At 39.1% G+C, this 510,071-nt stretch overlaps 4 protein-coding genes, 2 long non-coding RNA genes and 1 pseudogene across 87 annotated transcripts, besides 22 other annotated features; 2 read left to right on the top strand and 5 right to left on the bottom strand.

Annotated features, from left to right (window-relative positions):
* Positions 1 to 26,216: 26,216 nt before the first annotated feature.
* TAL2 (TAL bHLH transcription factor 2) lies at positions 26,217 to 26,884 on the bottom strand. The gene has a single exon (NM_005421.3). The coding sequence runs from the start codon at positions 26,842 to 26,844 to the stop codon at positions 26,518 to 26,520; it is 327 nt and encodes a 108-aa protein (NP_005412.1). The 5' UTR covers positions 26,845 to 26,884; the 3' UTR covers positions 26,217 to 26,517.
* Positions 26,768 to 26,857: an enhancer, noted in NCBI's record as "active region_28746". NCBI's record gives its function as "activates an Ori minimal core promoter by ATAC-STARR-seq in GM12878 lymphoblastoid cells {active_cell/tissue: GM12878}" and the evidence as "EXISTENCE:reporter gene assay evidence [ECO:0000049][PMID:35858748]".
* Positions 32,948 to 33,027: an enhancer, noted in NCBI's record as "active region_28745". NCBI's record gives its function as "activates an Ori minimal core promoter by ATAC-STARR-seq in GM12878 lymphoblastoid cells {active_cell/tissue: GM12878}" and the evidence as "EXISTENCE:reporter gene assay evidence [ECO:0000049][PMID:35858748]".
* Positions 37,080 to 37,642: an enhancer, noted in NCBI's record as "OCT4-NANOG hESC enhancer chr9:108413980-108414542 (GRCh37/hg19 assembly coordinates)". NCBI's record gives its function as "activates a minimal SCP1, AML or CMV promoter by ChIP-STARR-seq in naive H9 embryonic stem cells {active_cell/tissue: H9 hESC(naive)}" and the evidence as "EXISTENCE:reporter gene assay evidence [ECO:0000049][PMID:30033119]".
* Positions 41,568 to 41,712: an enhancer, noted in NCBI's record as "145 bp enhancer 228 fragment used in the MPRA reporter construct; PK_construct_4071". NCBI's record gives its function as "activates an SV40 promoter by MPRA in K562 cells {active_cell/tissue: K562}" and the evidence as "EXISTENCE:reporter gene assay evidence [ECO:0000049][PMID:23512712]".
* Positions 41,632 to 41,649: a transcriptional cis regulatory region, noted in NCBI's record as "GATA motif; enhancer activity is reduced when this motif is scrambled". NCBI's record gives its function as "necessary for full MPRA enhancer 228 activity {active_cell/tissue: K562}" and the evidence as "EXISTENCE:site-directed mutagenesis evidence [ECO:0005528][PMID:23512712]".
* On the bottom strand, positions 48,223 to 131,211 carry FKTN (fukutin). Of its 57 annotated transcripts, none has more exons than NM_001351502.2 (14): positions 131,176 to 131,210; positions 118,444 to 118,590; positions 115,595 to 115,686; positions 115,063 to 115,143; positions 114,204 to 114,396; positions 92,684 to 92,743; positions 87,993 to 88,196; positions 85,525 to 85,642; positions 84,849 to 85,126; positions 81,390 to 81,522; positions 73,934 to 74,063; positions 71,249 to 71,382; positions 69,280 to 69,407; positions 48,223 to 54,290 (listed from the first exon to the last, which is right to left on the bottom strand). In NM_001351502.2, the coding sequence occupies exons 9-14, from the start codon at positions 85,097 to 85,099 to the stop codon at positions 54,077 to 54,079; spliced, it is 990 nt and encodes a 329-aa protein (NP_001338431.1). In that variant the 5' UTR covers positions 85,100 to 85,126; positions 85,525 to 85,642; positions 87,993 to 88,196; positions 92,684 to 92,743; positions 114,204 to 114,396; positions 115,063 to 115,143; positions 115,595 to 115,686; positions 118,444 to 118,590; positions 131,176 to 131,210; the 3' UTR covers positions 48,223 to 54,076. The 57 variants fall into 57 exon arrangements, 55 of the variants coding, with proteins under 55 accessions (NP_001338431.1, XP_047278935.1, XP_047278930.1 ...); XM_017014462.2 differs by lacking the exons at positions 48,223 to 54,290; positions 85,525 to 85,642 and adding exons at positions 64,941 to 65,059; positions 66,120 to 66,291 and having other exon boundaries at positions 69,249 to 69,407; positions 115,009 to 115,143; positions 131,176 to 131,211; XM_047422969.1 differs by lacking the exons at positions 48,223 to 54,290; positions 85,525 to 85,642 and adding exons at positions 64,941 to 65,059; positions 66,120 to 66,291 and having other exon boundaries at positions 69,249 to 69,407; positions 131,176 to 131,211.
* Positions 95,697 to 96,236: an enhancer, noted in NCBI's record as "NANOG hESC enhancer chr9:108355386-108355925 (GRCh37/hg19 assembly coordinates)". NCBI's record gives its function as "activates a minimal SCP1, AML or CMV promoter by ChIP-STARR-seq in naive H9 embryonic stem cells {active_cell/tissue: H9 hESC(naive)}" and the evidence as "EXISTENCE:reporter gene assay evidence [ECO:0000049][PMID:30033119]".
* Positions 130,950 to 131,139: an enhancer, noted in NCBI's record as "active region_28744". NCBI's record gives its function as "activates an Ori minimal core promoter by ATAC-STARR-seq in GM12878 lymphoblastoid cells {active_cell/tissue: GM12878}" and the evidence as "EXISTENCE:reporter gene assay evidence [ECO:0000049][PMID:35858748]".
* On the top strand, positions 131,035 to 135,306 carry FKTN-AS1 (FKTN antisense RNA 1). The gene is made up of 3 exons (NR_184141.1): positions 131,035 to 131,571; positions 132,166 to 132,227; positions 134,998 to 135,306. It is a non-coding gene; the product is annotated as an FKTN antisense RNA 1 (long non-coding RNA).
* Positions 131,300 to 131,349: an enhancer, noted in NCBI's record as "active region_28743". NCBI's record gives its function as "activates an Ori minimal core promoter by ATAC-STARR-seq in GM12878 lymphoblastoid cells {active_cell/tissue: GM12878}" and the evidence as "EXISTENCE:reporter gene assay evidence [ECO:0000049][PMID:35858748]".
* On the bottom strand, positions 136,908 to 247,164 carry FSD1L (fibronectin type III and SPRY domain containing 1 like). 17 transcript variants are annotated; one of them, XM_011519077.3, is made up of 16 exons: positions 247,051 to 247,084; positions 244,990 to 245,058; positions 227,726 to 227,821; positions 225,010 to 225,105; positions 221,017 to 221,148; positions 217,336 to 217,437; positions 209,965 to 209,987; positions 204,839 to 204,960; positions 182,733 to 182,942; positions 180,626 to 180,724; positions 176,405 to 176,534; positions 175,710 to 175,742; positions 154,748 to 154,848; positions 154,023 to 154,274; positions 149,990 to 150,078; positions 136,908 to 142,983 (listed from the first exon to the last, which is right to left on the bottom strand). In XM_011519077.3, the coding sequence occupies exons 2-16, from the start codon at positions 245,020 to 245,022 to the stop codon at positions 142,858 to 142,860; spliced, it is 1,644 nt and encodes a 547-aa protein (XP_011517379.1). In that variant the 5' UTR covers positions 245,023 to 245,058; positions 247,051 to 247,084; the 3' UTR covers positions 136,908 to 142,857. The 17 variants fall into 17 exon arrangements, with proteins under 17 accessions (XP_011517379.1, XP_005252311.1, XP_011517381.2 ...); XM_005252254.3 differs by lacking the exons at positions 244,990 to 245,058; positions 247,051 to 247,084 and adding an exon at positions 241,106 to 241,307; XM_011519079.3 differs by lacking the exons at positions 175,710 to 175,742; positions 244,990 to 245,058 and having other exon boundaries at positions 154,748 to 154,845; positions 247,051 to 247,157.
* Positions 162,022 to 169,517, bottom strand: RALGAPA1P1 (RALGAPA1 pseudogene 1; annotated as a pseudogene). The gene has a single exon (NR_104269.1). The product of NR_104269.1 is annotated as an RALGAPA1 pseudogene 1 (transcript).
* Positions 165,885 to 165,994: an enhancer, noted in NCBI's record as "active region_28742". NCBI's record gives its function as "activates an Ori minimal core promoter by ATAC-STARR-seq in GM12878 lymphoblastoid cells {active_cell/tissue: GM12878}" and the evidence as "EXISTENCE:reporter gene assay evidence [ECO:0000049][PMID:35858748]".
* Positions 166,005 to 166,104: an enhancer, noted in NCBI's record as "active region_28741". NCBI's record gives its function as "activates an Ori minimal core promoter by ATAC-STARR-seq in GM12878 lymphoblastoid cells {active_cell/tissue: GM12878}" and the evidence as "EXISTENCE:reporter gene assay evidence [ECO:0000049][PMID:35858748]".
* Positions 188,625 to 188,674: an enhancer, noted in NCBI's record as "active region_28740". NCBI's record gives its function as "activates an Ori minimal core promoter by ATAC-STARR-seq in GM12878 lymphoblastoid cells {active_cell/tissue: GM12878}" and the evidence as "EXISTENCE:reporter gene assay evidence [ECO:0000049][PMID:35858748]".
* Positions 188,685 to 188,804: an enhancer, noted in NCBI's record as "active region_28739". NCBI's record gives its function as "activates an Ori minimal core promoter by ATAC-STARR-seq in GM12878 lymphoblastoid cells {active_cell/tissue: GM12878}" and the evidence as "EXISTENCE:reporter gene assay evidence [ECO:0000049][PMID:35858748]".
* Positions 240,817 to 241,426: a silencer, noted in NCBI's record as "silent region_20153". NCBI's record gives its function as "represses an Ori minimal core promoter by ATAC-STARR-seq in GM12878 lymphoblastoid cells {active_cell/tissue: GM12878}" and the evidence as "EXISTENCE:reporter gene assay evidence [ECO:0000049][PMID:35858748]".
* A 3,672-nt stretch (positions 247,165 to 250,836) lies between the features above and the next one.
* Positions 250,837 to 444,690, bottom strand: SLC44A1 (solute carrier family 44 member 1). 8 transcript variants are annotated; one of them, NM_001330731.2, is made up of 16 exons: positions 444,437 to 444,690; positions 390,032 to 390,121; positions 379,475 to 379,617; positions 353,642 to 353,778; positions 340,890 to 340,983; positions 332,960 to 333,129; positions 330,908 to 330,997; positions 328,011 to 328,150; positions 326,334 to 326,520; positions 324,621 to 324,786; positions 323,702 to 323,858; positions 322,912 to 322,995; positions 314,606 to 314,743; positions 305,982 to 306,218; positions 303,839 to 303,919; positions 250,837 to 251,060 (listed from the first exon to the last, which is right to left on the bottom strand). In NM_001330731.2, exons 1-16 carry the CDS (start codon positions 444,470 to 444,472, stop codon positions 251,046 to 251,048), a joined length of 1,965 nt encoding a protein of 654 aa, NP_001317660.1. In that variant the 5' UTR covers positions 444,473 to 444,690; the 3' UTR covers positions 250,837 to 251,045. The 8 variants fall into 8 exon arrangements, with proteins under 8 accessions (NP_001317660.1, XP_006717092.1, NP_536856.2 ...); XM_006717029.4 differs by lacking the exon at positions 444,437 to 444,690 and adding an exon at positions 415,708 to 415,839; NM_080546.5 differs by lacking the exon at positions 250,837 to 251,060 and adding an exon at positions 291,995 to 300,308.
* Positions 283,667 to 283,867: a silencer, noted in NCBI's record as "peak7314 fragment used in MPRA reporter construct". NCBI's record gives its function as "represses an SCP1 promoter by STARR-seq MPRAs in K562 erythroleukemia cells {active_cell/tissue: K562}" and the evidence as "EXISTENCE:reporter gene assay evidence [ECO:0000049][PMID:32103011]".
* Positions 347,226 to 347,335: an enhancer, noted in NCBI's record as "active region_28738". NCBI's record gives its function as "activates an Ori minimal core promoter by ATAC-STARR-seq in GM12878 lymphoblastoid cells {active_cell/tissue: GM12878}" and the evidence as "EXISTENCE:reporter gene assay evidence [ECO:0000049][PMID:35858748]".
* Positions 389,166 to 390,365: an enhancer, noted in NCBI's record as "CDK7 strongly-dependent group 2 enhancer chr9:108061257-108062456 (GRCh37/hg19 assembly coordinates)". NCBI's record gives its function as "activates an origin of replication core promoter dependent on BRD2, BRD4, P300/CBP, MED14 and CDK7 cofactors, with strong dependence on CDK7, by STARR-seq in HCT116 cells {active_cell/tissue: HCT116}" and the evidence as "EXISTENCE:reporter gene assay evidence [ECO:0000049][PMID:35650434]".
* Positions 412,367 to 412,567: a silencer, noted in NCBI's record as "peak7312 fragment used in MPRA reporter construct". NCBI's record gives its function as "represses an SCP1 promoter by STARR-seq MPRAs in K562 erythroleukemia cells {active_cell/tissue: K562}" and the evidence as "EXISTENCE:reporter gene assay evidence [ECO:0000049][PMID:32103011]".
* Positions 443,240 to 444,143: an enhancer, noted in NCBI's record as "NANOG-H3K27ac-H3K4me1 hESC enhancer chr9:108007479-108008382 (GRCh37/hg19 assembly coordinates)". NCBI's record gives its function as "activates a minimal SCP1, AML or CMV promoter by ChIP-STARR-seq in primed H9 embryonic stem cells {active_cell/tissue: H9 hESC(primed)}" and the evidence as "EXISTENCE:reporter gene assay evidence [ECO:0000049][PMID:30033119]".
* Positions 443,748 to 443,827: a silencer, noted in NCBI's record as "silent region_20152". NCBI's record gives its function as "represses an Ori minimal core promoter by ATAC-STARR-seq in GM12878 lymphoblastoid cells {active_cell/tissue: GM12878}" and the evidence as "EXISTENCE:reporter gene assay evidence [ECO:0000049][PMID:35858748]".
* On the top strand, positions 443,748 to 494,093 carry LOC112268038 (uncharacterized). 2 transcript variants are annotated; one of them, XR_002956866.2, is made up of 3 exons: positions 443,748 to 444,322; positions 462,688 to 462,744; positions 489,983 to 494,093. It is a non-coding gene; the product is annotated as an uncharacterized LOC112268038 (long non-coding RNA). The 2 variants fall into 2 exon arrangements; XR_002956867.2 differs by lacking the exon at positions 489,983 to 494,093 and adding an exon at positions 463,020 to 465,436.
* Positions 444,144 to 445,048: an enhancer, noted in NCBI's record as "NANOG-H3K27ac-H3K4me1 hESC enhancer chr9:108006574-108007478 (GRCh37/hg19 assembly coordinates)". NCBI's record gives its function as "activates a minimal SCP1, AML or CMV promoter by ChIP-STARR-seq in primed H9 embryonic stem cells {active_cell/tissue: H9 hESC(primed)}" and the evidence as "EXISTENCE:reporter gene assay evidence [ECO:0000049][PMID:30033119]".
* Positions 444,168 to 444,307: a silencer, noted in NCBI's record as "silent region_20151". NCBI's record gives its function as "represses an Ori minimal core promoter by ATAC-STARR-seq in GM12878 lymphoblastoid cells {active_cell/tissue: GM12878}" and the evidence as "EXISTENCE:reporter gene assay evidence [ECO:0000049][PMID:35858748]".
* Positions 444,318 to 444,917: a silencer, noted in NCBI's record as "silent region_20150". NCBI's record gives its function as "represses an Ori minimal core promoter by ATAC-STARR-seq in GM12878 lymphoblastoid cells {active_cell/tissue: GM12878}" and the evidence as "EXISTENCE:reporter gene assay evidence [ECO:0000049][PMID:35858748]".
* Positions 494,094 to 510,071: the final 15,978 nt, after the last annotated feature.

Below are 510,071 nucleotides of genomic sequence, written 5' to 3'. Positions count from 1 at the left end.
TTCTTTAACCTGTTTATTTTATTTTATTTATTTTTTAATTTATTTATTTTTCTTTTTTTGAGGGTGAGTCTTGCTCTGTTGCCCAGGCTGAAGTGCAGTGGCGCGATCTCAGCTCACTGTAACCTCTGCCTCCCAGGTTCAAGCGATTCCATCCTCCTGAGCAGCTGGGATTACAGGCACCTGCCATCACGCCCGGCTAATTTTTGTATTTTTAGTAGAGATGGGGTTTCACCATGTTGTCCAGGCTGGTCTCCAACTCCTGACCTCAAGTGATCTGCCTGCCTCAGCCTCCCAAAGCACTAGGATTACAGGCGTGAGCCACAGCGCTCGGCCAACCCATTTATTTTAAAGTAGGAAACTAAGTGCTAGAGAGGTCACCATGGGCAGTGACAGACCAAAATTTGTTACTATTCTGTTACAATCAGTCTTCCCTATGTACTCCTACTAGGTTTTCTCCTGTCTAACAGAACCCAAATACTTCTTTTGAAGTTTTCCTTTACAGAGAGATTCAGCATCCCTACAGCAATGAAAAGGCCACCCACCAGATAAGGGCCAGGAAGACCAATTAGTAATCATTAGTAACCCCATCCCATTCTTTGACATTATCTCAGCAGATCCCATTGCTTTGTTGTCATTTAAGATTTCTTTTTCTTTTTCTTTTTCTTTTTTTTAAGACAGAGTATCGCTCTATTGCCCTGGCTGGAGTACAGTGGTAGGATCTTGGCTCACTGCAACCTCCACCTCCCAGGTTCAAGTGATTCTCTTGCCTCAGCCTCCCAAATAGCTGGTATTATAGGTGCCTGCTGCCATTCCCAGCTAACTTAAGATATTTTTTAAATAAAATAAAAAGTCCAGTCCAGTTAAAACATCCATCTTACATGCAATATAGAACTTCTTTCCTCCCATTTGCTCAGGACTGCCTGTCTCAGAGACTTTGATGGGGCAATGGGCATGGTGGAGTCCTCCAGCCTTTCTTCATCTTCTGCTCCTTTCATCTGCTATGTCTTCTAGGGTTAGGGCAGTGAGGAGGGAAATTAGAGAAAAGGAACAGAAGACTTTCTAGTTGGCAAATGTTGGTCATAGTTTTTGTTTTTTGGTTTCTTTGTCTTGGTTTGCTTTTGGCTATTGATATTCTTCTCTATGGCAGGCTGTCAATGCAGACTCATTCATGGGGTTTATTTGTGGGTTCCCCAATGATGCCATGGAGCTCACACAGCAAGATCTCCTAACCTCTACAGTTAAGGCAGACACCACTGGTTGAATAACCCAGCACACATATTCAACTCTGTGTATCCGGTTAAAACATTAGATATAGTTTGTTCAGCCTCTCAGCAAGGTGTGAACTTGTGTTAGGATACTGGCAAATAAAACTTCAGGGGACCTAGGTTGACATGCTTCTGAAAACAAAGTAAGGAAAAACAAAGTTGAAGGACTGACACTGTCCAGCCTCAAGATTTACTATAAAGCTACGGTGATAATCAAGACGTACGATATTGGTGAAAAAATAGAAAAATAGATCAATGAAAATATGTGGCTTCTCTGATAAAAGGGACTATGCCCTTGACATTGGCCCTTCTCCTTGTCTTTCTGCCTAGAGCTAGGGCAGCCATGTTGTGACCATGAGAGAAAATAGCAGATCATTGAAGTTATCAACTGTCCTTCTCAGACTTCCTGTTACGTGAAAAAATAATTTCTTATCTGCTTAAATAGAGTCTGAATTGGCTTGGGGGAAGTTAGCACCTCTTTCTTCACAGGGAGAGGAGTAGGAAGGCAAAGCCTCTAGCCCTCTGAATTCCCTTCCATGAATTTCCCTTCAAATTCTTGACCTCTTGGATTGTTGAAAGTGAAGTTCACTAGGCCAGCTGTTATATTTTATTAAGTCCTGCATAGACAGGGCTTAATTGTCTTTTCAGAATGTAGAAGTAGCATCTTTTGTCTTAGGGGATCTAATGGAATTTCACGATAAATTAGCATCTTGTTATACTAGATGACAGGCAAAGGAAGGAGATTAGAAAATGGGGTGGATGACGCCAGGTGTGGTAGTTGATACTTACAATCCCAGCACTTTGGGAGGCCAAGGTGGGAGGATTTCTTGAGGCTAGAAGTTTGAGACCAGCCTGGGCAACATAGTGAGACCCCATCTCTACAAAATGTTTAAAAAATAGCCAGGAGTGGTGAGGTGCACCTGGTCCCAGCTACTCGGGAGGCTTAGGTGGAAGGATCACTTGAGCCCAGGAGTTTGAGGCTACAGTAAGATATGATCGTACCACAGCACACCAGCCTGGGCAGCAGAGCAAGACCCTGTCACAAAAAAGAATAAGATGGATGGGTGAGGTTTGAAAGAAAATGCACATGGCTGTGGCTGGGAACCCACAAAGTGTCGGTTATCTGTATAGATGGGTTGATCAAACCGAAACACTAGCAGTGAGAACACATGTACTTGATATATGGGCAAATAAAAAGAATCGTACCTAGGGATTTATAAATGTGTCCAAATACCAGAGCATGCATGGTCAGGAGGGTCCGTAGACACAGAGAGGGAAAATGCAGTTGCAGGTGGATTAACAATCACCAAGCGAAATTATTCCAACGTAAGCTGTTTCCATGCGACAATTGACAATAAATACAGACTTCCTTGGTTGAGTCCAAACTTGTCTAGCTTTCATACAGAATGGGTCTACATCACATATATTTTCAGGACTATTGTTAAAGATAATGGTCAATTAGTGGAATCGTATATGTATGGATAGAATGTATAGTCCAAGGAATGTTTCAATCACTGTATGTGCCTTAAATAACTATAAATAATGTAAGATATAAAATCTGTAAAATGTAAAAATCTACTAGTATTCTATTTTTTATCCATGAAGCTGGATATTCTTATGGTTTTGCATACAAAAATTGGTAATGCTTCCTCAATCCAAAAAAAGCTAAGGAGAATATTTTTACTATTAATAACAGCAGAACTTTTCATAGGCATTATGATTATCTAAGAAGGGGATAATATCCCCCAGTAATTTAACCTTGGAAAGAATTTTTTCCTTGCAAGTAGTTCATAAAACTGGAAATCCATCTTGGAGAACCCCATGTAAAATCTTTCCGATCTCTGCTGTTTCAACTGGACTATCAGGTTATTTACAGTGTTTATTCACTTGGTAAATATGTATCCCATCTTTCAGACAGGAACCATCCGATTATGATAGCAAAGGCATTCTTCCACTTCTTTTCTTTTTTCTTTTTATTTTACCTTAAGTTCTGGAATACATGTGCAGAACATGCAGGTTTGTTACATAGGCATACATGTGCCATGGTGGTTTGCTGCACCTATCAACCCACCATCCAGGTTTTAAGCCCCGCTTGCATTAGGTATTTGTCCTAATGCTCTCTCCCTCCCCTAGCCCCCCACCCCCGACAGGCCCTGGTGTGTGATGTTCCCCTCCCTGTGTCTATGTGTTCTCATTGTTCAACTCCCACTTATGAGTGAGAACATGCGGTGTTTGGTTTTCTGTTCCTGTGTTAGTTTGCTGAGAATGATGGCTTCCAGTTTCATCCATGTCCCTGCAAAGGACATGAACTCATTCTTTTTTATGGCTGCATCTTCCACCTCTTTAGCTACTTTTCTGTTAGGCTTAACTAGCCACTAGCAGCATATCAAATTACATCCTTGACTACATCTTGAGTTCATTTGAGAAATAGTCTCATCTTGGGAGGCAGTGTAGTATGGTGGTAGCATAAAACATACAGGCCTGAAAGTCAGACACTCCACTCATTGTGTAACCTCATAGAAAATAGTTGCTAGGCCGGGCGTGGTGGCTGGCTGGGCACAGTGGCTCACGCCTGTAATCCCAGCACTTTCGGAGGCCGAGGCAGGAGGATCACAGGGTCAAGAGATCAAGACCATCCTGGCCAAAAAGATGAAACCCCATCTCTACTAAAAATACAAAAATTAGCTGGGCGTGGTGGCACGTGCCTATAATACCAGCTATTTGGGAGGCTGAGGCAGGAGAATCGCTTGAACCCGGGAGGCAGAGGTTGCAGTAAGCTGAGATCACACCACTGCAGTCTAGCCTGGCAACAGAACGAGACTCCATCTCAAAAAAAAAAAAAAAAAAAAGTTGCTAAATCTCTATAAGCCTGTGTCTTCGTCTTTAACATAAGAATAACAGTACTTACTTCACAGTGTTGTTTTCAAAATTAAGAGATCAGGTATATAAATTGCTTTCACAAGTGCCTGCCACAAGGCAAATGCTTGATAAACCTTAACTGTTACTCTTGTTCTAGACTATCCAGATCTCCAGATCTCTTAGTAGGAATTTGGAAGTTCCTTTCCTACTGCTTTCTTAACTGCTAATATTGTATAGATTATATTGATTTTAGAGGCTCAGTGATTAAGACTGCAGGTGATGAGGCTAGACATCCTCAGTCAAAGCCCGGCCCTGCCAGCTGCTAGTTGAAGTATTTTAGACAAGTTTCTTTGTAACTGTTTTCTCATTCCCAGGATGACAAAAATAAAAATCTGGACTTCATGAGTTTTTTTGTAAATATTAAATATATCGACACATGTAAAAAACAGTGCCCAGCACGCAGAAATCCCTCGATACAGGTTGGTTATTATTATTCAAAATTTATTTTCCAAATATTGTAATGACTTTTTGAATAATTTTCTCTTGTCATGAATAGAATTTAATTTGGACCTAATTTCATAAAAATTACCAACTGCATAAAAGCAGTCAAATTTGTGTTCTAGTGTATTGACCTGTTTTACCTAATTGAAATGATGAACAGAATTATCAGTGTGCAATAAAAAAGGATGCTTAGGTTACAGACTTCAGGAAGTTAAGAAAAATTGTAACATTCCACGGAAAAAGTTTGGGAATTTTTTCTTTTTTTCTCCCTTTTGGTTTGTGTTTTGTTTTTTAGTTTTATATCCTTTTTTCAGTGTTATACATGTGTAATAACATATGCCCAAGTAGAAATAACAGTAATGCTTCCTTTAATACACAAAGATGATGATATTGCTTTGACTAAAGCCATGTTCTTGAGTTTTTCTAGTTCTGTTTTCACATGCTCCCAGCTACAAGTCCTCTATATTGAAATATACTAGTTCATTTTGGAAAAGTCTTCAATAGGGCCTCTCTGGTCCTCTAAATTCACCTAAGCTTGAGATGCCAAAATAAAAAAGTGTTAGCCAGGACATAGTCTAAATAAAGGCTGGGAATGTTCCCTACTAGACTGAGGTTAGGACAACTGGGCTGACAGCTGCTGCAAATCCATAATCAGAAGAGAGGCTGAAGATAAATTTAGATAAAAGGAGATTGAGACTGGCTAATTAGACTGGGTGGTTGGCAAGTTTGGTCAGTCAGATCATAGTTCAGACTAAGAAATCCAACCTAAGGATAGATGAGGTGTAGTCAGCTGGCATCAATGTTACCAGAGCAAAAAGGTTAGGTGAGAAAAATTCAATGAAGTAAGAAGACACGTCAGGGACAGTGTGGATGACCAGCCATATAAAACTACTGATGCCAGCACTGGCAGAGGCCAAACAAGGATTTCTCCCAGGCAGGTGAAGAGTTGCACCAAAAAAGATTTGCCATCCAAAAGACACCTTCTCACAAAAAGCCCTAATCAGAGAAGAAAAAATTGATAAATAAGATTACATTAACATTGAAAACTTCCAGTTACCAAAAGACACTTTAAGAGAGTAAAAAGGGGCCTGGCGCGGTGGCTCCCTCCTGTAATCCCAGCACTTTGGGAGGCCGAGGCAGGCGGATCCCTTGAGCCCAGGAGTTTGAGACCAGCCTAAGCAACATGGCAAATCCTGGTCTCTACAAAAAATAAAAAAAATTAGCCAGGCACGGTGGTGCTTGCCTGTAATCCCAGCTACTGGGAAAGCTGAGGTGGGAGGATCGCTTGAGCCCAGGCTGTCAAAGTTGCAGTGAGCCGAGATCACGCCACTGTACTCCAGCCTGGGTGACAGAGTGAGACCGTATCTCAAAAAAAAAAAAAAAAAAGTAAAAAGGCAAGAAAAGAAGATACTTGTTATATGCACATACACATACCCAAACACACACATATATGTATTTCCAACAATAGACTCTTACCAGAAACTTTAAAGAACTTGCATAAGTCAATAAATGAAAGACAACTAATTTTTTAAGAAAGCTCAATACAAAAATAGTCAAAAGCCTTTACAGGTAATTCAGGAAAGAGGATATCTAATAATCAGTAAACTTCTGAAGAGGTGCTTGATTTCAATAGTCATCACGGAAATACTAATGAAAATGTTAAATAAACTACAGTAAGATATGCTTATCAAAATGGCTAAAATGAAAAAAAAAAAAGAGGTAATAACCAAGTGCTGGTGAGGATGCTAGGCAACTTGAACTCTCTCACACTGTTGGTGAGAATATAAATTGGTACAACCACTTTGGAAAACTAGTGATATATGCTAATAGTGAACATATACATGTCCTCGGACCCAGCAATTCCACTTCTAAAGGGGGCATATGTTCACCAAAAACATCTACACAAGTGTTCATAGCAGCAATGCTTATAACAGCCCCAACCCAAATGTTCATTAAAAGTAGTACAAATGAGTAAATCTTGGTATAGACTTGCAATATATATACAATATTGTATACAGCAATTAGAATGAATAAAATAATGCTACCTGCATCAAAATCAATAAATCGGACAAACATAGTATTAAAAGAAGCCAGAGACTTAAAAAAATACATTTTGCATGATTCCATTTATATAGAGTTCGAAAACAGGCAAAACCAATTTATGAAATTAGAAGTCCATATCATGTTTTTTGTTGGATGCAGGAAGGGAGTTCTGGAGTTTGGGTTCTGTTTTATGGGCTTGGGGTGTTCACTTTGTGAAAATTCATAGAGCTGCATTTTTATGGTTTGTGTACTTTTCTGTATGTATTTCATACTTCAAAAAATTTCAATAGGCCTGGCTGGTGGCTCATGCCTGTAATCCCAGCACTCTGGGAGGCGGAGGCAGGCAGATCACATGAGGCCAGGAGTTCGGGACCAGCCTGGGCAATATAGCAAAACCCTGTATCTACTAAAAATACAAAAAATTAGCTGGATGTGGTGGCACACACCTGTAATCCCAGCTACTCGGGAGGCTGAGGTGGGAGAATCATCTGAGCCCAGGAGGTTGAGGCTGCAGTGAGCACAGGTCGTGCCACAGCACTCCAGCCTGGGCGACAGAGTGAGACAGTCTTAAAAAAAAAAAAAAAAAAAGATTCAATAAAGTGGGTAAAATGACATCTTCTAACAAACATGCAAGGCAACTTGGGACCTAGTAAGCAGTCTGGCTCTGATTAGGTTTTCTGTCTCTCCAGAGAGACCTGGGAGTAGCATGGTGAACTAAGGGATAAGAGCCTATCCTATCTTATCCTATCCTTACTCACTTAAGTGTTTGTCAGAGGCATTGCTGTGTCATCAGCTCAGTCAGAGGTTCCTTCTGGAACCCTGAGTCATAACAGCTAAATTGTATACAATTTCCTTAATCCCATGCTTCCCTGAAGTTTGTTTCTCAAAGAATTACTTCCAGAGCAGATGAAGTTAATAACTCCAGGTTAATCATCAAAGATCATCTTTGGGCGCTAGTAATCTAAGGCCTTAAAAATGATTGGCTTTGCATGTCATTTACTTCTTTTTTTTTTAATTTCTATTTTTTTTTTTTTTTTACATTCAGGGGCAGAGATGCTTAAAAAGCAGATAGGGTGGCAGACTCCAAGTCTACTATGGGGCTCAATTATATGCTTCTGCATAGTACAAGGGCCCTCCTCTCCTTCCCGAAAGGGAAGTAATTTCACCTAAGTAGGGGTAAGATTCTTGTCTTGTGTTATTGCTTGAACAAACATATAATTTGGGCTCCAGACACATGCAAATTTTATGAGGCTCTTGGAGGTGCCTGGCCAGGAACTAATAATACATGTCATCCCCCCAGGACTCAGAGCTCAGTGGCGAAGGTACCTGAAATCAGCCTTGAAATTCATTAAGCAGCTGTTCTCTACTGGCTGCTAGATCCTGAGAGTCAGTGAGGATAGAGATGAGAATTCATCAATTCCCCTAAAGACCGCCATTCAGGAGAAGTGGAATGGTGAGTGCTTCAATAGTTATTTGAAAAAATGACCACAACCATCACTGCCTACGTTGGACTCTTGGAAGATATTTATGATGAAATTCCCAAAGGCTGGTCATGCATCTAATCAATTTTATGTCCAGATACAGAACATCTCCAGGCTTTCAGGAAGCTTCACTTTAATAGTACACAAACAAATGAACAAAGATTGTATGGCATGATAAATGCTATAACAGCAGGAAACACAAGGTATTGTGACAGCTCTTGGAGGTTGAGCTGCTAACTCAAACTAGAGAGGTTAAGAAAGTCTGGGAACCAGCTAGCTGTCAAATGCTCTAGAATCATAACCTCATTTTATATACCATAGTGTTTTGTCTGCCTCCCTGAATTTAAAACAAGGAATTTCTTTCAGAAGGGTTCTAGCCAATCACATGGCAGCAAATTAGGCCACTAAATAGCGGACATTCTCCCAGATCTTGAGTCACAGTGTGCCCAGCTTGAAAGTTGACTAGGACTCTGGTCTCCAAGTTTGGGATCCAAGGAGAACCCCTGAAGCTTTGCTGAAAATCACTGACATGAGGCAGAAAGCAAGTTAGAGTAATATTTTTAGGGTTTATGGCTAGCTTTGGGGAAAAGGGGTTCTGATTACTACTAATTTAACCCATCTTGGGGAAGAAGGAGTCTATTAGATTGATGCAAAAGTAATTGTGGTTTTTGCCATTACTTGTAATACCTTCTATGGCTAGCCTCAGGGGAGAATGGGACTGAAAGACAGGACAGCAGGAAAAGATCAAAGAAAAACTTTTGCTCTTAAGGCTGATTCTGAGGCCTTCATTTTGGGGTATTGTTTTCTGAGCCCCAACATCCACAATAGCTGCCTCCTAGAAGCCCAAATCCAAGTCCATGAACTGACGCAAAAATTTCTGTATTAAGTAGGTGGAAGAACAGGTGTCGTGCAGGCAAGGTGGCCACCATATGATGGACTATTCCATAGAACAGTCTCCTTCTCTTGTTTCTGTTTATATATCTAACCACAAAACCATGGGCTCAAGCACCCCAAACATCCCCTCCTCCAGCATCATATTGGGAATCTCTGAGGCCCACCGCTATATTCATTGGTATATTGGCCCCTGATCCATGGCATATGCATCTACCAAAGACTAGGCTCAGAAAGCAGATAAATTTTTATATTCTTCAGAATGATGAAGAAAGAGCTCAAGGACTCCCTCTGGCATCAGAGCAACTGCAGTGTTTAGTGGGTGGGGATCGGGAGCTGGGGAAAAGGTAAATGAGTGAAACTGAAAAGTTGCCCCCCACTTCTGCGATACCTCAAACATATGGCATCTTTCCACAGCCACCTTCCGGCAAAGTCCAAAGACCAGCACTACTCTGACTAGACACCTAGTACAAAGTTGGGGGAAAGAATGCCATAGTGGGAAGCTACTGACACACAAGTCCAGAGAGCTGTGTCGTTATAAATAATGAAGGACAGTCACAGAGATGATACAACATGTCTTTATAAGAAGCCCAAATAAACCAAACCAGGGGATCTGATAACCGTCTGGTCTTTTCTGTTTGTTGACTTTCTCTGGCTTTAATCCCAGAGGTGACAGTGGACTTTGATTCTTATGTTGCATTTGCATGTGGGAATTCCCATTGTGCTACCCTAGAAACTGATCCTAGGCAAAACACCCAAAGCTATTTGGACTTGGTTTTTGGCATCCTGCCTATTCTAACCTGACATATAACTCCTTTCCGTTCTTCGTTTTGTCTGTATTACACTAACAGTAGCAGCAGCTCTTAGAGACTGCACTCAACTGTATAACTGGGGTTCGGAGGATAGTTGACATAGTATTCTACATCAGGGATCAGTTAGACTCTGCCTATGGAGAATCCTGGAATCTAAACAACACAAAAGGGAAAAAACTGTCAGAATAGATTCAGTAATACAATTTCTAGCATAATAATAATGTTTATTAGTAGGTCTTACCTAACCTTATACAATACAAAGATTTCCTATTCATCAGGGATTTTTTTAAATGTTAGCCAGATTTTTTTAATTCCTCTAGGTTAAAAATATCTATATCACTACAGTTTTCACAAACAAATCATCTTATTCACAGAGTGATTTCTATGATAATTAATTTGAAAGTGGTCAAGGTAAATAGTTTGGTAAATCATCTACACTGCAGCCCACATCCACCCTAACCCTTAGTCGTTAGTCCATTATGATAATTTGACAAAAGAATGTGGATGGAGCACAAAAATCCAACAGGGCAGCATTACATCAGCAAAAGAAAGCCATCCACAGCAAAATTAACACCAAGGTTAAGGTGTTTAAATATTCATTATTGTTTAGATGGCTAGTAGTAAAAGAAAGTCTGAAATTGATCTGTAATAATTAACCATCTAAGAAAATTGAGTTAAAACTATTAGTGGAAACTTTCCAGACAAAAAGCTATCCTAAGGCAATTGTGAGTTGAATAAGGATATTTTGGTGTTAAGAAATCATTTATTTAAATTTATCTGAAATCTTCCACCTCCGACCCTCTGCCCTTCCACTCCTCATCCCAAACCAGCATCTGAGGCTATGAGAATTCATAAGGATGTTCTTTAGCTTTAAAAGGGAGAGGGGGCAGGAATGAAAACAGATGAAAAGTGCCCTCCTTTTCTTCTGTTGACAGAAACTAATCATTGCTGCATATTTGTTGCAGTCTGTTTAAGCTATTTCAGGGGTGGTGGAAAGGAAGATGTGGCAAAATGAGCATCTGACTGAGAAGGCCTCAGTAATTCATTAATTTCAGGGTAGTAAATCTTTTCAGCTGTGTAAATGGACTGTGAATTACAAGAGTCTCTCAGATCAGAAGCAGGAACTCAGTGAGAGATCCAGAGGGAATGAGTCCTCTGGATAAGAGAAAGGCGCATTCCACTGCCAGCTGTGACAGAGACAGGTGTGTGGCAGACAATCTCCAGGGAAGATGTCTCCAACTGCTTGGGCTTCATCATCCAAAGGAATAGCCTGCTTAGAAACTAATAAGCAAAAGTACTGAGTGTCAACCACCCAGGACATCAAGAACCTCATGGGAAAGAGGGTCAGTTCTCCAATTTCACAATGCGTGAAGACTTTTTAAAGGCTATTAGTGTAAAATTTTTAAAGTTTTGTGTACAATCCTACTCATATGCATGAGAACTGACTTGCTGACCTCGTAAGGTCCCCTCCAGCCTTATGTGAGGTAGCATGCTGAGAGGACAGGGAACACTAGCTCTGGAATCAGAAGTCTAATTGGTAACTGGAGGATTTCTCTTGGTGGAGCCACTTAATATCTCAAAATCTCAGTTTCAAGACTTCAAAATGGGGTTGAAAATACCAGTTTTATTTATCTCATAGTCTATTATGAAAATTACACTATATACTTATATATTTTGATAAAATATAAAGCTTTGTATGAACATACATTGTCTTTAAAAACTATCTGTGATGCTGGGTGCAGTGGCTCACACCTGTAATCCCAGCACTTCAGGAGGCCAAGGCGGGAGGATTCCTTGAGCCCAGAAGTTTGAGACCAGCCTGGGCAACACAGCAAGACCCTGTCTCTACAAAAAATAAAAATAAATTAGGTGCACCAGGTGGCACACACTTATAGCCCCAGCTATTAGGAAGGCTGAGGCAGGAGGATTGCTTGAGCCCAGGAATTTGAGGCTGCAGTGAGCCATGATTGTGCCACTGCACTCCAGCCTGGGTGGCAGAGTGAGACCTTGTCTCAAAAAAAAAACAAAACAAAAAACTAAAAATAATGATCAAAACCATCTGTGGGAGATTATGGAAAATGACTAGCAGAGTCAGCCAACATGAGGCAGAAAGAACTGTACCTAGAATATCTTTCCTTATCAAAGTATAAATTCTGAAGGGCAAGAACCAAGTCTTAGACAACTTTGTGCACCCCATAGCACCGAGCGTAGTCCTTGACAGGTAGTAGATGCCAATAAATATTTGTTGAATTGTACCACCTGACTTCAGCTTCCAAATTTACAAATTGATTAGCCAAGAGGTGAAAGTAAGTAAACTGGGAAGAGGAAGAAGTGGGGCCTTACTTTTTCACAGGGAGAAACAGCCTTGCCATTGTGGTCTTTATTGTGCCTTCACTGTGCCGCCTTTTCTGTTCTGAACATAGACCGCTCCTGAGCACTCTAAATTGTCAAGAGCTCTGTAGGCTTCCCAGAGGAGCAGCTTTGTGTGGCTAAACACAGGACATACATTCTTTTTGCACTTTTTTGTGGGTAGGTTTACTGACAAAGTCATTGTCCCTCTCTTCCTGGCCTTAGCCCTCTGCAGATCTAGTTATGCTGTTTAGGTTCATGAAGTACAAATTAGCATAATCCGATTAGATTAGCTGCTGAGGGGCGTCTTTGGTCTGAAAAGCAGAGAAAAGAAAAAAGTGTCTCACAAAGAGGGGAGCCTGGAGGATGGAAGGGGAGGGAGGGCAATTGCTCCTGTGCTGCTGGCCTGAAAGCCTGCACCTGCACAAGCCCTCTTGTAAATAAGGACTCTTAGATGGTATTAAACAGGGGACTGAGGAGTCCAGGGGAGCTCAGGGAGGTAAGCATGGGGAAGAGAAAGGCAAGACAGCAGCTCTGCATCCCATTAATTGATTTATCTGGATTGGCAAAGCAGGGGTTGCTGACAGAAAAGAATGTCCGTTTGATTCCTACTCAGCATGGAGAGTGGGTCAGCCCCATAATCTGGTCTATCGAGATAACGTTTTAGAATCTCTGCAAGAGACTGATAAGGGGTTTCCTTGCAGGGAATAATGTCCATTGGATGTTTGATTTCAGTACTTTCTGAATTGGACTTCCGTATCTTTCCTTTATTTCTGGAAAAGAAAAAGCCAGGCGACGGTAGTTGTCTTAGGCCTTTGGGTAAGGCGTACTCAAAACCACCAAAGAAAAACCCAACAATCCGCTTGTTAGAATAGGTAACACAGGAACATTTTTGACTGGGTACTATAGACAGTTTATGGGTTTGATTGAAGTTTTCATGATAAGAAAGGGACTGTATTTGAGAAGTAAATGTTGCATTTCAAGCAAGTAATTTCTTTTACCATTCTTAGTTGAAAAAAGACTTTTTCCCCCAACCACCCCCTGCCCCCTCAAAAAATATGAAGGAGCCCTGAGACACAGAAGTCTCTGCACTTTCTGAGGACTGAGAATGTTTCCATGATTCTCAGGGAATATAAAATATGTTTAACTCTATGGGACTGAAAGGAAGCCATAGGTTAGGCCTGATCTATGACATGATTTACCTCTAAGGTCAGGTGCAGAAGAAAAGGAAACACCTCCAGCTAGAGAAGGCTTGTTTCTGTTGAGATATCTTCCTAAGTGTCATTCAACGTAATTTAAATGCTGAGAGCAACAGACATCCCCATCACTTATTTTGGATAATTTTTTCTTTACCAAAGAATTCTTCTGGACAGAAAACTCAGACCATCAACCAAATTAATCCATGCATGTTTTTTTCTTTATTTCAATCATTGCCTGCCTGCAGTGAGCATTTCTTTCACAGGAAGTTTCTTTCTTAAAGGTAAAAGAACATATTAAAAGAAATTTGGCCTTTGCTGAAGGCAGACATGGGCTCAGAGCCTGCCTTGCTGTTGGCTGTGTGATCTGAAGTTTGCCTCTTAAAACTATTTTAAGCCCCAATTTCCCAAACTGTAAGCTGGAGCAAATACCTCCATTAAATTGTTGTTAGAAGGATTAAAGATAGCTTTTATAAACTACCTGTAATAGGCATGCAATGAATATGAAACACTTCCTTGAAGTGTTTATATTTTGACTCTTTCCCCAAATAAAACTTGCCATACTCAGATACATCCTTCTCATACTCATCCATCCTTCTCAACTTCCGTGATGGGGCATCTTTACCCCTGGAGCCTAGAGCCATAAAGCCTCTTAGAGAGGGATGAAGGAGACACTGCAAGGTTGTTTTCAGAAACTCTGAAGCCTGGGGAAGAAATTTAGTCTGGGAAGGCAGGTAGGAAAATACTTTCTTTTTTCTTGTTGTTTTTATTTTTATTTTTTTAGATGGAGTTTCGCTCTTGTTGCCCAGGCTGGAATGCAATGGCACAATCTCGGCTCACCGCAACCTCTGCCTCCCAGGTTCAAGCGATTCTCCTGCCTCAGCCTCCCAAGCAGCTGGGACTACAGGCGTGCGCCATCATGCCCAGCTAATTTTTGTATTTTTCGTAGAGATGGGGTTTCACTGTGTTGGCCAGGATGGTTTCCTATCTGCTAGAAGCCAAGGTAAGCATTCAGAACACCTTAAGTGAGAGATGGGGATCTGGAGGCCTCATATCCAGAGGGAACGGTAAGAAGCAGGTAAGGGGAAGGCCTAGGAAGCTCATTGACTCTGACAGCCCATATCTCTCTCAGGCTGCAGGTGGACACATGGTGTTTCATGCATCCTCTTACAGAGACAGAGTGGTGGAATGGCAATGGCATAAAAGCAAGTGGACAAGGTATCCTTAGTCAGACATGGTCCTCTGCTTATATAAATTATTTTTGTGCTTTTCCATATAGATTTTAGTAAAGGTTCATTGTGGGAACATTTGACTTTTTCAGAAATATTTTATTATCATGGTTAAGATATAGATGAGGAAGATAATTTGACTGCATATGAAAATAAAATTATACTATGGCCAAGTAAGATTTATCCAAAATGCAAGAAAATATTATATATCATATCCATCTCAATAGCTATCAGAAGAAGATCTTTCATTAAAATTTATTACCCATCGGATAGAATGACCTTCAGCAAAAAAGAAAAAAAAATTATTATCTGGTTCTTTTTGCAGGGAGAGGGTAGTGAAGACGCTCTGCCTGCTCTATGCCCCAGGAGGCTGACCTATACACACCTCAGCCTCCATCACTCTGGCCTCCCTGCCCTCTGGTTGGGTTCTGGTTGGTTTTGGCCAATGGAATGCGGTGGCAGAACAGCAGGTGGGAGGAGAGAAACAGGTCAAGGTATTTATCCCCCTTCCCATATCTACAACCATAGCTGCTTTCAGACAGCCCCTCCCCCTCCCATGGCCACACCTTCCCTGGGTTCCAGTTACCCTGGGGACTAGCAGTGGGTAGCAGGAGACCCGGGCCTCACCTTTACCCAGCCATCTCACTCTGGGGCCCCACTTGCCAAGCAGTTGTTGTCAACTGAAACTTTATTTTATTGTTGTTTCCTTCCTCTTTTGGATTTTCTTTTTGTTCCAGTCCAAGGGTATGTGTCCTCTTAGCTCAGCCAGCTAAGGGTCAATGTACAGGGTACTAATCTATCAAGACCTAGTGGACCCAGGGTCCTCTCTCTTCCTTGTGTCAGAGTTCTAGGGAGCATGTTTTTGAAACTCCTTTTTTTAGAGCCAAATTTAGAATGTGGTGAGGGAGCAATTTTTTTTTTCAATTGGAATTTACTTTAAATACGTAATTTTAAGTTCATAAGTAGTCTTTATTAAAAGAGAGAGAATATTCAGCATCCCCTAGCCCCCTATTTCTTTCATCAGAAGCCTCAAAGATAGGACCTCACAGCAAGATTTTAAACTGAATCCAGAAAGTCAAAAACCTCAGAGTAAAGGAAGACTTTCTAACTACGACTCAAAATCCAGGACCATCAAATTGATTAATTGTACTACATTAAAATAAAATTTGAATATCTGGCACATACCATAAACAAAGTCATAAGACAAATGAAATATTGGGGGAAAATATCTGTAGCCCACATCACAGAAAAAGAGTTGATCTCCTTCATATATAAAGAGCTTTTAGAAATTGGGGAAGAAAAAAAGACCAACCGTCCAGCAGAAACAAAGGGCAAAGGACGTTTAAGAGAGTCCACAGAAACAGAAATACAAACAACTCACAAACATGTTAAATCAAGTTTAGCGTAATGCTGCCTCCTTACATATTTTAAGTTCAGACTAAAGGTTTCTCTGTACATCGTGAACCCATAACAAGTAAACCCACCATAGTCTACACTTGTGCCAATCACCAAGTTTTGGCCATTCAAATGTAGCCAACTGTTCAAACCACGTTCAAATAAGGCAAATGCCCACCTGTAACCAATCCAGCTATTTCTGTACCTCACTTCCCTTTTATGTATGTCACTTCCCTTTTATGTATGTCACTTTCCTTTTTCTGTCCATAAATCTTTCACCACATTGGCTGTGCTGGAGCCTCAGAGCCTGCTCTGGCTCGGAAGGCTGCCTGATTTGCAAATTGTTCATTGCTCAATTAAGCTCCTTTAAATTTTATTTGGCTGAAGTTTTTCTTTCATCACATACGATGTCAGCCTCATCATAAAAAGAAAAAGGCAAACTAAAACCACATTGAGATAACATTTTCACCTATCAGATTGGCAAGTATCCCAGCAATTGTCAACATAACATGAAGGTGAATTTGTGCAGAAACAAGAACACCCATACATGCTGCTAAGACTGCATTCATTCTACAGGTGTACCTGCACCCTTGGGAAATCACATGTTACAGGTTATTCATTGCAGCAGCATTAGTATCAGCAAAAGACTGGAAACAACACAAATGGACATGATGTAATACATGCAGATATTAAAAAGAATGAGAAAGTCCTCTATGATTTGGGAAGATCTTTAGGTTATAGTGTTACCAGAGAAAAGCAGGCCAGGCATGGTGGCTCAGCACTTTGGGAGGCTGAGGTGGGTATATCACTTGAGTCCAGGAGTTAGGAGTTAGAGACCAGCCTAGCCAACATGGCGAAACCCCATCTCTACTAAAAATACAAAAATTACCTGGGTATGGTTGTGCGCACCTGTAATCCCAGCTACTTGGGAGGCTGAGGCAGGAGAATCACTTGAGCCTGGGAGGCAGAGGTTGCAGTGAGCCGAGATCGCACCACTGCACTCCAGTCTCGTCAACAGAGTGAGACTCTGTCTCAAAAAAAAAAAAAAAAAAAAAGAAAAAAAGAAAAAGCAGCAAGATGGTGTGAATAAGAGGAAGACATGAGAATATATAGTTATGCAGATACTCCTCAATTTAGGATTACATCCTAATAACCCCACTGTAAACTGAAAATATTCTAAGTTGAAAATGCATTTAATGCACTTAACCTACCAAACACCATAACTAACCTAGTCTGCCTAAAACATACTCAGGATGCTTACAATAGTGTTGGGCAAAAATCATCTAACACAAAGCCTATTATATAATAAAGTGTTGACTATTTATTGAATACTGTACTGAAAGTACATGTAATTTACTTTACTATGTAATTTACTGAATACTGTACTGAAAGTAAAAAACAGAAATGTTATATGGGTCCTCAAAGTACTGTTTCTACTGAATGCATTTCACTTTCTCACCATCTTAAAGTTGAAAAATCCCAATTCAAACCACTGTAAATTGGGAACCAACTGTATTTGCATAATGAACTACTAAATGATAATTAAACTCTGAAAAGGGATGGGAGATAGGGTTGATAGATACAAGGTAGAAATAAGACTTTTCAATATTTCTCTTTTAGTATAATTTTGATTCTTATACCATATAAGTAAATTATCTACTCAAAAATACTTTCCAAAAGAAAAAATGCTCCTGTTATTAATCCCACTCTTACCTTTTTTTTTCCTTTAAAAATAGCTTTAGAAAATGACTTTTCAATAACCATCTTTTGGGCATATTATCATTTTTCTCTATCTTAATTGTATCTTAAACTTGACTTCTAAAATATTCAAATTATAGACCTTAAAACACCATCAACTTATAAAAGATTGCAGTTGAATTGAGGCCATTTTAATTTAATATAATTATAACCCACACATGATAATATGTACAGATTTTTACATTTTTACACAGTTAGCTCATCTACTTAAACCTGACCAGGTCACACTTATTTTTTTAAACAGGAATACTTAAGGGAAAAAATTATGTTTACACCTTGAAAATCTGGTGTTTTTAAAGTTTTGCTTAAAAAGACCCCATTTCATACCTAATGTAGATGATGGATTGATAGGTGCAGCAAATCACTATGGCACGTGTATACCTATGTAACAAACCTGCACATTCTGCACATGTATCCGAGAACTTGAAGTATAATAATAATTTTAAACAGACCCCATTTTAAATATAAATGTGACTGTATTCTGAAAACAAATTTTTGCACCTGAGTATTTCACAATCTATTTGCCCAGATTAGGGATCCAAGGTAAAAACTGATTTTTAGAGGCCTCCTGTCGCAGTTTGGCAAACACATTGTTTGTTCATTTGTTTACTTGATTGTTTTGTCCTCGGTTGCCCTCTCTCTTCTTCCTTTTAAAATCTATTCATCCAGGGATAATTAGAGCATTTTTGGCTCTCCTCCCACATACTGCTTAAAAACTGAGCATGGAACCAGTTTTTGCAGGGAAGGTCACTAATCCTCAGTCTAACAGGAGCTGAGGAGGGGGTGTCTCTAGGGTAATATTCCATTTGTAATATTACCATACCAAGTGACGAGATTGGGAACATTCCCAGAACACCTAGGTTACAGCCCTTGCTCCAGGCTCCTCCTCCCGGTGGGATTTAGCTCATTATGTAGATCTTCTATGCCCTCCACCTCTTTGGCTAGAATGTTAAAGAAAACCCAAGACCCTAGGTCTTAGGCCAGCTGAGCCTCATCTCTTACCTTCTCTAGTCATTCACTAGTCCAAACTGAAAGGAGTAAGGGGAATGCCGGTAGATTTCACTGTTATGACATCCCCTACTTCCTTTTACAGACCAAACGATCTCATGTAACAGACTATCCAGTCCTTCCCAGGCATTTTTCAGTCACCACTGTCTTACTATCAACATCTCTTTCAAAATCCATACTCTGTGTATTGCCTATATGAGGTGTGAGAGGCACAATTGTACCATCTCAGGTGTACTATAGTCAGCGGAAAGAGAACAGGTGCACACACACAAACATATGTGTATATACACATATCCACATGCCATAAGGTAAAATCAAATCTTGATTTATTTAGTGAAAGGTTCAAAAAATATGCTTAAGTGATCTGGCTACTGGTGCAGACGCCAGGTATTTCAGCACAACGTTCCACTTCCTCCAAAGTGGGAAGAGGATCTCAGTGGCTATGAGACTATGTGCAAGGTACAGTCTTGTTGAATCCAAGAGGCTGTTGTATGCTGTTCTTCAGTCTTTTTAAACCAGGTACTTGTATATCAATAGTTAAAAAGAACTGATGCAAAAAGTCTTAAAAATATATGAAGACAGCAAGAATGCTATTCCATATCTAGTGAACAAAACACTTTGTCCGTTTCCTTAAACCCTCCTTCCTCCCCAACTCCAGAGGAGCTAAAAGCAAAAGGGGGACAGCAGAAGATGTGGAGGAGTGGATCTCCCACCCTGGGAGTGTGCACCTCCCCTGCAAACACACACTTGAGGCATAGGTCAAGCTTGAGCCAGGGTGGAGTTGGAGGCAGGAAGGAGATGAGATGGACTTTCAAATTGGCCCAAACTAGCCCAACCTGTCATGACTGGATGGGAAAGGAAGATTAAGCAGAGCCCCGTTAAAGGCAGTGACAGGAAAACAACAAAATCATGTCATGTTGGCACGTCACCACGTCCAGACCATGGAACTAACAAGTTGTACCTGCAGGTATCACATTCAAGCCTGCCTCAGTATGATGGTCTTTTCATGGTGTCTCATCGTGGTGTTAACTCCAGCCTGGTGCTCCCAAATAGGAAGCTTTTTTTTTTTTCCAGGGGTTGTGTTTGTTTACCCAATATCATTATTGGGTAATATACCTAGTTCACGAGGTTCCATTAAGGTGGTTAGGATCAAAAAGAATTAAAGCTATCTGTGAAAAGCAACCCTGACTTTACAGAATGCAGTGATTTTGAGTAAAAACAACTGAGGGTCAAATTCTGGCTCTGCAGTGGAAATTTGGGCAAGTTAGATAACCTTCTACACTTCAGTTTCTTTATCTGCAAAATGGGAACAGTGATATTAATATAATATAGTCATGTAATTAATATAACATAGCTCATATTATATTAATAATATAATATTGTTACAAAGATTAGATGAGCTGATACACAGGAAGCTGTTGGCATAGTGCTGGTATGTAGAAAGCACTCAGCCAACCAGGTGTGGTGGCTCATGCCTATAATCCCGACAGTTTGGGAGGCCAAGGCAGGAGGATCACTTGAGGCCAGGAGTTCAAGACCAGCCTGGGCAACATAGTGAGACCCTGTTTCCAAGAACAAATAACAAGTAAAAATAAAATAAAAAAGGAAGCACTCGGCTAATCTTGACTTTACCTCTTAATATTATAATTTTATGAATGTTGTAAATAGTTGTGAAATAGATACTTATGTACATAATTCTTTGATCATAATTCCAATTTTTGTTGTTGTTGTTGTTGTTGTTGAGATGGAGTCTCACTCTGTCACTAGGTTGGAGTGCAGTGGCCCAATCTCGGTTCACTGCAACTTCTGCCTCCCAGGTTTAAGCGATTCTCCTGTCTCAGCCTCCCGAGTGGCTGGGACTACAGGCGCACACCACCACGCCCAGCTAATTTTTGTATTTTTAGTAGAGACAGGGTTTCACCATGTTGGCCAAGATGGTCTCGATCTCTTGACCTCATGATCCGCCCACCTCGGCCTCCCAAAGTGCTGGGATTACAGGCGTGAGCCACCACACCCAGCCCAATTATGTTTTTTGATAGGTTCCTCGAAGGATAATGACTTAGGTTCAAGTGTATGAGCATATTGACTACATTCTTTTTTAAAAGTTTACTAATAAAGACAATTCAATAGTTTGCTTCATTGGACTATCAGGGAATTCTTGGCTCTGGAAATTAAATTCTTAGAATAAATGCTAGCTGGTAGATTACAAACATAAAGCTTATCTATAAATCTAGTGCTCTTCAAAATCTCTTTGTGCTAAGCCATTAGCAATAAAGAGAAAATAAAATGGAGCATTTCTCTGTTTACAGTAAACTCTAAACAGCGGAGAAGTGCAAGTGTGGTTCAGGAGACCTTGTCCCTGCTTTCTGTAATCCCTTAACTGCATTCATTCCTTGGCATTCCCTTCCTAACACCTGCCCTTTAAATCCTTCACTTTGCATTGCCATTGGACTTTTAGATTTCCTCCTTATCTTTGACCTTTTTATTTAACGATGTGACTTTTGACTAACCTTTGGCCTGTGGGTCAGCAGTTAAGCTGTTCATTCTCCCAGGCTCTTTCATCTTTTGCCTTTTTAGGGACAAAGCCAGTCGTGCATAACTTATACTTATTTTGGCCGTCTCAAGCCATTCTTAGGTGATGAAACCTCATAAGGCAGGTGCTGCCAGGGGTATCCTTGAATAGGAATAATGAGAAGCTAACTTTTCAGAAGAGTATTAGACTTTGGGTTTCTCAGAAAAATTCAGCCTGTTCAAGTTTCATTTCAATGTCATCTTTTAGAGAAAGCTAAAAGAGTACTCTTAACAGAGCCAGTCTTGACATAAGTTTTCACATTTTGAAAGTGGGGGTCATTTGCAGTGCTGCTGTAGAGATTAAATATTAGAAACTCTTCCTGAACTCAAGCAAATTTTAGCTTTTTAGGGGAAACAGAATACACACAGTTATCTATAACAGAAGGTAGGAGAAGTAAGGATCATAAAGCATATAAGGGGATTCTAAGGAAAGAGAGGTTAGATTAAGTAGTAGAAATCTAGGAGGACTTCATGTAAGAGATGGTGTTTAAGATCCCATGGGCTGGTGCAGTGGCTCATGCCTGTAGTCCCAGCACTTTGGGAGGTTGAGGCAGGAGGATTGCTTGAGCCCAAGAGGTTGAGACCAGCCTGAGCAAGATGGCAAGACCATTTCTACAAAAAAAATAAAAAATAAAAAAATTTTTAGCCGAGTGTGGTGACATGCACCTGTAGTCCCAGCTACTCAGGAGGCTGAGGCAGGAGGATCCCTTGAGCCCAGGAGTTTGAGGCTGTAGTGATGGTGCCACTGCACTCCAACCAGAAGAAAAAAGATCAGCCATGTGGAATTTGGCACAGGTGGAGGGGCGAGTAGAACAAGTGAGAATGGGAGCATTAATCCAAGCCTTTGGCATCACAGGAGTAAAGTCAGGAGTAAAAAAGAGTGGGCATGTTTGGGGATCTTTAACTAAAGTAGTTTCATTGGCATGTACCATACGTATAGGCATTGTGGAGGGTGAAGGGAAGGACACACTGGGGCCAGGATGCAGAGGGCCTGGTTTGCTAGGGTATGGCATTTGTCTCAATCTGGTAGACAAGATACTGAAGGTTTTGTAGCAGAGAAGTGATATGACTACAGCCGTGATTTGAGAAGGACCATTAGGGAGCTGTGAGAAAAGTGACATGAAGAGGAAGAAGACTGATTTCAGGTGACGCTGGGTTTTTTTCTATACTAAAGACCACGGGGGAGCTGGTGGGGGGTGGGGGGACATGTCAAAGCCAGGATAGTGGCTGTGAAGATGAGAGAAGGGGTGAATGTGCTTAGTAAATTTATGAAATTTTTCTTTAAATGAACAATTTGTTTTCTTAAATAATTTATTTGCAATAAATTAACAGTTAAATAACAAATTATAGTCAATGGTTAAAAACTCACAAAACATCAACAAATAAAATCTTTGGTTGATATATCTAATCACATTTTACAAAGTACAATAATTTAATTTCAGTAAAAAGACATATGAAGAAGATTACTGAATGCTATTGAAAAGAGACAAGCATAATGATAAGGTGCTTTTTCATTTTCAATCCTAAAATACTTGGTGGCTGAACAGGGCCGTAGAAAGGCTAAACACAGTGTCTGCAGACCTAGATCTGGGTCCTGGGTTTCCACTAACTGCGCATGTGGCCTCTGGACAGTCACTTCAAATCCCTCTAGAACCATTTTCTCCTCTGTAAAATGAGGGACCGGCATTAGACCATCAAATGATCTATATGAATCAATGGACCTGTTTATACCTGGTTTCTAGAAGTTTCTAGTGGTGTCCATAGCAGACTAAACACTTTTTTTTTTTTTTTTTGAGACAGAGTCTTGCTGTCTCCTGGAGTGCAGTGGTGCGATCTCAGCTCACTGCAAACACCACCTCTCAGGTTTAAGCGATTCTTTCTCCTCAGCCTCCTGAGTAGCTGGGATTACAGGCGCCCGCCACCACACCCAGCTAATTGTTTTAGAGATGGGGTTTCAACATGCTGGCTGGGCTGGTCTCGAACTCCTGGCCTCAGGTGATCCTCCCGCCTCAGCCTCCCAAAGTGCTGGGATTACAGGTGTGAACCACGGTGCCCACCGCCAAACACTTTTGTTTAAGTTACAGAGTAGCATAGGTTATATAATCTGTTCAAACTATTCTGTTGGGCTCAAATGATCTATAAACAGATGTACCATCCAGTGAACCGTAATGTTTTTGAATCATAAATTCTTGCTACTGCCATCACCAAGCCTTAAGTATAGGACACCAGAGAAGACTCTAGAATGATTTTTGAGTTAGCTTCCAGTCTCATGGATACCTTGTCAAGGTTTTGGTCCACAATTGACTATATTTTCTTTTTGGCAGACACCTTCTTTTTTTTCTCTTTCCTTCTTTCTTTTCTTTGAGACAGGTATCACTATGTTGCTCAGGCTGGCCTCAAACTCCTAATATCAAGCAGTCCTCCCGCCTCAGCCTCCCGAGTAGCTGGGAGTACAGGCACATGCCAACACACCTGACGTAACAGTCACTTTAACCAAACATGACTTGGTGTACAAAAATGCAAGCAGGCAAAAGAAATCATTTAGGAGGTGAAATACATAAATTAATGATTTAAAGTTTCATTTATTAATTATAGGATTATTTGCAAATTTCTTTAAATAATTTCCCCCTCACATAGTTTAATGAGAACTTGATCTCCTCATGACTTTTCAGGAGCACTCTGTTACATTTCAGCGGAAAGGCCCTCTTTGTCGAAGATCATGGCCCCCTTTGACACAGATCATGGCCCCAGCAGCAGAAAAGTGGACTCATCCTGGGTAGAGGGGCAAAATCCTATATCTAGGCAAAGAGATACTCTGTGCTTTCCTTGGCAACATGTTGAAACAAAGCTAATATAAAAATACCGTCAAAAGTGTTATTTTGATTTAATTTCAGATGAGAGAGTAAGTGATGTTAATTGACAACTGTCATCAAAACTTTGAAATGTACTATCACCTGGTAATTTGGGGGTAAGCTTGTGTCCACATAAGCTAGTGAGAAAAAAAAAAATGCACATTCAGGAAAACCATTTTGATCTCTTTTCTTATGTGTTTCCCTGGACTATGCTGGGTCCGTGGGGAAGTTTACCAAATACAGTTTAAATAAAGGGCCTAGAAGGAAATCTTACTGGTTCAAATAAATGCATTGTGTTACAAGTGTGAATGCTGTATAGAATTTAATGACATAATGACCTTTCTATTTCGGGAGAATGAGATTGTAAGAGTTTCATCCAGCTTTCTTCCAATCACCAGACCAAGGAGGCTCATTTCAACCTTTCACAAGTAAAACACCTTATTTCTGAGTGGCAGGAAATTTAAATTCCTCTGTTGTGTATATACTGGAAATCCCTAATCTCAAATCCATCAGTTTCCTACGTATGGTTTAGAAGGTTTTAAAACCAATGTACTGTCAAGAACTTTGGGGAAGGAAAATGTCCCAGAGATAATCAAATAACATTATTTGTATTCCAGGTTCAACTATAGGATTTATCTTTGACTCCAAGTATCATCAGGGTGGCATATGGTGATGGATTCTGCCAGATCCGTGCTATTTCACTGACTTGTTGGGTACCAGGCCTCCAAGCCTAAGACTAAGCTTGATCACCCTTGATCAAATACATCTCATTTTTCAAAACCAACTTTAAAATCTGTTCTGAGGGAAGCATATGCTACTCATTCATCTGAGATCTATTATGAGAAACTTTTTTCTTTTTGAGAAGGCTAATGTGCCATAGCAAAGAAGACAAATTACAAATTCATTAGTTCATTAGCGTCTGGTATTACATTTCTATTGTTTACTCTAAATGTTTTGTTTAAACTAAGCTCTCTGTTAAATGAGTCATTAAATGGTAATGTTTGGATTTTCATAATTATAATTGAATTTTACAGGTCTTGAATCAGCAGGAGTTCAGGCTGAGTGAAACGTTTTAATGCATGACATGTGAAGTGAAGGCTTTAGCTAACTTATTTCAGCTAACTGTTTTTCGTAAGAAAACTACGAGCCCTAACACATAAATTATCCAGTTGTTTCGTCTCACAGATATAATCCACTATTTGCCTTTAGAAGTCACATATGTACAAATGGCTCAGCACAAGTAGCACCTCACACTTCTACAGAGTTGAAAGGACACAGAACTGTTCCACATATCTCTGCTGCATTCCTGTAATCCCCACACCTTAGTGGGCGGGGGGCGGGGGGTGTCTTTTCTCCACAGATTTTTCCCGCAAGTCTCCCAGGTTGGTTTCTGCAGGGGTTATCTTTCTATTCATCAATCTTAAGATTTATTTTGTTCACCTTTGATCAAATGCATCTCATTTTTCAAAACCATCTTTAAAATCTGTTCTGAGGGAAGCATATGCTGCTACTCATTCATCTGAGATCCATTATGAGAAAACTTTTTTTGTTATTGTTGTTTTTGAGAGCGAGTCTTGCTCCGTTGCCCAGGCTGGAGTGCAGTGGCATGATCTTGGGTCACTGCAACCTCCCCCTCCCGGGTTCAAGCGATTCTCGTGCCTCAGCCTCCTGAGTATCTGGGATTACAGGTGCGCACTACCACACCTGGCTCATTTTTGTATTTGTAGTAGAGACGGAGTTTCACCATGTTGGCCAGGCTGGTCTCAAACTCCTGACCTCAGGTGATCTGCCCATCTCAGCCTCCCAAAGTGCTGGGATTACAGGCGTGAGCCACCGTGCCCGGCCCATCAATCTTAAGATTTATTTTGTTCACCCTTGATCAAATCTCATTTTTCAAAACAAACTTTAAAATATGTTCTGAAGGAAGCATATTCTACTTATTCATCTGAGATCCATTATGAGAAAACTTCTTTCTTATAACTGAAGACATTGAGTATAAACAGTGATTTTCAGCCTTTTTTTTTTTTTATTTAGAATTTTTTCTCCAAAAGTCTTATGCAGAACCTGGATTTAAAATAGGCAGAGGTAGGCCGCTCTACCTGACATCCCTGGGGGGTGGCGGCCCACAAGTGACATTCCTCATGGCTTCTTTCAGCTCCCTGCAGCTGTCTCTGAGCCACCTCCCAGGAAGCTAGAATTCATGCTTCACGAGTTATCATCAGGTCAACTCTGGAACATGCAAAAGTCTGTCCACAGGCAGTGATTTCTGGGCAAGTGCTGCCCTGGGAGATGACAGCCAGAGCCACACTAAGGAATGTGGTGGCTTGGACCAGGTGAAGGAACCTGGTAGTTCTCAAGCAGAGTTCTGTCCTCCAGGCCTGGCAGGTGGGGTCCTTGAGGGAAGAGCCCCAGAATGTTCCCCTGAGCAGCCACTCCCGTTTGTTGCAGGCTTTGCTCCCCCAAGACCTTGACCAAGAAGTTGATATACCTCATTGCCAGGCGAAGCGTTTCATTTTTGCTCAGCTTTTTGTCTGGAGGGTGAGTGGGGATGAGCTTCCTCAGCTTGGCAAAGGCGCTGTTGACATTCTGCTGCCTCCACCGCTCCCTGGTATTTGTGAAGATCTTCCTGGTCATGTTTGAGTTCCTGAGATGGAAAGAGAAAGGGCCCTCAGGGCCAATATCTTATAAGAGGCCTGATTGGTATCACATGTCCTGCCAAGAACCTGAGATGTTAGATTTTCTCGACTCAGAGCTTACGAGATTCATTTCCTCATTTTCAGGTTTTTAAAAAAGAAAACAACCCCACAGGGACACAAACATATGCCTCTCACCTTTCGAGGCATCAGTGACGCTATGAATTATGCATAATTTCTTTTTTTAACTTAAAAACAACAGGGGAAGGTAAGAACAACACCCTTCAGCTTTTTCTCTCTGGCTGTTTTGAAGCCTCCAGTTGAAAGATTGCTTTGTCCCAATACTCCTGTTTCTTCCTTTATAACCAACTCTTCCTAATTGTTCAGAATCAGGTACAATATTGATTGAGTTTATGTATAAATGCAACATATGTTTGGCCAATAGAAAGTTTGTTTTTTGTTTTTTGTTTTTTTCTTTTTTTGAGATGGAGTCTCACTCTGTCACCCAGACTGGAGTGCCATGGCACCATCTCAGCTCACTGCAACCTCCAGCTCCCGGGTTTGAGCGATTCTCCTGCCTCAGTCTCCGGAGTAGCTGGGACTATAGGCGCCTGCCACCACGCCTGGCTAGTTTTTATATTTTTAGTAGAGATGGGGTTTCACCATGTTGGCCAGCCTGGTCTTAAACTCCTGATCTCAGGTGATCCACCCGCCTCGGCCTCCCAAAGTGCTGGGATTGCAAGCGTGAGTCACGATGCCCGGCCACCAACAGAGAGTTGAATATGAATCAACAATGTATTATCAGAATGAAGTAAAAAAAGAAAATGATTGTAGGTTTCGTTAATAAAATAAAATTTGGAATAGAGAAGACAATACAGCTCTCTTGTTAGCTGGCAGACCTCACCTGGAGGATTCAGCCCCTCTCTGTAAGAACTAAAATATCCAGACTGGACTATATTTAGAGGAGCAGGAACAGAATGATGAAGGGTCTTGAAACCCTGGTGTATGAAGAACAGAAGTGGGGGTATTTAGTCTCGCAAAAATGAAAAGACAAGGGGCAGGTGGGAGTGGTGATTTGGCGTGGATTCTGTAGAAGATACTTGGGCCTCTTTGGGGCTGCATTGGATGACCTTTCCAAGTCTAGGAGAGTGGTTTATCATCACATACTGCCGAGCATTATGCAGGCATTTTTCACTCTTAGAGGCAAGAGTCCCTTTTTTCAAGTGGCTTGGATTAACATGTGCTAATAGGAACACTTGGGAGGCACTGGCAAACAAGCCCAAGTCTAGCCCCAGGCAGTTTGATGTTCTTGGCTTACTGCTATTGGTCTGCTGCCTGCTCCACGCTCAGCTCCTCTGGGCACTGGGCCCTTTCTAGTTCCTCCGAAGACTCATGAATATTCCCAACTCTACACTTTCGCACATTGTCATTTTCTGTTCCTTGAATTTCCTCCCCACTCTCTACTTACCTATTTCTTTAAACAGCAGGTGAGATCTTCCCTTTCCAAGCCCTGACTCTACAGGAGTCTTCACGTAACTCAGCCATCAGTGGAACCATATGCATGGTGGTCAAGAGCACAGGCTCCAAGGCCAGAACCCCGGTTTGGCTGTTGGTTATACTCACCCTAGCTGTGTGACGAGCAATCTACTTAACCTCTCTGTGTTTCAAATGCCTCATAAGTAAAGATCAGTACAGGAGTACTGCATCATTGTGAGGACACATGAAATGATACACATAAAGCACCTTAGCTCAGTGTCTAGTGCATATTAAAGGCTCAATAAATATTTAATGATTGGCGGGACTCAGTGGCTCACACCCGTAATCCCAGCGCTTTGGGAGGCCAAGTCGGGGGGGGGGGGGGTGGCAGATCACCTGAGGTCAGGAGTTCACGACCAGCCTGGCCAACACGGTGAAATTCCATCTCTACTAAAAATGCAAAAATTAGCAGGGCGTGGTGGCGCACGCCTGTAGTCAGAGCCAATCAGGAGGTTGAGACAGAAGAATCACTTGAACCCAGGAGGTGGAGGTTGCAGTGAGTCGAGATCGCGTCATTGCACTCCAGCCTGGGCGACAGAGCGAGACTGTCTCAAAAAAAAAAAGAAAATTAATGATTGCAATTATTATCTTTAAAAATAAAACAGTGAAAAATAAATGTTGTAATTTATCATTTTCTTCCTAATGAAGAAGTTATATGCATTAGAGAAGGTCTTAGCTTTGTTTATGTGCTCTTTTGATTCACTTTACAGGAATATATGGGTGTGTGTGTGTGTGTGTGTGTGTGTGTGTGTGTGTGTGTGTGTGTAGAGCAAAAACCTGGAAGGATTCAGGCCAAACTGTCAACAGTGGTTCATTGGGAGAGGACAGTAGATTGGGAGAAGAGAAAAAAAGGAGACTTGTGGTGTTTTATTCTTTTTTTGGTATTGTTTTATGTGTACATATATAAAATCTTTTTTTTTTTTTTTTTTGAGACAGAGTTTCGCTCTGTCGCCAGGCTGGAGTGCAGTGGCACGATCTCAGCTCGCTGCAACCTCTGCCTCCTGGGTTCAAGTGATTCTCCTGCCTCAGCCTCCCTAGTAGCTGGGACTATAGGCACACGCCACTGGGCCCAGCTAATTTTTTTGTATTTTTAGTAGAGAAGGGTTTTCACCATGTTGGCCAGGATGGTTTCAATCTCCTGACCTCATGATCTGCCCGCCTCAGTCTCCCAAAGGGCTGGGATTACAGGCGAACCACTGCACCAACTGCATTTTTCAATCATCTCTATGCCCCCCGGGACATTTCCCCATCCTAGTTCCTTTCTTGTTGCCTTTCCTGCTTGTGTCTGGGTTGGGGAGTCCAGTGCTGTGCTAAGAATTCATGGTGAACTGGAAGCACCGCAGCCCGAGGTCACCACATGGCTTCCGGCTCCCCGCACTGTCCTCTTGCACCCACATCCTCTCTCCGTGGAGACATTCCTAGTTGGACCCATGGACCAATTACAATACTATGCACTCCAAGCTTTGGGACCAACATTTACTGACACTACGAGCCAGGTATTGTGCTTGCTGCTGAGTGTTGAGGAGCTGGCTGATTGTATTAACGTGTGAGGGAAGCATTGCGACTGCAGGAGCAGAGAAGCAGCAGCTAGCCAGGCATTCTAGCGGGTTCCCAGGCAGGCCAGGTCTCCTTCCAAAACTGAAAGGGGTGGGCCAGGTGATCCCCAGGACCTCATTCAACTCAGAAATGCTACAATGCCCCACCCATTTCCATTTTTTTTTTTTTTGACGGAGTTTTGCTCCTGTCACCCAGGCTGGAGTGCAGTGGCCAATCTTGGTGCCCACTGCAACCTTGGCCTCCCGTGGCACAGTCTCGGCTCACTGCAACTTCGTCACACAGGTTCAAGTGATTCTCCTGCCTCAGCCTCCCAAGTAGCTGGGATTGCAGGTGCCCGCCACCACAGCCAGCTAATTTTTGTATTTTTAGTAGAGATGAGTTTTCACCATGTTGGCCAGGCTGGACTCAAACTCCTGACCTCAGGCGATCCACCTGCATTGGGCTCCCAAAGTGCTGGGATTACAGGCGTGAGCCACCATGCCAGGCCACATTGCCTTTTATCTAACCTAAGTCATTTCTGAATAATCTGACCTTTGGTTCTACAATGAAAATTTGAGTGTTGTCAGAACTATACCCAAGTATATACCTAAAATATAAAAGTTTAAACCTGAATCAAGGGGATTTTAAGGTAGAAAACTATCCAGTTTTGTCCACACTGACACTGGCTGGGATTGCAGGAGCAAAGTTACATTCATGCTTCTCTTATCACAACAGGGTTTAGCTCATTCACTAAGTCAACCATAGTCCCATGGGGGGGTCTTTTTCAAGCTGGGAGGAAAAAAGATTAGGCAGGATAAACTAACGATGGTGTTCTTTTCTAAGAGGGCTCTATCCTATTGTACTAGAAACAGACAGGAAAAAAAACAAACAAACAAAACAAAAAACAGAGAACACTAGCTTCTGAAATGTAGTCTGCCATCCTAGGAGGTGCTTAATCATTCCTTGTTGATTTATCCTCAAGTGTGTTCCTCTCCTTCTCCACAGGGGAAATAGAAATCAGTGGTTTAACAAGCTGGAAAAGCACTGCATTTAGTGTTTTTCCAGTCGCAAGGAGTGATTGCTGCTAATCGTGATCTCAGAGTAATGTAAGAGCTAAAAAAAAAAATACACTAGATGCCACAGAATCAGAGAACATTTGATAGATGGCAAAACAGACGTGAAGCATTTAGGCCACACAGGGAATCAGTGGTACAGCCTGTGTCCCAGGCCTGGATATTGATGCATTTATGTCACCATTGAGGACTCCTGCCGGGTCAGGGTTCATAACCTTTTTTGTACCATGGACCTTTTAGCAGTCTGGGGAAGCCTAGGGACAGATTTGTTTTCAGAACAATGATTTTAAATATATAAAGTAAAAAGGCTTTGGTTCTCATTTCAGAATAATTATTTTAAGTCCATAAATTAAAATACATAGACACAGAAAACAACCAACTATATTTAGTAGTTATTAAAATAACTTAAAATACAATATAGCAATACATGTGCTTCATATTTAACACATTAAATAACTAGACTTATTACGATAATCTCTAAAAAGTGGTATGTAAATGATGTTTTCAAAAGATCTGCAACATCTGTGACATGAAATGCATGCATCTATGATTTCTATTGGTGACAAATTCACCACCACGGCTAATACTACTACAGTTTATTACCCACATTCATAAATAAAGGAAACGCTATGCTTAGATGAAAGGTTAGTGGAAGTAAAGATGTAATTTTTCTCCATCCAAATTCATAGCACCCCTGAATTCTATCTCTATATTCCTGGGTGGATGGGGGTTGTGTATCCCAGGCTAAGAATGACTAGGTTGGAGGAAAGTCAGGTAGAAACGCCAGGAACATGGATATGCATAAATTCTCTGTTTATATTGTCGCTACTGAAGGTAACACATTAGCAGAGAAAAGAAGGACACACTCCCCCAAGGAGGTGACCAATGCCCCTAACAGGAGCTGCTACTTTTTGTGCCAGGGGTTCCTGGACACGAAGACCGGGTTCACCAGAGAGGGTGCAGCACAGGCTCACAGCTAACACTGGGGGGCCTGTCCCAGGCATTCACTCACATACAGCTCTTTCTTCATTCCACTTTAAATTTATCTTCCTGGCATTTGGTCCGGTGCATTTGTCTCTTCTTTCACCTTTCTCTTGAAAGTAAGTGAAAATACTCGCCATGAAGGGTGGTTTATATAGTTAGATTGGGGAACAGTGCTTAACCTGCAATATGAGGCACAACTCTGCCTTTTGAAGTTATTTATAGAAGTAATACAAGCTCATTTAAGAAAAAAAATATCAAGCATACATATGTGCCTCAAGTAAAGAATAAAAGGCTACCTACCTGTCTAGCTACTCAGTCTCACTCCCCAGCCGCAGCCAGTTTGGTGTGTGTATCACACATACACACACACACCCTTTAAAATCACCATATATATTATGCAAGTCGCTTTTCTCACTTACACAACTCTGCATGTTGATATATTAAATCAGCAGCACACAGTATGAATACTGCTCTTCAGCGCCGTTCACAGTAGCCTCACGCTGGGGGAGCCACCTGTTCTAAGATGCACCCGACCCCTGCACCGTGCAGCCTGGACGCATCTCGAATACTCTGCCCAAGCTTCTTCCCTTGCCCGCTTCGCTTCCAGGCCTTTCCCTTTTTCTTTTTATAACTTTTGCTCCCCCTTGCAAACCATTGCCTTGCCTAATGATTAAGTATTTAGGGAGTCCAGGAAAGCATCTAGTGGCTGAAGTTTCGAATCTGCCAGGTGTCCGGGAGTCGCTCGGGGACGCGCGAGCTCCTTGAAGGGCTCTGGGAGATGCGCCGCCGAGAGCGGTACAAGGGGGTCCCCGGCATCACGCATAAAAGCGACGCGGGCCCGCCAACACGCTAGAGAGTCGGCCTAGCACCCCCGGAGCTGAGCCACCGCCCCTGCCCCGCGGAAAGTCCCCCGGTCTTCCCACCGAATTGGCTCGGTGGCCGCTACCAAGTCTCCGCCGCATTCCTGCTCTCCCGGGTGAGTATGGCTCAGCGAGAGACCCGCAGGCCCACGAGCCCGGCCCTGGTTGCGCCCATGTCCCCCCGGAGTCCACGCACCTCCTCGCAAAGAGCCCGCGTCGTCGCCGTAGCCGTCGCCCTCGCCGGCCGTGTGCGCCCTCGCCTGGACACCGCGCCGCCGCCGCCGCCGCCTTTATAGGACACCGCCCTTTGTCTCGCGGGGCCCGGGGGCCCCTTCCCGACGGGGACTCCCACCGTTTCCTCCCCACTCTCCGCGCCCTGGCTTCCGGAGACCAACTCTCTCTTGTGCCCTGGAAAGGGAGCAAGGGAGGAAGGAGAGCCCCGCCTCGTGTGATACTTGGGGGCGGTAAGGGGGTCCTGCCACCCACCTGGGCTGGGGGAGCCGCTTACCAACCTCCTTCTCCAACACATTCAACCCTGGGAAAGTCCGTATCCGTTGTTAATTCATCAGATGTTTATGAAGCCCCAGTGAGCCTCCACCTGGAGTTCAGCAACAACTTGCTTCAGAATCACAGGTGGGGAAGGAGGATCCCAACACCCACAACCCAGACCCAGGAAACTAGGATTTTTCAGGATGGGGGGTGTGGTCTGAAATCTGCATTTTTAAAACCTAAGTATTTCAGGAGATTAAGATGCACAGCAGAATTTAACATTCACTGTACTGGGCAGGTTCCCGAATTTATCCATTTCAGTTTCCACAATGCCCAGCACTAATATTGGTTATTTCAGTGAGGGAAGGGACTCCTAATTGGTCTTCCTGCTTCTGGACTTGCCTCCTTCTGTCTGTTCTCCAACATCATCCAGAATGATGCTATGAAAACACAAGTCAGATTCTGGTCACTTCTCTGCTCAAAACCCCTCAGTGGCTCTCCATTTCACTGAGTTAAGCTGAAGCCTTTAAAATGGGCCCAGAGATACCTTCTATCCCCCTGAGCTGTCTGTCTCTTCTCTTCCTGGGGCTCACTCAGCTCTAGCCACTCTGGTCTCTTTGTTGTTTCAGGAACTCACCAGATACTCTCCTTCCTCAGAGCCTTTTCACTGACTGTTTCCTGGGCCTTAAACACTCTTCCCCCAAGTTATCCACGATTCCCTCCCTAACCTCCTTTCATTCGTTCAACACATTATTACTGAGAGCTTACAATGAGCCAGGCCCTGTTCTAGTTGCTGGGGACACAACTTCAAACAAAACAGATACAAGTCCTTGCCCTCAAGGAGCTGACATTCTTTAGGTCTTTACTCAAATGGCACCTTCTCAGTGAAGTCTGTGACCACAATATCTAAAATTGCACCATCTGTCTGGCGTGGTAGTGAGCCTGTAATCTCACCTACTCCAGAGGCTGAGGCAAGAGGATAGCTTGAGGCCAGGAGTCTGAGGCTGCAGTGCACTATGATCGCACCTGTGAATAGCCACAACACTCCAGCCTGGTCAACATAGTGAAACCTTGTCTCTTAAAAAAAAAAAAACTAAAATTGCTCACACACACACACACACACACACACACACACACACACACACAGAGTCTTCATCCTTCTGTTTGCTTTATTCTTCTTAACACTCATCCCCACTTGAGTATTATTTACTTATTTATCTTCTCTGCCTCTTCCCTACCCCATCTACTCCCAGTGAACAGGTGTTCATCAGATGTTGATTAATGAATGAATAAGTAATGAATTCCCAGGTACCACTCTCTCTGAAAGATCTGGTATAGGACCTGGCACAATAAATTCACAAACAAATTGCAGCTTAGTGGATAAGAGCAAAGGGCTCTGGAGTTACATTACCCAGGTGGAAATTCCTTGTCTATTCACTTATGTGATCCTAGGCAAATTATAGAATTTATGCTTGCCTTAGTCCCTATCTGTAAAATGGGGACAATGACAGAATTGTCAGGACTAAATGAGAAAAAAGTAGGTAAAGCATTTAGCAGTATGCCTAGCACATAGTCGGTATATTGTAAATTTTATTGTGGTCCATTGTATTATTGTTAATAACTATTGGCTCCCTTCCCTTGGAGAGGATTATATAGCCCCACTCACTGCCGTGTGATTGGCAGTGCCTCCCTGTAAGTGGAGGAACTATACTTCCCTGCCCCATTGCCAGGCTTGACCATACAACTTGCATCAGCCAATAGAATGCGAGCAGCCCTAACATTGATCATGATGGAGCAGAAGCTTTACAAGGGATTGCTGGACCGGCTGCAGTGGCTCATGCCTGTAATCCCAACACTTTGGGACGCCAAGGCGGGCAGATCACTTGAGTTCAGGAGTTCGAGACCAGCCTGGCCAACATAGTAAAACCCCATCTCTACTAAAAAAAAATTAAAAATTTGCCGGGCATGGTGGCACACGACTGTAATCCCAGCTACTCAGGAGGCTGAAGCAGGAGAATCGCTTGAACTTGGGAAGCAGGGGTTGCAGTGAGCCGAGATTGCAACACTGCACTCCAGCCTGGGGATAGAGCAAGACTCCAGTTGGGATTGCTGGATGGGCTCAGCCATGAGAAAGTTATGTTTGGGGTTGCTCGTGCAGCCTGGATGCCATGGAGCAAAACCACAACCAACCATATAACATGAGTAGAAATAAATCTTTATTGTTGTAAGTCACTGAGACTTTGGGGTTGTTTGTCACACCGCCACCCACCTTACCCACCTCCAAAACAAACAATACAGTTTTATTATAAATTTAAAAGGTGTTGCATAAATTGCTAGGTTATGGTGGTAGGAGGGGAGTGGGGTAGGATGGGGAGGTAGGCATGAAGGTGAGGAAAGCTCTGTATCTATTTTCAAGGCACTAACAGCTATTGGAAGGGAGAAGACATGACAACATGACTAATATAAGACAGACAGTCCTGAATGCGAGAGAGTGTGAAATTAGAGTTAGGGACAGAAAGGTAGAAGATTCTAGCTGGGGGATCAGAGGTTACCCATGGGACAGATGGCATTTAAACTAGGCCTTGAAGCAAGGGTGGCTCTGACATTTGTGGGGGCCATGATAAGGGTACAAATGGAGACTCCATCCCCGTCCCCATTCTTTTCCCACCCGCTAGCTCTGTCTTTTTCTGTGAAGGGCCTTGTGAAAATGATGCGAACTCCCAGCCCACATGGACCTAGGGAATAGCCCTATCCAGGCCCTGGAAAAGGGTTCATGGTCATTTGAACAGAAATTCAGGGGTCCCAGGTTCCCAGAATATGTTCTAGAAGGTGGGACATAGGAGTTGGGTGAGCACTGGAGGAGGGCCAGAGAGGGGCCATCTAAAAGCACAGTGTCCAGGGGAGGGGCTCTGACTGCTGGGTGCCTGGTGGAAGGGTGGTAAAGACTGGGTAGGAATTATAATACAAGTGCAAGGGTGGAGGAGAGGGCAGCCCAGACAAATACAACTGTGTGCTTTGAACATGGGAATAGTATGTTTAGTCACAGGTCGCAAGACTCATTCTGGTGGCAGTATAGAGGAGAGATTGGAGGGTGGATTGGGGAAAATTAGTTGGTAAAAAGGGATCTTTAGAAACATAACCTAAGGCCAGGTGCGGTGGCTCATGCTTGTAATCTCAGTACTTTGGGAGGCCGAGGTGGGTGGATCACCTGAGGTCAGGGGCTTGAGACCAACCTGGCCAACATGGTGAAACCCCATCTCTACTAAAAATACAAAAAGTAGCTAGGTGTGGTGGCGCACACCTGTAATTCCAGCTACTTGGGAGGTTGAGGCATGAGAATCGCTTCGCTTGAGGCAGAGGTTGCAGTGAGCCAAGATCATGCCACTGCACTCCAACCTGGGCAACAGAGACTCCATCTAGAAAAACAAACAACTACAAAAACTAATATTTGCAGTAAGCTTCTCTGATTTGCTCCTCTTTCTGCTCCTCTGTTTTCCCCATATGGCAATTATAATACAGCAAATGTTACATTTTGAAGCAATAACCTGTATTAATCTTCACCTCAGCCAAAAACTGTAAGGTGATATATTTTTTTGAATGGCATATTTTACAGCTGAGAAAAAGAATTGTGGTAACAGGGTAGCAAGATTGGAAATGGATGATGCTAAACGAAACAATAAGCTGTCAAATAGGATCTGTGTGCGAGTGGACAAGGACTCAGAGAAAGGACAAGGGCTACAGAGAAAGGAGCCCGATTGTGTTGACATCCTGGGACCAGGGTTGATGGTTTTTTCTTTTCAAAACATTCTTAAATGTTATTGTTGGTTTTATACTTTCAGAAGCAGGGGAAACAATCTTTGGCGCATCATTTCACTAGCAGTGATCCTTCAGAGTGATGGGTCTTCTCCCATGCCAGTCTCCCAATGTAGAGAATTTTGGGGCTAGGACCTGCAGGGGAAGGGGTTGAAGTAGGAATTTACATAAGCCGATTATTGGGGGATTAGATTTGGGCAGCTAAACGCCTCTGTGTGCTTGAGCTAAAACCCTTACTATTCATGGCTCTCACTGCCCCCTGGAGAGACTGCACCTGCGAGCTCCTGGGGAGGAAACAGAGGGCTGGGGAGGGAAGGGCAGGTCACTAGGAGAGCTTGGGCACTGTCAGGCTTTCTGGTTCTCCTGGTTTAATTGATCTGTCTGGATTAGCCTGTGAATACTGGCCTTCTAGTCCTGTATGCAGGGGTTGTCAGTTTCAGGAAAGACCAAACCTGGGATTTTTGTTTTTTATTTTATTCATAAAAGTAGAGACGGGATCTCGCCATCTTGCCCAAGCTGATCTTGAACTCTTGGGGTCAAACAATCCTCCGGACTTGGCTTCCCAAAGTGTTGGGATTACAGGAGTCAGCCACCGCCAGGGCCCAAACCTGGGACTTTTGGAAGGGATTTCTGCCAGGCCAAGTGGGTGTGGGCCAAGATTGTTTTGGCTGGAGGTCAAGCATCAGCCTTAGCCACTCTTAAAACTCTCTTCTTCCCTCCTCCATCCTTAGCCCCTTTACCAATCTCCAATTCTATGTATCGAGGCCCCTATTCATCCATCCATCTCTCCATTTATCCAGTCATTTATTCATCACTTTTTCCATCCACCATTAATTTATTAAACAGATGAGTTAGCTGGTTCTTGATATTTAATACAATTTACTAGTAAATCCTTCTAGGTAGGTTTTGTTCCTTCCCCTGTTCTCTCTCTCCTTAATGTTGGTACTTTGACATATAAATTTGGACCTTTTCAGATTCATTAGTAGAGTGTTATATACAGTTATTCAGTTACTTTTTAACATCTCTATTTTTTTAATCCCCTTTCTCATGCCTCATGTTATGTGTTTATGATTTCTCTCTCTCTCTTCTTGATCAGTGTTGCAAAAGTCTGTTCATTTTATTGCTCCTAAAAAACTAGCTCTGGGATTCGCTTATCATTTTTATGATTTTCAAATACACTTTCTACTATATCTTTATTAAATCTGTTCTTTTGTTTACGTTTATTTCCTCTCCACTCTATCACTCTTGGATTGAATGCTTATTTATTTTTACTCTTTCTTGTTTAGTAAGAAAAGCACTCCGGGCTGTGAACTTTCTTCTGATAGACCTTTGGGGATATCCTGTTTCCATTTGTAGTATCATTGTCATTGGTTTCTAATGTCTGTTGCTTATTTTTCTTTTATAAAGTGTTTTTAAATTTTCTTGTTGTTGTATTTTTTTGGCAACCATTTGCTATTAGTTTCTAATTTTATTGCAGTATAGTGAAATATATGCCCTGTATGTTTTTTGCTTTGGGATATTTATTGAGAATTTTCTCTTTGATAAAACATATATTCAACTTTTATAAATGTTTCACAGGTACTAGAAAAGGAGGTATATTCTCTGTTTGAATGGTAAAATGTCTTTTTACACATCCATTAAATAAATCTGTATTCTTGGAAGTTTTTGTCTATTTGATCTATTCAAGAGAGCACTGTGTGAAAATCTCCCTTTACTATTTTGTTTCTGTTCTTTTTGTTTTTCCGGGAGTGTTTGCTTTAGATCTTTACATTTTTTGCTGCATTGCTTTTGAAGCATAAAGACTCAAGGAAGTTTTTTTATTGACTTAGAGGATTGTAGCCTATATCAATATAAAAATCTTGCTTTTTACCATGAATTTCATTTTATTATATTAATATTACAACCCCTGCTTTTAAATTTGCATTTTCCAAAGTAAACTGTGCCCATTCTTTATACTTAATTTGGGGTGCGTGGGAGTGACTCTTGGTCATAAGAAACTCTTTTTGATAAATTTCAATTATTTTAACTCTCTCTTTTTTTTCTTTAAAGGAGACCCCACCTTCATGTTGAATTCTGCAAAACAAATCTCATTCTAGTTTACTTGCTACATTATAAACTTCATGAGGACAAAGACTTAGTTTCCTTCATCACTAGACCCCAGGAATTGTGCTCACTGCCCATAAAAGCTGCTTGATCAGATATTTGTTGAATGAATGCAAGAAAGCTCTTATTTCTTCAGACAGCTGCCTCCAGCCTGCCCTGCCTTCTGTCAGCAGACACATAGCTTGCTTCTGTGAGGTAAATGTTTCCAAGGCCATAGAATGGTTTTTTTTTTTTTTTTTTTTTTTAAGATGGAGTCTCACTCTGTCACCCAGGCTGGAGTGCAGTGGTGCGATCTTGGCTCACTGCAAGCTCCACCTCCCAGGTTCACACCATTCTCCTGCCTCAGCCTCCCGAGTAGCTGGGACTACAGGCGCCCGCCACCACGCCCGGCTAATTTTTTGTATTTTTAGTAGAGATGGGTTTTCACCGTGTTAGTCAGGATGGTCTCGATCTCCTGACCTCGTGATCTGCCCGCCTCGGCCTCCCAAAGTGCTGGGATTACAGGCGTGAGCCACGGCGCCCAACCTGGTTGTTTTTTAAGAAGGAGAGAATATTCTGTCTGCTACATGGAGAGGGGCAAGAGAAGAGGTGGGGTGGGGGGACTAGTTAGGATGCCGTGAAAGCAATGCAGGCAAGAGGAGATGATGGCTTGACCTGAGGAGGGGTTGACATTAAGCATCAACTCTGGCCCAGGAACTTAATCCTCTGCCCCAATTATTCAACCTTAAGTGCCAAGTGTCATGCTAGGCATTTCACCAAGGTTTTCTTATTCAATATGAACAATTATAAATATTAATTATAAAGTTACATAACAAGTTATCCTAAACAAAAAATGTATTTCTCCCAAAGAAGTCAAATACTAAAACATATACTTAAAGAAACAAGCATATGGCTGACTCAGTTTTACTAGCGGTTTTTAGACAGGCATCTTTCCAGAGCCTGCAGAAGCTGCAGATTCTCATGGATGTTCATACTACTCCATTCACAGGGCCCACAGAGCAACTTAGTGAACAGCTCACATCCTCCCAGGCTCTTCCTGCCTCCCTCATTCCAACCTCCCTCAACTAAGAAAATTATCAAGCAAGTAGCAGCAGGTGAAAGCAGGTGACACAGGAAACCAGGGCACCTGGAAGGGAGAAACGCACTGATGTGGCCCACATCTCTGCCTGAGCAGTGGGCAATGCACCAGCAGGGCGAGACCTTTAGGAGAGATGCTAGACTCTGTGGACCAGAGTCTCTGATATACACTGGTTTTGTGGCCCTGGACAGGTAGTGGTATCCTGCTAAGCCTGTTTCCAATAACGTGGGAATAATAAATACTCATTGATTGGCCATGGACTGAGATAAGATATTGAAAAATGCCAAATAGCAGGCAGTTTAGTGTGGCAGCTAAGAGAAGACCTTTGACTTGGCTTTGGAGGCAGACTGGCTGGTGTTTGCATCCTTGCTTTGATGCTATTATAGTTGTCATCCTGAGCAAGTTACTTAACTTATCCCAGACTCAGTTTTCTCAGCTATAACTCAGAAATATCATCTCATGGGTTATTGTGAAGATTCAGTGAGCTAATGTATAAAAAGTTAGTGCTTTGGAATAAATACTAAAAAATGGTGCTAAGTCATCTAATGAAACCAAAGTTACTCAATACAGAGATTTCATTTTATTTTTACTACCAAAAAACTCTGTCTAAAAGCTAGATGGTGAACCTAAACACATGACTCTAATTTCTGCCAAAGGGCACTTTCAGTTTTTTCCTTTCATCTGCCCAATCCAGCATTCTGGCTCCCACCTCTCTCCTTCAAGTTACTTACTTTCTGTGCTGCTAAGAAGCTTTTATTTTTTTCTAATATTTGAAACAGAGCCCAGGACTGGATGAGGGAGAAGCCAGAGGGGAAAGAAAAACTTCTCTTGCGCATCAGGCCTTTCTCTTACATGTAACTTCCACTCTCCAGCACCCCAGACCCAGGACCCCTTGGTAACGCCCACACACCCACATTTTATCTCCAAGACACCTGGCGTTAAAGCCGTGAGGGTATTTCTGTCCAGAGCAAATGTTGACTGTTGCAGCATAAAGCGGTGCACACAACTACTTCAAGTGAGCTTCCCATAGTTACCAGTTAGAGGGACATACAGCCCTGGGTGTGCCCAGCTGTCGACCTCTCAAGACCAGGCTGGCTTGGCCTTGACTCCGTAGGCCTGGAGCTGCGAGTGCTTCTGTTTTCAGCCAATAAACCCAAACGCAGTGGGGAAAGCGAGGGGAGGTGTTGGGGTGGGCAGGACCAGGTACTGGAGAAAAGAAAGGGGTGGATGGAATTCCCCTTTCCTTCTTTATTCTCTGGTCTTTGTGTAAGGGACGTGACTCATCGATGGGTCTCCTAGATGAGGATTTAGATGCTCTGTGGGCAGCAGATAAGAGTGCAGCCTACTTGCAGAAAGTAAATTCATTGAATACTCCCCATAAAGTCAATACTGTCAGGCTTATCAGCTGTCCTCATTTCCCACTCTGCTCCCTGGGGACCAGACTTGAAATAAAAGGCCCCAGCTCCAGGCGCTTAGAGTGAAGGTGCAGGGCTGAGCTGGGGAGGGGCCTCTGCCCCCTAGGCTGCTTTTCAGGCAAGTGGGGGAAATCTGCCAGGTCAAGCTGCCCAGAGCCCTCAGCTACCCAGCCTGACAAATCCCAAACCAAATACACACACCCGGAGGATGAGGGAAGCATCCCCTTACTCCTCAAATCCAGCAGATGTTTCCAGGAGGCCCCACTGTGCTTAGGAAAATTAGAGGATGTCACCTCAAATGCAACCAATAAAAAAACACACAGAGGAAACCTTAATTTCCCACAACTGTTGTTACCTTTGCTTTTCATAACAGATACTTCTGCACTACCCAGGAGCACATGCATCTTTTTAGCTGGCGGGGATATGGTTTCTTTACACGCTGCCTGAACTAACTAGGTTACCAGCTGGGGTTTCAGATCTGTTTCTGAGACTTACACTGTAGCTGATGCAGACTGGTTTAATAAGATACAACCTGTGACTGGCTCCCCTCCCACTCATTGTCCCTGTGCTCTCTGCTGGGATTATAGGCTTGCCCAGGCCTCGTCAGCCAGCGGTCCCTGCCTGAGCTGTCTTATCCAGGCAGCAGAATCTGTCTGGGTGGAAACGAGGAAGAGTGAAGACAAAATGGCCTTGTTTTTATTATGGTCCAGAAAGCCACTGGAGTCCCAAGCCTTCTCGTAGAGGTAAATGTAGGGTAGAAGGTCAGTTGTTAGCACAAACTACTCTCCTAGTACAACTAGAGCAATTACTTTTTACGCCTTGGAGCCCATAGTCTCCAGAGGTGAACAGCCAATAGGGAGATGAGGACTAAGTTAAGACCCAGAATTTAAAATCCTCACTAAGCTTATCTCCCTTCCTGGCTTCTGTTCTCCCTAGCTTTCAGTTATGCCCTGTGGCATCATCATGTGAAAAGTCTATCCTGTCCTAGTTTCTAACTGAAGCGACAGGTATAGAAATGGCTCCAGCCTCTTTCCCACATCCCTCACATTGCCTGTATTGTGGTGCCCAGGTCTAGCACTGACCATTGGTCTCCATTCCTCTGCTGTCTTCCAAAAATTGCCTTCATGTCTTCTCCACAGCCTAGAATCTCACTGGCTCTCCTGGCCCAATTCATCAAAATGAGCTTTTGTCATGGCTCTCAAAGGCCTATTCTAATTCCCTGGAACCCTCTGGATAAGACCCTGCCTTGTCCTATCACACTCCCTTTCTGTGGCTTGCAATGCTGCTCTTGAGCTCCACTTCCCAGACCATCACCAAACTGTCCCCTGCTCACTTGGTCTCAAGCGCTTCCTGACTCTGGACTGCTTGTGCCCATGTCTAGCACTGACTGATAATTCCTAGGAGTGACCTTACTTAAACCACTAGGGTCCTATGCCCATCTGGCTAAGTTTCTATCCTCTGTCCCTGCAACTATCAGGGTTCTAGGGTCTCTAGGATCAGTCTCGGTGAATCTGAATTCTCCTAAATCCCTGCTCTATCCTTGAAGGGGTTTCCTGAATGTTTGTCGAACCTCACCCTTAGGACAGATCCGGTGAGTAGTAACCAGGCCAGAAGTGTTTATTGAAGGCATGATGCTCCTATTCAAAACTTTTCTCTCTCATATCCAAACTTCATAGCAGAATATTCAGTCCCCTCATTTCCTGCAGTCTGTTCCTTGCCCACTTTTCCAGTTGTATCTTTCACTATTTATCCATATGGCAGATGGTCTTATTCACTGTCCCATAAAGCCTATTCTGTGAATTTACTGACTCCTCTTACTCAGAAATGTTTTCTTTCTTCATTTATTCAAATTTTCTGTTCTACAAGTCCTAAGACTCAGCTGAACCTCATTACCCAGTCCCTGTCCTCCTTCCTGGAGCTTTTTCTAGACTCGGGTGCTCAGACAGCCATCTACAAAGTCTAGGACTTTTGTCTCTTTGCCTAAGCCTGGTCCTTGAGACTCAATTCCATTAAGTGTTATGTTTTAACCCCACATACTCTCTCCCCAAAGAACAGGCCTTGTACCTGTGCTCTTGAGGCCAGGGTCGCTTCTTAACACCAGTGCTCAGGATAGGGCCTCTACCCAGGAGGGATCTGAAATACCAATCTTACAGAAAAATTGTGACATGAGATTATCAGGAAAATACAAGCTGATAGGATTTATGCCAAAGGCAGATGTAAAACCATGTGAACATAATATTAACAATAGTTATCATTCACTGACCATCTACCATGTACTGTACATCTACCATGTACTGAGCAGTGTGCCAGACACTGCAGATTTCTTACAATTTCTTACAATTCTTTTAATAACCTTTAAAGGTAGGTATTAATTTAGCCCCATTAGTTGAAAAAAAATTCAGAACTCAGAAGTTGAATAGCTAGCCCAAGATCACCGAACTAGGCTGTGGAGGGCTCTGGATTCCAGTCGACAAATCCAAAACCCTTGCTGATCCCATAAAACCCTATAGATCTGCAATATGCTAGCTACTAGTTTTAAATTAATTAAAATTAGAGTAAATATTTAGTTATTCAGTTACACTTGCCACATTTCAAATATTCAGTAGTCATGTGGCTAGTGGCTACAGATACATCATTTGCAGCATCACACCATGCTCTAGATAATTCTCTGGTCTTCCACTAAGACATGGGGAAAAAGATGGCTCCTTCCACTAAGACATGGGGAAATAGATGGTAAGAGAAGACATCATCCTAAAAGGAGAGCTTTTCCCTTGTTTATGAGGTCACATGCCAGAAATTTGCTTTTTCTGCTAAGCAGGATCTGGCTGGATTAGACGGTTGCCCAGTTTGGGCTCCAAAGCAAACTCTTCCACTCTCCAACTATGAGACTGTCATCTTCTAAGTCATCTGAAAGACATTTGGTAGTATAGCATTTTCAGAACATTGGCCACTCAATTAACTTTCCTGCAAAATTCACTAGAAAACATCCTCCAAATTATTGAGATTAACGGAAGAAAAAATTTGAATTTAGAAGTTTTAGGTTGTAAAAGCCCTACTGATAAAGTTGCAGAGAACTATGAACAATAGTACTAGCTGCTAAAGGGCTTTACTGATAAATCTAATTAAAGAAAACTCGAAGAACACAAAGGAATAATAAAGAGAAAATAAATCATAAAAAGAGGGTTATTAAAATGACAAAGTAAATCAACAAAGAATTGGAGGAAAGGCAAAAACAAAAACCTAAAAACCTGTCTTCCAAAAATTCAGACAAGGTTATTCCTTTTTATTATGAAGAGTGTTACCTATTACGAATGTTTGTAAAATGTTTAAGGACACTCTTTAGTAAAATCACAGTAAAAACAACGGTGCACAGTACACATTAAAAAAGAAAATCATAAAAGAAACAACTAGCAGATTTGGTGTTATCATTATTTTTAATTTTAGCCATTCTAATAGGTATGCAATGATATCTCATGTGGTTGTAATTTGCATTTCCCTGGCTAATGATGTTGAACATCTTTTTCATGTGCTTCTTAGCCATCTGTATATCCTCTTCAATGAAATGTCTGTCTATGTCTTTGCCCATTTTCTAATTGAATTTTTCAAAAAACTGCTGAGTGTTCAGGTTCTTTATATATTCCAGGTACTAGTCCTTTGTCAAGATACACAGTTTGCAAATATTTTCCTCCTAGTCTGTAGCTGGACTTTTCAGCCCCTACATGTGGGCTTTTGCAGAGCAGCAATTTTTAATTTTGATGAAGTCCAATTTATCCATTTTTCTTTTATACATTGTGTTTTTTGTGTCAAGTCAAAGAAAGAATGCTTTGCATAACCCTAGATCATGAAGATTTTCTCCTATTTTTTTCCCAAAAGGGTTTACAGTTTTATATTTTACATTTAAGCATGTGATCCATTTTAAGTACATTTTTGTACAAAGTGTGAGGTTCATTCAAGTTGAGTTTGTTTTTGCCTATGAATGTCCAATTGCTCTAGCACCATTTGTTGAAAGGTCTATCTTGGCTGGGTGTGGAGGCTCATGCCTGCAATCTCAGCACTTTGGGAGGCCTAGGTGGAGGACAGCTTGGGGCCAGGAGTTTGAGAGCAGCCTAGGCAACATAATGAGACTCCGTGTCAACAACAAAATAAAATAAAATAATAGCGGGGTGTGGTGGCATACACCTGTAGTCCTGGCTACTTGGGAGGCTGAAGCGGGAGGACTGCTTGAGCCCATGGAGCTCGAGGTGATAGTGAACAATGATTGTGCCACAGCACTCCAGCCTGGGTGACACAGTGAGACCCTGTCTATAAAAGAAAAAATAAAAAAAAACAGACTGTCTTTCCTCCACTGAATTGCTTTTGCACTTTTGTAAAAAATCAGTTGGACATACTCATATGGGTCAATTTCTGGTTTATTTTGTTTCACTGATCTATGTGCGTATCCTTTTACCAATACCATACTGTCTTGACTACTGCATTAGATTGCTAGGGCTGCTATAACAAAGTACCACAGCTGAGTGGTTTCAACAATAGAAATCTATTTTCTCACAGTTCAGGAAACTAGAAGTCCAAGGCTAAGGTGTTGGCAGGGCTGGTTTCTTCTGAGGGATCCTCTCCTTGGCTTGTAGGTGACCATCTTCTCTCTATGTCTCTACATGGTCCTCCTTCTGTGCCTCTCCTTGTCCTAAGCTCTTCTAAGGACTCTAGTCACCAGTGAATTGGGAATCACCCATATGACCTCATTTTACCTTAATTAGCTGTTTAAAGGCTCTATCTCCAAACACAGTCACATTCTGAGATACTAGGGGTCAGGACTGAAACATATGAATTTTGAGGGATATAAGGGAACACAATTCAGCCCATAACAATTACTATAGCTATATAATAAACCTTAATATTGGGTAGAGTGATCCTTCTCACTTTCAGTATCAGAGGCTGGTTTTAAGTAATAATTAAAAAAAAATTTTTTTTTTCAGATCAACAGTTAAGTAGAATTGGCAGAGTGAGTAGCCACTGGATTTCAAGTCAGAAAACAAGGATTTAAGATCTGTGTTACCTCTAAATTGCAGCTTCCTCATCTGCAAAACAAGGGGAAATAACATCTACCTTATAAGATCAGATGTGGTATCTATTGAAGTGCAAGAATGAACTTAGGTCTTCTGATACCAAATCTTTCTGCTACTTTTTCCTTATAAAGATTACTTGAGATATTCTAGAGAAATAAACTTATCACATACATTTTAAAATAAGTTTGTCTATGTCTATTAAAAACCTTGCTGAGATTTTGATAGGAATTGCATTAAACCTATTGATCAAGTTGAGTAGAACTGACATCTTTACTGTGTTGTTTTCCAATCCATGAACATGGTATGCATCTCCATTTATTGAGGTCTTTGATTTCATCAGCATTTTTAACATACAAATCTTGTATATAATTTGTTAATTTTATACCTAAGTACTTCATTTTCTTCAGGGTGACTTTAAATAGTACTGTGTTTTTGTTCTCATGTTTGCTGTTAGAATATAGAAATGCAATTGATTTGGGGGTATTGGTCTTGATCTTGTATACTGTGACTGCACTAAAACTCACTTATTAGCTCCAGGTGTTTGCTTGTTTTAAAATACATTCCTTGGTATTATCTATGTAAACAATCATGTCATCTGCAAATGAAAAGTTTTTAAAAATTTCTTTGCAATCTGCATGTCTTTTATTTATTTATTTATTTATTTATTTTTTGCCTTACTTCAGTGACTAGCACTTCTAGTATTAGGCTGAATAAGAGTGATGAAAGCAGACATCCTTGCCTTGTTCCTAATCTTAGAGGAAAAACATTCAGTTTTTTGCTATTAAAACATACAGGTTTTTGTTTGTTGGTTTTAGATGTTCTTCATCAAGTTGAGGTAATTATCTTCTATTTTTAACTTACTGAGTTTTTCTCATGAATGAGGGTTAGATTTTGTCAGACTCTTTTTGTGTCTATTGATATGATTTTCTTTACTTTGTTGATACAGTGCATTACATTGACTGTTTTAAGGCTGAACTAGCCATGTACACCTGAAATGAATCCTACTGGTCATGGCACTGTTGGATTCAGACAAACTAGAACTTTTTACTCCATGTCCTGTGTTATTTCCACTCCACCACAGTTACTTTTAACAATTTTGACATCAGCTCAAAGCCTATAAAAGACCTTTCTAGTTCCTTCTCCCTGAAATATGTTATGATTCCCCATGGTGGCTGTTTCCTCTTACTACAACAAGCTAATAAACCTAACTTTGTTTGATTACAGGTGTGTTCCTGGTGGTCTTTGGCTGGCAGGTTTTATCTCTGAGAACTTTTGGATACCCAGGTATATGTGTGCAGACTACTAGGGTCCCCATAGTTGAATTTTAGAAATACTGTACTGGTGGCAAGATTACTATTTTATCAGATTGTCTGTGAATGTTAGTGTCTGTTATTTCTACTGCAAGTCTCAAAAATAAATACAAGATATCTCAAGAGATTAGAAAAATTTTATTCATCATCCCAAACTGGATTATATATTACAAATTCTGATGAAAATAATATTAAAGGTATTTTCAAGTAGTACCACAAACTATCTGTACCTGAAGATAAAACCACACAGTAAACTGGTAAGTACACATTGAATCAATTCATCTTTAAAATATCACTTTGTTTAGAAATTCATATATATGTTTTTGTAGTTATGAAGTGGGAGGGACACACAAATAGCTACATAAGATTTTCATTTAACAAACATATGAACTATTCCCCATGCTTTGAATGAATCATCAGAAGGCTGTAAAATCCTGTTATTTTTTTCAAAGGTGCATGAAACAATATTTCATTTCCAATAGCAAAAATACAGTACTTCTAATTTTCCTTATATTCTCTTTCAACCCTACTGTGAGAGCTGCTTATAATTATATAGGAGCTTGTTAATGGGTCCCTACAAAATCTCTGTATTAGGTTGGGTTAGAAGGTGCCAGGGGGTATTCTAGGGTAGAAGTTTTGATAGTACGGAAGCAGAGATTTCTTTCTTTCCTTTTTTTTTTTTTCTGAGACAGAGTCTTGCTCTATCGCCCAGGCTGAAGTGCAATGCCGCGATCTTGGCTCACTGCAGACTCTGCTTCCCGGGTTCAAGTGATTCTCCTGCCTCAGCCTCCTGTGTAGCTGGGACTATAGGCGTGCACCACCATGCCCAGCTAATTTTTTTGTATTTTTAGAAGAGACGGGGTTTCACTATGTTGGCCAGGCTGGTCTCGAACTCCTGGCCTCAAGTGATCCACCTGCCTTAGCTTCTCAAACTGCTGGTATTACAGGTGTGAGCCACTGCACCCAAAAGAAGCAGGGATTTCTTATTAGAAAATTTATACTTGCCTCCTTTAAGCACAGGACCTATACAAAAGGTATTGCCATTGAATTAGTCTGTTTCACTTATGAACTGTAATTAGGATTTCAGTCTGATGTGAAGCAGCTTAAAATGGCATCATGCACCCTGCTGATTCTTGCCTAGTTGAGATAGAAACAGAAATTTGAGGGCAGAAAGTAGAAATGAGTATTTTCAATTCTCCTTTATTAACAATGATACAGGCATTCATCAGCATAGATAATTAAATGAAATTAAGTATTCCAGATTTCTTCCCTCTCCAAATCATGGCTTATATCTAATTTCACTAACAAGGAGGTAAAGATTTACATCTAGGAAAGGCTAGAATATTGAAAAAGAAGTCCAGGGGAGAGCAGGTACCAAATCTAGTGAAGTACAGTAAACTGCTTGGGACCAGCAAACTAGGTAGCATATGGGATAATATTAGGAGACAACTGCTTAACCAAGAAAATGAAAATACAAGTTCTATTGAGAGAAGGAGGCAAACTGGTAATGTCTCTGAATTCACAAACCATATATTGTATTAATGTAATATAATTAATGTATAATTGTATTAATGACTTGATACAATTTTTTTTTTCTTAAGCAAATTCAGTCATGCAATCTTTTGAGTAAAGGAATATGTTCTGACCCATGGTTTCTATAATTCCATTTGAAGATTAGAAAAGAAACATGGAACTAGAAAATTGCACATTTCTTGAGTACTTACTTAATCCTAGGCCTGAGGCTAAGAACTGTATACTTCATTTAATCCCCCTAAAAACCCTTAGAAGTATGTATCATTTCCCCAGTTCACTAATGTGGAAATTGAGACTGAAAGGGCCCCCACCATAAATCCCACATGATTAAGCTGAAATTCAAATTCAGGCCTAACTCAAAAGCTTGTGGTCTTTTTATGGCAACACATTGCCTTCCCTGAGTGAGATGTTAGAGGTGATCTAGCCCAGGTCTTAATGATAGTGGAAGACAAGGAGGAAAGAGGGAACGTTGCTGGGATTTTTCTTGAGAAATTCTCTTGACTGGTCAGTAACTGAAGTTTTTCCATGCATTAAAGCTATTACAACTAATAATTACCTGTTAGAAGGTGGGAATGTGGCACTTTCTTGACTAGGTTTTGAGGGAATATTTCTCCTAAGGATTTATAACATTTAGGATTTAAAAAACTGTTCACTTTCCAGAAAGTGAAACTAGGGGGGAAACTTAGAAAAATATGTAGCCATAAGTTTGGGTGAGATTTTAGACTGAAGTGTGGAAGCTCATTCCAAATGTGTTTTCCAGATTTAGCTCTGGTACCCAATGTATAAATTCCTGCTTACCTATGTAATATCCTGCCTATCTATGTGCCATTTGAAGTACTGTAGTCGTGTAAGAATAAAAACAATGGTTTGAGGTCACAAACTCAAAAAGGAATGAGTACAATCTATTCTTAACTACCTGCATTTATCAGAGAGTATCAATATAAATAATTAAAAGTAGTTTAAATACTAAAAACTAGATACTCTAGTCTCCTTTCCAGCCAAGCAGATAAAAAAAAAATCTTGAAAACTGCAAAGTGACTCCAGTTACATCTATTATTCTTTTTTGTGAATGAGACCACTACTACCAGGGAAAGGTCCCTTAGGAAGGAAAGAGCCTCATAAAAGGTCACTTCAGGAAGGGGAGAGACTTCAAATACAGGCATTTAGCAGGTTGGTGCTGATGGTTCCCTTGGGAAATAGAATGGTAAAGTGGCAATGGGATGCATCTTGAGCTTAGAGAATTAGGTACCAAAGGCTGATGTCTCCAGATGTGAACTGTCTTATTGTCTGGAGAGAAGGCATTTTCCAGATAAAGGTATGAAGGTTGCCTAAGAATTCTGAATTCTGAACTAGAAAATACTTCCCCTTGACCTCTCTGTCGCCTTAGGTTCTCAATCTGAACAAAAAGATACTAAGCGGCAGAAACACCCTGAGACTTAGCCTCAATGAAGCACTGGATGCCTTCTCTGTTAAGCATCTCAAGCACTGTTAAAGATACTGTGTTGTGATGCGAAACAGACATTGGACTAGGAGTCACGGCAGTCTTGGGTTTTAGCCTCAGCTGTTCTTGTTCAGATCATTCTTTTCTGTGATTATTTATTTAGTTATAAAATAAGAGGGTTTAAAAAGAATATTACATTATGGTTTTTCTAGCTTTTAAGATTCAAAAGCAGAATGATTTTCACTTAAGTTTTAACTTGTTTTGTGGGGATACTGGCAAACATTCTGTCACCTAGTGGTCAATTTCAGGTTTTGCAGCTAGGGAATCAAAGAAATCAGCTGTCCCACCAAGCAGCTACTCTTAGGGATGCTCAATTTTAGGAACTATGGTTTTATTCCAGGGGCCAGATATCAGTAGCTGCAGCAGAGGAGAGAAGGACAAGTGCTCCCTGCTTAGAGAGGACTGGGTGACTACCTGGTTGTCCTGGTTATCAATTAAGAGGAATCTTGCCTCTCAGGATGTCTCTGGAGACATTCATGGGTGCCTAACTACCAACAAGTTGTCAACTTCCCCAGGTAAGCCAGGTAAACTAAACCTGAAAGTGGTCAGATTAGGAGAATGACTGCTAGAATACTCAAGTGATGAAAGAAAAGTGATCCAATGAGGTACTGAAGATGGATATACCTAACCCAAGGTCTCTGGACACTCCACAGAACCCAACTGTTAAAATACATAAGATGAAGTATGGATGAATCAGAATCAGAGGTAAGCCTGGCCTTCAGATTCTAGAGAAGGCTTTTGTTTCCCCAAGTTAGGGTGGAACCCATGAGCTGAAGCCTGTGAAACCAGAAGACAAGAAAAGTATTTCAGCAGCCAGTGGTCTATGTAGGGAAGAATATAGAACCTGTGTCAATTGGGCCAAGATGTCTTGGATTTCAGACACTCTTAAGACTTTGTACTTCAGGAAAGGATAAAAGATTAATCTGAAAAGGGATGGGTAAGATCTCCTGGCAAAGAATGGGAGTCCCAATTGGAAATGGGGAGAAATGTGGAGTGTATGCATTTCTAAATACTGAGCACAAGCAAATGGTCCTCATCAAGTAGGGTGGATTTTGCCCAAAAATAGTATTATTATTTGTTCTATTATTTTTAAGCATGAAAAATGAATTTAGGGTCAGCTATTTAGAATTTGGGAATGCACTCTATGGGCTGATTTTCTAGCAAAGAGAAAATGGATTATGATGATGTGCCATTTTGGGACAAGTTTGCTGACAATCTTAAATGTCTCCAGAAACCACTCATGTTATTTATGAAAGACCCAATAATTCTGCATTGAGAATGCAAATTAGGACAGAAGACTGTTGGTTATCATTTATCAAAGGTTTTCATGTTGCTTTACAAATCCGGAATGGGTGGTTGTAAGTTACTTTCTCTAATTTGTTTTCGAAAAAGTCTACCAGCCCATTCCCTCAGACATTCAGGTTTCCATTCTTGAGACTACTATTGTTCTCTGGTGTCAGAGGAAAATCTGCCAAGCTCCAGAAAGTAGTCCTAAATAGCATAGATAAGATATAAGATTCAGCTTCCTTTCCTAGACAAAGAGAAAAATAGCAGTGCTTATTGTGCCTACATTTTCCTTTACCTCTCACTTACAATATATCATTCAAGTGATATAAGAGAGAGATGGGGTAAACAGCATCCTAGCTGACTCAGACATCTTGAGGGGAAAAGGAAACTAAAGCATTCCAGAGTGTGTGGTACTTGGTAAAGTAGAAGTCTGAGTTCTTGCCCCATCGACATTCAACAGACTGAAAAACTGGGGAGGGACACAAACTTTACAAACTCTATGATCTGAGGTAGGGTGAATAGTTGTCAAGTCCACCATTTAGCTTCCATTTTGGAGATCTGATATATTAGAAGAGGAGAAGAAACAGGCAGGTTTACATGCCATTTAAATTGGTATATAGACCATAAATTAGAGATACGAAGCTGTAATTGATAAATGAAGATAATAAAGAGTATGTTTTAAAAATTAGAGTATATTTAAAAAATTCTATTAATATTTTAGTGTCATTAAAATTGGGAGTGCACAGATTATAAATTCAGAAAATATAAAATGTACATGAATTTCTCATATTTTTACCTAACAGACTGTCTGAGAATAAAATAAAAATGAGTTTTGTGAAATCATGGCCTCTTTCAAGATCATGTCTAGTAACATGGTCTCACTTGAATGATTTGTCAACAAGTGCCATCAGAGGTCAGTGAAAATATTCTCACAATGGATGGAAATTTAAGCATTAAACAAGCATAAAGTTTCTTCTCACTTCACATATGAAAACAGTACATGTACAGAAATTTACTTATCCTGACAAGTAATAAGCTCTGATACAAATAAGCTCTCACCTTCCCTAAAAGAATAATGCCTTGTTCTCTAATTCAATTCCACATAAGATTAGTTGAAAAATGAACCTGATATCATCTTTTCTTGATGTCACTCAAAGTCTGATCACTTGAATATTAACTCAGACTCCACAATCTTAAAAGTAGCACTAACATACCAGCTTAAATGCCCAGAAGAGGAGTGGGTTATTCTTTTCAACTAGTATATCCTTCCTTAGCTTTGCCTGGTGAGCTCATCTTCCAGTTCAAACATTACTTCACGTTTTAAAAACCTGTACAGAACTTGAACTCTTCAAAGGGTGGGGGAGGGTTCCCTCAAAGGAAAATTGAGTTGTTTACCAAAAGGAGGAATAAAAGAAGTAGGTATTTGTCTCATTCATCTAGGCTTCTCCACTGTAACCTAGCATTGTATGTGGCACATGAAAATTCCTCAGTACTAAGTGAGAGAATTACATCAGATGACTCTTTCTGTGTCTTCAAACTTGTCACATTTTTTCTTTGGTTCCCACTTATGTTTGACAAATAGACATGTATTTTTTAAACAGTTATCTACCTTTTTTTCCAAAAGAGAAATTCTCCCATTTCAACCTACTATCTCAATATAACTGGATAACCTCATCCCACTCAGAAATAGGCCAGATTCCATTGGGTTGCACATTGGGAGGAGAGCGCTTCCAGTCCCACGTCTTTACAGGAATCTTCCAGGTCTTACCATAGTTGGCTTCAATGTATTCGAGGGTTTCACAGGGTACATGGACCTTCATGTCTACAAACTCAGTCCAGCACAGTGTAAACTTCGGAAACAGGTATCTGCAGCAAAACAGAGGGATTAGGCTTCAACAGTGGAAGAAGGTCTAGCTAAGGAATCTAGCTGCTAGTGCATTATTGGCTGAAGGACAGTGCTCTCCCATTACACAGCTTTGGGAAGAGAGTGGATATTTAATTATTTTTGACTGTCCAGAATCCCTTTCCTCTTCTCCAATTTTCCTTTCCTGTTCCAAGCTCATAGGATTGAGGAGAGGCTGACCCCATCACTAAGACTCAGGCCAGTAAGTTAATGATTGAGGCAGGGATGGGAACATACCCAAGTCAGGCAAATCAAAGTCAGCCTTGGGCTTTCTGTTGGAACTGTAGAGGAAAGAAGTGTCAAAGTAGAAAGCTGTCAAAAGATGGATGAAAATGATCTTTTTCTTTTCTTTCACAATCTGGATTTTCCAAGGATACAGAGTAAGCAGGACTCCAAGTTGCATTTCCAGGCTTTTCCTTTGGTTCCATAGCTTACATGATCCTACCTGTGGTTTCTGCCTTTCATCTCAAATGCTAAAGAACATCTTTAAACCAGCCCAAGGAATACTAGTTATAATGATTGTAACTATATTTATTGCAGAACTAAGTCGATTAGTAGGTAAGTTTTAGAAATTAAACCAGGCCGGTCGTGGTGGCTCCCGCCTGTAATCCCAGCTCTTTGGGAGGCTGAGGCAGGTAGATCACTTGAGGCCAGAAGTTCGAGACCAGCCCGGCCAACATGACGAAACCCCATCTCTACTAAAAATACAAAGAAATTAGCTGGGTGTGGTGGCACACTCCTGTCGTCCCAGCTACTCAGGAGGCTGAGGCAGGAGAATCACTTGAACCCTGGAGGTGGAGGTTGCAGTGAGCCAAGATCACGCCACTGCACTCCAGCCCGGGTGACACAGTGAGACCCTGTCTCAAAAAAAAAAACAAAACAAACAGAAATTAAACCAAAACATGTTTCTTAAAGATCCTTTGGATCAAGTAAACTAAATTATGTATACTAGAAAAGAAAGCTAAAACTAGCAGGTCTGTTTAAGTTTATATTATAGCTCTGCTCTATATTCTGCATTTTTTTTCTGAGAAGTGTTTCAGTGTGGGAAGAACTTTCAGTAATGAGGTTTAAAGTGGCAATAGCAGAGATTACAGGAATTTAAAATATCAGAGGATTAAAGAAAGAACAGGGAAAAGCCAGATTTCAAAGTGTAATCATATTGTGGAAATGGGATCTAACTGGGATGTTCTCCAAGAAAAGGTCAGTTCTCATATATTCTGCCTTTGAATATCGTGTTTTACTACCAAATGAACATAAAGCCATACATGAAAAGGAGAGGCTGAACAAATTCTAAAGAAAGCAACAACTCCCTTTTACTCAAACCCAGTTAATGGACAATCCCAGCTGGCTACTGTGAAAAGGTGGCCACGGAAAATCTCATAGCTGAGAAATAAGATACAGCTTAGCCCCACCATCTGCTGGTCCCAATTTTACTCTGCACACTCATGTTAACGGAATTGCTTATTTTGTCATCACACCTAACAATCCATCACCAGCCTCCACCCTCTCTAATCAGATGCTGGTTAGCAGAATGTCCACCTGTCTTATCCTATCAAGTTGACACAATGAAGTTGAATTGAGGCAGAACTCATGGTCTATCTTGTAATACAGGCCAGGAAACTCCTCTAAGTATTATCCTTTGTGGTCTCATCAAAAAGCTGAAAGAGGGAAAAATAATAATAGATACAGGATAGATAAGGTGAAAGGGAATACTACAAATTTTACAAAAGCAATGTTTTGAACAATGAAGAATTTATGAGCAAAGCCAAAACATTTTAAATATATAAATAATGTGAAAATAATTCGAAGACAATTTAACTCAAATGTTAATTTTTGTACTTAACAGAAACCTCTCTAAACTCTTTGTGGTTTCCTTTTCCCCAATTATTTTTCAATCCATTCAGCAAAAAGAAAATCCCAGCTTCCTAAGAGGAAAGATAAACAAACAATAAAATGTAAAAACTGATTATAAAATAGGATTGTAGGGAGGAAGTGAAGGAGAGTGAATGACACAGAACAGCACATGCCATGCACTCTGTCCAGGCTACCAGTAAATAATGACTAAGACTAAAATACACCATGGGTCTGCAATGTTACCTTGGCTTTTAAAGCTAAGACTAAGTTCGGCTAAGCAGTTTGTACTTTAAGGCCCTGGGATTGGATCCAGCATGTGAACAGGTTTAAATGCAGACTAAGGCAACCCTAAATCAGAATATAAGTTTAAGAGATATTATTACCACAAAAAAATCCTTCCATCCATTTTCTATTTCATACCACTTTTATTTCATATTATTTTTACATAAAACAGTAGTTCAATAATTGGAATAGACCATTTTTTTCCCTCACAGATATCCTTAAAATCTATACAACTACTTGGTGGTAGTTGGATAATTTCATCAGTTTAATTACAATCAGTTTAAGCACAACCTATGAATACAACTGCTAAATGAAAAGGAAGTTCTTCCACTATCCCAGAACCAACAGTGTTTTATTATTACTAGGCTCAGAGAGATAGAGACAACATCAACTATAACTGAACCTGGCTTTTTTATTTATTTTATTTTTTATTTTTATATATATATATATTTTTTTTTATTATACTTTTAAGTTTTAGGGTACATGTGCACATTGTGCAGGTTAGTTACATATGTATACATGTGCCATGCTGGTGCACTGCACCCACTAACTCGTCATCTAGCATTAGGTATATCTCCCGATGCTATCCCTCCCGCCTCCCACCACCCCACAACAGTCCCCAGAGTGTGATATTCCCCTTCCTGTGTCCATGTGATCTCATTGTTCAGTTCCCACCTATGAGTGAGAATATGCGGTGTTTGGTTTTTTGTTCTTGCGATAGTTTACTGAGAATGATGATTTCCAGTTTCATCCATGTCCCTACAAAGGACATGAACTCATCCTTTTTTATGGCTGCATAGTATTCCATGGTGTATATGTGCCACATTTTCTTAATCCAGTCTATCATTGTTGGACATTTGGGTTGGTTCCAAGTCTTTGCTATTGTGAATAATGCCGCAATAAACATACGGGTGCATGTGTCTTTATAGCAGCATGATTTATAGTCCTTTGGGTATATACCCAGTAATGGGATGGCTGGGTCAAATGGTATTTCCAGTTCTAGATCCCTGAGGAGTCGCCACACTGACTTCCACAATGGTTGAACTAGTTTACAGTCCCACCAACAGTGTAAAAGTGTTCCTATTTCTCCACATCCTCTCCAGCACCTGTTGTTTCCTGACTTTTTAATGATTGCCATTCTAACTGGTGTGAGATGGTATCTCATTGTGGTTTTGATTTGCATTTCTCTGATGGCCAGTGATGATGAGCATTTTTTCATGTGTTTTTTGGCTGCATAAATGTCTTTTTTTGAGAAGTGTCTGTTCATGTCCTTCACCCACTTTTTGATGGGGTTGTTTGTTTTTTTCTTGTAAATTTGTTTGAGTTCATTGTAGATTGTGGATATTAGCCCTTTGTCAGATGAGTAGGTTGCAAAAATTTTCTCCCATTTTGTAGGTTGCCTGTTCCCGAACCTGGCTTTTTTAAACTTAAGTTTTACATTAACTCTAGAATTGGAGCAGTAGAGCCATTCTTGACAAGAATTTCCTACAAAACATAAATGGTTTATTCTCACTACCAATTTTTTCTCTTCTTTTAACTTTTAATTTCTTCTCATGTTATTCCAGTGCCTAAGCCCTCTAGCATATTGTTTAATAGAAGCAGGGCTAGCACACATTCCTAACGTTTTTCTGATTTTAATGGAAGGGCTTCTAAAGTTTTATCATTAAACATGATTGCTCACTCTAGGTTTTTGTTATATTCTCTTTATTAGGTAAAAGAAATTTCAGATTTTTTTGTTTGTTTGTTTGAGACAGTCTCGCTTTGTCACCCAGGCTGGAGTACAGTGGTGCGACCTCAGCTCACTGCAACCTCCACCTCTCGGGTTCAAGCAATTCTCCTGCCTCAGCCTCTGGAGTGGCTGGGATTACAGGCGCACACCACCACACCTGGCTAATTTTTCTATTTTTAGTAGAGTTGGGGTATCACCATGTTGGCCAGTCTGGTCTTGACCTCCTGCCTCAAGTGATCCACCTGCCTCGGCCTCCCTAAATGTTGAGATTACAGATGTGAGCCACCATGCCCAGCCTAGATTCCTTTTAATCCAAATTTGCTAAGAGGTCTCTCTCCTTTTGGTTAATTATAAAATTTATCAAAAAATGTTAATGTCATCTATTAAAACAATCATAGTGTTTTTGTTCCTTTAATCTTTTAATCCTTTAATACAGAGAATTACATTAATATGTACACACTACAAAATTCTATTCATTTAGTATTTTTTCACTGTATTCACTGAGACAGTAATTTCCCTTAAAAAATTTTTTTTGGTATTGTTCATGTCCACTTTTGCTATCACTCTCATAAAATAGTTATTTAGTTTTCTCTTTTTCTATTGCCTGAAATAAGCTGTACAATACAGGGATAATCTGTTCTGTGAAGGCACAGTGAAACTTTGCAGCAAACTTTCTAGGTTTTAGTATACTCTGGTAGGGAAAAGAGGGAGAAAGGAGGATTTCGGATTACTAATTCACTGTCTCGAATGAATATAGGTTATCTAGATCTTTTTGAGTTGATTTTGGTATTTATTTTTCTAGAAAATTTTATCATTTTCACATTTTAACTAATGATCACATTTATTGACCTAGTTATCTACCGCATTTTGTTTTGAGAGAGTTAATGTAACACAGCTGAGTATAAACTAAAGCCAGCCATCCCAGATTTTTCTTTTTTCTTTTTTTTAATTATACTTGAAGTTCTAGGGTACATGTGCACAACGTGCCAGTTTGTTACATATGTATACATGTGCCATGTTGGTGTGCTGCACCCATTAACTCGTCCTTTACATTAGGTATATCTCCTAATGCTATCCCTCCCCTCTCCCCCTACCCCACGACAGGCCCCAGTGTGTGATTGTGTGATGTTCCCCACCCTGTGTCCAAGTGTTCTCATTGTTCAATTCCCACCTATAAGTGAGAACATGCAGTGTTTGGTTTTCTGTCCTTGCGATAGTTTGCTGAGAATGATGGTTTCCAGCTTCATCCATGTCCCTACAAAGGACATGAACTTGTCCTTTTTTATGGCTGCATAGTATTCCATGGTGTATATGTGCCACATTTTCTTAATCCATTCTATCATTGATGGACATTTGGGTTGGTTCCAAGTCTTTGCTATTGTGAATAGTGCCACAATAAACATATGTGTGCATGTGTCTTTAGAGCAGCATGTATATATACATACACATAATGACTACATTAAAAACTATCAATTTAAAACAAGTACTAAAGTTTTCCTCAATGCCAGAGGACAAAGCCTTGGGACATAACTACATAACTTCCAAAAACTCTATAGCTCTACATAACCACATAACTTCCCAGAACTAGATCTAATAGCACTTCAACAACCAGTTAGACTCCAGTTGTGCTTGCTTTCCTTCAGACTTTTACAGGATTTCTCCTTGTATATAATGGATAATTTTTAAAAGAATTAAATTATAGTTTCAATTTTCATACTCAATACAAAAGGCTTTACTATCAGATTACACAATTTGTTTAATCATATGTGAAAGTCTCAAAGTTTATCATTGCAATTAGGTCTGCCCTGACCAAATTCATTGCTTTTGGTCCCATATATCCCTCTGTTTCAACCTGTGATCTCAGACCCTTTTTCTCTTAGCATCAGTTTTCTAAGTCACAAACTGTTTTTTATCTTTTTAACCTTTTTTAAGTTTAGTTTTTATTTTTTTGTAGACATGGGGTCTCCCTATGTTGCCCAGGCTTATCTTGAACTCCTGGGCTCAAGTGATCCTCTCACCGGGTCTTCCCCAAATGCTGATGGGTTACTGTGCCCAGTCTTAAACTTTTAAGGTAACTTCTTTTGAGGTATAAGTTAAGTATAATGAAATGCATCTATCTTAAGTGATGAGTTTTGATAAATGTATATACCTGTGTAACCACAATAATCAAGATATAGAACATTTCTACCAACCCCTCGTCCAAAGTTCCCTGTGCCCCTTGTCAGTCAAGCAATCAACCCACCCTGGTCCTAGGCAACCACTAATCTTATTACACTGTTGGTTGGTTTTTCCTGTGCAATTTCAAATAACAGCAAGTACACAGTATATACTCTTCCTATCTGACTTCTTTCACTTAGCATCATGTTTTAGAAATTCATCCATGTTATTGCATTTATCAGTAGTTCATTGCTATTCATTGTTCAGTGGTAGTCCATTGTTTGAATATATCATAATTTTATAACTAGTCACCAGAAGATGGGCATTTGGGTTGCTTCCATTTCTTGCTAGTATGAGTAAGACTGCTATAAACATCTGTGTACAAGTCTTTTACTGAAAATATGCTTTTATTTCTCTTAGAATACTATCCTATATAATATCTTATAGAATTATGTTCAAACAACAAACTATTCGACAGTTTTAAAAAACATAACTTACTTCACATAAATGAAAGATTTACTGCTTATTCATCTGGAGGCAATCTTCTCTTAAAAAAATAAACAAAGCTTGCTATATAAATAACTGCTACTTCTACATATTGTATAAGTATACAATTCCCATATAACATGCATTCAAAGTTCTTCCCTCAATTCCTCAATTTTGCACCTGCTACTTACTAGCGGTTTGGAGGTATAATTAAGGAGACCTAAGACATAATCTGTATGTTGTAAAATATAAACGCATAAACAGAGCAGAAAATACGAGATCATTCATAGAAAAGTCAATGTTTTAAATACACTCATTTAAAGAAATTATTCAAATTTGCCTTTAGCTTCACAGCTGTAAGTACTAAAAAGACAAATGTGTTTCTTGGAGTTACAACTGTAGGAGCACAGTATCAATCTGTGAAGCTGAGAGAGACAATGAGTGAGGATTCAACAAATACCTCTAGTCTTTTAACTTCTTGTGAAGCAGAATGATTGAAAACAACTAGGCTAACTTAATTCTATAGTTTTAATTCTCCAACCACGTTAGGTTGGATCAAGTCATCAACCCAGTGTCACCTTATCATCTTAACAAAACAGTGTAGACTACACTTAAGAGGATCTGACTTAGTTTCATGTAGGGCTCAGGTCTCACTTAGCCAAACATGTACCAGGCCTGATTTTATCTATCACATAGAAAGGACAGACAAATCAGCAAAAGTACTCCAATAAAGCATGAGAGAGGGAAAGAAAAAGAAAATCTATAGAAATGCAGAGGAAGAGAAGATTATTTCCAGATCAAGGTACCAAGAAGCTAGTTCAAACAGACAGCAACGTAAGGCCCTTGAATGAGCAGAAGTGGGACATGCAGTGATGTATGATAATCTAGTATTACTAGTGACAAGCTTAAAATCTTGGACCAAAATAAAGTTTCAAAAGGTAGAGTGTCTAAATGCAATGTGGTATCCTGGATTAGATCTTAGAACAGAAAAAGCACATTGGTAGAAAAGCTAGTGAATCCAAATAAAGTATAGAGTCTAAATTTGATCTTTACTTCATATTACATATAGAACAATAAAGTTTCTAGAAGGTAGTACAAGAGGAATAGCTTCATTATCTTGGGATAGGGAAAGATTTCTTAAACAGGACACGATAATACTACCCATAATAGATAAACTGAACTACATTAAAATAACTTTTTATTCACCAAAAATCACTATTAAGAGAGTAAAGAAGGGCTGGCATGGCAGCTCATGCCTGTATTCCAATCACTTTAGGAGGCCGAGGAGGGCAGATTACTTGAGGTCAGGGGTTTGAGACTAGCCTGGGCAACATGGTGAAACCCCATCTCTACTAAAAATACAAAAATAGCTGGGTATGATGGAATGTGCCTGTAATTCCAGCTACTTAGGAGGCTGAGGCATGAGAACTGCTTGAACCTGGGAGGTGGAGGTTGCAGTGAGCCAAGATCACACCACTGCACTCCAGCCTGGGTGACAACTCTGTCTCAAAAAAAAAAAAAAAAGAATAAAGAAGAAAGGCACAAATTGGGAGAAGATATTTTCAAGTAAGAAAAAGACAGACAACTCAGAAAAAAACCCTGACAAGATACTCAGCCAGTAACTCACAAAAGAGGATATCCAAATGGTCAGTAAACATGAACTTGCCTTCATTAAGTCAAGGAAAAAGAAATCTAAACTACAATTTGGTAACACTACACACCTACCAAAATGGTTACAAATTAAGAAGTCTGACAATGCCAAGCGTTGGTAAAAATGTGGGGCAATGGAAAGTTCTATAACATACTGGAATATAACTTGGAATAACTTTGGAAAACTATTTGTAAACAATATGCTGAAATTGAACACAAGAATACCCTACGACCAAGCAATCCCAAACTTTATGTGTAAACCCAATAGAAAAACATTGCTGTGGTTTGAATGTTTATGTCTCCTCAAAATTCATATGCTGAAATCCTAACCTCCAAGGTGACGGTATTAAGAGGTAAGACCTTTGGGAGGTGATTAGGTCATGAGGGTGAAACACTCAGGAATGGAAACTTTATAAAAAAGGCCTAAGGGAGCTTGATTGCTCCTTTCACCATGTGAGGAGAAATCAGCAGTCTACAACCAGGAGGAGGGCCTTCACCAGAACCTGACCATGCTGGTACCTTTATCTTGGACTTCCCATCATCCAGAAACCTGAGAAATAAATTTCTGTTTATGAGCCACCCAGTTTATGGTATTTTGTTATAGCAGCCTGAGCAAACTAAGATAAGCATGTACCAGGGCACTAAAAGACACGTACAGAAATGTTCACTACAGCATCACCTATAATAGCCCCAAATTGAAAACAACCCAAATATCCAACTACTATTTGGGTTAGTGGACTTAATAAATATTTGTGATATATTCATACAATTAACTACTACACAGCAAAGAAAATGAAGAGCCACAACATGTAAAAATATGGATGGTTCTCACAAATACAATGTTGAATGAAAAGAAGCCAGCAACATACCATCTAGTTTATATAAAATAAAAAAACAGGTAAAACTAAACTGTAATACCAGAAGTTAGCATCGCTGTTACCTTGTGGGAAACAGGAGCTATGATCGTGAGGGAAAATGATATGGGTTTCTGGGGTGCTGACAAATACTTTTTTTTTTTTACTGGGGTGCTGGTTACACATTTGTTCATTTGATAATTCTTGGAGCCATACATTTGCTTTGTATAGTTTTCTGTATGTATGTTACACTTCAATTAAAAACATAATAATCCACTATTTCCTAATTTTTCTCTAGCTCTAAGATTATAAACTTATATGTTATTTTGGACACTTAGTTTTCTTGGACTCCCCTTGTTCACAGCCAGGCATGGTGCTAAGTTCTTTTACCATTTCTTCCGGTCACCTCCTGTTTAGCATAGGTCCTCAACCACCCAAGTCTTCCTCACTATACCAGCTTTCCATGCCTACACACACTAGCAAGAACAATATTCCTCAACAGGACTTGTGTCTTACTACATTCTCCACCAAAAGCCTTATGAGAGAGATTCTTTATTACATCCAGTCAAAAACCCCACCAAACAACAAGACTTTCTGGCAATTAACCAGTTTACCAGCATTGCCAAATATCATCTTTACATGGCCCTAAGTCTCTTTTCCTAGAGGCAACCAAATCTAACTTAATAGCAATTCCCCATTCAACAATATTCATTCAAATTGTGCTGACTCAACCCTCACTTTCAGAGAAAACTTCCAAAGAATCAGTACTCTTTACACGTTTTTTTCCTATAAACTATATCTCTCTGCAGTTATATGTAATACAAGTTTATATTCATCTCTGTAACATTTGGTAGGCTTTAATTCACTACCATGTGATTTTTTTTCTAATTGCTACCTAGCAATGAATCTTCCTAATCAGACTTCTATGCTCTGCCTGCCTAATTTAGAATTAGCAAACAGTTGTGAATCTATTACGTGCCAAGCACTGAATCAGGTAACTACACAGTATTTAATCGAAGCATTATACCCTGTGAAGTACGCAGTGTTATTCCCATTTTAAGAGGAGAAATCTGAAGCTCAGAAGGTTATATGACACAAAAAAATAGAACTCAGATTTGAATTCAGGTCTTCTAATTCCTGGGCTCACTCAGCTAAAATCACACTTGTATAAAGCTTAAATATAAAAGTCTCTATATAATAAGTGTCTAACAAACACCTATAACAAGACATTCAAAATGCACTGTAATATTTTAAAGCTGGATTTTGAAAGGGAGACTGGGACGACAGGGAGGGGGTTAGATGTATACTAAAAGCCAGTTGATGTTAGGAATAGTTAAGAGAAAAGTAATGATTCTTTTTCTTTTTTTTTTTTTTTTTTGGTTTTGCTCTGTCACCTAGGCTGGAGTACAGTGGTGCAAATGTGGCTCACTGCAGCCTAGATTTCCTGGGCTCAGGTGATCCTACCGTCTCAGCCTCCCATGTAGTTGGGACCACAGACACATGCCACCATGCCTGGGTAATTTTTAAAAAATTTTTATATAAAGCCAGGGTTTATTCTGTTGCCCAAGCTGGTCTCAAACTCCCGTGCTCAAGCAGTTCTCTCACCTTGGCCTCCCGAAGTGCTGGGATTAAAGGCATGAGCCACTGTGCCTGGCCAGAAAGGTAATAATTGTTGGTAACTTGCTACTAATGACTGACCTGGTTTTATGATAGAAGATACCTTGGGATAATAAGAAGAAAGTGAAAAGAAAAGTTACTCAAAGAAACTATCAGGGGAGTCATGAATGACTGTGAGTACAATGCAACACTCAGTATGATATAGCAAACTAAGCATGCTCATTTATGTTGGTGACTGTATAAAATTTTGCATAACTTTTTAGGAATGCAACCTGGCAATATGTATCAAAACTCTTTAAAAGGCTCATATCTTTTGACTTAATAATTCTACCTTTGGGTATCTATTGAAGGAAACAACCCCTTAAAGTTTTTACTTTACGTATACAGATGCCCACAGAATTTTTTAAATTAAAAAATAGAAATAAACTAATTTAAAAATCATTAAATAAATCTATTTTTAGGACTTTTCCCACATTTCTCCTAAGTCTACCTAACAAATTTCTCTACTTGTAAGCCACACTTCTTTGCCATTGTTTCTAGATATGGCTGATTTGGTACTTCAACTATAGATTATACATATTTGATTACAGTACTGCTATCAGAGTACTTTAACATGTCTCATGGTCTAGATCATGAGATCCTTAAGAGCAGAAACTAAGTTACAGTCACATCAGTATCCTTAGCACATAGCAGTTGGTAAATACATTTTACAGAAATGAAGTGATAAATTACACAGGATCCACACCTGGATGGGAGTGTGGTCCACAGAGGATGAATCTGAATTTTCTGAAGATCTATCCAATAATCAGAAGCTGCAACTGTCAGAAGGTATAAGGAACCCACTACTAGCCCAAGGAGTAGATTTCCTATTAGAGGATGTAGCAGTAGTTGTATTACCCTGATAATGTTTTCATGGAAGGGGTATTAACAACATGATAGAGATCATGGTGACACTAACTTAGTAAGAACATGGGCTCTGAAGTGATACACACCTAGGTCTGACTCAGGTCTGCCTTAATTTGCTCATCCATAAAATAAAGGTGATGATGATAAAATCTCCTTTATAAACTTATTGTGAGGATTAAATAAGATAACACATATAAAAGCTTGGCATATTGATTGGCTTATAGTAAGTATTCAATAAAGTTAACTATTATTATTACCTTTCAAACTTCTGGCTTCTACCCATACCAGTTGATTCAAAATGGGAAGGAAAGAAGCAAACCAAATAAATCTAGGCAGCATCTTTAGGAAATGTGAAGTTGAATTAAGAACTTCACATTCTGGAGGCATAGTTATTATATTCATCACTTTTATTACTGGCAGATTTGGATGCTGGAGAAAAACAGAATAAAGAATCCAGTCAATATTTTTAAATGGAATTTGGATTTCAGGTAAAAGAAGGGCTTCCTATAAAGAAGTGAAAGACTGAGAACTAAAGACGGAATGAGTATCATGAGACGGAGGAAGAAAATATGCCTGCCTAGAAAATTACTAATCCAATTTACCACTGTGCTGAAAGTACCATACCTTATGCCAGTGCAGCATGGTAATTATAATAACAGTAACAGTAATAATAATAATACAGTACTGACAGTAGCTACTACTTACACAATACTTACAATGTGCCAGGTACTGTTCTAAATGCATTAGATGTACTAACTCACTTAACCTATTAACTCTAAGAAGAAAGCATTTAGGCTTAGGGGTCAAACAGGTCTGGCATTAAATCTTGATCTTGCCATTAACAGTCAAAAGCCTCGAGTAAGTTACTTCACTCTGAGCTTTAGTTTCCTAATGTCTAACTGGAGGTGAGAATACCGAACCCACAGGGATAGTATGAGGATTAACCAGATTATATATATAAATATATATATGAACTACCTATCACAGTGCCTGATAGGTAGCAGATATCCTGGAAGCTTTATCTTTTTTATTACTCTTAATATACTGTTAAATCTTAGGACCAAAGATATCATTCTATAGTCCTGCAGAGTAGTTTAGAAAGAAAATCTTTTTTCTTCCTTCTTGAGTTCCTCTTCTGCCTTTTAAAAAATAGTAAGCATTCTATATTATTAAGCTTTTCTCAGAATGAACTATATATAAAATAAAAAATAGGTTATTATAAAGACAAAAAGACCTTTGGAGAAGGTGAGATGATACATTATACTGACTAGTTTGAACAGTAATTCTAATGTGCTCCCAATTATATTTGGTGTATGGTAGATTTAGTTACTGATTACAAGTAATTGATAAGTTACTGATTAGTGGCAAATATTGAGCAAGTTTACCTCTCTTTACAGATAGTGCACTTTTAAAAAATAAACCCATATTCTCAAACCATGTGGTTGAGAATATAAATTGGGGAAACATCTTTGGAGGGCAATTTGGCAATATCTATCAAAATTGAAATATGCTTATATTCCCTTTAGCCCCAAAATTTGAGTCTAATACTTTATCCTGCACAGGGTTTCACACGTGTGCATAAAGACATATGGACAGAGATAGTGACTGCAGAACTGAGGGTCACAGTAAACTACTGGAAACAGCCTAAATATTCATCAATAGGGAATTGGTTGAATAAATTATGGTATTGCCATACAATGGAATAAAATGCAGCTATTTCTATACATACTCATTTGGAACATTTTCCAAGATACATAGCTATGTGAGGAAAAGAACATACAGACAGTGTGTAATATGCCATAATACTATTTGTGTAAAGGGGGAGAGATGAACGTAAATACTATATGTATACGAGCATATGTTTGTCTCGGAAAGGATACATAAGAAATGAGTAATCATGGTTATCTCTGTAAAGGGCAACTAGAAACGGGAAAATGAGGGGCAGAGGATGGAGAAAGGTTAACTTTTCATACACATCCTTTATATTCTTTGAATATTTTAACTATGTAATGTATAATCTATTCAAAAATTTAAAATACATTAAAAAGACCCTTGAACTAGCTTTAAACATTTTGTTTTTCTTCATCCCCAAGGAATAGTAGTGTTAAAAATACTACATTTTCTTAAAGTAAATAGTGCCGAAAAGAATAAAAATGGCATATGGCTGGGGGAATCTTCCAAAGAAACTACTCTACTCAGCCATCTCCTGTTCTTTTCTCTGCCTTTTAAGGTCACAGTAACATGATAGAAAATCTGGGACTCACACCATCTGTCCAGACAGTTCTATCACTGCTCATTTCTCTTGTTAAATAATCAGAACACTTCACACTTCCCAAACACTGCTACTATAAAGAGCTGTTAAAGCAGAATGAAAGAAGCTTTTTCTCTCCAGAAATGTAGTAGTTGGAAATGAACAGTTCTTTTGAGGTTTGCAGGTTTCGGATCATGTCAGTGAGAGAAAAAATTCAAGCCTTAGAAAGTAATTTAAGAATAACAGGACTCTAATACTGGCTCTAGAAATTATCTTTCTTAGAAAAAAGGTGACACTCTTACAGAAGTTCTCTAAGAATAGATGTAACAGTTTAATATTGAGATAATTATACATGTCTCTAATCTGTAAATTTCTCATGAGAATAAGAAGAGAAATAGTTTTCTTTACTACTACTACTACTACTACTACTACTACTACTACTACTACTACTATAGTAGTATTAGTAACAGCAGGTAATAATTACTTAGCACCCAGGACCTCCTGACACACCTCAAAGCTCTTTTTGTGTATTAATTCTTTTAATCCTTAAAACCACTCTATGTGGCAATTTCTACTATAATTTCCATTTTACAGCTGAGGAAACTTAGGCAGAGAGGTTAAATAACTTGCTCAAGGTAATATAGCTGGTAAAATAAAGAGCTGAGATTCAACAGCAATCACACTGGCTTCAGAATATCTACCTCTGAAGGTTATTTTGAGGACTAGATGGGTTAATATATGTAAAACGTTCAGAATAGTGCCTGACACACAGTAGTATTACTCAATGTAATGGATAAAATGATTACGTTCAGAAAATCTAAAGGCCACAAATTAGGGTGGAGCTAAGGTTTCCCAGGTCAGCCTGACTCTAAAACCCATGCTCTTCAGGTTCTCATTCTCATTCTCTCTCTCAGAACTGAGAATAGACCAGCTGTATCATCAACTTGGACTGACAAACCCAGGGACACTTCCTCCTCACAAACCGTCCTTACAGGTATTCTTACTTCACAGGCATAACTGGACTCTATGGGTAAGCTAAGAAAGTGTTAGCTAATAATGGAGTCTTGAAAGAGATTTTTGGTTTTCTTTTCAGTTACTTCTTTATTTCTACCTCCTGAAATTATTTCTGTAGTACCTTTATAAATAAGTACTTATTTGATTCATACTTGAATTTTTTTCCTGTTTTGGCCTGAGTGCCTCCATTCCACATGTGATCAGTTTCTTCATAGAAGAAAAAAACATCAAGTTTTACATCATCTTTTCCCTGGAAGGATAGTTCCAAGCTGTCTTCTACCTATGGGGAAGATGAAAACCTTCACACACTGAAACAAAGGAAATACATTTTTAAAAACCTTTTTTTAAAAAATAAAAATAAAGAAACAGATTCTTAAGTTTTACATACATAGAGTATTCATTCTAAGATGCACATTTTTTCAAGTTAAGGCACCTCTGAAATTGGGATGCATCAGTAACATATCATTTAATTTCTTAACTGCATCTAAAATAATGTTTCTTACAATTGATGATAACTCAGAGTAAATGACTTATGGTAATTATCACTGCAGAAAAAAAATAGAAATATCCTATTCCAGAGCAGCTTTCTGACTAAAAAAGGAAAAGAACCAAAGAAATATTATTTCCTTTAATAATCCAAATAAAACTATCAGGAAATAAGTCTCTCATAACAATCAATAAGTACTTAAGTAAAGTGGCATTCCTCATAGCCACATACATAAATAGTCTAGCTCATTATACTACACACATGGAAAAAAGAAAAAAATAAAAGTTAAGGTAAAAAAATAAATAATTCTGAGAACATTTCCCTAAAGAAAACTTATCATACAAATAATTACGTTCCCATTGGACTTGGTACATCTGTCCGCCACAGCACTCATCACAGAATTATTTATGCAGCCTTTCCCCCTCCCAATTAGACAGTGAGCTTCTCAAGGGTAAGAACTATCATTTATTCATCTTTGTCTCCCAGGTGCAGAGGACAGTGCCATACTTATAGTGAATGTTTGGTAAATGTTTGCTGAATAACTAGAGCTCTGTTATTTGACTTTGACCTCAGTAAAATATTTTATTTATATTTTTTAGTAACATAAAATAACTATTTATGATGGAAAAAATAATTTTCTGGTGACTAAACTTTTTTTTTTTTTTTTTAAGACGGAGTCTTGCTCTGTCGCCCAGGCTGGAGTGCAGTGGCGCGATCTCAGCTCACTGCAAGCTCCGCCTCCCAGGTTCACGCCATTCTCCTGCCTCAGCCTCCCCAGTAGCTGGGACTACAGGCGCCCGCCACCGCGCCCGGCTAATTTTTTTTGTATTTTTAGTAGAGATGGGGTTTCACTGTGGTCTCGATCTCCTGACCTCATGATCCACCCGCCTCGGCCTCCCATAGTGCTGGGATTACAGGCGTGAGCCACCGCGCCCAGCCGACTAAACATATTTTTACTTGCTTGTAGGGTAACACCTCCGAGGGGACAAGCAAATTAAGAACAAGATGATTGCAAGAGATCATGGGCTTAGGGCATAGGAATCAAATTGTCTAGAGGGAGATTTCATCTAGGCCCCAATGACCTATCCCTAGTTGATGTCTGAGCAAACTGCTATAGCCTAGGACATATAAGATAAACAAGAAATTGAAGTACTTATTTGAAATGATTCTATATTTCTATCCCTTAGCAATCAATGGAATATTTTATGTTGATAATGACATCTGTAAATTAAATGACTCATGAGAAACAATCAGGTACGGCGGGTGGGATTCTTACTTATTAATTGTATATTATACATTATATTGATTTTATATTACATTGTTGCCTAATATAATAGCAATACATTCACCTATAAGAGTTCAAGATCCTTCTTTTCTTATCATTATTGGTGCAAAAGTAATGGCAAAAACCACAATTACTTTTGCACCAACCCAGTAGAAAGCCAGATTTTCTTGCTTTTGCCTAGACAGTGCAGAAATTACAAGTGGTAACAGGCTTCTGCTGAACTCATCCTAGTCAATACTGAGTGATAAAATTATGTATGTAGCATTCTTAACCATATCTGAGTTGCTTAATGTAAACTTTACAAGTGAGATATGTTACTTATGAAATGAAGCCGACTTTTGTTACTGACCTTCCCAAATTTGTGTTTGAGCGGAAGTCCTGCATCCTGAAATGCTAAAATAATATCAGATTTGTAATCTTGTATAAAAATTCCTAGGTCAACATCTTTGCTATAAGGAATAATGTTGCATTGTCGATACCATCCTAAAAAGAAGATTAAATTTTTTTAACAAAATTTAGGTTTGGAAAAAATTAGTTATTATAACAAATTATATTTGTAACAAGGATTTTTTTTCTTTTTTTTTAAAGAGACAGAGTCTCACTATATTGCCCAGGCTGTACGCAAACTCCTGGCTCAAGTGATCCTCCTGCCTTGGCCTCTTGAGTGGCTGGGGCTATAGAATGGATTTTATTTCACAGGATTAGACTTAAGATGCTTCACCAAAATTATTTTTAAAAATTAAACCTCAAACTAAATGACTTTGTTTGAGCAGTCACCTGAACCTTCTATCTATCTATGTATCTATTTTTACTGTCTGAGCACTCTCAGCTTCCTCAAAAACTTTCATGATATATTTTAGTTTCTGAATAAACCATTAGCTTTAATAACACTAAGTTGCTGATAAGAATGTTTAATCATTAATCTCTAGTGATAGAGGGGGCTGTTAAGATATGCAAAAAATATTTAATTCTTTTGCTTAACCAATATATTTTTCTTGAGCAATAATTTGTAGAACCTAACAGCTCTCAACAGTGACCACCTGATGGGCCGTATGAAAAAGAAAAGCAGTAGCAGCTTCAATGTTCAACACACTGCCAAATGATATTTCTAAGTGTTTACCACGTATGTGCTCTAATTCATTGCTATAGCACTGTTCTGAAGAAATAAAACATGTACCTTAATATTATTAAGGACTCCTGGGTCTCCCCTATGATCTTTCTAATCATTTCATTCCAATTATTTCAAAAGTAAATAAATGACTGCGATTATCCTTATAGGCATTGCTGTTGGATAATATTGTTTGGAATTCTAAAATAATTCTATTAAAGAATTATAAACAATTAAAAATAAAAGTTTTCTTAAATATCATCTAATACAACTCCCTCATAAGTGCCCTTAAATCAGACAGAAAACCATGGGACTGAAAACTCAAAACAAATCATGTCAAATGACTATGAAGTGTCTTTGATGACACACATTATAAAACAATCTTGTTTCTAAAAAATTAAACCTTAAAGCAAATATCACATAAATGTGTGAGATGTACTTTTTTTTTTTTTTTGGCTTATTCTAGTAGTAAGCTCCTTGGCAGGAAGAACCATGTAAATTTTCAACAAAGGCTAATAGATAGGATAACCGTATATCCCAGTTTATGCCTGTTGTACCAACATAATTATTAATGGTGCTTCCTTTCACTCTCAAGTCTCTTGAATTGAACAATAAATTGGATGGCAACCCTATCCCTATAAAGGCAGGAGTTGAATTAACTTTTGTACAGATATGGTTACTATAAAGAAAAAGCAAATACAGCTATAATTAACTATCATGATAATCAAGAGACAACAAATAAACACAAAACAAAATTTAAGATTCTAAATAATTCTAAATTCCAAAGAAGTTTGATTTAATGGACAGTGGACAGAGACCCAGAAATCACTCACAGATTCTAATAGCAACCTGCTTAAGGACTGTAGAAAAGTCTGTATGTCCATGTCAGATGAACAGTGATGTCTAGTTAGTGATACTACCAATGACCTAGGAAAGGCTGATGGAAGACCTTATGACACTGTCTTTAATGTTCCTCTCAGTAGAAACATTTGGTGCAATGCAAGCTGTTTGAATGGTATATAAGTAAAGAAATAGAGGGTTTTTTATAATTATAAAAAAAGGCAATAACAATCTTTGGGATAGAAATAATAAAATGCTAATTTAAGGATTATCTGAGAATCAACTATAGTAGTCCTGCCATATCCGTGGTTTTGCTTTTAGCAGTTTCAGTTACCTGTGGACAACCACGATCTGAAGATATTAAATGGTAAATTCCAGAAATAAACAATTCAGAAGTGTTAAATCAAATCTTTCAGGGCTCAGATTTAGCCTCTGTGACACATTCCTTGATTTTCCCAGGAAATTTTCAATAGTAGACTAACACTACATCACAATGCCTACATCCTTCATCTCCCTTCATCTCATCATGTAGGCATTTTATCATCTCACACCATCGTAAGAAGAATAACAGTGAGTACAGTAAAATAAGATACTCTGAGAGACAGAGATCACACACAACTTTTATTATAGTATTGTTAAAATTGTTCCATTTTATTATTTATTGTTGTTCATCTCTTACTGTGCCTAATTTATAAATTAAACATCATATGTATGTATAGGGAAAGAGCAGCGTATATAGGGTTCAGTACTATCGGAGATTTCAGGCATCCACTGGTGGTCTTGGAATGTATTGTCCATGGATAAGGGGGGACTATTGTATAGTCTACATGTTCTGATATACATTTTATACATATTATTTATAATTATGAGTAAACACAACCATGGCCTTTCTAACATTCTTTTTTATAATTCTCAAATTAATTTCTTTAAGGAAATCAATAGATCCTTGCTGCATGCACTCATGTTTATTCTGTCTATACACATGACACTTCAAATGTCACTGATATTTTGTCATCTCAAGCAGTAATCCCTAAAGCCAGAGGACAAAATGACAGAAAGACAAATGGAAAGTCGTAAGAATTTTACCTAGACAAGTTCCACTGCTCAGCCAGAATGGTACTCCCAATTTGTTTAATGTTTTCGCTGCTAGTTGCAGTAATTCCTTTGCACTCTTCCGAAAGGCCACAGCTTCCACAGTGTTATCATCAAGGTACTGCTACAGATATAATAAATAGTCAGCTATTACAGCCATTTCTAAATTGCTAGGAACCTTTCTGTGGCATCTGAATTAAATTTGAAAATTAACCCCAGGCTGGGCACAGTGGCTCACGCCTGTAACCCCAGAACTTTGGGAAGCCAAGGCAGGTGGATCACTTGGGGTCAGGAGTTCAAAACTGGCCTGGCCCACATGGCAAAACCCCATCTCTACTAAAAACATAAAAATTAGCTGAGAGTGGTGGCCCGCGCCTATAGTTCCAGCTACTCGAGAGGTTGAGGCAAGAGAATCACTTGAACCCGGGAGGTGGAGGTTGCAGTAAGCAAAGATCACACCACTATACTCCAGCCTGGGCGACAGAATGAGACTGTCTCAAAAAAGAAAAAAAAAAAAGAAAGAAAGGAGAAAAAAAAGAAAACTAACCCCATATAATCTTTTTATATTATAAAAACCACATTTTACAGTTACTTGTTTGTCCCACATTAAAATGAACACTTAAGAGCAGATTCTTGGAGAGATAAATTAAAAGGGAAAGAATAGAACCAGGATTCCCAAAGGATGAGACATCCTTTTATCAGCTCCCTCCTTTACATCACAATTTAGTAGCTGGACAATCAGGATAAAATAAAGCTAATTATGAGAGCTACAAACATAGCTGAAACAAAAAGAATTTAATAATGTTTTCACCATTCAGTGATTCTATTGGTCTTTAGAGACTGTGTAGTATAGTAGAAAAAGCCTGAGATTTTGAATCAGATTATCAAATCTAGTGCACTTCTTTTTAGCTTTGACCATGTACATATCATCCTCACTTTCTATGAGGAAAGTGCATTCATTTTATCATTATATCTCCAGTGGGTAGAGTAGTGCCTGAGTATTTGCTGAATGAATGAAAGAATGTAATAAACAAATCTCTCTTGTATCTACTTTTCTCATTTGTAGTTTAAAGATAATTATTATACTTCACAGGACTGCTGTGAAGATTGAAGGAGAAAAATGTCTTGCAAATTGTCAGGTCATATATATCATTTAGTCATCTTGGTTTTCTGATTCTCTTCGTTTTTAGAGTGTTCTGGAGCTGAGGAAAGCACTATAAATTCTATAGTGTTGCTTCGCTACCTGTGGGACAAAATCTAAACTTCTTGTCCTGGTGGACATAAACACTGTGTTCTGGTTCCTGACTACTGGGGTCCAGCCTCATCTGCATCTCCTCACACTTCATCTTATAACTTGTAAACCCCCAAATATACCACAATAACTTGTAACTCCTCAAATACACCACAACTTTTCAAGCCTCCGCACTTGTTTCCTTTGTCTGATATGGCCCTGATCAATAAAATCTTTCAAGTCTCAGCTCCAACCTCTGCAAAACATTCCCCAGTTTTCCCAGGAAGACATATGTATTTATTCTTCCAATGTTCCTATTCAGGAAGTGTTTCTATTCAACATTTATAGAGCAAAGAATTATGTTTGGTTCTAGATATACAAAGACAAATGAATTATCTTTTTCCTTAACAAGCTTATAATAGTTACCACTTGTAAATACTTTTACTATAATTCATATCATATTTATTCCTAATCATCAATTTTATATTCCCTCCACTAGACTGTAAAGATAGTTCCCTGAGGGCAAGTACTACATCTCTTCATCACTGTATCTACAGGTTTAGAATGGTGCCTGGCACATAATATCTGAAAAACACATACTGATGAATGGGCAAATGAATAAATGATTGACTAAGCCCCTCCCAGGCCTGCAACATCCTAAAATATCCTGTAATTCTTTTACAATATAGTAGGAAAGAATATAGATCCTGGATGGACTATATGAATCTTAAGCAAAAAGTACCCTACCTTCAGTAAGAAGAATTTCTTGCAGATAAGTCACTGTCTACAGAATATACAAATTACACAGGATCCCTTCAATTTGAATACATCCCTTTCCTCAAAGCCATAAGTGCTCTTACAATAAATGACTGGAATGAGAGATACATGTTATAATGCTTGTTGTAGTAGGAAAAGCCTGGAGTTAAGAGGTGGAGACCTAGGATTTAGTCCATGCTCAACCAATGATGACCATGTAACTGACATCTTGAAACATCAATTTTCTTACCTGTTAAAAGAATCCTTGCCTTATTACACAGAGTGACTGAAAGGACTAAACAGCAAATATGAAAAATTTGTGCTCTACAAAAACATCAGGTCTGATAGTTACCTGCTGCTGGTACTGCTCCCATATGGACATATTCCCACCCCAATCTACTTTTCTTAACATGACACTCTCAGAAATTCCATTTCTTTTTTTTTTTGGAGACAAAGTCTCCTCTCTCTGTTGCCCAGGCTGGAATTTAGGGGCATGATCTTGGCTCACTGCAACCTCCACCTCCTGGGTTCAAGTGATTCTTCTACCTCAGCCTTCCAAGTAGCTGGGATTACAAGTGCACACCACCATGTCCAGCTAATTTTTGTGTGTTTTGTAGAGCCGGGGTTTCGCCATGTTGCCCAGGCTGGTCTCAAACTCCTGAGCTCAGGCAATCCACCCGCCTTGGCCTCCCAAAGTGCTAGGATTACAGGCGTGAGCCATGGCGCCCAGCCAGAAATTCCATTTCTCAGAACTGATCCTTGTATGTGTTAAAGTGCATACATGCATAGAGCTATATACCTTAAACATCTGCTATAAATTTTAAAAATTATAGTATACATACTTTTTTCATTTAAAAATATCCTGTACAAGATAGATTAAAGACTTAAATGTAAAACCCAAAACTATAAAACCCTGGAAGATAACCCAGGCAATACCATTTAGGACACAGGCACAGGCAAAAATTTCATGAAGATGCCAAAAGAAATTGCAACAAAAGCAAAAACTGACAAATAGGATCTAATTAAAATAAAGAGCTTCTGCACAGCAAAAGAAACTATCAACAGAGTAAACATATAACCTATGGAATGGGAGAGCATTTTTGCAAACTATGGTTTGCAAACCTTAACTATTAGGTCTAATATCCAGCATCTATCAGGAACTTAAACAAATTTTCAAGGAAAAAACCAAACAACCCCATTAAAAAGTGGGTGAAGGACACGAACAGACACTTTTCAAAAGACATACATGTGGCCAACAATCATATGAAAAAAGTTCAACATCACTGATCATTAGAAAATGCAATAAAAAACAATACGATACTATCTAATACCAGTCAGAGTGGCTACTATAACAAGTAAAAAAAAACTAATAAAATAAAATAAAATAAAATAAAATAAACCCCAGATATTGGTGAGGTTGTGGAGAAAAAGGAACACTTATACACGGTTGGTGGGAGTGTAAATTAGTTCAACCATTGTGGAAGACAGTGTGGTGATTCCTCAATGACCTAAAGACAGAAATACTGTTTGACCCAGCAATTCCATTATCAGGTATATACTGAAAGGAATATAAATCATTCATTCTCTTATAAAGACACATACATGTGTGTGTTCCCTGCAGCACTATTCACAATAGCAAAGGCATGGAATCAATCTAAATGCTCATCAATGATAGACTGGATAAATAAAATGTAGTATATATACACCATGGAATACTATGCAGCCATAAAAAAGAACAAGATCATGTTCTTTGCAGGGACATGGATGGAGCTGAAGGCCATTATCTTTAGCAAACTAACACAGGAACAGAAAACCTAATACTTCATGTTTTTATAAGTGGGAGCTAAATGATGAGAACACATGGACGCATAGAGGGGAACAACACACAATGGGTTCTTTTGGAGGGTGGGAGGAGAAAGAGGACCAGGAAAAATAACTAATAGGTACTAGGCTTAATACTTGGGTGGTGAAATAATCTGTACAACAAACCCCCACAACACAAGTTTACCTATGTAACAAACTTGCACTTGTACCCCTGAACTTACAAGTTAAAAATAAAATAAATAAGTAAACAAATAAAAATAAATCCCAAGTACAAATCTCAGGATTACTATACCTCTAAAAAAAGACAAAATTAATATCCTACTTTAAATATCATGTTTATTTAATTTTTCCTGTTCAGCCAATGAACGGGGACACAAAGCCCAAGAAGAATCGTGGAATCCAAAAGCACAAACCTTATATCAAAGAATAAGATGACAGAAGGTACCAACTCTTATTGTAGATGAGGAAACCAAGGCTCAGAAATTTGCCCAAAATCTTAGAGCAAATTAGTAGAAATAAAATAAAAATATTGTTATCTAGATATTCCTAGGCCAGGTGTACAGGTATTTCCAACTTTCCTTTTGGTTTTTCACTGATATTCAACAGCCTGGAGCTCATTAATTATCTTGTGATGGTTTTTGCTAAAACAAAATCAAATTCAGGAAAAGGTATATTATTCTAGTTTTTGAACTTCATGGTAGATTGAGAAAATAATTAAAAGTAAATAAAGTCTCCCGCCCTTCCTGAACTATTCGATACTAAAACCATTAGATGGGGCAGAGCAAGAAAGGTTTTTGTGCAAAGGGATTGCCTGATACGGGGTATCAGAGCCTAGGCAGGTAATGAGGACATCCACATGAAGAGAGTAGGAGAGTGTCCAGTGTGGGGAGTCAGAGCCCAAGCAGGGTGAGGAAAGCCTCTCTGCAGAACAGCAGCCAGGTGTGGGAAGTCAGAGCCTGAACAGGGTAAGAAGAATGCCTCTACGTGTGTGCAGCCCAGCAGAGGATAGCAGTGCCCAGGTAGGGTGAGAAGAACAGGGGGTAGGGAGGGGAGGACATGTGTTGGAAGATAGGTTACATACAGGGAGACTGAACAACTAAGTAAACATTAAGGTCAATGGGAGTCAGATTTCTCACGATTTGAAAAGGGAGTCGCAAATATGGAAATGAACTCTGTTGTTTAATTGGAACTTTTAACCGGACTGGAGATGTCAATGTGAATTCAGAGGTTTCAATAGATAGATACAGAAATAAATACACACAGACATATACACCCTACCCCTGTTCACTGAGAGAAACTCTCTGCAGCAAAACCCAAATAGCAATGGGTACACCTGGCATCCAGGTCTTGGCTTCTAAAAGGAAACAGGACTTAAAGAAATGGCTGATCCCAGGGTGGAGGTATGAAAATTGTAAGATGAACCCAGAATATTTTATAGTGCCAAAAAGTACTAAAGTGTTCAAAAAACAACGGAGACAAGTCAAAAGGACACAGAAAGCATTATGAAGGAGTTTCTACTGGCCAAATATGGAACAATCTGAAGATCAAAATAAATAATGAAAATAATTGACTATAACCCATAGGGTAAAATAGGAAACCATGAATTTATTTATATTGATATGAACAAATAAATTGAAAATGTAATGAGGAAAACAATATTTACATAGTTTTAAAGTAACTTCTTGCCAGATGCTTATTATTATAAAGGGAAAAACAGAAACTTCATAGTGGTAAAGATACGAAGTTTCAGACAGCACTTTAATCAGGTGAACAATGTGAATATCAACAGTAATGGGATAAATCAAAATTATGCAGTGCCCAGTGAGATGTAATGAGAACACAGCACCACTTCTATACCTTCTAAAGAAGTATAACCTAAATCTAACATGAGGAACCCCCGGACAAACCCCAAATGAGGGACACTGCACAAAACATCTGGCTTGTAATCTTCCAAAGTATTAGTCATGAAAGTAATAAAAGAACTGAGAAACTGTCCCAGACTGAAGAAGACTAAAGAGACAGGAAAATTAAGACAACATGTGATTCTGAATCGAATCTTTTTATTACAAAGGTTATTATTGGGACAACTGACAAAAATTGAATAGGGATTAAATGGTAAAAATGTATGTGCTAATTTCCTAACTTTCATATTAGGACATGTAGAGAATGTTCCTATTTTTAAAAAAATACTAAATTTTTTGAAGTTGTGGTCAACATCTTACTCCCAAGTGGTTCAGAAAAAAAAAAGTTATCGGTACTGTACTTGCAGCTTTTATGTATTTAAAATTGCTTTTTAAAAATTATTTTAAAAAAAGAAAGGCGGCTGCTTGATGAGGTCTATTAGATTAATTTATTGCTTTACACCAAGCATTACATTTAAGACTGTTTGGCGCCATCAAGTGTTCAAATACATGTATGTTCACTTTAATTTGAAAACTGACCCTACTGGATCTTTTCTTTATGCCAGGTACAGTAGATACTGGGCCAACACAGGTAAATAAAAGAACACTCCTGTTATCAAGAAGTTCATAAAATTTGATAAGAGGACAAGACAGATATTCATAATTCACTGTGATAATTGCTATAATAGAGATGACAACCACAGCAAACTCCCTTAGGACAGGAAGAGCGGTCAAGTTTAAGCACAAAACTCCATCTCTTCTACTTCCTGTTATTATGTGGTAGGCATATGTCAGGCAGCACTTTTCTACTAGAGTAGGCCCATCCACACATGTGGTTTTTCAGCTTTTTATTCATGAGGCTGGCTGCATAAATTTCACAGCTCCACAATGACTTAAGGAAATAGGGCTACGAAGGCCCACTTGGGCTGTCAGGCCTCAGCTTTAGGTGCCAGTACACTGTATTAGAGAAACCTCAGATTTGTGGGTCTTGGGCACTTGACAGTTATATACTTCATTTTCGTATCCCTCGTGGACACAGCTTTCTTGGCAGGGAACCCCAGAAAATAAAGGGCAAGTGAAAGAATTCAGGTACCAAAACCCCACTGTAAATTTGCCTGTTTTCACTGTATCTCTGTGTTTCATGTCATCTCTTAGAGCTGAACTTTCATGCCTTTCAAAATCATCTTTATATCCCCAGGGCCAGAAGCCTGCGGAACACAATAAATGTGTATTGAATTGAAAGCTGCAGCAAGAGAATAAAGTTTTAAAAGCACCTGGTCTTTGTGTAGCATTTATCTTCAAAAACCTTCATAAATGCAAAAAAAATTATATTCAATGCCAACTCTGAAACAAACTGTATTTTCATGAAGTCTTTTCTAAATCTACATGGTCCATCTTCTATAGTGGCTTTATCCTACTTGGACTGAGAATACACCACCTTTCACAAAGTTAATGGGCTATCTTAAGGCAGAAGCCAGTGCTAAATCTATTAAAGTTATTCAAATAAAACAATAAATAAATATCAACCTATTGACTTAGAAAATAGTTTCTTAAGGTTAATTTTTAATCTACTTCTAAAAAAAACTGAAAGAAAACAATCTAGAAGAAAAGAGACATATCAAAAAAGGATGTTTACTTTTCTATTTTCCATAAGCCCCTTCATCTTACCACCCTCAAATATTAAAAATAATCCCAACATTTTCTTTAATTTAAAAGTACACATTTGGTTGTCTCTAACCTGAAAGAATGCTCGAGCTTCTTTATACCTACACTCAATAAACCTAGAGTGTGGTACTTCTTCTACAAAGTGCATTGGATCCTTTGGAATGAGAACTTCCAGTCCATCAACAGTAACTTGCTGTAACTCTGGCCTGAAAACAAAAGTTAAGATTTATTAATGAGGGGTGGGGGAAACAGGGAGGGAGAACATTAGGACAAATACCTAATGCGTGCAGAGCTTAAAACCTAGATAACAGGTTGATAGGTGCAGCAAACTACCATGGCACATGTATACCTATGTAACAAACCTGCACGTTCAGTACATGTGTCCCACTACTTAAAGTAAAATTTAAAAATAATAATAATAATAATAAAAGATTTATTAAAAGGATTTAACCCAGAATACTGGCAGCCTCTTACAAATATCAAACATTAGCAAAATACCTAAACATCAAGCATAGTTTCATCAATTATGTCAGATATCAATTAGCAATTTTAATAAGACCTTGAAAAATCTGACATCAAACAGTTGAGTTTTAATTATTTTGGTTAATGTATTTATATATTAATATATTTGTACTTGTTCATACACACTTGGCATTTTAAGCAGAAACAAAAATTTTGTGACATAATTTTTAATTATCAGTTTACTTTTAGAGAAGTAAATGTTTTTAACACTTAAGACACACAAGTTAATTACAATGGCCTGAGAATCTCATTAATGGGTAAAATGCTAATCTGCAAATCTATCTTATGTATTTTGGATCCCATACTCTAAAAATATTATTTGAGAGTTTTCCATTCCTACTCATATAAAATTTTACAATGTAGAGATAGCTTTTATCTATTGTCACATGTTTATGTTTAATAAGTAACTCACAATTTTGAACTTTACTAAGTTATTAAATTTTGAAATAAATTCACAAAGCTTTAAAAAACTAAAAGATAATGTCTCCCTAAAGAAGGTCATTTGAAATACAGAATAAGAAAAAAACAGGCAAAAAAGTGGTAAGAGAACAGTGAGTATTAAGATTTTTGATTAAAATAAGAGAAGCCAATAATAAAAACAAAGTATTGTTCTCCATCTCTACTCATTTTTTTTGGTCATTTTGAAAATATGGCTTGGTTCAGAAAAGTTCCGACTTTTCATACACAAAAAATATAGAAGACTTCAGTTTCGAATACCTTTTTCAGTCATTCTCAAATATGTGACTTTAAGTACTAATAAGAAGGCAATCTCACATGATTCCAGATAGAGAGAAAACATATATATATAATATATATATATATTTTTAAAAGAAGGCAAGAATAAACATACTCTTACACTTCTCAAGTGTAACAGATAAGAATTATCTCACTGGAAGTTACTAAGAAGGAGTTTTTAATGTGAAAATCCTTACAAATATTTACTGCTACCTTTACATCAGATTCTGCTATTCAAAGTAGACTGTAACATCATTATCGCTGATTTCAAAAGGAGAATAAAAGGAACAATTCTAGGTTAGAAACTTCATACTCCAAGTATAACTTCAAGAATGTTTTTAATCCTGTAATTGTTAATATTATAAACTATAGCTAATCAAATTTTACATGAGTTCCTTCAAATAACTGTTTCTCACAAGAAATATTTTTATTATTGAGATAGCCAAAGATAAATTTTTGCACATGGTTTTAAAAAATATATAGGAAAGTGCATAACATAAAGGCACAAAATAATGAATTATAAAGTAAACACCAAAGTCTCCACCACAGAAATAAAATTCTTCCAGTTTCCCTGTAGTTCTCTGTGTCCTCTATCTAGTCTTTTTTGGTACGTCTTGCTTAGCCTTCTTAATACTTTTACTATAAGGGTATACATCCATGAACATAATTTAGCATGTGTTTGAACTTTTTATAAAAGTAATAATAGAATTTACTTTCACTTTTGTATTTTCAATTTTTGTAGGTACATAGTAGGTGTGTATACTTATGGGTTACATGCAATATTTTGATACAAGCATGCAATGCATAATAATCACATCAGAGTAAATGGGGTATCTATCACCTCAAGCATTTATCCTTTGTATTAAACAATCCAAGTATACTTTTAGTTATTTTAAAATGTACAATTATTTTTTACTATAGTCACCTTGTTGTCCTAGCAAATACTCAGTCTTATTCATTATTTCTAACTATTTTTTTGTACCCATTAACCATCCCCCTCTTCCCCTCTTTCTCCCACTATGCTTCCTAGCCTCTGATAACCATCATTCTACTCTCTATCTCCATGAGTTCAGTTATTTTCATTTTTCACTCCCACAAATAAGTGAGAACATGGAAAGTTTGTCTTTCTGTGCCTGGCTTATTTCACTTAATATAATGATCTCCAGTTCTATCCATGTTGTTGCAAATGACAGGATCTCATTCTTTTTTATGGCTGAATAGTACTCCATTGTGTGTATGTACCACATTTTCTTTTGGCTATATTGTTAGTTATCAACAGTGGTTATATTATTCCTAATATTAACTTAAATACAGTTTCCAAACTTACTGATTTTGAAATGCTGAAGTAATACGGTATTTTAAAGATTAGTTCATAATTTATCTAAATGTTTCTAGAGAGGTTTAATTTCAAAGTGGGAAAATAAATTAGTCTTACCACACAATTTGTTCTTTATATTAAAATAAAGACAGCAAAAATCAATATACTGTCTTATAATCCATATTATTTCTGTTCAAAAAGTTATGGTCTCAGCCTTTAAAGGATAGTTCACTTAAACTTTTTTGGTATGATTATGAAGCTGTGTATACATATATATCATTGTTTATTAATGAATAAAAGAAACTTTTGAATGGAAAAAAATAATAATAATAATAGAATTTAGATTCTTTTGTGCCTTGTGTCATTCAGCATTGTAGGATTCATCCACAATGTGCACAGACCCCTAGTTTATTTTTCCCTGCTGTGTAATACTTCATTGTATGAACACATATATCAAAAATTATTTATTCCTTTACAGTTTTTTTTTTTTTTTTGAGACAAAGTCCTGCTCTGTTGCCCAGCCTAGAGTGTGGTATCACAATCTCGGCTCACTACAACCTCCACCTCCAGGGCTCAAGCAATTCTCCTTCCTCAGCCTCCCCAGTAGCTGGGATTACAGGCACCCACCACAATGCATGGATAATTTTTGTATTTTTTTGTAGAGACGAGGTTTCACCATGTTGGCCAGGCTGGTCTCGAACTCCTGACCTCAGGTGATCTGCCCACCTCGGCCTCCCAAAGTGCTGGGATTACATGCATGAGCCACAGTGCCCAGCCAATCCTTTTATTGTTGAAGGACATTTGGGTGGCTTCTAATTTGGAGTCATTAAGAATAATGTTACTGTAAATACTTATATAAATTATATATTAGATTTCAATACTCAAATGTAAAAACACTGCAAGAATTATGACTGAACAACACTCATTTCACATTTCACGTTTTGACTCTGAACTTACCTGTCAAAAGCTCCTGGATAACGACCAAACTGTAACTTTCGGAAGGGAACAAATTTCCTGTCAATGTGTTCTTTAAGTCTCAAGTGGCCGTGCCAGAGGTAGTTGCCACTCCTCTCATGAAAGACTACCAAGTGGATCGCATGAGTGGCCAGTTTGCAGATATAGTGCAGGGGGATTTCAGTTCCAGAGAGTGAGTCTATCCCGTCTAGCCGGGGATCTTTACTCTCAATCTTTAGGCACTGAAATCCCATATTCTCAGCTATCCGAAACCAGCCTTCCTAGAACCAAAGAAGCATCAAACATCAAGAAACAACACTTAAACATTGAATATTTAAAGCCAAATACTAGTAGCAAAACTAAAGTGATTCTTATATTGAACTTGAGCCATATTTTTGTGCTAATCTGCTCTGTAAGAACATTTTTTAATGAGGGTGATGGGCAGAAGGTAGTGGTGGGAGAATAAAGGAAAGCAGCAAAAATACAAAGTATGTAGCAGGAAAGATATAGCCAAAGACTCTCTTTATAGGTTGGGCACCATAGCTCACCCCTGTAATCCCAGCGCTTTGGGAGGCTGAGGCAGGTGGATCACTTGAGCTCAGGAGTTTGAGACCAGCCTGGGCAACCTGTCTCTACAAAAAATACAAACAAAAATTTGCCAAGGTGTGGTGGCATGTACCTGTAGTCCCAGCTACTTGGGGGTCTGAGCCAGGAGGATCACTTGAACCTGAGAGATCAAGGCTGCAGTGAGCCAAGATTGTGCCACTGCACTCAAGCCTGGGTGACAAAGTGAGACCCTGTCTCAAAAAAAAAAAACAAAAAAAACTCTATGAAAATTAATACAAATCCCTTCCTTGGAATGAGAATGCTCATGTTAGTGTTTTCCAGTTAGTTTCTATAAAGTAAATGTTGATTTAAGGACAGCACTTAAAATTAAACTTGTAATTCTTAATTTAACTTTTAATAACCTTTATCTTCAAAAGTACTTCAAAAAAGTAGTTCTTTCATCTCATAGTTTACATCCCAACATCTTAAAATACTACCATAATAGAACACCATCATAATGCAAATCATTAGAAATTAACAAACATACTGTAAGACAAGGTTCATTTTCCAACATCATTTGTTTCATTATCAACTGTAACATTCCCTTCTTCCCTTTTCTTTCTTGGTACACCTTAGAAGTAGAAAGCACTGACTGAGGGGGAGGGTAGCCAATTCAGAGAAAGACACTACTGAATAGAATAAAAGAAAGGCATTATCAGCTGACAAATTCAGGAAATATTTAAAAGGCCGGCCAGAACTTGAGAAGAACGTGACCTTGGGTTATAGGAGGAAAGACTGACAGACAAAATAGGCAGAATTATGATATGGTTTGCTTTCTTATAACCATCAACAAGAGAAGTAAAGAACAAAATAGTTGCTCTGATCAATTGGTGTAAAGGCCTAGGTCAAGGTTTTGCTAGAAAAGTCCACTCCCAGTAGCCTTGGCAGAGGTTTGCTCACTTTATGGTAATGGCATTAATAAAGAAAAATCACATGCAAATGGAGTCTTTCATTATTAGATCTAACAATCTGATTAGCTCCACATTGGGGGATGTTTTAGGGGGGACTATCCAAGGGCTCTTGAATCTCTTGAATAGTAGGATGTCATATGTACAAAAGGAGAAACTTTTGGGAGGCTGAGGCAGGTGGATCATTTGAGGTCAGGAGTTCAAGACCAGCCTGGCCAATATGGTGAAACCCCGTCCCTACTAAAAAAAAATACAAAAATCAGTCACACGTGGTGGCACACGCCTGTAATCCCAGCTACTCAGGAGGCTGAGGCAGGAGAATCCCTTGAGCCTGGGAGGCGGAGATTGCAGTGAACAGAGATTGCACCACTGCACTCCAGCCTGGGTGACACAGCGAGACTCCGTCTCAAAAAACAAAAACAAAAACAAAAAACCCAACACAAACAAACAAAAACAAACGAAGAATAAACTTGAACCCATGTGCTGATTCTGGGTATGGCTGAGCTTTTGCTTCTTCCTCTTGACTATGGTAGTATCAGTTTTGCCAATGGTGGCATACTCCCCTTCTTCTAAAATAGTGGTTCTCAAGGCAAGTGGGACTGTACCCAACAGATACTTCAGAAATTTGGGGGGATATTTTTGGTTTATCATAATGACAAACTGGCATTTAGAGTCCTAGGCCAAGAACATTAGATATCCTACAATCCAAAATATGAAAATCTATCCTGTGTACTATGTAATTTCAAATGTCCTGTCACATAATCACATAGTGAAAAACTTGTTTATAATTGTCTGAGCTTTTATTTCTCAGGAATACAATAGTCATGTCAATGAAGAGACAATTTTACTTTTTTTGTTGTTGGAAACTTGCTCACTATTTTGGAAAATCATATTGCCAACAACAATATCATTCATAGTATGGGTTTATATTTGTAGCTACCACATTCTGTGATCCTACTTCTAAATACAAGCATCTGAATTACTTTATTATGTCTTCCAGTGTAGTCATTCTGGAGCATCTGCACACAGCAATACATATCATTTCCTTTTATTTCTAGGTTATATTATAGTTAATACATTATATTGATTTGGGGAATTATGTATATAGGAGGGTTATAATTTCTATGAACTTCATTTGGGGAATATAAAGGGACATTATAAAATATTCTTTGTAAAAATAAGCCTTGTAGGCTTTTTCTATGAGATATCAAACAGTTCAACAGAAATGACCTAAAAATACCGATATTGAGAAGTTTCCCCCAGCAAAAAAGCAGAATCTTTCCTCTCATCTTCCTGTTGTGAACATGGATGTGATATGTGGAGCTACGACAGCTATCCTGTGATAATGAGGTAAATGAATAAAGAATTTCAGAGACACAAGTCCTGACATCAGTGGCTAGCTAAACTAATATCAATAGCCACTAACCTTTTAACCTCTCATTATATAAGAAAAAGAAATCCCCTATTTGCCTTAGTGATTAGTTGTATTGTTATTTATAGCTGAAAATATTCCTGATACAATTTATAAAGTGTTTCAGGAAAAATTTTTAATGTTTTACATTTTAAACTAGCCTAAACCTATACTATTTTGTAAAAAGAGACACATTCCATTATCTGAAAGCAAGTCACTTACCTCATTCTTCCATAGGTGATACTGCAGTGCAAATGCAGTAAAGTCTCTTGGAACACAGAAAAACTTGCATTGTGAAGTAGAGCCATGAGAAGTATTTTTGACTTGTTCAAAGTTCTTATTAATCAATTCCAGTATCAAAGGATCAATAAGAAACACTGGTACATTTTGGTTGGATGTTAACATAATAAATTTTTTAACTGCACGCTGTTTGAGAGAAAAAGAATTCTCGTAATTCCAGTAAGCCAACACAACAGTCTATTTTATAACATTTTAATTCATTAATTGTATAAGAATGCAGAGTAGTTACCCAATAGATACCATGCTTATCATTGTGCTAAAAAATACAAATGATTAAATAGCACATATGGTCTCTGCTCTCAATAAGCAGTCTTCTAAGAAAGATGAACATTTTCAATATAAGGTGAAATATGCTACAAGAAAAACATATACAACATATTATAAAAGTACAGACCAGTAAGCTACAAATTTACCATACATCAAAAGGATAAGAAATTTCACAGAGGAAGTGGTATCTGACATGAAAATGTGGTGCTTAAAAAATTATTCTCTTAGTATTAGCTAAATCTTTTCAAGCAAAATTGAGAGAACTATCCGTCAGCTTTTAAAAATCAGTCTTGTTAATCTTTCAAAAACAAAATTCAGTTGTTTGTACCATTTTTCTTCATATCTGTAATGCTGCTTAATAATCTTTCTAAGCAAAAGACTCAGACCAAAATACACTGCCTGCTTGATGACTGCCATATATAATGTGCTTTTCTAATACTGCAATATTTCAAAATATAACTCTGCTGGGTAGTAAGTAGGGTCCCCTACTGAAAAAAACAAAAATTCAACAGTAGAATGAAAATGGACTAAATCACACTTAGGAATAAGTAATATCTAAGAACAGCAAGGATAAACAGAATATCTGGCATACACTATTGCTTAAAAGCCTACTTCAATGAAAGCAAGACTTATAGGAATGTTTGCCTATCAAAAAGGTGCTTCATGAAATTAAGAATAAATTCTTATTCAGAAAATCTGAAGGAACTCATAAAAATATATACAAGATAAATAAATAGACAAAATATCAATTGTAAGGATAAAGGATGAGATAAAGCTAAGAATCAGTCTCATTATTTGTTTTTAGTGTAGAGTATTATGCAAATGCCAAGAATACAATAATCTCTGCCTTATAGGGGTTTATTACCTCAGTGTGAGAAACAGCTAAGTAAAAAGTTAGGATAAACAATGTTACACCAAAAAATTCAACTTAGATGACACAAATTTCTTTAAAAATACAATTTAACAAAACTGCCACAAGATGAAACAAAATCTGAATTGCCCTATACCTATTAAAGAAACTGAATTTGTTAGGAAAAAAAAAAACTGCCCTCAAAACAACAAGGAAAAACTTCAGACTTAGACAGTTCACTGGTGAATTCTATCATTTTTAAGGAAGAATACCAATTCTACAAAAACTTTCTGAGAAAATGGAGCAGGAGAAAATACTTCCTATCTGATTTTAAGAGGCCAGTGCCATACTCAACAGCAAAACTTCTCACGCCTGTAATCCCAGCACTGTGGGAGGTCAAGGCAGGTGGATCACCTGAGGTCAGGAGTTCAGGACCAGCCTGGCCAACATGGTGAAACCCTGTCTCTACTAAAAATACAAAAATTAGCCGGGCGTGGTGGTGTGTGCCTGTAGTCCCAGCAACTCAGGAGGCTGAGGCAGGAGAATCACTTGAACCCGGGAGGTGGAGGTTGCAGTGAGCCGAGATCACAAGGTGGAGGTTGCAGTGAGCCGAGATCACATGGCTGCACTCCAGCCTGGGCGACAGAGAGACTTCATCTCAAAAAAAAAAAAAAAAAAGCAAAACCTGACAAAGACCTTACAAAAAAAAGTATAGTCCACCATCCCTCATGAACACAGATGCAAAAATACTTAATAAAATATTAGAAAATCAATTCCAGTAACTAAAAAAAGATAAAAAAGGAAAGTAAATATCATGACCAAGTAGTATTTATCCTAGGAATGAAAGCTTACTTTAGCATTTGAAAATCAATCAATAAAATTTGACAAATCAACAGAAAAAAGTGAAAAACTATGATAATTTCAATATAGAAAAAAGCATTTGACAAAATTCAGTATCTATTCATGATTTAAAACTTTCAGCAAACCAGGAATAAAATACATCCTCAACTTGATGAAAGGCATGAACAAAAAATCTATTACTGAGTCGTGTGGGAGTTCTTCATATATCTTTGATACCATTCCTTTGTGAGATACATGTTTTACAAATATTTGCTACTCTGTGGCATGCTTATTCATTTTCTTAATAGTGTTTTTTGATGACTAGAAGTTTAAAATTTTAATAGTCCAATTTAGCTATTTTGTGTGTGTGTGTGTGTGTGTCTTTTAGGGTTATTACTTTCTGTGCTTTATACTAGGAAAAAAACAAGAAAGAAATGGTTTTGGAAGAAAGATGAGATAACAGAACTACTACATAAAAGGTACTTTAATGTTTGTTGAATGGATCTCAGGTTGGTGTTAAATACAAATATGATGAACACACTTATAGCTTCATTACCATTATTAATATAAATACAGATTAGGTCAGGGTCAAGCAGAGATTCTATAACTCACCTTCTAAACACATCCTCCAAGTTGTTATCAATACAATCATTAACGCTCCTTGGAAACGTGTCCAGTTGATTCTAAATCCAATTAATTCTAAATCACTATTATCATCTGACCTTCAGTAACTCATTTTGTTTATAAGACTGAAAAACATCTTGTTGAAAAGAGATTATGCTGAGACCATAATAGCCCATTCATCTGCCTGTGTATTAAAATTTTATTAAAACCTAAAAAGTCTTGGCAGGACTTGTTCTTAGTAAAAGCCTAGTTCCTAATTATGATCATTTTCTTTTCTAAGTGCTCCCAAGTCATCTGTTTAATAACTCCATAAACATTGAGCCCTAGAATTTTACCAGGGCTCAATATCACACTATTGATGAGATTTCACCTTTTATTCCTTCTAAAAGTTTAGAAGTATGTTAGTACTTCTCCTTTCCTGTGATTTTGCAAATATAGTCATTCAGTGACCACATTTACAATTTTTTTTAGTCCCCTCAATGTAAAAGAGTATAAAGAGAACTCACTGAATGTGGTAAGCTGCTCTTCAACTTTTTGCTTGCGTACCGTGGAAGTAAAGACTTTGAAAAAAATCCATTATTTTCTCCCACCTCAAGGATCATTTCTTGAATGAAAAGGATAGAGTCACGCTACTTTTTTCTATTATTTTAAGCTTTAAATTTTTCACAAATTCCATTTTAAAATGTATCAGTGAACCTGTACTTTCTCTGACTGCTCTCTCTATTTACTAAAAGGTTTGGGAATGTTGTCAGAATGTTGTTGGTTAATACCGATAAAGGAAAACCTTTTATCCAACTGAAGCTACTACGGCTTTAAATTTTTTGCTGAAATTGCTTTACAGTGTACAGATGAAGACTCCTAATAAATGGCAAATCTGAAAAATATATGTTTCTCTAAGTATCATCACATCTTATAATGTTAAAATGTATGAAAGATCACCCCTGTTGCCTTTGGCTGTTAAAATACTGAATTTTAAATCTCAGCAAATTACTTCAACCACAAGATGATAAATCAGGTCCAAGTATTAGGTGTATGTGTTTCCTAAGGGTGGGATGGAGGTAGAGAAGTGTTACAGAGAAGCATACAAAATACCTCTTTTTAATTTAATCTAAAATCTTTATAACTGTGACTGGGTAGTATAACTTCCAAGTATATCATGCTTACCTTTATCCTCAGAATACCCTAAATTCACAGAGCAAAACAATTGCTATTTTTAATAAATTAAAAGTTTACATTGACACTTATAGACTAGAGAGCTGGGGAGCCTGATAATAGGATATCCCAGACTTTACTTTTAAACAGTAGTTCAAAATCTACTTGGTGTTAGCAATGATCTAAAATGACCACTGCTTGGTGATCTGAAAATCCACTTCTAATTTAAAGTGTTCCACATCTCTAGTTATAGAGAAGCCAAAGATTGAAGTGTATCAAGAAATATCTGGTCATTCCCATAATGTATGCTAACAGAATAAATGTTGTGTTTTATTAGTAACCCAGCAATGTTTTTCTTTCTAAATTTAGTTTTAAAACATAGGAAAATATATTTTATCAATGTGTAGGTTCTGAAATTTCTAAAACAAAACAAGGATATATTGTATATATTGCTGGTTTCCCCTCATCTTATAAAGGAATAGGTTGAATAGATTTTTATTCCTGATCATTACTTTTCCCTTATTCAAATAAATCTGATTCATATATTCATTCATTTAGGGAAACACCATAGCTCAGTGAATGTGGGTTTTAGAGGCAGACAGAATCTGGTCTTACCAAATTATCAGCCAACTAAGTTTAATCTCTCTAAGTGAATTGAGAGTAACAATATTTACTCACTTCTTAAACTTTCTATAGGGACTAAATAAGACATTGCATAAAGCACTTGGTAAAGGGCCTGTCCCTTACCTGCCACTACCAACCGGCCACCCACCACACAAGGTAGCTATTATTATTGCCATCATTCAACAAATACTTACGGAGTAAATGAATGAACTAAATGAACATTATAATTGAGAAATTTCTTGTTTATTCTACATACCCACTGTGTGCTATCAAATCCAATTCGGCTTCCTTTGGATTTTGACAAACCAGCTCCATTCTAGGAAGACAACAAAAGAACTTTTTAGTAAATTCAAAGTCCAGCATGCAACATTACATTTCAGTTAGGCATGAGATTCAAAATATAATTAGCTTATAATCATTAAAAAGCATTATCAAATATCTATTTTTCATATAGTCATGAGCTAAGAATTCTACATTTTTATGATATAAAAATCCAAGATGGAAAACATCGATAGATTTGTAGTAAGTTAATTAAGTTATTAAATAATAAGGTAGACATGGTCAACATCTCTGAACCAATTAATTTCCATCAATGAATGGCAAACTCTTTGGAATTAGGGTTTGTCTGTTAAGGTCTATGTCTATATCTGCAATCTCAACATATTGCCATATATAAAATTAGTGTTTGTAGACTTTGGCAAAGTGATAAAGTATACTAATGTTTATTGAAGAGCTCGTGTGTTTGACACTTCCATATATCAATTATGTATACTCATTGATCCCTCACAACAATCCTGCAAGGTAAACATTATTATTTGTTTTGCAGATAGCACCAGTATGCACGCTTTGCCTAACATACATCGTAATTTTGAATGTTGAAGTTTTTATAAAAGATATTTCAGGTCTAGAGCATCAGAAGAAAATTATTATGAGTTTTCATCTGGTAGCCCCAAAATACTTTAGAGTAAGAGGAGAAAGAATGTCTGATGTTCTAGAGACAAAAGGAAGAATGTTTCAAGCGTAATGAAGATCCAAATAAGTTTCTTATGCCTTGAGTGCATACGTTATCTATAAGCTATAGATGGGAGGATGCTGAAGAACGATTAGAGTAGTCTCACCCTAAAAATGAAATGTGCTCCAAGTTCCTAAACCTCATTTCCCCATTAAACCTCACATTCAAGGGGAGGGACAAAGTCCAATCCATCTTTGTATAACCAGTAGCACCTAGGATAGTGCTTGATGATTTTTATAGCTTAGTAAAGGTTTGTTAATTGGAAGGGGAGAGGAAGGGATGGAGAGATGAAGATACTAAGTAATTAAGACTGAGCCAGAATTGGTCTCTCCTCACAAGCTCTGCAACTTAGCCAATAACATTTTAATACTAAGGGATGTCTGAGAAAAAAACAACTGTAATCTTGAAACCTGAAAAGAGACTGCAAACATTGTAATACAGCTACTTGTTCACCTTAGTCCTACATTAGTTGATTACAAATACAGCTCAGCTATATTTCTGAGCTGTTCAATTTGTTGAGTTTGGGATAAGCAAATTTCTAGTGAGCTAGCATGTTATTTTTATATAGCTTTATTGAGATATAATTCACATACCATAAAATCTGCCTTTCTAAAGTGATTTTTAGTATGTTTAGAGTTGTGCAACTATTACCACTATCTAATTCCAGAATATTTTAATCACTCCAAAAAGAAACTATGTTCCTATTAACAGCCACTCCCCTTTCCTCCTCCACTCAGCCCCAATCATAACACTAATTATCTTCTCTGTGGATTTGCCCATTATGGACACTACATAAAAATGGAATCATATATGTGGCCTTTTACATCTGGTTTTTCACTAAGCATGATGTTTTCAAAGTTCATTCATGCTGTGGCATGTATCAGTACTTCATTTCCTTTTATGGCTAATATTCCATTGTATATTCATTCATTAGTTGATGAACATTTAGGTTATTTCCAGCTTTTGGCTATTATGAAAAATGCAATCGGAAATATTCATGTTTCACAATCATTCTCTTGTATACACTGACAACTTTCCTCCATCTGACTTCATTTTATTTGCTCAGCAAAGGCCAACTTTCTACTTATTCTGCACCTGCAACTGTGCAGCTAATGTGGCTGCTGACTGATATCACTTTATTATTATTACTATTATTAATGAGACAGGGGTCTCTGTTGCCCAGGCTGGAGTGCAGTGGCGTGATCACGGCTCACTGCAGCCTCAACCTCCCAGACTCAAGTGATACTCCTACCTCAGTCTTCCTAGCAGCTGAAACTATAGAGGCATGCACTACCACACCTGGCTAATTTTTGTATTTTTCATAAAGACAGGTTGTCACCATATTGCCTAGGCTGATCTCAAGTGATCCACTTGCTTCCGCCTCCCAAAGTGCTGGGATTCCAGGTGTGAGACACCATATCTGGCTGATGTCAATTTAAATTCATGACTACTAATCCCAAGTGGGGCTTTAATTCTGCCCAGAAATCATACTACATTCCCCTTGTGTATTAACTGTCTCATTCTCCTAGATGACTTTTCCCCCTTTTTTCTAACACCTCCCTATCCTATCTTTCAACTTATGGCATTGCTTTCTATTTCACTGAGAAAAAAGAAATTTGAAAATAATTTTCAAAAACCCCCACCACATCTTCCCACCTACTGTACAAGAATTATATCCATATAATACACCTTCCCTTCTGTCATAACAGATGAATTGTCTATGTTCCTATCTAAGGCCAGCCTCTCCACTTATGCACTAAATCCCATCCCCCCTTGACTGGACAAAGACATTGCTCCAGCAATTTTTCTTTCTCTGATGGATCATTCCCATCAGTATACAAACATGACTATTATTTATTCCATCTTAAAACACTAATAATTAAAACAAAACACAAAAACTTCTCAACTCCTCTTTTCCCAAAGAACAACTTTCTGTCCCCCATTACAGCAAAACTCCTAATGGGTTGTCTCTTCTCATTGCCTCCAATTCCTCTCCTCCCATGAACTCACTTCATTTTAAATTCACTCTGCTGAGCATCATCAAGATCACCAATGACCTGAACATTGCTAAATCCAACGGTCAATTATCAATACTTATCTTATTTGATATACCAAGAATTGTTGACAACCTCTGCCTCACTGAAACACTTCATTCACTTAGCTCTCTGTATCACCATATTTCTGTTTTTTCTCTGTTTCTCTCTGGCTGCTTCTTTAACTTGTCAGTTCTTCCTACTTCCCTGATGTGTTGGAGGGTCCCAAACCTCAGATGTTGGCACTTTCTTTCTCCCCCTTTAAAAATCTATATTCACTTCCTTAGTATCTCATCTAGTCATATGGCTTTAGACACCATCTATATGCTTACAACACTCCATTTGTACTCCCAACCCACTCTACCCAGACTTATATAGCCAATTGTCTATTCACCTTCTTCATTTGAATGTCAAATAGGCACCTGATGTGCTTTGGATCTGTGCCCCACCAAATCTCATACTGAATTGTAATCCCCAGTGTTGGAGGCAGTACCTGGTGGGAGGTGACTGTATCATGTAAACAGTTTCTCGTGACGGATTTAGCACCATCCCTTTGGTGCTGTTCTTGTGATAATGAGTGAGTGAGTTATCCTGAGATCTAACTGTTTAAAAGACTGTAGCACCTCCTCCCTCTCTCTCTTCTTCCTGCTCCAGCCATATGAAGTGCTGGTTCCGCCTTCACCTTCTGCCATGATTCTAAGTTTCCTGAGGCCTCCACAGAAGCCAAGCAGATGCCAGTATCATGCTTCCTGTACAGCCTCTAGAACAATGAGACAATTAAACTTTCCTTTATAAATTACCCAGTCTTAGGTGTTTCTTTATAGCAATTCGAGAACAGACTAACTACAGAAAATTGGTACCAGGAAAGCAGTGTTGCTGTAAGGTGTCTGAAAATGTGGAAGTAACTTTGGAACTGGGTAATAGGCAAAGGGAAAGTTTGGAGGGCTCAGAAGAAGACAGGAAGATGAGGGAAAATTTGAAACTTCCTAGAGACTTGTTGAATGGTTGTGATCAAGATGCTTATAGTGATATGGACAATGAAGCCCAGGCTAAGGAAGTCTCAGATGGAAATCAGGAATGTATTGGGAGGTGAAGCAAAAAGTCACTTTTGTTATGCCTTAGCAAACAACCTGGCTGCATTGTGCCCTGGCCCTAGAGATCTGTGAAACTCTGAACTCGAGAGTGATAGTTTAGGGTACCTGGAAGAAGAAATTTCTTTTTTTCTTTTTTTTGAGACAGAGTTCACTCTTGTTGCCCAAGCTGGATTGCAGTGGTATGATCGTGGCTCACTGCAACCTCTGCTATCCAGTTTCAAGCAATTTTCCTGCCTCAGCCTTCTGAGTAGCTAGGATTACAGGCACCCATCACCACACCCAGCTAATTTTTGTATTTTTAGTAGAGACAGGGTTTCACCATATTGGCCAGGCTGATCTCGAACTCCTGACCTTGTGATCCACCCAACTCGGCCTACCAAAGTGCTGAGATTATAGGCATGAGCCACCATGCCCAACCCAGAAGAAATTTCTAAGCAGCAAAGAGTTCAAGATCTGGCCTGGCTGCTTCTAACAACCTATGCTCATATGTGTGAGCAAAGAAATGACATAAAATTGGAACATATTTAATAGGGAAGCAGGGCATACATGTTTGGAAAATTTGCAGCCTGGCCATGTGATAGAAAAGAAAAGTCTATTTTCAGGGGAGGAATTCAAGCAGGCTGCAGAAATTTGCATTCGCCAAGAAAATGGGGACAAGGCTTTGAAGGCATTTCAAAGACCTTGGAGGTAGCCCCTCCCATCACAGGCCTGGAGACGTAGGAGGGAAGAATAGTTTGGTGGGCTACGCCCAGTGCCTGCCACCCTGAGTAGCCTCAAGACACTGCTCCCTGCATTCCAGCTGCTCTAGTTCCAGCCATGGCTCAAGGGGGCACAGGTATAGCTGAGGCTGCTTCAGAGGGTGCAAGCTGTAAGCAGGTGCACACAGTGCAAGAGTTGAGGCTTAAGAGCCTCTGCCTAGATTTCAGAGGATGTATGGAAAAGCCTGGATGTCCAGGCAGAAGCTTGCTGCTAATGGAGCCCTCATGGAGAACTCTACTAGAATAGTGTGGAAGGGAAATGCAGGGTTGAAGCTCCCACAGAGAGCCCCCACTGGGGCACTGCCTACTGGAGCTGTGAGAAGAGGGCCACAGTCCTCCAGACCCCAAAGTGGTAGATCCACCAGTAACCTGCATGGTACACCAGGAAAAGCTGCAGGCACTCAATGTCAGCCCATGAGAGCAGTTGTGGGGGCTGAACCCTGCAAAGCCACAGGGTCTGAGCTGCCCAAGGCCTTGGGAGCCCACCCCCGTGTGCCCTGGACATGAGACATGGAGTCAAATTTTGGGGTTTTAAGACTTAATGAGTAACCTGCTGGGTTTGGGGCTTGCATGGGGCCTGTAGCCCCTTTCTTTTGGCCAATTTCTCCCTTTTGGAACAGGAGTATTTACCCAATGACTATACCCCCATCGAATCTTGGGAGTAACTAACTAATTTTTTATTTTACAGGCTCATAGGTGGAAGGGGCTTGCCTTGTCTCAGATGAGACTTTGAACTATTGAGTTAATGTTGGAATAAGTTAAGACTTTGAAGGACTGTTGGGAAGGCATGATTGTATTTTGCAATGTGAAAGGATCATGAGGTGTGAGGGGCCAGGGGCAGAATAATATGGTTTAGATCTGTGTCCCCACCAAATCTCATGTCAAATTGTAATCCCCAGTGTTGGAAATGGGGCCTGGTGGGAGGTAATTGGATTGTGGGGACAGTTTGTCATGAATGGTTTAGCACCATCCTCTTGGTGCTATTCTTGTGATAGGGAGTGAGTGAGTTCCCCTAAGATCTGGTTGTTTAAAAGTGTGTAGCATCTCCCCACTCTCTCTTTTCCTCCTGCTCTGGCCATGTGAGGTGCGGGCTCCCCCTTCACCTGCTGCCACGATTGTAAGTTTCCTGAGGCCTCCCCAGAAGTTGAGCAGATGCTAGCATCATGCTTCCTCTACAGCCTGCAGAACCATGAGCCAATTAAACCTCTTTTCTTTATAAATTACCCTGCCTCAGATATTTCTTTACAGCAATGAAAGAACAGATTAACATAGCACCTTAAACTTAACACGTACAAAAAAACTCCTGATTTTCACCATTCCTCAAACTTGCTCTTCCCAGTCTCATCCATCTCAGTAAACAGCAATTTGCCATTGCAATTACTTAGGACAAAAATACTAGAGTTATCCTTGACTCGCTTCTGTCACTCTAATACCCTACATCGAATCCATCAACAAATCCTGAATACTGTACTTTCCATTTCTCACCAACTCTACCATCAACTCTCTTGTCCAAATCATTATCATCTCTTGTGTAAATTACTAGAATAGCCTTCTAACTGGTCTCTCTGTGTATTAGTCCATTTTCACGTTGCTGATAAAGACATACCTGAGACTGGGCAACTTACAAAAGAAGTTTAATGAACTCACAGTTCCAAGTAGCTGGGGAGGCCTCACAATCATGGCAGAAGGTGAAAGGTATATCTTACATGGCAGCAGACAAGAGAAAATCAGAATCAAGCAAAAGGAGAAATCATCAGATCTCCCCTTATAAAATCATCAGCTCTCATGAGACTTATTTGCTACCACAAGAACAGTATGGGGGAAGCCACCCCCATGATTCAATTATCTCCCACCAGGTCCCCCCCCAGCACATGGGAATTATGGGAGCTACAATTAAAGATGAGATTTGGGTGGCAACACAGCCAATCTATTCTCATCAAAGTGGCCAGGCTACTTGTTTTAAAACAATAGTCAGATCATGTCCACATAGCTCAAAACCTTCCTGTTTCCCAGTCTCACTCAGGATAAAAGGTCAAAGTCCTTACAACGGCTTACAAGACCCTAAGTAACAGGAAACTCTAACCTTACCTACTATTCTCCCCATCACTCATTTGTCTACAGCCACATTGATCTCTATGCTGTTCTCAAAACTGACAGACATATTCCTGCCGCAGGACTTTTGTATTTTCTTTGTTTTCTACCTAGTATGCTTCACTGTAGACATCAAAATACTCATTCCCTTTGAACAGGCTGTGTCTTCTATTTGTAATGACCTTTCTATCCTTCTTCACCTGAAGAACTCCTCATCCTACAACACCAACTCAAATTATTATTTCATCCATGAAATATTCATTAATAGCCTTCCCAAGTATGTTATTCAGTAGTCTCTCTTCCCTGTAAACCTTATACTTACCTAAGCTTGAAGGGTCAAGGTTAAGGACATTGGAGGGTCCAGTTTTATAGGGCCTGAAGATTATACCATTTTGTTAGTACCCGCCCCCCCCAGTTTTTTTTTGAGATGGAGTCTCATTCTGTCACCCAGGCTGGAGTGCACTGGCGTGATTTTGGCTCACTGCAACCTCCGCCTCCTGGGTTCAAGCGATTCTCGTGCCTCAGCTTCCTGAATAGCTGGGATTACAGGCAGGCATATGCCACAACACCCAGCTAATTTTGGTATTTGGGGTAGAGACAGGGTTTCACCATGTTAGCCAGGCTGGTCTCGAACTCCTGACCTCAGGTGATCCACCCACCTCGGCCTCCAAAAATGCTGGGATTACAAGCATAAGCCACTGTGCCCAGCCGTCGGCCCTTCTTCAGAAAGAATGTAAAAATAACTTTTGCAAATGTTACAAAAATAAATAGCTTTGTAAACAGATTCCTAAGGCCTCTGCAAGTCCCCTGCAAGTGAGGGGCCCTGAAGTTTAAATTTCATTATCTTAACGTTTAATCCGTCTCTGGAGAGCAAGAGTTATTGGCACTCAGTGGCAGCTACAGTGGCTGCAACTGTAGCTATACAGGAAGATGCAGTCACTGTCAACCAATGACCCTACAAGTAGAGAACCAAGAGAATAAATAATCTGACCTCTCTTTCTTTCCAGTTTGCAATCTCCAGCCGTATCCCATTGGCTAAACCCAACAGGAAACCAAAGGGCAAGGGAGCTCAGCTAATATAATCCATAAAGGTCTGCCTCCCCAAGAACAGAGTATGGTAAAGAGAGAATTTGGAGAGCAAACAGTATATCCAGCATGCTATGCTAAGAAGTTTGGTTCTTATTCCATAGGTATACTATGCAGAGAATAACTTGGATCAGATCTGCATCTAAGAAAAATATCTCTGACAACAGTACAGAAGAAAGATTACAAAGGCTAGATACTAGAGAACAGAAAAGTTATGAAGTGTGCTTTGAAAAAAGAGGTAACATGTATTGTTATTGTTTGCTTATATGTCTCTTTATGTTTCTTAACCTCTCTCCCCTTCATCCCCCAAATTTCCCAATTTGTGAGTTCCTAGACATAAGGATTGAACTTCACTGATCATTTGTTTCATAGCCTATTACTGTGCTTGGCACACAGTAAGCTTTCAACAAATACTTGACAAATGAATGGCAGAATGTTCTGAAAGAAATGCCATGTAAAGTCAACTGGTTAAAAAAAAATATTCTGACACACTGCCTATGGGATATTTGGAGTAAAAATTTACGGGAAATGAATAAATGAGTAAACAGATGGAATCAGATGCCAACAACAACTGGTAGGAAAAGTCTGGTAGCAACTGAACTCTAGTGATAACTGGGTCAAATAAAGATATATTATCAAAGAAAAAGCATCCAGAAAGTAGGAGGTGAAGATTTAAGAAAAAATTCTATCATTTTTGAAATGCAGTATCCAACAGTGTTTCTTATAGAAACCCTCAAACCAAATTCCTAATTCAGCATGATCATTAATTATGCTCATATAGAATCAAACAGTAGTACTTTCAGAAAAAATTAAGTCTTCAATAACTGTCTTTTTCAATTGCTTATAAGCTTGCAAACCTAAGGATCAGAAACACTGACCATTGCCAATTCCACAACCCTCCAGATAGCCTTCCACTTCTGCCTCTCAGTGTTTCTCTTTCCAGTAGAAACATTTCTCTTATATTTACTCCCAAGCCACTGCAGTTCTTAGATTTATTAGTGAATCACTCATAAATGTGACCTTAAATGGTAGAAAAGCTGTGATTCTTAATAATCAAAACTGGCCAGAAAACCTACAAACCTACACAGCCTAATGTTTGAGAATAAATGAAAAAATGGAAAGACTATAAAAACACCCTTCAATTCTAATGAAAGAAATTATATCACATTTCTCCTGGATAATAGCAGGAGTGAGAGGGTGATAGAAGAAGTGGGGCAGTAGTATTTATTAAAGTTTACCACATTGGATCAAGCTATCAAATATAATATTCTTCCTCCAGAAATGACCTATATGTTATCCTTGAAGGCAAAATGGAAGAAGCCCAAAAGTGAAAAAAGATAAAGGGAAAATCATATTTCTTGCATAATTTTAGCAAGTAACTAACCAACTAAAAATATTCAAAAGCCTTTGTTGCACATGATCTAAATGGCTACAAGACTGATTTCCATTTCTAATAATGGCATATAAAATTGCTCACTGTGAATGACTACTGCCAAACTTGAAATCCAAACTCCCCTTTCAACTCCCTCCTCCCTCCTTCTAACCAAACATACATAGGCTACTAAATAGAATGCAAAATAAGATATCTCAGCACCCAATTCTATAAGTGGGCTCCTAGATAATACAAACAGCTGATTACTGCAGGCACTGGTGCTGCTCATTGGACTAAGTCAAGAACAATAAAAAGGCTTGGATCACTCAGTGCCTAATACAAACATAGTTCATTGGCTTTGTCTTCCCTCCACATAGGCATCAATATTTGACGATTTTCTGTTGTGCTACGGCATTCCTTAAAGCCATCTCATTTCATATCTTATCACTCATTTCTTTTGAACAAATTTATATTTACATGTTGGAATAGCTGTATGAATAAATACAAGTTTTAGGACCTGATTGGCAATCTTGAACTTAAGAAACTTAACATATCTGGACCCCAGTTAACTTGGTTTATGAAAAAGTAAAAAATATAAGCTTATAGGGACACTATAAGAATTTAATACAATTTTACTTGTCAAACTGCAATGTAAACCTTAAAAGTACTAGAAAATGTAAGCTACTGATAGTTATCATCTACCATGTATCAGACACTAAGTGAGACATATCACATACATTATCTCAACCAGCAATGTTGCCATTAGACCCATTTAAAGAAACTGGTGCTCAAAGTGACTTGCTGAAAGCCAAACAATTGCATGAGGACTATGTAGTGCCCAAACTCAAAAATTATTGATGCTGCCATGTCTATCAAATTATGAGTTTCATGAGTAGGGCCTGTGTTCTATTTATCTCTGTATTCCTAAGTACACTGTGTAAGACGAGTGATCAATAAATACGGATTAAATGAACACACACAATTATCATACTATCCTGTTGGTTGCATAAAAACAGTGAACAATGAAAATTCTCTTCAGGGTCCTAGAAACATGTCCTTTCCATTCTGGTGTGAGCTGCAAGCCAACTACTTGAAAGTTGGCGCCCACAGACAATGCTCACAAGGACACTACACTAAAGGAGTTTGTATATCCAAGACCTGAAGGGTTGTTCTGGAATCTGAAGAGTCAATTCTACCCGTCTATGAAATTTTAGTAGACCCAATAAATATAATATACTAGTTCTTTATCTTCAATGCTAACATGATAACTGGATTATTCAGATCCCATTTGGAGGATCATAGAAAAGCTAGGCTTGTCTAACCAGCTAGGACCAAGAGTAGTTCTGTGCTAAGGCCCTCAAAATGGTCAAAAGTAAGTCTCCTTAAACTCCAAGGTAGCCAGTACTAGAGTGTTCTTTCCTGAAAAGCCTGAAAGCTTTGCAGTCCTTCTTACCATGGTGCTGCAGGCATTTACTGCTACTAAATTTGGGTTGGAATAAAAGATAAAATCAATTTTTCATCCCTATCTCTAACACATAATCTCAAGGGTCTCTGAAAATTACCTTGAAGTTCAAGGATGACTTAGAATCTTGGTTTTTATGTTGATGACGCTAACCTATAATTTCACACTGATCAAGACTATGATTCCATACTCTTTGGCTACCAAATCAAACATTTAATTGAACTATAAGTAATTTTTACATGAATTTATTTATCTAAGCATATCCCACAAAACACTGCTCATTGAACAACAGAGGAATGCAATTCAGATGTAATCGGTAAACAAAGTTAACAATAGTTCAGGTTCTCTTCCTATGTCAGAAGAAAACCATTAGAAAACTGAGGATGCATCTATACTTCACTAAACTTTGAGTTCAAAAACGCTGCGTGTAAGTGAGATTTATAAGTTTAACAAAAACCCAAAAGCTTCAAAATTTTCCACAATGACACTGAAATAAATTTAAAAGTTGGTATCTTTAGCATCTAATTAGTCTAACTATCCTTACTATTTTTATTTTACATATGTACATATTTATTTATTTATTTTTTGAGACAGGGTCTCCCTCTCTTGTCCATCCTGGAGTGCAGATCTTAGCTCACTGTAAACTCAAACTCCTGGGCTCAGAGGGATTCTCTCACCTCAGTGTCCCAAGTAGCTAGGACTACAGGCGTGCACCACCACAACCAGCTAATTTTCTTATTTTTAGCAGAGATGAGATCTTACTATGTTGCCCAGGCTGGTCTTGAATTCCTGGGCTCAAGCGATCCTCTCGCCTAAGCCTCCCAAAGTGCTGGGATTACAGGCAGGCACCTGGTCTCCTTACTATTTTTAAATAAAGCATTTTTTTTTCCTACTGGCATAGAGAAACTGCTTGTATTCCTTACAGACAGTATCCTGTTTTCACACTATAACATACAGGAAGCATCTATACTCTCATCAGCATCTGTCCCAAATTAAATTATAAATATTGGGCAGGAAGAAACCACCTCATTGTTTCTATTGCCTTGGCAAAATACTCTACAAATTGTGACTTTTAAATAACAGTTTCTGAACTCATGAGTAAATTTAAAAATTCCATTTTAAAGGATACAATTACTGGGCTACAAACGGTTTAATATAATTTCCATATGTTAAAAAAAAAAAATTTTAAGACACGATCTCCCCGTCACCCAGGCTGGAGTGCAGTGGCGCAATGACAGCTCACTGCAGCCTTGAATCTCCCAAGCTCAAGTGATCCTCTCACCTCAGCCTCTTGAATAGCTGGGACTACAGGCACACGCCACCATGCTGGGCTAATATTTGTATTTTTTGTAGAAATGGGGTTTTGCCATGGTGCCATGGCTGGTTTCAAACTCTTGGGCTCAAGCAATCTGCACACCTCAGTGTCCCCAAATTCTGGGACTACAGGTGTGAGCCACTGCACCCACTCCATATATTTCAATAAAATAAAAATAATCTGTGATATTTTAGAACTTAGATGTTATAATGTCTACCTATTATCAAAAGTAAACATAAAAAACAAGAATCTAGTATGAATAATGAACTTTACAAAATTAATGGTATATAAAGGTTACCTGAACTTTAATTACATACCACTTCTGTTCAAAGATTATATTTTCTTTAATGAATAAGGCATTATTACTAAGGCAGTTTGTATGGTATGGACACAATACAACAAATACTATTTTTCATTATAAAATTAAAAAATAATAATAATAGCCAATTTTTACTGGTTTCTTTCTGTATAACATGCATTGTTCCAAATAGTTTATGTATATCAATTCATTTAAGCTTCACAAGTCTATGAGGTGGTACTGTTATTGCCTCCCATTTTGTAGATAAGGAAACAAAGGCATTTAGAAGTCAAGTAATTAACTCAAGATCCCACAGCTAATAAGCAGTATAGATGAGGTTTAATCTCAAACTGATGTTCATGCTCTCAACAACTATGTTACACTGCCACCAAGGGAAAAGGGTTGAGACAGCAGTTCTTTATTAGAATTTAATATATAATTAAGATGGGATTTTTAAAGTAATGGGTAATTCAATAAGGGATATTGGGACAATTGGTTAATCATTGTGGAAAAATGTAAGTTAGATGTCTAATTCATACCTCATACTAAAATAAATTCATTTTAGTGAAAAAATTTAAACATTAAATAGACAAAAATACAGTTAAATATTCCCATAATCTTGGGCTACTTATAACATAAAAAACAGATGCCCTAAGGAAAACAGATTTTGACATCTGTCTATTTATACATTAAGTACTAATTTATTGAGGGAGTACATCATGAATATAAAGTTAAAAGGCAAATTACAAGTCAGGAAAAATATTTGAAATATATATGATGAAGGTTTAATATTCTTCAAACTATAAAGAACAGCTACAGAAAAAGACAACATCATCAGGAACATATATGAAAGACACAAATAAGAAGAAGTAAGAATACAACTAAAAAGAACCAATATACATATGGAAAGATGTTTAACCCCACTAGTAATCAAAGAAACGACCTCTAATGGAGTTGAATAGCTTTCAGTTTCTGAATATTACGAACACTAAAAATTAATGAATGAGGTTTTGGGGTAGACTCCTCAGGTTCATCTCCCCCACTTAATAACTATGTGATATTGGGAAAATTAGTAAGTCTCTCAAAACCTCAATGTTTTTGCTGGAAAAACAGGAAGAACAAGATCTACTCAACTTGTTTTAAGAATTAAATGTTGGTAAAGTGCTTCGCATAGGGCCTGCTCAATCAAGCACATCAAAAAATGTTAGCTGCTATGGCAGGCACTATAGGTAAGCTGACCTGACACCCATTCCCAAACCCCTTCTCTTTTGCAATCTCTATTATAGAGGCTAGAAAAGCTAAATAACAATAGTAAAACCTTACTTCCCCAGATTCTCTTATATTTGGGAATCTGCTGGCCACTGTCACAAAACTAGAAGCCTGCTAGATCACACTATTATTCCTTCTAGCCTTGACTGTAACACAGGAAATACCAAGAGAATTTTAGAGGCTCTAGACTTATAGATATGGACAGATAATTCCTCTATTTGTTTAAGCTACTATTAGCCAGCCATCTCTAACTGAAACAGATGCCATTATTATTGTTATTCCTATTTATGAAAAGATATGAGAAATCAGGTATACTGCTTATCCTTATGAAGGATAACTTTGTAATATATAACAAAAATCTAAAATGTGCATATTAGATCTAGAATTTCTACTCTAGGACTTTATCCTAAGAAAATAATGAGGAAAGGGTTGAAGATGTCACAGAAAGACATTCATTGGATAAACAGCCAAGATCAAAAGTAGAATCAGTATAGTCTGTTATTTTTAAAATTATATAGCCTGGAAAAAATGGAGCTAGGGACATTAGAGGTCAGCTATACACATTAGATATTGGGTGGTTTGTATGGGTAAATTATTTCACATCTCTGTTAACAATTTTGGTTTTCCAGGCCAGTTGCAGTAGCCCATACTTGTAATCCCAGCACTTTGGGAGCCTGAGGTGACAGAACTGCCTGAGGCCAGGAGTTCAAGACCAGCCTGGGCAACACAGCGAGACCCCGTCTCTACAAAAAATTTTTTTTAATTAGTCAGGCGTGATGGCATGTGCCTGTAGTCCTCCTAACAACTCAGGAGATTGAGGCAGGAGTACTGCTTGAGCCCCAGATTCAAGGTTACAGTGAGCTATGATTATGCCACTGTACTTCAGCCTGGGTGACGAAGCGAGATCCTCTCTTAAAAAAAGAAAAGTTTCGGGTAGGAGCCAAGATGGCCGAATAGGAACAGCTCCGGTCTACAGCTCCCAGCATGAGCGACGCAGAAGACGGGTGATTTCTGCATTTCCATCTGAGGTACCGGGTTCATCTCACTAGGGAGTGCCAGACAGTGGGCGCAGGCTAGTGGGTGCGCGCACCGTGCGCGAGCCGAAGCAGGGCGAGGCATTGCCTCACCTGGGAAGCGCAAGGTGTCAGGGAGTTCCCTTTCTGAGTCAAAGAAAGGGGTGACGGACACACCTGGAAAATCGGGTCACTCCCACCCGAATATTGCGCTTTTCAGACCGGCTTAAAAAACAGTGCACCACGAGACTATATCCCACACCTGGCTCGGAGGGTCCTACGCCCACGGAATCTCGCTGATTGCTAGCCCAGCAGTCTGAGATCAAACTGCAAGGCGGCAGCGAGGCTGGGGGAGGGGCGCCCGCCATTGCCCAGGCTTGCTTAGGTAAACAAAGCAGCCGGGAAGCTCGAACTGCATGGAGCCCACCACAGTTCAAGGAGGCCTGCCTGCCTCTGTAGGCTCCACCTCTGGGGGCAGGGCACAGACAAACAAAAAGACAGCAGTAACCTCTGCAGACTTCAATGTCCCTGTCTGACAGCTTTGAAGAGAGCAGTGGTTCTCCCAGCACGCAGCTGGAGATCTGAGAACCGGCAGACTGCCTCCTCAAGTGGGTCCCTGACCCCTGACCCCCGAGCAGCCTAACTGGGAGGCACCCCGCAGCAGGGGCACACTGACACCTCACAAGGCAGGGTACTCCAACAGACCTGCAGCTGAGGGTCCTGTCTGTTAGAAGGAAAACTAACAAACAGAAAGGACATCCACACCGAAAACCCATCTGTACATCACCATCATCAAAGACCAAAAGTAGATAAAACCACAAAGATGGGGAAAAAACAGAACAGAAAAACTGGAAACTCTAAAACGCAGAGCGCCTCTCCTCCTACAAAGGAACGCAGTTCCTCACCAGCAACGGAACAAAGCTGGATGGAGAATGACTTTGACGAGCTGAGAGAAGAAGGCTTCAGACGATCAAATTACTCTGAGCTACGGGAGGACATTCAAACCAAAGGCAAAGAAGTTAAAAACTTTGAAAAAAATTGAGAAGAATGTATAACTAGAATAACCAATACAGAGAAGTACTTAAAGGAGCTGATGGAGCTGAAAACCAAGGCTCGAGAACTACGTGAAGAATGCAGAAGCCTCAGGAGCCGATGCGATCAACTGGAAGAAAGGGTATCAGCAATGGAAGATGAAATGAATGAAATGAAGCGAGAAGGGAAGTTTAGAGAAAAAAGAATAAAAAGAAATGAGCAAAGCCTCCAAGAAATATGGGACTATGTGAAAAGACCAAATCTACGTCTGATTGGTGTACCTGAAAGTGATGGGGAGAATGGAACCAAGTTGGAAAACACTCTGCAGGATATTATCCAGGAGAACTTCCCCAATCTAGCAAGGCAGGCCAACGTTCAGATTCAGGAAATACAGAGAACGCCACAAAGATACTCCTCGAGAAGAGCAACTCCAAGACACATAATTGTCAGATTCACCAAAGTTGAAATGAAGGAAAAAATGTTAAGGGCAGCCAGAGAGAAAGGTCGGGTTACCCTCAAAGGGAAGCCCATCAGACTAACAGCGGATCTCTTGGCAGAAACCCTACAAGCCAGAAGAGAGTGGGGGCCAATATTCAACATTCTTAAAGAAAAGAATTTTCAACCCAGAATTTCATATCCAGCCAAACTAAGCTTCATAAGTGAAGGAGAAATTAAATACTTTACAGACAAGCAAATGCTGAGAGATTTTGTCACCACCAGGCCTGCCCTAAAAGAGCTCCTGAAGGAAGCACTAAACATGGAAAGGAACAACCGGTACCAGCTGCTGCAAAATCATGCCAAAATGTAAAGACCGTCGAGACTAGGAAGAAACTGCGTCAACTAACGAGGAAAATCAGCAGCTAACATCATAATGACAGGATCAAATTCACACATAACAATATTAACTTTAAATGTAAATGGACTAAATTCTCCAATTAAAAGACACAGACTGGCAAATTGGATAAAGAGTCAAGACCCACCAGTATGCTGTATTCAGGAAACCCATCTCACGTGCAGAGACACACATAGGCTCAAAATAAAAGGATGGAGGAAGATCTACCAAGCAAATGGAAAACAAAAAAAGGCAGGGGTTGCAATCCTAGTTTCTGATAAAACAGACTTTAAACCAACAAAGATCAAAAGAGACAAAGAAGGCCATTACATAATGGTAAAGGGATCAATTCAACAAGAAGAGCTAACTAGCCTAAATATATATGCACCCAATACAGGAGCACCCAGATTCATAAAGCAAGTCCTGTGTGACCTACAAAGAGACTTAGACTCCCACACATTAATAATGGGAGACTTTAACACCCCACTGTCAACATTAGACAGATCAACGAGACAGAAAGTCAACAAGGATACCCAGGAATTGAACTCAGCTCTGCACCAAGCGGACCTAATAGACATCTACAGAACTCTCCACCCCAAATCAACAGAATATACATTTTTTTCAGCACCACACCACACCTATTCCAAAATTGACCACATACTTGGAAGTAAAGCTCTCCTCAGCAAATGTAAAAGAACACAAATTATAACAAACTATCTCTCAGACCACAGTGCAATCAAACTAGAACTCAGGATTAAGAAACTCACTCAAAGCCGCTCAACTACATGGAAACTGAACAACCTGCTCCTGAATGACTACTGGGTACATAACGAAATGAAGGCAGAAATAAAGATGTTCTTTGAAACCAACGAGAACAAAGACACGACATACCAGAATCTCTGGGACATGTTTAAAGCAATGTGTAGAGGGAAATTTATAGCACTAAATGCCCACAAGAGAAAGCAGGAAAGATCTAAAATTGACACCCTAACATCACAATTAAGAGAACTAGAGAAGCAAGAGCAAACACATTCAAAAGCTAACAGAAGGCAAGAAATAACTAAGATCAGAGCAGAACTGCAGGAGATACAGACACAAAAAACCATTCAAAAAATCAATGAATCCAGGAGCTGGTTTTTTGAAAAGGTCAACAAAATTGATAGACCACTAGCAAGACTAATAAAGAAGAAAAGAGAGAAGAATGAAATAGACGCAATAAAAAACGATAAAGGGGATATCACCACCGATCCCACTGAAATACAAACTACCATCAGAGAATAAACACCTCTACACAAATAAACTAGAAAATCTAGAAGAAATGGATAAATTCCTTGACACATACACTCTCCCAAGACTAAACCAGGAAGAAGTTGAATCTCTGAATAGACCAATAACAGGCTCTGAAATTGAGGCAATAATTAATAGCTTACCAACCAAAAAAAGTCCAGGACCAGATGGATTCACAGCCGAATTCTACCAGAGGTACAAGGAGGAGCTGGTACCATTCCTTCTGAAACTATTCCAATCAATAGAAAAAGAGGGAATCCTCCCTAACTCATTTTATGAGGCCAGCATCATTCTGATACCAAAGCCGGGCAGAGACTCAACAAAAAAAGAGAATTTTAGACCAATATTCTTGATGAACATTGATGCAAAAATCCTCAATAAAATACTGGCAAACCGAATCCAGCAGCACATCAAAAAGCTTATCCACCATGATCAAGTGGGCTTCATCCCTGGGATGCAAGGCTGGTTCAATATACGCAAATCAATAAATGTAATCCAGCATATAAACAGAGCCAAAGACAAAAACCACATGATTATCTCAATAGATGCAGAAAAAGCCTTTGACAAAATTCAACAACCCTTCATGCTAAAAACTCTCAATAAATTAGGTATTGATGGGACGTATTTCAAAATGATAAGAGCTATCTATGACAAACCCACAGCCAATATCATACTGAATGGGCAAAAACTGGAAGCATTCCCTTTGAAAACTGGCACAAGACAGGGATGTCCTCTCTCACCACTCCTATTCAACATAGTGTTGGAAGTTCTGGCCAGGGCAATTAGGCAGGAGAAGGAAATAAAGGGTATTCAATTAGGAAAAGAGGAAGTCAAACTGTCCCTGTTTGCAGACGACATGATTGTATATCTAGAAAACCCCATTGTCTCAGCCTAAAATCTCCTTAAGCTGATAAGCAACTTCAGCAAAGTCTCAAGATACAAAATCAATGTGCAAAAATCACAAGCATTCTTATACACCAACAACACACAAACAGAGAGCCAAATCATAAGTGAACTCCTATTCATAATTGCTTCAAAGAGAATAAAATACCTAGGAATCCAACTTACAAGGGATGTGAAGGACCTCTTCAAGGAGAACTACAAACCACTGCTCAAGGAAATAAAAGAGGATACAAACAAATGGAAGAACATTCCATGCTCATGGGTAGGAAGAATCAATATTGTGAAAATGGCCATACTGCCCAAGGTAATTTACAGATTCAATGCCATCCCCATCAAGCTACCAATGACTTTCTTCACAGAATTCGAAAAAACTACTTTAAAGTTCATAGGGAACCAAAAAAGAGCCCGCATCGCCAAGTCAATCCTAAGCCAAAAGAACAAAGCTGGAGGCATCACGCTACCTGACTTCAAACTATACTACAAGGCTACAGTAACCAAAACAGCATGGTACTGGTACCAAAACAGAGATATAGATCAATGGAACAGAACAGAGCCCTCAGAAATAATGCCGCATACCTACAACTATCTGATCTTTGACAAACCTGAGAAAAACAAGAAATGGGGAAAGGATTCCCTATTTAATAAATGGTGCTGGGAAAACTGGCTAGCCATATGTAGAAAGCTGAAACTGGATCCCTTCCTTACACCTTATACAAAAATCAATTCAAGATGGATTAAAGATTTAAACGTTAGACCTAAAACCATAAAAACCCTAGAAGAAAACCTAGGCATTACCATTCAGGACATAGGCATGGGCAAGGACTTCATGTCCAAAACACCAAAAGCAATAGCAACAAAAGACAAAATTGACAAATGGGATCTAATTAAAATAAAGAGCTTCTGCACAGCAAAAGAAACTACCATCAGAGTGAACAGGCAACCTACAAAATGGGAGAAAATTTTTGCAACCTACTCATCTGACAAAGGGCTAATATCCAGAATCTACAATGAACTCAAACAAATTTACAAGAAAAAAACAAACCACCCCATCAAAAAGTGGGCGAAGGACATGAACAGACACTTCTCAAAAGAAGACATTTATGCAGCCAAAAGACACATGAAAAAATGCTCATCATCACTGGCCATCAGAGAAATGCAAATCAAAACCACAATGAGATACCATCTCACACCAGTTAGAATGGCAATCATTAAAAAGTCAGGAAACAACAGGTGCTGGAGAGGATGTGGAGAAACAGGAACACTTTTACACTGTTGGTGGGACTGTAAACTAGTTCAACCATTGTGGAAGTCAGTGTGGCGATTCCTCAGGGATCTAGAACTAGAAATACCATTTGACCCAGCCATCCCATTACTGGGTATATACCCAAATGACTATAAATCATGCTGCTATAAAGACACATGCACACGTATGTTTATTGCGGCATTATTCACAATAGCAAAGACTTGGAACCAACCCAAATGTCCAACAATGATAGACTGGATTAAGAAAATGTGGCACATATACACCATGGAATACTATGCAGCCATAAAAAATGATGAGTTCACGTCCTTTGTAGGGACATGGATGAAATTGGAAATCATCATTCTCAGTAAACTATCGTAAGAACAAAAAACCAAACACCGCATATTCTCACTCATAGGTGGGAAATGAACAATGAGATCACATGGACACAGGAAGGGGAATATCACACTCTGGGGACTGTTGTGGGGTGGTGGGAGTGGGGAGGGATAGCATTGGGAGATATACCTAATGCTAGATGACGAGTTAGTGGGTGCAGCACACCAGCACGGCAAATGTATACATATGTAACTAACCTGCACAATGTGCAAATGTACCCTAAAACTTAAAGTATAATAAAAAAAATAAATTAATTAAAAAAAAAAAAAAAAGAAAAGTTTCAGTTTTCTTATCTGTCAAAATTAGGTCTAATAACTCCATGTAACAATGCTGCATAATAAACTTCCCCCAGTCTTATGGCTTATAAGCATCTATTTCCTCCCTCACAAATCTGTGAGTCAGCTGGGCAGCTATGCTTTGGTCTGCTCCATACATTTTTCTCTTCTCCTATAGGTCAGGGGAGCATAAAAACTAAGTCAAATCACAACAGCCTATTCAAAGCTTCTGCACATGTCTGTTAACATTCTACTGGTCAAGCCCAACATAAAAAAGGCAGGGAAGTATACTCCATTCTAGTTGAGGAGGGGCGCAAAGTGATTAATTCTGATGAATAGTTCTAATTAAGACATGAGGATAAAAACATAAAAACAAAAAAAATTTTTTTTCTTCCCCATGATTGTTTTTAGGACTAAACTGAGCATGGAAAGCATCTAGTACAATTATCAGTGATGGTAGTAATTATTATAATACACCCCAGAGGGAGTGTTTGGCAACTTTTCACAATGTAACAACACCATCTCAACTTTGGAATTCCTTATCTGGTATATTCTACGGAATCTTCAGAAGCTATTGATTTCCACATCATTGTCTCTACTTTATTCCTATACATACAGATAAAGGTAAGTCATACCATTATACTTCCCCAGTAGGTACTAAATTAAAATATATGCTGTACTAAAATAAACTAATTTTGACATTTTATCAAAATTATTTATCATTGAGTTCATTTAAATGAAGGATAATCTGTTTAACAAAATAATAATTTTTAAATAACTAGCTCAGGAAATTCCAATAGATTAAACATCCTTGAAACTTAGCACCTGTCTTTAGTGTGCTATTACAAGTATATTTAACTGAATTTTTAATTGTTTGCCACACCTCGCAAAGATGCAAGAATTTGAATACCCATGATTAATATTATGTATTGCAAAGAGAAGTGTGATCAGAAAATATACAATGATAAGAAAGGAGGAATGATAAGAAAGAAGGAATAAAATTACCTTTGTTGATAAATAGTGCTTGTAGTAGTACAACTGAAACAGCAGAAATGCAGAACTTGTCAGCGTTAAAAGGGCCAAAACCACGTTCTTATTGATTCTACTCATTAGTCTGTGCTGCTCACTTGGTTGTCTTTTGAAAGTATCTCAGTCGTTTTCATCTTTTTGGATTTGGAAAGGAAGATAATTTTGTTTTCTGTGAACAAAAAAGATATTTTTAAAGAAACAAAAACCTCTTTAATTTTGTACCTGTAATAACCAACAATAGAACAAAGAAAAAATTAAATTTCCACAGGCATTCTTTGATCTGGTCATTGTCTATGCTAAAGAAATAATCAAATATGAGACCAATGATGAAAAAACAAAAATGTTTATTATCACTTTTTTTTATAACTGTAAATAACTGAAAACATAAATAGGATATTTATAAAAACTGACCAACAAGGTTGAGAGGTGCTTTTCTCCTCCAGTTTCTGATTCAGTAAATCCGGTATGAGACCTCAGAATTTTCATTTCTGACAAGTTCCCAAATGATGCTGGTGCTGCTGACAATGCTGAGAACCACTTCCAAAGGAGAAACTGAGACCGTTTTTAGTCAAGGAACATGGCCTGTAAGACAGCTCTTTGTTGCTTTTCAAGTTTGTGTGTGATCTAGGATGTGGTCAGTTTTTATTTATACTCCATGTATGTTTTCAGTTTTTTCAACTGTAAAGAATGCCACAATAAACATTTTGTTCTTTCATCTTAGGTCTCATCTCTGATTATTCCTTTAGGATAAGAAATTTAATACAGTTCTACTTCTTCCTACCTTGTCTCCACTGTTTGATTTTGGTTAAACACATTTAGTTCTTCAAATGCTTACATTTATTCCTTCAATCCTTCAAATATACTGACACCTCTCTTATGCTTGATATCTAAGGTTTATATGTCTTTTGTTCTCCAGCTATAAAATAAGAAGAAACCAACAAATTTATACTACATTCTGTCTTCTCTCCTCTTTCAATCTTGACTTTTATTAATTATTTCTACATGTTACAGTTCTATTGTATTCTATAACTACAAATCTCATAGTTATTTTGGTCTTATTCCTACAATGTTCCCTGCCAATCCATTTGCTATATCATCTCTGTTCATCTACTGTATGACTGATATTCATCTTCTTGCAGTTTATCAAAAAGAACTTAGGGGTACCACTTACCTTGAGCTTTTGCCTTGTTCAAAAATAGTTGTCAATTTGGCTTTGAGGTTACACTGTCTTTCCCCAATGACTTACACACTTTGTACCATTGTCCTGTAGTGCTAAATATTCCCTTGACAATATCTGATTTCCCAAACCAACTCCTGATAGGTAATTTAATCTTTTTATTGGGATGAGCAAAGAATGCATTCCTTACCTTTGAAATCCAATTTTTTTAAAAACTAGGTTATACAAGGATGTTGATGACCGTATGTTAGTTTTTCCTCATTCAGTGTGTTTCCTTTCAATCTGTAGAATAAAGATTTTTTTTTTTTTGAGACAGGGTCTCACTTTGTCGTCCAGGCTGAAGTATAATGGTGCAATCATAGCTCATTGTAACCCGAAACTCCCACACTTAAGTGATCTTCCTATCTCAGCCTCCTGAGTAGCCATGAGTAAAAGTATGTGCCACCATGCCCAGCTAATTTTTTAAAAATTTATTTGTAAAGACAGGGTCTTGCTATGTTGCCCAAGCTGGTCTTAAACTCCCAGCCTCAAGAGAACCTCCTGCCTTAGCCTCCCAAAGTGCTGGAATTACAGGTGTGAGCTACTACTGAGCCTGACCTAAAGATGTCTTTTCTTTGCAGAAGGTTTTCTTAAATATTTTTTCTGTTATAACATTGAATTCTCTATTTTCAGAACTACAATTAAGCATTTTTTTTTTTGAGACAGAGTCTCCCTCTGTCACTCAGGCTGGATGGAGTGCAGTGGCACGATCTCAGTTCACTGCAACCTTCACCTCCTGGGTTCAAGCAATTCTCCTATCTCAGCCTCCCGAGTAACTGGGATTACAGGTGCCTGCCACCACACTCGGCTAATTTTTGTATATTTAGTTTAGACGGGGTTTTTCTGTGGTGGTCAGGCTGGTCACGAACTCCTCACCTCAAGCAACCCACCTGCCTCAGCCTCCCAAAGTGCTGGGATTACAGGCATGAGCCACGGCACCCAGTCCTCATCTACTTTTCTAAACGGGAATATAATTTACGCCTTAACTATGGAAGAAAGAAATAAGGGTGTATTCTAGACTAGAGGGTAGTCTCTGGTATACAAGAAAACTCTTTCTGACAGAGTATTTTGTACATGTGTATATGTGAGAAAGGCAGAGAATGTGTATGAGAACAAGTGGGAAAAGCATTTAAACATTACTTCTTCCAGATGTCAGAGACAGGCAGCAAAGGGCCACTCACTATCTCTCCTCTACTTTGCCTCAGCAAGAGAGTGCTTCCTGCAAAGATGGGGTATCTGTGCACTTCCTCATTCACTCTTCCTTTCTTGCTAGTTCATGTTGCCAAACAATCCAAGGAAATTCCCATTGCCTTTCTATGCATCCTGATCCCACTGCAAACAGAAGAGGACTCTTTGCTCTGCCAGCTCTATCTGAGATCTCTTTCTACCAGCATTCTCTTTTAACCTCTTCCTGCTTACATGTGGCTGCCATTTCTCAAATATTTCAGTTTGGAGTTACAGGTCTTCTAGTCTCAGCAAAGATGTAATTACATCTCTTTCTCTCAGTTTCCTTGTTGTTTCATGGTAATTTCAGATAGAATAGGGCACAAATGTCTTTACCATCTTAAAATCAAGTCTTGGTTTGGGGTTTTAAAACAATCCAAATGAGCTGCCAGAGCTGATGACTATATAAAGCAAACACTAAAATATATATATATATATATATACAGTCTCAAGAAACTACTTAAGAGAAATAATACCAATAGTGATGTGAACAATTCACCTGATCAGTAATGTATATTAAGCAAAGATAACCTAATAAATCATAATTATTTTGTATCTCCCAAAACTGTGAAAACAATATCAATCAACATTGATGATGGTATTAGTTTTTGTATTCAGTTAAAACCCATGGAAATACAATTATCAAATAGAGGTTTAGTATCCCTTATCCAAAATGCTTGGGACCAAAAGTATTTTGGACTTCTTAGGATTCCAGAATATTTGGATTACACTTACCAGTTGAACATCCCTAATCCAAAATTCTGAAATGCTCCAATGAACATTCCTTTCAGCATCATATTAGCACGCAAAAGTTGCAGATTTTGGAGCATTTCAGATTTTGAATTTTCAGATTTGGGATGCTCAACCTATACTCTGATGAGGGCAGCTCACAAGATTAACAAGGAGACTGCCCTTCATTTTCAAGATTTCAACTCAAGTTCTTGTACTTGTATTAAACAGTGCATTAATGTATTCTATGCTGATTCCTAGTGAAATCTAAAGTGGCACTCAGAGTAGGCCATAACTCAGCTTCTTCTAAGCCCAAATTAATAAATGGGAAAGAACACATAATAGGCCTGCCTATATAAGCTACTACAGGCATAAAATCTAAATTAATATCTTGTTCTTTCTTCTCTAGTTTACAACTAATTCTTATAAAATAAACCTCCAAACCATAATATCAAAAACTTAATTACATTTTTATTATCAAGATGATATCCAATTAACTTCATTATTTATTTTCTATAAATGCCAAGGCAATTCAGTCACAAAAGAGAAAGATTCGCCTATCAAAATGTTCCTTTTCACTAGCACTACCGCTTCATTAGGAATATTCAGTAACCACTTAAAAATGAATAATGTGACACTGAAAAAAAGAAGCCATAGTATGTTGATTTTACCTTTAAAATACCTCTTGCATCAATTCCTTCCTTCTTCACTGTCATTCTAAACTCTAATTGTACCTAATGTCCTAATTTTAACTGATGTCCCTGTCTCCACTTTCTCTGTATCCACAATCTTACCTATACACTGACAGATGTATCAAGTTGCTGACAGATAAATCAAGTTACACCACAATCAAAACTTTTCAATAGTTCCCTACCACCTACAAATAGTTCAAATTACATATAATGGTATAAAGGGGTATTCACAATCTGACTGAATACAGGCAAATTTACTATAAGCTTTCTCACACTTCACATAGTCTATGGTTTTTGCATGAGTATTCCTGGAATACATCCTACACTTTCCTGCCTCTGTGTTTTTGCCCATTACCTCTTGTCTGCAATGTTCTCATTTACTTCCATAAAACCAGTTTACTTTCTTTTCATAGCTCCTCTCAAATGACACTTCTTCAAGGAAGTCTTCAATATTCTTCCAGGTTAGAAGTGCTCCCTCCACCTCCAACCTAGTTTTACCTTCCTGCAACAAATAAACAGTTACTGTCTACCTTAATGGGCACAGATGCCAAAAAAAAATGCTAAGCACTAGAGATAAAATGACAAATAAGATACACTTCCCTAATTTTGAAGGGCTTAAAGGTGAGTACAGGAGTTTTCAAAAGAAGAAGGGCAGTAGTGATAGTGGTGGAGAGAGTGATGTACCTGAAAAAGAATATGAGAAGATGTTTTCCAAAATGCGCAAGCCCCATTCCTTACCACCCCCACATCAATTAAGAACCACTGTTCTAGTTTATGATGGACTCTATCAGAGATAAATATAGAGGCAATAACAATACAGTATAGTTGCAATGAAGGAATAAGCACGGGTTACTATGGAAGCACAAGGAGAGGCAACTAACCTTGAGGCTTTTACTAGTTTCTATTTTGCATTATAACTGTTAGTGTACATGAATCATCTTCCCCACCAGCCTAAAATTGGCTGAATTAACATCAAGTAATAGTAAGTATGCTAAGTATACTAAAAATACACTGCACAATGCTCAAGAAAACAGAAAACTATTTAAATAAAACTTTTCTGTTCTGCAGGAACTTTTACAATAAAACAGAATTTGAAATATAAAAAAAAAAGATTTTTAAAAGAGTTTAAAGCCCCTTAAACTCACATATCTGGTTCCAACCTTCAAAAAATAAACGTTTAAAAATATAAAAAATAACCTATAGAGAGATATGGCATAGAACTAAAACAAAAATATTGTTTCTATATACACTTCTTTTTATATGTTACATTTTAGCTATCATAATAAAAACACTAGGGAGGATAGCATTCATTTCCTTACTTACACTTAGGTAAAGTTTCCTAAAGAAGACAGCATATCATCTCTAATGGAAAAGAAAAGAAAAAGTATTGCAGAGATAGTAAATTAAAATGAGGCAGTGGTTGGGAGAGAAATGACAAATGTTTTCAGGGAAAAAAAAGATGTAACGAGGGGAGTTACGAAGTTTAAGTAGCCCAATAATCTTAAAGTTCTAATGCAAATATGAGAAGATTAATATATAATTATGGTATATTGCGACACAGAATTATTCTTAGATGAAGTGGAAGCAGGGCATAACTAGTGCATGAACTGAGATCTGGCAATGAAGAAGAAAGAAATGGGCAGATCTGCTTACCAACTAAATCATGAATGGGTTATAGGTGTCAGAGTTAACAATCCTCTCAGTCTTTGGGGCAGCTAGACCCCAAGAGTAGGTCATCTCCAGCCAAGAACACATTCTTTTATGTTTCCTTTCATCTTTTCTTGGTCAAATTTACTATGTGTCAAGATGTGAAAAGGCTTGGAAAAAAACTAGTAGTAGATAAAACCCATACACAACTGTGATGAAAAAAGGTACAGGATTTGGAGTTCAAGATAATTCTCAGGCTCTTTCTACAGTGAAGAGCAGCACTGCATATTCTTTTTTATTTACTTATTTTTTTTATTATTATATTTTAAGCTCTAGGGTACATGTGCACAACATGCAGGTTTGTTACATATGTATACATGTGCCATGTTGGTGTGCTGTACCCATTAACTCATCATTTACATTAGGTATATCTACCAATGCTACGCCTCCCCCTTGCTCCCATCCCACAACAGGCCCCGGTGTGTGATGTCCCCCTTCCTGTGACCAAGTGTTCTCATTGTTCAGTTCCCACCTATGAGTGAGAACATGCGATGTTTGGTTTTCTGTCCTTGAGATAGTTTGCTGAGAATGATGGTTTCCAGCTTCATCCATGTCCCTACAAAGGACATGAACTCATCCTTTTTTATGGCTGCATAATATTTCATGGTGTATATGTGCCACATTTTCTTAATCCGGTCTATCACTGATGGACATCTGGGTTGGTTCCAGGTCTTTGCTATTGTGAATAGTGCCACAATAAACATACATGTGCATGTGTCTTTATAGCAGCATGACTTATAATCCTTTGGGTATATACCCAGTAATGGGATCACTGGGTCAAATGGTATTTCTAGTTCTAGATCCCAGAGGAATCGCCACACTGTCTTCCACAATGGTTGAACCAGTTTACTGTCCCACCAACAGTGTAAAAGTGTTCCTATTTCTCCACATCCTCTCCAGCACCTGTTGTTTCCTGACTTTTTAATGATCGCCATTCTAACTGGTGTGAGATGGTATCTTATCATGGTTTTGATTTGCATTTCTCTGATGGCCAGTGATGATGAGCATTTTTTCATGTGTCTGTTGGCTGCATAAATGTCTTCTTTTGAGAAGTGTCTGTTCATATCCTTTGCCCACTTGTTGATGGGGTTGTTTTTTTCTTGTAAATTTGTTTGAGTTCTTTGTAGATTCTGGGTATTAGCCCTTTGTCAGATGAGTAGATTGCAAAAATTTTCTCCCATTCTGTAGGTTGCCTGTTCACTCTGATGGTAGTTTCTTTTGCTATGCAGAAGCTCTTCAGTTTAATTAGCTCCCTTTTGTCAATTTTGTCTTTTGTTGCCATTGCTTTTGGTGTTTCAGACATGAAGTCCTTGCCCATGCCTATGTCCTGAATGGTATTGCCTTGGTTTTCTTCTAGGGTTTTTATGGTTTTAGGTCTAACATTTAAGTCTTTAATCCATCTTGAATTAATTTTTGTATAAGGTGTAAGGAAGGGATCCAGTTTCAGCTTTCTACATATGGCTAGCCAGTTTTCCCAGCACCATTTGTTAAATAGGGAATCCTTTCCCCATTTCTTGTTTTTATCAGTTTTGTCAAAGATCAGATAGTTGTAGATGTGTGGTATTACTTCTGAGGGCTCCGTTCTGTTCCATTGTTCTATATCTCTGTTTTGGTACCAGTACCATGCTGTTTTGGTTACTGTAGCCTTGTAGTATAGTTTGAAGTCAGGTAGCGTGATGCCTCCAGCTTTGTTCTTTTAGCTTAGGATTGACTTGGCAAGGCGGGCTCTTTTTTGCTTCCATATGAACTCTAAAGTAGTTTTTTCCAATTCTGTGAAGAAAGTCATTGGTAGCTTGATGGGGATGGCACTGAATCTATAAATTACCTTGGGCAGTATGGCCATTTTCAAGATATCGATTCTTCCTATCCATGAGCATAGAATGTTCTTCCATTTGTTTGTGTCCTCTTTTATTTCGTTGAGCAGTGGTTTGTACTTCTCCTTAAAGAGGTCCTTCACATCCCTTGTAAGTTGGATTCCTAGGTATTTTATTCTCTTTGAAGCAATTGTGAATGGGAGTTCACTCATGATTTGGCTCTCTGTTATTTGGTGTATAAGAATGCTTGTGATTTTTGCACATTGATTTTGTATCCTGAGACTTTGCTGAAGTTGCTTATCAGCTTAAGGAGATTTTGGGCTGAGACAATGGGGTTTTCTAGATATACAATCATGTCATCTGCAAACAGGGACAATTTGACTTCCTCTTTTCCTAACTAAATATCTTTTATTTCTTTCTCCTGCCTGATTGCCCTGGCCAGAACCTCCAACACCATGCTGAATAGGAGTGGTGAGAGAGGGCATCCCTGTCTTGTGCCAGTTTTCAAAGGGAATGCTTCCAGTTTTTGCCCATTCAGTATGATATTGGCTGTGGGTTTGTCATAAACGGCTCTTATTATTTTGAGATACGTCCCATCAATACCTAATTTATTGAGACTTTTTAGCATGAAGAGTTGTTGAATTTTGTCAAAGGCCTTTTCTGCATCTATTGAGATAATCTTATGTGGCTTTTGTTGTTGGTTCTGTTTATATGTTGGATTACATTTACTGATTTATGTATGTTGAACCAGCCTTGCATCCTGGGGATGAAGCCCACTTGATCATGGTGGATAAGCTTTTTGATGTGCTTCTGGACTCGGTTTGCCAGTATTTTATTGAGGATTTTTGCATCGATGTTCATCAGGGATATTGATCTAAAATTCTCTTTTTTTGTTATGTCTCTGCCAGGCTTTGGTATCAGGATGATGCTGGCCTCATAAAATGAGTTAGGGAGGATTCCCTCTTTTTCTGTTGATTGGAATAATTTCAGAAGGAATGGTACCAGCTCCTCCTTGTACCTCTGGTAGAATTCGGCTGTGAATCCATCTGGTCCTGGACTTTTTTTGGTTGGTAAGCTATTAATTATTGCCTCAATTTCAGAGCCTGTTATTGGTCTATTCAGAGATTCAACTTCTTCCTGGTTTAGTCTTGGGAGAGTGTGTGTGTCAAGGAATTTATCCATTTCTTCTAGATTTTCTAGTTTATTTGTGTAGAGGTGTTTATTCTCTGATGGTAGTTTGTATTTCGGTGGGATCGGTGGTGATATCCCCTTTATCGTTTTTTATTGCGTCTATTTCATTCTTCTCTCTTTTCTTCTTTATTAGTCTTGCTAGTGGTCTATCAATTTTGTTGACCTTTTCAAAAAACCAGCTCCTGAATTCATTGATTTTTTGAAGGGTTTTTTGTGTCTGTATCTCCTGCAGTTCCGCTCTGATCTTAGTTATTTCTTGCCTTCTGTTAGCTTTTGAATGTGTTTGCTCTTGCTTCTCTAGTTCTTTTAATTGTGATGTTAGGGTGTCAATTTTAGATCTTTCCTGCTTTCTCTTGTGGGCATTTAGTGCTATAAATTTCCCTCTACACATTGCTTTAAACATGTCCCAGAGATTCTGGTATGTTGTGTCTTTGTTCTCCTTGGTTTCAAAGCACATCTTTATTTCTGCCTTCATTTTGTTATGTACCCAGTAGTCATTCAGGAGCAGGTTGTTCAGTTTCCATGTATTTGAGCGGTTTTGAGTGAGTTTCTTAATCCTGAGTTCTAGTTTGATTGCACTGTGGTCTGAGAGACAGTTTGTTATAATTTCTGTTCTTTTGCATTTGCTGAGGAGTGCTTTACTTCCATATATGTGGTCAACTTTGGAGTAAGTGTGGTGTGGTGCTGAGAAGAATGTATATTCTGTTGATTTGGGGTGGAGAGTTCTATAGATGTCTATTAGGTCCACTTGCTGCAGAGTTGAGTTCAATTCCTGGATATCCTTGTTAACTTTCTGTCTCGTTGATCTGTCTAATGTTGACAGTAGGGTGTTAAAGTCTCCCATTATTATTGTATGGGAGTCTAAGTCTCTTTGTAGGTCACACAGGACTTGCTTTATGAATCTGGGTGCTCCTGTATTGGGTGCATATATATTTAAGACAGTTAGCTCTTCTTGTTGAATTGATCCCTTTACCATTATGTAATGGCCTTCTTTGTCTCTTTTGATCTTTGTTGGTTTAAAGTCTGTTTTATCAGAGACTAGGATTGCAACCCCTACCTTTTTTTGTTTTCCATTTGCTTGGTAGATCTTCCTCCATCCCTTTATTTTGAGCCTATGTGTGTCTTTGCATGTGAGATGGGTTTCCTGAATACAGCACACTGGTGGGTCTTGACTCTTTATCCAATTTGCCAGTCTGTGTCTTTTACTTGGGGCATTTAGCCCATTTACATTTAAGGTTAACATTGTTATGTGTGAATTTGATCCTGTCATTATGATGTTAGCTGCTGATTTTCCTCGTTAGTTGATGCAGTTTCTGCCTAGCATCCATGGTCTTTAGAATCTGGCATGTTTTTGCAGAGGCTGGTATCGGCTGTTCCTTTCCATGTTTAGTGCTCCCTTCAGGAGCTCTTTTAGGGCAGGCCTGGTGGTGACAAAATCTCTCAGCATTTGCTTGTCTGTAAAGGATTTTATTTCTCCTTCACTTATGAAGCTTAGTTTGGCTGGATATGAAATTCTGGGTTGAAGATTCTTTTCTTTAAGAATGTTGAATATTGGCCCACACTCTCTTCTGGCTTGTAGAGTTCCTGCCGAGAGATCAGCTGTTAGTCTGATGGGCTTCCCTTTGTGGGTAACCCGACCTTTCTCTCTGGCTGCCCTTAACATTTTTTCCTTCATTTCAACTTTGGTGAATCTGACAATTACGTGTTTTGGAGTTGCTCTTCTCGAGGAGTATCTTTGTGGCATTCTCTGTACTTCCTGAATTTGAATGTTGGCCTGCCTTGCTAGGTTGGGGAAGTTCTCCTGGATAATATCCTGCAAAGTACTTTCCAACTTGGTTCCATTCTCCCTGTCACTTTCAGGTACACCAATCGGACGCAGATTTGGTCTTTTCACATAGTCCCATATTTCTTGGAGGCTTTGTTCATTTCGGTTTATTCTTTTTTCTCTAAACTTCTCTTCTGGCTTCATTTCATTCATTTGATCTTCCATCACTGATACCCTTTCTTCCAGTTGATCAAATCGGCTACTGAAGCTTGTGCATTCTTCATGTAGTTCTCGTGCTATGGTTTTCAGCTCCATCAGGTCCTTTAAGGACTTCTCTGCATTGGTTATTCTAGTTAGCCATTCGTCTAATCTTTTTTCAAGGTTTTTAACTTCTTTGTGTTGGGTTTGAACTTCCTCCTTTAGCTCGGAGAAGTTTGATCGTCTGAAGCCTTCTTCTCTCAACTTGTCGAAGTCATTCTCCATCCAGCTTTGTTCCATTGCTGGTGAGGAGCTGCGTTCCTTTGGAGGAGGAGAGGTGCTCTGATTTTTAGAATTTTCAGTTTTTCTGCTCTGTTTTTTCCCCATCTTTGTGGTTTTATCTACTTTTGGTCTTTGATGATGTTGATGTACAAATGGGTTTTGATGTGGATGTCCTTTCTGTTTGTTAGTTTTCCTTCTAACAGTCAGGACCCTCAGATGCAGGTCTGTTGGAGTTTGCTGGAGGTCCACTCCAGATCCTGTTTGCCTGGGTATCAGCAGAGGCTGCAGAACAGCGAATATTGCTGAACAGCAAATGTTGCTGCCTGATCGTTCCTCTGGAAGTTTCGTCTCAGAGGGGTACCCGGCTGTGTGAGGTGTCAGTCTGCCCCTACTGTGGGGTGCCTCCCAGTTAGGCTACTTGAGGGTCAGGGACCCACTTGAGGAGGCAGTCTGTCCGTTCTCAGATCTCAAGCTCCATGCTGGGAGAACCACTACTCTCTTCCAAGCTGTCAGACAGGAACATTTAAGTCTGCAGAGGTTTCTGCTGCCTTTTGTTTGGCTATGCCCTGCCCCCAGAGGTGAAGTCTACAGAGGCAGGCAGGCCTCCTTGAGCTGTGGTGGGCTCCACCCAGTTCGAGCTTCCCGGCCCCTCTGTTTATCTACTCAAGCCTCAGCAATGGCGGGTGCCCCCCCCCCCAGCCTCGCTGCCACGTTGCAGTTCAATCTCAGACTGCTGTGCTACAAATGAGTGAGGCTCCGTGGGCATAGGACCCTCCGAGCCAGGCGTGGGATATAATCTCCTGGTGTGCTGTTTGCTAAGACTGTCGGAAAAGCACAGTATTAGGGTGGGAGTGACCCGATTTTCCAGGTGCCATTTGTCCCCCCTTCCCTTGGCTAGGAAAGGGAATTCCCTGACCCCTTGCACTTCCCGGGTGAGGTGATGCCTTGCCCTGCTTCGGCTCACGCTCGGTGCGCTGCACCCACTGTCCTGCACCCACTGTCCGATAATCCCCAGTGAGATGAACTCAGTATCTCAGTTAGAAATGCAGAAATCACCCGTCTTCTGCGTCGCTCACGCTGGGAGCTGTAGACTGGAGCTGTTCCTATTCGGCCATCTTGGAACCCCACTGCATATTCTTTCAGCTTCCTTTTTACATTTGCATTTGTCCTTTGAAGGTATTAGTATGAAAGACTTTTGGTAACTGGTTTACCCTGACACCTCCTCCAGCCCCAGACCCCACTCTTTTGAGAATCACCTAGGTAGGGGTCTGTTTGAATGAATGAATGAATGAATGATATATCAAGAGAGATGATCCAGAAGGCAGGAGTGGGGGGAAGTGGAATCAAAAACCTTCCCTGACACCTAACTTAGGTTCATAAGATGATATGTGAGAGCCTAGCCATATCCTTATGCTGTGGGATCCCCGACTTATTTGGGGATATTGGGGAGTAAGAGTGAGGCATAGATAGTATGAATCAGAGAGTGAAACTGCCTTTGCAAAATTATGACAGCTAAGAGAAATCTCATAGTTGATTCCATCTTGTTTCTGACCTCCAATCTGTCCTTGGTCATTTCTGGGTGCAGGCCAAGCTAACTTTGAAAGGAATTTAGTTTACAGTTTAACCTAAAGCAAGGATGATAGTAACCTTTTCCAAAACTAAACTGCCTTTATAAAGGTAATGAAAGACTACAAGATTAGGATTATGAGAGGGACCTGAATTCTGGTAACATGTAGTTAAATGATAACCAGTCTTTTTTCCAGAGGACACAGGATTTATATTTTCCCTGGCTACAGAACCTAAGATTGGTCTTTTGAGATATTTTTCAGACCTTTGCATTCTGGACCAACTGACACTACCTAGAGGTGAACTAGTGACTCATGACCCAACCAGTCACGTGGCTCCCCACCCAGAGGTGGACTCAGCACACAAGGACCATTTTTCACACCCTTATCATCACATCCCCAGCCAACCAGCAGCCCTCATTCCCTAGTCCCCTGCCACCAAACTAAAAACTATCCTTGAAAAACTAACCACCAAGTCTTTGGCGAGACTGATTTGAGTAATAACTCCTTTGCACAGCCAGCATCATTGTTAAGTAAGCTGTTTCTTTACTGCAGTAGCACAGTCTCAGTGAACTGGTTTCGTTTGTGCAGCGCACAGGAAGAATCCTTCAGGCAATTCATTAAAACAGAACTGACATTCAAATATGCTCTGAACAAAATAAAACAGGAGGCTGAACTACAGAGGAAAGAGAGTAGTGTAATTAGGAAAAGGTATAGTTAGAGAGATGATGTAGCAGATTGGCAGGCATAAAGAGAAAATGCGTCTGAAAATGAATTCAGAGGTCAGACCAAAAAAAAAAAAAAATCGACATTTTTCAGCTGTTCTCAAAAGCCAAAAATATCCCAGTAGCAACAGCTACTATCAAATCTTCCCTAAATACTGTTGGTCTTTCTTATTGTCCATTTCTTTTCCTTTGACTGCTAACTTTTCACAACTGTCAGCAGCTTGGAAGTAAACATTAGACTGCAAAGGGTTAAGAAGTTTCTTTACCTGCTTACCATTCATGCACTTAATCCTTTGCAATATAACTTCTACCTACACATGCTGTTACTTGAAGATAAAAAGCTAATGAAATTTAGTTTCTCCAGTAGATGCTCCAGAAAAATCATAAATACATAGTTACTCCTTTCTGAATGACTATGGTGTAAGAGGGTTTTGGAAAGATAGTGGCTGAAATGAAAGATATAGATAAGACAGGTTAGCAGGAAGGAAGGTGAAGACAGCAAGGATTGTCTTTGGGTTGGGAGGAGTGTAGGTGCTTTTATTTTTTTTCCTTATTTATCTTACGTGAACATCAATTGATTTTGTAGTAAGAAAAAAACTAAGTTTTTTTTAAAACTTTAAAAATTCTCCTCTCATCCTAAATGAAATGACAAATATTCATTTACTAGAGCCCACATGTAATTATGTTAATGTCTCCCCATTTTTGAAGTAACACAAGTTTTTATTTTTTTAAGAAATGGAGTCTTGCTCTGTCACCCAGGCTGGAGTGCAGTGTCACAATCATAGCTCACTGCTGCCTCAAACTGCTAGGCACAAGCAATCCTCCCACCTCAGCCTCTTGGGCACCTGGAATGATTATAGGCATGAGACACTGTCCGGCTCCCAAAGTTTGTTTTTTGTTTTGTTTTTTTTTTTGTTTTTTGAGACGGATTCTTGCTCTGTTGCCAGGCTGGAGTGCAGTGGCACAATCTCAGCTCACTGCAACCTCCGCTCCCAGGTTCAAGTGATTCTCCTACCTCAGCCTCCCGAGTAGCTGGGACTACAGGCATGTGCCACCAAGCCTAGCTAATTTTTGTATTTTCAGTAGAGACAGGGTTTCATCAGGCTGGCCAGGATGGTCTTGATCTCTTGACCTCGTGATCCATCCACCTTGGCCTCCCAAAGTGCTGAGATTACAGACGTGAGCCACCGTGCCTGGCCCCCAAATTATTTTTAAGTGGCTCCCTCAAGAATGCAAGTACTTAATTGCTTGGTTCTGGACACTTGGGTATTTATCTTAATAAAATCATACAGCAAATAGAATCAAACACAGGGCTTAGAGTGTGACATGTACTTAGTGCAACACTTAAATTGTGAATGTATGTACATATGTAAAATCTGGATGAATGTTCCCAAAAATATTAATAATGGTTATCTCTGGGTAGGGAGAATTAGGAGTGATTTTTACATGGTTCTTTACACTTTTCTATATTGTTCCAATATTTGTATAAGCATATATTATTTTCATAAGAAGTAAAATTATTTTATCCTAGGAGAAACAGATGATGGGTAGTGGTAGTGGCTTAATAACGGCCATATTTGCTAAACAGGATCTAGATTCTTGTCACTTAAAAGTATGGTCCTAAGAACATCAGTATCACATTGGAGCTTGTTAGTAATACAGAATTTTCAGCCCCCACCTACTGATTCATAATCTACATTTTAATAAAATCCTCAGATGATTCATATGTACATTAAAATTTGAAAAGCACTGATGTAGATGCTAAGGGCTTTACATGCAGGGAGGATAAGAACAATGTCTACCTTGCTCGTCGTTATATCCCTAGAACCAGCAGTGCTTGAAACATATAAATATTTGTTGAATAAATAAATATGTAAATGATACCACTTCTGGGTAGACAATTAGGCAGTGGAGATTATATCTATTTGAATTATTTATTTTCTGCCAGAATTCCCAGAAGTAGGTGCTTATTATTTGCTGTAAATGCTGTTAAATTAGCTTAATAACAACACTGGGCCCCTGAGAATCTACAACTATATGTAACTTTTTTAAAAAGAACTCCTTCCTTGCTCTTAGCTCTGAGATCCACATGCCTCCTTCAATAATTTCTCCAACCTCCTCTCTGTGGGTATGGCCTATAGTTACTCTCTCTACAATCTCTCCCTGAAACCAAATCCATTCTCAAGATTTTAACTACCACCTGTGAGAGAAAACACTATTTAAATTACAGTCCATGCACTCTATCTGCCTATATTTTCAACTCTATTTCCTGCACCTCACCTCAAATTTAACATGTTCAAAATTAACTTTTTTTTTTTTTTGAGACAGAGTTTCGCTCTTGTTGCCCAGGCCGGAGTGCAGTGGCCTGATCTTGGCTCACTGCAACCTCTGCCTCCCAAGTTCAAGCGATTCTCCTGCCTCAGCCTCAGGAGTAGCTGGGATTACAGGCGCCCGCCACCACACCCGGCTAATTTGTTGTATTTTTAGTAGAGATAGGGTTTCACCATGTTGGCCAGGCTGGTTTCGAACTCCTTGGCCTCAGGTGATCCACCCGCCTCAGCCTCCCAAAGTGCTGGGATTACAGGCGTGAGCCACCGCGTCCAGCCCCAAAATTAACAATTTTATTCTCTGTCAACTATCGTCCTCTCCCAGTCCAGAAGAAAGTAACTAGCTCTCCATCCTCACAGTCTCTAGTTTTACAGGCTTTAGAGAAGAGAGATCAGCTGGCCCAACATCACCTTATGGAGAATAGGCTCTAGAAGAATTAAATGACAGCCAAGAGGCTAGTTATTGGCAACCTCAGCACTCTACGATCTAAATCACTTTATTCCCAGTACACTATTGCATGCTGGAATTCAACAGAATTCCCATTTTTGCCAACAGCACTTAAACTTACTTTTTAGAAACGCAGGTTAAAAATATCATCACCCAGATCCAAGAAATCAAGTCCTGCGTATTGTTCTTTCGGCATTTCCCCGGTTCCTTTCTTCTTCCTTGTCAGAACACCCTGCACTTCCTTTCCACTAAGAGTTCTTTCACCGTTCAATGCCAGCCTTCCCAAATCCTCTACCCTCACTAAACTTATGTCCACAAATAGAATCGCTAAAATATAAATGCTTATTCCTGCATTTGATATCTTTGTCCATGGCCCAACAGAGATGGTTTCCAATCGTTCAAACCCTATTTATCCTCAGAGTCTAGCTCAAACACAGCCTTTTCTACTGGGCTTCCATCTGCCCAATTTCTAATATACTGCTCTATCATTCACTTTGTCATTTGTTCACAGCTTGATTTTTACCGACTGGAAACGTGCTATCTTCAAAAGCATAAAGAATCTGATATATCATCTAGGTCCTTTTTTTTTTTTTTCCACATCTGACAAAACTGAAGCCAAGAGAAATGTGGCTTACCTCATGTTAAATGAGAAATTGTAAATTTCAGGCCGGGCGCGGTGGCTCACGGCTGTAATCTCAGCACTTTGAGAGGCCAACGCGGGCGGATAACCTGAGGTCAGGGGTCACTACCCTAACCCGGCTACTACAAGAGTCTCGATCGTCCTCCAACCTTTCATCTGTCCCAGGATTAAGATTTCACCTGATGACACGCCCAGAAGTGCGGGAAGGACTGGCCAAGTGGAAGTCTACCACGCGATGCTCGTGGACTGACTGAGGAGTACCCAGCCCGGAGCGCGCTCAGCCTGTGGCCGGCCTCCTCACCAAGGGGTAGGCAGGTGCCCAGAATGCTGGAGGATGCCCGGTAAGGGCACCCGAGTCGCCAGCGGTACCTGTCTGAAGGCGCCCACCCATCCCCGGGTACCGACCTGAGCCTCCCGTACCTTACCTCACTCAACAGCAGGCTGCAGCCGCTCCGCTTTACGGCACTCACAGCAACCGCCGCAAAAGCCGCCGTCAAGTGCTGAGCGGCGGAGGCTGGCTTGGTTCCTGCTGGGACGTTCCCACGGTCCAGCCCCAGCCTCGGCTTTCCTGTGACTCTTGTCGCATCCTCACCGCCAGAAGTTCACTGAGCCCTGGCGATTCCTCGCTTTTATAATCTAGCCACTTAGCCAAAGCCCTTTTTTATCTCTTGCCTAATTGACAACTACAGCAGCGCACTGAGGCAATCTGAGAGTTTAAGTTCTGAAACGCTTTCGACAGCGGAAGATGAACTGGAGGCAGCAGCTGAGCCGTTTTCCAAGCCCGTTAAATGTGAACTTCTGATAAACGAGTGGTTTTTTTAGTGCGTGTGCTTTGCTAGAGGGATTCAGCATAACTCCCTGAAGTTTGGTTTGGATACAATTAGTAGAGCTAGGGGATAGAGTGGAAAATAGCAGCTGCGTTCACTATTCCTCATGAAGTTGAGGTGCCTTTATGACATTCAAGATTTAGCGACCTGTTGCCCTCCAGTTTAAGGCTGGATACAATTTTGTACCTGATTAACTTTTTTCTTTTCTTTTTTTGTAGAGACGTTGGGGGCTAGCAGGGCGGGGTGTGGCGGGGGTGGGGGGGAGGGCGTCCTCACCATCTTGCCCAGGCTGGTCTCGAACTCTTGGCCTCAAGCGATCCTCTCACTTTGGTTCTTTTAACGGTGTAATCCAAAAGGTGGTTGTTAAGGCTCAGATATTAATCTTCTTATAAATTTTTGAAAACCATAATTCACTAAACCAGTTACTGTAATTATAATTTATTTCTACAAAACGGAAAATACTCCCATCATATATTTGTTTTCTAAGCTTTGTTTTTAATTCTATCAGTACAGAAAGAAAAGGAAGAAAAAATCTTCCTCACTTCCTACAGGTTATGACATTTACCAACTTTTTGTTTTTCCTTCCAGAAATTTCCTATGCACATACAAGCTTACTGTTGAAGTCCTCTCATCCAATGCACTCAGAACGGGTAGGTACTCAGTAGGTTAATAAAAAAAAGTGGAAGGTTACACCAAGAGGAAGTAAGTTATCAAAGCTTAATGGCATCATTAACACAGGTGCTAACGTGATGGGACATGGGAAAACTTGAGCATCACATACTTGCTATTGATTGAAACACATCAAATATAAAAATTCTTGAGTTTATAATGACTCCTTAAAAAATAAAATTCAGTCGTGATTGAAGATTGCCAAGTTGAAGATTAAATATTCTAAAACTTGATAAGGGAAAACATCAAGCATTTATCCTGCCTTTCTTGTATGAATTGAATTTTAGTGTAACCAAAGTACTTATAAGAGTTCCAGCTAATAAATGGAGGATGATAAAACAATCACGATTTTGTAACTCCTAATAAAATAATCGAAAGGGCAACATCAATAGATGATAAAATTAAGGTGAAAGGTTGATGGGGAACTTTATAATAGACTGGCATCACCTAAACCCACTGATCTTAATCTCACTAAATTTGGGACAAGCATATATTATGTACTTCCTGATGTGATAGAAAGTACACAGCCACACCTGTGAAGGATTCTTGCCTAAAAATTGAACCTGCATTTACTCAAACTCTAGATCTAATACAGGATATAGAGAAGCAACTAAATTCAGAAAACGGGACATTCTACCAGACAAATTCCTCAGTTTTTTTCATAAATGGCATTTAAAAGCAGAGGGAACTATTGTAAAATCAAATATTTAAGAGATGTAACGGAGTACAATGTGTGGACCCTGTCTAGATCTTGATTTGAACAAGATAACTGTAAAAAGATACTTCTGAGACAACTGAAATTTTAGTATGGACTGATCCATTAGATAATAGTACAGAATTACTGTTAATTTTGCTAAGAATGTTAACAGAATGTGGCTGTTTTTAAAAGCCATCATGGATGCATATAGCATACTTACAGGTGACATTTTAAAACAAAATAGATAGCACAAACATGGCAAAATGTTAACAATTGATTAGGTGATGAGCACAAAGCACTGGCTTTCTACTTTTCTGTATATTTGGAAATTATAATTAAAAGTAACAGGAAAAGGGAAAAATTATCAGGTTCTTAGAAATAAATACTTTCCAAGTGTATAACAAATCTAGTTCTGAATAAACCTTCTCAAAAAGGCAGTTTCAGTAGAGGGTTACAATGGCCAATCTTCTGTTTTGAACTAAGTTCATTTTAAGCATGGACCAGCTGATTAGAGTATCTCACTGTTTTTCTTACAAAACCATAGACATAATGCATCATCCATCATTTGTAGTTTCTGTTTCTGTAAAATGGACCAGGAACTTAAAGATACAAGTGAAGGAATATAAATTTGGAGTCCTGGAATTTATTTTTAAAAATCTTCCCCTATCACTCACAATTACTTTGGCCACAACTAACTTTGCAACTTTTTAAACTCTTCATCTCTAATGGTTCTCGTACTTTTCTTATAAGTACCTTTTCATACTCATTTCATATTTATTTTGGTTTATATATTTATATAATTGGTTTACATACTTACATGACTACAACAGTGACTACCACCTACATAAGCAGGTTTGGGAACAAACATAACTGAAGGTAAATATACAACTAAACTGGTGGCAGTGTTACTTATCAAGCATACTGAAAGGTCAAATGTGAGCCCTCAGCTCATGGCAAACGTCAAGTCAGTATGCTTTAATCTGGATAGCAAATACAGCTGAAAGAGTGGGTACAAGGATGCATAAAAACAGCCTCTCTTACAAGTAAATATTCATGTTCTATAAACCACTCAGCTGTGCACACATGTAAGGATCCTGGCCGACTCCTAACATTTGTAGGGTCTGGGCCAAGAATACAAATGAAAGCCAACCCTGACATATTTTCAGTGTCTAAATAGCTGAGCGTTAACCAACAAATAAAATGTTATACTCTTCTACTTTAACATGTATTCTCAAGGAACAGAAATCTAGGTTCAAATATGCGATTCGCAGATTCTTCAGAAGTGTACTAGAAAGTGATACTAGGTTGGCCTGCCCTTCCCTGATCCCCTGGGTCTCTTTTTACTTCTAGCTTAAGCCTGCCACAGGGGCCTATCATGCATGCATGTGGACAACTCAGTCTGCACATCCAAGCTTCATCTGTACTTCCCACAAACTGCCAGCCATAGGGGTATATACATCTGTAGTAGTCTTTTTTCAGGATGGATTTGGACAAAAGGCCTGCACATATCCTGGAAGCAAGCTTCAGGCTGATGAGGCAAGGAATCCTGGGGTTCTGGCTGATAACATAGTATAGAATTCTGTGGGTAAAGGAACATGGATTCCAAGTAGGCATAGTCCCTTGGCTCCTCAATTTTTCATCCCATGAAGAGAGGCACAGCAAGAGTGTGGGGATCCGGTTAGTTAGCTTACCTTAGGTAGGTAACAAGAGAAGGGTCCTGGAGAGCCCCTGGCTCATGAGTCAGTGCCTTATCCCCAGATAATATAAAAAGCAGCCTGGGAAAAAAGCTGCAGGCACCAATAAGGGAACTAGCACAGGGTGTTGTGCCTGGAGACATGCCCATGACTGCACAGATGGAAAAACCTACGGCCCATTTGGATAAAAACTTGCACAAACCTCCAGCTCACTCAGATAAGGGAACAAGGCCTGGCATAGAAATGCCTTGGTCCTTTGTATTGTCAGCAGGTTCCCAGGAAAAGTTTATTCCCCTTTTGTAGGCATGGGCACAGTGGGCTCTGGTAAGTTCCTATGGGCGCTCTACTTTCCTTTGTTAGGACTGTAAGTCCAGCTGCTGTGTATCATCACCTCAGCCCGATTGGTCCTCGGCCACACTTCACTTCAGCTTCTGATAGGTCCTGGGCCAAGCTAAGCAGCATCTATGAATCATTTCACCTCCTGACTGGTCCCGGGCCAAGCCGAGTCACGCATTCGCCAAGACAGCCCCCAGACTAAGCACATTCCTTCCCCTTCCGTCCATAAAAACCTGGACCCCAGCCTCATGATGGGCACTCCCGTTCGGGACCCCCTCTCTGCTGGCAGAGAGCTTTCTTCTTTCACCTTATTAAACTTTCACTCTAACCTCACCTTTGTGTCCGTGCTCCATAATCGTCTTGGAGGTGGGACAAGAACTCCAGGTGTTATCTCAGACAACGAAAGACTGTTTCAATAATGTAGTATATAAGTGGACAAGAACTCCAGGTGTTATCTCAGACAACGAAAGACTGTTTCAATAATATAGTATATAAGTGGGTAATGAAACATGCATTCCAAGTAGGCATAATCCCTTGGCTCCTCAATTTTTCATCCCATGAAGAGAAGCACAGCAAGACTGTGTGGTGATCAGGTCAGGGTCCCCTCTTACCCAAGTATACATGCATGCACACACCCGTTGTATCGTACTGTATATATTGCTGGATGACTTTTTTGTTTAATATCATGAATACACTTCCATTAACAGCATATCCTTTAACAGCTGTGTAGGATCACATGGAAATACCAAAATCTAACCATCTGCTCTTGTGCTGACCTTGTGCAAAAATAAATAAATACAAATACACCATGCAGTGTAAGTGTAAAATGGGGTTTAGTAGAAAAGTAGAGTGCACATAATATCCTGAGCTCTTATGCCACAGAACTCCCAGCCAGGCACAAATGAACTGGTATACCAAGGAAAAGGCTCTAATTAAGCCAATTGTCATAATGGTCTATATAACATTTATTGGGGAGGGGAATGTGCAGAATATATAATATCTAGACCACTACTTATATGGTAGTTTGCTGGTGCAGCAAGTTAGAAAAGGGGAGCCTTCAAAATTCTGTTATCACATTCTTTTGTTGAGGCAACTTGGGCCTTTTGAACCAGTTCTGTGCCTTGCTACCAAAAAAGGAAAAGGAATTTACCTCCAAGTCCATCCAAATTTGTAGGTCTTCAATTAATAATTAGGTTGCTACTATTAGCTATGGTAATGCTGCAAGGAACATTGGCTTTTTTGTGAGTATATATGTAAGAGAAATACTTATAAAGGAAATTAAGGAGCATGTGCATTTAAAAATCTTAATATTGCTAAAATTGTTCTCCAGAAATGCTGCACCCATTCACTCTCCATCTTCTATAGTGGTTTATCAATCTTTGTCCATTCTTCTTCCTGTGACTCAAGACTATCCAGTCTCCTTTCATTCTTCTTACATAACTTCTTAGTTACAGGCGCTCCAGTCTCACTGATTTTTTTTCTTTTAAACTGTTTTCAAGTTAGAGCAAGAATTTTAAAAATGTTTAGGTTCTGATTCTGACTCTTAGTTACCATCTACCAAAATGTAACCCAACATGTAGCAAGATCCAAAGAAACCAAATTCATAAGTAATATTATAGTTACTAACATAGCATGTTTCATTTTCCATCTGTAGGTACACTGTTCAAAACAGTGGCTATTAGCAATATGCAACTCTATGTAGCCACATATAAAGTGCTCAGTAGCTGCCTATGGCCAGTCACTACTGTATTGGACTGCACAAATAACTTTTCATAATTGCATAAAATTCTGTTGAACAGTAGTGCTCTAAAATGTTAAGCTTTTTAGGCAAAGGAACTATGACTTTTTTTATATTCTCATCCCCAACAGCATATTGTATTTATACTTAAATAAAAGTTAATAAAATCAAACAATGAAGCAAAAGAGAGCAGGAAAAGAGTTTTTAAATTTTTAATGAGATATTCCAGGTGCTTCTGTAAAATCTTAACTGGGACATTCTATATAGAACACAAAATCATTTCAAAATACACGTTACTCCACTTTGAATACCCTATTTTAAAGTGAAAAAAAAACATTTTAAAAAGGCTTTGTCTTGTTTCTAAGGAAAATGAGGCCATGTGCTTCTTAAAACACTATTGTATGGCACTGAGTGCATCATAAGTATCATTAAAGGTCTTCAGCCATAACTTAAAAGGCCAAACCTGAGGAATTAGAATTTTTATTATCACAACTGCATAGCAAAATCATGTCCAGATAATAGACATACTAAATCTGTAGATTCAGATAACCTGTAAACCATTTAATCCAATTTAAAGCAAAACAAATATGTCAGGAGAGATACCAAGAGATAACCAGGTTAACAAGATTTTGAAATGCTTCATCTTTTTTTAAAAATGATAATGCAACAAAGTTGTCAAATGTTCAGTGGTTACATTTTATATCATTTATCCGTGACAACAAGCTGCCCAGCCATTTGGTTGTTTGGAAAGAACTGTTTAGACCAAATACACTCTTTGCATGTGGCACTGGGCAGCCCTAACTTCAAAGTGCAAATGCCTGCATGGAAATGTAGCTTAATTCATTTATTTATGCCACTATTCTACACTGACACAACAATGCTGTGCAAGAGCTTTTACAGCTCTAGAGTAATAGGCTTGAGAAAATACAAAAAGGCCACAAGTCATGCACAAATTAAATGAATATTAAAGAACATTTTAATTGGGGTTTTATTTTTTTAAAATCATGTTAGAAATCACTGGTGATACCACTTTAAGCACACGCTTTATCAAAGTAAATGCATCTACAATTATCCAAACACTTAAATCCATTATTAGCTAAAAACAACACTTTACATTTACGTAGCACTTTGCTGTTGCTGAAGCAATTTCACATACTCCATTTCATTTTATTTCCTCACAACAGCCCTGTGAGGCAGGCTGAACAACTTACACTTATTTTATAAAGAAGGCAATAGAGACCCAAAGATGATAAACAATTTGTGTAGCGGTCACAGATCTAGTATATGGTAGAGCTAAGGTGATTAATTTTAAATACTTCAAAAAAGAAGCCAAAATCCTTTTTATGTCATATCCAGGGATTTTTAAGACTTGCGGCTTTTAATATAAATTATTCCAAAACTTTAGCTATTATCTGTCTTATAGTATGAATTAGTTATAAAGTTGATTTTAAAGAGTCTCCCTTAATAGGTAAATTAGACTCAGTGCTTTGGTACCTTAGATATATAGGAAATGTTAAAAAATATATATATGCATTCTCATAGCCCTTATGTTCTCCAGAAAGTTCCAATACTAACAAAAATGTGTTTTACCACTTACTATTTGACTTATTTTAACCGTAGTCAAAACTTAATAAGCTCCAAGCCAAAGCAAACACATTCACGTGCCTTCTGCTCTACATACTGTGAAATCCTCTTCATGTCCATTCCCATGGACCAGCTTACATTGAATGGGTACCACTAAGAAAAGATACCAGTTTAAACTCACATAGCTTAAGTGATTATGCATCAGAAGTCAGTACCTTATATTGACCCAGAAATAAGAAATATTCTTTTATTTAATAATTGAGTCATCTGAAGAGAAAAGTGTACTCTGGTAAATTCTGGTATTTATTTATAAGTCAATGCTAACTCTGATGTGGCATATCCAACAATATCTTTTCAATGAAGACAATATACACCAAATGTAATCCATTTAAACTCCAACTAATTCAAAATGCTTAAACTGTTTAGGTTAATCAAATACTCCAGGTAACAAAGCTATTATATGTGACATATCAGGATCACAAATAATTTCAGAACATGCATACTGTAAGATACACACAAAACTAAACTATACTGAACGTGAGGTAATCTTGCCATGATAATTAAGGAAACATTCATGATCTCTTATAATACTCCAGTGCCAACATTATGAAATGTATATTTTGGTTAAAAATAACAACTTTGTGGTTATCTGTATACTGAGTAAATATATGTTGACCATACACTTCCCTAAAAGAATGTATCTAGAGTAACTACATAATCAAAGAAGAAACTTTTTCAGGCCCATTACATGTGACTATATAAAAGTGAACCATTTTATATGCAGTTAATTTGATTTTTTTTTAGCAAACTATAACACATTTTAAACTTCTGACTTATTAGCAAAACAATTTTAAGAGGCAAACTCTGTCACACTACTCAAAAGCTGCAAAACTCTATGCACAGTCCATCAAACTTCACTGGTTTTGGTTAATGTACATACAAAGTAATCACATTTTTACTGCCATATCACAAACACTCAAATATTTGCTGTATGGATTAGCCAATGAATGGAGACTCATCTTTTAAAAACAAATTACGTTTTTAAAAAAATAATTATTTTAAAATATAATCAATTTCTTAAGCCTGGAATCACATATTTTACAGTAAGAAGTCTACACTTCCCTCTTTAAATAAATATTCTTTGAAATAATCATTTTCCATATACTTTTCCAATTGTTTCCATAAGAAACAATAAAATTACATAAACAATTATAATTTTATGGACAAAGTATATAGATAAAAATCATTCTACATAAGTTATGAAATAGCATATCTTAGCCTAATTAAAAGATTCCATTACATTTACTTTTATCATTTATACTGCCAAGGATCAGTCACAAAAAATTCAAATTATACATATTATTCATGCTTTAATTTCATAAATAAGTAAATTAAAGCAAGCCAATATGTCTCTCTTCATAACATAGGGAAAAATTACTGTTTGCATAACAGAGTAAATAGGCAAAGTCTAGCCATACAGCAGCAGTTCACGATTTGTCAAGATGATACAGATACCATCAATGAAACCCATGTATAGACAGGCATGTCCTTAATACTTTCAGTTAGTTTACGTACACCTGGAACATTCAAAGAATTGCTGTATATTAAATTTCTGTGTGCATTAGTTATTAATGCTTGGTATCTACATATTTACCAAAATTTAAAGACATAATGACATGGTCAGCCATGAGAGTCAAAATGAATTGTAAAAAAATTCTTTTTCTAAAGTGCTTAAGGCAGCTCCTTCATTTCGATATCCAGCTTAATAAAACTCGTTGGGAATTCAGTTGCTAAAAGAGAATGCCATACTAAATGCATGTTTTTAGAAAACAACTGTTTTATACCTGTGACATATCCATTATAGTCAACCTCTCAAGCATTTCTTTTATAGAAAGCAATCATGTTTGACCTGTAGAAACAAAAACTAAATAAGCAACAAAAGATGTTTCAAAGGATTTAATACTTTTTACAATGTATTAAATTGTAATCAAGAGCTCAATATTTTTAAATTCAAATGTAATTGAGAATATTATATAGTATAATCAAGTTAATAGTTACCTTATTTTGAGACTAAATAGGCACTATATTTGATTAGTTTTCAGTTTGAAAATGAGGATGACAAACTTTCTCCAGTTTAACTTAACAACAAATAAACTAAAAACGTCTTAAACAAAAAACCACATCTTGTTCTTTAATTTTAGAGACCTTTAAGAACGCCAGTAAGAAGAAATCCTCAGACTCTTATTTTGAAGTAATAATTGAAAATTTAGTATCAAATAATACATGTGATGAGAATTTGGACTGGATTTACTGAACTTACACTATTATTACAAAACCTCTCAGAGATGAAACCTCTCCAGTGGAGAGGTTTTCCAAATGAATATTAGAAAATTTTATGTGAAGAGTTTCAAATGACAACATGAACACAAGAATCATGTATACTCCTCCAGCCCCTGATTAATATATGCATTTCCCCATGCCCCTGCAACAGAGGGCCCTCACCACTACAACAATGCTCTGTAGCTTAAACATCAGTTGACACTGCATGGGGCATGGACCAAGAGTATGCTTAGAGGAAAAAGGCACTGAATTAATGAGAAGAAAGAATTATATAAGACACACTAGTAAAAAATTTTATACAACAGCATCTGACCTTTTCTGTGTCATATTTGTTAAAATTCACTTAAAGCAACTCAACTACTAAAAATTTCTGCTTTCAGGTTTGAGTCTATGAAAGGAATTATAAATTCCCATTCATTTAGATCCTGGAATAGGCCCTCTATAGGGAACAGAACATCTGAAAATTTCTTTCAAACTCTCTCTGAGGAACAAAAACCAAAATTATATTTCTTTGGAGAATCAAAAGAGTATCTATTGGTTTACTTCATTCTCTAAACTGCCTTGCAGTCTTTAAAATTACCAACATGTCATCAGATAATAGTGCAGATATGAATGTCCTCTAGAAAAACAATATTCCAATTCAAATAAAATTCCTCATTTACATTTGTTTTATCAAGGAAACAAAACATCCTATCAGTGGGCAGTAAATTTTTAGAGAGAATGAGCTACTATTAATACTATTATACAAGTCTCTATGTAGAAAGCAACGCAAATGTAGGCAGTAATGGTCACTCCTTGGAAGAAGGTTGGTTATCATAGCACAATATATTTTAAATGAGAATGAAAAAAAGTCAACAAATGTAAAGTTTCAAAAATGAAGAAAAATACAAATTCAGACCTCTTAAAAATGCCCAAAGAATTATTAAATACTGTAATTTTAATTTAGTTTAGCTCAAAGGATGTGAGTTACAAATTATAATTGACTTTTTAAGAACAGTTATGTTCCACATAACCATGGGTTTTACCCCAAGTTTGGGAAAGATATCTATGTCAATTTTTGTAATAATTAACATTTCTTTGAAAAGAAAGTGAATGTAGCAAAAGGACTGAGAGAAAACAAACCTCTGAATGAATGGCTGCTTGAAAAAGTCATGTGCCAATTAAGTCAAAGATACGCAGATTTTTTTCAAAACAATTGCTTAAAGCATTCCATATGTTATGAAAAAGAATATATACATTATTTGAGTATTTAGGTACCTCCCTTTATAACCTATCCTTCTTAGATAAAAATTGAGTGATATACATTTTTCAATCCTCTATGTAACTTTAATAAACTTTGATTCCTATAAGAGATGCTAAAAATCAGCATAATTATTATCAGTGTCACATTCAAGTGGGAATTTTACCAAACACAACTATTAAAGGTAGGATTAAACTAGACAACAAAATCAAAAAATATAAGGCTTTCAAAAATCTTACCCATCACCTAAAGTGATGGAATGAAAAGAACTGTAGTTAAACAAGGCAACATATAAAGAATACCCCCCTTGCCATTGTTAGTGCAGTAGGTAAAGAACTGAAATTTGGGTGATTTTAAGCTGTTGTGTCTAGAAATTTCTTATCACAATATTTTGGAAAAAAGAAAATTATATACAATCTAGTCAATAAACAAAAGAGGAAAATTTTGTAAAACTTATTTATAAAAGAGGAAAAATAAACCATTTGAAAACCTTTTTACCATTCCCAACATATGATTTCAATTTTTAGAAAACCTTGGATGACTATGTATTTTTAAAGCTTCTGTGTTAGAACTAAATAATAGATAGTAATGAGATTTTAAAAAGACAAAGTACAGAAGAAAGAAGGCAAGATTTAAAAGCTTTTCTCCCCAGGCCTTAGGGTTACCATATGTAATTAAACATTAGAATAGTCAAAGTAATCCAAGAAATACAAAAATGAGTTTTTATGTTAATTAAACACTGCCTTTTCCCCCATTTACTCTTCAATCATCAGTTTTTTGCTTGGTATCTGCTTGCTTCTATGATACTGCACAGTAGGTTCCTGCAAATGCTTCGTACTAGGTGTTTAATGATAAAAGATTCCAGGCCTCAAAGCAGAACACAGCAAACCTGATTTTCACTACTACCAAATTCCTGTGATTAGTAACTGCACAGAAAAGGCCACCTAATCAAGACGGAGGGTAAACGTATTCTGAGTAGACACTATTGAGTAACAACATTGTTCAGGCTGCTAGCTGAACCAGTCATTCCATTTTCACTTTTCTGAAGTGTTCTCACAGCACTTGGAACCTGCATCCCAGTACTCAAAGAAAGTCCACCACACCATACCTAAGAAAAGACAAAAAAACCTGTCAGATTGCAAATCAAACTAGAATTTCAGTGATTTTTAAATTTCCATTTCAAAGGCAAAATGCCACACATATGAACATCAATCATTCTCAAACACATTAACTGTCATATTTCAGCTGAGGGGAAATGGAAAGACTAAATCAGAATTATTTTAGAACCACAGAGGCCAGAGGAGGTCTTGGTGGTAGCAGAACCAACTGAAGCTGCACCCAAGAGAAGGAACTCAGGGGTGCAGAAATTGAGAAACTTCATTGGCTTAATCTAGGCAAAAGGTATTACCTATCATTACTGATGCTAATTTTCACAACCAAGGGAAGCATACAAAGCACCAACTTACTTCCCACTTATGCTTTTGGTTTTGATAATGAGATATGGCCTGAGACTATAAAAATCTAACACCCCTCAGTTAACAGTAAAATCCACTGTTTTCTTCCTTACCGTGTTAACTATAAGAACTCTTATATAATTATTTAAGAAGGACTCCTGACAAAAATGCAAATCCCAATATCCAGATGTACTTCCCATGTTCTATTACTTATCATAAATGTGAATGACTTTGTGAAAGATAAAACTGCTTTGCTTAGGCTGGTTCAACATACGCAAACCAATAAACGTAATCCAGCATATAAACAGAACCAAAGACAAAAACCACATGATTATCTCAATAGATGCAGAAAAGGCCTTTACCAAAATTCGACAGCCCTTCATGCTAAAAACTCTCAATAAATTAGGTATTGACGGTACATATCTCAAAATAATAAGAGCTATTTATGACAAACCCACAGCCAATATCATACTGAATGGGCAAAAACTGGAAGCATTCACTTTGAAAACTGGCACAAGACAGGGATGCCCTCTCTCACCACTCCTATTCAACATAGTGTTGGAAGTTCTGGCCAGAGCAATCAGGCAGGAGAAAGAAATAAAGGGTATTCAGTTAGGAAAAGAGGAAGTCAAATTGTCCCTGTTTGCAGATGACATGATTGTATATCTAGAAAACCCCATTGTCTCAGCCCAAAATCTCCTTAAGCTGATAAGCAACTTCAGCAAAGTCTCAGGATACAAAATCAATGTGCAAAAATCACAAGCATTCCTATACACCAATAACAAACAGAGAGCCAAATCATGAGTGAACTCCCATTCACAATTGCTTCAAAGAGAATAAAATACCTAGGAATCCAACTTACACGGGATGTGAAAGACCTCTTCAAGGAGAACTACAAACCACTGCTCAATGAAATAAAAGAGGACACAAACAAATGGAAGAACATTCCATGCTCATGGATAGGAAGAATCAATATCGTGAAAATGGTCATACTGCCCAAGGTAATTTATAGATTTAATGCCATCCCCATCAAGCTACCACTGACTTTCTTCACAGAATGGGAAAAAACTACTTTAAAGTTAATATGGAACCAAAAAAGAGCCCACATTGCCAAGACAATCCTAAGGAAAAAGAACAAAGCTGGAGGCATCACGCTACCTGACTTCAAACTATACTACAAGGCTACAGGAACCAAAACAGCATGGTACTGGTACCAAAACAGAGATATAGACCAATGGAACAGAACAGAGCCCTCAGAAATAATACCACACATCAACAACCATCTGATCTTTGACAAACCTGACAAAAACAAGAAATGGGGAAAGGATTCCCTATTTAACAAATGGTGCTGGGAAAACTGGCTAGCCATATGTAGAAAGCTGAAACTGGATCCCTTCCTTACACCTTATACAAAAATTAATTCAAGATGGATTAAAGACTTAAATGTTAGACCTAAAACCATAAAAACCCTAGAAGAAAACCAAGGCAATACCATTCAGGACATAGGCATGGGCAAGGACTTCATGTCTGAAACACCAAAAGCAATGGCAACAAAAGACAAAATTGACAAATGGGAGCTAATTAAACTGAAGAGCTTCTGCATAGCAAAAGAAACTACCATCAGAGTGAACAGGCAACCTACAGAATGGGAGAAAAATTTTGCAATCTACTCATCTGACAAAGGGCTAATATCCAGAATCTACAAAGAACTCAAACAAATTTACAAGAAAAAAACAACCCCATCAAAAAGTGGGCAAAGGATATGGACAGACACTTCTCAAAAGACATTTATGCAGCCAACAGACACATGAAAAAATGCTCATCATCACTGGCCATCAGAGAAATGTAAATCAAAACTACAATGAGATACCATCTCACACCAGTTAGAATGGCGATCATTAAAAAGTCAGGAAACAACAGGTGCTGGAGAGGATGTGGAGAAACAGGAACACTTTTACACTGTTGGTGGGAGAGTAAACTGGTTCAACCATTGTGGAAGACAGTGTGGCGATTCCTCAGGGATCTAGAACTAGAAATACCATTTGACCCAGCCATCCCATTACTGGGTGTATACCCAAAGGATTATAAGTCATGCTGCTATAAAGACACATGCACATGTATGTTTATTGCGGCACTATTCACAATAGCAAAGACTTGGAACCAACCCAAATGTCCATCAATGATAGACTGGATTAAGAAAATGTGGCACATATACACCAGGGAATACTATGCAGCCATAAAAAAGGATGAGTTCATGTCCTTTGTAGGGACATGGATGAAGCTGGAAACCATCATTCTCAGCAAACTATCGCAGGGACAAAAACCAAACACCACATGTTCTCACTCATAGGTGGGAACTGAACAATGAAAACACATGGACACAGGAAGGGGAACATCACACACCGGGGCCTGTTGTGGGGTTGGGGGAGGGGAGAGGGATAGCATTAGGAGATATACCTAAGGTAAATGACGAGTTAATGGGTGCAGCACACCAACATGGCACATGTATACATATATAACAAACCTGCACGTTGTGCACATGTACCCTAGAACTTAAAGTATAATAAAAATAAAAACAAAAAATAAAATAAAATTAAAACTGCTTGTGAACAGAGCAGCTATAATTCAATAAAGTGAGACATAAGATTTGGGACACAGTCAAAAGAATTAAAATATGAAAATACAGATCATTGACACTATCATCAACTACCGTATATATTAATAGTAGACACAAGCTTAAAGCAAGGGAAATTCTAGAAGTTGTTTAAGTATCATCACCTTCAATTATACCCTTAAGTGTTCAATATCTACTAAGTAACTAGATTATTATACCAAAGAATCTACTGAACTGTGAAATTTGTAATTATATAATTAACATTATAAATTTTCAAAACTAACAGGCTCAGTAATGATAACTCCCAAAATACAAAAGCAACTTTCTGATTATAAAACTACTATATTATTTTTTGGAAATTATTTAAATGATTTAGAAAAATATTTACTCAAAATATCTAACATGAAGATGCAAAGGGAAATCAAGAAGAAAACATAAAACCTTTGTGACCTTGAGTTAAGCAAAGCATTACCCATAATAGGGAAAAAAATTACCAAATTGGACTTCATAACAAAATGAAAAACTTCTCTCTGAAATGTTCAGAAAATGAAAATGCAAACCATAACCAGGAGAAAATATTTGCAAAGCATATATCTGACAAAGGATTCACATCCAAACTTATAAAGAACTCTTAAAAACAGGAAAACCAGGCAGTGGCTCATGCCTGTAATCCCAGGATTTTGGGGGGCCAAGGCTGGTGGATCATTTGAGCCCAGGACTTTGAGACCAGCCTGGGCAATATAGCAAAACTCCATCTGTACAAGAAACATTTTTTAAATAGCCGGGTATGGTGGTGGGCACCTGTAATCCCAGCTACTCGGGAGGCTAAGGTGGGAGGATCACTTGAGCCCAGGCAGTTGTGACTGCAGTGAGCTGTGATCGCACCACTGTACTCTAGCCTGGGTGACAGAGCGAGACCCTGTCTTAAAAATAAAGTAAAATAAAAAAATAAGAAAACAATTAAGTCCTAAAAAGTAAGCAAATAATTTTAACAGATACTTGAAATAAATTATATGAATGGCAAATAAGGACATGAAACATCATTTGTCATTAGGAAACTACAAATAAAAACACAATGACATACCACTACACACCTATTAAAATGGCTTAACAACAACAAAAAATCTGGTAATATCAAATAATGGCAAGGATATGACCAACTCTCATATCACTGATAGGAAGGCAAAAAATGGTACAGCCACTTTGGAAAACATTTTGGTAGTTCCCCATGAAGTTAAACATACACTTTCAATGTGATACAGCTACTCTATTACTGCTCTTAGGTATTTACCCAAGGGAAAATCCCATATGTAAATGCTTATAGTGATTTTATTCATAACTGCCCCAAACTGGGAAAAACCCAAGTGTCTTTCAACTGGTGAATGAATGAATAAACTGTGATACATACATATATGAAACACTACTCAGCAATGAAAAAAAGGAGAATACTGACACCACAACAACATGGATGAATTTCAAATGCAGCATGGTACGGAATCGAAAGGCTACATACCATACAATTCTATTTATACGATGTTCTGGAAAAGGTACAACTATAGGGCCTACGAACTGGTTACTGATAGCTAGGGCTGGTTGTGTGGAACGGTCCACTATAAAAGAACACAAAGGAATTTTCTAGGGTGATGGAAATGTTCTATATCTTGATTATGGTGGTGGTTATACAACTGCAGGCATTTGCTAAAAACCACAGAACTGCACCATACTATAAATTCAATAAAACTGACTTAAAAATTAATCTTGTACACAAAACATTTAATAGGCATTAACGTACTTAATAAAAGCAAGCCTTCAATGAAGGAAAAAAAATTTTAACAAGCTTAAAATAATTTCTTGCAGTATCTTATGACATATACTAATATAATTAGAGTATTATTTGGAATGAAAAACAATAAACTCAGTACATACATACATGAGATAGATTCAAATTAAAAGTAAATCTACTATTTATAAAAGCACACCTAAGTCTTGGAAAAAATTTTTCTGCATTCCACATGGTAAACAACTCATCCTTGATGGACCAGTTTGGAAAAATAGCCAAAAATGCGTAATATGGCAGAGGTTTGTACAAAGTTAAAAAAAAAAAAAAAAGGAAAAAGAAACAACCCTCCCTTCCAGTATCTTTATGTTTCCATGAGCAATAACTTTAGTCACTAATCACTTACTTTTAATGTAAAAATAGGTGTCCTGGTTATTAGCATTGTTTTAAACTTAAGAGATTAAAGTATCTGGAATAAATAATTACTATGGATAATGAGATTTAAAAGCACTGTATTTTCAACCCACTCTTACTCTGAAAACTTTCTCCTTATAGTTGAGAAGTTACAGTTAGGGGTGATGACAGAAGAATATACATGCAAAATATTCCATTTGAAATATACCATCTTGACTTATAGAGGTAGCCTCCAAATTTAAGAAAAGCTCTAGCCAAAGTAATGGTAACTTTAACTGGATCCCACAACTCCCCACGGGAACCTAACCTATGAAAAGATGCAGAAGGTTATGAGTTGGAAAAAGCAATAACATTTGCTTAAATAAATTCAAAACCATGTTTTATTTTGTGCAGAGAAACAAATTTTTCTTTTCAGCCTGAAATTGAGTAGACCTGCAATTACACAGGATGTAATTGCTATGTGGTGTGCATACATATATTCAGCATAGCACACAAAGACAGTCATCTAATATTTTGTACAAAGATGACACTGCACTATGATCTTGTCAATAAATGGTCCTGGAATAACTGGATATCCATGGGGAATTAAAGAACGTATCTAGATCCTTACTTCATACCAAACACATCAATTCTACATTGTACTTGCATTGTAAATGCAGTCTATATCTAAATGTACAAGGTAAAGCTTTTAGAAGAATATTTTCATGACCTTGGGGGTGCATACTGATTTCTTAAACAGAACACAAAAAGTGCTAACTGTAAATGAAAAAATTGATAAACTGAACAAAATTAACTTTTGTTTATCAAACAATACCAATAAGGAAAAAGGAAAGCCAGAGTGAAGAAGAGCCTACAAATTAACCCATAAGAAACACGAAGACAACCTAATAGAAATACAAGCAAAAGATCTGAATAGCCAGTTCACAAAAGCATATACCCAAATAGTCAACAAATATATAAAAAGGTGCTCAACAGCACTAGTAATCAAGGAAATGCAAATTAAAACCAAAATGTAATATATCATCCACTAGAAGGACAAAAAATTTTTTAAAAGATAATACTAAGTGTTGACAAGGATTTGAAGGAACTCAAATTCTTACATACTGCTAGTTGTAAATTAGCATAACCAACCATTTCAGAAAACCGGCAATTTTACAGTTGATTATACATATACGATATGATCTAGCAACCCCAATCATAGGTATATACTCAATGGAAATATACACATACATTTATCAAAAGATATGAACAAAAGTATTCATAGCAGTTCTATTTGTATAGCCCCCAAATGGAAACCACCCACATATCCAACTAAATTAAAATTTATAAATCAATTGATATAGTCACAGAATGGAAAACTATACAGCTATGAGAATGAATGAACTATAACCACATAGAATATGGATTAATCTCACAAGCATAATGTTGAGTCAAAAAGATACTGTATGATTCTGTTTATATAAAACTGAAAAGGAAGTAAATTTAGGGTATTAAAAGTCAATACAGTGCTAACACTGGAGAAGGGCCATTAGGGACTGGAAATGGGCACTAGAGGGGGCTTCTGAGGTTCTCGTAATGTTCTAAGTGCTAGTTACACATGAGTGCAGTCCTATAAAAACTCATCAAACTACATGATTTGTGTACTTCATGTATTAACATAAACTTCAATAAAATATACCAAAAATATATAAAAACAATCACAGATTTGGGAGAGGGTGAATTGGGGAAATGGAGGAGAATATGAAGAAAAAACAAAATATTCTCCTTCTCCAAATATACAGTATAGAATATTCTCCTTAAAGTTGCCAACCAAGTAAAATATGTTAGGTATATATAAGATATAAAACATACTAACCATGAAACCAGGTAGTACTGGCTGAGTAAATTTTGTCTTAAAGGAATATAGCAACTGTTTAGAATTTGCATCATAGAATGAAAGTTGACCTAAAAAAGAAGGAAAAAAAGCCTAATTTATTATACAAAAAATTGTAACATTTAATTAATTCTAACGCATAATCATGCAAAAAGTAATAATATATAAGTTGGCATTAATTTTTGTATGAGGACTGGATTAATTATTCTCACTTGAAAATCAGAAGGACAAATGCTTAAGGAAAAGCCCAATCCAATTTTCTTCCCCTGGTTTTCAAGACCTCTATAATACCTCTATAATCTAGCACGATTCGACTTATTTAATACAAACTATTTCCTTATTTGATCATTATTTAACAAATGGTTTCATTAGCCCAGTGTAAACCAAGGCCATTTCTTCCTCCTTATTTTTCCTATAACCAGCCTCTCTGCCCAAATTCTAATCACCATTTAAGGTTTACTCTATTAAACCTTGTCTTCTATCTACCTGATGCGATACTGATACTCCAGTCTCTAAAATCACAATATATCTATCACTGCTTCAATTTTGTTAATTTTTTTAACAGAGGCGGGGTCTTGCTATTTTGTATAAGCTGGGCTTGAACTCCTGAGCTCAAGCAATCCTCCACCTCAGTCTCCCAAAGTGCTAGGATTACAAGCATGAGCCACTATGCCTGACCTGCTTTGTTAATTTTTAAAATCACCTCACAGTATATCCTTCAATAGGATCATGCCCTAAAAAAAACTGTCTGTCTGACCTCCTAAACTGGCCAACCAAATGGCCTCCTTACAGCTGTTATCACTTCTTGAAACTCTTCTCTGATGACCATTCCCTTGGTTTGTATCATAACCCTGGGGATAACTTCACCATCTCCTCCTTTTCTTCCTGTTCTAAATGTAGCCACTTTGTCCATGCTCTCTTTTCTTTATATAATGCTTCCTTAATAAATCAACTGCCACCAAAGAGGAAGATAAAATAAACTAATATTTATGCACATTATTATGTAGATTGTTTAATATTTTGAGGTAATGTATGTAAAGTACCCAGTACTTTGATCTCGAAGTTGGTAAACAGCATAACGGTACATATGATCACAAAGTTAGTAAACAGCAGAATAGTAATGCTTAAATATATTGTCCTGTACAATCTTCCATAGCAATTCTGTAATGCTGTCTCAAATATTTAATGTCAGCTCTACTTAACTGCTGAATTCTAGCACTGAATTTCAAAATGCTTGCTAAACATGCCACATGATTATCCTGCTGGCATTTCATTTCCCCCCAAAACTCTATGTTCCCTATCCTGTTGACACTGTCATCCTCTTGATCACACTGGCTGGAACCTCAAAGTCATCTTCAACTGTCTGTCCTCAGCTGATCTGTATTTAGTTACTAAGTCCTATGAATTCTACTTCTACACTGTCAAATCCATTCTTAATTCTCCACTGCTCAGATGCTTGTTGCCAGTTACTCAACACTTATTAAGGGCTTTCTATGTGAAAAGCACTAGCCAGGCAATAAGGGCTTAATAGCTAACAAGAGACTCAGTCCTGCTCTACACCACTTGAAGACTGCTTCCCGAAAAGTCTTATGCTTGCTATGCTTTCGATCTCTTCCATCTTTAACCACTGACTCTCTAATATTTCTAAAACTCAATTATCTTATGACTATAGTGTTCTAAAACATGCAGAACCACCCCTCCCCACTACTGAAGACCAGTCCATTATTATTTTTCAAGGCTCTCAGAATCTGATCCTATTCCACAGTACAACTTCCCCTTGCCATACGTTATGTTCTAGACTAAAAACTGTATCTCACTACTACCTTTATGGACTCACAGAGTATGGGAAAGGAGAGAGAAGAAGCAAATGTTGTCTTGGTAGTTGAAAAAAAAATGTGTGCTAATAAATTTGCCATTTATCCTGAGGAAAATGATTTAACTGATTCAAGGTGAATAAGTTAAAAAACAAAAAACACAGCAAAGCTAACATGTCATCACTAAAAATAAATCAAGCCAAAATTACTTTTTCTCCTTTTTTGAGTAAATTAACTGACAGCTCACGGAATTATTTGGGCACAATATTACTAAAATAATAAAATTTGGTATTAGCTTAAGTGTCAACTTGGAGAAAAAACATCTAGGGAATTACTTTAGTTCAATATTATGTCATCTTCAAAATTATTATACATTAGATGACTGTAGAGAATATGCTTATGAAATAACTAATTCAATGAGCTTTAAAATTTTTTCAAAATATAAATATCAAGTAAATTTTTAGATAATTTTAAGACGGGAAATTTGGGCCAAATCTATTAAGATGAAACTAAAAAAGGGTAAATGTAATAGTCTTCATTTGCATTACATATAACATTGAGTTATTTTTAAAAACCATAAACTGGCTGGGTGTGGTGGCTCATGGCAGTAATCCCTGCACTTTGGGAGGCCCAGCCAGGTGGATCACTTGAGGTCAGGAGTTTGAGACCAGCCTGGCCAGCATGGTGAAACCCCGTCTCTACTAAAAATACAAAAATTAGCCAGGCGTGGTGGCATGCACCTGTAATCCCAGCTAACTCAGGAGGCTGAGGCAGGAGAGTCGCTTGAACATGGGAGGCAGAGGTTGCAGTGAGCTGAGACTGAGCCACTGCACTCCAGCCTGGACAACAGAGTAAGACTCTGTCTCAAAAACAAAACAAAACAAAACAAAAAAAACCAAAACCATAAACTGCCTAACAAAAGAAAAAGACAATTTGACATAATGCCGTGAAAAAAGATCTAATGGATTAGGGTAGCTACAAGCTCAATATTGATCAGCAGTGCTAAGTCATACTATTAGAAATAGCATAGCCAAATTACTGTCCTTTGCTGGTCAGAGGTCATGTGTTCCACTCTAAGACCAACCTTTAAGAAAAACACTGACATACTAGACAGCCATAGGAGATTATAAAGACTTGGAAAAATTAAATTTTAACAGGGGCAGCTAATAACAGAATATATGGTCTGGAAAAACAGGGCAAGAAAGTTTTTAATAAAGGATTATCGTGTGAACATGAGTGAGGAAACGTAATTCTGTGTTTATTCAGATGGGAAAATTTAAGGGAAACAATGTGAGTCAACTTAAGAAAAATCTTCTAACCAAGAGCTGTCCAACAATGAAACAGGCTGCTTTCTAAGACAGTAAACTTCACATTAAAAGTTCTTCAGGCACATAAGTGGCAACTACCTGCAGAGATAGTGTACTAAGAACTGTATACTGTGTGGCAGATGGAGTAATTTCTTTTCTTTTTTGGATTAGACTACACTGTGTTAATAATTTTGTAAGTAAAGAAATTCTGATATTGAGGGGAAACCCCTTTGGCCCCTCTAAAGATATCATGAGTCATTCTGAAGAATATTTTTAAAGACAGCAACTTGAAAATTAAGAACATTCCATTCGTTTCAAGTGTGATGCGGTTTGGCACAGTAAATATTTGCTGTATAGCTTATGTTTACTAGGATAGTAGAAAATATGGCTCTGGTATCTTCTTGAATTTTTTTTTAATTTTTGTAGGTACATAGTAGGTGTGTATGTTTACGCAGTATATGAGATGCTTTCATATAGGCATGCAATGTGTAATAATCACATCATGTAAAATGGGGTATTCATCCTGGGTTGGGTAATTTCTAAGATCTACTTCAACTAGAAAATTTTGACTATCACTCTTTAGAGGTAGGTAATAAAACATGGTAAGGAAGGAATTAAAATGGACAGAAGAAATGTTAGTGCTGAAGACTAAAATTAGCAAAATCTTTCAGACTTAGTATATTATAAATGAGTGCTTTTATAGGGCTCCAGGCAGACATCACATATACCATTCCAGTCAATTCTAGAATTGAGATTATGATTGCAATCAAAAGCCTACCTGATCAAAATGTCCTTCCCACAATACTAATGGAAATCCTGTATAGATGATTACCAGTGAAAGGTACTGAAATGCAAGCAACTATGATGAAATAACCTACGAGAAAATAAACTTACCCCCATCAAAATCACAAAATACACCTATTTTTTCAGGAACAGTAACATCCAAAGCTTTGACTTTATTATTATGCTTTGCTGCAAATGTGTTTTGTAGCCAGTTGTTGACATGGATACACCAACTAGTGTTTGTCTTTCCCAATTGGTCAAATTTCCCCAACGTTTTGTATGCTACTCCCACACTGTAGGATTTACAATCCTTCTGGGCCTTGACCTCCCAATAATGTTGTCCACTTTCAATAGCAGTGTCTCCTACAAAAGATCAGAAAGGTAGATTTGACTCATCTCTTCCTTATGAGTCACACAGTTTTACCTACCACTCGTCCCAAAAAAAGACACAAAAATTTTTATTCAAGTACTTTTCCTATAAGAATAATCATGTTAACACACAGACATTAAATGCTGAGTACCTGCTCTAACTTTACCTTTACGTTTAGTACTATTCTTGAATATAAAACGCTTCAGAGGTTTTCTTCCTTACTATCCCCCCTCCCGGCTTATATATAAAGATGTGGGAACACTACGTAAGCTGAAGTAGAGTTTTAAAAGTATCAATAATAATAAGACAATCTGAAAACTCCCCAAAGTAATTAGGCTTCAATTGGGAGAAATTTCTTGCAAAGATTTATTCAATATACAGGCAGTCACTTTGAGTGGAAAGTCCACCAGTGTGATTGTGATGCCTTTAATCTGAGATAATGAAAAACAATTATGTTTTGTCCTACCCAGCACTGTGTATGATTCTCCAGTAAAACGATCTCTACTGCCTCTTACTGCTGGTGGCCTGGAGCCTACAGATGTTCGTTTTGGGGATGGTGTACCACTTCTATATAAACAAAAAGAAAAAAGAAAAACAAATATTTTATACTGTAAATGTTTCATAAACTAAAACTAGAAATCATGGAAGGAACCTCTGAAAAGATTTCTAATTATGTTATAGAAATAACACCATTCAATTTGATCTGAACTAGTTAATTAAAGAGCGCTGTCAATTATAAACACTGAAATGTAAGAAGCTATCAATACAAAGCAGGCTGAAAACACTAATGGCATGCAGACTGAGCAAGGCTTATACAAAGAATACACGGCTGAAATAAGAAACAATGCTAAAATGTGACAAGATTTACTAAAGAAAAAAAAGAACTCAAGAAAGATAATGAGTTACAGCTTACATTTTTTTGCAGTTAAATGAAGGCAAAAATAGGTTTCTTCTTATAATCCTGACTAAATAACTCTTTTTATAAGCAGTGAGTATTTTTGCTCTGAATCTTACCTTCTTAAAAATAGAAATGGCGGCCAGGCACGGTGGCTCACACCTGTAATCCCAGCACTTTGGGAGGCGCCAAGGCAGGAGGATCACCTGAGGTCGGGAGTTCGAGACGAGCCTGACTAACGTGGAGAAACCCCATCTCTACTAAAAATACAAAATTAGTAGGGCGTGGTGGCACATGCCTGTAATCCCAGCTACTCGGGAGGCTGAGGCAGGAGAATCGCTTGAACCCAGGAGTCAGAGGTTGCGGGTGAGCCATGATTGCACCATTGCACTCCAGCCTAGGCAACAAGAGCAAAACTCTGTCTTAAAAAAAAAGGGACGGGGGGGCTGCACGCGGTGGCTCATGCTTCTAATCTCAGCAATTTGAGAGGCCAAGACAGGCGGATCTCGAAGTCTGGAGTTCGAGACCAGCCTGGGCAACACAGTGAAACCCCGTTTCTACTAAAAATACAAAAATTAGCTGGGTGTGGTTGTGGGTGCCTGTAATCCCAGCTACTCGGGAGGCTGAGGCAGGAGAATTGCCTGAACCCAGGAAGCAGAGGTTGTAGTGAGCCGAGATGGCGCCACTGCACTCCAGCCTGGGCAACAGGGCTAGACGCCATCTCAAAAAAAAAAAAAAAAAAAAAAAAGATGGAAATGGCAATTATCCAAATCCTTGCACAGGATAATATCAAGTATTATCAAGCATTTCTCCTACTCAAATAGACAAGATCCACCTTGACTTCCTCTTATATCAAATTATATGATATATGGAAAACTGGAGTATTGGGATGTTTACTAACATTCAAAAACTCAAAACAGATTCAGTCCCAAAGATGTTTTCAAAAACATTTTAATTATATTGAATTACTGCATTTAACAAAAGATTTTTTGGTCAAGATTATCCTAAAAGTATTTGGGGGATATGGGGATAACTATATTCTCACCACTAGTTAGAAATAAAAACACTTTTTTCTAACATAGCACTAGAAATTTTCTTCCTAAGAAAAGATCAACTGAGTAGATTTTAATATAAGCTACCAATACTAGACTAGAAATCCCTGATGGCAAAGCAAGAATACAGATAAAACTTAAAGTCATTTCATATGATTCATTTCATATGACTCAGTGACTTCATTCTGCATTATTTAAATGTCTTGCTGTCAGAAATCAGACTTATTAGACAATTTCAAAGAACTCAGGACCACTTCAACTGTCTCCTTTTTAGTGTATAATATTAAGTAGCAAAAGTGTAAGTCTAGAACTACAACACTCACATGACTTAGTTTAATTCTTCCCAAGGGATTTCAAAGGTCCTTTGTGTAAAGATGTTTCTTTAAAAAGACAACTAAAAACTGACTATAAGTTCTGTTTGAACAGATAGCATGAGCAAAGCTGAATGTGGATAGGTAGATTAAAATTTCTGTGAAACTTGTGCTAAGGTAGGCAGTAGTTTCTTGCTATTGGGTACGGGGACAGCAAAACAGAACGTGAGGGGGGAAAATTCCAGAATAGTTGTTGAGATCTCCAAAATGAAGGATAGAAACAAATAAAAATTATTAAACATTTATACTTTTTATTCTGAATACCAAAAATATATGTTTTCACTTCTTCAAGGTTTGAGATGAACATGTATTCTAAGCTGATCTTATACAATACTTGTAAGAGTCATTAACTAGTATAGTAAGAAAGTAAAACTGCAAACATTGTCAACTGATAACTCAGGAAAAAAGAACTGTATCATAATTTTCTTTCTGATTCATTTTATACAAGCTGATAGAGAATGTTAAAAGCCCGATCACAAAAGGTCTGTATGTTTTCAAAAGCTTTATCTTAAGCTCAGGAGAAAAGATAACATTACATTTGCCTCAAAGTTTAAAAAAATAGTACATGCAGCTCTATTTTCCTGATCTTGTGAGGGGCAAAGACTCTTGAAATCAATGGTGTTTAAACCATGTGCTGAACTCAAGGGAATCCACAGATGCCACAGAGGTACTCTGGGAAGAAGCCAGATTTAGGGCTTCCTCCCTCCTTTAACCAGCTATACTTTTCTCTTTTTGGATCAGGCTTCTGGAAACATTTCATGAAAGAAACCATGCTGTTGCTTTTCTTAAAAAGAGGTGTGAAAAAACAATGTTTTAGATGCAACATTAAAAGAAGACATGAAAAGGAAGAGGGCGAAAGTAAAATTGTTTCAACACGGTATATAAATTATAACAAAAAAGCTTTTAGGTCTCCAGAACACCTATATAATAAAAGAACTTCCTGTGGTTGACAGTTATTCTCCAAAAGTTCATGTGACATTATCTGAAATGAAAGTACATTCTCCCAGAAAAAATGAGTGCAGAGGTCACCAAATATTACCCAATTCATCAAGTCACCAATTCATAAATTGACTGCACATTAATCTTCCTCCACCCAAGTTATTCAACAGCAAATATTGGTAACTATACAAAAATGAACACAGTTTTAATTAATCACGTCAGTATTTGTAAAAATTACTTTTGTAACTAGAGAAGGAAGATGGGATACAATAACCTGAGAACACTAGCTCTTCATTATATCTAACTTCACTTTAAGCCCCAGTGCTTTTTAGTATTGCTAGTACTATCTTACCATTAACAATCATGACTATGGTTGCTATTCAGCTAAGAAACAGAGCAAAGAAAGTCAACAAGATTTTGTTTTGGGTAACTAGGTAAGAATGAAATGAAAGGAGAGGAGAGGTTAAAGTAAATGTGTAATCAGGAGTGAGGAGGAATTAAATGAACCAAACCAGTGGTTCTTCAACCCAGCTGCACATCAGAATCACTTGGGGACCTTTTAAAAATGCAAATTACCAGGACTTACCATAAACTACTAAATCAGATACTGGAGGGTAGGCTTGAGAAACACATGTCTGGTTTTTAAATTAAGAATTTCAGGATTTTGCTGTTCATCTGGGCTAGGAGCCACTGAGGTAAAACAAAGCAAAACTCCTCTATCAAGGAGTAGGGATTAAAAGGGTGATGAAAAGACAGGTTTTACAAATCTATCATACGGCATGCTTAGCGCTTATTGGTTACGGCAAGTGAGGAACTTGGCTATGGAGTAGCTGAGGGAAGGGAACTAACTGTTGCTAGGAACCACATCTCATCTCTGTATCCTCAGTACAGAGTAGGTGTACAATATCTGACTAGAATGAGCTCAGCTGAGTAGAGTATGTGATACTATCAATTAAGGAACACCTGTATCTTCCTGAGCCAAAGTACTAAATTGAAAAAACAAAGGCCTTTGGCATTTTGTAATAAATCAATGATTGTCAACTGAAAAGGCACAGCAGATTCAGAAACAATCAGGAAACTTTTTCAAAATACACTGATAGTTTGCCTCCCCAACTGGTGGTCAGAGTGTCTGCTGAGAGGAAACATGCATTCTGAAAAATATTTCCCAAGTAACTCAGGGCAACAAATAGAAAGTGAACGTCATACAAATAAAGAGAAAAATTTCACTTAGCACTGCTTCAAAATGTATTAAGAGCTCTTTTGATAACAGAAAAACAATTTTTAAAAATTTGTAACTTACCAGTAGTAAAGAAATAAAGGGAAGCATGGAGAAAAGAAAAACAGACATAACTATTGACATTGGCAGTTTAATTTCAGAGAAAAGTTAAGTAAGGAAAACTCTTCCATTGCAGCATTCCAGACTTCCAATCCTAAGTCACTTTTGCAAGAAACAACTTATAATAAGTTTTATGTCAAGCATGATCTCCTCCCATCCCCTCCCTCACCCCACTTCCCTAAAGGACACCCTGACCACTTAACTATCTGAATTTAAGTAAGCCTCTTCAGCTACCTCTAGTCTGGACTGTTTTACCAGCTTCCCAAATAATTTCTTTACTGTCCAATTCATCTTTTTCATTATTACAAGATAAAGCTTACTCTGATTCCTCTATTTAAAAATCATCATTTACTTCTATACTACTTACAAACGACTTAGCATGACATTCTGGTTCTTGATTTAGTCCTAATCTGCCTTTCTAGCCTTCTAACTCCTAGAGAGCACTATATAGCTAAATATACCAGTCAAAATGTTGTTTAAACTCACACCATCTGCTTCAGTGCCTTTGCTATGGCTGTTCCGCCTTTCACTGCAAGTCTAACAACCATACATTTTCCCACTTGCTCAAGAACCGGCCTAAATACCACTTCTTTAATGAAAGTCCCCCAAATTCTAACAGGTTAAATAACCTGTCTCAGGACTCTTGCTCCAGACCCAAATCCTGTGTGTGATTTTTTTTCTCTTTTTTTTTTAATATTATTATACTTAAAGTTCTGGGGTACATGTGCAGAATGTGCAGTTTTGTTACATAGGTATACATGTGTCATGGTGGTTTGCTGCACTCATCAACCGGTCACCTACCTTAGGAATTTCTCCTAATGCTATTCCACCTCTAGACCCCCACCCCGACAGGCCCCATGTGTGATGTTCCCCTCTCTGTGTCCACGCGTTCTCATTGTTCAACTCCCACTTATGAGTGAGAACACGTGGCGTTTGGTTTTCTGTTCTTGTCATAGTTTCTGAGAATGATGGTTTCCAGCTTCATCAGTGTCCCTGCAAAGGACATGAACTCATCCTTTTTTATGGCTGTGTAGTATTCCATGGTGTATATGTGCCACATTTTCTTTATCCAGTCTATCATTGATGGACATCTGAATTGGTTCCAAGGCTTTCTGTTGTGAATAGTGACCCGATAAACATATGTGTGCATGTGACTTTATAGTAGAAGGATTTATAAATCCTTTGGGTATATACCCAGTAATGGGATTGCTGGGTCAAATGATATTTCTAGTTCTAGATCCTTGAGGAATCGCCACACTGTCTTCAACAATGGTTGAACTAATTAATTTACACTCCCACCAACAGTGTAGAACAGTTCCTATTTCTCCACATCCTCTCCAGCATCTGTTGTTTCCTGACTTTTTCATGATCGCCATTCTAACTGGCGTGAGATGGTATCTCATGGTGGTTTTGATTTGCATTTCTCTAATGACCAGTGATGATGAGCATTTTTTTTAATATCTTTGTTAGCATATGTTTGATAAGTGTCTGTTCATATCCTTTGCCCACTTTTCGATGGGGTTGTTTTTTTCTTGTAAATTTGGTTAAGTTCTTTGTAGATTCTGGATATTAGCCCTTTGTCAGATGGATAGATTGCAAAAATTTTCTCCCATTCTGTAGGTTGCCTGTTCACTCTGATGACAGTTTCTTTTGCTGTGCAGAAGCTCTTTAGTTTAATTAGATTCCATTTGTCAATTCTGGCTTTTGTTGCCATTGCTTTTGGTATTTTAGACATGAAGTCTTTGCCCATGCTTATGTCCTGAATGGTATTGCCTAGGATTTCTTCCAGGATTTTTATGGTTTTAGGTCTTATCTTTAAGTCTTTAATCCATCTTGAGTTGATTTTTGTGTAAGGTGTAAGGAAGGGGTCCAGTTTCAGTTTTCTGCATAGCTAGCCAGTTCTCCCAACACCATTTATTAAATAGGGAATCTTTTCCCCATTGCTTGTTTGTGTCAGGTTTGTCAAAGATGAGATGGTTGTAGATGTGTGGTTTTATTTCTTAGGTCTCTGTTCTCTTCCATTGGTCTATGTATCTGTTTTGGTACCAGTGCCATGCTGTTTTGGTTACTGTAGCCTTGTAGTATAGTTTGAAGTCAGGTAGCATGATGCCTCTAGCTTTGTTCTTTTTGCTTAAGATTGTCTTCTCTATGCGGGCGGTTCCATATGAAGTTTAAAGTAGCTTTTTCCAATTCTGTGAAGAAAGTCAATGGTAGCTTGATGGGAATAGCGTTGAATCTATAAATTACTTTGAGCAGTATGGCCATTTTCACGATATTGATTATTCCTATCCATGAGCATGGAATGTTTTTCCATTTGTTTGTGTCCTCCCTTATTTCCTTGAGTAGTGGTTTGTAGTTCTCCTTGAAGATGTCCTTCACATCCCTTGTAAGTTGTATTCCTACGTATTCTCTTTGTAGCAATTGTGAATAAGAGTTCACTCATGATTTGGCTCTCTGTTTGCCTGTCATTGGGGTATAGGAATGTTTGTGATTTTTGCATATTGATTTTGTATCCTGAGACTTTGCTGAAGTTGCTTATAAGCTTAAGGAGATTTTGGGCTGAAAAGATGGGGTTTTCTAAATATACAATCATGTCATCTGCAAACAGAGACAATTTGACTTCCTCTCTTCCTATTTGAATACGCTTTATTTCTTTCTCTTGCCTGATTGCCCTGGTCAGAACTTTCAATACTATGTTGAGTAGGAGTGGTGAGAGAGGGCATCCTTGTCTTGTGCTGGTTTTCTTTTCTTTTTTTTTTTTGATAAGAATATTTTTATTGTATTATTAAATACCATGTCATCTTTTCCCCCCACTGTTACAAATTATAGATACTACGTGAATGATACATAATTTATATTTTACGGCTTGCCAGTATGATGTATTTACACATGCAGTTAGTACCAATATCATGCTACATTTCCTCAGGAGATGCCCATTCAAAACAAAATGTGAGCAGCTTATCTACTGTAAGAAAATACTTCTAGAGGGTGGAATGTATACCAACCTGGACCTGCAAGTTCAGTATTAACAATATTAGATTTAACTTAGACTCCTGGGTTAGGTTCCTTTTTCTTTTTTAAATAGTACTCATAATTTGAACAACATATTTATATCAGAAAATTTTCCTTCTTTTCTTCCCCATCTTCTTTTTGGTGCTTAAAAAAGAACATAGAAACACCAGGATCTAGCAGCCAATAATAAAAGGCCACAATCTGAAAACAAATGGCATTTAACAGTGATACCACTTGAAATGCAAAACATTAGAAAAATACTTGGAAGCTAAACATAAAAGTTCAGCACAGTGATTTTTCTAGTTATTGGATATAACATGGCATCACCTGCACAGCCAAGAAATGAGACATTGCTTTGGGAAGAAGAGTTAATACTAAAATGATTTCAGTTGGAATTTGAGATGCTAAAGACCATTTATTTTGAGTGTTTTATTGTCATAACAAATAATCTGTACACATTCTGTGTATTAACAGGTACATCTTTTGCTGTAACTTTACAAATGCTTAAATGTAAAATTTTACATTTGTAAAAAATTATATATTTATTGAACCATAAAGTTGCAATGGAGCACAATAAATAATGAGACTAATTGTCCAATTGTATTTTGGCTCACAGTTAACCATGAAATTAAAGATAAAACTACTTAGACATAATTATCTAGGAAGGTAAAGGGTGTAGAATAAAACTCCCCCTGCCCTCAAAATATGGCAGCTTGGATTGTGGGAAAAAAATGAAACAATAAATAACTTAAATCTTTAATATTAAGCTACAAATTATTTAAAATTATTTAAATCCAGTGTTTTCTCAAATAAATGTACAGGAAGAAACATGCATGTTATGGCAGACATGAAGGCCTGAAAGGGTTAACCCTATGTTCATGCTAAGGTGGCTACTGCTGATCACTGCTGGGCTGCTTGTCTCCTTAGGATTTATTGGCTGAGCCAGAGGAACGACGCAGCTTCATGGACATGCGGCTTTTGCTAGTTCGAGGAGACATTGGAGAGGCCAGGTCAGCCCCATCTACCTGCGCTGCTGTGGGAGTTTCACTGGGTAGAATCTCTGGGTAGGAGCCTTCAGATAAACAGAACTGATATTTAATGATCGGCATCAGATGGTAAATGGTGGTAGGGAGCTGGAGAAAAAACCTGTGCTGCAAAATCTTCAAATGTTGTTGGTTCTAAGTGGTGCTGGACAATTGTTTGCAGGTATCGTGCTCTCTCCTCATAGAAGTTTTGATACAATGGAATCAGAGATTTCAGAGCACGGCTTGCATTTATAGCTGTTGCTCTAACCATAATGGGTAGAACCTTTCCATTCACAATAGCACCATCAAAAAGGGGACCAAAGAAGGGAACCTCTGGTTTTCTCATTATCTGAATACTGAACATGTGATTTTTCATTGGATATATTACAATAAGGACATCACCAAATTCTGTGGGAATAATTCCTCTCCTGTAGTCTCTAGTATGCTCTGACCAAACAATGTGCACTTCATCATTTCCCAAATGTCTCAATTTTTTGGTCAAAGAATCATCAGAATCAGAAGGCATTCTTGTTGACATGTGAAATATTACTTCTACTGTAGAGGTAGCAAAATATGGAGTGGTCAATCCAGTGCTTTTGTTTTTTTGTAGTCCTCCCATAAAACCACAATGGTTTGTAAGATTTACCTCCAAACCAAGACCAGCTACAAAATCTTCATATGCTTGACTTCCTCCTGTATTGGTGAGAATGGAGTGTTTGTCTTCTTGTCCTTCAGCAACATAAAATACTGCAATCTTGTGTGTCTCTCGGCACTGCCTTGAATCCAAGTTCCTAAGTTCTCTAAGTAGCTTTTCATTTTTCTTCAGGAGATGAAAGCTCCTCCGTTTGTCCCAGGAATTCATTCCCAATATACTAAGAAGCAATCTGCAATAATAAAATGCTGACTGAGGTTTTTGAGGTATTGGTTCATCTTGTTCCACAGCTTTCATGTTTAAGTCATTAAAGTGCTTCTCAACAAATTCTTTTTCTTCTGTATGTTGCTTAAGGATAGCATTAATAACATCACTTTCTTGTTTTTCAGAAATGCACACAGGTTGTGGAGCAGGAATATTAAGTGAGATTCCAGTTCTCTGTAAGCATTCAGGACTAGTAACACCCAAATACTGCAAGAGTTCATCAAGAGCATCTTCTTCATCTCTTATTGTATCCCAAGTTGGTACAGTTTCTCTAAATCTTTTAAACTGGAAAGTCCATCTTTTACGGTTATATCTTCTAAGCATTCATTAGATGTCGGAGGCTCTTCTGGCTTCTCTTGGTGAGACAATGAAAGCATGAAAGATGTAGGTTCTGACAAGCCACTTACAGGAGGTGGGCCATACAGTATAGCAGAATCCCATGAATATTTTCCAGAGAGATCACGTACTATGATTCTGACATTTGAATTGGCTGATGCAAGGCCAGCAGATAAACCTCCTCCAGGCATATTCTCTTCTGATCTGATCTGGATACAGGACACTAAGGTTGTATTATTAACACAAAGAACTGGATATTTGGACTCTCAAAGAGTTCAGGAGAAAGTTCAGTACTTTCACTGTAATGATTGTCGTGATTTTCACACACCTGACTTGTTAGCATAGCAGGACCACCGCTCATTGGATAATGGCCCAGGTGATTTACCAGATGTGTAATAACAGTGCGGGCTGCTATAGAGATTAATCCATGCTGCATTTGAGTTTTCACTTCTGTTACTGGCTGGAGTTTAGAAGATCGTTCTGAGTCAGGAGAGCGCAGAGGCTCAGGCTCTTTCAGACTTTCCAAATGCATAAAAGGATCATAATCTACAGATGCCAAATCAGAGAGGCTCATGGGAAAATACCTTGGATTGCTAAAACACTGAGCTCCATAAACACACCCATGTAAAACCTTATAAATGCAATTGAGAACAGATTTTTCTGTTTTATCGCTTTCTGCTCCCGTAGCATGAAATGGTTGGAGCAGTGTCTTTAGAGGTAAGGCCATGATCCAGTCCAGAAGGCAGAGAAGTAAAGATACTACCAACCTCTTGTCCATTTCATAAGATGAAGCCTCTGTACTTGGTAAAAGATGGGTGATGGTAGCTATTAGGATCTGAATAATTTTCAAGGGAGAATCAGGCTGGTAAATCTGAAGTCTAGGTACATAATGAACCAGCATGTGAAGCATGTTACAAGCTACGTGGGCTACTGTTTTATTAGTAAACTTTAAGGAAACACAAATCACATTCAGAGCTTCCTTAATTTGAGGATGATGAGACTCATGGACTAGTTCTTCACAAATCCAAATACCTAAACTACAAAGTGCTACACATCGTGCAGGACCAGAGGGCTCATCTCTTGCCGAGCTTAATACAGTTTTGATTATAAGTTCCTTAACATCTGTAAACTGAGACACAGCAACATCAGGAATGTTGGGATGAAGAGAAGGCAGTTCACAATATAAGTTGGGAAAGCAAACCAAAGATCCCAGAAGAACTTGTGCTTCTACTCTTGGTGCATTGAGAAAAGCTGAAGAAGCCACTCTACCAGCTGCTACAATAAAATCCATAATAAGCATTGTGGCACCAGGCAAACCAAGTGAAAAAAATTGAGGTGAGCAGTGTTTGATGATTGTATTGACAATATCCTGGTCAATATGAAGTAATCCACAATGCATTATATTGTAGAAATGTGTTAGAAAATCTCTATTTGGAGAAACATCTTGTCTTCTTTTCATTGTATTACCAATAAGTTTATATGCATGTAATTTACCTTGTTTATATTTATCAGTCAACATGGTTGCCTTAAAAAGCCAAGGTGTAAGAATTCTCAGTGGAGGAATTAAAACTGGTGGAGAAGGGGAGGTCAGGTTATCAGCTGAAATGCCGAGGTTATCTCTAATCTTAGCTAGATTCTGCCAAAGTTCACAGAGGTAATCAAAAACTTGAGCATGTATTTCAGGATCCATGATTGAATTTACATCTCCCAAAATGCCTAGCATTCTTCGCCACATTACAGTAGCAACATCAGCATGCCATCCAGTCAGAGTACCTCCTGCCATCACACTACAACATTCTGATGGAAATTCACTAATTTCTAGATCATCTGGTGTCTGAAGAACAGCGTGGTGGAGCTTCTCATCGAGCTGCAGATCCTTCTGTTCCATGTGATCTATATTCAATGTAGAAGGGGAAGGAGTCTGTGACCTGGAGCACAGAGGTGAGTGGACTGGGGAAGCACTTTCTGAACCAGTAATAGTTGCAACTTCAGCAGAGAAAGCTTGCTGATTAAGACTGCTTGTTTCAGAATCTATATGAAGAGTAGTTAGACTAGCCACTTCCTGCTCTTCAGCACTCTGATGATGGCCAGAACCTGAATCCACATCAGCAGAGGACGTAACCCCAGTGTCGGCTCCAAAGCCAAAATTGTCAAATTTTTGGCCATCATATTGGAAAGCGCTGAAAGAATCCGAATGACTATCTGAGCTGATAAGATCACTGCTCCCTGCACTGGCAGGAGAAGTCCATTCTGAGGGCACACCTGGGTCATCAATAGGGCGCATCTGGTTCTGCTTGTTTAGAATATCAGGGAGGTCTTTGGGAATTTCCAGGCTGCCTGGACTACTTCCTCTTCTTGTCATAGTCGAGGCATTACCACTTCGAAGTCATTCTGCTATAAACTCATCCATCAGATCAGGAACATTAGCACTGCTGCTGCCAATATCACTATTAAGAGGAGGCAGTTTTTGGCTCATGTCCTCTTTATTGACTTTGGCTCGTTCAACAGTGAATGGTTCCAAGATGTCAGAAGTGCTGCTACTTCAAGGCAATGGCTGCTCCTCATTCAAAGCACCAAAAACTTCATTTCCAGTTTCTTCACTTTGTGAAAAATGTCTGACTCTAGTTGAGCGGGGAAGTATTTGAGCATCATCAATATCGACAGTTTTTTGCCGTACTATACTCCTCGCCTTTTCGGTTCCTGGAGAACCAGTGGTTGTTGCACTCCTCTGTCTCATTGGGGCTTGGCCAGGCTGATCACGACTCCATCCTCTAGAAAATGACTTGTCAACTGAAACTTTCTGAAATTCATGTCCAACTCCTTTCCCTTTGTGCTTTTTTTGTTTCTGTTCACTCAGCTTATCCAATGGTAAATCACTGAGATCCAAACTATATAAATTCCTAGCTAAAACTTTAGTTAATGTCTCCATAGTCAGTGACCACTCAGTGGCCAACTCTTCCCAATAGGTCAACGATGACAATACTGACAGTAAGTCATCCCAAAGTTCTCGGGAGATGTACACATTTAGGTTTGCTTTGATCCAGGCAACTATAAGGGTCTGGAAAAGTGGTCCTGCAAGTCGACCTGCCAAGGTCATATTTTTTTTCCCTTGGAACTGTAGAAAAGCTTGTGATGGCATCTTCAGTACAGATTCCGTGACTCTGAGCAACACAAGCAGCATGTGTTCCCAAGTCTTTTTGTCCATTGATACTTGTACAACCATGTACCGATAAATGTTAAGAATGCGTTTACACATATCTGTGTGTTCATCCAGAAGATTTTTTATTTCATTTGCAGGTTCAAGAAGAAATATATTTGATGAGTTTATAATAAACACCTGCAAAACTGCCTGGGTACCAGCTCGTATGTTTTGTTCTGTGGCTTCTTCAGAGGTGTTATGAAGAGCACCTTGGTAGGAGCCGTTTTTTGCCCAACTGGAATTTCGAACATGATCAGCAGTATTGGTCCCATTTTCCTCTTCTCTTTTTTCTCCTTCTTCCATTGAAATATCATGGTCTGTGACATTTTCAATGCAAGGGAGGTCTGAAGAAGTGATCACAATTTCTTCAGGCTCTTGCATGAACAAAGGTTTTTCCTCTTGTTGGATCCATTCTTGATATACTTTTACCACTTTTCTCATAGCTGCTGCTTCACAAATTGGTAATAAAAATGCCTGACGAAATATCTCTGTCACAAAGTTTACATTACTCCTTTTAGAAGAAAAAACTCTGCGAACTATTTCAATGTCTGTGAGATGTTCTTCATCAATACTACAGAGACTAGATGAGCTAGGTTCTCGCTCCGTGAGAGTGCTTGTATTGGAATGAGACTGTTCGGGTTCTGTAGTTCTGTCTGCTTTATCAGCATTATCATTTTTGCTTTCTTCTCTGGATACTAAACTAGCAGCTGCTCTCTGAATATTCTTTGGCAAGACTTCACCTTCCATCCCAGGAATATGAGGTCCTGTATGTGGTTTTGGCTCCAGCCAGAAAGAAACCAGCCAACGAATGACAATAACACGAGCCTTAATGAAAGGCTCCTTTGTACAATAGATTGCTTCATTGGTTTCAGCATCTTTCTTTATCATGACATAATGTGGCTTTGGTCTCATCTGCGGGATGTCAAGTATAGGATGATATAAACTGTTTTCCTTACAGATGTTTGGAAAAATATAAGGCAAGTAATATTTCTTAAAATGTGAAAACAAAAATGAAAATCCCCTTTCTTGGTTTTCTTTGTTCTTCCATTCTAAACTTTTTACCTGAATGACTATGTATTTTAGAAGTGCTTCAAGAAAATAGCTTGTGAGATCTTCTTGCCCTTTATCTCCTGATTGTGGGGGGACAAGAGGAGTGATTTCTTCTATAGTGACTTGAGTTTCTTAAAGGTTGAGTGGAGGATTAATGAGATTATCTAAAGTTCGAGGTCCATGTTCAGACTGTGGTGCTGAAAATCCAGGGATTAAGCATGAAAACATCCAGAGCTGTTCTTTGCTACAGTTATTCTGAAGAGCTTGCAACCATAGTAAGAAAAGACGAACACCTTCCCGCCTAATCTTTAAGGAGTCTCCTGTGTGAAGTAGCTTCTTTAAATCAATCCAATATTATGAAACTGCCATGGCTGATGAATTCTTTCTGGAAGAAGTTGTAAAATTTTCTCAAAAATAAAAAGTATAGCATCCAGTTCCTCTCTTTGAGACTTGTGACCTTTCTGTTTAAGACTAGCTTCGATAGTCACAAAATTTTCAAAGAACACATAGTATATATGTAAAAAATGTTGTCGAAAAACTGTTTAAGATCAATAGATTCTGCATTCTTTTTTTCACTAAATAAACATCACTTTCCAAAACAAATACGCATCAGGAAGACAGCTCGAGATAAACTCTGAACTAGGATTCAGGCATCTGGATGAATGCATCTTCTTCAGCCAGTTCCACCATTAACTCGATGACGATGCGCAGGTGCTTGAGGCGAGTCAGTGCGTCCTTCTTGGTGTCTAGCACCTTCTGGGTGGACTTCTTCACGTCCCCGTGCGGCTTCTTGGAGAACATCCTGCCGCTGCCACTGCCACTGCCACTGCCACTGCCACAGCCGGCTCCCAGCGGCAGAAAGTGGAGGGAGTGGACGGGGAGGAGACTAGCCAGAGAGGCTCATTAGCTCCCCAGCCTTGCGGGCCAGGGCAGAGCCGACTCCTCCCCGATCCAGGCCAGGGCCGCCACCTCCACCCGCCTCGCGCCGCGGCTCCAAGGCACCTTCGGCCCCAGCTCCAATATGGCGGATCCCTCTCCCGGCCCTGCACGGAGCGAGGTAGACCCGGGCTGGCCGCCTGCCGCCGCCGCTCGTCTCCAGCGGCCGCCGCTCGCCGCCACAGGCCGGGGCCCCGGATCCAGAGCCACGAAGGTGGAGCTCTCGGAGGCAGCAGCACAACTCTCTCCCTCTGTGCTGGTTTTCAAAGTGAATGCTTCCAGTTTTTGCCCATTCAGTATGATACTGGCTGTGGGTTTGCATAAACAGCTCTTATTATTTTGAGATACATTCCATCGATACCTAGTTTATTGAGAGTTTTTAGCATGAAGGGGAGTTGAATTTTGTCAAAGGCCTTTTCTGCATCTATTGAGATAATCATGTGGTTTTTGTCATTGGATCTGTTTATGTGATGGATTATATTTATTGATTTCTATATGTTGAACCAGCCTTGCATCCTAAGGATGAAGCCGACTTGATTGTGGTGGATAGCTTTTTGATGTGCTGCTGGGTTCGGTTTGCCAGTATTTTATTGAGGATTTTCGCATCAATGTTCATCAGGGATATTGGCCTGAAATTTTTTTTTGTTGTGTCTCTGCCAGGTTTTGGTATCAGGATGATGCTGGCCTGATAAAATGAGTTAGGGAGGAGTTTGTCTTTTTTTATTGTTTGGAATAGTTTCAGAAGGAATGACACCAGCTCCTCTTTGTACCTCTGGTAGAATTTGGCTGTGAGTCTGTCTGGTCCTGGACTTTTTTTGGTTGCTAGGCTATTAATTACTGCCTCAATTTCAGAATTTGTTATTGGTCTATTCAGGGATTCGACTTCTTCCTGGTTTAGACTTGGGAGGGTGTATGTGTCCAGGAATTGATCCATTCTAGATTTTCTAGTTTATTTGCATAGAGGTGTTTATAATATTCTCTGATGGTAGTTTGTATTTCTGTGGGATCAATGGTGATATCCCCTATATCATTTTTTATTGCATCTATTTGATTCTTCTCTCTTTTTTTCTTTATTAGTCGGGCTAGTGGTCTATTTTGTTGATCTTTTCAAAAAACCAGCTCCTGGATTCACTGATTTTTTTAAAGGTTTTTAGTGTCTCTATCTCCTTCAGTTCTGCTCTGATCTTAGTTATTTCTTGTCTTCTGCTAGCTTTTGAATTTGTTTGCTGTTGCTTCTCTAGTTCTTTTCATTTTCATGTCAGTATGTCAATTTTAGATCTTTCCTGCTTTCTCTTGTGGGCATTTAGTGCTATAAATTTCCCTCTACACACTGCTTTGAATGTGTCCCAGAGATTCTAGTACATTGTGTCTTTGTTCTCATTGGTTTCAAAGAACATCTTTATTTCTGCCTTCATTTCGTTATTTACCCAGTAGTCATTCAGGAGCAGGTTGTTCAGTTTCCACATAGTTGTGTGGTTTTAAGTGAGTTTCTTAATCTTCAGTTCTAATTTGATTGCACTGTGGTCTGAGAGACTGACTGTTATGATTTCCATTCTTTTGCATTTGCTGAGGAGTGTTTTACTTCCAATTATGTGGTCAATTTTAGAATAAGTGTGACGAGGTGCTGAGAAGAATGTATATTCTGTTGATTTCGGGTGGAGAGTTCTATAGATGTCTATTACGTCCGCTTGATCCAGAGCTGAGTTCAAGTCCTGAATATCCTTGTTAATTTTCTGTCTCATTGATCTGTCTAATATTGACAGTGGGATGTTAAAGTCTCCCACTATTACTGTATGGGAGTCTAATTCTCTTTGTTGGTCTCTAAGAACTTGCTTTATGAATCTGGGTGCTCCTGTGTTGGGTGCATATATATTTAGGATAGTTAGCTCTTCTTGATGCATTGATCCCTTTACCATTATGTAATGCCCTTCTTTGTCTCTTTTGATCTTTGTTGGTTTAAAGTCTGTTTTATCAAAGATTAGGGTTGCAACTCCTGCTTTTTTCTGCTTTCCATTTGCTTCGTAAATATTCCTCCATCCCTTTATTTTGAGCCTATGTTTGTCTTTGCATGTGAGATGGGTCTCCTGAATATAGCATACTGATGGGTCTTGACTCTTTATCCAGTTTGCCAGTCTGTGTCTTTTAATTGGGGCACTTAGCCCGTTTACATTTAAGGTTAATATTGTTGTGTGTGAACTTGATCCTGTCATTATAATGCTAGCTGGTTATTTTGCCTATTAGTTGATGCAGTTTCGTCATAGTGTCGATAGTCTTTACAATTTGGTATGTTTTTGCAGTGGCTGGTACCAATGGTTCTTTCCATGTTTAGTGCTTCCTTCATGAGCTCTTGTAAGGCAGGCCTGGTGCTGACAAAATCTCTCAGCATTTGCTTGTCTGTAAAGGATTTTATTTTTCCTTCACTTATGAAGCTTAGTTTGGCTGGATATGAAATTCTGGGTTGAAAATTCTTTTCTTTAAGAATGTTAAATATTGGCCCCCACTCTCTTCTGGCTTGTGGGGTTTCTGCAGAGAGATCTGCTGTTAGTCTGATGGGCTTCCCTTTGTGGGTAATCCAACCTTTCTCTCTGGCTGCCCTTCATTTCAACCTAGGTGGATCTGACAATTAGGTTTCTTGGGGTTGCTCTTCTTGAGGAGTATGTTTGTGGTGCTCTCTGTATTTCTTGAATTTGAATGTTGGCCTGTCTTGCTAGGTTGGGGAAGTTCTCCTCGATAATACCCTGAAGAGTGTTTCCAACTTGGTTCCATTCTCCCCATCACTTTCAGGTACACCAATCAAATGTAGATTTGGTCTTTTCACATAGTCCCATATTTCTTGGAGCCTTTGTTCATTCCCTATTATTCTTTTTTCTCTAATCTTGTCTTCTCGCTTTATTTCATTAAGTTGATCTTCAATGTCTGATATCCTTTCTTCCACTTGATTGATACAGCTATTGATACTTTTGTTTGCTTCACGAAGTTCTCGTGCTGTGTTTTTCAGCTCCATCGGGTCATTTATATTCTTCTCTAAACTGGTTATTCTAGTTAGCAATTCATCTAACCTTTTTTCAAGGTTCTTAGCTTCCTTGCATTAGGTTAGAACATGCTCCTTTAGTTTGGAGGAGTTTGTTATTACCCACCTTCTGAAGCCTACTTCTGTCAATTCGTCAAACTCATTCTCCATCCAGGTTTGTTCCCTTGCTGGCAAGGAGCTGTGATCCTTTGGAGGACAACAGGCATTCTGGCTTTTGGAATTTTCAGCCTTTTTGCGCTGGTTTCTCCCCATCTTTGTGGATGTGTCTACCTTCTGTATTTGATGTTGGTGACCTTCGGATGGGGTCTTTGAGTGGATGTGCTATTCCTTTCTGTTTGTTAGTTTTCCTTCTAACAGTCAGGCCCCTCTGCTGCAGGTCTGCTGGAGTTTGCTGGAGGTCCACTCCAGACCCTGTTGGCCTGGGTATCACCAGCGGAGGCTGCACAACAGCAAAGACTGCTGCCTGTTCTTTCCTCTGGAAGCTTCGTCCCAGAGGGGCAACTGCCAGATGCTAGCCAGAGCTTTCCTGTATGAGGTATCTATCGGCACCTACTGGGAGGTGTCTCCTAGTCAGGATTCACGGGGGTCAAGGACCCACTTGAGGAGGCAGTCTGACCCTTAGCAGAGCTTGAACTCTGTGCTTGGAGGTCCGCTGCTTTCTTCAGAGCTGTCAGGCAGGAACGTTTAAGTCGCTAAAGCTGCACCCACAGTTGCCCCTTCCCCCAGGGGCTCTGTCCCAGGGAGATAGGGGTTTTATCTATAAGTCCCTGACTGACGCTGGTGCCTTTTTTTCAGAGATGGCCTGCTCAGAGAGGAGAAATCTGGCAGTCTGGCCACAGTGGCCTTGCTGAGCTGCAGTGGGCTCTACCTAGTTCGAACTTCCCAGCAGCTTTGTTTACACTATGAGGGGAAAACCACCTACTCAAGCCTCAGCAATGGCAGACGCCCCTCCCCCGACCAAGCTATAGCGTCCCAGGTCAGTCTCAGACTGCTGCTGTGCTGGCAGCAAGAATTTCAAGCCAGTGGATTTTAGTTTGCTGGGTTCCATGGGGGTGGGACCCGCCCAGCCAGACCACTTGGCTCCCTGGTTTCAGCATCCCTTTCCAAAGGTGTGAATGGTTCTGTCTCACTGGTGTTCCAGGCGCCACTGGAGTATGGAAAAAAAAAAAAAAACCTTCTGCAGCTAGTTTGGTGTCTGCCTAAACGGCCACCCAGTTTTGTGCCTGAAACCCAGGGCCCTGGTGGGGTAGGCACCAGAAGGGATCTCCTCATCTGCAGGTTGTAAAGACTGTGGGAAAAGTGCAGTATCTGAACCGGAGTGCACCGTTCCTCAGGCTCTGTCCCTCATGGCTTCCCTTGGGTAGGGGAGAAAATTCCCTGACCCCTTGCACTTCCTGGGTGAGACAACACTCTACCCTGCTTCAGCTCGCCCTCCATGGGCTGCACCCACTGTCCAACCAGTCCCAATGAGATGAACCGGGTACCCCAGTTGGAAATGCAGAAATCACCTGCCTTCTGCGTCTATCTTGCTGGGAGCTGCAGACTGGAGCTGTTCCTATTTAGCCATCTTAAAGATCAAATCTGGCACATCTTTCTTCCTAAGAATGCCTGGCGCGTTTTCTTAATTTGGCAAACTACGGTCAGCTCCACATTAGCCACAAACTTCCAGCCAGCAGTCCTTGGGAAATTCTCCTGGAAAGAAGACAGCCGTGCCATCTAGTGACGCGCATGTGCCCTGTATGTGATCTTTCAGGCCCAAGCGTAGGCGGGCGTTGATGAGGCAGGGTGGGGGCACAGGGTAGGGTGAGCTGCCCTTCTCGCACCAGACTTGGTGCACAGCTAGTGCACTGTAGTTTCGAGAGAGAGTTGCAATTCCACTCTTCTCCCCATCATGATCATATACCGTATCTGCAATCCTACCCTAGGCACCTCTATTCAGAGGTCCCCTTACTGGAGGGAGGCCCTAGGCTGAGTTGCTTTTCAGGTGTCTCTGCGTAAAACTGCTTTAGGGCAGAGGTCAGGGGAGGAGTGATGGTCTGAAAACACTTTTCTCCACTCTGTTTTAGTATCTTTCCCATTTTAGCCCCTCACTCCCCACCTTCTTGACTCTCAGGCCCATAAACTGGCAGGAACCTTTTTGTTTGGGGCTTGCTGGCAGTGAGAAGATCCACTACTTGTGATCTGTGTTGATTTACATGACCTTCACCCAGTGCCATTCTGTTGGGAAAAATTGAACACTGGGGTAGTGGATACTCTTTCCTTTGTGGCCTCTTGCTTATACTATCACAGCAAATCAATAAAGGCTTGATTATTACCTTTAGTTTGGCTATCCTACCTAACCACCTCAACATCTGGCAGCTCTGGGCATCTTTCTTCCTCTGAATACCTTTATTCACACTTACAATTCTACATATGTCTACCTTGCATTATTGCTACTTGTACATACATCTCATCTACATAAGTTAGGGCAAATTTCTTGAAAGCAGAGACAGTGTTTATCCCTATAAATCCTATAACATCCAGCAGACATCCTACAGCAAACAAATATTTATGGAAAGAATATATAAATGCATATAACATTCGACAAGTAGCCTATACGTAAAATACTCTTAAAAAGTAGGAAGGGAGAAATAATATAACCTTAAATCATAAATATGTAGTCTACTCATAGACTATTAAATTCAGCATTTTCCAATTTATAATACACTATAAAATCACTTTTACCAATAACAAGTACATAAACTGAAAATAAGAGGAAGATAATTTTGAAAAGAGAACACATTCTGGTTTCCAGTAAAGATATGTAGTATCTTCAAATAAGCACATTATTACTCATGCAAATTGAAACCATTCATCTTTCTGGAACTGTCTTGATAATTTTAGCAATGGCCTTTATTTTTTATCCTTGTTGCTCCTGAAACTGCCTAATTATTATAAAACAGAGAACTCTTCAAACCTGCTGTGTGTCAAATACAAATAAAAGCGAAGCTATAATGTTAGACTAACGAATATTATTCAGTACAACAAGAAAGATGCCAGGTATGAGTAAAAGCAGAAAAATAAATCAGATAAGGGAAAAAAATTCAAGAAAGACTTTAAAGCAGAGCTTATTTTGTTACCATATACAATATAATCCAAATAATATGCAGCACACTACAATGTAAATTCAAAACATAAGCTACCAATACAGTCTACACAGAGCAGTATTTTAGCTTATGAAGGCTGCCGCAATGGCTTCTGCTTATTGGTTAAAAGATAAAATTAAAGTTTTTTTAATCAGCCAAGCTAGATTTTACTAAGTCCTAGAACTAGACAGACATAGATCATCACCTTGTATGTTTCTTCAGTGAAGTAACATGGACACTGTCAGATAAAAACAGGCAACTGTTAAGAAACTGTTTTACAACTTAAATTTAACAGCTTATAATGAAATCAGATTAAAGGCCTGCTGAGGAATTTTTGGGGATTCATTACTGTAACTCACAATGGCATTTATCTTCAGTTTGAGCAAAAATTTCTTCTATTAAAAAAGAAAGAGGATCCCATGTTTTGACTTTATTTAAATAAGTTAGTTATGACAGTAACAAAAGGTCCTTGAACCTGCCTCTTAGGTTCATTGTGTTGCTGATCAGAGGCAAGACCCTAGGGTTGTACCTATTAAACGCTGTCATTTAGTGCAGACCAGACCTGCAGGTAAGATAGGTGATCTATAAGTCTAAAATTCAGGAATTATACTAGAAACTTCTTCTAAGCAATTCAAGTTGCTGTATATATAACTTTAAAGAAATGGAATACTGAAATGAAAATGTGTAAGAGGATTAGGGATGAAACTAAAAAAAAGTAATAAAAAATGTTAATGACCTATTAAACTACTGACAAATAGTATTATATTCTTCACTTTGGTGCTACTAATATACTGTAACTCTCATAGGTATATTGACTAAGAATTTCAATAAAAGTTATTGTTAAATAAGAACCAGTGTACAAGCATTTGTCCATATGGCAGATTTAATGGTCTAGCTTACCTGCCCTTGTTCTCTTTTCCTTTAATTTTACTTTCTTGACCTTTTCCTCCAGTAGGATCCCACTCTACACATGTATCTTCAACTTTCAGGTTCAAATGGGATGAGGAGTTATCCAAATTGAAGTTAAGTGCTATTCAAGATAATATTTAAATATATTTTTAAAATATAGCATATCTCCACTTTCTGAAACACAGCTATCACCACATTATTTTCCTACTCAATCAATTCAATACTGAATACAGAAAATAAAGTTCAAATTCATAATCCTAGCACTTAAAGTTCTCAATAATCAGGCTATAATTTATAATTCTTATCTGATTTCCCATTATTCTTCTCTATATATCCTATACACCAACCAAATACAATGTACTTGCATGGTCACTGACATTTCTCCTGTTCATTCTACTAAAATCTCAATGAGTACACAGTAACCTAAATTTCCTGTTATTAGGATATCAGTTGACTGTTATGACTAAATAGGAAGGGGAACTGGAAGAATTAAGGAGAAGGATAAAATTACATAGTGTAAAAAATTATAGAACCTGGCATACACATTTTCTCTGATACTCTAATATTTAATAATTTCATACCTACACTGTCAGTTTCAAAGTAAGGCAAACATAGAGAAACTGAGGCCGTGATGGCAGAACAAGGAAACTGGCCCAGCTGATAGATAATTTACATGACGAAGAGTACAGAGGGAAAAGAACCACATAAATTTAAAAAAAAACCATAAAACTATGACTTCCAGATTATTTAATATTTTGAGGAATTAACTATACTTTTCACAAGACTTACTCAGAACTGCTTTAGGAATTTAGGAAATCAGTGAAGCAAGGTATAAGCTTCTTTCCTTGGAAACTGAGGGTAAATCATTAGAATGTACTGATTCATGGCTAATCACACCATTCCTTTTATCTTAAAATATAACTCTCGGAATCTCTATCTTGCAAGGTATCAGCTATTACACAGTTACTAACTAATCTGCCTGTTAGTTCTATTTCCCTCCAAAGGTTCAAACTTCTAGTATATATTAAGAAATACAGTATCCCTTTACAGAACCCTATTTCACTTATGGATATTACTTAATTTAGCTAAGGCTTCAGTGTGTCTGTGAACTATGACTCTCTATAGGTTTATTTTGTTTGATGATACATAACTGTTTACCTAATGAATCAATAATCCTTTTATCCCCTACTGTTCTGTAAAGAGCACTTTAATTTCAACTATGCATTGGAGCTATTGTTCATTGTTTTTTATTTATGAAACAACATTCTGAATACAAATCTACTGACCACAGAGCTTCCAGTAAATGTCATACAGTACAAGGAAGTTCACAGCTTTCAACATCTGCATTTAAACAGAAATGAACTTACAGAAAAAAGAGATAATGCAGCAATCATGCAGCTTTTTAGTAAAAACAGAAATAGAATTCCTTAATAGACAGGTTACCAAAAGGTTAGGATTAAGTAAAACTTATACCCTGCATTTCCAAGAATGAACTGCCTTAATAAAGTTAACATCTATATGTGAGCTACTAGGTAATGCATGTGAGAGCTTCTACATTTTTGAGAAAGAATATTGGATTTAACTCTAAGGTGCCACCAATTCTCAACTGCTTGCTAAAATCCTAAGGCTGTTTTTTTAAAAAAGGAAGAAATCCTAAGGCTGTCCCCTAATGTTTGTTATGCTGGAGAGAAGGGCCACCAGCAATACTGGTGTCAAAGGTGGCAAAAAAAAAAAATAGATAGTACCATTGAAAACCACTTAAGACCATACTTATTAAATACTGCAGCATCCAAACAAAAAGGCATGGATTTCAAGCCTAAGGAGTGTCATTTTCGTATCTCTCTTTCTTTGTGGACACTACCCCTTATGGACCTCAGTTAAGTTATAGAGCTCCTCTAATGTAACAGAGATAATACTCTATAGTTAAAAAAAAAAAAAAGACTAGCCTCAAAAGTGAGGTCCTATCTCTTGTATAAGTCCTATAATATAACTAGATACTGGTTCCCGTATCTTTAATAGTCTGTGAAAACAAAGTACCAAAAATCAGAGTACAGATATGTTTCATATGTTTAACTTGTGCGAGTGGCTGCTTTCTTGGTACTATAAAATTATATCATAGCTGCTATCAATTAAAGTTGGAGAATAATTTGTGATTTAGTAATTTAATATCATTTACCTTCACAAGAAAATAACTAATAATATACTCTAAATATTCTGGTGATAAGAACTTATATTACTCATGACTTCTGAGAATTTCAATGCCAGAAGAAATAGTGCTTCATATGTTGGAGGGCAGAAGTAAACAATGTTCACTATTTTCCATATCAAGAACCTTAAGTGGAAGTATATGAAATTTTGGTAGGCTCAACTACTCAATCTCCACCTTTCTTCCTTTCTCTCCAGTTTTTTGTCCATACCCTAATTTCTACTGGTTGGTTGAAAAAGGCTGCAACAAGCCAAATAAATTGGTAAACAACTGTTCAGTGTGTCATTGGTAAAAATGTGGACTTTTCCTCTGCAGCTCTTACTCTCATTAGTAGCCCCACTAATGCTATGGAATAACCCTAGAAAATCTGTGACTCATGGCCATGTAGGAGTCTAACTTTATTCTGGAACTCCCTGAAGGTCAGAATCACTGTTTTGTGGGTCTCAGAGTTGAGTTTCAGTCTATTCCTACCGCAGAGGGTTTACTCAACAGTGAAGAAGTGCTGAAAAGGCCTAGAATCAACTTAGTTTCTCTCTACAAACCCCATGATTAAGAGTTTGACCAGTAACATCCAATCACTGCTAATAGGAGCAGCCAGCCCAGCTGGAAGAAAACCACAAGCCAGTGATTCATTTTCCTGTATCTATGAAATTTGCATAGAAATTATAATTCACCACATTTAGGTCCAACTTTGGTCATTAAATATGAACAGTAAATGAAAAGAAACAAAAGAAATTTTAAAAATATGATGCTCTTGAGGAAGAATAATAGTAATGAATTTTACTTGATGGGCTAAAAACAGTTCAAGTTATATAGAAAAGATTATCTGCCTACATATGACTATTATTTTAAAATGGTAAAAACCTCTACAGAAACCACAATAACATCTCAGTTTGATAACATGTAATACAGAGTTAACTGCATTCCTTGGCTAAGTTACCTATAGTTCTCAAATAGAAACATCTGCTAATCCAAACAAATTACTTCAAGATAGACTTTATTTCAGACCTTTGTGATGCAAACATTTTTCTGAGTTTGTCTCATCAATAACTTATAGGCCTTATATTTTGTTTTATTATATGATTTTTTTTGTCATCCTCCAAATCCAATCAAATTTCTGGCAGGTAAACCTATTCAAATGCTATATGAACTAGAGGTCAGTGGAATGCCTTAAGTCCCAAGTGCCTACAAGAATGTGTAGAGTCTGGTTCTGGAATTAAACCCAGTCAATAACCATCTCACAACTAGGAAAGTCTCCAGCATTATAACCTTCAAATTGGTAAATATCTAAAAAATCCTCTGTATTCAAGTCTGCTACTCTAGGGAGTTTTCATTAAACCCCAATTGCTTTCAGAGACTAGAAGAACCTAGGTTCCAGGCTCATAGTAAGGGCTGGCACAAAACTCAGAAGTGGATTCTTATTCACACCTTTCCAAACTAGGTCTAGGGATCATGGGAAAGTCATTTAATATATGAAAACTCTATTTTTTCATCTGCAATATGGGTATCAATAATATCTAGCATATTGATCTCTCAAGATGACTTTAATTATCTAATAAAGAATTGAAAGTGTTTTGTAACCATTAATAAACTATATAAACGTTAACTGTTGCAATAAGATACAGGAAAACAGAGAGGACCTGAACTAAACAGATACTTCCCCAATATTGATTCATAATCCATTCTATGGGAAAACTCTGGGCAAATCTCAGTGATACTTACCTATTTATAACAAGATTGAAATTTATAAATTAAGCATCTCCCAGAGAATACAATACCATCATCTCAGTCTATTTTATCTGTATAAATAAAATCATATAAGAAAACCCAATGAAAACCACTACTGTAGTCCTATTTTCCCTTAAAATTCTTACTGTTGAGAAAGCTAGGCTAGGAGAAGTAGAGAAGTAATTCAACATCACATGAAGTGCTTCCTGTTACAAAGTTATGAATAACTTCAGATGTTAAGCTTTGTTTTATGCTGTATAAAGAGCTACTGATCTCACCTTTGGTCTCTAGAGTCACTGGATCAGAATACTCTCCAGCCACAGCCTTGTTACAAGCTCGCACTCTGAAATTCATATACTTTGAATCAAATTTTAAGCCTGAAGAAACGAAAACATGGTTTTCAGACATGTACAGTAAAGGATTCTATTCCCAAAAGTAAGAGTATGAGCCTTCAGGCATTAAGAACCGTGTCTCTGTATTCAGGAAGAGTATGAATTTGTTAAAAGAGTGGTATGTGGGCCAGGCGCAGTGGCTCACACCTGTAATCCCAGCACTTTGGAAGGCCCAGGTGGGCGGATCACAAGGTCAGGAGATACAGACCACCCTGACTAACACGGTGAAACCCGGTCTCTACTAAAAATACAAAAAATTAGCCAGGCGTGGTGGCGGGCGCCTGTAGTCCCAGCTACTCGGGAGGCTGAGGCAGGAGAATGGAGTGAACCGGGGAGGCGGAGCTTGCAGTTAGCTGAGATCGCGCCACTGCACACCAGTCTGGGCGACAGAGCAGGACTCTGTCTCAAAAAAAAAAAAAAAAAAAAAGAGTGATATGTGGTCGGGCGCAGTGGCTCACGCCTGTAATCCCAGCACTTTGGGAGGCCAACTCCCGAACCTGAGGTCAGGAGTTTGAGACCTGCCTGACCAACATGGAGAAACCCCGTCTCTACTAAAAATACAAAATTAGCCGGGCGTGGCTACTCAAGAGGCTGAGACAGGAGAATCACTTGGACCTGGGAGGCAGAGGTTGCCGTGAGCCGAGATCGTGCAATTGCACTCCAGCCTGGACAACAAGAGTGAAACTCTGTCTCAAAAAAAAAAAAAAAAAAAGAAGAGTGATATGCTCAAAATAAGAGGAATCATGATTTAATTATTATTTTATTCAAAAGAAACACATATAGTTTATCAACTGTTATTTTAACCCAGTGATTAAAAAGTACCCTTTCAGGCCTCATTAAAAGTAGTATTTCACTCAGAGAGAGATGGTACAATTTACAATAACATATTCAATTTAAAGTGAACACCCTAAATAATTTTTATATTTATGAAACGTTTTTTATGTGAAAATGAATTTAAAGAGGAAGTAAAGCAGAGATTACTAACAAACATTTTGAAGTACAGTCTGGATTACTAAATCTCAGTTTTGAAATTACTAGCTATGGGACCGTCAACAACTTGACCGAGCCTGTTTTCTAGCTGTAGAACAGAAATAATAAAGCCAACTTCATAATTGTTGTAAAGATAAATGAGATGTATTATGCTGATTAAATGAGATGTACTATATGTAATACACTTGAGCCCATCTCCTGATAAATGGTAACTGCTCAATAATGGTGCTCCTAATATTACTCCTCATGCGTAATAAGCATTGGACAACTCAGGCAATATTTTGCCATTTCAAATATCCAAAGTCCACTATATACTGAGACATTCTTATAAAGGCTTTCAAAAGGTCAACACAAATTTCTATTGTTATACCAAGTCACAGGTCTTTGTTAATTATTAACATGAAGGTAATCTTGAAACAGTAAAAGCTACAGTATTTACATTATCAGTGAAATGGGTAATGAGAACATCTAAAAAACCAACAGCTTTTTAAGAGTCAGAAAACCAAGGTAAAAATTAAATGTTATTCTGAAATACTATTTTCAGAATATCCCTTCATATATATTTTACATATATTCTGTTTCACTATGTTACAAATGTCCAAAAGTAATAAAGACAAAGGTTTCCAGCCTGGTCAACATAGTGAAACCCTGTCTCTACCAACAAATACAAAAATTAGCTAAGTGTGGTGGCGTGTGCCTATAGTCCCAGCTTGTCAGGAAGCTGAGGTGGGAGAATTACTTGAACCCAGGAGGCGGAGGTTGCAGTGGGCCAAGGTCCCGCCACTGCACTCCAGCCTGGGAGATAATAGAACAAGATCCTGTCTTAAAAAAAAAAAAAGGGTTTCCTTGATGTTTCAAGAGAAAATCACTTCCATACTGAGTATCTAAAAACTCAGTGTGACTAAAGAAACTTTAAAACTTTATTCTTTAAAGTAACTCAAAATATTTTTCAACAATACATTTATCTTCTGAGAATGAGAGTCCTAAAATGCAGTCATGTTACCTGATAGTGTATATTCAGTACCCTTAATATTATCAATTATCTCCCAGCATCGCTCATCCTTTACACGTGGAAGTCCATCAAAATTAGTCTTCCTATGTTCCAGTATAAAATGGTCAATCTTATTATCTTCTTCTGGCATTCTCCAAGCCACTGTTACAGAGTTATCTGCCACCAAACACTCTACTGGATCTATCTCTGGAGCTTTGGGGACTGCAAAGAAGAAAAAAAAAAAAGACTCATTCATTCCTCATTTATTACAACACTAATCAAATATTGATATCACATTTATATCATTCAAACTGCTTTTTCATTATGCTTTTAAACTGTTCAAAAGTAGATCAGATTAAGCAAAAGGAAAGCCCATAAATGTAAAATAACTATTTTCAAAGTACACACACTAAGGATAAGGAATCGAGAATAACTTGCTACTTCTGAACACATTATATTTTTAATTGATATTTCAAATAGCTGTAGAATATAAATTAAATCAATATTAACAAATAGAATAAATTGCTTTGAATATAATGACTGAAATAATTCAAGAGTGTATTTTCCCTCTTGAATGTATTTTAAAATCTTGTTTCCCAACCCTGCAAAATACTTAAGGATTTTTAAATGTTTCTCCCAAGAGTTCTACAGTTCATTAAAATAAACTGAAGTAAATGAGCCACATTTAAAATGTATGAACATTAATTTCTTTTCCATGAAAGACATATTTCATAGCTTTTTAACATTAACACATGATCCACTGACATAACAAATGTAGAACATGTTCCTCCAGTGATACGGACTTGTCTGAACTGGGTGAAACTATGCAGTCCAGCAGCTACCAGATTTAAACATTTTACTGCTAAAGAAAAGAATTCAAAAGATTTATTCCTGGTATGCAAGGCTAGTTAAACATTTGAAATCAATTAATGTATTCTATCACATCAATTGCAGAAAAATTATATAATGATATCAATGAAACAAGAAAAATACCAATTATAAAGTAAAAAATAAAACTCTTTGTGGATGACATTACTGCCTATGTAGAAAATTCAAAAAACAGGCCAGGCGCAGTGGCTCACACCTGTAATCCCAGCACTTTGGGAGGCCAAGGCAGGCAGATCACGAGGTCAGGAGTTCGAGACCAGCCTGACCAACATAGTGAAACCCCGTCTCTACTAAAAACACAAAAATTAGCCAGGTGTGGTGGCATGCGCCAGTAATCCCAGCTACTCATGAGGCTGAGGCAGAAGAATTGCTTGAACCCAGGAGGCAGAGATTGCAGTGAGCCGAGATCGTGCCACTACACTCCAGCCTGGGCAACAGAGCGAGACTCCGTCTCAAAAAGAACAAAACAACAACAACAAAAAAACAACAAAGAATAAAATTCCTGGAACTAACAAGTGATCACAGAAGGGTTGCAGGATATAAGAGATGAATAAGCGGAACAGAAAGGAACTTTAGGGCAGTGAAATTATTCTATATGGTAATATAATGGTAGATATAAGACACTATACATTTATCAGAACCCACAGAACTGTTTAACACAAAGAGTAAATGCTAATATAAAATATGAACTTTAGCTAATAATGTATCACTGTTGATTCATCAGTTATATCAAATGTACCCCACTAATGCAGAATAGTAATAACAGGGGAAATTGTATATGGAGGAGGTAGTGGGTTTATGGTAACTTTCTGTATTATCATGCTCAATTCTCCACAAATATAACCCTGTTCTAAAAAACAAAGCAAAGTTGGCCCTCTGTATCCACGGATTCAATCAGCCTTGGATCAAAAAATATTCGGAAAAAATAAAAATAACAATACAACAATAAAAAAGTTTAAAACTACAGTATAACAACTATTGACATAGTGGTTACATTGTATTAGGTATTATAAGTAATCTAGAGATGACTTAAAGTATATGGGAGGATGTGCATAGGTTACATGCAAATAACCATTTTTTAGGGACTTGAGCATCTGTGGATTTTGGTAATTCAACGAAGGTGCTAGAACCAGTCCCCCACAAATACTGAGAGATGACTCTTGCTAATTTTTTTCAAAACCACAACAACAAAAGAATTACATATTAAAGTTAAGATGCAAAGCAACATGAGAGCTAACAAATAATAAACCCAGTAAAATAACACCAAGATGGAAAAATTTGACTTAGAAAGGATGATCCATTTCCACTAACTAGAGTCTTCCCAAAGTTAAATTCTACATGTGTAATTGTACAATAAATACTTAGAATTGGATATAACTTATTAGTAAGACAACTGACAACCAAAAAAGCATTTATTATTTGTCATAACCATGAGTTTCCTTCATCTGTCTTGTAGGATTTCTGTCCTTATAATACATATTTGGTAGTGTCTACTACTGAAACATAAGAATTGTAGACTATTCACTGCCAAGAGAATAAAGAGACTATAGGCATTCATGAATTTAATATGCTCTGCTATGCCTACATGTAAGGAAATGTAAAGGCCTATGGCCTGTAGCAATGTGAAAATTTTGCTGAGTCATAAATCTGCAACTGAAAGTCCTGAGAGGTTGGTATAAAAAAAGTCACTTAATTGGTGAGTAGGACTAGTTAGCACCCTGCTATCTACATCTCAATTCAGCTGCCATTCTAGTAAGACTGCACTGGCAGGCAGATTCTTCTTTCTTGTGAATAATGGTCCCCAAAAGAAAGTCAAGTGACAAAATGGAAACTGAGGTTAAAAAGAAAAAAAATAAGAAAGTGGTGACACGTGGGAGGGACAAAGATATTTAGATAATTTAAGAGTGGTATGTCAAATTTAGGTTGACTTGGAGCTAACGTGGGAAGTTCACTCTAGATTCTATATAGAAGTAAGAAAACAATTCATCAAATACGGCATACAAATTCAGGGGAAGATGAAAGATAGTGTACTTATAACATATAAATATTACTTAGGCAAGGCAGAAGTCTTTGGAAGGAAAGCAATCCACACATCTACCTACATACTTCCATAAAGCAACAGTGATGAACTAGCAATAGTGTAGAAATTAGTTGAAGAATTTGCTAAATGTTTTCTCTGCACCTGAATGTAAAAGGTAAGTGGCATCAGCATTGCCAGACTTATTTTCTTAGCTCCAGAAAGGAGAAAGGATATAAAGTCAAAATTTCAATGCATAAGAAATGGCTAAGAGTAGATAATGACTTTGTAATTGTCATTGATCATCGTCACTTCCACTGTTAAGACTCAGGTATGTCCATAACTAATATTACTACATATAATGTACTATAGGATACATTATAGTGGCATTTATGGAATTAATAGATATTTCTTCATTTTATAAGTTAATTTGATTCCATCTTATAGAAAATTTTTATGCTACAGAATATTAAAAATTAGAGATTTAAATGCATCCTTCATGAATTTTTAAAACCTACTACATTTTTCTGCTGGGCATAGTGGCTCATGCCTGTAATCCTAGTACTTTAAGAAGCTGAGGCAGGAGGATCACTTGAGCCCAGGAGTTTGAGACCACCCTGGGCAACAAAGTGAGACCCCATCTCACTTTGACAAAAAAATCAGAAAAATTTAGTTGGGTATGGCGGTGCATGCCTGTGTGGTCCCAGCTACTCAGGAGGCTGAGGCAGGAGGGTTGCTTAAGCCCAGGAGGTTGAGGCTGCAGTGGTTGTGCCACTGTACTCCAGCCTGGGCAACACAGCAAGACCTTGTCTCAAAAAAAAAAAAAAAAAATCTTATTACAGTTTTCCTTCTGGACGAAACTCCTCCAGAAAAAGGTTTCTTTTTTTTTTTAATCATACCTCATTTTACCAAAAAGGGAAATCCTAACTGTTCATGCAATCTATTTGACTGTACAATAAGCATGGTCTTGGTCTGTTAAGCCATTGTTGAAAGCCCAAAAGAAGGGAAGAAGTAAGGTTGAGAAGACGGCGTTTTAAATCATTTTTTTTTATCAAAGTAGTAGTAATATCTATGTGTATGTGCACTCTCTGTCAGAATGCAGAAGTGATGGGAAACCTAGATAAAGAAAATGAAGATGTATACACTGGATTTTAGGGGAGAAAAGTTCTACTTACAACAGAAAACATTATGGGGGAAAAATGTTATCATTGGTATCAGTCATTCACATGAGAAAACTGAGAAGGGGATAGAAAACAGTTAAAGCCTCAACTGCTATAAATCAACACGTAAATTCTCCAAGTATGAGTAAAAAAGTGAACCTAAGATAAATACAAAGTAAAATATACAATTTCAAAGGCAACAATCAAAGTTTTCTTCCTAAGTTAAATAGAAAAGTAAAAACGAATAATGGTAGTAACAACAATAGCTATCATTTATTGAGTGCTTTCCATATTAATCCTTACCATTACAATACCATAAACTTTATATTATCATTATCTTTATTAGGGGCTCAAAGATGTCAAAGTAACTTGCTCAAGATTGCACAGCTAGACAATTAAAGAAGAAACAGGATTTAAACATAAGCAGTTTGACTTAGAGACAACAGCCTTTACTATTCTTAAAGAAAGGCACTCTAAGCTAAGGCCATATATGTTAGTATATAAAAATATATAAAATCGAAGAGCAGTAACATGCAGAAAGATATCTGAATAATGATAAAAAGAAAAAAATATACATGAAAGTTAAACTATCTGGCCAGGTGGAAATGAGTGATCTACAAAACTAACACAAAGGGATGAATGATAGGAACCTAACTGACCTGGAAAACTAAAGGAACCTAAAGGCAGAATCTCTGAAAAGTTCTGAATTTGCCTTATTGATAATTTAATAACCTGGAAAGTACAGTCTGTGTTTGGTAAACTAACTTTTTTGGACCTAAGTATGACCAATAAGAAGAACACAGATGTAAACGCGGAAATGATGGCTGGGTGCAGTGGTTCACACCTATAATCCCAGCACTTTGGGAGACTATGGCTAGAGGATGGCTTGAGGCCAGGAGTTTGAGACCAGCCTGAGCAACACAGTGAGATCTCTATCTCTGCAAAAAAAAAAAAAAAAATTAAAAATTAGCTGGGTGTGGTGGCATGCACCTGTAGTCCTAGCAACTCAGGAGGCTGATGCAGAAAGACCGCTTGAGCCAGGAGTTAGAGGCTACAGTGAACTATGATGATGCCACTGCACTCCAGCCTGGGTGATAGAGAAATACCCTGTCTCAAACAATAAAAAACTGTAAACGATGGGAACTTTAGAAATAAGCAACAGTGTCACCTTAAAGAATTCATGAAAGCCAGAGCAAGAGGACACAATCTGAAAAAAACTTCAAAAATTTCAAATAGAAAAGAAGAGGACTCATATACTATCATAGACTGCTATAACTATCATATAACTACCATACTCTGGAGGGATCCTATGATAGCAAAAAAAAAAATCCCGCATAAAACAATTTTATTGTGTTATATTGCTGAGCTTTTATAAATAAGGCAGTGCTTCTCACCTTGAATGTGTGCAAAAATAAGCCTAAGTTACTTCAAGTCCAACACTAAGACTCTTGAATCAGAATCTGCAGTTGATTTGCATGCACTTTAAAGTTTGAGAAGCACTGGTCAATATCTTCTGATGAATGGATTCCCTTTACAACACTGGCTTCAAGTTATTGTCAAGCTTCTTACCGAATTATTTTAGTGATGGGAAGAGTTACTATTTCCTAAAATTGATCTTGTCATAGTTAGTCAGTTGTGGCTATTAGAAAAGCCTTTCTGATATTATTAAGCTGAGTTTTCTCCATAAAACTACTCCATTTGGAAATGAAAGGGAAATAAACTATCTCAAATGCTTGAGATTATAATCCCTTGGCAAAATTTTTATTTAAATTTTAATTGAAATTGTACTTACTTAAGGAATACAGCAGAATGTCTGAGAGTCCAGCTCCAAGGAGACCCAGTCATAGGAGTGTCCCCACACATTTGTGAGTTTTACCTCCAGGAGCTTACCAGGTTCTCACCATGAATAACTAACAGAGAAAAATCCCCTTATGCTTCCACAGCAGGGGGAGGAGAAAAGGAAGTATTTTGAAATACATCAGAGTTTCTGTTCCCTTAAGAGAAACTATTTAATCATAGTCTAATCTGTTGGGGTTTTAACAGAGACTAAGTGACCTGGGGAAAGGGAAATATCCAACTCCAATGAGCTACTCCATGTGGGCAAAGGGAAATACCCAGACCAACCCCAGCCCACTCCAGCCATCCTGTTCCACCGAAAAATCCAGGAATAAGGAGTGGGGAAAACTGAGAAGTCCCTTGCAAAGTTCACGGTCCAGAGGCACAGGCTCACCAAAAGACTGAGACCTAATTATGGTGCTACAGAATGCTGCCCCTCCCACACACCTTACTACCACATTAATAAAGGCCAGTTTACATCAGTTTCTTTAACCCAATACATGTCTGGTCATCAAGAAAAAATTACAAGACTCAGATATGGCAGAAATGCTGGAATTATCAGACCAATAATTAAAAACAGCTATAATATTCTGAGGGCTCTCATGGAGAAAGCAGAGAGCATAAAATGGAGAAAGTAGACAGCATAAAAGAACAGATGGGCAATACAAGTGGAGCGCTAGAAATTCTAAGAAAAAACCGCAAAGAAAGGCTAAAGATAAAAAGCACTGTACCATAAATTAAGAATAATTTAATGGACTTAATAGCTGACTGGAAAGAATCTTTTGAGTTTGAAGATCTCTCAATAGAAACCTGCAAGATGAAACAGCAAAGACAAAAAAGATTGGAAGAAACCCCACAGAACAGAATATCCAAAATTTACTGTGGAAGTACGAAAGGAGTAAATATGTATAATGGAAATTACAGAAGAAGAAGACAGAAAGGAACAGAAGATATATTTGAAACAATAATGACTGAGAAAATCCCAAACTAATATCAGACACCAAACTACAGATCTAGGATGCTCAGGGAACATCAACCAAAATAAATGCTCCCTGCCATACACACATAAACAAAAACTGTATCTAGGCATATATTCAGACCACAGAAAATCAAAGACAAGGAAAACACTTGAAAGAAGCCAGGTGGGGGCGGAGGAGGGGACCTTACCTATAGAGGAGCAATTCTGTATACCTTGAAATTATCCTTCAGTAGTGAAGGAGAAATAAAAACTCTCTCAGACAAATAAAAATTGAGGAAATCTGTTGCCAATAGACATGCTATGAAGAAATGTTTTTAAAAAGTTCTTTAAAGACAAAGAAACAAAGAGCAATGGAGAAGGATAAGTGAAGGTAAAATAAAAACTTATTTTTCTTATTCTTGACTGATCTAACCAGTAACAGTTAATTCAAAACAATAAGGGCAACTATTTATTTGAATGTGTGTGGTGTATCTGTGCTTACACATACTGCTGCATAAGTGAAATAAATGACAACAATGATACAAGTGATGGGAGAGAGGCAGAAAATCACTAAGTACATGGTTGAACTCAACAACTCCATCAATCAACTGCATGTAATTGATATCTACAGACTACTTCAACCAACAATGGCAGAATATACATCCTTCTCAAGCTCCTATAGAACATTTGCCAAGACAAAGACTACATTCTGGGCTGTAAAACACACATTAACAAATTCAAAAGCATAGAAATCATGCAATGATTAAATTAGAAATCACTTAACAGAAAAAGATATATAGCTGCAAAGTCCCAAAATACTTTGAGATTAAACAACCCACTTCTAGCATGGGCGCGGTGGCTCATGCCTGTAATCTTTGCACTTTGGGAGGGGGGCGGATCACTTGAGATGAGGAGTTCAAGACCAGCTTGGCCAACATGGCGAAACCCCATCTCTACTAAAAATATAAAAACCACACTTCTAAACAACACATAGTCAAAGAATAAATCTCAAGAGAAATTTTAAAATATTTTGAACTAAATGAAAATGAAAACACAACTTATCAAAATTTGTTGAATGCAACGAAAATAGTGCTTAGAGGGAAATTATAACACTGAATGCACATATGGTCATGAGCCATAAGCCATATAACAACATTTTGGTCAATGACAGACCACATATACAAAAGTGGTCCCATAAAATTACAATACCATATTTTGACTGTATTTTTTTCTAAGTTTAGATATGTTTAGATACACAAATTATTATCATTGTGTTACAACTGCTTACAGTATTCAGTACAGTAACATGCTGTACAGGTTTGTAGCCTAGGAACAATCTGCTATATAATATAGCCTAGATGTGTAGGAGACTATACCATCTTGGTTTGTGTAAATACACTCTATGATGTTTGCACAATGACAAAATTGCCAAACATCACATTTCTTAGAATGTATCCCCACCACTGACAAATGATTATATTAGAAAAGAAGATCTAAAACAAGTAATTTAAGCTTTCGCCTTGGTAAACTAAAAACAATAATAATAATAATAATAATAATAATAATAATAAAGCCAAAGCAAGCAGAAAAGAAATAATGAAAATTAGAACAAAAATCAGGTTGGGTGTGGTAGTCACACCTGTAGTCCCAGTGCTTTAGAAGGCTGAGGTGGGAAGATCACTTGAGGCCAGGGGTTTGAGACCAGTCTAGGCAACACAGTAAGACCCCATCTCTACAAAAAAAGATTTAAATTAGCTGGGCATGGTAGCACATGCCTGTAGTCCTAACTACTGAGAAGGCTGTGGCAGGAAGATCCCTTGAGCCCAGGAGTTCAAGGCTGCAGTGAGCTATGATTATATAACTACATTCCAGACTGGGCAACTGAGCAAGACTCTATCTCTAAAAACAAACAAACAAAAAACAAGAACAGAAATCAATGAAACTGAAAAGAGGGAAATCAATGGAAAAAAATCCTGAAAGCAAAACCTGGTTCTTTGACAGATCAATGGAATCAATAAATAACTAGTATCAAATAACTAGTATCAAAAATGAAAGAGGGGGCATCAACAAAGATCCCATGGACATTAAAAAGCTAATCAAGGAATTCTGTGAATAACTCTATGTCCACAAATTTGATAACCCAAAAGGACCAATTCTATGACAGACACAATCTGCCAAAACCCACAAGGAAAACAGACAATCTGAATAGGCCTCTATCTATTTTAAAAATTGAATCGATACTAATAACTTTCCAAAACAGAAAGCACCAGGCACAAAAGTGTTCACTGGTGAATTCTACCATACTTTTCAGGACAAAAGTACACTAACTCTCTACAATCTCTTGCAGAAGAGAAAAATAGAGAGAATACTTCCTAACTCTTTCTATGAGGCCAGCATTACCCTAATACCAAAACTGACAAAGATATTACTCCAAAAGAAAACTACAAACCAGTATGTCTCATAAATTAGATGTGAAAAATCCTCAACAAAATATAGCAAATCAAATCCAACAATTAACAAAAAGAATTATACCCTTGACCAACTGGTATTTATTCCAAGTATGCAGGCTGGTTCGACATTTGAAAAATCAATGTAACCCATCACATCAACAGGCTTAAAAAGAAAAATCTCACAATCATAAAAATAGATGCCAAAAAATGCATTTCACAAATTCCAACACTCATTCAAAATAAAAACTCTCAGTGAAATAGGAACAGAAAGGAACTTCCTCAACTCAACTTGTTAAGAAATAGCTACAAAAAAAATTACAGCTAACACCATACTTAATGGAGAGAAACTCAAAATGTTTCCACTAAGTTCAGGAACAAGGCAAGGATCCCCCTCTTTCTACTGCTTCCAACATAGTACTGGAAGTCCTAGGTAATGCAGTACGACAATACAAGGTATTCAGGTTGGGAAGAAAGAAATAAAACTGTCTTTGTTAACAAACAACATGATCATCTAGGTAGAAAATCCAAAAGAATCAACAAAAAACTCCTGAAACTAGTAAGTGATTGCAGCAAGGCTGCAGGATACAAGGCCTACCACTTTCCTGTATACCAGAAATGAACAAGTGAAATTTGAAATTAAAACACAATACCATTTACATCAGCACCCCCAAAATGAAATCTTTTGATACAAATCTAACAAAATATGTTCCATGTTTATATGAGGAAAACTACAAAACTCTAATGAAAGAAATCAAAGAACTAAATCAATGTAGAGACATTCCAATGTTTATGGATAGAAATACTCAATGTTCTTAAGATGTCAGTTCTTCCCAATTTGACCTACAGATTGATTGCAATCCCAATCATAATCCCAGTAAGCTATTTTGTGGATATCAATAAGATGACTCTAAAGTTTATATGGAAAGGCAAAGGATCCAGATAAAGGCAACACAGTATTGAAAAAGAAGATCAAAGTTGGAAGACTGAAACTAGTCAACTCTCAGACATAGTACGGGAGGCGGAGCTTGCAGTGAGCAGAGAGATTGTGCCACTGCACTCCAGCCTGGGCGACACAGCGAGATTCCGACACAAAAAAAAAAAAAAAAAAAGCTACAGTCATCAAGACCTGGTACTGGTGAAAGAAGAGACAAATAGATCAAAGGAACCAAAGGCAAGCTTCATGAAAGAAACAGTAAGATAGGCTAAACATTATTAGAATTAAAAATCTTGCTCTGTAAAAGACATCGTCAAGGGGAAAAAAAGCCAGACAGGGAGACAATATTTGCAAAAGAAACATCTGATAAGGACTACACAGAATTCCTTTTCTTTTTTTTTTTTTTTTAGATGGAGTCTCACTCTGCTGCCAGGCTGCAGTGCAGTGGTGCAATCTCGGCTCACTGCAAGCTCCGCCTCCCGGGTTCATGCCATTCTGCCTCAGCCTCCCGAGGAGCTGGGACTACATGCGCCCATCACTACGCCCAGCTAATTTTTGTATTTTTAGTACAGAGGAGGTTTCACCATGTTAGCCAGGATGGTCTCGATCTCCTGACCTTGTGATCTGCCCGCCTCGGGCTCCCAAAATGCTGGGGTTACAGGCGTGAGCCACCGCGCCCGGCCCAAAGAACTCTTAATATTCAACAATAAGAAAAGAAACAACCCGAGCTGGAGCCAAGATGGCCGAATAGGAACAGCTCCGGTCTACAGCTCCCAGCGTGAGCTACGCAGAAGACAGGTGATTTCTGCATTTCCATCTGAGGTACCGGGTTCATCTCACTAGGGAGTGCCAGACAGTGGGCGCAGGACAGTGGGTGCAGCGCACCCTGCACGAGCCGAAGCAGGGCGAGGCATTGCCTCACTCGGGAAGAGCAAGGGGTCAGGGAGTTCCCTATCCTAGTCAAAGAAAGGGGTGACAGACGGCACCTGGAAAATCAGGTCATTCCCACCCCAATACTGCACTTTTCCGACGGGCTTTAAAAACAGCGCACCAGGAGATTATATCCCGCACCTGGCTCCGAGGGTCCTACACCCACGGAGTCTCGCTGATTGCTAGCACAGCAGTCTGAGATCAAACTGCAAGGTGGCAGCGAGGCTAGGGGAGGGGCACCCGCCATTGCCCAGGCTTGCTTAGGTCAACAAAGCAGCCGGGAAGCTCAAACTGGGTGGAGCCCACCACAGCTCAAGGAGGCCTGCCTGCCTCTGTAGGCTCCACCTCTGGGGGCAGGGCACAGACGAACAAAAAGACAGCAGTAACCTCTGCAGACTTCAATGTCCCTGACAGCTTTGAAGAGAGCAGTGGCTCTCCCAGCATGCAGCTGGAGATCTGAGAACAGGCAGACAGCCTCCTCAAGTGGGTCCGTGACCCCTGACCCCCGAGCAGCCTAACTGGGAGGCACCCCCTCCATAGGGGCAGACTGACACCTCACACGGCCGGGTACTCCTCTGAGACAAAACTTCCAGGGGAACGATAAGACAGCAGCATTTGCGGTTCACGAAAATCCACTGTTCTGCAGCCACCGCTGCTGGTACCCAGGCAAACAGGGTCTGGAGTGCACCTCTAGCAAACTTCAAAAGACCTGCAGCTGAGGTCCTGTCTGTTAGAAGGAAAACTAACAAGCAGAAAGGACATCCACGCCAAAAACCCATCTGTACATCACCATCATCAAAGACCAAAAGTAGATAAAACCACAAAGATGGGGAAAAAACAGAACAGAAAAACTGGAAACTCTAAAAACCAGAGCGCCTCTCCTCCTCCAAAGGAACGCAGCTCCTCACCAGAAATGGAGCAAAGCTGAATGGAGAATGACTTTGACGAGTTGAGAGAAGAAGGCCTCAGACGATCAAACTACTCCAAGCTACAGGAGGAAATTCAAACCAAAGGCAAAGAAGTTGAAAACTTTGAAAAAAATTTAGACGAATGTATAACTAGAATAACCAATACAGAGAAGTGCTTAAAGGAGCTGATGGAGCTGAAAGCCAAGGCTCGAGAACTACGTGAAGAATGCAGAAGCCTCAGGAGCCGATGCAATCAACTGGAAGAAAGGGTATCAGCAATGGAAGATGAAATGAATGAAATGAAGCGAGAAGGGAAGTTTAGAGAAAAAAGAATAAAAAGAAATGAACAAAGCCTCCAAGAAATATGGGACTATGTGAAAAGACCAAATCTATGTCTGATTGGTGTACCTGAAAGTGACGGGGAGAATGGAACCAAGTTGGAAAACACTCTGCAGGATATTATCCAGGAGAACTTCCTCAATCTAGCAAGGCAGGCCAACATTCAGATTAAGGAAATACAGAGAATGACACAAAGATACTCCTCAAGAAGAGCAACTCCAAGACACATAATTGTCAGATTCACCAAGGTTGAAATGAAGGAAAAAATGTTAAGGGCAGCCAGAGAGAAAGGTCGGGTTATCCACAAAGGGAAGCCCATCAGACTAACAGCGGATCTCTCGGCAGAAACTCTACAAACCAGAAGAGAGTGGGGGCCAATATTCAACATTCTTAAAGAAAAGAATTTTCAACCCAGAATTTCATATCCAGCCAAACTAAGCTTCATAAGTGAAGGAGAAATAAAATACTTTACAGACAAGCAAATGCTGAGAGATTTTGTCACCACCAGGCCTGCCCTAAAAGAGCTCCTGAAGGAAGCAGTAAACATGGAAAGGAAAAACCAGTACCAGCCACTGCAAAATCAGGCCAAATTGTAAAGACCATCGAGGCTAGGAAGAAACTGCATCAACTAACGAGCAAAATCACCAGCTAACATCATAATGACAGGATCAAATTCACACATAACAATATTAACCTTAAATGTAAATGGACTAAATGCTCCAATTAAAAGACACAGACTGGCAAATTGGATAAAGAGTCAAGACCCATCAGTGTGCTGTATTCAGGAAACCCATCTCACGTGCAGAGACACACATAGGCTCAAAATAAAAGGATGGAGGAAGATGTACCAAGCAAATGGAAAACTAAAAAAGGCAGGGGTTGCAATCCTAGTTTCTGATAAAACAGACTTTAAACCAACAAAGATCAAAAGAGACAAAGAAGGCCATTACATAATGGTAAAGGGATCAATTCAACAAGAAGAGCTAACTAGCCTAAATATATATGCACCCAATACAGGAGCACCCAGATTCATAAAGCAAGTCCTGAGTGACCTACAAAGAGACTTAGACTCCCACACAATAATAATGGGAGACTTTAAAACCCCACTGTCAACATTAGACAGATCAACGAGACAGAAAGTTAACAAGGATATCCAGGAATTCAACTCAGCTCTGCACCAAGTGGACCTAATAGACATCTACAGAACTCTCCACCCCAAATCAACAGAATATACATTTTTTTCAGCACCACACCACACCTATTCCAAAATTGACCACATACTTGGAAGTAAAGCTCTCCTCAGCAAATGTAAAATATCAGAAATTATAACAAACTGTCTCTCAGACCACAGTGCAATCAAACTAGAATTCAGGATTAAGAAACTCACTCAAAACCATTCAACTACATGGAAACTGAACAACCTGCTCCTGAATGACTACTGGGTACATAACAAAATGACGGCAGAAATAAAGATGTTCTTTGAAACCAATGAGAACAAAGACAAAACATACCAGAATCTCTGGGACACATTCAAAGCAGTGTGTAGAGGGAAATTTATAACACTAAATGCCCACAAGAGAAAGCAGAAAAGATCCAAAATTCACACCCTAACATCACAATTAAAAGAACTAGAAAAGCAAGAGCAAACACATTCAAAAGCTACCAGAAGGCAAGAAATAACTAAAATCAAAGCAGAACTGAAGGAAATAGAGACACAAAAAAACCCTTCAAAAAATTAATGAATCCAGGACCTGGTTTTTTGAAAGGATGAACAAAATTGATAGACTCCTAGCAAGACTAATAAAGAAGAAAAGAGAGAAGAATCAAATAGACACAATAAAAAATGATAAAGGGGATCTCACCACTGATGCCACAGAAATACAAACTACCATCAGAGAATACTACAAACACCTCTACGCAAATAAACTGGAAAATATAGAAGAAATGGATAAATTCCTCGACACATACACCCTCCCAAGACTAAACCAGGAAGAAGTTGATTCTCTGAATAGACCAATAACAGGCTCTGAAATTGAGGCAATAATCAATAGCTTACCAACCAAAAAGAGTCCAGGACCAGATGGATTCACAGCCGAATTCTACCAGAGGTACAAGGAGGAACTGGTACCATTCCTTCTGAAACTATTCCAATCAATAAAAAAGAAGGAATCCTCCCTAACTCATTTTACGAGGCCAGCATCATCCTGATACCAAAGCCGGGCAGAGACACAACCAAAAAAGAGAATTTTAGACCAATATCCTTGATGAACATTGATGCAAAAATCCTCAATAAGATAATGGCAAACCGAATCCAGCAGCACATCAAAAAGCTTATCCACCATGATCAAGTGGGCTTCATCCCTGGGATGCAAGGCTGGTTCAATATACGCAAATCAATAAATGTAATCCAGCATACAAACAGAACCAAAGACAAAAACCACATGATTATCTCAATAGATGCAGAAAAGGCCTTTGACAAAATTCAACAACCCTTCATGCTAAAAACTCTCAATAAATTAGGTATTGATGGGACGTATCTCAAAATAATAAGAGCTATCTATGACAAACCCACAGCCAATATCATACTGAATGGGCAAAAACTGGAAGCATTCCCTTTGAAAACTGGCACAAGACAGGGATGCCCTCTCTCACCACTCCTATTCAACATAGTGTTGGAAGTTCTGATCAGGGCAATTGGGCAGGAGAAGGAAATAAAGGGTATTCAGTTAGGAAAAGAGGAAGTCAAATTGTCCCTGTTTGCAGACGACATGATTGTATATCTAGGAAACCCCATTGTCTCAGCCCAAAATCTCCTTAAGCTGATAAGCACCTTCAGCAAAGTCTCAGGATACAAAATCAATGTACAAAAATCACAAGCATTCTTATACACCAACAACAGAGAGCCAAATCATGAGTGAACTCCCATTCACAATTGCTTCAAAGAGAATAAAATACCTAGAAATCCAACTTACAAGGGATGTGAAGGACCTCTTCAAGGAGAACTACAAATCACTGCTCAATGAAATAAAAGAGGATACAAACAAATGGAAGAACATTCCATGCTCATGGGTAGGAAGAATCAATATCATGAAAATGGCCATACTGCCCAAGGTAATTTACAGGTTTAATGCCATCCCCATCAAGCTACCAATGACTTTCTTCACAGAATTCGAAAAAACTACTTTAAAGTTCATATGGAACCAAAAAAGAGCCCACATCGCCAAGTCAATCCTAAGCCAAAAGAACAAAGCTGGAGGCATCACGCTACCTGACTTCAAACTATACTACAAGGCTACAGTAACCAAAACAGCATGGTACTGGTACCAAAACAGAGATATAGATCAATGGAACAGAACAGAGCCCTCAGAAATAACGCTGCATATCTACAACTATCTGATCTTTGACAAACCTGAGAAAAACAAGAAATGGGGAAAGGATTCCCTATTTAATAAATGGTGCTGGGAAAACTGGCTAGCCATATGTAGAAAGCTGAAACTGGATCCCTTCCTTACACCTTATACAAAAATCAATTCAAGATGGATTAAAGACTTAAACGTTAGACCTAAAACCATAAAAACCCTAGAAGAAAACCTAGGCATTACCATTCAGGACATAGGCATGGGCAAGGACTTCATGTCTAAAACACCAAAAGCAATGGCAACAAAAGCCAAAATTGACAACTGGGATCTAATTAAACTAAAGAGCTTCTGCACAGCAAAAGAAACTACCATCAGAGTGAACAGGCAACCTACAAAATGGGAGAAAATATTCGCAACCTACTCATCTGACAAAGGGCAGGTATCCAGAATCTACAATGAACTCAAACAAATTTACAAGAAAAAAACAAACAACTCCATCAAAAAGTGGGCGAAGGACATGAACAGACACTTCTCAAAAGAAGACATTTATGCAGCCAACAGACACATGAAAAAATGCTCACCATCACTGGCCATCAGAGAAATGTAAATCAAAACCACAATGAGATACCATCTCACACCAGTTAGAATGGCAATCATTAAAAAGTCAGGAAACAACAGGTGCTGGAGAGGATGTGGAGAAATAGGAACGCTTTTACACTGTTGGTGGGACTGTAAACTAGTTCATCCCTTGTGGAAGTCAGTGTGGTGATTCCTCAGGGATCTAGAACTAGAAATACCATTTGACCCAGCCATCCCATTACTGGGTATATACCCAAAGGACTATAAATCATGCTGCTATAAAGACACATGCACACGTATGTTTATTGCAGCACTATTCACAATAGCAAAGACTTGGAACCAACCCAAATGTCCAACAATGATAGACTGGATTAAGAAAACGTAGCACATATACACCATGGAATACTACGCAGCCATAAAAATGATGAGTTCATGTCCTTTGTAGGGACGTGGATGAAACTGGAAATCATCATTCTCAGTAAACTATCACAAGAACAAAAAACCTAACACCGCATATTCTCACTCATAGGTGGGAATTGAACAATGAGAACACATGGACACATGAAGGGGAACATCACACTCTGGGGACTGTTGTGGGGTGAGGGGAGTGGGGAGGGATAGCTTTAGGAGATATACCTAATGCTAAATGACGAGTTAATGTGTGCAGCACACCAGCATGGCACATGTATACATATGTAACTAACCTGCACATTGTACAAATGTACCCTAAAACTTAGAAGTATAATAATAATAAAATAAAAAAACATAAAACTGCAAAGAATTCAGCAGGCTGAGGTGAATTTACAGACTATTTTATTTTGCTTTCTTTTGTTTATTTTTAGCTCTTCCAAACATTTCTTTAAATATAATTTGTATTATTTGAGATATGCATGCTGTTTCAGTAATTAACTCTACATACAAAGACCTTGTCACAAACAGTGATTAGAAATTTTTACTCAGAACTCCAAAGCAATATTTACAAAAGTTTCTTATCGTAGATCAGTGGGCCCCAAAAAAGGCATATGTAGGCTTCACCATGCATTTTACCTAATAGGTGGGAGGATTGGCTATATTTGTATACCTGGTGCATTTCAGCCAGTTTTAAGATTATGAATACTCTACATCTATGTCAGTAAACACATTTTCCTTAGTTTCTGAGAGTCTATTTATAATAGTCAGCTGATATAGTCATTGTCATCTTAATCTTAATGCTTTTCTCAATTGACAGATAACAATTATAACTTAAAAAAATTGTACATGTGGAATTGTAAATTTCTCTGGCTGTAAGAAGGTTTAGAATAAAATGATGAGTAATTCATAGTATAATATTTGCCATCACCTCACGGTTTGTGTTAGCAGTATCAGTACTTATGAAGAACTTGATTTCCAACTTTATATCATGCCTTAATAAAAACATAAGTAGTACCAAAAAAAAAAAAAAAACCCAATGTAAAAAAAATAGGCCAAAGACCTTACAGACATCTCACCAAAAAAGACATACAGACAGTAAGTATATAAAAAGATCCTTCACATAATATGTCATTAGGGAAATTGAAATTTTAAAAAACAATAAAATACCACAATACCACCAATTGGTGAAAATGTGAAGCAACAGAACTCTATTCATTGCTTGTGGGAATGCAAAATCATACAGACACTTAGGAAGACAGTTTGGTAGTCTTCTATAAAATTTAACACACTTTTACCATACTATTCAGTAATCGGCATTTATCCAAAGGAGTTGAAAACTTATGTCTACACAAAAATGTGCATACAGATGTTTATAGTAGCCTTATTCATAACTGCCCAAAGTTGGAAGTAATCAACATGTGTTTCAGTGTATAAATGAATAAACCATGGCGCATCTAGACAATGGACTATTATTCCATACTAAAAAGAAATGAGCTATCAGGTCATCAATATACATGGAGGAAACTTAAATGCATATTACTAAGTAAAAGAAAGCAATGTGAAAAGGCTACTTACTATATGATTCCAACTATACAAGATTCTGGAAAAGGCAAAACTATGGAGAGAGTAAATAGATCAGTGGTTGCCATTGACTGGGAGTAAGGAACGATGAAAATATGGGGCACAGCGGATTTTTCGGGCAGTGAAAATACTCCGTATGGTAATACAATGGCAGATACATGCCAGTATACATCTGCCCAAACCCATAAAATGTACAATACCAGGAGGGAACCCCCAATGTAAACTATAGACTTTTCAGTGATAATGATGTGTCAGTGTAGGTTCATCAATTGTAATAAATATACCACTCTGGTGGGAGACATTGATAGTGAAGAAGGCTATGCATGTGTGAAGGTATATGAGAAATCTCCATACCTTTCATTCAACTTTACTGTAAACTTAAAACTGCTCTAAAACTACAGTTTATTTTTAAAAAGCTACAAATGTAAGAAAATATGTGTATTTTTACAATCTTGCAATAGTGAAGTCTTTCTAAGTAAGACCTTTATAAAATCTAAGAGTCACAAAAGAAAATTGTGATGTATTTGACTGCACTAAAATTAAAAATTTTGCTAGGAAAAAAAATCACCATAAATTCAACAGGCAAATGATCAAGGTGAGCAAGGATATACACCACATAGGACAAAGGTTGACTTCCTTAATACATTAAAAGGTCCTACCCTACATATCATTAATAAAAAGACTAACAATCCCATGAAAATTTGACAAAATTCATAAATAGGGAGCTCATTTTTAAAGTGGCTTATGAAAATATGACAAAAGCACAAACTCATTCATACTTAAAGAAATGAAAATTAAAACAATCATAACACATTTGTCACCTATTAGAATAGGAAAAAAAAAAAACCTGACAGCAGTGTTTGCAGCAGTATAACAATACAGGCATTCAAATATTTTCCAGTACATATAAACTGTGAAATCTCTTTGACAACTTAAAATCTACCCAAATTTAAAATAAAAATGTACTTCCACTTCCAGGAATTTGTCCTCAAGAGATAGTGGCACCTCTCTGCAAATATATACAAGTATTTGATCATTTCAGCATTGTTTCTAATGAAAAGACTATAAACCTAAATACTCATCAAGAACTAATTACATTCATACTATCTAGTCATGAAAAAAAATAAAGTGATGTACAGTGATCTGGAATGAACTCCTACATACTGTTAAGTGGCAAAGCAAAATTATATAACAATGTATATGTATGCTTCCTTTTTTTGAGTTCTTGCTGTACTATATGCTTCCATCTTTTTAAAGGAGGTGAATTATATGTTAGGTTTAATCACATGATATCGCCAAAAATTACCAATTACATGATTCTGTCTATATGATGACACTTTTACAGGCATAGACTGTTTCTAGAAAGATAAGCACATGCTAGTTAATGTTGGTAGCTCCTAGGGAAGAAAATTGGAAGTCTGAGATGAGAGGGCTACTTTATACTCTTTTGTACTACTTTAACTGTTTACCACATGCATATATTTTTTTCCAACAAAAATACTAAAGTAACTTTAATATGTAAACAGATAAGCAGGAAAGGACAACTTTCCTCTCTAAGTTGCTGAAATTTTTCTTTGCTCTCCACTCAGATGGAAATTATATTAGGAATGTTCTACATCTGATAGCTATATGAAGAAGGGTGAAATTCTGAAGTTTTAGGGTCATACTGGTGGTAAGTAGAGACATATGGTTAATGTGACTTCTAAACATATTTCCTATTTTCCTTTCTTAAGTAAGAAAGTTCACATTTGGAGATATATTCCCCAGTCTGAAATTTAAGTCCCTATCTCCCAAGAGTGAACATGAAAGTGTTCTACTTAAAAGTAAAACATCAGTTAACTGGTAACCTGTGCCACCTCAAATTTTCAAAACTAAAATAAAATCCAGCTTCTTACCAATGAAATTCTACATGTCAGATTGAAAAGAACAAACCATTTTAAATTATACGGTAATCAAAATAAAACTTTTAAAAATATTTATTCCTGCTTTAATATCAGTTTTACTCTTAAGTAGAGCCCTGTGAATGAAAATATAGAAATTCTGAAAGGCCAATGTTTAGGTAAACAGCCAATGACAAGTACACTTTCTTCCTCTACAACTACAGTTCCTTCTCTCATCTTTTCATTTTATGAACTCCTCTAGAGCTTCTAATCTATATCACACAAATTAGTATTTCACTTGTGCTACCCCCTTCCTAGGTTCCATTACAGTGTGAGAACTACTAACTTGTTTTTCCAATCGTATTTTAAAGTCACTGACCATATATTCAAGGAAAAAAGGAATGGTTCCATATAATCAACATTCTCTATTCAAAAACAGACTCCAAAAAAAAAAGTACTTGTGCTCACGCCTGTAATCCCAGCACTTTGGGAGGCCGAGGCGGGCGGATCACGAGGTCAGGAGATCGAAACCATCCAGGCTAACATGGTGAAACCCCGTCTCTACTAAAAATACAGAAAATTAGCCAGGCTTGGTGACGGCTGCCTGTAGTCCCAGCTACTTGGGAGGCTGAGGCAGGAGAATGGCGCAAACCCAGGAGGCAGAGCTTGCAGTGAGCCGAGATCGTGCCACTGCAGTCCAGCCTGGGTGACAGAGCAAGACTCCGTCTCAAAAAAAAAAAAAGTACTTGTAAGGAAAACATGTCACTTTCAAGAAATTCCTTGATCCCTCAAATCACCATATCTAAATAGTTTTAGTTATCAGCAACATGATGCAAAAAAAAAAAAAAAAAAAAAAACACCTAACCAAAAGGTTGTTAAGTCATATTCCTGACTTGTCCCCAGCAAACTCATGTTGAAGTTTGGTCACCAATATGGCAGTGTTGGGAAGTGGTGCCTTTAAGAGGTGATTAGGTCATTACAATGGATTAATGTCTTTCTCAAAAGACTGGGTTAGTTCTTGTGAAAGAAGGTTCTTACAAAGTGAGGTTAACTCTCTTGTTTTGCCTTTTTTGCATGTGTCTGGTTCCCCTTCTATGCTCCATCATGTTTTGACATAGCATGAGGCTATCACCAGAAGCTGCCAGATATTGCTGCCCAGTCTTGAACTTCTCAGCCTAGAGAACCTCTTTTCTTTATATAAATTACCCAGTCTCAGGCCTTCTGTTATGGCAACACAAAACAGACTAAGATTGGTTCTTAATTGGCTCTTTTACATATGTGAATAATTTAGGACTCAATCACAAATGGTTTTGGCTACTGCAATATCCTCATGTTAATACTTTAATAAAATAATGTTAACATATTACTGAAGATAAAGTTCCATCTGAGCCAACAACCACAATAATAATAATGATAACACCTAACATTCACTGAATTTTAACTATGTGCAGGTACTATTATAAATATTTTAGAGGTATCAATTTATTTAATCCTTATAAACACCCTAGAAGAATAACATCGCATTTTAAAGATGTTAAAAATGAAGCAAGTTAAGTAAATTGTTCAAGATTACATAGCAAGTAAGCAATAGGATTCAAACCTAAGAAGTCTGGCCTTGAGACCCACTGCTAACCATCACACCATACTGCTTCCCTCTGCCAAGCTAACAATAAGAGATCCCTTGATAGGATTCTGAAAATGCAATTTTTACTACCAATAAAATCTCTAAAAATAAAAAAAAACTAGCAAATTTAATTATTCCTTAGCTGAATGAAAAAAAAATCACACTATACTTCCTTAATATTTACAAACCAATGTTCACTGCAAAAAAATCTTGTAGAAAAAAAAAAGTTTTATACAAAACTTTACATGTAATACATGTATTTACCTGGCAAAAACTTCAAAGTTTGCAGCATCTGTCTTTCCTGTGAGAAATCCACCATTAAATGAGTCATGTTGTCACTGACCTTTGGTTTCAAAGAAAGGCGAAAGGCTGAAGCCATTGTGACTCTACGGTAAACACAAACATACTTTTTAAAATAAAGAAATAGGAAGTATCAAATCATATTTAATTTATAAAATGAAAAGACAAATTATATCACTAATAATTTCAGAGACTATAATAAAAGTTAAAAGTGAAATAGAAATTTAATCTTAGTCTTCAAAATTAACTAAATAAAAAACTACAAAATGTCTTTTTAAAGACATTTAAGACAACTGGTTAGCAACTTTCCTCCCAGCCAATTTTTATTAAATTGCATATATATGAATAACAACAAATATCCAATAAAAATAATCCTTACCAGACTCAACATTCATCTGAACCTCTGTACACTCAATCTTACTGACTTCCTGATGCCAGCCTTACTCCTTTTCATATGCCAGATAATGAACTTAAATTCATTTATATTCATTTGAATCACACCTTGATTCAAATATTCTCCCTAGTAATAAGAGCTATCCCATGTACCCTCAAATAAGAGTAGAGGTAGATTGACCTAATATTGTATAGTTTGGTAGTTGCTAAAGATAGGCCATGGATAAGAAAAGAGAGAAGTGAAATCACTATCAATGAATACCACACTAGGTGTCACTCTGATCTATCAACATCAGCTATAGGGAAGCCTACTGTAAGAAACAGCCCTGTGAAAAAGTATATGCCATGGAAGTAACAGGAATTCAATAAACATTTACTAGATGAATGTGGAGGGAAAAACAAAAAAAGAATGAAGCCACTTTATCCAAAGTACAGAGAATCTGTAGTCCATTAAAACTGAAGATTAAAAGAAATCCTCTTATTCTATTAATTTTTAATTTTATCTCAAATTTCAATTTTTCATATTCCAATAAATTTCCACAAGTATCACAAAGTAAGCCCCTTACTATCTTTGGTTCAAGAATGATCAGAAGTACTACAGGTGAACACTGTCCTCCTAGTACACAATTTGGAAGGGGAAGGAAACAGAGCTGGTGGGACAAGGGGAATACTAGGCCTAGTCAATTGTATCTGCCAAATCAATTGGATCTGCCAAATCTACCCAAGAAGTCAATGAAATGAAAGATGTCAAACTTGCTATATTCACTTATTTTAGGATGAAAAATGTCAAGCTATTTCTGTATTTAGTTATTTTACTTCATTTTAAAACTAGTAATAATTTAATAGTAACAATGAGTAAACAACAGTTGATGTGTTTATCAAGAAGAAAGTGCTATACTGAAATATAATTTACAGCAAAGGGAATTCACACTGACTGCTTACTATATGCCAAGTATAATGCTGAGTATTTCATGCATACTACACTAACCCGTCTCTCAAATAATACAATTTCAATAAAAAGGAACAAATACTAAGTCCTACATATGTTATTCTTTACAGCCCCAAGTATCTTTTGATTCGAGGACATCTGAAAGAGCTATAGTCAGATACGTACTTACTAAATGCTCACTGAATCAGTGCATAGGTTAGAACCTACTTGGTTTATTCAAAACCTGACTAGATATTTAAATGTTTACTGAGAAATGTTGAGAAAAAAAATCCGAAAGTATTTTAGAGAATTTTAAACCTTAAACCTGTAAGATTTGATTCAATCACCATGACATCAAAGAAAAAGAATATGCCCCATAAATGCATTAGAAAGGCTTATCAAAGCTTTAAAAAAAACAAGAACAACTCTTATTTTTTAGTCAATGAAAACTTAAGTTTCCATGAATCAATTTAGATGGGCAACAATGCTACAATCTTTCAGAAGACTGAACTTTAATTTTTAACTTCATGTATTTAGACATGTGCCTCAAAGCCCAAACTAAACATCTAAAATTCATTAGATAATTCTCTACACTACAGGATCCAGAAGGCTAGGTATGCTTTAATTCCCCTTGATTTTCTTAGTTCATTTCTACCAGCACAAGGTAAATTCAAGGATCCTTCGCTCCTGATTTTTGCAAAGAGAAAATAACTACAAAACATAGTTTTCATTTCCTCAAACTACCTAATTAACTTGACTCTTTCATAACCCCTCTCTTTCAAGAACCAATAACTCCTGCAATATACCTCAACTAATCATATTCCAATATTATTAAGTCCCCAGAAGTACATGCCAGTAATTCTATAAAGTTATAGAGATGTGCTATTATCTTATTTCTATCTTGAGTTTTCTCTCTTAATCCTGCTGTTCCTCTGTGTAACTTCTACCATAGCAAATGATAAATGATGAGTTTTCACAGACATTTTCATTTTTTATATTTGATTTCTTGCTCAGATATGTTACACATTCTCCCTTAAAATCCATCTATGCCCTTATAAAAAGATAATCCTAGGGCGGACATGGTGGCTCATATCTGTAACCCCAGCACTTCGGAAGGCTGACGCGAGAGGACAGCTTGAGCCCAGGAGTTTGAGACCAGCCTAGGCAACATGGCGAAACCCCATCTCTACAAAAGATACAAAAAAATTAACGGGGCATGGTGGCACGTGCCTGCAGTCCCAGCTGCTCAGGCGGCAGAGGTGGAAGGGCCCCTTAAGCCAGGGAGGTCCAGGCTGCAGTAAGCTGTGATTGTGCCACTGCACTCCAGCCTGGGTGATGGAGCAAGACCCTGACCCAAAAAAAAAAAAAATCCTTTCTTTGCTTGGTGAAAATAGCTACAGTAATTATTTTATTATGACTACGTTTAAATTATTTTTATATTTTAAATGACAATAATGGAATTCTAAAAGCTCACTTTTGGCGAGTACCAAAAACTACATCAGAGAAACCTGAACATTATAAAGCTAAACATCAAATTTTAAAAATTAAGTTGAAGGGCCGGGCACAGTGGCTCACACCTGTAATCCCAGCACTTTGGGAGGCCGAAGTGGGCAGATCACTTGAGGTCAGGGGTTCGAGACGAGCCTGGCCAACATGGTGAAACCCCATCTCTACAAAACACACACACACACAAATTAGCTGGGTGTGGTGGCAGGTGCCTGTAATCCCAGCTACTTGGGAGGCTGAGGCAGGAGAATCGCTTGAACCCGGGAGGCAGAGGCTGCAGTGAGCCAAGATTGCACCACTGCACTCCAGCCTGGGCAACTGAGCAAGACTCTGTCTCAAAAAAAAAAAAATTAAGTTGAGAATCAGAAATGTTCCTCGGGCAGGAAGTAAAAATTCTGCAGGGGATCACAAAAATGCTATAGGGTTTGAACAAGCAAAAAAAAAAAAAAAAAAAAAGAACCACACACACACACACACACACACACACACACACACACAGAGTTTGCCTGAACCCTAATTCCTGAGATCACCTGGATACTTATGAAATCAAGCCAAGAGGCTGGCTTAGAAGACGCAAAAAACCCAAGCTTCAGTGAAGAATACAGCCATTGAAATTGGTCATGAAATTAAATTCTGATAAACAAATCTGGGCAAAGACAAAGAGTTTAAGGATACAGACAAGATTCTGTGATGCAAAGAGCCATATAGAATCTTGAAAAAAGGACAGATTTTGCAAGGTCATGATTAGGAAGTAACTTCTAATTCAGAAAATTAGGAACTAGAGCAGGATGCAGTGGGATAGGTAGCTAAACAGTAAGTATAATATACCCAGGGAGGAAGATGGATGACTCATAGCAATTTCCAGACACAACCCAAATCTACCTTATCCACAAAACTGACCTATCTAGCATCCATTCCTCACACAGCTAATATTTTTCACCTTCAAACTTTCACAATCATCTTTCTAGATCCAGGATTTATAAGAATGATCCATGTCTTTAGCTACTGCCTGATGTAAAATATACAAAAAATATAAAAATTAATACAGGACCAGGCACAATGGCTCACACCTGTAATCCCAGCACTTTGGGAGGCCAAGTTGGGCGGATAGCTTGAGCTTAGGCATTCCAGACCAGCCTGGGCAAAATAGCAAGACCCTGTTTCTACAAAAAATACAAAAATTAGCTGGGTGTGGTGGCACATGCCTGTAGTCCCACCTATTCAGGAGGATGAGGTGGAGGATCACTTGAGCCCATGAGGCAGAGGTTGCAGTGTGACAAGATCGCACCACTGCACTCCAGCCTGGGTGCTAGAGCAAGACTCTGCCTCAAAAAAAAAAAAAAAAGAGAAACCCAGAAGTAAAACTGTCAGCCAAGATTAACAATAGAGGCACTGTTTTTCACATAATCTATAATGAAAATTTTTGTGAATTATCTGATGAAGAATAATTTAATCTAGGATTTGGAGTGGCACTTTGAAGAGCTGTGCCTTTCAGAGAATCTCATGACCCTCAGATGAAAAAACTTGCTATAATCTCAATACAGACAATACTCAGTGACTAGACAGGCAGATCCAAACTGTTCCTTCTGTGTTAATGCAATCCAAATGTTGCCAGCAACTCCTTTAGCAATCTATGTTCATTACAAGTACTAAATTCCTTTTCTTAAGCCTGGCTCTACCAATAAGAAAGAACTTTTAAACCAAAACCTTTAATAATTTTCTTTAATTTTCTCTTCCCACAGAATATTAACTAGATAGTGGTGGCATTAGAAATAGAAAGAGATGGCACCAGGAACAGGATGGAATGAGAATACAAGGTGTTAAACAGGAGGGCAGTGAAATAGGAGCGCTTTAGTTCTTGAGGACTACTTAAAATGAGTGAGTTCAAAGAAAATAAGACCCACTTACATTTAAATTTAACAACAAAAAACACATTCCAGAAATATATATTTTTAAGTTATTCAAAATAGTTCCCTTTTCATTAGTACAACTAATTAAGAACTGTTCTAAAACTAAAACTAACTATATTTCTACACCAGAAATGAAATTCTTCTGAAGCACATAATTATCCACAACTATGCTTTTAAAAAATTTTATTGATACAATGGTTATTCCAAGAAAATACACAGAGGACATTTTATTTTGTACTTGGTCATTGGGTACTTTTATCTTAACTAACACAATTTTAATTAAAAAACTATTTCTGAATTTCATTTCTGACTTCAATATTTATACTTAAGTAAAAATGTGTTTTATACCATACCTATCCTTGATCTGTCTGGCAGCCTTGGAGCCAATCAGGGAGAAGAGAAAGAAGGCAAGTTAGTGCTTTTCATGCAAGTTTCAATGGCAGTGACATGCAAGAAAAGTTAGGATATAAACCCTGCAACAGATTAGTTCATATTCACCAAAACACAAACTATAGAAAATTTATGTGTATAGTTCACATAAGCTTTCATGTGATGTTAGAATTATAGTAGAAAATCCAGACCCCACAAAAATCACCTTTTAGGAGGAAAATTTAACACTTCGAACAAATTCCAGGTGACTATAAATGTTTTATTCTTACCTTAAGATTATCAAAACACACCTCCACTTTCATTCAGTCTGATACTCATCAACTAGAGCAACCAATCTCCTTCATGGGACAACTTCCTTCATGGTTTTCTTGTACATGTCAAATTTACTCTCTAATTTTTCTTCAGAGATCTCTTTCACTACTTCATAATCGTTGTTCCAAGTTTTCTCTATATGCCTCTATAGGGCAAGGAATTCTCAGAGTTTGCCTGCTAACAAATACAACTAGGCTGCAATTCTATAAACCTTTACTCCAAAGAAAGTTGTAATGGCAGAAATTCAGACACAAAGAGACCAGAGAAATACTTCTAGCAATGGGGTCTTTCTCCATGATGATTTCATACATGCTACCAACTTAAACCTATATATAAGGTATCTCTTTTGTCTTTTTTTTTTATGCAAGCACAAGTTTAGAAAGGGAACTCAGCTATTTACTTGGGGCTGCATGGTCACACAAAATAATAAAAAACAAGTAAAAACTGTTGTCCCTTTTATATTTACATACAATATATCCAACAAAAGTTTTTTTCTCCACAGTAACCAGTACAGTTAACAATATATCAGACATAGACAAGGCTGTTTTGCTCAACACTGTATCCCCAGTGCCTAGCAAAAATGCTTAGGACATAGTAATACTTAATAATTATTAAACTTATTTGAATGTTAATTAGATATATGTAGCAATGCTTCTGTGGCCTCTCTTCTTCAGTTCTAACGTTGTTCCTATTCATTATTGGTCATTTTTATATCCACCCTAAAACATTCTGGTCTGAGGACTCTTTCTACTCAAAAACACAGAACTCAGATTTTTTCTTTTTGAGACAGAGTCTTGTTCTGTCGCCCAGGCTGGAGTGCAGTGGCACGATCTTGGCTCACTGCAAGCTCTGCCTCCCGGGTTCATGCCATTCTCCTGCCTCAGCCTCCCAAGTAGCTGGGACTACAGGGACCCGCCACCACGCCCGGCAAATTTTTTTGTATTTTTATTAGAGACGGGGTTTCACCATGTTAGACAAGACAGTCTTGATCTCCTGACCTCGTGATCCGCCTGCCTCAGCCTCCCAAAGTGCTGGGATTACAGGCATGAGCCAGCACACCCAGGCAACACAGAACTGAGATTTAAGAGATCAGCATATTATACAGTCTCAGCATTACTATTAATCAGTTGAGACCTTGTATATTAATCATTCTATTTCTTTTCTAAGGAATTTTGTTTCTTAATGTTTCCGAAAATCATTCCCACGTGCTACACAAACAAACAAATTCTGTGGAATCTGTATCTTAAGTCATGAAACTACTGTAGTACCAGAGATAGAAAATGTTTAAAAAGTTAATTTAATTGATTTTTTAATTACTATCATTAAAGCTGGAATTACAAAACAAAGATTTTAATGTAAGTGTTAAAGGAAGGAAAGAAAGGACTCTTCTCTGTACCTGATATGAAACAAGTACTACCAGGATTACTCTTTGCCTCTCCATTCCCTTATTTCTCCTAGGAAAATGATATGACTTATCTGATAATGGGTTTGAAAGGAGAAACTAGACTTTCTGCTTTTTCTCACAGCTTGCTTGCCCACAGATAACATATATTCTGTTCTTTCCCTCTGTACCATAACTTTCACTGAAAGAGGCTCCCCCTGCCCATCACCTGAGGCAGCCCCTGCTGATCATGCCTGGGTGAATTTGTCTGTCTAATTCTAGGTATTTAGTATTGGGAAACTTGCCCAATAACAAAAGCCATCTTTTCCAATATGCTTTTATCATTATTTGGCCTCTTATCAGTTTTTTTTTGTCTTATTTCCTAACTGGTTTCAAACTTAGAGAAATATTACCAATCACCCTTGCATAACCCAATGATATGAAGACGATTACCGTTTTTTAAACTGACCACAATGATTCAATTTTGTGTCAAGTGTTACTAAATTTAATAAGGTAAAAATTTTTAGTGTGTGTGTGCACATATGCATGCATGCAAAGCTTTTATGGTATCACTTCATGTACCATGCTGTTTGTGAAAAACCAGGAAAGGAATAAATGAAAAGCCAGATAATCTAGGAAAAACTGTTGTCCATGCATTTACATAGAATATACCCAGCTAGTAAAACTGAAAACTCCCATGGCTCCACTTTCATTTAGGTTCAAATTTTACTGCATATATATTGTATAAATGCAAGAGAGGTTTAAGAAGTTATTCTGAGCAATGATTAGAAGGCAGAGTTTCAAATTCTGAAGATATTTCTTTGAAAGGGCCCAATTTCAAGAAATGTCTTAAATTGGAAAATAATTTTTTTTTCTAGAATTCTCTCAAAACAGAAAGGTATCCAAAAGATACACAATACTATACAGCTTCTAAGTTTCTATTCCTCTATTTCAAGAACGGTGACTTTTGTCAATTACAAAATTGGCAGAAAGGATTTCAATAGAAGATCTAAAGAGTGATGTTGAGTAAAGTAATATAACTAAGCTTCTTGGAAGCTTTTCAATAATATACAGTACCATAACCTAAAAATAAATCTAAACATTCATTGCAGCTTCTTCATAACTCACTACATGGAATTATGTAGGCTCAAATAAATGTGTTGGCAACAGAGCAGTGGTAAATCTTGGAATCAGCTGGTACTAATTAAACAGATGTTTGACAAAATTCAGCATTACAATTCTACTTAAGGAAGTTTGGTCTCAGGTGACACTTCTATGACTGATTAAAGAAATGGAATTGTAAGATTTAGTTTAAAAACAATTAACTAAGAGATGGAGGGAGGCAATGAGGGAAGAGAGAGAGAGAGGGAGAAAGGAAGGCACCATCTCTGATATGAATGCAGAGAAACTGTAATACGAGTAAAGAAGAAGTAATCGCAAACCAATCTTCATAACTGCCAATTAAATTTAAAGACGTTAAACCAGATATTTTCCCAGTCACATAGAAAAAAGTTAACAGATCTTTTCCCAATCTCTTTTGTTCTTAATCTGTAATGGGTGAATATAGAAACTATTTTCTTCTGTGAATTTATCAAGCACTTTGAAGATAAAGTATCTTATTGTTTCTATCTTTTTTTAATATCATCATTTCTCTTTTTATAGAAAGGGAGAGGGAAAAAGAGCCTCAAAGCCTTATTTTCCTTTAGGCAAAAATATGTCTTTGGAAAAAAAAAGATTGCACACCAGTTGATTCCATACATTAGAAGTTTTGTATTTGGTAGACATATATTTATCTGTTCATAAAAGGAACTATTTTTCAAAAAGCATGATCATTTGAAAGAATCTGTCACAAAAGCCCCAGTGAATAACTTGAAATACACTTTGAAATACAGTACTGTCCGCAACTGTTTTATGATTAGGCATATTTGTACAATAGGAGATTGCATTTCTGTAAGACATAAACACCAAGAAATGAAATTAAGGTGAAAACTACAATTTGACCTGTGCTTAACAAATATTTAGATCTGTTTTTTTATATTGTCCTCAAAACTGAAACATTCACGCTTTTGTTGAAGGTCCTCTCCTCTCTCCTAACATTCTTAACTTCAGCCTACAGAGGGAGCTTCTGGCAGTATTTCTGCTTACTTGATGAAAGTACTGAGTGAGCTTCTACCCACTCCTCTTCTTATTCACTCCTTCCAGTGGTCAGAGCCTAACACTCAATGGACAATATTCTACAGGCGAATCATTCATTACAAGTGAGATGTGGGAAATACACTAAACCCATTCTCCCTCTTCAGCTGTGATCAAATGCAGAAGACACTGTTCCCCTTTCACCCAACTGTACTTTTTATTCCATTATAGGGACCCCATGGATAGGAAACTATTTTCTCCCTTCTACTCTGACAACCGGAGCATGTGTGGCATGATTGTGATGGCAATTTAGTTACACTGACTTGGAAATTGTTCCACTGACCCAGCTCTTTCTATAGAGAGAAGTCAAGGTCTAAAGTCAGGGTGGGAATAGAAATACTAATTTTGGTAAAGGATCCAAGCAGTGTTCTGCAGGCCAGCTATTAGCAGAGAATGCACATTTGGTGGGATGTTGCCAATTTATTAAGTCCAGGAATAAAGCTAATGATCTGGATCCCATTTGCTGGTGATCCGTCTGCATAAATTTACTACCAACCAAACTTCTAGCAGTTAAAAAAAATTAGTGAAGGTATGTTCTAAAATCTTTTTGCATTTGTGCTATTTGTATTTGTTTACTTTCAGAAAGTAAAATGCCAGTAAATAGCATAACTTCACATTCAGTTCTCATGCTGAGACACTGCAATGTGATAATTTAAATATTAGAACTTGAAATATTCTTTTTGAAGATAATGAAGTATGAAAAGACACACTGCCTCAATTTTTAGCCTATGCTATTTTTTTGTCCTCATGGGCCATTCATATTAATCTCATTTAAGCACTTTAATGTGGGATATTCACAAATAGTATACCTTAAATGAATTTCTTTTTCCAGACATCTAACAATATACTGCTAGACTAGTAATAATCTCCAAAGTCATCTCTCCCTATTCAGTCAGCAAGTAGGTGTTTGAGGCAGGCCTGTAGTCCATGTAGCTGGCTAGGAAAGTGAACTTAGTTTTTTACTTGAAATCAAATTATTATCTGGATACTATTTGGACATATGAAGAAAATAATTGCAAGCAGCTCTCAGTTAAGCATTTTTCCTAAATGATAAACCCAGATTTCTGGCTAGGAAACACTGACAGATACAGTAATGTGCCACATAACTACGTTTCAGTCAATAATGGACTGCATATACAATGGTGCTCCCATAAAATTATAATACTGTATTTTTACTATACCCTTTCTATGTTGAGATACACAAATACCACTGTATTGCAATTGCCTACAGGATTCAGTACAGTAACATGCTACACAGGTTTGCAGCATAGAAGCAACAGACTATACAATACAACTGAGGTATGTAGTAGGCTATACTGTCTAGGTTTGTGCCATTACACTCTAATGTTCCCACAATGATGAAACTGCCTAATGATACATTTCTTAGAAGACATCCTCGTTAAGCGACACATGGTTGTAATTCATTTCACCACATCTCCAAATGGTTTAAGCTACTAAACAGTACTATAAACTGCTGCAAGACAAGACCCAAATAGTAAGAATAAGCGAAGTGGCATATTAAACCACAATGTGACTTATTTTATCAGAACCTTTCTAATTTATAATCTGTCAGGAACAAATTATAACAGAAACAAAGCTGGAAAGAATAAAGGACAGTGAAACAGAAAAGGGTAGCATTTGGGAGAAAGAAGACAGAAGAACTCTAAAAATGTCAATAGAAAGAGAAACGTGGGAGAAATAAACTTTTATCATAGTTTTTCCAAGTATCAGTCTCTCCTTAAATCAACTGGATTCAAGGCATTTTTGAGTATTAGTGTCCACATTCTATAGTTTTCCTGTCTTCTTCCTCACTCTTAGGCTGTCAGTTGGTAATTCTTGCTACTATGACTATGCCTGTCATTAACAACTGCCCTACTCCACTAAAAGGGGAATTTGTTAACAAGTAGAAAACAGAAAGAAAAATACTGAAAATAGTAGCAGTATCAAGTACAACAGTCAACAGATTCTGAGAAATGATCTTGAATAGAGGACATTAACTCTTGTCCATGAACTCTATGATGTTGATTTTGATGACTAAGACATCTTTTGCTTTCTGCATGTTTCTTAGCTATGTTCCAGACACTTAAGGTTATCACATGAATGCCCTCTAAATAAGTGATATAGTGCTTTTTTTGTTTTGTTTTGTTTGAGATAGGGTCTCGCTCTGTTGCCCAGGCTAGAGTGCAGCAGTGTAATCACAGCTCGGTGCAGCCTCAACTTCCTAGGCTCAGGCAATCCTCCCATCTCAGCCTTCGAGTAGCTGGGACTACAGGTGCACATCACCATGCCCGGCTAATTTTTTTGTGTATTTTGTACAGGCAGGATCTCATCATGTTGCCCAAGCTGGCCTCAAACTCCTGGGCTCAAGCAAACCACCCACCTTGGCTTCCCATAGTGCTGGGATTACAGGCATGAGCCACCATACCTGGCCAACATATCATACTTTTAAAGTACTTTTAAATATAGTACATTTCCCTTGTAATTCCTTTATATAATAAGTCCACCTATGTGCATTAGTAAGCTTCTTTACAACTCACCTCCAAATTTAAAGAATTAATTCATGCATTGGCTTACAGCAAAAGAACTTTTGTTTTGATTCATGTGTTTAAAAGAAGAAATCAATTAAAGTTCAATTTTAATATCCAAAGATGTAAGGTGGCAAATGTTACCTTCTCAAGGAAGTTTTTTCTACCTTCAAGTTCACAGAAAATCATAAAATGAAAACAATCACTAGGCATAAATCAGTTATAAAGCTACCTTTCTAACACAATGCAGCTCACTACATACTCCACAAAGGTGAAGTAAATAACATCAAACTCAAATTTTATCTTGATAACTACACAGTAATTTTTGCTAATTATATAGCTTAATTTCCAAATCTTTTCACATCATTTTAAAATATATTCTACATTTCTGAGTTTTGATTTGACAAAATGGTAATCATTTAAAATGACCCTACTTAAAAAAAAAATTACAATTTACAATTTACAATCACTTAAACACCAGGATCTAAGTTAAAACATTAGCAGGCTTCTTGCTCTACTTTTTACATTTTTATACTAAACATATCCCTTAAGTAAGGATCTACATTTCCATGTTGTAATAAAACATTCAGTTACTTAAATTAAGCAGTGGGGGCATTTATCTGCAATAAGAAGTTACACAATTACAGTGCTCATGTGCATAAAGTGATGATGCTTTCCCAAGCAGCTCATAGACAGAAACACAGAAACACTTTTTAAACATATTTGTTGATGACCCTAAAGACACACACTTCTAAGTGTTTGCTTTGGAATAAATGAACAGCCAGCATTTTACTTATCAAGAAACCCCAAGGCTTTATTAGTATTAGAAATCAGTAAAGAAATCCAAAACTAAAGAAAAACAAAAACGCCTTTTTAAAAATACAACTTCCCTTGTTAAGTGTATTAATGCAGTTTTTGTGTACCTTTGAAAATTCTTCAGGTTCCTTTATATCTAATGACCTTGTTGCAAATTCTAATAGTTCTTCAGAGTTCTCCAGGGCATTATTACATTGACTAATCTGACTCTAGGGAAAAAAAAAAAAAAACTAAGTCATTAAAATGAAGTTTCCTATTGCCATTAGAATCTTAAATATATATTGTTATAATGAACTTACAAATAATTTTAATAGCAATAATAGAGGAAAAACATTTCAGTGAGCTATTGTAGCAAGATAATCAAGTTATATATATATATATATATATAAAACGTGTTATTTTTTTTATATATATATAACAAATTTTAATTATCTTAATACTTTGTACCTCTTGCCATAATTTATCGAAAACAGCTTCACTGCATACAGGTAAAGATACACTCATCATTTAAAACAAAAAGGGACCTAAGCGAAGCTTAGTCCACTGTCATTAATTAAAAACTAGCAATTCAAGATACATAAAGAATATGGGACAAGTAGGAAGTATTTTTCTAAACCTAAATGGCAAGGTTCCTGCTCTAAAGATGAATGCTCGCAATTCAATTTTATCTAACAAACTGCAAGTTTTAAAAATGTTTCTATTGGCTGCTCCTAGCTCCCCTCTAACAATGCCAGAAGAACAAACTGTCCACATATATTCAAGCAGAAAGAAGGTCCCGACAAACAACAGATATCAATGAGGCACTAGGAACTGAGAGGTAACTGAAAAGGGAAAATATTACCAGTTGCACTGGAACATCACTCATGCCAGGGATGGCTAGGGGGTTGATCAAGATGCATAATGCACACTCAATATGCAAAAGACTTTTTGGTACTTGATGGGAAGAAGGAAAGGCAAGAGAAAAGACATGACCCATGGCCACTTTGGTGGCAGGTTTAATATGCAGTATGAGCTAGGGTGACAGAAATGTTGGCTAGTGGTAGATGAAGACAATTAGAGCTGCTCTGGTAAAGAAAAAGTACAGGGAGGGAAAAGGGAAGGTTGGAGATTAAGCAACTGGATGCTTAAAGGCCATTCCAAAGTGGTGCTGTGAAGAAGGGTCTGGGTCCAAAACAGAACAGAATTCTGCACAGGATGAGTTTTCAGTTGGATCTTCAGGTGATGCTGAGTTGTCCTTTCTTCTACAGTGTTTTGTTTTTTAAATGAATTCATTTCTTATTAGTATTTATTGAAATGTATGGAAACTTTATGAATAAACGAATTATCCTTGAATTATTTAAGTAATACATCCCCCACCCCCAAATATGAACAACAAACCTCAACCTGGGTAGTATGGACACACTTCGAAGATACAGTATCTGATCCTTGGAAATTGTGCTTTTATGGTGTGTATGTAAGATAGAAAGACAACATATGTGTTTTTCCACAGCTTTTAGGTGCTCAAAGATATCTATAACTCAAATCAACACACAAAAATTTGCATTTCTACATACCAATAATGAACAATCCAAGAAGGAAAAAAAAGAAAAAATCCACTTATAATAGTATCAAAAAGAACAGCATACTTTGAAATAAATTTAACCAACAAAGCATGAGACCTAGACACCCAAAACTACAATACAATGCTAAAAGAAATATACAACAAAAATAAAGGGAAAGACATTCATGTTCATAGATTGGAACACTTAATATTGTTAAACTATCCATACTACCCAAAGCAATCTATAAATTCAATGTAATCACTGTCAAAATCCCAAGACATTTTTTGTAGGAACAGAAAAAATATATATAAAATTCATGTAGAATCTCAAGGGACCCTGAATTGCACAATTTTGAAAGAGAAAAAAGTCGAATGCCTCAACATTCCTGATTTCAAAATACCTTACAAAACTATAGGAACCCAAACAATGTGGTACTGGCATAAAGACAGATACACAGACCAATGGAACAAAACAGACAGTCCTGAAATTACCCTTCACATATATGATCGAATGATCTCTGACATAGGTACTAAGGCCAAACAATAGGGACAGGACAGTCTCTTCAATAAATGGTGCTAGGAAAACCGAATATCCACAAGCAAAAAAATAAAGTAGGTCCCTTACTTAACACCATACGCAAAAATTAACTAAAAATGGATTAAAGACCTAAACATAAGCTCTAAAGCTCCTAGAAGAAAACATAGAGGAAAAGCTTCATAACACTGTATTTGTCAATGATTTCCTGGATATGACAATGAAAGCAAAAATAGACAAATTAGATGACGTAAAACTTTAAAACTTCTCTATATCAAATAGAACAACCAACAGAGTAAAAAAGTAGCCTACAAAATGGGAAAAAAAAAAAAAAACCTGTGAATCATACACCTGATAAGGAGTTAATATCCAGAATGAATAGAAAACTGCTGCAACTTAACAACCACCAAAAACCCCAAGTAACCCAATTAAAAGATGGCCAAAGAACCTGAATAGACACTTCTCTAAAGAAAATACATTGATGGCCAACAAACACGTGAAGAGATGCTCAACATCACCAGTCACTAGGGAAATGCAAATCAAAACTGTAATGAAATATCATGTCATACCCATTATGATGGCCACTATCAAAAAAAAAACCAGAAAATAAAAAGCACCGGCAAGCACATGAAGAAATTGGAACACTTCGGCTGGTAGGATGTAAAATAGTGCAGCCACTATGGAAAACATTATATAGAGGGTCCTCAGAAAATTATAAAGAGAATTACCACATGATTCAGCAATCCTACTTTGAAGTATACATATCCAAAACAATTGAAAACAGAATCTCAAAGAGATATTTAAACCCCCACATTCATTGCAGCATTATTCACAATAGCTAAGAGGTGTAAGCTGCCAAAATGTCCGTAGACATATAAATGGATAAAGAAAATGTGGTATATACATAAGTGGAATATTATTCAACCACAAAAAAGGAGGAAATCCTAGCACATGCTATATAACATGAATAAATCTTGAGGACATTATGCTGAGTGGAAATAGGTCACAAAAGGACAAATGCTATGATTCCACTTATATGAGACATGTAGAGTAGTCATGGAAACAGAAAATAACATGATGATTGCCAGGGGCTAGTAAGAAGGGGAAATAAGTTGTTGATCAAGGGACATAAAGTTTCACTTGCACAAGATGAAAAAATTCTAGAGATCTGTTATACAAAAATGTGAATATATTTAACACCATCAACTGTACACTGTACAGTTTAAAATGGTTTAAGAGAATTGGCTGGGCATGGTGCCTTACGCCTGTAATCCCAGCACTTTGGGAGGCCAAGACGGGTGGATCACCTGAGGTCAGGAGTTTGAGACCAGCCTGGCCAACATGGTGAAACCCCGTCTCTACTAAAAATACAAAAATTAGCCAGGCATGGTGGTGGGCACCTGTAATCCCAGCTACTTGGGAGGCTGAGGCAGGAGAATCGCCTGAACCTGGGAGGCAGAGGTTGCAATGAACCAAGATCACTCCAGCCTGGGTGACAGAGTGAGACTCCGTCTCAAAAAAAAAAAAAAATGGTTAAGAGAATAAATTGTTTTTTTAACAACAATTTTAGAATACTTATGGCCAAAACAAAAAACCATTCTTCTACGAGGTAAGGGTATAGTTATACTTAGAAATTCATTAATTTTTGCTTATCATAAATCAAGGATTAAATAGACTAAAATTATCCATATTTCAATAGCTGTATGATCTCACCTGTAACTCTTGGGATTTACGAGCTTGTTCCTGCTTGATACAGTTAATCATACTTTCTTTTACTTCATCCAGTATAGAGTATAAACTATCAAATTCTTCATCTAACTCTGAGAGTATGTTGGACGAATTTTCCTGTTTAAAAAACAAAACAAAACAATTTTACTGAAGCGCTATCAAACATTTAAAACCTAAAAGGTATGCCCAAAAGAGAGAATAAATTTATATTACAAACTATGTTGGCCTAATATAAAAATAACATAATTCTAATATTTGACTTAAGGCTTTAAAAAGAGATAAATGCAACAAACTGCCCGCTAATGCTAACAATACTGTTTCAGCTATACTATCAGTTAAGTTGTCTTTTATGGACTAGCCCATACTCTCTTCACTTTACTGTTTCCACAGGACAACATGAAAGGTTGTTTTAACGTTCCCAACTTCGTCCAGACCTTCAGTCTCTCAGGCAGACTCTAAGCCAGTGGTTCTTAACCTCTGGTGCGTATCAGAATCACTGGTGAGGTATTCTTATAAAATATTCCAGAGATTTTAATTCAGTAATTCCGAGGAACACTTTGCACATACAGAAATGAGGCGGATTTTGTCTAAATTTTAAAATCTTTCAGGGTCTCTAAAACACTGCATTTGTGTAAGATAAACAGAAATTAAAAGACTAAGCAATTATTTATTGGATCCTAAGATATTTATCAAATATTAAATCATCTAATGACTAGAATTTGTAGTCAAATCCTGTATTTTATTAACTAAAATACAGATAAGTTACTTGCCCAAAGCCATACAATTAGTTACTAGTAACATGGTCAATAATGCATTTCAAGTCTCTTGAGTTCCCCATTGCTATATTTGCTGCTATTTCAACAAAAAATAACTTGAATTATTTGTAAAATCCCTAGATAAGCAATATCCACACTTGCAACAATTATGAGATAGAAGAAATTCTCTTAAGACATTTTTCAACTTGGATGAATCATTCAATTAAGAGAAGCGAACTGGCACTGACTAAGAGAACTAATATATACAATCTACTGTAATATTATATGTCCAAACTTTTGCTTATAATGTTTATAAAAACTAGATACCTCACAGGCACCTCATCAAAGGTGGTGGTAATTATTTTACTAGTCTATTTACAGTAGTAAGAACAACTATAGAAGTGGAATGTGCAGTCAGGAAGGGAAAAAACCTAACTCAAATCCCACATTAGCCACTCAGTAACAGCATGACCTTATACAAGGCACTTAAATTCCTAGACCTCAGTCTATTCATTCATAAAAAAGAAACAGACTATTTTCCTCTCAATCACCAGATGGCATCTTGTTGCCTTTTGCCTACTACTAAGCTCCCATCTTCAGCAACGAGGTTGTAGTTTAATTCCCCCACTACTTTTTTTTTCTAACGTTAAGGTAGAATTCTAATAATTTATCAATCAGAAGAATGGTTTGAGCTAGCTCTACATAAGATCTCTCTTTCCAGATACCAAATGTGATGATTCGCTTGTCCACAGATCAAGAGCTTTATAGCCATGAGTTTTATGCTTATCTAAAGAAAGCTGATTCACCAATTTTCCAATAAAATAGTTCAAGATAGCTAAAATAATTATTTTTTTTTTTTTTTGAGACAGAGTCTCACTCTATCACCCAGGCTGGAGTGCAGTAGTGCGATCTCGGCTCACTGCAACCTCCACCTCCTGGGTTCAAGCGATTCTCCTGCCTCAGCCTCCCAACTAGCTGGGATTACAGGCGCTTGCCACCACGACCAGCTAATTCTTGTATTTTTAGTAGAGATGGGGTTTCACAATGTTGGCCAGGCTGGTCTTGAACTCCTGACTTCAGGTGATCCACCTGACTCGGCCTCCCATGAATGTTGTTTTTGCTAAAGATAATTTTGGTTATTCTGGTTCTTTTGTAGTTCTATATACATTTTAGAATTTTTTCTATTTCTGTGGAAAATGACATTGGTATTTGGATAGAGATTACAATGAATCTGTAGATTACTTTGGGTAGTACAAATATTTTAACAATGTTAATTCTAATCCACAAACATGGGATATTTTTCCATTCATTTGTCTTCTTAAATTTCTTTCATCAGTGTTTTATAGCTTTCAGTATACAGATCTTTCATTTCCTTAGGTAAATTTATTCCTATTTTTTTATGCTACAGCAAATGGGATTGTTTTCTTATTTTCTCTTTGAAATAGTTCGTTTTTCATGTATAGAAGCAATACTGATTTTTGTGTGTTGATATTGCATTCTGTAACTTTACTGAATTTATCAGTTCTAACAGTTTTTTGGTAGAGTCTTTAGAGTCTTCTAAAGACTGAGGCAGGAGAATCGCTTGAACCTGGAAAGCAGGAGTTTCAGTGAGCTGAGACTGCGGCATTGCACTCCATCCTGGGTGACAGAACAAGTCTTTGTCTCAAAAAAAAAAAAAAGTGGTGAGAGTAAACATCTTTGTCTTGTTCCTGACTTTACAGAAAAAGCTTTTGACTTCTCACCTTTGATAAGATGGTAGCTGTGAGATTGTTATTATACATATGGCCTTTACTGTGTTGTGGTACATTCCTTCTACACCTAATTTGTTGAGAGTCTTTATCATGAAAGGATGTTGAATTCTGTCAAATTCTTTTTCTGCATCTACTAAGATAACCATACACTTTTTTTTGTCTTTAGTTTTGTTAATATGGTGTATCACATTTATTGACTTCTGTTGAACCATCCTTGCATCCCAGGCATAAATCCTACTGGATCATGGTAAATGATCTTTTTAATGTGCTACTGAATTCAGTTTGCTAGTATTTTATTGAGGATTTTTGCATCTATGTTGATTAGGAATACTGGCCTGTATTTCTCTCTTTTGTAGTATCCCTGGTTTGGCTTTATTATTGGGATAATGTTGAATTTGTAAAAATGGATTTGGAACTACTCCCTCCTGTTTGATTTTTTTGGAAGAGGCTGAGAATAACTGATATTAGTTCTTTAAATATTTGCTAGATTTCAGTGGTAAAACCATCAGGTTGCAGGCTTTTCTTTGATGGGAGACTTCACTGTGGATTCAATTTCCTTATTCATTATTGACCTATTCAGATTTTCTATTTCTTTCTGATTCAGTCTTGGTAGATTGTACATTTCTAGCAACCAGATTATCTTGAGTTCTCTCTTCCACAATCAATATGTCACTACTTACAATATAGATTATCTCCCCAAACCTGGAACTATTTTCTTAAGTATTCCTCTCCCTTCTCAATGGGCACTTTACCTTTTATTTTTATGTTACTTTCATCTACTTCTACAAGTAGACCCCTTACCAATAACATTTTCTTTTCTTTTTGAGATGCAGTCTCGTTCTATTACCCAGGCTGGAGTGCAGTGGTACAATCAATGCTCACTGCAGCCTCGACGTCCTGGGCTCAGACGATCCTCCTACCTCAGCCTCCTGGGTAGCTGGGATGACATGTGTATGCCACCACACCCAGCTAATTTTTGTATCTTTTTTTTTTTTGGTAGAGACGGTGTCTTGCCATGTTGCCCAAGCTGGTTTCAAACTCCTGGGCTCAACCCATCAACCTGCATCAGCCTCCCAAAATGCTGGGATTACAGGCATGAGCCATCACACGTAGCCAAAATTTTTCTTCTATTGTTTATTGTAAAAGAAACGTTTTACTTGCCAGCACTTTTGAAAAACTACAAATTGCTCTTAATTTATATTAGAAAAAATGTCAAATGGAAAAGGACTAAAGTGAGCACTCTGGTATTTTCTAACAACTACTATTCCAGAGTTTTCCTTTTCCCTTACTATTTGGATTTTTCCATGGACAAAACAGGAATTGCAATGAAAACATTTTTACTTTATCTGCTATTTTAAAGCTCTGCTCTCACCTCCATTAGTTTATAACCCAAAATTCATAGAGTATATTTGTACTTCAGATTTGGCTCATTGTGACATATTTACACAAAATTTTTCATAAAACAATCATACCTGAACTCCTTTTAGTGTATGATGTAGTGTATCAATAAAGTTCTGAATTTCATCATTTTTATTTGCCAGAGTTGAAATGATCCTCTGTAGAGCTTCCTAGAATTAAGAAAAGCATTAAAATACTATATTTCAATGGAAGAGTTACAAAACTCATTAACAAGCATTCTCTAAACAAACTTTATGTAAGAGTATATTGTATAACAAATAGGAGCAATGTAAAATTTCTCATTCTTCAAAACTTCCAAAGGCTTATAATTAGAAAAGATGGGGTATATATTTGTACTGTATTAAGCCCTCTTATTCCTAATATGCAACTTAATCACCATGATACTTTTCAGATTGAAAATGATCAGTTTAACTTAATATCAATAGAATTATTTTAGGTCATCAGCCATGACAATGGAATAGAGCAAAATCTTTAAATGCTGTAAAAACAAATGGAAACGGAATACAACATCAGGAACCGAGGAATAAAAGTGAGGAGACACAAATTCATCAACATTTTATTTATTTACAAAAATAAACCTATTTTAGAGATATGAAACTAGATAATACATGTGCATTTAGAATGACAACATTCATTCCAATATTTACAGATGCTGTAGAACTATAATAAATAAAGCAATTTTAGTAGCAGATAGCTCAGACTTTGATAATGCTTCCTATTTAAATAAAACATTTGGTTAATTTTCTCTCTGGTTCGGTGCTATCCAATAAAATTTTCCACTGTGATGGAAATGTTCTATAAATGTGCTGCCCAATATGGTAGCCACTAGCCACACACAGTTAAAGAAGTCTTGAAATGTGACTAGAACTGAGGAACTAAATTTAATTTTTCCAACTTTAATTAAGTTTATATAGTCAAATGTAACCAATGCTATCATATTGGACAGCACAAGTCTAGTTGCAGTAACTCCTCATTGGTAGCAACAGCAAAAACCAAACAAGGTTATTTATAGTCTCAGAAAAAAATCAAATGCAAGTACTTTAATACTTTGTAATTTTCTCAGAAGCATAGGACTTTTTTCTGTAAGCACCTATGAGCTTAAATATTTTAATAAAGCCTATAAGACTTTGTGGAATAAAGGTTTTCCTAAAAAATATAATCAGATATCGACAAAGGGTTATAGATAAGGAGCCCAGGAAACAGTCTGAAGGGAGATAACATTTTTTTTTTAAGTTTTTTTTCTCGAGACAGAGTTTTTGGCTGTTGTCTCCCAGGTTGGAGTGCAATGGCGTGATCTCGGCTCACTGCAACCTCCACCTCCCGGGTTCAAGCAATTCTCCTGCCTCAGCCTCCCGAGTAGCTGGAATTACAGGTGTCCGCCACCACGCCCAGCTAATTTTTGCATTTTTAGTAGAGACGGGGCTTCACCATGTTGGCCAGGCTGGTCTCAAACTCTTGACCTCAGGAGATCCACCTGCCTCAACCTCCCAAAGTGCTGGGACTGCAGGTGTAAGCTACCATACCTGGCAACATTTTATACAAATGTTCATATAAAGTATTGTAGTAGTGAAAAAAGCATGTGCCACCACACATGTGCGCTATGGGAGGCCCAGGCAGGTGGATCACTTGAGGTCAGGAGTTTGAGACCAGCCTGGCCAACATGGTGAAACCCCGTCTCTACTAAAAATACAAAAATTAGCCAGGCGTGGTAGCATGCACCTGTAATCCCAGCTACTCAGGAGGCTGAGGCAGGAGAATCACTTGAACTGGGAGGTGGAGGCTGCAGTGAGCCGAGATCTCACCACTGCACTCCAGCCTGGGCAACAGAGCAAGATTCTGTCTCAAAAAAAAAAAAAAAAAAAAATGTCAGTCACAGTGGCTCATGCCTGTAATCCCAGCACTTTGGGATGCTGAGGCGGGTGGATCACCAGAGGTCAGAAGTTTGAAACCAGCCTGGCCAACATGGCGAAACCCTGTCTCTACTAAAAAGACAAAAATTAGGCAGGCGTGGTGATGGGCGCCTGTAATCCCAGCTCAGCTATTCGGGAGGCTGAGTCAAGAAAATTGCTTGAACCCGGGAGGTGGAGGTTGCAGTGAGCCGAGATCACACCACTACATTCCAGCCTGGGTGACAGAGCAAGATTCCATCTCAAAAAAAAAAAAAACAAAACTTAAAAAAACTTTCCACCAAAAAAAATTATAAAACATTGGTACCAAAAAAAAGGCAGATACAGTTCAGAGCAAAAAATAAAATCTCCTTAGCATAAAATAGCTTCCCATTTACATATTTTTTTGGTCTAAGTTTAGTAGCAAGCTTTGCATTTCAGAAATTACATAGCAAAAATCTGGAGATAGCTGTAACTTATTGCCCCAACTAGATAAGACCTGAGCTCCCAAGATTTTAATGAGAAGCCTTTTTTTTTTTTTTGAGGCTCTGTCACACAGGTGGGAGTGCAGTGACACAATCGTAGCTCACTGCAGCCTCAACCTCTTGGGCTCAAGCCATATCCACCTGCCTCATTATTTGATTTTTTGTAGAGACGAGGTCTCACTATGTTGCCCAGGCTGGTCTCGAACTTCTGGGCTCCAGCAATCCTCCCACCTCAGCTTCCCAAAGTGTTGGGATTACAGGCATGATCCCTGCTCCCAGCTAAAGCCTACCTTTTTAATGTTCCTGTTTTTTAATGAGTATAGTCAAAGACATCTAAATGCTCTAATTTTGAATCAGATCTTCAAGTTAAAACCTCTGCTCCTTTAAGAGCTACCAACCTGCTGCAAGTTAATAGACTCTGGTCCAATAGTGATGTTAGAGATCAGAAAACAGGCTTTATCAACTGTAACGTTTTCATTCTCCTTAAAGCAGTACTGTCCAATATAAATACAGTAGGAGCCAATAGCAGCCACATCAAAAAAGTAAAGGAAAAACAGGATAAATTAATTTTAATATTTTATTTAATAGATTCAAAATATATTATCATTTCAACATGTAGTCAATATTTAACAATTAATGAGTTTTTCTTTTTTTTTGGTACGGAGTGTTCAAAATTCAGTTTGTATTTTACACTTATGCATATCTCAATTCAAACTGGCCACATTTCAAGTGCTCAAAAACCACATTACGGCTAGAAGCTACCATCCTGGATAATACAGACTTAAGAGGTCTATGTCATCCAAACAGACCATATATTTCTAAGAGTGGAAATAGGGCAGAGATCCTCTATTAATCTTATTAATTTGCAATTAAAAATAAACGACCTAAAAGCTTTCTGAACTTTTTTCTTGGAAGACCAGAATTTCTTTATGTGCTTATGTTATGCCAGATTCTTGAATTATAATAGCTATATGTGGATATAAGTTAAAATGTTACAACCAACTTCCTTTACCAGAATTTCACTCATTTCTCAGTTTTTATTTACATAAATATTAACTCTAGAAGGTGAAAGACATTTTAAAATTACCAACTCTCAAAAGAAATTGGTACATAAGTAACACCACTTCGGGGTCCAATACCATAACAGAAGAAACAAATACACTCCTCTCTCCTGTGAAATTTACACCGTTCACTCATGTTTTGGGTTAGAGAAGACTTCTTGGGATCACAGAAAGTGCAAATGTCCACGTCAAAGTTGGCAGCTAACAAAAACAAGACTGCACCTAAGGACAACTGACATACAGGTTAGACAAATTCAAAGAATCATCAGAATAATGCCTTCCATTTTCTATGATACTATCGCATACCTCCAAAAAAATACCACCCTTAGATTACAGTCAATCTTTTTTTTTTTTTTTTTTTGAGATGGAGTCTCACTCTGTCACCCAGGCTAGAGTGCAGTGGTGCAATCTCGGCTCACTGCAACCTCTGCCTCCTGGGTTCAAGCAATTCTCCTGCCTCAGCCTCTCGAGTAGCTGGGATTACAGGTGCAAGCTACCGTGCCTGGCTAATTTTTTGTATTTTTTGGTAGAGATGGGGTTTCACCATGCTGGCCAGGCTGGTCTCGAACTCCTGACCTTGTGATTCACCCACTTCGGCTTCCCAAGTGCAAGGATTACAGGGATGAGCCACCACTCCCAGCGATTACAGTTAATCTTATCTTTACCATTCCTCTTAAATTCATTCAAAATTCTATTACCACAGATGAAAGACCCTTTTCAACTGTATTGGCCTAAGATGTATTAATAGCCATACTTCTGGAAAGAAACTCTACAATCTGTGTTAAAGCCTTTAGGGGAATGATATCCTATATGAATTGCCTAAGGCTGTAAAAATACTGTACTTCCCCAGAAAGTGGATGAGAAAGAAAGGTCTTTAAAGGCTGATATAGTATTTCTGAGAAACACAGTCTCATTCTTTGAAGAGAGAGCACTCTACAGCTCTTGAATTTAACAAGGAGTTCCAGTACAGCATGAGAGTCTGTAATACACACCTAGATAAAGGGTCCACATTCTGAGAAAAGTTGCTTTACCCTAATGCCAAAACTGCAAAGACTAAAGGCCTAGATTATTTTCAGAGGACGCACTGCAATCTTTAGATGAGGAGGGCTTCAGAGCCTTGGCTACAATACACCACTGAGATGCTATCAGAATGGACAAGCCAGCTGTAGAGGACTCTGGAACCCCAGCATTTAAGATCATCTATATTTTCAAAGCTACCGAATACATTAGTAAACCTGGCTGCAGAAAAAGCAACCATTCAGATCATAAAGAGAAAGTCATAGCAACCAATGTGACCTTGTTAGCTAATACAGATAAAATGCTGCCTCTCTGCTAAGCTTTTCTAAGCTTAAAGGAGGAAGGAAATATTCGCAAAGTTCCCCAAGGGCAGACTACTGAGACAAAGGCTCCAGAAGCTCTGATCCACTTGCCCTTTAATCTGCAACTGCTGTAGAGAGGATGAGCAAATGAAAAAGACTGTAATCCAAGGCTCATATTTAGCATTCTAAAATAGTAAGTTTATCAGGGAGAGGGCCAAGGCTTCAACCTTTCTGACCCTCACAAGAATGGGGACTGGCTGGAACTAAGTGGAAATGGCATAAAGATAAAAAGCACTAAGGAACTTGGTGCTCAGTAGAACTGGAAAACAAGTTACAAGGAATCAGAATATTTAAGACAAAACTACCACCACAGCACCAAAACATATGAAAACTAAAGAAACAGGATTACATGTGCTGAGTTCTGAAACTTGACCCTAGCTTGCATATGTGACATAAAGCTAAAATTTTCTCTATGGTGGTAGGAGTCAAGTAAAAGGTGTATATAAGGATAGTATGTGCCTAATCTAGGAGGTATACAAGGGGAGACTGGCTGAACAGGCATCAAATCCAGCAGTTTTTAAAAAGTGTTTTCTAGATATGGTAGGCAATATGCCAGGGCAGAGAAAGAGAGCAGAAAAGATCTAAAATATATCATAATTCAACGAGTTTTCTACCCCAGTCTATCCCTCCAGGACCTCCAAATTTAATCAAGAGCGAAGACAGAAAGCTAGGCCATCATCACTATCTCCTCTCCTCTAATTTGTGCTCTACGTGAAGTCACAAAGTTCTATAGATTTTACCCCTTAATGGTTCTAGTGATAGCAGCAGGAGGCAGACGTAGTCCTAGGCAGATAGGGGTGGGTCCCTGGTGAAACCTGACCTTCAGGCCAAAGACAGTCTGAAGCCTGAAAACTGGGCTGCCAGTTCCTGATGGAATCCACAACCCTGAATAAGAATTTCCTTTATGCCTTTCAGTCAAACAAATGGTGCTTTTTCCACGCCCACCCATGGACCAATCAGCACATACTTCCTCCTGCCCATGGACCAATCAGCATGCACTTCCCCACTTTGAGCCCATAAAAACCCTGGACTCAGCCATCTATCAGGACTACCCATTTCAGGACTCCTCTCCACTGAGAGCTGTTCTGTCACTCAGTAAAACTCTCCACTGCCTTGCTCACCATCCAGTTGTCCATGCAACCTCATTCTTCCTGGACGCAGGACAAGAACTCAGGAACCGCCAAAAGGCAGGCGCAGAAAGGGCTGTAACACTTTCCTGGCCCACTTGCCAAGCTGCAGACAGGAGCAAAAGGGGCTGTAACATGTTCCTGGCCAGCTCACCAAGCTGCAGACAGTGACATGAACTGCAGGAGTGAAGAGTAGCAACACTTCTAAGGGCCTAGACCTCGGGATTCCCTGAGCCAGAGCTGTAACACTATAGCCCTCCCAACTTCCACCAGCATCAGGCGGCTGCCCCACATGACAGCAAGTGACAACGGGATTGGGCCAGCCTGGGAGCCACGGGCCCAAGCAAGGTGGCAGGACTGAACAGGCTGAAACATGCCCTGCCACTCCCACTGGCCAAGCTGCAGGTGGCAGGAACAAGAGAGGTGTAGCACCCCTGCCCCCGACCCCTTGGGGCTCTGCAGTTACTGGCATCTCTGAGTTTTCAGGCACCACTGTGTTCACTTCATCCAGACGCAGGCACCCACAGAGGAAGCCACTTGCAGTATGCTTGGTCCAGCTGCAGCCTCGCATGGAGCCAGTGACTGTGCCAGTGCCCGGAGCTGCCCGTATGGCCACAGCAGCCAGCATGCTAGGCTGTGCACAGTGGCCGGACCCCAAACTCACTCGCTCGCTCACACACCCCTCACTGCTCCATGCCTGGCTCGCCCTCGGCAGGTGTGGGATCCAGGCCAGCAGCATGAGCTAAGCACAGCCTGCCAGGCCAAGTGGGCAGAACAAGCCCAGCCGGCATGAGTGAAACTCAAGGAGAGACACTGCCAGCTACAGAGGTTTCTAGCTGGTTAAGAAACATCCAAAGTATCCTGTGACATTAGAATTATTACTACTATCTTAGTAAAAGTTACTATCATATCTCAACCTATATCTCAACCTTCACTGTAGCAAAATTTTTCTTAATCAGACTCTGGTAACAATCTTTCTCCCCAGTAATCAGTTCTCTATATACTTCAGCTAGGGTAATGATAGCATCACTCTTCCTGATCAGTATTCTTCAATAGCTTCCCATTGTACCTTGGATAAAACTGAAAATCTTTAACATGACCTATAAGATCTCAAATGATCTGTCCACTGCCTACCTCACCTGCTTCATCTCCCCAGACTTCCTCTCCCTTGTTACACTCCAGCTGCATAGCCTGCTATGAATTTATCTAATCTGACTTGCTTTCTACCTAGGAGCCCTCTCACTTATCAGTTTCTCTACCTATAACCTCTGTCCTAAAACATATACACAATGTACTGATAAAACAAATTCCAAAAATGTACTTATAGAATGAGCCCATGTTACATATAGTCATTTCATTTTTTTTTCTAATCAAAGCCTTATGGGTAAAGAAGGGCAAAGACAACTTTCATCTGCCCCATGGGATTCTATCAACCTTAAAGGATGCCTACGAAGGTCTCAGATTTTTATATCAGATCTCAAGCCTCCCGTTACCTTACAAACACTGATGGATAAATAGATAAACAGAGATGAATAAAGGCAATATAAATTATCTGAAGCTTATCTAGAAAATTATATTTTATAAGATTCATGTGGTGACAACTAAAAGTTCTAGGTGACACAGGTCTGAAGACATGTTTTGACAAATGCCAATTCTGCTAGATCATAGTAAAATATATGAGATAAGTCTCCATAGGAAGTCTGCACAGGCAATCTCAGCAAATGTCTTTTGGTGATGTAGCACAATTACCAGGCCCTCATAACAACAACAAAAAAATACAATGATGTGACTATGGATTTAGACTAAGGCAACTGCTACACCAACAAGAAAAAGCATCATATACACCCTAGCCAAGCACAACTGCAACCACTGTTATGGAATGAATCAAAGTAATCTAAGATGTACAAGATATAAGTTACTCTCTTCAACGCAGCACAGCTTAAAGTTATGTTTATAATCATTATCAATCAAGTAAAAGGATAATCAATAGACTGAGCAAAAGAGCACTTTGGTACTCTTAAGTGCCAAGTACTATCTTAAGCTCTATACATATTATTAATTCATTTAATCCTTTCAAGAATCCTATGAAGTAAGTTACTATTATTATCCTCATTTTCCAATGAGGAAGCTGACGCATGGAGAAGTTAAGCAGCTTGCCTAGAATATCAAAGCTAATATGTCACACAGCCAGGATTCAAATTAAGACAGTTTGATTCCTAAGTCTATGCTCTTAAAGGACTACACTGTACTACCTAATAAAACAGAGATCAGAGGTTCATGAAAAGGTCAGAACGGCTAAAGGCATCCAAAGGACTAAGATTTTACTTCAAGATTAGAAATCTGGAACTGATCAACAATCTGGAAACCTGGAACTGATCAACAGGTTATAACCCCAAATCAGAGGGCATCAGCATCCATGTGGTCATAATTAGAGAAATGCTGACATATGGGTTTCCCACCAGCATCTTCTCAGAGGAGGAGAAGACTTCTGAGTCAAATTCTACAGTAGTATTCCAAAAAATCAAGATACAAAAATCTAGAGCCCCTGCAAATACCACAAATAGATCTATAATTTAAGGGGGTCAAACTATTATTATAGCCAATTTAGTTAGTATTTCATTAAGCACCTTCTATGTGCCAGGCACTGTGCTGCTAATATGGAGTAACTTTTTAATCATCAAATCTGATAAAAAAGTAGTATGAGTCTTCACATTTTATGGTTGGAAAAAGGAAAGATTCAAGATGTTAAGAAACTTGTTTTAGGTCACACAGCTATCAACTGGCAGTCATGATTCAAATTCAGGAGGTTGTCCCCAGAACCTCTGCTTTTCAAATCCAGGAGGTTGCCTCCAGAGCCTGTACCCTAGGCTGCCTAAACTGTTGGGGATTGTATGAAATAATCATAGGGTTCCTGCAACCAGAGGAAAGGGATTGATCAAATCAGCATGTAACATTCCTGGAAAATGCCCAATAATGCCACCAGAAATGATGCCACTTGCATCATCCCACACATAGACCTGTCCTTTGAATTAGGTGACTTCATGCTGAACCCCTCCATCGACTCCAGTGGGGATGGCACCAGGTTCAAGAGGCTGAAGAAACCCAGAGCCACCAAATGAGGCATGGTATTTTATTAAGGGATTACATACAAGGGAGAGAGTCCAGTGGTGGCAGGCTGAGCAGGAGAACTGCCTTATATACAGAAAAGGTCCAGTGGCAGTGGGCTGGACAAGGTAACTACACAGCCCAGTGAAGCTCAGAAGACACATTCAGGTGAGTCTGCCATACAGGATCATTCTAATAGTATGCTTAAACTACTGCTGTTAGGTAGGTTTACCATACAGTGATAAAGAGCGGAATCAAGAAAGCGCTATCCAGCTGTTAGCTAGATAATCAGAATCTCACCAGTTATTTTAACAAAAGTATCATGCTCAGATGTGATGCAAGAAGGTGAAAAAAAGAGAACTGGGAAATTCAGGAATCTAATCATAATATACCTAAATGATGGAAGGCTACACCCTCTCTAACAGTGAAACAGTTGAGAACACTACCTGTACACAGATGTAACTGAGACAGCCTACAATCAATTCTGATTGTCTAGCTTACCAGCTGAGAAAAAGTCTAAATGCTAGTAAAAGAACTGGCTGGGGAATGCTGCCTTTCTGCCCTGAACCCAGTTTAAGATATCACAGCATATGAGGAGGTAATCTCCCATCTAGGATTTGAGGAAAATAAAGCACACCAGAGGATAAAGAAGCCTTAACCATGTGCAGTGGCCTTTGAACTGGCTGTTTTACCCAGTAAAGTCAAGGAGGCTCATAGTCGGCCAAAGAAACCAGAGGTCCTACCATTTAATGAAAGAAGGTGGCATTGGAGTGGAGATGCGAGTATTAGTATAAACTAACAACCCTTCTCAAGGGCAACTTGACAATATGTATCAAATAAAATTTTTGAAATAGATATACATTGACTCAGTAATTCCATTTCTAATTTATTGTAAGTGAATAATTAAGGGTGTAAGCAGAGACTTGGCTACAAGGATGCTTATCTGTGATATTTATAACATTAAAAGGTTGGGATCAACAAAAAGATACAACAAAAGGGTACTGTAAAACATGCATACAAAAGAATTCTGTTGAATCATTAAAAGTATTGTAGAATGATTAATATGGAAAAATATCCATAATTTATTATGTGAAATGCAAATTATAGAGCAGCATATATAGCATGATACCATAATTTTAGAAAAGTTTTTATATGCATACCAAAAAACTAGATGGTGACATAAATGTTGAAGAGGTTATCTCTGGGTGGCAGAATTGAGTGGTTTTTATTTTATTTTCACTTTATTTATATTCTTATTTTCCTACAATAAACTTGTATTACCTATATTTATAATGCAATAGAAATGCAAAAGCTGGCTACGTTAATACTTTTTTAATAAATTAGTTCAAAATTCAATTAACAGCAATCAACAAGCATCAATAACTGAAACCAGATTCTATCAGAACCTTGTGGCTGGGAAGAAGTGCCAACAAAGAGTGAAAAACATATTTTTAAAAGTCTGGAGATAAAATCCACCAACTTTAAAATATTTTCCACCCTAAGAGTAGAATATCTAGCACTACAGCAAACATTCAATATGTGTTTACTGTATAAATAATCCTGCTTACATTCAGCCACGCATTGCAAACAAGCACTATGTTAAAATTTTTTTAAAAAAAGGTCTGCTTCACTATCTTTCTAATTTTTAAAAACTGCCAAGTTCAATTGAAAAATGAATGTATCTGTATTATATATAGTGGTCATAAGTATGTCAATATGGTATTCATTTCTACTTTCTTGCTCACAGTTCTACTATAGAAAGCTAAGACATTCCCTCAAAAGAGTTGAAAAAAGGGGAAAGATACATGCAGACAGACATGCACACACACGCACACACACACACACACAAAATAAAAATAGTAATTTTAGGCCAGGCGCAGTGTCTCCTGCCTGTAATCTCAGCACTTTGGGAGGATCATCTGAGGTCAGGCAGGAGTTCAAGACTACCCTGGCCAACATGGCAAAACCCCATCTCCACTAAAAATTTAAAAAATTAGCTGAGTGTGGTGGCGGGCGCCTATAATCCCAGCTACGAGGGAGGCGAAGACACAAGAATCTCTTCAACCCAGGAAGCAGAGGTTGCAGTGAGCCAAGATCATACCGCTGCACTCTAGCCTGGGTGGCAGAGCAAGACTCTGTCTCAAAAAAAATTAAAATTAAAATTAAAATAGTGATTTTTATTTGGGGCAACAAGAGAGACCAAATTCCAGGTTTTTACCTAAATCATGTTCTTTATCATCTATCAACTATTTTCACTACACTTAACTAGCTTAACAAAAAAAAAAAAAAAAAAAAAACAACTTTAGGTCAGACGTGATGGCTCATACCTATAATCCCAGCACTTTAGGAGGCCAAGGCGGGTCAATCGTTTGAGCCCAAGAGTTCAAGGCTAGCCTGGACAACATGGCAAAACCCTGTCTCTACAAAAAACACAAAAATTAGCCAAGTATATGGTGGCATGCACCTGTAGTCCCAGCTGCTCAGGAGGCTGAGCTGGGAGGATAGCTTGAGCACAGAAAGCAGAGGTTGCCATGGTGAGCCATCAGCCTGAGCAAGACAGCAAGACTCTGAGAAAGAAAAAAGAAAAGAAAAAGAGAGGAGAGGAGAGGAGGAAAGAAGGAAAGAAGGAAGGAAGGAAGGAAGGAAGGAAGGAAGGAAGGAAGGAAGGAAGGCAGGCAGGCAGGCAGGCAGGCAGGCAGGCAGGCAGGCAGGCGAGCGAGCGCCCACAGGAGGGAGGGAGGGAGGGAACCCTGCTTTATAGGGGCTTATCCCTGTTACATTTTAAGTTTCAATTACTTTAATCATACCACCATTGAAATGCAAAGAATTCAGGCAAGAAGCGTGGTAATGAAAAAACTATGGGTTGTAAAGAAAAACTTGACTTGAATCCAGACTACTATTTGCTAGCTGTGTGACTGTGAACAAGACACTTAACCTCTCTGGGCTTCATTTTCCCTAACAGTGCAACAGGAATAAGAACTGTTGTGACAGTCCGACACAATACTGGATGCAGAACAGTAATCAAATTTCATTCCTCTTTCCTCAGGAAACAATTTTTTTTAACTGAGGCGTAATTTTGGAACATGGAACAGTTGGTTGGTTATGGATGTGGTGGGGTTCTCAGAACTAGTAAGGTACAATATGAAGGCAAAGAATAGCACATAGCTTGGAGCAGGAAACTGGGATAAGGAAGCCAAGTGTAGATCTGCTACTTGTTGCAGGTTGTCATGTTTAAAACTCCTGCTCAGTTCAATCTCCCCAATCTAGTTTTGTCCAGTCAAGCCTCACCTGTCACTCACTACCCCTTTCCAAGTAGGAAGAATATGCAGGAAAAATAATGGGGAAAAGCAAACAAGTGACAATATATGCTCTTGGTGACTTCCTTCCTCTGAGCTCTCATCTCCCTTCCTCTCCACCCTTTCTTATTCCTACAGTAAGTACCTTTCTTAGAAAGAGTGATCCCTATGTATGTGAATAATCTGTACAAAAAGTTAAACTATAAAATTCCAAGCTCCAAGATTCTAAAAAGGTACAAATGTCTTATTTGTTTCAACGTTTTCTTTGAACGTGCACATTTCATCCGGTAAAGAAACCTTTGGGATTTTATCTTAAAGCCGTTTAAAGGCATAATCAAAAGGTTTGAGTATCAAACAAAAGCCACCTATCCATAACACATCCTGTTCACGAAAGCGTCCCAGAAACTCGATATAAACAAAATCCCTCTGTTTATTTCCAGGAGTTAATACTGTGGTTTTCTGTATCCAACAGTATGCCTACATACCCGGGGTTATTACGTTTTCTTCCTCTACTCAAACAGAGCATCTGCTGCTAACATTAACACTGAAGTCCAAGTTATTTTCACAAACAAAAAAGCAGCTGGTCAAGCTAATCCATTTGTTGACTAGCCACCATGAAGCTTCTGTAAGACTGCCTAGTTAAGTTAACCTCTACTGTCAGACTGCATGACTCAGAACTTCCAAACCTCTTTCTATTAGAATGTAACAACTCTTCTCTGGAACCACCATGTGAATCGTTTCTTACAGATATAATAGCAGAAAAGATGCTTTAAAAGTAAAAATGTCGGGCCGGGCGCGGTGGCCCACGCCTGTAATCCCAGCACTTTGGGAGGCCGAGGCGGGCGGATCACGGGGTCAGAAGATAGAGACCATCCTGGCTAACATGATGAAACCCCGTCTCTACTAAAAATACAAAAAATTAGCCAGGCGTGGTGGCGGGAGCCTGTAGTCCCAGCTACTCGGGAGGCTGAGGCAGGAGAATGGCGTGAACCTGGGAGGTGGAGCTTGCAGTGAGCCAAGATCGCGCCACTGCACTACTCCAGCCTGGGCCACAGAGCGAGACTTCGTCTCAAAAAAAAGGAAAAATGTCTACACTTAATTTTAAAAGGAGAAAGTTACTTTGAAGTTAGGATTATTAAATTAATAACAGTAGCTAACAGTATTTTTGTATGCTAGGCACTGTTTAGTGGGTTTTAAAAATGAATGCAAGACCGGGCACAGTGGCTCAAGCCTGTAATCGCAGCGCTTTGTGAGGCCAAGGCTGGCGGATCACCTGAGTGAGGTCAGGAGTTTGAGACCAGCTGGCCATCATGGTAAAACCCCGTCTCTACTAAAAATACAAAAATTAGCCAGGGGTGGTGGCAGGCGCCTGTAATCCCAGCTACTCAGGAGGCTGAGGCAGGAGAATCTCTTCAACCCAGGAGGCGGAGGTTGCAGTAAGCCAAGATTGCACCGTTGCACTCCAGCCTGGGCGACAAGAGCAAAACTCCGTCTCAAAAAAAAAAAAAAAAGAACACAATCCTCACAATAATCTTGTGAGAGAATTACAATTATTGTTATCTCTGTTTTACAGATGAAGAAATGGAGACAGAGCAAACTATCCCAGCTCATACAGCTTATAAATAGTAGAACTGGAGACTTGGCTCCAGAGCCATCCTCTTACTAATGTAAAGCCCAAATCCCAATGCCTAACAAACATTCAGGTATATATTCAGGCCTTCCTCACACTTTGCAGTACCTATTTTTCTTATACTCTACTGACTGAGGTACTACCCCTACTACTATTTTCAATGTACATTCCATAACAGAAAATAGTATCTAAAAATCATGTCTGGGGTGTACTACTGTCTTATTTAAAGAGAACAATATCCAGCTTAGATCATTACTATTTGAGGCTTGTGATTCTGCAGGAATTCATACGAGAAAAGGAAGCTCAGGTTCAGAGCACTGAACTGGTTATACACATTAATCCCGGACATTCTTTTTACAGCTATAAACCAAAGGGTGTTTGTTTTTTCATTAGAAAGATTTGGTACCACCAATGAAATTCAACATATTTTCTAATATTGAGAAGTTGATTCTCAAAGATATCACAAATAAGATACATTACTACTACTACTAAGAAAGAGAAGCTAATTCTTTGCTACCTCTCAGGAAACTGCACGTGGTAACCTGTAGGTACCCTAACACATCATTCGAAATGAGAACAAATAGGTTCAAATCTTAGCCTTAGGGCTAGTAGCATGACCTTCCAGGAGTCACAACTCATTAAAGTAAGGAATAATGCATCCCTGATAAAGTATGATGATCAATATTAAAACACATTTTTTTGTATTTTATGGGACACAGTATTTTAGTGGTCATACTTTGTAAACTTTAAAATGCTGTGTTTTCAGAACAAACTATTTTATCAGATTTTTACTATGACACTATAAAATACTCTTACTTCTACTGCATAGATGAGGAAACAGATTAATCACAGTTAAGTGACTTGCTCCTTATCACAGAGCTAGTAAATAGCATCCTGGAACCCATGTCTCCGGACTTTGCTCCTTCACTTGACCTCTGCTAATGTCCATTCAAATATCATTTCTTTTATCTAATAAGCTGAGAGATGTTTTACAAATTTAGGCAGAGACAATATTTTAAACCTATACATACTCAAAATACACAAAATCTAATTTTTAAAAAATGCCTTAAGAATAGTCATGCATTCCAAGGTGAGTTTCAAGACCAACACATACAATGAAATCATATGCATATTTGTTAAATACTGTAATAGTCAATGCTCAACACATCATTATTCTCTCATGCCCTCAGTGAAGTGATCCTCAAGAAGGTGAATGTAGACAAAATTGTAGAAAACGTTGTTCTAAGTCTTTCCCGTGCTTTCTAATAATAGAAAAGAATAGTCTCTTAGATATGTCTTTGTTTTCCCTGCTACATTATTAATACTCCTTGTTTTTTCTTTCCTACCCTGTACTATATTTCAATTACGTTATAGTCTAACAAAGAGAACAGGGTGGTTATTTTCATATGGAGATTATGACTGAATAATTCACTTCTAACTGTATTCAAGACATTGGCTTTGTTCTCCAAATACTTCTGAATTGAACCTTTACGATTATATAACCTTTCCTCAACTGTTCGGAAAGTATAAAACATTCCACAACGACCCCTAAGTAACTGTGCCCAGCAACACCAACTGGTCAGAGAGTGGGAAGGCTGCCCTAACAATTGAAGTCTTTTCCCTCCATTCAACGAACACTAAACACTAAGATCTACTTAGGAAAAGTCATGGGAAGGGGAGCGGTGGGCGGTACAAAGGAGATTCGGTCCCTGACCTAAAGAGCGTGGTGCTGAGACGAGACTTGGTCGAGGAGAAAGCCCCAGCTTTCGGCGTCAGCAGGGAGACACCAAAAAGGCTGTGCCTCGGTTTCCTCACCTGCTGAGGAGGGATACACCCCCACCAGCACGCTCGCAGTCTGCAGGCATGAAAACCGGCCTAAAGCGCTGCAGAGTGGCTGATTTTAAAAGGGGGATGGCTCCGTTTCTCCTCCAGAGTCAGGGCCCCGGACAGCGCGCAGAGCAGAGGCCAGCCCGAGTCACCGGGCGCGGTCCCCGCATCCGTGTGGGCGCCTCTTAGCTCCCGCCCAGAGAGCGGCCGGGCGGCCTTGCCCTCCGCAGCAGCAGCCCGGACGCCCGGCCAGGCCCACCCCGCGCACCCACAGCCCACGGGCCCAGGCGCCCCGCCCACCCTGTGCCGGCCCGGCTTGTCTCGGTAGCCCCGGGCTCCCCTCCCCCGCTTACTTTCTGGGAGTCCATGGCGAGTGGCTAAGCCCACTGGGCTCGAACCCGAGACGACGAACCGTGTGAGGAGGCTCAGCGAGATCGCACACCCCAAGACCGCTACTCACTGCACTGCCCCAGCCCGCACCGGCACCGCCCGGCCCCACCCGTCCGCGCCCAGACCGCGCGCGCCGTAGTCACGCCGCGGTTGCCAGGGTGAAAGGGCGGCCCGCAGAAGGGAGGGGCTGAGGAGCGCACCGCGCCTGCGCGCAGCGGCTGACTGCTCCCGGGAAGTAGCCGTGGAGGGTGGGGAGCGCCGCCCGTCTGTCTACCGCTAGTGCCTCTGCAGGCTGCACTCCCTTCCCCCATCCTTTTTCCTCCAGCGATAGCGGTCTCTCCGGCCCTGAAATAGGCCACTGGGCATCCAGCAGCCGGCCGGTGCGGAGGGCCCGGGAAGGAAAGAGTATCTGGTGCTGGAGACGGATTAGCCCACCCTCCACCCAGCACGCATCTGAAGCCCCTCCCCACACTATCCTTCGAGGGGCAGCCAGGCTTGAGCGGACCCAGCGGTCCAAAGGGAGGAAAAGGGCTGGGGTGGGGATGTAGCGAAAACGTGGGAAAAGACCTTTAGGGGATGTGGTGGAAACGTGGGAGGAGGGATATAGGGATGAGAGTGGCGGAAACGTGGGTGTGGGATTAATATGAGCTTTGGGGCCTGGCACAGTTTTTCCCGGGGACCCACCCATCCTCCCCGGCACCTCGCTACCTGTATGATTTTGAGCAAGTCAGTCTGCCTGAGCTTGTTTCATCTGTAAAATGAGAGAAATAATGCGGACTTTGCAGAGGATTGTGAGGATTAAATAACGTATGGTACATAATTAGTAGTGAATAAATTATAGTCATTCTCTTTTTTTTTTTTTTTTTTTTTTTTTGGAGATGGAGTCTCGGTCTGTCACCGAGGCTGGAGTGCAGTGGTGCCATCTTGGCTCACTGCAACCTCTGCCTCCCGGGTTCCAGGAATTCTCGTGCCTCAGCCTCATGAGTAGCTGGGATTACAGGCGCCCCCACCACACCTGGCTAATTTTTTGTACTTTTAGCGGAGACTGGTTCTAGCCATGTTGCTTAGGATGGTCTCGAACTCCTAAGCTCAGGCAGTCCGCCCACCTCAGCCTCCCAAATTGCTAGGATTACAGGTGTGGGTTACAGGGCATGTGCCAGGCCCATTATAGTCATTCTTAGTGGGGAGTTAGAACCTGCTCGGTGTGGCCTGAGGCATCAATGAAGATTTTAGAAAGCTTGGAATTTAGTAGGCTTGAGAAAGTTCTTCCTCAAGCAGACAGGCCTCATCTTCCATTTGGATGACTCTGGAGAGGCTCACAAAAGTTCAATTAGACAGTCATTTATGATGAATGAATAAAAGGGAAATACATATTGAGTACCTATTCTGTACCAGTTCTACAAACAAAATTCAGTAGTGGGCAAGGCCCTGTTTCTCTCACAGAGCTTACAATCTAGTATAGAAGACCAACCAAAAAAAAAAAAAAAGTTAACGTGCTAGACGGTTATAGGTGCTAAAATTAAAACTTAGGCCAGGCATGGTGGCTCACACCTGTAATCCCAACACTTTGGGAGGCCCAATGAGTGGATCACTTGAGTCCAGGAGTTCGAGACCAGCCTGGGCAACATGGCAAAACCCCATCTCTACAGAAATTAAAAAAAAAAAAATTAGCCAGACGTGGTGCTGCAAGCCTGTAGCCAGAGCCAATCAGGAGGCTGAAGCGGGAGGATCACTTGAGTCCTGGAGGCAGAGGTTGCAGTGAGCCTAGATCACACCACTGCACTCCAGCCTGGGCAACAGGGTGAGACCCCAGCTCCTAAATAAATAAATAAGGCAAATGGATTCAGAGAATTGGGAGGGTTTAATTTTTCATAGAAATGTCAGGGAAGATCTCTCTTGGAAATGACCTGAGTATAAAGTGAGAAGAGGAATTGTACAAGGATCTAGGGAAGAACATTCTAGAAAGTAGGAACAACAAATACAAAGGCCTTGTGGAGAGAAGGAGCTCTGTGTTTGAGAAACAGCATTTATTCTACAATGTTGTCATTACATCTCCACATGGATCCCCCTGACTGTACTGTGATTTTTTTTTTGAGGGCTGAATTTCTTTTACCCCATATCTGTATCCCCAGCTCAGAGTCTGCCACATAGTATGCACTTAATACATCCTTTTTTAACTGGACAGAGATGTACAAGAAATGAAATGAAAGTTACAAAAGGGAAAAGAAGAGCTTGGCTAAGGCTGGGTGGGTAGTGCTTAGAGAGCCAGGGTCCAGGGTGGGCCTATGTGTGCCAGCTGAAAGGAGTAGTGGCATGCAGTCCTTCAAAGAGATGCCCATCTCTTAGTACCAAGGGAAGAGAGCCTCTTATTCAACCTTTCCCAACTCCGTGAGGAATAACAAGTGCAGCCAGGCGCCAAGCCATTAGCCCACTGCTGCAGCCACAAAGGTCGTTCCTTCACACTGTGTACTGCAGTTGAGTCAGTTTCCCATGAGGGAGAAATAGCCTGGCGATTGGAGAACATCTAAAGTCTACTCACCAGACTGCGTGCTTCCTGGCTCTGCCCCTGCTTGCCACTATGGGACCCACGACTAAGCAGAGGAGACAGGGCTTGGCGATGTCCCCACTTCTCTTGCTGCAAGGACTTAACCTCATTACTGTCTGAGGGCAATTCCTAGGCACTTTATGACTGACAGGCACCACCAGAGAAAGAAGAAAGAGGCTTTTGGGGACAGTGAGTTGCAGCTGAAATGTGATCACCAGACTCTGTCACAGTCCACACCCCAGGAGCTCACTCCTGGCTCCTTGCCTCCAGCTTCCCAAGTTCTTTCCCTGTAGCCCAGCCAGCAGACTGCAGCTTTTGACAACATCTCTACCCCATTTGGCTTCTGCCCTCACCTGATCTCTGTCTCTGGCCAGTCTGGCTCTCCTGCCCAGCTCATCCTGGGCCTTTTGCTTCCCCTCGTTCCCATCTGGGAAACAGCTAGTTCCTTCTGACTGTGACTTCTGTCTTCCCCAGTTTGTACAAGTTCTCCCATCACAGCCACGTACCGAGCTGGGCTCTAAGTCTCCCACCCAATCCCTCCCAGTACCTCTGGCCTATAGGCAAGTCCTTTGCCTTTTCTGTACTTATTTTTTCACAGCCAAATCCATTTAGAAATTTTCAAAAGTAGTTTTACAAATAAAATAAAGCATTTTTCTTAAATGTGATCCCTGGACCAGCTGAATCCACATCACCTCATAACTTCTATGAAGTACAAATTGTCCAGCCTTATCCCTGGATCTACTGAATCAGGAACTCTTGGAGTAGAATCCAAAAATCTGTGTTTTAGCATTTCCTCTAGGTGATTCTGATGAACTCTAAGCTTGAGAGCCATTGAACTGCGAGAAAGCAAATTGTTTACAAAAAAAGGGGTCGGGGAGAGGACTACAGAGGCATAAAAATATCAGTTCAAAACCTAGGTTTCTGGTTCTTAAAAAGCCTATCTAGTCATAGACATTTATCCTCTTGAGGTCTCTGGGCCTCCAGGAACCTCTTTCTGAGGAAACCTCAAGTTAGGATAGCCTCATAGAAAGGCTGATGTAGAGAGTCTGGCAAAACTGTCTCTCCCAGAACCAGGTTCTGTATCCTCTCTGAGTGGTGCCAGGTATTGCCTGCAGCCCTGGGCTACCTCGTATATTCTGAAATTCCCCCATCTCTTAGGAGAGAAATTTCCTTCCTTTCAGTGTTGCCAGCAGTCTATCCCTTTGGGAGTCAGTATAGGGCCATCAGCATGGAGTCAGCAGTGTGAATTTAAATCCAGATGCTGCTGCTTACCAGCAACGTAGCCTTCAGTGAGTCACTTACCTTGCTAAACCTCAATTTCCTCGTCTGTAACATACCGATCAGAATAGTAGTAATTCCCTTTTAGGGTTGCTGTGAGGATTAAAGGGGATTATGTAGGTCAAATGCTGGCTAGTATTATTTAACAAGTAGTAGCTGTTACTAATAATTACTCTCTTACTCATAATGTCCTTCTGTTTTACCCTTGCACAGCTCTTTTTCCTTCTGGATCTTTGGGGCCTTAAAAGACCTATTCTCACCACAACTCCCCCTTTCCCTGTTATACCTGTTTTTTCTGGAGTATAATCACTAGTCAAATGCTGCCCTTTGTTGAAGCCCAAAATCTTTGCCCGTTGCTCCCTGCTACTATATCTGGCCTGAGTCTTAGCATTTGCCACCCAGCCTGGGAAGACTCCAAGGCTCTCTAAGCCTCAGTTTCTTTAGCTGTGAAATAGAGATCATAAAAGTAGCACCTATAAGGGTTGTTGAGTGGTAAATCATATAATTCATATTAAATTTTGAGCACAGTGTCTGGCATGTAGTGAGCATTCAAAAAATATTAGCTATCTCTTCCCAACCATAGAAACCTAATTCTGATTTTTTTTTAACAGAGACATGGTCTTGCTGTGTTGGTCAGGATGGTCTTGAACTCCTGGCCTCAAGCAGTCCTCCCACCTTGGCCTCCCAAAGTGCTGGGAATATAGGCATGAGCCACCATGCCCGGTCTTGTTTTTCCTGCCCTTTTCTGAGTAAAATCCAAAGTCACCCAAAATCCCTGCAACCCCTTGGAAGTCAAAGCAAAAATTTCTGATCCTGGGCACTCATTATAGACAGAGTCTGCCCAGGAGGGTGATATGGTTTGGCTGCATCCCCACCCAAATCTCATCTTGAACTGCAGCTCCCACAATTCCCATGTGTTGTGGGAGGAATCTGGTGGGAGGTAATTGAATCATGGGGGCAGTTCTTTTCTGTGTTGTTCTCATGATAGTGAATAAGCCTCACGAGAGCTGATGGTTTTATGAAAATGAGTTTCCCTGCAGATGAAAGCTGTCTTTCATCTGCTGCCAATGTAGGATGTGCCTTTCGCCTTCGGCCATGATTGTGAGGCCTCTGCAGCCACATGGAACTGTGAGTCCATTAAACCTCTTTTTCGTTATAAATTACCCAGTCTCGAGTATGTCTTTATCAACGGCATGAGAACAGACTAATACAGACGGAAAGAATGGTTCTGCCCTGATGTGGGCTGGCGCTCTCTACTTGAAGAGCTCTAAGCCAAGTGGTAAGCAGTCAGTGGACACAAACCTGACTAGTGAAACCATGTGAGAAGAGACACAACTAAAGCAACTGTGAGTATTTAGCCTGAAAGGAAAAACTCAGAGTGGATATGATCATTGCCTTCAAATTTCTTTAGGGCTATTGTATGGAAGATGAAGCTAACTTGTTCTCTAGCATCCCATAGGTATAATTAGACCCAATTGGTGGAAGCTACAGGAAGATGGATTTCCATTCAACAAAATGTCCAACTTTCTAACAGAGCCATAGAGAGCTGGAATAGACTGTTTGGTAGTGAGATCCCCATTAGTGCAGGTATATAAGCAGGGGCTGGACATTTGCTTAGCAGAGCATTCATAGGGGGATTCAGGCACTGGAAGGGTACCTGGTAGAAATAACTTTTTTTTTTTTTCTTTGAGACAGGGTCTGGCTCTGTCACCCAGGCTGGAGTGCAATGGTGCAATCTCGGCTCACTGCAACCTCCGCCTCCCAGGCTCAAGCCATCCTCGCACCTCAGCCTGCCGAGTAGCTGGGACCACAGGCACGTGCCACCATGCCCAGCTAATTTTTTTTTTTTTTTTATGTTTTGTAGAGATGGGATTTCACCATATTGTCCAGGCTGGTCTGAAACTCTTGAGCTCAAGCAATCTGCCCACCTTGGCCTCCCAAACTGCTGAGATTACAGGTGTGAGCCACCGTGCCTAGCAGAGATAACTTTTAACATCTTCCTGAACTGTGAGGTTACATCATTCTCTAAACTGGAGGGCAAAACCATTCATTCCCTTTCTGACTCAGTTTTGTAATTATACTCACGTTTGGAAGGCTCTCTGAATCTCCTCTCCCCACCGTCACTCCCATGTGGTCCATTGCAAGAAGCCCCACTTCTTCCTGGGAGAAGGCCTGGGAGGGATAGTTAATTTAACCCTAGCCATTATGATGTGATTGTGTCACAACACCTTCTCCATGTGTAATGGCCTACTTTATGCTGGCACTAGGGACACTGAGATGATTAAGGCCTAGAAGGCACAAGTGCTTTCCATCTACCCTCCCATGGCTCTGGTTGTGCCTCTGAACTCGTCATATTCAGAGAATGATCAAGGACAAAGCAAATTTATCTGCCTACCAATCTCCTCATTGTGAAAGCATGGTGGCCCCCAGCCAGGTTTCTCTAACACAGAGGAATAGACTCAATGTTCCTAGGAAGAACACTGCTCAGCAGCCCCTATCCCTCTGCATATACTCTGAAAATGTTAAGGGCTGTGTTGAGACTAGGGAGATAAAGAGCCATCGCAAATTCACTGCACTTCTATTTCATTGGCTAAGCACCCAGACTCTGGTGCCAGACTGTCTGAATTCAAATCCTAAGTCTTGCCAGTTGTGTCTTTGGGCAATTTCTTATCCTTTCTGTACCTCAATTTTCTCATTTCTAAAATAAGAGTGTTAACAATATCCACTTGATAGGTTTGTTATGAAGATAAATGACTTAATGTATATAAGATGCTTAGAATAATGGCAGACATATAGAAAATACATAATATATGTGAGCTATCATCATTTTCTAAAACAAACTGTTGTTCTAAGCACAGCACCAGGAAATAGTAGTGTCTGTGAGCCCTTTGGTACTGCAATGCCATTGCTGCTGGTGAAGATGGTACTGTGTCAGCACTTCCGGGGAAAATAAGCCTCTTGAAATCCATCCTTCATTATGAAGGTCAATCTGTACTTTTCCATAACAAAGAGTTTGAGGGAGAAAGGTGATAGGACTTATGCTAGAAGGGAAGGACTTAAGACAAGGAGATAGAAAGGGAAGATTGGATCCTTTCCAAGCCAAAGAAACAGCCTGAGCAAAGATGGGCAACAATGGAAAAACAATCCCAAGAAATGGAGGTAGGCGATGAAATGAGTGGAAAGTGCAACTTTCAGTGCCCAAATATTGGGGAAGCATTAGGAGGACTTTAGAACATACAGGAGATGAAATGTTCTACAGCCATGAAAAGTATCTTTAAGAAAAATACATAGCAGTGAGAGAGTTTATAATATTACAAATTTTTTAAATAGCTAGAATAATTTTTCTTTTTCTTTTTCTTTTTTCTTTTTTGAGACAGAATCTCGCTCTGTCACCCAGGCTGGAGTGCAATGGTGTGGTCTTGGCTCACTGCAACCTCCGCCTTGCAGTTTCAAGCAATTCTCCTGCCTCAGCCTCCCGAGTAGCTGGGATTACAGGTGCCTGCCACCATGCCTGGCTAATTTTTTTTGTATTTTTAGTAGAGACAGGGTTTCACGATGTTGGCCAGGCTGGTCTTGAACTGCCGACCTCATGATTTGCCCAACTCGGCCTCCCAAAGTGCTGGGATTACAGGTGTGAGCCACCGCACCCGGCCAAAAAATAGCTGGAATAATTTTTCTAAATACAATTGGATAATGCCTACTATAGAAAAGTAACCAGTGCATTTATAAGTTTTTATTTTGTTTATACCTTTTAGCTCAGGTGAAGTGACATCATATATGAAAGCTCAGCCTGGCTTCCTGTGATCAAATACAAACTGTTTTTTTTTTGTGTTGTTTTTGTTTTTCTTTTGAGATGGAGTCTTTCTCTGTCGCTCAGGGTTGGGGTGCAATGGTGCGATCTTGGCTCACTGCAACCTCTGGCTCCCAGGTTCAAGTGATTCTCCTGCCTCATCCTCCTGAGTAGCTAGGAATACAGGCACCCACCACCATACCCAGCTAATTTTTGTATTTTTAGTAGAGACAGGGTTTCACCATATTGGCCGGGATGGTCTTGAACTCCTGACTTCAAGTGATCTGCCCACCTCAGCCTCCCAAAATGCTGAGATTACAGGTGTGAGCCACCGCGCCTGGCTACAACACTGTTTTGGTTCAAATGTTTGGGTCTCCACAAAATCCATCTGTTGAAATCTTAACCCCCAAGATGATAATAATAGGAAGTGGGGCCTTTGGGAAGTGATTAGGTCAGAGGCAGAGCCCTCATGAATGGCATGAATGGAAGAGTCCTTAGAGAAATCCCTCAGTCCTTCCATCAGGTGGGGATGCATGAAGTGAGAAGGTTCCATCTGTGAACCAGGAGGCAGCCCTTCACAAGACGCTGAATCTGCCAGCACCTTGATCTTGAACTTCCCAGCCTCCAGACCTGTGAGAAATAAATTTCTGTTTTTTGTAAGCCACCCAGTCTGTGGTATTTTGTTACAGCCACCAAAAAGGACTAAAACAAACACCTACAAGTAGTATATGTTTATTTTTCTGCTACATAAAAGTGAATCAAAGACAAGCAAATTGGCTTTGATATATAAACTCAAATTTGGCATGATTTCCTCATGATGAAAAAAAGGAAAAGGGAAAAAGTGGGTGGAGAGAGAGATTAGTAGGGGTCAAACTGTAATGGTCTCTGAATTCCAGGCCAAGGTGTTGGTTTCTGAGCATGTTGTGTGGGGGAAGCCACTTGCATGTTTATGAGCAATGAGTTATTTTAGGACAGTTGATTTGGCAGGAGAAATAGGAAGGACATGAGTGGGAGGAGTCTGGGGTGAGGAGTTGACTGCTGATCCAGAGGCCCAGACCTCTCCTATTCCCTGCCCCTTCCCTTTCCTGGTTAGATCCCTACAGCCCCCCTCACCTCCCACTCCATCACCACCACCACCACCACCACCACCACCACCACCACCACCACCACCACCATTAGAATACAGTAGTTACCTTAGCATTATCAATCTTTAAGTACTTTTGCAGCCAAATGGAAAAAATAATACATTGGCCTGAATGAAGATGGTTGACTTTCTTCCAAAGTCATCTAAAACAGAGGTTGGCACACTTTTTGTGAAAGGGCCAAATAGTCAACATTTTAAGCTTTGGGGGCCATATGGAATCCGTCACAACTATGCAACTCAATCACTGTAGGGCAGAAGCAGCCATAGACCTGAAGGATTGGGTGTGGCTGTGTTCCCAATAAACCTTTATTTACAAAAATAGCTGGGGGCCATATTTTATCAACTCCTGATCTCAAAGAATATTGTGTTTTTTTTTAGAAGATAATTCTGTGATTCTTTTGCGCCTCTAAAGACTCCCTGGTCCTCCATCTCAGACACTTCCCACATACCTACACTGCCATTATGAGAGGAAGTATAGCATTGATAAGGTGTTGGGGTAATTATCTTTGGAGCAATAATAAGCAAAACAATGTTAGTGTGGAGAGCTTTGGAGTTAGAACTAGATTTGAATCCTGACTCTGACAACTGTGTGATCTTACACATAGGATACAAACTCTCTGAGTCTCCGTTTCTTCGTGGTCAAAGTGGAGATAATAGGTGCAACCTTACAGGGCTATTGTGAGGATTAAACTTATGTAAAGCACCCAGCCTAATGCTTGGCATGGAACGGGCACTCAATAAATAGTAGTTATTAACCCACATTGGCTCTATAAATAGCAGAGTCAAAGTCGACAGACCCAGCCTGAACAAGAATTTCGCTGGGGATCTAGCCTTCAGGCCAGTATTGGCGCTAGAGTGAGAAAAGGGAATCATTTAAACATACCCGAGACTAGAAGAGAAAGCAACATTAAATGTGAAGACAGTGCTGCAAGACAGATTTCTATCAAATGCTTTTGATTATTTATTAGACAGCCGCACTGTACCAAATCCACTTGGCTGTTGGTGGTTTGAGAAACTTGTTACATGCTTTCATTGAAGTAATAAGATCCTGCTCTTCATAATCGCAGACTCTCAACAGCTGGTGAGTGGGAGAACCTCATGTAAACAACCTCCTCTGAGTTCATTCTTCAGGGCTCATGAGACCAGTCACCTTTTCTTCAGCTGAAAAAACACATCAAGAAAATGAATGCTTCTGTCCTAGGGGAACATGACACAATGAGAAGTAATCAATAACTAGAAATAGTGTGGGATCGTCTTTAAAGAAAACATTATGAAATGTAAGAAGGCTACACACACACACACACACACACAGATTAACAAATTTAAAAAGATATCTGGGAGATCCCCTTATCAACTGTGTATTCATGCACAAGTTATTTAAAATCTGTGCCTACATTTCCCAATGTATAAAATTGAGATAATTATGGTTTCCTTAAGGTTGTTGTAAGGATTAAATGCATTGGTAAATACAAAGTACTTAAAACACTGTCTGACACATATCAAGGAAGGCTAGATTAGTGTTTGCCACTGTTGGCATTAGTATTGTTCTTTGACAAAGAGGTTTTTAGAACAGTTGAACTGAATCAAACAAACCCATGGTGAGTCAAATTCAAAGCTGATTTGCAAAACTTGATTCTATGGTACTCTCAAAGACCAAAACCTGAAATGCAAATGAAACTTTGAATTTTTCACTCCTGTAATTCCGTTAGCAGTGGGTCAGATCAGACCAGGATAATGGGTGTTCTAATAGTTTGGTTCAATTCAAGAAATAGTGACTAAGTAAATGAACTGAAGATAAGAAGTATAACATGATTCTTTTAAATGGATATTCTTATTCCTAGGAAATACACATTGAAGTATTTAGGACTAAAGGGCAATGACGTATATACATTATTCTCAAGTGATCCAAAAGTATTAGGTATATACTATATACCTAATAGATATGTGTGTGTATATATATAGAGAGAGAGAGAGTATGGACCTAATATTCTCTGTATATATCTATATCAATCTGTCTAGATACTTATCTAGACAACTATCTATCTAGATCTCAATAGCTAGTTATATCTATATCTATAGACATCTATATCTAGATCTAGATCTCAATAGCTAGATATATCTAGATATCTATCTATACATATAGATATAGATATATCTATAGATAGATATCGAGATCTAGATAGATATAGAGAGAGAATGGATGAGCATATGGGGTAAAATACATGTTTAACAGAGGTGTAACAATATGTAGCATGGTGTTCTATGTACCATTCTTATTCTTGCAGCATTTCTATAAGTTTAAAATCATTTCCAAATAAAAAAGCCCCATTAGGATGGGTTAAAAATTAAAAATAAGGGCCGGCTCAGTTTGATTATCAAACAAGCCCAGAGCCACTGCAGGATAAGCAGAAGTAACGAGATACAGTCCTAACCACAAGATGCCAGGAGAGCTTGGACTTGGAAGAAGGGGGTATGAAATAGTTCTATGATTCAGATATCAAATGAAGTCAGGTGAAGATCTGATACATCTGTCTCCACAAGAGGCTCTGCTTGTCTCCAGGTGCTTAAAACAGGTCACATGTGGCACTAAGAATAACGTTGCTTGAAACCCTTACCAAAAGTTTCATTTTAGGGTTTTATTCTTGAGATTTTAGTACGTGCCACTTATTGCTGATCCCCCGGCCTCAGATTTTTCCCAACTTCAATCCATTTGGCAGGCTGCTGATAGAATAAATCCCTAAATTGTTGCTTTCGCCACATTAGTTCCTCACTCAAGAAATTAGCAATGGCTTCCTATTTTCCACAACACCTCACCTAAACTTTGCTGTCTTACCAGTTTCATTTTATTTATTTATTTATTTGAGACAAGGTCTTCCTCTGTCACCCCGAACGGAGTGCAGTGGCATGATCATAGCTCACTGTAACCTCAAACTCCTGGGCTCAAGCAATCCTCCCACTTCAGCCTCCTCGGTAGCTGGGACTATAGAAGCTCCATGCCACACGCTACTCCATTTTTATGATTTTACATACTTTGACTTGCAGTTTCAACTTTCATGATTTTTTCCCCTTTACTGAAAATAACAGGACCTATGATTAGACTGACATCTGACTGATTGTTGCTTGGTTATGATCATGTGGCCTAGTCACTAGGCTTATGCCAAAGTTGTGATTTGTCTGATGTTAAGATAAAAGTTCTTTCCTCCTATTTTTCTATTTAATAAACTTTTTTTTGTTTTCTGTTTTTGAGATAGAGTCTTGCTTTCTCACCCAGGATGGGGTGCAGTGGCACAATCTCAGCTCACTGCAGCCTCTGCCGCCTGGGTTCCAGCGATTCTTCTGCCTCAGCCTCCTGGGTAGCTGGGATTACAGGCGCACACCACCATGCCAGGCCAATTTTTGTATTTTCAGTAGAGATGGGGTTTTGCCATATTGGCCAGGCTGGTCACAAACTCCTGACCTCAGGTGGTCCGCAGGCCTTGGCCTCCCGAAGTGTTGAGATTACAGGCGTGAGCCACCACGCCCAGCCAAATAAACTTTTTAATTTTAGAATAGTTTTAGGTTTACAGAAAAGTTGCAAAGATAATATAGAGTTCCCATCTACCTCATGCCTAGTTTCCCCTATTGCTAACATCTTACATTACTATGATATATTTGTCACAACTAGTGAACCAACACTGGTACACTGCTATTAGCTAAACTCCATACTGTAAGGTCCTCTCAACAGGCTACACCATGGTCGAGCCATTGTGACCCCTCTGACCCACACATACAGGCCTCCTGGAGTCACAAAGCCTGGAGCAACAGGAGAACCACTAAAGAAAAAGAAACAGCTAGTTCCTGCCTTAACTGATTAACCAACTTTGCAGCATTCCACCATTGTGATATGTTCCTGCCCTGCCCTAACTAATCAGTCGACCTTGTGATATCGTGCCTTGTGACCTCCCCCCACCTCATGACTATGCACCTTGTGACATTCTTCCCCTGTCCAAAAAACAGCCCCTAACTGTAACTTTCCATTACCTACCCCAAACCTATAAAACCAGTTCCACTCCCAACACTCTTTGCTGACTCCTTTCTCGGACTCAGCCCACTTGCACCCAGCCTTGTTGCAACAGCCTTGCTGCTCACACTTAGCCTGTTTGGGTAGTCTCTTCAATTAGGCACAGACATAACACATACTTTATTCAGATTTCATTAATTTTCTCTGATGTCCTTTTCAGTTCCACAATCCTATCCAGGAGACTATATTATATTCAGCTTTCCTCCTTTTTTTTTTTTGTTTTGTTTTGTTTTTTGAAACAGACTCCTGCTTTGTTGCCTAGGCTGCAGTGCAGTTGCATGATAACAGCTCATTGCAGCCTTGACCTCCCAGGCTCAATGGATCCTCCCACCTCAGCCTTCTGAGTAGCTGGGGCTACAGGCCCGTGCCACCACACCTGGTTACATTTTTTGTATTTTTTGTAGAGATGGGATTACACCAGGTTGCCTAGGCTGGTCTTAAACTCCTGGGCTCAAGCAATCCGCCTATCTTGGCATCCCAAAATGCTGGGATTATAGGCATGAGCCATTGTGCCTGGATCTCTTCCTATTTTTAAATTTTAAAATATTATTTAAAAAGCTAAATGCAACCCTTAAGACTAAAGTATACAGTCTGATAAATGTGATTTCATTACACTTGGATGCTGTGTCTTTCCTACTATCCTTGAACATGAAAACTCACGGCATAATCTAGCTCATCCAATGAGTGACTGGAAGATTCAGTTCAAAGCTTCCTGAATCTTCTGTTTGTGTCAGATCCCTTGGGAGCCCAGAACATCCTTCTCCATCTTAAAGTCCAAGACTACATCTAATTAACTGGTCCAAACAAGTTTTCCTTCTATAAATGTATGGTGTAAAGGAATTATTATATGGATATTGAATCCCCCGGAATGAATCTCTACTTTTATCTTTTCCATCTTATTTTTGCCCTACTTTCTAAGAGTCTTCCTCAAATTCATCTTTCAACCCTTCTATGAATTTTACACTTTTTTCTATTTTAAATTTTTTTGTTCTCTGAATCTTCCTCTTTTAAATTGCAAACTATTTTATTTCCTTTTTTTTTGAGATGGAGTCTCGCTCTGTCACCCAGGCTGGAGTGCAGTGGTGCAGTCTCGGCTCACTGCAACCTCTGTCTCCAGGGGTTCAAATGACTCTCCTCCCTCAGCCTCCCAAGTAGCTGGGATTACGGGCATGCATGACCATGCCCAGCTAATTTTTGTATTTATTTAACAGAGACGGGGTTTCACAATGTTGGCTAAACTGGTCTCAAACTCCTAAACTCAAATGTTCCGTCCGCCTTGGCCTCCCAAAGTGCTGGGATTACAGGCATGAGCCACCGACCAGCCTAAATAGCAAACTAGTTTTTTTATTACAATCCTCTCTATTATCTGAGTTTAGTAATTTACAGTTTTCTTCTACCTTATAGTCTGTTTCCTCTAAGTTGCTTTGTTGTTGTCTTTCTCTTTGTTTTGATGTCTGTCTTTCATGGTAGAGACTTTCCCCAAGGGTCTGGTAATTCTTATTTAAGAAAGCAGCACTAAAATTAATTGGAAGTTTTTATTCGTGGGTAGATCTTGTCATTGAAATGCTTCATTGTATAATGACTTGATTGGACTTTCTAGCTAGAGAACCCCCTGTGTGAGCATCTTTAGGCATTTTCCTTTGGGCTGGTCAGATTCCCTGGAGAATATTTTTCAGTTTCCTGCTTGGTGGGTAAAGGCCTGGTTGTGAGAATTCTAGGAGATGGGTTGGGCAGTGGAGGGGTGAAGCAGGGGCGGCGGGGGAGTGGGGTGGCAGGGGCAGTGGGAGGGAGTGCGGTATCTTAATCCCCCTGACTTAATATGATACCTCTGTTTTGGATGCTCCTCCCTTAAGATCTGTCTTAACTTCTTCAGAGAATACCTTTCTGTCTGCTGAGCATGAAAAAAGGCAGTTGCCTGACTGTACAGAGTAGGGGATGGTGTCTGAAGATGTTAAGCATCATTTCATATGCTCTATCCTTTTGGCTATCCCCTTTTGTGGGGTACCCATTTAAATCTTTCATCCATTTGGGATGCCTTTTTCTTACTGATTTGCGAAAGTTTTTTGTTTGTTTGTTTGTTTGTTTGAGATGGAGTCTCGCTCCCATCGCGCAGACTGGAGTGCAGTGGTGCGATCTTGGCTCACTGCAACCTCCACCTCCTGGGTTCAAGCAATTCTCCTTCCTCAGCCTCCCGAGTAGCTGGGATTACAGGCGCACACTACCATACCCGGCTAATTTTTGTATTTTTAGTAGAGACAGGGTTTCTCCATGTTGGCCAGGCTGGTCTTGAACTCCTGGCCTCAGGTGATCCACCCCGCTTCGGCCTCCCAAAGTGCTAGGATTACAGGAGTAAGCCACCACGCCCGGCGATTTGTAAAAGTTTTTATAAATTTTAGTTTGGAGTCCTTTACCAAATATGTACTTTGCAAATATCCTTTTTTAGTCTGTGGCTTGCCTTTTCTCTCTTTTAATGGTGTCTTTTGATGAACTGAAGTTCTTATTTTTTACAGTGTCAAATGGAAGCCTCAAACAACTCTCCTGCCTCAGCCTCAATTTTAGCAACTTAAAAAGGAATAATGTAATTCAGAAGTCTGGCTGTCTTTCTGAGCTTGCTGTAATAACGCTGCAATAGTACTTGCACTGAGCAGAAAACCATCTTTGTTCCAAGGTTCAGGGTTATGTTTCTTGTGCCAGCTGTCATCAAGATTAAACATTACCAGACACAAACTATACCTTGCTATTCTAGGATCTCTGGCACCAGTAAACAGGAAGAAAGGGATCAATCTTGGATTGTTATGGCAGACCATATGGCAACAAAGCTTTGGTCCCTAAAGGCAGAAGGATGAAGCTTCCAGGCCCAGGGAATAATTGTCTCTGCTTCCCTTCTTTACAACTTGCATGTTAACCTAATATCATTTTGGATAAATTTAATGCAATCCTGCAGATATCTTGCCACTCCTACCTTCAACAAAGCAAAACAGAAGGACCAAACATTCCGTTATACACAAATGATAAGGTTGTATTACCTTTAGCAAGGAGTGGCTTGAAGAGACAATTGGCCTACTGGCTAATTATTGACAAAGAGAAGGGCTATAAATCAACTTTTCAAAAATAAGAGCCACCATTCAACTGTTTTTGGCCTATAACAATGGTAACTTCAGGCCAGATGCTGTGGCTCACCCCTGTAATCCCAACGGTTTGAGAGCCTGAGGTGGGCAGATCACTTGAGGTCAGGAGCTCGAGACGAGCCTGGCCAAAATGGTGAAACTCCGTCTCTACTAAAAATAAAAAAATTAGCCAGGAGTGCTGGCGCATGCCTGTAATCCCAGTTACTCAGGAAGCTGAGGCACAAGAATTGCTGAACCCAGGAAGCAGAGGTTGCAGTGAGCCAAGATTGCGCCACTGCACTAAAGCCTGGGCAACAGAGTGAGACCCTGTCTCAATGAATAAATAAATAATGATACCTTCATACAATCAGCTTACTGTCTTTGGCAACTTTGCTGCAAGTAGTTTGTTGGAAGAATGCCAGGAAATAAAATCCTCAAATTAAAGCTGCTTTGTTGTACACAGCACAGAACAGGGACTCCATAAATATTTATCAGGTGATTTTGAGGGTGCTGAGATGGGTGTATGAGTTATACCCGCCTAAAAATTACTAGGCTTCAGATTATTTTAGCCAAGCTATATGGACTGGAATTTGGACCTTATTTGTCTTTTTGTCTCTATGGAGACTCTTGGAGCTGATCAGAGGTACAAACTATTTTCAGGCGCATGCCCTTTTTATGATCCTCATGTCTCAGAGGAGGCTGTCAATCTCTTACTCACGTCAGCTGACAGGTAAGCAGCATGGGCCAGTTAGTGTTCAGCTATACTCCAGGCACTTGTTAGAGAATGAAATATACTCATCTCATGCCAGTGTTTATCAAGAGCTCAACTAAGACCTATAGACCAATGGAATAGAATTGCAAATCTAGAAATAAACCTACATATCTATGGCCAATTGATTTGGACATTGACACGATATCAAGACCATTCATTTGGAAAAAAATAGTTGTTGTCCAAATGGGACAACTGGATATCCACATGCAAAAGAAGAAAGTTGGACATCTACAAATATATCATACATATACACCTACATATACTCCATATATGACATATAAAAAATTAATTCAAAATAGATCAATGACCTAAATGTATGAGCTAAAACTATACAACTCTCAGAAGATAAACTTAAGGCTAAATATGTATGACCTTGGATTAAACAATGATTTCTGGGTCATGATAGCAAAAGAACAAGCAACCAAGGAAAAGACAGATAATTTGACTTCATCATATGAATGTATGAAAAGGTGCTTAACATCATTAGTCATAAGGAAAATGCAAAACAAAACCACACTGAGATACAACTTCACACTCACTGGATGTCTATAATCAAAAAGATGGAAACTTACACTTGTCGAGGATGTAGAAAAATTGGAACCCTCATACATTGCTGGTGGGAATGTAAAATGGGGCAGCTGCTGTGTAAATCAATTTGGCATTCCTCAAAAAGTTAAATACAGGATTACCATATGACCTAGGAATTCCACTCCTATGTATATAACCAAAAAAATTGAAAACGTATGTCCGCACAAAAACTTGTGTACGAATGCTCATAGCAGCATTATTCAGAATAGCGAAAAGGTGCAAATCCAACCTAAGTATCCATTAACTGATGAATAAATGAACGAAATATAATATATCACACATCAGAACATTATTCAGCCATAAAAAGAGATGAAATATTGGTATATGCTACAACATTATTGAAACTTGAAAACATGCTAAGTGAAAAGCTGACAAAAATAATTCTACATATTGTATAATTTCTTTCACGTGAATCCAAAATAGGCAAATCCACAGCAAAATAAAGTAGAATAGTGGTTTCCAGGGGCTGGGTGAGGGGAATAGGCACTGAATGCTAAAAGGCATGGAGTTTCTCTTTGGGCCAATGAAATGTTCTAGAGTCACGTGGTGGTCTTAGTTGCACAGCTTTGTGCATTTGCCAAAAACCATGAAGTAAACACTTTAAAATGGTCAGTGTTATGATATGTTAATGATATCTTAATTTTTTAAAAAAGAGAAAGAAAATAACTATGAAATAATTTAGTAATAGATGATTGAGCTCCACATCATAAGAACTATAATTAGGCCAGGCGTGGTGGCTCATGCCTGTAATTCAGGCACGGGGAAGCCAAGGGAAGAGGATTGCTTGAGCCAAGGAGCTGGAGACATAGAGGGACCATGTCTCTACAAAAAATTTAAAAATTCGCCGGGCATTGGCGGCACATGCCTGTAGTCCCAGCTACTCAGGGGGCTGAGGCAGGAGGATCACTGAGGCAGGAGGAGCCTGGAAGGGTCAAAGCTGTGGTGAGCTGTAATCATGCCACTGCACTCCAGCCTGAGCAACAAAATGAGACCCTGTCTCAAAATATATATATATACTTGTAATTTTACAACCTATAATTAAGGTATACACATGCATAAAGAAATATGAAAGAAGATTTAAATAAAATTGAGATCACACCAAATTTCTGCATACCTTGAAATGGTTCCTAAAAGGCTTCTCCGTATTTGAAGATTTAAGTGTTAATGTTTTTACTATTTGCAATAAATTCTAAATCTTGGATGATGATTAATCTGTAACTTCATTGAGGTAAGCACTTTTTCCAAGGGTACATCTTTATTGTTTTCCCCTCAGTAGGCATAATTACTGTCAAAAATTAAGGTAATACAGAAGGGCCAGGTGTTGTGGTGCATGCCTATAATCTCAGCACTTTGAGAGGTCAACGCAGGAGGATAGCTTGAGCCCAGGAGTTTGAGAGCAGCCTGCACAACATGGCAAAACCTTGTCTCTACAGAAAATTCAAAAATTAGCCAGGCACGGTGGCACATACTTGTAGTCCCAGCTACTCGGGAGGCTGAGGTGGGAGGATGGCTTGAGCCAAGAAGGCGGAGGTTGCGGTGAGCTGTGATCGTGCCACTGCACTCCAGCCTGGATGACAGAGCCAGACCTCGTCTCAAAACAAAAACGAAAACAAACCAAAAAGATTAAAGTAATACAGAAAAGCCCTACTCCTAAATCACTCTAACCTTTGAGATAATCTGGTTTTATATCCTTTCAGTTCTTCCTTTTAAGGCAAGATACGAATTGTGTGCCCTGTGGATGTGGAAGCGTATCACTTACCTGTGAGTGAGACAAGGAAACAGCCACTGTGGAGATGTGAATGCAGCTTTGTTTTATTTTTTGACCATATGCCCAGTAACTCATTAAAAGTTTGAAGTGAGTATTCCTGCACCATTCAAGAATATCCGAATTTATTAAAGTTATGAATAACCGGCCGGGTGTGGTGGCTCATGCCTGTAATCCCAGCACTCTGGGAGGCTAAGGCAGGCGGATCACGAGGTCAGGAGATCGAGACCATCCTGGCCAACATGGTGAAACCCTGACTCTACTAAAAATACAAAAATTAGCTGGGCGTGGTGGCGCGTGCCTGTAGTCCCAGCTACTACAACTCCAGAGGGTGAGGCAGGAGAATCGCTTAAACCCAGGAGGCGGAGGCTGTAGGGCGCCGAGATTGCGCCACTGCCCTCCAGCCTGCGCAATGGGAACGAGACTCCATCTCAAAAAAAAAAGTTATGAATAACTTCATCGATATCATAGTCATAATTCTAGTAGTGAATGCATACTGTACTAAATGTTTCCTAGGTAGCACAGCCCATGCTGACTGTTCTGCATACTCAGGATAATGGAATCCTCCCAACAATCAGTCTTTTACAGATGGGGAAACTGAGAATTAGATGGGCTAAGTAACTTGCCCAGGACCAAAAAGATGGCAGAGCTAGGATCTGAACCCAGATGTGGTTGATCACAGAGTCTAAACTCTGAACAACTATACTTCTTAGAATATCATAGATCTACTCCATGTGACAAAATATCCACACAAGTTGATGGGGGAAGGAATAAATTGCATAACAAATGGGCCTGACTCCATATTATATCACAAAATTATTTCTAGCTATTAATAAGTATAAAAAGTGAAAGGAAACCATTAAAAATAGAATATAAATTGTATCTTAATTTATAAAAGAAAATAATTTTTTAAAAATAGAAAATATAGGTAACTATTTAACTGATTTGGGGGCGTAAGGGAATTATCAATAAATTTACTGATTTGGGGGCTTAAGGAAATTATCAAAAATTTACATCGTATAGATTATAGGTAAAATTATCACCAGCAAAATTAAAAGACAAACTACAAAGAAGGAAAAAGATTTGCTACTAATATGACCGAAAAAGTACTAGTATCCCTAATACATAAAAATCTTTTATTCAACAGTAGGAAAAATGGTGACATCTCAATAACAAAATGGCAAAGGACATGAATACAGAATTTACGGAAGAGGAAACATAAAGGACTAATAAATTACTAAAAAATACAAATTAAAATAACAAAGGGCTGTCATCTTTTGCCGTTATTATTAAGGGTGATAAGAATGATGATATGAGTATCTGCCGGATGTGGAAAATGGTGACATTCATAGACTTTAGTACAAAGGATTGGTAGAGCCTTTCTGGAGAGCAATTTGGCAATATGTATCAACATTCATAGAGTGCCTTCACCACTTGATGTAGTAATTCCCTTTCCAGAAGTCTATCTAAAGGAAAGAATTAGCAGGGTGGCAAAGATATCTCTATAATAAAAAGATTATAAATAAAAGTTTAATAAAAGGGAATATACTTCCACTATTAAAAATCATATTTCTGAGGCCGGGTGCAGTGGCTCACCCCTGAATCCTGGCATTTTGGGAGGCTGAGGCAGGAGACTTGCTTGAGCCCAGGAGTTTGAGACCAGCCTGAGCAACGTAGTGAGACCTCTGTCTCTATAAAAAAATAAGTTAAAGACATCATATTTCTATACAAAGATGATCATTATAGCATTATTAATAATCCCTTAATTTTGAGAGGAAATTGCTGAATTCAATTATAGGAGAATTATTGAATAGAATATAGTACATTCAAATGAAAGAATATTATAACTTGGTCCTGCTTTCAAGGAAGTTTTAACACCATTGGGAAATTCTAATATGTTAAGGGAAAGAGAAGATAGGCCAGGTGCAGTGGCTCACGCCTTTAATCTCAGCACTTTGGGAGGCCAAGGCGAGTAGATCGCTTGAGCTCAGGAGTTCAAGACTAGCCTGGCTAACATGGTGAAACACTGCCTCTACTAAAAAATACAAAAAATTAGCTGAGCGCGGTGGGCCTGTAGTCCCAGCTACTCCAGAGGCTGAGATGGGAGAACTGCTTGAGCCTAGGAGGCGGAGGTTGGAGGGAGCCATGATCGCACCACTGTACTCCAGCCTGGGCAACAAAGCAAGATTTTGTCTCGAGGAAAAAAAAAAAAAGGAAAAGGAAAAACAGAAGATAGGAATTATTTAATATGTATCTTGTCTTTACCTTTGGGTCATGAGAATATTATTTTGTCATGCTTGCATATTTTGGGTTATATTTTTTACTTGGTTGTAACTAATATTTTATCTATAATGAGCAATTTATTCAATTCACCTGTGTATAATCATCCTGTTTACTTACTCATTTATTTGCTTATTTACCAATTTATCCACTTAATAATTTGTTTATAGAGACTGGGCTTGAATTCAGGTTCTGGCAGATAATATTTGGGCAAATTACCAATCTTCCCTAGTCTCTGTTTTCTTGTCTATAAATGAGAAGAAATACATCTACTCTGCATGAGTAAATGAGGTAATGTATATAAATACTCAGCATGATAACTCACTCCTAAAAGCTGCTCAAGAAATAGCAATTGATATTATTTCATTATTGTTATTTTTTAAGTAGATGCAAAGAAATAGTGGGGAACCAAAAATGTGTGGGCAAAGACCTTCACATTCTCCCAGTCAAGGGAGTTATTGAAATTATAATTTTAAAACAAGAACTGTAAAATATATTACATTTTTGGAACTTAAAGGGAATGTAAATGTCAATGTAAATCAAGGGTCAAACATTGAAAAAATATAACCTTAGAAATAATGCAGTGCACTGAGTAACCCCAGGACATTCTCCAGTGTTGCTTCACAACTATGCCATTGCCACCTAGTGGAATTAGTAATGCATTATATAGCCCAGAAAATTTGAGATTTTATTTTGAAGTATTAAATGGTTTATATAGAAAGGCCAAATTACACAAATATTCTCCTATATGTCCCCATCATCTCCTTTGGACTACTGAAATACTCATCTAACTAGTCTTTCATCTTACATCAGAGCCCCAACCCATTCTCCTACACAGAACAGGCAGAGTAAGCTTTCTAAGATATAAATCAGATCATGTTACTTACACAGATTGAAAATGCAAAACACCTTGCATGGCGTGGAAGCTCTCCAGCTTCATCTGTCCCAGCCTTGCTGATTACGAGTCCCAGTGACCATCTTTCCAGTAAGAATTTTCTGCCTCAAGGCTCCCAAATATACAGGGTTTTTTGTTTGTTTGTTTGTTTTTTGACAGAGTCTTGCTCTGCCGCCCAGGCTGGAGTGCAGTGGCATGATCTCGGCTCACTGCAACCTCTGCCACCCAGGTTCAAGCGATTCTCTTGCCTCAGCCTCCCAAGTAGCTGGGATTACAGGCACCCGCCATCACGCCCGGCTAATTTTTGTATTTTTAGTAGAGACGGGGTTTCACCATGTTGGCCAGGTTGGTTTCGAACTCCTGACCTCAGGTGATCTGCCCGCCTCGACCTCCCAAAGTGCTGAGATTACAGGCGTGAGCCACTACACCTGGCCCCAAATATACAGTTCTCTCTGCCTAGAATGTTCTTCCTCAGCTTTTTACATGCCAAATTCGTCATCCTTCAAGACCAAACTTATTTCCCTCAAACAGATCTTTCCGCAACTACATTATGTACCTCTATTATTTTCTCTCATAGTATTTTGTTCTTTTCCTTTACGACATTTCATCACAAATTATGCTCAGGTATTTTTTCCTGTTTGGTTAATACCTGTTTCCCCCTTCAAACTGTATGCACCATGTTTAACAATGTATATGTCAAAGCTTAGTACTGTGTAGTACAATAGTATGTGTGCATTAAGGAATCTATATAATGGAATGCCATTTAGTCACCAAAAATAGTGTGTTCGATGGGTATTACTGACATAGAATGTTGTACATGATATAACTTTAAGTGAAAAAAGTAGGTTTTATGGTAATACAATCATTTTTGTTTTTAAAATATGAATATATACTACATACATATTTACCATATATTCCAAATATATGTGTTTAAAAATCTGTGAGGTGTTACCATGGTTATTTAAGTTAACAAAATGTGAGTGTAGTTAGTTTTCTTTCTTTCTTTCTTTTCTTTTTTTTTTTTTTGAGATGGAGTCTTACTCTGTTGCCCAGGCTGGAGTGTGCAATGGTCTGACCTCGGCTCACTGCAACCTCCACCTCTTGGGTTCAAGCAATTCTCCTGCCTCAGCCTCCCAAGTATCTGAGACTACAGGTGTGCACCATCACGCCTGGCTAATTTTTGTACTTTTGGTAGAGATGGGGTTTCACCTTGTTGGCCAGGCTGGTCTTGAACTCCCGACCTCAAGTGATCCGCCTGCCTTGGCCTCCCAAAGTGCTGGGATTACAGGCGTGAGACACTGTACCCAACCAATTTTCTTATTTTTGCTTATCTTTTAAAATACTAATTATTTATCACCATTGTTGATATAATAGTTGAAGTTGAGATCTAATGGGATCATATCCTATATGGGACTGAGAAAGTTAGTTAGTATGACTAGTTAGCAGTAAACATTGCATTCAGGATGACTACTAACATTAGTGAGGTCTGAGGCAAGAGGACAAATGGAAGACTCTGCTCCCATTCTCTTCCCACTCCTCGCCCCAGCCCACACTAGGAGGGGCTGCTCACGCTTACCTGTGGACACCTGAGCCCACAAGGGCAAGCTCCAGCCACATCTCCTGCTACAATCACAGCCAGTATCCATCCTTAGGAAGAAGTATCTGGAGAAGAAACTCATACAGGCCTTGTCTTGGGAGGGAGTTCTAGGGTACTAGGATTCTGGAGAGTGGTATTAGGCTTAGGGTGGGCCTGTCCCCTTAATCCCATGGTGGACTCCTTGCCCCATGGAAGAGGACCAGAGAGAGGAGGGCAAGAGCAGGGAGCCTGGTGTTCAGGATCTAAAGATTGTACTGATTGCATCTAATCAAAATTAACTCTGAAAAATCTCTTAAATCATCCATAAAGTACAATACTGTACATATGTGTTTTATGTATGCAGCCCTATATTATTATTTTTAATTTTTCCTTGTCCATATTTCCCTATGGCTCTCAATTAATTTAATTTCATCTTCCATGATGTTGGAATCAACACCCACTTACCTGGTTACTTGAACAATGTTTCCTTCTATATCCATGGTGAGTAAACCCTTAAAAGCATTCAGATTTTCTTGATAGATTGGCTTTTAGGCTTGATGACATCTATTGCTCTCATAAGTTAATACATCTATAAGATGACTCCTTGTATATTTTGGAAAATGGCAAGACTCAAAATGACAAGTTGAAAGAAAGGGAAATTTAATGATTCTAGGTTACCAGCTTGAACAACTGGTTTAACAGTGTTACTATTTACTGAGATATGAAAGGTTAGAGGAAGAAGCGGTTTAGATGTATTATAATTCATTCACCTGATTCTCTATTGTTGGGTATTCAGGTTGGCTGCAATATTTTATAACAAGGAACAATAGTCTGATTTGCAGCAAAATCTTTTCACATGTCCTTAATTTCTAAACACAGAATTGCTGGATAAAAATGTGCACATTCTTGAGATTTTATTTTATTTTATTTTATGAGACCGAGCCTCGCTCTGTTGCCCAGGCTGGAGTGCAATGGGGCAATCTCGGCTCACTGCAACCTTCATCTCCTGGGTTTAAGTGATTCTCCCTGCCTCAGCCTCCTGGACCAGCTGGGATTACAGACATGTGCCACCATACCCGCCTAATTTTTGTATTTTTAGTAGAGACAGGGTTTCACCATGTTGGTCAGGCTGATCTCGAACTCCTGACCTCAGGTGATCCGCCCACCCGACCTCAGGTGATCCGCCCACCCTGGCCTCCCAAAGTGTTGAGATTACAGGCGTGAGCCACCACGCCTGGCCCATTCTTGAGATTTTTAATACACGTTTCCAAATGACTTTCAAAAGAGCTGTTTCCTCACACTGTTAACATAAGAGTAGATTTCAAACACTCAAATTCTGTCTCCCTCCCTCTTTCCTTCCGTCCCAGTTTTCCTTTGTTCATTCAATAAGTACCTACTATGTCCCACACAGGGCCTGACATAAATCTAACTTTGCTCCTTGCTAGGGGTTAGGAGATGATCGGGGAGAAGGAAGTGTAATGGAGAACTCTAGAGTTTTTAACATGAGTGACTTGGATATTCTACCCACAAACTTGTTTGATTCTGGACACCAGACAAGATAAGCTAAAATTCCCTCTTTATTTAAATTGGTGGTGCCACTGAGAGTTTGTAAGAAAAAATGTTCAACTTCACGCAAACCAGAAGTAGGACACTGAAAATAGGCTTTGCCCCCAGGGAATTATAATTTAGTGGGTACCATTTTACAATGCAAATTTGGCCCTCTAATTAGCCAAATGGCCACAGCAATTCTCCAGCATATGAGGTAGGTCTGTCCTATCCAGGGATCTGTCTCATGGCCGCTGATAAAGGATGGGGCTGGGCACAGTGGCTCACACCTGTAATCCCAGCACTTTGGGAGGCTGAAGGGACAGATCACCAGTTTAAGAGATCAAGACCATCCTGGCCAACATGGTGAAACCCCGTCTCTACTAAAAATACAAAAATTAGCTAGGTGTGGTGGCACGCGCCTGTAGTTCCAGCTACTCAGGAGGCTGAGGCAGGAGAATTGCTTGAACCCGGGATGCAGAGGTTGCAGTGAGCCGAGATGGTGCCACTTCACTCCAGCCTGGCTACAGAGTAAGACTCTGTCTCAAAAAAAAAAAAAAAAAAAAAAAAAAGGATGGAGCAGGAGGCCCAAGGTCAGGGCAGGAGTCCTGCATCATGAGATCATGAGGGCCCCTTTCTGTGCAGTACAGAGGGACCAGCTTCCACCCTGCTGATTTAAGGGGAAATTTCTAACTACTTGGCTTGAGTACCTAAGTTGCTAGATGTAACTCTGACCTTGAGGATAAAAAGGAAGTTGGTGGACTTCCTTATTGTCATCACTCAGGTAGGAGAGTCCAACCTAACGCTGTCACCTCTCTCAACTGGCACTCAGTGAAACACTTGAGTATGCTCAGTACTGTAGTCACTTCTACCAGAGGTCCGAACTTACTGGAAAAGTTAGGCCTGTGCAAGACTGAAAAATACTGACAATGCACCAGTGTGCTGAAGGAATTCAAAGCAGATTCCTGGCTGGGCGCGGTGGCTCACGCCTGTAATCCCAGCACTTTGGGAGGCCGAGGCGGGTGGATCAAGAGGTCAGGAGATTGAGACTATCCTGGCTAACACGGTGAAACCCCGCCTCTACTAAAAATACAAAAAATTAGCCGGGCGCCGTGGTAGGCACCTGTAGTCCCAGCTACTCGGGAGGCTGAGGCAGGAGAATGGCGTGAACCCAGGAAGCGGAGCTTGCAGTGAGCCGAGATCGCGCCACTGCACTCTGCCTACCTGGGCGACAGATGGAAACTCTGTCTCAAAAAAAAAAAAAAAAAAAAGAGATTTCTGAAGTCTTGTGAACCTAATGCAAGATTGGATTATGAGTGTCGCTGCTCTATTCTCTGAATGTGGGTTACTATATAAACTCCTGTAATCCAGAACTCTTTTAATGACGGTGGCTCTAATGCTTAGTTGAATAACTTGCCAGAGGCTCTCTGACCTCTAGTAATATAACTTAAGTTTCTGAGTCATTGTGATCTCAACTTTAAAATGGGAACCACTCTCTGTCTCATGATTCTTACAAGGATTTAAAGATAATGCCTAGAAAGCCCTTAGCACAGTGGCTTTTGCTTACTAGGCAAAAGGAGAAAAAGTGTTCAGTAAATGATAGCTGTTCCAGGAGCAATGTATGCCATTCCAGCACATCTAATTCATAAAATATTAATGCATTCCATTTATCACATCATATATTTGAAAACCAGAGGAACCACTTCCAGGTATTGTTTTATAAGGAAAATAAATAATTTTAAGGTGAAATAGTTTTTAAAACGCTTAACACCTGCCTTTTAAAAATATATGATACGGTTAAACCTATGGAACTCTGGATATTTGTTACTTTATTCAACATTTTCTGAATTGTTTTTATTTATCAAAATTATGCTATATATCTGTGTCTTTCTGAATGGACTCTTGCAGTGCTTAACTCAGTAGGACATCAAAGCAACACAACAGCACGTCTATCTAGACCATCCTTTTTTTTTTTTTTTTTTTTTTTTTTTTGAGATGGAGTTTCACTCTTGTTGCCCAGGCTGGAGTGCAATGGTGCGATCTCAGCTCACTGCAACCTCCGCCTCCCGGGTTCAAGTGATTCTCCTGCCTTAGCCTCCCGAGTAGCTGTGATTACAGGCATGTGTCACCACGCCCGGCTAATTTTGTATTTTTAGTAGAGAGGGGGTTTCTGCCTGTTGGTCAGGCTGGTCTTGAACTCCCAACCTCAGGTGATCTGCCCATTTCAGCCTCCGAAAGTGCTGAGATTACAGGCGTGAGCCACCATACCCGGCCTAGAACATCCATTTTGGATAAGCTTGGCACTGACTCATAATCAGCTCAACTTTCTGGCACATTTTTAATTTGAAAGAAAAGAAAGAGATATATTAAAAAGGGATGCATGATTCTCAGTGAAAGAAAAGAGTCTTTGTAACTCTCCCTTTTACCTCACCATGCACATGTCTCCGGGACAAAGGAAAGAGTGTTTGTAACTTTAATTTCCCATGCCCAAGAGAACGCCGACATTTTGTAAATAAAAAAAGTCACCAATTTTCCTGACTTTTATTTAATCAAGTGTTTTCACTGCCTTGGTCTTTCTAGAACTCTAACAAGAAGTAAAATAGGACATTTGGCCTCTTTCCTCTGTTCCTGCCAAAACCTTGGGGTGATGCAAGGCAATAGGGCGCATTCTGCTAGGGTCAGGGTCGGGGATCCTGGATGGGGAGGGCTTGGAGACCATGCATTTGTTCTGAATAATGGCAGACAAAAGAGAACTCTAATCAAATGCTTCCTCTAATCAAATGCTCGAAGAACTGCTGAACGGCATAGGCACTTGCTGTTCCAGAAGACAGGGCAAGGAGCACTGCATGGGAGGTAGGAAGCAACAGATTTTGCTCTCAACTCTCAGAGCAGGCAGCATGGAAACATATTGCCTTCTTTTTTTTTTTTTTTTTTTTTTTGAGACAGAGTTTCACTATTATGGCCCAGGCTGGAGTGCAATGGTGCAACCTCGGCTCACTGCTACCTCTGACTCCCGGGTTCAAGTGATTCTCCTGTCTCAGCCTCCAGAGTAGCTGGATTACAGGCACATGCCACCATGCCCGGCTAATTTTTGTATTTTTAGTAGAGATGAGGTTTCATCATATTGGTCAGGCTGGTCTCGAACTCCTGACCTCAGGTGATCCACCCACCTCGGCCTCCCAAAGTGGTATTATTACAGGCGTGGGCCACCGCGCCCAGCTAGAAATACATGGCCTTCTAAGAGAACTTCTGAACTAGGTAGAAGGTAGAAATTACTAAATTAATTTGTATTAATAATTAACAGTTGGCTATACCTGTAAGTTGGGAGTTCCAAAGCAAATAAGAGGCTTCTCGGAATATAGATGTTCAAACCTTCTAATTCTCAGATTGCAACATATGGTCTTTCCAAAGACTGGTTTTCCTTTTCCTGTCTTGTGTATGTCTTGAAAGATACTCTCTTTATAAAACTACAATGAAGGCACAATCTCCTTTCTTATCCTGTGAGCTTATTAAACACAGATAAAATTTACTTTGAACATACTTTAAAATCCTTCAAGTACAAATACAGCAGGGTAATATTTCAGGATCATCATTATCTCCCCATATCAGGCACCAGCTTTGTCTTGCAGCCACATTTGAGCAGGCATTTATATTAGTGCTGTTCTGTGCTACAGCTTTGCAAACTCGCATTTTTTTCTATAACCATATGTCTCTATGCTAACTCTAGCGTTCTTCAGCTTGTAAATCTTTTTCTTTTGTGTCTTTTCAAACTTTTGTCACTTGGCTCTATTTTGATTGTCAAGTTCACTGCCAAATTTTGTTCAGTTACAATCTGCCAACATCTTGGCATTTCCAGGATGTTACATTAAGAGTAGATGAGTGCAAACAGAGCAAACTACATGCAATGAAGACTGTCCCCAAAAATGTTGTCCCTCTAAGTCAAAGATTAACTTTTACCTAAATTTTTGAGAGTAAGGTCCTTTAGGCTGTTGACTTGGCCAATGAGCAAGAATCCACAGTCTGTTAGACAATATCTGCTAATAAGAAAGTCACATTTCAGCACGAGTGGCTAAGAGATTCTCTCCTGATTTGGGGGCAGGCCAGTCAGGCACAAGCTGCTTATCTGTGCAACTGGGGCAGCTTAACCCATAGGCCAGGAAGGCCTGGCTTTGGGAATCATTTCAGGGTTGTGGCCCACATCTAGTGGTGAGCAAATATTGACAGAACTGGGGTCCTCTTGGAACAACAGGGGAGTGGGAAGGGTGGGGGCTAGTTAATGACTGTCAGACTCCATACCCAAAACAGCTCAAAATCTTTACAAAGACATCAAGACAGAAAATCTGTAAGCTAAGAAGTGTGATTTTATTTAATTAACCTGTTCCAGAGGTAAGCCCCATAGGACAACACTGAACAGCATGATCTAATGGCCAATTACTACTGTTGCAGTGTGAACTGAAGGCTGTGAGCTTCCTGGTCTTTTAAAAATTATTTACTTCTAATTATCTTTTTCTTTCTTTCTTTTTTTTTTTTTTTTTTTTTGAGACGGAGTTTTGCTCTTGTTGCCCAGGCTGGAGTGCAATGGCGCAATCTCGGCTCGCTGCAACCTCCGCTTCCCAGGTTCAAGAGATTCTCCTGCCTCAGCCTCCAGAGTAGCTGGGATTACAGGCATGCACCACTACACCCGACTAATTTTTTGTATTTTTAGTAGAGATGGAGTTTCACCATGGCCAGGCTGGTCTTGAACTCCTGACCTCAGGTGATCCGCCCGCCTCGGCCTCCCAGAGTACTGGGATTACAGGCGTGAGCCACCGCACCCAGCCTATTATCATTATTTTTAGAGACAGAGTCTCATTCTGTTGGCTAGACTGGACTGTAGTGGTACAATCATAGTTCACTGTAGCCTCAAACTCCTGGGCTCAAGCAAAACTCCTGCCTCAGTCCTCTGAGTAGCTGGGACTATAGGCACATGCCACCATACCTGGCTAATTAAATTGTTTTTTTTTTTTTTTTTTTTGTAGGGATGAGATCTTGCTATGTTGCCCAGGCTGGTCTCAAACTCCTGACTACAAATGATCCTCCAGCTTCAGCCTCCTGAGTAGCTGGGATTACAGGTATAAGCCACCATGCCTGGCTGCTTCCTGGCCTTCTGATGGCTCACTGATATCAAGGGCAAGATAGAAAAAGAATGGAAAGGACTAGCATTTATTAAGAATCTGCTGTGTGTTGGGCACTGGTTTCAGGATATAATCACACTTTTCACTCAGTCTTCAAGAGAAGGCATTATTAGCTCCTTTTGCCAGGTAAAGAAAGAGAAGTTAAGGAACTTGGCAAGGTGATGGGGTGGGCAAGATCCAAACTCAAGTCCATCAGATTCCAAATTCCATGCTTTTCCACCAGACCATGATAAGTGCATAAAGACATGCATGGTATGGCTGAAGACCAAGCAGGAGGGAGGAGGGTGAAACAAGGTTTCTTTATCCTTCTTCCATGAGGGAAGGTCCTGATCATGTGTACGACCACAAAGTGAGCATCTTACCCTGTTGTGAAAGGCAACATGGTAATGTATCCATTATCACTTATTATTTTAAAAGCATGTGAAATTATGCAGAAAACAATGAATTGGTTTATTTCATGCCTCAGGTTCTAGGAACCAGTGCTCAGTGTTTGGCCCCAGTAAGGACACCGATGGGATTTTCTGGGGTCTGTGTGAGGGGAATGCTGTGTGTGAGTCCCTGTTAGGACAAGGAGAGGAGGCAGTGCAGCAGCTCACACATAAAAGGCACAGAAATTCAGCTCTGTTAAATATCTACATTAAAACTAAAACCAAAACCAAAACCTTTTACAGCACACAGGTCAAATGTAATTACCAGAATGCTAAGTTACTTTCCAAAGGGACTGGGACTTTTTGTGTTTAATCTGCATGAAATTCTCAATTAATAGATATAATCTTAGGCCTTTTGACTCAGTTTTGACCACTGTCAGATAAATAGGAGGTTCTATACTTTGTGCATGGATAGTCAAGTGGGACAAACAACCTGATAAAAAGCAAATCTTAAATTTAAACTATTCTGTGGTTATTCACCACCTACAGGATAAAATCTAACCTTCTTGGCAGGTGGGTGAGACGTGGCCTGACTCCTTGGCCTCATCTCTTATCATTTCCAGCCTCACACTTTATAAGAACATATTATTTGGAGGTTACTGCTTTCCAAGTGCATATGCCGCAAATGCTATTTCACACCTTTATGCCTTAGCACACACCAGTCTCTTTTCTGGGAACTTCAGATCTGGCGATGTCTGTGGAGGATTTGGAAGATCACACTTTTCCCCTAGGCCTCAATTTATTCCTTGACCCACCCCAATGGAATGAATTGTTGCCCCCACCCCCAACTACTGTGACACATTATACACACTTCTATTGCTACACTGACCACACCTATCCCCTCTCCATCCCTCAACTGTGAGCCTCCCTGAGAGGAATACTGGCATATAGTAGGTGCTCAGGAAAGTAGAAGAACCAATTTTTCTCTAAGATATCATGGTACTTTTTTTTTTTTTTATCTTGCCTGGAGTCTTTGATGTCAGATAAGAATTAGCTTCTTCTTATTTCCATAAAACAATAACAGAGAACAAATTCCCTAGTCAAAAAGTTCAGTAGGCTGGGTGCGGTGGCTCATGCCTGTAATCCCGGCACTTTGGGAGGCCAAGATGGGTGGATCTTTTGAGGTCAGGAGTTCTAGACCAGCCTGGCCAACATGGTGAAACCTCTACTAAAAATATAAAAACTAGCTGGGCATGGTGGTGGGCACCTATAGTCTCAGCTACTTGGGAGGCTGACGTAGGAGAATCGCTGGAACCCGGGAGGTGGAGGTTGCAGCGAGCCGACATCACGCCACTGCACTTCAACCTGGGCGACAGAGCAAGATACTATCTCAAAAAAAAAAAAAAAAAAAAAAATTCAGTCAATCCTTTCAGAGAATATCCAAAAGTTGATCTTTTTTCAAATGAACGTAAAACGGGAACATTCATTCTAAGAAACATGTAAGATAATCGAAGGACAATATTCTTCAAGTATATATTGTTTCTACCTGAAAGCTAGTGAAAAGAGGATACACATATAAAAGTTAGTGTCCCATATCTGGGGCTTTTGGTATGTTAATTACCGCTGTTAGAATGCAAACACTAAATGCCTTTAGTATTGGAGGCCCCATTAGAGAAAACACCTGTGTAGTTTCAGGGGTTGTTAATTGTCACTCTCAACCAGCAGGTGTCGCTAGAGACAAGCACATGTACTATGGCTGCCCTCTCAAGGACGACCACCCCAAAATCCTGCTCCAGCTGGAACTCCTGCCTCCCTCTAAGGTTCCGTCCCTCCGTGGAAACTTCAGCTGGAACAGCATGCGTGTCCATAGTTAGCAAAGTTTATTATACAGCAGAATCCTCTGGACTGGGTTGGGGTTTGTTAAAATGCAGATTTCTGTCTGCTGGCTGCAGAGATTCTGATTCAGCAGGTAGAAGTGAGACCCTGAGTAATTTCTGTTTTAAACGCTGCCTTTTTTACCTTCCTTGCACCCCCTATTGTGATGCCTTTTGAGAAACACTGATTTCTCAAAACTGTGGGCTTTGAGAAATCTTTGAACTGTGGGCTGTTCAAAATCACCTACTCAGAAACAATCAGGCTGCCAAAGGATTCATTTGTTGATTCACTCAATAAACCTCTATTGTGCCCTTAATAACTTCCCAGTTACCCTTGGCTACCTTCACAAAGTTGTGCAGCTCATCCTCCTATCTCAGGCTTGGGATCAACCATAGAACCCAGTAAAGTCTTGACCTTTCCTTTCTTATGTTTGATGGGTGAGTATCCCACCAAAGAACCTGGCTTCCACTCTGAGAGGAAAAAAAAATCTCCTTTTCTCATCAAGAGCATTCATATATTTACAGAAACTCTGCCAATAAACAGATCCCTAATGGTTAGTTTATGGGACATAAACATTCCAAAGTGGTGAAAATGCATCTTATTCCTATGGTTTTTTTTTCTTTTTTGTTCTAGCAGGGTCTCGCCATGTTGCCCAGGCTGGAGTGCAGTGGCTATTCACAGGTGTGTTCATCACGTACTACAGCCTAGAACTCCTGGGCTCAAGAGATCTTCCTGCCTTAGCCTTTTGAGTAGCTGGCACTGCAGTTGTGCACCACGGTGCCCAGACTACTATGATTTTAAACACAGATAAAAATAATAAATCTATTACTATCTAAAAATTAAAATGCTGCTATGTTTTACGGCAATATTAACTTTGTAAATCCAAGATAAATAAAAATTCTAGTCGTAAAAAAAGGGATAAATTAGATTGCTACAAATAAATTACAACAAAAATTTCATTAGAAACTTAAAATTGCTATAACATGTTTACCCAGGGGGTGCTGAGGGAGCATGCATTCTTAGGAACTTTAATGAAAATCATCGATCCAAATGCAGACTACAGCTAAAAAACACTAACTGTCGGCTGGGCGTGGTGGCTCACGCCTATAATCCCAGCACTTTGGGAGGCCGAGGCGGGCGGATCACGAGATCAGGAGATAGAGACCATCCTGGCTAACACAGTGAAACCCCATCTCTACTACAAAAAATTAGCCAGGCATGGTGGGCGTGCCTGTAATCCCAGCTACTTGGGAGGCTGAGGCAGGAAAATTGCTCGAACCCGGGAGGCAGAGGTTGCAGTGAGCCAAGATCGTGCCACTGCACTCCAGCCTGGGCGACAGAGCAAGACTCTGTCTCAAAAAAACAAAAATACAAAAAAAAAAAAAACCAAACACTAACTGTCCAGCGAAAGCTTAGCATGCCCTGAGTCCATCTATTTTTTTTTTTAACTTTCTGACTCTTAGAAAAATGTTTGCACTGGAATAGACTTTAAAGGTCATTGAATTAGCCTTTCACTCTGTGCTCAATACTGCTTTACAACATCCCAGCTGCAAAAGTACCACCCAGCCTCTACACACATTCCTTCGTAGTCAGGGGGATCACGTCTTCTCCTGGGGTTAAGTCCATCTTGGTAGTGTTCCAGTTTTTAGGAAGTCTTCCTCACATTCTGTCTGATAGGCAGGAAAAGCCAGTGACTCCACTAGGTGGCCTTTCCCCTCCTAGGACTTAGCATAGTGCCTGGATTAGGACTGCATCTCAGCTGCATTTAACAGAAACCTATTATAGTGGCTTAAACAAGAAAGGGATTCATTCTTCTCATGTAACAGTAAGCCCAGAAGACATCAAGCCCAACTGTGGAGAAATCAGGCAAGAATGCTTTCTGGGAACCAGGCTCCTTCTATCTTTTGGTTCTGCCATCTTTGGTCTGTGGTTCTGTTGGTGTTTGTAATATGTCTTTTGTTCTTTCAAGTAGGATCACATCTGCATTCCAGACAGGCCAGAGAAGGGGAAAACCAGGAAGATGGGCGGCACCTATATTGGGAAGGCGAAATTTTCTTGGAAATTGCCAGTATTCTTCAGCTTATATCTCATTGGGCAGAACTATGTCATACGACCACTTCAAGCTTCAGGGAAGTATGGAAAGGTGAGTATTTTAGTAAGGCATTTTGCTAACCAGAATGATATCTGGGTTATATTCATGAAAAAGATGGGCAGAAGAGCAATAGCAGGGCAATCAGCACTCACTGCCACAGCCTGATAGTAATAGGTGATTAACATATGTTAATTGACTGATGAAACAGAAGTCTCTTTTTCCAACCATTAGAACCCTTTAGGGGCTCAGGACATGACTATAGACACCATTTTTTCTACAACATCCCTTTAGATATTTGAATATAGTAATCATTGCTTTTCCCTTTCTCTACCCCAAGATGTCTCTTTTCCCAGTAGATATCTTCTCTAGGCTTGTCTCTGAAAACACTCTCATTCATTTATATTCCAGGTGTGGATTGACCTATAAAAAGTAATGCAGAGTAGGCAGGGCGTGGTGACTCATGCCTGTAATCCTAGAACTTTGGGAGGCCGAGGCGGGTGGATCATCTGAGGCAGGAGTTCGAGATCAGCCTGGCCAACATGGTGAAAACCGGTCTCTACTAAAAATACAAAAAAATTAGCCGGGCGTGGTGGCAGGTGTCTGTAATCCTAGCTACTCGGGAGGCTGAGGCAGGAGAATCGCTAGAACCCAGGGGGCGGAGGTTGCAGTGAGCTGAGATGGCGCCACTGCACTCCAGCCTGGGTGACAGAGTGAGACTCCATCTCAAAAAAAAAAAGTAATGCAGTCATTTCCTTTCTCCTGCTGTATATCATGTGGTCGCTATTATCAAATAGCTACCACAAAAGCACATATTGTGCCCAGACCTTGGTTTCCAAATACCAGTTTCCATTAAAAGGAACTAGGGCTCACTTGAAGACTTGGCTGATTACAGAGTTGAAACCAGGAAAGCATAAGATGAGCTTGGAACATCTGGTTGCGTCAGTGAATAAGGAAGTACTCAAAGAATGATGGGGACAGATCAAAAGTACAGGAGCCAGCTTGAATGGGCTCCCATTGGCTAAATCTGAGACAATGTGGGCATAAAAATAAATGAGGATAACAGAAAAAAGTAACAATCTGGGATTTGATATTTATTTATTTGATGAATAATCAATATTTATTCAACAAATAAATATGTATTTGATGACTAATTAAAACGTTATTTAACATATATATTATTTGATGAATAAATATTTATTTGATGAAAAACTAAGTGGGTGAGAAGAGATTTTCCTTACAGTAGAACACCAGCTAATAAATATAGGAAGAATGATGAAATTAGAAAATCATCATTATATGAAAACACCAGTAATAGCTGTTTCAGAGAAGAATGTGAATAGATAATGTGAAAAGTTGATGAGAAATAGGACTTTTACATAGTCTCAAAATATGTCTCCACAAGATACTTATTAATTACAAAGGGAGAAACAGTACATTTACATTGGAGAGACCAGGAAGATCCACCTTAGCCAAATGATCAAAGTTAGCACACAGTAATGGGACAAACGAGATCATGTGCCTCCTGATATGATGCACTGAGAAGGACACAGTTATGCCTTCTGTGGTATTCCTGCCAAAAAGGCATACCTTGGATCTAATCATGAGGAAGCTTTAGACAAACCGAAATTGAAGGTCATTCTAGAAAATAAATGGCCTGACTCTTCAAATACATCAAGGTCATGAATGACAACAAAAGACTGTGCAATTGCTCCAAGTTAAAAGAGATTAAAGAGACATGAAAATGAAATGCAATGTGTGATCCTAGATTGGATTGTTGACCAGAAAAAAAAAAAGCTTTTTTCCATAAAGAACATTAGTGGGACAACTGTTAAAATTTAAAGAAGGTCTGTAAAATGCACACGCACACACACACACACACACACACACACACATACACAGAGAGAGACCAAGAGAGATGGAGACAGAGAGAAATGGAGACAGAGCAAGAGAGAGGGAGGGAGAGGTAGGAAAAGGGAAGCAGGGGAAGGGGAAGGAGAAGGGAAGAAGGATAGAGGAGTGGAAATGAGGAGAAAAAGCAAATGCATTAAAATACTAACATTTAGGGAATGTAGATGAAGGGTATATATAAAAATTCTTTGAACTATTCTTCTAACTTTTCTGTATGTCTTTATTTTTATTCTGGTAAAATATATATAACATAAAATTTACCATTTTAACCATTTTAAAGTGTACAATTCAGTGGTATTTAGTTCATCCACAAAGTTTTGCACCCATCACCACTATACAGTTCCAGAATATTTTCATTACCCAAAAAGGAAACCGTATTTCCAATAAGCAGTAATTCCCAATTTCCCCAGTGCCTGATAAGCATGAATGTGCTTTCTGTTTCTATGGATTTTGCCTATTTTAGATATTTCATATACATGGAATCATACAATATGTGGCCATTTGTGTCTGGCTTTTTCCCCTTAGCATCATGTTTTCAAGGTTCATCCATGTTGTTGCATGTATGAGTACCTCATTTCTTTTTACAGCTGAGTAGTATTTTGTTGTATGGATATACAACATTTTGCTTATCATTCATCAGCTGATGGACATTAGTTATTTCTACTTTTTGGTTATCGTGAATAATGCTACTATGAACATTTGTGAGCAAGTTTTTCTTTGAACACCTGTTTTCAATCATTTGGGATATATACCTGCATCCCATGGTAATTCTATGTTTAACTTATCGAGAAACTGCCAAACTGTTTTCCAAGTGGTGGCACCATTTTACATTCTCACCAGCAATGTATGAGTGTTCTCGTCAACACTTCTTATTGTCTATTTGTTTGAGTATAGTCATTCTAGTGGGTTTGAAGTGGTATCTCCTTGTGGTTTTGATTTGCAATTCCCTAATGACATTGAGCATCTCTTTATGTGCTTCATGGCCATTTTTAAACTTCTTTGAAGAAATAGCTCTTCAAGTCCTTTGCTCGTTATGGGTTGTTTATTTTTTTGTTGTTAAGTAGTAAGAGTTGTTCACATATTCTGGACAGTAGACCTTTATCAGATACATGATTTGCAAATATTTTCTCCCATTTTGTGGGTTGTCTTTTTGTACTTTTGATTATGTCCCTTGAGGCAAAAATTTTCCAATTTTGATGAAGTCCAATTTATCTATTTTTCTTTCATTGCTTGTGTTTTTGGTTTCATAGCCAAGAAACAATGGCCCAATCCAAGGTCATGAAGATTTACTCCTATGAGTTCTTCTAAGAGGTTTAGGGTTTTAGCTCTTATATTTAGGTCTATTTTGAGGTAATTTACTTGTTATTTTCATAACATTTTGAGTCAATTTCCTTGTTATTTATTTCTAATTTCATTCTATTTTGACCTAGAATATACTTTATATGATTTAAATCTTTTAAAATTTACTGTGATTTGTTTTGTGGCCTAACATGGTTTAGCCTTGAGAATGATCCATGTGCACTTCAGAAGAATAGTGTTGAATAAAGTGCTCTACAGATGTCTATTATGTCTAGTTGGTGTATGATGCTCTTCAAGTCTTCTATTTTCTTCTTGATCTTCTGTCTAGTTATTCTATCCATTTTGAAAATGAAATATTGAAGTCTCAACTATTATTGTTGATTTGTCTATTTCTCCATTTAATTCTGTTAGTTTCTGTTTCGTGTACTGTGGATTCTCTTATTAGATGCACATATGCTTATTTTTTATTTTGTCACCAAGGCTGGAGTGCAGTGGCGTGATCATAGCTCACTGCAACCTCGACCTCCTGGGCTCAAGGGATCTTCCCACCTTAGCCTCCTGAGTAGCTAGAACTACCAGCACACGCCACTACACCCGACTAATTTTAAAACTTTTTGTAGAGACAGGGTCTTGTTTTGTTGCTGAGGCTGGTCTCGAACACCTAGGCTCAAGTGACCCTCCCATTTTGGCCTCCCAAAGTGTTGGGATTACAAGGGTGAGCCACTGCACTTGGCCCACATATGTTTATAATTGCTATATGTTATTGATGCATTGTTCCTTTTATGACTATAAAATGTCCTCTCTAGTAACAATTTTTGTCTTACTGGCTGTTTTGTCTGATATTTCTATAGCTACTCCAGTTCTCTTTTGATGACTATTTGCATGGAATATCTTTTTCCATCTTTTCACTTTCATCCTATTTGTGTCTTTGGACGTAAATTGAGTCTCTTGCAGATATTATATAGTTGGAGTCTGTTTTTTAATCTATGCCACTAACTCTGCCTTTTAACTGAAGAGTTTAATCCATTTACATTTTAAAAAACTGGTAAGTAAGGCCTTGCTTCTGCCATTTTGTTGTTTATTTCCTTTATATCATATCTGTGTCTTCTCTTATGTTTAATTGATTTTTCTAGTGTATTATTTTGATTCTCATTTCCTTTTATGAATGTATATTTTTAGTTATTTTGTTAATGTTACCTTGGGGGTTATAATTAACATCCTAAATTTATAATAATTTAGTTTGAATTAATACCAATTTAGCTTAAATAATGTACAAACACTGTGTTCCTATGTAGCTCCACCTTCTCCCTTTATGTTGTTATTGTCATACATTATATCTTTATACATTGTGTGTTCATTCAGATACATTTATAATTATTGTTTTATGCATTTGCCTTTTAAATCATGTAGAAAAAAAGTGAGTGACAGGCCGGGTGCGGTGGCTCACGCCTGTAATCCCAGCACTTTGGGAAGCCGAGGTGGGTGGATCACCTGAGGTCAGGAGTTCGAGACCAGCCTGGGCAACATGGTAAAACTCTGTCTCTACTAAAAAAGACAAAAATTAGCCAGATGTGGTGGCATGCACCTGTAGTCCCAGCTACTCAGGAGGCTGAGGCAGGAGAATCACTTGAACCCAGGAGGTGGAGGTTGCAGTGAGCTGAGATCATGCCACTACACTCAGCCTGAGCAACAGAGCAAGACTCCGTCTCAAATACAACAACAACAACAACAACAAATGAGTGACAAACAAAAAATACAATAATACTAGCTTTTATGTTTACCTATGTAGTTTCCTTACTGATGTTTTTATTTTTTATTTTTTTGTATAGCTAGAGTTACTTGTGTTCTTTCATTTCTTCCTGAATAATTTCCCTTAGCATTTCTCATAGGGCAGGTCTACTAGAAGCAAACTTCCTCAACTTTTGTTTGTATGAGAATGTCTTGATTTCTTTCAGTTTTTTGTTTTTATTTTATTTTATTTTTTGAGACGGAATCTCAGTCTGTCGCCCAGGCTGGAGTGCAGTGGCGAGATCTCGGCTCACAGCAGCCTCCGCCTCCCAGGTTCAAGCAATTCTCCTGCCTGAGCTGGGATTACAGGCGCCTACCACTATGCCAGCTAATTTTTGTATCTTTAGTATAGACAGGGTTTCACCATGTTGGCCAGGCTGGTCTCCAACTCCTGACCTCAGGTGATCCACCTGCCTCGGCCTCTCAAAGTGCTGGGATTACAGGTGTGAGCCATCGTGCCTGGCCTTATTTTTATTTTTTGAGACAGAGTCTTGGTCTGTTGTCCAGGCTGGAGTGCAGTGGCATGATCTCAGCTCACTGTAATCTCCACCTCCCAGGTTCAAGTGATTCTCCTGCTTCAGCCTCCCAAGTAGCTGGGATTACAGACATGTGCCATCACGCCCAGCTAATTTTTGTATTTTTAGTATAGACAAGGCTTCCTCATGTTGGCCAGGCTGGTCTTGAACTCCTGACCTCAGGTAATCCGCCTGCCTCAGCCTCCCAAAGTGCTGAGATTACAGTGGGATTACAGGTGTGAGCCACTGTGCCTGGCCTTCTTTCAGTTTTGGTGGAGAATTTTATTGAATACAGGATTCTTGATTAACAATTGTTTTTCTTTCAGGGTTACTATACATCATCCCTCATTCTGATAAATCAGGGAATAATCTTATTAAGGATCACTTATATGTAGTGAGCTGCTTCCCTCTTGCTGCACTCAATATTTTCTATGTTTCTTTGTCAACAATTTGGTTATAATCTGTTTGAGTGTGGATCTCTTTAGGTTTATTTTATGTGGAGTTTGTCGAGCTTCTTAGATGTGCATTCATGTCTTTATCACTTTTGAGGAGTTTTCAACCATTATTTCTTCAAGTATTTTTTTCTTTATAGCCCAGACCTTATAAGACAATATTTCTTCAAATATTCTTTCTGCTCCTTTCTTTCTCTCTTCTCTTTCTGGGACTCCCATTCTGTGTATGTTGGTATGCTTGAGGGTATCCCACAGGTCTCCTAGGCTCTGTTCAGTTTTCTTCACTCTTTTCTTTTTCTGCTCCTTAGACTGAATAATCTCAGTTGATCTATCTTCAAATTTGGTGATTCTTTCTTCTGCCTGCTCAAATCTGCTACTGAACCCCTCTTAGTGAATTTTTGATATCAGTTATTTTCAACTCCAGGTTTTCTATTTGGTTCCCTTTTTTATCATTTCTATATTTTTATTGATGTCTTCTATTAGGTAAAACATTGTTCTCTTGATTTTCTTTAGTTCTTTGTCCTTCACTTTCTTTGTGTCTTTGAGCATATTTAAGACAGTTGATTGAAAGTCTCTGTTTAGTAAGTCAAATATCTGGGCTTCTTCAAAGACAGTTTCTTTTTAAAAAAATTTTTTTTAAAGAGATGAAGTCTTGCTCTGTCACCCGGGCTGGAGTGCAGTGGCTCAATCTCAGCTCACTGCGGCCTTGAACTCGTGGGCTCAAGGAAGCCTCCCACCTCAGCCTCCTGAGTAGGTGGGACTACAGATGCACGCCACCATGTTCGGCTACTTTTTCTATTTTTTGGTAGACATGGGGTCTCACTATGTTGCCCAGGCTGGTCTTGAACTCCTGGCCTCAAGCAATCCTCCTGCCTCAGCCTCCCAAGGTATTGAGATTATAGGTGTGAGCCACCACGTCTGGCCAGTTTCTGTTAATTTCTACTGTTAATAGGCTGTACTTTCTTATTTCTTTGTGTACCTTGTAATTTCTTGTTGTTGAAAACTGGACATTTTGCATATTATAATGTGGCAACTCTGGAAATCAGATTCTTCCTCCTCCCTAGGGTTTGTAGTTGCTGGCTTATTGTGGGTTATCGTTGTTTATTTGTTTAATGACTTTTCTGAACTATGTATTGTAGAGACTGTATTCTTTGGTGTGTGTGTGTGTGGCCACTGAAGTCTCTGTTTTGTTAGTTTATGGTCAGCTAGTGATTTGACAGAGTTTTCCTTAAATACCTGGAGCCACAAAAAAAAAGAGATCACCTTCCAGTCTTTGCACATTCATTCTTTATGGGGGCACTGCTTAACCCTTAGCAAGACTGTTTACAACTCTGCTCTAGCCTTTACTTCCTGCTTGCATCGAAAGGTTAGCCAGAAGCGAACGTTTGTGGTCTTCTCAGGTCCTTCCTGTGTCAAGCCCTGGGCATGTGTGTGGCCTTGGACATTTCCTAGTATATGCAGGAGCTTTTGAAAGCTGTTATTCCTCCGTGTATGTCCTTTTCTAGCCTCTTCTTTCCCAGGCTTCCATCTGTCTGCCGTTTGCCGCATCTGTTATTCTTCACCACAGGTTGCTGCAGCTAGTATATAAGCCTTTAAGTGCCATTGACAAATGTCACTTGGGAGATCACTTCAACCCTAAGAAGCTTCTGAGGCATGTGACACAAAGATAAACCCCTGAGTTGATCATTCAGGGAGCCACCAGACAATTCAAAACACACAACCACAATTTTTTTTTTGAGAACAAGGTCTAACCACACATTGCTTACTTGGGCATTGGCAAGCCACATCAGAAACATGAGCCACCACTTTCACAGATGCTGCTAAGCTGGTGAGTGGAGATGGTATGCAGATAAGTTAACATGCCTCAATGCTCTTACTGAAATGTCTTTATTTAGCATTTGCCTAGGTGTGTAAGTTCTTTATTAGATTCTAGAATTTGGTAAAAATTGATTGGACAGTTTTTGTCAATTTGATCATCGTTTTTGTGGAATGATGGAGTTTTGGAATTTCCTGCTCTGCCATTTCAATCATATCATCCCACCATTAGCTTTTTTTTTTTTTTTAAATGGAGTCTTGCTCTGTCGCCCAGGCTGGAGTGCAGTGGCACATTCTCGGCTCACTGCAACCTCCGCCTCCCCGATTCAAGAGATTCTCCTGCCTCAGCCTCCCGAGTAGCTGGGATTGCAGGTGCCCGCCATCACACCCAGCTAATTTTTTGTATTTTTAGTAGAGATGTAGTTTCACCATGTTGCCCAGGCTGGTTTCAAACTCCTCACCTCAAGTGATCCACCCGCCTTGGCCTCCCAAAGTCCTAGGATTACAGATGTGAGCCACCGCGCCTAGCCACCATTAGCTTTTATACATAAAACTAGCGTGGAGACTCTAGCTTGTTCTGTTCACTTTTATATTCTTGGCTTCTAACACGTAGTAGGTACTCATTAAATATCTGTTAGCTAATGAATGAGTGAAATGAAAAAATTATCATTGTCTTACACAATCCCTATAAAACATGACTATTCCCATTTTACAAAGGAAGATCCTGAGCCTCAAAAAGCTTTTGTGGCTTTCGCAGGTTACCCAGCTTCTACAGCAAGAGGCAGAGACAGATTCAAATCTATATCCATAGTGCCAAACCTTTGTTCTCTTCCTTATACGATGCTGTCTCCTTTAGGCATCAGAAAATAAGGAGATAACAACTCTGTTGTATTTAACTGCTTTCGAAGCATATTCCTATCCCCTAAGTTCATTTATTTATCATCGTAGTCCTACAGCACAGGCTGAGCATATAACATTTTATAGTCAAGAAAATAGGCAGAGAGGACAAACAACCCATGACTGGACTGGAGGCACTGGCAATAAATTCAAATACTCCAAATCCTACATCAGTGCTTTTTCTGTTATTTTATCTTGTCTCTTTATGAAAGTAAATACGGCTTCATCTTAAAGTGGTTCTTTCCAGGTGAAAAGTAAATTATTTTCCAATGCAGCATTGCATGCAAACCAGGACCTGGAGATTCACGCTTCACTCCTGTCTTTCTTTCACTTGGCCCCTTACACCAACCAATCATCCGTTTTTGATGATTCTATCCCTCCATTAGCTTTTAAATATATCCCTTTCTCTCCATTCTTTTTTTTTTTTTTTTTTTTTTGAGATGAGTCCTGCTCTGTCACCCAGGCTGGAGTGCAGTGGCACAATCTTAGCTCACTGCAACCTCCGCCTCCCAGGTTCAAGCGATTCTCCTGCCTTTTCTCTCCATTCTTATTGCTAGTGCCCTAGTTGGAATTCTCATTCTGAATCACATGGTATATTTACAATGGTCTCTTCACTTTGTTTTCCTGGCCCAGAAGCAACTCACCCCATGCCATACTCCCCACTGTTGTCAGGGTAATTTTTCCCCTGAAAGGCAAATATCTCCAAACATTCCTTTGGTTAAAATCTTTCAGCAAGTCCTCATTTTCTGCAGCATAAAATCAAGACCGTTAGGGTGGCCTGCAAGACCCTCGAGATCTGATCCCTACTGACCGCTCCAATTTCATGTCCCCACACCTACACTTCAGTACAGATTCACAGACACATCATCATTTCTTCACACACGCTATTCCTCCTTGGAACACTCTCTACTTCCCTTTCCCCAAAGGCTTATTTGCTTATTACAGCCCCACCTCCCTGGCCCTCCCACCTTCAGGTGGGTCTCCCTGCTACTCCTGAGTTAACTCTGTTAGAGTGGCTGGCACACTAGATTACAATCATCTGCTTACTCCTTTGCTTCCTAAATATGGTGTGAGTTTTCAGAGAGCAGAGGCTGGGTCTCTTATTCTGGTATTCTTAGCTAATGTAGAACTCAGTGAATGTATCCGAAATAAATGAAGACTTATCTTTCTGTTTTATTTACACCCAAGAACCATGTCGTGTAACTCATAGTAGAAACAGATCTAAATAAGGTATGAGGTAACAACTTCAGTGAAAGCATCAGGAAATTACATGCTGGGACTTCCCCAGCTTAGCATCCCCAAATCCCAATTTAAGAGCCATATGTGGGTTATTTTTGCTTCCACAGTAAACTGAAGAATGCATAAACCTTCTTCTACCAGAGAATAAAATTCTATCGATCTTTGTGTTTTCCTTTCCTATCAGGTTGCTAAGAAAGCTGAAAGAATTTAAGGCTTCAATGCACTGTGACCATATTAGTCCCAGAGTCCAGCATATTTGTTTCTTCCTGTTTATGTCTTTGCTTTTATATTTTTAGTTTAATAATCTTTTCGGGCTGGGCATGGTGGCTCACACCTGTAATCTCAGCACTTTGGGAGTCTGAGTTGGGAAGATTGCTTGAATCCAGGAGTTGGAGACCAGCCTGGGCAACAAAGCGAGACCCTGCCTTTCCAAAAAAAAAAAAAAAAAAAAAAAAAGCTGGGTGTGAAGGTGCATGCCTGTAGTCTCAGCTATTCTAGAGGCTGAGGTGGGAGGATCGCTTGAGCTATGGAGTTTGAGGCTGCAGTGAGCTATGATGGGATCACTGCACTCCAGCCTGGGGTTAAAAAAAATCTTTTTGTATATATGCCTTCTTGGAAAACAAAAGCAGCATAAATATATAAACAGACACTAAAAACATATTGCATGTTATTTCTTGTTAGCATAGAAGCACACCAATGGTTAGCATGACAATGTAGAAGAGTAGAGTTGGAGTCATTGAGAGGTTTGTCTACAACTACCTAAGCGACACACGCCTTTGTTATGTGGGGAGCTGAAAACCAGAAATCATTATCAGGGAGTGGAAAACATTTTTTGCTGGCACAGATAAATATTTTCAGGACCTCTAACTCTAATGGACTCCTTCCTATCACTACAGAGATTTTACAACAGTTAGCATGGAACAGAAAAGGTAAATATTTCCAATATTCAATGAAGTAGAGAATCAGAGCTTAGATGAATTTGACCATCTGGCAAAAGCCCCCATCTCTAAATGAAGAGATGGCACACGTCATCCTGAGTATAGGCCTTCATGATTTATTTTCCCTTTCCCTCCAATTTCATTAGTCACCAAGCCTGTTGGATTTCTCGCTGGAATCCTGCTCTTTTCCAGTCCTCCTCTTAGGCCCCGGCTCAGGCTTCCTTCCTCCCAAGTCTTTCTCTTCTAGATTTCCACTCTCAACGCAGTCTCCATATGGCTAGATTGCTCCTCTGCTTACAACCTGTCACAGGCTCCCCACAACACACACTTTAGGTCTGAACACACATGTAAGAGTCCTGTATCCTCTCCAGGGTCACCTCTTGGTGCAAACGCACATCTTCTTTGCTCTGGACATCCTGAATGACTTCTGTTCCTCATGTTGCTATATGAGTGCCAAAGTGCTTCTATTCTGGGTAGAATCACCCTCCCACCCCTTCATCATCTGGCTAATCCCTGCTTATCCTTCAAGACTCAGCTGAGACAGTTTCTCCTAATGACCTCAACACCTTCCTGTGTGCTCCAAAGCACTCTCTACTATCACTGCTCTCTGCGTCCCTCATTAGGCTGTGAGCTACTTAAGATCAGGGAGTATTTAGAACTGAGCTCCCAGAATATAACTCTGGCTGACCAGAAGAGGTCTCAGGAAATGCTTGTTGAATGAAAGTGGATACATTTAGCACGCTGCTGTGAGCATGCTTAGGAAATGCATCTGAAATGGGCCTCACACATCACAATTTCCAGGAAATGTGAGACGTGCATCTCCCTAATCCCCACCTATCATTTCCATCATCCTATTATTTCAAGTCTATCATTTCTATTATTTCTTCTAATCTTTCTAATTTTATCAGATCCTCTCCACTCCTCCTCCTGACCTTTCCCTGGTCTAATAATAATAAAAAAATCCTAAATCCATTTAGATTTGACTTAGATTTGTTTTCAAATTGAAAGCCCATTGTCCTAAATTACAATTTATTAAATGGACTCTTTCCTTCCTTATTCATTTTAGGTATATTCTATTTTAAGTATAATCCCTTATAAATAATACGATTTGTTTTGGAAACTTTCTCTTCTATTCCACTGGCCTATTATCACACTGGTTTAGTTACTATCATTTTATTATCTTACCCAGCTATTTGTGTTTAATATAATTTTTTCCTGTTAAAAACTATAGAGGAATATTTTAAATATACAAATAAGCAAAGGAAAAGCTAAAATTACTCATAGTCCCACAAAACAGAGATAACCATAATCATCATTTTTATGTAAATAGATGGCTTTCACAGCTGGCTTTCACTTAACCATTTTGCCAAATAAACCGATCTTTTCCAAGCTTCTGTAGAATGTACTGGCTGATGACTGTCGTATGCTGAATGCTCCTGGAGAGGGGCTTCCACTCAGAGGCCTGTGTTCTGTGTTCTCATTCTCAGCATCAGGAGGTTGTGCTAACAAGGGTCAGGTGTGTATATTTCAACATGTTATGCCAGGTGTAGTGGTTACACTACTGCCAGGATTATTTAAATATTACGTATATTGATAAAAACAATGAATATGAAAAGAGTAGTTTCTATAAAAATTAACCCTTTGAAAAGTTGAATACCTTGCAAAGGTTCAATAAAGGTAAGTGCTAAAACTACTACTCTCAAGTTATGTGTAGGTGAGAAATACAAACATTGCAAAGAAATTATAAAAACTATAAAAAACCTGGGAACCTATATTCAGTGGGCTTTGTAAGCATTTCTAAATTTTTTAATCCATTTTAATAAATCAATATTTCATATTATTGCACTTTCGGGAGGTTACATTATTGGTGTCTTTAATGTCAAAGACAGTAGACAACTTCAGAAGAGTCAGGAGTCAGAAAGAAGAATATACCTATGTCAACAATTGGCCAATAAACATTGACATGTTGTAGTTTAAAACAATTTTCTTTTTCTTTTTCTTTTTTTGAGATGGCGTCTTGCTCTGTCACCAGGCTGGAGTGCAGTGGCACAATCTCGGCTCACTGCAACCTCCACCTCGCTGGTTCAAGCGATTCTCCTGCCTCAGCCTCCCGAGTAGCTGGGACTACAGGCATGCGCCACCACACTCAGCTAATTTTTGTATTTTTAGTAGAGACGGGGTTTCACCATGTTGGCCAGGACGGTCTCGATCTTTTGATCTGGTGATCCACCTGCCTCAGCCTCCCAAAGTGCTGGGATTACAGGCATGAGCCACCGCGCCCAGCCTTCTTTTTCTTTTGAGACGGAGTTTCACTCTTGCTGCCCGGGCTGCAGTGCAATGGCACGATCTCGGCTCACCGCAACGTATGCCTCCCGGGTTCAAGCAATTCTCCTGCCTCAGCCTCCTGAGTAGCTGGGATTACAGGCAGGTGACACCGTGCCCGGATAATTCTGTATTTTTGGTAGAGACGGGGTTTCTCCATGTTGGTCAGGCTGGTCTCAAACACCTTACCTCAGGTGATCCACCCATGTCGGCCACCCAAAATGCTGGGATTACAGGCATGAGCCACTGCACCTGGCCAAAAATTTTCATTTTCAATGATTCTCCTCCTTAACCCAGTTTTTCAATTAACCAGTTAACTACCAGTGCCTACAGGACTGAGAGAGCACCTACTATATTTTAAGATGTCTAAGAAAATTTATTTCATATAAATGAGATCATGCATTGCTTGAGCCCCTGCTTTCTTCACTATTATAAACATTAATCCAATGTATTAAATATTATTTACATTATTGTGAATGCCTGCCCAGTCCTTCCTATTGAACTTTTATTTATGCTTTTTAAAATTTAACATTAAATATGTACCTTTCTTGATTTCCTCTTTGACAGGACTAACAGGAAGCTTGGAATTTAGTCATATGCCTAGCCTGGGATTCTTACATAGCTAATCTCCTTTTCTCAATTTTTTTTCAATTTGCTTATTACACAACTTGTGTGTGTGTGTGTTAAAATTGTTTTATTTTGTTGTAAGCTGTGAGAATCCTTTCTGGAAGATGGAGTGAGTTGACCAACCTTAAATACCTAATAGCCTGTCTCCCAATGTGAGGTTACAGGATGCAACCTGAGATTGACTGAAAGCCGCTTTGTTTTGCCTCGAAGGCAGTTCCTTACTGTTGCCTCTCTAGTCTGACAGTCCTGGCCAGGGAGCTTGTAAGTACCTAGAGTGCTTTAAGTTTTCTATTGAAATTGCTGATAAGCCCATGAAATGGTCTAATAGCTTAGCTTTACTTTTTCTGGAATCCTAAATTTAACCTAGGTGAATCTGCTAAAATTATTTTTCTTGGAATTGGGACAGTAAATGAGGCACATCAAATTAAAAGCATAAAGCATTTCTTATTTTCACTACTACTTGCCACAAGTGAAAAAACAATGTGTAGAGCAAGCTTGTCCAACCCACGGCCCGCGAGACGCATGCAGCCCAGGACAGCTTTGAATGCAGCCTGACACAAATTCGTAAACTTTTTAAAAAGATTTTTTGTGTGTGCGATTTTTTTTTCTTAGCTTATCAGCTATGGTTAGTGTTAGCGTATTTTATGTGCGGCCCAAGACAATTCTTCCTCTTCCAGTGTGGCCCAGGAAAGCCAAAAGATTGGACACCCCTGGTAGAGGCAGAAACTCACTGGGTTAGTTCCACAGCATCTGATCAAAGATATGAGGCCAAAGAGCCTCTCGAGGTACTGGCTTCTTTCTGAACCCTTCAACATGTGTAAGAGTTTTGAGCTGTACAGCTATTTAAAGCAGCTAAAATTTTAATCACTACTTACATATTAAGATAGGGTGTGTAAGTTTTGTGCCTCCTGAAAGAATCCTCTAGATTTTTATTTCCTTCAATTTGAGGTTAAATACAGAGTACGCTTTCCATAGTCAAACAGAAAGAAAAGACTTTCAGGTACCTTTCAGATGTGAGGCTTTTCACAGGCTCTTTAATCATTAGGTGGTCTATATAATAGAAATTACGTAAATCTGCATCAGAACCACTCAAAAAAAGAAAGAACAGTCCAGATCGGTTAATATTCTACAGAATCTCAAATTCCTCCAGTGTTTAAGACTCCTCACGATTATTCTGTAACAACTCTTTTTGGCAGGATGGTGTAAACAACCAGGACTATCATCAGCTCACATTTGCTAATAAAAGGCAGTTTACAGTGCAGCCTCTCAAGAAAAATCCAAAATAACAAAACAAATTAGGAGAGGTTTACGGTATTCCAAAAGGTCTTCCACTTAAGAAGAACATCCCTTCCTTCGTCCCTAACATTACCTAAAATTATTGGTTTTTAAAAAGCTTGATTTTTCTAAACTTTAAATGGGGCACAGCTACTGCCTAAATGATGGCACACCACACAGTTTCACAAACGCACTAAACTCATTACAGATCCAGGCTCCAATTCACGTGCAGGGCACTGAACCAGGCACAATGAATGTCTTCCATGATGGACACTGTCCAGCGGAGGCTTTTCTTTTCTTTTTTTCTTTTTTTTTTTTTTCTGAGACCGAGTCTCGCTATGACCCCCAGGCTGGAGTGCGGTGATGCGATCTTGGCTCACTGCAAGCTCCGCCTCCCGGGTTCAGGCCATTCTCCTGCCTCAGTCTCCCGAGTAGCTGGGACTACAGGCGCCCGCCACCACGCCCGGCTTATTTTTTTGTATTTTTTTTAGTAGAGACGGGGTTTCACCGTGTTAGCCAGGATGGTCTCGATCTCCTCATCTTGTGATCTGTCCGCCTCGGCCTCCCAAAGTGCTGGGATTACAGGCGTGAGCCACCACGCCCGGCCCAGTGGAGGCTTTTCTACTCTGCCTGATGATTGAGTTCAGTTGCAATCTTAGCATTCACGCGGCAACTCAGACTCCAGCTATGAAGCCTGGCCTGGCAGTGGATGAACTTTGTACTTCAGAAATTGGTTTAGGTACATTTATAGTTGCTATTCCGAAGCCCCCAGAACATGCTGCGAGAGACAGAAAGGAACAGCTGGGAAATTCTGGGGCACCCTTGCAGCATACTGACCTAATTTGAAACGAAGATGTTGCCCATGATTTTATCAGTCACCACCCTGGGCATGGGGAAGTGTTACAACACAGTAGACAATAACATTCTTTCCTATAAAATTTTATTTATTACATAAAAAATTCTATACATTTGTTAGACTAAAATACAGTTTTCATTATAATTCTGGCAACTGAGTCAGTACACAGAGAAAACTTAGCATTAGATCAGCACTTTTCTTTCTAGTTCGTATTTCTGCACAAGAAAAACATTTCAAAGCTCCGTTTCATATAGGCTGATTGTTCTCTGAAGCCAGATGGAATTCCATCCAATTCAGAGCTCTTGGAAGTTAATTTCCCAGCAAGATTTGATAACTCCAACTCCAGAAAGTTAATTGCTTAATATACATATTTTTAAAGTCCTCTGAGAGCATAATGCTCCATCTGCAAAGTCTGCACTGTGTCAATAATGACCGTCACAAATACTAGGGCTACAACTGTGTCTGTGGGGCATGTTCAAGCACCTACATGTTTGTTCCCCCACATGAATACAGTGTAGTGACACTGTAATAAGAAAAAAATCCAAAATAATGGTAAGGTAAATGATTCCAAACTATGAATTCATGGAAGGCTTAACTGTGATCCTCCAGTTTATAATGGACAAAGACAAGACAAGATACAAAAATTCATTTTGGCACTATGAAATAGGATGCAAATGGCAAAAAAAAAAAAAGACAAAAAGGCATCAGATTGAGAAATATGTGGCACCAAAACATACTTCTCATGCCACATTACACAGCTGCGAGAAATCAAGACACACCGATGTGTGTTTTCTGCTCATATCACCCCATATGCTGGGCTGGGCTTGACACTGGATGTGAAGACTCAGTGCCTGAGAGATCAATAGCAGGTCCCTACTGTATTGACTGATCTTTAAATTTGGCCGCCTTATTATTCTAGGAGCTCTATTCTAAACTCAAGGAGTTCAGAAAGGCTGTGCCAGCCAGTAAGTAAAGTTGGACCTTTGGTCTTCAGAAGATAGGGTTTTGTCTTTGGTTGTTTTTTGAAGCCCCTGTCATTTTGCTTGATGCCCTTCACACTTTTCTCCCTGCCTTTTTGTTAAAGTTTTTTTCTCCTGTAATAAAATCAGTTAATAACCACTGAACTAACTTCTTTAGATTAAAGCTCTATTAGAAGTGCATTCAGTGGTCCAGAATATTCTGAGAAAGTATAACAACTTCTTTCATTATGGAGCTCTCAGTATCTTTTTATAGGGAAGAAGTCAGAAAACTCCAACAACACAACACAATCTAGTAGCATTAAGGCAACACAGCAGAAGAAAAGTTAACTGTCCCCATGTGATCATCTCTGAAAATCAAAATAGGCAAAAACAATAGGGGCCAAAAACCAAGTTCTGAGCACAGACTACAGGAACCTAGAGGATGGGGGAAAATCTACTTAATAGTCCCTGTTTCAAATCACCAGCCCCCAAAGCTATCCTATTATTGTCACATTCCTGTGGGGTATCTAATACAATTTACAAAAAAAAAAAAAAAGTCACCACCGGATTATCAACATGGTAAATGAAGAAGGAGCTCACATTTTCTAGTGGCAACTAGAATGATCCATGGAACCCATTCTATCTGCCCAATTATTCCCAAGTCTTCTTTTCAATGTCTACTTTTTTTTTACTCATATGATTTAACACATGCTCCTGAAACGACAGTTCAAATTATAATCCTAGCTGACAGGATGGGTGGATCAGATTCATACACGAAGGTCAGAATATTCCCTTTAAGTCTTACACTTCTGTGACAAAAGGGCATATCACATTTAGATACTTAGACTGGACTTACGCCCTTTTCTATCCAACATGGGAATTTCCACCAGTGGTCTCTGCATTTACTACTGTGGAAGGTTCATTAAAACTCTTCTAGGCCGGGCGCGGTGGCTCATGCCTGTAATCCCAGCACTTTGGGAGGCTGAGGCGGGTGGATCACCTGAGGTCAGGAGTTCGAGATTGGCCTGGCCAACGTGGTGAAACCCCGTCTCTACTAAAAATACAAAAATTAGCTGGGTGTGGTGGCACATGCCTGTGGTCCCAGCTACTCAGGAGGCTGATGCAGGAGAATCACTTGAACCTGGGAGGTGGAGGTTGCAGTGAGCTAAGATTGAGCCACTGCACTCTAAGCTGGCGATAGAGCGAGACTCCGTCTCAAAAAAACACCAAAAACAAACAAAAAAAACCCCCAAACTTTTCTAGGAGTGTGGGGTGGGGTAGGGGGCTGACTTTTCTCCTTTCTTCACCAGCCAGTTATATTTCCACTTTCTTCAGCCTGAAAAAGTAGGAAATGGTTTGATGCCTGACTATAAGTCATGAGCCACTGGGATCAAATTTCACAAGAACTTCAAACCCCTTGATGAGTTTCTGCCTGCTTTTTCAAGGGCCCAGGGAGCCTTCCATGTAGATGCAGCACCCTTACCTAATAGTAAGGTGCAGATGTGAAGAAATCCACATGCTTCCCTAAAGAAGATAGAGTAGGTAAGGGACTGGGGGTGGAGTTCTATTGGCAGAGGAATCTGAAGCTGCTCTAGTGGGTGACTGGAAAACACTAAAACAGAACACACCTCCGTGATTTATGCAGGAAGAAAAAACATCTTTTGCATTTCTACCTTCAGCATCTGCTCCTCCAACTTTCTACCAAATTTATTTTTTGCCAACTATGGACTACCCTTGAGTTTGCTAATTTATCATCATCTTCAACTGTTGTTGGAACTGGACATGTTGACAAATATATTTTAAGACAGTAGTATACTGATAACACTAAGCCACATAATGTCATAATGTCATAGCTGAGCTACAATAAAAAGAATCAAGTGTTTTGGTAGATGGATTAATTACAAGGATTCCCTATTTATTTCTTCTTGGATATTTTTTTTTTTTTGGCTCACTGCAAATAATCTGGTACCTTGCCCCCAAATAACCGCCAGGACACACACACACACACACAAACACACACACACACACACACACATACACACCCTCATACCTCCAAGGAAAGAAAATCTTACTGTCATGAAGATTCAGTGTTGATCATCTTGTTATTCCTTCAGATTAGTGTGGTTTCTATTCCCTAACCTGCTACTAAATTACATAAAGTCTTTAAGTTATAAAAATGATTCCAGGTCAGAAGGTGGTAAGCATCATCTCAAAAGTATCTCTAGTGGAGGCCTAATCACTTCCTCATTTCAAAACACATTATCAGAACAACTTTAGAGCAGCCTTTTGACTTGGGTTCATTAGCCCCTGAGGGGGTACAGGGGTGGAAGCTGGCCGTCTGAGGGCCCTGAAATTCTATGAGCATTTTGAGTGTTCACAGACATGTGATGTGCATTTGAAGGAAAGATAGTCCATAGCTTTCTTAAGCTCAAAGAGACCCATTGTCTCTTCAAAATAACTTGTTTTTGAATATCAAATATTAAATTCAGGTCTTAGCAAATAAAAGTGAGAAATTTCTGAGACATTTGTAAATTACAATGTTTCCATGTTCAACTAGATCTTCACTAGACCATTAATAAAAGCTTTATTATTCTGAGCTCCGTGTCCTGGAGAAAATCATTTAAGTTGTAAAACTGAGCATCAAAACTGAAGAATAGCCTAATAGGTCTCGAACAATCTCACATGTTTTTCACAAATTTACTAACGAATTTCCTTAGAACACATTCTGTCCATATAATTTACAAAGTGGCAATTGTTCATGCAATATTGAAACTGAATCATCATTTGTCTTTACATGTACAAAATCAAGATGGGAAGAAAGGGCACTACAGTATTTCTATAGAAAAGAAAGGTTTTCCACAGAAATCAGTAAGTTTAAAAACTGCATTAAAGTTTTCTATAAGAAAGATATTTTCAAAGATTTAAATCTTGGATTAAAATTATCCTTTTAAAATTAAAACATGGAGTATAAGAATTTGGCTCAAATGTATGAAATCTGAATGGAAAAAGTGTGCTATTCTAAATTCATAACTGTACACGACGTGTAATTTTTGTTTTGTTTTTTAAGTTTGCTAGCTTTAGATTTTCTCTTGGCATATTCAAGGGTCTTGCTTTTTAAAAATTTGGACTATGTGCCACTAAGTTAACAAAGATGAGTTAATTCCAAGAAGCTACTGTGTATGAATAGTGCCTACTTTTCAAAAGGGCTAACATGCATTCTTAGCACACAAAGATACATGAATATGCATTTAAAGCAAAAGGCAGCCTACGCTGTGAATACAGAATACACAAATATCTGCGTTACGCTTTTACTTATGAACCCACATTTTTTCAATATACATTCACAGACCACTTCTTACCAGTTCTAGGCAAGCCATTATAGTGCACTCGTATGTGTCAGATGGAATGTATGAAAAGAATACAGAAATTAACTGTGGCAGGTGCACTGATAAGCCTCCAGACTCTGAGAGTTTTATTTGTTGTTGTTGTTTTTTTTTTAAAGTAGCAGTAGAAAAGCAGTAAAGAACTTACTTATTGAAAAGCGAAAGCTTAAAGACCTTTCTGGAGGAAACTTCTCAGAGGCCATGTTAAGGCTATTGGAAAGTCCAATTTAAATGACAAGGTTACTGACCAAAAATCAAATAAAATATTCAAGTCACCATTACTGGCAGTTCTGGTTTTGGAACTGATCCCAGAATTCTACCTTGCAGGCTAGGAGATCTCTTAAAATGGCTGTTAGTAGCTAGTAATAGTGCATGGTGGAAATAGTTGAAGCCTCAGGGGCAGTGATGTGGCCTCACACATATGTGGTGCCTGCAGTTCCTGTAGCTGTTTTGAAGAGGGAGGGAGAGGTATTAACTCTGCTCTAAAGCAGTTTGGGTCCAGAATAAAGGGGTCAGTGCCTCATACCCCCTACTAGGGTGAAATCCTAAAACTGCCCAGGGAAGGCAAGGAAGCCCTTGGCAGATACCAAGATCAGTGGTATTGGAAATAACTTACAATCAGCAGCCTAATGCCCTCACGGAAAAAAAAAAAAAAAAAAAAAAAAAAAGAGAGAGAGAGAGAGAGCATCTCTACAAAAGAAAAACATTTCTAGCATAACTTTAAAATAAACTCAGTAAGTGCCTCCTCCTTAACCATTATAGAAAAAGTTTGGGTACCAACATACAGTTAAGCTACTTAAGTTGTAGTGACTTAGGACTTAATTATCTTATAGGATAAAATAAAAACTTTAATCCTAAACATTAGCCATTGCATTAAATGCTTTAAAGGAACAACTGGCTTTGAGCTCTGCTCATCCATGCAAGGATTATACAATCTCAGTGCTCTAGCTAAATTGCTAATGTTTTATTACTAATGCACTGGTAAGCCTCTCATAGAAGATGGGTCTCTTGGATTTACACTGAAATATAACTTTTCTCTTCCATATTATGGAAGACCTTATTCTTCAGGCAGGAGCTTAGAAAGTCTAAATTATGCACCAGAGCCTTAATTATCTGATGGCAAAAACCACGATACTCTGGTCACTACTACAATTGACAATAGAGGACCCCAATTAAAACTCTAGAAATATGAGTCCTGAATACAGTTTTGAAGATTCACCACAGAAGAAGACAAAAACCACCACATAGAATCAATGATTTATGAAATTATTCGGGTATCCACATTTCACAGAGAAATTTCTGTTCTTCATCTATTCTTCTCACTTGGGCAGAAGATGGAAGCAGTGAGCGAATAGCAATAAGGCAGCCCATAGCTAGCTGAAGAATGACTTGAAATGAATGAAAAGAGGCAGCAGGAATATCCAAACATAACCTCAACACATTTAAATATTGCTTAAAATCCTCTGTGAGGCTTTATCAAATTAATCAAGGAATAAAGCTCATGAAAGAGTGATATTCCACATATTAAATATCTCTCTGTGTGTGCCTGTGTAATGCATATCTGCATATTTCTACACGGCACATGAATTTACTTAAGGAAAACAGCCTGGCAATTAATTTGCAACTCAAATGACATGGTTACACATAGATTATAATTTCTAAACACAATGTTAGTAAAACAAAATTTATTTGTAAAACAGGACCTGTTATATAAAATGGCACACAATCAAGTTATACAAAAATACAAAATTTCTTTCTGATTACAGTTCTAGTTGCAAATGATAATTAGAAAGCATTCCTGGTAGCTTCCAAATAGCTGAGATTGCGAGCATATGGAACAGGGAGCAGCAACAGTCCATGATGCAGGGATGTCCAAGTGAGTAGAACCTAATTTCCAAGTTCAGGACTTCCATCAGGTCACTTTGGAGGGACACCTCTTAAAATTGCTAGCTCCTGGAATGTCTTCTGTTTTGATACCCATCTTCTAGACTTTTGCCAATTCTAAATTTAGTTCCCAATGTTTGTGAAAGTCCAAAATCTGTGCGGCTATGAAACAGATGGTATTCTGAATTTTCTCACATGATTTGCTCTCTCATCTATTTGGACAATTGTTAGTTATATAATTATATTCATTTCAAATGAATAAAAGAGAACAGCGATACTGTTTGGTGATACTAGATATTAGATGTTAACTTCTGGAGAATTATTCTTTCAAAATAGCTACTCTCGCAATGTTGGTTTCCCAGATCTTGCTAAGACATGAGCTCTTAATTGTGTGTATGCATGTGTTTTTTAAAATCCAGACTCTTATTGCAAATATTCTGAAAAATCAGAAATATTACATGAACTTTTAAAAGAAACCAAGGCATTTAGCAAATTTTAGCCTAGCTAGAGTAAAGAACACCAATACTTAAAAAAAAATACAATTTACCTTTTGCAGCAATTTAAAGGTCCAACCCTTTGAAAGGAAGCACATTAGCAAACGGCTGCTTATTAAGCCCTAGTGACATTACTTGTATGCATTTCCATAATACCGATCTAATTCACTGTCTAGTTCTGGTAGGAGGCAATGCTTTCTTTCAAAAGATTCTCCTTCCATGGAATGATAAAATGCTGAGGCTTTTTTTTTTTTTTTTTTTTTGTACAGAGCCTGTATTTAGTGCAATAAGTTTAAAAAATTTGCTCTGAAATATTTACTTTACATTAACAAAAATAGCTTTTTTTAAAAAAATTGTAACAAAAAGGAGTTATCGCATAAACAGATCATGAATTATTCTTAGCAAATTACACTTTTTTTTCTTAAAGCATTCACCATTACAACAAGCAGAACAATGGAGTATTAGCCATTCATATCTGGTAAGCTTCAGGAATAAAAAAGCAAAAAACCCCAAACCCACCCCCAAACAAAAACAACAGTCACACTGGAGGATCAAAACATTAGCCAATTCTTCAGTTAAACATCGTAGAACTCTGGATACTCAATGAATTGCCAAGGAGAGGAGCACCTGCCAGTGTGTTTTCAGATTGTATAGCAAGCATTTGAATAAAATGGCCGTTTAACCCTAAGCCACTGACGTTACTCTGAAGCCGAAGCCCAAGCACCGGAATTTTCAATGCTTTATGTTCCATGTTTCTGTCCCTTCTTTATTCCTCCCAGCATTACTTAATCTGCAAATCAATACACAGAAACTTAAAGGCTAAACTCGCTGGGTGCCCCAGCTTCCTTTCAAATCAGGCACACAAATGTGTGGAGGATGCTACTAAAGTCAAAAAGGAAAGAAAGACAAAATATAAGGGAAAAGTTTGCATACGAAAGATTATCTACCCTTTTCTTTTTTTACCTACTTTCTTTTAAAGAAGCGTTAGGGTAAACTACAAATACCTGAGGAGTTGGTTACCTTTTAATGTTGGCTGACAAATGTATGAACTATTATGAAAATTCCCATATTGGGCCCAATTGTATGTTTCTAAAAGTAAAATGACATGGCTTCTTTGATTGGGGAAAACTGATTGGAGTAATTCCTTATTTATCTGAAAGCATATGCCTAGTCTTGACCCACTAGGACTTATGCATCAGTAAAATAAGATCTTGATTTTATACAGACATCAGGGAAATTACCCCTGAATAAACTTTAGACATAATTAGGTACAATAATTTTACCTATTTTTAAATAAAGTTAAAATCTCCTCTAAGTTATTAAAAATGTTAATCAGATATGAATTTTAACATTTCCATTAAGACAATTACAGTTGAAAACATTAAATGACGGAAGTTGCCTTGTAAAAGCCACCCGTATGAAAGGAGTACATGTTTGACAAAAATAAGCATAAAAAAGGTATTAAATCCCTGTTCCTTTTCTCTGATTTTGGCTGATTTATGTGTGTGTGTGTATATACATATACATATATACACACATACATATACATATATACACACACCCACACACACAAATACATAGTTATGTGTATATATTGTTTTGGAATGTCAATGGGTTTCCATAACCGTCGGCTAGGTTCAAGCAGAACTTGCTCCCGAAGCCTAGAAAACAAAGTCATACAGAGTATAATCTTAGACAATTACCATTAAAAGGAGATCATGAATGATGTTACAAATATACACATGGTCACAAACAGCAAGACAGCAAAATGGACTGAGAATCCTTCTCCCCTGAATTCCTGGAGCTGAAATTCTTATGAATGTTGAAAGTCACACTTTATCCAGGATCATCTCTGAGATACACAGAGCATACTTCTCTGGCCCATGTTCCTACAGTGTCTAGGATTTTTCCTCCCTTTTCTCTTTAAGTTCTTTCCTATATGATAGCAAGCAGACAGTCAGAAAATCTCTTTCCTAAACCTCTTCATCACTTTTGGTACATTTTTCCAAAATCACTTTCAGAGAATCATAAAAAAATTCATAAATCTTTAAAGTTTCCTTAACTAGCGAGCCTCTCTCAGGGAAAAGTTCAAGAACAAAACCGGAAGTTCTCATGTTTAGTTCAATGATCTGCTGTCAAAAGGAAAATATAAAACCTCATTTTACTGAACATTATTTTATAGGCTAAAAATGAAGCCTAAATTAAAATATCTCATTGAGGAGGGAGGAAGATAGTGAATTCAAACAGCAGCAATGTTTCTAGAGCTAATGCAAAATAGGCATGATGCTCTTTTATAGAACTTTCATCTACAGCAACAATATGTGAATTATATCAAGCAAATACAAATAAGCAATCCTAAATTCTATCAATCCCCAAACTTTCAGTAGAAATTTCTGAAATACTTTTTTAGAAACACATGCAAAGGAATGGTGTTAGTAGGGGCCAACTCTAATCATGCATACTATGGAAGAGAAATAAAGAAGGTACTAAGGTGCTGAAAAAATAAAACTACTCTGTGAGCAGCATTTCACACTTGTCTTCTGGGAACTTTTTAACCATTTAAAACATCATTCTTAGGGACCCAATGCTACAATGTCCAAAGCACCAGAACAATGCACATAGAAGATGTATTTTGGGATGCAGCAGAGGGTTTTTGCCATTAATCTGCAAGCAATGAACTGATGAACAGCATAAAATGAAAGCAAAAATTAAATAAAGATTTTAATGCATTGTTTGAAGTAAGGGACACTATTTCAAAACTGAAAATACTAATAGGAAACAACTCTTTCTAAAATATTTGGCATCTGGTAGAATGCCACATAACCTGGGCAATTCTCCCAGGATTATTACCTATAAATTAGGAGTTTAGGTAAGGAAAGTATACTTGCATTCTGATCTACTACAATTCATCTACCATTCATTAAAGAATACTATAGAAATCTGTGCCAACTCATGGCCACATTACCTAGTCTTCAACCTCGAAATATTTCTCCCTTTCTTTAAATGCTTATTACTGAATGATGTAATGAAAGCTTCAATCACTAGAAAGACAGAAAAGGGGGAAAAGCTTGGTTTATATTTTAAGATTTCATATGTCTTGTTAAGTTTTGGGCTTAGAATCGATTTGCTGAACAATTAGGACCTCCAAGCAGTAGAAGGAAGGAAGCCTTCCTCATTTCTCCATGTTGCCATAGGGTTGGCAGAATCTCCACTGCTGCCCTCCTCAGCTTTTGTGAAATAAGAGGGATACAGAAAGGTGTGGAGGGCAGGCATGGAACCTGATGGGAAGATTACTGGTGTGCCTCCATCTGCCCAAGCAATCATGTCTAGGTGATGCAAACTTAAAATTCAGAGCTATGTGGGTACTAGAGTGATCTGTGCTCTGGGATTCTAAACATTTAAATTTGATTTTATAATTATTCATGCTATTAAGTAAGAGTAACACCAAAATAGGCACTGGAAAGGGTTACAGAGGAAAGGTTTTATATCTAAATATTTTATTGAGGCTTTAACTTAGGTTGAATATGCGATTAGTTTGAATATACATATAGCCTCCCTGCCTCCCTCCAAAAATAAACCTATTTCCTTTACTCTTAATTAAATGAGCTTATTTTATATCATATATATATATATTTTTTTTTTTTTTTTTTTTTTTGAGATGGAGTCTCGCTCTGTCGCCCAGGCTGGAATGCAATGGCGCCATCTTGGCTCACTGCAACCTCTGCCTCCCAGGTTCAAGCAATTCTCCTGCTTCAGCCTCCCAAGTAACTCGGATTATAGGCACACGCCGCCATGCCCAGCTAATTTTTTTTTTTTTTTTTTTTTGGTATTTTAGTAGAGACAGGGTTTCACCGTTTTGCCCAGGCTGGTCTCAAACTGCTGAGCTCAGGCAATCCACCTGCCTCGGCCTCCCAAAGTGCTAGGATTACAGACATGAGCCACCATGCCTAGCCTACTTAAATGAACTTATTTTATAGCATATATTTTAAAGTTGAAAACCTACAAATCAGGGGTATCCAATCTTTTGGCTTCCCCAGGCCATCCTGGAAGAAGAATTGTCTTGGGCCACATATAAAATACATTAAGGATAGCTGATGGGCTTAAAAAAAAAAAGGCAAAAAATCTCATGTTTTAATAAAGTTTACGAATTTGTGTTGAAAGCCTTCCTAAGCCATATGCGGCCCACAGGCAGCAAGTTGGACAAACTTGCTATAAATCAAATCATTTACTAAAGTGTAAAGAAGACAGAAAGGAAAGTCCTTACCTCACACTTTTGAACATTATATGCAGTCAGGGGACACATTGTTTAAAATTATTTAAGGATGCAGACAATTATATAATATTTGAAAATAAACATGCTATTTAAAAAAATACGTGTTTAAATTAGGAAGTAATTAGACCAATATATGATAGAGGCATCTGTTTCTATGCTATAGTGACAATATCCATGTGAAAAGCAGCTCAAGGTTCTCTTACACTCATTAAGCTGCTTTTTTCAAATAAAAGTGGAGTAGAGAGATATATTTGTGTACATATACATATATAATATCAACTACCAGAAATAATTTATCCATCTCACAATTAAACTGGGAGAAGACTAGATTGTCTTACTGAGTGGGAATGTGGGTATTGATGAAAACAGCCTTGTTTGCTACTGAAAAATAGCTTAAGAAACAAAGAAAGTACAACCTAGGCAACAGAAGAAAAAGTCAGCCAAGGGAAAAGGACAGCAATGTAAGCAGAACCATACTTTTAAAAGGGGGAGTATGAATTTTAGCAAGTTGAAAGGAATTGCTATGATCACCTTCCAAAATGATAAAAATCAAACCGTCAGTTCAAGTGTACACCAAAATGTTCAGTCTGATGAAAGCCAAACACTGACAGTTAAAAAGGAAACAAGAGCAACAGCAGTTTTACCTTAGGGAAAAAACCATCATCCCCTACCCGCCCCTGCCGAGCACTGACGAGGATGCTGTTCCTTTCAGCTTACTTTTATAGAAGGTGGTCTCAGTTGTGACAAGAATTCTGCCATCCAAGTGATGGGTAAGCACACAAACAGAAAGAGCAGCATGTCCTGCGTGATACAGATAACAAAAGCTTCTCCTGAAGAAGTGCAGTCAGTGAAGACAGAGAGAGAGAGGAAGTGAAAGTGAAATTCTTGGAGGGCGGCCACCTCCTCATCTCCACCTACCATCGGCTTTAGCTCTCTGGAATCAGCGACGCCTCCCTTACCAGCTTCTTTCATTGCTTTCCTACTGTTTTCCACAAACTCCTGCAAAATATGGACCATATTGAATAAATTCTTGGGTCCTTTCAGATTTGTTAGTAGATGAATTCTAAAGAACATCTACATTTTTGACTCAATCTTGGTAAATGGATGGCTTAAAAACATAGCAATAAATAATGTTTAGTATCACACATGAGAGTTGCTAAATTTGTAGAAATGGACTCTGCAATTCGCTGATTAAAAAAATCTTCTTTCCATCCATTCATTGTGACAATCTTACTAAGGCTCCAAGAGATAATGTTAGTTCTACCTGGAAGAGAAAATACCTAACATTTTTAAGAGGCTATTTTCTCATACTCAGAATATCATTTTATTTGTTGTTGTTGTTTTTTTCTATATCAAGGTTAAATGAAACAACAAGAACACGTTACTCCATAAGCCTCCACTTTTAAATAACCATAGAAGGTAAAAGAACACATTGATACTGCTAAGCACATAATGCTTTTTTTCTTAACCAAACCATAAACAAACTACTCTTTTTAAAAAAAGTGTCAATCTGACCATGACATTACTTCATGAAGCAGGAAGACAGGGTGTATCAACCAGAACCTATGGTTAGTAGTAGTCGAAATGGGAATGTGCCCAAAGGGAACATTTCTATTCTGTCAACGTTTACGGGGAACTTCTTCATTAAATATCCTCACCATTCCTACAGAGAAAACTGAAGGGTGGAAAACAGTTATTTTTTACTCTGCTTTTGATCAGTGACTTAAAAAACAGTAACACTCTTCTAAATGCTTTAGTCACAAAAGAGATACAATAATCATGATCAAATTCCATTAAGAAAATAACCAGTTAGAATTAGTTTAGACATTAAGAAAATGTCCAGAATTTAGCTGATGTTGCCAGAAAAAGAGAAAATCAGTGCCAAATAGGTCAGCTAAATCATTTGGAATTCTTGCTATTGAAAAGAAAAAAAAAATCTAGGCTGGGCATGGAGGCTCACACCTGTAATCCCAGCATTTTGGAAGGCCGAGGCAGGCAGATCACCTGAGGACAGGAGTTCAAGACCGGCCTGGCCAACATGGTAAAACCCCATCTCTACTAAAAATACAAAAATTAGCCAGGAGTGGTGGCACATGCATGTAATCCCAGCTATTTGGGAGGCTGAGGGAGAACTGCTTGAACCTGGGAGGTAGAGGTTGCAGAGCCAAGACCATGCCACTGCACTGCAGTCTGGGTGACAAAGCAAGACTCCGTCTCAAAAAGAAAAAAAAAAAAATCTAGCTTATTTATTAATACACTTATTTTAGATTTAACTGGATAAAATATGCTCCTGGAAAATGACTTGTTATTTCAATGTATAATGCTTAGTATTCAATATTACCCATTTTGAGATAGAAATATTTCACAGCTTAATAGCAAACTACTATTATTTAGAAAGCATCTTTACTTTGGTAACATTTAACACTGATTATAACAGTACTTAAACCATTTAATAAGGTTTTCAAAATTTTAAAGAAATTTAATTGAGGTTCTAATATGAAAAATCTGCATATATCTGTGTAAAGGTTCAGATCTTGACTAATAAATAACTATACACTCTACCAGTCATGGGTCTGTTATCGGTATTCATCACAAAATGCTTTCAATTTGGCCTACCATATTTAAGATAATGAGTTTTAACCAGGGTTGACAGCAGTAATGTTTGGGGCAGTGGTGGATAGAGAAAGACAGGTAGGCACTAGGACCTGGGAAACAGGATATTTTGTCTTTGAGCCCCATTTCAGGAAAAGGCTAGAAGCTAGTTTAAAAAGTCAATTCAAATCTATCTAACTACAGAGAGAGGGGCAGCAAGAATAGGGTGAACTTAGGACTATTAACCAGTACTGCTCTAGCTAGGTGGATCTGAAATGATCTTGTCCATGCCAAGAAGCCGTCCTCCCTGACTTACCCTAGATTAACCTCATTTATGAGTCAGTGCTATGGGGTTAATTCTAAATTACTCAGTTGCATATAGTGTGAATTAAATATAGAGAATGTTTTACAAAATATTTTTATTGGTATTTTTATCCCTAAAATAGGAAACGGCATTTGAAGTACTTACCATCAGCACTTTATCCATATAGAATTCTCTGCCAGGGCTCCCATCATTGTATTTTGTATCAATGGCAAAACACAAGAATAATACATCCACTACCATTTCATAAATAGACAGGAAGCAATGAGCGACTAGGAAAGCAAAGAGGCAGACGATGATCAGAGGCAGCACCCATACTGTGTAGTCCTGCTGGTAGTTGAGCAGCATAATCCCAGCTAAACCTGTGCTGCAGACTATCAGCACCTGAAGCAGAGAGAACAAAGATCATATTTAATATCCTACTGAAGAAAGCCACTCTTTTTTCACCATTTGCAGACTTAAAATTCTACTATTTATAAATGATGGTTGCATGAGGCCATTCCATCTCAAATGAGGAAATATAATCCACATATTCTCATATACACCCAGAGTTATACATGCTTATCATATAATATAAATTTTAAAATCATACTTTAAATGATTCTGGTTTAAACATAATTAAGTTTTCCAAATGCTATGCTGCACCCTAAAACTTAATCTATTTAGAATCTGTGGCAATTTTTAAGATAAATGTATGCATATTTTAGAAAAAATTTACAAACTCTTAGCACTCAGAAAAAAAGTGATATTTCAGTGTAATGGTATGTATTTTTTCTAAGCATTTTCACATATATGAAATAGTATTATATAAACAAATCACTATAAGCTTTTCATTAATATACATAGAAGTATCATTATAAATGCTTCATATTTACTCAGCTACATAATTTCATTTTATGAGTGATTTAAAATACATGTAACCATTCTCTTACTGTTAGAGATTTATATTGTTTTCAGATATAAATAATGCTGCAACAAACATGTATAGTCTTAGAACTTTTTCTGTGTTTCGTATTTTATTTCACATAGAATATGTGGTAAATATAATTTGCCATGAAGTGTATATTTGGACTCTCTGTGAAGAAAGAGGTTGCCAAAAACATCCATGCTAAAAGAATAAAAGAAATAGCCAATTTAGTTATTGTCAAGAACCACCCACTCTGATGCTTATTTCACATGCAGCATTTTAAATTTTTTGTGGTTTTTAAAATACATTTTATTCCAGCTTTTCAATAACCCTATGAATGGTTTATGGCAAATATTATCATCCCATTTTATAGCCTTGGAAACACACTTACAGATGCCACCCGACCTGAGTAGAAAAAAAAGAGTAGATCCAAGGTCAAGGTCATAAAAGTAGGAAAAAAGAACAGATCCTACTCAAATAATGGTCTTATGATGTCAACTCCAGTGCTCTTTTCAGATAAAAACTCAGAAATATTTGGATATTGATCCACAGCAGTAATGGATTCTACTGAATTCTAGACACACTCTTTCCCAGCTCTTTATTTTGTCTTGTATAAGGCTTTAAGTAAAGGGAAAAAAGAGACCCCTAGAATCATGGCAGCCTCTTCTTGTCTAGCATTAAGAATAATAGGCAGACCATGAATTCTTCTTTGGCATTTTCTCCAATATTTATCAACATCAAGGCATTTCTCATTCACCATTATCTTAACTCGGAGTTAAAATGCATTAGATGATACATTGGTTAAGCTATAAATTGATCCCTCTCTCAGATGCTTCTAGGGAGCAAATCTGGGTCTGCCCAAGCTTTGGAAGACTCCCCACCATTTTTGTAGCAACACACTTATGAATCTTCTCTTATAGTGACTTATTTTCTGGGGTTATTTCCATAGATGGTTAATTACTTCCATTTTTTTTCTTTCTCATTTTCTGGGGTTATTTCCATAGATGGTTAATTACTTCTATTTTCTTTTCTTTTTCTTCTTTTTTTTTTTCGAGACAGAGTCTTGCTCTGTTGCCCAGGCTGGAGTGCAGTGGCATGATCTTGGCTCACTGCAACCTCCACCTCCTGGGTTCAAGCAATTCTTCGCCTCAGCCTCCCAAGTAGCTGGGACTACAGGTGCTCGTCACCACACCTGGCTAATTTTTTTTTTTTTGTATTTTTTAGTAGAGACAGGGTTTCACCATGTTGGCCAGGCTGGTCTCGATCTCCTGACCTCAGGTGATCCGCCCGCCAGGGCCTCCCAAAGTGCTGGGATTACAGGTGTGAGCCACCGCGCCTGGTCATTACTTCAATTTTCTTCCACTCTCCTGGTTTCAATTTTAGAGTGAGTTATTTCCTATACTCTCCAAATCTTGCACATTCACCCTCTTGGAGGGCTGAGGTTCTTCATGCTCTCACCATGCCATTAAAAGTTAAACCCCTTTGAAATGGTAAAGTTAGTTATAGAAAAAAGGTATGGCTCAAACAAACTAGACGCTGAGACAAAAAGCTGGTGAGATGGAAGTTTAGATATTCTCATGCAGGAGGTAACTTCAACAATTAGTGATGTTTAGCCAAAAAAATGTAGTAGTTATTCCCAAATATAATGAAAGAGTGTTATGCACTTATTCAAACAGATACATTAATGGTTCTCAAACTGTAGAAAGGCTAAGAATGCAGATTCCTGGGCCCTAATCCCAGAGTCTGGTTGGTTGGATCCATGATAAAGCCCAGTAGTTTGCATTTAAAAAGTATCCCAGGTGCTGATAAAGACTATGTCTCAAGAAGTACTGGTCTATATCAGTGATCTCCATGGTGGATGGAGATCCACATGGATGGAGATACCCACGTCCTAGGGAGTATTTAACAGGATCACCTGGGACTTCTATTATATTTCTCATACATTTAAAATGTCTTCTTTCGTATGCTTTATAAGACATATATTAGTAACAGCTATATATATATAAATATTTACATTTATTTGATAAATATTTGATAAATAAATGTAAATATATTGAACAACTGTGATCAAACTTTTTTCTTAATAGGGCGCATGACTTTAGAAGTTAAGAGATCCCTAGCTGGGCATGGCAGCTCACACCTACAGTCCCAGCTACTCAGGAGGCTGAGGCAGGAGGACTGCTTGAGCCCAGGACTTCAAGACCAGCCTGGGCACAAAACCAGATTCCATCTCAAAAAAAAGAAAAAAAAATAGACGTTCCTGTTCTAGAGGATAAATTATTGGAATGCAGTAGAAGAGATTCATGCTTTAGGTAGGATGTGGGAAGCAGGAAGGAAAGGAAACTAGTTTTGGAGTCAGAAAGATGTAGATTTGAATTACGGAATTAGTACTTAGTTTTGTAACTCTAAGCAAGTTCATTTAACCATTCTGAGCCTGTTTTTCCATCTTTAAAAGAGACATAACAATACATACATCCCACGATTGTTAAAATAAGCATTCTAAAAGTATTTAATGCAATGCCTGGCAATGTTTCTCCCTCTCTCCCTTCCTTTCTTTTCTTGCCATCATAAGTGCAACATTTATGATGCTCTTTCTCTAGAGAACCTACATTTTGAAAGATATTATTTACAAATAAAATAGCATTTATAAGTAATAATTCATATTCTCAATTTTTATTAACCCAAGTCAAATAAATTGTCAACTAGAAGATATAATTAGTGTGAGAAAAGATATTACCAAATGGAAGTAAAGTAATTTCACACAGAAGCAAAGGAATTTGAGATTGAGGGGTTTTGGGATAGCTTTATTAGGACAAATATCAATACTTAAAAATATTTAAACTGGATTATAAACCTCTATTCTTACCTTTAGGACCCTATTGGCCAGTGACCATATGTTACAAGTCACTAAACTAGAAGAGCTAAGGTCCCTTACAAATCTAATTCACATTCCATAAAAACTATTAGAGTACCATAGAAATGGAACCCATAATGATGTCTTTTTTTTATTTTTAAATTCACAGTTTTAAAATTGAATTTAAAATTTAGAGGTAATTGTGAATTCACATGCAGTTGTAAGAAATAGTAGAACGGTTCCACGTACCCTTTACCCAACTTCCTTCAATGATAACATCTTGTAAAACTATAGCATACTGATATCACAACCATGATATTGACATTGATACTGTGAAGATGCAGAATATATCCATCATCACTGGAACCCTTCACTTTGTTATTTTACAGCTATTTCCCCTCCTCCTCAACCCGATCTCTAACCACAAATCCATTCTCCATTTCCATACTCTTGTCATTTTACTTTTTTTCTTTTTGAGAGTCTTGCTCTGTCACCCAGACTGGAATGCAGCGGTGTGATCACGGCTCACTGAAGCCTCTGCCTCTGGGCTGAAGCGATTCTCCCACCTCAGCCTCCCGAGTAGCTGGGAATACAGACGCACCCCACCATGCCAGGAAAATTTTTGTATTTTTTTGCAGAGATGGGGTTTCGCCATGTTGTTCAAGCTGGTCTTGGACTCCTGGGCTCAAGCGATCCACCCTCCTTGGCCTCCCAAAGTGTTGGGATTACAGGCGTGAGCCACAGAGCCCAGCCCTGTTGTCATTTCTATTATATAAATGGAATTAATCTTCTGGGATTAGATTTTTTCGCTCAGCATAATTCCCTCAAGATTCATTCAAGTTGATATGTATATGAACAATTCATTTCTGGCATCATGTTTTATAATGTTTATTATGATCTATTAGTTGAACTACCTGATTAGAAACAAATTCTGCATGCTAGCAGCCATTGAATTGTAATGAAAAACTCTTTTCAAAAGATTTACTGTATTCTATGACCAGAACTATATTTTTAGGAAAGAAAAACTAAAGAACATTTATATTAAAATGTTAGAAACCCAGAAGATTTCTCTTCCTCTTATTTTTCTCTTTTCTGAATTTCTCAATTAAAAAAATGTATTTATCTTTTATGGTTTTTAAAGTCATTTGAAATATTATAAATATTACATTATTAAAAATATATCTTTCTGGAAAGCAATCTGGCAATGCACATCAAGAACCCTAATTAATTCTAATTCTAGGATTCTGGTCTCAGGAAATAAAGATTGATGTGGGCAAGATTTACACACAAATACAAGCTTTAGGTTAGTAAAAAATTGAGCACAGCTCAACTGTAAAAAACAGAAAACCTGAGGATTGATTAAATAAATGACACAACAGTTGTATAACCATAGTTAGAAAAGTGTTAAGAAAACAAGAAATGCTCATAATGTAACACCAAGTGAAAAGAGGTATACAAAACTGCCTTCTCTACTAGGTTTCTTTTGTTTTTGTTTTTGAGACAGAGTCCCGCTTTGTCGTCCGGGCTGCAGTGCAGTGGCGCTATCTCAGCTCACTGCAACCTCCACCTCCCAGATTCAACCAATTCTCATGCCTCAGCTTCCAAGTAGCTGGGATTACAGGCATGTACCACTATATGCCTGGCTAATTTTTGTATTTTCAGTGGAGACGGGGTTTCCCCATGTTGGCCAGGCTGGTCTCGAACTCCTGACCTCAAGTGATCCACCCACCTTAGCCTCCCAAAGTGTTGGGATTATGGGCGTGAGCCACCGTGCCCGGCCCTCTACTAGATTTTAAATTCTATGTATTGATCAGTATATAACCAGGACCTGTAACAGTCCTTACCACATTACTAGTAGACACTCTATAAAGACATGAATAAAAAGATATAATAAAAAGTTTTAACAGGTCACTAGGCTGCTAAAAAAAGCCAATTTTAGAACATTGTGTTTTATCATCTTTATATTCTTCTCTTTTTTTTTTTTAAGACAGAGTCTTGCTCTGTCGCCTAGGCTGGAGTGCGGTGGTGCAATCTCGGCTCAGTGCAACCTCTGCCTCCTGGGTTCAAGCGATTCTCCGCCTCAGCCTCCCAAGTAGCTGGGACTACAGCCACTCGCCACCACGCCCGGCTAATTTTTTTTTTTTTGTATTTTTTAGTAGAGATGAGGTTTCACCACATTGTTGGCCAGGCTGGTCTTGAACTACTGACCTCAGGTGATCTGCCCGCCTTGGCCTCCCAAAGTGCTGGGATTATAGGCATGAGCCACCGCGCCCAACTCATCTTTTTATTTTTCATTAAAAAAATAATGCATACTCAATATAGAGAACATCATCTTACTACAATAAAGTGGGGTAGGGGTTTGGAATTATCTATATTTTCAATATCCAAAAGCAATCATTGTTAACATCTTGAGATATTCATTTCCATTCTTTTTCTTATAAACATTTTTAAACACTACTAAAGCCCAGTAGTTTTACTCAGCTTTTTCATTTATTACATTATATGCATTTCTTCATATTGTAAACTCTTAATAAAAAACATGGCTTAGTAGGTGAATAACAGTCTATTGACTATTATTCCCAACCATTTCTCTATTGTTAGGCATCAGATTGTTTACAATTGGTCACTATATAAATAATGCTGTATTTGTTGCAGTTACTATTACCAGGAGTGGCTTATCATTGACTCAGAATTACTGAGTCAAAAGGCTTTTAAAAAAATTTTTAAAAAGGCCCAAGGACAAATTTAATGTCAGCTGAGGCAATTATAGCACACAGTGATTAATAACTTAGAAGTCAGACAGACCTGAGTTTGAACGGCCACATTCTAGTTCTCTAAATTTGGCCAATTTAATTTTTCTCTAAACTTTAGAGTAGAGAAAACCAAAGATAATACTAGTAGCTCACCTTACAGGGGAGGACCAAATGTAACACTTAACAAAAGCCCTTCACTCATTGCCTGGTACCCAAAGTATCTTAATCAGAGTTTACTAAAATCATCGTCATCAAATATTGCCACTTTTAGTATCTCCCTTATTCCTCTAAATGGCTTCTTATTTCCCTTTGTAAAAAACGCCGTGGGCAGTGGCTCATGCCTGTAATCCCAGCACTTTGGGAGGCCGAGGTGGGCAGATCACCTGAGGTCGGGAGTTTGAGACCAGCCTGACCAACATGGAGAAACCCTGTCTCTACTAAAAATACAAAAATTAGATGGGCATGGTGGTGCATGCCTGTAGTCCCAGCTACTTGGGAGGCTAAGGCAGGAGAATCGCTTAAACCCAGGACGCGGAGGTTGCAGTGAGCCGAAATTGTGCCATTGCACTCCAGCCTGGGCAATAAGAGTGAAACTCCATCTGGAAAAAAAAAAAAAAGCAGTGTGTGTAGTGTGTGTGTGTAGTGTGTGTGTGTGTGTGTGTGTGTGTGTGTGTGTGTATACATATATATACTTTTATTCTAAGTTGCTTCATATCTTTCTTAGCTGTAGGGATAAATTATAAATACGTAAACAAAAACAAAAATAAAGATGGTGAATTCTGAATCAGCTGTAGAGACCCGACCCACTTCATCACACACAATGCTATATATACTTCTCCATGCCAAACATATTTTCTTTACAAAAACACTTAAAAAATACAGTTGGCTAGAGCAACCTAAGGGTTCAATAGTAAGAGAATGTTTACAAATAGTATTTGGTGGATATTTACCATGGTAATAATGAATAATTGTGAAGATTATCAAAACAAGATGGAAAATGTATATGATGTAATGTAAAGAGAAATGGGCGGGACAAACAGGTACGTATGCTATGATTGTTATACTATAGAAATACAAGCCGATAAAAAAAAATGGGAAGAATTATATAGAAATAAGTTATTTAGTTATAGTGGTGGTAGTATAAGCCTTTCTCTTTCCTCAATTTAAAAAATTTTCTGAGCATTTTATGGTTTAATACTCAGATACAATGAAATCTAATTATGTTATTGAATATTTTGCAGTATTTTAATAGTATAGAATAAAATGCCTCTTGTTCGACACTTCTAAGGAAAGTATAAGTCTCGTTCTCTAACAGCTCTATTTTGAAGGGGCTTATATATAATACTGTAATAATAATGATGACAACTAACATTCACTGAGAACTTAAAATGTGTCAAGCACTCTCCTAGATACCCTACATGTATTAACAATGCATTAATCTCATGACCCTAGGAGTTTGGCACTATTATATTCCAATTTTACAGATGAGCAAACTGAGGCACAGAGTGATTCCCTTATCTAACCTGCCCAGGTCACACAACTATCAGTGATAGAGTCAGAACTGAAATCCAGGCAGTCAGGCTCCAGTTGCAGTACCACTAACCTGGAGGAAGACTATTTCCTAATTCTTTACAGTTCAAAACACGTAAAGAGGGCCGGGTGCAGTGGCTCATGCCTGTAATCCCAGCACTTTGGGAGGCGAAGGCGGTTGGATCACCTGAGCTCAGGAGTTAGAGACCAGCCTGGCCGACATGGGGAAACCCTGTCTCTACTAATAATACAAAAATTAGCCGGGCGTGGTGGCACGCCTGTAATCCCAGCTACTCGGGAGGCTGAAGCGGGAGAATTGCTTGAACCCAGGAGGCGGAGGTTGCAGTGAGCTGAGATAGCACCATTGTATTCCAGCCTGGGCGACAAGAGCGAAACTCCGTTTCAAAAACAAACAAACAAACAACAACAAAAAAACAACACAGAAAGAGAAACATAGGCACATGACCTAGCCTTTCCATGCCTCAGTTTCCCTCTCTGTAAAATGAGGATAATAATGGAACTTACCTTAAAAATTTATTGTGAGGATTAAATGAGCACAATATATGTCAAGTACTTATCACAATGCTGGACACACAGTAAGGGCTTTCTAAGTACTCGCTATATATTACTTTTAGTTTTTTGGTGGCCTGAATATTTTTAAAATAAAAGAGCAAATAAATATATGCAAAATTTTACTGTATGTTGCAGAAAAAATACTTGGTTTTACCTTGCCAAGGAATAACATAAAATCTCCTACTGTGTTGATGGTAGCCACTCGCAAAGCATTCTCCACCAGAATGACAAAGGCATCCTTTGCTGAGGTGCAGAAGTTGGTGCTGTTGATAGCTGTGGCTGTGTATGCATTCTGGACAAAAGCAAAAACAACATTTTCGTCAACAATTGAAACTTCCTTTGTTAAGATAGAAACTGAGCATAGCTAAAACATAGCTTTTAAAAATATTTCAGTCAAACACATGGCACCCTTTAATGAGGTACAGATCGAGACTGAGTACAAGAAAATATAAGATTTAAAGCCTCATATGGTAAAAATAACTTTCCATTTGGCTTAGTTTTGGTTCTTTTAAAAACATTGTTATTTATTAAAACATACACAAACCTTTCTAACACCCCTTAACTTCTTCCCTGTTTTAGTAAATCAAACATAATTTAATCTTTCCTAGATGTCTCAGGGTTGTGACTGTGAACATCAGCAGTGCACTGTAATCATTTAGGTGATGCTTTAAAAGCTGAAGAGGCAGGTGTGAGCATCAGATTGCTATGGTGTTTTATCTGGACTATCCACTATCTCCTCCTTGGTGGCTTTCTTCTATCCTCTCACTTCTCACAGCTCTTGTAGTACATAGCTCTTTGATGGCTGGCATTTTATACCACTACTCTTCCTGGGAGCAGAACCCTAAATCTTTTTTGAGAAAACAGTCTTACCCCATTCCCTGTCTCAATCCCAGTGAGACTGTCACTACCTCCAGCTCTGGGGATGGGTCTTGATTGACATAAGCCAATTAGCATACTATACCTACTGGCCACAATGATTGGTTCAGAATTGGTGAATAAACCAATCAGAGCCAATGAAAGCAAAAGTGATGTTCCCTGGGGCTTCTGGGAAAAAAAGGCTTTCTTTCTCTTCCATAGGTTCTCTTGAAGGTGTGAGGGTTTGAATGGCTATAGCTGTTTCGCTAACATAATGAGAAGAGCTGCTGAAGGTCACAGTGTAAAACTGAGGGTGAGGCCAACACCATGAAGTCAGAGCAGGGAGAACCAGGTACTTCAACCTGGTGACAGTTGGGACATTGGGAACTTGCCAGATTTCTGAACTTTTCAGTTATAGAAGCTAATAAATTGCTAAGAATCCCAGCTCTTCCCTGCTCCACATTCCCCTCCCTCTCCCTTGTTCAGGTCAGATTGAGCTGAGCCTTCTGTTCCTTAAAATACTGAGTTCTAGCTGACACGTTTTCATTCAATTATACCTGCTTCTGCTGCCCCATGTGCTCTTTGACCTACTAGTCACAGACTGATTTTTTTTTCCATTCTTTTTTATGTTACATTCTAGAACAGCATTGATGTTTTCTGGGAAATGTGAAAAAGTATTATAACATCAAATATGTTTGAGTCTTAGGAAGGAAAAGTATATGAACTTTGTGACTAAAACTTTTGGTCCTGAGGAATTTGGGTTTAGTGCTGACTTAAATTGTTTCTAGGTCCCAAATGTTGAGATTGCTGGGAAACTGTTGGAGATAAAGGGCTTACTTTATACTGTGTTGTCTATAAAGCTTTAACCACTGAGCCCAGGAGAGATAGTCTACAATTTACGAATATTCTAATTATAAGCTTGTTAGTTATTAGGAGTCTGTAATGAAGATGAGGTTTGAATTACCAAAAATTTAACTTGCCATTATATGATTAAATTCACTGATTAAAAATGCAGAACATTTCAGAGCCAAAGAGAGTATTGTACTGAGCAGGTCACTACCTGTGGTTCTTTTTTTTTTTTTTTTGAGACGGAGTCTCGCTCTGTCGCCCAGGCTGGAGTGCAGTGGCGGGATCTCGGCTCACTGCAAGCTCCGCCTCCCGGGTTCACGCCATTCTCCTGCCTCAGCCTCCCAAGTAGCTGGGACTACAGGCGCCCGCCACTACGCCCGGCTAATTTTTTGTATTTTTAGTAGAGACGGGGTTTCACCGTTTTAGCTGGGATGGTCTCGATCTCCTGACCTCGTGATCCGCCCGCCTTGGCCTCCCAAAGTGCTGGGATTACAGGCGTGAGCCACCGCGCCCGGCCTACCTGTGGTTCTTAAGCTTTTTTCAGTAATGGGGCAATAGGAAATAAATTATGGTGCTCTTTAAGAAACACAGTATGAAGACGGGTGTGGTGGCTCACGCTTGTAATCCCAGCACTTTGGGAGGTCGAGGCAGGTGGATTGCCTGAGGTCAGGAGTTTGAGACCAGTGTGGCCAACATGGTGAAACCCCGTCTCAACTGAAAATACAAAAAAATTAGCCGGGCGTGCTGGCATGCGCCTGTAATCCCGGCTACTCGGAGGCTGAGGCAGGAGAATTGCGTGAACCAGGGAGGTGGAGGTTGCAGTGAGCTGAGATCGTGCCACTGCACTCCAGCCTGGGCCACAGAGTGAGACTCCATCTCCAAAAAAAGAAAAACAAAACAGAAATACAGTATGATTTTGATATATAGAATTCCATCATACAAATTGGGGAAGTTTGTTATCATCAGAATATTATTACTATATTATGTTTGCAAGTCTTTTTATCTCAAAAACTAAAATACAGAACATCTTAAAGAAATCATACTAAGTGTTTCTGTTAGCATCCACCTGCTTCTTGCTCCCTTATATTGTCATCTGTCAGTGCTTCTTATCAGATAAAAGATAGCAGGCACCACACAGTTAACTACCTAACTGCAGTGGTCCAAGTGTTTTTTTTCCATCTTCTACAAAAGCTTCTTTTGAAATACTCTGCCAAGTGCCTCAATGAAGTAAAAATAAACTACACTTTTGATCTTGTGTAACATTAACCTTGCTGAAAAACAATGAAGAAGAACTGCCCCAGCCAGTTCTATTCTGAAAGAACACAGATTGGTTCCCAGTTCACACCAGTTCCCTAAGTACTCACAAAACACCCAGTTAACAATTTATTCTATAGCAGGGGTGGTCAACCTACCACCTGCAGGCCATATCTGGCCTGCCAATTACTTTTTTTTTTTTTTTTTTTTTGTGAGATGGAGTCTCACTCTGTCGCCCAGGCTGAAGTGCAGAGGCACGATCTCAGCTCACTGCAAGCTCTGCCTCCCGGGTTCACACCATTCTCCTGCCTCAGCCTCCCGAGTAGCTGGGACTACAGGCACCCGGCTAATTTTTTGTATTTTTAGTAGAGACGGGGTTTCACCGTGTTAGCTAGGATGGTCTCGATCTCCTGGCCTTGTGATCCACAAGGCCTCCTTGGCCTCCCAAAGTGCTGGGATTACAGGCGTGAGCCACCGCACCTGGCCTGCCAATTACTTTTGTAAATAAAGTTTTACTGGCACATAACTGTGCTCATTGTTTACATATTGTCTATGGCTGCTTTCATGCTACGGTGATGGAACTGTGCCGTCGTGAAAGATCCTGTATGGCCCACAAAGCCAAAAATATTTACTCTCTGGTCCCTCACAGAGAAAGCTTGCTGACCTCCTGTTCTAGAGTACTGCCAAGGATTAATATCAACCTCATCTACTCACTCATCTACTGTATGTGGAACCCACCCTCTTACTGGAAATACAAACCACATTTGCTCATTTCAAGTTTTAGTAACTTCCTCCACAACTTCCAATCTTTCAGCATCTTTCACTGTAATTCTTCAGTTCAACAATTTAATTGACAAAGGTCTTCAGTGATCTGGGATATAACTCCTTTGAAGAGAAATACCTTATTTCCCACATTCTAAGATATAATCAAGAGACTAATGAGCCAGTTATTCATAACAAGTTTTTGGGAGAAAATATCCTACCATATTAAATACACATATTGATTATGAGATACATCCTGATACTAAATAGCTTCATAATGTCTAGAATCAAGGAAATTGGACAACCCATTTAAATCAACTAGGTACTAGCTTATGTTCACTCCCGCCCTCAATGGGAACAACTCACTCTTAACTAAAGTGTTCTGCCCTTTCCAGTTTACCATGAATTTCCTTGAGACGGAAGCAAGAAAGGACCCACACGTCTCCATTCTCTCTCCTCTGTTATCATCAGACCAGCTTACACGAGGAGAATGCCCAACACTTCCAAACTAAACTATAAAAGCTTTTTTTGTTTCCCTCATTAGTTTTTAGAAGCTTCATTTCATTTGAGAATTATTATTATTCCTCTTTTGCTTCTTTCTTATCACCCCACCCTGCCCCATTCCATCTGCTTTTAGGGCAGAAGTCTATTTGTTGGTAGATAAGCAGCAATAATTTCTTTTCTCCACCCCTCTGAGAAATTTCTGTGAGGGTCGAATGTCCAGAAATTTAGCCTTTTAAAAGGCAATATTTCTATGGATCTATGCAATTCCTTTGTATTCAACCCAACTGAAAAAAAGTAGGTGGATATTTTGCAAGCTCTTTCACTCACTCCCAAGGTAGGAAGATGAACTGGATACACAAAGGTCAAGATGACCTCTTCAGGAAGAAAAATGTGCTGCAGATCACAGCAGGCAAATGAAAATTCCCTCCTTTTCTATACTTCCTAGTCTAAAATAATTCTTGCTTAAGTTCTTAAGAATTTCGGAGTCCTTTGTGGCTTTCCCTGATAACTATTCTCTGAGCTTTCTTCAGACTTCTTGGTTGAGATTTTTAGAGTCCACCCACCTTCTCAGACAGCCTTCCTTATCTGGAGTTAAACTGCCCACAGACAGACATCACTGATTAACATTTAGCCCACGCTCAACATTTGCTTGGGCAGGACACAAGCTTGAGAATATTCAACCCCCAGGAGCAAGGTGAAGGATGACCACCATCCAGGAATCTTTTTAAAGGATGCCTGTTAGCCTACGCAATCCCTGGTTGTACTTTTGTGTGATGGGATATAGTTAAAAAGTACTGATCATGTGAAAGAAAATATGTTAGGGCAGAGGGTCACCATGCATGGAACAGGCCTGTGTGGCCATCTGTCCCAGAATACAACTTCTTCATTTTCACATCTTCTTTCCTTTCTCTAGTGAAGGACCCAGAAATTCTCTTAAAGTTTAAAATATTCACATAATGACTCACTTAATAGGGGCAAGCTACACAATAATGCTAAGGGAATATAGGGTATGTGCAGTTCTGTGTGGATTCGTATAAATTAAAGAAATGAAAGGGTAATTACAATTATTCCTTTCTTATTTGAGGCAAAGGAGAGAAGGGGAATGCTATGGTCTGAATGTTTGTGTCTTCTCAAAGTTGGTATGTTGAAACATAGTCAGCAAGGTAATGGTATTAGTAGGTAGGGTCTTCAGGAGGTGATTAGGTCATGAGGGCTCTACTCTCATGAATGGATTAGTGCCCTTATTTAAAAAAATACCCCAAAGAGCTGTTTTGTCTCTTCCACCATGTGAAGTCACAGCAAGAAAGCACCATCTCTGAACCAGGAAACAGGCCCGCACAAACCACTGAATTTGCTGGTGCCTTGTTCTTGGATTTCCCAGCCTCTAGAACTATTGGAATAGTTCTCATCAACTACATAACTATGAAAAATAAATTTCTGTTGTTTAGAAGCCACCTAGTGTATGGTATTTTGTTATAGAAGCCTGAACAGATTAAGACAGGGCACAAAGTCAAACCCATACTGTAGGCTTTATCTAATTTTGTTCTAAATTCTTAGACTTTTTCAAGGTCATAAAAATTACAAGTGTGTTGCAAATCTTAATTTCAACAGGCTTTCTTTCTTTTTTCTTGAAAGAGTCTCACTCTGTTGCCCAGGCTGGAATGCAATGGCTCAATCTCGGCTCACTACAACCTCCACCTCCCAGGTTCAAGCGATTCTCCTGCCTCGGCCTCCGGAGTAGCTGGGACTACAGGCACGAGCCAGCACACCTGGCTAATTTTTGTATTTTTAGTAGAGATGGGGTTTCACCATGTTGGCCAAGATGGTCTCGAACTCCTGACCTCAAATGATCCACCTGCCTCGGCCTCCAAAAGTGTTGGGATTACAGGCGTGAGCCACCGTGCCTGACCTCAATAGATTTTCTTTAAAAACATAATTGTCGTAGTTTACAGAATGAATCATTACAATTTGAGATGTGTGCGTATTTTCTATAATAAACCATATTTTTGTTTGCTTACACCACTCAGAAATGTATATATATTTATATGTATATAAGTGTGATATAATGGCAGCAGTGTGATATACTGGAAAGAGCAAGGCAAAATGATTTGAAAACTTCTTCCACCTTTAGGTCTCGTGATTTGCCACAAGATGCCAGTCTCAATTTTCTCATCTATGAAACAGATGAGAAAATAATGCTAGCCTTACAGAGTTGTGTTGACCACATTTCAAGTGTGGCATTTCCTATGAGCCCAGGAGACATGAAGCTCTGCAGGTGATCAGTCCCCACATTGTAGCACTTTGTATTCCCAAATAGAACTACAAAGTATGAGTTCAGAACACCTCTCCCTAAGCCTTTCCTCACATGTTTGATTTACTACTATTTTAATGTTCCACTTAAAACTTCAAACATCGTGCCTACGAAATGCTGATCCAAAATGGACAAAATCTGTAAAAAAAAAAAAAGACCAACATCTCAGGGTTGTTGGTACTAAATCACTGACTAATGTTTAGCTTGGGATATGCTGAAAACCTTCCATTTGTTAACCTTTTATCGACTATCTTGATATCATATGACTTGTTTTCTTCCTTCAGTATAACTGCACATCTCCTTTTCAGGATTTTTATAGTTTTGTATCACCCTGTTAGTCTTTTTGAGTCTAAATATTCACTAATATAATTAACAGTTCATTCAGAAAACACTTAAGGACCACCTATTGTATACTGGGCACTGTGCTAGCTTCTGAGGAGACCAAGAAAAAGAAGAACTTTAAAGGAGCTAGAAGTTTAAAGGTAAAGTTAACAGATAACTTCGATATAGTGTTGTTAGTATTTGAATACTAAGGTATGACCTCAGCTTCTAACTCTGCTGAGTTAGAAGCTCAGCAGAGGGGCTGGGGTGAAGAGGGATGGCTTCTTGGAGGTGACGCTCAGGCAGAATCATTAAGGTTCAGTAGGAACTAGTCAGATTCCAGGCACATTTGGAAAACTGCAAAAGCAAAAGGTGCCTGGGGGTACGGCAGTAGGATTGAGACTAGAGATCTGGGCTTAGCACATCTCTCCGAGGATAAGCTATTTAGTGATGGGTATAAAAATGCAATTATGATCATCTTTAGTGTATCCATTACCTTTCTGATAAAGATGACTTGGCCTCAAACCAATTTTAAAGAACACAATTTTTCAGGTTGTTATGGCCTTACAAATTATTTTAAGAATGAGCTTCCAAACACTTGTACATCCATAGGGAATATTATGACCTATAAGAATGTATTTTGCTAATGAAACATCATACCTACTTTCTCATATTAACCATAGAACCCAATAAAGCAAAGTCCAGGCATGCTCAATACCATGGGCATAGAACTATCAACCTGTGACTATCTTGGAGTGAATGGAAAGTGCAATGCTACTCTTCAATCACTTAGCAGTAAATGGTGAGAAAGTCAATTTTATCTCTGGCCTATTAGATGAGGGCATTAATACATTAGAATTGATTTTTAGGGAATGGAAAAGTAACTTAAAAAAATAAAGAAAAGAAGGAAGGAGTGCCCCACAGAGACTCCCAGATCCTCAGATATAGAAAGATAGAGGACTAACCCATTCACCTAGGCCCTTTTATCCTATAAATATCAATTCTTCCATTCAACCTTATTAAGTAGTACTTCCTTTGATAATATTTCCCAGGCCAATATCATAGTGTTTAGCAGTTGGGTCAAAAAAAAAAAAAGTATCAGCATAGAGAGCACACTAGTTCGAATGATAGTAGCTAGTTGCAAAGAGGGATAAAGTGTCACAACAGCTTTACACTGAAGTTTTCAAACAACATTTTTAAAAATGAAAGGGTAATCATAGCCACAGTAGTCAGATTCTTAGGAAAAACTTAAAAAATGAAGGAATGTGAATTAAGGGATGAGAGATAAATGTTTTTCCTGAAAGACGAACCAGAGTGATGTTTTATCTATTTATTAAAATAAAAATAATAACATATGTAACAAATCTGTACATGTACTCCCTAAACCTAAAAGTTGGAAAAAATTAAAATAATAATGAGCCTTGGTAAGCATATACATTAATTTAAAAAATAAGAATATGATTGAAATAGACATACTTTATCAAGGCACAATGTACAATACCACAAGAAAAACATAACATCTTTCAATTAAGTTTATCTTGGGAGAAGAAACAATGAACCTATCTTTGAAAGTAAATATTAGATTTATTTTTAAAATATTTTACCTGATTTAAATAATTTAGGCACTTTTCAAGACACCAAAGGCAACAAATGCAAGATTTCAGCACACATCGTGCACAAGCATTTTCCTGGATGGGGGAAAAATGGAAATAATAAAAAAACCAAAGAATCAAACTGTCACATAGAAGACTTCAAACGTTAGAAAAATAAATAAAAATTTAAAAATCACAATTTATGCTTCAAAGCCTCCATACTTGTCCACTTTCTCCTTAAAACATAATGACTGAATTATTTTTAATAAGTTCAATTAAATATTTATTTAGTCTCTACTGCATATACAGTGAAGTTTATAACACCTGCAAGGAACTTACAATCTAGTAGGAGAAAAAAAATACCAAACACAAAAAAGGTTAGAATCAGAATATAGTATAGATACTAAGTGTTATGAGAGTGGAGAACAAAGAGACAGCATTGTTTGGGAGATGGGAGGAATCAGGAAAGGTTTCTACAAAGGAGTAGAATTTGAGCTAAACTAGTTGAAGTGCATGTTATTCCCACAGTCAAGGAAGGGAAGAAGTTCTAAGGAGGAAGGTATGTGAGTCAACAGAGAGGAAGAGCAGCACAGGATACTTTTAGTTACTAGTGACTGGATGAATTTTGCCAGAGCATATGGAGTGCATGAGTGGGAGACAAGGGAGAAGGGCTGGATTTTGCCTTGTAAAGACTTTGAAGAAAACACAACTTTGTATTTAACATTATTGGGTGCTTTACTACATGCAGAACTGAGGTCTGGAATGTGCCCACAGAAAGTACAGAAATGCATTTTCCCCTTACCTTTCCTTTGAGCTGACTGTGAATATACATAAGGATCATTCGCGGAATTTTGACTAATGTGATAATGAAAGATCCTTTTGCCACCGTACCTAGGTGGTAACGAATAAGGCGATTTACTGATGCCAAAATAGGTGTAAATGGCAAATTCCTTTTATCCCTATTTAAAAAATGACCAAAAAGACAATTAAAACAAAGCCTAGATCAGGATGGAAACACAGGTATGGTTTAGAGTCCAACGCAGTGAAAAAAAAAATCAGCTCATCATTCTTATTTTAGCTTTATGACAAAATGGCCAAGTGATATATAACTATTACAAATGCTACAGACATGCTATATAAAATTAATGTCATTGCTCTATGGTAGTTTCATGGGGTTCTGATGCTCTAATACTTCAAGTTAAATAAAACTGTGCTCTGAAAGCTTTTATTAGTGAATACTTATGGGGTCATCAGAAAACAGAATTTAAAAAGATGTTAAATTTAGACTTGGCATCTAATTATAATAGAAAATTATGAGACCTAAAGCTTTCATATTTGGCTCTAAAGTTAGCAAAGGGAACTCACACTTGTTCCGGTCTAAACAAACTAAAAAGACTTGTTGTCCTTTGATGGACTTTTATATAAAGCAAAAGTACATATGGCACCACTATAAGATTTATTCTTCTGCTAAATACAATTTGTGACATCGCAATAAATTTTATGAGACAACTGCAGAAAAGTATAAAGAATAAAACAACAATCTCTCATTTGACCACCTCCCAGAATTATCAACTATATATAACACTCTGTCATATTCATTTCTAATTCTTTTGTTAAAGAAATGAAACTCCTGCCAGCCCCAGTCTGATTCCCTTCCCCTCCAGCCTGCGGACACCATCCCTTAGATGAACTCGAGTTTTCTAATAACAACATATTCTTACCTAGTAAAATAGTATGTTACCACAGCTCCTGCCACTGTCATCTGCTGACATGCTAGAATAAATTCACTGATCCAAATCAGGCCCACCACATGGTACCACCACATGTACTGCAGAGGCCCAGAAATTTTGAACTCCACAAAGCCTTGCTCATTCTGAACAGGACTGCCTAGGAAAATATCAAGGAAGGAAAGAAGAAGCACATAAAGTACAAATCCAGAAATACGGCAGTTAAGTAGAAGGCAATAGGTCCCTACCCCAAGCCACAAACCTTCTGATCTGTGTGGTATTTCATAAAGGGACAAAAATAACTATCACTTGAAAAGTTGTGAAATTAAGAATTGTACTATTATGCATTTTGATGTCCTCAAAGGCATCATATAAAGCTTTTAAAAGTTGTTATATTTAATAAAACTCTTCTTATATTATCAATTATTTAAGCATGAATTTTCAAACACTTCAGTTTTTTTCAAGGCCTATTATTTATCCAATCATTACAGATTTCTTAGCAAAGTACAGAAATTATTATTATATTCAGTTGCTAAGTGTGTGTGCTGAATGGACAGATAAGTTACATAGTTACATAAAAGTTTACTATCCTTATGATACTCTTTACAATTAGTTCCATTTAAGCTTAACCTTTGATACTCAGTACGGCTGTAAGAAAGTCTGAGTGTCTAACTATGAACTATATCATCAGTTGGAGCTCTAGCTAGGGTCAGATCATTTCGAAACCAGAAAATCCCAAGGAAGTAAGTAGATCCTTGGCTATACCTGGGATTTGAGGTAACTCCTGAGTGACATTGCATTCACTGGTTCATCTTAGAATGAATCTAAATGTCTGAGTCAGTATTGGAACTTACTTCAAATTCATGATCATTTCAAAATTAGAGTGCAATTTCAGGCCTTCCCTGATCTAGACTTACATTGCTAGGATGTTCTAAAAAATCATGAATATGGGCTGGGCACGCTGGCTCACGCCTGTAATCCCAGCACTTTGGGAGGCCGAGGTGGATGGATCACATGAGGCCAGGAGTTGGAGAGCAGCCTGGGCAACATGGAGAAACCCTGTCTCTACTAAAGATACAAAAATTAGCCAGGCATGGTGGTGCATACCTGTAGTGCCAGCTGCTCGGGAGGCTGAGGCAGGAGAATCGCTTAAACCTGGGAGGCTGAGGTTGCAGTGAGCTGAGATCACACCACTGCACTCCAGTTTGTGTGACAGAGAGACACTCTGTCTCAAAAAAAATAAAAGGCCAGGTGCGGTGGCTCACGCCTATAATCCCAACACTTTGGGAGGCCAAGGCAGGCGTCCTGACCTGATCATGAGGTCAGGAGTTCGAGACCAGCCTGGCCAATATGGTGAAACCCTGTCTCTACTAAAAATACAAAAATTAGCCAGGCATGGTGGCATGTGCCTGTAGTCCCAGCTACTCAGGAGGCTGAGGCAGAAGAATCACTTGAACCCGGGAGGCGGAGGTTGCAGTGAGCCAAGAGAGCACCACTTCACTCCAGCCTGGGTGACAGAGCAAGACTCTGTCTCAAAAAAAAAAGACGAATATGAAGTAGGTTGTTGAGGAGCCATAACCACTACAAGTTCTGATGGCTATTGGACCTTCATCAACAAATGTCTGAAGAATTACCTCTCTCTGATGTTCTAAAATACTGGAATGCAAATCACGTTTGTCACTAAGAGAAAGAAGCTTATCTTCTTACCGGTAGTGCCAAGAAAAAGAAGTGTCATGATCCAGTACACCCAAAACAAGACAAGAGCAAAGAAAGTCCAGAAGGGTTGGAAGACTAGCAGTGGCAAGTGAATGAAGACCTTGCCAGCTACGTGGAACAAGGCGATGGTAAGAGCAACACGTTTGCGCATAACCAACATTATCAGGAATAAGATCACCTGTATGGAGAGAATGGTTTCAGTTATTATTATAAGTAGTGAAAACAGAAACCGAAAATAGTAGAAATTTTTAACATAACCCTTCAGCCCCAAACCTGGAGGTAGCATTCTTTGAATTTCAATAATACTTTATCAGTAAGTATCTCTCTTGCAATATTTATTGTCAATTTTATATTATGGTTACCAAGTGACCTTTAAAGCAAAACATAAAAGGATTTCTCAACTTATTAATACATTCTAGAATTTTTTTCCTTTTCCCTTTGCCACTCATTATGAACCAAAACATACTGTCAGTCAGGATGAGACTCTTTATTTATTTAAACAGATACACCACAAAAACGAGGTTTTTATTTGTATCTTCCTTATTAGACCAACAGCTCCTTAAAAGTGGGATCTGTGTCAGATTCACCCTTTGCCTCCTCCCACCCCCACATCCCATCTTCAGCAGCTGGCACAGCAAATTGTACCTAAAATGAGATTTCATTCATATTTTGTTGTAATATCTGTATAACAATAACTAACAAATATCTTTTGGCACCAATGGTTTTATGATGGCTTTATTTTTTGTTTCTGATGCTCAATAAAAAGCTTGGGATTGCTCTTAGAAGTAGACTGATTTTTTTTCTTTTTTCAGAGAGAAGACGATGATGAACCAAAGGTATACATATAAATTATTTAACCACATGTTAATTGGTAATTTTATTGCTTAATACCTAAGCAGCAAATCTCACACACACACACACACACGCGCGCGCGCGCACACACACGCACACACAAACACACATATATATTTTGGAGACAAGGTCTCACTCAGTTGCCTAGGCTGTAATGCAGTGACACAATCATGGCTCAGGTGACCCTCCCACCTCTGCCTCCCGAGTAGCTGGGACCACAGGTGCACACCAGCATGCTCAGCTGATTTTAATTTTTTGTGAAGACAGGGTCTCACTATCTTGCCCAGGTTGGTCTAGAACTCGTGGGCTCAAGTGATCCTCCCACTTCAGTCTCCCAAAGTGCTTGCATTATAGGCATAAGCCACTGTACCTGACCACACCTATATTTTTGAAATAACGCCATAAAGTTAAATGAAAAGTTTGAAAGACAAATGGGAAGATAATTAGCAAACAAGTAAATGGAATGATATATTTTTTAACATACTTTTCTACAGTAAAGGGAACCATTTTTAAAAAGTAATTATCTTATGACAATAAGAAATATGTTCTTGTAAGCAAATGGTAATGTAAATATTCTAGGTGAAAATCCTCTCTCAAAAAGCAGACAGGGTAGAAAAAATGTTTCATCAAATAGCACTCATCCATGAGGGAAGCCTTCAAGAGACTTTTTAGTGTTTCATACACTATGGCACAGAGATATTATCTACTGGAGATCAGGGTTAGGAATGCAAAAGCTAGATTTGAGTTTCTGCTCCATTAATGATCTCCTGCAAACAAAAACACAAAACCGAAAGACACGCCAAAGCCTAAACTCACTGTGAACACTGTAGCTGAAATGGCATAAATGAGGAGGGCCCGAAGATTGTCTTCAGCTATCTGAAGCTGCTCAGGAGTAACAGTTTCTTTGGGAGACCTTCTTTGCTTTGCATACAGCCACCATAGTACACCTGTGCCTCCTGGAGACAAAAGACCCAACTGTTAATGCAATAATTAGGATAAGAAAATGTGTAACATAAATTCTCAATTTTCTTGACCCTTCCTACAGATCATCATGGGACTAATGCAGTGACAATCCATTTGGCTGGGAAGTACATAGCTATAACTTTTTGCCAGCATAAAGAAAGTGTCCATTGCTCTATTATCATCCTCCACATTAAGCATTTATAAATCCTTCAGTGTATCAAATAAGCTTCCTTCAAATGTATTTATTATTGACTATGAAGCTAAGAGCGAGCCAGTAGAAACATACACCCCTGACAGGAATTGACCACAAAGAAAGAGCCTCAGCATTTAAGCTGAGGAGGCTGGAGGAAGGAAATAAGCATCACAGAAAACATCAATGAAGCTTAAAGAGGGCAAGGATCTTCTCTGTTGTACTCATCACAGATACCTCTGTGACTTGCACTGACACAGTAATGCAGTTGATTAAGTATTTGTACAATGAATAAATGCAAATCAAAAGAACAGTTCCCACCAAAGGGAGGAACAAAGAGGAAATCTCTGATAGTGGTGGGTGCTAGGGATAAGCATTTTTAAATCTCCAACACCGGTTGAGAGATTCAAAGAACCAGACTGAAGAGGGAGACAAACCTACCTCCACATATGAGAGCTGACTTATATACCTACTTTCAACCCATTCAGCATTTTGAATGCTACAGCACCTATTGTTCTAGCTGGAGATAGAACAGTAAACAAAGCCAAGTTCTTACTCTTGCTGTTCATGGAACTTATATAATAATAGGGAAACAAAAAAATAAGAAAACAAGGAAAAATACAGTATATTAAGTCTAAAGAAAAAATGATCTCCTGGTAAGAAGGATATAGAGTGTCTGGGTAGGGAAAGCTTTGCAATTTTATATAAGATGGGTAAGCAAGGCCTCACTGGTATTAGTAAGATGATATCTGAGCAATGGAATCAAAGACAGAGAGCAATCTATGACACTATCTAAGGAAAGAGTGTCCCAGGCAAAGTTCAAAGAGACTGAGGTAGAACCATGCCTAGTATGAGAGAAAGAAGACCATTGTGGCTACTGCAATGAGCAATGCGGAAAGTGGTAGAGATGTGGGCAGAGAGGTAGCTGCGGACCAGACCACACTGTAAGGCCTTGTAGGTCACAGTGAAAAAATGGATGATTCAGAGTAGAGACATGTGTGTGTGTGGCTGATATGATAAATGTCTGGGATATAAAAAACTGAAGCAAAGTCGATGTACATCAACATCTGCACTCAAGAGTTAATGAGATCAAAGGCAAATTCCATTACCTATTTGTTGGCAAATACCAAGTACAAATTTTCCATCTGTTGAAGAGGAGGAAACAAATCAAAACTACCAGAAATTGGTGAAAAACATTTTAGAGCAAGGGAATGTTTCCATTTTGAAGTCTTGCAGGCACAAGAAAATTGTCTGGAAAAATGTTTAATATATTCAGAAAATGGAAGAAAATATGTTTCCTACATACAGAAATGAATTATAGGAGAAAAGCTGAAGTTAAAAAAATAGAATGAAATTGAAATAATGATGTCAAGGAGGAAGCTGTTCACAATAGCCATGGTAGACAGTATTTATTATTAAAATTTAAATTTGTATTAGGAACTGTGCTAAGTCCTTTATAGATGTGATCTAATTTAATCATTATAACACTATTCATATCTAGAGTTTTAAAGTTTTGTCTAATTCTGAATCTTAATTAAATTTGCCTATGATCTTTTGGGGGAATCTTTTTCAATTCTAAAATTTTTTATTTCTGTATTTGATTATTGTTTCTGTTCCATTGGTTTTTTTCTCCTAAGGTCATTGTTTATTCTTCTGCTGTCATCTTCTAACTTAACAGTTTACTTTTTTGGTAATTTTCCTTTACATTCAGGAAGACTTCTTCAAATTTATTTCCAAATAACTGATTTAGTTTTCCTTACTAGCAGTTCTGTACTACTTTATGGAAAAAGGACCAGTAGTTCCTACTAAAACTAGTCCAGGAAAACGTAAATGTAAATATAATTATAAAAGTTTTTAAGGCAAAGATAAACAAGAGTTTTAAAAAGATACAGCAGGTGAAAGCAATATTTTAACTTTAATTATAACCCGAGTACAAAAGCTCAGACTATTTAACAAGGGCGAAAAGTGGGAGGGAGCAGAAGAGAGTAGGGGATGAAAGGAAGGAAAGTTTATGTTAAATTTAAGGGAGGCAGGGAAGAACTCAACATATATCATCTTATTTCTGACTTTAATAATCACAGTAGTCTAAAGAATATTTTCTGAAAACAACTGTGGAAGTGAAAATGTAACGTATACCATCAAAACAAGGGTGAAGATAACCAAAGAAAACATAGTTCGTGTAGCAAAGAGAGAAAACAAGAAAGAATGAATTTCAAGAAAGACAGAACAGATGAGAACAGTAAGACCAAACATACCAGTGAAGATGATAAATGTAATGAGAACAAATTCCATTACTAAAAGGTTTCATATTCAGCTGGTAAAATTTAACTGCATATGTTTATATACATATGCATAGAAAAAAGGTCTCAACTTCAAATGCCAACAGTGATGAAATGAGGGGAGGGGCAAATATAATTATAAGAAATTTTAAGGCAAAAATTAACAGTCTTCCTTGAGGATATAGCTTGTGAAAATATAATTTATTTTCTTCTTTATATTTCTATTTTCTACCAAAGTAGTTAAGAGGCTGAGGTAGAAAACAAAGAAATAAATAGCTTACCAAGTGAACCGAGTATGACCAGAATCGTTAAGATCCACACAAGTACTCTTGATATATACCTGATTATCACCATCAAAATCATGGATAGAACTGCAGGGAAGATAGAGAACATATAGAATATTATTTGAAAATGCAGGTAAATACAAATAAAAACGCTTTAAATGGTTGCTTTTTTCCCCAGGGAAATAATCTGTTGCTATTGACCACAATTTAGATAAGGAAGGAAACTAGCTGCTGTTGTATTTGACTCTGCTACCTGTACCACTTAAATAGCATCACTCGAAACCAAAGTCACCTAACTGTGGGTTTATAAACTACAGAAAAAAATACATGCAAATGCACATGGTGACTCAAAAACAGCACAAGACTGTTGTGGATTCACCACGGGGAAGACATCAGACATGCAAACATACATGCCAGCACACAAAGTGTAGAGAATGACATGTCATGTTGGTGACAAGAAAAATTACTACACATAGACAGAGATCAGTTAAATTAGGAGCTACGCTTTATTGAGTAATCTATGTATTTCAGGAGCAACTAACTTCTCTGACAGTCAGTCAAGAAGCTAAATGGCATCTTATCCTTTTCTGGCTGTTTCTCCTCTAGAACTCCAAAGGATGGTCCGACTCTGTGGAATAACATCCTGAAGCCTACTATGGCCGAATTTCCTCTGTCTAATTTCTCAACTGAGGTCAGGGGTCCCAGGTGAGGAGACCTTCCTCAAAAAGGAGCAAAGCTGTTTGAGTTATACAGCCAGTTCTTCTACCTGCCCCAAGCTAAATCCGATGTGCTATAATCCTGAGTAAAAATCTTAAAGAAGAAAGGAAAGATTTAACCCTTGCATGGGAAATACGTTTCTGAAATAATAATTTATAAATTTCTTAATTATCTAAAGGCCCATTCCACAAACAAATGAACAAAGATTTTTTAAGATTATATTACACTCTTAAGCCTCAAAAGAGAATCATTCTAATAAAAAATAGAATTCTGATGGCTTAGCATTATTGGCACTATTTTTTAATTGGATCTTTAGTTTTTGGTTAAAGTTTTAACTATTTCAAAAACCAAATAATTTTGATATAAAGCTAGACTAACAGTTAAGTTTCTTTGGGCCACTTGCAAAGCCAAATAAATGGTTGGGATTTGTGTCTAGGTAACATTATTAAGGTACTCACTTTTGCAATAAATGTACAGGAACCAAAAACAGATGGGAGCCTTTCAAATATCACAGAAATAGATTTTCATATGGACAGCATTATTTCAATTGAGTCAAGTACTACCTAAGCAAAAAGAAAATACTCTCTAATGACAGGAAAGACGGAAATACAGCTTGTATCTTCTCAATGGCTATAATTGTTAACAGGCATAAATACTAAGTTTACTTATATAATGAAATAGCTGTTGGTTCCTACCATAGTTTACTTCTCCCAACTAAGAAGGCCTATACATTCTGATAAGGTACATATAGTTCTAGAATAATATAGGGAGTTTTAATCTTGAAAATAACATTTTTGTTTGATTTATTATCTATTTATTGACTAGAAAACTCAGTGGCTAATAGGTGGAGATTTCCTAATTTTTCCAGCAATACACTGATACTATGCACTGTAGCAATGAAAAAAAAATTACATACTTCAAAAGTAATCTATCAGAAATCTGTGTTCTTAAATGGGAATATATAAGAGAATATGTCGCCTCCTGTATAAGTAAATACACCTTTTAGGAATCATAACTAAAAACAGAGGGTTGTTGATTCATTAAAAGAAGCCTCTTGCTCTCATATTAAAGTAGCTATAGACTTAGTAAACAACGTTTGGGAAAACACTAGTTTTCTCCAATGAAAGAAAAAAAGAAGGGAATGAGTTTCAGATATATATACATACTTATATGTACATATTCTTAACTATATATAATCTGAAACAATGATTTTGGCTATGGGAAGTTAAACATTTTACAAGTATCCCCAGTTGTATTCATATTTTGGCTAAAAGACAAAACAGTCTTCTTCTGCAATACTATGCAATAGCTAATAATGAGAAAAACAATTACCTAGTGATAACAAGCAAAGTCCCAATATAATTTCTTTGCTGGTCATTACTCCACTAATCAGCCTGTGTAAGACACTATTGTCACTGACAAAGGTGATCAGGGCCTCTGCAAACTTGGCATAGCAGGAAATGTTCACAGGAGCACAGCGATGGAAGAATGGAATAGGTGCACTGGTGACACAAGAAAAAAAAATCAGAAAAAAAATTACTCCTACTTAATATAAATGCCACATCAAACACACAAATGAAAGGTGAATATGGCTGCAATACACTCCACCCTCCACACATCATTATGGGAGCTAAGAGCTGTGTGCTTAATGCTATGAGGATGACTGTCATGGGTAGTGATGCAAATCTTACCACAAGCCTTATCAAAGAGGGTGGAGTGCATGTTCCAACAGAAGACATTACCCGCCCCTTCTGAAAAGAAACGCACACACACACACACACATACACACACACAACTACCAAAAGCAAAACCAAACACTTAAAACTCCTTAGCCTGCACATCTACCAGTCAAGGGGCAGATGACAAAGCTTACAAACACATACTTTATTGAACTGAAAATGAATTTTTGCCATAAGCGATTTAAAAATAAAAAGCACATGCTTTTACTTGAAATATGCCACCATTAATAGAATGTTTCCTCTAACAAAACAGCATACAAAATCTCAGATTAATAAAGGTGTTTACAGCATAAGCTTAATACCTCTCATATAAACAAAGTCATGCTGAGACATCAACAAACAGCATAATAGGCAGCTATTTAAAACAGTAACCATGAGTACTAATATATGGAAATGCTTATAATGTAATAATATAAGGGGAAAAGTATATCTAATGTGATATCTCTGCATAAAAGATTACACATAATCATGAGAACAGAAAATAATTAACAAGTGAAAAATACTGGACTTGTTAGGATCACATAATTCTGGGCTATTTTCTTTTTATCAGTTACTATTAATCTAAGATTATCTGTGTCTAAAAAGATGTAAAATAACCAATTACTTAGTCATTTATATTAGGCTTATATGGACTGAAACTTTTACTTGTGAAAGACTAGAGCTATGTGTAAACTGTGACATTAACCTGTTTTGTTACAACATGGTTCAACTTCTGAGAGGACAGTATACACTAATCAATAAGAGATTTTAAGCAAAGAACTACGAATATGCCTTTGGTTGTGATTTACTCGGATTCTATGAGAGCCATATGTATGTCCATGCATAAATACACACTTATATGTGCATTATGTTAAAATTTAGCCATCGTTAACGTGAATCCCACATTTCCAGAATTGTTCTTACAACTTTTTTTAAATGGTATCCATGAAAATATGTTCACAGAACTTTAAGTCCCAGCTACAACTACATTTTTAACTGGAATGATACAAATGTGTTCCTCAGTCTTGGTTGGCACTATATTTTGGTCCAATGAGTGGATAAAATTACATGGTTGGGCACTACAAGGTTTCTAATCTCAGCAAAGCAACTTTGTATGACCTGAAGCAAAACACTATCCTTGTTTCCTTCCTCGAAAAATGCTTCTTTTCAAATAAGAATATAAGCACACTATGTATTAGTTTCCCTTAAATGTTAGTAAATGAGCACCATTGATGGTAAGAAAAAGTAACATCTTTCATGCTGTCATATTTGGTGGAACGTTAAAATAATATAATTTTAAAGATCTAGCCTTGCCTTAGTCTTGCTTTAGCAAATATATCAAAAAATGATGACATAACAATATGACATGAATATTTGTTTTTTAAAATTGCCTCTTGCATCCCTGTGTATTTGTGTCAACCTCCAAAATGGTATTAGTGAAAGTTAATGCCAAAGGTTTGATATTGTATCAGAAAGCGCAGGAAGCCACAGCATTCTAAGAAATGCTTGAATTACAGGTATTCAAATAATTGTTTTTTTAACCAAAAAGTGCTTCACTAATGATGCAAAAAGATATTAAATTATAGAATACCTTTAAGTGAAGTAGATTTAGTTAAAAATATTATGAGAATCAAAAAGGATTAACTGGCCGGGCGCGGTGGCTCACGCCTGTAATCCCAGCACTTTGGGAGGCCGAGGCGGGCGGATCACGAGGTCAGGAGATCGAGACCATCCTGGCTAACACGGTGAAACCCCGTCTCTACTAAAAATACAAAAAATTAGCCGGGCGTGGTAGCGGGCGCCTGTAGTCCCAGCTACTCGGGAGGCTGAGGCAGGAGAATGGCGTGAACCCGGGAGGCGGAGCTTGCAGTGAGCCGAGATCGCGCCACTGCACTCCAGCCTGGGCGACAGAGAGAGACTCCGTCTCAAAAAAAAAAAAAAAAAAAAAAAAAAAAAGGATTAACTGTAAATTTCTAAGTCAATAGAAGCTGATGTGTGACAGAAACCTTTAAACTGACAACTTTGTCATGATGAAGCCTCTTTTCTGAGGTTGTCTGGATGCCATCTCTGCAAGTTAATATCTCTGCCTAAGGACTCTTCTAACCATATTTTTAAAATAAAGCCTGGTTCTCTATCCTTCAAAACTAAAATCCTCTCTGTTTCATGATTATCTATAACTCCATCCTCTTTATTTATTACCCTATCATGTGTGATTTAGTCTCTGTTTAACTCACTTGCCTCCAACCTTGAACATAAAATATATTCACTTAAGGATACTGATGTCTTTTTCTTGTTTTCAGTACCCACTATTTTTCTCGGCCCTGCCTTCCTGTTTTCTTTTTCCTGCTAGGCAACTATAAAAGCCCCAATTCTTCTAACCTTGCACCCTGCCTGTAACTCCATCTCTCTCTCTTACTTTCTCCATTGGTTAGCTGAAAGAGTAGGAGTAAGCACTCTGTAAGTCTCTTCAGATCATCATCATCACCATCCAAGAGGGCACCCATAAATCGATGATACAAAATTATACAGGAACAGGATGCCCAATATGTTCAGTGTTTTTTTTCTTTTCAAATTTAGGATGATAATAGATGATTTTAAAAGAGAATGACCAGAACTCTCAAAATGAAAATCCTTCATTTTTATTTAGGAGGAAATGCTGGGTAATATCTGCCCTGAACTTAACCTTTCAAACATTTTTACACTGTTTATTAACAGTTGGCCAATTGGAAAGAGTACTTTCATAAGTATTCTTCAAAGAACTGGAGCAAAATAACAACAGTCCTTTGCACCAAAATTCAATCTATGTCAGTTAAAAAAAAACAACAACCTGATACTCTAAATTTAAAGGTATAAAATTAGCACATGCTGATTAACTACATTGTCTAGCTGATAGTCAAAATCTGTTCCTAGTGGTAATGAATAACAAAAATAGAAGGCAAACATAAGAAGAAATAATATATAGGCACATTATTCAAAAATAAGATGAAATACTTAGCTTTAAAGTAAAAAGCACTAGATTCCCTTGTTTGAAATCTAAACAAACTAGATTTCCTTATTTGTCATTCTTTTTCTCAACTTTTCCCCAAACAAAAACAACTCTGCCAGCCACAGGGTTTTGATACTTCAATTGTTTTCTTATCAAAAAAAATTAAGTAATAATCGAGTCATTGAAATGGTTTGTTTTATATTTTAGCGTTTAAATCCCATGTGATTTAATGAATTTCGGTGGAGGTGAATTCACCGATTTCATATACCTCTGAGAAAATAATACTTTTGAGGAGCTAGTATTACGAGATCATTTCTACTTTAGTATCTTACCTAAATGACACATTTTGTGCTTCTTAATTAAAAGGACAAGCATAAAGTATTCTATATACAGTAAGTTTTTCTACCTTCCACCAAATATTGAATCTTTAATAAGTCGATGTAGTCACATTAGGAAGTGATGCTGTTTTACTTGCTGAAGCAGTCAACAAGAACAAAATGAACTTATAATGAGTCTTTTAAAAATTTTTAATTAGTCCCTCATATGAAAATTATATCTTACCTTGGCAAACATACTGTCCATTTACCTTTAAGTTCAGATCATCACAGTTAATAAGCTCCCTAAAGTATGATGACAAACAGTGCCTAATACCACTTGCCCATTTGCCTTCACAAGAAGGCAGGGGTCTGCATCTCATATAATTACTCTAGAACCTCAGGTTATAAATAAACAATTACACATGATTTCTAGCCAAAGTTTTATTTAAGTAAGTATAACAATAAAGTATTCTGGCAATATCTCTATAGTACAGTAAAGGCAGGAATTACGAGTCTAAACATGGAGTGGTGTTTCTTTTTTCTCTTCTTTCACCCTTTTTAAAACATTTTTATTATTCATTTATTTATGTTTTATAGAGAGAGAGGGTCTTGCTATGTTGCTCAGGCTGGTTTTGAACTTCCAGACTCAAGCGATCCTCCCACTTTGGTCTCCCAAAGTGTTAGGATTACAGGCATGAGCCACTGTGCCCGGCCTTCTTTCACTCCTATACTCTTTGTTGTTGTTGAACACTCACTGTGGTATAGACTACAACATCCTGGATTCAAATTCCAATTTGCAACAATTAGTGGTGTGGCTTTAGATAACCTCTCTCATCTTCTTTTTCCTCATCTACAAATTGGGGGCAATATCTTGACAGATTTTTGTGAAGGTTAAATGAGATAATATATATGAGAGATACTGTGGGATAGCTGGCATGTAGTAGATGATTTGTAAATGTTAATTTATCCTTGAATCCTCCATTGAAAAATATGAACAGATAACATTTTTTTCTTGGTTCTTTCTTTCTTTCTTTCTTTCTTTCTTTCTTTCTTTCTTTCTCTTTCTCTCTCTTTCTTTCTTTCTTTCTTTCTTTCTCTTTCTCTCTTTCTCTCTTTCTCTCTTTCTCTCTTTCTCTCTTTCTTTCTTTCTTTCTTTCTTTCAGACAGGGTCTTGCTCTGTTGCCCAGGCTGGAGTGCAGTGGCACAATCTTGGCTCACTACAATTCCACCTCCCAGGTTCAAGCGATTCTCATGTCTCAGCCTTCTGAGTAGCTGGGATTACAGGCATGCACCACCATACCCAGCTAATTTTTGTGTTTTTGGTAGAGACGAGGTTCCACCATGTTGGCCAGGCTGGTCTCAAACTCTTGGCCTCGAGCAATCCACCTGCCTTGGCCTCCCAAAGTGCTGGGATTACAGGCATAAGCCACTGCATCTGGCCTTTGGCTATTAATTTGTCATCTCTACATTATTGTATCATTAATTCCCCAGCACCTAGTAACCTTTCTGGCATCCAGAGGTGCCCAAATACATGATGAATAAACTGAATTTATGTAATCTGTTTCTACTATTGCTGTTCTCTCTGGCTATTTCTAAAAGCACTGTAAGCATACTGGCTAGCTATTCCCCATATTGCCACCATGGTTGGCATTTCACCAATAGAGAGTTATGAATTTGGATAAAATACAACTCTTTCTAGGCATTTGTTTTTAAAATTCAAAAGCTTTTAGGAATGGTAATCATCTGGTTATTATGTGTCACTAATGCTTCATTGAAAATTAGTTTACAATTGCTTTTCTCTAAAACAGGTGCTGCTTTTAGCTGTAGAAGGCCCCTGGATACCCAAGAAAGATGGGCCAAAGGAAGAGGTTCTAGAAGTTTAAAGAAATACCTCCTAAGTCAAGTGCCAAGCACACAGATGTTTAATGTATATTATCTTGTTTAATTCTTACAAATCCTTGAGGGGAGTATGACTATTCCCACTTCACACATGAGGAAACTTGGTTTACAGAGAGGTTAAGAGACTTGCTCAAGGTGACAAACAGAAAGTAATTATATGGAATTCACCCCAGACTTATCTCAAAGTTCAGGTCCTTCCGTCCCAGTAGTATGCTCCTAGAAGGACACCAAAAGAGATGTGAAGGATGCTGAGGGGTACTTGCCTGCCTCATAGTTTTGCCTGGTGCTGGTCTTTTGCCATTAAAAAAAGTCACCAAAAACATAGTCCCTACTAGACTATGAGTTTAAAGACAGAGACTAGGTCTTACTCATCTTTGGAGACTTGGTATCTAATACAACGATGGGTGGAATGGGGTGATGCCTCAAGTCTTTTTATTAAAACAAATTTATTCTTATTCTCAGATCCTTTCAGTTTGTTTATCTAATACTATATAGCTCTGGTATTTACAAGATTTGCCTTCTTTCTATCAAATGTTCTTCTCTTTTACTTTCCAACTGGCTTAGTTCAGACAAAAGTGATAACATACTTAGACTGTGATGCACTAAAATAAGTAAAACATAAGGATCTTTAAACACAGCATAAACACAGCATGCCGTCAGTTTTCAGATGGTATAGGTTCAGCACTGCATTTTAGATTAGTGAGATATCAGATGATGACCTTGTTAGAAGCCATTTCTGTCCATCTCTAAAATCTTCTCCCCTAATACTATTCTTTGTCTTCCAGTGAATACCCCTAGGACATTGTGAGATGCATGTGTGTACCAAAAACTGGAAAACCCAAAATAACCAGGAACAGGCAGTCCTCAACATAGTGGCATCAGAGGTCAGAGGCGGGGAAGGATGTGCAGGATGAGCTGAGCTGCCCCCACCTGACATCCTGCCCCTATTACACAGGAGCAGAGACCTCCCTCTCACACCCAGGCTTTCTGGCTATACTGTCATAATATGTTTTAATCTTGAGAGCATGATTCTATATTCAAAGAATATATTTAAAACAGACTTTACCAGTTGGATAGATAAGGGTATAGAGCTTTTCTAATTTTTATATGGATAAATTTTCTCCTAAGACTATTCAAAGGATCCCCTTTTCTTTACTCCCACAGCCTCCCTAATATTCTCAATTTATATGAATGTAATCTCCGTAGCTGTTGGTTTAAGGCCATAATTTGTAAGTCTCTCTTACTATCTTTTAAAATAGTCCCTTTAGTTTTATGTCTACAGGCTTTAAATTTTGATTTTTCAATAGCAACTTGACAAGATTAATGAGCTGAAAATATATTTAACTGATATATCTTTTTTCTACTTTCAACAGAAAAATTCAAATTCAAGTTAATAAAACCCAAGTTACACCCATAAGTAATCCAAAAGAAAGTAGACATGAGTCTCAAAATTTTTTATACAACAGCTTCCTATAATATATTGAGATACAATTAAAGTGGCCTCAAGTACATTTTCCTGGAGAAGTTGACTCATGTTACACACAGTTGGCAATATACACTAAGGTTGTGATCTGACCAACACTCCAAAGTATGTGGGGGTGTGTGTGTGCACAAATATACATACACACATATACAGATACGTATACCTACCTAATTCTGAGCATATATTTTACAATGCTTGATAATTCATTTCCTTTCAAAAAATCTATTTATAATTTTAAATGTTGCTTTACTTATCACTACTTTGAGATCCTTCCAAAGAACATTTCTTGTTTCATCTTTGTATCCATCATGCACAGTAGGTACTTAATAATAAATGTTTGTTGAAGAAGACCTTGGATAAGATATAGCAAACAACCTAATACAGAGAATGTTACCTAAAAAATATAACCTGAAAGAAACTATGGGGAATAATCACTGGCAGACTTTCTAAATTTACAAAATAAATTTAAAACAATCCCAGTAAATATTACTAGGATAAATCAAAAAAACTCTTTGGAGATTGTGAGACTTGGTTTCTAAGTTTGTTGCAGATTTTACAGCAGTTCAGTGGTTTTGTGCACTTAAAAATTATGGCATGAAAATAAAAACAAAAAAAGCAAGCCCCTAAAAGAAATGAAATTTAAAATATGTCAGAACAAGAAAAGTTGGTTGCCTATGTGTTGTTTTTAAATATTAAATATATAATGTCATTTCTATTGCTACTTTAAAATTTTTTTAATAAAAGTATTGGACCTGGCCAACAGGTATCAAATGACTATTTTCTCAGAATAACATATATTGTTTAAAATTTACCTACAAAAACAACAGTCACAAGTTAACAACTTTGCAATAAAATTTACCTCGCTGGAACTGGTAGTTTGGGGCAGAGAACAGAAGATTTTGGAGATGTAGTGTATTCAGAAGGCTTTAGGTTGTAGCTACATAGGGCTGAACCTGTTGAAAGAAAAATTATGTTAGGTGGCAGAACAGTCTGAAAAAATTCTCTTACTATTCATTTTAATTTTGTATTATTCAACATATGCAACTTTCCAAACATTATAGAATTCATAAAAATCTGATTTGATCCATATTATAAGTCCTCAATCATTTAAAACTGATTCTTCTCTAAAATTACTATTAATGTAATTCATGTACAAATTTTAATTAATATTAAAGGTAATAACAATAAGTACTAGAACTACCTTTATTGAGTGTCAGGTTCTCTGCAAGATGACATTTATGCATTATACAATTTACTATAATTCTGTAAGGCAGGTATTATTAAGCCTACTTTAAAGAGAAGGAAATAGAGGCTAAGAGATAAGGTAAATAACTTGCCTAAGAACACAGAGCTAGTAGGAGTAGAACTGGGATTAAACACCACATCTCTTTCACTACAAAGCCTGTGCTCAGCTACACATTATGCCTGTTTTTCCTATGCTTTCAATTACTAAATGCTTACAATTAATGCATATAACACATGTAAATTCAGATAATACATTACTTATTTAAAAAGCAGGAAACATTCCTAACTGTAAATAAACTGAAAAAATTGATAAAACTGATAAATTGATAAAAGTGATTCCTAGTTTTCAGAGTTTAAGACAGCTTAAATTCAACTTTAGATTGGCTATGCAAAAAAAAATTAATTTTTCTGATTATATGGCCAACACATATCTAATATATGTAAAATGTACACAATGTAAAATTTACATAATACATTTATGTGTTATATAATTTACTATAACTCTATAAAGCTGGTATATACATTGATTTCCTTAGTATAGATAATTGAGATGGATAAAGTCCACTAAATCCAATATACATCTTATTTTCCTGATCCGTTAATTTTAAAATACAGCAACTAGAATACTGGAAGGTTCATTGTATAATATATTGTTAAGTGAGGAGACCCAGGCTCCAGTTCTAATTTTGCTGCATTTCATCACATAAACTGTTTATATTTGATTAACTGAGGTTCGTACCAGATTACTAATTTGGTCAAATACTTTATTATTAAATAAACAGAATAGCTTTGCATTTGTATTATGAAGATACTGAACTTTTATATTGTACCACCATGGAAAAATCTTAAAATATAATGTGAACAGCAGACTGCAACACTGAGTTAATTATGGAAAAGGCATGTGACCATATGAGAAGGAACTGGAAGGGAACATAGAAAAAAGAATATAGCTTGATTTAATGGCACAACAAAATTGGGAGCAAATTTATTTCATTTATATCTTGTCCTATCAATCAAAATAATTTTTAGAAAGGCACAAACCACCATTTAATTTAGCAATGCTGCCCCAAACCAGCAAAAAACCTAAGTGATTAAATATGTGAGCCTTAATAGCATACTGAAATGAGTGCATGTAGCATATATTTTATATAATGATAATCTGAGTAATCTGACAATGCAAAATATTTTTAAAGCGATAATTACAAGTTACATGGCACTGTTCTTCAAGCTTTTTAAGCTTAAGGTAGGCTCAATAAGAAACTAAGTTTTAAAAATTGTGCTTGACTATTCTTTTCCATTTTAATGATCTATTTTTTAAAAAGCTAAGCATGAATATTAAATATTTAACTCTTCTAAGAGTACTGTCTTTCATACTTGAATATAATGCCACTAGATTACATTTATAGCAATTTTGCAGAAAACATGACAATAATGGCAAACAAACATTTTAGACTAATCCTGAAATAGCTAGGAGTCCTAGTACAGAATTGCTCATGAAAAATAGCAACTGCGCCAATAAGTGCAGAGGACCCAATGTGATTATCAACTTCCTGATCTGAATTGTCAACTTATTTCTTTCAGAGTCCAAGATGGAATCGATTTGCACAAAACAAAAGGCCCTAACTAAAGCACTTTGTGTCAGTGCTGGCAAATACACTGCTTCATCTGAATTCAGTTAGCATAATCTCTATCCCCACCCCTTCTTCATTTAAAAAAGGAGGTCAGCAGGTGCAATGGAGTTCAATTTTATAAATACTTTCCCAGGATAATACTCAATGAAAGGATAATAGCCTTATCTCTGATGGTATTCTAGGACACAGGCCAGTACTAAATAGATCCTGTACTAAATGGATTAAAGGAAAAAGATCTTTACAATGTGTTAGTAGTAATAATCATAAGAAACCTTATACTGCTTCCTGCTCAAAGGGTTGATGAACAGAGAAGCCTCAATGAAGAACATTAAAACAATGCAGTAACAGCAAACATTTTACAACTGTTTTTCTTTTCATGTTCATTAGCTAAGGCATTTTCAGTTAACATTTTGAAGGTAGTATGTGTTTTTTTTTTTTTTTTCAGTGAAAGTATAAAAAATACTTAGCACAAGAGGTTTGGATATAACCAGTAAGACAAAGTTTTCCTTCTAATGCAAAAGCAGGTAAAAGTTATACATGAGTAATGAAAAGTAGAAAACTAAGAACAAAAGCTTATCTAAAGCACACCAGAGGCAATCCATGCAACTCAGCCGATGTTACTCAAAGACTACCAAAATGAGTGATCTTAGGAACCTAACTTTAGTGTATAAACATTTATCATGGTAAATGGTTGCTATGGCCCCCAAAATGTTTAACTACTACAATTTTTCAAATGCTGTATAATAGTCAATTATTTAGTCTTAATTTATTATTCTTTAGCTCAGTATCAGTTATATCAACTCCCCTAAGAGGTATGTTTCCATCACCACACTCCAAACATTACAGATGAAAAAAAAAGTAATATTTCCAAGGCCTTAAACACAATCACTGGCATATTTAGAAGTGGAATTCTTTGCCCCTTAAGCTGCCATGCTTCCTTTGTGCCATTGCTAATACTCATAATTGGGCAAGTATTCAATAAACTCCTGGGCCAAAAAACATACGTTCTACAGATACCTCAAAAAGAACATCTTTGGAGAAAAATTAGTTCCACCAGGTACTTTCTGATTTTATATTTTCTGTCCTGGCTAATGGTTCCAACATCCGTGAAACATACAAGTTATCCTACATTTTTTTATCTACTGTTTTCCTATACCATTCAAGAGATACTACATCCTGACATTAGACCTTCCTATGTTATCTCAGACCTTCATGACCTCCTACTGTGTCAGTTAAAATACTGTAAAGTGTTTCTCATCTCCATTCTGCATATAACCATCAGAATGGTCTTTGTACAATGCAGATTAGTCATATCATATCTCTATCCTCAGGATGAAGTCCAAATATCCTGGATTCAAGGTCCTCCTAAAGCAGGTCTCTACCTAAAACTCCAGACTCATCTCAACATAATAAACAACATACAATCAATGCTTGCTGTTTAACAAGCTTCCAGGCTTTCACACATGCTGTTCCCTCTGCTTGCGCTGTCCTTTCCCAGCTAGCACCTGAGTGTTGACGTCTGAGCAGAATTTCTACACACTACTCAAACTTCATCTCTTCTGTCAAGCCTTCTCTGACCAACCCAACAAAGCTATTTACTACTTAGCTCTATGATAAAACATGGCATATTCTTTTGTAATTTTTTGTTTATATATCATCTCTATTTTTATAATGCAAACTCTTTGAGAACTCGAACCTTATGCCTTTGAAATGTCTGGAACCTATATTTCCTGATACATAGATGTCATCCAAAGCCTTCTGTTGAATAAAACAGATATCCTGAGTGGAGAAAAAATGAAATAACTGTTTTTAATATCTTATGTTTTGGTGTTATATGTTATATACAATGTTCGGATGCTTTTCACCATTTGCTACAAATATACTACCTAAAACAACATTCCTCAATCTTGGTATTACGACATTTTGTGCTGGACAATTCTTGGTTGTAGGGGGCTGTCCTGTGCATTGCAAGATGTTTAGCAACATCCCTGGCCTCTATCCACAAGATTCCAGTAGCCTCCCCCTAAGCTCTCACCCAGTGTGACAGCCAAAAATGTCTCCAGACATTGCCAATTATCTTTGAGGAGGCAAAAGCACTTTTAATTGTGAACCAATGGTTTAAAACATCACATTATTTGAAATAAAGATACAAAACAAAGAGTTTCTATGCTGGGGGCTAATTTTTCTTGCTTTAAAATTTTGTTTAATTTACCACCACAATATTTGCAGGATAGATTAAAATTAAGGAAAAATATTCCTTAAAATATGATTTAAAAATTTGCAATTAATAAGAAAGTCTCTCAATGCAGAACAGTTTTTATTATGAAAGATTTCCATTGCCTTGTGATGTCTAATGAATTTAACCTCTTTTTCACTAATTAAGAAACACTACATGCTGGGAGAATGGAAGATAATTTTCCAATTTTAATTCCTAGTAACCCATGAAAAATATGGACATATTTGCAATTCCCAAGAAGCATCCACCTACAGAAATTAGCCAGGTAAGAATGTGGCATCGTCTGTCAACCACTGTTGGCACACACTAGGCACACATAATAAATATTTGCTGAGTGAATTAATTTTGAACATCTATGTACAAGACTTCTACTAGGTGTTGTGGAGGAAAAGGAGAATTCTGACTCAACTATACTGCAAACTCCTTAAATGTGGGGACTGTACTTTGTATCTGATGCATACTTAATGGGTACTAAGTATTTGTTGAATGAAAGAATTAGTTTAAACTGCATTATCAAATGTAAGGATCTTCCTTCTTTTTAAACAACCAAGCATCATTGCTGATCTCTGACTTGGAGACAATTAATTCGGTTGCTAGAGTTGATCATTTCATTCATTTATAAATGATATCAAGTCAAATCTTTTGACTTACTGTGCTAAAAAGAATACATAATTACTCTGGGGTTTAAATTTTATTCATACTGACTGGTAAGAAAAAGGGTAATATACTGATCATCTATTGATACTGATTAATCTAACAACCAGATAACAATAATCAAAAAGACTTATTAGTATTCACAATTAGCATTATCTGAATAGATCACATAATCTGTTAAAGTTTTTAATGGCTAAACAGTAATCATTAAGAAAACACAAGCTTCATGGCTCTACTCAAAATGTGAACATTATCTCAAGGGCAGATTATAAAGCTCTCAAATTTTTTTTCAAAATATAGTACATTGAAGAAGCACTCATAAATGGGAGTGCTTTTTCCACATACTATAAATGGGAGGCAAACAAAAGGAAAATAAGATTTCTGCCAGACTTTACTACTGTGTTAGGGAAGATAAAACATGTATTATAAAACACTTTGATAAGAATAATGGAAACGGTAATAAAAATTCCATGTGAACTATTAGCACTGAGAATCTATAGTCAGCCCCTAACTTACTCACAGGTTATGTTCATTTCTATTTATTTATATATATATATTTTTTTTTTTTTAGAGACAAGGATCTTGCTATGTTGCCCAGGCTGGCCTTGAACTCCTGAGCTCAAGTGATCCTCCCGCCTTGGCCTCTCAGTAGGCTGGGAATACAGGCACGCATCACTACACTTGGAAGATTGTGCTCATTTCTAAACTGCCATTTAGAACTTAGATAGCAAGTGCAAAAATCAAAACAATACGCAAAGCATCTGGTGCAGTCCATGGCATACAATAGCTACCAATAAATGGTATGTTGAAACAAAACTCAGGGCTTACGTCTGATGTTTCTATTCCAATTCAGATGCCCATGCTGAACAATGGGGACAGTGGAGTGAAGTGAAGGGTGGTCTATGGACCAGAGATGCTGCGTCAGAATTAGAGTGGGGAGAGAGAAAGGAGAAGAACTGTCTGAGCAGGCATTGTCTTCCCCTTCCCTTCACCACCTGTCTTGGTATGGCTGGGCTGAGATGAAAGCTGAAGGAGGGAGATTCTCCTCTCCCACTACAATGTACATAGTTCCCTCTGATCCATGGGAATACATTCCAAGACCCCTCGGTGGATGCCCGAAGCTGTGGATAGTACCAAACCCTCTATATGCTATGTCTTTTTGATCTGATAACTGATAGGGCTACTAAGAGACTAACTGGTGGGTAGCATACACAGTGTGGATATGCTGGACAAAGGGATGATCTGTATCTGGGTGGGATGGGGCAGGTCCGTGCAAGATTTCATCATGCTACTAAGCAAAGTGCACAATGTAAAACTTATGAATTATTTTTGGAATTTTCCATTAAATATTTTCAGACTGCAATTGACCATGGATAACTGAAATTGAACAGTAAAACTATGGATAAGGGAGAACTACCGTATGTGTTATTTGAATTTTCAAAAATAATTATAATAAGGAGGAAAGTAGCCTGTTCATCAGACTGAAGAGAAGGAAAGTGAAAGTAAGATGGAATTCATGCCCTGCTGAAAATAAGAACTCAGATGAGAGCATTCACCAGATGGTTTCAGTTTTCTCTGTAGGGCATAAGTTTTGGAAAGAGTACAAACAAGAGGGCTTAAGAGAAGAAGAGATATGAATAATCACTTGGATAGTATGTATAAGGGAGATAAATGAATGAATAAAATGAGTTATTTAGAGATGAATAAAAATAACTGATTTTACAGAAATACTGGTTAGACTGGAGAACAATTTACCTGCTGGTGTCAACTCACACAGATACAGAATTGAGGATAAAGTGTTCTGTGAGAATGAGAAATTATTAAGTGGCAATAGAATAGAACAGGGAAATCCAGCCCATCATTCTTTCAAAAAACATTTATGGATATCTACTTATCTACTGCGTGAGCCTCTATATTAGGGCCTGGATATTCCTAGATGAATAGAGCATGAGCTTGCCCCTAGGAAATTCATACACAACTGCAAGAAGTATGATACTGAGTCCTTATGGTATTTGGCAACTTCAATTTTTTAAAGGCAATTTTTAAACTGTTTTCTTCTCTAGCATTATGTATTTATAATATTTGTGTTATATGAATTATGAACCATAAAAATAAATGCACATTTGTACCCCACGACCCAACTCATGTACTAGCATTCACAGTTCTTTTATTATTATTATTATTTTCTTTTTCTTTTTTTTTTTTTTTTGAGACGAAGTTTCGTTCTTGTTGCCCAGGCTGGAGTGCAGTGGCACGATCTCAGCTCAGTGCAACCTCCACCTCCCAGGTTCAAGCAATTCTCCTATCTCAGCCTCCCAAGTAGCTGGGACTACAGGCACATGCCACCATGCCCAGCTAATTTTTGTAGTTTTAGTAGAGATGAGGTTTCACCATGTTGGCCAGGCTGGTCTTGAACTCCTGACCTCAGGTGATCCACCCACCTTGGCCACCCAAAGTGCTGGGATTATAGGTGTGAGCCATGCGCCTGGCCAGCCCTCACATTTTTATATTTGTCTGTCTGCCTTTAAAAGCCTTTGTAATATGACAGCATCTCCACAATACCAATCTAATTTCCAGCTATTTCTTCCAAACTGTCTATTGTAGTCATACTTGACAGGGGCATTCCACAAACTCTAAGTGCCCAAGAAAACAACTCCTTTTTCTTGTTTAAAAGAAACAAAGATTTGAGGAAATAATTTATTTGCCTAGTAAATAGATTTCTTACAACCACCACCATAGGAACTGAGAGCTTCTTCCCCTTTAATTTCTAGAGGTAATAAAATTTCATGTGAATGGATGGTTGTAAGTGCTAAAAAGTACTTTCAAATGTTGTCATGGAAACTTAAAATTCTTTGAAAAGCATTTATATTATCTTCTCATTCTAGTAAGAAACATGTTATATTGCCTTGCATCTTAAAATAAGGTATAAAATTAGCACTTAAACTGTTACTACCTCAAGTGGGACTCTTTCATGAACTTAATAAAAATTATGATAAAATAAAGGCAACATAAAATTACTATCTTAATCATTTGTAAGTGTACAGTGCAGTGACATTAAGTTCATTCAAACTGTTGTGCAAGAATCACCACCATCCATCTCCAGAACTCTCTTCATCTTACAAAACTAAAACTCTTCACCCATTAGACAATATTCCCCTTCCACTCTCCCTGCCACCCTGGCAACTATCATTCTACTTTCTGTCTATATAAATTTGACTACTCCAGGGTGGAATCATACAGTATTTGTCCTTTTGTGACTGGATTACTTCACTTCGCATAATGTCCTCAAGGTTCATCCATGTTATAGCATGTGTCAGAATTTATTTTCCTATTTCTTATTGTGGTAAAAAATGCATAACATATAATTGACTGTCTTAACCATTTTTAAGTGTACAGTACAGCACTATTAACTATATGCATATTGTGGTACAACAGATTTTTAGAACTTTTTCATCTTGTAAATCTGAAACTCTAGTCATTGAACCACAACTCCCTTTTTCCCTCTCCTTCAGTTCCTGGCAACCACACTTCTACTTTTTGTTTCATGTAAGTGGAATTATGCAGTCTCTTTATGACTGACTTATTTGACTTAGCATAGTGTCCTCAATTTTCATGCAAGTTGTAGCATATGACATTCTTTCCTCCTTTTTTAAGGCTAAAATAATATTCCATTGCATGTATTCACCACATTTTCTTTGTTTTTGTTTGTTTTTGAGGTTTTTTTGAGACAGGGTCTCACTCTGTCACCCAGGCTAGAGTGCAGTGGCATAATCTCAGCTCACTGCAACCTCCTGGGCTCAAGCGATCCTCCTGCCCCAGCCTCCTCAGTAGCTGGGACTACAAGTGCATGCCACCATGCCTGGGTAATTTTACTTTTTATAGAGACGAGATCTCACTACGTTGTGCAGGCTGGTCTTGAACTCCTGAACTCAAGTGATCTTCCTGCCTCAGTTTCCCAAAGTTCTGGGACTACAGGTGTGAGCCACCACGACTGGCAGTTCACCATATTTTCTTTATCCATTTATTGGTCTACCGACATTAGGTTGCTTCCACCTCTTGGCTATTGTGAATAATGCTACAATGAACATGATTGTGCAAATATCTCTTTAAGATCCTATTTTGAATTCTTTTGGATATATTCTCAGAAGTGGGACTGCTGTATCATATGCTAATTTTATCTTTAATTTTTTGAGGAACCTCCATACTATTTTCCATAGCAGCTGCACTGTTTTACATTCCCATCAACGGTACACAAAGGTTCCGATTCTCTACATCCTCACCAACACTTGTGTGATTTTCAGTGTTTTTTTTTTATAGTAGATCTTCAGATAGTCTAGATATTAACTGCTTACCAGATATCTGATTTATAAATATCTTCTATGGGTTGACTTTTCACTCTGTTGATTTTTGTCCTTTGATGTACAGTTTTTAATTGATGTAATCCAACTTATGTATTTTTTCTTTTGTTGCCTGTGCTTTTGGTGCAATTTGGTACCATCCAAGAAATTATTGCCAAATGCAATGCCACGCAGCTTTCTGCTACATTTTCTTCTAAGAGTTTTTGCAGTTTTAGCTCTTACATTTAGGCTCTTTCATGGACCTTTAACTAGCCCCTCTTACTGATTTGAAAATTTCCCACTTAAGTTTGAATTATATATTAAAGATATTCCTCTCTGAAATTAATGATTGAGGTCTATATATTTGAGGCTAAAGGGTCTGTGTATTTTCTAACAGAAATATGCTGTAACAACATGCAGACATAGATTCTAATAAAAATTATTTGCTACTCTTGAATCAACTTGCACCTCAAATGATTGAGAGGATAACTGAATGGCCAGGTATCTGGCTCATACCTGCAATCCCAGCACTTTGAGAGGCCGAGGAGGGAGGATCGCTTAAGGCTAGGAGTTTGACACCAGCCTAGACAACACAGCAATACCTCACTGCCATATAAGTAAAAAAATTATCTGGGCATGGTGACACATGCCTGTAGTCCCAGCTACTCAGGAGGCTGAAGCAGGAGAACCACTTGAGCCCAGAAGTACAAGGCTGCAATGAATCATGATTGTGCCACTGTACTACAGCCTAGACCACTGCACTTCAGCCTGTCTCTTAAGCAGGAAGAAAAAGAAAAAAACCAGATAACTTAAAAAGACAAAAGAAGGAAAAATAATGCAAAAAGCAGAGAAATAATTTTCTCAGTGATAAGGATAATATTGGAATTAAATCTTATTACCAGGTCTAGTTTTAAGTCACCAATTTAAACAGCAGGATAGGTTCTTTTGAGAAATTCAGAAATTTCAACTTAGGGTTGCTACTCAAATAAGGTATTTAGGCCTCTATACAAAAGGCTCTCTCTCTGATATAATTTTACAGCTTTTCTATTTGCCTGTTAAAATTTTGTCTTCTCTATCCTCCATTGTTGTGCTTCTGGATGCTGTCATTTTTTATGGCTACCTTATTGACTTACTATTCATACAGCTGGCACAAAACCCTAATGGTGCCTTTGTAGCTAGGCACCAATTTAAGAAGTCTGTTTGCTGAAATAATGTTTATTCATTAATACATCTTGAGCACCTACTTTGTGCAAGACACAGTGAGAAATACAAAGCTGTAAAACCCACCAGGAGGGTCTTCTTAACTAGACCTGAACAGGCCACAGTCAGTATCATATTCACTTAGAAGGATACCAGCCTGGAAACAAAGCATACCAGCAGGGGACCATAGGGCATCTCTCCTCCAGTGAACATCTCAGCAGGCCACACCGCCAATAAGGACCTAGTTCTCTTCTAGCCCTCCAGATGACAGCTCAGGTTCAAGGGACCAAGACTCACATCCAGTGGGTTTTTTGAGAAGATATATTGGAAGACAGTTCAAGACTAGATCATAGCTTTGAATGATAGCATAAGACATACAGACTTTTATTTTTTACTATGGATGATTTCCGAGCAAGGGGTTAGCATTGATTGAAGTTCTAGGAATGTTAATATGTCAGTAGTATGTAAGAGAGCTAAAATTAGAGAGAGACTAGAGGCAGAAAGACTATTACATTCCATTAGTGGAATAATAATAATTATGATAATAGCAGCAGCCAATAATTTTTCTTAGCAACTTAATATTTGCCAGATACTGTTCTAAGCATTGTTCATGTATCAAGTCCTCATAACCATCCTATGAAGTATATTAGGTACGAATATCGTCCCTATTTCATAGATGTGGAAACTGAGGCAAGGAGAAGTCAAGTAATTTGCCCAGGGTCTCACAGCCAGTAAGTGGTAGGAGCAACATCTGAACCCAAACAATAGGACTCCGGAGCATATACTTTTAACCACTCAACCACACCACTTGTCAGAGTATACTCACATTGTCTAAAATTCTGGAAAAACCCTTAAGGAAGGGCTCACCCCTCCCTAAGAAACCTTATAATGTTGAGGCTGGTATGAGGCTCAGCAACAACACATGTGGGGATACAATATGGGAATAAAAAATGAGATCGTGAAGAGTGGTTGGCACTTCTTTATTCAAGTACCTACCAAGTGTCCAGTATTCTTCATACATCATCTTATTTAATCTTCATAACAACTTATGAGGGAGTATTATTTTTAATCCACATTTTTTCAGATGAGGAAACCTAGGCTCAGAGAACTTTTACCCTTTACCCTCATTACAGAGCCAGTCAGTGACAGTCAGCACTGGAATCCAGACCCAAATCAACCCATGTTATCCTATGCTGAGGGCATGGAACAACGGAACAGGGATACTGCCAGCCTGGGAGGCTGCAGTCCTCCTGCCTTCAGAAGGCTAGCATCCCCAACTGGAAGACACTGGAGCCATGCTAGTGTGTGTAGAGCTATGGTTCCATGCTGTCTGTCCACCCAGCTAGAAGTTGTACCCACTGGATACCTGGGTCGTTCCTTGTTCCAAGCAACCAGCACTAGCCTGTGGATCTGGGCAGGATCAAGGCAGCTCTGAGGATTCCTACACACAAAATACAAGCATGAAACCTCAAGGAAATTCAAAAAGATAGGCCTCTACAAAGGGTGGTTAAAAAAACGATTCTCTGAAGAGAACTGAGGCAAGCCATGTGGACCTGAGGATGGTACTAGAGATAAAATGCCTCAGAGAACAGAGCTAGATTTCAGGAAACTATGTTAGTTTTCTCAGCTAATTCCTCTATCTTTAGCCTCAAAGTTGCTCACAATTATTATCAGAAAAAGAGCTATGACAGAACGTTAAATTTAAAAAGCAGAACACAAAACTATATACACACCGACTCATTGAAAAAGTACTGATGCTAGAATTTAAATTTCTACTTCTTATTTTTTCTGAACTTTCCAAATTTCCTATAATATGCATATGTTACATTGCTAACCAGGGAGATACACACACACACACACACACACACACACATGCACACACACACACATATGTATGTATATATATTGTTTCAACATATAAAACTTATTTCAATTTTTATATATGTGAATTGAAATACTTTTAACCAATACTTGGGAAGGGGGAACAAGAAATAAATTTTACATAGAGTGGTTTAGTAATTTCCAAATACTCGATAGACTACATCAAAGTCACCTGAGATATTTATTTTAAAAATACTAACTTCCAGAGCACAAAGACCCACTCAGTCAGAATTTTGCCCAGGGAGGGGCCCAGGAATCTGGAGTTTAACAAGCTCCCTGGGTGACTATAATATTTTTTAGCAAGGAAGTCCAAAATTACTTCAATTATCTAAGGTTCCTTGATAATTTATTTAACACTAGGGCAAATTTATATTTAACAAAGAGAACAAGGTGACAGGACATAGATTTGGATGGCCTAATGTCTCACCATTTATCTCTGCAAACTTCTGAACATCACTCAGAGTTTTCAGTTCTTGCCTTGGACACGCTGCTACACACAGTGCTACAGACTTAATCTTCCGGTTTATCAAGTCCAGGTTGCATGGATCCAAAAAGAATACATACCTAAAGCATGGAGAAAAAAACTGAGATATTACTTCACAAAACACATTGTGGGTCCCTGCATATTTGACTAAGCCTAGAGCAAAGAACATCTATTCCACATTCCTCCACGATAAAAATCTCATCATAAATACATTTTAAAAAAATTGCTTATTAACAGACTAACAGTGGGAATAGGGGAATTGTAGGACTTATAATTTTCATGATCTATTTTTCTAATATTTAAATGTTTGTATTGTGCACATGCATATTTCATAATCAGAAATCATCTATTTTAGTTTTCTTCAAATCATTAATTTTTTCTTATTTTGTCAAACTTGTACCAAAAAAAATTATTGGAATATCATAATACTGCTATATAATACAGCATGAATAACAGTTTATATATAAACTGTAAACTTTAGTTAATAAATGTAATTCATTCATTATATATAATTCATATGAACAGAATTATATAATTCCAAAAATGAATATATATTATAGATATCAATGAATATATACAACTGAATATACAAAGTTAAATGGGGACCAGAGGGAAATACACCAACATTTCAACTACAGTCATCGCTGGGTGTTAAAATAAAGTGATTTTTAATTTATTTTACCTTTCAGAATCCGCATCTTTAGAAAGAATGCCAATTACTTTTGAACTGATATAACGGCAGTAAATATTGTTTATTAATAGTTTAAATACTGTCCATTACAGATAGATAAAATAATCCCCAAATCTGAAATTATACCCTTTACATCCTGTATACTTGTATTTTAGAAAAGGGAAGATTAATTAGAAAGCACGCCAAAGCATGTATTTTTAATGTTATAAAGTAGATGAGATGATAAAGATTGTAGATGCTAACATTTGCTCAAAGAGAAAGTAAGGGCTAAACATTCTCAATTGAGATAAGCTAAGTGCAATAACACGGATCAAGGAAGGGAGTACAAGAAGGAATGCTTCCACCTAAAATGAATCTCCAGCCAGGGTTCAATTCCACTGAGTCCATAGGAAGTTTTATAAAATCATGCATCTGTCAATAGCCTTTCACACAGTTAAACTCTGTTGCTATGCAAAATGTGGTTTCAAATCTGGAACAGGAAATATAACCTAATATAAAAATTAGGAGAACAAACTGAAAAGCAGAAAAGGTAAAGTCAATACATATGCTAAAATGGAAACTATAAAGGAAAAAAAAATAAGTAGGAAAAAAAAGGGGGCTACTACAGAGGCCTTTGCAGATCAAGTAACACTGCACACTTCAGCGCAGCAAGGGGACTGGGAACCCGGCATGAAGGTCAGGTATAACTTACCAAACGAAAAAAAAAAAAAAATGTGTGTGTGACCCTATCAGTGACTCCAAACCCATTAATGTTCTATCTATGCAGATAGAAGGAAAGAAAAAAAGCCAGGCAGAAAGATGAGGTTTAGAAGTAGGTTTTGTGGACTGTTTCCATGGCTGATAACAAGGAAGCAGGGCATACAGAGAATTGTTTCTGGCAACTTCTGAGTAGAAACAAGCATTCTCTTACTAATTCTCCCTTCTTCTATCCTGGGCGTCTGACTAAGCATGTCTATGCCTTTGACCCTGTATAATGAATTGCACAAAGACAGATTCTGGACAGGGAACAATCAGGTCCTTGAGAAATGTGTCACAAAACCTTTGAATCAACCACTACTGCTACCACCACCACCACCACTATCACTGCTACCATTGCCATCACCACCACCATCACTACTAAGAATACTTCTTTTTTTTTTTTTGAGATGGAGTTCTGCCCTGTTGCACAGGCTGGAGTGCAATGGCATGGTCTCAGCTGACTGCAACCTCAGCCTTTGAGGTTCAAACGATTCTCCTGCCTCAGCCTCCTGAGTAGCTGGAATTACAGGCACCTACTACCACACCCGGCTAATTTTTGTATTTTTAGTAGAAACGGGGTTTCACCATGTTGGCCAGGCTGGTCTTGAACTCCTGACCTCAGGTGATCCACCCGCCTTGGCCTCCCAAAGTGCTGGGATTACAGGTATGATAAGCCACTGTGCCTGGCCTAATAATACTTAATGATAAAGACTTTTAAAAATGATAGCCAATTTTATTGAGTACTTACTATTTATCAGACACCGTATTAAACACTTTACATGTATTAACTCATTTAACTCTCACAGTAATTCTGTTGTGTGTTTCTCTATGGGGTGGGAGGTGGGCAGTGGAACTGGGATGGGAGAGAGGCATTGAGTACACAGTTCTAAGTGATGAGCAATGCCTTGAGAACCATCTGGGGAAATCACATCACAGTAGAAAAAGAAGCTTAGGGAAAAGGAAAAAAAAGCCAGAAGCTGCCAGGGCCTTGCTGCTGGGCCTAGGCTGGATCAATGACAACCTCTTGAGAATAGATACACTGTCTGTCCTGTAGGCTTCAGCCTCCTCCAAGGGCAAAAGTATCCCTATTATATTTCTAACTTCTTTTATACCTTAAAACATATTCCTTTGATTTATGCTAGTGACTGGGCAGCAACCTTATCCCTTGCTTTAGTCAGACCAATGTGAACTTGCTTTCTGGTTCTCTCTTAATAGTTCTCTGACCTTGGAAAATATATTTATCCTTCTGAGCCTCAGTTTCCTTATCTGAAAAATTACATATCACCGATTTTATAGTTTGTTGTAATGTGATCAATAATATATATAAAGCACCTAACATAGTATGCACTCAGTGATTCGTGTCATTACCATTAAGAATACTATTTGCTTTCCATACATCTTACATTTCATAGTAAGGAACTAAACTCAACCCTTTCTTATATGGGCATAAAACAGGGATACAATACTAACATTCGGTTTTCATTTAGGAAAAAAAAATCTGTGTAGGAGTATTCATGACTAAGGGTAAGGTCATTACCCTTGAGAACCAAGTAGGCCCCCAAAACAGATCCAGCACAAAGAAAACAAGAACAGGAGGGTGAGAAGAATGCTACCATGACTACAACACTGTGAAATTAACACTGCACATTTTTCAGCCTGTGTATATGGTTTGAAAAGATCTAAAAACTTATTTGAATAAGAAATACACATCTTCAAGAAATACACACTCACATACATCACATGTTTACACTCTGTATCTTACCTGCCTTCCATAGTCTAAGAATATATTAAGCTGGCCAGGTGCAGTGGCTCAAGCCTGTAAACCCAGCACTTTGGGAGGCCAAGGTGGGCAGATCGCTTAAGGTCAGGAGTTGGAGACAAGCCTGGACAACATGGTGAAACCCCATCTCTACCAAAAACACAAAAATTAGCTGAGTGTGGTGGCAGGCACCTGTAATTCCAGCTACTTGGGAGGCTGAGGCAGGAGAATCGCTTGAACCCAGGAGGCGGAGATTGCAGTGAGCCGAGGTCGCACCACCGCACTCCAGCCTGGGCAACAGAGCGAGACTGTGTCTCAAAAAAAAAAAAAAAAAAAGAAACAAAGAAGGAAAAGAAAAGATATTAAGCTTAATTCTCTATGCCTTTCACATATTCAAATGCACACACATGAAGTTAAAAATAACATACAGACCTTGACCTTAGGTTCAGATTCTATTAACATTTGTTGGGTGTGTAGGTGTTAGTCACTGTCACATTCAAGAACTTATTTGATCTTTGCAACAACTCTGTGAGGTAGGGGCCATAACTATTCCAAAGATGTTAAAACTGAGGCCTTGAGGCCTAACCACCAGGCCCAAGAGAGCTAGTAGGTGCCAAAGCATGAATTCAAACATAGTACCTCTGATTCTGAGTTTCACTGTTTCCATTCTGCACTATTCCAAAATATTTCCTACAAATATCATTAGTAAATTTAACTGTTCTCTATTAACTTTGAATATTCTGTTTCCAGCATTCTGAAGTTCATCCAATCCATGGCAACATGCTTAAAAGTAATTATACTTTAACTAATTCATATTTAACTGAATATTTATAGGAGGCCAAGTGCTTGTATCAAACCAATTTATGATTTATTAAAACTGCACTTTCTTGCCTTTTGATTGGAAAATGTCCTTAACCAGGTAAATAAATGCTTACATTAGTTTTTCAGTTTTCACTTTAAACAAAATGAACTGATAGTTTTATTTTTAGACAATGAAACAAATAATCGTAATAAGCATGGTATTGACAAACCAGATTATTGTAACTGAAAACTACAGATGAGTATTTCAGCTGAGAGGGTAACACGCAGTATCCACCTACTTTCACTCCCAACAGGGCAAGGATCAGGAAAGAGATGCAGCACATACATTTTGAAAAAGCTTCTCAGGCCAACTCTGATTATGTGCCTTGGCCTCCATACCTCCCCCTTCCCTATGCCATCTCCAAGGTGGAGAGCCCATGTCACAGATAATCCATAAACCTAAGTTAAGAGCAAGTTTGTCGTTGTTATCCTCAGTGAATCTTTTACTAAGCTTATTAATAACTTAAATACAGCTTTAAGTTTCATATCCTTTAGAGGAACAGGAATAAATAAAATACCAAAAGTGAGAATGAAAGACAAGAAGCAGTAACAGAAAAATACTCTATAAACAAAACAGCCTAGACACCTGCAGGCATTGGCATATACAATATGCACATAGCATGATCAGATGATACAGAAATGCATTTGCAAAGGGAATTGCAAAACAGCCTAAGTAAGCTTTGAACTTAAAAGGTAGATGGGAATGGAGAAAAATGCTCAGACCAAACTGCAAAGCAAACATTACAGAGGACAGCTGGTAAGGCATGTAAATGTGTATTTATTACAGTTGGGGTGGTTTCCAGAAATTATCTGAGGAAGAGGAAAAGGTTTATTTTTAAATGGATATTTTTGAGATACAATAACAAATTATCCCAACAGGCAGGAAAAGGAGAGATGTCTGAATAAAATGCTCTGTCTACAAGGTGAACGAGGAGGACAGATGCACCAAAGATGAAAACAGGGAAACGAGACAAAGGTGGGACATTATATCACTGAAACTCAGGAAAAAGGATAAGAGTCAGAAAAGAAGTGACTTTTAAAGCTGCACTCAGAGCAAGATTAAAATGAATGATATGATGCCATAGAAGGTTTAAAACTGGTTTAAACTTCTGTTTTGCTTTTACTTTCTTTACTGAAGATAGGAGAAGGTAAAGAAAATAAGATTCACCAATAATTTACTTTGAGTCACAAAGCATTACAGGCTTTAGCCTCACAACATCCTAATTCAACAAATGATGGAACTGACTGGCAAGCTGGGTGACTAACCTAACTTTCCAGTTCAAACTGTAAAGTGAGAATAAATGCAAAGGAAAGTGAGTTACAGACCAGCAAGTCAGTTGATTAAATCAGTGCAATCTTCTGGGATCCCTGGAGATCCCTAATCTTCTGGGATCCCTGACAGACAAAGCCCTACCTGTACATGATATAGGGCTGTACTCTATGTGGTATGCAACACTCACGTGACAGGAATTAAATAGGATAAGAAAAACTTCATTTATAACAAACATTACTAGGTGTATACTCCTGGGCCAGACCCTTTGGATACCAAATTCATAAAATATAGTTCTTGAATGCAAGTAAGTTACAGTCTAGAGAAGAACACACAAAAATATATACAGTCATTTAAAAACCATGTGATAGGAGGCAAGGCTGAGATGTCAGTGGAAATTGTGTAATTCTGCATGGAGGATAAGGGGTTAGAGAAACCATTAAGGAGGAGGAGGCAGTATCTAAGCCATATTTTGAAATTGAGTAGGAATTTTCCAGACAGATGGGGAAGGGAGCACTCTAGGCAGAGAAAACTGCATGTCTAAAAGCACAGAATCATGAAAGAGCATATTTAAGGAACTGCAAATAATCTGATAAAGTCGACTATAGGATGGGGTATCAAAGAGCTATGCACCAAGGAGAAGCAGGGGATAGAAAATGTAGCCGTCCTTAGAATCTGGAAGATCTTACAGCTCTTCCATTAGGCAACACGTACTCAAATGGCCACGGAACAGTGATACCCTGGTATGGCCAGCCCCTCGAATTGAAGGCTAGAGAGGGAATGGCTGGGGAACAGCAGCGCTGATCCAGAGATGAGCCTTTGCCATTAAATTGCCTCCTGCTGCCATGGCAACTCTGTGACAAGACTTTTTGGAGCAAAAGGTGGCAAGCAGATACTAGATCTGCTGGCCGCCTCCTGCCGAATTTGGCTGCCTCCTGCCGAATTTGGCTGCTCTCCTCTCCAATCAGGATGGAAGCACTGCAGCACTAAAGCTGGAAAGCAGGCTGAAAAATCCCTCTGTCACCTTCTGCTTTAGTGATTCCTGATATGTGTCTTCCCCAGAGGGGAATAAAAATGGAGTCTGATCATTTTCCCAATTATTACCTCATATCAATTTACAATTTATAGCCCCTTTCCACAGAGAGTGTTGCCGTGAGTGAATCATACCAAACTGAAAACCATGACAGCCTAGCGGAGGCTTGCTATTGCTAAACATAGGCTACAGAGAGCCCCGCAGATCTGTACTCCACCCACAGCGGAATTCTGCCCAGAGGAGGCCTCTTATTTCCAGAGGGGCTGGTGTTGGGGTACCAGCAAGGCAAGTCCAGTCATCTAATCTGGGGTGGGACCCAAATGCCCCCAGGAGAGCCCTGTTATACTAGGAAAGAACTATGGGGCCAGCACACCAGAGTTGGTGAAACCCAAGAAACCCAACCCATGAGGTTGCTGACAGGGGTGTGCCTTTCCCCACTGCTTCCTCAATCCTAACTAGGAAGAGGCAAAAATCTCCTAAGGAAGAGGTGCCATTTGTTAAAACTAAAACCTAAGGATCCATCTCACCAACCCCCAAAGAGACAATTGAATTCTAAACAGCATGGCAGCCTCCTCCGCCAGCACTTCTGTAGACCTTCATTTACAGGCAACTGCTAAGAAGAGAAACTTTCATGGCCCTTTCTGGTAATTCACAGCACTGAGAGCTGAAAATAACTTTAAACTGCAGAGGAAGCCCAAGGATCAGACTAAGACAGCAATACTCAGAGAATGTGCACCTCTCTAACCTCACCTTCGCCTGGTCTCCCACTGGTCTCCTTTCTGTTCCTCAAGCAACCTGGCACACTCTCACCGTGGGGCTGCTGCACTGCCTATCTGCCTGGAATGTTCTTTTTCTAGAGAGCAACAGAGCTAGCTCCTTCCCTCCTTTGAAGTCTTCACTCAAAAGACATCTTCTCAGTGAAGCCTTTGCTGGCCAGCCTGTCTAAAACGCCAACTTTCCACTCTGATGTGCCTTCATCTTTCCTGCTTTGTTTCTCCTCAGACTTACACTCGTTCACACACTGTGTATTTTACTTATTTATCTGTTTATTTTCCACCACCACCACTAGTAGAATATCAGCTCCAACAGGGCAGAGATATTTGACTGCTTAATTCATCCCTACATCCTTAGTGCCTAAAATGATGCCTGGAATAAAGAAGAAGCTGCATATTTCCCAAATTAATAAACAGATGGTAATTATATAAGATTTTGCTAAGTGGGGCCAGAGGGGAGTGAAGGTAAGGAAGAAGATATTTCAGGAACAGAGAAATACTCTCGTTTATTCAAAAGAATTTTATCAAACACCTATTCTGCCAGGTGTAGGCCTAAATAAGTACTAAAGATACGATGATAAATAAGACCACACAACTAAGTGTCTCCCTTCTTAGTGTTCACAATCCAGAGAGTAAGAAGACAATTACAAACAGTGTGCTAGTGCTAGAGCAGGGAAAACAGGATTATAGAGGAGGCATCAAACGTACCCCATTAATGGAAAATCAGGATAGGTGTCCTGAGGAAGGGATATCTAAAGCTGGGACCTAAAGAATGAGTAAGAGTTAACCAGTGTGGATGAAAGGGGGTAGGAACAGCGCAGGAACAGAGCAGGCAAAGGCAAAAAGGTTAAAGGGAGCATGGCACAGCTGAAAACAAGAAAATGGTCAGGATGGTTCATAGACGGCTGGACAGGCAAGCTGATGCTAGATCATGCAGGGCCTTATAAATGGTACGCCTGTAAATCCCAGCACTTTGGGAGGCCGAGGTGGGCAGATCACTTGAGGTCAGGAGTTCAAGACCAGCCTGGCCAACATGGTGAAACCCTGTCTCTACTAAAAATACAGAAATTAGCCAGGTGTGGTGGTGTGCGCCTGTAATCCCAGCTACTTGGGAGGCTGAGGCAGGAGAATTGCTTGAACCTGGGAAGTGGAGGTTGCAGTGAGTTGAGATTGCACCACTGTACTCCAGCCTGGGTGACAGAGTGAGACTCAGTCTCAAAAAAAAAGATGTTAGAAAGTCTGGAGTTCATCTTAAAGACACTGGGAAGCCACTGGGAGCTCACCAGCTGCAAGGTGCAGAATGAGTCAGAGGCAAGCAAGAGAAAAGAGACTGGCCAGGAGGCTACTAAATTTCTACCAAGAAATGATGACTTGAACTAGGGTGGGAATGTGAATAAAAAGGAGATTTCAAAAGTTTAGACACAATGAAGAAAACTTTATGACTGATTATACATAGGTGGAAAGGAAAAAAATTAAACATAATGCTTAGCATCTCAGACTAAACGGTTAGGACATTCTGGTTTGGAATCCTGCTCAATTCTGTAAGATAGGGGACTCAGGAGGAGGAGCAGAGTACCGAAGGACAAGGATGACGTTCCAACTGCAGAGAATTTAAGTTGGAGACACCTATGAAGTGTCCAAATGGACCTATACAGTTGGCTGTAGGATTCTAGCAGAGAAATCTGGACAGGCGACAGTGATTTTGGAATAATCGGCATATATAAATGGTAGCTTTCCCCTGGGAGTGCATGAGATCACCAAAGTCAGTGTGTAGGGTTAAGATTCTTAACCTGGGTGAAATCTGTGAGCCTCCAGAAATCATAAGCAAAATCTGATGTGCAAATCCATATGTATTTTTCTGAAGACAGATTTTATACTTCATAGTTTCGAATAGATTGTCAAAGGCCTCGTAAGAGTAAAAAGCAAGATGACGAAAGAGCCAAAGAAGATACTAACATTGCAAAGCAAAGGCATGGAACTGGAAAAGCACGGGGGAAGACTCCCCTCTTTAGCTACAATGCCTGTCTCCTGCTTATCCATGTACCATGGAGGGAGACATAATTGTCAGAATGGCAACCAAGAGTCACTTATAGCAAATGATATTACTTATAATAAACTGAGGCAAGAAAGTAAATTAAAACAACTTTAGCTGGGTGCATTAGCTCTTGTCTGTAATCCCAGTACTTTGGGAGACAAGGGCAGGAGGATCACTTGAGGCCAGGAATTTGAGACTAGCCTGGGCAACACAGCCAGACCCCATCCCTACAAAAAATACAAAAATTAGCCAGATGTGGTGACACACGCCTGTAGTCCCAGCTGCTTGGGAGGCTGAGCTGGGAGGATTACTCAAGCCCAAGAGGTTGAGGCTGCAGTGAACCAAGGTGGTACCACTGCACTCCAACCTAGGTGACAAAGCAAGACCTGCCTGGTCTCTTAAAAAAGAACATTTCACATAAAAAAACAATTTTCTACTTAGTCCAATAAATTGAAAGAACACTCCTAAATCAACTTGTTTCAGCACTCATACTGAGAAATAATATGTGTCATGGGCCAATGGCCAGAAATTTCATTTTCTTTTTAGTTTATCAGCTTTTCTGAAATATAATTAACATACCATAAAATTCACCTGTGTAAACTGTGCAATTCAATGTTTTAAGTATATTTGACGGAGTTGTTCATCTCATTACTACAATCTAATTTTAGAACCTTTTGTCACCCCCAAAAGAAACCTCCTATCCATTAGAATTACTCCTCATCTGTTATGGTATAAATATTTGTCCCCTCCAAAACTCATGTTGAAATTTAATCCCCAGTGTGGCAGTATTGAGAGGTGGTGCCTTTAAGAGGTGATTGGATTATGAGAGTTCCTCCCTTGTTAATGGATTAATGAATTATCATGGGAGGGGAATTGGTGGCTTTGTAAGAAGAGAGATGTGAGCTAGCATATCAGCACACTCGACCCCTCATCATGTGATACCCTGAGCTATCTCAGGACTCTGCACAGAGTCCCCACCAGCAAAAGGCTCTCATGAGATGTAGAACCTCCATCTTGGACTTCTCAACCTCCATAATTATAAGAAATACATTCCTTTTTCTTTATAAATTACCCAGTTGCAGGTATTCTGCTGTAGGCAACAGAAAACGAGTGAATACATCATCCTTCCATGTCCAACTACTCCCCAGCCCTAGGCAACTACTAATCTACCTTATGTCTCTATACATTTGTCTATTCTATACATTTCATATAAAGAGAATTGTACCATATGTGGCTGGCTTCTTTTATGTAGTGTAACACTTTCAAGGTTCATCCATGCCATGGCATATATAAGCACTTCATTCCTTTTAATGGCTGAATAACTTTTCATTGTGTGGATATACCACATTTTGTTTATCCTGTCATCAGTTGATGTACATTTGTGCTGTTTTCTGTTTTTGGCTATTAGATGCTGCAGCTGCTATGAATGTTCATGTACAAGTCTTTGTGGGGACATCTGTTTTTAGTTCTCTTGGGTAGATACGAAGGAGTGGAATTGCTGGATCATATGGTAACTCTATGTTTGATATTTTGATGGACTGTCAGATTGTTTACAAGAGCAGCTATCATATTTTACATTCCCAGCAGCAACGTATGAGGGCTCCAATTTCTCCACATTCTCACCAACATCTGTAACTGCCTTTTTATTATAATTATTCTAGTGGATGTGAAATAGTAACTTATTGTTGTTTTGATTTGCATTTCTTGATAGCTAATGATGTTGGCTATCTTTTCATGTGCCTGTTAGACATTCACATAGCTGTTTTGGAGAAATGTCCCTCGGAATCCTTTGCCTATCACAGATTTCTTTCAGATCTCTGAGTAAGACAGAGTAAGGCACAGATATTCACTAGATATTGTCACAACATTATGAAAAAATTATATTACAACAAAAAGCAAGGATGACAGTAGAGTAAAAACAGCACTTGGAGGCCAGGCGTGGTGGCTCATGCCTGCAATCCCAGCACTTTGGGAGGCCGAGGCAGGTGGATTGCTTGAGGCCAGGAGTTTGAGACCAGCCTGGCCAACACAGTGAAACCCCATCTCTACAAAAAAAATACAAAAATTGGCCAGGTGTGGTGGCACACAACTGTAATCCCAGATACTCAGGAGGCTAAGGCAGGAGAATCACTTGAACCCAGGAGGTGGAGGTTGCAGTGAGCCGAGATCACCCCACTGCACTCCCACCTAGACCACAGAGTGAAACTCTGTCTTTAAAAAAAAAAAAAAAAATTCCGGGCACGGTGAATCACGCCTGTAATCCTGATCACGAGGTCAGGAGATCGAGACCATCCTGGCTAACACATACAAAAAATTAGCCGGGCGTGGTGGCGGGCGCCTGTAGTCCCAGCTACTCGGGAGGCTGAGGCAGGAGAATGGCGTGAATCCGGGAGGTGGAGCTTGCAGTGAGCCTAGATCGCACCACTGCACTCCAGCCTGGGCGACAGAGCAAGACTCCGTCAAAAACAAAAACAAAAACAAAAACAAAAAGCACTTGGGAGAAAGTACAGGAGTCAAAGGACTAGAGGTCGAAGAATGGCTGCAGTGGGCAAAAAAGGACATGCAATGCAAGATGGAAGGACAGAAGACCATGGTGAGAGTGGGGAAAGTTTAGAATTACTCTGAATTGATTTTATAGGTAGAACAATTAAGGGTGATGACAAAGACCAAGCTGTGTCTATGAAAAACGGAACCCTGAAAGCCTCCCCTGAGAAAAAATTTAAGCAGTTCCCAGGGATAGTGAGAATCAATGAGACAGAATATGTGAGAGTGCTTTGTAAACTACATAAATTTAACAGTTGGTTAAAATAGCTGTGTTTTCCCCATCTAGGTTAAAAAGGGACGAAGCCTTGATTAAGTAACTTTGAAGCTTGTTTTAGATGATGATAATGAAGATGATTATAATAAACAACAGTTAACGTTCACGATACCAGGCACTGTGCTAAGGAGTATACATGATTTATGATCTTTACTCCTCTAAAACACCCAAGGAAGTACTGCTATTATTTTCATTTTACAAATGAAGATCTTTAGGCCAAACATTACTGTTGTTATTTTCAACAGTGTAACCTGTCCTTTGATTATCTGCCTACTGGATCTACTCGTACAGATACATCCCCAGTTGCATGAAAAATCTTACCTATCATAGAAAAACTCTAAATGTTGTTCCCATTGTATTGCTTTTATATCAGAGAATCAAATTTTTGATAATCAAACATGCCTACCTTGGTATTATTTAATTTCTTTCTTTTTTTTTTTTTTTTTTTTGAGATGGAGTTTCACTCTGTTGCCCAGGCTGTAGTGCAATGGCATGATCTCGGCTCACTGCAACCTCTGCCTCCTGGGTTCAAGCAATTCTCCTGTCTCAGCCTTCCAAGTGGCTGGGATTACAGGTGCCCGCCACCACGCCTGGTGGTGTATTTTTTTTTTTTTAATAGACGGGGTGTTGGCCAGGCTGGTCTCAAACTCCTGACCTCAAGTAACCCGCCCGCCTTGACCTCCCAAAGTGCTGGGATTACAGACATGAGCCACTGCGCCCAGCCTTATTTAATTTCTTTATTGCCTCAACAATGTATCAATTATTGAAATTATACAAAGTATAATATTCATTTATAATATTGAAATTATACAAAATATAACAACCATTAAAGTATAATATTCATTCAATTATACAAAGTAGAACATTGATTTTAAAATATTTAACCCATGTGGAACTTATTTTGCATGGTATGAGATTAAAGTAGATCTAAATGTAGCTTTCTTCACAGTATCACTCAACCCAATATTTTTTGTTAAACACTGACTACTTTCACAGTATTTATTTCTGCTGTTTCTATTTTGTTCCAATCACTGTTCTTAACCTATGTCCAGGTAGTCTTGTTGTTGTCCTTTGGAACAGGTTTCGGCCTAGAATGGCAATACCCCTTTCATTCTCCTCTAAGTGACACAATTATTAATTAGATAATGACAACCATAGATACACGACCTGTACTCACACAATGAGTAACCCTTCACTCCCACCTTTTATTTGGCTAGTATGCTAACTGCCAACATTTAAAAATCATAAGACTGATACACTCTTCTACTCATTAACAGACTTCCGGCTTCTTTTGAAAACTTAGCATCACTGGCCCCATCTACCCATATGCCAAAACTCACCCCAATTAGCAGCTATCTCCTTTACATGGGGCACACACACGTAAAGTCCAAAGTGTCCAATATTCCCTGTTGTCTTATATCCAACCCATGGTGAAACCCATATGTTTCCCTTCCTGCCTTCAAAACCAGAAAGTTCACAGCTAATTTAGTGCTTTATGTCAGTAACTACACTTAGCCTAGATTTCTGGTCTCATCTCTTCTCCACTTCCACGGTGTGCCTCCTGATCTTTTTTATTCCCATTTCATTGTCTTACAATATATGCACCTACTTCTAATCCTTTCAAATTATTTTGTGAATGAGAAACAATTTAAAAACATTTCTCCTCTGAAATTCTTCCCTGATCCTTTACTCTGTGATTTATACTATCAATCAAGTTCAATGCACATCCTACTGGGATCTTAACTGGCACTTTATTAAATCTATATAATAACTTTGTTAGTATTGTCATCTTTACTATATTAAGACTACTCAACCAGAAGTAGATTATATCTCTCTTGTTTTTTTTTTTTAATTAAAATACTATAACTCTCTGTATTTGGTCCCACATATATCCTGTTAGATTTTATTTTAATAAAACAAGTATTATATTTTTCATTGTATTTTCTGTGCACTGATAAGACAAACGACTGACTTTAGTTAGGCATCTGCTTTATAACCTATAATTTAAGCGCCTCATTTCAAGATACGTTTTTGTTGAATCTCCTAAACATTCCAGGTTATAGTCCCTTGTCACTGGCAAATAGTATTATTTTTCTTTCTAACTACCTATACATATTCTAGTTATCTCTTTTATTATGATTTGCTGCAACTAGTTATTTAAAATAGTGCTATTAAAAAGATGATGTCCTTGCTTATTTAATTTGAGGTAAACTATTTCTATTTCTCCATAATACTGGTAGCTGCTATTACTAGAAACTCCATCAGCCTCCTTTCATGCCATCAAACCTATAACAAAATCTATTTTTGACAAAGGTGGCAAAGTAATTCAATGGGGAAGATAGTCTTTTCAATAAATGCTTCTGGAATAACTGTATTTTTGTATGGGAGAAAAAAGATAAACCTTGACCTTTTCTTCACACCATAATCAAAAATTAAATCAAAATGAATCATATATATCAACATAAGCGCTAACTAAAAAACTTTCAGTAGAAAGCACAAAAAAAAATCATTGTGAATTTGGGGTAAGGCAGTAATTTCCCAGATAGTACACAAAAAACATGAGCCATTAATAAAAACAAACAAATTCAACTTTATCAAAATGTAAAACTTTTGCTCATCAAAAGATGTCACTAAGAAAACAAAAAGCAAACCAAAGATTAGAAAAAATAATTGCAAAACACTTACCTAACAAAGGTCTTGTATACAGATTTAGTGCTCATAACTCATTAAGACTAACCAGTTTGTTTTAAAATATGCAAGATATGAATACTTCACAAAAGAAAACAGATGGATGGTCAACCAGCACTTAAAAAGATGGTCAACATCATCGGTCATTAGAAACATGCAAATTAAAACCACAGTGAGATACCACTACAGATTCACTAGAATGGCTAAGAATAAAAAGAACAGAGACATGCATGGTGACATGCATGGGACTGTACCTATAGTCCCAGCTATATGGGAGCCTCAGGGTCACTTAAGGCCAGGAATTCGAGGCTGTAGCGTGCTATAATCATGCCAATAAATAGCCATGGCACTCCAAACTGTGCAACATAGTGAGATCCTATCTCTAAAAAAAATAAAATAAAATAAAATGTAACAAATAACAAAAAGTCTCATAATACAAAATGTTAGGAGGAAGTGAAGCAAATATAACCCTCCTACTATTGTAGTGGGAATGCAAAATAGTGCAGCAACCACTTTGGGAAACAGCTTGATAATTTCTTATAAAGTTAAACATCCTCACCACATGACTCTGCAATCTCAATGCTATATATCTAACTCTTCAAGAGTAATGAAATATATTAAATTACATACACAAATTGTTAAAGCAGTATTACTCACAATAGTAAAAAAAAAAAAAAAAAAAAAGTTAAATATTGAAATAACCCAAATGGCAAAAAACCTAGTGAACAGATAAACTGTGTTATAGCCACACAATGGAATATTTCTCAGTAATTTAAAAGGAACTAACCACTGATGTATTTAACAACATGCATGAATCTCAGTAGCATTATTATATGTTTTAAAAGGTAGACACAAAATACTACATAATATATAATTATTTGTATATGACATTCTAGAAAAAACAAAACTATACTACGAAAAGCAGATCAGTGGTTGTCTAGGGACAAGAATGGGGGCAAGGACTGACTACAAAGGGGCACAAGGTAATTTTCTAAGAGCAAAAGAAGTATGGATTGTGATGGAGGATGCATGACTGCATATAGTTACCAAATTCAAACTACACTTGAATGAGTAAATTTTACTATATGTAAGTTATAACTCAACAAAACTATAACAATGAAATATTTTTAAATTTCTTCCTGAAAATCGACTTTACAAAATCCAATTTAATTTAATGAGCCCCAGTGTGTAGTAAGAATTTAACCTTACTCAGAAAGAGATCTGGACTTTGCCCTTCACTTCTGGGAGTTAATTTCTAAGCCTTATAGGAGTGTCTTTGTTTACTTGGTGCTCTTGGGTCACAGAAGTCTAACAATGTGTTTTAGGGTTGGGGTAGACCACTCCACATACTATTTAGGGTGGGCGTCGACCACCCTAGAAAGACCAACAATGTTGTTTAGATTAAGAGTTTGGGATCACATGGTATCAAATTGACCAGAGGAGCTGGAGACTGGAGCCTGAGTCAGCCATATAATGGAGTCCCAACAAAAATTATGAACACTGAGGCTTAGGTGAGCTTCTTTGGTTAGCCATACTCTGTGTATTGTCACACACTGACACTGAGAAAGTACTGTGCTCGGACTCCGTGTACTCCACTCTCCCCAAGGGAGACAACAATGGAAGCTCTGCCCCATGCACTCCTTTTGTTGGCTGATTTTACTCTATATCCTTTCCTAAAAATAAACCATAACCATGAGTACAGTAGCGTTCAGTGAGTTCTGCAAGTCTTCCTGGCAAATAATTTGCCAGGAAATAGGTGGTTTTATGGACCCCTGATCTTGCAATTGGGGTCAGATATAAGGGTGGTTGTGTGTGGACTGTGTGCCCTCTAACTTCTTAGATGCCCTCAACTCTGACACCCAGGTAAACACAAGTGGGTGGCAAACCCACTTGATTGCCATCAAACTCATAGTTGAAGCAGTTAATAATTACCTGAAGTATATTACAAAGGTCATTGTCTATCAGCTCATGAACAATGACTAAAGCTTGTAAAAATCTTCACAGGTGTCAGGTAACCTAGAACCAACTCAAGTAGTGAGACTTCAGATTGAGCATTTGTACCAGCTGTTTAACTTAGACATGGCAAACATATACACCTAGTCAAACAACACGGAGAAAAACCAATCATCCCTTCCTTGCCGCCTAGCTGCATACATGTCATCTAATTCTGTTAAACAGGTTTTCACTTCCCTATTTAGAATTGGCAAAACATTTTGACTTTGAACTCCCGCATTTTCTAAGGTACGTAGCTGGATCTCCTCTTTCAAATTGCTCGCAGTATTTTCCACAGCAAGTATTATCCTAAAGGCAGAAATGCACTAGCAATACAGATGTTACCTTTGTAAAGAGTTTAAAAATTTAGGCTTAAGAGTAGTATGGTCACAAAATATGACAAAAAAATCTCCATAAATTTACCTTCTGAAAATTTAGTTAGCGTCTTTACAACTTCTAATATTTTCCATGAGAGGGAATGAAAGTTTAGGAAAAAAACTGTATAGGCCGGGTGTAGTGGCTCACGCCTATAATCCCAGCACTTTGGGAGGCTGAGGTGGGGGGAACATTGAGGTCAGGAGTTCAAGACTGGCCTGGCCAACATGGTGAAACTCCATCTCTACTAAAAATACAAAAATTAGCTGGGTGTGGTGGCAGGTGCTTGTGATCCCAGCTACTTGGGAGGCTAAGGCAGGAGAATCTATTGAACTCGGGAGGCGGAGGTTGCAGTGAGCTGAGATCTTGCCCATTGCACTCCAGCCTGGGTGACAGGGCGAGACTCCATCTCAAAAAACAAACAAACAAAAAAACCTGTATAAATAATACAATAAGTTTTCATTTAGAACGTCACAGATGTTACTATTTCCAAATGCTTGTAAATTTGGGAGGAAATAAGTTCTCAAATACAAGTTTATGTGAGGTATCTATCTAGGCTGCTCTTTTCCACTTTATGCTAAAGTGGGAGTGACAGTAGGTTAGAGTTAGAATCAGAGAGTACTGACAGGAGACAGAGAGAGGAGTGCTTTCCCTCAAAGCAAAGCCAAATTCATCAAAGGCTTAGAGCATCTCCATTTGTTTAAACGTATCCCTAAGTGTGGGAAGAAGTAGGTGATCTACTGGGCTGCTCTGAGGAATACCTTGACAACAGGTAGGGAGAATACTCTGTAAAACTTAAGAATTAGTCCAATGGACAAATGTATACCTCTCTTCTTCTGAGCTTCTACAACTCCACAAGATAGAGTCAGGAGTACAAGATAGAGTCAGGAGCACCTTCCTGTGTGTGCCAGTCTTCTCTGGGCTTTAGGATGGCCAACAAGAATTCCAACCTGTAGACTCAACCACACTATTCCTCAGACAGTGAGAACCAAGCTTGGTATTCTAATCAGAATTCCATCTTCACTAGAAGATGGGCTCCTGGAGCCACCTCTCAGTCCCCAAACCCTCATAACCATCTAGTCACCTCTTCGTCCAATCACCATTATGTGTACCATCCTTCCACAGCCGACTTTACTTGACTTTACCCTGATAAAATGCAAGCCCTGCCTTGAACCCCCAAAATATGACAAAAAATATTTTCAAAGACATCTCCATAAACTTACCTTCTGAAAATTTAGTTAGCATCTTTATACCTAAATGAGGCTCCAAAACTCTGCCTAAAATTACCCTGTCCCTGAAACCCTGTCACTGGCTGAGAGTCTTCAACTCATATGTACAACCTGCAACCAAGATGCTGCCCTAAGGGGAGGTCAGAGAGATTCAAGACTGAGAATCTGACCCAATTTTGCTGGAGGATGGGAGTCATGAGCCATAGAATATATGCTATAGAATATATGTTACCTCCAGAAGCTGAAACTGACTCTCAGTTTATAGCCAGCAAGGAGATAGGAACTCAGTCCTACAGCCATGTGAAACTGAATTCTGTCAATAGCCTCAATGAGCTTGGAAGAGGATTCATTCCCTAGAACCTCAAGAAAAAAATCACAGCCCTGTCAACACTTTGATTTCAGCCTTCAAAACCCACAGCAACCAGCTAAGCCATGCTGTGCACAGACTTCTGATTTACAGAACTTCGTTGTTAAAAGCAATGAATTTGCTTCAGTTTCCGATTTACAGAACTTCATTGTTTAAAGCTTCTTACTTTATGGTAATTTGTTACAGCAACATTAGGAAAGTAATACAATGGTGGTTCCAGTACTATCACCAAATTGCCTTCTTTTCCTCTCCCCACCAGCCTGCTGTTAGGAACTCAGGAAAGTGGAGTCACTCAGCTTTCAATAGACAACACTTTTACATGACATTTCATCACTGAACTGTCATAATTTCTCTATGTATTTTGTCTTCCCCACTAGAATGCAAGGTCTTCAAGCACAGGGACTACAGATGTCTTTTTATCCTTTTTTTCCATTACCCAAGTAATGTATATATCGATTATAGAAAACTTAGGAAAAAAGAGATAAGTATAAAATTAAAACCATCCATAATTCAACAGCTAATCACACTGTTGACATTTTCATGTCATTCTATACTTTTCTATGTACATGTATATTTTTACATTTATAAATAAAATCATGCTGTACATACTGGTTTGCAATTCATTTTTCCCTTAATAATGTTATGCATATATTGCATGCTATGGACATACTTCTACAGCATCATTTTTACTGACTCCACAGTATCTAAGACCGGGCCAGGACCTCCCATTGTAACCTTTCTCATGGCCTTCCCATTATAACCTCTCATACCCTTACACCTCTCTCTTCAAAACGCTTCCTATAGCTATAATAATTTGTGATTGTATGATGATTTTATTGTTGTCTCCACAAAACTGTAATTCCCATGAGATAAAAAAAAAAGTATGTTTATTTTGCTCAAGACTATAATCTCAAGTGCCTAACTCAAAGAAGATGGCCAGGAAACAGAGTTCACAAATGAATGAATGAATGAATTTAACCAAACGCTTTTTTCAACCACTTAGGTCGCTTGTTATTTTAGTATTCGTAATAGTGGTCTGTAGGACACAGCTGATTTTCCATAAATATTTGCTGAGGGCTAAATAAAATAATAAACATAATTTTCAAAAAAGGTGAAGGATAGTCACTCAGTAAACAGCAATATGATTTAAGTCATCACGAGGAAGAGAAGTCCTAGTCACATAATGAAACACTGTACAAGTGCTTAGCTGATAAGAGGATCTTCCATGCAAATATTTTAGCATATTTTATCTATATTTTTCTAGTTCTTTTTCAAACAGGAACAGGTATGCACAGTCGATAAGATTCAGTAACTCTTTAAAAAGTCTTCAAAAGAGGCATGTTTTACATGCTAATTAAAGAATAATATTCTCCCTAAAATAGATGGTTATGTGGTATAGTATAGGCCCAGAAAGTTTGGCAATCATTTAAAGTGTGAGCACAGTTTTCATATTGGTACAATCCCCTAAATAATCCTCTGCATAAGTTAATATGTGATCACGGGGTAGACTGAACCAGAGACACTAAAGATACAGGACTATGACTTTAAAGAAGGTGATCAGTGGCCACTAAAGTCCTATTCTGTATATGTGTAGATATTGCAAATATGGAGTTTCCTTAAAATAAGACCACTGTTTATTAAACAATCAATTATCTTACTTAAAAAAACCCTACTATCAATTTGAAGCTAAGTATTTTTCAGTAAATATTGAAAACATACAAATGGTAAAAAAAAAAAAAAAACAAACAAAAAAACGCAGTTCATCATCACAATTCATATTCTTTATTTGACAGAGAAAGAAATAGACAAAATTGCCTTCAAATTACTCAAAGCCTTCCTAGATTGTATAAGGGCTTTGGTGCCTTTCAAAGTTTTTTTAATGTGAATGGGGACTCGTCAAGTTCCCCTAAAAATTTCTTTCATCTTTAAACGTTAGGAGGGAGAAACTCCCAAAGCAAAAAAGGTGGGAAACTGGAATTACCATACAGCTCACCAGATCTATTTTAGTGTATGATGCGAAGAGCACCGACTGAGGGTGAGAATTGAGTGCTGGTCTGTCTCCATCAAGTCACTCATGTTTCCTAGACTCAGTTTCTTCACCTGTAATATGATCTCAAGGATTGTTTTAGCACATACATTTTAAACTTTGAGTATCTTGCCAATGAGAACAATTAAGAGAAAGAAGTAAAACTCACACTCTGATTCTGTTTTTACTAGGTAATCTGGTAAAGATTATGCAGGAAATTGAAAAGAGCTCAAATAAAATGCACCCCCTATAGATTTTACTCATACATAGATGCTATCATCCTCCGCAGACCTCTAGTTCTTTACAACCTGTTAATACAGATTATCTGACATTGGAGAGGCATTTTAGGGCAATGGAGACTTTATCAGTGACTGGGACTTTAAATGCCTTCCTTGGAAGAAAGACAAGAAGATAAAAAAGAAAATTAGATTTGTGCAAAAATATATGTTTAAAACCTCTATGGAATAATTGATACTGATGTGTGAGATACACTGGGAAAACTTCTTGGAGTAACAAAGAAAGTAGACACTAAGCTCTGTGTTAGGACTGTTTGAAGAATGAGGGAAAAGTTCTAATAATGACTTAATACTTATGTCAAAAAGATTAAGAGCAGTTCCTTACTTACTGTCACCCAGTTTTACAATGATGGCCTATGCTTACTAAGAGCTACCACCACTTTGCCATATCTTCTCCCATCTCAGGCACCCAGCACATGGGAGCATCTTTGATAGAAGCACAACATCCCTGCCCTCACCCCAATCTTCTCCCCAGAGGCAAACAAAGCTAGACCTTTTGTCCCAGCTCAGTCCACACACTCACTAATTCAGGCATCTTGCAACTAAACAGGACCATTTCTGCTCTGTCCAAATTGATATGGAAGACAGCGAGCTTCCTCTCTGGCAATAATAACAATATTAGTAATAAGGCTGGGCGCAGTCGTGCACGCCTGTAATCCTAGCACTTTGGGAGGTCGAGGTGGACAGATTGCCTGAGCTCAGGAGTTCGAGACCAGCCTGGGCAACATGGCGAAACCCAGTCTCTACTAAAAATACAAAAAAAAATTAGCCAGGCACGGTGGTGCATGCCTGTGGTCCCAGCTAACTCAGGAGGCTGAGGCAGGAGAATCACTTGAACCCAGGAGGCAGAGGTTGCAGTGAACCAAGATCACGCCATTGCACTCCAGCCTGGGTGACAGAGAAAGACTCTGCCTCCAATAATAATAATAATAATGATAATAATTTTTTATCTAAAATTGACATATATACTCTAAGCCTACTTATATATTATAGACCTAAAGATTGTAGACAATCTAGAATGTGACAGAAAAAGTATGTTTTTGGAATTCCCAATCAGAGTTCAAAATATATTACTACCACCCTGATCCCCACCATCAAAAAAATGGCAGCCAGCAAGGAACAAAGGCCCTCAGTCCAACAGCCCTCAAGGAACTGTATGCTGCCAACAACCACAGGAGCTTAGAAGGGGAACCTCCCCTCACTGAGCCTCAGATGAAATCCCAGCCCTGACCAACAATTTAAGTGCAGCCTTATGAGAGACTCTGTGGCTGAAGACCCAGGTAAGCCACATCCAGATTTCTGACCTACAGAAAGTGATCACAGATGTGTCTTGTTTTAAGCCACTAAGTTTACAGTAATACTGTTACCTAGCAACTGCCAATTAATACAGACAGAGGAGAAACACACAATATAATTAGAGTGCAAACTGAAGGCAGTAGAATAACAAGTATAATATAGGGACGTTCAGGTAATCAAATTAAAGGAAAGCTCACTATGGATAAGGTTAGTTTTGAAACATTTCATACAGAGGTTAGTTATGAGACACATCTTAAGTGTTTCAAGAATTCAGACTGGCAGAAAGGTAGAAGGAACAGCAAAGAGGTAAGAATCAATTGAATGTCCCAGACAATAAGAACATCACACTGAGGAACAGTGGGAGGAGACTGAATAGGTGAAACGGGTCCACATCACAGGAGTCCTGGAAGGGCAGGGCTGAGTGGGCTCTTCTTTGATGCTATAGACAACACCACCAAAGGAAAGGCTCTTGAGGAGGGAAATGACAACATAAGAGCCCTATTTTAAACAACTTAATCTTATCACAGTATAAAGGATGGAGCAGATTAGAGATAAGACGACCAAGAATAGATACGCTAGCACAACAGTCTTCATGAAAGGCTAACAAACATGGGGAAAAAAGGTTCACACTCATTAATAATCAAAGACATGCAAATTAAAACTATAAAACACCATTTTCTGGCTTAAAAAATTAGTAAATAATAAAAACTAATAATACTAGCAAAGATAAAGCAATCTCAAACACTGTTGGTGGGAATATAAATGGAACGGTCTTTATGGAAAGCCATTCAGCAATATGCATTAATAATTTTAAAATATACAAATCCTCAGACTCACTAATTTACTTCTTAAAACATATTCTAAGGAAATAAATTGATTTATCCATTCAACAAGCATTTAAATGTGTGCCTACTATGCTCTAGGCAGTGAACTAGGATCTGAGACATAGCAGCGAATCAAATATATCTCATTTCTTCTCTCATGGCACTTAGAATACACATTTAACAAATAATCAAAAAATAAGTATATAATTACACATATTACAGGATATAATGAGAGTACTTTTGAATATTGGATTTAAATTATGAGAACAAAAAGACCTCTCTGGGAAGTGACATTTATGCTGAGAGCCGAAGGATGAGTAGAGTTTAGCCATGTGCAGATTGGGAGGAATTTTTTTTCTGATAGAAGAAACAATATTCATGAAGTCAAGAAAGAGCTATAGTTGAGATTTTAGAGGACTGATTTGTTGACTTTTTCAACAAATATGTATAAAGGTCTTAGTAAGACCAGCTACTGTACTAGCGGCTGACAGTAAGGAACAGGAGAAAGTGATCAAGGTTAGGCTGAAGTATTAGCAGACAAAACAGGTGTAAAAATACTATATAGCTACACAAGGGCCTACAGTTCATAAGGAAGCAAAGAAGTACGAGGAAATAAGTGTAAAGGAAGGAAACCAATGCATTTTCAGGAGAAAGAAGAGGATGGAATGAAGGTGACAAACACAAAGACTGCTGCTTTTCTGTCTGTTTTCAGATCGAAATATTATAGACTTATCTGAGAAGGGTAAAAAAAAGTCTGTTCATTTTTTTACAAAAACACTTATAGACAGAAATACTTAAGTAGGTTAGCACTAAAAAGGTCATACAGTAAGAGAAGATGAAGTAGAAATCAAAAATAAATTTTAAACATGCGTACATGAATTAAGGAACAGCTACACCTGGGAAACTATTTTCCCTCTGTATGAATGGCTCTTGACTATTCTAAACATTCAGGGAATAGTGACCACTTTTTCAGAATCATAAGTAGCCTCTCTTGGAAGAGGCTGAAAGGTACATAGAATAATCCAAGTATTTGCAGCCTGCTCTACTGAACAGATGAATCACCACAAGGTTAAACATGAAGAGTAGCATTTACACAAACTTTATGGTGAGAACAGGCTTGGAGTCATGGCAAGTTATGAAAGGAGCCATAAAAATGATTCCAATCCCATGTAAGCAGAAGACCTGACGGAGCAGATCCCTTTTCCTCTTATCTCCTCAATTATCTAAATTGTAATATTTTATATTTGATACCTGTCAGCAGCATTAAAGAGTTAAATAATATTTTACAGAGTAGATGCTATCTACAAAAAATAGTACTGTGGAACTCTGTACTATATTTGCAACTTATATGAGTCTAAAGTTATTTCAAAATAAAAATAAAAAAATCGTAGTCTTGCTACAAGAAATAACATACAGTCTAAAATTTGCATTAGTTTCATGAAGCAATCATAAAGAAGAAGAAATGTAACAATTCTTCAAATTGCTAAGAGTCCAACTTTCACTTCTCTCAATGGATACAGGTGCATATCAAGAGAAAAACTCATCTTCTGGGCTGGATATTCTACAGCCCACCAGACATGTGACTTTGGGAAAATTACTTCAATCTTCCAAGCCTCTGTTTCACCTACCTCACAGGGTGGTATCACATGCTAGTTGACTTTGGGATGCCATACAAACACTCATCGCTGTTATTTACAATTTTGTTTATTTAAACTGCATTATCTTATCTTCATTAATGGGAGTAATAACGCTGAGAAATTAACTATTTGGATTTCTTCAGGTTTGTGACATTATCAAATTAATCTTATACTTCCCACTAGGGGCCCAGATTTAACTGACAGATTTATATAATAATAAATACAGTTATTACATACCACCTTCCTGGAAAATGCTTTATAATAGACCTATAACCTTAAAAATGATACCTGCTTAGCCTTTTCCTATAAAGTGCATTAACTGGATTAGTTAGCCTACTACCTTAAAATTAGTTTTGTTAATTCTGAAGAACAAGTTAGATACTTAAAATGCCTAATAAGGTTTCATGGGGCATAAATATATAGTCTGTACAAATATATTAGCATCATACATAAAATATGCTAGATGAAATCTATTTTCCCTACAGGTATTAAAAACAAAATGATAGCCCTTTTGAAGAAAACAGTCAATTAAGTCAGGAATTTCATGAAATCTAAAAGATGAATATTGAGAACCCAAAGCAAATTTTAAAGTCTGACAAAATGTATCTTTTATAAAGTTGGAAACTGATGTATACTTATAAATGATACAACATAAAATATTTTCTATTATGTTAATATTTCAAAATCCATTATCATCCCTCTGTCTCCCATTAAGCATAATCTTAGAGGAAAATATGTTACAGGGTTAAAACTAGTATATAACTTAAAGGCTAAAGAAAAAAAAAGAGTAAAAGAATAACCTTTTCAAATCAAGCCTTTACCCATTAACATGGGTAAAGGTAGACCATTTTAACATGGTAGCTAATTCTGTTTCCTGAAGAATGTTATTTGTAGACCAATAAGAAGAATCATTCAAGGGTTCAGTGAAAAAAAATCAAACACACCAACAGAAGTCACATAAAAATAATATTTGGTAAGATATTATCTTTAAAACAGCAAGAACAGCAGGATTTTCTCTGTGCCTCTTTCAAAGTTTCCATGTGTTCATCATTCAGCAAGTCTACTCACTTCCGCTGGGTGTGGTCCATGCCACTGTTTGGTATTGCTTCCAACTTTGTATTTTTCTGCCCACAGATATTTCCATAGCTGTCGTATCCTGACACTAGTCTTGCTGCTGCACCTGTTGCTATTGAAAAGCCACAAATAAATCCCTAGGAAAGAAACAGAAAAAAACATACAAATAAACCATTTCAATAGCCAACAGTCACTAGTTGATACGATAATGAGCTTCTTTTTGTCTGCTGAAGGGAACAAAGAGCTATCTTTTCTTACTGCAAACACTATTCCACTGTTTTCCTTGGATTGCACATAAACAGTACAAAGAAGTCCATAGGGAAACACTATTTACTACCATAACAAAACAAATCCCAACCTTTACATCATAAGGTCAACTTTGAATTTTATAATAATAATAATAGTAATAATAGCAGCTCCCCTTTACAGAACATCTGCTCTGTGCCAGTTTGTGTACTCTTAATAGGTGCTTGTAGTACGTTATCTCTAATCCTCATGATGAAGAAACTGAGGCGTAGAGATGTTAAACAAGTTATCCAAGGCCATCAAAGCTAGTAAAGATCAGAGCATAGAATCAAACCCAGCTTCCCTCATTCTCTAGTTTCATTTGGTTGTAAAGGGGTTCCGTTAAGTGAACATCAGCAAAGGATGAAAGAAAAAAATTCAAAGAACAATAGGAACGTGGGTTTTGAATCATTATCACTTCAGTGCACCCAATACTTCTGTTTCCTTCCTGCAATAAAGCTGTATACAAGTCAAAGAATTACATCGTGAAGCACTGCCATGCTCTTAATATTGAAGACTGGAGGAGAGTAAGGCACTGGCTTTGTATACTGCAAAGGTCACTTCATTTCATGGGAATATGCTTCATCACAGTACTAAAGGCAAATGGTAGATACTTCAGAAGCACATCATGCTTGCTAAGTCAAGCATGCACTGACCAAAACAAAGCAATAAAAGCCTACGCTTGACAGCAAGCTACTAGCCAGAAGAACAGAAAGTGAATCACTACTGATAAATTGATTGTATTGGTGGGAAAGACTGAGGTTAAGAACTATTCTTGCAATCTGATCGTTAAAAGGTTACATTTTTATTATCTTTAGTAAACTGGCTAAGAAGGCAGAGACTATCATTATTTAATTAATCACAGCCAAGTATCACGAGTAGTACTTATGTAAATAGCCCTGCTAGATCCAAGGCCTACAGTGGAAAATACTATACTCATATGCAATTCCTCAGAGAAAAGTATTTCCCCTTTAAATATACTTACCCAAAAAGGCAAACAAACTGTGTTCTAAATAAGCCCTGTACTTTCATTGTGCAGGTAAGGGAGCTACAAGGAAAGAATAGAGAACATAGCTACAGTCAGTAGAAACTTCGTGAAGCTATACTTCGTAAAAAAGTAGACTGAGAGTAGAGACTAGCCCTGATTTGCTACTCACTAGCTTCAACTTTCTGTCTCAATTTACTCATCTGTAAAATTGAGATAATTGTAGCTCATCAGGCTGTTGTGAGGATTAAATGATGTAATCCAGTAAAGTGGTAAAAAACCTGCCTGGCATATAGTAAGAGCTCAATAAAGTCTTAGCTATTATAGTTGTTAGGTACTATTATTAGAAATGAGAATATGCTATAAGGGAAAGATGGTGGGCTTTGGGGTCAGAAAAGCCTGTGTTGATCAATGGAATACTGATGAGTCCATTTTCTTCTTGGGTGACCTTGGACAAACTTACTTAATTCTGTGCCTCAGTTTGCCATCTATAAGTTAAAGTTAAAACCACTTACCACAAAGGCTGTTATGAGAATTACATGAAATAATACATGTTACATGTAAAGTGCAAGTCTCAATACATGTTAGTCTCCTTCTGCCTCCAAGCAGCACAAACTGCTAGCAGCAGGGTTAGACACAGCTGGTCAGTACTTACTCATTCACACTCACCCTGTTGCCCCTCTCCCCCTCTCCTGACTCCTCCAAGGACACTACAGGGCAGTCAATCCCACCTCAGAACTTCAACCCAATGCTAAGACATAGAAAAAAAATATTTAATCCTCTGCATACATATTTGCATATTTACATGTGTGAATCAGCATACCATTTTAAGCATATCTTTGAATTCCAAATTAGGAAGCCCTGTGCTGAGTAAAAACTGGAAAAGGAGGTTAAGTATTAGGAGGTTTAATAGCTAACCTTTCCAACACATTTTTTTTTTTTTTTTTAAGATGGAGTCTAGCTCTGTCACCCAGGCTGGAACACAGTGGCACGATCTCGGCTCACTGCAACCTCTGCCTTCCAGGTTCAAGCGATTCTCCTGCATCAGCCTCCTGAGCAGCTGGGAGGACAGGCATGCACCACCACATGCAGCTAATTTTTGTATCTTTAGTAGACACAGGGTTTCACCATATTGGCCAGGCTGGTCTCAAACTCCTGACCTCAAGTGATCCATCTGCCTCGGCCTCCCAAAGTGCTGGGATTACATGCGTGAGCCACCGCGTGTGGCCTCCAACACATGTTTTAACAAGAAGACTCAGATTAATGGTAAGGGAATGGACTTCGTATTCAGTAAGACCTGGATTCAAACCCTCACTCTGCCAATTACTAGCTGTGTAATTTTGATCTAATTACATACTTAGACTCTGTTCCCTCCTCATCTCTAATACAGAGTAATACCATCTATTTCACAGCCTAATGATGAGAACTAAATGAAATAATGCATATCCGATCCCTAGCTGAATGTCTGGTACATGGCAGGTGATCAATAAATGGTAGCTGTTAGGGGTGAATTTGAATGGGAAAGTCAGACTAAAGAGGTTAACAACAGTAACTGGACACTAACAAAAACCCCTTTGGTTCTCTATTTTAGAACAAAAATTTCTAGGGGGAACAGTGAGAATGCCAGTAATTTCGTTACCGTACAAAAATATTTTCAGACCACAATTACAATCTTCTTTCACTACTAATCTAAAATAGCAAAGTTGTTAGATAATTAAAAGGTTATGTTCTTCTTTTACTTTTTATAGGAATTTTCTTCTTATGTTTGATAAGTACATTGTGTTACAGATACCTTTAAGTGGTTTCTGATTTCCTTTTCTGACTATTCTTAACTGTACTGTTGGACATGTGGGTTTTTTTCTTTATCATCATAAGCCACCTCACAACCCTCTCGGATGTAGGCAGGGGTATAAATTGTAAATGTTACATATATATGCTAAAATGGGACACTGACATATTTTCACATAGGCCACTTAAACTTCTTAGTAGCTTCCAGAAGCATTAGAGAGGGTGGGAAGCTGCCAGGGGTGGGGGGTGGGCAAGGAGAATAATAAGCTAATAAGATGGGAAAAAACCATGACTATCATCCTAGGGACTTCTCACACGGTACAAGCATTGACAATGGGGAAGTAGGCCAAATATAATTAAAAATACAATCTCTTTAAAAAGAAAAATTCTAAAATCCGAATGTGGGAAGCAATATAGTTTCAGAAAGGAAAAAATGTGGCACATGAAATTAAAGTGGGGTGAGAGAAACTTTACAGAATACACTCCATAATTTAATGGTTCAGCAGAGAGAGAGGGAAAAGGCATTCAACAGAAGGAAAAATCACATTAATGAAGCAAATGATAAGGGCATAAGGAAGGCTTTCATAAGCATGGAGTAGGAAGCAATCTTAGAGAGAAAGTAAGACTATTAGCAAGGAAGAAAACCACGGCTAAAATGTTCAAATGACTGAGCTATGGAAGTGCTTTCAGCACTGCTATTTTAAGAGAGAGAAGAGGAACAGACAAATTTATTCACAAATAGGAGGTGACTTAAATCAGATGAAGGCATACAGGGATGGTGGGTCAGAGGCATGACCTGGCAACTCATAAGTACCAACTGCCTAAGTGGAGAAAGACAATTTACTCATTAATGAACTGTGCTCATTTTCCCTTCATATCACAAGGTCTAGTTGTACCTAAGTAAGGGCTTTTGCTTAGTTTTATTTGCTATTAGTAAAAAAAAAAAAAAAAAAAAAAAAGGACACACTTTTATTTCACAAGCATGTTTGAATTTTACACATAGAGCTTTTACTAAGTAACTGAGCAAAGCAGAAGGACTAAATTTAGTTTTGAAAAAAATGGTCAACAAAAACATGTATAGAGTGGGTGGGAGATGGTGTATGAGTATGGCAAAATGTTTCAAAATAAAAAGGTAGGGAAAAAAGGAGTTCTGCTTAAAGCCCTCTCCTGTGGAATTAATGAAAACATATATTGACTCTCTTTTTCTCAGATACCACCTCCTTCACTTAACCTCTATAAAGCCCGTATCTCATCAGTGCTTGGGCTCGAGCTCATAATAACTGATTTGTAAAATCCTGGAACATTTGCCTTCTGTTTCGCCTCTTTTGAGAACCTTAAGATACAGAGGGCTATTGGGACCCAGCAGATAGGGCAGGATAAAAGGCCTGATGCAGAGTGAGTATTTATGTAAACAAATTAAACAAAATTAATTATAAACTTGTATCAATCTGTCAGATTTCCAGACTTTTAAAAAAATGTAATAGGATGCCTCTCTCTAAGAATGAGGAAAGAAGAAGGAAAAAAAAAGAATGAGGCCAGGAGCAGTGGTTCATCCCTGTAATTCCAGCACTTTGGGAGGCTGAGGTGGGAGAATTACTTGAGGCCAGGAGTTTGAGACCAGCTTGGGCAACATAGTGAGACCCTGTCTCTACAAAAATAAAAATATTAGCCAGACATGGTGGCACATGCCTGTAGTACCAGCTACTCAGGAGGCTGAAGCAGGAGGATTGCTTGAACCCAGGAGTTCAAGACTGCAGTGAGCCATGATCATGCTACTGCACTCCAGCCTGGGCAATAGAGTGAGACCTTGACTCTGAAAAAAAAAAAAAAAAAAAAAAAAAAAAAAAAAAAAAAAAAACGATAGAAAGTCTAGGGAATAACTACTCAATAAGCATTTATTGAGCATATACAAATGCAAGGTTTACCCTAAAAGAATTGAAGTGTCCTCAAGAGGGAAGAAAATAATCAGCATGAGGGAGTGAAATCATAGGCTCAATTTCATGGGCAGCTAAAACAATGAAAAGAACACAGACAAGGAAGACTGAAAACTGACCCTCACTTTGCCATGAACACTCCTTACCATCATGAGCAAGTAACTTTTTATTCCCTGAGCCTCAGTTTCCTTATCATCACAAGGATAGAATTAGATGAATCTCTAAAGCCCTTCCTCTTCAAAACTATTATGATTCTAAGGGAAAGCAGACACAGAGTACAATTTTTAAGAGTATACTTGCAGGGAGAAGTTCACACCTGTTTGGTTTACTACAGTGACTGAGAATAAATAAAGCAAAAGCAGATTAAAAACAAATGAATTTAACTGAACTACATACTTAAAAATGGTTAAAATGGTAAATACTATGTTAGGTACATTAATAAGTAATAATCACAATATTAAAATAAAGAAAGGAAACAGACTTAATAGAAAGTAGCAAGTCATTTGGATCAGGTAACCTTATGGTAATTTTTGGAATGTTGTTGTTCTTATTTCTGTGATCCCAGCAAAGAACAGCCCATCAAACAGGTGTCTAAATACTGCAGTGAATCTCTCACTCTGTTCTGCACGCTCAACAATAGTTAATGAGGTAGAAACATCATGCCCTGGGAAGTAAATCAATGCTATATAAAATAGAAAAGGTCCTTCCTTGAAAGCAGTCTGAAGGGACAAACTATGAGATGATGTCCCCTAAATCCAACTCTATTCCAGATCATTCTCCAAGATTCCAACTTTGCATTTCTAACTGCTTCTCCTTACTCACAAATTCTACATGTCCACAACTCATTTTCTCATTCCACACTTCCCTTTCCTCCATATACTCTATCTCCATTGGTGGCACCACTTATCTACTAGATGGCACACACAAGATATGAAGTGGAAGACTGCAGTCTCCTTTCTCCATGCTTCTGCTCCTCACCCTAGCTTCCTAACAACATACTAAAGGAAGAGGTGATGCCAAGCGATTTGGTCAGAGCCTGAGATACTGATGAGACCACGTTTCACTGGCAAGCAAGGTTACTGGTCCTACAGGTCCATGTTCTGAACAACTTTTTCTGTTGTCCTCAATTCCAGGCAACAGAGTGGGGTCTACCTCTTGAGGCCTCCCCTTCTACCTCTTCTCTTCTGGGTTCAGTGCTGCCACTATGTAATCTTAGACAGTTATTGAGCTTATCTCTATGCCTCTGTTTCCTTCTCTGTAAAATGGGAATGTGATAACAACAATGTATACGTCCTTGAGCAGGTGTGGGAATTAAATGAGTTTCTATATGTCAAGTGCTAAGAACAGTGTCTAGCTCATAGTAAGCAGCAATAACTACTAGGGTAAGTAAGTTGTAGGGGGTCTCTGTATCTTCTGTTTTCCATGGTAAGCACTCTTGTTAGGGCCATCCAGCCTCCTCCCTTCTTGCCTTTTTGTGGTAAGCTAATCTGGGCAGATTTCATCCAGGTAGATCTCCATTCTCTCTTCTTCTCCTTTTCTGACAAATACCTCTCCTTGAGACAGAATGAAGTCAGACCATCCTAGATGGGAAGGAACTTTAGCCTTTTGGGCCCAAGCTTCATTCCACAAGTTATTTTTACCAGGGAGTACCTTATTGGGCATAATCAGGTATCTACTAATAAAGTGGTGCTTTATTTATCCATCCCACTCTTGTTTCCTGATGTGTACAGAAACCGTGGTTGAGAACCCAGGAGGAGCTGGGGTGGGATTTGAGCTGAGAAACCTATCCTGAACCCCTAACACAAGAACCTCTTAGTCATCCTTGATCTGTCTCTCACTTGTCTGCAACACTGATAACACCATTGATAAATGTTACGGATCCTAATTCTTCAATCTCTCTCTTCCTCTCCTTTAGCACTACTTTATTTCAGGTTTTTCACCTCTTATCTGGACCATTACATCAGCCTCCAGAGTGATCTGCCTGAAACCTCTTTCAACCTTCCAAGCCATCTTTAACATTAGCTGCCAGCGCCATCTTTCTAAACCCACTCATATCACTTCTTGCTCAATACTTTTCAGTGGTTTATCTGTGCCTATAATAGTGGGTCTCAACTTTGGCTGAACATCAGGTTTGCAGAGATTATATGAGAATCCCTGAGGTAGGCCTGAGGAATTAGGTTTTTTTTTTTTTTTTAGAAAAGATCCCAGCTAATTCTAGGCTGGGCACAGTGGTTCACACCGGTAATTCCAGCACTTTGGGAGGCCGAGGCATGCAGATCACTTGAGGTCAGGAGTTCGAGACCACCTGGCCAACATGGTGAAACTCCATCTCTATTGAAAATGCAAAAATTAACCAAGAGTGGTGCTGGGTGCCTGAAATCTCAGCTACTCAGGAGGCCGAGGCAGGAAAATTGCTTGAACCTGGGAAGCAGAGGTTGCAGTGAGCCAAGATCGCACCCTGCACTCTAGCCTGAATGACAGAGCAAGACTCTGTCTCAAAAAAAAAGAAAAGAAAAAAAAGAAGAGATCCCAGCTAATTCCAATGTACAGCTAGGGCTAAAAACCACTTGTTTACTGCCTTAATGAAATATACAAATTTATATTTGTATATTTATACAAATGTGCAATGTTACAAGTAATTCTTTGGAGCAGAGTTAAGTATATGCCCAGTAATTCCAAAATAGTGATGAAAGTTCAAATGTAGAAGATAGAACTTAAGAAGGCTGACAGCAACTTGCTTTGAAAAACACTCTAAGTTCTAGACAACTCAAGCATTAGAAAAACCTTGAAACTAAGGGAAGAAATAAAAGAGAAGTACAAATATTGATGAAGAGATGAACATGTATAAGATTTAATGGTAGAGATGAGTGAAAGATGACAAGATCTTAGAATATTTAAGAACTAGACCATAGGTATCAAAAAATCAGCAAAAAACTGCAAATAAAGTCAGAGAATAAAGGTATGGTTTGAGTGTCAGGCTGCAAGATTACTAAGAAGAAATAATCTGTAAGAGAAGCAGGCAGCTGGGCCACTCGATTAAAAGGACATAGCCAGAAAGTTCCAGTTCCTATTCTATCTTTGCCACTTATTTCCAGCAGTATATTCTTAGACAAGCTAATATTTAACCTTGCTATACTTTGTCTATAAGCAGGGGATAAAACCTATTTCATTGAAAAAAATTTAAAAGATACATACAGATATATATATATACACGTACTAAAGTGTTGAGCATAGATTAATGCCCAACAAATGTTTGTTAAATGTTTATTTTAAAAGTACTATAGAATGAAATCCAAAGAGAGAGAAATCGTCTAAAAATCGTTTAAAACAAATACTCAGAAGCCAAAAAATGCTGAATCTCTGTTGTGCCAAGGAATAGAACTTTGAGATTTCTTATTTCCACATGGCAAAATACGATGTTAGCTCAATTCCATGAAGGTAGTAATCCATTAAAGGAATCATTCGAAAACAAATAATGCTATGCCAACATTTAAAAGTACACACAGTGGGTCTTAATTACCATCATACTGAAATCAACATTATATTAATTACCATTGCATTAAAATGTTTCAGTAAACAAATAACTCCTTAGTCTCAAGTCACTCCCAAATCAGCCTATTAACATTAATGATTGCACTTTCCTGACCTGTTTTAGCACAGAAAATCCAAAGCACCTCGGGTGGCATGGTACATGTTTTTGTAAACAATTTTGAAAGGTCAGCTGCTATTTGTCCCAGGGTTACATTCAGGGAGTGGGGAAAGGCTGTGGACTAATTCTGTTATCAAAGAATCTTTCTATGGCAGGGTGCGGTGGCTCACGCCTGTAATCCCAGCACTTTGGGAGGCCGAGATGGGTGGATCACCTGAGGTCAGGAGTTTGAGATCAGCCTGGCCAACACGGTGAAACCCCATCTAAAAATTCAAAATTAGCTGGGCGTGGTGGTACATGCCTGTAATCCCAGCTACTTGGGAGGCTGTGTAAGGAGAATCACTTGAACCTGGGAGGTGGAGGTTGCAGTGAGCCGAGATCACACCATGCACTCCAGCATGGGCAACAAGAGCAAAATTCTGTCTCAAAAAAAAAAAAAAATTTTTTTTCTCCACACGCTGCATAAACATTCATGCATGTTATATTTCAGCTGCCATTCCATTAAACTAAGTAAACTTTTGAGCAATATCTTTTAAGTCATTAAGTTAGGAGATGAGTATTTTGACCTTTCCTAAATATCCTAAATTTGGTGAAACGGTGCTTTTATCTTTAAAATAAACACTCCTTATTTTACTGGATTTATCGTATCTCATTAAAATGTATTGCTTTCTTTTCCTTTTCTCAGAGGCAGAACTGGTACCTACAATTGTGCCTATTAGCCAAGATGACAGTTGTTCTGTGATTCACAAATGGCGCTGGCCTGGTGGGCAGTCAGAGGAGACAAAGAGCAAGATTTTCATAAAGAAACTCTATAAAAGGTATAGTAAGAAGGGGGTTAAAAATACACATGAGTAGGAACAAGGCTGCCTGAGGTAGTGTAATTGCATTTTGAATTGTAGAAGACTAAGAAAGAGAGAGCAATAATGTATCTGCAGAGTCCCCTTGAGGAAGAGGAAATGGGGTGTTAGAAAACAGCATTGATCTGGAAGTGAACAGACCTGGGCTCTGTTCTCAGCTCTGTCATGAACTAGCAGTGTGGCCTTGGGATAGTAATTTCCATCTCTGAGTTTGATGTTTTTAATCTGTAAAATAAGGGCGATGGACTAGATGAGGATTTCCATGTCCTTTCTACTTCTAAATATCAGACCGCTTTAAAAATAGCAGTTTTCTATGTTTTTTCCAGCCCAGCACACTGGCAGGGACTCTAATGCCACTGAAGTCTGTGTCAGAAACTCCTGTAGGGCAGAGTGAGTATGCAATTGAATGTGCACATCCTTAATACCTTATACCAGCAACTCTGCTCCTCCATTCTCTATACCCACTGGAAAATCACCAGGTCCCTTGATCTCTAATTGAAAGATGCCACTCATTACAGCAGACACAGCAGGCAGCAGGGGCCGTTGGAAAACCACCAGGTCCCTTCATCTCCAATCGAAAGATGCCACTCATTACAGCAGACACAGAAGGCAGCAGGGGCCTAGGACAGGCAGAAGGAGGAAGGAGCAGTGAGCAACCAGCCTCCCATCTAGGAAGAACTGTGGAACACCAAGTCCCTGAGAGGAAATGACTGCCCTAAAGATAACCAACAAGTTGGTGTGACTGGGTTGGGTGAATATGCAGGGCTCATGACTCATGGTCACTGTTTTGCTCACCACTCTATCAAGATCAACATTCAGAGACTTACGTCAAATGATTTGCTTTCTGAAATGGTCTATTGAATGGCATATGAGTCCCAGCTGCTCCTTAATTTGAGCTCAGTTTTCATGTAGAAAAACAAATCAAGAGTGACACAAAATACCACTGAATTGTATGAGGACTGGTATATTCCACAACTGCCCTCATTAAAACAACTACTCGTCATTCCCTTGGATCATGAGTCCAGTTTGGACCATCTGTGAGAGTTTCCTTACCATCCCAATGCAGAAGAGGATGAAGAGCAGCAGCCATGGTATGTCTGTGCAGCTACGGTCCTCCAGCGGCTTCCATTCTCGTTTGGAGCTCTAATTGGAAATACAAAATAAGAGAGTGTTAAATGCTAAGTTTAGTTAAAGTTAGAAGGGCACAAATACACCAGCTATAGCTAGAGCCCTTCTTTGCCAAACAAGTTTCTATTGAACCTTTAAGACACAACTCAAATATTTGTCACCTTTTCTGTGACGTTTATGCTAACCCCCACAGCTAATAACTCCACTGGCCCTACTCCCACCCCTCTTCCTGGCCAGGCCCGGTACTGAGTTCATCGCTTTTTTGGTACCTGTATTAGAGTTTTTAGCAGGCTAAATTGTCATTCTTATTTGTTATGCTGTGTCCCAGCAGACTGTGAGTGTCATAAGGAAGAGACCAGGCTTATTTCTCGGCATCTAACATGATGCCTGAGGGTTCATAATATGTACTCAGTGAGGGCTTTTTAAAAATGAATAAATAAATGAATACACTCTTCCAACTTCACTCTTAATGCTAGCTTTTTCTTTGTGTGTCCAGATGCTAAACTTAAAAAAAAAGTTAGAATGTGCTGTTTATATATATGTTCTCTTCTAGGAAAGATGCCCATCAAAATGGATTCCTATTCAGGCCGGGCCCAGTGGCTCACATCTGTAATCCCAGCACTTTGGGAGGCCGAGGCGGGCAGATCACCTGAGGTCAGGAGTTTGAGACCAGCCTGGCCAACATGGCGAAACCCCGTCTCTACTAAAAATACAAACATTAGCTGGGCGTGGTGGTGGGCTGTAATTCCAGCTACTCGGGAGGCTGAGGCAGGAGAACCGCTTGAATTCAAGAGGCGGAGGTTGCAGTGAGCCAAGATCGTGCCACTGCACTCCAGCCTGGGCAACAAGAGCAAAACTCCATCTCAAAAACAAACAAACAACAACAACAACAACAACAAAAACGGGATTCCTATTCAGGGGTAGATTTATCTAAGTCAAAAAAAAATTCAGTTTCTATAGACAGATCTGTGCAGCTCCTAAACAATCCATGCATTTTCATCTTGTTCCTAGAAAATGTTAGTTTCTAGATCAAACACAGAGAATCCTGAACTACAGAACTAGCGGCATTCTAAAAGTTAACTTGCAAAGTATTGACTGGAATTCCAACTGCATTTTTTTTTTTCTTATTTCAATAGTCTTAGGATCTCGGGTCAGCTCACAAATCCCTTTTAATGGAAATCTAACTGAAATAACCCCCCTGAGCTTTCTAATGAACAAAAATGCCCGAGTCTCACACCCTCTCCTGGAAACAGTAAGCAGTGAAGGGAGAAAGAAGGTATCCTTGGAAAACCTATGGGAAAGGTTCCTCTGAGAAGGTTCAGGCCTCCAGTGGCTTCCGTGACAAGATCCAGGAAGCTATTTGGAAAAGTCTTGTCAGGAGGAAAGGGCATGAGCAGGAGGGGGCTGGAGATAAGGGAGCCCTCTGGTACAATTAGTATATATAGAGTGCAACCAGGCTTAGTTCTCTCTCCCTCTAAAACCATAGTGTTGAACTATGTATCCTTTGATAACCTGATGAAAACTACAGATTCTTTTCTTAATATGTAAGCACAGGCCAGGCATGGTGGCTCATGCCTGTAATCCCAGCACTTTGGGTTGCCGAGGCGGGCGATCACCTGAGGTCGGGAGCTCGAGACCAGTCTGACCAACATGGAGAAACCCCGTCTCTACTAAAAATACAAAGTTAAACGGGTGTGGTGGTGCATGCCAGTAATCCCAGCTACTTGGGAGGCTGAGGCAGGAAAATCGCTTGAACCCGGGAGGCGGAGGTTGTGGTAAGCCAAAATCGCGCCATTGCACTCCAGCCTGAGCAACAAGAGCGCAACTCCATCTCAAAAACAAACAAAGAAAAAAAGTAAGCATATATTCACATAATTTTCATAAGAATTTAGGGAATTCAAACCCCAGATGAAAAAACACAACTTTAAAATATCTGCCTATCAACAATGAGGGCGGAGAATTGGAGTTAAAACAATTTCTTCCTAACCCCTAAAGTGTTAAACAAATGCTTTGTTATTGCCTTACACTGTATAATTGTTATGAACAGAACAAAACAAAAAACACAACCAGTTAGCTTGTTCCCAAACACCCACACAGAAAACAAAAGAGCACTAGTTAGTCATGGAAAAAAACCTTACCCTAAGACTCTAACTAGCATTAAAAACCAAGAATGAGTAGGCAGTTTTTTTCCCAGAGGAATGTAGCATTGTGGCGTAAGAGATGAAGGACTGGTTCTCTCCCTGGCTCTGTCATTAGTTAGCTACATGAATTTAGATAAATTGCTTCATATCTCTGGGTGGCAGGAAGGAGTTAGTCTGGATCTCTTAGGTTCCTTCCAACTCTAAAATCTATGATCAAGAACGCACTTTTGTGGAAACTTTGTTATGACTAGGAAAAACTGCAAAATAATTTGACATAATTCTCTGTATTATTCATATAAGAATGCCTGTATTGTGGTCTGTATTTTGGAAGACAGTTGTTCACAGTGTGAATAAAGAATGTTTCTTTGTATTAAATAATTTCAGTCTTGAATAGTACCCATTACAGTAAAACTGCTTCCAAACAGAGAATTTGGACACATGTTTGATATTCATTACGTTTACTCTATGGTAGTTTATAAAGCAAAAGCTACTTTGAAATGCTGTATTTGTTTGTCTTAACAAACAGCATGTATGGGGAGGGAAGAAAGGGAGAAGCCTCAGGTTGGTTGTGTAGTTTCTTTATCCCCAACTATTTTCTTAGTATTTTTACCTTAGACCAACATTCAGTTCATTAATGCCTAAATTTTCATCTATAACATACAGAGATAGTTCATTTTTGACCAGAAAAATACAAAGATTCAACATCTCAACAAGTCGATTCAACTTGCTGTGGGTCACGTCTGTGCTAAATACACAGAAATTCTTTCACTGGGAATGAGAAGTGGAGAGAGGGTAGGAGTTACATATAAAAAATACTGACAGAGTCTTAAGTAGTATGGAAGAACAAAAGTGATCACCCTCACTTGGACAAAGGAACACTTAGCGGAGGAGGGGTGGCTTACTTCACAGGGCTGTTTTGAGAAGCAAATGTGAGCACCAGTCACACAGCATGCACTCAATTCTTGGTTATTATTATTCATCAATACTTTTCAGTTAACCCTCTCTCTGTTATTAAAATATCCTTTTACCAAGTGGACCTTCCCACTAAAAAGGATATAAAGAATATTAAACTCTTTTTCCCTTATACGTACTAAAATTTTGACTTAATGGTGGCATATTTCATTTTAGCTGCCATTGTTAATGCCATCAGTTATTGATTACTATTAATCAGACATTAGACTCAAAGCTTTACAAATATTATGTCTTCTACATTCAAAACAGCTCATGTAGGTATCGTCTCTATTTCACAGATGAGGAAACTCAGGCTCAGAAGTTAAATAATCAGCCTAAGGTTTCACACCTGCACAATCAGTCTTTGGCGCCCTCCCCCCCACTCCCCGCCCCAAGTCTGTGACTCCAAAGCCTATTCCAATAAGACTATTTTTTATTTGTACTAGTTAGTAAAAAGCAATAACCTCAATTAGTTTCTCCTCACATTGAAAAATTTGGGAGCCAACTCAATAATTTTAAATCCTGTTGGTACAGGGAAAGCAAGTGAGATGTGTTATGAGCCATGAAGTTTCTCAAGTGAGTCAGAAAACCGAAGAGTTGAAAATTTTTAATAATTCTTTAACAGATTTAACCAAGTGGCAACAGGATTTAATGCTGTTTCTTCCAATTAAAATTCTGCATAGACCTAGCAAAAGTAAACTGTTTTGCAACAGCACTTTTTAAATGTGATTTTACCCCTTTCTCAGATTCCACATGAGATTAATACCAGGCTTTCAGTAAATGTTAGGTCTCTCCCCTTCACAGGATCTTGCGGTTTAGGAACTGAATAGTACCAAAATAATCATATAATCCAAGCCTTTAGTGAGAGTGATTGAAACCCAGAGAAGAGAAGAGGCTTGCCCAAGGGCATACATTTATATTATCTATGACCGCATTTGATTCCTAAAACAATTCTGTTAATTACTATATACTCCTGACTTTTCTAATTTATAGAATAGGAAAACAAAAATCAAAGAAAACAAGTGGAAAATCTATGTCTGAAACCTGAGTCCTCAAACTCTAGCAGAAAAACAGGAACTGTAAGACAGGATCCAGGGATACTAAAAACAAACAAACAAACATGGTAACAAAGATGAAGAATGCCTTTCTCAGGCTCACCAGTGTACTAAACACAGGCAAGGAAAAAAATCAGTATACTCAAAGACAGGTTAACAGAAATTATCCAAACTGAAACACACACACACACACACACACACACACACACACACACACACAGACTCAAAATTTAAAAACCAGAATAAAGCATCCAAGAACTATAGGATAATAACAAATGATATGACATACATGTAATTGAAATCCAAGAAGAAGACAGAATGAGGCAGAGGAAATATTTGAAAAAAATGACTGCAAATTTTCCAAAAATAATGAAAGAAATCAAAGCACAGATCCAAGAAGTTCAGAGAATCCCAAGCAGAATAAATACACAAACACACACCCCCTACACCTATTATACTCAAACCCTTGAAAGCCAAAGATACAAAGATCTTCTTGAAGGCAGCCAGAGGGGTAAAAAAAGACACATCACATACAGAAAAACAAAGATTACAGTAGTCTTCTTGTTAGAAACTATGAAAAGTAGAAAACCACAGAATGACATCTTTAAATCGCTGAAAGGAAAACGAAAAAAAAAACAACTACCAACCCCAAATTCTACGCTGACAGAAGATCTCTCAGACATGAACACTTTTCAAACCAAAACACGTGACAGAATTTATTAGCCATAGACCTGAACTGTAAGAAATGTTAAGGAAAGTTCTTCAGGCACAAGGAATTGATACCAGACAAACTTGGAGGTACAAAAGAAGATTTAAAAGATTTCCAAAAATGGCTAAAATGAAGGTTTGAGATTTTCCATAATAAAAGGTTTTTTAATGTTTAAAAATAAGTGTGTGAATATATTCCTACAACAATATCCACAGTACAGGCTTTTTTTGCACACATATACAAGGTTAGTAATCTGGAAGGCAGAATTACAATTTCTAATACTACTACTGGAGAATTCAAGAACAATTCTAAGTCAGACCACAGCTGGCACATACCTCTTGTTTGTACATTTATATCCTTAAAGTTAGGGAGGAACAATGTGTAACACCTTCACATGCCTTCCTATATTTTGTACAGCATAGATATCTAATTTTTTAGCTTCCATGGTATCTCTTAGAGAAGTCATAGTACTACTATGTCTTAGACTCCACATTCACCATGAGCCCTAATAACTAAACCCAAGGCCTTCTGGTGAATTTGATATGCTATAGTAAGGGTGTATTTTTTTTAGTAAACAAATCTGTAAAATGTTTTAATCTAAATTTCCATGTTATTGCAAATAAAGATACAGTTGTTGAATAAATGTATTTGCAGATAATAGTAAAACACAGAGGTTTTGGTAAGTGATATGTTATAAACAATTAGGTCAAATTAGCCGTCACTGGAGGGATCAACAGTGATATGGCAGGCAGGGTGGGCCAACGCCAGGGGCCAATTAAGTAGAAAAGGTCTGGCAATTATGCATCAAGTGCACAGAATTAGGCCAGGCTGGCAGGATTAGGAAGGTATCAAAAGATCAGACAAGCATTATCAACGATCCAGATTACATACAAAAAGAGTTACTAGGTCTCAAATATTGAGGCAGGTAGGGTCCAAAACCCTGGAAGTCAGAAGACATCTGGGTAATATCTAAAGGCAAAGACTGAATATTCCTGCTCCCTTTTCATACTCTGTGCTTACTGCCTGTATGACTTTCTCCTAATTAAGGCAGAAGTACAAAGCTTCCCAAAAAATTCTTATAAGTAATACAATAAGAGTACTACCTAATGCTATCAATCTTTCCTTCATACACCAGGTTTTAAAATAATGGAAAATGTGCTATAAAAAGGTTAGAGTCAATTATATGAAGCTGCTTGATTTTCAGAAAATATTCTTTTTTTTCGAGACAGGATCTTGCTCACTCACCCAGGCTGGAGTGCAGTGGCACAATCATGGTTCACTGCAGCCTTGATCTCCCAGGCTCAAGTGATCTTCCTGCCTTAGCCTCCTGAGTAGCTGGGACTACAGGCACACACCACCATGCTCTGTTAATTTTTTTTTTAAATGGATTGGGTTTCACCATGTTGCCCAGGTTGGTCTCGAACTCCTGGATCAAGCCTTGGCTTCCCAAAGTGCTAGGATTATAGGCGTGAGCCACCAGACCCAGCTTCAGAAAATATTCTTAAGCATTTCTTTGATTCTTCAAATAAATACTGGGCACCACACAAAATACTTGAGATGCAACAAGTAAGACAGCCCCAGAGCTCTAGTTTAAGTGGGAAAGAGACAAACCAAGTACTACGATAGCATGAGATTTGCCAAGATAGAGACAGAAAAGGTACTGCAGGAATAGACATGGGGAACATTAAGGAAACGTTTGTGAGAACTGTTGAAATTACCTCATAAACTTTTGCAGCTTATATTCTGAGGCAAACATTAAAATGATCTTTCAGTGTCTAAAATAGAATGTGTTTTGTGCCCCAAAACATTCTAAAAATTCTTGGTTGTTATCATGGGGAAATATTGACTGCTAAATAAGAATTATTACACCCAGAAATGTTTAGTAGCAAACAGGACATTAAGTTGCTTTAAAAAAAGAAATCAGCCATTTCTCACTTCATTTCAAGATTTTTTTACACACTAAAGATTTTGTGGCTCCAGTTAGGAAGAGGCCTTTCAGCCTCAGAAATGAGGAAAAATATCTTCCTTTGTTTTCTGACACTTATTGTGTAGGGTTATATTTACTAAGCTACTGGAATAATATTTTCATGTAGATGTCACTGGTGAGATTCCTACTAACAATGAGTTAAGTACTATCTGGTCACATATATCTAGAGGTGCTGCAACTTGGAATTTCTGACAGGCTAAAGGACTACATGCTCCTTTGGCATTCCCCCAGACTAAGCCAGAGAACTGCATTCTCCGACATTCAAAGTAACAATAAATAGCAGCCTCGGAGGCTGGTCCCAGGGAAGAGAAGTGGTATATGGGCAGGGTTAAGCCTGCAAACAAGTAAGAGACCAACCATTATAGATTCCAATACCATTTGGGCTGCCATTTCACAATTACAGCACCACTCATACTCTTATATTTTTTTCTGATCAACTGGGAGGTATAAAAGTATTAACTACTAACAAAGTACTGAAGCTTAGAAATTTACGCACAATCAAGAGTATCCTTCTGACAAGGTTATCAACATATACTTGTGTTCTTACAGGTCACTAGTAAGGAGAGTTAAGCTGGCAGGCCAGGAATCCCATATAACCTGAAGCCTATACCTCATGACAAGCAAAGGAATGCTATTCTTCCTGTGTGCCTAGACCTTTGCAGCACAGATCCATCACTGCTACTTTTCCCAGATTCTGATGAAAAGCCACTATACCTGAGAAGGCCAAAGCAAGCTAAGATGTACTCTCATCAAGCACAGAGTCCAGAATGTGTCCTTGGGTTGAATTGGGTAATTTGTTGAGTAATCAACCCCTCCCCCAATTTTTTGTTTGAACATCACAGTCTTCACTTCCTGAGGTAGCCGACCATCTCCAAAACAATCCCACAGTTCCAGCAGCTCTGCTGTAGTTTTCACTGTCCTAACTACTCCCTGACACACCTCAAAAGCCACTATAATAGTCACTGAATGCATCCATCTCCAAGGTCACCGCTGCGTAGACATTTGTGCGATTCAAGTGTGTATGTGGCAAACATTGGTCTGTGAAGACTTTATTTTGCTCCTGCCAGTTTTACACAGAAACCTCCAGTATTAAAGACAAATAGTTGTACACTCAGAATCTTTAAAGCTCCCTCCAAGGACATACTGCTTCATTAAATTCCCCAATATGCTTTTATTTGCACAGAGTGGTAACAAAAAAATAAAAGAGCTGATGTATATCATTTTTGCCACAGTTTTCAATAGAGTGAGCAGACCTGATGAAGTTGAGTAGCAATAAACTATGGAGGCTCTAGCCTTCTGTTCCTAGCATCTGCAAATAAAATCTTGTAATAGGATTTTGAAAGACATTGCCTGTCCTTTGGGAAGGCTCTGTCAAGGATCTGGAGTGCATAACTACTTACGGTTACCATAAGTAATCTGTTTCATTTGCTAAGCCTGGTGATGGCAATTCATTATGGAAAGGTAAAACTAAAAGCATTATTTTAACAGACAGTTAAAGGTATTAAGATACACTGCGTGGAAAGATACAGGATTCTGTGCCCAACTGCTTTTCTTAGTTCATGAACTTTATGCTAAATCACAAACATTCATCCATTTAAGGAGAAAGGGGGAAATGGCAACTAGAGCTGCTTTGTAAGTTAGGTATTTATATAGTGATAGAAAGATCACAGAGAGATAAATTGCCAATGACTTCATTCTGCCTCCAATTCCCCTAAAAAATAATTGTGGGCCTGTTACAAAGATGTCTCTCTTGCATCAGACTTCTCAATGACTGTCTTTCTTGCATATGAACACGTGATAATTACTGGGCAGAGGCCAAGTTAATCCTGCTCTGCAACATAGCTAATAACATATTTTACCTCTATTATCAAAGAAACAATCAAAATTATACAGACAAGCCTTGCCTGCAATCCTCAAACAGTATCTCTAACCTGTCTTTCTCCTGAATCAGTGGTAAGCAACCTTTATAATTTAAAATTACTATTTAATTTTTTTAAATTATAGTTTTCATGGGCTTCATTTTTTTCCTATCACATCCTACAAGGGTCAGAATTTCTTCAGTACTTGATGATACCAAGGACAGACTGATAGACCAAAGCTCTACTTCGCACCTCCCATCTGCTACAGTATAGTCAGTTTCCAGACTGTTAATGGGTGTATTGACTTTTTTGGCTATCCTGTAACCATTTTTTAAAATTTCATGCATATGCAATATAAGATTCTTACTCCAATCTTGCTCTCTTTTCCATGATGGAACAGATAAAAATTGACTTACAGGCCAGGTGCGGTGGCTCACGCCTGTAATCCCAGCACTTTAGGAGGCCAAGGAGGGTGGATCACCTGAGGTCAGGAGTTCGAGACCAGCCTGGCCAACATGGTGAAACCCTGTCTCTACTAAAGATACAAACAAATTCGCCAGGCATGGTGGTGGGCACCTGTAATCCCAGATACTCAAGAGGCTGAGGCAGGAGAATCACTTGAACCTGGGAGGCAGAGGTGGCAGTGAGTTGATATTCCACCATTGCACTCCAGCCTGGGCAACAGAGCAAAATTCCATCTCAAAAAAACAAAAAAAAAAACAAAAAAAAACACTGAGAACTGACTTATAATGACTTATACAGAAGTAACATAAAGATTGCACTGATCATAATATAGCAAATAGGTGGGCAGAATTTGGTAAATTTATGTTCTAAATCAAAATTAGGTATTGTCTTTGTCAATTAAGATGTTTTTAGTTCACAGCAGTCACGCACTGAAACAAATATGTGTTCAGTTCTACGACAGTGGCATAAAACTCTTAAGTGAACCAAATCCCTACCAGAGGAACCCGTAAGGTGAACTAGGTTCCCTTCCTTTGTGTTTCTACAGCACACTATGTAAATACCATCACAGTAATTATCATTCCATATTATAATTATTTATGTTTTCCCAGTAGATGACCTTTTTGATGGTAAGTGTAATGTGTCTATTTTTTGTTTAACCCAGGGATTAACATTGTTTATAGAAAGCACTCAAATATTCTTCAAATGAAAACCTATTCCATGCAAAACAATGTGTACAGAAGCTTCCCCTAAATGGTTGCATATATAATGTTCAGTCTTCCCACTTTATCGTCTACTTGGGGACAGGGACTTGACTTTGTTAACTCCTATGTCCCCAATAGTTACCGCAGTTAGCACATAAATAGGCTCTCAGCACATTTATTTAGTGAATAAATAAACCAGGCTAGGTCTCTTACCACTGGAGTGGCATGATGTTAGAACAGACGGCCTTACCGCTTCCCCTACATGAGATTTTTTACCCAAAAAGTATCTATTGCATCATAAGCAGATTCCTTTTCCCGCAGATATTATATGGCTGGCATTTCCCAAAGATGTTTGTTAATGGATTATATGAGAAAAATTAATCCCATTTTAAATAAGTTTTGGAAATGCGGGTTAACGAAGTCCAGTCTTTCAAGAAGGATTTCTTTGAGCCTTTATTGTAAGATTCTCCAAAACATATTTGGTCATACACCCATTGGGGTAAGTGGTTGCAGACAATGCTGACCTCTCTCATTATATTTCTAGAAATCAGAGAATAAGAATTCATAGTTAGGATACTACTCTCACTGAAAAACTTTCAGAACGCTGATAACATTGGTTAAGAAACTGAAAGCAATGTAAATTGGTTAACCACTTTTAGAAAGTAATTTGGCAATACATTTCAGAAGCCCAAGGAAATAATCCGAAATATTAAAATAGGACCAGGCATGGTGGCTCATGCCTGTAGTCCTAGCACTTTGAGAGGCTGAGGCTAGAGGATCGCTTAATCCCAGGGGTTTAGTACCAGCCTGGGCAACATAGTGAGACCTCGTCTCTATAAATAATTAAAAAATTAGCCAGGTGTGGTGGCACACACCTGTGGTCCTAGCTACTTGGGAGGCTGAGGTGGTAGAATCGTTTGAGCCCTGGCAATGGAGGCTGCAGTGGGCCGTAATCATGCCACCGCACCCCGGCCAGGGCGACAGAGCGAGACCCTGTCTCAAAACAAAAAACAAACAAACAAAAAAAACATTAAAATAGCTCCACATGTTCAATACAATGCTATTATGAGAAAAAAAATTACAAATTAACTATCCAATAATAGAAAATAAATCTACAACTGGGATATTAAAGTCATAAAAATAACTATGAAGACTGTATAGTAACATATAAAAATGATTATAATAAACAGTTGTGTTAGAAACATGGTTTGAAATTGCATCTATGCTCTGATTATACAAATATGCAAAGGAGAATATGCAAATATGTAAGCATTAGAAAGGGATGATGCAATTTTTAAGTAATTTGATTTATAATGCATTTTTCCCATTCTGATTTCCATTAATGCTATTTAATTATGAAAGAAATAACATACATTATATATAATATATGCTCCCATTTATCCAGATTATGCTTTTTCTACTTCCTCATTATATCACCTATATATCAAAACCACCAGAAAATGTTTAAGTCATTTAACCTAACACTTATTGATGGGAGATTAGAACACTTCAAATTTCCTTAGAAAGCTGTATGCTGAGAATGACCCAGGTAGGAGCAAGATTTCTCCTGAAGAATGCAGGAAAACTGGCAATTTAGAGAGGTAAACAGGTATGGAGAGGGAAAGGAACACAAACCTGGGCTTGAATTCTAGCTAGTCTTCTAAACAGTAGATGATCAGCTGAACTGACCTCCCCACCTGCAAGGTAAGGACAACTACTCTATAGCATGCATTGTTTTCAGGATAAATGATTTTAAGTTCCTAGGACTAAGCCCTAAATCATTGTTATGTCCTTTCCTAGTGGGATACAGGAAAATCTTCCCTATGAAGCATTAAAAAAAGTGAGTTCCCACAAATATTCATCTCAAACATCTTTAAGTTGTTCCCATACTGTACATATTATAAAATGTGTGTTTGAAAACTGAAAAACTAGTTGTAAGGGAAATACAACCAGAAGCAACGAATGAGTACACAGTTTTATAGACAATTGTGTAAGAAACAAATTAATAGTAACTTTCAAATGACAATACAATGAGAAAAACTGAAATGCCTTTTTTATAGCTTAAATTTTCCACCTAGCTTTACTGAGGTATAATTGAGTAGTAAAAAGTATATATATCTAAGGTGTACAACATGATGTTTTGATAAACATACAGACTGTGAGGTCTTAAAGTTTTAAAGGAAGTTGAAGGAAACTTCAATTCTGAAACCTGTAATCAACCAAACTTAAAAATCCATTCATTCAATAAATAACTTATCATATAAAAGGAAGGGTGCTTGGAGCTTAAGAGATTCAGCTACTTTACTTTCACCTTTCTGCTGTTCTCTTGCTAATTTACCTTCCTTGTCTCTGGGTTCTACCCTTTCTGTCCTCCCTTTCATATTTTATTTTATTTATTTTTTAAAGAGAGAATCCTGTTTTGTCACCCAGGCTGCAACGCAGTGACAGGATCATAGCTCACTGCAGCCTCAAACTTCTGGGCTCAAGTAATCCTCCCACCTTAGCCTCCTGAGTAGTTAGGACTACAGGCATGCACTGCTATACCTGGCTGATATTGTTATTTTTTGTAGAGATGGGGTCTCGTTTATGTTGCCCAGGCTGGTCTCAAACTCCTGGCCTTAAGTGATCCTCCTGCCCTGGCCTCTCAAAGTGCTGGGATTACAGGCATGGGCCACTGTGCCTGGTTGTCCTCCCTTTTATAACACAACCCATTTGAGTTCGTAATTGAGGGTTGGCGAAATTATAGGAAAAGCTGCACGTATTAAGGTAGAAAAAGATTATAGATCAATCAAAATTAAGACTATTACCAAAATGATGTTTTATACAAGTACTTAAAGTGACTGTGTAACACTAAATCATAATACCATACAAAGAGACAGATTTTAGCTAATATTATTGAGCATATTCCATGTGCCATTTTGCCTGTATTAACTCATTTATTCTTCAGAACAAGTGTTATGAAGTTGATGTTGTTATTATTCCCATTTTACTGATGAGGAAACTGAGACAAAGGGGGTTAAGTAATATGCCCAACTCAAATGGTCAGTACGTACTACAGCAGGAATGTGAACCAGACAGTTGGGCCAGGACCCATGACACTTTGCTGCGCTCTGTTTACTGTGGTTAGCATATCCTGTGTAGACACTGTGGAATGAACTATGTGGAAAAAAGGAGGGAAAAGAGGAAAATGAGAGGCGTAAGAATTGCAGTAAAAATACCGCAGTACATTCTACAGCTTAATTTATCTAAAATAAAAAATTTTTTTTGAGACAGGGTCTCACTCTGTCGCCCAGGCTGGAGTGCAGTGGCGCAATCTCGGCTCACCGCAACCTCCACCTCCCAGGTTCAAGTGATTCTCCCATCTCAGCCTCCCAAGTAGCTGGGACCACGGGCACATGCCACCATGTCTGTGTAATTTTTGTATTTTTAATAGAGACGGGGTTTCATCATGTTGGCCAGATGGGTGTCAGGCCTCTGAGCCCAAGCTAAGCCATCATATCCCCTGTGACCTGCACGTATACATCCAGATCACCTGAAGCAACTGAAGATCCACAAAAGAAGTGACAATAGCCTTAACTGATGACATTCCACCACTGTAATTTGTTTCTGCCCCACCCTAACTGATCAATGTACTCTGTAATCTTCCCCACCCTTAAAAAGGTTCTTTGTAATTCTCCCCACCCTTGAGAATGTACTTTGTGAGATCCACCCACTGCCCGCAAAACGTTGCTCCTAATTCCACCACCTATCCCAAAACCTATAAGAACTAATGATAATCTACCACCCTTTGCTGACTCTTTTCGGACTCAGCCCGCCTGCACCCAGGTGAAATAAACAGCCTTGTTGCTCACACAAAGCCTGTTTGGTGGTCTCTTCACATGGACGCGTGAGACAGTGGGTAAATTATTTTTTTTTACATGGTTAACTTTTTCTTACAGGAAAATTATAGGTCATAACCAAGAATAGCATGTTATTAACATATTTTGTCTTTTGATTTCAAAGGTAATTTCCAAATGTCCAAATATTACTCTTGATATTTGAAGAAAACACCTGCAGTGATATTTAACAGGCAGAAACAAACTGTTGTTTCCTCCTAGCCATCTGTAACTTCCACCTAAATTCTGTAAAACACTTGATTGTATTTCAAAAACAATAATACTTAAAGTGCTACTTTGCTATTAAAAAAATCACATACAATGCCCATCAACTGATGAGTGATTAAACACAATATGGTACATCCATGCCATAGAATATAATTTTGCAATAAAAAGGAATGAAGTAATGATACACACATGCTACAACATGAATGAACCTTGAAAACATTCTAAGTGAAAGAAACCAGGCACAAAGCCCATATATTATATAATTCAATGTATATGAAATACCCAGAATAGGCAAATCTATAGAGACAGAAAGTGGGAGTTGAGAGGAAATGGGGAATGACTGCTAATGGGTATGGGGTTTCTTTTGAGGTGATAAAAATGTTCTAAAACTGATTGTGGCGGTGGCTATTCAACTCTATGAACATACTAAAAATCATTTTGTATGGTATATGAATTATATCTCAATAAATTTGTTATATGTATAAAAGAAATCACATTAAAACACTTCAAAGGGTCCACATTGGCCACTTCACCTGCAGAGTTCTGCTGACTTCATGACAGACTCCATATGAACACTTTTCATATAGCTACCGCATCAGATATACGAGATGAAAGTGGAAGGTCTTTAAGGTAAAGACTTGGGTAATAATGAAATTTGATGAACAAAATCATGTTTCTGAGAAATCAGAAGTTACTAGAATTACTAGATAAGGTGCTGACTTTCAATCCCTCTGTAGGCAACACAAGGGAAGAGGGTAAATAATGTTGCAGACAACTAAAATATAACATAAAATAGATCTGAATTAGAAAAATCATCTTATAGAGATCAAAGGACTCACGTGACAAGGCAAAACCAGACTGCAGTATAAACACAGCTACAGAAAGATTGTACTTGTCAGGACCGGGTGCAGTGGCTCATGCCTATAATCCCAGCACTTTGGGAGGCTGATGTGGGAGGATTGCTTGAGCTCAGAGTTCAAGACCAGCCTGGGCAACAAAGTGAGACCCTATCTCTTAAAAAAAAAAAAAAAAAAAGACTGTATTTGTCAGAAAATAGGAAATGGATAGGGCAGGTAGACACATACTACTATTTACTTAGCACCTATTAGGTGCCAGGATTTGTACCTGGGTAGTTATAGTGAAAAATAAAAGTGTGACAGATAAACCTTGATACTGTCCTTCCAAACTGTGTTGGGGAAAGGGTCCTAGAAGAGTGAACTCTGGCACCTAGCTTCTCATGCAGACGTGCTTTTACTGCTGAATAGACAATTCAGGCTACTGAACTGAGGCTGCACCATGGGTCATCCAGCCTACTCCCCTTCCCTTCATCTGATTCCATGTCATCAGGCAACCTTCTGACTGTGCTCTTGCCTTCCACAGGTTGACAAGTGGAGTGCAAAACATAACTAGAGAACTACAGAAAAATAAAGCAATAGAGCAATGGAGCTTATTGCAATTACAGACACTTGGGAAGAATATATACAGACTAAGCTGCTAACATTTGTTATCTCATAAGGTGGAATGAGAAAGGACTCGCACATATTGGGATTGGATTTTTAAAAAATAACCATACTACTTTTCTATTAAGAATAAATGTAATAGTTCTTAAATAATAATAATTTGGCTTTACTTTCACACTTACCAAACTGACAAAAAATTTCTGGTCTGCCTGTCAGTTGATTCTTGAATAAATTAGCCTGCTGGGTTGATAGGTGTGTCTTATGATGTAGTTTTACATGAATTCTACGTTAAGAGAAGAGTACACTTTAAATCTAGCAAAATAAAGTTCTAAGTCTCCAAAGCCCCAGAGCTTTGTGGATTCTAAGGTCAATGACACTTAGCAGAGCGCCTCTTCACAGCTATCAGCTGGCCTTCCTTGGTAAAACCTAAACCACACCAAGTACTTCCCATTCAAATTCTACAAGCAGAAAATATTAAAGAACTACAATTTAGACCGTTTCCAGAGAACTTCTCCTAGCATTTCAGTATAATTTACAAATAAGCAGCTCTTAGATCTGCAGGCTTGCCTTACTATCTTTGGATAAAACAAGGTTGTTTCTCCACAATCAACCAACCTTCAGCACCCGCTCCATGCCCGGAAATAGATCAGAACCATGGAGGAAGTCCTAGGAGCATGAGAGTGCTGAGTTTAACCTGGCCTTACAATTTGGGTCCAAAGTCCAACTAAACTCCCATCTGTGGCCCAAGGTTTAAAATTAAAGGTTGAAGTATCCTGCAGCACGGGCCACTGAATGTGCACTGACATTTCAGCATCAGATAACCAGCTGACCTTCAGCTACCCCTAAGTATGACCAATGGGTTATCTCCAAGTGACTGCTGTATATGAAGATGATATATCGTCACAAAACCCCCAAATCCTCCTTCTTGGCAAATTCCAACTATTAAAAAATCAAGACGTGCCAGGCGCAGTGGCTCACGCCTGTAATCCCAGCACTTTGGGAGGCCAAGGGGGGTGGATCACGAGGTCAGAGTTCAAGACCAGCCTGGCCAACATGGTGAAACCCCGTCTCTACTAAAAATACAAAAATTAGCCGGGCATGGTGGCGCACGCCTGTAATCCTAGCTACTCAGGAGGCTGAGGCAGGAGAATTGGTTGAACCCAGGAGGCGGTGGTTGCAGTGAGCCGAGATTGCACCACTGCACTCCAGCCTGGCTGACAGAGCAAGACTCCATCTCAAAAAAAGAAAAAAAAAATCAAGACCCAATCTATTATTAAGAAGCAAGTAGAGAAGGAAATAACACAGAGGACTCAAACATCAAATTGACAGTCTGATCAGAAGACTATTGCAGTCCTTTCCAACTTTGACATTCAATGATTCCATGATCAGCAAACATTCACAAGAAAACATATGGGCACACCAGAAGCTGAGTTAAGGAAAGCCAGCTAAAGATCAAAAGTGATTAGATTAGACACACTCAAATAAGTGAGGGGGAACAGTGAACCATCAAATTAATAGCTCTACAAATGAGAGATACTAAATTTGTTCTTAAAAAAAAAAAAAGCAACCAAGAAAAATGAATGCTAATAAGCCTAACTTGAATAAGTAAATGCTCTAAAAACACATGTATCTATAAACCTCCACACCCAATGAGTCATTAAGACATCCCACTTGTAAAGCCAGGTCCCAAGCTCAGACAGACCTGCACTGGTTTGTATACAATTACGGCAATTTATCTTGCCCACCAGCCAGTCTTCTATGTGTCTGTTACAGCTACTTTTCTCACAGTGTAAAATTAATCTGTGTTAATCCCACAAAAGTAACTATTTTCTTCTCTCCTCAGTCTCTGTACCCCATCCCACTCCATGTCAATTGGTTCTTTCTGTACTGCCCTAAGTAATGATTCTCAGTCACAGGCTTCAAATAACTATACAACTTAAACAATATGGCTCCCAAATTCACAAAGTCTTCATTTCTCTGAAAGCCAGTTAAATCCTGCTTCTTTCCACAAAGTCCACCCAAGAATAAGCTGATCTTCTATTAGAACTACAGATGCAATCACAAAGGAACAACCCATTTTAAGATGGCACATGTAAGCCTGGGTTACGAAATGACCAGCTAGTAGTCATCCACTGTAGAATAAAAAGTGCAAGCCCCTGATGGAAGCCCTATGTCAACAAACATGGCAAAGGACCCCAAGCCTCTATACCTTCAAACCTCCCTTCCAGACGATATCATGTCTGCCTGGCCCGTATCAGACACATCCTTTACAACAAGATATCACCTTAGTCGTCACTCCTAGACACAACCCTTCATGCATTCATATACTACCACTGCCTCCATGACTCATCTTTCTGGTGACCACATTTATGAAAACTATTATAGGCAATAATTAAATAATATCAAAAAGATAGTAAAAAAACAAAGAGAAAGACTATAAGCACCTTATCAAGGAAGAGAGTAAAACACATGTGCCACTGCCAAGAATATCATAGGTTTCGGAAAGAAAAGAAGGCACCAGAGGAACATCTCTGTTCTGGTCCAGAGCATTTGCCTAGCAACACCCCTCTCCTTAATCTTCAGTCATTGTATGACTTTGTTCCCAAAGAGGCTGCTCCCAGGGTACGCCCCAGCCACCCTACAGGGATTTCTCTACTGAGAGCATCTACAGGTCCAGCTCCCTCAAGGTGCTCTCCATGACAACAGTGAATTTTTTGCTCTGTTATGTCTATCTTATGCTTCCTGGGGAAGGCAACTACAAAAAGGAATGTGCTCTGGCCTGGGAGTCACAGGTTCACCTCGGTGGGCTGGGTGATCTTAAGAGGGTTTCTCAGCATGTCCTGCCATGTCTGTGCCATTTGTGTGCTGCAGTGATCTCACATTGACTCACACCAGCTCATGAGAGACAACCTTGAACATTTCTTCCTAACTTCTGCTCATGGACTTTACATCGGTAGCTTAAAATTAGTCATAGTGGGAGTATATACACCATGGAAATCAGCAAATGTAGCAAATCTGGATTTTTTTTCTTCACTTGGAGAGCTGGTTGTTAAACACCAATACAACACTACTTGTGCCTCAGTTTGTTACCCAATTTGTTTTTCTTTTTGTGGAAACAAATTTTTGTACAGCCAAATCAACTTGACTTTAGACCTTGTCTCAACACTTTAAAGCTCTTCAGCTATTTAATACTGTTTTCTTCTATTAATACCTGTTTATGGTTTCATGGAATTTATTTTGACGTATAGTGTGAGTAATACTGTTAATTCAGAACAGCTAATTTAACAAATAATAAATTCTTATTTATACTATGGTCTATGTGTAGACTATTACCTTCCATTAACTTTTGGTCAACAACAAAATAGCAACTAACATCTTTTTGAGTACTTCCCAAGCACCAGCAATTTGCTCAACTCTTTATCTCATTTAATCCTACACTTTACAGGTGAGTAAAGTTATCCTTGAAGACATTAGGTACCTGGGCCATAGTCATGTGGCTGATAAATCAGAGCTAGACCTGGAATCCTATACTCTACCTCCAATACCTCAACTCATGACCATTATTGCTAAACTGCAACACAGTGTTGACCACTATTTTTTAATTTTGATATTAGTCCTCCCTTTATGCTTCTTGCTTAGAATCATTTTGTAAATCATTTTGTCAATTTTACTCAAATCACGTTAAATTTAATTGGAACAGTGACATCTCAATATTCTAGTTTTTGTATTCAGAAACAATGTATGTCCCTCTAGTTCATTTATTTATTTTAAAAACCTCAAGAAAAGTTTTATAGTTTTCTTCATTTCAACTGGACATATTTGTTAGGGTTATTTCTAATTTTATATTTGCTGACGCTTTGATAAATGGGATTTTTTTATGCTACATGTTTCTAACTGGTTATTGCTAACACTTGAGAAAGATACTGATTTTTGTATACTTACCAAATACAGCACTTGTAATTTTTAGTTGATTTTCTTTTTTTTGTATTTTATCTCCTCTCAGATCATTATACTTACTTTGGTATGGTGGATTATTGCACGAGTTAGAACTTCTAGAACAATGTTAATGGTGATAGAAGGTTTATATATTCCTGATGTAAACTGAAGATGCCCTACTGTATCACTGTCGAGTACAAGACTGACTTGTTGGTTTAAGACAGTGGATCTTATTAAAGATACAGTTTTCTCGGCCAGGCGCAGTGGCTCACGCCTGTAATCCCAGCACTTTGGGAGGCCGAGGCGGGCGGCTCACGAGGTCAAGAGATTGAGACCATCCTGGCCAACATGGTGAAACCCCGTCTCTACTAAAAATACAAAAATGAGCTGGGCATGGTGGTGTGCAGCTGTAGTCCCAGCTACTCGGGAGGCTGAGGCAGGAGAATCAGCTGAACCCGGGAGGCGGAGGTTGCAGTGAGCCGAAATTGTGCCATTGCACCCCAGCCTGGGCAACAGAGTCAGACTCCGTCTCAAAAAAAAAAAAAAAAAAGTTTTCTTTTCCTAGTTTTAAAATGGCTTAAAAAAAATAGATGTTGAGCTTTTTCAAATGTTTTTTGAGCATATTATTAAAATAACTTAAAGTTGTTCTTACTGAATACCTTTTTTTTTTTTTTTGAGTCTTGCTTTGTCGCCCAGGCTGGAGTGCAGTGGTGCGATCTCAGCTCACTGCAAGCTCCGCCTCCCGGGGAATACCTATTTTAAACTGAAAAATCCTAGACTATCAATAAGGAGGTAGATCTGAGTTTGGTTCCCGGGTTGAAGGGCAAATCTAAGGAGTCCTAGGTCAGCAGCACAGTTTGTTCTGCTGCAGTTTCTTTGACAAGCATTACCTCATATCTGACTGGCAACAGATGAATGCTGTTGGCATAATGGTGAAGTCACATTGGCTCACATGCAATTTTTCTCAGCATAATAATGTTTTCAAGCATAGACAAGTTTTCTCATGATTAAAGAGAAAGCCTTGGCAATATAAGATGACCTTAAAGGCGGAAAAAAAAGCTGAAAGTCTACAGAAGTGACTTACTTTAGCATATGTGGTAGCTGATTCAGTGGCTTCAAAAACCACTATACTTTCCTTCTAAGTTATCTGGCAAAGCTGCAAATGCAGATGAGAAAGCTGCAAATACAGCCAGGCATGGTGGCTCATGCCTGTAATCCCAGGACTTTGGGAGGCCGAAGCGGGTACATCATTTGAGGTCAGGAGTTCGAGACCAGCCTGGCCAACATAGTGAAACCCAGTCTCTACTAAAAATTCAAAAAGGCCAGGCGCGGTGGCTCACGCCTGTAATCCCAGCACTTCGGGAGGCCGAGGCGGGTGGATCACGAGGTCAAGAGATCGAGACCCTCCTGGTCAACATGATGAAACCCCATCTCTACTAAAAATACAAAAAATTAACCGGGCGTGGTGGCGGGCGCCCGTAGTCCCAGCTACTCGGGAGGCTGAGGCAGGAGAATGGTGTGAACCCGGGAGGCGGAGTTTGCAGTGAGCCAAGACCGCACCACTGCACTCCAGTCTGGGTGACAGAGCGAGACTACATCTCATAAATAAATAAATAAATAAATAGAAAAAGAAAAAAAAATTAGCCAGGCGGTAGTGGCACACCTGTAATCCCACCTACTCAGGAGGCTGAGGCAGGAGAATCGCTTGAGCCTGGGAGGCAGAGGTTGCAGTGAGTGGAGACAGCGCCACTGCACTCCAGTCTGGGTGACAGAGTGAGACCCTGTCTTAAAAAAAAAAAAAGAAGGCTGCAAATACATTCCTCCCTGTATTGAAACAATGGATTAAGAAGGCTATATGCTGGATCAGCTTTTCAATTTTTATCCAAATGGTCTCTATTGGAAGCAAAATACCCTCTAACACCTATTTCCCAAAGAAGAAAGCATGAGCCCCAGGGTTTACAGCTACACAGAATTTTCTGACTGTGATACTGGAAACAAGTACCAGTTAGAGTTGACTGTGCTGGCTCTTGTTTTATTTTGTTTTTTAGTACTCTTGTGTCAACAACAGAACTGCCACTAACATTTTTTGAGTACTTCCCATGCACTACTTGGTTACATGGGAAGGACCAAGCCCTATTAGGCTACTTGGTTTACAAAGTTCCTCAGTTTTAGTTGGTCCGTCCCAACTCCCATCAGCCCTATTGTTTTCAGTGCCTGATTTTGCAAACATGGGTTGTTTATTGTATTTTTCAATTATTGTTGAGGCTTCCATTTTATTCTGTTTTTGTTTGCTTGTTTTTTCCAGGTTCACCTATATGGTGTGGCAGCAGAAACATTTGGCTCCCCATAGAACCACTGGATCTTGTGCTACCTGCTTACCAGAGTGTGGCCTGCTTGAGATTTGAGATTTTCTTTGAAACCCAGTTAGCTAACAGGCACGAGTACCTGCCATCAGGGAATCTAAGACACTTGATTTAGACACTGAAAAGTTTAAATCATTATCATGAATGGAGTAACTGCAGTAAAGAGAGGGTTGTGCAAATTTCTGAAGTGTATTCAAGAGATGAGGCTGACCACACTCACGTTCCATTGTCTCATCCACAACACACATCTATTACCAACTCCTGATATTCTACACAACCTGCTCCACCAACAGCCTTCCCTACTTCAGTAAACAGTAATTCCACCTTCAGGTGTTCAGACTGAAAACCTTATTGCCACTTTCTCACAGCATCTATCCAGTTCATCAGAAAATGCTGATGGCTCTGTCTTCCAAATATGGCCAGAATCTGACCACGTCCTATCAGTTCTCCACTGCTACCACTCTCGTTCAAGTCACCATTATCTGTCACCTCTATTACTGCAATAGCCTTCTATCTGCTTCCACCCGTGTCCCCTCAACACTAGTTTCAATAACGTGATTGGAAAGCCAGATCTTATTACTCCTCTGCTCGAAACCCCATAATATCTTCCTGTCACATGCAGAACAAAAGTCAAGTTTTTATAATGGCTTGGAACAACACCCTAGATGCTTGGGCACAAAATAGCCTGGACCTGCTGTTCCCTTCCTTCCACTTCTCAGACCACTCTGGTTTTCTTGATGCTACTGAGCTCTCAGGATTGCCTCCTGACTTTTGCACTTGCTATTCCTTCTGCCTGGAATGTTCCTTTCTTAAATATCAAGTTTGTTTGCCCCCTCATCCCAGTGAGGCTTTTCGTGACAACCCTATTGTAAACTGCAGGCACATACACACACACACACACACACACACACACACACACACACACACACACACACACACGGCTCCCCATCCCCGTTTCCTAACTTAATTTTCTCCAAAACAGTACATATCTTCATCTGCTATACTGTATATTTTACCTGTGTCTCTGTTTAGTCCCCTTAAAAAATAAGTAAGCTTGGTGTTCTTTGCTGTATCCCCAGTACATAGAATAGTTCCTAGGGCATAGAAATCTCAAAAACTACTTACTGAATGAATGAATCAGGTTCACTGCATGACATGATGAAAGCAGTGACAGATTGAGATTGTGACTCTTCAGTCACCTTAATCTTCACAAATCCAAGAAATATTTGAAGAGGTATAAAGAAGTTGACTTTATTTTAATGCAGTCATATGGCTAGGCTGTGAAAACCTGTTCAAGAGATTTATTAAGCTGCTTCCTCAGATCAAGGACACTTGGAATTAAAGGGCTTGGAGTGGCTCAACTTGTCAGACGCCCTGGTGACTCTAAGATTGTTCTTCCAGGCAGGCACGGAGGCTCACACCTGTAATCCCAGCACTTTGGGAGACCGAGGTGGGCGGATCACCTGAGGCCAGGAGTTTGACACCAACCTGGTCCAACATGGTGAAACCCCGTCTCTACTAAAAATATAAAAATAAGCCGGGCATGGTGGCAGGCACCTGTAATCCCCGCTACTAGGGAGGCTGAGGCAAGTGAATTGCTTGAACCCAGGAGGCGGAGATTGCAGTGAGCTGAGATCGCGCCACTGCACTCCAGCCTGAGCGACAGAGCGGCACTCCGTCTCAAAAAAAAAAAAAAAAAATTGTTCTTCCATGATGTGACAAGACATCTGAACACACCAAAACTGAAACTACAGGGGGCAAAAAGCAGTAGCACTGCTGATATGATCAAGGAAACACAAGTGCTCTGATTCAAACCAGACATGTAGATCAAATAATAGGAGACTGCATTCATTTTTCATAAGCTGACCAATCCTCAAACTCAACAGAATCACTAAATTTAAAACTTTGAGAATATTTCCTAGAACTCAATTTCAAAAGAAGGTTACAAATTTTATAAGGAATCACACTTTCATTGTCTGTGTTTACCTCCAAGGTGGATCCCTCAGGGACAGGCCTGAATTACCAAGCATTTATCCCATTGCATGGCTCACATTTTCATGAACAAAATTCAAGAGCTGAAAGCAAAATATGACCAACAAAAACTCAATATTCATGACATTCTGAAGATGAATTTACTAAGCTTAGAGCTATGCCAAAACTTCTGAAATGCACTCAACTTTGGAACTTGTTTACAATCCCTGATGCTGTAAAACACATTATTTTCCATGAAAGAGCTAAAATCAAAGCTGAAGCTACCATCTGTGATGTAAATCTAGCATTACAACAAATTGAGATAGGCCTCCCTAATACATGCTACGGTTGTATAGTTGTTTCTTAAACACTACTCTCCTGTCAAGACTAGCTCCAAGCCTTTAACTTTGTACTTCTGAAGAAAAAAATTTATTATTTTTCAAACTGACTTCAAATTAAATTTGAAATCATAATACTATTGAACTGTTTTATATCATTATTGTTAAGAATTTAAACTTCACATGGGTCCACATGTGTGGATTTCAAATTATATAATTGCTCTAAAAGTACAGGTGCTTACTTTTCAATAGGATCAAGGTTATGAAAGATAGAAACACCTGAGAAACTCACAGATTGGAATGGATGAGATAACTAAGAGTTCCTGGCTCTACTAAAAAGAAGCTACTACATGACACAGGCAAATCACTTAACCCTATCTATGTGTGCCTTATTTTCCTCACCTGTAACAGTTGTGAGGTTAACCACGGTATATGTAAAATACATACCACTACATATAGCAAATAAGTAAACAATGGATACATAGTTGTGTTACTGTTATTTACTCTACCCATACTGTTCAACAATATGTTATTAAATTCTGGGCAGAAGAACTTGTTTCATGATCAGAATGATAGGTCCTCATCCTATGCTTTAAAAGATTCAATATTTCTATAGGTAGGTGACATGAAACACTTAGTTAACAATAGCCAAGGTAATTTATGCTGTGTTCAGAGAAGGAGGTGGTCAGTGTGGACTGAAGAGGAAGGCTTCTTGAAAGGAGGGAATATGAACTGGCTCATCAGGATAGGATTCAGATAGGAGGAAGAAAAATTCCAAACAAGAACATCATAAGTAAAAGCAGTGAGGCAGGAGTGAAGACGCTCATTCAAAAAGGCCAATACACCTCCACGAGTACAATTCTTGTTCAGTGACAAAGGCCAGATGAGTAAACTGAGGGCACAGTCCAGGGGTAACTTTGAATCTAATGCTGATAGAAAAGATATATTGCAAAATAGAATCAAAGCGGAAAAGGAGTAGCTTCATATTGCTTAAGGGGAACATCTGGTAAAATGCGAATTAGTGGTTTATCTAGTGAATGAATGAAGAGTTTGCTATAATGAGCATAAGCAAAACCTCACAGATGGATATATCCTTTACTGGTTTTTTTATTGGCTTTATTCACTACTTTTCCCTCTAACATCAGTGTCAGTATTACTACCCTACCCTGTCTTTAAGTACCATGAAACATATTTATATGCATAAAGAAATAATAACCTACAGAACTATCACATTCATTAACATGTGACTGTGTGGGTGTGTAAAAGCAGAAGACAACAGGGTGGAAGATTCCTTGCAACTTAGAAATGCTGTTTGATCTCTAAAGAGCATCACAGCCAGGGAAAGTAGATTATTATTAATCCTACTAAGAGAAAAAAAACTCAGACACATATTGTTGAGGAAAAAAGCAAAAACAGTGATTTTAGAGCAATACAAAACTGCTTAATGAAGTATGATACGGCTATGTACAATGGTATGAACTGTCACTGCTCTGTGACTGCAGGTAAAAAAAAAAACTCAGACAATATACTCAGAACATAACATTTGCTAGTAATGGACTCACATCTTCAAGATTCCTACTGCTTGAATGAAATTCACTCAGTTGCAATTTTACACAAATCATCCACCATGAAATGATATAAGAGCCCAGCATCCTGAGTTTACATGTGAATTTTTCAAATCAATCCTGTTCAATAAGAACTAGAAAAAAGCAAAAAAGGAAAAATACAGCTTGTAAGCATTAATAAAAGCCAAATGTAATCCATTCATCTCCACAGTCTACATGAACCATGTTGACAATAAGGAATAACATCCACCCCCTTCTAATTCACCAATAACTCTATGTTTTAGAAATAGATTTTGGTCACTCATACTCTAATCAAACTTACTGTAATAAAAATTATCGGGCTGGGCGCAGTGGCCCATGCCTGTAATCCTAGCACTTTGGGAGGCCGAAGCAGGTGGATCACCCGAGGTCGGGAGTTCGAGATGAGCCTGGCCAACATGACAAAACCCTGTCTCTACTAAAAACACAAAAATTAGCCAGGTGTACTGGTGGGCACCTGTAATCCCAGCTACTAGGGAGGCTGAGGCAGGAGAATTGCTTGAACCTGGGAGGCGGAGGTTGCAGTGAGCCAAGATCGCGCCACTACATTCCAGCCTGGGTGACAGAGCAAGACTTCATCTCAAGGAAGAAAAAAAAAATTATATATACATACATATATATATATATATGAAAGAAAATTAAACGTACTGAAATTATTTTAACATTATACTTACTGTGGCATAAAATAATATTTACTTTTCTTTTTATTACCTACTTTCATGCATGTGTCACAAGAAAGGCCAGAGGCTTTGAATTTGCTTATATCCCTTAGCAGATGAGGAGACCTACTTTCAGCATTTGTGCTAGACAATGCTACACAAATTGAATTTTTTCAACTGACCAGTAGGCCATTCATCAACCTTAAGTGGAATTTGGGATACCTAAAAAATAGAGGAAAGAAAATAATATAAGACCTGTGTTCTAATTCCAACTCATTTGCTTACTAGCTAAATAATCTTAGACCTTTAACCTTTATGAATCAGCTTTTTCACCTGTAAAGAGAATAGTGATACCTAATACATACGGCTTTTTTTTTTTTCTCTCAGCCTTTCTCAAAGGTATATAAGTTTGTTCTTGATGGTGGTTCCAGATTTTCTGCATTGAGGGACACACGCAGTTCTCTGATTGGAAGGAGGTACAAGAACATGCCTCTGCATAGCACTGCATTGAAGATTATGAAAAGATTAACTGTCCTATCAAAGAATGGGGACTTGATGGAGATACTGAGGAGTTAAATATCTCCCAAGCCCCTCTCCTTGATCCCAAGACTGCCTGTTGTGGTGATTACATATTACAAAAAGGAAAAGTGAGGTAGGAGATATAAAGAAGACAAAAAAATGAATATCTACAGTACAGACTCATATAAGGTGTACAATTAAAAAAGTTATGTATTTTCTCCTTTTGATTAATTCAGTAGAAAGAGTCCAGGCTTCTAGATTTTCTTGGGAAAATTAAACCATTTTATCAGAATTCAATTCAACTCAACTTTGAACTCTTATTATGTGCAAGCTACTCTATTAGATACTGTTGAAGATGAGGAAAAAATAAAAACAGACTCTTGCTTTCAACTAGTATGTAAAACATAACAAAATAATTTCTACACCAGAGAAACAAAAATATTATGAGACCAAAGTACAGACTTCCATAACCCTAGAACTAGCATTTAAGATCACAATCAGGCCAGGCGCAGTGGCTCACGCCTGTAATCCCAGCACTTTGGGAGGTCGAGGCAGGAGGATCACCTGAGGTCAGGAGTTTGAGACCAGCCTGGCCAACATAGCGAAACCCCGTCTCTACTAAAACTACAAAAATTAGCCAGGCGTGATGGCAGGTGTCTATAATCCCAGCTACCTGGGAGGCTGAGGCAGGAGAATCACTTGAACCTGGGAGGTGGAGGTTGCCGTGTGCTGAGATTGCACCACTGCACTCCAGCCTGGGTGACAGAGTGAGACTCTGTCTGAAAGAAAAAAAAGAAAAAGATCACAATCTACCTTTCTGGCCAGACTTCACACTAGAGATAAACACACACTCCAGCCATCCCAAACCACTTTTGCCAAACACATTACACATTTCACACTTCTATGTGTTTGCTCGTACCATTCCCGCAGACTAGAGTTCCTTTACTGATATTCCAACGAAGTCATTATTCATCCTTTAAGACCAAATTCCATTCCTTTTCCTTCCACCCACTTGGAATTAAGGGAGGTAATTTAGGGGGAAAAAAAGATACAAGGGAACATAGGAGAGGAATGAAAGATTCTGTACCAGAGGAGCAATAAGATAAATGAGAGTAAGGGTTTGTCAGAACCTTCTAGAAAACCATCATTCCATGCTATACAGAAAATTAACAAGCCTAACAAGGTCTGACAGCAGGAATCCAAGAGGTGAGAGAAAACCTGTCAAGATTATGGGATAACAAGAAAACCTGCAGCAGAAATTTGAGAAATGTGTCCAGGAATTATAAAACAGAAGGACTTAAAGCCACGCTTGGTCTTTTCATCTATTATTCCAACAGGAAAGAAGCGTGTGAAAGTTAACCACTGATTACATAGATGGCATCAAAGAATAGAATTTAGTTTTTACCGTTTTAAGATGCTGCAAAGATTAAGCACTTAACCCTAGAAGAGGGAACCTAATTAAGTCTGGAAGAATGCCTTTGTTCAGAAACGCCTGTCTCATCCAAAGGGCTCTGAACTAAAAATAGAGAGGTAGAAAGAAACAATGTAAGTTGATACAATTACTGCATCATTCATTCAACAAACATTGACCAGGCACTGTTCTAACACTGGGGATACAGCAGTCAACAGACCTGACAAAATCCCAGTGCTTATGGTGGGAGAAAGCCAATACAAAAAATAGATAATGATTTCAGGTGATGATCAGCTTTTAAAAAAATACAGCCAAGTAAAGAAACAGAAAATGACAGCTAGGGTACAAGGTGTAGAACTGAGGGAGGAAGTCTGGCAAATCTAAGGGTAGAGCCAGAGAGAAAAGGAAGGCCCTGAAAGACGAAGGATCTCGAGGTGTTTGACAACAATGAACTTGGCCAGAACATAATAAATGAGAAGGATGGTAGTGGGGAGGTGAAGAGGGAGGCAGAGCCAGAGTAAGGTAGAGAAGAAGTCTGGATATTATATTTAAGTGTGATGGAAGCCTCTGGAGGGGAGAGGATGTGGAGTCTGAATCACCTTTTTGATCACTCAGGCTATTGAGTGGAGAAAGAACTGTAGGCAGCTAAGCACAAGACGACCATGAGTTGGGCTAGGGTGGCAGCAACAAAGTTGACCCATGTCAGATATGATTACGTAAAGAAAGACTACAGACAGTCTTAGGAGAAAATTTTTTAGAAAAAGGGACATCACATATGCCACCTCCAATGTCAATAAACAAGTGGAGAGGATGATCATGCACGAAACATCACTGAGTTCCATGACAGTAAGAGCTGTCATGTGTTGTGATCTCTCCAAAGCCCAGCACGACGCTTGGGACATTAGCAGGTACTGGGAAAAGATATTTTTTTCAATAAATTTTAACACTTTAACACAAGAAAGCACCTTACATGTATAACCAAAATTTAGTGGGATGGGATTCAATATTGGTCTATAAACATTGAAGCTCTAGTAGGTGAGTAAACTGTTTCAAATAAACAAGCTTACTGAAACATTTACTGAGTGTCTTCTACATGTTACCAGTGTGGCACACTAAGACGAGAGAGTTTAAGACCTGCCTCTCCTGTCTCCCAAGTTAGAGTTCACACCCTGGTGGTCCAGACAAGTCACACGCCTGAACAAACACCAAGAGGATTTGTGCAAAGAAGACTGCTGGCAGCTGTCAGTAACCTTCAAGCAACTGTAGAAAACCACAGCAATACAACACAGAGAGGAACATGGCAGCATCCCTGGTTTTAAAAGGGGGAAGAAAGTGAATGCTACCCACTTAGCAATTGAGCATAATGTCAACTCTCAGTAAAACTGTACAACAAAATATCAAAGGGAGGGTTTGTGGGCACTTACACAAGAAAGAGGGGACCAGTAAGAGCCAACACATGCACCTGAGTAAGCCATTCCTGGCTAAAGTCTTGTCCTTTTTTGATAGAAGAATGGAGATTGGGAAATACATGATATACCTGAATTTTATTAAAATTTATTAATCCTAACTCTAGTAATATTTCAGGGGATAACATGGGAGGAAATGGACTAAAGTACAGGTCAGCTGTATAGGAAACTGCCAGAATGGTCTTGAGAAAAGAGGTGACCAGTTAAAAAGAGTGTCTAAAGAGAGGATCTGAAAGGAAATGTTTAAAAATAAAAACAAAATGATAAATAATATCAAGGCCAAAAGATATTGCCATTAGGGGTTTCTCAAGCAAACAGGCCAGCCAGGCCACCCTATAGTGAATGCCACAATTAGGAGGTGTTCCCTAAATTAATATGCAGACATAAATTTATTAATATTAATCAGATAATAGAAACCTGGGAAAGGAAGAGCACATACACTGGATAATAAAAATAAAAGCTCATGACAGTCTATAAAGCTGGGCAAAAATCAACAGCTTTAAATTTCTTGGGGAAAATTCCAACTTCATACTTATGTTTTTAAAATTCTACAAGAAACAAGAGCACAAAAGGGAAAGCTGGCTTTCTTAAGAGCTTTTGGTGAACGGCAAGGTAACGTAAGTGAAGTTGTTGAAAAAGCGAATTCAACATAAGGCAACATTAAGAATCCAGAAGAAAGGACTACCTATATCTACTTTAGTGAGTTGCTTTTTGCATACCCCACTTTAAGAAAATTGTTGGCCAGGTACGGTGGCACCCGCCTGTAATCCCAGCACTTTGGAGGCCAAGGCGGGCGGATCACCTGAGGTTGGAGTTCGAGACCAGCCTGATTAACTTGGTGAAACCTTGTCTCTACTAAATACAAAAAATTAGCTGGGCGTGGTGGTGCTTGCCTGTAATCCCAGCTGCTCGGGAGGCTGAGGCAGAATTGCTTGAACCCAGGAGGTGGAGGTTGCAGTGAGCAGAGATCGCGCCACTGCATTCCAGCCTGGGCAACAAGAGCGAAACTCCGTCTCAAAAAAAAAAGAAGATCGTTAAAATAGAACTCAGATCAATGAAAGAGATTTGGATAGTCTACTTAGAGTAAATGTTGACTAACTGAATACATGCACTGAATTCGGCTCCCTTCCAAAACTCCACTGAAATAATAGAGGGATTTAAAACATTTGGAACTACGAAGCAGGTGGGAGAATAAATTGACCTAGTACACTCGAAAAAGCTGAATCCCGAGCCAGTGGTGGGAAAAGATAGGAAGTGAACCCACTTACACCACAAAACTCCCTCAAAACTCAGGAATTCATGGTTTAATATATCTCTGGAACTGGAGATGACAATGGGGCTAAAAATGAAGGATTCATTGGGTTGCATGAGAGCATTCAGATCTTCTGTGCAGTTGGACAACTGCCCCTCTTCTACCCAGAAGAGTTGGACCACACACAGGTACCACACAGAAAACAAAAGGATGAAGTGGAAGTTTATACACTGAATATTGAAACCAACACCCACCCCAACCTTCTTTCCCTGCTTGAGTCCCAGGACTCTGGCAGCCAGATTAATATCCTTTCCAGGAGCCCAGAAGAGACTTGTTTGGGGAAATCTGATGAGTCCAAGAGAAATGACCAAACGATACTGACACTTAGTGTTTCCCGAAGAAAAAGGCGAGCCAGACCACTCTACAGAAAATGCCACAGCCAACAATCCCATACCCAAATAATACAATGCTTTCAAACAATCTTTTAGGGCCCCGTTCCTAAATATTAATAATAACTAGATAGCTAAGGATGACCAGACAGTTAAGGAATCTTTTACCATGACAAACAGGAAAAAATAACTTGGAAGAAAAAGATGATGCAGTTGCAGAGAGAAGTGAAATTAAAACACACACAGAGAGATAACAGATGATGTAAAAACAAAAAAGAATACTGAAAAGAACAAAAGCACCCACTAGGAAATTAGAAATCATAGCAGAAATAAAAACACAATAGAAATACTGAAAGGTAAATTAAGGAAATCTATTGCATTGTGGAGAAAAGACAAGGAGTTCAAAAATACTTTTAAATGGTAAGAAAATTCAGAAACGGGGAAGAAATGGGGGGAAAAAAATCCAAGAAAGAATTAAGAAAAAATTTTCCCAATTGCAAACCAGAAATTTCCAGATTGAAAGAGCCCATACTGTATCCAGCATAATGGATAGAAGGCCCATCGCTGAAAAATGTCAGAACTTGGGTTATAAGGAAGATCCTAAAAGGTTTGAGAGAGAATAAGTTTAATATGAAGAATCAAGAATCAGAATAGCAGACTTCAACAGCGACCCTAGAAGTCAGAAGGCAATGGAACAACTCATTTAAAATTCTGAGGAAAAATAATTTCCAACCTAGAATTCTGTATCCACTCAACTATTACATATGTGACATAAAAATAAAAACATGCCAGGTGTCAACAAACTTCCCTCATGGAGCCTTTCTCAGTAAGCTACTGAAGGAGGTGGTCTACCAAATCAAGGGAATAAACCAAGAAAAATAACACCAGTACAGAGACACTGATGGGGAGAAAAAAAAACTCAAAGAAGGCTTAAATAAATGGAGAACTACATCACATTCATAGATTGGAAGACTCAGTATTAATTTGACAATTAATTCTTCCCTAATGGATCCATGCATTTCAATGCAAGCCAAATCAAAATCGCAGCAAAATTTTTTGTAGATATTAACAAGCTGATTCTAAAATGTATAGGGGAAGGCAAAAGAACTATAATAGTCAAAATAACTTCGAAAAGGAAGCAAAAAGTTAAAGGACTCACATAACCTGATTTCAATATATACTATAAAGCCACAATAATTAAGACCATACAGTACTAGTATTAAGACAGACAAACAAATGGATGAAACCAAACAGAAAGTTCTGAAATAGATCCACACATATATGGTTGATATTTGAGAAAGATACAAAGGCAATTCAATGGAAAACATAGTCTTTGTCAATAAATTGCACTGAAATAAATGGATATTCATACACACACACAAAAAACCAACTCAACCTGTACCTCAAACCTTATATAAAGATTGGCAAAATGGATAATAGACCTAAGTGTAAAATGTAAAACTAGAAAATTTTAGAATAAAACATAGGAGAAAATATTTGTGACCTTGAACTAGGCAGTGTTCCTAGCTATGATATCAAAAGCATAATTCATTCCCGAGCCAGTGGTGGGAAAAGATGAGAAGCGAACTCACTTATACCACAAAACCCCTCTGCTAAATAAGCAATGAAGGCCAAGTATGGTGGCTCACACTTGTAATCTCAGCACTTTGAGAGGTCAAGAAAGGAGGATCGGTTGAGGCCAGCAGTTTGAGACCAGCCTGGGCACATAGTGAGACCCCGTCTCTACATAAAAATAAAAAATAAATAAAAATTAGCCAGGTACGGTGGCACACACCTATAGGCCTAGCTACTTGAGAGGCTAGGACAGGAAGACTGTTTGAGCCCAGGAGTTTGAGGCTGCAGTGAGTTATGATTGCACCACTGCACTCCAGCCTGGGTGACAGAGTTAGACCATGTCTCTTAACACACACACACAGAGAAAGAGAGAGAGAGAGCAATAATTCGAAAGATACAACACCAAGAAAGATATACAGATGTTAAATAAGTACATGAAAAGATGTTCAACATCTCTGGTCACTAGGAAAATGCAAATTAAAACCACAGTGGGATATCACTAAACGTCTATGCCAACAATTTAAAAAATAAACTGACAATACCAAGTGCTCACGAGGATATGGAACAATTAGAACTCTTCTTATACGTTGCTCATGGGAATGCACAATGGTACAGCCCATTTGGAAAACAGTTTGGCAGATTCTTATAAACATTCACTTACCATACAACCCAGCAATTCCACTCCCAGATAGTTACCAAAGATAAATGAAAACATTCACACTGCATAGAAGTGTTCACAGGAGCTTTATTAATAATCATCCCAAACTGGAAACAACCCCGTGTTCTTCAACTGGTGAATAAACTATGATATATTCATATAATGGAATACTACTTAGCCATAAAAACAAACTATTGATGCATGCAATAGCATGGATGCATCTCAAATGCATTACACTGAAGAAAAGAAGCCAAACTCAAAAGGTTTACAATACTGTATGATTCCATTTATATGACATTCTGGAAAAAGCAAAACTACAGGAATAGATCAGTGGTTGCCAAGGGTAGAGGAGTGATCTGATGACAAAGGGGCAGCTCAAGGGAATTTTTGGAAGTGAGAACTGTTCTGTATCTTGCTACTGGTGGTGGTGGCTCCATAAGGCCATGCGTCTGTCAAAGTTCATACAACTGTAGAACAAAAAGTGAATTGTACCGTATGTAAATTAAAAAATAAACTAAAAAAGCACATGGGATCCAGATAATTGGGAATCCAATACAAGAAAGAATGGGCCTGGCACGGTGGCTCACACCTGTAATCCCAGCACTTTGGAAGGCCAAGGTGGGCAGATTGTCTGAGGTCAGGAGTTCGAGACCAGCCTGACCAACATGGAGAAACCCCGTCTCTACTAAAAATACAAAATTAGCCAGGCGTGGTGGCGCATGCCTGTAATCCCAGCTACTCGGGAGGCTGAGGCAGGAGAATCACTTGAACCCAGGAGGTAGAGGTTGTGGTGAGCCGAGATCGCACCTTTGCACTCTAGCCTGGGCAACAAGAGTAAAACTCCATCTCAAAAAAAAAAAAAAAATTCCAGGTATGATGTGAAGGGAGATCTTAAATTGACAGCTTTGTAAAAAAGCAGGCCTGAAGAGTATCCAGCCCAGTTTGGAGGTATGGGAGAGATCTATTCAGGAAATTGAAACTGAAAGAATATCTAAGGTATCTGAGCTTACTCAAAGGAGAGTCACACAACTAGGTGAGAGTTTATAAGCCAATTAGTTATAAGTGCATATTAATAGAAAGCTGGGTAGACAGTAGAACAAGACAACCACGATCTCCAAGAGTGACAAATGATGAAATACTACATGACTCGGCTGTTAAGAGCAACCACTTAGTCATAAGATGAAGACTAAACATTAGGCAGGGTGCGAGGGCTCACGCCTGTAATCCCTGCACTTCAGGAGGCCAAAGCAGGAGGATCACTTGAGCCCCAGAGTTTGAGACCCTCCTGGGAAACATAATGAGAACTCATCTCTACAAAATAATTTTTAAAAATCAGCTAGGCGTGGTGGTGCAAATCTGTGGTCCCCGCTATTCAGGAGGCTGAGGTGGGAGGATCACTTGAGCCTGGGAGGTTGAGGCTGCAGTGAGCTATGATCACACCACTGCACTCCAGCCTGGGTGACAGAGTAGACTCCATCTCAAACAAACAAACAAAAAAGACTGAACATTGATCCAAACAAAGTTATGATGATATATCTGCAGCAGAAGGATAAGGGCAACCCGAAGTAGGTGCACAGGGTAGGGCAAAGGATGGTGTTGGAAGACAGCTCAATCTTTATCTTCTACAGTGGAGTCCAAAATTAATGTCAAAAATTGAAAAGCGAGGAGGTAGCAGTATAAGCATATTAAAGATATATAGGGGGAAAAGCAAAAGAATTAAAGATTTAAAAGTGGTGGTCTCAGGGCAGCAGAAAATGGGGAGGGTGGGGAGCTTTTTAAAATAACAAGCCCTAGAAATGCTTAACTCTTTAAAATACAAACATATGAGCTGGGCGCAGTGGCTCACATCTGTAATCCCAGCACTTTGGGAGGCTGAGACGGGTGGATCACCTGAGGTCAGGAGTTCAAGACCAGCCTGGCCAACATAGTGAAACCCTGTCTCTACTAAAAATACAAAAAATTAGCTGGGCATGGTGGCGGGTGCCTGTAATCCCAGCTACTAGGGAGGCTGAGGCAGGAGAATCACTTGAACCCGGGAGGTGGACGTTGAGTGAGCCAAGATCGCGCCATTGCACTCCAGTCTGGGCAACAAGAGTGAAATTCCATCTCAAAAAAAAAAAAAAAATACACACATGTGTAACTGATAAAAATAAAAATTACATAGATTTAATCATGAAAGCATAAAAGTAAAGTAAAGAAGTGGCCCAGAACAGTAAAGTTTCTGAAAGTCTGACATTCAGACATGGTTGTAAAAACTAAAGGTGTTTAACTTTAAAACACACACACATACCTTGGCACACACTAAAGGCCAATTTCGGTTTTTTATTCTGTTTGGCTAATGGGTGCAGAATCAGAACAATGAAGTTACATGGACACAGAGCTCGGTAGTGCAAAATGAAATTTCTAATAACTGCCTGAATGTAGAACAAATGCCTCAGGAAGCAGTAAGTTATCTGTTGCTGGAAGTGTTTAAACAAAGACTGAACAAAATCCACGTAGAGTATGTGACATAAAATTCATGGCTACCTTGGTAGACCTCTTAAGCCCCTGACAGTTGTGTAATTCTGTAAAAGGATTCCATGTGACAATTTCCTTTGAATCAGTATCATTCTAAAATAGGACTAGAAACACTGGTAGGTGAAGAAGCTCAGGCACTCGGTACATTTGTGCTTCTTTTTCCTTTTATCCCACCTCCACCTCCTTTCAGCTTTTGGCTTTTCATTTCAAAAGTCTTAAATATATTTACATTTTATTAAAAATTACCTAAAACATTTTTGGAACCAAATGAGATTTAAAAACTTAAAGAGCATAAACAGAAAATGTATGTCTGAATGGGAGAAAGCTGGAAGATAAATGGAAAGGTGGTCTGATGTAGTGGTAGGAAACAAATTGAATACTTGGGTGTCCCTGAATCCATTCTGGACCCTGTAGTTAGTCCATGGCCATGGAACACTAAACAGGTCACTGTGCCCAGTTAGGTATGAGACTTTGGGACTATGGCAAGAGCACATGGATTTCCTGGCAGGGTAACAGGGCAGAGATACATGACTAAGTCATAAACACATAAGAGCAACAAAAGAGCCACCATAGGTTAGTCAACAACGACAGAAGAATACTTTCGATGTGTTCTACTTTAAAATTTCTAGAATCTGCTCTATCAAAGAAGAAAACTCATTTATTAGCTTAAAAGCTGGTCATTTCAACATGAAAATTAAAATATTACCCATATTATAGGTACAATCTTTTCTATGGGACTGCCTCAAAAGCCATTGTGACTTGCATACAGGCATCTGAAGCTTTGTTATTTTCTTACTCAAGGACAGTATTTTTTTCACTCTGTATAATAAAATGCTGTCATGCCTACAGACACAATAACTTTATCCTAAAGTTTACTGAACTTCATCCTTACCAGTGAAGCACAAACACAAACCAAACTTCAAAAATAACATCTATGTTCCTTTAGGGCACTTTTGTATTTCTAGTTTTTAGTTTTGAAAATTAGTTTAAAATCTAGCAAGGAATTATCAGTGTTTTACACCTTGTAAACTATACTAATATTTAGCTATATAAGAAACACAGGGCCAGGCGTGGTGGCTCACACCTGTAATCCCAGCACTTTGGGAAGCCAACGCAGGCGGATCACCTGAGGTCAGGAGTTCGAGACCACCCGATCAACATGGTGAAACCCCGTCTCAACTAAAAATAAAAAAATAAAATTAGCTGGGCATGGTGGCGGGCGCCTGTAGTCTCAGCTACTTGGGAGGCTGAGATAGGAGAATCACTTGAACCTGGGAGGCAGAGGCTGCAGTGAGCCGAGATCGTGCCATTGCACTCCAGCCTGAGCGACAAAGTGAGACTCCCTCTCAAAAAAAAAAAAAAAAAAAAAAGAGAGAGAGAGAAACACAGATTCAGCTGGGCTCTGGCACACTGACAAAGCTACACCCCTCCGTAGCATCTCCCTTAACAGACTGCACACTTACAGAAGGAAAAGTCTCATTCTTTGTTGAGCCCAGTACTTAGCCTGACAGCACACCAGCCCATGAACATTGAACAGAACCAAAGCATGCAGCCAGCTTGGGATTCTCTTTTTATTCTACCGATATTCTCGGTTCTTTTATTTTACTTTTCAGCATCTTCCCTTTGTCCTGAGTTTCCTCATTGCTGCAATGGGCAGAAGCAGTGCTGCTTGTCATCTTCCAGGTCACACTCTGAACAAAATACTTAAGACTGGAGCTTTACCCAGTCTACTCCCAGGCAGGCACTGAGAAAATGGGCCAGAAGAGCTTTCATTATGCTCTGTGGGCCAGAAACAAGAGGTGTGTTGCAGGGAAATGGGGGAAGGCGGTGTGGCAGAAGGGAAAGAAGGCCCTCATTCTTATATAATAAATCTATCGTCCAGTGCTGATTACCTGTCATACTGAGGTTTTGATGAGGCCCAGAGGGTTCTAGCTTATGATGTGCCTTTTTTCCTGATTGGTTAATATTAATGTATACACCAAGACTTCATTATAACCTAGGAACACATGCTAGCAAGGTAGAATTCAAAAGCCCACCAGAATTAAACAGTTTGAACGGCAGCTAGTTTTAATTTTCAGGTTCATTCCCATTTCTCTCCATTGGCAAGTTGTATTTGTTTTAACCATAATCTTGACAAGTATCAGCACCACAAACTAAATGTTTAGTCTCTGAATACTCCATCCCTGTTCCATATGTATTCAATAAACATTTATTGAGGATCTATTATTTGCTTGGCCCATCATCCCTATCCTCAATTCTTTCTCCAACCAAAGATAGCATTCCATCTCCGAATGGTCATTTGGAGTTTAAGTGATAACTGTAACTGCCCCTCTGCTGCAGCAGACTTGAAGAAAGGAGAAAATCCTCCAGTGCAGATCATAGCTCCCCTTCTTGCTGTTGGCCCAGCTGACCCCATAGCAGTTCATATTATCAAGTTTCAAACTTGAAGGATTCTTTTGTCAATCATTTACCCTACCTAATATCCCTTGGAGATCTCAAATCACTAATCTGAGAAACAATGATTCACGTGAAAGGGTTTTAAGTTATAATATACTTGAGTGACTTGAAATTTATCTACTTTTGCCAATATCTTAAAGAAGAACATGAAGTTTGTGATGCACTTAAAGTCAGTTTCAGAGCTGAGTGATTCTTAGTTAAGAGTCACCTGATCCAACAACCTTATTGTTGCTTCTGGTTTCACCATAATCACTTTTGTTGTCATTTGGGAGAATGAAATTGAGAAGCAGTATTTCAAGCAGTGTTACTCAAAGTGTGCTGTGTAGGAGAGCAGTTCAAGATATAGTGAAAAAAATTTTAAAGGACAGATAAGTCCAATAAAGGCCAGTTAAGCAAAGTTAAACTGGTTTCCTGGGAGGCAGGGCAATGACCCTAAATATGTTAATATGCATGATTACTTTTCAAATGGGGTTGGGAGGCCAGTGAGGGGGTGGTATGAAGTGAGCAAGAAGAACCTCTCAAACTTTTCTGACCTCAGAACCCTTTTTTTGGCAGAACACCTTGTAGCCCTGGTGCTTTGGAAGCACATACTTGGGAGAAATCCTGATTAAGATATTCTTACATAAGAAACATTTAAATCTTTCAAAGTGATGGCATGTAGAGCACCATCTATCATATCTTAGAGCCTGATTTAAGTAGCAGATCCTTCCTCACCCAGAAGTCTCCCAGCTCAATTTGCTTGTTGCAACCTCAAGATAAATAAGTGTTTCCACTTGGTCTTGGTTTACTTTCTCAGATCACATTAAACTATAAACTTTTTAAACTAGCAGCAAACTAGAATTGCTTTCAGTTTTAAAATGAAGTGCCTTATTAAAGTATTATTTCCAAACTTTCATAACTGAAATCTGCTTCTATCAGCAGTGTACACTGAAAAATGTTTTTCTTGATTAAAACTATGGCTAGTTTCAAAATATGTCAAAATATACTTAAAACTTGGTATCTTTAGAATTGTCTTCCAACACCTGTGGTTTCAGAATTGTCATGAAAATACAAAACCACATGCAAAATAGATTTGGAAAAACTTTGAGGCTTAGCAAGCAAGGAATAAAACTCTCTTAAATATGCTGAGTTTTTAAAATGAAGTTTATTATTTTAAAAATTCCAGCTCTTGCTCTGATGGTAGGAATCTCTGCCTTCGTAATTTGATCTTAATGTGCACACTAATCATTTGTGCTCCAGAGTCAACTTTATTGAGGCCATTTTCTTCACCCTTTCCTCTCTTACTGCTCTCCAGAGCCTTGTTGGCACTCAATATTAATAACACAAGCATCAATTATATTAACCCTTTCGAAGGCCATGAATCTCCAAAGACTGACTAAACATATAAATATCCATTACTTATTTAAAAGTGTATTTTCAGGAATTGGTGAATTATGGGGAAAGAACACAATTACAGTAACAAGTAGTAAACTTGCTGTCATGACAGACTTGTTCAGACTTAGTTCTTAGAAGAAAATATGGAAGGGCCCTGGAGGATACGCACAGTAGCCATTGGTCCTTACTTAGAGTCTGAAGTTTATAACCACCACTTTCAGACTCTGCTCCAAACTGTCGTACCCTGGCCTCTATAGTTTGAGGTGCACTGATTTAAAACCAACCTACACATAGACTTTAAAGAGAGAACAAACAGGCGTGGTGGCTCACACCTGTAATGCCAGCATTTTGGGAGGCCTAGGCGGGCGGATCACCTGAGGTCAGGAATTTGAGACCAGCCTGGCCAACATGGTGAAACCCCCTCTCTACCAAAAAAAAAAAACAAAAACAAAAACAAAAATTAGCCAGGTGTTGTGGTTGGCGCCTATAATCCCAGCTACTTGGGAGGCTGAGGCATGAGAATCCCTTGAATCCGGGAGGTAGGGGTTGCAGTGAGCCAAGACTGCGCCGCTGCACTCCAGCCTAGGCAACAGTGCAAAACTCCATCCCAAAAAACAAAACAAAACAACAAACAGCAAACAGCACACACAACCTCTGAAATTAAGAGACAAAAAAGTGGTATCTAAGGTACATTCAATCTACCATTTAATATAGCAGTCCTTGGAACAGCAGAGGGAAATACAGCAGGAAGTGCACAGGCTTGGAACTACTCCCAGTTTTACACTACTTGGGCGATCCTAGTCAAGGTACCTAGCCTTTCTGAGTTTCTGTTTCCTCCTCTGTAAAATGAGGCTAACTGGGACCCACCTCAGAGTTATGAGAATAAAATGAGAACTGCATGTAAAGCGCTTAGCCCAGAGGCTACCACACAGTAAATCCCCAGCAATGACTGGTGTTCTCTATATTCTATATGCTCATGACTTAAAGCATTTTCTGAAATCCAGTTCTGGGTCTTCAATTCCCTATGGAAAATACCGCCTGGAGGTATTAATATCAGTACCACCTCCAGTCAGTCCATACAAAATTGAATTCATCTTCCCCTCTCCACAAACTAGTCCCCATCTCAACTAACATGTCTAGCCATTATAATACCCTTCTTCCATGATGTGGCGTTCAAAACATCTGTTCTTTCCTTCTCTTTCATCCCACATATCCAGATTAAGTCAGGAAGGTCTATTTTATTTTGACTCCACAATAACTCTTCTCTGTTTCCTGTTTACACTGGTATGAGTTACTGAACAGCTCCCTGGGCGGCCTCTGCCTTCTATTTCTCCCATTCAGGTGCAGTTATGCTGTCAAATTAATCTTCCTTAAACCACTCTGAAAACTCCTCCATGGCTGCCCATTTTCCTCCCCTTCAAATATGAATGCCTTCCCCAAATGCAACATAACATCTCTTCACTCCACTCTGGTCAGGTCTCCTTTCCATACTGACAAGCAGCAAGTTATTGTCTGCTTCCTTGCCTTTGACCAACTGTTCTTTACACTGGAATTCCTCTCCCTGCTTTCTACTAAAATCTGTCTGCCCTTCACTTTTTCTAAACCCCATTCTTCCAGACCAGATCTTTTGCTGGAGAATCATTTTCAGGAAGCCAACTCCCCAACTATTCTTTCCTCTCTTGGTTTCCCCGTCCCCTGAACTCCTTGCCACCCAATTTAGCCTCTAATTATTTATGTTTGTTTCTCTCTTTGCACTCATTTTCTAGACACAGTTTACAATCTGGGAGCCAGGCACGGTAGCTCATGCCTGTAATCCCAGCACTTCGGAGGCCAAGATGGGTGGATCCCTTGAGCCCAGGAATTTGAGGCCAGCCTGGGCAACATAGGGAGACAAGACCTCGTCTCTACAAAAAAATACAGGCCAGGCACAGTGGCTCACGCCTGTAATCTCGGCACTTTGGGAGGCCAAGGCGGGCAGACCATCTGAGGTCAGGAGTTTGAGACCAGCCTGATCAACATGGTGAAACCCCATCTCTACCAGAAATACAAAATTAGCCAGGCGTGGTGGCACATGCTTGTAATCGCAGCTACTTGGGAGGCTGAGGCAGGAGACTCGCTTGAACCCGGGATGCGGAGGTTGCAGTGAGCTGAGATCATGCCACTGTACTCCAGTATGGGCAACAAGAGCGAAACTCCGTCTCAAAGAAAACAAAAACAAAAACAAAAAAAGGCCGGGCGCAGTGGCTCACACCTGTAATCCCAGCACTTTGGGAGGCCAAGGCGGGTGGATTACCTGAGGTCAGGAGTTCGAGAGCAGCCTGACCAACATGGTGAAATCCCACCTCTACTAAAATACAAAAATTAGCCCTCTGTCGTGGTGGGCACCTGTAATCCCAGCTACTCAGGAGGCTGAGGCAGGAGAATGCTTGAACCTGGGAGGTGGAGGTTAAAGTGAGCTGAGATCACGCCACTGCACTTCAGCCTGGGTGACACAGCAAGAGTCCATCTCAAAAAATAATAAAATAAAATAAAATAAAATAAAATAAAATAAAATAAAATAAAATAAAATAAAAATAATACAAAAATTAGCTGGGCGTGGTAGTGCATGCCTGTAGTCCCAGCTACTTGGGAAGCTCAACCAGGAGGATAGCTTGAGCCCAGGAGATTGATGCTGCAGTGAGCTGAGATCTCACCACCGCACTCCAACCTGGGTGACAGAGAGAGACCCTGTCTCAAAAAAAAAAAAAAAGAGTTTCCAGCCATTTTGTAATCTTAAGAATGAAAGCCATATGCTTACATAATGAAACCAAAAGGAGAGTGGGTCTTTGATAAACGAGGAGTCTCATATTAGCCCTGAAACACTACTTCTGGACTTACTTTGGGTAAGAAATACATTTTTATCTGGTTTATCTAGTTTCTTTCAGTTTTCTGTCATATGCAGCTGGATCTAACTCTTAAATGATACTCTGTCTCACAATAAAATTACCACAAGAATATAAACCAGGCTGGGTGTGGTGGCTCATGCCTGTAATTCCAGCACTTTGAGAGGCTGAGGTGGGCAGATCACTTGAGCTCAGGAGTTCAAGACCAGCCTGGGCAACATGGCAAAACTCCATCTCTACAAAAAATACAAAAATTAGCAGGCATGGTGGTACATGCCTGCAGTCCCAGCTACTCGGGAGGCTGAGGTGGGAGGATTGCTTGAGTCTGGGAGGTGGAGGTTGCAGTGAGCCGAGATCCACTACTGCACTCCAGCCAGGGTGACAGAGCAAGACCCTGTCTCAAAAATAAAAATAAAATTTTTGGAAGTCAGGGTACCTTTCCAAAACTCAAACACAAAAACATTTTTAAGGGAAGGATTAATGGTTATTAGAACATCAGGGAGATTTAGTTTACATTAATATTGTAATTTCTGAGATACATTCATGAGTTGTGCAGTTTGCTAAAAGTATCTGAGGCAAGTTTTATTATTGTTTATATTTTATAGCTGGTGAAACTCAGGCACCAAAGGTTAAAGAATGTGGTCCAAATAACTCAACTAGTGATAAGGTGGGATTCAAATTGATATAGTCTGGCTATAGAGCCCACCCTCCTGCCAGTACACAATGATGTTCAATCCTCTGGATTCTAACAGCTGTTTAGAGAAGAAATAGTGAAAGGACTTCTGAGGAAGGCAAAAGGCTACTCAATGACTAAGGCAGGACCATTTAGTTGGCAATGAGGAAGTATAACAGACTAAATTCAAATGGATTTTATTAAGAAACAGGAAGAAAGTTTTACAGCAAATATATGATGTTTTAAATTAAACTTTTTGCCATTATAAATAATGCTACAATAAAAAGATTCTTACATATAGCATTACTCAACTTTAGAATTACCAAATAAAGGATGTTAACTTTTTTATGGCTCTTAATGTATCTCAAGAGGGTCATTCCAATTTATTCAGCAAATCAATAAAGTATATTTGAGTCAAAACCACTTGGGCAATTAATATTATTTTGTTAACTATTACCAAAGTTACAGCTGTGAAAGGATGCCTCTATGCTTTAATTTGGTTGTTAACAAGATTGAACATATTTACACACTGGTTTATTTCCTTCTGTAAATTATGTATTGCAAGGATGCATTTTATATACTGTGAGAACTCTTTATATCAGAGATATTCTAAATAATGACATGACTTTTCAGTTTAATTATTAAAAAAAAAAAAAAACAAAAAAACCTGAAAGTAAGCAGGTTAAAACAAAAGAAAACAGAGGCTCTCTTTTTTTCCCTCTTTAGTGGATTGTACTCATTATTACAGCTCCTTAAGTGTATCAGCTGGAGGTGGAAAAAAAATAAGGAAAATAAAAACTATCAGTTTTTTGATACTCAATTTTGAAACAGAGATAAACACAGACAGAAGTGAGACTTCAAAAGAGGTAGAAAAGGAGATTGTAAGCTAGAGAGAGAAGAGGTTATACTAACAGCCAAGGTGCTCTTGAAGGACCATGGCCTGCAAGAATACTAACTCACCACTTAACCATTATTCCAACCTCAAATGCTCTTCTTCATCTGAAGCTGTCCTTAGCTCAGAATGGGAAAGATGCAGTGGGGGTGAGCAAAAAAGAAAGACAGGGGTTTCAGCAATGGCTTGAGCAGCATCACTAGGACAAGAAGATAACTAACTGTGTGACTTTGAACTACGAACTGTGAAGTTCATAATGGGGCTATAAGTAAAATGTTAGGAAACACTATAGAAGTCTGATTTAAAGACAAAAGAAAATGGCAAAACCATAGCAGATAGTATTGGCTGCCTACCCAGTCACCACGCCCAATCCTGCATCCCTGCCGCCACCTTGCTGGCAAAGTCCTCCTTTTGTTCCGGTGTTGCCCTGCCCCTCACTTGACTCAGAGGGAAGTCCTGGTTACTCTAAATCAATTGCAGAGTCCTTTGCCTTCCTCTTGTTAGAGCTTGTTTAGGGATAAGTGTGCAGCCCTCTCTAATTCCCATGAAAGGAAAACCACTGGAGATTGTCAGCTCAGCAAAAGACGGTAAGAAGAGCCATAGCCATCTTGGGATCTTGAGGGGAGCTAATTAAGAAAAAGCTACCTTCCGTAAAATGACAAAAAAGAAACAAGGAGAGAACTTACGTCCTTGCTGACATCAAGCCACTGAACTAACCAACCTGAAAGCTACCCTACCCCTTGACCTATAGGAGATAATCAATTTTCCTTAATGTTTTAGCTATTTGGATTTAAGGGTTTTTTTTATTATTATTATTTGTTTGTTTCTTTGTTTAAGACAGGGTCTCAGCCAGGCACAGTGGCTCACGCCTATAATCCCAGCACTTTGGGAGGCCGAGGCAGGCAGATCACAAGGTCAGGAGTTCGAGACCAGCCTGGCCAACATAGAAACCTCATCTCTACTAAAAATACATAAAATTAGCCAGGTGTGGTGGCGGGTACCTGTAGTCCAAGCTACTTGGAGGCTGAGGCAGGAGAATCGCTTAAACCCGGGAGGCGGAGATTGCAGTGAGCTGAGATTGTGTCACTGCACTCCAGCCTGGGCAACAGAGCGAGACTCTGTCTCAAAAAAAAATAAAGACAGGGTCTGGCTCTGCCACCCAGGCCGGAATACAGGCACGATCATAGCTCAATGCAGCCTCAACCTCCCAGACTCAAGAGATCTTCCTCCCACCTCAGCCTCCTGAGTAGCTGAGACCAAAAGCACACGACACCATACCTGGCTAATTTGTTTTGCTATTTTTTGTAGAGATGGGTCTCACTATATTGCCCAGGATGGTCTAGAACTCCTGGCTTCAAGTAATCCTCCTGCCTCAGCCTCCCAAAGTGTTGGGATTATACGTGTGAGCCACCAAACCCAGCCTTTTTTATTTCTTATAGCTGTAACATCATAAGTAGTTCAAAATGAAGAATTTTCTGAGATCATAATCATGATTATATTATCACAAATCTACAAAAACAAACAAACTTTAATACCTTCCCTGCTACTTAAATATCTTGAAGTAATCATGTTTCCAATTTTTCCATCTTCCTGCTGGTTTTTTTACTTTACATATTATAAACATATCCAGAAGTCAAACACTTCCATTTAATAATTTTCAGCATTTCTGGCAACCTTAAAAATTTGAATAAAAGTTGCTTTTAAGGGTTTTCCTACTAAATAAGTCTAAATATCTGGTTGTGGGATATTGTAGAGAGTAACTAAAAGGAATAATAATATTTTCACAAAAAAATAAATTCCAGGGGTTTATCAACCAAATGTTTGTTAAATGAATCCTATTATACAACATTATCATATTATACAATTACAAAGGAGTCCCCCAGAGGGGAAAAACTGGCATCCCTCTATTGAGTATAATAAAACATACTGAAAAATGTAAATCTGTTTTTTAAATTGCCAAAAAAATTACTAAATTTTACACAATGCATAAATTCAAAATTGGAACATTATGCTATGCTATATTCCAAATAAATTAGAAAACAAAAAGTATCAAAAAGGAGGAAATATTACTGTGTCAAAAACTTTAACCATCTTCACAGAGTGAATTCCCACAGCAGAGATAACAATGTCTAACTCTTTAATGACTTAAATTTTTCACCAGCTCAAACACGTTTTCTTTACAACGCTTGCCATAAAGTCTCACCCATTTGTGCCTGCTATAAAAACATCACCACTGTAAATCTGACTGGTCCATTACTTGAGCGCACTAGCCCTTTCCTGTCCACCTTGACCCAGTAACTTACACCTTTATAAGTATACTTGCTCCATACGTGACATGTATACCTTCAACAGACAAGCTGCTTAAGAGAGCCCTGAACATGCTGTTAAGAGTCTTCCAAAGAAGAATCGTTTTAAAATTCTTATAATGAATTTTAAAACCCCAGTGTTCTAAGGTAGGAGTTCAATCACCTCTATCCATGGAGGGAAACAGAATATCTGTTAATTCATTCAAATATTTCATGAGTACCTACCATGTATTGGTACCAGCTAAGCACCAAGATGGCAATAAACAAAGCAAACACGGCCCCTCTCTTCATCAACTCAGCCTAGAGCAAGGGTCAGCAAACATTTTCTGTAAAGGGACACAGAGTAAATATTTATGCTTGCAGGCCATAAGGCCTCTGTCACAACTACTCAACTCTGACACTGTCATATGAAAGCAGCTATAGACAAGTAAATGAATTAATATGACTGTGTCCCAATAAAACCTTGTGAATGAAATTAAAATTTCATAATTTATTAAATAAATTTCTCATGAAATCATATTCTTTTGATTTGTTTCAACCACTTAAAAACGTAAAGACCATTCTTAGCTCGTAAGCCATAAAAAACAGGTAGCAGGTCAGATTTGGCCCATGGGCTGTAGTTTGCCGCCACCTAGTCTAGACATTAATATTAACTGTAAAATTACGTGTTTACTGCTTTAAGTGCTCACAGGGAAAACACATAAGGCTATGAGAGTTTAATGAGGAGACATGGCCTAGTTTGAAGGGATCAGAAAAGGCTTTTCCAAGGAAGTGACTTTCAGACTGAAACTTAAAGCAACCAGCCAAAAGCCAGGGAGCAAAGCAAAGAGCCTCCTAGACAAGTGAACCACATATGCAAAAGCCCTCTAAGAGGAAGGAATACAACCAACTGAAGAATCTGTGAGGCTGCAGTGCAATGAGCAAAGAAAAGCACACCACAAGGTGACCCTATAGAGAGATGGAGAACAGCCACACACAGGGTCTTGTTGTCCAGGGTCAAGGGTTCTGGTCTTTGTCCTAAGAGCAATGGGAAACCATTAAAGGGTTTTAAGTAGGAGAGGAACACAATTAGCTTGGGATTTTTCAAAGATCACCAAGACTGCAATACGAAGAAAAATTAGAAGGGAGCATGAACAGTTACGGAGAGATCTGTAACCAAGGTACTGGGCTGGAGATGACAGAGGCTTGAACCGGAGTGCTGGCAGTGACGTTGAGAAGGTCAAAGAGGCAAGATGTGGTGACTAGATATAGAAGAGTGAGAGGCAGGTTCCCTACAGGACTCGAGTCTCCAGTTTCCACAACCAGGGCATTGGTATCATTCGGTGAACCAGAGATAAAGTACTGAAAAAGCCGGGGGTGAGGGGTACGATTTTGAGGACAGATTTAAACATGCTGAGTTTGAGTTGCCTGTACAATATTCTAGTGTAAATGCTAATTAATCAGTTGGATATAAGGATCAGCGACCAGGACAGTAATTTAGTTTGGGAACTGTTAACATACAGACTGTAACTGAAGCCATACGAGGGATGAAATTACCTAGAGAAAGGGTAAGGAAGAGTGGCTCTCAAACTTGGTGACACACGAGGGCTACCAGGGGAACTTTTAAAAGTTTTGATGCTGGCTACTCTGGGTGTACTATTATGGGTTAGCCCTGCTCTGCAAGAAGCACTTATAAAACAGAAAAAAAAACTTTTTTTGATGCCCAGCCCGCAGTCTTGGACCAATACATAAGAATCTTTGGGAATAGGACCCAGGCATCACTTCCATAACATTTGTAAACTTCTCCAAGTGATTCCAATGTGCAGCCAAGGATGAAAGGAAAAGAAAGCCTGAGACATTAAGAATTAATAGTACTGTACTACAGAAAGGACAAGAGATTAAGAGATTAAGCAGGTTTCTAATCCCAGCTACCTCATAATGTATCTCTCTGACCTCAGTCTACTTCATATCTCTACATTCTAGTTTAGATCAACAGAAAAGTGATAGTAGGTTTATCTCATATATCCCCTATAGTCCCAAAAATCTGAGGCAAAATTACAAAATTGAAATATTTCATTCTTTCTTTGCAGTTTGAGCAGGGGAAAGGGGAGCATAGAAAAACAACTATCAACCAATTACTGGTAGTAGAATATATTTTTATGAATAATTTTCCCAGGCCAATAACATTTTTAAATGACTGTACTGTTAACACATCAAATAGTATTTGATAGTATAGTATTTGTTAAGCCTGGAAGCATTCTAAGTGGACTAGTTTTGCTGTACCATGCTACTCTCCAGATGGCAACTGTAGAAAGTTCAAAATGGTGGTGTGAAATTTAACTTGGAAATTCCTTAATTCAAAATTTTATCTTTAGAAAAGTAAACATTTTCTAAAGATAAAAAAGTAGGCCGGGTGCAGTGGCTCACACCTATAATCCTAGCACTTTGGGAGGCCAAGGCAGGAGCATAGTTTGAACCCGGGAGTTTGAGACCAGCCTAGGCAACATAGTGGGATCCTGTCTCTACAAAAAATTTAAAACATTAAAAAAATAGCCAGGCGTGAGCTCGTGCCTATAGTCTCAGCTACTCAGGAGGCTGAGGTGGGAGGATCACTTGAGCCCAGAAGATCAAAGCTGCAGTGAGCTATGATCATGCCATTGCACTCTAGCCTGGGTGACAAAGCAAGACCCTACTTCACAAAAAAAAAAAAAAAAAAATTAGTAAACTGCAATTTAAGATTTGGGAATTGGCCGGGCATGGAGGCTCATGCCTGTAATCCCAGCACTTTGGGAGGCTGAGGCGGGTGGATCATCTGAGGTCAGGAGTTCGAGACCACCCTGGCCAACATGGTGAAAACTCGTCTCTACTAAAAATACAAAAAAAAAAAAAAATTAGCTGGGTGTGGTGGCGAGCACCTGTAATCCCAGCTACTTGAGAAGCTGAGGCAGTAGAATCACTTGAACCCGGGAGGCAGAGGTTGCAGTGAACCGAGATTATGCCACCACACTCCAGCCTGGGCGATGAGAGCCAAACTCTGGCTCAAAAAAAAAAAAAAAATTACCATTTCTACATTATTTTCCAATTTCGAAATTAACTTTGATTTACATATTTTGAGGAGTAGATCCTCTATGCTAACAACACAGTATTCAGAAGATGAAGGAAAAAAAAGGCTTCATGCCATGACTTCTGTTCCCGTTAGATGAAGTTTACTTTGCAGGTCTTAATTTAACTGAGCAACTTTAGTCTCTGTGGGTAATTCCCACTACACTCTTCAAATTTAATTTTTACCATCTCACTTCAAACTCCACAAAGCTGATACAGATGATGGTATTATTAAAATTGTTAAAGCACAGTTAGCATATGCAAATATTAACCAGCATTTGTAAACCACTTCTGATTGTTTTTTATTACTCCCAAAACAGAATATGAGTGCTACAAAAAGACAGTTAAATATACAGCCTTCAATTTGAAGACAATGGGATGAGACAGTGGACAAATGTCTCCTAACGCTAGACAGACAAGCGGCAGTTTGTTCAACTTGAAAGATTCTCCTCCATCCCTCTTACAACATTTAAGGTTAGAACTGAAGGACACAGAACTTCACAGAACTTGCAAAATCTCCTGGCCTCTAAAGCACTGCTGTGAGAAATAATCATCTAGCCATTAAGGACAAAGACTTACGGCAATTTGCTAAGTAATCTTTCAAAAGATTCATTCAAACTGGTTTGTCAATGGGAAAGAGCATTTAATAAATCTGAAGATTTACAAGTGAAATTTGAAGTTTAACATTACAAGGATAGAAATTATGTCAGGTTATACCAGAACAAATGAATTATAGGGAGATGGGAATAAATTTTAAGAGCCTTAGGGAGGATTAGTACTGTAAAAAGAAACTCAAGACTATCTTACTTTTACGTTCCCCTCAAAAGACTTTTAGGCAAAGACTGTCCTGTGTTGGTTTGTATTGAGCAATTACCAATATTAGTAAACAACTTGTAATGGTCACTAATTTTTAAAAAATAATTTAAAAAGTTCCTTAAGAGCCCTGACTCACTAGACACTTTTAAGATCCTAGATGTACATAGCTGATACAGCACAAATTATTTTGCCAATAATCTGCTCCTCTAGCAATGAAATGCTAGTATAGAATGTGACACTTTTCTTTGATCTAAATCCTAAAACAGTATAATTATTTTGATGGAAAATCATGATACCCAGACACTGCCAAGAAAATGAAAATAATACCAGGACAGATTACAAGAGATCAAAGTTTGGAAGACCACAAACTCTTTTATGAGAATCTACAACATAGCAAGAGACTGTAAGGGAAAATAAATTATATTTCAAAAGTGAAGCCCTGCTACAAAAAGAAAATGCACTTTATTTACATTGATAAAACCTGCCAGAGCTTTAAAGTTGCTGAAGATACTGCTGAGAAAAGCTAAACTGAACTGCAGATTACCTCAAAGCACACTGTTTTCATGTGTTGTGTAGGTTATCATTAGAGTTTGCAGACAAGCTCTTTTAAGATGTTGTAGCCACTGCTCCAACTAAAACATACACATTAAGCAGGTCATCAGGAGCAAAGGAAAACCTTGAACAATTTTGCAAGCTGATGGTACCACTGAAAGAACAGGAAGGGATATAGAAAAGGCAGGTAAATTTTAACTTAAACAGTCCAGGTTTGAGTTTAGAAGAGGACAGCTTGGCAAAATTAATCAACCAGCCCATAGAATTTACAAACAGTAGATGGGTCAGGTCTAGATTCACATTCGATGCCACTTGCCAGCCAGAGGTTCAAATATATGTCTACATATTCCCTCCAGTGACTACTGCTGAGCAACTATTAAGTACAAGGTACAGTGAGGCACTGCAGTAGATACACAAATAAGGAAAACAAAAACAGTTCCTGTGCTCAAGAAGCTTACAATCCAGTAGAAGGCATGAAACAAACATATTCTGAGTGAAAATACATTTGAGACCCCTGATAGGGAGCGGTGGCTCATGTCTGTAATACCAGCACTTTGGGAGGCCGAGGTGGGTAGATCACCCGAGGTCAGGAGTTCGAGACCAGCCTGACCAACATGGCAAAACCCTGTCTCTACCAAAAATACAAAATTAGCCAGATGAGCTGGTGCATACCTATAATCCCAGCTACTTGGGAAGCTGAGGCAGGAAAATCGCTCGAACCCAGGAGGCGGAGGTTGCAGTGAGCTGAGATCGCACCACTGCACTCCAGCAGCCTGGGCAACAAAAGCGAAACCCCGTCTGAAGAAAAACAAAAAAAAGAAGAAAATACTTTTGAGACCCCTAAGAGAGGCTGGAGAAGATGTGGAGTTGCAACCCTATTTTGTTTAAAAACACATATAGGAACAACAGTATTCTAAAACTGGTAATGCTCCTGAAAGGAGAGTTAAAATACCAGCCGATTAGTAACATTTCACAAATGAAGAAGGATGCCAAAAATCTCAAATAAGAAAAAAAAAAAAAAATCACCAGCTCTTTGGCACAAAACCTGCTCCTCAATGCTCCACTGAACACTACAAGTCCCTAAAGCTGAACTTAAAAGCATGTGACAGCTGTTGATTGGTTATAGGAATCCACAGGAAAAAAATGCACCCCTTGGGTGCATGACATGCATCTTATCTGTGGAACAAGGCATGTTCTACAGTGAGAGGAGGTAAAAGAAAAGAAAACGTATACGATAGCATTCTGAAAAGTATGACGTGGAGCTAGACAAATGCAAGACCCACTATCGGTTTTAAAGCAGAGTTCTGATGCAGCACCCATCCCTCCCAAATTTAACTGTTCATGCACTGAACAAGCTATCCATAAACTATCAATACTTTTCTGTCTTAAAGGCATTTCACCACCAAAAGGGAATGTAAATTAACTCAATTCTGAAAAGAAAGGCAATCTGAAAAACACCTTTTTGGTGAAAATTATACTTAAGTAAATATTAAAGAGCACCCAACTAGACCCCCACAAATTCCTAACCAGTTGAAAGTTATGTGCAATTCTACACCTTTATATGTTAATATGAAAACTCTGATATACCAAGCCTCTCCTTCCTAACACCTCTACGTATAGTTTTACTTTGCTATTATAACTGAATAGGAATCTTTAACTACACCAAAAAGCCTGACTATAATGCTAGCAGGAAAAAAAAAAGCTAACGGGTAAGCAAACACTCAAAAAAAAAAAAAAAAGACTGGAGGAATAGGATGATAGGATGGATACCTAATAAAACACAAATGTCCCCCATTCATCTGCAATTCTAGTCATTTTCTCTCTAACAGATCTCAGATTTTCAGAACAAGTATGCAGGTTATTTAAAACTGAGTTATATATAGTCATTTAGCAGCAGCAAAAACACTTCTGGCATTATCACAGATGCTAGCTTTCTGGAGGAATTTTTTCCCCCCAAACTAGCGTTTTTCTTCACCAAGAACCAACCATCCTTTATTTCTAAAAACAAGAGCCCTTTTCTGCCCCCTAAAACAAACAAATCACAGACCACAGTTAATGAAACTACGCTAATGAAACTGTGAGATTACATCCCAGGCGTTGTCAGAGCCTATTTTTCATACACCACCACAAGACAGTTTGATGCAGTATTCCTGATTGCTTTTTATAGTATTTGTAAATACACTCGCTAATCCACTAAATTAGGTAATTTACAAACAGGTCCTCTCAGTTATTAGTGGCCAGTAGTCGAGTTCTATTACATTTGATCCTCGTACAGTTGTCTAAACATTTCCACCCAGGTTAAGGGCTCGGATCCGAGAGAAGGAGGTTGGCGAAATTTGGATGGGGGCAGGGTAGAAGCTGAGAGAAATCTCTGCATCTCAGCCCTCAGCGACAACATTCAGCCAGTGCCCACAGAAAAACTAAATTCGGAACCTCTTCCTCCTGTTACACTGGCAACAAAGAGGGAGTTTCCGTAGCGCTCCCGTCACCCACCAGGTGCCCAATCTCCTTCCCAGCCCAGAGTCGGCGCTCCCGCAGGGGCCTCCGAGTGCGGGGAGGCCGCGGGGCCCGGGTCACGGCACTAAGGGGGGATGGGGTGCAAGCGAGCAAGCGAGGTCTGCGGAGCGGGCCGTGGAAGGGCTCCGGGACCCGCTGAAACCATCTGAACCCAGCCAGGGGGCAGCGGGCAAGAGAAAAGGGACAGAATATCTAATGAAGCAGAAACTGGAATTCGGTGGGAGAGGTGAAGAGCTCTTGCTGGGGGTACACCTGCGAGGAGCACAGAAAACGGGCGGCGGATGGCGGGGAGACTCCACGGAGGTGGAAGAGAGGAGCCAGGCCCGGAAGAACAGGGAAGGGGATGCCACCTGGGGCAGAGGAGGCGCCAGTGCAGCCTCTACCTGCAGGCGGGCGGGACGGGCAGCTCAGGTGTGACTGGGAGGAGGGGGCCGACTGGGGAAGGGGCCGGGAAGAGCTGAGGGCGCACTAGGCGCCGCGCAGAGGCGCCTTTGAGTCGGCAGCCGCGGAGCCAGCGCACGGGCATCGGCGGGACCCGGCGGACGGAAAGGCGGAGTGGGGGTCTTTGGACTGCACGGTGCGCTCAGGGGAGGCTGGGGACAGCGAGAGGTATCGGGCGGCGGGCGCCCGCCGCGCGACGCGGCGCACGGGAGGCATCCGGGCGGGCGGCCGGGAGGCGGGAGCCCCTCACCTGCGCGGCGGAGGAGGCGGAGCTGCAGCAGCCCATGGCGGGGCCGAAGGAGCCCGGAGGCGGCGCCGGGCGCGCAGCTACGCCCCGGAGCCCCTCGGCATGCGAGCCGGCGGGCGCCCGGGGAGGGCGCGGCCTGGCACCGCACGGCTAGGCGGCGGCGGCGGCTGCAGCGGCGGCTGGTACTCAAGAGGCGGCGCGGCTAGAGGCAGGCGCCGGCCACATCCCCCGGCGGCGGCGACGGCGGCTACGCGTCTCCTGCTCTGCTCCTGCTGCAGCAGCTGCTCCCCAGCGGAAAGGGGCGGGCGGCGGCGGCGGCGGCGCCTCCCTCTGTCCCCCCGCCTCCCGCCTCCCGCGCCCAGTCCCTCTCCCGCTCCCTCTCCCGGGCCGCCGCCTCCTCAGCGCCGCGCGCGTCTCCCATCAGACTCCCCGCCCCCAGTGCAGCGCCGTGCTGGTGGCAGGGCGGCGGCAGCCAGAACAAGGCCGGGCCCTTCCGCGCGTGTCAGAGGCTGCGCGGCGCCGGGCTTATTTAGCTGTGGCACCGAGGCAGCTCTCTGCCTCGAGGCTGGAGGGCAACGCGGTCTGAGGCAGCCAAAGACCGGGCCAACTCGCTGCCAAAAAGGGGCCGGATTGCTTCCGGATCTAGGAGGCAAGCGGGACTTCTCCCTCTCCCTACTGGACGCACAACTCAGGATCCTGATGGCTTCTTACCGCCCCGTCGGCTGTTTTTTTTCTCCAGAGGAAAGCGTACACAAGAAACCTTTCCTGGAGAAGGAATAGGTGATAAGAAGACGGGAAGAAACAAGCATCTGTTGCTACTGTCCCCATTTTGCTGATGTGGAAACTGAGGCTTGAAAGGGACCAAGAACCTAATGAAATGTTCCCAAGGTTGAAATGGTAATAAATAGCCAGAAATGAGGAAAAGGCAAAAAGTTATCCAGGCTCGCAAGTCAAAGCCATACTGGATCTAAGCTAAACTTTCTTATACAGGATAGTCTACAAAAAACAATAAGGGGACATTAATTTATTCATATTAAAAATACTTACTGAAGACACACTACGTTCCAGTGACTAGTACTGGGAATAAAGAGGCGAGCAAAAGAGACTTACCAAGTTCCTGTTGCTAAATCAGTAAGACTCAAGGAAGTAGCAACAAGTTAGAGTAGACGTGGTAACTACCTTCAAGAAATTTACAATTCCAAACGAGTCGTTAGGAAATACAGTATGAGGTGAAAACAGTTAAAAAGTGAAAGAAATAAAACTAAAGATAATGATGTTAAAAAAAACCCCACATTATCAGGCACTGTTATAGCCTTCATATGTCATTTCATCTTGTCAAAGAATGTCTCAAAAGACAGCCACAGGAAAGAAAAGAAAAACTTTATTTGCAAAGCTGCAAGGGAGTGAGACTTCCAAAAGGACTGATTCACCAAATATGAGACATCAAGTTTTAAAGATTAGTTAAAGTATAGAGGGAAGAAAAGAACACAGAATTAAATTGACTTTACATGCACTGAAAGGGAATCTAAGCCAAGGAAAGTTGGAATGGTAGCCTGTAAGGGGACAGCTACAGAAAGGGCCAGGGAAGAAGAATTCCTAATTGATGTTTTCCTATGCCATTTCCTGAGTTCGTGACTGTGGACGAGTTATCTCTCCAAATCTCATTGTCCGCTTCTGTGAAATGCTGGTAGCAGGGATGACTGCAAAGGCTTGTGGTCAAGATTAAATAACATAAGAAAGTGCTGCTAGGTCAGCAAGTACTCAACTGATTGAGATCTTGAATTCTTCTGCATTCTTTCTAGTTTCCTTTCAGGTTAATCAGAGGGTCCACCATACCACGGAGCTGGCGAATCCTACATGTGTTTCCCATAACCATTAAACCAATAAATACAAGTGAAGACATAAAACTAATGGTTCTAGTCCCAATTCTGGTTGTAAACTCCAGAATTAGATTGTAAACTCCCTGAGAACAAGGAAAAGTATTTTCTCCTTTGTATCTCCCTCAGCTCTCTCAAATGTTTGTTGAATTATTCAGTGCAGCCAAGAATAAAAAACATTCCCTTGAGATTTTCCCTCAAAGCCAGAAAAGTACATCTTGTTTTTAACTCGGGGAGGAGGCTGAAAGTAAAACTACAGTCCTAAACAAGAAGCCATCTGTCTTCCTTCTTTATAGTCAAGGAAAGGGGAGTTGTTTCTCTTTGCAGAGTCAATATGGGAGCATTTCTCTCAGATTAGAAAAATCTTTTTGGCTAGTGCTGCCGTTCCGTGTAGTAGCTAGTGCTTATTCTGTAATTGGAACTGTAGAAGGAGATAAATGCGTAACAGACTGTGGCAGTGCTTCATAAAATGTATTTTGCTTTTTTAGAGATCTCTTTCCTAGACATAGATAATGGGTGAATATAATTGAAAGCAACTACAGTCCGTTGTGCTTGACTGATCTGCACTCTGGTTTTCCCTTTAAGTGTTAATAGAACTAAGAGTTCTAAGATTCTGCAAGGTGCTTTGTAAATACACCAATTATGTATGTATGCACCATATATGCATATGAATCTGATGTTTCAAAATTATACTTCGTCATTAGCATGAGGGAAACTAACAGCTCTTGCATTGATATGCTGTACCTTCTAAGAATGAGTCTCTTTCCCATCCCCCTCATGCCCAAAAAAAGCCTCGTAAAAGGAGTGATTTAGAGAGGGGCAAATTACTATTCCTTTTCACTCTTATAAACAAGTACACACAGCATTCAATGAAATTAAACCACAGCAAACTCAGAAATCACAAAAGGGATTTTTTTTTTCTTAAGCCAGTGATCAGGGTACTTATCTACTATGGTGAGATGTTACCAGGGCAAGCCCCTTCGTAGGGGCTTAGGTTGTTTTTCTTTTTCTTTTGGGAGAAAGGAGGTTTTTAGAAACTTATGTAAAAACCATCTGCGCTAACCAGGATAAAATTATAAGGTCTATCAATCTTGGTGCTGCAGGGTAAAATCGGATCACCAGCTGAGCCAGCCAGAAATGCTTCCCAGTGGTCTGGTATTGCATAATTGGCTGTGTGAATTCCAAGGGTTCCAGCTTCAGGTGGAGGTCTTGGTGCTGGTCACTCACTGAGGGAAAACATTGAATTAATGGTCTTTCCAATGATTTTTATGAAGCCTGACTTCTTGTTCACATGATTTCAGGTTTTGGGGTAACAGAAATACAAATGCGTCTCTACATGTATATGTCTATAACTGCTCAGAATAGTCCTCTTAATTTAAAAACCGTGGCATTTGGTGCTGTGGCTGTGTTATTTACATTTTAGCACATACTGTGCTCACAGTCACATCCCACAAGAGCTTATTTGCTTCAGCAGAGCCCTAGCTTCCAGATTTGCCTCACAACCTCTTCCTCCTGAGCATTCACATATCACCCCAGGGAGATGCTCCAAAAGCCAAAACTAATTGTAACCAAGGGCTGTAACTGTTCATTCATTGCCAGAGAGGCAAGAGCAGTCTCTATTTGAGAAGGTAGAAATGTATCTCAGCCTCCCAGTTAAACCAGAAGTTAGAAATCCACTTTACCTGAAGAGAGCTTTCCCTAACTCAGGCATGCAACAGAAAAAGACAACATTGTATTCAGCAAGACTGGCAATTCTTAAGTCCTTAGCTCTGCAACTTTGTTTCTGGTCACACTTGTAAGTTGATGTTCCTCCAATATTTATTAATAACTCTGGCTTTTATTTGTGGTTTCACTTGGATTTTTGTTGCAAGATCAAACAATGTATGAATTCTCTTTAAAATGCTTGTTATAAACTTGTGTTTAGAGGGGTGTATCTTCCTCCTACTACTTTTCTGAATGACTTTTTTAAACATTGTAGTCATTCAATTCATTTAATAATTTTTATATTGACTGCTTTCTATGAGCTAAGCATGTTCGATTTTGATTAAGTAGCCTGTGCTCATGCATCAGTTCTCAGGGATTTGAGCTGTTTCCAACATAAAATTAGTGTTGGTTTTTCATTTTGGGATGCTGGGATGAGGAAGGAGAGGAAATGGAAGCAGGGTGATGAGTATTAATTTGAGAAGGAAAGAAGAAATTTGTAAAGTAGGGAAATCTATTTATTTAACAGTGCATGTCTTGAGCCATTATAATGAACCAAATACCTAGCTGGGTGCCTGGGATTCAAAGACGAAGTACACTCCTTGCCTTTAGATCATTCTTAAGGGGTGGAAAGATATTTAAACCAAGAACAGAGTATAGTTTAAATGTAATGAAAGGGAAAAGTCCACATACTATATAAGCGTAAAGGAGGTCCACAAAGATTGATTTTTTTTTTTTTATTTAAAAAATGCTGTTACATTTTTTTCCCTATTAACCCTTTCTTACTTCCACTAGACAAGTTCCCACTGTGTACCAAAAGCCTAGAAAACAGTTTGGTATCCAGGAATGTTTCATAAATATTTATTCAATGAATGAATGAATTTTGTCAATGAGTCCCTAGGAATTTAGATTTATAAATGCCTAGAATGTCTCAAAGGAAAGCTTATCTTAAATATTAGATTACTACTTTTTAAAATACTTGTTGTTGCTGTTGTTTTACTGTAAAACTTCTGGTATAAAATAGGTTTATTTTTCTGGCTGGGCACAGTGGCTCATACCTGTAATCCCAGCACTTTGGGAGGCTGAGGCAGGCAGATCTCTTGAGCTCATGAGTTCAAGACCAGCCTAGGCAACATGGCGAAATCCTGTCTCTACAAAATATACAAAAATTAGCCGAGCGTCGTGGTGTGCATCTGTAGTCCCAGCTACTCAGGAGGCTGAAGATGGGAAGATGGCTTGAGCCTGGGAGGCAGAGGTTGCAGTAAGCCAAGATGGCACCACTGCACTGCAGCCTAGGCAATAGAGCCAAATTTTGTCAAAAAATAATAATAATAATAATTTTTCTAATATTGGAATTATAAAAGGCTTTTCTTTGGATAACACTAACCTAATACCATAGTAAAAGACAGATAGGATTAACTACATAAACATTTTAAAACTCCTACATGCAAAAGATACTACAAAATGAATACAAATGACAAAGAGATAAATAATACTTGCAAAGTCTATGTAAAGGTTTACATAATACACAAGAAGCTCCTATTTAAAACCAAAAGAAAAAAGAAAAAAAAACCCACTCCACAGAAATATGAGTAAAGGACATAACAGACAAAATCCACAGTGAAAGAAATACAAGAACTAATAAAACGTGAAATGTTGCTCAGCCTTACTAATAATAAAACTGTAAGCTTAAAAATTAGGAGACATCATTCCTCACCTAGCAAATTGGCAAAGATTTAAAAGCTTAATAATAACCAGTGTGAGAGAAGGTCACAGTACTCTATACATGATTAATGGTGATATAAATAGTTACCCTCTTTCTGGGGAGAAGTTTAAGAATTTGTATCAAAATGTAAAAGGTGTATTCTTTTAACCCAGCAGTTCTTACCCTGAGAATATCCAACAGCAATACAGTTTTGTTTTTAATAAGGACAAATTGAGAGAAAACTAAATTTCCATAAACAGAAGATTGGTTAAGTAATTGCTTAAATAATAGGAAGCACTATGCAACTGTTAAAAAGTAAGAGCAATCTGTATTTAATGACATGGGCTATGCATAACTAAAATATACCATCAACTAAAAACAGTAGTTTACAAAACAGGATTATGATGGAATCCTGTTCATGTCAATCGTTGTGTGTGTGTGATGTAAACTGTGTGTGCACAAGCACGTGTGTGCATGTTTGTGTAGATGAGGTTGTGAGGAATATGTACCAATCTGTTAACAGCAGTAACCTTTGGAGAAGAGGTGGGGATAAATCGTGGTGAAATAGAACCAGACAGAAGAGAGACATGTTCTGAATTATAACTTTTGAATTTTTTGTAGTTTTGACAAAAGCATGTACTTAAAAAAACTATATTTAAATATTTTAATATTATAAAACATTTTATTTTATTAAGGACAGGGAGGGGGTTCTCCTGAATGACCTGTTAATCATGAAGAACATATACAGTGTCCAGAGTACAGGGAAAGAACAGGTCACAAATGCAATGATTAGGAAAGGCTTCATAAATTGTGTTTCAGCTGGTCCTTAACACGTAGCTTTGGATAAGTGAAGATGATGGGAGAAAAAGAGAACTCTCAGGTATAAAATGACTTAAGCAAAGGTGCAGGCTTAGAAATCAATAAGATCTATTGCATGTTCCAGTTATCTGTTGTTGTATCCCAAACCAAACTAAAACTTGATGACTTAAAACAACAGCAGTCATCAACTCTCACCATTGGGGGAACAGAGTAGGCTCAGCTAAGCGGTTCTCGCTTGAGGGTTGTCAGGTGATTGCAGTTAGCTATGAGGCAGGAGTTATCTTGAAGTTTACTCATGCCCGGAGGTTGATACTAACTGTTTGCCATCAGCCAGAATACCTACTTGGAGCCTTGCCACATGACCTGGGTTTCCTCACAGCTTGGTAGCTGAGTTCTAAGGGTGAGCATCTTTTTTTTTTAATTATTTTTATTTTTATTTATTTTATTATTATTATTTTTTTGAGACAGTCTCACTGTCACCCAAGCTGGAGTGCAAAGGCACAATCTGGGCTCACTGCAACCTCCACCTCCTGGGTTCAAGCAATTCTCCTGCCTCAGCCTCCTGAGTAGCTGGAATTACAGGCACCTGCCACCACACTTTTTGTATTTTTAGTAGAGTCAGGGTTTCACCATGTTGGCCAGGCTGGTCTCAAACTCCTGATCTCAGCTAATCCACTTGCCTCGGCCTCCCAAAGTGCTGGGATTACAGGCGTGAGCCACCACGCTCGGCCAGGGTGAGCATCTTTAGAGGACCAGACTAACACTGCATTACCTTTTACTTATTTATTTATTTAATGTTATTATTATTATTATTTTGAGACAGAGTTTTGCTCTTGTTGCCCAAGCTGGAGTGCAGTGGCGTGATGTTGGATCACTGCAACCTCCACCCCCTGGGTTCATGTGATTCTTATGCCTCAGCCTCCCAAGTAGCTGGGATTACACGCATGTGCCATCACGCCTAGCTAATTTTTTGTATTTTTTAGTAGAGATGGGTTTTCACCATATTGGCCAGGCTGGTCTTGAACTCCTGACCTCAGGCGATTTGCCCACCTCAGCCTCCCAAAGTGCTGGGATTACAGGTGTGAGCCACCGTGGCCAGCCTGCATTACCTTTTATAACCTGGCCTCAGGTAGCACATAGCATCACTTTTGCTATAGGCACGGGCCCATTCAGATTCAAGGGAAGGGACCATCGGTGCTCTCCAAACCCTACCCTTGAGGAATTATCAATGTCACACTGTAAGAAGAACATGTAGGTTGGGAGATCTTGGCTTGAGCTCTTCTGTTTGTCACAGTTTCAAACACTCTCTAAAGTCTCTTCTGACAGGGGCCAGTTTTTCCTATCTACATTACCCTCTGGCATTCATAGGCCTTGGAATTTGTACCTCCTAACAGATAAGAGAAATTCAGAGGGTTTTGAGTAAAGTAGTAATACGGTAGGCTTTTTGCTTTAAAATGATCACTATGGTGGTATCTTACAGGGAGGACTAAAGGGAGGAAAGCTTAAACAATAAAAACAGTAGGTGTTAGAGCTATGCCCCTACTCATCAACTCTCCAATTCAGAAAAATGGTGCCTAAGTATGATTGACAGGAGTCTTCCATATTCCTTACCAAAGCCTTCAGTCTTCGGAATGCTTTCAGTGGGCCTCAATTCTTATAGAACCAGATGCTCTGTGCCTGGCAGGAAATTACTAGGCCTTGGGAAGTAATTGAACTTTTTGAGAATACCAAGGTACCACTTCGGGGATACTAACTGATATTTCTCCCACTGAGCAAAGGACATAGACTCCTTGGAAATTAAGCCTGACTTGACCACCAACTTACTCACTTCCCAAGTGCTCCAATAGTTTGTCTCCTAGTGTGGTGCTACAGAACAACATGGAGGAATGGGGAGGCAGAGCGGGCTACAGGGTCTGCACACATTGCTGGACTAGCAATTTGAAGTTTAGCTACAATCATTCCCAGCTTCCCTCAAGTCCTGTTAAGAGATTTGTGTAAGGCAATGAAAAGTGTACTATTGGCTTGGTTTTTGAAGTTTCTTTCCCTATTATTATTTTATTGGACAAACTGTCAAAATCCACCTGTTCTTTCTCAGAGATGTCCTTTCTTCCTTTTTCATTGGTGCTAGACAGAGTCGTTTTCCCTAATACTATGTAATTTAGGAGAGGCTGTGTCAATTGCATAAAATATTTCTAATCTCCATAATTAAGATGCTGCTGGTCTGACAGTTTTGCTCTCTTACTCCCCCTCAGCTAGTTGCAGGGATGTAGAAAGACATTTTAAAAGAGTACTAAAGCAAAAATGACATGCTGTTCCCCTCCCAAAGGGCCTGCTCATGACTGTCACTAGCTTCCCTATGCTCCTTCCTGGAGAGTTTCATTTATGGCTTCCTCAAAAGTAGGAAAGAGAAACTATGCTAAGGTTCTCCAGACCGTCTTCTCTCCATCCCCCAAAAATGTATACCCTGTCTTCAGTTTAAATTCAGGAGAAATCCAGATTGTCCCTTCTTTTTCTTGCTCTGTCTCCCAGGCTGGAGTGCAATGGCACGATTTTGGCTCACTGCAACATCCGCCTCCCAGGTTCAAGCAATTCTCCTGTCTCAGCCTCCCAAGTAGCTGGGATTACAGGTGTGCACCACCATGCTCGGCTAACTTTTTTTGTGTGTGTATTTTTAGTAGAGACAGGGTTTCACCATGTTGGCCAAGTTAGTCTCAAACTCCTGACCTCAAGTGATCTACCTGCCTCAGTCTCCCAAATTGCTGGGATTACAGGCATGAGCCACCATGCCTGGCCCTGGTTGTCCCTTCTTATAGACCACTCTTGAGGTCAATTCCCAGCACAGCATTTGACAGAGAATAATCACTGATAAATCTGGGTTGAACACCTGAATAACCAAATTCTGAGGTAAAGAGAAATGTAGAGTTGAGAAGTAGCAGGACATTGCAGTTGCTGGCACAGAATCTTTGAAGATCATGTAGTCCAGTTTCCTATAATTTTGGGAAAAAAAAAACAGATAACAAGTCACCAAGATTGCCATATATTCAACTTTTTTCTTACCTCTTGGTAGACTGATAATGTATTCAGGTATAACATATAAAAGTCCTGCTTCATCCTTACAGTAAGTCTATTAAGTAAAAATTATTATTACTATTTTAGAGATTAGTCAAATGAGATATAAAAATAGTCTTGATAGACTGTATTATGCTGCTATAACAAACTAATTCTCAAACCTAGGTGGTTTAATAGGAGAAAGTTTATTTCTCCCTCATAGTATGTATGACACAGCAGTTGGTCCAGAGGGAGAGATGGCAATAATACTGTCTGCTTTACATAGTCATTCAGGTGTCCAGGCTTATGAAGTCTCTAAGATATTGTATTTTATTTTTTTGAGATGGAGTCTCACTCTGTCGCCCAGGCTGGAGTGCAGTGGCACGATCCTGGCTCACTGCAACCTCCACCTCCCAGGGTTCAAGCGATTCTCCTGCCTCAGCCTCCTGAGTAGCTGGTATTACAGGTGCATGCCACCATGCCCTGCAAATTTTTGTATTTTTAGTAGAGACAGGGGTTCGCCATGTTGTCCAGGCTGGTCTTGAACTCCTGGCCTCAGATGATCCACCTGCCTTGGCCTCCCAAAGTGCTGGGATAACAGGCATGAGCCACCGCGCCCAGCCTTCTAAGGTATTTTAGCTGCACCCTGTGTAACTTGAAGTCTTCTAACCCTCTCTCTGCAAGAAGAGAGTGTTGGATAATTACCCATGGAATTTTTACTGCCTCAGCCTAGAAATGACACATACCACTTTTGGTTGCATTTTACTGGTTAGTAGTAGTCACATGTCCTCACATTGTCAAAGGGGGATGAAATGTAGAAGAAGTGGATTATTTGGTAAGCATTGCCATTGTCACTGCTCCAAGAGATAATTTGTACACTGTCCAATAGCTATTAAGTAGCAAGGTTAGCGTCCAAACTCAAGCTGTCTGATGCCATAGTCCATGTGATTTCTTTTCATAACTTGATAATGCCATGTTGGACATGGAAGTGGCCATAGTGTGGAGAGGCAACTGTAGCATGATGGGAAAAGCCCTAGACTTGAGACAATTGAGCTAACATATCCATTTTACCATCTACTAGTTATGAGACCTTGGGCAAGTCCCTCAGCCTCTGCTAAAAGCAATTTTTCGCCAGGCACAGTGGCTCATGCCTGCAGTAGTAGCACTTTGGGAGTTCGAGGTGGGAGGATCGCTTGAGCCCAGTTCAAGACCAGCCTGGGCAACATAGTGGGATCTCATCTGTACAAAAAATTTAAAAATTAGCCAGCATGATGGTGCATGCCAGAAGTCTCAGCTACTCTGGAGGCTGAAGTGGGAGGATTGCTTGAGTCCAGGAGGTTGAGGCTGCAGTGAGCTATGATCATGCCATTGCACTCCAGCCTGGGTGACAGAGTGAGACACTGTCTCAAAAAAAAAAAAAAAAAGCACTTTTTCTATCTATAAAATAGGAACAAACAGAACTCTCATGAGACTGTTGTGAAGGTAAAAGTATGAGAGCCTTCAGGACATGTAACACACCCTCAATGAATGTTGAGGTCTGAATTCTTATTTATTCTTCTAGCCCCTCTTTCTGCCAACACAAGTACCTTCCTGGAAATGTAAGGCCTTCCATAGTGAGACTTTCTGCTGAAAGTTCTAGTTGAAATTTTGCCAGAGAAAAGATTTAGTAACCTGATCCCAACACTTCCCAGCATTTAAATTCTGATTCTATTACCAGACCTTTTCCTGATATCAGCAATTTTCTTCATGTGTTGCCAACCACAACTCATTCATGACTTCAGGGGAAAGGAAAGGATAATGTCACATTGGAATTAAAAGTTGTGGCTTGAGAGCAGTCTTGCATTTAAAAACACTGTAAATGTTGGCACCTCTCTAGGAAGTAAATGTCAAGGCACATGTAATACAGAGTGAGCACCAGTGCCTTCAGGTATTAACCTATTGAGAAAGCCCATTTGGCTCATTATTACATCCTTGTCTCAACTCCAAAAATAGATCCTCTTTATTATTTTAACATTATTTAGAAAAAAATTAAATTTCTATTATGTGACATGAGAAAATGCCTTTGTTAGAAGGCTAATGGGCCTTTTTTTTTTTTTTTTTTTTTTTTTTTTTTTTTTTTTTTTTGTCCTGAGAAAGGAAAGTAAATTGCTTCCTATGGAAAGGTGCATAAACTCCTTCACGCCCCTGGGTAATTGCTTAGGAGAGTATTGGTACAGATAATTGACAATCTAAAAACCGAGGTTCTTGGCAAAAGTAATGAACTTCCTTGAAGCAAGTCTCCTTTTTCAAAATGAACCTGAAGCTCAAAAACCTTTATTCCTCACTTTGCCTTTGTTGTTAGCAACTCAAACATCTTGACGCACTGGTTACAATCTTGGGCTTAGGAGTGAGACAACTGTGGGACTGATAACCAGTCCAGCAAATTCTAGCTATGGGACCCTGCCCAAGCTACAGAAGTTCTCAGAACTCCTCATCTATGACATTGCATCATGATTATTAAATGAGGGAGAGCACTTTGCAAGGTTACAATGGTGTGTCTGGCATGCTTGACACGAGAATGACAAAACTATTAACAGTAATCATCATTTTCTTATTCTTTAGTTAGAAGCAATGAACAATTTAAAATAATACATTTCAATTTTTAAAAATGAAAATGTATGTTTTGTATGAACTGAAATGTATACTGTCTAAAGGTATTACACCTTGCAGTTTATACTGTTTCACTTTTTAAATTTTTAAACCCAAATTAAATGTACAAATTGTCATATAGCATGATTAAATTGAATTAATCCAGTTTTACTTCTTCGTCTTGAGAAACACCGTGCTATCATTATTTATGTCTACTGTTTAAGTGTAGAGATATATTGTACTACAGGGATTTGGGACATGAACAATGACCTCAATGAGTTTGAACAGTTCCTAACCATTATGAACTTACTCTTGAAGCAAGCCCATGCAGCCATGTCCACGTGTGTCTGGGTGGATGCATAACTAGTGGTTGTCTGGATTTGTTTCCATGTAGAATATAATGCTTGGTAAGACATAAGTAATGTTTGCTAATTTGAAGCATATATATACACACATATAAATATAAGTATTAGATATATATAATATATATCTATAAGTATGTATATATACACACACACCACATTATTAAAATTCAATAGTTTTGAAGGTAGATCAACCAAATTTTTTTTTAAGGAAGAGTATTTTTATTACTGACATTGCTTTTTGTTTTGTTTTGTTTTCTCATTTGGGGTCTTGTTCTGTTGCTCAGGCTGGACTGCAATGTTGGGATTACAGGTATGAGTCACTGTGCCTGGCCAACATTGTTTAAAATTATGGGCACATGGTGATAATAAAAAGCAGACAAATGAGGTTTTATTGCTTTTTCACATTGTCTGCAGACAATTCACCCCCTATTGTTGCACCAGACTAGGCTCTTCCACTGCTCTGCCCTTGGAATACCAGTGCATAGTTCCTGGCAGATAGTAAGAATTGCATACCTGTAAACTACTATTATTTCACTACAGGTCTTTTAAAACTTGAGAGGTTCCTAGAATTTTACTTTTTTCTTTCTTTTCTTTTCTTTTTTTTTTTTGCAGAGAGAGAAACAATGACATGGAAATATTACTTAATTCCCCAATAAAGAAGTAGTATTATCAGGCCAGGTGCGGTGGCTCACGCCTGTAATCCCAGCACTTTGGGAGGCCAAGGTGGGTGGATCACCTGATGTCAGGAGTTCGAGACCAGCCTGGCCAACATGGTGAAACCCCGTCTCCACTACACATACAAAAATTAGCCGGGTGTGGTGGCACATGCCTGTAGTCCCAGCTACTTGGGAGGCTGATGCAGGAGAATTGCTTGAACCTACAGTGAGCTGAGATTGCACCACGGCACTCCAGCCTGGGCGACAGAGTGAGACTCCATCTTGAAAAAAAAAAGAAAAAAGTAGTATTATCTTTAAAAAATTTTTTTTCTGTGATAATAGTTTTGGTGCCTTTTAATTTAGAAAATATACAAAAGTGTTTTTAAAAGTAAACAAAAGAGGCTGGGCAAGGTAGCTCAAGCCTGTAATCCCAGCACTTTGGAAGGCCGAGGTGGCAGATCACTCCTTGAGGCCAGGAGTTCCTAACCAGGCTAGCCAACATGGTGAAACCCTGTCTCTACTAAAAAATAAAAAAAATTAGCTGGGCATGGTGGCACATGCCTGTAATCCCAGCTACTAAGGAGGCTAAAGCACGAGAATTGCCTGAACTCAGGCAGCGGAGGTTGCAGTGAGCCGAGATAGTGCCCCCGCACTCCAACCTGGGCAACAGAGTGAGACTCTGTCTCCAAAAAATTAAAAAAATGTAAAAAGAGGTATACCAAAGACAATAAAACCCCCTATAGTCATGCTATCCAAAAGACAAAAATAACTATCATTTATTGATTACTCTATCTCAGGAGTCCTACATTCATTCCATTTATTTTAATCCTTCCTGGGAACCTATGAAGTAGTTTCAGGTTTTACATTTTTCTTTTCTTTTTTTTGAGACAGAGTTTCGCTCTTGTTGCCCAGGCTGGAGTGCAATGGCGCGATCTCGGCTTACTGCAACCTCTGCCTCCCGGGTTCAAGCGATTGTCCTGCCTCAGCCTCCTGAGTAGCTGGGATTACAGGCATGCGCCACCTCGCCCGGCTAATTTTGTATTTTTAGTGGAGACGGGGTTTCTCCATGTTGGTTAGGCTGGTCTCCAAATCTCAGCCTCAGGTGATCCACCCTCCTTGGCCTCCCAAAGTGCTGGGATTACAGGCATGAGCCACCGTGCCCAGCCACATTTTTCATATTTTTTTTTAGAGGAGGTTACTGAGTCCTATAGAAGTTACAGAAGTAGCTCAAGGTTGTAAACCTGAGCTTGTAAGTGGCAGGCCAGGATTCAGACACAGCTCTGTTTGACTGGAAGCCTAATCTCTTAACAACTCTGCTGTTTTACAACAACTCTGTGTTCCCCGCTGACCATTATTAATATTTTGGTGTTTGGCCTTTCAGTTTATTTTATGTGTATACGTATGTGTGTTTTCTAAATGTATATGTAGTTTTTTGAACAAAATTCGGATCGTGTTGTGTATAATGTTTTGTATCCTACTTTTTAACCTAATGTTACAGTGTAAGCATTTTCCGCATCTTATATAGGATTCAAAAGTATGATTTTCAATGGCTACATAATAGTCCATCATATGCTTTACCATAGCTGAACAAACAAATCCTCTTGTGTGGGACTCCACTTTGAATAAAGTTCTTAGAAATGTAGTTTGTTACAACCATTCTGAAAGTCAGTTTGGTAATATATCGTGAACTGTACAAAGCTCTTACCTTTATATCCTCGCTTCTAGGAGCTTATTCAAAGGAAATAAACAAAATTATGGTCAAAGATTTATGAATGAGGGTGTTTATCACGGTGATAGTAAAAACATATTTATGTGCATAGAAGAAAGATGAGAAGAAAATGATACATTAGCAATGTATCATTAGTTACTGGTATAACTTTTATTTACTGAGTTATTGATTATTTTTATTTTATTGCACTTTATTTTTTTATTTTTATTTTTTATTTATTTATTTTTTGAGATGGAGTTTCGCTCTTGTTGCCCAGGCTGGAGTACAATGGCGCGATCTCAGCTCACTGCAACCTCTGCCTCCTGGATTCAAGCGATTCTCCTGCCTTAGCCTCCCAAGTAGCTGGGATTATAGGCATGCACCACCACACCTGGCTAATTTTTTTTGTATTTTTAATAGAGACGGGGTTTCACCATGTTGGCCAGGCTGGTCTCGAACTCCTGACCTCAGGTGATCCACTCACCTCGACCTCCCAAAGTGCTGGGATTACAGGAGTGAGTCACTGCACCTGGTCTTATTGCACTTTAAATTGTATTTCTTATATATCTTTTAAAATGTTTATTATTTATTATATTTTTCAGTATTTTCTAAAATTCCTGTAATAAGCATGTATAACTTCTAAAAATTAAAAAGAAGTTATTTTTAAAATGTTGGTAATTTTTGGTGAATCTTCAACTCACCAATCGCTGAATCCTGATCTTACATACAAAGTTACAAAGTCTGATTAAAATGTTCTGTACAGCTCACGCTTTCCAACAATATCTGGTCTAGGCTGGAATTAAATGTCATTTTGTCTTCTCCCACGGTTCCTTTAATCCTCAACTGTTAGTGGCTTTTACTCCACCAACTCTTTGATTGCTCCCAACCTTACCAGGGTGAAGGCATTCATTTACTTCTACAACTGCTTGTTTTAAGGATAACCAATTTATTTCTCTCATTAGGAAATTAAAGAAATATTGACAAGCCCAACTTTTTCAGATCAGATGAAATTTTTTTTCTAACTTCAAAAAAAATTCCTTCTGTGTACTAGCTCTCTGAGAAATTTTGGACATGGTTAGCCGTTTCCATCACAAGCATAAGCTTCCTGTATGTCTGGGCAATGATATGTTAGCTGTTATCCTCAGCCAAGTCTGTTCACTTAGGACCCAGTTTTCTCATCTATAAAATGAAGACTTAAAGTCATTGAGCTGTAGGGTCTCTGCCTACTCTTAATCCTTAGGTAAAAACCCACCAGTAAGAGACTGAATGTTAGTTCTTTCTGGTCCCAATTCTGAAGGAGAATGTAAATGTAACATTAAATATAACTGAAGACAGAATAAGAAAACTAAAAATAGGTTAGAAGAAATTACTGTAAAAGAAAAATATACTGAGAGATATGTTTATTAAGGTAAGTATATCAATTCTCTGAATGATACCCAAGCAATGAGTTTAGTATAGAGGTTTAGTGTACTATTAAGGGAAGATGCTGAATTTAGAAATAAATAGGCCCTGAAAGGAGGCTTGACTCTGTCATTTATTAGCTGCATGGCCTTGAGCAAGTTATGTAAACCCATGGCTGCTTTTTAGAGTTTCTCTTTGTCTTGATATTCTGAAGTTTCTGTACAGTGTCCAGATGTGGATTTATTTTTGCTTATCCTGCTTGGGAATGGTTGGGATTTTTGAATCTGTGTGGGTAGTACCTTTTATTAGTCTTAGAAAATTCCTAGCAATTCAAAATTCAAATATTGCCTATAAAAGCAAAACAATATGACATCTGGGAATGGCTTTAACATATTTTAACAAAGAAGGAAATAAAAATAAAGAAAGAAAATAAACAAATGTGGCAAAATCTTGATAACTGTGAAGTCTGGGTAATAGGCATATACAGTTTATAGTACTATTATCTACTTTTTTCTTTCATGTATGCTTAAATAATTTTATAATAAAAAATAAAGAGCTATAAGAAAATTAACAACCATTCTGTCTCCTTCTCCTTGTGGAGCTTCAGTGGAGTGTACATCAGACCTTGTTCTACACTTCATGTCTCTGAATGCTCATAGTTTCCTTATTTTTATCTCTTGTGATATTGTGAATAATTTTTTCTAACCTACATTTAGTTTACTTATTCTGTCTTCAGTTATATTTAATGTTATTCAGTATTTAATTTTGGTTATTATAATTTGTATTTATAGACATTCATTTTGGTTCTTTTTCAAATTTGTTAGGTTACTTTATCCCTTATACTTTTTCTCCAGTCAGAAGTGAGCTTTCTCCAAGTATTAAAACACACACACACACAAACACACACACACACACACACACACACACACACAGACAACCTCCTTCCCCAGCTCTTAAAAAAATAGGCATAGTTGTTGTAAGTATGTTGTTCTATAGCCTAAGTCTCATAATTCCAACATCAGAAATATGTGAAAATCTGGTATATTTTCTATTTGTTCTGTGGTTTCTAAAAGTTCTTGTTCATGGTATCTTGCTTGTGTGCTTGATTATTTTTGACTGTGTGCTGCTTATTTATCTGAAAAATGATATGTGGGTTTTTTTTCTGGTCTAGGATAAAGGTGTTTTCCTCTAGAGTGGATACGTATTTGATTATTTGGTGTTCAAAGGCATTAACAATTCAGAACAATTTTTAAATAAATTCAGAAGCTGACAATTTTTTTTGACTAATCAAATTCAGTGATGTGTCTGTAGGCTGCAAATTTGAGTGATGATTAACTTGTCGAAGCTTTTCAGTCCTTTTCCCTCTCTCTTAGGCTTAGCAACAAGGTATTTTTCTTGTAGCCCTTGGAGTAGGGGAGAGGTATAAACCTTTGGTACCCTATCTTCATTGGAGTGAAGGGGTCCCTCCTTCGAGATTCTATTTGGGATGGAGATTGGCTTTGATTTCCTTCTCCCTTGCCATGGGAGGCTATCAGCACTCTGGGAAAAAAAGCAGCCTCAGTGTTTTCTCTTACCTTCCTGGAAAAAGATGAATGGTAAACGCTTCTAAGTTCCAATTTCTTCATATGTAAGATGAAGTTAATATTGCTTTACTTACAGAGTTGTGTGTTAAGCAAGATACAAAATGCCCTTTTTAAATTGTAAATTACAATATAAACTTACTCTGGAACCCAGGGCCCTTAAGGTTTGGGAAACCTCTTCAAGTTGCATGGATACATGAGGGTATATATATTTTTCTATGTGTGTTTCAGAGGGTGCTCATGTATCTAATGAGTTTCAAATAATCCATTGACCACCAAAAATTTTTAAAGCGTTTGAAAATGGAAATTATTATTTGAAATCAAATAAGTACAGGAAAGAGGCAGAAGATTGGATTTGTGTTTATTCATTTAGATGTTGCTGAAGTGGGCCAGGCATGGTGGTTCACACCTGTAATCCCAGCACTTTGGAAGGCCTCCTGATCACGAGGTCAGGAGTTTGAGACTGGCCTGGCCAACATGGTGAAACCCTGTCTCTACTAAAAATACAAAAAATTAGCCAGGTGTGGTGGTGCGTGCCTGTAATCCCAGCTACTTGGGAGGCTGAGGCAGGAGAATCACTTGAACCCAGGAGGCAGGGGTTGCGGTGAGCAGAGATCACGCCATTGCACTCCAGCCTGGGCAACAGAGTAAGACTCCGTCCCAAAAAAAAAAAAAAAAGATGTTGCTGAAATGTTTTAATCTTTGCCAATTACTGAAATAGTGATTATTTGCTCAATAAAACTATGTTTTATCTGTTCTCTTCTAGACTATAATTTCATGTGTGTGAAATTCAAGGGGAAAAAGGAAACAATACATAATCCAGGTAGGAAGAGCATTTTGTTCCTTTCGTTATTTATTCCTTGCAGACTTTCATTCATGGATGCATAGACTCTTAGAACGTTAGAGCTGCTGAATCCGTACAGATCAGCTAATTTAACCTTCTTAGTTTACATTTAAGGACACCAAGGAAAGGAAACAGATAAATTTACTAGAATTATAAATGTGACAAATATTCCAGAGATTTTCTGCTAATTAAGATGTTGCTTTTGTCTAACAAAACATAGCAGAGTTTGAGATTTCCCCCCTTTTCTTCTATAGCATCACCAGTGTCACACTTCAGGACCTGATGAAATGTTTTATCTTCTGAAAAGCTTTCCTGGCTCAGATGAGGTGACTCATGTCAGCCTACACAAAGGCTTCTTCATATACTAGAATTTCTACTATAATTTTTCAGCCTTTCCACAAAACAAGTCTTACCATAATCCAGCAACAGAGCAAAAGAGAAGTCAATGATGAGAAGCTTGATAATGTAAAGGTTTAGTTCTAAGGTGGGTAGCAGTCACTCTTTCACTCAACAAGTATTTATTAAGTGCCCACCATGTGCTGGGTGCTAGAATTACAATGATAAACAAAAGATGTGGTCGTTATTTTGCCATTTTCACACCACCTCTTTAGTCACTACTTTTCTTTCTCTTTCGGACAACTCAATGTATCCTCTAACTGGTGTTTCTGCTTATACTTTGATCTCCCTTTGATCCATTCTTCACCCAATAGTCAGAAGGATCTTTTGATCATTAAATCCCCTCCTTAAGCCTCTCAGAAGTTCCACTTGTGGAACAGCAGTGTAAGGAGCTCTATGTACCCACTCCCCAGAGTCAGCCATAACTATTGAGCGTTATATATTTTTTAAAAACCCAATCATTTATAAATCCCTGGAAATTGTCCTAAGAGCATATAGCAAATGAAGAAACATTTATTAAAGAAAATCTATTAGATCTTGGCAGAAACAAAAGGAATCTTTGGCACAACCCACCCCCTCCCTCCTCCCTTCCCATCTCAACCTGATGACAGAAGTTGCAATCTGGTCAAATATCACCAAGAAAATGGGGCTCCTCTCCCCTCTGCTCCTAGTCAAGGGATATAGTAGCACTCTAGGAAGGGCAGGCCACTAGCATTTTTCATCACCCACCTCTGAATTGCAGAAGCTAAATTCCTGGTGAGTGTGGCTGAGGGATGAGGGGCTCCCTTCCTCCACCCAACTCCCACTCATAGATGGAGGCTCTGTCCTAGGCATGGGAGGTCAAGAGTACTGGGGTCACAGTAGTCCTTGTTCCAGCTTACTTTTAGGGTGGAGGTTTCATGCCAGGAGAGGCAAGACAAGATCTGAAGCTACCATTCCCATCTTCTACCTTGTTTGTAAAGCAGGGGTGTCAGTTCAAGAGAAGCAGGCTACTGTCCCTGTCCTCACTTTCAGGGCAGTGGCTCAGATATTCTGCCCTGGAGAAGAGGAAGTCCCTAAGAACAGAGAGCTCTAACACTCTCCCCAAAGAAACTGACTTTATTTAAAGTAGAATATGGGAAAGCTCAAGTCTAAAAATTCTCTCAAATACAATGGAGATTTTGGTGGTAAACAGTTAAGAGAAGGCTGGTAACTCCATGGGAGCAGGAAGCTGAGCCATAGACCAGTTAGCTTACTAGAGAGAACCAGGGAAAGAGACAACTAAGAGGAATCCTCTTGGAGTCACAACAAACCTCAAAAACTGGGCTTAGAAACTACCTCTATTTTTCTGGGGTTTAAATCTAATTGGATCAGACTGCGGAGCAATTTATGTCCCAGGGCATTGTCCAAAAAAAAAAAAAAAGCAATCACCTGACAATTAGGCAGTGTCTAACAAAAGCAGGTAGCTTAACAGAGGGATCAAGGAAAGAGAGATAAAGAGAGTCCTGCGGAAACTACTGTCACCCCACAGTTACTGTTCATGTCCAAGTCTGTGTATGTCCTCTGAGGAGCAACATCAGAGGCTTCACACTGTGAGGGAAATAGACTTTATTAAAATTATCTAAGCAAGTCACTAAATAAATAAGCAAAAAGGAACAAAAATAAGCCCTGGAGTTGAGGGGGTACTCAATATCTAGAATTGCTACAATCTATTACCTGAAATGTCTATACAAAGACATACAAAGAAACAGGAAAGCATGACCCATACATAGGCAGTAAATCAGGCAATAGAATTGCCTTGAGAAGGATGGCCCAGATGTCAGATGTGATGGACAAAGTGTTCAAAGCAGGCATTATAAGTATGTTCAAAGAACTAAAGAAAACCATGCTTAATGAAGTAAAGAAAGGTATAATGTCAACATGTCATTGAATAGAGAAGATCAGTAAACAGATATAAATTATAAAAAATTAACCAAATGAAAATTTGGAATTCTAAATTTGGAAAGTGTAATAACTAAAATTAGAATTTCACTAGACACATTCAACAGTAGATTGGAACTAGCAGAAGAATCAGCAAACTTGAAGATGGACTGATAGAGATTATGTGACTAAAGAACAAACAGAAAAAAGAAAGAAGAAAAATAAACAGAGGCTCAGAGAAATCTACAATCCAAGAAGTTTGAAGAGCTCCAAGTAGAACAAATGCAAAGAAATCCACACCCAGACACGTGACAGTAAAAATGTTGAAAGAGAAATTTTCAAAGGGAAAAATTTGAAAGCAGCAAGAGAAAAATGAGCCAGGCGTAGGCAGAGGCAGGAGGATAGCTTGAGCCCAGGAGTTTGAGACCAGCCTGGGCAATATAACAAGACCCCACTCTACACAAAAATCATGGGGGAAAGACTCCCAAAAAAGGAGAAAAATGACTTATCACATTCAAGGGAACCTCAATAAGATAACAGATGATTTTTCATCAGAAACAATGGAGGCCAGAAAGCAATGGGATAAAATATTCAAGGTGCTGAAAGAACAAAAACTACCAATCAAGTATCTTATAATGTCACAGGGTGAACCCCAAAATTGAACCTCAACCTGGGAGGTCACATGGGTTCTTGACTTCATGCAGAAAAGAATTCAAGAGCAAGCTGACAGTAAAGTGAAAGCAAGTCTATGAAGAAGGGAAAAGAATAAAAGGGTGGCTACTTCATAGGCAGAGCAGCCCCAAGGGTTGCTAGTTGGCTATTTTTATGGTTATTTCTTGATCATATGCTAAACAAGGGGTGAATTATTATTGAGTTTTCCAGGAAAGGTGCAGGGAATTCTTGGAACTGAGGGTTCCTCCCCTTTTTAGACCATATAGGGTAACTCCTGTGAGTTGTCATGGCATCTGTAAACCATCATGGTGCTTATGAGAGTCTCTTTAGTCTCTTTTAGCATGCTAATTTATTATAATTAGTGTATAATAAGCAGTGAGGATAACTAGAGGTTGCTTTTATCACCATCTTGATACTGGCTGGTTTGGGCTGGTTTCCTTACCACATCCTATTTTATCAATGGGGTCTTTGTGACCCGCATCTGGAGAAACAAGTCTTGCTAAACTATCTCAAAACAAAAACAAAAACAAAAACAAAAAAACCTCAAAACCTTCAGTATCTTTTAATTACTTTGGATGAAGTCAAATTTGCTTATCATGATCTACATAGTCTGCCCACCTCTCTACCTTCTTGAACCACACTTCTCTATCGAGCTTGATCACACAGGCATTCTTTTAGCCTGTTCCCTCCTGCCTTGAGGCCTTTTGACCATGTTGCCCCAAGTGTCTGTCTCACTATTCTCTCACCTCTTTAACTAAATATTACTCACCCTTAGATTTCAGCTTAAACTTTGCTTCTTCTGGGAAGCCTTCCCTTATCTCCCTGCCCATGTGAGATAGTACATACTGCCATGCATCTCTCGTCACCTCCTTCTTGAAATTTTACATGAATTGGTACATTTAATTAATGCTTTTATAATATAAATTTCACATAGATAGGAAATGTGTGTGTGTGTGTGTGTGTGTGTGTGTGTTGTGCTTTAGGTTGCAAAAACTAAAAGTCACTGAAAGGTTTTATCTGATGAATGGCATTGTCAGACTAGCAGGTTTAGGATGTTTTTCTAGCTGTGCTTTTAGAAAATACTGGACACATTCCTATTGTGGATATAAGGAAGATGTTGTAGTATTCCAGAGTAAAGGTGATCAAATGCTCAGACCAGGTCAGGGTTTGGAGATGAAAAGTAGACCAACTTGAGAACTACAATCAGAGAGGAAAGGACAGTTATCACTGGGTGGAATCCTAGGTTTCTGACTTGTACAATTCAATACAGTGGTTCTATTTACGAGGAAAGGGAGAACTAGAGAGAAATCAGACTATTGGGGGTGTGGATAGAGGTAAATCATGATTCAGTTAGGAACTGTTGAACTTGAGGTGTCAGTGAGAAATCAGTGAGAACTCCAATAGAGATTTTAGGTAAGCAATTGGATACAGGATTCTGGAACTCAGAGAACTTGAGACTGCAGATATGCAAAGCCAATCTGGGGAAAATATGGTTGCCTGTGAGGACCTACTTCTCCTTCACTACCACCAATACTGGCAGCCTCTCAGCTGCAGTTCTGCTTTGTCCCAAGCCTATCAAAGGCCAGAAATGTTGTTCTCCCTGCCCTTCCAGCTGATATATTCCTGCTTATTCTGTAAGGCCCTCCTTTCTCTGAACCCCAGCCTGCAGTAGGGTTGTGCCTGGGCTCCTGGAGATTTTTTTGTACTGTGCTGGTCCCAAGAAGAACAACTTCTGAGTTAATAAAAAGCTCCTGGCCGGGCATGGTGGCTCATGCTTGTAATCCCAGCACTGTGGGAGGCCAAGGCGGGCAGATCACGAAGTCAGGAGTTCAAGACCAGCCTGGCTAGCATAGTGAAAGCCCATCTTTACTAAAAATACAAAACTTAGCTGGGCGTGGTGGCACATGCCTTTAGTCCCAGCTACTTGGGAGGCTGAGGCAGGAGAATCACTTGAACCTGGGAGGTGGAGGTTGCAGTGAGTGGAGATCGCGCCACTGCGCTACAGCCTGGGTGACAGAGGGAGATCTTGTCTTGAAAAAATAAATAAATAAAATAAAATAAAAAGCTCCTTTTGGTGTATCTTACTTTAATTTGATCTTCTCAGCCTGAATCCAGGAAGGGATATGCGTGTTGAATTCTGAGGGCGAAGGCGTGTTTTTCTGCTTGCTGGATAGTTCTCTAAGGTCAGGCAGCAGGCCTTAGTCATGCTAATGGAGATCTAACCTTTCATGGAATCAGAGATTTTTTCCAGCTCAAGGGCATTTCAATAATTTTCCAGATGAGGCCTTTGTCTCCAAAACACAGTGATAATTACCAGCAAAGTCGTAACTTGAACTCAGGTCTTCTGACTTGAAGCCCAGTGCTTTTTTTTTTTTTTTTTTTTTTTTAACCCACAATACTCCCATGTAGTATAGCATCTGGCTTCTGGATGGACTTTTGCAGCACCAACCACCATTTCTAAGACACAGTAGTGTCATAAATGTTGTTGAATGAACAAATAAAAGCTATTCTACTGCCCAATCCTTTCTTTTTCCCTAGAATAGCAGAGAGTAAAGAAAGCAAACCAGCAGAATGTATCTGGGGTTTCCAAGCATCATTATCAGCATGAATGCATGTCCTTTGGGAACTCTGCCACTGAAGTCATTCAATCAAGTAGAAATTGAATCAATGTCCATTCTTAGCATAATAATTAAAGGATACCAATATCTCAGAACCAGCTGGTGGAAAATAAGCTCTGGTCTGTTTTATAAGCAATATCATATATAAAGGTGGAAGGCCTTCAGTGTTTTTCCCTGAACAGCTTTCTATGGTACAGAGCATAGACATCCAGGCAAAAGGAAGACAAGCTGGTTCACCGTCATCTCTGATTTCTCTCCAATCTCCACACTACCTCCAACATGATAGCTTTAAATGCAACTTGAGAAGTGTTTCATCCAAGATTATGTAGCTAGTAAGCAGTGAAGCCAAGACTACAGCCTGTGAATTTGGATTTAAATACTTTGCCACCCATTTATCACACTTTTGATCAGATTTGGATCCACTGCAATTGGCCCCTTTTTCTGACGGTAGCCATGTATTTTAGAGCTGCATTGTGCAATACAGTAGCTGCTGGCCTCCTGTGGCTATTTAAATTTAACTATGGTGGTGCGTGGCTGTAGTTCCAGCTACTCAGGAGGCTGAGGCAGGAGAATCGCTTGAACCCAGGAGGCGGAGGTTGCAGTAAGCCGAGATCGCGCCACTGCATTCCAGCCTGGACAACAGAGCGAGACCCTGTCTTAAAAAAAAAAAATTAAGTTAACTAAAATCAATGGCTGGGCACTGTGGCTCATGCCTGTAATCCCAGCACTTTGGGAGGCCGAGGCAGGTGGATCACCTGAGGTCAGGAGTTCGAGACTAGCCTGGCCAACATGGTGAAACCCTGTCTCTACTAAAAATATAAAAATTAGCCGGGTGTGGTGGCATGCACCTGTAATCCTAGCTACTTGGGAGGCTGAGGCAGGAGAATCGCTGGAACCCAGGAGGGAGAGGTTACAGTGAGCTGAGATAGTGCCATTGTACTCCAGCCTGGGTGACAGAGCAAGACCCCATCTCAAAAATAAATAAATAAAATTAAAAATTTAGTTCCTCAGCCATACTGGTCCCATTTCAAGCACACACTAGCCACAAGTGGCTAGTGATTGTATGTTGGACAGTGCAGACATGGAGCATTTCCATCATCACAAAAAGTTCCACTGGACAGCACTGCTCTAGAGACAGATTTCCCTTTTTTTGTCTAAGGTTACTAGGGTCAGAAAGTCTGATGGAATATTTCCTCTCTCCAAACGGCAAATGAGGCCAATAGACAGATGGGAGACTGTGAGCTACTTATTCTATTCCATACTTTCTAAACTCTCAAATGGAATTGATAGGGCCTAGCTACTCATCTCTGGGATGGGTAAATCTGCAACATGCTACTTAGAAAAGGATGATTAATCTGTTGTCATATCAAGTCCCTTGAACATACAATATAAATAAATATAAATTAAAGTATGCATCTCTCTGCCCTACTCTGATCTGTTATATGAGTATCTATTTCTTGGGATTTAGAAGAACATTATGTTTCATTCTCAGGCTAGTGATTCATTAAGAATACATTTCTCAATGACATTTCCACAGATCATCATTCTCTAGGCAGACTATCTTCCTAGGTCTCTGGGCCCATTTTCCTTCCAGACTAAAATCCTCTGGGAAAAAGATCTAAACATTTCAATTCTAACAGGATGTAAAGCTCTCTAGTTGAAAATTTGTAGCAGATATTCAAATTGGGAAATGATAACTATGGTGTGAAATAAACTATATACAGAAATGTACAAGTGAAAGATTATATTGTCACCTATATACCACAAGTGAGTTATTCTACCAGAAAAAAAAAGATAGCTTACTTTGCTTTGTTGTATGTCAAATGACAACAACGACAACAACAATAAAAGATGAACAATTTACACACAGAACCCAGGGTGACCATTTCTTTTTTGCTTGACATAGTTTGTATTTCCAAACATTCCCCATTCATTTGTGTGAAATAATTGGAAAAAAAGCATGCAATTTTCACAAAATTGGAGAAGGAAGGGGGGTCAGCTTGCTGCTCTAGTGCTCCCTTGTTGGGTGGGTAATTTGGTATCAAGAGGTAGCCGTGGTGACCATAAAACTTACTCGTGTGACTAACGATGCAACTAATGATGCCCACAATTACTTAATTGCAGGCATGCTTAATGGCTTTTGCCATTTTCAGATGGTGCTTATGGCTAATTGTGGCTGCAAGTGGGTAACTACAGGTGCAATCAGATACGTTCCTAATTTTTACATTTGTGCTGACAGCAGAAGAAGAAACCATTCCTTCTAAAATGAGGCGTTATAAAAAGAGAGCTGAAATTAGTTCTTTCAAGTCCACTGATGATAGAACAGCCTCTGACACAAAAACAAACACAAGTCATTTCATGTTGAAGCAGAGGAAAGTTCCAGATGATCAATGGACCTTTTGCCACACTCCAACCCCACCTGTGCATTCTCCCCTTTCCCCTTAGTGTTCTCCCACTTGAATTCCTGCTACTGCCACTACCAAAAGGGGACTTTTACTTTTTCCTTATAACTCTACAGTTCCTGTCCCATCATGGAATATATATATATTTTTTAACGTTACATTGTCTGTATTTGAAAAGATTTTTTTTTTTTTTTTTTTTTTTGAGACAGAGCCTCGGTCTGTCGCCCAGGCTGGAGTGCAGTGGTGCAAACTCAGCTCACTGCAGCCTCTGCCTCCCAGGTTCCAGCGATTCTCCTGCTGGGTAGCTGGGATTACAGGCACATGCCACCATGCCCAGATAATTTTTGTATTTTTAGTAGAGATGAGGTTTTACCGTGTTGGCCAGACTGGTCTCCAACTCCTGACCTCAGGTGATCCGCTTGTCTCAGGCTCCCAAAGTGCTAGGATTACAGGCATGAGCCACCACACCCAGCCTTGTATTTGCAAATACTTTTAATACTTGGCATGATACATATGTGCTCGAGTGACTTCTAATATATATCCTGGGGAAGATAAGTTAGATTTGAAGTTCTCTCATCAGGACTTAACACTCCAAAGATGGCTATGCAGTACTTTGAAATCCTTATCAAAATCTCACCTGAGGGATTTTAATGAGAGATAATTTTTTTTTTTTTTTGAGATGGAGTCTCAGTCTGTCACCCAGGCTAGAGAGCAGTGATGTGATCACTGGTCATTACAACCTCCACTTCCCAGGCTGAAGCAATTCTCCCACCTCAGCCTCCTGAGTAGCTGGACTACAGGCATGCACCATCACACCTAGCTAATTTTTATATTTTGGGGGGTAGAGACAGGATTTTGCTGAATTGTAGTTCCCAAATCCCCCTGTGTCATGGCAGGGACAGAGTGGGAGGTAATTGAATTATGCGGATGGTTTCCCCTGTGCTATTCTCGTGATAGTAAGTCCTCACGAGATCTGATGGTTTCATAAGGGCCTTCCCCCTTATAAAACCCTCATTCTTCTTTCTCCTACCACCATGTAAAGAAGGATGTGTTTGGTTCCTCTTCTGCCATAATTGTAAGTTTCCTGAGGCCTCCCCAGCCATGCAAAACTGTGGGTCAATTAAACCTCTTTATAAATTACCCAGTCTTGGGTATGTCTTTATTAGCAGTATGAGAATGGACTAATACAGATGGTGTCCTGTGAGTAAGCCCTGTACTCTACTAATTGTCAACTCTTCTTGTTTGGGGCCTGAGGGATGAACTTTAGCCATAGCCAAATGGCGGAACTGTGAAGACTTGCAAGTAATGAGGTGGAGAAAATGTTGGTTACCAGAACCGTCTGAGGGAGAGCCCTTTATTTGATTAGAAAAAATACTTTGAAATGACATTTGGGGTGGAAGGTAAAGTCTCAAGGGCCTTCTCCATCAAGAAAAAAATGTTTGCTAAACTGCTTTGCATGAGACAAGGAGAGGAATTGTATTGCTCCTAAGAGACAGTGAAGAAGGGGGAGGGCAGGGAGATGGGGGAAAGAATGCAACCACAACACTGGCAGAAAGGTATCTGCTGCACAATGGAAACTTTTGTGTCAGTGCACAAATTCTCATAAGATATACTAAGCTAATGAATGTCTAGTATGCATGATTATCTGTGAAGATTCGTGAAGAGGTTGAGTTTGCTATCTGGGCTGAAGCTGAACACTATCTCTGAAGTTTGGCTCACAACATCCCTTCTCTCTCTGTCTCTGTCTCTCTCTCTCACACACACACACACACCCATACACGTACAAACACACTACACCCACCCCCACACTGTGATACAGAAAGGGCACTGGGTAAAGGCAGGTAAAAGGAGAATTATTCTATCACACTGTGACATGACAGGCAGGCTGAGGGTACCAGCAGGCTTGCAGAAACGGGCATGGTGCCCAGGGCTTGGGCAGCCACAAGTCAGAGGATGATTAGACAATGGAAATCAACAATTTATAAAGGCTGGAGGACAAGGCCACAGGGATTGTTCAAAGTCCAGGCACACAATCACCATTCAGGGTGTGTGCCTGTGCTGTGGGATTTGAGTGAGGCAGAGGAGCAAATGGCTGAAAATTTCTCTCAGCTCCGTGGTGTGCCTGACCCAGTGCTGGAGATTCCAAAGGGAGTAAGATGCTGCATCCCCCTTGCACTTGGAGAGAGAGCATTAGAATACAGTCATAAAATTAGGGTAGTAGGAAGCTCAGAAGAAGCTGGCAGGTTAGGGAAGGCTTGCACAAGGACATGGTTCTTGCTATGAGCTTTGAAAGGTGAAGAGTATATGGAAAGATTGTGAAGAAAGGTTTTTCTGGGCAGAAGGATTAGCCTATGTGAAGAGGCAGAGGCATGAGAGTACAGGGCAACTGAGGCAGGAGATGAGGGTCTCAAAGATCTGAATGGCTTTGCTTGCCATTTGAGGACTCTAAACTTCATCTAAAGGTACTGGGGAACCATGGAAGAATTTAAAGCTGGTGGAAAGCATGACTAAATTTGCCTCTTATAAAGATCTCCCTGGTTTACGTGCCCATCTTCTGGGTTCTCAAAGTATTGACCTGTCAGTGTTTCAGTTTTTTTTTTTTTTGAGACGGAGTCTCACTCTGTCACCCAGGCTGGAGTGCAGGGGCGTGATCTTGGCTCACTGCAAGCTCCGCCTCCCGGGTTCACGCCATTCTCCTGCCTCAGCCTCCCGAGTAGCTGGAACTACAGGCGCCCGCTACTATGCCGGGCTAATTTTTTGTATTTTTACTTGAGATGGGGTTTCACCGTGTTAATCAGGATGGTCTCGATCTCCTGAACTCGTGATCCTCCCGCCTCGGCCTCCCACAGTGCTGAGATTGCAGGTGTGAGACACCGCGCCCGGCCTCAATTGTTTATTTCTCCACCTCACTACATTGTGAGCACCTTGTGGGGAAAAGCTGTATCTTTCATCTCTGCCCATAGCGTATTGTCCAGGGGACATAGTAGGTATTCAATGGATTTTTTTTTCTTTTGAGACAGAGTCTTGGTCTTGTCACCCAGGCTGGAGTGCAGTGGTGTGATCTCAGCTCACTGCAGCCTCTGCCTCCTGGGTTCAGGTGATTCTCCTGCCTCAGCCTCCTGAGTAGCTGGGATTACAGGCACCCGCCACCACGCCCAGCTAATTTTTGTATTTTTAGTAGACATGCGGTTTTGCCATGTTGGACAAGCTGGTCTCAAACTCCTGACCTCAGGTGACAAGCCTGCCGAGGCCTCCCAAAGTTTTGGGATTACAGGTGTGAGCCATCGCGTCTGACCTCAGTGGATTTTTTTTTTTTTTGGAGACCGAGTCTCGCGCTGTCACCCAGGCTGGAGTGCAATGGTGCGACCTCGGCTCACTACAACCTCTGCCTTCTGGGCTCAAGCAATTCTCCTGCCTCAGCCTCCCAAGTAGCTGGGATTACAGGTGTCTGCCACAACACCTGGCTAATTTTTGTATTTTTAGTAGAGATGGGGTTTCACCATGTTGGCCAGGCTGGTCTTGAACTCCTGACCTCAGGTGATCCACCTGCCTAGGCCTCCCAAAGTGCTGAGATTACAGGCATGAGCCATCGTGCCCGGCCAGTGGATTTTTAAAATGTATCCTATCCAGAAATGAACAGTTGGAGGGTGGTACAATAAGACAGAGAAATGAGTGAGTGAGGAGGTTAATAGAGCAATCAAGATGGAGATAGTGAAAGCCTGAGGAAAATGTAATTGCAATAGGGATTGAGAGAAGGACCCTAATCTAGAGATATTTATAAAGTAGAATTTACTGGACTTGGTGATTGATTCGTTTGTTGAAAAAATTGTTAGAAAAAAGTATCAAGGATGACCCCGAGTTTCTGTCCTTGGTAACAGCTTGGATCCTATGAAAAACAGGAGGAAGAATAAGTTTGTTTTTAGAGGGGAAAGGGAGATTATCAGTTCCCTGAGTTTCAGTAGCCTATGGAACATCAGAAGAGATACCTACCAGGCTGCTACTGGATGGATTATGCTCACTATAGACCTAGATCTCTAACATGGAGACTGTGGGTTGGAAGTAAAAAGTCTACAGATGATCTTTCAGATGTGAGTGTAGAGGTGCTCTTATAGGGAGAGTATGTAGAAGAGGGTGGAGGATAAAACCATGAAAAATGCTAACATTAGTGAGGTAGATACGGAAAAGAGTTGCTCTTGAAGGAAGAGTTGAAGATGTAGGAAGAAAATTGGGAGATAAAAAATTATTACAGAAATTCTTATAATGGAAATGCTTATTCTTTTTTTTCCCTTTTTTTGAGAGGGAGTCTTGCTCTGTCACCCAGGCTGGAGTGCAGTGATGCAATCTCGACCCAGTGCAACCTCCTCCTCCTGGGTTCGAGCAATTCTCCTGCCTCAGCCTACTGACAAGCTGGGATTACAGGCACGCACCACCATGCCCGGCTAATTTTTGTATTTTAGTAGAGATGGGGTTTCACCTTGTTGGCCAGGCTGATCTCGAACTCCTGACCTCAAGTGATCTGCCCATCTTGGCCCCCTAAAGTGCTGGGATTACAGGCGTGAGCCACCACGACCGCCTGGAAATAATTATTCTTCACCGCATTTGCATGAGCTCTTCCACATTTCCCAGTTCCCCTTCTAGAAGGTAGGGTCAAGTGGCTAGTTCTGGCAATGTGCTCTGAGTAGAAGGGGTATGTGTCTTTTCTGCATAGAAGCATTTAAGAGCTGGTGCGTGACCCTACAGCTATATCTTCCTCTGTCTTAGCAACCACAGAGGCCGTTGTTTTTTTTTTTTTTTTTTTTTTTGAGACGGAATCTTGCTCTGTCACGCAGACTGGAGTGCAGTGGCGCGATCTCGGCTCACTGCAAGCTCCGCCTCCCAGGTTCATGTCATTCTCCTGCCTCAGCCTCCCGAGTAGCTGGGACTACAGGCGCCCGCCACCACGCCTGGCTAATTTTTTTTATTTTTAGTTGAGACGGGGTTTCACTGTGTTAGCCAGGATGGTCTCGATCTCCTGACCTCGTGATCCGCCCACCTCGGCCTCCAAAAGTGCTGGGATTACAGGCGTGAGCCACCGTGCCTGGCCCAGAGGCCTGTTTTTGACTTGACAGAGCCGCAAGATGGAAGTAACCTGGATCATGGAGTAACCACATGGAAAGCCCTAGGCCATTCACTTTTGCATGAGTGAGAAGTAAATGTTTGTTGTGCTAAGCCACTGAGATAGGGGGTTAATTTGTTACTGCTACATAATTTGGTCTACCCTGACCAATATCATCAATGGAGGAGAGTTTCAAGAAAGGGAAGGCCAAATATGACAAAGAAATAAAGTAAAAACGATCAATTAGTGACTAATAGTGGATTTAGAAATTAGGACATGAGAAGCAAGGTGGGAGGGGATTTTATTGTGAGAAGTCAAGGATTGAACAGGAGGAAGGACAGTGGGAAGAGTGAATGCAGATGGATCCTTTGGAAAGTTTGTATAAGAAGTGAAGAACAAGAAGCAGTCACTGGAGGGGGACAAGGGAACATGTGGTAAACAAATTTGCTTTTGTCTTTAAGAAGGATGTTTATAGGCTTTTGGGGAAAGGGAGTAGAGAGTGAGACACTGAAGATATAGAAAAAGAAGAAGGCCAAGTGTTGTGGCTCTCGCCTGTAATCCCAGCACTTTGGGAGGCCAAGGCATGTGGATCACTTGAGGTCAGGAGTTCATGTCTAGCCTGGCCAACATGGCGAAACCCCGTCTCTACTAAAAATACAAAAATTAGCCAAGCGTGGTGGCAGGTGCCTGTAATTCCAGCTACTCAGGAGGCTGAGGCAGGGAGAATTGCTTGAACCCAGGAGGTGGAGGTTGCAGTGAGCCAAGATCGTGCCACTGCACTCTAGCCTGGGCAACAGAGCAAGACACCATCTCAAAAAAAAAAAAAAAAAAAAAAAAAAAAAGACGACGAAGATAACAGAGAAGGCAATGTTCCTGAGGATTTAGCGACCATAACTTCACTGGGACCAAGGCATGTGCAGGAGAACCACCCTGTCAATCCAACGCCCAAATAAATGTTTGTTTCTTTTCACTCAGTTCACAAGATGTTAGGAGGCTCCCTCAACCATAACCCATGGACTTTTAATGGACAGCAACAATGCTTTGAGAGGCCATACTTGGCATACTCCTATGACTCAAAATATGAGCGAGCGCACCTGCGGTTTTACCCAGGCCATTGTCCCTTTGGTGGTAGAGAATTTGGTGAAAAGAGTGAGGGCTGAGCATTCTGGAAGCAGGCTACAGAGGGGTACACAGTGAACTGTACTGTCTCAAAATTTACAGGTTGAAATCCTAACCCCAAGTACCTCAGAATGCAACCATAATTGAAGATAGGGTTTTTGTTTGTTTGTTTGTTTGTTTGAGACAGGGTCTCACTCTGTTGCCCAGGCTGGAGTGCAGTGGCATGATCATGGCTTAATTGCAGCCTCAACCCCTTCTGGCTTAAGCTATCCTCCCACCTCAGCCTCCCAAGTAATTGTGATTACAGGTGGGCACCACCACACCTGGTGAATTTTTAAATTTTTTGTAGAGGCTTGCTCTCCCTATGTTGTCCAGGCTGGTCTCAAACTCCTACCTTGGCCTCTCAAAGTGTTGGGATTACAGGTAATGAGCTAATAGTCAGCCAGAGACAGAGTTTTTAAAAAGGTAATTACATTAAAATGAGGTCATTATGGTGGGCCCTAATCCAATGTGACTGGTATCCTTATGAGAATAGGAAATGTGGACACAGACACATAAAGAGAAAAGAGTATGTGAAGGCACAGGGAAAAGCCATCTACAAGCCGAGGAGAGAGGCCTGGAACAGATCCCTCCCTCATCGCCCTCACGAGGAACCAACCCTGCCGACACCTTGATCTCAGCTGTCTAGCCTCCAAGACTGTGAGAAAATAAATTTTTGTTGTCTAGATCATCCAATCTGTGTTCCTTTGTCATAGAAGCCCTAGAAAACTAACACAGTGGGTTTGAATTCCAGTTCATCCACATCTCAGCTCTTCCATCTTGGGTAAAGTATATAACCTCTCTATGTCTCCCTTTCCTTATCTGTAAATCAGAGATAGTAATCAAAGCCTAAAGTCAGGTCTCAATAAATGGTAGCTTCCATTATTATTATTACTATTGGTAATTGTTTTTAGCTTTATGATGTAGTTTCAGTACAGTAAAACTTAAATGGCTCCAAATTATTTTATTGTTATTATTTTTTTTTAATTTTTTTGAGACAAGGTCTCACTCTGTCACCCAGGCTGGAGTGCAGTTGTGTGATCATGGCTCACTGCAGTGTCAACCTCCTGGGCTCAAGCCATCTTCCTGCCTCAGCCTCCCGAGTAGCTGGAACTACAGGTGCACACTACCACGCCTCAATAATTTTTGTATTTTTTTGTAGAGATGGGGTTTTGCCATGTTTCTCAGGCTGATCTCAAACTCTAGGGCTCAAGTGATCCAACGGCACTGGCCTCCCAAAGAGCTGGGGTTACAGGCATGAGCCATTGTGCCAGGCCCAAATTGTTTTATTAATTCCACTCTGTCTCAATCATAATCATGAATGTAGCCATGCCTGCAGTAGTAACTCACAGCACTCTCTCATGCATCTGCAGTAGAAAATGTGTTTTAATGAAGAACCTTAAGCAGGTCCTTTCAGAGAGAGCCATGTGGCAGAGGCTGGATCCTTGAGATCAAGCATCAATCTAAGGAGCGGCATCTTGCTTCCTCCACTCTGGACCTTTTCCTGATTCTTTTCAGAGCTGAGAAGCCAAAGCTTCCTCACAAGCAGAACACATCCCCACATCCAAAATATGCCTTCTGGTGAAACAGACTTCATATGCCTGCTGGCCACGTTTTGAAGGTAGCCCACTTACCTGTTGGGTTTGTTGTTACTTTGTTTTGTATTTTACCTTTTTCTTGAGAATCTGAAATAGATACAAAAGTGGACAAAATCATTTTAAGAACCCCAGGTGTTACTCATGAGACCATGAACAAGGCTGCCCACCCATCCCCACCGCCCGTGTTCTTGAACGTTCCAGACATTATATAATTTCACCATTAATATTTAAGAATCAATCTTTTAAAGATATAGATTACTATTATTATTATTTTTTGAGACAGAGTGTCACTCTTGTTGCCCAGGCTGGAGTGCAATGGCATGATCTCGGCTCACCGTAACCTCCGCATCCTGGGTTCAAGTGATTCTCCTGCCTCAGCCTCCCGAGTAGCTGTGATTACAGGCATGTACCACCACACCTGGCTGATTTTCTAGTTTTAGTAGAGACGGGGGTTTCTCCATTTTGGTTAGGCTGGCCTCGAACTCCCAACCTCAGGTGATCCGCCCGCCTCGGCCTCCCAAAGTGCTGGGATTGTAGGTGTGAGGCACTGCACCTGGCCAACACTGGCAAGATTATTTTTATTTAAAAATAGTACCATTAGGCCGGATGTGGTGGCTCATGCCTGTAATCCCAGCACTTTGAGAGACCAAGGTGGTCAGATCACCTAAGGTCAGGAGTTTGAGACTAACCTGGCCAACATAGTGAGACTCCATCTCTACTAAAAATACAAAAATTAGCTGTAATCCCAGCTACTTGGGAGGCTGAGGCACGAGAATTGCTTGGGAGGCGTAGGCTGTAGTGAGCCGAGATTGTGCACTCCAGCCTGGGTGACAGAGCAAGACTGTGTCTCAAAAAAAAAAAAAAAAAAAAAGTACCATTATTGAGCGGATAAAGAAAATGTGGTGTATATACACCATGGAATACTACTCAGCCATAAAAAAATAAAACAATGTCTTTTGCAGCAACTTTGATGGAGCTGGAGGTCATTATTCTAAATGAAATAACTCAGGAATGGAAAATCACATACTATATGTTCTCACTTATAAGTGGGAGCTAAGCTATGGGTACACAGAGGCATCCAGAGTGATGTAATGGACTATGGAGACTCAGAAGGAGAAGGGTGTAAGAGGGCACAAAGGATAAAAAAAACTACCTATTGGGTCTAATGTACACTACACAGGTGATGGGTGCACTAAAATCTCAGACTTCACCACTATACAATTCATCCATGTAATCAAAAACCACTTGCAGCCCCAAAGCTATTGAAATAAAAAAAAAGTTTTAAATAAGACCACTATTACATGACCCAAATAATTAACAATATCATATTATTCGTAATATCATAATATTCAGCCAGTGTTTAAATTTCCTTTCTCTTAAACTCATTATATTTTATTGTATGTATTTATTTATTTTGAGATAGGGTCTTATTCTGTTGCCCAGGCTGGAGTGCAGTGGTGCAATCACCACTTGCTGCAGCCCCTCGACCTTCCCAGGCTCAGACTCTCCCACCTCAGCCTTCCGTGTAGCTGGGACTACAGTTGCACGCTACCATTCCCGGCAAATTTTTGCGTTTTTTGTAGAGACAAGGTTTCACCATGCTGCCCGGGTCTAGAACTCATGGGCTAAAGGGATCCCCTTGCTTCACCCTCCTGAAGCCTCATTATTTTTTACATGATTTGTTACCACACCACCCCCAGCCTCATTATTTTTTACGTAATTTGTTTGAAGGAAGATTGAAATAATTTTCATTGTTTAAATATGATTCACACATTGCCGTCGGTCAATATGTCTTTTTTTTGTTTGTTTTGAGACGAATCTAGCTCTGTCGCCTCGGTTGGAGTGCAGTGGCATGATCTTGGCTCACTGCAACCTCTGCCTCCCAGGTTCAAGCATTTCTGCCTCAGCCTCCAGAGTAGCTGGGATTACAGGCACCCACCACCATGCCCAGCTAATTTTTGTATTTTTAGTAGAGACGGGGTTTCACTGTGTTAGCCAGGATGGTCTCAAACTCCTGACCTCGTGATAGGCCCACCTCGGCCTCCCAAAGTGCTGGGATTACAAGCGTGAGCCACCACGCCCAGCCAGTCAATATATCTTTTAGGTCTCTTTTAATCTATAGATTTCTCTGTATTTGTTGAGGAAACCTGATTCTGTTCAGTAGTTTCCCACAGTCTGGAGTTTTTGCATTCATCCCTGTAGTGGTATTTAACATGTTCCTTCGTTCCTTGCATTTCCTGTTCATTGGTAATTAAAACTAGAGTCTATATCAGACCCAGGTTCAATTTTTTAGCCAGACTACTTCGTAAGTGGTGTTGTGTTCTTCCATCAGGGGCATATAATATCTGGTGGTCTTTCTCCTGCTTGTTTTTCATTCATCCTTTCTCATATTTTCATATCTCACCTTTATGATTCCTGGAAAGGGGGCTGGGAGGTTGGGAGTCTGGCGGAGGGATTGCCAGCCTTTCTGCCTGCTCCTGTCATATTGCGTTGCTCTATTCCCTTGTTATTGGTCTATGCCATCAACATGGCTTTCCATTCCTATGGGGCATGATGGTGCTGCTAATGCCCTTCCCAGAGCTAAGGGGGGAACTGACATGTTGAAAAAACTTTAGAGGTTAACATTTTTTATTGCTTTTCTTCTTCCATGCTAGGGAATGCCAAGTCTGAGCCCTGCTGGCTTGTTATTGGTTCAGATGGCAAACAGCTATCAAGCAGGGAAGGGTCTGCTGGATAGGAAAGTAGCTGATGTACTTCCTTCCTGATCCATGCAGAATGGGAACGTAATTTCCAACTATTATTTGGTGCCCAAACTTCAAATTTAATGCTTCAGGCCTAAAGTCCAAACATAGTTGAACGCCATAAGAATGTTCCAGATTCCCTAGAGTTGGGTCAACATGGGACTGACATATATGAAGGATTTGCCTAACCATATATTGCCCACAGCAATATTGAATCCTTGCTCAAATTCCAGGCTAGTGTGTTGATTAGAAGTCTAGAAAAGAGAAAAAAAATGTCGTCAGTCATTACAGCCAGCCTTTCTACAAAATAATCTTTTTTTTTTTTAAAGATTCAGTAACACAGAGTATTTGTTTCTATTTGACCTCAATTTCTTCATCAACTAATTTTACCTCGTTGAATCCTAAGTGTAGCAGATTCTGTTGATACCTAGCCCTGTATCACTCTGGCCCACCTTTGAGTTCACATGCAGCTTGAGTGGGTCAGCTCCTGGCCACGTGGACAGGTGCCTACCTCATGTGCTTGTGGCTCCCTACTCTTCACCCAGAGGGTTTGCTCCTGTTCTACCAGAAATTATCAGACTGCTCAGGACATTGTGGAGGTACTGGGAACTTAAGATCCCCAGGTGCAACCCTTGACCCCTGAGAAATGAGAGTCAGTGGACACATCCCTCAGCTTCCCCATCCCTTGGCAGGATAATCCTGCGGCATGTCCTCCATGGAGCTTCAGAGGGTTCCCTGTAGGATTTATTGGTATTGGACTTTCCTACTCACTGATGCAACTTTGAACTTTTGTTCCTTTTCAGTCTTCCTTTCTCCACTATTTCACTTAAGTTTCCTGCAATCACTTCCCAAATAAGCCACCTAAACCCAATTTATTGTGTCAGAGCCTGCTTTTGGGACAACACAAACTAGTCAGGAAATAATTTTGTAAGTGACCTCAAAACGCTTTGGAACAAGTGTGTGTAAATAAGTAAATATTGAGCATTATGTGCTGGATACATCCACATGTGAGTCATCTCTAATCCTATGAGTGAGCTATTGATATCTCCACTTTTTTTAGATGAGAAAACTGAAAATATGAGACATGCAAAGAAATTGCCCAAGAACACATAACCCGTAAGAACGAAGATGCAAATCCATAAAGACCAGCAACATTGTCTTGGCTCTTGTTCTCCATTATGTTTTTGGTGGAAGATTTTCTCTAATAGCTGGCAGGTTTCTGTCTTTCATTCTTCCTTTTTTGAATTGTTCTATTTGCTTATCTATATTTTGAATGGGTGAATTTCCTGCCAGTTGAACTTCAAGTTGTAAGTAAAAAGGCCTATCTTGATGTGGTCTCCTAGCAACAATTTATGAAGCACTTTAAAGCAATTATTCTTCTCAAGCACGTTTCCAAATGTTGAAGCATGTTCATTCACTTCGATCATTACAATCTCCAAGAACATTCATTCTGTAGCACACAGTTCTGGTAATTATAAGCTCATCAACAGGTTGCTTAGTGAGCGGAGAGCAAGGACAAACCCCACTCTCCCCAGGAGCTGAGCACTTTGTTTCCAGCCTAGCAAGGCAGGGCAGGGCAGATCCACTCCTGCCCAAATGAGTCTTAGTTGATTTGTGGAGTGGTGAAGGGGGAAGAATATTTAAACCCCAAATAGCTCTCTGTAAAATGTGGAGTCCATGGCAACACACACAGTCCTAGGGAGGATTTGAATATCTAAGGCCTGAGTCTGCCATTCAGTTTTCTGTGCCTCTTCCTCTGGACCCCTCCCTCAGCCCACCCTAGATCTGGAGACTCAACATCAGGCAGAGGCCTCATCTTGCCTCCCATGGGTCCTTAAACATGTAGTTCTGCCCAAATTAGCCATTGGCCCTTCAATTTGTCTTTCTTTCCTTGTCTTTTTCTAAGAATTCTCTTTTATTTTTATCTTCCTTTGAGTGTTTTAGGACACAAGTCTGGAAGGGGATCTGGATTGCTGGCAGTCACCCTGTAGGTTCAGCAAATAGGAATGTCCATTTGGCAAGCTAGAGGGTTGTCCATCTGGGCTATGGTTGTGAAACCATCAGGCCTGACTCCAACTCCACTGGAGAGGAAATTACAATCAGGATGGTGCCTTGGACAAAAATTAAGCACTCCTGGGATGTTTTAGATCTAAGAAAGGGGAAGGTTGACTTTCCTACTAATCCGGGAAGCTGCTTTTTTAAAAAAACTCTTTATTTTGAAACATTTTAATTCACAAAAGAGTTTTTCTATACCTCTCACCTGCTTTCCCTAAGGTTAACATCTTATGTAACTGTAGCACACTTATGAAAATAAAGAATCAGTTGTATTGATAATGTTCTTATGAAGGGAAATTGTACGAATCCCAGGATAGTAAAGGCCAGATGCATGCACACACACACACGCACACACACACACACACACACCAGATAAACATATACAATATACAGACACATACACACCAGAAACACACACAACATGCATACAGATATTCACACAAATACAGATACATACACAACATAATACAGATATACACAACATACAGACACACACACATCAGACACACACAACATACAATACACAGACATACTTAGAACATAATACAGATATACACAACATACAGACACACACACATCAGACACACACAACATACAATACACAGATATACTTAGAACATAATACAGATATACACAAGATATGCATACACGACATACATATACATACAAAATACAGATATACACATGTGCATGCAGCAAGACAAAAATAGACACATGCAACATACATACAAGCACAAAGTATATACAGATATACATGCAACATACATACATACAGAGATATATGAACACATACAACATATGTACAGAGATACATAGCATACATGCTCTTAAAATTATGGCTCATACTTTATATACTGAGAGTGCTTCTTGGTGGAATTTGAGCTGGTTGATGGAGGCAGAAAAGTGCTGAGACAGAACTAAGGAACAATGGTGATGAAGCAGTCAGGGCATGGGGTCAAGAATGACTCTCTCTACCTGGAAATTGTTATTTCTTTGTGGAAATGGGGCTGCCATCTACCATAGTAATAGTTTGGGTTGCAAAATCTGACCCACCAAACACGTCAAGGAAGACTTGTTCAGATAAACTTTAGATATAAACTGTTCTGCCCCATTTACCCAGTCAGGGTAGGGTAGGTACAGCCAGCCCAAATTTCCTGGGTCCCCATGCAGGAACAGGAGCAGAAAGGAGAGATGTTTCATCCTGAGACTTGGCTAAAATGACATAAGCATTTATTATCTCTTGTAGTTTCTGTAGGTCAAGAATTTGGGAGCAGCTTAGCTGGATGGTTCTCGCTCAAGGTGACTCAGGAAATTCAGTCAAAATGTTGGCCAGGACTACAGTCATAGGAAGATCTGACTGGAGCCAGGCAATTTGCTTCCAACACAGCTCACATACATGAATGGCAAGTTGATGCAGCCTGTTGGCAGGTCGGGGCTCAGTTCCTTACCACATGGGTCTTTCTGTAGGGATCCTGGGTGTTCTTCTTGGCATGGTGGCTGACTCCCCCAGAGCGAATGATCTAAGAGAGCAACGCAGAAGCCTCAATGTCTTTTATGACCTAGCTTTGGAAGCCACACTTTGTCGTTTCTGCAGTGTCCTATTAGCTAACAGGTCAGCCCTATTTAGTGTGGGAAGGGACTATCCAAGAGTGTGAATATCAGGGGGCCATCTTGGAAGCTAACTACCACGTGATCTTTTTTTTCTGATGATTTCATTCCAATTTAATAAAGCACTTTTAGACTAAACCTCAAGGTATAGTCAAATATAGTCAAACTTGGTTTCAAAACCAAGTTGGTGAAGTTGGTGAAAGCTAAAGTTAGGTCTCCTAGATAAGATGATATTTGAGTTGGGAACTGAAGGAAATATAAGAGTTATGGAGAGAGTGGTGAGAGATGAGGTTAGAGAGGTGTGTATGTGTGTGTGTGTGTGTGTGTGTGTGTGTGTGTGCACCTGCGCGCCTTGTAGGCCATTGTAAGGACTTGGGTATTTTATTCTTTCCATAATTTGAGGAGCCTTGCAGGTAATATATCCCTGAGTGCTTTTGTCTTCTTCTTCCTCCTTTCCCTCTTATGTGTGGAGTTCAGATGACATGTGGGATTTTGGTGAGTTGTGAAGGAAGGAGGCCAGGACATTTGAAACAGAAATGGAAAATTTGTTTGATAGAAGTCACTGTCGGCCGGGCCTAGTGGCTCATGTCTGTAATTCCCAGCACTTTGGGAGGCTGAGGCGGGTGGATCACTTTAGGTCAGGAGTTGGAGACCAGCCTGGCCAGCATGGTGAAACCCCATCTCTACTAAAAATACAAAAAAATTAGCCGGGCATGGTGGCACATGCCTGTAGTCCCAGCTATCTGAGAGGCTGAGCCAGGAGAATGGCTTGAACCCAGAAGGTGGAGGTTGCAGTGAGCCAAGATCATGCCACTGCACTCCAGCCTAGGCGATAGAGCAAGACTCTGTCCCCTCTCCAAAAAAAAAATAGAAGTCACTGTTTTGCCATGAACAAACTGTGCGTGTGTGGTTGTGTGTGTGACAGAGAGAGAGACAGAGAGAGAGAAACGGAGACAAATATAAAGGGATTCAAGAGAGCAATATGGATTGGTAAAGCCTGTAACAATATCCTTTTCTTTTTAAAAGTTATTTTAACAAATTTGTACTTTAAAATTTTCCTGATTATCCAAGTAATATATGTTCATTAAGATAAGGCAAGAATCATGCATGATGTCATCACCCAGAGGCAATAAAATGCTTTGACATTTCCTAGATCCTTTTCCTGGGCATGTTTTCTTCCTTAAGTTGAGGTTATATTCCTTCTGTAATTTTGCATTCAGCTTTTCATATGCATTTTATTGAATTATTTAATAGCTTTTAATAACCATTAGAGAAAAAATGTGCATATGTTTCTTCTCTTGGTTTGCATGCTCGCTGTAAAAAAAAAAAAACAAAACAAAACCCACTGAATATAATTGTATTAGAGAGAAAGGGAAAGTACACCCAAATATTACTTCCTAAACCACTGTTGATGGTATAGTTTAATATCCTTCCAGACATATTTTTCTGTGTATTTGTAAGTGCATGTAGATGACACTTATAAATAAGTATTTGGAAATGTTCTATAATTTATTTTACTTCAATATCACTATTATTAATGTTTTCCATGTCAGTGAGTAGTACTGCATCCTTTAAACATCTTATTTTTTTCTGATTACAAAAGTAAGAAATGCTTTTTCTAAAGTATTTTTTATGGTTGTGTAATATTCCATCATATAGAGATATACCATTATTTGGGTAATGGTTACCCTGTTATTTCCATTTTTGTTATTATGACCAATCCCATGAGAACCACCTTTGTAATCCCCCCTGCATTTCTGATTATTTTGTCTGGTTCAATTCTGAGTATTAGAATTTCCAAGTCAGGATTTAACAACTCTATAGTACATATTTGCTATTTGTTTCTCCATCATCATTCTATGCGTTGTAAAAACAGTAAAAACTCTCAATTATTTTTTCTTAAAAATATTTAACAAATCCCACTGTAATAATGTAAAATTTAAAATTTGAATAGAAATCATATATAATCTCTCCACCATAATAAATCAACTTTTTTTTAATATTCTCTTTTGATCCTTTTTTATGTACACGCCTATATATACCTTTAGACCAGAAGTCAACAAACTTTTTCTTTTTTTTTTTTTTTTGAGATGGAGTTTCGCTCTTATTGCCCAGGCTGGACTACAATGGCCCAATCTCGGCTCACTGCAACCTCTGCCTCCTGGATTCAAGCGATTCTCCTGCTGCAGCCTCCTGAGTAGCTGGGATTACAGGCATGTGCCACCATGCCTCGCTAACTTTGTATTTTTAGTAGAAACAGGGTTTCTCCATGTTAGTCAGGCTGGTCTCCAACTCCTAACCTCAGTTGATCCGCCCGCCTCAGCCTCCTAAAGTGCTGGGATTACAGGCGTGAGCCACCACGCCTGGCCAGACTTTTTCTTTAACAAGCAGATATTAATATTGTAGGCTTTGTGTGCCACATGGTCTCTATTAAAACTGCGCAACCCTGCCATTGTATCATGAAAGCAGCCATAGACAACATGTAAACATGAGAACGCCATAAAATTGTATTCACAAAACCAGGTGGCTGGCCTGTGTTTCTGGAGCCATTTTAGGCAATTGTTCTTTATAATCAGTTGAAACTATTTGATCATTCATAAACTGAACTAACTTTCTGAGTCTCTTTTATTTGTAACTGTAATTATTTTTTTTACTTACTGTTATTTTCCCCAGATCTTGTTAACCACACTAGATTCATAGAGCTGAAGTTCTTACACTGATTTGTTTTTAGTAAAGCAATACATTCAATGCATTTACTGATTATAAAGATACAGAATATTTCCTTACTATGGGCTTCAAGGGTGGCTTTTTTTTTTTTTTTCTTTGAGACAGTCTTGCATTATCTCCCAGGCTGGAGTGTAGTGGCACGATCTTGGCTCACTACAACCTCCACCTCCCGGTTCAAGTGATTCTCCTGCCTCAGCCTCTCGAGTAGCTGGGATTACAGGTGACTGCCACCATGCCCAGCTAATTTTTGTATTTTTAGTAGAGATGGGGTTTCACCATGTTGGCCAGGCTGGTCTCGAACTCCTGACCTCACGTGATTTGTGTGCCTCGGTCTCCTGAAGTGCTGGGATTACAGGCATGAGCCACTGCACTCAGCCAAGGATGACTTTTAAAAGAAAGATGTTTAGGCCCAGGTGCAGTGGCTCACACCTGTAATCCCAGCACTTTGGGAGGCAGAGGCGGGCAGATCACCTGAGGTCAGGAGTTCCAGACCAGCCTGGCCAACATGGTGAAACCCTGTCTCTACTGAAAATACAAAAATTAACCGGGCATGGTGGCGGTGCCTGTAATTCCAGCTACTCAGGAGGCTGAGGCAGGAGAATCGCTTGAATCCGGGAGACGGAGGTTGCAGTGAGCTGAGATTGGCCACTGCACTCCAGCCTGGGTGACAGAGCAACACCCTGTCTCAAAAAACAAAATAAATAAATTAATAAATAAAAATTAAAGAAAGATATTTAGCTGTAACTCCACCACATAGCAAAAGAGTTATGATCTTTTAATGCCTTGATCAATGAACATGCTCTTTGATGATTCTATTAAGGGAAAAGGTGATAAAACAAGAGTAATTTTGAAAAAAAGATCACCTCTATTTCCACTAAACTGATGTATTTCTAGTGCTTGTCCACCTGCAAATGTGCCTTTATATGGCTGTAATAATATGTGCCTATCCTTATATTTTTTACATTTACTGTAATGAAGACATATTTTCAGCTATTCCATAGTTTTGATCTTCTGCAGGAATTTCAAAATGCAGTTACCCTATTCAGTGTATCTTCCTCCCTATCATTCTAAAGCAGTTTAATCTAATTAAATATTTATTTGTACATTTTCACTTTTTACTATGAAAAATTTTAAACACACAGAAAAGTTGAAAGAAGAGGATAATGAACATATACATACTAACCACCTAGATTCAGCAATGAATAACCTTTTGCCAGGTTTTACATGTATACACATGCATAGTTTTTTCTCAATCATTGGCAATTAAACAGCAGACATCATGATATTTCACTCCTAAATACTTTAGCACCTAACAATAAAACTGTTTTCCTGAATAACCACAATACTATTGTCATAACTTAAAACAACAAATAATAATTCCCAAATATCACCTAACATCCAGTTCATATTCACATTTCCTCAGTTGTTTCCAAAATGATCTTGGTTCTTTTTTTTTGAGATGGAGTTTCACTCTTGTCGCCTGCCCAGGCTGGAGTGCAATGGTGTGATCTCTGCTCAGTGCAACATCTGCCTCGTGGGTTCAAGCAATTCTCCAGCATCAGTCTCCTGAGTAGCTGGGATTACAGGCACCCCCCACCAGGCCAGTCTAATTTTTGTACTTTTAGTAGAGACAGAGTTTCACCATGTTGGCCAGGCTGGTCTGGAACTCCTGACCTCAGGCGATCTGCCCACCTCAGACTCCCAGAGTGTTGGGATTATGGGCGTGAACCACTGTGCCCGGCCCCCAAAATGATTTATACAGTTGGCACCCTTGGAGCAAGGATCCAATTAAGGTTCATGCATTACATTCAGTTGTCTCTTCAATCTCTTTTAAGAGAAAACAGTTCCCTGACTTTTTTTTCCCCCTATAACATTGACTTTTGTAGAGAGCAGGACAATTGTCCTTTTTTCATAGCCTGGGTTTGTCTGATTGTTTCGTCATGGTATCATTTAAGCTATTTATTGTACACTGTAGACTAAGTATAAAAGTGAAAGAGATTGAGGTTAAACCTAAAATAATAAAAATATTTTACCATTCACTCCTATCAACTTTGACTCATTAATATTCTTCTAAGATATCTAAAATTAAAACATGTTACAGGTGGCATAGTAGACAAGATCTGCTTTCAAATCAGAGGTTTTACAGCTAGAGATCCTGGGAAAATGATTTAATTTCTTTGAGCCTCAGTCTCCGCATATGTGAAAAAGGTATGGTTGGTGCTCATAAATGTTTGCTCTCTTCCCCTAGTCTGTAGCTTCTCATGGATCGTGCAAAGCACCACCAGGACAGACATCTCAAGCACATTTGAAGAGCTCCTGTTTCCTAAGTAAGACAGCAGCAGCAAGACTGCAATCATTTCTGGGAAGGCAGTATCATCATAATGCAATATTAGCTACTGTGATCTTCTATCATTTCCTTCCTGGAGAGTTATGACTGTGGCATTGAAGATTTAAGACCTACAGCCTCAACACTACTTACTACAAATCTCTCACAAAGCTGCTGCAATAAATCTCGTGGAGGAAAGTCATTGCATAAAAAAATCCTCAACTCCAGGGAGTTGGCCATTTATTTTCCTAGAAAAGGGGCTGTGATGAGAGACACTCCATGCTCCTTTAACTCCATGGAACAGAACCCAACAAAACATTCATCATGGAAAGTTGACTGATGGGCCCAGTGAGACTAGCTGGGGAAGGAAGATGGAAAGAGAAGTGCCCCATCCAAGGCCTGCTCCTTTTCCTAGCTGCAGCCCGGAGGGATTTCCTCTTAGCTTGAGGATTGACTTTCCATAGAATCAGCACCACTGAGGGTAAGCTTCCCTGAAGACAAACTCTGTCATTGGAGAGCTCAGCCAGGGGTCTAAAACTGGACCCTATGGACTCCACAGATTTATTTAGTCTGCACAGTGTTTAAAAATGTTTTTAGTTAGGGCCAGGCATGGTGGCTCCCACCTGTAATCCCAGCACTTTGAGAGGCCGAGGTGGGTGGATCACCTAAGGTCAGGAGTTTGAGACCAGCCTGCCTGACATGGCAAAACCCAGTCTCTACTAAAAATACAAAAATTAGCTGGGCATGGTTGCTCAGGCCTGTAATCTCAGATACTTGGGAGGCTGAGGCACAAGAATCACTTGAACCTGGGAGGCGGAGGTTGCAGTGAGCCAAGATCGCACCATTGCACTCCAGCTTGGGTGACAAGAGTGAAACTCCATCTCAAAAAAAAAAAAAAAAGTTTCTAGTTAGTTCCCAACATAAAAAATTAACAATTTTGCAAAGAAAGATAAAATCCAGATTTTGGGCTCCCCTAAACAAATTGGGATATCTGAAAACAGTGGGCCACATTCCTACATTCCTGCCCCTGTTGACAGTATGCGCCTGCTCTAATTTTACTTCCCCTTTTACCCTAACTGCCCTGTAGGGAATGGAGTTTGCAATCCCCATACTAATCCATCACCCTGCAGGTCCATTCCCCTCCTCCCTGACCTCTGTTCTGATAAGGGGTGAGAGAATGAACCCCCATATGTATTGAATGGAAAATACATGTATTGGCCAGGCACAGCGGCTCACACTTGTAATCCCAGCACTTTGGGAGGCCAAGATGGGCAGATCACCTGAGGTCAGGAGTTCAAGACCAGCCTGGCCAATATGGCGAAACCGTGTTTCTACTAAAAATAATTTAAAAACAAAATTAGCCAGACATGATGGCAGGCGCCTATAATCCCAACTACTCAGGAGGCTGGGGCAGGAGAATCGTTTGAACCCAGGAGGCGGAGGCTGCAGTGAGCCAAGATCGCACCATGGCACACCAGCCTGGGCAACAAGACTGAAACTCCATCTCAAAAAAAATAAAAATAAAAATACATGTATTGATGAGAAAATACAACTGACTAATCCCACCTAAACCATGACCTCATATAAATTCAGAAGATCTTTCTAACATGGCAGGGAGGCAGCCTAGTATAAAGCAAAGAGCACATGCTTTGCGAATGTAAACCAAAAATAAAAGTTGAAGGCCCTCCTCACCATATGAATGGTCTCCTTCCTTTGCCAGGGCACCCTAAAATTTAACTGGTTGAGGCCATGATGGGTAGTAGGGGTTGGACATGCCTCATTATACCCTTCCAGCAGTAACATCAACACAGACTTTAAGTCTGATAAGAAACATTTACAGTCTATTTTCTCTAAAGCCTGCTACTTGGAGATATAAAACCTAGGTCTCCACAACCCCTATTGTAACCCAGCCATTTCTTTCTAATGATAATAAGTCTTTCAACCAATTGCCAATCAGAATATGTTTAAATCTTCCTATGACCTAGAAGCACCCCACTCTTTGAGTTGTCCCACCCTTCCAGATTGAACCAATGTAAATGGTTCAATTGATTGATGTGTTATATCTCCCTAAAGTGTATAAAAGGAAGCTGTACCTCAACCATCTTGGGCACGCGTCTTCAGGAACTCCTGAGTCTGTGTCACAGGTGTGTCCTTAACCTTGGCAAAGTAAACTTTCCATTACTTATAATGGCAAAAACTGCAATTACTTTTGCACCAACCTAATAAATGGATTGAGACTTGCCTCAGATACTTATTGGTTTATACCTAGAGGCAGACCTTGGCTCAAATCCCATCTCTCCCTTACTCTGGGATATTGTCCAACTTGCTCAGCCTCTTGAAACCTACTTTGCTTACAGCAAAATGGGTATAAGGGGATCTTTCACCCAAGCCTTTTGTGAGGACTAAATGTGGTAATGGACATTAAGTGCCAGACCCCTTGAATGTGCCATCTTCTCTCAGCTTCTATAATGTCATGCTGTCAGTTCCCTCCTTTTCTTTTTTTCTTTTCTTTTCTTTTTTTTTTTTTTTTTTGAGACGGAGTCTTGCTCTGTCCCCCAGGCTGGAGTGCAGTGGCACGATCTCGGCTCACTGCAAGCTCCGCCTCCCGGGTTCACGCCATTCTCCTGCCTCAGCCTTCCGAGTAGCTGGGACTACAGGCGTCCGTCACCGCGCCTGGCTAATTGTTTTTGTATTTTTCTTAGAGACTGGGTTTCACAGTGGTCTCGATCTCCTGACCTCGTGGTCCGCCCGCCTCGGCCTCCCAAAGTGCTGGGATTACAGGTGTGAGCCACCGCGCCCAGCCTAGTTCCCTCCTTTTCATGGCTTCTTTGCTTCATCTTTTCTGTCTCCTTTGAAGGTATGCCTTCCTGGAATATACCATAAATGTCAGTGTTCCTCAGGATTCTATCTTGACCTGACTCCCCCGACCCAACTGCTAGCTTTTCCCTCTGTCTAATGCTGGTACAGATACATAAACTGATAGGTAGATTACAACACAATTCGATTTTCTGTTTTGCTTTTTTTTTTGGCTTATTATTACATAAACTTTTTTTCATTGCTGCCATACATTCTTCAAAATAAACACTTCGGGGGGCGAGCTGGCCCAGCACTTTGGGAGGCCAAGGAGGTGGATCACTTCAGGTCAGGAGTTCGAGACCAGCCTGACCAACATGGTGAAACCCCCATCTCTACTAAAAATACAAAAATTAGCCGGGTGTTGGTGCAAGCACCTGTAATCTCAACTGCTCGGGAGGCTGAGGCATGAAAATCACTTGAACCCGCGAGGCAGAGGTTGCAGTGAGCCAATATAGTACCACTGTACTCCAGCCTGGGCAACAGAGCTGCGAGACCTTGTCTCAAACAAAACAAAACAAAACAAAATAAACACTTCATGGCTGAACAATATGCCATTTCCTGAATAGATTGTAATTTACCTAATCATTTCTCTAATAGTGGACACTTAGGTTGTTCTAATTTTGAAAGGCAGGAATACCAAGAATGTTTTCTTGCACATGGCAGATTATTTCTCAGTATAGGCTCATCCTTTCGAGTATATGGCATCTTTTCTTCTTTCCCTCCTCTCTCTCCTCAGAAGTACTCAAGGCCCCGGAGATACTTTGGCTGTATCCCCACCAATCTCATCTTGAATTGTAGCTCCCATGATTCCCATGTATCCTGAGAGGGACCCAGTGGGAGGTAATTGAATCATGGGGGCAGGTCTTTCCCGTGCTGTTCTAGAGATAGTGAATGAGTCTCACAAGATCTGATGGTTTTATAAAGGGCGGTTCCCCTACACAAGTTCTCTCTTGCCTGCCACTTTGCTCCTCATTTGCTCTCTGCCATGACTGTGAGCCCTCCCCAGCCATATGCAACTGTGAGTCAATTAAACCTCTTTTCTTAATAAATTACCCAGTCTCTGGTATGTCTGTATTAGCAGTGTGAGACAGACTAATACAGCCCTTATGTGTCCAGAAGTACTGACTTTCTTGGATGATACCTTAAGTAAAGCCTAATAAAGCTTTAGTGACTGATACATTTTTAAAAATGAAGTAATTATTTATGTGTAATGAGACAAATTATTTATTTCAGAGTGTTATTTGCCTTACTCTCTTCCCCCAGCAAAAGGAGTCCTCAAGTGGCCAGCCACATTTTCTCATTTCTCCTTTCTTCAAAAACTGATGGGATCTTGCTTGATGAAGTCACATAACAAGTGAATACAGCAAAGAGAGAGGGAAGGGGGAGGAAATAGCCGTTGGGAATGGAGTGTTGTTGGATGAGCTTTGTGAAGTGTGGGAAGAGAAAGATACTAGAGGAGACCGAGACAAATGGATAGGTGAAGAAACAGAATTTTAGTAAGTGGTGCTGTATGCTATATATGTGGATTTGCCTCAAAGTTTTAAAAAATGGCAAGCAGAAATGGAATTCTTTTTTAATAATCACCTTTGGTTATTGTATAATGTTATTTGATTATAATATAGTTTTGAGATTGATCGACATAGATCTTTGAATTAATAAAAATCACAATATATTTATGTCTGCCTTCTTCTCCAAAGGATTTGTGGCAGCTTCCAAAAATATACAGTATACTACAGTAAAAAATTAAGTAGGGAAATCTGAGCAAACAGAAAAAAACAAAGGGTAGCCAGATTACAATAAAGTAGCAAAGAGTAGCAAATTATAGTAAAGCCAGAGATAAGGTCAGCATACAAAATTTTGAGGTCCTACGCATTGTTAAAGATGGGCCACCAACTTAAAATTGAGCTTCCTAAAATGAATGCAAAGAGGTCTTATTCACAGTGTACGTAAAATAAAGTCAAATTCCTAGAACTGAGAATGAAGAGAAACTTCTCTTGCGTAATCCTCCAGAAAATACTTTGTGACAGCCTTTGACAACATGTCTATAAAAGGCTCCCAAACAAAATTTTTTTATGGTCTCTTAAAAATGATCTCCCTCCCTGTAGGTTAATGTCAAAACACCAGCCACAACAAGCAAAAGCCAAATCAATTTTCTCCGATGGTTTGACTTGATCCAAAGATAACATTTTGATGGCTCAGAGGAATGGTTGAACTACACATCCTTTAGGTAATTCTTCAAAAATATTATTTTCTGCAACTGGAACTTGGATAAAGATTAGATACTTGAAAGTTTAGTGTTTTCTCTGGTGTCAACCTGCAAGAGAAAGGTTGTGTTGTCAATAAAGGAAACAGTCAAATGCTTTGACAAGCTACTTGTCAAAAAGGTCCTAAATAAGCCATTTGGAACCAAGGAGCAACAATTTAATGTACAAATTTTCTCAAGGTGGATTTAAAAAAATGAATGCCTAGGATCTGTGACACCTAGGTGATATCTAGGTGGGGCAATATCTCTGAAAGTAGGAATAGTCATTTCGCTGTCCTGGTACAGAGTCAGAGAAAACAGCATCTAGAATAAGAAAGAGATAAGTCCCATCCATTTGAGAGAATATGTTAATTTGGAAGTAAAGGAGGAAGTGTTGGATTCAGTTAATGTATTTTAAGTGCCTGCCATGTGTTAGGCATATGGACTAGACGGTGCCATTGGTCCAGGATAGCTTGGCTGCTGAATAGAAATATACTGATAAAAGTGAGAAAGACAAAGTTGGGTTTGCTAGGGACGTGGGGGGCAACCATAACCACAGGTAAGGCTGCCAAAAGGGAAGCAGTGGGTAAACAGCTATGTGTGACAATTTGGCCCTTGGTAATTGAGTGGGTGGCTAGGGTTATCCTGAGACTGCACTACCCCCTATGGAGTAATGTCCCACCCCGGGGTCACCAGGGTAAATTAATGAAGACAAACAACAACTTTACACTAAGTATTTTGGAGAAGTTTATTGTCCATGTGAAGCCAGCTGGTGGCACAGAAGTAGGCGATGAAAAGTCTCAAGGTCAACTCAAAGTAATAAGCCGTTCCCCACATAGTTTTTATAGGTTAATTCCTTTTTCCTCACTGTAATATCTTCTTCACTCTCCACCAGATTTAGCATCCCTTTCCTGTTGTAGGTTAACAACCGTATCCTTTAAGTGGGACTATTACCAAAAGAAGCAGAAATAGGAGCATTTGCTATTTCTCTTGGAGAGCCCATTCACACATTCCTCTTCTTGCAACTGCTTGGTATCTTGAATCCCAAAGAGCCGTAGCAGTATCTGGCCTCTTCTGACATCTTAGAACCAAGCATACTATTTAAATGCACGTGAGTCTTTGCTACATTCAAGCAACTGAGCCACATAAATCTTAAATATCAAATAAAAAAGAAGGCTTTCTAACTGGTTAACGAAACTGGTTGTAAAAAATGTCTCCAACCGAGAGAGAACACAGACCTGCCTTTAGCTGCCTCTGTTCTTTAAAAGTGAAAATGCAGCATGTTAGAGAAAGTAAGAGAGTGGCAGCCTTCAAATTCTGTCTTGTAGACTGGAATAGTAAAACGAACCCCAATTCTGCTCAGGTGTCTTCCTTTAAGCCTAAGTGAAGACTGTAAGTCTATTGTAACAGCAACGGGGCCAGGCTCAGTGGCTCATGCCTGTAATCCCAGCACTTTGGGAAGCCAAGGTGGGCAGATCACTTGAGGTCAGGAGTTTGAGACCAGCCTGGCCAACATGGTGAACCCTGTCTCTACTAAAAATACAAAAATTAGCTGTGCATGGTGGCATGCACCTGTAGTCCCAGCTACTCGGGAGGCTGAGGCAGGAGAATCACTTGAACCCGGGAGGTAGAGGTGCAGTGGGCCAAGATCGCACCACTGCACTCCAGGCTCGGTGACAGAATGAGACTCCTGTCTCAAAGTAAAAAGAAAAAAATGGGAAGCAAAGGGAGGATTTTGGCTGCTTTTGCATTTTGAAGCCCTGAGAGATTCGTTTTCTTTCAGGGTACCTTGGAAAAGAGAATAGTTTAAGAGCAGCCTCAAGGGAGTCCAGACAACAGAAGAAAAGTTAAAGAGTCAGGAGAGTTTTGTTTTTTTTGTTTTTTGTTTTTTTTTTTGGAGACTTAGACAAATTTCAGTGTGCTGATGAATCCAACACAGTCCCAACTATCCTGTCATAGGAAATGAAATTTTGATCTGAAGTCAGGTTTCAGAAACACTCAGGAAAGTCTGTAAACCTAGCAAAACCCCAATTCAGCTGCTTTCTCACGCTCTTCAAAAGTACTCTGAATCCTGTCCTTTTCTTTTCCTTGACTGAAGTGGCTGTAGCACTAAAGAGTTGGCTAGCCAAGGTCATGGCTCTGGTGTAAAATGACCTAGTTTCCCAGATCACTCCTCCTGGGCAGCTAGACCCACTGTTGTCTCCTGTTTGATTGTGAAAGCATTGAACTTTCGACTTACAAAACCGCAAACTGAAAAATGGGTGTCGTTTTAAGTCACGAAATTTGTGGTAATTTTTATGTAGCAATAGAGAACAAATACAAACACCTTCCTCTTTCATTCCTCAGAAAAAAAGTTGAGAAGACCCATTACTCAGCTGTATGCACAAGGAAAAAGGGCATTCCTAGAATATGGGTGTGGATCTCTATAAAACAGGCATTTGTGAGTACAACTCCCTTTTTGAGAAAGGATCTGGGTGTCTGAATCCTCACTAATGAAACCGTGGAAATACTGATTCCAACCTAATAGAGGAGTCTCTCCTCTTTAGAGTATAGCAGATCCAACTCAACGGTTGCAGCACATTTAAAGTCCGCTAAAATGTGCAGCGAGTATTGCACACAGTAACACAACGGGACTAATAAAAGGATAAGAAAACAGAGTCTAGGCGCAGTAGCTCACGCCTGTAACCTCAGTGCTTTGGGAGGCCAAGGCGGGAGGATCACCTGAGGTCAGGGGCTCGAGACCAGCCTGACCAAGATGGTGAAACCCCGTCTCTACTAAATACAAAAAATTAGCCCAGTGTGGTGGCTCATGCCTGTAATCTCAGCTACTTGGAAGGCTGAGGCACCAGAATTGCTTGAATCTGGCAGGCAGAGGTTGCAGTGAGCTGAGACGACACCATTGCACTCCAGCCTGGGCGACAGAGTGAGACTCCATCTTTGTTGTTGTTGTTTTTTCTTTTTTTTTTTTTGAGACGGAGTCTCGCTCTGTCGCCCAGGCTGGAGTGCAGTGGTACGATCTCAGCTCACTGCAAGCTCCGCCTCCCGGGTTCATGCCATTCTCCTGCCTCAGTCTCCCCGTAGCTGGGACTACAGGCGCCCACTACCACGCCCAGCAAATTTTTTGTATTTTTAGTAGAGACGGGGTTTCACAGTGTTAGCCAGGATGGTCTCGATCTCCTGACCTTGTGATCCGCCCGCCTCGGCCTCCCAAAGTGCTGGGATTACAGGTGTGAGCCACCGCGCCCGGCCTGAGACTCCATCTTTAAAAAAAAAAAAAAGGGAAACGGGACTGCTGGGGGCAGGAGGTGGCCAAGGTGGTCGACTAGAAGCAGGTAGTGTGCGTAGCTCTCACAGAGAGGAATCAAAGGGGTGAGTAAATACAGTACCTTCATTGAAACATCCAGGTACATGCATTGGGACTAATCAAGGAAACAACTTGACCCATGGAGAATGGAGAATAGCAGGGCAGGACAGTAGCTCACTCAGGAGTGCCACAGAGCCAGGGGAGCCTCCCCCTGCCCAGGGAAGTGGTGAGAGCATATGTGACCCTGGGAACCCACCCTGTTCCCAAAGATCTTTGTAATCCTTGTGTCAGGAGATCCCCTCGTGAACCCACTCCACCAGGGCCTTCAGTCTGACACACAGAGCTACATGGAGCCTTGGCAGAGCAGCTGCTCAGGTACATGCAGAGACCCAGGAGCCTTAGATACCTGGGCTTTCTGGGCTTCCTGACAAAAGTAGCTGCAATTCCAGCAAAGTGGGAGGTTAGACCCCCCTAGGAAAGGGGCTGAATCCAGGGGGCCGAGCAGTGACATTCTGCAGGTTCCACTTCCATGACACCTCACAGGATAAGACCCACTGGCTTGGAATTCCAGCCAGCCACCAATAGCAGTGCTGCACTTCCCTGGGACAGAACTTACAGGGGAAGGGACAGGTCACCATCTTTGCTGCTTGGGCTACTTAGCTGTTCCAGTCCTGGCTTTGGCGAGTCCAGGCTGACCGGGGATGGAAGTAGTCCCCCAGCACAGCACAGCTGCTCTACGAAAATGTGGCCAGACTGCTTTTTAAAGCAGGTTCCTGTTCCCATTCCTCCTCACTGGGCAGGACCTCACAACCAGGGTCTCCAGCCACTCTCGCCAGTGTTCTTCGGCTGACAGAGATTTGAAACCTCCCTGGGATAGAGCTCCCAGAGAGGGACCGGGCCACCATCTTTGCTGCTGGGCAACTTAGCCATTCTAGCCTTTGGAGAGTCCAAGCCAACCCAGGACGGAAGCGGTCCCCCAGCATAGCACAACGGCTTTACATAAACGTGGCTCAACAATTTTTTAAGTGGGTCCCTGAACCTGTTTCTCCTCACTGGATGGGACCTCCCAGATGGGGTCACCAGCCACCTCCTACAGGTATGTTCAGGCCAGCAACAGATTCGTACCTCTCTGGCACAGAGTTCCCAGAGGGAGAGAAAGGCTGCTGTCTTTGCTGTTTTATAGCCTTCACTGTTGATACCTTCAGGTTCTAGAAAATCCAAGGTGACTAGGGAATGGAGCAGGCCCTCAGCATACTGCAGCAGCCCTACGGAAAAGTTGCCATACTTATATGGGTGTCCGTTCCCATACTTCCTTACTGGGAAGGTCCTCCAGGCCTGGGTCTCCAGCCACCCTGCCACCAGAGCTATCGAGTCAATGGAAGCTCTGCAACTCCCTGGACAGAACCCTCAGGGGCAACTGAAAGCTCTCTGCCACCACCTGTGCAATGGAACTGCCCTTACTACCCTCAGACTAACATAGGAGCAAAGACTCTAAGTGCCTTATCCACACCTCCAGCAAGCTGCAGTTAACCCAAGGAGAGGAGGTCAATCGGTGTCCCACAGGAACCCCTCCCCCACCGATCTGCTCATCACTAGACAGGGAACCCCTGTCCCACAGCATAGACTCTCCATCCTGGAGTGATTGCATTGAGCGATTGCTGACCTGCATCACTCTGGGGTGGAGCCCCCAGTAGACAAGCAAAAGACCCTTGACCACAACCATTACTAAGGTCGCTTCGTCTCCTACCTCCAAGTTGGGGAAGGAGATAATCCCAGAGCTGCAGTGGGCAGTCCAGCAGTGTCAAGCCATAATCTGCAGCCAGCACTCAAGGGGGAGAAGAACCCACAGTTTCAGAGCCACTTTCAGAACACTGAGAGGGAACATGGCTGCAACTGTGAGGAAACTTAGGGGCCATACAACTTAGCAAGAGTCTACCAACTGACCAATAAGTCTTAAGTGCCACCTGCTGGATTACACCTCAAAGCTTTCAACACAAAAAACACCTCACTAACATACCCTCCTCTGAAACCAGAGACAAAAAGCCAGCTTCAAGTAAAGACCCTGCACAAAGCTATGGCCCAGTGAAAACATCCAGAAAAGAAGTCTACTGACTGTACTCAATCTACACTGCAGTTAAAGGAAAATCCACATGATGAGATGAGAAAGAACCAATGCAAGTACTCGGTGTCACATGTCCTTCAAACAACTGTACCAGTTCTCCAACAAGAGTTCTTAACCAGGTTGAACTGGCAAGAATAACAGAAATAAAATTCAGAATATGGATAGGAACAAAGTCATTGAGATGCAGGAGGATGCAAAAACCCAATTCAATGAAACAAAGAACCAAAATAAAACAATACAGGAGCTGAAGGACAAAATAGCTGGTATAAAAAAGAACCTAGGCTGGGTGCGGTGGCTCATGCCTGTAATCCCAGCACTTTGGGAGGCCGACGCAGGTGGATTGCGAGGTCAGGAGATCGAGACCATCCTGGCTAACATGGTGAAACCCCATCTCTACTAAAAATACAAAAAAATTAGCCAGGCGCGGTGGCGGGCACCTGTAGTTGCAGCTACTCGGGAGGCTGAGGCACGAGAATGGCGTGAACCCGGGAGGCGGAGCTTGCAGTGAGCCGAGATTGTGCCGCTGCACTCCAGCCTGGGCGACTCCGTCTCAAAAAAAAAAAAGAACCTAACAGACCAGACAGAGTTCAATAACACAATACAAGAATTTCACAATGCAATCACAACTATTAACAGCAGAATAAATCAACAGCAGGCTCTCAGAACTTGAAGACTGGCTCTCTGAAAGAAGACAATCAGACAAAAAAAAAAAAAAGGAATAAAAAGGAATGAACAAAACCTCCTAGAAGTATGGAGTTATGCAAAGAGGTCAAATCTATGAATCACTGGCATGATTCATAGGGGAGGGGGAGAAAGCAAACAACTTGGAAAACATATTTCAGGTTGTTGGCCAAGAAAACTTCTCTAACATTGCTAGAGAGGCCGACAGTCAAATTCAGGAAATTCAGAGAACTCCTGCAAGATTCCACCCAAGAAGACCATCCCCAAGACATATAATTGCCAGATTTTTCCAAGGTCAAAATGAAAAAAAGAATATTAAAGGCAGCTAAAGTAAAAGAACAGGTCATCTATAAAGGGAACCCCATCACGCTAACAGTGAACCTCTCAGCTGAAACCCTTCAAGCCAGTAGAAAATGGGGCCTATATTCAACTTCTTAAACAAAAAAATCTTGGGCCAGACACGCTGGCTCACACCTGTAATCCCAGCACTTTGGGAGGCCGAGGTGGATGGATCACCTGAGGTCAGGAGTTTGAGACTAGCCTGGCCAACATGGTGAAACCCCCATCTCTACTAAAGATACAAAAATTAGCTCGGCCTGGTGGCACATGCCTGTAATCTCAGCTACTCGGGAGGCTGAGGCAGGAGAATCACTTAAACCCGGGAGGTGGAGGTTGCAGTGAGCTGAGATCGTGTCCATTGCACACCAGCCCAGGCAACAAAAGCAAAACTCTGTCTCAAAAAAAAAATCTTCAACCAAGAATTTCATATTCAGCCAAACTAAACTTCCTAAGGGAAAGAGAAATAAGCTACTTTTTAGATAAGCAGATGTTGAGGGAGTTCATTATCACCAGGCCTGCCTCACAAGAGATCTTGAAAGGAGCAGTAAATATAGAAAAGAAAGACCACTACAAACTAATAAAACATCACACTTAAACATACAGACCAAGGCCAGGCACAGTGGTCCATCCCTGTAATCCCAGCACTTTGGGAGGCTGAGGCAGGCAAATCACCTGAGGTCGGGAGTTCGAGACCAGCCCGACCAACATGGAGAAAACCTGCCTCTACTGAAAATACAAAATTAACCAGGCGTGGTGGTGCATGCCTGTAGTCCCAGCTACTCAGGAGGCTGAGGCAGGAGAATCCTTGAACCCAGGAGGCGGAGGTTGCAGTGAGCCGAGATCGCGCCATTGCACTCCAGCCAGGGCAACAAGAGCGAAACTCTGCCTCAACAAAACAAAACAAAACAAAACACACAGACCAATGACACTAGAAAGTAACCACACAAACAAGCCAGCCTAATAACCAGCTAACAATACAATGACAGAACCAGAGCCACAGATATCAATACTCACCTTGAATTTAAACAGGCTAAATGTCCCACTTAAAAGGCACAGAATGGCAAGCTGGATAAAGAAGCAAGACCCAATGGTACACTGTTTTCAAGAGACCTGTCTTACATGTAATGACACCTATAGGCTCAAAATAAAGGGATGGAGGAAAATATACCAAGCAAACAGAAAACAGAAAAAGGCAGGGTTTGCAATCCTAATTTCAGACAAAACAGACTTTAAGCCAACAAAGATCGAAAAAGACAAAGAAGGGTATTACATAATGGTAAAGGATTCATTTCAGCAAGAAGACCTATCTATCCTAAATATACATGCACTCAACACAGCCATACCCAGATTCATAAAGCAAGTTCTTAGAGACCTACAAAAAGACATAGACTTCCACACAATAATAATGGGAGAATTCAACACTTTACTGACAGCATTAGACAGATAATCAAGTCAGAAAATTAACAAAGACATTCAAGGACCTGAATTCAACATTGAACCAGCTGTATCTGATAGACCTCTACAGAACTCTCCACCCCAAAACAGCAGAATATACATTCTTCTCAATGCCACATGGCAAATACTCTAAATTTGACCACATAATTGGACATAAAACTATCCTCAGCAAATATTAAAGAAATGAAATCATACCAAACACACTTTTGGACCACAGCACAATAAAAATAGAAGTCAAGACTAAGAAAATAATTCAAAATCATGCAATTACATGGAAATTAAAATAACGTGCTCCTGAATGACTTTTGGGTAGTTAATTAAATTAAGGCAGAAATCAAGAAGTTCTTTGAAACTAATGGGAACAAAGATACAACATACCAGAATCTCTGGGACACAACTAAGGCAGTGTTAAGAGGGAAAGTCATAGCACTAAAAGCGCATGTCAAAAAGTTAGAAACAACTCAAATTAACAGTGTAACATCACAACAGAAAGAATTAGAGAAGCAAGAGCAAATCAACCCCAAAGTTAGCAGACGAAAAGAAATAACCAAAATCAGAGCTAAACAGAAGGAAATTGAGACACAAAAAAACCATTCAGAAGATAAACAAATCCAGGAGTTTGTTTTTTGAAAAAATTAACAAGATAGATAGGTTGCTAGCTAGACTAATAAAGAAAAGAGAATCAATACAATTAGAAATAAAGGGAATGTTACCACTGACCCCACAGAAATAAAAATAATCATCAGAAACTACTACAAACACCTCTGTGCACACAAAGTAGAAAACCTACAAAAGAAAGATAAATTCCTAGACACCTACATCTCCCAAGACTGAACCAGGAAATTGATTCCCTGAACAGAACAATAACAAGATCAATAATTGAATCAGTAATAAATAGGCTACCAACCAAAAAAAGCCCAGGACCTGATGGATTCACAGCTAAAGTCTATCAGATGTACAAAGAAGAGCTGGCACCATTCCTACTGAAACTATTCCAAAAAATTGAGGAGGAGGAACTCCTCCCCAACTCATTCTATGAGGCCAGCATCATCCTAATACCAAAATCTGGCAGAGACACAACAAAAAAATAAAACTATGGGCCAATATTCTTAATGAACATTCATGCAAAAATCCTCAACAAAATACTTGCAGATTGAATCCAGCAGCACATCAAAAAATGAATCCACCACAATCAATAGGCTTCATCCCAGGATGCAAGATTGCTTCAACATATACAAATCAATAAATGTGATTTATCACACAAAAAGAACCAAAGACAAAAACCACATGACTATCTCAATAGATGCAGAAAAGGCTTTCAATAAAATTAAACACTTTTCATGTTAAAAAACTCTTAATGTACGAGGTATTGAAGAAACATACCTCAAAATAATAAGAGCCATCTATGACAAACCCACAGCCAACATCGTACTGAATCGGCAAAAGCTGGAAGCATTCCTCTTGAAGCCAGCACAAGCCTTCTCTCACCACTCCTATTCAACATAGTATTAGAAGTTCTAGCAAGAGCAATCAAGCAAGAGAAAGAAATAAAGGGCATTCAAACAGGAAGAGAGGAAGTCAAATGATCTCTGTTTGCAGACAACGTGATCCTATATCTCAAAAAACTCACAGTCTCGGCCCAAAAGAGAGCTGTTTATCAACTCCTTCAGCAGATAAACAACTTCAGCAAGTTTCAGTATACAAACTCAATGTCCAAAAATTCACTGACATTCTGATACACCAACAACAGCCAAACTGAGAGCCAAAGCAGAAAGGCAATCCCATTCACAATTGCCACAAAAAGAATAAAATGCCTAGGAATACAGCTAACCAGGGAGGTGAAAGATCTCTACAATGAGAATTATAAAGCACTGCTCAAAGAAATCAGAGATGACACAAATAAATGGAAAAACAGTCCATGCTCATGGATAGGAAGAATCAATATCATTAAAATGGCCATACTGCCCAAAGCAATTTACATAATAAATGATATTCCTATGAAACTACCAATGACATTCTTCATAGAATTAGAAAAAACTATTTTAAAATTCATATGGAACCAAAAAAGAGCCCAAATAGGCAAGGTAATCTTAAGCAAAAAGACAAAGCTAGAGGCATCACATTACCTAACTTCAAACTATACTACAGGGCTACAGTAACCAAAATAGGATGGTACTGGTACAAAAACAGGCACATAGACCAATCAAATGGAATAGAGAGCCCAGAAATAAGACCACACACCTACTATCATCTGATCTTCAACAAAGCTGACAAAACAAGCAATGGAGAAAGACTCCCTGTTAAATAAATGGTGCTCTGATAACTGGCTAGCCATGTGCAGAAGATTGTAGCTAGATCCCTTCCTTACACCATATATACAAATCAACTCAAGATGAACTAATGACTTAAATGTAAAACCCAAAACTATAAAAAACCTGGGTGACAACCTGGGCAATACCATCCTGGACATAGGCATGGGCAAAGATTTCATGAAGAAGACACCAAAAGCAATTGGAACAAAAGCATTTTTTGTTTGTTTGTTTGCTTTTTTGAGACAGGGTCTTGCTCTGTCATCCAGGCTGAAGTACAGTGGCAAGATCTCAGCTCCCTGCAACCTTTGCCTCGCAGGTTCAAGTGATTCTCGTGCCTCAGCCTCCTGAGTAGCTGGGACTACAGGCGTGCACCACCATGCTTGGCTAATTTTTGTATTTTTAGTAGGGACAGCATTTTACCACGTTGGCTAGACTGTTCTCAAACTCCTGGCCTCAAGTGATCCATCCACCTTGGCCTCCCAAAGTGCTGGAATTACAGGTGTGAGCCACTGCACCAGGCCAAAAATTGACAAATAGGATCTAGTTAAACTAAAGAGCTTCTGTACAGCAAAAGAAAGTATTAACACAGTAAACAGACAACCTACAGAATGGGAGAAAATATTTGCAAACTATGCATTTGAGAAAGGTCTAACATCCACATCTATAAGGAACTTAAACTTACGAGAGAAAAACAAACAAACCCGTTAAAAAGTGGGCAAAGGACATGAACAAACACTTTTCAAAAGAAGACGTAAATGTGGCAAACAAGCATATGAAAAAAAGCTCAATATCATAGATCATTAGAGAAATGCAAACCAAAACCACCATGAGATACCATCTCACTCTAGTCAGAATGGCTATCATTAAAAAGTCAAAAAACAACAGATGGGGAGAGGTTGCAGAGAAAAGGGAACACTTATACACTGTTGGTGAGAGTGTAAATTAGTTCAACCATTGTGGAAAGCAGTATGGCAATTTCTCAAAGAGCTAAAAGCAGAACTATTGTTCAATCCAGCAATCCCATTATAAATAAATAAATAAATATCCATACATTCATACTGATAGAAATTCCAAATAATGGATAATTCCAAATAATGGATAACTCCATTATTTGGAATATCTATCAGTATGAATGTATGGATATTTATTTATTTATAGACAGAGTCTTGCTCTGTTGCCCAGGCTGGAGTGCAGTGGCACGATCTTGGCTCACTGCAACCTCCACCTACCAGGCATGTATCAGGTATACACCCAGAGAAACATAAATCATTCTACCATAAAGACACATACACCTGAATGTTCATTGCAGCACTATTCACAATAGCAAAGACATGGAATCAACTAAATGCTCATCAATGACAGATTGAATAAAGAAAACGTGATACATATACACCATGGACTACTATGCAGCCATAAAAAGGGATGAGATCCTATCTTTTATGGGAACATGGATGGAGCTGGAGGCTATTACCCTCAGCAAGCTAACACAGAAACAGAAAAGCAATGCTTCATGTTCTCACTTATAAGTGGGAGTTAAATGATGAGAACTTATGAACACAAAGAAGGGAACAACAGACACTGGGCTCTACTTGAGGGTGGATGGTGGGAGAAGGGAGAGGAGCAGAAAAGATAACTACTGGGTACTGGGCTTAATACCCGGGTGATGCAATAGTGTGTACAACAAACCTCCATGACATGAGTTCACCTATGTAACCAACCTTCATGCGTACGCCTAAACCTAAAAGTTTTTTTTTCTTTTTAATAAAAAGGGACTGCTTAGGAGGGACATCCTCCCACTGCCTCATCCATGGATCAGGGAGGCACGCCAGGGAGTAACCCAGTTCTGCCCAGCAAGCTACACCCCACTAACTCTGGGCCCTGTCTGTGCTATTTAACATTTCATTCAAACAGGAGCTCCTGGGAAGAAGCTTGGCTCAGTATCCTTGGCAGATCACCCCTCAAAGTCTCCCTCAGGTATATTCTAAGTGAGGACGGATCCCATATATACCTCACTTAGGCTTTACTCTGCTCTGCAAGCACAGGCAAGACCAGCTACATCTTTGCACGCCACCCCTGGTTCTTAGTAGGCCAAGAACCTCAGAAACTGGGAGGGCACTAAGAGCTGTATTTTAGAAACTGTGTTGAAATTACATTTATTCAGCTTTGTTCTGGGTGGGCCCTGTACCTGGCACTGCTAACAAGTGTTTCAAGAAGGTGCGAAGGAGATATTTTTCCAGGCAAAATAGAATATATTTCCTCTTCAGTTTCATTTGACTGCTTGTTTAAAAAAAAATATGAAGATAGTACAGAGAGTTCCCATATACCCCTCATCTAGTTTCTCCTTTATTAACATCTGCCATTAGTGTGGTGTATTTGTCACAATTAATAAACCCATAGTGATAAATTATTGTTGGCAAAAATCCATACTTCATTCAAATTTCCTCTGTTTTTTCCTAATGTCCTTTTTTTTCTATTCTAGGATCTTATCCAGGATACTGTATTACATTTAGTCAGAGTGTCTCCCTGCGTTCCTCTGGAGAGGACTTTCCTTACTTTTGATGACCTTGAATATCTCGAGGAGTATTGGTCAGGTATTTTGTAGAATGTCCCTCTGCTGGCATTTGCCTAATGTTTTTTTCATGAGTAAACTGGGGCTATGTGTTTTTGAGAGGAAAACCAGAGTTAAAAATGCCATTTTCATTATATCATGTCAAGGGTACATACTGTCACTGTTGATGTTAACCTTGATTGCCTGGCTGAGTTAGTGCTTGTCAGGTTTGCCTACCGTCAACTTCCTCTTTATCTTCCCTGTTTTCATACTCTACTTGTCGGCAGAAAGTTACTATGTAAAGTCTGTGCTGAAAGAATTGGGAGTTATGCTCCACTTCCTTAAGGGTGGAGTATCTACATAAATTATTGGGACTTCTGCACAGATTTGAACCTTCTCCCATTTATTTTTCAATCATTTATTTCTATCAGTATGAACATATGGATATGTATTTATTTATTTATTGAGACAGAGTCTCACTCTATTGCCCAAGCTGGAGTGCAGTGGCGCGATCTTGGCTCACTTCAACGTCCATTTCCCAGGTTTAAGTCATTCTCGTGCCTCAGCCTCCCAAGTAGCTGGGATCACAGGCATGCACCACCGTGCCTGGCTAATTTTTGTATTTTTATAGAGACAGGGTTTCACCATGTTGGTCAGGCTGGTCTCGAACTCCTGACCTCAGGTGATCCACCCACCTCGGTGTCCCAAAGTGCTGGGATTATAGGCGTGATCCACCGCACCCAGCCTAATGTATGGATATTTATTCTATATTTTGGATGAAAGTCCAATACTACTTTATTTATTTTGTTGTATATAATTTTATTTCAAAGTTCTGCTTCTTACAATATGTGGCTTGTGCTCTCAGTGAGATGTCAGGAAGTAGTATTTGGCTAAGATCTAAGATTGCATGCACCAGCATCCTTTTGTGCCTCAGCCTCCCCTCCTTGAGGTTCCCAGGGGAGATAACTGCCAGAGGACAAGGCCAGCACAAAGGAATCCTCTATTATCACTAGATCAGCCTCTACCCTCTGTTAAATTATAAATTTCAAAAGTGAAATAAAAATATGACTTGTATAAAACAACAGAATAAACATGTATTAAAGGTGTTATTTAACTCATTAATTAGTGAAGGAACCAGTAAGATAGTGTACTAGTCAGGGTTTTCTAGACAGACAGAACCACTAGGATGTAAACAGAGAAAGAGATAGAGAGATTTATTTTAAGAAATCGGCCCATGCAATTATGGAGGTTGGCAAGTCCAAAACCTGTAGGATAAATTGCCAGGCTGGAGACTCAGGGAAGAGCCGATGTTGCAGATTAAGTCTGAAGACCATCTACTGATAGAATTCCCTCTTGTTCGGGAGACGTCAGTCTTTTGTTTTATTCAGACCTTTAACTGACTGGATGAGGCCCACCCACGTTATGGAAAGTAATCTGCTTTGCTCAAAGTTCACCGATTTAAATATTCATCTCACCTAAGAACACCCTCATGGAAACATCCAGAATAATATTTGCCCAAATATTTGGGCATCATGGCACAGCAAGTTGACAAGCCTATTTGAGGAATGGGCTATTTGAAGGCAATTTTAAAAAAGAACATCAGAGTAAGGTCACTGGGCTAGATACATTGTTAATATCCTATAGGGCAATACACTACAACCTTTGGGAGTTTCTACTTTTCAGAAATCATTTGCTTCTCTGCTAATCAAAAATCTACAAATTAACATGCAACATCACTGATGATTCTCAACCTTAATTAATAGTAAATAGCAAAGTCATAGAGGATACTGTCTCATTGCATGTTACATAATTCTTGGATGAGCCTTTTCAACAATGAATGGTTCAGTGGGTCACGAAAGGACAGCTTGAGGGCGAGGTGCTGTGGCTCCAGCCTGTAATCCCAGCTACTCTGGGGGCTGAGGCAGGAGGATCCCTTGAGTGAAGGAGTTTGAGGCTGCAGTGAGCTGATTGTGCCGCTGTACTCTAGCCTGAGTGACAGAACGAGACCCTGCCTTAAAAAACAAATAAAAAAGAGGCCTGGTGTGGTGGCTTATGCCTGTAATCCCAGGACTTTGGGAAGTTGAGGTGGGAGGATCACTTGAGCCCAGGAGGACAAAGATTCAGTGAGTTATGATCTCACCACCTCACTTCA

This window comes from Homo sapiens, chromosome 9, assembly GCF_000001405.40.
Source record: "Homo sapiens chromosome 9, GRCh38.p14 Primary Assembly".
Taxonomy (NCBI): Eukaryota; Metazoa; Chordata; class Mammalia; order Primates; family Hominidae; genus Homo; species Homo sapiens.
This window is presented reverse-complemented; position numbering and strand designations above follow the sequence as displayed.

What these genes read in the sequence shown, in the direction of transcription:
- TAL2 (NM_005421.3), bottom strand. Translation starts at nt 26,844, where the DNA reads ATGACCAGGAAGATCTTCACAAATACCAGGGAGCGGTGGAGGCAGCAG.
- FKTN (XM_017014462.2), bottom strand. Translation starts at nt 114,308, where the DNA reads ATGAGTAGAATCAATAAGAACGTGGTTTTGGCCCTTTTAACGCTGACA. An exon ending in AGCACTATTTATCAACAAAG is followed by an intron (nt 92,744 to 114,203) that starts GTAATTTTATTC and finishes TTGTCTTCCTAG; the next exon opens with AATGGAGCTGGTTTGTCAAA. An exon ending in GATTTGATAGCACACAGTGG is followed by an intron (nt 88,197 to 92,683) that starts GTATGTAGAATA and finishes TCTCTCAAACAG; the next exon opens with CGTGCAGTTAAAAAATTTAT.
- FSD1L (XM_011519077.3), bottom strand. Translation starts at nt 245,022, where the DNA reads ATGTTACAGACGAGGAAATTGAGGTTTAGCAAG. An exon ending in TCACTGAAGAAACATACAAG is followed by an intron (nt 154,849 to 175,709) that starts GTGATGATCTAT and finishes TTGTTTATATAG; the next exon opens with AAGTGGTACACCATCCCCAA. An exon ending in CAGTACTACCTGGTTTCATG is followed by an intron (nt 142,984 to 149,989) that starts GTTAGTATGTTT and finishes GTCTTTTCTTAG; the next exon opens with GTATGGTGTGGTGGACTTTC.
- SLC44A1 (XM_006717027.4), bottom strand. Translation starts at nt 415,797, where the DNA reads ATGCTGGGCTCTTATATCATTTCATGGTGGATGATTTGTGTAAAATTG. An exon ending in TCTTTTTCTTGGCACTACCG is followed by an intron (nt 324,787 to 326,333) that starts GTAAGAAGATAA and finishes ATATTTTCCTAG; the next exon opens with GCAGTCCTGTTCAGAATGAG. An exon ending in ACAGTCAGCTCAAAGGAAAG is followed by an intron (nt 322,996 to 323,701) that starts GTAAGGGGAAAA and finishes TCCCCCATCCAG; the next exon opens with GAAAATGCTTGTGCACGATG.